This window comes from Plecotus auritus, assembly GCF_963455305.1.
Source record: "Plecotus auritus genome assembly, chromosome: X".
Taxonomy (NCBI): Eukaryota; Metazoa; Chordata; class Mammalia; order Chiroptera; family Vespertilionidae; genus Plecotus; species Plecotus auritus.
In genome coordinates this window covers 45,238,233-45,771,930 of record NC_137784.1, presented here as the reverse complement: position 1 = coordinate 45,771,930, position 533,698 = coordinate 45,238,233, and the positions used below count along the sequence as shown (strand labels likewise).

The 533,698-nt window shown below is 41.6% G+C and overlaps 2 protein-coding genes and 2 pseudogenes across 12 annotated transcripts; 2 read left to right on the top strand and 2 right to left on the bottom strand.

The window, feature by feature from the left end:
* Positions 1–72,078: 72,078 nt before the first annotated feature.
* LOC308240112 (voltage-gated potassium channel KCNC4-like) lies at positions 72,079–73,611 on the bottom strand (annotated as a pseudogene). The gene is made up of 3 exons: positions 73,284–73,611; positions 73,117–73,124; positions 72,079–72,878 (listed from the first exon to the last, which is right to left on the bottom strand). The product of its transcript is annotated as a voltage-gated potassium channel KCNC4-like (transcript).
* An 89,305-nt stretch (positions 73,612–162,916) lies between these two features.
* Positions 162,917–189,494, top strand: LAS1L (LAS1 like ribosome biogenesis factor). 8 transcript variants are annotated; one of them, XM_080652974.1, is made up of 14 exons: positions 163,078–163,410; positions 164,244–164,369; positions 165,569–165,638; positions 166,446–166,527; positions 167,328–167,609; positions 167,882–167,928; positions 168,763–168,872; positions 170,604–170,689; positions 171,396–171,602; positions 171,948–172,095; positions 181,835–181,963; positions 182,730–183,232; positions 186,519–186,669; positions 189,172–189,492. In XM_080652974.1, exons 1-14 carry the CDS (start codon positions 163,220–163,222, stop codon positions 189,293–189,295), a joined length of 2,256 nt encoding a protein of 751 aa, XP_080509100.1. In that variant the 5' UTR covers positions 163,078–163,219; the 3' UTR covers positions 189,296–189,492. The 8 variants fall into 8 exon arrangements, with proteins under 8 accessions (XP_080509102.1, XP_080509100.1, XP_080509103.1 ...); XM_080652978.1 differs by having other exon boundaries at positions 163,167–163,657; XM_080652976.1 differs by lacking the exon at positions 181,835–181,963 and having other exon boundaries at positions 162,917–163,410; positions 189,172–189,494.
* A 9,086-nt stretch (positions 189,495–198,580) lies between these two features.
* On the bottom strand, positions 198,581–528,587 carry ZC3H12B (zinc finger CCCH-type containing 12B; the record flags this gene model as incomplete). Of its 2 annotated transcripts, none has more annotated exons than XM_080652972.1 (8): positions 528,098–528,587; positions 302,481–302,647; positions 290,901–291,075; positions 223,931–224,694; positions 214,680–214,819; positions 201,902–202,136; positions 201,177–201,283; positions 198,581–199,998 (listed from the first exon to the last, which is right to left on the bottom strand). In XM_080652972.1, exons 4-8 carry the CDS (start codon positions 224,539–224,541, stop codon positions 198,581–198,583), a joined length of 2,511 nt encoding a protein of 836 aa, XP_080509098.1. In that variant the 5' UTR covers positions 224,542–224,694; positions 290,901–291,075; positions 302,481–302,647; positions 528,098–528,587. The 2 variants fall into 2 exon arrangements, with proteins under 2 accessions (XP_080509098.1, XP_080509099.1); XM_080652973.1 differs by having other exon boundaries at positions 290,901–291,060; positions 528,098–528,500.
* Positions 528,588–530,892: 2,305 nt separating this feature from the next.
* Positions 530,893–531,348, top strand: LOC308239978 (transcription factor BTF3-like; annotated as a pseudogene). Its single transcript has one exon. The product of its transcript is annotated as a transcription factor BTF3-like (transcript).
* The last annotated feature ends 2,350 nt before the right edge of the window (positions 531,349–533,698 follow it).

Here is a 533,698-nt window from a genome sequence, read left to right as displayed (position 1 = left end):
CTTCTCTACTTGTCAATATCACAGAATCCCAGGACAGCAGTTTCTAGACTGTAGCAGTTAACTGGTTGTCTGAGTTTTAGTTTGAAAATGACTGGCCATGGTCCTTTTTTCTGCTATCCACTGGCAACTGTTCTGAGTATCCTTTGTGAAGTAGAGCCCTGCATACCTCAGGGATGATGAGCCAACTTGAGGCAATCGAAAGGATATTTGAGAGGTGTGGTCAGGACACCTGGCTTCTAGTCATAGCTTTGACATTAACTGACTATATGGCCTTAGTCAACTCCCTTCACTTCTCTGGGCTTGAGTTTCCCCTTCAAGCCCAGAGAAGAAAGGGCTAGACTCCTGGGTTTCCAAGGTCCTTTCCCACTCTGACATTATAAAATGATGGGAAAGGGAATAGAGTCCCTAGGAAAAACATATGAGTTTAGCAGGGTTGCTTAAAGACTTGTCTTACATTTGTACTCAGCAATCAGTAGTCCTATTCCCTGCTTCTCTGATTCCCAGTGTCCATGAGTCAATGTGCCCCAGTTTCTCTCCTGGCTGCCATGATTCATTGATGTGTGCTAAAGTCCATCTCCTTGAGCTGAGCAGTTGACCTGAGGAAGAGCAGCACTCTTCAGAAAGCCTCAACAGCAGGGGTAGCAATGGCAGCCAATCACATTCTTTAGCATTACCATGGCCCTTTCTCCCAGAAGTTCAAAGAACTCACTGATACTCGCTGATTCCCTCATTTATTTTCTCCTAGAGCCCACAAGGGCCTGGAACTATGCTAAGTGCCTAAAGGGTGAGGGGAAGTTGATTAAAGTCTCCAACTTTCATTATCCATTCTGGAAAGTGGAAACTCCCTGTGTGTCATTCCCCATGTCCCATGCCAACCTCCCCGCAACACGCACGCGCGCGCGCACACACACACACACACACACACACACACACACACACACACACGAGAGGGAGAGAGAGAGAGAGAGAGAGCTGGTTAAGGAGTGCCAAGTAGCTGAACACACTACTGAAAGGAAAAGGGGGCACTGGAGTCCATTTGGGTGATGGGAGGTCAGATGGTGGGGAAGCTAATGAAGTTGATGGAGAGAGGGGCTGAGAGAGAAGAATGTGTTTAGCACTCTGGGGAGGAAAAAGGTGGGATTGGAAAGAAATCATAGACTATCAAAGACTGTTTAGTCCAGCCTCCTTTAAGGTCAAGGAAACTGAAGATCAGAAAGAGGAAAGGACTTACCAAGATGGAGCTACCAATGTGGAGAATGGATTCAGGGGGTAATAGAGAATACAAAGAGTTCAGTGAAACTATTGAAATAATACAAGAAAAAAATTTGAAGGCAAGAATAAGGGAAGGAGTGCCTCTCCCTCTCACTTCACCAGACAGAAGCTGGTTATGGTGATTATGGTCAAGAAGCTGGATATTGCTTGAAGGTTACACTTGAAACACTCTGGCTAGGAGGGACCCATCTCAGAACACAGGCATCTAGGGGTTTGTTCTCTTGTTCTTCAAGATGGCCAGGGAAACACACCTTTGTTTCTTACCTTTAAAAAACAAACAAACACTTCATGCCTATATGGCCAAAACTTCTGATCTCTACCCACCTCACTCCTTACCATGATCTCATGTGAAGTGAGAGTTAGCTCAATCTTCCTAGGATCACAGTAATCTCTACAGTTAGATTTACATATGATGAGATATATGACTGTGTTTGTAGAGACAAGACATGGGATTAAGGGCTAAACAGCCCCACATATGTCTGCTACCCTCGGTGAGGGAAGTAAGAGGTATGAAGACACTTGGGTTTTCAGAAGAGCTGAATTCAGAATGGTCAAGGAGCAACAGACAAATATTTTTCAAGCAGTAAAGTTAGATGAGGGCCAGTATGAGCAGAGAGTGATACAGAGACATTCTGGAGCTGGATTCCAAGGAAGCTGGGGGCATCTAAATCAGCAAAAGGAGAAAATTTTACATAAGTTTTAGGGCCAGGCATGGGGTCCAGGTGAAAAGGCTCAGAATTCCTAGGGGGCTGAGACTTTTCTGGAGCTGCAGCAAGTTTGAGTGTCAAAGTCAAAGAAATAGCAAGCAGAAGATGCATAAGGCTGATTTATGTGAAAGCCTATGCCAAACTCAAGAGAGAAATGATATTGGACTTGTAATCACCTCAAACCCAAGACTTAAGTTCACTACAATAAAGAAGCTTCTGCTTTCTAAATGGCATTCCTCCTTCAGAGGACACAATAGTTCAAGAGAGGCAATACCTGAAAGATATTGGATAGGAAACAGTTCTGAATCCCAGGAATACTTTGGATAAAGAAGCACTGCCCCCAAACCATTGGATGGTAACAATTTTTTAAATCATATTTTAATTTTCAATTACAGTTGACATACAATATTATATTAGTTTCAGGTGTACACCCTAGTGATTAGACATTATATAACTTACCAAGCAATCGAGAGAGAAACATCCATATGAGAGAACCATCTATGTGAGAGAGAAACATCATTTAGTTGCCTTCCATACATGCCCTGACTAGGGACTGAACACAACCCAGATATGTCCACTGAACGGGAATCGAACTGGAAACATTTTGGTGCACGGGAGGATGCTCAACCAAAGAGCCATGCTGGCTGAGCGTTGATATTTTTTTAAGAGTTGAAAGGAAGGGAGGGAGGGGAGAGAGAGAAAAACATCGATGGGAGAGAGACACATCAACTGGTTGCCTCCTGCACGTGCCCCCACCAGGGCCAGGAATCAAACCTACAGTTATGTGCCCTGGATGGAGAATAGAACTTTAAACCCTAGTGTGGAGCCGTAGCCAGTTTGGCTCAGTGGATAGAGTGTCAGCCTGCAGACAGAAAGGTTCTGGGTTCAATTTTGGTCAAGGGCACATGCCTGGGTTGTGAGCTCCATCCCCAGTAAGGGGCATACAGGATGCAGCCAACTGATGAGTCTCTCTCATTGATGTTTCTATCTCTCTCTCCCTTTCCCTCCCTCTCTGAAATCAATAAAGACATATATTTTTAAAAATAAAATAAAATAAACCCTTCAGGGTGCAGACCAATGCTCTAATCACTGAACTACACCTATCAGGGCGAAATTTATACTTCTTAATCCCTTCACTTTGTTTATCTCCCCCCTTCCCCCCTCCCATCTAGCAACCAACAAAATGTTCTCTGTATCTCTGAGTCTGTTTCTGTTCTGCTTGTTCATTTATTTTGTTTTTTTTAGATTTAATTGTTGATAGGTATGTATTTATTACCATTTTATTGTTCATATGTTTGATCATTTTTCTTTTCTTCTTTTTTAAAAAAAAATTTCCCCTTTATTGATTTTTAGAAAGAGAGGATGGAAGAGTGATAGAGAGATAGAAACATCAGTGAGAGAGAAACATCATCCATAGGCTGCCTCCTGCATGCCCCAAACTGGGGATGGAACCTGCAACCCAGGCATGTACCCTGACTGGAAACTAGTGACCTTCTGGTTCATGGGTTGACAACCATTGCACCACACCAGCCACGCTTTTCTTCTTTTTAAAGAAGACACTTTAACAGTCCAGGTAAAACTGGTTTGGTGGTAGTGAACTCCTTTCTATTTTTCTTGTCTGGGCTTCTCTTTGTCTGTCCTTCGATTCTAAATGATAGCTATTCTGGGTATAGGAATCTTGGTTGTAGGTTCTTGCTTTTCATCACTTTGAATATTTCTTGCCAATCTCTTCTGGCCTACAAAGTTTCTGCTGAAAAAATCAGCTGACAGTCTTATGGGGGCTCCCTTGTAGGTAACTAAGTGCTTTTCTCTTGCTGATTTTAATATTCTATCTGTCTTTAACCTTTTGCATTTTAATTATGTGTCTTGGAGTGAGCCTCTTTGGGTTCATAATGTGTGAGACTCTGCACTTCCTGAACTTGTATTTCTATTTCTGTCACCAGGTTAGGAAAGTTTTCAGACATTATTTTTTAAAATAGGTTTTCTTTTTGTTTTGTTGCTTTTTAAATTTTATTTTATTGTTTAAAATATTACACATAGTAGTACATATATCTCCATTTTTTTTCCCCATTGACCTTGCCCCAGCCTCACGTACCCCCTGTCGCATGCCCTGATCCCACTTCCCCGCCAATGTCTTGTGTCCATTGGTTGTACTTATATGCTTGCATACAAGACCCTCAGTTGATCTCTTTCCCCCACTCCCAAACACTACCCAGCCTTCCTGCTGTAATTTGACAGTCTGTTCGGTGCTTTACTGCCTCTGTATCTATCTTTTTGTTCATCAGGTTATAATGTTCTTTATTTTCCACAAATGAGTGAGATCATGTGGTATTTTTCTTTCATTGCCTGGCTTATTTCACTTAGCATAATGCTCTCCAGGTCCATCCATGCTGCTGCAAATGGTAAGAATTCCTTCTTTTTTATAGTAGCATAGTAGTCCATTGTGTACATGTACCATAGTTTTCTAATCCACTCATCTGCTGATGGGCATTTAGGCTGTTTCCAAATCTTAGCTATGGTGAATTGTGCTGCTAGGAACATAGGGGTGCATATATCCTTTCTGATTGGTGTTTCTAGTTTCTTGGGATATATTCCTAGAAGTGGGATCACTGGGTCAAATGGCAGTTCCATTTTTAGTTTTTTGAGGAAGCTCCATACTCCACAGTGGCTGCACCAGTCTGAATTCCCACCAGGAGTGCACGAGGGTTCCTTTTTCTCCGAATCCTCGACAGCACTTGTCATTTGTTTATTTGTTGATGATAGCCATTCTGACATGTGTGAGATGGTACCGGATTGTCATTTTGATTTGCATCTCTTGGATAATTAGTGACTTTGAGCATGTGTTCATATGCCTCTTGGCCTTCCTTTGGTCTTCTTTCGAAAAGTATCTATTTAGGTCCATTGCCCACTTCTTTATTGGATTATTTATCTTCCTTTTATTAAGTTGTATGAGTTCCCTGTAAATGTTGGAGATTAAAACTTTATCGGTGATAACATTTGCAAATTTGTTCTCCCATACAGTGGGCTTTCTTGTTGTTTTGTTGATGGTTTCCTTTGCTGTGCAAAAGCTTTTTATTTTGATGTAGTCCCATTTGTTTATTTTCTCTTTAGTTTCCAAAGCCCTAGGAGTGGTATCGGTGAAGAAATTGCTTCGGCATATGTCTGAGATTGTTCTGCCTGTAGATTCCTCTAGTATTTTTATGGATTCCTATCTTATGTTTAAGTCCTTTATCCATTTTGAGTTTATTTTTGTGTATGGTGTAAGTTGGTGGTCTAGTTTCATTTTTTTGCAAGTACCTTTCCAATTTTCCCAACACCATTTATTGAAGAAACTGTCTTCAACCCATTGTATGTTTATGCCTCCTTTGTCAAATATTAATTGAGCATAGTGGTTTGGGTTGATATCTGGGTTCTCTATTCTATTCCATTGATCTATTTTTTAAATTTTTTTATTGTTTAAAGTATTACATATAGTAGTACATATATCTCCTTTTTTTCCTCCATTGACCTTCCCCCAGCCTCCCCTAACCCCTGTCGCATGCCCTCATCCGACCCCACCCCCCGACAAGTGTCTTGTGTCCATTGGTGTGCTTATATGCATGCATACAAGTCCTTTGGTTGATCTCTTTCACCCACTCCCAAACACTCCCAAGCCTTCCGGCTCTAATTTGACAGTCTGTTTGGTGCTTTACTGCCTCTGTATCTATCTTTTTGTTCATCAGGTTATAATGTTCTTTATTTTCCACAAATGAGTGAGATCATGTGGTATTTTTCTTTCATTGCCTGGCTTATTTCACTTAGCATAATGCTCTCCAGGTCCATCCATGCTGCTGCAAATGGTAAAAGTTCCTTCTTTTTTATAGCAACGTAGTATTCCCTTGTGTACATGTACCATAGTTTTCTAAACCATTCACATGCTGATGGGCATTTAGGCTGTATCCAAATCTTAGCTATGGTGAATTGTGCTGCTATGAACATAGGGTTGCATATATCCTTTCTGATTGGTGTTTCTAGTTTCTTGGGATATATTCCTAGAAGTGGGATAACTGGGTCAAATGGAAGTTCCATTTTTAGTTTTTTGAGGAAACTCCACACCGTTCTCCACAGTGGCTGCAACAGTCTGCATTCCCACCAGAAGTGCATGAGGGTTCCTTTTTCTTCACATACTCGCCAGCACTTGTCGTTTGTTGATTTGTTGATGATTACCATTCTGACAGGTGTGAGATGGTACCGGATTGTCGTTTTGATTTGCATCTCTTGGATAATTAGTGACTTTGAGCATGTTTTCATATGTCTCTTCGCCTTCCTTTGGTCTTCTTTCAAAAGTATCTATTTAGGTCCACTGCCCATTTTTTTTATTGGATCATTTATCTTTCTTTTATTAAGGTGTATAAGTTCCCTGTAGATGTTGGAGATTAAACTTTTATCAGTGATAACATTTGCAAATTTGTTCTCCCATACAGTGGGCTTTCTTGTTGTTTTGTTGATGGTTTCTTTTGCTATGCAAAAGCTTTTTATTTTGATGTAGTCCCATTTGTTTATTTTCTCTTTAGTTTCCATTGCCCTAGGAGCGGTATCAGTGAAGAAATTGCTTCGGCATTTGTCTGAGATTGTTCTGCCTGTGGATTCCTCTAGTATTTTTATGGTTTCCTGTCTTATGTTTAAGTCCTTTATCCATTTTGAGGTTTTTTTGTGTGTGTATGGTGTAAGTTGATGGTCTAGTTTCATTTTTTTTGCATGTATCTGTCCAATTTTCCCAACACCATTTATTGAAGAGACTGTCTTGACTCCATTATGTTCATGCCTCCTTTGTCAAATATTAATTGAGCATAGTGGTTTGGGTCGATTTCTAAGTTCTCTATTCTATTCCATTGGTCTATATGTCTGTTCTTGTGCCAGTACCAGGCTGTTTTGAGAACAGTGGCTTTGTAATACAGCTTGAAATCTGGTATTGAGATCCCACCTCCTTTGTACTTCTTTCTCAGGATTGCTGCAGCTATTCGGGGTCTTTTTTTATTCCAGATGAATTTTTGTAGAGTTCTTTCTAGGTCTGTGAAATATGCCATTGATATTTTAATTGGGAGTGCATTGGATCTATATATTGCTTTGGGTAGTATGGACATTTTGATGATCTTGATTCTACCAATCCATGAAAACGGTATGCTCTTCCATCTATTTATGTCTTCCTCTATCTCTTTTTTCAATGTCCTGTAGTTTTCTGAATAGAAGTCTTTTACTTCCTTAGTTAAGTTTATTCCTGTGTCTTAATTATTTTGGTGCGATGATAAATGGGATTGCTTTTTTAGTCTCTCTTTCTGCAAGTTCATTATTGGTGTATAGAAATGCCATAGATTCCTTGGCATTAATTTTGTATCCTGCTACATTGCCAAATTCATTTATTAAGTCCAATAGTTTTTTATGAAGTCTTTAGGGTTTTCTATGTACAGTATCATGTCATCTGCGAATAAGGACAGTCTTACTTCTTCTTTTGCTATTTGGATGCCTTTTATTTCTTCTTCTTGTCTAATCGCAATGACTAATACTTCCAGTACTATGTCAAACAGGAGTGGTAAGAGTGGTCATCCCTGTCTTGTTCCTGTTCTTAGGGAAAATGGTTTTAGTTTTTGCCCATTGAGTATGATGTTGGCTGTGGGTTTGTCATATATGGCATTTATTATGTTGAGGTATGATCCATCTATTCCCACCTTGCTGAGAGTTTTTATCAAAAATGGGTGTTGGATTTTGTCAAATGCTTTTTCCGCATCAATTGATATGACTATGTGGTTTTTATTTCTCAATTTGTATATGTGATGTATCACGTTTATTGATTTGTGGATATTGTACTATCCTTGCATTCCTGGTATAAATCTAACTTGGTCATGGTGTATGATCTTTCTGATGTACTGGTGGATCCGATTTGCTAGAATTTTGTTGAGGATTTTGGCATCTATGTTCATGAGGGATATTGGCCTGTAATTTTCTTTCATTGTGTTGTCTTTATCTGGTTTTCGTATTAGGGTTATGCTGGCTTCATAGAATGAGCTTGGAAGTGTTCCTTCCTCTTGAATTTTTTGGAATAGTCTGAGGAAGATAGGTTTTAGTTCTGCCTTGAATGTTTGGTAAAACTCCCCTGTGAAGCTGCCTGGCCCTGGGATGTTCTTTGCTAGAAGCTTTTTGATGACTGCTTCAATTTCTTCCATAGTTATTGGCCTATTGAGATGTTTAGATTCTTCCTGATTGAGTTTTGGAAGGTTGTATTTTTTTTTAAGAATATGTCCATTTCCTGCAGGTGGCCAGTTTGTTGGAATAGAGTTGTTCTTGTATTTTTCTACAATCTTTTGTATTTCTGTAGGGTCTGTTTTTATTTCTCCTCTTTCATTTCTGACTTTGTTTATTTGGGTACTCTCTCTTTGCTCTTGGTAAGCCTGGCTAGAGGTTCATCAATCTTGTTTATCCTTTCAAAGAACCAGCTCTTGCTTTTGTTGAACTTTTGTATTGGTTTTGTTTTGTTTTTCTTTTTGTTTTTGTTTTTGGTGTCTATGTTGTTTATCTCTGTTCTGATCTTTATTATTTCCTTCCTTCTACTTACACTGAGCTTTTCTTGTTGCTCTCTTTCTAACTCTTTGAGTTGTAGGGTTAGGTAATTTATTACCATTGTTTCTTGTTTTTTGCAGTAGGCTTGTAGAGCTATGAACTTCCCTCTCTAGACTGCTTTCACTGTGTCCCATAGGCTTTGGATTGTTGGGTTTTCATTGTCATTGGTTGCCATGATGTTTTTTATTTCTTCTTTGATCTCTCTGGTAACCCAGTCATTGTTTATTAGCATGCTATTTAGTCTCTGTGTGTTTGATTTTTTTGGATTGTTTTTATTGTAGTTGATTTCCAGTTTTATGCCATTGTGATTTGAGAAGGTTTGATATGATTTCTATCTTCTTGAATTTGAAGAGACTTTGCCTGTGACCCAATATATGGTCTATCTTTGAAAATGACCCATGTGCACTTGAGAAGAATGAATATTCTGTGGCTTTGGGGTGAAATGTTCTGAAGATGTCAATTAACTCCATCTGATCTAGTGAGTCATTTAGGATTGATGTTTCTTTGCTGATTTTTCATTTAGAGGATTTGTCCAATGGTGATAGTGGGGTATTAAAGTCCCCTACTATTATTGTATTGCTGTCAATCTCTCCCTTGATATCCCCCAGAAGTTGTTTTATGTATTTTGGTGTTCCTGTATTGGGTGTGTATATGTTTACCAGAGTTATTTGTCTTGTTGTATTGCTCCCTTTAGTATTATGAAGTGGCCTTCCTTATCTCTTTTTCTGTCATTCACTTTGAGATCTATTTGTCAGATATAAGTATTGCTACCCCAGCTTTTTTTTCATTTCTATTCATCTGAAAAACCTTTTTCCATCTCTTCACCATCAGCCTGTGTGTGTCTTTTTTCACAGGTGGGTTTCCTGTAGACAGCAGATATATGGGTCATGTTTTCTTATCCACTCAGTTACCCTATGTCTTTTGATTGGGGCATTTAATCCATTTACATTTAAAGTTATTGTTGATAGGTGCTTGTTTGTCGCCATTTTTATTCTTTACCCCTGTGTTCCTTCTTCGCCTCCTATTTCTTGTCTTTACAGCAGACCCTTTAGCATTTCTTGCACTGCTGGTTTGGTGGTAATAAACTCCCTTAGTCCTTTTTTATCTGTGAAGCTCCTGATTTCACCCTCAATTTTGATTGATAGCCTTGCTGGGTACATTATTCTTGGATTCAGACCCTTCCTTTGCATGTCTTTGTATATTTCCTTCCAATACCTTCTTGCCTGATGTGTTTCTGTTGAGAAATAAATCGCTAGTCTGATGGGGGATCCTTTGTAGGTAACTTTCTGTCTTTCTCTGGCCACTTTTAAGATTCTTACTTTATCGTCAGTGTTTGACAATTTATTTATAATGTGCCTTGGCGTTGGTCTTTTGGGGTTCATTTTGTTTGGGATTCTGTGAGCTTCTTGGATTTGTGTGGGTTTTTTCTTCCCTATATCAGGGAAGTTTTCTGTCATTATTTCTTCAAACAGGTTTTCTATTCCTTGCTCAGTTTCCTCTCCTTCTGGCACCCCTATTATGTGGATGTTGTTTCATTTTGTATTGTCCCAAAGTTCTCTTAGACTCTCCTCCTGCTTTTTGATTTATTTTTCTAGAAGCTGCTCTGCTTGGGTGTTTTTTTCCTACCTTGTGTTCTTGCTCACTGATGCGGTCCTCTGCTTCTTCTAGTCTACTGTTGATGCTTTCTATTGAGTTCTTTATAGCAGCAATGTCATTTTTCATTTCTTCTTGGTTCTTCTTCATTTCCTCTTGGTTCTTACACATATTGTTGAATTTGTCTTCCATTCTTTTCCTCCATCTTATGACCATTTCTCTGAATTCTTTCTCTGACAGGTTGCTTTCCTCCATTTCATTTGTTTCCTTTTCTGGTGATGCCTGCTTTTCTTTCATATGCGGGCTGTTTCTTTGTCTCCCCATGATCTCTCTTCTCTGGGTGTCTAGTTATATAGTTCTCTCTCTCCTGCATTGATTTAAAGGCACAAAATACAACACAACAGGGCACAACACACAAGGCACTGAACACAAATATATTCACCATACTAATAACCCCAAATAAAGGTGGCCACCAGAGAAAAGAGAATTAGGGGATAAGAAAGAAAGAAGAAGAGAAAAAAAGAGAATGAGAGAAAAAAGGAGTGCAAAAATGAAATTGGGAAAAGGAAAAAAAGTAAGAGAGAAAAGAAAGAGAATAAAAAAGAAGAGGGGAAAGAACTATTTATATGGGGAGAAGACTCCAATAGAACAGCCACTAATCACAACAAATGCCAGCATCAAATACTTACAGATGAATGCAAACTACAAACAATAACCAATACCAAGCGAGGCGAGGGAAAACAGAAGCAAAAAACAAACAAACAAACAAACAAAAAACAAAAAGAAAAAGTGAAACAATCTCACAAACAAGCATAAAAATACAATATAATCAACAATCAAGCAAACAACAAAAGGACAGAAAGAAAAAAAATTGGATAGTGAAGAAAGAGTAGAGAGAGATGTGTATAGACTTGGATCAGGGGATTGGAAATTAGATATATAATAGGGTGAAATTTTAACAGGGGATAAAAAGAAGGAATAGGGGAAATCTAAAACAAGAATATGGTAAGAGAAACAGGACAAGAAAAGGGGAACGTGAGGAAGAGAGTGTTGGCATAAAGGTAAAGTTGAGATAGAGTAAAATGATGCTAAAGGAAAGATGAGAAGAGAATGTAGAACACTAATCCCAAAATAAAATAAAGAGAAAATAAAATGACACTTTAAAAAAAGGTAAAATAGTAGTAGTAATAATACTGATTGAAAATAAAAATGTAATAATTAAAAAGGTAAAATCAAGTGAGGAAAAAAGAAAAGAAAATTAGTTTCTTAAGTAAAAGATGAAAATAAAAATGTTTAGTAGTGAAGGTCATTCACTTCCTCTACTGTTCTGTTTGGCTTGCCTGTTTCCTAGTTAGGATAGTATTGAAGTTCCCTGTGTTCCACTGCTCCTCAGTGTTGTAGGCCACAGTCCAGATTTTCAAGCAGACAGTACTTGTTTGTTTCTTATACTCCTTTATTTGTGTTTACACAAGAGTCAATTTGTGATTCAACGCCTGGGTGGCCATGTTTCTGGACTGACCTCCAGGTCTATAGGTCCTCTCTAGCTAGTGTTTAAATTTTGTTTTCCCTGTGGCACTTAATACCGGTTTGGGGGAATGGGCTGCCCCAGAGCTGGTTCTCTGATCTTTATTCCCCACTCTGATGCCCAGGTTCCACAAAACAACTTTCCTTGCAGTCTCTTAGAGTGTCCCCAGTTGGGTTATCCTATGTATTAGGCTTAGTAATCAATAGCAAGGATTTAAAAAGAAAAAAGAGAGAGAGAGAGAGAAAAGCCAGAGTAAGTGTGCAAACTGCAGCACTGTGGTGCAGTCTGTGCAATCTTTTTTCCCCTTGGGTCTAAGCAGCTGGCACATTGTTAAAATTTTTAGGCTGCCCTTTTGTGCCCAGTTCAGCTATGGGTTGCTTTTTAATGTTCCCTTCTGTTAGCAGCCCTGCAGATCCCCTTCCACATTCGCGGATCACGCCAGCCCCAACAGCTGAGGACTTTTCTGGGTGGAGACTTCCCTGGATCCTCCAGCTCCCGCCATGCACGTTTCTCTCTCCTGCCTTGACCACAGACCTCACTTATCCCTGGGGAAATCTGACCTTTCTGTGAGGAGGCAGCGAGCTCCTCCGAGTCCGTGTGCTCACTCCACTTGGGGACCAGTGTTCCCGGGTTCGCAGCTGTTCACTGGGTGCCATAGTTGTATATTCCCAGGATTTTCAGGCTTCCAACAACATCCACTCTCCCCTTCAAGATGGCATGGTCTCCACATCAGAGCTGGTCGTTCCAGGAGGGATCCCAGCAGCAGTGGAGGCTGCCCGGTCAGGGGAACCCCATCTGGCAATCCCCCACAGTCCCCTGGAGTACAGCTGTCCCTCACCTGACAAACAAACACTCCCCATGGGACCACACACTCTCCCTTCATTCTCTCACTCATGCACTATCTTGCAGTCTGCCTTCCCATCAGCAGCCATCCTCCTTCCCCTGTTTTGTTTTGTTTCATTAATCATTACCCAAGGATATTTTTCCATTGATTTTTAGGGAGAGTGGAAGAAAGAGGGAAAGACAAAGAGAAACATCAATGTGAAAGAAACACATCAATTGGTTGTCTCCTACATGAGCCCCGACCAGGGCCCAGGCTGGAGAGGAGTCTGCAACTGAGGTACATGCCCTTGACTGGAATCAAACCCAGGACCCTTTAGTCTGCAGGCTGATGCTCTATCCACTGAGCCAAACTGGCTAGAACTTAAAATAGGTTTTCAATTTCTTGGTCTTTCCCTTCTCCTTCCAGCACCCACATGATGTGAATGTTGGTATGCTTGAAGCTGTCCTAGAGGCTCCTTACACTATCCTCATTTTTTTTGAATTATTTCTTTTGTGGTTCTGATTGGGTGTTTTTTGCTTCCTTATATTCCAAATCACTGATTTGATTCTTGGCTTCGTCTATACTACTGTTGATTCCCTGTTAATTATTCTTCATTTCAGTTACTATATCCTTCATTTATGACTGGCCCATTTCTATGCTGTTGAAGTTCTCACTATATATATATCCAGTATTTTGTACTCTGCAGCTAGTAGATTGCTTATCTCCATTTTGTTTACTTCTTTTTCTGGAGTTTAGTTCTTTCATTTGGGACATGTTTCTCTGTCTTCTCATTTTGGCAGCCTCCCTGGGTTTTTTTCTATGTATTAGGTAGATTTTCTATGTCTCTGGGCTTGGTAGAGTGGCCTAATGTAGTAGGTGTACTGTAGGATTCAGTGGCACAGCCTCCCCATTCACCCAAGCTGGGCACTCCAGGTGCACCACTATCTCTGTGGGATGTGTACACCCTCCTGTTATAGTTGAGCCTTGATTGTTGTTGGCACACCAATGGGAGAGATTTACTCCCAGGCTGTTTGGCTGTGAGGACTGACTATGACCACTAATCACCATGATGGATCAGCTGTGCAGGGGATGGTCCCACAGAGCAGGACTTACTTCAACTGGACTCTAGTGCCCACTCAGTCCATCCCTTGAATATGCCACTTTTGGAGGGCCTTGGATGGTTCTACGATTTGGTCTAAAGCTGTCCACCAGGTGCAATGGCTCTGGAGCCTCCTGGGAGGTGCAATCCAAGGTCATCTACCACCTGTGTTCTGCCCAGGGTCACCTGGCATTAGCTACAAAGTGATCTTCAGATGCCTTCTACTTGGGCTGGGCTTGGAGGTATCCAGGAAAGGCCAAGCTGTGAACAGCCTGGGACCACTTAGTGAGAGGTACAGGGCATGCCAAGGCCAGATGCTGCTTGTTTGAGAGATTTTAGGAAAGTCTGAAGCATGAGCCAACACAGGCCATGCATATGGAAAAACCTCTGGAAACATTTTGAGTGGGCCCAAAAGTTGGTGGGCTAGGGTCTCAGGGAATCACCAAGGTGGGGCAAACAATGATAACTAGGTTGATGGAGATTCAGCCATGGTGCTGATTATGTGGGGAAAGGAATAATGGCCTCTGCCAGCATTTCTTTCTGGGAGAAAGCTGCCCCTTCAGCTCTTATCCTAATGCCAGACACTTCAGTTTCTCCTTGTGTGTCCCTAGTGCCTTTTGAGCTGCTTCCTCAGTGAAGCCAAGTCTGTGCTAAGACCTTTAAGAGGAACTTCCTGTGACTCCAGCAGCCTCCATCTCCTTCAGCCTCAATCCACACTGGTTTTTATAGCCAGAAGTTATGGGGACTTCTCTTTCCAGAACTGGAACCCTGGGATGGGGGTCTAGGTATGGGGCTGGACCCTTTGGTCCTCAGGGGGGACCTCCTGGATGGTAACAGTTGATAGTTCTTCACTCAAACTTTCTGAGGGCTTCTATTCATTTTCATCACTATTGGAAAGTCCTGCTTTACATCTAAATTAGAACTCTTCTGCTTCACTCAGTACAATTGCTCTTAAATGATGCTTGGGGGAGGAATTAACTAAGATTCTGATGTTATTCTTCTCATTCTCAGAAGAGAAATATGGTATGAGAGGAGAAAAAACATTACCTCTGAGGCCTTCTCTTTCTCTTCCTTCTCCCAGGTCAGTAGCCCAAGCACTAGGCTAGCTGTTGCCTTTTCACAAACAGAACAGGCAGAAGAATATACCACTTTCTCCCTCAGGCAAAGAGGTCTTCTTGGTATAATCCACAGCAGTAGGGAAATCTTGCTTTTAATGATCTCCAATCTTCCATCCATTTCTTGGAAACAAAAGCTAATTTGAATGAAAGAGCAAAAGATACAACAGCATCTATCATGTGCTGAGCAGTGATGAGGCCATTTAAAAATTTAATAAGAATCTTTAGAGGTGAAAATGAGGAAATTGAGGCTCTGAGGAGTAAAGTGACTTATCCAAAAGTCACATGGTTTGTTGATGTTGGGGCAGGGATTTGGACCCTTGACCGGCAAACCCAAGAAAGGAGATGCATTTTTAAGATTCATACCACACTTTCACCTCAGTGGTCAGACGAGACAGCTCAAGATAGCAGGTAGCTAATAATAAACAGCAGTGATACGGCAATGTCAAGTACTTGGGAATATTTATTATTAATCATACTAATAGGCCACCATGAGAGGAAAGAGTTTCTGACTTTTCCTCTGATAGGGCTGGAAGCTTTTCAAGAGCTTCCCCCAGCCAGCCAATATAAATTCAATTTGAGCCAGTCTCCTCTTGCAACATAAAATTAGCCCTGCAGAGAAGGTCCCCAGTCTCCCAGTAGAGTCACTAGCCCCCAGCCCTGCCCCCTGTGACCAGTGACCAAAGACCACTCATGTGTGGCCAGTCTGCCTGTGAGGTGCAGAAAAAGAACAGCCCCCTCAGACTATATGGCCCTTCCTTGAATAGCTCACAGTTCAAACTTGATGCATCTAGAAGAAACTATCCATCTGTCCACCCACCCATGCCTCCATCAGTGACCAGGTGCCTGCTAGGTGCCTAGTTCTATGTGAGGTTCTGCAAGGAGTGCTCACCCTCTTCCTCCCCAGGAGCTCTCGTTCCCAACGGCTCTGTCTGCTCCTCGTTTTGCTGTTAGTACCGTCCTTTGTGTGAACTATGTCATCATCTTTAACTCTCCCCTGTCTGACTCCTGCCAAATGATCAAGCCCTGCTCTCTGTCCTCACGGCTTCTCTCCCTCCCATCTCCACTGCCTGTGCTCTAGGTCAGCCCTCACCTACTCTCCCTGGTTTCTCTGCCTCTACGCTGTCTCATCCAGGCCATCATCCACACGGGCACCATAGTGATCTTCAAAAACGCAGCCTTCATTTATGCTCAGTCATCAGGTGACCCTTTCCGCCCAACACACACACTTAATCTTTGCAGCCTGTTCTCCACGCAGCTCCTCAGCACAGCCTTTCCCCTTTGAACCAGGCTTGTCGCACCACATGCACACAGCACAGTGTGCTCACTTTTGTCTCTGCATGAAGTCCTCCCTTGATCTCTCCTGCCGTCCTTGTGCTTTCTTCCTCCCCCAAGCTCCAGTAGTGCCTGAGGTCCTCAGTGCTCATCTGGTATCCCTTCCACATCCTGCTTTGTCTTGTCAATTGCTGCTTTTTTTTTTCTTTTTAGCCATTCCATGCTGGCTGTAGTAGTTCCCAGAGAGGGATCACACTTTTGTTCCACTCAGAAGAAGCCCAGCACACTTCCAGGCATATTTTTGGAGTTCAGGATAGATTGCTCAGGTAGGCCAGAAGATATGCCATTCTCATGCCCTGTCTGAAGGTCTATCTACTTGTATTTTGTCCAGATTCTCTAAGGACCCAAGTTCCCCCTTACACTGCCTCAATTTCTCCTGTTAGGAGACAAAACCAACAAATGAAACAGAGCTTCCTACTCATATATCCTTTTTTCTTCTCCCCGCAGTGTCTTCCTGGGCCCAGATGTGCCTCTCTTTGACTATATGTTTTCCTTATGCTCTCATGCCTGCCTGTTTATGTGTCCATTTGCATATATGTGTGTGCATGGGCCTAATGTTTATTTCTAAGATATACATATAGATTCATCAACCTAAAATAATTTTTCACATTTATTAACCCCTAATCTCTGACCAGAAAATATTAGAACATTCTTTTATCTAAGAAATGCAGGTCTCAAATATTTCCAACTATATTTTGAGAGCCCTTCCATTCCTTCCCACTTCCCAAAGACACTTTGCTTATGTTCAACAGAGCCACATGTGAACTTATAGGTGAAAAACCACTTGTGGATTTGTTTCAATGGGGAAAATTCAGGGCCTTCTACCAGTACTATGTGCCCCTCAGTACTAGCCACATAATATGTTCCTGGACCTTACCTATGGCTCCAGAGAATTGCTAATGGGTGGTATAATGACTTGGGAGAAGCCATTCTCCACTTTCCCTCACCCACATATTACTCCCAAACCCCTCAGACTCAATTTTCCAAGGCTTTGGGTTTAGGGCCAGGAGGGCTGGCTCTACTTTCCTCAGGTAAACAAAACATCAAATGTGCTGCCAGATGACTGGGTCCAAAGATATCTAGCCAATTATTCTGAGTGTCAGAATGTTTGAGAGAAAAAAGAGACCCCTATGTTTAATCAATAGAAACACCCAATAATAGACCTGGCTAGGTGGCTCAGTTGTTTGGAGCATCATTCCATACCCAAAAAGGTTGTGAGTTCAATCCCTGGTCAGGGTGTATATGGGAGGAAACTGATTGATGTTTCTTGCTTACATCAATGTCTCTCTCTTTCTGTCTCTCTCTCTCTGTCTCTCTCTCTCTCTCTGTCTCTGTCTCTCTCTTTTTCTCTCTCTCAACCAATAAAAACATATCCTTGGGTGAGGATTAAAAAAAGAAAATGTAACACCCAATCTTAGAGCTAGACTGGTTCTTCATCAATGCCTAACTTCATCTCTCCCATATCTCATATCTCTGAGATATACTTTGTTTGATATTAATATATACATTTAGTTTCAGAAAAAGAATGAAAATAGGAATCAGAATCCTAGAATAACTGATGTTTAATATCATCTAGGGGCTATAGGTCACCATTTTATATGTAAGGAAACTAAGGCCAATAAAAGCAAATGGACTTGCTCAGAGGAAAACCTAGCTCTCCTGACTCCCAGGCCAGTGTTCTTTCTGCTGGGTCACAAAACTCAAGGATAATAAAGATCAATCAAGTTAGTAAAAAAAAAAAAAAAAAAAAGAATGATCTTATAGTTCTGTTGCTTTGGGGACATCTCCTGAAAATAGAAGCTCTGTGGTTCTTAAGGAAGGAAATACAGGTACAGAGCCTGACTGATGGGTCTCCCTGCAAATAGAAAACATGGACAGAGTACCTTTGATTGCTCAGGGCAAGATCTGAAACCCAAGAAACATGCTAGCTTCTCTTGTCCAACTACTGATCTGGAAACTGGGCGGGGGTGTGTCTTGTTTCTCCTGTTACTTGAGTTCCAGATTTCCAACAAAAGCTCCTGAAGTTAAGGTCATAGCTTGCATTTTCTCCTCATCTCCCAGAAACATCCCCAGTTCTAGACCTCCAGATTGATGATGCATATCATAGAGATGAGATCAACCTGGCTTCCTGGGCACAGACTTCTGTCTGTATTTATCCACTGCTGGCTGTGTCCTTGAGTTACAAGTACACTAGCTCTCTAGTGCTCCACATTCTGATTGTTTCCATCTTCTAGTGAGCTGGATCAGCATGTATACCCCAAGGATCATAGGGTTGCCTAGTGTTTGGGTAGGGAGTTACTTCTCATCCCTAAGGCTCTGTGGTACCTTCATTTATAGACTTTATAGACTTTATGGGTAATGGAGGTAGAGGTAATGAAAACTCTTCACTTCATTGCATTTACTCATTTATTTTCTCATTTACCTCTTCAAGGTGTTCTGCTCCTACCTGAGCTCTCCCACTTCCTAGGCAAGGCTGGACTTGGGCTACTTCTACTTCCTGTTCAGTACCCTATTTTTTTCACTTTAGGGCCTTTGCAGATGCTATTCCTTCACCCAGTACACTCTTCCTGAAACACTCTTCCTTTCGTTATTTGCATAGCTGGCTCCTTCCTTTCCTTTAGATTTCAGTTTAAACATATAACTCCTTTTCTTGCCCATTCTTTCTAAAGTAGAATTCCCTTTGCCTGCCCCTATAAAAAAACACACATTTATTCTCAGTCTCAGAAATTTGTTCCCTCCACAGCACTTACTATAGTTTGTATTAATGTATGTAATAGTGTATTTTATCTATGTACTTGTTTAATATCTACCTTCCTGTGGTAGGCAGAATAACAGAATAATGCCCCCCAAATATGTCTACATCATAATCCCCAGAACCTGTGAATGTGTTTTATTACATGACAAAGTTGCAGGTGGAATTAAGGTTGCTAATCAGCTGACCTTAAAATCGGGAGATTACCCTGGATTATCCAGGTGGGCTCAATGTCATTACAAGGGTCCCCATAAGTGGAATAGGGAGGCATGAGAGGAGGTCAGTTATGTGATCAGGATTCAGATCATTTGAATATAAATGAAGGTACCACAACCCCAGGAATGCAGATAGTCTCAATAAATTGGAAAATGCCAGGAAATAGATTTTCTACTAGATCCTCCAGAAGGAATGCAGCCCTGCTGACCCATTTTAGACTTTTGGTCTCTAGAACAGTAAGAGAATAAATTAGTGTTGCTTTAAGCCACTAAGTTTGTAGTAATTTATTAAAGCAGCCATAAAAATACTGTCACACTCCCCGTTAGACCATATATATATATGCCTAAGCAACAGTTTGACTGTTGACCATTTGACCGGTAGCTATGACATGTACTGACCACCAGAGGGCAGACACTCAACACACAGGCATGGAAACATGGAACAGACTGATGAAACTCAGAGAGAAGGGGGGAAGGGAGGAAGAGATTAACCAAAGATCTTATATGCATGCTAGAGGCCCAGTGCATGGATTCGTGCACCAGTGGGGTCCCTCAGCCTGGCCTGTGGGGATTGGGCAGAAACTGGCAGTCTGACATCCCCCGAGGGTTCCCAGATTGCGAGAGGGCACAAGCCAGGCCCAGGGACCCCACCAGTGCATGGCACCAGGCCTCTAATGATTTTGATAAGGGCAGGAACTATGTTTGGCTCAGCATCACAGGACCAACATGCAGTATAGTGCCTCGCACAAAATGGGATCTCAATTAATATTGGTTGGTTTAGATACATAGATGAAGCCTGGGCATGCACATGACTTACATATCATCTCTCCATAATGCCCCTCATTATAGAGTGGCCTTCTATCCAAGTGGCTGAGCCCAAGGGAAGCCAATACTTTCCCAGCCAGTGTTTGGTAGTATAGAGAAGTTAGAAGCCTGGGAACACATACATTTTTTTTTTTTTATTTCTCAGAAAAAGAGGAATTTGGCTCTCCAGACACCAAACCCTTTTTTTAAAGTAATAGCCTTATTTTTTTACCTACCACCTACCTCCACTGCTTATACACAATCTTCCATACAGTAGACCTATCTCTTTTTTCAATTACAATTCATATACATTACATTAGTTTCAGATGTACAACATAGTGACAGTGACAGTGGATCTATCTTATCTCTTCCCTTAGACCACTTCCTGAGCATTTCACCTTTTCCCTGCTAAAGTAATACATCCAGCCTTTTAGCAACCACTTTATTCCTCCTAGTGAAAGGGAGCATCAAATTGAGTAGAAATATCACAGTATTTGGCATCCCAGTCTAGGTTTAAGTGCTCACTGGGAAACTATGGATGGTGTAACCTTTGATACTCTCTCCCAGTCCACAGCCAGTCCCAACTCTCCCTTTAAATGCATCTCAACTTCTCTAGTCAGGCTGGTGTCTTCATTGCCCATGTCCACCCCCACCCCACCACACACACACACACACACACACACACACACACACACACACACATACACACACTCAACAGCATTAACTAGTCAACAGCCAATATTTATTGAGTGCTTATTATGTGTCAGGCACCTTTCTAAGCACTTGATGTGCATTAATATCTCTCTTAATCCTCAGAACAATTTCAAATCATAGATATTCTTATATCCACATTATAGATGAGGAAGCTGAAGTTGAGAGAGATTAAGTAACTTCCTCAAAGTCATTGACACCTGAAGATGGCTAGATATGAGCCCAGATGCTCTGATGCAGGACCCACACTTTTAACCACTACACTCACTCAGTTACTCTGTATTTACATACACACACACATAAACACACACCCTTCACATTCACACCTTAGAGACTTTCTCTCGCTACTCCTTTCTCCTGAAAAGTGAGGATGGGCAGGAGGAGAAATGATGCAACAGACAGAAGGAGCAGGATCTACAAAGTCAAGGAAGCAAGAGAGATCCCAGAAATTTAGAGACTTGTGATGATGCTAGAGCACAAGGTCATGTGGCAAAGAGTTTCCACCTCACAGATGCCTCTAATTCAACATATTTAAAAACCTTTTGATCTTCTCTCTCAAACCTGTCCTCACATGTCCTTCTTCCACACCCCTTCATTTTAGTCCATTTCCAAGTCCTACCAATAGATTTCCTAAATAGCTCTCAAATCTGCCCACTTCTCTCCATCCCTACTGTCACTGCCCTGGTCCCGGCCTAGTAGAATGGACAACTGAGCCAAGTTTCTATATGATCTCCCCACATCCTTTCTGGATCTTCTCCAATCTATTCTCCACAAAGCAGCCAGAGGAATCTTTTCAATATACAAATCTAATCATGTCACTTGCCAGCTTAAAAGTCTTTTGATGACTTCTTCCCTTTGTTCTTATCATGCAGAATAGAATCTTTGTCAGGACCTTTAAAAGCTGGGTATGGTCTGGTTCCTGCCTATCTCTCAAACCAACTCTCCCTGTTACTTTTGCTCCCAGCTACATTGGCCTTCTTTCTGTTTTTGAAATGTATCATGCTTGTCCAATCCATCACATACAAAGATTGTTGCATATTATTTATTCTGCAGGGGCTACATGCTTCCCTATGCCTACAATTTACCTAGTTAACACTAACCCAATCCTTCCTTTAGATCAAATGTTAATTCTTGTAGAATTTCCTAAAACTTTGGCCCCCTGGCATAAGTCCTCAAAGAACTAGCCAACCTTCCTCTAGAGAAATAACCACAATTTATAAGTATACATTTACAAATTTAAGTCATAAGTTGATTAATATCTATCTCCTCACGTAGACCATAAGTTCCGTAAGGGCAGGAACAGTGTCCATTTTTAAAAAATATATTTTTATTGATTTCAGAGAGGAAGGGAAAGGAAGAGAGAGATAGAAACATTAATCATGAGAGAGAATCATTGATCAGCTGCCTCTTGCATGTCCTCTACTGGGGATCGAGCCTGAAACCGGATCATGTGCCCATGACTGGAATCAAACCTGGAACCCTTCAGTCCACAGACCGATGCTCTATCCACTGAGCCAAACCAGCTAGGCCCAGTGTTTATTTTTTTAATCACTATTGAATGCCAGTACTTAGCATGGTGTTTGTTACATAGTATAATTAGTACTCAATAAATGTGAATAAGTGAGAGGTGGTAAGTTCACAAAGGGTCCCCCACCTCACTCTTGGAATCTTTGATGTTATCCTCAGGGAAATGAAGATCTGCTGATAGTTTTAAAGCAGGGGAGTGACTGGATCAGGTTTTGCTTTTGGAAAGGATAATGATGAAGGCCAGAAGGATACAGATTGGAAAGAATAAGATAAAAAGTGGGATATAGAACTCAGTTTGGAAGACATTGTAATAGTTCAGGCAAAAATAATGAGGAATACAAATGGTCTGAGGTAACTCAGCACAGAAATGCAGTATAATTATATAAACAAACAAACAAACAAATAAATAAATAAAAGTTTAAATCAGGATGACAGACATCAGTATCAGGAAGTCAAAATTGAGAAACCCTGCTGAGAAAGGAAGGGGGGATAAGTAGGAATAGAGTGCAGCTATGGAAGATACTAGGCTTCACACAGTTAGCTGTGAATTTGACTCTGATCATCTTGGAGTTTATGTGAAAAGGGAGACATGGTCAGTCACATAGTTTTTGTTGTTGTTGTTTTTAAATATATATTTTTATTTATTTCAGAGAAGAAGGGAGAAAGTGAGAGATAGAAACATCAATGATGAGAGAGTATCATTGATCCGCTGCCTCCTGCATGCCCCCTACCAGGGATGGAGCCCTCAACCAGGGCATGTGCTCTTGACTGGAATTGAACCTGGGACCCTTCAGTTTGCAGGCCAATGCTCTATCCACTGAGCCAGACCAGCTAAGGCCAGTCACATAGTTTTCACTATAGAAAAGAAAAGGCTAGGAAGGAAGATGGCAGTTGGCAGAATGTCAGGGAGAAAGGCAGTGTGAGAGAGTGAGGGAGCAAAACTTGGAGTGGGTGGATGTGGTGTGTGTGTGTGTGAGTGTGTGCAAGGGACAGTTAGATCCTGCAAGATTTCTGGGGCTGGTGGACCCAACTCTCATTGACAGGGAGCCCCCATTACCACTGCAAGCACTCTCCTGAAGTGGCATTGGCACAGAAACCACACCATCTTGAAGGGCAGAGCTGCTGTGACTAGGAACCCAGACTGGCCTCAGATGAAAACCAAGACTCTATAGCCACTCTGAACAAAGCCCTGCTAGCACAGCTGCAGACCCATGGACACTGAGACTCAAGCCACCCTGGTCTCAGGCTCCTGTGAGTCCCAGAGGGCATTCCCCTCCTGCCTACCCACCACCAGGGCATAGGTCCCACATATCCCAAGCCACCCCTGACTGTTGGCAGGTGTGGCTCCCGCTGGCCCCTAACTGTCAGTGTGTGACTCCCACAGCACTGTGGCAGCTACAGTCTCCCGAGCACCCAAGCCAGCCCAGACTGTCTGTGCACAGGGCCCTGCCAGCCATGCTTACTGGGCACTGGAGCCAGAACTGACTGTCTATGCATGCACCTGAGCATGGCTCTTGCCGGCTGTAACTCCCAGGCACCCGAGTTGACCCTGATTGTTGGCATCCACTGCTCCCACCAGCCACATCTCACAGACACCCCAGCTGGTCCCTGACTATCAGTGGCTGCATCTCCTGGGCACCCCAGTCAGCCCCTGACTTACAGAGCAGGTTTCCTGCTGGCTTGCAAGGCTAGGTCGCCCAATACCCCGAGCCCGCCCTTGACTGTCGGGGTGTGCTACCCTCCCACCCAGCCCTCCCCCAGCTCAGGCCCTTGCACAACTCGTTGACTGGACCCTTCAGTGACAGAAAAAATGGGGAGACAAAAAGCAATCCCCAAAGGAAAGAGGAGGAATCACTCACCCCAAAAAAGGAACTAAATGAAACAGAGGGAGGCAATATGTCAGAAAAAGAATTCAGCATAATGATCAGAGTTCATACACCAGATGGACAAGAAAATCAAGAACCTATGTAAGAAACAAGAAGAAATCAAAAGTGATATAGCTACAATAAAACACATGATGGAAGGTTTCAACAGTAGACTAAGAGAAGCAGAGGACCAAATTAGTGTTCTAGAAGATAGGGTAGAGAAAAAAGCCCAATCTGAACAGCAACTGGAGAAAAAATTAGAAAGCAGAAGGAGAGCCTAAGGGAGCTTTGGGACAACATGAAACAAAGTAACATACATAAAAATATAATAAGGGTGCCAGAAGGACAAGAAGGGCAGCAAGGATTAGAGAACCTATTTGAAGAAATAATGGCAGAAAATGTCCCTGATATGGGGAAAGAAAAAAGTGACAAGCACAGAGAGTTCCAAATAAGTTAACCCCAAAAGACACACCCCAAGACACATTGTAATTACAATGGCAAACACTGAAGACAAAGATAGAATTTAAGGGCTGCAAGAAAGAGACCGAGAGTTACCTACAAAGGATCTCCCATTAGATTATCAAATGATTTCTCAACAGAAACACTTCAAGCCAGAAAGGGAATGGAATGAAGTATACAAAGTAATGCAAAGCAAGGGACTGAATTCAAGAATACTCTATCCAGTAAGGCTATCATTCAAAATTGAAGGGGAAATCAGGAGCTTCACAGACAAAAAAAAAAAAAAAAAAAAAAAAAAAAGGGAATTTATCAATACCAAGCCAGCAATTCAAGAAATGCTAAAGGGACTGTTGCAAAAAGAAGAAAAACAAAAGCGGGAAAGAAGAAACAAAGGCACAAAAAATAAAAATGGCTACAAAAAATTACCTATCAATAATAACTTTAAATGTAAATGGACTAAATGCTCCAATCAAAAGACATTGAGTGGCTGAATGGATAAGAAAACATGACCCATATATATGCTGTCTACAAGAAACCCACCTAAGAACAAGGGACTCACACAGACTGAAAGTGAAGGGATGGAAAAATATCTTTCAGGTAAATGGAAATGAAAAAAAGCTGGGGTACCAACACTTATATCTGACAAAATAGACCTCAAAATGAAGGTCATAACAAGAGATAAGGAAGAGCACTTCATAATACAAAAGGGATCTATACAACCAGAGGATATACCTCTGGTAAACATTTATGCACCCAATGCAGAAGCACCAAAATGCATTTAAAAAACTTTTGGAAGAAATCAAGGGAGAGATTGACAACAATACAATCATAGAAGGGGACTTTAATACCCCACTGACATCACTGGATAAATCCTCTAGACAAAAAATCAGCAAAGAAACAGCAATCTAAATGATTCACTAGATCAGATGGACTTAATTGACATCTTCAGAACATTTCACGGCAAAACTACAGAATATATGTTCTTCTCAAGTGCACCTGGAACATTTTCAAAGATAGACCACATATTGGGGCACAGGCAGTCTCTCCAAATTAAAAAGATTGAAATCGTATCAAGCATCTTCTCAGACCACAATGGCATAATATTAGAAATCAACTACAATAAAAACAATAAAAAAATTCAAACACTTGGAGGCTCAATAGCATGCTATTAAACAATGATTGGGTTACCAAAGAGATCAAAGAAGAAATTTAAAACATCCTGGAAATGAATGACAATGAAAACACAACAATCTAAAACCAATGAGACACAGTGAAAGCAGTCCTGAGAGGGAAGTTCATAGCTCTACAGGCCTACTTAAAAAAAAGTAATAAATTATCTAACTCTAGAAATTAAAGAATTAAAAAAGTGAGCAACAGGAAAATCCCAGAGGGAGCAGAAGGAAGGAGATAATAAAGATCAGAGCAGAAATAAATGACACCGAGACCAAAAAAGCAATACAAAAGATCAATGAAACCAAGAGATGGTTCTTTGAAAGGATAAACAAGATTGATGAACCTCTAGCCAGGCTCACCAAGAAACAAAGAGAGAGGATTCAAATAAACAAAATCAGAAATGAAAGAGATGAAATAACAACAGACCCCACAGAAATACAAAGGATTGTAAAAAAAAAAAAAAATACTATGAACAACTCTATTCCAACTAACTAAACAACCTAGAGGAAATGGACAAATTCCTAGAAAAATACGACCTTCTAAAACTCAGCCAAGAAGAATAAAAAAATCTCAACACATCAATAATTAAGGAGGAAATTGAAGCAGTCATCAAAAAACTTCCAGCAAACAAAAGCCTGGGGCCAGACAGCTTCACATGGGAGTTTTACCAAACATTCAAAAAATAAATAAAACATATTCTTCTCAGACTATTCCAAAAAATTCAAGAAGAAGGGACACTTTCAATCTCTTTCTATGAAGCCAGCATCACCCTAATTCCAAAACCAGATAAAGACACCACAAAGAAAGAGAACTACAGGCAAATATCCCTGATGAACACAGATGCTAAAATCCTCAACAAAATTCTAGCAAATTGGATCCAGCATTACATTAGAAAGATCATACACCATGACCAAGTGGTATTTATTCTAGGGATGCAAGGCTGGTACAATATCCACAAATCAATAAATGTGATATACCACATAAACAAATTGATAGACAAAAATCACATAATCATATTAATTGATGCAGAAAAGGCATCTGACAAAATCCAAACCCTTTCCTGATAAAAACTCTCAGCAAAGTGGGAATAAAGGGATTATACCTCAACATAATAAAAGCCTGATATTACAAATCTATAATCAACATCATACTCAATGGGCAAAACTAAAACCATTTCTGCTAAGAACAGGAACAAGACAGGGATGCCCACTTTCACCACTCTTATTAGACATATTACTGTAAGTGCTAGCCATAGTGATCAGACAAGAAATAAAAGGCATCCAAATTGGAAAAGGAGAAGTAAAATTTTCATTATTTGCAGATGGCATGATAGTGTACATAGAAAACCCTAAAGATTCCATAAAAAAACCACTATAATTAATAAATGAATTTGGCAATGTAGCAGGATACAAAATTAACAATCAGAAATCTATGGCTTTTTTATACACCAATAATGAACTCACAGAAAGAGAAAGTAAAAAAACAATTCCATTTACCATTGCAACAAAAAATTAAGATACCTAGGAATAAATTTAACCAAGGAGGTAAAGGACCTTTACTCAGAAAATTACAGGACACTGAAAAAAGAGATAGAGGAAGACATAAACAAATGGAAGAATATACCGTGTTAATGGATCCATAGAAGCAACATCATTAAAATGTTCATACTACCCAAGGCAATCTATAGATTCAATGCAATCCCCATTAAAATACCAATGGCATACTTCAAAAACCTAGAACAAACTCTCCAAAAATTCATCTGGAACAAAAAAAAAAAAAGACCCCAAATAGCTGCAGCAATCCTGAGAAAGAATAACAAAGTTGGAGGGATCACAATCCCAGATATCAAGCTATACTACAAAGCCACTGTCCTCAAAACTGCCTCATACTGGCACAAGAACAAACATACAGAACAATGGAACAGAACAGAGAACCCAGAAATCAACCCAAGCCATTATGCTCAGTTAATATTTGACAAAGGAGGCAAAAGCATACAATGGAGTCAAGACATTCTCTTCAATAAATGCTGTTGGGGAGAGAGAGACAAAATGGCAGCAGAACAGACAGACATGTCCTGAGGCTTGTCCTGGAGCAGATAGAAAGAACAGCTGAAAGAAATAACATCTAACCCGAATTGGCGAAGGAGACTCAGCGGCCCAGGGCACTGCAACCACATGAGCAGCAGACATGTGAGCAGCCCACTCCTGTCCAAAGAGCAGCAGCCCCGCAAACAGCCTGTCCCAGGCCTAAGAGCAGCAGCCTCACGTGGCCTGCCCCTGTCCAAGGAGCAGCAGCTGTATAAGTGGCCAACTTCCCCATCCAAGGAGCAGCAACGACACGAGCAGCCCGCCCCATCTGAGGAGCAGCAGCCACAAGAGCAGCCCGCCCATATTTGAGGAGCGGCAGCCCCGCGCAGCCCGCCCCCATCTGAGGAGCAGCAGCTGCACCCAGCCTGCACCCTGCACCTGTCCAAGGAGCAGCAGCTGTGCAAGCAACCTGCCCCTGTCCGAGAAGCAGCAGCCGCACAAGCAGCCTGCCCCCATCCAAGGAGCAGCAGCAGTGTGAGCAGCCCACACCCATTCAAGGAGCAGCAGCTGCCCAAGCAGCCCATCCATGTCTAAGGAGCAGCAGCCCTGTGAAGCCCACACTAGACTGAGGAGCAGCAGCAACACGCAGCCTGCACTGGTCCAACAAGCAGCAGCTGGCTGAGCGGCCCAACCCTGTCTGAGGAGCAGCAGCCTCACGTATAGCTCACTCCCACCCAAGGAGCATCAGCCATGCAAGCAGCCCATCCCCTGTCCAAGGAGCAGCAGCTGTGTGAGCAGCCCGGCCCTGTACGAAGAACAGCAGCACCATGAGCAGCCCACCCCCATTCGAGGAGCAGAAGGCGCCTGAGTAGCCCTCCCCAGACCAAGGAGCAGCAGCCAGACAAGCAGACCACCCACGTCCAAGAAGCGTCAGTCCTGCGCAGCCCACAGTGGTCCAAGGAGCAGCAGCCACACAAAGCTTGCACCTAACCGATGAGCAGCAGCTGGGTGAGCAGCCTGCCCTGTCTGAGGAGCAGCAGCCACACAAGCAGACTGCCCACGTCCGAGGAGCGGCAGTCCTGCACTGTCTGCACTGGTCCAAGGAGTAGCAGCGACACGCAACCTGCACCTGTACGATGAGCAGCAGCTGAGTGAACGGCCTGCCCCCATCCGAGGAGCAGCAGCCGCACGTGCTGCTCAATCCCACCTGAGGAGCAATAGCCAAGCAAGCAGCCCGTCCCCTGTCCAAGGAGCAGCAGCTGCGCAAGCAGCCTGCACCCGTACGAGGAGCACCAGCCCAGCAAGCAACCTGCCCCTGTCCAAGAAGTGGCAGCCTCACGAGCAGCCCGCCCCATCAGAGGAACAACATTAGCATGCAGCCAGCCCTGATCCTTGGAGCAACAGCAACGTGAACAGTCCACCCCTGTCCGAGAAGCAGCAGCCACGCAAGCAGCCCACCCCCCATCAAAGGAGCAGCAGCTGTGTGAGCAGCCTTTCCCACCAGCCAGAGGAGACACCACTGCTGCGAACAGCACCCACCAGAGGAGCCACTGCCAACTGAGGAGCAGCGACTTCAGCGACCGCCTGAGGAGCAACCGCAGCCCGAGGAGCCACTGCCACCCAAGGAGCAGCCCCTGCACAACTCTACATCTAGATCAATTGGTGAGACCAAAAATAGATAGACAAAGAAACCACCAAAGGAAAGAAAAGGAGGAATCACCAGAATAGCAGTTAGGCGAAACAGAGGCAAGCAATATGACAGAAAAAGAATTCAGAATAAGGGTCATACAGTTCATAAAACAGATGGAGGAAAAAATCAAAAACTTATGTAAGAATCAAGAAGAAATGGATGAAAAAATCAATAACTTATGTAAGAATCAACAAGAAATGAAGAGTGATATAGCTGCAATAAAAAACACCATGGAAAGTTTCAACAGTAGACTAGGAGAAACAGAGGATCGAATTAGCAAATTAGAAGAAAGGGAAGCAAAACACACCCAAAATGAACTGCAATTGGAGAAAAAAAATAAAGGACTGGAGGAGAGCCTAAGGGAGCTATGGGACAACATGAAATGAAGCAACATATGAATAATATGGGTGCCAGAACAGGAAGAGGAACAAGGGTTAGAAAACATATTTGAAGAAATAATGTCAGAAAACTTCCCTGATGTGGGAAACAAAAAAGTAACACAAGCTCAGAGAGTCCCAAACAAGATGAACCCGAAAAGACCCACAGCAAGACACATCATAATTACGATGGCAAATGTTCAAGACAAAGAGAGAATCCTAAGGGCTGCAAGAGAGAGACAGAAAGTTACATACAAGGGAGCTCCCATTAGATTATCAAATGATTTCTCAACAGAAACACATCAGGCCAGAAAAGAATGGAAGGAAGTTTAAAAAGTGATGCAAAGCAAGGGACTGAATCCAAGAATAATTATCTAGCAAGGCTATCATTCAAATTTGAAGGGGAAATAAGGAGCTTCACTGACAAAAAAAAAGACTAAGGGAATTTATCACTACCAAGTCAGCAATGCAAGAAATGCTAAAGGGACTGGTGGAAAAGGAAGAAATAAAAAAGTAAGAAAGTACACAGTCACAAAAAATAAAAATGGCTACAAACAATTACCTTTCCATAATAACTTTAAACGTAAAAGGTCTAAATGCTCCAATCAAAAGACATTGAGTGAGTGAATGGATAAAAAAAACATGACCCATACATATGCTGTCTACCAGAGACCCACCTTAGAACAAGGGACTCACAAAGACTGAAAGTGAAGGGATGAAAAAATATCTTTCCGGCAAATGGAAATTAAAAAAAAAAGCTGGGGTAGCAATACTTATATCTGACAAAATAGACCTCAAAGTGAAGGCCATAACAAGAGATATGGAAGGCCATTTCATAATACTAAAGGGATTGATACAACAAGAGGATATAACCCTGATAAACATATATGCACCCAATGCAGGAGCACCCAAATACATAAAAAAAACTCCTGGATTATATCAAGGGAGAGATCGACAACAATACAATCATAGTAGGAGACTTTAATACATCACTGACATAACTGGATAAATCCTCTAGACAAAAAAATCAGCAAAGAAACAGCAATCCTAAATGACTCACTAGATCAGATGGACTTAATTGACATCTTCAGAACATTTCACCCCAAAGCCATGGAATATACGTTCTTCTCAAGTGCACATGGGACATTTTCAAAAATAGACCACATACTGGGTCACAAGCAAAGTCTCCCCCAATTCAAAAAGATTGAAATCATATTAAGCATTTTCTCAGACCACAATGGCATAATATTAGAAATAAACTACAATAAAAACAGCCCCAAAAATTCAAACACTTGGAAGCTGAATAGCATGCAATTAAACAGTGATTGGGTTAACAAAGAGATCAAAGAAAAAATTAAAAACATCCTGGAAACTAATGACAATAAAAACACAACAATCCAAATCTATGGGACACAATGAAAGCAGTCCTGAGAGTGAAGTTTATATCTCTACAGGCCTACCTCAAAAAAACAAGAAAATATGGTAATAAATCATCTAACTCTACAACTCAAATAATTAGAAAGAGAGCAACAAGAAAAGCCCAGAGTGAGTAGAAGGAAGGAGATAATAAAGATCAGAGCAGAAATAAATGACACCGAGACCAAAAAAAAAAAAAAAAATACAAAAGATCAGTAAAACCAAGAGCTGGTTCTTTGAAAGGATAAAGAAGATTGATGAACCTCTAGCCAAGTTCACCAAGAAGCAGAGAGGACCCAAATAAACAAAATCAGAAATGAAAGAGAAGAAATAACAACAGACCCCACAGAAAAACAAAGGATTATTAAAAAATACTATGAAAAACTCTATTCCAACAAACTACAACACCTGGAGGAAATGGACATATTCCTAGTAAAATACAACATTCCAAAACTCAATCAGGAAGATTTTAAAAATCTTAATAGGCCAATAACTATGGAAGAAATTGAAGCAGTCATCAAAAAGCTTCCAGTAAAGAAAAGCCTGGGGCCAGATGGCTTCACAGGGGACTTTTACCAAACATTCAAGGAAGAACTAAAACCAATCCTCCTCAGACTATTCCAAAAAATTCAAGAGGAACACTTCCAAGCTCATTTTATGAAGCCAGCATCACCCTAATACCAAAACCAGATAAAGACAATACAATGAAAGAGAATTACAGGCCAATATCCCTCATGAACATAGATGCCAAAATCCTCAACAAAATTCTAGCAAATTGGATCCAGCACTACATCAGAAAGATCATACACCATGACCAAGTAGGATTTATCCCAGTGATGCAAGGATGGTACAATATCCACAAATCAATAAACATGATATGTCACATAAACAAATTGATAGATAAAAATCACATAATCATATCAATTGATGCAGAAAAAGCATTTGACAAAATCCAGCACCTTTTCTTGATAAAAACTCTCAGCAAGGTGGGAATAGAAGGATCATACCTCAACATAATAAAAGCCATATATGACAAACCCACAGCCAACATCATACTCAATGGGCAAAAACTAAAACCATTTCCCCTAAGAACAGGAACAAGACAGGGATGCCCACTCTCACCACTCCTGTTCAACATAGTACTGGAAGTACTAGCCATTGCAATCAGACAAGAAGAAGAAGTAAAAGGCATCCAAATTGGAAAAGAAGAAGTAAAACTCTCCTCATTCGCAGATGACATGATACTGTACATAGAAAACCCTAAAGACTCCATCAAAAAACTATTAGACTTAATAAATGAATTCTGCAATGTAGCAGGATACAAAATTATGAACTTACAGAAAGAGAGACTGAAAAAGCAATCCCATTTATCATCGCACAAAAAAAATTAAGATACCTAGGAATAAACTTAACTAAGGAGGTAAAAAACCTTTACGTGGAAAACTACATGACAGTGAAAAAAAAAGATAGAGGAAGACATAAACAGATGTAAAAACATACCGTGTTCATGGATTGGTAGACTCAGCATCATTAAAATATCCATTCTACCCAAAGCAATCTATAGATTCAATGCACTCCCCATTAAAACACCATCGGCATATTTCGCAGACCTAGACCAAACTTTCCTGTAGAAAGCGCCTGGGAAGGCAAGTAGGCATTCTTTAATCATTGTCAGCTGAACCCAAGGTGACAGGCAAAGCCATGCCCTGGGAACATGCTTTGCCAAAAAGGCAAGGGTGTTATCAGCTTGACCTTCATTTCAGCCCAGGTGGTGGGGATCGTGCTTTGATATGTAAATCCAGTCAAGCACCAGAATGCTTGGGCCTACTCAAGAATGCAAAAAATCTCCTTTGTCTTGACTTTTGGTGAAACTTCCTGGTATTTGGGGGTATAAAATAAACATGCTGTATTGGCTCTGGGTCACTGTCTCTCCAGCAGAAGAGGGCAGCGGTCCCACCTGGTTCCCAGCTTTTTCCTTCCATTTTGTGTCTTGTCTCTGTCTTTCATATTTTCTCAATCCCCAGCTCTTCTACTCAGGAACTGGACCTGCTCTCTAACTGCGCTGGATGCGGAAAAGAGAGAAATATTTTTACATCATTTGGCACCTAATATGGTCCTGATGAGTACAGAGGCAAGAAGCAAAGGTATTGCTCCAAGAAGTGTGTGCAACACAGATTAAAGTAGGTTAGGAGTGGATTGTTGCAAGTTGTATTAACTGGCTGTAAAACGTGGGTAATTCTCAAATGCTTCAAACTATGCTCAAAGCTCAAGGATGCTCTGTTAAGCATAGTCAGATTCTTGATTTCTTAAGTTTTGTTGATGAAACGTGGGAAAAGGTCAGAAAGCAGTTGCATGACCAATACACAACAGAAGGTCCAGAGAAGATTCCTATTCCTACTTTAATTTGTGATGGCCTTGATCCAGCACAGGAGAGTTTAAGAATGTCTAAGCAGGATGTAGCCACGGCCTTACAGCCTACAGTGGAGGGGTGCAAATCTCTAAAATTACCACCTCCCCACTCTGTGCCTCCTCCACCTCCACGTTTTGCTCCTGCGACTGCAGTCAAAAGCCCACCTGATAAAGATTTATCTCGTAATTATGAGCAGGAGCTAGAGTTTTAGGCAGAGCAGGACAAGCATCACTGTGAGTGGGATAAGAAAGGTTTTGCTGGCAGCTGCCCAACCTTTATGGCTGGATGCTGGTGCTTGTCTGAAAGTGACTTCATATTTCATTTTGTTGGAGGCTCAAACTACTTGTGTTAGGCTGAACCAAGTAGAAAGGATTAAAGGAATTTCTCAGCAACTGCCAATGATTCTTTATCTTAAAAAATCTTTTCTTTCCTTAAAAAATAAAAATAAATAAAAATTGAAACAATAGTGAAAATAAAAACAGTAGATGCCAGACCATTACTGAATTTTCCCCCAAAGCAAGAAGGAGGTGGGGGAAAGGAGACACGTGGTGATCCAATATGGATGCCTGCTCCCCGAGAAAGCCATTTTAAAAGGTCTCAAATCCGCCATCTTTAAGCATGGTGAGGGAAAAAATAAAAGTCAAGCTTCTGAGCCAGGCCTGTCCACTGGAAATTTAAAAACTTTAAAGTTTACTATATCAAATGATAAAAACTTATATCTATGTATATGGAAATGCTTTAATACTGAAATGTTGATCTGAGTATGCCTCTTATGAAGTCCAGAGGATAGAATTTAATCTATTAATTGAATATGCCTTGTATTTTATTTGAAATGTATCTTTAAAAATGTAAAAGTATCATTGATTTGAGAAATGCTAAGTATTTAATTTGCTACCTAAAATTTGAAGCTCTAAAAGTTTAAGGTTCAGACTAGACTGAATTGGGAGAAATTATATAATGGTGGTAACTAAATGCCTAGAGTATAGCAATTTGTTTTTGAGAAAATAAAATGTTGTGTTTTCTCTGAAAATAATTAGGAATTCAAAATATGTTACTTATTGGTCTAATTTAAAAAAAAGAGGATTAATTCTGTGAACGAGTTTAAATTTGATTGATATTCTTTAAGATAGTTTAAGTATATAATTTTTAAAACATATATAAATATATATATATATATATATATATATATATATATATACACACACACACATATACATATATATTTTTTATCTTTCCAAGTTTATTTCAAGACTTTGAGAATAACTTTAGGACATTTCACGGGCCCTGAAATGTTTTCAAAAGTCTGTTCTCTCTTAAAAGAAATATTTTTTAATTAAACCGATTGAAATCACATGGAAAGCTTTATCAAATAAAAATTAATCAATATATTTTACTTATATACATATATTAAATGTTATGAAGGTTTTGGCCTCTAAGGAGGGCAAAATATTTCTTAAAATCCAATAGCAAAATTTTAAGACGGAATTTAAAGTAACAAAAAGCCCATAGCCGCCTGCATTTTAAATAGGTTGGTTGTGGGGCAGCATTTGTGCTTTGTGAATCAGACCTATAAGTTTACTGAATTTGCTTGTTTTGCTTTTTTAATTAAAGATACCTACTTAAATTACTTTATAAATTAGCTTTTTTAAAATATAATCAAGGTCTCATATAAATTAAGTTACATAAGAAGTCAATGTTTTTATAAGTAATTGAATCCAAGTAAAATCTAAGAACAGTTTAGACAGCCACCATTCAGTGCCTGGCTTGGCAGCCACCATGTTAGCCTCATGGCTTGCCACTCCCATGGGGGCCGCCATCTTGAAACAGCAGAGCCAACCCCCTTCCTTTGAATAAGCCAATGTCTTTGTAAGCAATTTGTTTAAGTCTTCTAAGAAAGTTACTGATACCTCCCATGATCCTTCTGTATATTCAAATAAGTTTAAGGGAATACTCTTTAAAAATAAAATTGTAAATTTAATAAAAAGGAGAAATTTGAAAATTTTGAAATCTCTTTCACTGATATTTACAGTGTAAACTAATATTGTTGTTAAAGTATTAAATCTGACAGTAAATTAGTAGTCAACTTTAACATAAAAGTGCTTGTGATATGGCTACTCAGACGTATGACCCAGTACTTATTATTGGTGTAAAGAAAGACAAAGATTCTTAAGTGAAACTCTGTAGCCTGAAAATTATTCTGGAAGGTAATAAAGAGATTTCCTTCAAATGTTGTAAGGATTGTAATTGAAAGTCAATATATTTGGCCTCATAAACTGAAGTAAATAATTTGTGTTTTTGCCTCCCTGATAAAGTTTATGTTAAAATTATTTAAAGACTAATTGTAGAAATTTACAAGTGAAGTTAAAAAATAAACCTTATTTCAGATTAATTTAAATTGGCTAATTGAAGTAAGAGAATATTCATAAAAACTTAATTGTACTGGACAAAAACTGTTCCTGAAGTATTAACAAAAATTTTATTGATGGTTCATCTCATAGTAAAATTGCTAAACATGCAATGAGTCCAAAGCAGTCATATTTCTGTGTAAAGATAAAAGGTTATCAAAACTGCATTAAAAATTTTTACAAAAGCCTCATAATAATAAAATAAAAAGGGGGTTAGTAGAATAATATCCTGTAAGAAATAACCTATAAGTAAATTACATCAAGCCTTAATTGCTTTAAAATTTTTACTTTAAAAGTTATTGTTCCTTTATAATGCTGATAACAAGACACACATGAAAAATCTTATGGTGTCAAAATAAACCAAAGAAAATTCGTTTGGACAAAAATCAAAAGGATCTCAAGTCTAATTTATAGAAAAGATTTCTTTATTAACCTTTGGTCGAGAATATATTTGTATATTTCCAGAAAACTCCAAACCCCTGTGGATTCCTGCAACAACGGATCCCAGAGAGGAATTGATAGGACTGTTCCAGCCACAGAAAAAGCATTGGCCCCTGAGAACAGAGGAAAAACAGTCCAGAAATAAAGATGGTGAAGACATCTTGCCATGCTAGCAGTCAGCAGCTGTGCGTCGCTGCAGGTTGCCCAGGACCAAGGGCAAAGACGGTCGGTGTGCGTGCGCTTCCAGACCATGTGTGCACACCCTTCTGCACAGAAGTCAAAATGTTTGATGTTTTGTGTTCTACCAGGACCCCTGACTTGGGGGGGCTTGCCTTATTTCTAACACAGGGAATGGTTTTAGCTGCCACATTAAAAGAAATGTTATACCTCAGGCATTAACCATTTTTACAGATGGATCCAGTTCTGGAAAGGCTGGATCTACTGCAGCAGGGGAGCAAAGGTCCTTCAAACCCCTTATATTTCAGTAGAAATACAAGCTCTTATTTATGCCTTAACAGATATTGCTACGGAGCCCATCAACCTATAGTGATAGTGTTTATGTGGTAAGTATGGCCAAAATTATTGAAACAGCTACTATAGGACACACTAATTCGGAGGAATTTTTCACTTATTTTTCAGCCTTCAAAATGTTATTTGAGAATGATAATTTCCATGTTTTATTGGAAGCAATGTCCTCAGTGTGTTATCCACCTCTCTGTGCCAACTTTAGGGGTAAATCCCCGAGGACTTAAACCTAATCAAATCTGGCAAAATGGATGTCACTCAATAGTGGAAAGAGCCAATCATACTCTTAAAATGAAATTACTAAAACAAAAAGGGGGAGACGGATGTTATGTGTCACCTCAAAACAAACTCAGTCATGCTCTTTGTACCTTAAATTTTTTGAATTGTGATGCACAGGGTCATACAGCAGCTGAAAGCCATCAGGCCTCCTGTACAATAGCCTCCACCGAGTTAGCTAGGTGGAAGGAAGCACAAACCAGACAAGAGTTTTATCAGATTCAGTAATAATGTGGGGAAGAGGTTGTGTTTTATATCTTTCCAGAAGGAGCAGTGCAGACAATTTGGGTGCCAGAGCATTAGTGCCTCACCACAATGGACCCAGACAAGCTTCTTGTCCCTTCACTCAAAAGGACTGAGAGTTGCCTGATGACAGCAAAGCAGAAGAAGAAGAAAACTGAAAGCTATGCAAGGGACTGAGGTGCCAACATGGGGTCATCTGAAGAAGTTAATGACTGAAACCCAGCTGATAAGTAGAAAAGCAAGAAGTTGAAGCTACTTCTTCAACCATGTCTCTGCCTATGCTAGCATCTGTTAGCTTCCAGTCTTCTGCAAAGTCTTGTGCAGTCAAGTCCAAGGACTCTGAGTAAATATACACCAGCAGCAAAAGAAACTTTCTTTCATTTAGTAGCTAAAAATGTTAACATGTCTAGTTTTGATTTCTCTCTTATTGCTGTGTTGCACTGGCATTGTTTAGTTATTTTAATAGCCAGCGTTTTGCTCTTGATGTTCAACTTTTAAAATGATAACATTTAAGTAGTTTGGTTTTTGCATTGGCATTGTTTGCAGTTGTTTTAATATTAGAGCTTTATTCTTGATGTTTAAATTTTACTTTTATTATAGTAGCTTAAAAACAAAAAAGGGTGAGATGTAGAGAGCACCTGGGAAGGCACATGGGCATTCTTTAATCATTGTCAGCTGAACCCAAGGTGACAGGCAAAGCCACACCCTGGGAACATGCTTTGCCAAAAAGGCAAGGGTGTTATCAGCTTGACCTTCATTTCAGCCCAGGTGGTGGGGAGTGTGCTTTGATATGTAAATCCAGTCAAGCACCAGGAATGCTTGGGCCTACTCAAGAATGAAAAAAATCTTTGTCTTGACTTTTGGTGAAACTTCCTGGTATTTGGGGGTATAAAATAAACATGCTGTATCAGCTCTGGGTCACTGTCTCTCCAGCAGAAGAGGGCAGCGGTCCCACCTGGTTCCCAGTTTTTTCCTTCCATTTTGTGTCTTGTCTCTGTCTTTCATATTTTCTCAATCCCCAGCTCCTCTACTTAGGAACTGGACCCGCTCTCTAGCTACGCTGGACGTGGAAAAGAGAGAAATATTTTTACATCACTTTCCAAAAATTCATCTGGAATAAAAAAAGACCCCAAATTGCTGCAGCAATCCTAAGGTAGAAGAACAAAGTAGGTGGGATCTTAATACCAGATATCAGGCTGTATTACAAAGCCACTGTTCTCAAAACAGCCTGGTACTGGCACAAAAACAGACATATAAATCAATGGAATAGAATAGAGAACCTAGAAATCCACCCAAGCCACTATGCTCAATTAATATTCGACGAAGGAGGCAAGAACATACAATGGAGTCAAGACAGTCTCTTCAATAAATGGTGTTGGGAAAATTGGACAGATACATGCAAAAAAATGAAACTAGACAACCAACTTACACCATACACCAAAATAAACTCAAAATGGATAAAGGACTTAAACATAAGATGGGAAACCATAAAAATACTAGAGGAATCCATAGGCAGCAAAATCTCAGACATATGCCGAAGCAATTTCTTCACTGATACTGCTCCTAGGGCAATGGAAACTAAAGAGAAAATAAACAAATGAGACTACATCAAAATAAAAACCTTTTTCACAGCAAAAGAAACCATTTACAAAACAACAAGAAAGGCCACTGTATGGGAGAACATATTTGCTAATGTTACCACCAATAAGGGCTTAATCACCATCTACAGGGAACTCATACAACTCAACAAAAGGAAGATAAACAACCCAATCAAAATTGGGCAACGGACCTAAATAGATACTTTTCGAAAGAAGACAGAAGGAAGGCCAAGAGGCATATGAAAACATGCTCTAAGTCACTAATCATCTGAGAGATGCAAATCAAAACAACAATGAGGTACCATCTCACACCAGTCAGAATGGCTATCATCAACAAATCAACAAACGACAAGTGCTGGCGAGGACGCGAAGAAAAAGGAACCCTTGTGCAGTGCTGGTGGGAATGCAGACTGGTGCAGCCACTGTGGAGAACAGTATGGAGTTTCCTCAAAAAAACTAAAAATGGAACTCCCATTTGACCCAGTGATCCCACTTCTAGGAATATATCCCAAGAAAACAGAAACATCAACCAGAAAGTATATATGCACCCCTATGTTCATAGCAGCATAATTCACCATAGCTAAGATCTGGAAACAGCCTAAGTGCCATCAGCAGATGAGTGGATTAAAATCCTGTGTTACACCTACACAATGGAATACCACGCTGCTGTAAAAAAGAAGGAATTCCTACCATTTGAAGCAGCATGGATGGAACTGGAAAGCATTATGCTAAGTGAAATAAGCTAGTCAGAGAAAGATAAATATCACATGATCTCACTCTTTTGTGGAATATAATGAATATCATAAACTGATGAACAAAGATAGAACCAGAGTCACAGAAGCATCGAACAGACTGTACAACCTATGGGGGAAGGCAGGAGATGAAGGGATAAGAGATCAACCAAAGAACTTGTATGCTTGCATATGAGCATAACCAATGGACACAGGCGGGGGGGAAGGGAGGTGAGGGCATGTGCTGGTGGGTGGGGGCGGGGTGGGGAGAGGTCAAGGGGGGAAAAAGGAGACATATATAATACTTTAAACAATAAAGAATTTAAATTTTAAAAAAAGAAAAAGAAAAGGCATATTCATTATTTACTTCTGTACTTGAATGGTAGTAATCATCATCATCATCATCATCATCATCATCATCATCATCATAGCCCTGGCTGGGTAGCTCAGTTGGTTAGAGCATCGTCTCAATACACCAAGGTTACAGATTCCAATCCTGGTCAGGGCACATATAAGAAATAGCCAATGAATGCATAAATAAGTAGAACAACAAATCTCTCCTTTCTCTCTCTCTCTCTCTCTCTCTCTCTCTCTCTCTCTCTCTCTCTCTCTCCACCCCCCAAATAAATAAAAAAAGAAGAGGATAAATTAGAGACAGATTGAAGAAGTAGAATTGCTAGGACTTAGTGATTACAAGCCCTAGAAGAAGACCAGTTTGCAGTGCAAGAAGAATATGATGACATTTTTAGATATGGTGAGTCTGAGGTACCCATGAACCATCCAAGTTGAAAGGCCCAGGAGGCAGTTGAGCAGTCTCATCTCAACACCCCAGCTCACATTCCCTGACCTCCGTCATCCCACCATGTGTTTCCTCTATGTTGGAACTACACCTAATGATCCCCAGGTAACTCCAAAGTTCTGTTCCTTCAAACATATTATTTCATCAGTTTTGTAATCCTTCTCTACCTGACCAGCTCCTATTTATTTCTCACAACCCAAGTCAAATGTCATTTCCTATGGGAAGCTTCCTCACCCTCACAGACAGTCCCTTTTTTCTCTGTCCTCCCACTATGCTTTTGACACTCAACTCTCCCACTGTCATATAATTGCTTTTGTCTGCCTTCTCTATTAGACTGTCAGCTAATGAACATGCAACAGGGAATCTTCATGGAGGATAAAGAGAACCCTGTGTTATGGAGACCTGAGTGTAGTAAGGGTAATTACATGAAACCCAGAAGATATATGGGGAAACTTCCCCCATACAGATGGGAACAAGAGCCAAAAATGAGAGGTTGGGGAATGCAATGCCAGGGCACAGTACCTTTTAGGGTTAGAAGAGCTGCCTGGGCCTCTGGCCCCAGAGCAACCTGGGAGGCACATTCTGGGAGGAATGGCCTGAAGGCCTGCCAGCCTGAGCCCAAAGTCAACCTGTCTTAGCCTATATACTTAGATCAGACAGGGGAGGGTGGGGCTAAACCTCCACACAGGAGCTGGGCTTCCCAGTGATGAGTCAGGGCTAGGCGTCAGCTCTATTACTCAGCAGCTTGGGCCAGAAGAGTTAGTGTTAGTTTTGTTCTGAGATTGAGGATAACTCTAACTTTCGCATTTTTTTTTTTTTTTTTGTTAATCCCTCTCTATTTGCTCTGCAGTTATAACTGGTTAAAGAAGTTAACTATCTGATTCAAGCTTAAAACCTTTCCATTGACACCTACAGGCTAAAGTCCAAGCTCTTTAGCAGAACATATATGACCACCCTCATCTGTTCAGCTATTCATCACCCTGCTCTCCAGTCATACCAAACACTAGATTCAACTGTACAGCCATGTTTTCTGACTCCTCTGGGCCATTGGACATGCTGTGTTCACTGCCTAAAAAGTCCTTCCCCTGCTGGTTTCTTCCTCTGCTTACCTGAAAAACTACTACTTTCCTTCTAATATCAGGTTACCACACCTGAGAGGTCCTCCCTGACCATTGCCACTTTCCCAGCTGAATTTGGTTCCTCTACCCTAAGCTCCCACAGTCCCTTGAGCTTCCTTTTTTCTTTGAACTTGGTGTTTGTTAGAGAAATTAAATACAATGCCCCCCATTGGGTAAAAAAGGGGAAGGGATTAAGATGTACAAATTGCCAGGTATACTAGTAAAAACGATCATGGGGATGTAAAGAACAGCATAAGGAATATAGTCAATAGTATTGCAATAACTAGACTTATTGGGGTGATAACTTCATAAGTTATATAAATGTCTAATGACTATGTTGTATACATGAAACTAAGATAATATTGCATGTCAACTGTAATTGAAAATAATTTCTTTAAAAAAATACAATGCCTCCCAAAAGGACATTTGGGTTTATGGGAGTCAGGGAGGTAGTTGGACAATGTTATGTAACTCTGGAATGAAGGGGCTGACCATCAAGGTGTGCTGAGTTTTAGTCACATCTCTGCTTCTAATGACCCCTATAATCTTAGGTTGGTTATTTTACCTTTCTAGGCTTCCTTCTCTATATCTGTTTGAGCATTTAAAGGCTATCCTTGTTTTACAGAAGAGAAAACTGAGAGAGAAAAATTTGGATATCTCAATCAGTGCTCAAATGACTTAAGGTTTGCCCTAGCTGGTTTGGATCAGTGGATAGAACATGGGCCTGCAGACTGAAGGGTCCCAGGTTCAATTCCAGTCAAGGGCATATGCCCGGGTTTGTGGGCTCGATCCCCAGCACTGGGAGTGCAGGAGGCAGCCAATCAATGGCTGTCTCTCATCATTGATGTTTCTGTCTCTCTCTCCCTCTCCCTTCCTCTCTGAAATAAATAAAAATATATTTTTTAAAAATGACTTAAGATTTAAGTACTTGCAGTAATCCTGTGTAGAGGGACCAATCTTTCCAGTTTGTATGGGATATGGGACTTTCAGTTTTAAAACTAGAAAAGTTCCAGGCACACCAGAAAGTTTGACTATCTACACAAAAAACTAGCTCTCCTTCCCCTAAATACCCTTGAGGCAAGGGGCTATAACTGGGGAGCAGTGGGATAGCACCATCCTTTCCCCATGGTCCTGACCTACTGGGGACCAAGAGGCTAATCTAATTTTCCCCCAAGCAGTATTACATCTGACTGGGTCTCTCTTGGCTTAGCTGCACATTAGAATCATTTGGGAAGATTTTCAAAAATAACTATGTCTGAACCCCACCCTAGACTAATTAAATTAGAATCTTTGGGCTTGAGTGAAGTCTGGGCACCAGTATTTTTAAAAGCTTTCTGGGTGATTCTAATGTGCAACCAGGCCTTGGAACTACTGAATTTAGCTGTTCTAAACTTTAACCACAGAGTAAGTTGGGCCCCTGGATAGAAAAATTCCTACCCCATAGCCTCCTTCCTTCTTCTGCCTTGCTCAGCCTCCCAGCTTATAAAACTTCCTCTAGACACTAAGAGGCCCTCTGCAGAATGCAGAAGCCTTTCCACACCCCTCCCCTTTTCTTGGCAGTTTAAGGTGATCCCCTTCCTGGAATTATTGGAATTTTTGCAAAGGAATGTTGGAAATCATTCAAGATTCAAAGGACAAAGCGCTAATGGTGAACAGACATTGGGGAGGTCTCTTAAAACAGGGAGATAGGTTGGTCTAGTGCCCTGTAATAACACCACCTAGGTAACAGCCTACCTATTCAGCCTAATAGTAGAGCCAATTTAAACTCTGTGGCCCAAAAGGAGGGAAGAGTTATGGGAGTTTCAATCTCCTTGCTGGAAGTCCTACAGTTTCCACAGGTAAGATGCTCTGGGAGAACGGAGAGGCCAGGCAAGGGAAGGGGAAATCTCTCTGAAGGGATGGGTTTGGGACATCAGGCTGATTGTGGTCTTTTTTTTTTTTTTTTTTTCATTGTCTTTACTTGAACTCACTGTATGTCTCACTGGGCTTTATTCCCATAGGACACTGTTCTTGCCTTTCCTATTGGCCCCAGGCAGGCAGTGCAGATCCATAACATTTGTCAAGTCTGAGGCTCTCAAAACTAGAAGGGAACTGATTTGGAGGCAATCTTACTCCCTGACCCTTTCCTTACACACTTCTAGTAGTGAGAAGCTCACTCGCTATACCTAGCTAGACAGCCTACTCACTCACAAGAGAGCTAGAGCATTTGAAGAGCTTCTTTTATTTAATCCTAAATCTGTTTCCCTGTAATTTTTAGTATTTTTAGCTTCAGCTCTTTCAACTGTTTCCCTGAGTTGGGCCAACTCCCTCCTAGCCTACTTACTTCCCTCTGGAGAGATTCCAATTTGTCATTTGTCTGTGTGCCTGTTAACATGACATGCTGAAGCTTGACCCTGGAGAATTCTGCCAAATATAGAGATGAACTTCTTCTAGAAATGATATTTATATTAATACTAGAGGCCCAGTGCAAGAAATTCGTGCATGGAGGGGAGGGGTCCCTCAGCCCAGCCTGCACCCTCTCACAATCCGGGACCACTGGCTCCTAACTGCTCACCTGCCTGCCTTCCTGATTGCCCCTAACCACTCTGCTTGCCTGCCTGATGCTCCTAACTGCTCTCCTGCTGGCCTGATCACCCTAAATGCTCCCCTGCCGGCCTGATCGCCCTAACTGCTCTCCCCTGCAAGCCTGATCCCCCTAACTGCTCTTCCCTGCTGGCCTGATCACCCCTAACTGCATCTGCCTTGGCCCCACCACTGTGGCTTTGTCTGGAAGGACATCCAGAAGATGTCTTGTATAATTAGCATATTACTCTTTTATTAGTATAGATAGTCCAGAATATCACACACCCCATAATTTACACTCTCTACTGATTTATAATCTGCTCTTTTTTACTCAACAATATTTCTCATAGGCATCCTTTTTTTTTAGTTTTTTGTTTGTTTTTCTTTCTTATGGGCATCTTTGTATGTCAGCTAATATAAGACTATTTCTCCACTTTAAGTGGCTGCATAGTGTTTCATGCATGGAGGTACCTTAGTTTAATTAACCATTTTGCTACTGAAGGATACTGGGGTTGCTTTCAATTTTGTACTAACAAACAGTAATGAATAACCTTAAGCATATATCTCTACACACCGATCCATAATTATTCCTCAGTAGATCAAAGGATAAGCAAATTTTAAATTTTGATACATATTGCCAAATAATCTTCAGAGATATTATTCTAACTTCTATTTCCATGAGCAGTGAATGCAAGTATTTTTATTTCACCAATACTAGGTATCAGTCATTTTAATCTTTACCAATGTGCTAGAGCACACAAAAATCTCCTTTGTGTTTATTTTTAACTAGTGGCCCGGTGCACGAAATTCGTGCACATTAAAAGGGGATTAATTAGAGGAAATAATTTAATATTGTTATTTGCCTTTTCTCTATAATAGAAGTGTCAGAGATGAAAGAAAATTAGTAAAATGTATATGAAAACCTTCCTCCTGTTGGAGTCTGGGGCACACCACGGGACCCAGAATCAAGTCCCCACCCACCCACATGCACCTCAAAATCGCATGAGACCCGGACCCGGCTGCCCCCCCCCCCTCATTGGGATAGATCCAGACCTGGCTAGTCCCACCCTTGTCAAGCCCCGCTGGGCAGGGAACGTAGCCTCAGGTCCCCAGGCCCAGCACCAGGACGGGGGGGCATGGCCTGAGGTCCCCCAGCCCAGACTGTGGTGGGGGGCATACCTTGAGGTCCCCCGTCAAGCCCCACCAGGTGTGGGACATGGCCTGAGGTCCCCTGTCAAGCCCCACCAGGCGGGGGGGCTGGGCACAGCCTCAGGTCCCCCAGCCTGGCACCGGGAGGGGGGCACAGCCTCAGGTGCCCTGGCTCGGTGCTGGGGTGGGGGGGTGCAGCCTGAGTTCCCCTGGCCTGGTGCCAGGGTGGGGGGCATGGCCTGAAGTCCCCTGTCAAGCCCCACCTGCTGGAGGGCGTAGCCTGAGGTCCCCCGGCCTGGCACTGGGGCCAGGGGAGCAGCCTGAGGTCCCCTAGCCCAGCACCAGGACGGGAAGCGCACCTTGAGGTTCCCCGTCAAGCCCTGCCAGGTGGGGGGCGCGGCCTGAGGTCCCCCAGCCTGGTGCTGGAGCAGGGGGAGCAGCCTGAGGTCCGTACCCCAGCACCAGGATGGGAATTGCACCTTGAGGTCCCCTGTCAAGCCCTGCCGGGTGGGGGGTGTGGCCTGAAGTCCCCTGTCAAGCCCCACCTGGTGGGGGGCGGGGCCTGAGGTCCTCTGGCCTGGCACCGGGGTGGGGGGGGAGCAGCCTGAGGTCCCCTAGCCCAGCACCAGGACGGGAAGCACACCTTGAGGTCCCCTGTCAAGCCCTGCCGGGTGTGGAAGGTGGCCTGAGGTCCCCTGTCAAGCCCTGCCAGCCTGAGGTCCCCTGTCAAGACCCATAGGGGCGGGGGAGGGTATAGCCTCAGGTCCCTGCTGATTGCTTGTTAAGGCTCCTTATGGGAACTTGGCCTCAGCTGTGGGTGCAGCCATCTTTGTGATGGAATGATGGTTAATTAGCATATTCCCTCTTTATTAGATAGGATTATTTAGTTACTAGTGAGATTGATTCATGTACTTTGTTCAAGTTTTCTTTTTATTATTGACATATAAAACTTATTTATATTTTAAATATATCAGTCTCTCATATGTCAAATAATTTGCAAATATGTCTCCAGTTTGTCCTTTGTTGTCATTTAATTTTTACAAAAAATTATTTTAACTTTATTGTCAATTTTACCAATATTCATTTGTTATGTATCTTGTCCTGCCAAGGTTATAAAAATATTACTCCATATTTACTTCTATACATTTGGGCCCTCATTCTAGCTCCTACCTTTCCTTCTCCATCCTCTGCCCTTCATCAGAACTCACAATCTAGTACCATGTTCCTCTTCTTCCTTCTAGGTGACTATTGGATTAAAGTTCATAAACTGAGATATGCCAACAGCTGCTTATATGTTCTCAGGCTCACAGGAATGCTGTTATGACATGTTGCTAGGGAATTCTTGCAAGTAAGTATTATCTTACAGGAGTACTTCTTTAAGGGCGTCATTTTGAATACTAAGATAGGTAGGTGAAGGAAATTATTTGGAGGCAGCAGGATCAGGGAGGCAGATGGTATAGTGAAAAGAGTAACAAGTTTAAAGTTAGACAAACCTGCATTTTGGATCCCAGAATTAGCTGTGTTGTGATCAATTTCTATTTCTGAGACCCAATTTTCTCATCCATAATATGAGGAAATCGCCATGTGTTCTTTATAGTTATCACCTGTTTTGCCATCTGTGTCCTGCCCCTTTAGTCTCATTAACACTGCACTGCCAATATCTAGTACAATACCTAACAAACAGTAGGTGCTCAGTAAATGTTCATTACCTGAATGAATGTGCACATAATAAAGAGGCTGGCAAACAGTAGGCAGTATGTACAGTGGTTCCTGAGCTCTTCTTCCTTCTCAGAATCCCCTCAGAGCATGCCCAGCCTTCAGTTGCCCTTGTGGAAGAAAGCTTTTATATTTCTCCTCCCTCCAACCTCAGACAGTAGGGGACTGCCTCCTTCCCCATGATTAAGGAGGAACTGAGGACAAAGAAGGACTGCTCTCTATTTCCCTCAGTGGGGCAGGGCATGCTGCCAAAGAGGTATCAGTTTTCTCTGATGGTAGTACACCACACCCATATGCTGGTTTAGGAGCCAGGAGCCATGGAATTAATAACCTTCTTACTTCCCAGACAAAGAGTTGATCTAATCTGGGAGAGTAAGATTAGGAAATTGGCTTTGCCACTTATTTATCCTTTAACATTGGAAAATTCACTTTCACTTCTCTGGGTATATGAAAAAATAGAGTGCATAATACTTGCCCCATTTCCCTCATGAGGAGCAAGTGAGGTAACTAGAGTTCCACATATTTGTTACAGCACTTTTTGCATACAGAGTTATTTCATTGCATCTTCACATATAGTTGCACATATAGTTGCACATATAGTTGTGGTGAGTATCATTATGCCTGTGTTACAGGATATGAAACTAAGATGCAGAAGGGTGAAGTAACTTGTCCAAGATCACACAGCTAAGTAGTGGTAGAATTGAATTCAAATTCAGGTCTGTCCAATTACAACTGCTCCTACTGAATGCCAGGCACTATGCTAGGTACTAGGGATACCATCATCAGTAAGTCCTGGTTTTTCAGGGTATTTACAGTTTAGTAGGGGAGGCAGATGTGTAAATAGATGATCAAGGCACAGGGTGATAAAATATAATGGTAGAGAGACTATGGGAGACTGGAGGAGGGATATCAACCTTGCAGAAGCAGAAAAGATTTCACAGAAAGATAGAGCTTGAGCTGAGACCTGAAGAGTGAGCAGCAGTTCTCCACATAGATCAGGAAGGGGAAACTCATGCCAAGCAGAAGGGCTAGCATGTACAGAAGCCAGAAATGTGAGAGTATACTTCAACTATTAAAAAAAACAAAAACCCTGCAGCCCAGTTGGTGTTGCTCAGTGGTTGAGCATCAACCAATGAACCAGAAAGTCACAGTTTAATTCCTGGTCAGGGCACATGCCCAGGTTATGGGTTCGATCCTCAGTAGGGGGCATGCAGGAGGCAGCCAATCAATGATTTTCTCTCATTGTTGATGTTTCTACCTCTCTCTCCTTCTCCCTTGCTCTTTCTCTATAATCAATAAAAATATGTTTTTTAAAAACCTGCAGCAGCCGAGACCGGTTTGGCTCAGTGGACAGAGCGTCGGCCTGCAGACTGAGGGGTCCCGGGTTCGATTCCGGTCGGGGGCATGTACCTTGGTTGCGGGCACATCCCCAGTGGGGGGTGTGCAGGAGGCAGCTGATCGATGTTTCTCTCTCATCGATGTTTCTGGCTCTCTGTCCCTCTCCCTTCCTCTCTGTGAAAAATCAATAAAATATATTTAAAAAAAAAAAAACAAAAAAAACCTGCAGCAATGAAAGCCTTTTGGTACCAAAGAAAGAATAAACAAATCAGTTGGTCAGAATAGAGTGTAGACACAGTCTCAAATACATAAGAGAATTTATAGCTATCACCTATTAAATGTCATTCAATGAATATTTTTGTTGAAAATCTATGATGTGATAGGTGCTTTATTAGGTACTGGGGATACAGCTGTAGTGAAAAAAATCATTGTCCTGATGGAACTTACACAAAGATCAAAAAACAGTAAGAGAGACAGACAATAAACAAATAAGTCAGTATAATATGTAGTAATTAGATGGTGATAAGTGCTAAATAATAAATCAGGGAAGTAAATAGGAGATGTGGTGGCAGCTGAAAATTTAGATAAGGGAAGTCAGGGAAGGCCTCACTGAGAAGACGACAATTAAGTAGCAACCTGAAGAAACTGAGGGAGTAAACAAGCTATCTGGGGAAAGGCAGAAGGATTAGCAAGGGCAAAGGTCTTGAGGTGGGAGCTCATAGGTCTTAGAAACAACCTGGATCAGAGTGAGAGATTGAGAATAACAGGGAAGTAGGTCAGAGAGGTAGGAGGTGGTTATCGTTGGATGGGGGTAACTATGCTTTTTTAATTTTTACCCATGGACATGCATTAACTTTTTTGAGGGGGGAGGGAGAGAGTGGGAGAGAGAGAAAGAGAGAGAGAGAAGAGATGGCAGACAGTTTTGAAGTTTCCAAAGGGAATCACTCATTACAAAGAAGAATTTGGAAAGGTAAGCAAGGACTAAATCACAAACAGTCTTAGGCTTGTGTGTTAGGCTAACGGGTTTTGAATTTTATCTAATAGGTACTGGAAAGCTCTTGAAGGCTCTAAGCAGGAGTGACAGTCAGAGCTCGTTCTCCACTCCCAACCCCACTCCAAAATATGCTAGGTTTCTCTGGCCAATATGAAGTCTAGATTACCCAAAGAGGGTCTGGAAGCAGAATAACCAAGCGATTGCAGCAATCCATGCCAGAAATTGCAAACTAGGGCAGAGATGAAGGGAATGGATCTCAGAAAGTCCTTTTTCTGCCTTCCTTTTTTTTTTTTTGAGAGATAGCGTCCCCTCCAGTCTTCCACACATATAAATATTGAGGGAGTAAAACCAGCTGATCTCTAGGATCAGCTAAGACACTTTGGGATCTTGGAATTTGAGGTACTTTATTCACCTCCTTCCTGTTCTCTGGCTGGCTCATCATCTTCTACCACTACTACTTTCTTCCTCCAAGTGCCCCAATATTGGGCAGTGTTACTATTGTTTTCTGAGGGCTGTGGAAGCTCAGGCAGGCCTCAGTTTTTCTATCTTTGTATCCTCTAGTATCCCAGGCTGAATGGAGTGGGTAGAAGCCTTTTGGGATATTTTGAAAGCTTCCAAAAATAGCCTCAAGGCCTCAGTCAGAGAGCTCAGGACATTGACTGCACATTGGAACTCACAGTCTTTGCCAAGTTCCCACTCCAGGCCTCATCCTCTTACTGAATAAGCTAGTTTCCCTCCTTCCTTAGCTGTCTCCTTGGAAGTCCCCACCCAACCTTGAAAAGTTTAAATTTAGCCCTAAGTCTTCATCCCTAACTCCTCTGAAGAAAGACCTCAGGATATTCCAGCTTATCCTTTCTAAAAGTTCTTGTGGGCTCTGAGATGGGAAAGAAAATAAGACAAAGACAGGATAGGTTGAGACCAAGATACACACTCACAGAGGCTAAGAAGCTAGAGGTACTGGGATATGAGGAAAGACAGGATGACAAAAAGAGAAACAGAAAGGATGAGATTAAACAAGAAACAATCTGAGAGTCTGGGGCAAAGGAGAAAAACTGAGATAGAAATGAATAGAGAGGGCAAGAAAAAAGCAAAGTGGCCGAAACTGGTTTGGCTCAGTGGATAGAGCGTCGGCTTGCGGACTGAAGGGTCCCAGGTTCGATTCCAGTCAAGGGCGTGTACCTTGGTTGCGGGCACAACCCCAGTAGGGGGTGTGCAGGAGGCAGCTGATCGATGTTTCTCTCTCATTGATGTTTCTAACTCTCTATCCCTCTCCCTTCCTCTCTGTAAAAAATCAATAAAATATATTTTAAAAAAAAGAAAAAAGAAAAAAGAAAAGTGGAAGAATGAAAACGATATGTAGAATCAGAGACAGGAAGAGTGGGAGCCAGAGAAAAGAGGAGCCTAACTTCCTTGTCCTGTCCTAAACCCCTGCATAAAGCCAACATTCTGTGGCTAGAGGCCTTTTGAACTTAGTCCTGGAGGTAGTCCTTATGGAACCCAATACCTCAGGGGTGGGAGTTGACAGGGGCCCCCTAGAGGCCACAACAGACAGAAAGATCAAAGAAAATGCAGCAGTGAGATCAATCAGCCCTCATGTTTGCACAGTGCTGTCATCAGAAACTCACACTCACAATGTACTGCAGACAGGCCAATAAATAGTCACCCTCAATACAAGTGCACAAAATGGCCCCCAATATGAGAACTGTTTTCTAGTTGATATTTTAAAAAACTTCAAATCAGTCATTATAAGAGATATCAGAATATTAATAAACTTCTTTATATTGATTTCAATAGCTTATTTTTTTAATGTTTTCAATTGATTTTAGGGAGAGAGGGAGAGATAGAAACATTGATGAGAGGGAAACATCAACATTGATTGGCTGCCCTCCACTAGAGACCAAGCCCACAACCCAGGCATGTGCCCTCACCAGGAATTGAACCAGTGAGCTCCTGGTGCATGGGTCAGTGCTCAACTACTGAGCCACACTGGCCAGGCTCAATGACTTACTGTTTTTATTTTGAATTATATATGGGCAGGGAAACCACAATTTGTCCATCATTTAGGGCCTTTAAAGGTCTTCACCTCACCTGCCACCATGGTACTGGGTGTTAATGGGAAGGACATGCTCCCCTTCTAGGCCTGTTTGGATACCTCTTTGACTGCTTCATCTCAGTCATCTTTACCAGGATTTCTGGATAAGAACTAGAAATTTTTTAGCAAAAACCTCTCATTTGGGGATTGTAAGGAATGGGGGTAGGGTGGGGGGGTGGGGGAGAGGGGAGAGAAAGTAAAGACATTTAGCCAAGAAGGTGCAGAAGAAGTAAGGCATAAGACCACATAGGTTTAAGGTCCAACACTGACCCTGAAATGTGTGTCCTTGGATAGTGACTTCACCTTTCTGAAATTCAACCTCCTTCTTAGTAAAATGGAACTAATACTCATTGTGCTAGAGTTCTCATGAGATTACCAGAAGAATAAACCATTAGAAACTACAAGTGTGAGAAGAGGTTCTATTATTACAAATAGCTTTAGGGAATGTCAGACCATTAAGGATAACATATCTCCTGGTACAAATGAGGCAACCAAGGCTCTCTGAATTTTACTAGGGTAGTAACAGGAAGACAGAGCAAGAAAGCCAGAGAAAGGACTGGGGAAAACAGGTTAAACTGGAACAAGGAGTTAAAGAATGCAAATCTGAGTTTTTTGTCTTAATAAAAACTAAGCTGTAATTAATTGTTTGTGGCCATGCTTGGGCTTTGTTCAGTGATGGATTAGAGAAGAATTGTAAATATGTTCAATATGTAAAAAAAAGCTTTTTATAACAGAAACTCTTGAAAGGGGAGCATGGCCAGTCCACCAGGGATCCAAGAAGTAGACACCTTCTTGCCAATGGGAGTTTGGGCAGGAAGTCTTAGGAGCTGAGAGGCACCATGAAAGTCTCCAACCTGGCAAAATGTAACTCTTGGGGATTCCATGGATCCCCAGTGCCTATAAGGTTGATTCTGAACTACTTTTTGAGTATATAAATCCTGGCTTAATACTTTACCACCTTCTTCCCAGCCTCATTTCTGGCTCTTTTCCATCCCTATCTCCCTGACCTACAGTCATATTAAATTCTGGCCACCACACCCTACATGTATGTACTCTCTGCCTAAAATGTATCCATGGCACCCTTCCCTTTGATTAATTAAGGCAACTTATTCTTGTAGGCTTAGCTAAAGATCACCGTCCTTGGGAAATCTTCCCTGGCCATTCTCCATCCCTAGTCTGGGATCTCATAATTTCTGGTTCATGCCTCCTCCATTTAGCAACCTATATTGACATTATTTGTTTCCATGTCTTTGTCTTCCATAAGATAATGAATATTATGAGAATGAGGAGCATATTATCTCCATTTTTATAATAATAACTAGAGGCCTGGTGCATGAAATTCGTGCACTGGGGAGGGGTGTCCCTCAGCCCAGCCTGTACCCTCTCCAATCTGGGACCCCTCAGGGGATGTCCGAGTGCTGGTTTAGTCCCTCTCACAATCCGGGACTGCTGGCTCCCAACCTCTCACCTGCCTGCCAGCCTGATCACCCCCTAACCACTCCCCTGCCAGCCTTATCAACGCCTAACTGCTCCCCTGCTGGCCCCCAACTGCCCTCCCCTGCCAGCCTGGTTGCCCCTAACTGCCCTCCCCTGCAGGCCTGGTCGCCCCCAACTGCCCTCCCCTGTTGGCCATCTTGTGGCGGCCATCTTTGACTACATGGGGGCTGCCATCTTTGTGTGAGGGCATGAGGGTCAATTTGCATATTACCTCTTTATTATATAGGATTATAGCTGACATTTATCTAACTGTACCAGACACTTTACACACATGAACTCTCTCACATGAACCCCATTAAGGTGGACAGTATAAAATAGCTCAGGTCATACAATGAGATATCACTATTAACCCCAGAATGTCTACGATAAAATACAGTAACAACACCAAATGCTGATAATGACATGAAGAAATTGAATCACTCATATATACATTGCTGGTGGCAATGCAAAAAGGCATAGTTCTCAGAATGTTGGACAGTTTTTTGTTAAACTAAAAATGCAACTACTATATAATCCACCAATTGAACTCTTGTGCACTTATACCAGACAAATGAAAATTTCTGCCCACACAAAAACCTGTACATGAATGTTAATAACAGTTTTATCCATAATAGCCCCAAATCAGAAACTATTCAAATGTCCTTTGAAGGGTGAATGGTTCAAAATGTGGCACATCATAGGATGGAATAGTACTCAGCAATAAAAAGGGAATAAACTATTAATACAACAGTTTATATGGACCTCAAAATAATTATGTTGAATTTTAAAAGTCAAAAGTTACCCCCCAAAATTTGAAAATATTTATTCACAAAGACATATGCACCCCTGTGCTCATTGCAGCATTATTCACAGTATCCAAGAAATGGAAACAACCAAAGTTTTATTCAATAGATGATTGCATAAAAAAGATGTGGTACATATATACAATGGAATACTACCCAGCTATAAGAAAATATAAAATACTGCCATTTATGACAACATGGATGGATCTTTAGAATATCATGCTAACCAAAATAAGTCAGACAGAAAAAGTTAAGAACCATATGATTTTACTCACATGTGGAATATAAAACTGAAAGCAACAAATTATCAAACAAGAAAAACAAACATATATAATCTTGTTAACCAATGTCACCCCAATAAATGTAATAAAAAAGATAACTCTTACATTGCACAATTCACCCCATGTTTCTCTTGCACACCTTACCTATAACATCTTCCTCAGACGTATTGTCTATATTCCTTGAATATCACACAGAAACTGGCATGCACATCTAGACAGATTACAAAGACAATGACACAACTCCTCCTCCCCTGACTTCACACACATACACGTGTGCCTGCACAGACTGTGAATATGATAAGCTATGCCTCCTACCCAGCTCCCCCCCCCCACCCACCCCTGTATGAACATGCTTCTCAGAAATACATGGTAACACTGTTCTGGCAACAAATCTAAGCTGAGATTTTTCACTCATTTTACCACATTCCACTCCATATTTACACCCCTCCCAGACCTGCTCTGATTCCATGCCAAGCTGTCTTCATTTCACCCACATATAAACACCACACACAGTCTCATTTTCACTGACAGGCCCAGCCCAGGCCATACCCAGGAATTGCCAATTTTTTCTCCCTTCCTTTGTCTGTCTTCTCTATGCTGCGGCATTTGTAGTCATTTAGCAGAAAGTGGATGTGCAAAAAGCGCTCTGCCCTGGACCTCAAGGAAAGCCAGTTTGGTAGAGCTAAGCCTACTTTTACCTGTCTTTGCACTTTGCCCCCATTTCAGTGTTGTAGTCTTTCCCTTATATATGCTTTTATAGTGGGAAAAAGGTGAGCCACAGAATCATCTCTTCTGCCTCCTAACTTCCAGATACTCTGCTCAGAGTAGGGAGGAATGGGAGAAGAAGGTTCATATAAAGGCATGGAGGCAGGATCTTCCCTAGGAGCCCAGGCTTTAGAGTGACAATTGAGTATTTGTTCTATAGCTCCACTGCCCTCCCTCTTCCTATAGTTAAACCCCAGTGCCCTATTCTATAATCCCTTGGGTACCAGGGTGCCAGGGTCTTTCTTCATTGCCAATGTGTCCTCAGGTGACTCTCTCCCTGATCCTTTGACTCTCTTTCTCCCATCTGTCAAATAGAAACCAATTATAATGTCTACACTATCACTATGAGAGATGGAAAGTGCAACAGGGGCCATATCAGGCCTGGTCTAGGCTGAGAGCATTCTATGTATCTGAATTTTCTCAAGGTCTTTCTCAGGGTCAGGGTCATACAGATGTTTTTGTGTATCATTTTAGGCCCAGAAGTGATGTGTCAAAACCATTGTGTTGTGGTGTGATGAGTAAGCTAGCAGGCCTTGTGATCAAACTGCCTACATTTGACTCCTTACTAGTGTGACTTAAGGCAAGTTGCTAAATCTTTCTGACCTCAGTTACTCTGTCCTAGATATGGGGTTAATGGTGGTATCTCTTTCACAGGATTAAATGAGAGGATGCAAAAGTCCCCAATTCACTGAAAATACTCAATAGATGTTTGTTGAATAAATAAATAAACTCAGTAATACAGTTCTACTCAGGATCAAGAACACAGATCCAATAAATATCAAATATAATACCTGCCACTCACTGTGTATCCCACTGAAATGTAAGCTCCATGAGAGCAAGGGTTTTATGTCTGTTTTGAATGAATAAGCTAATGAGTGAATACTATATTTCAGGCACTATGTTAGAAATGTAGGATAGAGTTCTAAGACAGACAGTATCTGTCATTGTGGAGCTTAAAATATAATCATTAAGTTGATAACCACTCTAATAATTGAACTTGGGGTGAATGCTGTGGGAAAAAAGAGGGGAGGGTGCTATAAGAGTGGCATACAAAAGGAATTTCTTAGTTTGGGAGGTTAGAGGGAATCTCTTAGAGCCAATGACCATCTGAGACTGAAGGAGTGAATCAGGTGACAAGCAAAGAGAAAATGTAGCAATGAACTTTAGACTGAACCTAAGGGAAGGACAGTTTGGTAGAGCTAACAATCAAAGAGGCTGTTCAAAGATCAAAAAACAATAAGCATGGCTGGATTGTGGTGAGAAAGGAAATGAATAGTAGGAATTGGGATCAGAGAGACTGGCAGGGGCCTGATCATGTAGAGCCTTATGGGCTATTATACTAGTAAAGAATTTGGCTCATGGTCCTCATGTGATGAAAAGCCTTTAGAGCAGTGGTTCTCAACCTTTCTAATGCCGCGACCCTTTAATACAGTTCCTCATGTTGCGGTGACCCCCAACCATAAAATTATTTTTGTTGCTACTTCATAACTGTAATTTTGCTACTGTTATGAATCATAATGTAAATATCTGTGTTTTCCAATGGTCTTAGGCGACCCTGCTAGCGGGACCGCTGCTGTAGAGCCTAAGACCATTGGAAAACACAGATATTTATATTACGATTCATTAACAGTAGCAAAATTACAGTTATGAAGTAGCAACGAAAATAATCTTATGGTTGGGGGTCACCGCAACATGAGGAACTGTATTAAAGCGTCGCGGCATTAGAAAGGTTGAGAACCACTGCTTTAGAGGGTTTGAGTAGGGTAATTATATGATCTATGTTTTACAAAAATTCTTCTGGCTTCCTGGTAGAGAATGGTTTGTAAGGTTAGGGGTAGAAGCAGAGAGACCTATTAGGAGGCTAGGGCTGTTGTACAGGTGAGAGATAATGACCTGGTTGGTGGGAAATAAATGAGGAGTGATGTGGATATATTAGAGATATATTCTGAGTGTAGCAACACTTGCTGATAGACTGGATAGCTATGGGATGATAATGAGGACACAAAGACAACTCTTAGGTTTCTGACTTGCCACCTGGATATATAGTGATGTCATCTTTCTTTGATAGGGAATATTATGGAGGAACAAGGTTTGGGGTGGAAGGAGACAAAAGTTCTGTTTTAGTTGTCTTTGGTTTACCAGTGAGACATCCAAATGGAGATGTCAAACTTTAGTCTGAAGCACAGAAGAGAAGCTAGGGCATCTTGAATAGAATTTTAAGTCCTGAATATGCTGGGGGACCCATGGGCCAATTATGAGCAGAAAAGAAACATGAACTTTCATTTTAATATTATCATTCTGGATGCTGAGGTGAAAACTGACTGTAAGGAGGAAAGGATGGAAGCAAGAAGACCAGAAAAGAGGCTACTTCAGTCATAAAGGCCAAACAGTATTCTAGCTTGGACCAGAGCAGTGGTTGTGGAGATGGGGAAAAGAGGTCAGGTTCAGGATATATTTTGGAAAAATAGTCGATAGACCTTGATAATAGATTGTATATGAGAGACAATGGAGACAGAAAGGTCAGAGATAACCCCCAGATTTGGGGTTTGTCCAATTATGTTGATGGTGAAGCCATAGTCTGAGCTAGAGACCACTGGGGAAGAGCAGGTTTGGGAGAAACCAGGAAAGTTTCCCCAATAGGGGAACAGATTCAGTCCTTGCTCCTTTTACTTCTTGCTTATCTGCATCAATCTTCAAAAGGAGCCTATATGTTCTACATTAAATTCCACCATCAGAGAATCTCCCCTTCATGTTGATGCATAGTGTTTTCTGACCTCTGTTAACAGCACACATGTCCCTGGGAGATCAGAATCTATTTCTGTGACTTTAATTACCATTATTATCCTGATTACTTCCAAAAGTTTTATTTCTAACCCTGTACTCTCCTTTGAGCTCCAAACTCACATGGTCAACCATCTACTTGGTAGCTTATCCTGGAAGTACCACATGCACCACAACCCTACCATGAACCAAACCAATGTCTTTGTATTGCTTCCTGTATATCTATTCTTCTCCAGTGTTCCCTGTCCAAGGAACACATATTGAACTTTGACTGCTCTTAGCCCCCCCACACCTAACCCAACACTGAGCTCCACAGAAGCCAACTTCTGCACAGTATAGAGTAATGGTTAAGAGACTGGATTCTGAAACCAGCTTTCAGAAACCCCTGACTTATATCCTGGCTCTAAAATGTAGTAGTCACTTAAACTTTCTGTGCCTCAGTGCAAAATGGGAATGATGATAATAGCATCTATGCCTACTTCATAAGGTTGTTGTGAGAATCAAATGAATTTATCCAGGTAGAACACTTAGAACAGTTGCCTAGCACATAGTATTTATTACCTATTAGCTGTCTATGAAAATGGTGATGATGATGATAACAATCTCTCAAATATGTCCCCTTCTGTCCCTACTGACTATGACTGCCATAGTGTAGACTCCCATCTTGCATAAATGTCAAGAGCTTTCTAACTTAGTTGAATTTGAACATAACAGATGTATCGTGCATTGTGTGGGGCACTGTCATGACACAACTGTTTATTAAATACTAGTGGTCCAGTACACAAATTTCATGCACATTAAAAGGGGATTAATTAAAGGAAATATATATTTTTTTAATATATATTTTATTAATGTTTTACAGAGAGGAAGGGAGAGGGATAGAGAGTTAGAAACATCGATGAGAGAGAAACATCGATCAGCTGCCTCCTGCACACCTCCTACTGGGGATGTGCCCGCAACCAAGGTACATGCCCTTGACCAGAATCGAACCTGGGACCTTTCAGTCCGCAGGCCGACGCTCTATCCACTGAGCCAAACCGGTTAGGGCTAAAGGAAATATTTTAATATTGCTATTTGCCCTTTCTCTATAATAGAAGTGTCAGAGATGAAAGAAAATTAGTAAAATGTATATAAAAATCTTCCTCCTGTCAGAGTCTGGGGTGCACCACGGGACCCAGAGTCAAGTCCCCACCCACCCACATGTGCCTCAAAATCGCGCGAGACCCAGACCTGGCCACCACCCCCCCCATTGGGCTAGATACAGACCCGGCCGGTCCCACCCTTGTCAAGCCCCGGCAGGTGGGGGTGGCACAGCCTCAGGTCCCCTGGCATGGCACCAGGGTGGGGCGTGTGGCCTGATGTCCCCCAACCCACGCTGGGGTGGGGGGCGCGCCTTGAGGTCCCCCGTCAAGCCCTGCCGGGTGGGGGGCATGGCCTGAGATCCCCTGTCAAGCCCCGCCGGGTGGGGGGCATGGCCTGAGGTCTGCTGTCAAGCCCCACTGGGTGGGGGATGCAGCCTCAGGTCCCCCATCAAGCCCCACCAGGAGGGGGGCACAGCCTCAGGTTCCCTGTCAAGCCCTGCTGGGCAGGGGGTGCAGCCTGAGGTCCCCTGGACCAGCAACTGGGGTTGTGGGGTACACCTTGAGGTCCTCTGTAAAGCCCTGCCAGGCAGGGGGCGTGGACTCAGGTTCCCTGGCCTGGAGCCAAGGCCAGAGGGTGTGGCCTCAGGTCCCCCAGCCTGGCACCAAGGTGGGGGACATGGCCTGAGGTCCCCCATCAAGCCCTGCTAGGTGGGGGCATGGCCTGAGGTCCCCTGTCAAGCACCATGGGGGTGGGGGGACGCAGCCTCAGGTCCCTGCTGATTGCTCATTAAGGCTTGTTACGGGAACTCTGCCTCCACTGTGGGTGCCACCATCTTTGTGGCAGAGTGACGGTCAATTTGCATATTCCCTCTTTATTATATAGGATGATTCTTATCCTCCTAGAGTCTGGAGAAACAATATAGCCTATGGCTTCTCTGTCCAATATGGTAGCCACTAGCTTCAAGTGGCTATTAAACTTTAGATTCATTAAAATAAAATCATTAAAAAGTAAGATACTTAGTCACAGTAAATCCCATTTCAAGTGCTCATCAGTTTAGAGTTAGGTTATTTAGATTTATATCTTGGATCTGTCACTTATAGCTGTGTGACCTTAGCCAAATAACATAGGCCATCTTTTAATCTATTAAATGGGCCTACTGATAGTACTTACCTTAAAGAGTTGTTGTAAAGATGAAATTAGTTAATACTTGTGGACGCACGTGTGCACACACCTCCCTGCCCCCTGCCACTCAGAGAGAAATAACATTACTAGTTGATAAGTATTCAGGGTTCAGGGTTTGGTCCAACAGTTGGTGGTATTATGTGATTTCAGCATGGTACACTGAAACCATCACTGGGCTAGGATTCTGGAGAATCTTTCTTCTAGTTGTAGTAGTATGTAGTTCTAGCCATAACTCTGGAATTCATTTTTTTGTGCAACAGATGGCAACAAGAAGTTAAAATAGAAAAGGACATGGCACATCTGAAGGATAGTTATTAGAGCTGTCATTTATCAACTGCTAACTCTGCACTGGGCACCATACATACATTATTTCATTTAATGTTCACAACAGCCCTGTGAGATATTCATTATCCTCATTTAGCCAATTAAAACAAAATTGAAGCTAGAGAAGTAGGGATTTGGGAAGGCAAAACCACTGCCCACTTTCAGACAGCCAAAAGTGAGTGATAAGGTAGGCATTCAAACTCAGTTCTGTTTGGCACCAAGGCCACATTCTGAGCCACCCTGTAATGCTACCTAGGATTCTTGATGGGAGAGAGTGGGGCTGGAGAGGTAGATCAGTCACTCCAGTATAATTATGAAGGAGGCATTAAAGGGGGAAAGACTGGAAACATGGAAACCCATTAAGAAACTGTTGTACAGGTAGCAAGTAAAGAGGGCCCTGAACTGAGGCAATAACCTTGGAGATAAAGACAACAGAACAGATGAAGGACATCCCACTGCCACTCTATCACTCTATTGTCAATTTCTTGAGGGTAAGAACTATCTTTTTCATTTTTGTATCCCACCACTTGCCTGTATTATCTACCTACATAAATACATACACAGTACTATACAACACTGCACACAAATCCATTGTTGATTAACAAGGATTCAAACACATTGCATTCATAAGACCTGGTGACTGATTTGATCTAAGGAGAAGACCAAGATGGCTTTCAGGTTTAGAACTTCGTGTTTGTTTGTTGTTGTTATTTAATATATTTTTATTGATTTCAGAGCGGAAGGGAGAGGGAAAGAGAGATAGAAACATCAATGATAAGATAATCATTGATCTGCTGCTTCCTGCACACCCCCCACTGGGGATCTAGCCCTCAACCTGGGCACATGCCCTTGACCAGAATCGAACCTGGAACCTTTAGTCGCAGGCCGACACTCTATCCACTGAGCCAGACTGGCTAGGGCTAGAACTTCAGTCTTAATGAGAATTCTGAAGTTGCTTTCCATGAAACTGTAGTGCTCAAAGCATCTCCTAACTACCTTGCTTTCCCTACCCTAAGGTCTGACCTACGCAATGCCCCAGCTAGAGTAAAGCTGGCCTTTCCTACCAATCATCTAGCCCTCTGGGCTGGGAAGGAGGCTGTTTCTCCTGGGGGCCTCCCTTCCGCTTTCCCTGGCCTGGGCAGTGAGTCTCTCTTCATAGTATTTGAATCAGAGGAAACAGATAGACTGAGGAAGTGAAGAAAAAAAACAGGCTGCCTGGGCTCTGCTAGCCAATGTAAACACTCAGTGGTTTCCTGTTGTTGCAGCCCAAAGCGTCCCATGACATCATTTCTGGCCTTTCCAGAACACACTTGTTTAGCCCAGTCTGCCAACATGCCCAAGGCTGAGTGGCAGTTGCTCTCAGGGTTAGATCCTCCGGAACTGGAGAATTTCTCCCAGCCAACCATTCCCCACCTGCCCAGCCAGTCAGTCAGGCCTTTCTAGCCCTATAAGGCATTGGAGGCTGCATGTTGGACATGCCGTCCCACTTCCCAGAGGCACAGTGGCTTATGGGCCAGAGCAAGATTTCCCAAACCGGAAAAGTTATTTTACTTCTTTTAACATAGATTTTTGACTCAGAAGAGGAGGAGGAGTATATGACATAGTATCCGGGACAAGCTCTGATTCCTCCCCACCCAATAGCATTTTTGTCAGTGTTGGTCACAAATTCCTAGAAATAGCACTGTAAGGGTGTTTTCAAGACCTTATGTCCTAATCTTTCCATGGTGTAGATGAGAGCAGTGAGGCTCAGAGAGGAGAAAGGGACTGGTCCCAGTCACACAACTGGTCAGTGCAGCATAAGCCATCCACTGCTAGAGGTCTGAACCTGAGCTATATTGAGACAAAATAACATAGTTGCAAGAGCTCTTAATGGGAAATTCAGAACCAAGATTTGAGCTATAATTCTCTTTGAGAGATTGGATAAATTCCTCTTTTTCTTTGGAGCTTGGCTTAGACAGCCATAATTCAATTAAAGGCAACAAATATTTATTGAGAACCTACTGTGCTTGGTAGAGCTGGTGGCTCCTGGAAATTAGAAGAAAGCATGATGAGAACACTCCCCATTTCACAGGTTGGAATGGAAAGAAAATGAAAGAGATGGTCTGAATTCTGTAGGAGACCTAAAGACAATGTGGAACCCATACCTCTGTCTGTAGGCAGAATTAAACCATAAGAAGGGATCTGGGGTTCTTCAGGACTGCAACTTCCTTTCCATTCCCTTTACAAGGCAGTAGAGAGCTCTTATTAGGCCAGAGCTTTGTTTGCAAAAGAGTTTCCAAATTCCGGTCTCATTTAGCTGGATAGATTTGCATGTAGAGGTGGTGGGATTCTAAATTACTGTCTGGAAAATCAAGCCAAACGCATTATGGAAATTTCTGCAGTCAGTAGTAATTGGATTTCAAGCCATAGCTGTGCCATGGAGTACAGGGAATTTGAAATAGCTTTATTAACCAATCAAATAGAATTCAGAGACACATTTAAGGAAAATATGCCTATTCCTGCATCCAAAGATGCACAAGGCAATGTGAAGTCATTCTGTTAGCCAATCAATTTAACCACAGTATGGATTAGATGAAACACACAGAGATAATATGGATGCATTTAGATGCCTGGAGATGCGCATCTATACGCAGATGCAGGAGGCTGCAACACACATTGAGAAACGCAAAGTAACACACACACACACACACACACACACACTCAAAAGTCACTGATATACACAAAAAAGACACACACACACACACACACACACACACACCAACCAGAAGCTAGAAGAAGACAGCTATTTATTTGGAAGTTCTGGGGGGGTGGTCTACATTCTGACTCCCTGCTCATCTTTCTCCTTCCTCCCCCAAATTGTCCTAATTCCAATACTATAGTGTATTTTTTTTCTATAGAAACTTTAGAAAACCACCCTGCACTCCACTACATCCATACCCACTCCCACTTCACCACATCAGACTCTTGTTACCTATTTGTCTGGAGTATAGTGAAAAGCATTGATCAGGGCTCCCTGATGTCAGTATCTTTCCACTAATCCATCTTCCATGAGGCTGCCTGCCAGAGGGAATCATTCTAGAGCTCAGCGCTGTTCTTGCTTTGTCCCTGCTAAAAACCCTTCCTTTCCTTTCCACTGTCAGCACAAGCCAACCCAGACACATGACATTCATGGGGTAAATAATATCTGGGGCTCCTTGCCCCTGTTTATGTCCTCTGCCCTCTCCCTATCCATGCCCACCCCATGCTTTCCTGCACTCTGTGCTATTCCCTTGAGTTAGAACCACTCCCTTTCCACCTATCAAAATCTTACCCATTTTAAATTTAACTGGGTTGTTTGAATTTCTTTAGAAGGATGACTACATCTTTGACATTAAAAGATTTTTAATGTTCTTATCTTTCAAGGTCCAACCCTAAAGTTACCTCCTTCATGAAGTCTGACTCTAATCTATTAAAAACACTATATTAGAGAACTGAACTTCCTCCATTCAGCCTTCACAGGTGTGTGTGTCTTGGTGCACAAAGGAGAGTGATGGAGGATAAAACAAAACTTGCTGATGCTAGTGCCTCCTCTAGGGCAGACAATGGGCTGGCACTCTTCTTGTGTTGCTGCATTGGTCATAGTCCTGCAAAGACAGACTTACAAAGCCCAGGCCTCTGAAGTCTCAGGCCAGCCTCTTTTGAGCTATCTTATTCTAGTTACAGATTTGAGTCCTGTCACTGCCACTAGCTTTTTGTGTGACTATGAGCAAGTCTCAACCCCTCTCTGGCCTTGGCTTTTTCAAGGATCCTTCCAGTTCTGGATTTTATTATTGTAAGATGAAGGGTTTTATGCAGCTATTCCCATGAGTACATCTGGTAAAAAGTATGTCCACTATCATTATAATTCTCTCTCTCTCTCTCTCTCTCTCTCTCTCTCTCTCTCTCTCTCTCTCTCTCTCCTTTGTTTGTTTCCTTCTCTCTTCTGTCTGTCTGTCTTTCTGTCTCTTCCTGTCTCTCTTAGTTTGTCTCTCTTCCTTTTCCTTTCAACCTCTCTCTCTTCTACATTTCTCTGGCTCTTATTCAATCTCACTCTCTCTTCCCAACCCCCAGGCCTAGGGTGTCAATCTGGCTGAATAGCTTCCAACCCAAAATAGATCCAGTGCTTTCTAAGTGTTGTTGAGTAGAGGTATTCCTCTGAGGGTCTCGGGAAGATCAACCATCCCCCACCTCTCCCCTCAGAAAGGGCTCACAGAGCTAAGGAGGAAGGCAACAGGATGAAGGATCTCATAACAAGGCCAACTGGCTCCTACCTTCCAGGCTTTCAGCCAAAGAGAGGACATTACTCACAGATCGCAAAGGTTCTCCATCTCCTAGATCAGTGGTCAGCAAACTGCAGCTCGCGAGCCACATGCGGCTTGTGAGCCGCGGTTTGCCGCTCTGTTGACTGAGTTTGCCGACCACTGACCTAGACTCTCAATTCCAATAATTACAGGCTGTTGTTGTTCCTTGTGATTAAGCCCCTATCTCAGTGGTCGGCAAACTCATTAGTCAACAGAGCGGCAAACCGCGCGAGCCGCAGTTTGCCGACCACTGTCCTAGATGATCTGAGCTAGAGATTCTTAACCACCATATACTCATTTTTTTCAACTCCTCTGACCCATCATTTTACAGATGTGAAAACAGGCTCACAGACAGGAAAGGAATGGCTCACCATTCCACAGTCAAGTAATGGAAGAACTGGAACTAGAATGCTGGTCTCTTGACTCATAATAAAGTGCTCTGAGAAGACTGTAAAACTGATTCAGCACCATCAGTTGAAAGGGACTTTTCATGAGCATTTTGCTAGAAGAGAAGACTGGGGATTATTGATGGGTGAGTTGGAGACTCCATAGATATCCAGATTGAGAACACTCAAGGACAGGATTCAAGTCTCCTTTGTCTCCAATGGAAGCCCAATAGAGTGTCTCACTGTAACTCAATGATGAACAAATGAGGGAGAGAGCCTCCATCAGGTCACTTGAGGGACACTGATGCTTTCTCTGGGGTTCTGTGTATTTATATGCCACACTCCAGAAGCCTTGAAATCAAAGGATGAAGGGATTTAGTCTTAGTGTGTTGTTAACTTGCTAGGTCAAGAGTCCCCGCACTGAGAGAAACCAAGATGGTGGCATCAGGTATACACCTGCTTCTCACAACCACACCAAAACTACAACTAAAAGACAAAACGGCTATCATCCAGAACCATGGGAAAGCTGGCTGAGTAGAAGTTCTACAACTAGAAGGAAAGAAAAAAAGCACATTGAGACTAGGTAGGAGGTGCAGAGGTGCGGAAGAGCAGAGGTACGGAGGTGCACGAAACAGGCTGGCAACTGGGTGCACTGTTTTTTTCAATCAGAAGGAAGATACAAGCTCCCGACTGCTCTGAACAACAGTTTCCAGGAGACTCTGGGGACCCAGACTCCTACGGGGAGAAACTGGACTGTCTGGCATCAGGTTGGAAAGCGAGGGTGGCTTTCTCACAGAGGTGCTCACAGGGATCATTGTTACAGCATGGGGGCGAGGGAAGCGGGGATGCGGAGACATGGAGACACGGAGATGTGGAGACACGAAAATGGCTGACTGGCAGCCATCGCTGTTTGCTCCATTCTGGTGATTCCCTGAGACCCCGCCCCACCCAATTTACAACCCCACCCAAGCTGTGTGCAGTGGCTTTTGCATATGAATGGCCTGTCCTTTCACAGCCTAACCTAACAAACTGCAGCTGGGTCAGAGAGCTCCAAAACTTCCAAACCCCAAACAGAGAGGAGAAATCTTCAAATCTCGTTGTAGCTCCTGCTGGGTGGCCTCAGGCAGTGGCTGACTTTGCACCTCCATGGAGATCCAGGAGCCAGTGTACCTAGTGGTCAGTGTGAGACGATACCAGATTTCAACTCCTCACATCCATAAGTGATACACTCAAGAGGCAGACTCAGTGAGCACCAAAGCCCCACTGAAGCAAGTCTTGCCCCATAAGGGTGTCTCCAGCACAGCAGTTCTTCCATTATAGACACAGCAGGTCCTCACAGCCAATTGGCCTGGAGGTCAATTCCTCACAGTGATACCAACAGCAATCAAAGTTTAACTACAATAAGACTGTGCACCCAACCCATAAAGGGGTGCACCAAGGGTGTCCACCTCAGGTGATTGGGGAGGCTGAGCCACTGAGCCCTATAGGACACCTACCACACAAGGCCACTCTATCAACACAGGGAAGCAATCAAAATGCAGAGACAAAGAAACATGTCACAAATGAAAGAAATGGAGGAAAGCAAACTACTGAATATAGAGTTCAAAACCACAGTTATAAGGTTACTCAAGAATCTTCTAGAAACCTCCGAGGAACTTAGTGAGACCTTCAAGGATCTTAATGAGAATGCCAAAAAAATGGAAAACGACCAGTCAGAAATTAAGCATACACTGTCTGAAATAAAGAATAATATACAGAAATTCAACAATAGATTAGAGGATCCCAAAAATCAAATCAAAGATTTGAAATACAAGGAAGCAAAAAACACCCAAATGGAAAAGAAAAAAAGAAAAAAGAATCCAAAAATATGAAGATAGTGTAAGGAGCCTCTGGGACAACTTCAAACGTACCAACATCCAAATTATGGTGGTGCCAGAAAAAGAGAGAGAGAGCAAGATATTGAAAACCTATTAGAAGAAACAATGACAGAAAACTTCCCCTACCTGGTGAAAGAAATAGACTTACAAGTCCAGGAAGCTCAGAGAACCCCAAACAAGAGGAATCCAAAGAGGACCACACCAAGACACATCATAATTAAAATGCCAAGGGCAAAAGACAAAGAGAGAATCTTAAAAGCAGCAAGAGAAAAACAGTTAGTTACATACAAGAGAGTACCCATACGACTGTCAGCTGATTTCTCAACAGAAACTATGCAGGCCAGACGGGAGTGGCAAGAAATATTCAAAGTGATGAATAGCAAGAACCTACAACCAAGATTACACTGAGTGGCCAGATTATTATGATCTCTGAATGCATAATAATCTGGCCACTCAGTGTAAATCTTATGTAATAAGTGCATAATAATCTGGCCACTCAGTGTAAATCCTAAGTAATACAAGGCTAATATGCAAATTGTCCCCTCAACCAGGAGTTCGACCAGCAGGCAGGCCGGCCAACAGCCCATGTCCCCTCCCCCTGGCTAGGCTGGCTGGACCCCACCCATGCACGAATTCATGCACCGGGCCTCTAATATATATACACTGAGTGGCCAGATTATTATGCTTTCAGAGATCATAATAATCTGGCCACTCAGTGTACTCTACCCAGCAAAGCTATTATTTAGAATTGAAGGTCAGATAAAGAGCTTCACAGACAAGAAAACGCTAAAGGAGCTCATCATCACCAAACCAGGATTATATGAAATGCTGAAGGGTATTCTTTAAGAAGAGGAAGAAGAAGAAAAAGGTAAAGATAAAAATTATGAACAACAAAGTGACAAAAAATACATATCTATCAACAAGTGAATCTAAAAATCAAGTCAATAAAAAAATCTAATGAACACAATAAACTGGTGAATATAATAGAATCAGGGGCATAGAAAGAGAGTGGACTGACAATTCTCGGGGGGGGGGTAGGGGGGCGTGAGGGGTGCGGGAAGATATTGGACAAAAATCTTACACCTATGGATGAGGACAGTGGTGGGGGTAAGGGTATAGGGTGGGGAGGGGGAACCAGGTGGAGGGGAGCTATGGGGGGGGATAGAACATCTGTAATAATCTGAACAATAAAGATTTATTTTAAAAAAAGAGTCCCCACACCACCAACACCCATAAATTCATTTCTTCTTTGTAAAAGTATTAATGATATATGCCCCATCTGCCTCCTTGGAACTTGGAGCAGTTTCAATTAAAATAAAGGATAGGAAAGAGCTTTGACAAAAACAAGGCAGCCCTCTGCAAATGTGATAGCTGGGTGATGTCCCAGCTAGCAATTATGTTCTCAGAGACTGTGGGCACCCAGTGAGTCATCCTCTCACTCTCAAAGCCAGAGGATTTGAAAGGGGAGAAATGAGGTGAGCCTTTTGTTGAGTTTTTATTTCTGTGAAGGGGGGCCAAAACAGGAGTGCACAGAGCCACCTCCTACAGACATATACACATTGTGCCCCAAATTCCAGCCTCCTTAGAGCTAAATAGCCAGCTTAGGCAAGGACTTCACCCCTCCTCTGCTATTTAATTCTGAGACACCAAGTCCCCAAGCTATTGGGGTTTCTTGGAGATGAGAAGTTAGAATCCTAAAATTTTATTCAGTCCCAGTTTACATCCAGCCTTGGGCTCTATTTCTGATTATAACTAATTTACTCTGCGACTTCAGGTAAATTGCATTCCCTCTCTGAGCCCTTTACATCTTCAATATACAGAATGACTCAGATACCTAACATTATCTTTCAAGATTACCAGATTTAGAATACCTGGGTTTGAGTCCTAGCTCTGTCATAACAACTGTATGACCTTAGACAAGTTTTTTCCTGGGTCTCAGTTTCTGCTACTATAAAATGCAGTATTTGCATTAAATGCTTAGCACTGTATTTTAAGAGTTTTGGACTGAGATTCAGGAAATCTGACTTCTAGCTCTAACACCACAAAGTAAATCATTGTCTGAGTTTGGACTGGTCTTTTCCTTTTTCTGGTCCTCAATTTCCCTATCTGTGTCATGAGGGAATCCAACTATGAGTTACTTAAAGACACCCTCTGATTCTAACAGCCTCTGGTTCTAGAATTTTACAGGCACTGAAAAAGGAAGTGAAGGGAGGGGAAGCCACGCCCAGAAATAATTGCTCATAAACTAGCAGTGGTTGCCCTCTATAGGTCTGACCTGAAAGTGCAGGCCCAGCTAGAGACAAGAGTGAAACACAGAGAGACAACTGGATGCTTCACCAGATAGGGCCAGACACATAGACTAGGATTGGCACAAAGACTTCCCGGCCCCTAATAAGAGGGGTCCGGATAGTAGTGTGTACTGGGATATTGCACTTTCCTTCCCAGTCATCAGTAAGTAACAAGAGACTTCTCAGGCCTATAGAGCTCATGGTCAGTGGGGTCTCTGCCATAGGTAAAGTAAGTAAAAGAATCTTCTTTACTTTATCGAATAATTTGCCTACACATTTGGGGGGATGTGCATGAATGTTTGAAGATGGAGTGTGATTGTGCTCTGAAGATGAGTATGAGAATGAGTCATCTTCATGGCTGATAAGTTTTAACATGTGAGGCAAAGAACTCTTCATAAGATATGAAAGAAGCTACTCAAATTAAAGTGTTTTTCAGCATCCTCATCTACTCCATACCCTCCTTGGAATAGAAGCAGTTCATGCCTGGGCAAAAGACCTAGGATGACCTTAGTATAGAAATGAGAATCTAAATCATGAGAAGATTAAATACTGAGGAAAACTCGGTATTCAGGAATGGTCCTAAAGTCTAGGGGATTTTTTAACTCAGTCTTGGAAGTATCACTAAATTTGGGGCAATCTGTGAACTCATTATTGCAGAGCATTATGTGCTAGAGGCTTAGGAGAGATGCAAATATAGGGTTTCGTTACATAAATAGGTGTATACTAAGCCTTTCATCACTGTCATTCCATACTGATTCATTATAGAAGTAGTAGTCAGGTCATGAAAATCTATACTCCCCTATCCCTTCTCCCCTTCTTGGGTTAAAATGTCTGACCATCCAACCCAAATGCAAAGGGAAAAACTGTTCCTTATTGTGTGACAAAAATGGTTGCAGTTCTAGTTCTGCTCCTGATTCACTATATAACCAAGGCCTAGCCCCAGCCTTTCTCTGGGCCTTAGTTTCCCTACCTGAAACAAAAAGGGATTGGACTTGATGAGTTCCCAGGCTTTTCCCAGCCCTGACATTCACTCTACCTGTTTGTGTTTTTTTTTTAATAGAACACTTACCCTACCATCCCTTCTAGTGCTACGTACAGGCTTATTTTTTAAAAATATATTTTTATTGATTTCTGAGAGGAAGGGAGAGGGAGAGGAAGAGAGAAACATCAATGATGAGAGAGAATCATTTATCCGTCACCACCCCCCCACACACACATGCCCCTTACTGGGCACTGAGCCCGCAACCTGGGCATGTGCCCTGACCAGGAATCAAACCGTGACCTTCTGTTTCATAGGTCAACACTAAACCACTAAGACACACCGGCTGGGCTTCTTTCAGTGTTTCTTAAATGGAAACTTCTCCCCACACAAGCTCCTACTTCTGATAAGTGCCCAAGTTTTCCACCACCATGCCCTGAACAAGACAGCAAGTCTTCTATTTTACTTCCTCAATTCCTGGGCCTGCCCCCTTCCCCACCCCACCCTGTTCCCACCAAAAACAAAAAGTTCTTCTCTCATCAAGGTGTGTAATAGTTTATTCTGAGGAACAGATACAATAAAGATTGCAAATTGTTTTTACCCTATCAAATAATTTGCCCACACATCTTGTCATTGTTTATTACACCAACCCTATCCCTGCTCATGTCCATAAGCTTTACCCCCAAAATCACAGATACACCTTGGAATGGCGAGTTCAAAGGGTATTTTATTTAAAAGTTTTGTAAACAGAATTATGCCCACAGCTTCAGCAACAGTGAGAGTTCAATTAAACCTCCCTGATCAGCTCAGTTGCCTGGAGCACTTCCTCAGACACCCCAGAAGCTTGAAGTCAGACCTGAGGAGGTCCCTTCTCTCCCTCCTGGAAGCCAGTCCCAGGAGAGGTACATGATTGTTGGCACCACAGGAAAAACCAGAAGTGAAGAGCATACAGGTAGTAGAAAAAGGAGGACATGAGGTGGAAAAGAGGGAATAATCAATAGCAGCAAGGGCTGGAGGTAGACCGTTGTGGGTACTGAAAAGTGTTTGGAAAATTTTAAAAAGAATTGTAAATGCGTATATCCAAAAATATATTTTTAAAAATCTGGAAGTGAAATCACTTGCCTTTTCTTGCCAACAAATTCTATTTCCTTGATCCCACTTATGCAATGTGCAGCAATAATATATCATGTCTATTAGTGACTACATACTGTTATTGTAGCTGAGATAGCATGGTTAATATGACTAATATGTTGTGGTTAATGATAGTTAATACTATATCTAAAATATTATGAAAAAAATCACTGAGATGGGAAAAGAGGGAAGGAGTAGGGAAAGATATACTGGAATAATAAGAAGGCCAGGAAGTTAGAGTGCTTTCCCAAGTTCAGACCTGGCTGATCCACATCTGTTTGGAGTTTATGAGAAGGCTCCAAAGGCCTCCTTATGGTTCTATGGAGCATTTGTCCCAGAGCCAGTATGTAGATCAATGCTACAATCTGGCTTTGCCTGGGCACTGTTGGTACTGATTGCCATCAATACTCATAACCAGTTGCTGTCAGATATCTACAGACCGTTGCTATTAACACCCACAGGCAATCACCATTGATATCCATTGATGTTATTATCTTATTACTATCATCATTCAAAAGTCCCCAATCTAAACTATGGTCTAGTTGGGGGAAAGGGAGAAAGGGATAAAGGGATGGGAGAAGGGAGCTGGGTGAGAGAGGGTTATAGCACCAATCCAGGAAGAACTATCCTCTATAATTCCTGGTCACTTCAGGATTAAGAGAAAGGCCTAGGGTGGGACAAGGGGAAGCTGAGGCCTAGTTGGCCTTGCCCCTAAGCCCCTTCCTTCAGGATGCCCACCTGATAATGGGGAGTCTACCCTTCAGGCTAAGGCTAGCTAATACTGACTAGCAGAGATTGCCATAACCTGGGACTTTTCTTGAAGGATTCTTTGCCAAATCCAGGTCTAGAAATCCTTATCTTTTAACCAAAAACTGTCACAAGGAAGGTAGGGATGGTGGGGTCTACCCCTCTTGACCAATGGGCCCATTACAGGATGCCATTGGGCCTCAGTTTCTGGTGGGCCAGAGCTACAGCATAATAGCGTTGGAAACGGACAAGGAGCACAGGCACCAGCAAGACACCAGTGCACATGCCCATCGTGGCTGTGACAGCAGCAGTGAGCTGGCCCAGAGAAGAGAGGGGATAGACGTCTCCATAGCCAACAGTGGTGAGAGTTATGACAGTCTACCAGAGACATGTAAAGATGTCTCCAAAATGGGGCTCACCCTGACCTGGGGTGGACATGCCCAAGAGCTCCCCATAGAGGAAGAGCAAGCTAAAGAATAAGATCTCAGCTACCCAAATCAGGAGAAAAGCACACACCTCCTTCCAAGAAGAATGAAGGGTGTGAACTAGGACTCTCATGGCCAGGGACTTTTCAAGAAAGCCCAGGAGACGAACTAGTTTGAGGACATAGAGAGAATGAGACGGGGTTGCTGTTCAGCCTTGTCACCCACCACCAATTCCACCAGCACAGGGAAAAGACAGAAAATATCGGCTAGATTGAGAGGGCTACACAGGAAGTGCACCTTATCAGGGCAGGAAATGGCCCGGGCAAAGAGCTCAGTTCCAAACCAAAGGGCACAGAGCAGTTCCAGGTAGAGTAGGTGGGGGGCACGGTGGTAAACAAGACCATTGTTCTGCCGCTCCTGATTGTTTCCCCCTACCCCTACCCCATGTCCCATAGGAGTGAAGTTGGCAGAGAAGTAATCCAGCTGGACCTCTGTCTCCTGGAAGAAGATGACCAGAGCACACATGGCAAAGAGTGTGGAGATCAGGGAAAGGCACTGGGGGAAAAGAGGCATGTCAGAAGTATCCCCATTTACAATCACCCCCACTTCTCTAACTGGACCCCACCCATACTTCTTTGCCTCCCTTTTTTGAGAATCCCCTCAAATTGTCCTGGGTGTTTGTAGGTTCAGGGCCCAAGCACTGTGCCAAGTGTGTGGCCATTGTGGCATCTTGGCAGGGCCCTTTGTGAGTAAGAGTGTTTAACATGGTGTTACAACACTGTTAATAAGTTACCTTGGCCCCTAAGGAAGATTGGGGTTGGTTAAGAAGCACCCAGAGCCATGGCTTCCAAGCATTTCGCAGTCCCTGGCCTTCAATGAGGTTCAGCAAAAGGCGTTCATCCATGTGGGCATACTCACAGACCTCCCAAGACAGAAAGTCCTAGGTTTGGGTCTCCTTGCCACTCAGCTTGAGCCAGCAGCAAGGTGCCAGCGGTGCTTCTGCCAGGCCCCAATAAGCCAATTCCTCCTCTAGGACATCCCGACAAATGTTGGCAGGGCAGTGCAGCTGCCAAGTGTGGTAGTAGCCCAGCACGTAGCCAAAGAGTTCAGGATTTCTGTCAAAGAAAAACTCTCGAACTGGTGGACCCTGAGCAGCTGGGGTGCCAGGTGGGGGTGGCTCGATCAGCTTGTAGAGACGGGTGCCTGGGAAGGCCCGCACAGTGCTGATGTAGGTCTCACGGCGCATGCCCCCCACGTTCAGGATCAGTTTATCATCCAAGCCCTCCATGGCAAACTGTGAGCCTGCTTCTCGGCTGGCTCGGATCCGCTGGCAAGAGGGATGACAGGGGTTAGGACAAGGCTTATCCAGGGCAGGGAGAGAATTGAGGGCCACAGAAGTGATGTGGAAGCCCAGATACCCAAGGGAGGCTACCCCAGGCTAGGATCTGGAGGTGCCTCTTCCTCCTGGGTCTTCAAGAATCAGGAGGACAGCCAACTCTCAGGTGTAGTCACAGTGACTAGCCAGAGTCTCTCCTGAGCCCAGCAATTCCAGGAGAAAAAACAGCCTAGCTTGGATACAGATGTCTTTCAGGGGCTCTTAGGAGATGCCATGAGAGAACAATTGTGCCATGGTATACAGCAGAGGAGTCACAGACAAGCAATGGCAGACTAAATGGGCAAGATGGGGACAGGAACGTCTCTTAATCCTCTAACACTTTGAAAACTTGGGGTGGGGGAGAGAGGGGGAGGGTGAAAAGAGAAGCTGCCAAGGGAGGCTAAGTGCAGGAAATGGAGTGAAGATGGGAGTGGCAGAGGAAGCTGGAGGGCCTTAGAGATCCCTTGACCTCCACAAGGAGTAGGAAGTGCCTGACTTCAGAAACGGGCTGGGGGGTCGGCAGACCTGACAACGATGATTTTTGACTCCAACTTCCCTGGCACATGGTCCCAGGCACTCAGCAGCAGCAACAACTGCATCAACTGTACCAATAGCACCAACAGCACCAAAAGCACCAGCAGTACCAGCAGCAGCAGCAGCAGCAGCAGCATCCGTTGGTCTCTCTACTGGGCGCCCTAAAATTGCTTTGGGCTTAATGAGCTCCTTGCCTGGGAACAAAAAGGGGCAAGAAGAGAGTGGGGGCAGAGGAGAGAGAGAGGGTGGTAGGAGCACAGAAAAGCAAACCATGGGGGTCAAAACACCTACCTAGATCAATACTTCAGTGTCCCATACCCCCCTAACTGGCAGCCTGTTGGGGCCTCCCATGTTTATCCTTGAGGGCAAAAAAAGGATGAGGGCACAGGCAGCCACCTCTAGTCTGAGAACATCACACACCTCACACACCCACATCCCATTCCTTCCACCTCTCAGTCAGTCCTTCCTTACTCACTTGGTTGTTTTGCATGATCCATGAAAACTGGCAGTGAAGCGACCAGCGGCTGGCTGGGCAGAGGAGCTGGAGACGGTGGGGTGGGTGGTGTGGCAAGCATTGCTGCTGCCTATGGAGTTCTTGACTGCTCCTGCATGGAGAGATCTCAGAGGCCTCAGGACCAGGGTGTGCTCATGGAAGAGCTGGCAAGGACCTGGGGCCTTCCAGGAGCCTTCTGTTCCTGCTGTGGCCAGAGGAGCAGGGGCTGAGAGGCAACAATCTGATTCAGGGCTATATGTGTTCCTGCCTGCTTGTTTAGGAAGGGCTTCCTGGCCCCCAGCCTGCAGGGAATCAGACAAGAGACCCTGGCCAACTTTGCTGCTCCTCCTTCCTCCCCCAGCTTAGTTCCAGCCCAGAGCAGAGGGAGGGGAGGAGGCAGCTGGAAGAAAAACAGGAAGTTAGGTAGTCAGGCTCCAGCCAAGAAGCCACATCACAGGACCATTTTATATTTCGAACAACTTTTTCCCCCACCCCACCCCCACCCATCCCCACTCTAATTCCCCACCTTCCCCCCAGCTCACTATAGTCCTCTCATCAAAGCCTGAAAAGGAGGAAGGGGAGTGGGGGGAGGGGGAAGTGAGGAAGATAGCTTGGGAGGCTAGATGTGCTCTTGGCTGTATCTAGCTGTTCTGCCCACCATTTTTTCATTTTCTTTTTTTTCCCCTCCCACACTATTTTTTCTTTCCTTTTCTCCAGAGGTCTTGGTGCCAAGGATGGGAGTAGGAATTAAAGAAGGACAGGGGCATGGAGAACAAGCAGCCTCAGAGAAAAGCCTGCTTGCTCATGACCTATGCCAGGATTGGCAGCATCCCCAGCCACTTGAGATAAGCCACATTCCCTCCTCCCCCTCTTTCTCATTTCTTCCTCCACCTCTGCCTCCAGGACCCCTTCCTGGGAATTAGGCCAGTCTCCTATTTTGCTACTGATGAGAGTTTGCTTATCAAGTACTCAGAAGATCCTAAATTCCAAGATAGCCCCACCCCCACCTCTTGGCCCAGCTCCGAAAATGCCTCTCTCATCACCAGACCCAAAATTTCTAGGAGGAATATAGATTCCTACCACAATTTAACATACTCCCTAGCTCTTCCTTTTTAGTCCATCTCTCATAGCCAGAGTCAGTTGGATTGAGTTTCAAGACATGCAAACAGGCTCCTCACTTCTCTCTTTCCTCTTACTCACTGCCTTGCTGTGGGGCTGGTGGAGGGGAAGGTCCCTTCAGTGGACTCATGGTGAGAATGGGGAGAGGAGTGGGTGGTGGTGACAAACACAGCTGTGGCAGGCCTTAACTCCACTAAGCCTATTCTTACATCAGCCAAGGAGGGCAGGCAATAACTTGGGCACTTCAGCACTTTCCAAGTAAGAAGGATTGAGGCAACAGTTTTCTCTCTCACTTCCCCACCCCCTTTCCCTCCTGTGTCCTGCCCCTCATCCATACTAGCCCTTCTTGAATCCCTAAAATAACCAGTCTCTTTCATGACTGTCCTATCCCTTCCAGCTATCTATTAGCTACTTATTCTTCCACATCCATCTCCAGTATCACCTCTTTGGGAGAACCTTCTTTGAATCATTCTCCCCAAAACAAGGTCCTGTCCTCTACATTCTCACAACCTGCTTTGAGGTTTTTATTCTAGAGCACTTTTCTTACTAAAACATTATTGTGCATGTGTCCATTTCCCCACTGTATTAGTTTTCTAGTTGTTGCTATAACAAATTTCTACACATTCAGTAGCTCAAAATAACATAAATGTATTATTATTTTTCAGTTCTGAAGGTCAGAAGGCTAACACAGGTCTCACTGGACTAAAATCAAAGTATTGGCAGGACTCCATTTTTTTCTGGAGGTTCTAAGGGAGAATCTGTTTTGTTAATTTTTCTAGCGTCTACAGGCCGCTTAACATTCTTTTGCTCTTAGCCCTCTCCCTCCATCTTCAAAGCTAGTAACAATGGATTGAGTCCTTCTCAGACCTCACCACTCTGACCATCTCTTCTGCCTCTCATCTCTTCCATTTATTAAGACCCTTGTGATGACATTGGTGCCACCCGAATAATCCAGGAAAATACTCCCAAACTGCATAAATGAACCCATCCCCTTACCTTTTCTTAAGCCATTTCTTCTGTCAAGAATATCTGTCTTTCCTCCCCCCTCATGCCCTCTCTTTTTCCAGAATACACACACACACACACACACACACACACACACACACACAATTTCAAAGCCCAGCTAAAATATTTCCTCCTCTGTGAGACTTTCCTTAGCATTCTGTCAGAATTTATTCCTCCTCCCTCTCCATCTCCCCAGCAGTTTATAGTTCTATTTAGCATAGTATCCATTCTCCCTTGTGTGCTGGTTGGTTGTTTACTCCTTAGCTTCTCCACCTCTGGGGTGTATTCATCTTGGTGTCCCACCCACAATCCACTCTATTCCCACCCACCACTGCAGCCTTACCTCCATCACACAGTGCCTGGAATCAGTCATTGTTTACCCAGCAAATGAATGGTTCGCTCATCTTTTCCCTGGTACAATGGAAGGCTCAGGAGAAATCTTGGTCCATAACCCATGTCCTCCTCATCCCCAACTCCACATACAAACCTTGGGCCTTGTGTGTTTTTCTATATTCATCCCGAAAGTCCAAAATTGCACCATTCAGATGACTGTCATGGTACACTCATCTACTTGCTTCCCAGGTCACAAAATGAAGAACTGAAACTCACAATGGGCATGATATTTGGGCATCATATTAGTAACCAAGTCAGAAGTAAATCACTGAAAAGTTTCCAGAATTTTCAGTTTGCTTTGTACCCAGCCACCACCCATGAGCCTTGCACAGAAAAAGTGGGTAAATTGTGCCACACAGTGGCTAAGAGGCTTAGCTTCACCTACTGGCCTTGTTCCTAGAAAGTGGAATTCCCAGCTACACCCTGCTCTCCCTTTCTCCCCTGAAGGATGAGGGGACAGGGAAGCCACCCTCCAGGAATAATCAATCCATAGGATATCCATATAGACAAACTTTCTGTAGGCAGAAAACAGGACCCAGATGTATTATTACACATCTTCACCAAGAAAGTTTGAAGAGTGTAGATAACAGACAGCTTGGGAGCCAGAGAGTCCAGTTTCCTAAAGGGACTTGGAAGAGAGGATTCAGACCTTCCTTCTCTGAACCAGCTCTGAAAGCTGTTCCCTGGGACTGACACAGTCCCCGCTATTTAGAATATGCAGAACTGAAGACCGGGGGTACAGAGTTAGAGAGGACATTCCCAGATTCTTTCAATAGAGGTTTTAACAAGCTAGTCTGGAGGTTAAAAAGCTGGGCCTTTCTCCCTTTGGACACAGAACTGCACCCTAGTTGATCTCTCAAAGCCTTCTTAGTCAAGCTCCTAATAGGAATCATCTACATTGTAGATCAGAGGAAAGGAAGGTTTAATTTTAGGCAGAAAAGGAAAAGATAGGCAGGTTTTGTGTCATTTTCCAAAAACTGACAGCATTCTTCACCTGAGAATGGAGATTCTTGGAAGTTTAGGAAACAAGAAGCTCCCTGGGGCTGCATCTAGGCCAAGGCCAGCTGCTTGGCCCCTCCAATAAGCCATCATCCTTGACCTCCAGCTGGCCTATGGCTGAATGCCTGGGTAGAAAGAGGTGGGGAGGAGTTGGACTGCCAGGAAAATAAGGTCTGGCCTTAGCCCGGTTCCAGAATGAAATTGGGGGCAGATGACTATAAATCAGGCAGAGGCCCAATGACAAATCAGGCAGGATTCCTCTTTCTTCATTCCTCTCCCAACTGGGTTTAGAGGTCCAGGAATCTGTCCAAAGGCTGGGGCCCTGAATAAGGTGGTTGCTGGCAGGCTGGGGACGAAAGGCCTCCTTAAAAAGCTGGGTAAGGGAAGAAAGAATGATAATGAGATGGAAAATGGAGAGCACTGAAGGGTGACAGGGGCTTAGACATGGGGTTGAATCACATTTTGTGGACTGAGGTGGAAATTAGGCAGCCAAATGATGTTTAAATGAAATTATCTTGAAAATTGACTTTCAGGTTGGCTTGGAACTCCTACAAACAGAGTAAGACACCCTATCCCAAGCCAAGATCTCAGACCACAATTTCCTCTTCCATCTACCTCCATCCTCAGGCCCAGAGCACATGATGCCATTGTCCCCTAGAGTTGTCCCTCCACTCCAGAGGGATGCTGATTTTGAAGTTGGTATGATTCTAACACTCATTTGTCTAAGCCAGGGGTCCTCAAACTTTTTAAACAGGGGGCCAGTTCACTGTCCCTCAAACTGTTGGAGGGCCGGACTATAGTTTTAAAAAAAAACAACTATGAACAAATTCCTATGCGCACTGTGGGCCCGGGACGAGTCGGCTGCTAAGCAGGACAGGCAGCGGCACCCAGCAGGCCAGATAAATGTCCTCGGCAGGCCGCATGTGGCCCGCGGGCCGTAGTTTGAGGACGCCTGGCTAAGCCCTTTAAATCCGTGGAGTGTTCCATATCCTTCAACTACCTTTCAACACCTAGCACTCAATTAAAACACGAACAATCTGGCTATGACAAGTTACCACCCAAATGGCCATCTAAGTATCACCCCATAGTTCTGTGATGTTGGCAGGACAGGGAGAGTTATCTCCATTTTACAGATGAGGATATTGAAACTCAAAGAGATGAAGTTAATTGACTCAATCTCGGTGCTGGAGGGCTCTAAAACCACTCTAGTCAAAATCACCTTTTGCCGGAAACACCCAGCCCCCAGCCCCCATTAACACTCCTGCAGAAAGCCTTTATGTGCAAGTACTTACAGAAATGGGAAGATTTAACTAGAAGTGATATCAACTTAAGATGGCAAAATGGAGCCAGCTCTAAAATTAAAATGAATGAATGGGAAGCTTGTCTTGATTGGAAACTAGAAATTTCTGGGAGGAACACAGATAAATTCTATTTTCTACAAGAAGTTAGTAAGAATTTTCAGAGCCTGTCTCTGAACTTAGGAAGGCTTCTGAAGCTGCTCAATGCCAACACCTCACTTTTCCCTCTACCCCAACTGTCCTTCAGTACCCTTTACTTCATTGTCCAAATTACACTCCTTTTCTCCTCCCGCTTCTCTTTCTTCTCTCACCTCCTCCACCACAGCTCCCTACTGACCTAGGGGATACTCAGAATGGAAAATCAGATCAGAATAGACTAGAAAAAATATTCTGGTAGCTTTCTTTGGAGAAAAGTCAGTCTCAGACAGAGGGGAACCAGTGATTTTATACATTCCTTGGACTAAAACAGAATTAAGGAATCTACCTAAAGATTTCCCCAACTTTTTCCAGAACCCTAATGGATAACAAAGGAATTAAATATAACTGTTAGAACATGTAATCATGGCTATTCCAATCTATTCCAATTGATATACCTACTGGTTTCTGGGAGCAAAACAACATAATTTAAGTATAGTATTGCTTTAAGGACTATGAGAGGGTGTTTCCCCTTCTTACTAATAGTTTAGGAGAAATTGAAAAAGGGGAAATTACTAAGACACTTGTAGATACTGGGGCTACTTTATCTGTTCTTTATCACAGCCAATGAAGTTGCAAACATTTTTTTAAAAGAAGGAAAATCACCTTTTGATGCTCAATTCCCAACTCATTCTACTCCTTAATGTCCATGTCCAATGACTGAGATGCAGCAGTACTTGAACACTTCCATCTACTTGGAAATCATTATGATCTGAGACACGCTTTGTCTAAAGCCCACATCCTATTAGGTATGGAGCCTGAACTAGGAATCTAGGGTTTAGGCTGAGTTTGGAGAACAGCTGGGATGCTTGCTATTTCCCAAGTTGGAAGTTCTTATGTGGCTTTAGCTGGTTTGCATCAGATATCCTCTTATGTTGTAGAAAAATCAAGACTCAAGGGAGGAGAAGGGCAAGACTACCTAAGCAAATGAAGGAAATAACAAATGGGGGAGTGCTGAAAATAAGAGTGTATTTTAGAAAAGCATCTGGGCCAGAATCAGGATGGGAGGTGTGGGGTGAGGCTGGAATGGGAGGGAAAGAGAAATTATAGCCAACTCCATGGAACTCAGGAGATTTGAAAGGTTTCCAGCTAGCCTGGGATTGAGTTTGGGTGCTGGTCAGAGGTGACAGCATGGCATATGATTCAATTTGGAATTCTACAACATTTGGGATACTTTGTAAAGACCATTTGGGGTAGCAGTTGCCACATTACAAATGAACATCTCCTCATCCCTTGTCATAATGTCAAAGACTGAAATACTAGTAAAAAAGAAGAATCCAGCTCCCTCTAGTTCTGAACTAATTTTAGAGTTGGGGCTGGGGATGGAGGGCATCCAGAACCTGAGAAGCTAACCCTGGAAATAATTTGATCAGTTATTATATAAGTAACTAATGACCCAGCACGTGAAATCATGCAGCCCCGCCCACCCGTCTGCCAGCCCACCTTGACACCCTAACCTCTCCACCCAGAGCTCGAGCACGCCTGGCCCTGCCCCTGACCTCTCTAGCCTTTGCTGGCTGCTTCAAGCCCCGCCCTCGGTCCCGCAAGTTGCCTAGGGCCAGTCTCGCCTCCTCCGGGTGCCTCCCTGCTTCTGCCCCTTCTCCAGGGCAATGTGGCGGCTCCATGCTGAGGAAAGCCATTTTCTAGTTCCTTACATTACCACCTCTTAAAAAGCACTTTCTGGTGAGGAGGCCTTTGTTAAATGTAAAGGAAGAAAGGGATTTTCTAGGGAGCAAGGATGGGGAAATGAAAGGAAAGAAAGGGAAAAGAAAATGGTGGCCAAATAGGCAGACCTGTCAGGCATCTCGTCCCAGGTCCAGACTGGAAATACAACTAAATTGGCGAAAATTCACCTGGAGTTACCAACTGAGGTCCAACTGAGGAGGTGACTTATAACAAGGAAGGACAGAAAACACCTGGAGGCCTTCATAAAGAAGAGTGGGAGAAAGCAAGATGGTGGCATAGGTAAGCACCTAAACTGCTGCCCCGCACAACAATTTCAAAACTACAACTAAAAGACAGAACGGACACCATCCAGAACCACAGGAAAGCTGGCTGAGTGGAAATTCTACAACCAGAAGGAAAGAGGAAAGCTCACGGAGAAGGAGCGACAAAGAGCTGAGGTACGGAGACACGTGTGCACAGAGAGGAAGGGCGGCAGAGTGCCTGGCTGGCTTTCTCTGGCGTGAGGGGGAAGGAAGCCCTCGACTGCACTGAACCCCAGTTCCAACTGCACAGAACCTCAGTTCGGGGTGAAACCCCATGGACCCAGGCTCATACAGGGGGAGTTTGGACTGTCAGGTAGAGAGAAAGGCACACGGAGACTCGGAGACTCAGGGGAGCCGCGGCAGCAGGGGTCTGGAGGCACGAGTGGGCACAAAGACTGACTGTGGAGGTTACCACAGGCTATCCCTAGTGAAAGGGAGTTGGAAGCTCCTGACTGCACTGAACCCTAGTTCCGACTGCACTGAACCGCAGTTCCGGGCGAGCCCCTGGGGACCCATGCTCTTACAGGGGAAATCTGGACTGTAAGGTGGAAACTCGGGAACCGTGGAAGGCAGAGATCTGGAGACTTGCGCGCAAGGGCAGGGCTGGCGGGAAGCCAAGACTGTCTGCTCTGCCCTGAGACTCCACCCCTTCCAAGCTGAGCACAGAGGCTTTTGCAATTTGGCAAGGCTAATCCTATAAGGCTGTCTCCAGCACTGAAAATCTCCCAGTGTAGACACAGCTGATCCTCACAGCCAACTGGCCTGCATGTCAATTCCTCCCAGTGATACCAACAACAATCAAGACTTAATTACAACAAGGCTGTACACAAAGTCCACAAAGGGGTTCACCAAGAGTGTCCACCTCAGGTTAACTGGGGAGGCCAACCCACTGGGCCATATAGGAAACCTAGCACACAAAGCTACCCTACCAACTCAGGGAAGCAGTGAAAAATGGGGAGACAAAGAAACAGATCACAAACAAAAGAAATGGAGGAAAACAAATGACTGGATATTGAATTCAAAACCACAGTTATAAGGCTTTTCAAGAATATCCTAGAAAAGGCCGATAAATATAACTAGACCCTCGAAGATATGAAAAAGGACCAACTAGAAATTAAACATACACTGACTGAAATAAAAAATATGATACAGAGACCCAACAGCAGACTAGAGGAATGCAAGAATCAAGTCAAAGATTTGAAATACAAAGAAGCAAAAAACACTCAACCAGAAAAGCAAAAAGAATCAAAAAAGTTGAAGATAGTGTAGAAGACTCTGGGACAACTTCAAGCGTACCAACATCAAAATTATGGGGGTGCCAGAAGAAGAGAGAGAGCAAGATACTGAAAACCTATTGGAAGAAATAATGACAGAAAACTTCCCCGACCTGGTGAAAGATATAGACTTACAAGTCCAAGAAGCTCACAGAACCCCAAACAAAAGGAATCCAAAGAGGACCACACCAAGACACATCATAATTAAAATGCCAAGAGCAAAAGACAAAGAGAGAATATTAAAAGCAGCAAGAGAAAAACAGTTAATTACCTACAAGGGAGCACCCATACGATTGTCAGCTGATTTCTCAACAGAAACTATGCAGGCCAGGCGGGAGTGGCAAGAAATATTCAAAGTGATGAAAAGCAAGAACCTACAACCAAGACTACTCTACCCAGCAAAGCTATTATTCAGAATTGAAGGGCAGATAAAGAGCTTCACAGATAAGAAAAAGCTAAAGGAGTTCATCACCACCAAACCAGTATTATATGAAATGCTGAAAGGTATTCTTTAACAAGAGGAAGAAGAAAAAAGTAAAGAGAAAAATTATGAATAACAAATACATATCTATCAACAAGTGAACCTAAAAATCAAGTGAATTAAAAATCTGAGGAACAGAATAAACTGGTGAATATAATAGAATCAGAGGCATAGAAAGGGAGTGGACTGATAATTCTCAGGGGGAAAAGGGTATGGGGGGTGCAGGAAGAGACTGGACAAAAATCATACACCTATGGATGAGGACAGTGTGGGGGGAGGTAAGGGCAAAGGGTGGGGTGGGAACCAGGTGGAGGGGAGCTATGGGGGGAAAAAGGAGAAACAATTGTAATAATCTGAACAATAAAGATTTATTAAATTTTAAAAAAAAAGAAAAAAGAAAACATCTGGAGACTAGTAGGAAGGGTGAGGTTGTGAAAGGAGGAAAGCTGGAGAGGAGGGAATACTGCACTACAGGGAGAACTGTTCTCTCAGAAAATAGAGGCCTTCCCATCAGCAGATGAGTGGATTAAAAAACCGTGGTACATCTACACAAAGGAATACTATGCTGCTATAAAAAAGAAAGAACTCTTACCATTCGCAACAGCATGGATGGACCTGGAGAGCATTATGCTAAGTGAAATAAGCCAGTCAGAGAAAGATAAATATCACATGATCTCACTCATTTGTGGAATATAATGAACAACACAAACTGATGAACAAAAACAGATCCAGAGACATAGAAGCATCAAACAGATCATCAAACTTTAGTGTGAAGGCAGGGCAGAGAGGGAGTCGGGGCGGGGGGTAAGGGGGGTAAGTGATCAACCAAAGGACTTGTATGCACACAGATAAGGATAACCAATGGACACAGACACTAGGGGGGTGAGGACATGTGCTGGGGGGAGGGAGCTGTCGGGGAGAGGTCAATGGTGGGAAAAGGAGACATATGTAATACTTTCAACAATAAAGGATTTAAATTTAAAAAAAGCATAATAGGGTAAAAAAGAAAAGAAAAGAAAAATAGAGGCCAGGAACACAGTCTGGGCTCCACACACCTGTGGCGGCATGACCTGACCTGTGGCATGACCCCATGTGCAATCCACAGTGCACGTATCATCCAATCAGCTGCAAAAGGTAGCAGGACTGCTGGTGGCAGCAGAGTCTAGACCTGACAGACCAGAGCCAGTGGGAGAAAGATCCACAGTTTTGTTGCTTAAAAAAATCTCTAAACCCAGAGGACAGGAGTTTTCATTTACAGCTACACACCTGTGGCATTGGCACAGGGAGAGAGGCACGGACTTGAGATGCCTGAGGAGAGGCAGGGGTGGGAAACAGTGCAGGGAGACTTGGAAAAGCAGTAGCCAGGAATCCTACATTGGGTTGTTCACACTTCTGAAACAGTCATTTTTTTCTGGGCGGAGCTAGCTGTTCCCAACACCCAGAAGGCAGATAAAAGGAAAAAAAATGGGCCCCCGGTGATACAGCCTGCCACACCCTACATTTTGAGCTGTACTGAAGAAACAGGAAAAGGCCAAGCTTACTTATGGGTCTGAAGTCTCAAGGAGACCTCACTGACAGGATTGGAGGAGGGGCCATCAGCCCCACCATTCTAGGAAACAGATGATAAAACTCCAGGGTCCCAGCTGACCCCATTGGTCTCCATACAAAGATCTCTGTTCAGCCAAGGGCAGAGTAATACTTTGGGCCAGTAGCTCTGGCACAGAAAAAAACACCCATCATATTCCCTGAAAATGAAACAGCACCTACCCTAAAGCCCTGTTAGAAACAGGCTTTTGAGTGATTAAGATTGACAGCTGGCTGACAGGCAAAGGTGGTCAGAGGTGGAACATGGGGAATCAAGGGAAGTGTGCTGAACCGGCTCTGGGCTCCTAGCAGCTAACCTACTCTAGAGGGAAGATTGGCCCCTCCTGCTTGGAGCCAAGGCCTATGGAGACAGACACAAGTGGTGGACCAGTGGAATGCTTGGAGCTTCAAGCAGGTTGCTAAAAATCAAAATACAGTGCCTGACAGTGGTTAGCACCTAAGTACCTAACAGGAAGTCCACAATTGGCAGACAGAAGAGTAGGGTCCTAATCCAGCTCCCATGGGGCATTAAAATTCGGCTGAAACTAACAACACCATTTTTTTTTTGCATGTTTTTCTCCCTCTCTTCTCTTTTTTCCTCCTGTTTTCTTCTCCTTTCTCCTTTTTAGTTTTTCTCTCTCCTTTCTTTTTTTCCACTCTTAAAAAGTGATCTTCCTTATCTTTCTGCTTTATTGATTTATTATTCTAGTCTCTCCTATTCATATATATAATTTTCCTCTTCCCTGCTCTTTCTCAATTTTCCTTTCTCTTTTCTTTTTTTCATTACTCAATTTTTGTTGTCCCTTCTCTTTCTCTTTTCTTCTTCTCCTAATTTCTTACCTTATTTCACTTCCAAAATTAGGGTCTATCTGCTCTCTCCTCAATTATCCTTTTTAAATTTTATTTTCTTGTCTTCTTATTTCTTTTCTCCATCCTTTATGCTAAATCATGTTCCTTCCCCTATTCGTCTAAATCTTTTTTATTATTTTCTTTATTTAAACTCTGCATCTACAGATTCTGCCCCCCCTTCTTGATATTTTTTTAGTTATTTTTTTTGTTCCTTTGTTTGTTGTGTTGTGTTGTATTTTCTACCCATATTTTTTCTTTCTTTTTTACTATCATTCTTGCTCTCTTTTCAAATTTTCTGTTCTTTGGTGGTCACTTTTGTTGGGGCTATAGGGGTCCTGTGTGTTAGAGAGTGGGAATTTTTGAGCATGCTTACTACTACCATTCCAGAGAGGCCATGGACTATGCCCCAGATAAAGTTGTCAGTGCTAACACCAGGCCAGGCCTTGAGATATGATATCACGGCCCCTTCCCAGCACGTAGGCCTTCTTTCATAGAACACTGTCAGCTTTCTGAAGAACAGGATGACCCTGTGAATAACATGGTCGTCAATGGCATGATCCTGACGTTGCTTAGGAAAAACTGTTTTGTCTTGGGTTACTTGCTCTGAAAAAACAGGATGTGGTTAATGTGCTTAAAAGGTTGGTCCTGCACAAAGGTTGGGGGCTGCTCTCTCGACTCCCTGCGTGGAGAAAGGCAGAGCAGTTGCCGGCCGACTGGCCGGCCAGCTGGCCGGCTAATAAAGACTCCCTAAATTTTAATTTGGTATGGACTCCAGTGGTCATTCACTCGTGCTCGCTCCACAACATTTAGAGGCCCCCAAGAAATAACCAGCCTTTGACTGGTCCTGTGACCAGAGCCCACTGGGGTCCCCGGACTCTCTGACCCAGGGGGAGATCTCTGAGAGACATTCCTCAGCCCAGGGACTGGTAGAGGTTGGAGACCCTGCCTGCTAAATTTCCTGATTGACTCTGATCAGAGCTGCCTGGATCTGGTTCTTACTGGTAAGAAACTTATTTCTGGTTCTGTGGGCACCCATCTAGGGTCTCTGGAAGGCTGGACGCAGCGCTACTTCCGAGACCAGATCCCGGTGCACGATGGTGCCCGGCAATCCTCAGTTGGTTGTCATTGTCTTTGTTATTTTGTGTTATTGTGGTCTAATTGTCTCTATCATTAGAATGGGTCAGTCTGCTTCATGTTCTTCTGTCTGTACTCTCCTGCAATGTTTTTTGAAATATTTTCAGGAATTCAAGTGGAAAGCAGATGATTACGGAGCCTCTGTTAACGCTTTTGATTTACAGAAATTTTGTGAGCAGGACAGGAACGGGGAAGTGCTGGTGCTGGAGCGCTGCTGCATAAGTCAAAAACTCAGACTGTCTGGTATATAAATGTAAGTGTGAGGGTCTGTGTGAAGTGTAAGCTACTTTGTGCCATCTGGCTGTACACATGAGAGTATTTGTTATCTCTTTCTGTTGTTTAATTTGTTTAAAGACAGTGCACCTCCCTGCTTTAGAGGGAAGACAGTAGAGAACTTTTAATTGCTTTTCCTTGATTTATAATTTTGCTGTGTTAGTTTAAAATTTTGGAATTCTAGGATTAATTTGTAAAGGTTGCCAATCCAGAGAAGTTTAAACAAAGGCTTGTTGGGTTAAGATTAGTCATAATTAACTGCTTTGTAGGCTGCCTTTTTCAGCCCTGCTAGCAAACAGAATCATGTGGTCCTGAGAACTGTGACCTGCCTGCCCTTCCTGATAGATTTACAGTGGGTCTCTGGGGGAGGAAGAGAACCGAAAACTACTCCGGAGCAGGTGTGAGAAAGGGTAGAGGCGGTGGAATTCACTCTCAGCCTGTTGAGATAGAGAAGCCCTAGGCTGGGGGACAGGGAGATGGTTGGAGATATCAGAAGTGGTGAAGATTGAGATCCTCTGGGGCCTTGAAGTAAAGAAGGAAAATCTGGGAGGGAGAGCAGCTGTTCCTTAAGTGTAAAAAGCCTGGTTATACAGGATCTCAGACAGCTTGCCTTATGTCCCCTGCTAAGGACAGAGTAAATGGTTAATGTGGAAAAGAGGGGGGCATCGGCGGGGAGAGCAGGGAGAGATAGGTCTTTGTTGATTTTACTGGCTACAACCCCCTCTGCTGGCGTCCTTGGTTTCTTACTTATCTGAACTATGCTAGACTCAAGGATTTTTGCAAAACACAGTGGATCTTCCTCTGCCCCATTTTATTACTTCTTGGGCGGTGGTGGAATATTCAGCAAAGGAACTTTAAGATATAATATCTTTAAGGCTGACAACCGGTCTGTCAAAAAGAAATATTTTTTAACTAAATTAGACCAATACAATATGTAGGTATATTTTCTTGAAAAAGTACATTTAAAGTATGTTCATAAATGTTAATCTAAGAAATTCTGGCTGTTTACTTTTTAGGATTCATTAAAGGATTACGGTTTCAAAGAATAAGGAATACTGAGTAGAAGGTCTGAGGCATGGTTATGCATTTTTAAAGGACATAGAAAGAAGGTTTGAAGGCTAATTTGGAAGTGAAAATTGATAAACGTTGTGTATGTAATAAGAAGGAGAAGAGAAATATTGAAAAGGAAATCAAATAATACAGGCCAGTAAGCCAGGAAAAGTAAATAATTTACATTTTGCCTCCCTAAACAGAGGGTAAATAGCTTATGCCAAAGTACTTAGGGAGGGACTGATAAAAGAAATCTAACAGTTACTTTGGAAAGTCCATAAAAAGGACTGACAAGGAAAATTCTATCTTAAAGCAAGTCAGTATATTTTTCTCCTTATACAATTCCTCTGAAATTTGGCAATACTTAATAAATAAATCATAGCAATACATTTCTTTGCATAAATTCAATAAGACCAGTTTCCAATAGTAGTTTTATTAACCAGAAACTTTGACTGGAGTATCATGTTTTAAAGAGCCCTGCCTGAACTCTGAAGACTTGAAGCCAATAAGAGTGCCATGGAGAAAGTCTGGTATCCTGCTTGGTAACCCTGAAAATAGCTGGTGCTGGAGCATCAGGCCCATACCCTACCATCACTGGCGGTTGGTCAGAGTAGAAGGGGAGCAATAAGGGCGCCTCTGCATCCCTGAAGGACCCCCACGCACTCTGAGCCACGATGAGTAGGAGAGCTGAGATAGGCCTTGAAGCCTAGGGCATGGGCCCAGGTAGAGCCACTACAGGTGAGGATTCACCTAACTCAGCAGATACTACAGGCAGGCCTGACGGCAGCTGGATGGCTTGGCTTCCTGGCCCTACGGGGCATATTAAGTTTCAATCATGAAATTCTGGCAAAGGTAGTCAGTTACCATTCTTGTTATGTTTATGCAAACAATCAGGCCAAATTAAGTTCAATAGATAAAGTAGTCCTTGATTTGGCTCTTTTGATAAACATGGGGGTAATTTTGAGGAGAAAAATTCTATTTCAATAGAAGTTATTAAAACTGAAATGTCTTCTTTCCAGACCATTTGTTACAGTTTGTCTCCACCAGGTCACAAGCCCACCTCCTTCTGTGCCCAGGCCTCATTGTCCCTCTGACAGACAGCAAGGATCTCTTGGCTCTGAGAGAAAACTCTGCCCCTCCTCAGCACGAAGCAGGTACTGAAGAAATTCAACGTCCATTTTCCCTAAAAGAATTCAGAGCCAGGATCCTTGAGGTAATATATTAGGCAGTTAGACAGATATGAGCAGAGCAAGGACGATGGGCCAACTAGCACTACCAGATGTAATTAAGTCTTTCCATCTCTACCTATGTGAGACAAGGGGACTCCCGAGAAGCAAGAGGGAATGAGGTTGCAGATGAAGCAGTCCGGGAGGCTGCCCTAAAACCAGTGGGGCCTCTACAGATTCTAGCGACTCTTCCAAACCCTGACCTACCCACCTCACCAGCTTACATGGAAACCCAATCTAGAAAAGCTGAAATCCATAACCAATCTTTACTCAGGTTCTTACAGGCTTTACAGTCCACCCAGAAAGCAGTCCAGAAGCATGTCTGATCCGGTCCATCCTTCCACCCTGGTGACTCTGTTTGGGTAAAGAAATTTGCCACACAAGAACTGACTCCTACCTGGAAAGGACCACCTCCACGGCAGCCCTTCACCCTCAGTCTGTGCACGTCTTTTTTTCTGAGGTGGGTTTCCTGTAGACAGCAGATATAAGGGTCATGTTTTCTTATCCACTCAGTTTCCTATGTCTTTTGATTGGGACATTTAATCCATTTACATTTAAAGTTATTGTTGATAGGTGCTTGTTTGTTGCCATTTTTATTCTTTACCCCTGTGTTCCTTCTTCGCCTCCTATTTCTTGTCTTTACAGCAGACCCTTTAGCATTTCTTGCATTGCTGGTTTGGTGGTAATAAACTCCCTTAGTCCTTTTTTGTCTGTGAAGCTCCTGATTTCACCCTCAATTTTGATTGATACCCTTGCTGGGTACAGTATTCTTGGATTCAGACTCTTCCTTTGTATGATTTTGTATATTTCATTCCATTCCCTTCTTGCCTGATGTGTTTCTGTTGAGAAATCTGTCGCTAGTCTGATGAGGGATCCCTTTTAGGTAACTTTCTTTCTCTCTCTGGCCACTTTTAAGATTCTTACTTTGTTGTTGGTGTTTGCCAATTTAATTATAATGTGCCTTGGTGTCTGTCTTTTGGGGTTCATTTTGTTTGGGACTCTGTGAGCTTCTTGGATTTGTGTGGGTTTTTTCTTCCCTATATCAGGGAAGTTTTCTGTCATTATTTCTTCAAATAGGTTTTCTATTCCTTGCTCAGTTTCCTCTCCTTCTGGCACCCCTCTTATGCAGATGTTGTTTTGTTTTGTGTTGTCCCAAAGTTCCCTTAGGCTCTCCTCTGCTTTTTAATTTTTTTTTTTCTAGAAGCTGCTCTACTTGGGTATTTTTTTCTACCTTTTCTTCTAGCTCACTGATGCAGTCCTCTGCTTCTTCTAGTCTACTGTTGATGCTTTCTATTGAGTTCTTTATAGCAGCAATGTCATTTTTCATTTCTTCTTGATTCTTCTCCATTTCCTCTTGGTTCTTACACATATTGTTGTATTTGTCTTCCATTCTTTTCATCCACCTTGTGATTTCTCTGAATTCTTTCTCTGACAGGTTGCTTTCCTCCATTTCGTTTGCTTCCTTTTCTGGTGATGCCTGCTTTTCTTTCATATGCGGGCTGTTTATTTATCTCCCCATGATCTCTCTTCTCCAGGTGTCTGGTTATGTAGTTCTCTCTCTACTGTGTTGATTTAAAGGCACAAAATACAACACAACAGGGTACAACACACATGGCACTGAACACAAATGTATTCAAGATACTGATAACCCCAATTAAATGTGACCACCAGAGAAAAGCAAAGTAGAGGATAAGAGAGAATAAGAGAAGAAAAAAAAGGAGTGCAAAAATGAAATTGGGAAAAGAAAAAAAGTAAAAGAGAAAAGAAAGAGAATAAGAAAGAAAAGGGGAAAAATATTTATATATGGGGAGAAAACTCCAATAGAACAGCCACTAATCCCAACAAATGCCTGCATCAAATACCTAGAGATGAATGCAAACTACAAACAACAACTAATATCAGCAAGGCAAGGGAAAACAGAAGCAAAAAAACAAACAAACAAAAATACAGCAAAAGACAGAAAGAAATATTGAAACAATCTCACAAACAAGCATAAAAAACCAATATAATCAACAATCAAGCAAACAACAACAAAAGAACAGAGAGAAAAAAAAATTTGGGTAGTGAAGAAAGAGAAGAGGGAGGTGTGTATGAACTTAGAGCAGGGGATTGGAAATTAGATATATAAGTAGGGTGAAATTTTAACAGGGTGTAAAAAGAAGGAATAGGGAAAATCTAAAGCAGGAATAGGGTAAGAAAAACAGGACAACAAAAGGGAAAAAGTGAGGAAGAGAGTGTTGGCATAAAGGTAAAGTTGAGATAGAGTAAAATGATGCTAAAGGAAAGATGAAAATAGAATGTAGATTACTAATCCCAAAGTAAAATAAAGAGAAAATAAAATGACACTTTTTTTGAAAAGGTAAAATAGTAGTAGTAATAATACTGATTGAAAATAAAAATGTAATAATTAAAAAGGTAAAATCAAGTGAGGAAAAAAGAAAAAAATTAGTTTCTTAAGTAAAAGATGAAAAAAAAATGTACAGTACTGAAGGTCATTCACTTCCTCTATTGTTCTATTTGGCATGCCTGTTTCCTAGTCAAGACAGTATTGAAGTTTCCTGCGTTCCACTGCTCCTCCGTGTTGTAGGCCACAGTCCTGATTTTTAAGCAGGCAGTATGTCTTTATTTCTTATATTCCTTTATTTGTGTTTACACAAGAGTCAATTTGTGTTTCGGCCCCTGGGTGGCAGTGTTTCTGGCTTGACCTCCAGGTCTATAGGTCCTCTCTAGCTAGTGTTTAGAATTTGTTTTCCCTGTAGCACTTAATACGGGTTTGGGGGAATGGGCTGGCCCGGAGCTGGTTCTCTGATTGTTATTCCCCGCTCTGATTACCAGATTCCACAAAAACAACTTTCTCCTGCAGTCTCTTAGAGTGTCCCCAATTGGGTGATCCTATGTATTGGGCTTAGTATTCAGAAGCAAGGATTTAGAGAAAAGAAAGAAGAAAAGAGAGAGAGAAAGAGCGAGAGTAAGTGTGTGAACTCCAGGGCTTCACACAAGTCTGTGCAGTCTTTTTCCCCTTGGGTCTAAGCAGCCAGCACATTTTTAAAAATTTTAGGCTTTCTTTTTGCACCCAGTTCAGCTATGGGTTGCTTTTTAGTGTTCCCTTCTATTAGCAGCTCTGCGGGTCCCCTTCCACATTCGCGCATCCCGCCAGCCCCAACAGCCACGGATATTTCTGGGTGCAGACTTCCCTGTGTACTCCAGCTCCCGCAGTGGGTGTGTTTCTCTCATCTGCTGGGACCAGAGACCTCACCTTATCCCAAGCGAAATCTGACCTTTCCGTGAGGGGGTGCAGAGCTCCTCCAAATCCACGTGCTTGCGTCACTTGGGGACTGGTGTTCTCGGGTTTGCAGCAGTTTGCTGGGTGCCACAGTTGTAGGTTCCTGGGATTGTCAGGCTTCTGATAACATCCACTCTCCCCTTCAAGATGGTGTGGTTTCCACGTCAGAGCCAGTTGCTCTGGGAGGGATCCCAGCAGCAGTGGAGGATGCCCGGTCAGGGGAACCCCATCCTGCAGTCCCCCACAGTCCCCTGGAGTATAGCTGTCCCTCAACTCACCAACAAACATTCCCCATGTGATCACACACTCTCCCTTTGTTCTCTCACTCACACAATATATTGCAGTGTGCCTTCCCGTCAGCAGCCATCTTCCTACTCCCCTCCTTTGTCATTTTTTGTCTTGTTGTATATTATGGTGTTTGGTCAGTACCTCCACAGTGGATGGCATGACATGGTCAGGGGTAAGCCACATAATCAGACACCTTAAGAGGGGACTCCATCCATGAATGGGACAATAATGTTCAAGAGCCAACTTCAACCGGAGAACACAAATATCTCAAGCAGGGGGCCTTCTTAGAACACATAGCCCCCAAGACCTGAGAGACAGCACCACTGGGCCCCATAAAACATCTACAACATAAGGCCAACCCTAAAAATCTGGGTAGCATAAGAAACAAATACAAAGGAACAGCAAAAATGGGGAGACAAAGAAACAATCCCCAAATGAAAGAAAAGGCGGAATCACCAGAAAAGGAACTAAATGAAATGGAGATAATTTGTCAGATAAAGAATTCAAAGTAACCCTAACCAGTTTGACTCAGAGGATAGAGTGTCGGCCTGCGGACTGAAGGGTCCCAGGTTTGATTCCAGTCAAGGGCATGTACCTTGGTTGTGGGCATATCCCCAGTAGGAGGTGTGCAGGAGGCAGCTGATCAATGTTTCTCTCTCATCGATGTTTCTACCTCTCTATCCCTCTCCCTTCCTCTCTGTAAAAAATCAATAAAATATATTTAAAAAAGAATTCAAAGTAATAACTACAAGGCTGTTCAAATATCTGAATGAGAATTACAAGTAACTCAATGAAAATTATAAGAAACTGAATGAGAAATAAACCAACATAAATAAGAATCAACATGAAATGAAGAATGACATAGCAGCAACAGAGAACACAATGGAAGGTTTCAATAGTAGACTAGAAGCTGAGTACCAAATCAGCGAGTTAGAAGACAAGGTAGGAAAAAACAGCCAAGCAGAGCAGGAGGAGGTTTGTTGTTTTTTTTTAGAAGCAAAAATATTTTTGTAAGAACACATTTATGAGATCTACATTTTTGACAACTTTAAAAATGTAAAATACAGTATTGTTTATTATAGGCAAGATACACAGCAGGTCTCCTCCTTTTCTATAACAGCCCTGTACAAGGGGTTGAACAAGGACACTGAGGGATGTTGGTGACCCCGCTGGAGCCCTATGAGAGAGAGTACAGGCACACCAACACTCCTGGTTTCCTGACCCATCTCTCTAAACCACAGTGCATCACACGACAGGCCCTGGCAAAGCTGTTCCTTCCTTGGGAAGAAAAAGTAATGTGCCCCCAGGGAACCACAAGCTGCTACCTGAGTTAATACTGCCATAAGCTTCTCCCTGTTGAAGAGCCAGGAGAACAGTTTAAGGGAGTTTTAGAAAACACAAAACAAAATAATATCCACATAATAGGGGTGCCAGAAGGAGAGGAAGCAGAGAAAAGGATAGAAAACCTGTTTGAAGAAATAATGTCAGAAAACATCTCTGACTTGGAGAAGAAAAAAGTCACACAAGTCCAAGAAACACAGAGAATTCCAACCAAGATGAATCCAAAAATACCTACACCAAGGCACATCATAATTAAATTGGCAAACATAAAAGACAAAGAAAGAATCTTAAAGGCTTCAAGAGAGAGATAGGAAGTTATCTACAAGGGATCTCCCATTAGACTATCAACTGATTTCTCAATAGAAACACATAAGGCCAGAAGGAAATGGCATGAAATATACAAAGTGATGAAAAGCATGGGACTGAAACCAAGAATACTCTACCCAGCAAGGCTGTCATTCAAAACTGAAGGTAAAATCAAGAGCTTCTCCGACAAAAAAAAAGGGGGGGGGTAAGGAAGTTGGTTACCGCCAAGCCAGCAATGCAAGAAATGCTAAAGGGACTGCTGTAAAAAGAAGAAATAGAAGGGGAGGGAGGAAAAACAGTCATAAAGAATTAAAATGGCAACAAACAATTATCTACCAATAATAAATTTAAACCTAAATGGATTAAATGCTCCAACAAAAGACATAGGGTAGCTGAATGGATAAGAAAACATGACCCATATATATGCTGTCTACAAGAGATCCATCTCAGAACAAAGGACTCACACAGACTGAAAGTGAAGGGATGAAAAAAAATTTTTTTTAGGCAAATGGAAATGAAAAAAAAAAGCTGGGGTAGCAATATTTACATCTGACAAAATAAAAAGCTTCTGCACAGCAAAAGAAACCATCAACAAAACAACAAGAAAGCCCACTGCATGTGAGAACATATTTGCCAATGTTATCTGCGATAAGGGTTTCATCTCCAAAATTTACAGGGAATTCATAGAACTTAACAAAAGGAAGATAAATAATCCAATCAAAAAATGGGCAAAGGACCTAAACAGACACTTTTCAAAAGAGGACATACAGATGATCAAGAGACATTTGAAAACATGCTCAAAGTCACTAATCATCAGAGAGAAGTAAATCAAAACGATAATGCAGTACCATCTCACACCTGTCAGGATGGCTATCATCAACAAATCAACAAATGACAAGTGCTGGCGAGGATGCGGAGAAAAGGGAACCCTCATCCACTGCTGGCCAGAATACAGACTGGTGCAGCCACTGTGGAGAACAGTATGGAGTTTCCTCAAAAAACTAAAAATGGAACTCCCATTTGACCCAGTAATCCCACTTCTAGGAATCAGAAAGGATATATGAACCCCTATGTTCATAGCTGCACAATTTATAATAGCTAAGATTTGGAAACAGAGGATCCAAGATGGCGGCATAGGTAAACACCTAAACTGCTGCCTCGCACAACAATTTCAAAACTACAACTAAAAGACAAAACGTCTATCACCCAGAACCACAGGAAAGCTGGCTGAGTGGAAGTTCTACAACTAGAAGGAAAGAGCCAACAGTATTGAGGGGTGCACAAGTGCTGAAAAGCTGAGGTACGGAGACACGCGAATCGGGCTGGCGACGGGTGACTGGGAGCGCTGCTCTTTTCAACCCCAAGGGAGATAAGCTCCCGATTACTCCGAACTCCAGTTTCTGGGGAGACGCAGGGGACCCAAACTCCTACGGGGAGAAGCTGGACTGTCTGCCGTGGGGTCGGAAAGTGAGGGAGGCTTGCTTGCAGGGCTGCGCGCAGGAACAATTGTTTATTGTGCTGGGGCGAGGGACTCGGGGACACAGTTGGAGACACAGAGCCTCAGAGCCGGCTTACAGGCAGCCATTGCTGTTTGCCACGCCCTAGCCTAGTCACGCCCTGAGACTCCGCCCTGCACAATCTAGGAACCCACCCAAGTTCCAAGCAGTGGCTTTAGCATATGAATGGCATGCCCTATCGCAGCTTAACCTAGCAAACTTGCAGCCCGGGTCAGATAGCTCCAAAACCTCCAAACCCCAAGCAAAGAGGAGAAAACTGTAGTTCTCATTGTAGCTCCTGCTGGGTGGCCTCAGACAGTAGCTGACCTGCACCCCATTGGAGATCCAAAAGCCAGTGTACCTAGTGGTCAGTGTGAGACACCAGATTTCAACTCCTCACATCCATAAGTGACACATTCAAGAGGCAGACTCAGTGAGCACCAAAGCCCCACTGAAACAAGTCCTGCACCATAAGTGTGTCTCCAGCACAGCAGTTCTTCCATTATAGACACAGCGGGTCCTCACAGCCAATTGGCCTGGAGGTCAATTCCTCCCAGTGTACCAACAGCAATCAAGGCTTAACTACACCAAGACTTTGCACTCAGCCCACAAAGGGGTGTACCAAAGGCGTCCACCTCAGGTGATTGGGGAGGCTGAGCTACTGGCCCCTATAGGTCACCTACCACACAAAGTCATTCCATCAACACAAGGAAGCAGCAAAATGTGGAGACAAAGAAACATGTCACGAATGAGAGAAATGGAGGAAAGCAAACTAATGGACGACATAGAGTTCAGAACCACATTTATAAGGTTACTCAAGAATCTTCTAAAAACCGCCGAGAAACTTGATGAGACCTCCGAGGAGCTTAGTGAGACCTTCAAGGATCTTAATGAGAATGCAAAAAAAATGGAAAAGGACCAGTCAGAAATTAAGCATACACTGTCTGAAATAAAGAATATACAGAAATTCAACTGTAGACCAACGTACCCCAAGAATCAAACCAAAGACCTGAAATATGAGGAAACAAAAAACACCCAACCAGAAAAACAAAAAGAAAAAATCCAAAAATATGAAGCTAGTGTAAGGAGCCTCTGGGACAACTTTAAGCGTACCAACATCCGAATTTTTGGGGTGCCAGAAGAAGAGAAAGAGCAAAATATTGAAAACCTAAAAGAAGAAATAATGACAGAAAACTTTCCCTACCTGGTGAAAGAAATAGACTTACAAGTTCAGGAAGCACACAGAACCCCATACAAGAGGAATCCAAAGAGGACCACACAAAGACACATCATAATTAAAATGCCAAGGGCAAAAGACAAAGAGAGAATCTTGAAAGCAGCAAGAGAAAAACGGTTAGTTACCTACAAGGGAGCACCCATACGACTGTCAGCTGATTTCTCGGCAGAAACTATGCAGGCCAGAAGGGAGTGGCAAGAAATATTCAAAGTGATGAACAGCAAGAACCTACAACCAAGATTACTCTACCCAGCAAAGCTATCATTCAGAGTTGAAGGTCAGATAAAGAGCTTCACAGACAAGAAAAAGCTAAAGGAGTTCATCACCACCAAACCAGGATTACATGAAATGCTGAAGGGTGTTCTTTAAGAAGAGGAAGAAGAAGCAAAAGGTAAAGATAAAAATTATGAACAACAAAATGACATCAAATACATACCTACCAACAAGTGAATCTAAAAATCAAGTGAATAAAAAATCTGAAGAACAGAATGGACTGGTGAATATAATAGAATCAGGGACATAGAAAGGGAGTGGACTGACAATTCTCAGGGGGGAGGGGGTGTGAGGGGTGCGGGAAGAGACTGGACAAAAAGCTTACACCTATGGATGAAGACAGTGGCGGGGGGTAAGGGCATGGGGTGGGGTGGGGAATCAGGTGGAGGGGAGCTATGGGGGAAAAAAAGAGGAACACCTGTAATAATCTGAACAATAAAGATTTATTAAAAAAATTTAAAAAAAAATGCCGAAACCGGTTTGGCTCAGTGGATAGAGCGTCAGCTTGCAGACTGAAGGGTCCCAGGTTCGATTCCAGTCAAGGGCATGTACCTGGGTTGCGGGCACATCCCCAGTAGGGGGTGTGCAGGAGGCGGCTGATCGATGTCTCTCTCATCGATGTTTCTGACTCTCTATCCCTCTCCCTTCCTCTCTGTAAAAAATCAATAAAATATATTTAAAAAAAATTAAAAAAAAAAAAAAGATTTGGAAACAGCCTCAATGCCCATCAGTTGATGAGTGGATTAGAAAACTGTGGTACCTCTACACAATGGAATACAACACTGCTGTAAAAAAGAAGGAATTCTTACCATTTGCAACAGCATGGATGGAACTGGAGAGCATTATGCTAAGTGAAATGAGCCAGTCAGTGAAAGAAAAATACCACATGATCTCACTCATTTGTGGAATATAAAGAACATTATAAACTGATGAACAAAAATAGATACAGAGGCAAAGAAGCATCAAACAGACTGTCAAACTACAGCAGGAAAGCTGGGGAGGGTTTGGGGGGAGTAATTGATCAACTGAAGGACTTATATGCATGCATATAATCATAACCAATGGATGCAAGACACTGGGGTGGGGGTGAGGCCATGTGCCCGGGGGGGGGGGGGTAGGGGAGGCCGCGGGAAGGTCAATGGGGCAAAAAGGAGACATATGTGCTACTATTTGTAATACTTTAAATAATAAAATAAAATTTTAAAAAATCTGTTGTACATCTACACAATGGAATACTCCGTTGCTGTAAAAAAAGTAGGAACTCTTACCATTTGAAACAGCATGGATGGACCTGGAGAGCATTATGCTAAGTGAAATAAACCAGTCAGAGAAAGATAAATATCACATGATCTCACTCATATGTGGAATATAATGAACAACATAAACTGATGAACTAAAATAGATCCGGAGATACAGAAGCATCGAACAGACCGGTGAGCCTCAGAGGGAAGGCAGGGGAGGGGGGTGGGGAAAGAGATCAACCAAAGGACTTGTATGTATGCATTTAAGTATAACCAAAGGACACAAAAAATAGGGGGGTGGGGACATGTGCTTTTGGGGGGAGCACCTGGGGAGAGGTCAATGGGGGAAAAAGGAGACATACCAGTATGTAATACATTCAACAATAAAGAATTCAAACTAAAAAAAAAAAAGAATCTGTTACAAGTGGGTACCTCCTGAAGAGTGAACCTGGCAGTCTTGCAGCTTGCACTTTTTAAATTATTAACTATGTGCACATATTGTTTTAATATTTTTATAAAATTTAATTTAAAAATTGCTTTTATCTATTATAAAAATTTTAGAAAGTGAATACTGTCATGCCAAAGTGTTTCAGTGATTATTTTTGCCACTTCCACTAGGCAGGGCTAAAGTCTAAGGGTGAATATATGTTGGTCAAAGCCCAAATTATATATTTTCTTGTCATGGCAGGGACCAGAGACAGAGCACTGTAGCTCATATCTTTTATGGATGTACTAGAGGCCAAGTGCACAGATTTGTGCACTGGTGGGGTCCCTCAGCCTGGCCTGAGCCATCTTGCAATCCAGGACCCTTCGGGGGATGTTGGAAGTCCAACATCCCCCAAGGAATGTAGTAGTGCGCAAAGCGGCAGGCGGCCAGTGAGGAGCCCAAGCCCAGGCCAGACACCACGCTGCTTCTGCTCATCCCAGCCCCGCTGTGCCTGCCGCCGTCACAACCGGTTGTTTGGGTGTTTGGTCATTCGGTCACTTAGGTTTTTATATATATAGATTTTTTAAAGTAAGAAAGTCTTATTTTTCTGGATTCTCACCCATGGTGGCAGAAATGCACAGAGGTTCTAGTTGCTCTATGTAATTCCACTTTTATAGTGAGGTCGGTGTCTCTGAAAGAGTATCTCCTCTTATCCAGATGGTCCCCAAATACCTCAAAGATGCTGCCAGCATCTCAGCAGCCATGTGAACATCACAGATCAAGCAGTTCTGATTTTCAAGTCTCCCAAACCACCTTCCTTCCAGCAAGTCTTGCTCATAATCACTCTCTTCACAATCTGGGAGCTATTTGTAAATAACTTCCTAGAATGTTCTGGGATGTCCTGCTCCATCTCTGACTGACTACCACTGTGATACAGCATCTCTCTCTCTCTCTCTCCTGCTCACCTTACTGCAGCTTTCCAGAAGAACACTGTTAAACAGCCCCAGGAGTGCTGAGTCAGTGAAGCTGATTTCACCCATCACCTAGGTCCTGCTAAACCCTGAGGCTTGGGATCAAGAGCCTGCCCTGAAACTGATCTAGTAGGCAGTAAGACAGACATAAGTAGAGTAGGAACAATAGGCCAAGAACAAAAGGTCACCAGGGTGGAAAGCCCCTTGTGCTGGGAAAATAAGTATGGTAGAGTGAGAACTTGCCTCAGGGTGACCTTTCCTCCCCTAGCATATTACAGGTCATAGGGGTTTAGAACACCTGACCTTTCATAGTTCTGGTCATGCAGTTTGGACCCTCCCCTGACCTTTTCTCCCCTGGCATGTAGGTAGTTATGTGATAGACCCCCTAGAAAAGGAACAAATGGGCCAGATAATAGCCTCATATGTCTCTCAAGCCTTTGCACAACCACTCCCTTAAGCATTAAGCCCTCATGACAATGAGGATCTGGCCTGCATAAAATAATCTTATAAACAAAGCCTTGAGTTTGTTGACCAAAGAGACAAAGTTTTGGTCAAACTAGAGATAATACTTAGGCCTCAGTTGTGTTTTAGCTCCAGACCCCCCCCCCCAAAAAAAAAGCAGCAAAACCAGAAATGATTCTATGGCTGACATCAGTGTTGCAGAAAACCGGAATAATCAAACAATGCAGGAGAGTTTGGAGTCACACTTTATTCACCGCGGTGGGCTTAGAGAAAATGAATTCAAATTCTAAGCGAAGCTGCAAGCAGGACTTCCCTTTTTATTAAGGAGCCAGTCCTCTGTGTAATTAGTGGTTATCTCGCTGCTATCTTTGAAAACAAACACAGTTCTAAAAATTATGGGCACATCTAGTCTCTGGACTTCAAGGTCAGACAGCTAAAATTATGGGCATACCTAGTCTCTGGCCTACCAGGTCAGACAGCTAAGTTTATGGTCCTCATTATTCAAGCAGGCTAAAGCAGGCTAGAAAGCAAAGTTACCTTTATAGAATAAGAGGCCGTCTAAGAAAAACAGCAGAGAATTCCAAACAGCAGTTTTTACAAAATAGGGGTTTTCCTTCTCATCAGGACTAGCTGCAATGACTAATGACCCCAAACCCCAGCAACAACCAATCGGTAGAAACCATGACCCTAAAAGAACATATATGGAAAGCTGAATATTCTATTGAAATCCTCCCCTGAGGCCTCCTCTAAAATCCTTGCCTTTAGAAAACAGATAAAACCCCTTATGAAGGACCCAATGTACTGGTACTCTCTCTTGAGCATGCCCATGCCTTTCCCCACCTGCTTCTTTCCTAGCGCGCACCCTCTCTCTCTCTCTCTCTCCTTGCCCTCTCCCTCTCTCTGTTCTCCTCCTCTTCCCCCTCTCTCTCTCCCTGTCCCTCTCCCTCCCTCCTCTCTTTCCAGTGCCTTTCTTTCCTTTTCTTTCCCCAAGGAGCATCCTTTGCTTTCTTTCTCTTAAGCTCCAAGAACCCTTCTTTCGCCTCTGCAACTTGCTTCCTGAGTCCACACAGCCTACCTGGCTCACTTCTTCCATAGCTCACTTCTACTGTGGTAGGCAGTTAGACAGACATGAGCAGAGGAAGGACAATGGGCCAGGTACAGAAGGTCACCAGGTGGAAAGCCCCAGGTGCCTATTAACTGACAGTTGTAAGGTGGGACCTTGCCCCCAGGGTGACCTTTCCTTCCCTAGAATATTGATGGATTTGGTGTTTGGACCCCCTGTCCTTTCTCCCTAGAGATAACATTTAGGCCTCAGTTGTATTTCAGCTCCAGGCCCAGATGAGCAACAAAACCAGCCACAGCTGATGTCAGGACCAGCAGCATACCCCCTGTTCTGGTACCCACCATTCAATCAGTGGAGACCTAGACTCTGAAAGGACACACCTGAAAAACTGCTGAATATTCTATTAAGATCTTCCTCTGGGATCTCCCCTAAAATCTCCACCTTTAAAACCCTTAGGATGGAGGACCCATGGGGCTCTCCCTCCCAGGAGTAAGTCCATGCCTTTTCCTTTCTCCTCCCCACTCCCCCCAGTTGTGTTACCATTAGCTTTCTCACTCCCAAACTCCAAGGGCCCCTCCTTTACCTCTATAACTTGTTTCCTAAGCCCATTTCTTATAGGAATTACTTTTTTTATTTCTGTGATTTACCAAATAAATGTTCTCTTATGGTTTGAGTCTTGTCTCTGAACTATTTCCTAGCAAGAACTCAAGTACCAAGGTTGCTGAACCCAGGTCTAGTCTGACCCCACCAGTCTAACAACCAGTGCCATTCCCGCTGCCTACAGCACTACTTCTATAACTTTCTAAATAAACATTTGCTTGTGTTGGAGTTCCTAGGCTCTGAATTATTGTCTTAGCCAAACCCAAGGACTGAGGTCTAACATCTGGTACCATTTGCCTTTAACAAAATATCTCATTATCCTCTCGTGGGCTGAGTTCTAATGAAGGAGCCCCCACCCTAAGTGAAAACTTTGTCCCCACCTTTCCTCCACCACACTGCTTAGTCAGAGATGGGGGTGAGACAGGGGTCTAGAGTTAAGGAGTTGCTAGGGCTGTCGCCTTCAGTCAAGTGACAAGAAAGAGGGAGAGGGATGATTCCTCTAATTTAATTATTACCGTTCAAATTTCTTTCAGCTTCACAACAAAGGCTTTTGTAATTGGACAGTCCAACCCCTTGTATGACAGAGGGAAGAATGAGGCCCACCAAGGGGAAGGATAGGTGAAGAAATAGTTAAGCCCAGACTGGAATCTTAACCTGTTGCTGCACCCTGACAGTGTAGACAAAAAAAAAAAAACACTCCTGCCAGGACATATAGACAGGTGTCTTCCTCAGGGAGCCCAGATAGCATGCCCCACACAGCCACCAGCTACCTTGTCTTGGTGAATATCATACTATATTTAACAGGAGAGACAAGCTTTTCAGCCTTAGAGTGGAAGGGTTTTTAAGACCCTACAATTGAGCTCTGTGGAATTTCCTTAGAGAAACCAAAAGTGAGTATTTGGAGAGGAGGTCACTACTCCTGTGTGTGGGGAAATTAGACTATGGAGGTAGGCATTATATACTTGGGACTGATATCTGGGTGGTACACATGGGTAGAATCATACAGGTTGTTAAAAATATTAAAAAGCACTTGTACTTATTGGTATCATCCTTCACTCCCACCACCTCCACCTTGATCCCTTTTGGGGGAATCTACCCCACTCAGAACTCTTCACACAATCTAGCAACCAAAAGGTAAATGCCTGGCATAGCAGAGGGCCTCTAAGACTCTGCTCTAGCACGAGGGCCCCAAAGTTTTAGGCTGGTCAGAGTCCCTACCAAGTGTTAAATATTTTATATATCATTTCCAATTATCTCCATTTATTCTGGGGGAAAACCAAGTTTCAGAGAGGTGAAATGATTTGGCCAAGATCACACAGCTAGTGTTATGGGCTGAATTATGTCCCGCCAAAATTCATACGTTAAAATTGAAATATCCAGTACCCCAGAAAGCCAGAGTATTTGGAGAGATGATTAAGTTAAAATGAGGCAGTAAGGGTGGGCCCTGATCTAATCTAATTGGTATCCTTATAAGAGGAAACCTGAACACACAGGGATGCATATGCACAGAGAAAAGACCATGTAAGCACCCAGAGAGAAGGTGGCCATCTGCAAGCCAAGGAGAGAGGCTTCAGAAGAAACCAAACCTCAGGACACCTTGATCTTGGACTTCTAACCTTCAGACTGTTGTTTAAGCCACCTGGCCTGCGGTATTTTGTTATGGAAGCCCTACGGAACTAATATAGCTAGGAAATAGCAGAGCCAGGAATCCACCTCAGGACTATTTGCCTCCATGACCTATGTTCATACAGCAAATCAGTTGCTTAAATGTGAAGGCTAAGATAATCAAGAAGAGATCAAAGCCCAGCCAGAGTGGGTCAGTGGTTGAGCATTGACCTATGAACCAGGAGGTCACAGTTCAATTATAGGTCAGGGCACATGCCTAGGTTGTGGGCTTGATCCCTGGTGGGGGGCATTCATCATTCATGTTTCTATCTTTCCTTTCCTCTCTCTCTCTAAAATCAATAAAAACATATTTTAAAAACAAGAAGAACTGATCAAAGCCCTGATCATTCCATTGTCTTGGTCCCTGGTCTGTCCAATATAAAAACCTCAGGTCTGCTTGGTGTCCTGCAATAGTTGAAGCCAAGGGGTAGCTAGCAAGAGATGAGGGGACATTTAATACAAATAATGAAAGTGTTGCAACAGGCTTAAAGGACATGGCAAACTCTCAATTATCCATATACTAATAACTAGTGGATTATTCACAAGATTTTTCATTGTTTGTTTTTATTTTATTTTTAAACATTATTTTAATCCTACCTTGAGGAGTAAGGATATTTGAGAGTGGAAGGAAGGGGAAGAGAGAGAGAGAGGGAGAGAGAGAGAGAGAGAAATATCATTGTGACAGACACATAGATTGGTTGTCTCCCACACGCACCCCAACTGGGGGCAGGAATGGGACCTGCAACCCATGTACATGCCCTTGACAAGAAATCAAACCCAAGACCAGGGATGGGCAAACTTTTTGACTCGAGGGCCACAATGGGTTCTTAAACTGGACTGGAGGACCGGAACAAAAGCATGGATGGAGTGTTTGTGTGAACTAATATAAATTCAAAGTAAAGGAGCAGAGGGGAGAGCAAGAGAACCCTCCGCTCTTTTGGCTCCGCGGGCCGGATAGAACAGCCGAACGGGCCGGATCCGGCCCGCGGGCCATAGTTTGCCCACGGCTGCCCAAGACCCTCCGGTGCACAGGCCAATGCTCTAACCACTGAGCATGCTGGCCAGGACTATTGTTTGTTTTTAAACCCTTGTGCACACCATCTCTTTCCTTCTTCTACCACCTCCTCCTATGCAGCACACATCTTCTGGTAGTCTGTGACAATCTCTGAGTCAGAGAGGCCTTGCTAGGCCTATAACCTGCACCTTGCTAAAATCAGAGTTCTCAGAGTGGATGACTGGACCACCTGATCCATGGTCTGCATCATCCGTCCATAAAGAATATGATGGGGAAAGATGAATGAGCAACGTAATGACTGGGACACCAGGCTCTCGATGGAGTGACCGTAGGTGTGGTGTTGTTATATTGGAATCCAGCGAGTCAAACAGAATACGCCACAGTCAGAGAGCCGAATTTGGAGTCTTTATTGCAAATGCCGGAGGCCGCAAGAGGACTAATGTCTTTCCAAAACCTCGCGGCCCCGAATGAACTTGGGGTTAGCTTATAAAGGCAAAGAAAACCCATGTGCTGGGATGGGGGCAGTGTGCTTAGCAGATATCCCGCAGAAAGCTTGCAGCCTTGAGCACAGCTCAGATAACCAGAAGACACCTGGCATGGGAGGAACCAAGGACGGACCAGACCCCTACACCAGCGGAGGGGCTTGCAGGACCAGAAAATTAAGAGGGGGCAGTGACTACCAGGAGTCCTCAAACTACGGCCCGCGGGCCACATGTGGCTCATCGAGGACATTTATCCAGCCCGTCGGGTGCCGCTGCCTGTCCTGCTTAGCAGCCGACTCATCCCGGGCCCGCAGTGCGCATAGGAATTTGTTCATAGTTTTTTTTTAAACTATAGTTCGGCCCCCCAACGGTCTGAGGGACAGTGAACTGGCCCCCTGTTTAAAAAGTTTGAGGACCCCTGGACTAGACTATAGGCTGATAAGAATGTACATTAGGTTACTGGCACAGAATCAGATTGCTAGCTAGCCCCTCCCCAAAACTGTCTTATTTTCCCCATTATTCGAGCAAGCATGCTTACAGAAGCTAGAAATAGCAGAATTACTTCTATCAAGGAGGCTATCTGGTTTAGTTACTTCCGGGAGTTAAGAGAACAAAAGACCATCTGTGGTTAGTGGAAAATTTTAAATGGCAGTTCTTACAAAATGGAGGTTATGGGAACAAGATGGAGTGCCTATGGTTCAGATGGAGGGCGAGGGACAGGATGGAGTCAGTCCTTTCAAGGCCTATTGTTCAGTGTGAAGCAAAAAAGGAGGTTCTATAGAAAGTAGCCTCACAGGGTGATCTGATCATAAATTCCTAACTTCGCAGGCCTTGGTAGGTAGTCACACCCCAGGCATGTAACTTTAAAAAATATATATATATTATTGATTTTTTACAGAGAGGAAGGGAGAGGGATAGAGAACTAGAAACATTGATGGGAGAGAAACATCCATCAGCTGCCTCCTGCACACCTCCTAGTGGGGATGTGCCCGCAACCCAGGTACATGCCCTTGACCAGAATCGAACCTGGGACCTTTCAGTCCGCAGGCCGATGCTCTATCCACTGAGCCAAACCGGTTAGGGCCAGGCATATAACTTTTTTACTAAAAGGTTTATCTTTGATTAAGGAAGTCCTGTCCGTTGTTTCTATGCATCTAGGCTAACACAGCTTTTAAATTAATGGTAACCACCCTCAAGAAAACACATAATCTTGTTAACTATCCTGTAATCCAATCCCCACTTTTCTTTCCCCCATCTCCATGTAATCTTCCTTATGTTTTCCCCTTAATTTCAAATGCATAAAAGAAACTGCAGAGAGGAAGAAAAAATGGCGGCCAATAGGCAGACATGTAGTGCAACTTGTCCCGGGGCCAGACTGGAAATACACCTAAATCAGAGCACATCCACCCAGAATTAACAAATTAGGGAAAGCTGAGGAGACAACTTACCACAAGGAAGGGCAGAAAACACCTGGAGACAGGTAGAAATGGGGAAGGGGGCTTGAGAGGTGCAGTGGGTCAGCAGGCCAGCAGGCCAAGGGGTAGAGGAGGAAGCTGTGTTGCACAAAAGCTGCATCCTTGGGTCCTAGGCTAAACAACCAACTGTGAAAAAGAAAAGCAACAGGTCTACTGACAGCCTGGGACTCTGGACTCAAGACCACAGCTGTGAAAGGCAGCCCCACAAAAGGCAGCACTGTTCCGGGAAAGCAGCGTGGTGCTGTAGGGAGAGAAAGCTGTGGTTTTATTGATTTGTTTTGTCTTTGTTTTTATTCGCTAAACCCAGAACACAGGACTTTTCAATTGCAATCATTCACCCAAGGCTTTGGTGCAGGGACGGGGGCATGGACTTGAGGTACCTGAGGAGAGGCTGAGGACAGAAGCAGGGCAGGGAGACATGGCCAGGAGTCCTGCATTGGGATGTTCTGAACCTCCAAACCTAAGCAGCCATTTCTCCCCAGAAGAGCTAGCCCCTACCAGTAGCCCCAGGGCAGCTGATACAGCCTGCCACACCCTGCATTTTGAGCTTTACAGAGGAAACAAAGGCAGAGGCCAAGAGTATGGATTTGAATAGTCCCAAGGAATCCTCAGTGGCTTGATTGGAAGAGGGGCCCTACGCCCTATTATTCTGGGAACCAGGCTGATAAAAACTCCAGGTTGCCAGTCAACCCCATTGGTCTCCATACAAGGATCTCTGACCAAGCAAGGCAGAGTAATATTTTGGGCCACTCATGGAGGAGTAGCTCTGGGTCAGGAAAAAAACACCCATCTTATTCCCTGAAAGTGAAACAGCACCAATCCCATCTAAAGCCCTGTCAAAAACAGACACTTGAGTGATTAAGACTGACAGCTGGCAGACAGGCAAAGAGAGCAGATTGGTCCCACCTGCTTGCAGCCAAGGCCTTCAGAGACAGACATAAACAGAGGACCAGTGGATCGCTTAGAGTCCAGGGGTGGGCAAACTTTTTGACTCGGGGGCCACAATGGGTTCTTAAACTGGACTGGAGGGCCGGAACAAAAGCATGGATGGAGTGTTTGTGTGAACTAATATAAATTCTAAGTAAAGGAGCGAAGGGGAGAGCAAGAGAACCGGATAGAACAGCCGGATCCGGCCCGCGGGCCATAGTTTGCCCACGGCTGGCTTAGACCCTGCTAGCGGTTCTCAACCTGTGGGTCCATTGCTGTAGAGCCTAAGACCATCGGAAAACACAGATATTTACATTACGATTCATTAACAGTAGCAAAATTACAGTTATGAAGTAGCAATGAAAATAATTTTATGGTTGGGGGTCACAACATGAGGAACTGTATTAAAGGGTCGCAGCATTAGAAAGGTTGAGAACCACTGGCTTAGAGCTTCAACCAGGATGCTAAAAGCCAAAAGACAGAACTGGACAGTGGTCAGCACCAAAGTACTGTTGTGGAGCAAACGCGAGTGAACGACCACTGGAGTCCAGACCAAATTAAAATTTAGGGAGCCTTTATTGGCCGGCCAGCCAGTGACTCCTCTGCCTTTCTCCATGCAGGGAGTCCAGAGAGCAGCCTGGACCCTTTGTGCAAGACCACTTTTAAGCACATTTACCACATCCTGTTTTTGCAGAGCAAGCAACCCAAGACAAAACAGTTTTTCCTAAGCAACGTCAGGATTATGCCATTGAGACCATGTTATTTACAGGGTCATCCTGTTCTTCAGAAAGCTGACAGTGATCTATGAAAGAAGGCCTACGTGCTTGGAAGGGGTCGTGAGACCGTATCTCAAGGCCTGGCCTGGTGTCAGCACTGACAACTCTATCTGGGGCATAGTCCACGGTCTCTCTGGAATGGGCAAAAATTCCCACTCTCCAACATTCCCCACTGGTTTTATGTACATGAGTCAAATCATTGACTCTTTTGGGTCATTGTTGGCGAGGGAGTTATATTGACCTATGAGGACTATAAGCTTGATAGAATTAATTCTCTACTGAATAAAGTCAGTGGGCCTGTTTATAAGATAAGGGCCCGGAATGAGGGCCAGGACTAATCTTTAGAGGGTCCTGAAAGTCCTGGACTCTCTATTTTGCCTGGGCTGTCTTAAGCCAGGTGTGATGAAGCCACGTCGGGATCCCGTTAACCTTGACTGCTGTGGGGGTGGTCCTTTCCACGTAGGAGTCAGTCCTTGTGTGGCAAATTTCTTTACCCAAACAGAGTCACCAAGGTGGAAGGATGGACCAGATCAGACATGCTTCTGGACTGCTTTCTGGGTGGACTGTAAAGCCTGTAAGAACCTGAGTAAAGATTGGTTATGGATTTCAGCTTTTCTAGATTGGGTTTCCATGTAAGCTGGTGAGGTGGGTAGGTCAGGGTTTGGAAGAGTCGCTAGAATCTGTAGAGGCCCCACTGGTTTTAGGGCAGCCTCCGGGGCTGCTTTATCTGCAGCCTCATTCTCTCTTGCTCCTGGGGAGCCCCCTTGTCTCACATAGGTAGAGATGGAAAGACTTAATTACATCTGGTAGTGCTAGTTGGCCCATCGTCCTTGCTCTGCTCATATCTGTCTAACTGCCTAATATATTACCTCAAGGATCCTGGCTCTGAATTCTTTTAGGGAAAATGGATGTCGGTGGGCTCTTCTAGCTACTTCCTGCTGAGGAGGGGCAGAGTTTTCTCTCAGAGCCAAGAGATCCTTGCTGTCTGTCAGAGGGACAATGAGGCCTGGGCACAGAAGGAGGTGGGCTTGTGACCTGGTGGAGACAAACTGTAACAAATGGTCTGGAAAGAAGACATTTCAGTTTTAATAACTTCTATTGAAATAGAATTTTTCTCCTCAAAATTACCCCCATGATTATCAAAAGAGCCAAATCAAGACTACTTTATTTATTGTACTTAATTTGGCCTGATTGTTTGCATAAACATAACAAGAATGATAACTGACTACCTTTGCCGGAATTATATGATTGAATCTTAATGTGTTCCGTAGGGCAAGGAAGCCAAGCCATCCAGCTGCCGTCAGGCCTGCCTGTAGTATCTGCTGAGTTAGGTGAATCCTCACCTGTAGTGGCTCTACCTGGGCCCATGCCCTAGGCTTCAAGGCCCATCTCAGCCCTCCTACTCATCGTGGCTCAGAGTGCGTGGGGGTCCTTCAGGGATGCAGAGGCGCCCTTATTGCTCCCCTTCTACTCTGACCAACCGCCAGTGATGGTAGGGTATGGGCCTGATGCTCCAGCACCAGCTATTTTCAGGGTTACCAAGCAGGATACCAGACTTTCTCCATGGCACTCTTATTGGCTTCAAGTCTTCAGAGTTCAGGCAGGGCTCTTTAAAACATGATACTCCAGTCAAAGTTTCTGGTTAATAAAACTACTATTGGAAACGGGTCTTATTGAATTTATGCAAAGAAATGTATTGCCATGATTTATTTATTAAGTATTGCCAAATTTTGGAGGAATTATATAAGGAGAAAAATATACTGACCTGCTTTAAGATCTTCTGATTTTCCTTGTTAGTCCTTTCTATGGATTCTTCAGAGTAATATAATTGTCTTCAAATGACAAGGAGAAATTCAAAATGTGTCTATATTCAAGTAGACAATAATAGCTGTCCTTGTAGTAGGGTTCCCCCTACTTGACTTGTCCTTAAAATTTCATATGGACTCTGGGAGGGGTGACATGCCCTCTGAGAAAGGACTAAGGGAGCTTTATTGCTTTACAGGGTCTCACATGTCACAGCACCTCACGGGGTCTGTAATTCCTGTAACAAAGGGCTGGTACTCACCACTTCCCCCTGTTCCAAACAGGCCTTCCCCAACTTCCTAAAGTTGAGGTTTGTGCCACCCCTGACATGGGCATGGTCACACAGGCCTGCAAGACTGTCTTTTAATAGAGACCAAAGGAGGATCCAAGATGGCTGCATAGGTAAACACCTAAACTGCTGCCTTGCACAACAATTTCAAAACTACAACTAAAAGACAAATTGTCTATCACCCAGAACCATGGGAAAGCTGGCTGAGTGGAAGTTCTACAACTAGAAGGAAAGAGAAAAGAGCATCGAGACGTGCACAAGCGCTGAAAAGCTGAGGTACGGAGGCGCATGATCTGGGCTGGCGGCAGGCGTTGCTTTTTTCAACCTGAAGGGAGACAAGCCCCCGATTAGTCTGAAATCCAGTTTCTGGGGAGATGCAGGGGACCCAAACTCCTACAGAAAGAAGCTGGACTATCTGCCATCGGGTCAGAAAATGAGGGTGGCTTGCTTGCAGAGCTGCGCGCAGGAATAATTGTTTACTGTGCTGGGGCATGGGACGCAGGGACACAGTCGGAGAAACAGAGCCAGCTAACTGGCAGCCATCGCTGTTTGCCACGCCCTAGCCTAGTCACACCCTGAGACCCCGCCCCACACAATCTACAAACCCACCCAAGCTCCAAGCAGCGGCTTTAGCATATGAATGGCCTACCTTATTGCAGCTTAACCTAGCAAACTTGCAGCCCAGGTCAGACAGCTCCAAAACCTCCAAACCCCAAGCAAAGAGGAGAAAACTGTAATTCTCACTGTAGCGCCTGCTGGGTGGCCTCAGACAGTAGCTGACCTGCACGCCATTGGAGATCCAGAAGCCAGTGTACCTAGTGGTCAGTGTGAGACACCAGATTGCAACTCCTCACATCCATAAGTGACACATTCAAGAGGCAGACTCAGTGAGCACCAAAGCCCCACTGAAACAAGTCCTGCACCATAGGCGTGTTTCCAGCGCAGCAGTTCTTCCATTATAGACACAGCGGGGTCCTCACAACCAATTGGCCTGGAGGTCAGTTCCTCCCAGTGTACCAACAGCAATCCAGGCTTAACTACAACAAGACTTTGCACTCAGCCCACAAAGGGGTGTACCAAAGGCGTCCACCTCAGGTGATTGAGGAGGCTGAGCTACTGGCCCCTACAGGTCACCTACCACACAAAGTCACTCCATCAACACAGGGAAGCAGCCAAAATGCGGAGACAAAGAAACATGTCACAAATAAAAGAAATGGAGGAAAGCAAACTACTGGACGACATAGAGTTCATAACCACATTTATAAGGTTACTCAAGAATCTTCTAAAAACCTCTGAGGAACTTAGTGAGACCTTTAACGATCTTAATGAGAATGCCAAAAAAATGGAAAAGGACCAGTCAGAAATTAAGCATACACTGTCTAAAATAAAAAATATACAGAAACTCAACTGTAGATCAACAGAACCCAAGAATCAAACCAAAGATCTGAAATATGAGGAAACAAAAAACATCCAACCAGAAAAACAAAAAGAAAAAAGAATCCAAAAATATGAAGCTAGTGTAAGGAGCCTCTGGGACAACTTTAAGTGTACCAACATCCGAATTTTTGGGGTGCCAGAAGAAGAGAGAGAGCAAAATATTGAAAACCTATTAGAAGAAATAATGACAGAAAACTTTCCCTACCTGGTGAAAGAAATAGACTTACAAGTTCAGGAAGCACACAGAACCCCATACAAGAGGAATCCAAAGAGGACCACACCAAGATACATCATAATTAAAATACCAAGGGCAAAAGACAAAGAGAGAATCTTGAAAGCAGCAAGAGAAAAACGGTTCGTTACCTACAAGGGAGCACCCATACGACTGTCAGCTGATTTCTCGGCAGAAACTATGCAGGCCAGAAGGGAGTGGCAAGAAATATTCAAAGTGATGAACAGCAAGAACCTACAACCAAGATTACTCTACCCAGCAAAGCTATCATTCAGAGTTGAAGGTCAGATAAAGAGCTTCACAGACAAGAAAAAGCTAAAGGAATTCATCACCACCAAACCAGGATTACATAAAATGCTGAAGGGTATTCTTTAAGAAGAGGAAGAAGAAAAAGGTAAAGATAAAAATTATGAACAACAAAATGACATCAAATACATACCTACCAACAAGTGAATCTAAAAATCAAGTGAATAAAAAATCTGAAGGGCAGAATGGACTAGTGAATATAATAGAATCAGGGACATAGAAAGGGAGTGGACTGACAATTCTCAGGGGGAAGGGGTATGAGGGGTGCAGGAAGAGATTGGACAAAAATCTTACACCTATGGATGAAGACAGTGATGGGGGATAAGGGCATGGGGTGGGGTGGGGAATCAGGTGGAGGGGAGCTATGGAGGGAAAAAAAGAGGAACACCTGTAATAATCTGAACAATAAAGATTTACTTAAAAAAAATAAAACCAGGTGAAACCGTTAATACTAATCGCTACCGACAACAAACCAGTTTGAACCATGCTTTGATTGTAAAACCACCAGAATGGGCCAGAAGACATGGCAAAGTATTTTGCTTCATGATGACACACCATCACACTCTTCAAAACCAGTTAAAGACACATTAAAAGATCTTGCCTGGGGAGAAACCAAGATGGCGGCATAGGTAAGCACCTAACCTGCTGCCTCGCACAACAATTTCAAAACTACAACTAAAAGACAGAACGGACACCATCCAGAACCACAGGAAAGCTGGCTGAGTGGAAATTCTACAACTAGAAGGAAAGAGAAAAGCTCACAGAGAATTGGAGGTACAGCAAAGGTCTTCGTGCGTGCAGAGAGGAAGGGCAGCTGAGAGCCTGGCTGACTTTCTCTGGCGGGAGGGGGAAGGAAACCCCTGACTGCACTGAACCCCAGTTCCAGGCGAAACCCCGTGGACCCAGGCTCATACAGGGGGAGTCTGGACTGTCAGGTAGAGAGAAAGGCACCCGGAGACTCGGCGTCCCGGGGGAGACCCGGGGGAGCCCTGGCGGGCAGGGGTCTGGAGGTGCGCGAGCCAGTGCACACAAAGAGTGCAGAGATTGCCACAGGCTTTCCCTAGTGGAAGGGAGTTGGAAGCTCCTGACTGCACTGAGCCCCAGTTCTGACTGCACTGAACCCCAGTTCCAGCGAGCCCCTGGGGACCCATGCTCTTGTGGGGGGAATCTGGACTCTCAGGCGGAGACTCAGGAGCTGGGAAAGGCAGAGATCTGGAAGCGTGGGTGCGCAAGGGCAAGGCTGACTGGAAGCCAAGACTGTCTGCTCCGCCCTGAGACTCCACCCCATCCAAGCTGAGCAAAGAGGCTTTTGCAATTTGGCAAGTCTAATCCTAAAAGGCTGTCTCCAGCACCGAACTTCTTCCAGCATAGACACAGCTGATCCTCACAGCCAACTGGCCTGCAGGTCAATTCCTCCCAGTGATACCAACAACAATCAAGGCTTAACTACAACAAGGCTGTACACACAGTCCATAAAGGGATGCACCAAGAGTATCCACCTCAGGTTAACTGGGGAGGCCGACCCACTGGGCCATATAGGAAACCTAGCACACAAAGCCACTCTGTCAACTCAGGGAAGCAATGAAAATGCGGCGACAAAGAAACAGATCACAAACGAAAGAAATGGAGGAAAGCAAACGACTGGATATAGAATTCAAAACCATGGTTCTAAGGCTTTTCAAGAATATCCTAGAAAAGACCGATAAATAGAACGAAACCCTCAAAGATATGAAAAAGGACAAACTAGAAATTAAACATACACTGACTGAAATAAAAAATATTATACAGAGACCCAACAACAGACTAGAAGAACACAAGAATCAAGTCAAAGAACTGAAATACAAAGAAGCAAAAAACACTCAACCGAAAAAGCAAAAAGAAAAAAAAATCCAAAAACTTGAAGATAGTGTAAGAAGCCTCTGGGACAACTTCAAGCGTACCAACATCAGAATTATGGGGGTGCCAGAATAAGAGAGAGAGCAAGATACTGAAAACCTATTTGAAGAAATAATGACAGAAAACTTCCCCCACCTGGTGAAAGAAACAGACTTACACGTCCAGGAAGCTCACAGAACCCCAAACAAAAGGAATCCAAACAGGACCACACCAAGACACATCATAATTAAAATGCCAAGAGCAAAAGACAAAGAGAGAATATTAAAAGCAGCAAGAGAAAAACAGTTAATTACCTACAAGGGAGCACCCATACAATTGTCAGCTGATTTCTCAACAGAAACTATGCAGGCCAGGCAGGAGTGGCAAGAAATATTCAAAGTGATGAATAGCAAGAACCTACAACCAAGATTACTCTACCCAGCAAAGCTATTATTCAGAATTGAAGGGCAGATAAAGAGCTTCACAGATAAAGAGCTTCACAGATAAGAAAAAGCTAAAGGAGTTCATCACCACCAAACCAGTATTATATGAAATGCTGAAAGGTATTCTTAAAGAAGAGGAAGAAGAAAAAAGTAAAGATAAAAATTATGAATAACAAATACATATCTATCAACAAGTGAACCTAAAAATCAAGTGAATTAAAAACCTGAGGAACAGAATAATCTGGTGAATATAATAGAATCAGGGGCATAGAAAGGGAGTGGACTGATAATTCTCAGGGGGAAAAGGGTATGGGGGGTGCAGGAAGAGACTGGACAAAAATTGTACACCTATGGATGAGGAACAGTGTGGAGGAGGTAAGGGCAGAAGGTGGGGTGGGAACCGGGTGGAGGGGAGCTATGTGGTGTAAAAGGAGAAACAATTGTAATAATCTGAATAAATATTTATTAAAAAAAAATCTTGCCTGGGAAGTATTAACCCACCTGCTGTATTCACCACTTGTTCGGATCAATGGCACACGCACTCTCTGAGCAGCAGTTCAAAACGTTCGAAGAAGTGGAAAATTGGGTCTCTGAATGGTCTGCCTCAAAACAAGAAAAGTTCTATTGAGACGGTATCCAGAAATTACCTGAAAGATGGGGGAATGTGTAGCTAGCGATGGACATTACTGTGAATAAAGCACTTTTGATGTTTCTCTTGAAAAAAAAAAATAGAGACCAAAACCAGATGGGTATTTTCCTTGCCCATTTGGGCACCTGCCCTTTTGGCAACTGCATTCAAATCTGTAAGGTTAATGCAATATTATTAACACAATGAAGTACAATACTGGCACTGTGGCCACCTTAGGTAGCCAAATCTTCTGCTACCATATATGACACATGGTAGGGCTATACAAATATCTTAGGGAGGTGACTAAGGTCTATTCTTGACCTTCCCACACAAAGTAAAATTGTCTTTGTCTTTCTGGAGTCATGTCCATGAAGACGTAGACATCATCTAAGTCTATTATACAGTTTTCTGCAGGCCACTGTCAGGGCTGTGCATGGTGGCCAATTCTTCTTTCTAGCCACAAACAGCCTGTCTAATTTCCCTAAAATTTATTCTGGCACAGGAGAAAGTTGTTTTGCTGTAAACAGGCAGCTTAACCCCTACATAACTGGGCTTGGATATCTGCCTAGAAAGCTGTAATTTATAAGCTTAACATGTGCCTGGTACTGGCACAAGAATGCTGGGGGCTAATTCCAGCAGGTCATAAATGCAAGAAGTTCATCAAAAGGTTGGTGAACCTTGAGGCTTCAGCAGGGCTGAAGATACATATTATTGCCTGCTGCCAGACAGCTGAGGGTATTTCCCCAAACCTGAAAATCTGCATATATTATTTTCTGCTGCTGGAACAGCTGAAGGTAGTTCCCCCAACCTGATAACCTTTTTATTGTTTACCAAACTTTACCTTTGATATGTATATCTGCTTTGCTAGAGGGCAAAATGTGTGAATAAAAAGCCCTGTGTGCAGAGATTTGGGGAACTTAGTCACTAGAACTAATCCTCTGGCTCCCCCAAAATGCCTTCCAAATTCATATTTCTTCTCTAGTCTCTTTAAATCATTTATGCACAGCCCCTTTTCCGGATTCCTGAACCTTTCTAGATGCTGAGAAAGACCAGGGTACAAGAACAGGCATATAGATAAATGGAACAGAACAGAGAGCCCTGAAATTGATCCAAGCCATTATGCTCAACTGAAAGATTTATTTTATTTCATTTCATCTTTAAATTTATTTTTATTTATTTCAGAGAGAAAAGGGGAGGGAAAAAGAGATAGAAACATCAACAATGAGAGAGAATCATTGATAGGCTGCCTCCTGCATGCCCCACACTGAGGATTGAGCCCGCAACCTGAGCATGTGCCCAGGAATTGAACCTGAACCGTGACCTCCTGGTTCATAGGTCAACACTCAACCACTGAGCCACGCTGGCTGGGCTTTTTAAAATCTTTATTGTTGAAAGTTTTACAGATGTTCCCCTCTGCTCCCATGGAGCCCCTCCAGCTCGCCCCTGTCACCCACCCCAGGCCTTCACCACCCTATTGTCTGTGTCCATGGTTATGCATATATGCATACAAGTTCTTTGGTTAATCACCTCCCACCCACCCACCTTCCCCTGCCTTCCTTCCAAGAGTCCTCACTCTGTTTCTTACTTCCATGTCTCTGGATCCACTCTGTTCATAAGTTTCTTTTGCTCATTAGATTCCACATATGAGTGAGATCATGTGATACTTATCTTTCTCTGACTGGCTTATTTCACTAAGCATAATACTCTCCAGGTCTCTCTATACTGTCTCAAAGGGTAAGAGATCCTTCTCTCTCTCTCTTTTTTTGAGATCCTTCTTTTTTACTGCTGCATGGTATTTCATGATATAAATGTACCATAGTTTTGTTTTTTTCATTTGGTGGTGGTGGAGGGTCTTGGCTTCAATATTTTTAAATAATTCTTTATTGTTGAAAGTATTACGTATGTCTCTTTTTCTCCCTATTGACCCCCTCAAGCCCCTCACCTCAGGCCTTCAGCACCTTATTGTCTGTGTCCATGGGTTATGTATATATGCATACAAGATCTTTGGTTGATTATATCCCACCCATCCACCCTCCCCCCGCCTTCCCTTTGAACTCTGTTCCATGCTTCTATGTCTCTGGATCCACTCAGTTCATCAGTTTATTTTATTACTTAGATTCCACATATGAGTATAATAATGATATTTCTCTTTCTCTGACTGACATACTTCACTTAGCATGATACCCTCCAGGTCCCTCCATCTCTTGTCTCAAAGGCTAAGAGATCCTTCTTTTTTACCACTGCATAGTATTCCATGTTATAAATGTACCACTTTTTATTCACTCATCTACTGATGGGCACTTGGGCTGTTTCCAGATCTTAGCTATTGTAAATTATGCTGCTATGAACATAGGGATGCATACATTCTTTCTGAATGGTGTTTCAGGTTCTTAGTATATATTCCTAGAAGTGGGATCACTGGGTCAAATGGCAGTTCCATATTTAATTTTTTGAGGACACTCCACACTGTTTTCCATAATGGCTGCACCAGTCTGCATTCCCACCAGCAGTTTACTAAGGTTCTCTGTTCTCCACATCCTCGCCAGCACTTGTCATTTGTTGATTTATTGATAGTAGCCATTTGACAGGTGTGAGGTAATACCTCGTTGTCATTTTAATTTGCATCTCTCTGATGATCAGTGACTCTGAGCATTTTTTTTTCATGTCCTTTGGCCATCTGTATGTGCACTTTGGAGTGTCTATTTATGTCCTTTGTCCATTTTTATTGGATTGTTTGTCTTCTTTTGTAAAGTTGAATGACTTCCTTGTATATTTTGTATATGCTTAAATAATATTTGACAAAGGAGACAAGAGCATACAATGGAGTCAAGACAGTCTCTTCAATAAATGGTATTGGAAAAATTGGACAGATACATGCAAAAAAATGAAACTAAACCACCAACTTACAACATACACAAAAATAAACACAAAATGGATAAAGGACTTAAACATAAGATGAGAAATCATAAAAATCTTAGAAGAATCCATAGGAAGCAAAATATCAGACATATGTAGTAGCAATATCTTTACTGATACAGCTCCTAGGACAATGGAAACTAAGGGGAAAATAAACAAGTGGGACTACATCAAAATAAAAAGCTTCTCCACAGCAAAAGAAACCATCAACAAAATGAAAAGGTAACCTACAGTATGGGATAACATATTTGGCACTGAAACATCTGATAAAGGGCTAATATCCAAAATATATAAGGAACTCATATAAGTTAATAAAAAGAAGACAATCCAATTTAAAAATGGGAAAGGACCTAAATAGACACTTCTCCAAAGGAGATATACAGAAGTCCAAGAGTCATATGAAAAAATGCTCACTAATCATCAGAGAGATGTAAACTAAAATGACAATGTGTTATCACCTCACACCTGTCAGAATGGCTATCATCAACAAATCAACAAATGACAATTGCTGGTGAGGATGTGGAGAAAAGGGAACCCTAGTACACTGTTGGTGGGAATGCAGACTGGTGCAGCCATTAAGGAAGACAGTATGGAGTGTCCTCAAAAAATTAAATATGGAACTGCCATTTGACCCAGTGATCCCACTTCTAGGAATATATGCTAAGAAACCTGAAACACTGATCAGAAAGAATATATGCACCTCTGTGTTCATAGCAGCACAATTTACAATAGCTAAGATCTGGAAACAGCCTAAGTACCCACTAGTAGATGAGTGGAGAAAAATGCTGTGGTACAATTATACCATGGAATACTATGCATCAGTATAAAAGAAGGATTTTTTTTTTTTTACAAAAGAAGACTCTCTTACCCTTTGAGACATCATGGACGGACCTGGAGAGTATTATGCAAAATGAAATAAACTACTCAGAGAAAGACACTATCAGGTGATCTCACTCATATGTGGAATCTAATGAACAGAACAAATGGATGAACAAAATGGATCCAGAGCCATAGAAGCAAGAACAGACTGGGGAATCTTATAGGGAATGTGGGGGAGGTGGGTGGGTGGGAAGAGATTAACCAAAGAACTTGTATGCATATATGCATAACCCATAGACACAGATAATAGGATGGTTAAGGCCTGGGGTAGGGGCGGCAGCAGGCTAGAAAGGGTCAATGGGAGAAAATAGGACATATGTAATTCTTTCAACAATAATATAATTTTTTAAAAAGAAAAAGGTAAGAATAGAAAGAGGAAAGATTACCTGGCTGGTGGAGCTCAGTGGTTGATTGTCAACCCATGCACCAAGAATTTGCCAGTTGGATTCCTGGTCAGGGCACATGCTGGGGTTGTGGGCTCTATCTTCAGTGGTGGCATGCAGGAAGCAGCTGATCAATGTTTCCCTTGTCGTCAATGTTTCTATCTTCCTCTCCCTCCCTCTCTCTGTAAAAATCAATTAAAAATACTTTAAAAAAACCAAAGAGGGTAGAGCAAAGAAGAGTAATTTCAAACAATGAAGAAAAGGGTATAGAAGGACAGTTGAAGAGGGAAAATTGAGGTGTTGGCATTGAACAGGTTCAGAGTCTTCCTTATTTCAGAGATAGACTCTAAAAGTTGTTTTAAGTTCTTTTAGAAAACAGTGTTTATCTCTGTTCTGCCTGGAACTTCTAATTTCCAATCAAGATACGCTTCCCATTCATTCAGTTTAATCTTAGAGCCTACTTTTTCTCATTTTTAATGCAAACCAAAATAATTTAGGCATTAAAAGAGTTTCATTTTGGCCATCTTAAGTTGATATCACTTCTAGGTAAAGCTTCCCATTTCTGTACATACTTGCCAGTAAAAGTTTTCTATTTACTGTATATCTGCAAGAGTATTAATGGGGGTTGGGGGTTAGAAGTTTCTACCCTTGTAGGTACGATTTCCCATATTAATTTTAGTTTTATTTTAGGACCTGCAGAGTCTGAACAAAATTTCTAGGGGTAGTGTGTAGTGGGTTTGCTATAGAATTGGTGCAGAAGAAGGGACAGCTGAACACTCAAAATTATCAGGAAAGGAAACCTTCATTCAAAGCAGTGCTGCTGGTTCAGGGGACTCAAAGATCCAAAGCCTGAACAAATGATACAATGAGATTTTCTCCTTATATATATTTCTGAGTTTCTTTGTTTCCTAACCACCATGCTTCTGTGGTAGACTTTCAAAGCCCCTCCTGAGTCAGTTAGAATGGGGAATTTAGATTGTGTCTAAATGTCTAACGTGGATGGCGCCAGTTACCTCCCTCTAGTTAAGGTGTTACATCCTTGGTTTATGGCCCTTGTAAATTGGGAGTATTTAGGTAAATAGGTCTTGCAAGACCAGATAATTAAGGAAGGGACAGTGACTTGATTATAAACTAACAAGAATGTGCATTAGGGATATTGGTTAATTAGGTACAGAGTTAGGCTGCTAGCCTCCTACATTCTTTCACAGGTTGAGGTGTGCTGGTTATGAGTTGAGCTCCATAGGGTTGTCACCTCCCAAGTCATCTGCCACAACCTTTGCAGTGGGGTTCAGGATCTGAAGGAAGGGCCAACACACAAATGAAAATGCTATACAAGAAATGTGAATTTAGAAGGCATGCGGGACCAGGTAGAGACCTTTTCTTGAAGAGGCACCCCGGAGACTGGGTCCCATCTGCTTTTTATTCAGTTTTAGATACACAAACTTGCCCTCTAGCAATGCATACAGGCATATCAAAGGTAAAGTTTGGTAAACAGTAAAAGGATTATAAGGTTAGGGAATTGCCTTGGCCACCACTATTTCAACAATCGGTGCTTAGCGTCAGCCCTGCTAATGCTCAAGGTCCACTGGCTTTCTGTGTTCTTTGGTGCACTGACAGTATTGACAATCGGTGGCTTCCTGCAGTTATCTCAACCCTCTTACATATATTGTTTTCTCTCATGGGCTATCTAATATAGCCATGAGGACTCAGAGTGCTAGGTAACCAACCTTTATGTGTGTGGCCTTGAACAAGTCAATTTTTAAATTACAGTTGGAATTTCATATGGGGCTCCTGCATGTCATGAGGGATACCCCCTAATACCTCCCAAAAGATTCTTAGTCACCTAAGAATACCCAAAAGTCAAGATGGAGGGATGAAGTGTCCCTCATCTTTGGAGATGAGAGTTCAAGCTCTCATTTATTCAGCAAAAATATTTTGTTCAGACTCTCAGAAAGCAATTCCAATTGAAAAGCCAATGATAAAAACCAGCCAGCCATTTTTTCTCTTATCCTGAGTTCTTAACTCTCATCTTTAGCCTGGGTTGTCTCAACTCTTAACCTTTAGCTCCACCTTAAGGATTAAAAAAAAAAAAAAAAAAAAAGAACAGCTCAAATAAAATCGGGCCTCTTACCTTAAAGCAGAAAGGCCCAGAATCCCAAGAAAAACTCACCCAAGTTCACCAGATGCAAACCAAGGAGCCAGATTGAGGAACAATTGGCCCCTGCTGGTACCAAGCACAAGTTCGGCTTTGCAAAGTGGTCCTGGGTGGGCTTCTTCAGAATCCTGCTGACTGTGCCAAGAAAATGTTGACATAAGAAATGTCAAACCTGTAAGAATTTTTATGAGTTTATTTGAGCCAAACTAATGACAATTGCTGGGAAGCAAAATCTCAATGGATTGAGAAAATGCTCCAGAGAATGGCAGTTTTGCACCTTATTTTATACATGATAATCAAAGGGGGAGGCAATGAAGACTTACATAAAATCCGTTGGTGATAGATTAGGGAGGTGGAAGAAAGCAAAGGAGAGAAATATCTGTATTAAATAAAAAATAAAACAGATACTTCTTTTACATTAGTGGGTATAAGATAGCTAACAGTTAACAATACAATAACAATGACAATGAGGGGTTTTGTGGTCTGTTCTAGTGGGAAATTGTGCCCTGAGGTGTCTGGAAAAAGAAAATTACAGTGATGCTCTTATATTATCGTAGATGAAAAAAAAAAAGTAGGCAGAAACAATTAAGATAAAGATTGACCTTTGTCAAGGAAGATTCTAGCTTAGGACAATGACTATATACCATAAACTGCTTTTAGTTAGGAAATTTTCATTTTAGACCATCTTATGTGGTTACTTTTGGTCTCTGAGTTTGTAAGGCCCATGCAGGCTTCCCCTGAGCTTGTCAGGTTTGGTATGTGGCTCCTTTTTCATTCACAATGGTAAATAACTCTAACATATTATTTTAATGGTAGAGGCCCAGTGCATGAATTTGTGGCATGGGTGGGGTGGATCGGGGCTGGGCCTGTCGGGAGGAAATGGCAGGAGGTGGGCCTGGCTGGCTGGGTGGAGGGGCCATAGGCAATTGGCCAGCGGGCCCCGGCACCAATTGGGGTGGGGGAGCTGATTGGGGGCAGGGCCGGCCATAGGGAGGGGTTGTGGGTGGTGGGCTAGCCTACCCTACTCATGAATGTGGTGGGGGGGCCTATCCTGGGTCAGCAGCCAAGGGAGGGGCCGTGGGAAGTTGGCCAGCCAGCCCTACCCCCTGATTAGTGTTTGTGGGGGGCCAATCAGGGGTGAACCTGGCTGGGGGGAGAAGCCGTGGACCGATCAGGGTGGTGGGGGATGATCAGGATGGAGCCAGCTGTGGGGAGGGGCTGTGGGCAGTGGGCCAGCCTGCTCCACCCCCAAATGGGGTGAGGGGGCCAATTGGGGGCCAGCAGCCTGGGGGAGGGGCCATGGGTGGTTGGCCAGTAGACCCTGTCCCTGATCAGGGTGGGGGGGCTGATTGGGGGCAGAGCTGGCTGGGGGGAGGGGCTGTGGGCTGATCAGGTTGGTGGGGGCTGATCTAGGGTGGGGCTGGGTGGGGGAAGGGGCTGCAGGAGGTTGACCAGTAGACTCCGCCCCTTGTTGGGGTGGGTGGGGGCGATCAGGGACGGGGATGGCTGGGGGAAGGGGCTGCTGGCCGATCGGTTTGTGGCGGACTGATTGGGGGCGGGGCTGGCCTGATGGAAGAGTGCAGGAGGTTGGCCACCTGGCCTTACCTCCCAATTGGGCAGGTTCGCTGGCCACAGTGGGCGTCATAGAGACAGGTTGTTCTGGTTGTTACAGTGTTCCAGTCACTGGCTTTTTATATATATAGATTAAACAGAATATTTTGTAGAAGTTCTTCATGAATCCTTAAGCTACAAGTAAAACAAAATGTTTTAAGGAAACCTAGGACTTGCCACAGAATAGCTCCTTCAACTCTCCCTCAGACCTTCCCTGCTTATTCAATAGTGTGTCCCCAGGGTGTTTGTAACTTAGAGGGCACTTTATAAGTATCTGTGGAATTATTGAATGAATCAATATGCCCCACTTATCTGTCTGTACTTGAAAAATTTACAGGAATTTTAAATCTTCACAATAGCCCTGCAAAATTACAATTATCTTTAGATATTAGGAAAGCAAAACTAGTTAAATTTTGGTTCACTCTTCCTTCATGCCTCTAATGGTAGAACAAGAGGCAACTTGCCTCTGTTTTGGAACTAGGTTTGCCAATGGTATTACCTTGGGCAAATCACTTAGATTACAAGCCTCAGTTTCCTCAGCTGTAAAATGGGGATGAAGCTCTTCTGCCCAGGGTAGTTGTGGAAATCAAAAGAGGTATGTGAGAATGTAGTGTGTAAACAGCTAAAGCAGTGTACACATATGAAAATTTATAACATGATTATAAACTCATATTGTTATGTGGAGAGGGCAAGTGGGAGATTTTAAACTGCATAGCACAGAAGTTAAGAGAGAAGGCTCTGAAATCACACTGCCTGGATTTGAAGCCCACTGCCAAGACTTGCTGTGTGATTTTGGGAAAGTTGTATAACTGCTTTAGCCTCATTTTTCTATTTGTAAAATGGTTATAATTATAGTCCCTACCTCATAGTGTTATTAGGAATAAATGATAGCTTATATAATAATATCTAACTTCTTAAGTGCCAGGCACTTGCGCTCAGCACTTATTTTTCCCAAGCTATAAATCAGAAAAATTGAGACAGGTTAAGTCACTTGCCCAAGGTCACACAACTAACAAGTGGCAGAGCTGGATTCCAGTCCAGACCATCTGGCTCCAGAGCCAAAACTCCTTTTGAAAAATATTTTTATTGATCTCAGAGAGGAAGGGCAAGAAAGAGAGAGATAGAAACATTAATGATGAGAATCATTGATTGTCTCCTGCACACCCCACACTGGGGCTTGAGCCCACAACCTGGGCATGTGCCTTAACCGGGATCTTTTGGTTCATAGGTCAATGCTCAACCACTGAGCCATGCCGGCCAGGCTATTTTTTATTTTATAAGAGTTTATTTGAGCCAAATTGACAACATTTTCAGATCTCAAATGCTCTCTCAAGCCCAAGCTCTTATCTGCCCTGCTGGTTTGGTGAGTATCCAGTTATTACTTTTAACAATCATAATCTATACTAATAAAAGGGTAATATGCTAATTAGACCAGGAGACCTTCCCAACATCCTTCCAGACAAAGCCATGGTGGCGGGGCCGAGGCAGAGGTGGTTAGGGGCAATCAGGCCAGGAAGGGAGGGCAGTTGGGGGCGAGCAGGCCAGGAAGGGAGGGCAGTTGGGGCGAGAAGACCGGCAGGCAGAGTGGTTAGGGGTGATCAAGCAAGCAGGCAGGTGAGTGGTTAGGAGCCAGCGGTCCTGGGTTGTGAGAGGGTGCAGGCCAGGCTGAGGGACACCCCACCCCCATGCACGAATTTCATGCACTGGGCCACTAGTAATTTATAAAGGGGCAGAGTCCCAGAGGAGCTAAACTCAGAGACTAAAATGTGTCTGTGTCGCTATAAGAAATGTCCAAACCTGTAGAAAATTCCTATGAGAATTTGTTTGAGCCAAATTGACATATGCCAGGAAGCAAGATCTCAAATCTCCAGAGAATGACAGTTTTGCAATTTCTTTTATGCATTTGAGGTTATGTATGGAACTAAGGCAGTTCAGTCATTGCCTTGGCCTTCCACAGACGGTTGGTATGCTGCACCCGTCCCCCCCCTCCCCAATTCTCCCCCTCCACAACACTCACCTGCTGGTAGGATGGCCAACAAGCAGGTCTACTACTCAGACAAATACTTCAAAGAGCACTATGAGTAATGGCATGTCATGTTACCCAGATAACTTTCCAAACAAGTACCCCAAACCCATCCAATGTGAAAAGAGGAATGGAGGAGACTTGGTGTCCAACAGAGTCTAGGCTGGGTTCATTAGGTGATTAATGAGCCAGAACCACATATCCTTTTATTATAAGAACTTTTCTAAAAGATCAACAAAAATGAAGGGTATCTGGGGATCATCAATTAAATCTTTTTTCAAATTTAATGTATATGTGTATATAAGACAGTTTTCAGTGAATACTGGAAAAATGTACAAATCACTCATCCATACCTATCTATGCATGAGCTTTCTTCACAGCAACAGAAACTCAATTAAATGCAACTACAAGTAGGTTACTTTAAGATGTTTAAGATGAAATTTCTTCTAGTTACTTTTTCTCTTAATATAAGTGCCTGTTTGACTTTACCTGTTACTATTTTTATTTTTTGGCAAGGGGAGAGTGTGAACACAGTCCCCCACTGTTACAGAAAACTGAAGAAGAACAAAGCAAATACTTAGAGAGATGGAGTTACATTTATTACGCGCGGGTCCAGAGGAAAATGTCTCTCAAATTCTGGGCCCCAACATGCAGGAATTTTCCCTATTTATATGTTTTTACCTTCTTTGTCTCCCAAATATGGAGTGTTTCTGGCCCCTTTTGCAAGTTCTTAAAGAGTCTGTATGTGCTGGGGCCTTGAGACCTCAACCAAAGGCCTGGCCTGGTACCAGCACTGATAACCTTGTCTGGGGAAGGTTTAATGGCCTCTCTGAAGTGGGAGTAGTCTTAGCAAGCAAGAATTTACAGAATCCAAATAGCAGGGTCAACATTTCAAACAGCAGTATTTATATAAGACTAGTGGCCTGGTGCATGAAATTCATGCACATTAAAAGGGGATTAATTAGAGGCAATAATTTAATATTGCTATTTGCCCTTTCTCTATAATAGAAGTGTCAGAGATGAAAGAAAATTAGTAAAATGTATATGAAAACCTTCCTCCTGTCAGAGTCTGGGGCACACCATGGGACCCAGAGTCAAGTCCACGCCCACCCACATTCACCTCAAAATCGCGTGAGATCCAGACCCGGCCGCCCACCCCCCCATTGGGCTAGATTCAGACCCGGCCATTCCCACCCTTGTCAAGCCCCGGGCAGGGAACGCAGCCTCAGGCCCCCTGGCCCGGTGCCAGGATGGGGGGCGTGCCTTGAGGTCCCCCGTCAAGCCCTGCCAGGTGTAGGACATGGCCTGAGATCCCCTGTCAAGCCCCACTGGGTGGGGGGCATAGCCTGAGGTCCCCCGTCAAGCCCCATCAGGTGGGGGTGCGCAGCCTCAGGTCCCCCAGCCCGGCACCGGGAGAGGGGCACAGTCTCAGATCCCGTCAAGCCCCACCAGCAGGGGTGTGCAGCCTCAGGTCCCCCGTCAAGCCCTGCTGGGTGGGGGGCGCAGCCTGAGTTCCCCTGTCAAGCCCAGCCAGGCAGGAGGGTGCAGCCTCAGGTCCCCTGGCCCGGTACTGGGGCAGGGGGTGCGGCCTGAGGTCCCCCGGACTGGTGCCAGGGTGGGGGGCACGGCCTGAAGTCCCCTGTCAAGCCCCACCTAATGGGGGGCGCTGCCTGAGGTCCCCCGGCCTGGCGCTGGGGCGGGGGGAGCAGCCTGAGGTCCCCTAGCCCAGCACCAGGATGGGAAGCACACCTTGAGGTCCCCCATCAAGCCCCGCCGGGCGGGGGGCATGGCCTCTGGTCCCCTGGCCTGGTGCCAAGGTGGGAGGCACAGCCTGAGGTCCCTGTCAAGCCCTGCCAGGCGGGGGGGTGCAGTCTGAGGTCCCCTAGCCCAGCACCAGGATGGGAAGCACACCTTGAGGTCCCCTGTCAAGCCCTGCTGGGTGGGGGGCCACAGCCTGAGGTCCCCTGTCAAGCCCCACCGGGGTTGGGGAGGGCATAGCCTCAGGTCCCTGCTGATTGCTCGTTAAGGCTCCTTAAGGGAACTTGGCCTCAGCTGTGGGTGTAGCCATCTTTGTGATGGAGTGATGGTTAATTAGCATATTCCCTCTTTATTAGATAGGATGCATGCTTCATTCCCCACTGGTTTTATGTACATGAGTCAAATCATTAACTCTTAGTCATTGTAGTTATATTTACCCCTGAGGACTATAATCCTAATTTTCTGCCTAATAAAGTTAGTGGGCCTGCTTATAAGATAAGGGCCTGGAATTAGGGCCAGGAGTAATCTTTAGAGAGTCCGAAGAGTCCTGAACTCTCAATTTTTCCTAGGCTGTCTTAAGCCGGCTGTGATGAAGCCACGTTGGGATTCCATTGACCTTGACTGCTGTGGAGGTGGTCCTTTCCAGGTAGGAGTCAGTCCTTGGGTGGCAAATTTCTTTACCCAAACAGAGTCACCAGAGTGGAAGGGATGAACCAGATCAGAAGTTGGTACAGGCAGAGCGTCTCAGATGTGCTTCTGGATTGCTTCCGGGTAGACTGTAAAGCCTGTAAGAACTTGAATAAAGACTGGTTATGGATTTTAGCTTTTTCTAGATTGGGTAGGTCAGGATCTGGAAGAGTCACTAGAATCTGTAGAGGCCCCACTGGTTTTAGGGAAGCCTCCCGGGCAGCTTCATCTGTGGCCCAGTTCCCTCTTGCTTCTGTGGAGAACCCTTACCTTGTTATAAATGCGTACCTGCTATCAGTATAAATTGTTACTGATTTTTCTTTTGTCTAACAGAGAGCTTGAAACTGGGTAACTCAAGTGTTTGACATCCAGTGCTCTAGTGTGTTCTGGAGTAAAACCTCGACCTCATGTGGGGCAGTTAGGATTAGTTACTGCCCTAGGGTTAACTTATTTGCTTTTTTAATAAGCATAGCTGTGGCTGCTACCGCCCAGAGGCAAGTAGGTCACCCAAATGCAAAGGGGTCAAGTCTTTTGAACAAATAGGATACCAGCCTTTTCCAGGGGCTGAGACTTTGGTGAGTACCTCTTTGCCTATGGCCCTTGTCTCACATACATAGAGGTAGAAAGACTTAGTTACATCCTGTAGCTCTAGTTGGTCCATAGTCCCTGCTCTGCTCATGTCTGTCTAACTGCCTAATATATTACCTCAAGGATTCTGGCTCTGAATTCTTTTAGGGAAAATGCACGTTGAATTTCTTCTGTAGCTGCTTCGTGCTGAGGAGGGACAGAGTTTCCTCTCAGACCCAAGAGATCCTTGCTGTCTGTCACAGGGACAATGAGGCCTGGGCCCAGAAGGAGGTGGGCTTGTGACCTGGCAGAGACAAACTGTAACAAATGGTCCAGTGGAAGGGAAAGAAAACATTTCAGTTTTAATGACCTCTATTGAAATAGAATTTTTCTCCTCAAAATTACCTCTATGTTTCTCAAAAGAGCCAGATAAAGACTAATTTACCTATTGTATTTAATTTGGCCTGATTGTTTGCATAAACACAACAAGAATGGTAACTGACTACCTTTGCCGGAATTTCATGATTGAATCTTATTGTGCCCTGTAGGGCCAGAAAGCCAAGCCATCCAGCTGCCGTCAGGCCTGCCTGTAGTATCTGCTGAGTTAGGTGAATCCCTCACCTGCAGTGACTCCACCTAGGCCCATGCCCTAGGTTTTAAGGCCCATCTCAGTAGCCCTCCTAGAGTGTGTGGGGTTCCGCAGGGATGCAGAGTCATCCTTATTGCTCCCCTTCTACTCTGACCAACCATCAGTGATGATAGGGCATGGGCCTGATGCTCCAGCGCCAGCCATTTTCAGGGCTCCCAAGCAGGATACCAGGCTTTTCCTCGGCATTCTTATTGGCTTCAGGTCTTCAGAGTTCAGACAGGGCTCTTTAAAACATGACACTCCAGTCAAAGTTTCCGGTCAATAAAACCACTATTAGAAACCGGTCTTATTGAATTTATGCAGAGAAATGTATTGCCATGATTTATTAAATATTGCCAAATTTCAGAGGAATTATATAAGGAGAAAAATATACTGACCTGCTTTAAGATCTTCTGATTTTCCTTGTTAGTCCTTTCTATGGATTCTTCAGAGTAATATAACTGTCTTCAAATGACAAGGAAAAATTCAAAATGTGTCTATATTCAAGTAGACAATTATAGCTGTCCTTATAGTAGGGTTCCCCCTACTTAACTTGTCCTTAAAATTTCATATGGTCTTTGGGAGGGGTGACATGCCCTCTGAGAAAGGACTAAGGGAGCTTTATTGCTTTACAGGGTCTCATATGTCACAGGACCTCACGGGGTCTGTAATTCCTGTAACAAAGGGCTGGTACTCACTACTTCCCTCTGTTCCAAACAGGCCTTCCCCAGTTTCCTAAAGTTGAGGTTTGTGCCACCCCTGACATGGGCATGGTCACACAGGCCTGCACTGTGGCCACCTTAGGTAGCCAAATCTTCTGCTACCGTATATGACATATGGTAGGGCTATACAAATATCTTAGGGAGGTGACTAAAGCCTATTCTTGACCTTCCTACACAAAGCAAAATTGTCCTTGTCTTTCTGGAGTCATGTCCATGAAGTCGCAGGTATCATCTAAATCTATTATACAGCTTTCTGCAGGTCACTGTCAGGGCTGTGCATGGTGGCCAGTTCTTCTTTCTAGCCACAAACACAGCCTGTCTAATTTTCCTAAATTTTATTCTGGCACGGAAGAAAGTTGTTTGCTGTAAACAGGCAGCTTAACCCCTACATATCTGGGCTTGGACATCTGCCAAGAAAGCCGTAATTTATAAGTTTAACATGTGGCCTTAGATCCTTCTAACCCAACAGGGTCTCTGCCATCCCTCAGTCAGACTCCTCCTCTCTTGGAGAATCTCAGAGTCCTGAAGGATCCCCCATCCGGGCAGAATGCCTTTCCTTTTCTCTTTGACTTTAAGCTGCCAGTCCAAAACAGCCAGAGTTGCAGTTAGAAACAGCTTTGCATATTGCAAAGCGCTTCTGTGGCAGTGGCTTGGGTATTAGACCCCTTGTATTCCCACCAGTCCCCTTTGTGGCAGAGCAAGGACCAGGCCTCTCCCAAGGGAGTGCACTGGAAAGGGATCTCAGCCCCTCCTCTTCCAGCAGCAACAGGTATTGAACCCTTTCAGTACATTTGCAAACAGGGAGCTTTCACTAGCTCTATCTGCTGCTTTTACAGATCCTGGGCCTGCTGCTCTATTCCTGGGGCTGCAGGAAGGCTAGTAGCAGTCACTGGCTTCTGGTTTAACTGCTGCAGCCAACAAGCCAAAGGCCTGTCTTGTATTGCTTGTTGTAAAACACTCGTTACTCACTGGGTAGCAGCGGGCAGCTCTAGTGTCAGGTAAATGTCTGCTGTCCCCCACTTTTCTTGCTGCTGAGGCTTCTTCCAGGGCCACTGCAGGCAGCTCAGGCATCCAGCCCCCCTCACCCCCTTCTTTCATCTGGCTCTTGGGGGATGAGTCTGCCTAGCAACCAGTTTTAAATCACCAGGGCAGCTAGATTAATTATGCTTGCAGGAAACTTGAGACCTTGAATCTAGTGAAGTTCTGATAAGACACCTGGACCATACCCCTACGCCAGCAGAGCGGTCTGCAGCCAGTAAAATCAACAAAAACCTATCTCTCCCTGCTTCATAATTAACTGCCGACAACCCCCCCACCCCCCGTCCCGTCCCCCAGTCCAGTTGCTTGTCTCTCTTCTGGATTGTGAGTCAGAGGAAGACAGTTCCTACAGGGGGAGAAATAGAAACAGTGGGAGTTTCAGAGAAAACTACAGACTACCGCTGTAGTAGTCCTCCCTTTCGAAGGCTGAGGTCAGACCTGTGGAGAAAAATGACTCTTAGTCAGCCTGGAAAGATAGGGAGGAGGAAGATAAGGGTGTGTAGGGAGATTTCTTGTGAACTGAAAGCCTGGAAAACCTCCTGAAAGAAAAGATATTTAATCCAGTTACAGATGCTATTAGAATCAGGGGTCCATAGATAGTTAATAATAACTTCAGCCTTAGTTCCACCACAGGTGGCTCACGTTGGATTATGATATCACAGGCAGGGACAGGGCCTGTAAATCTCTCCGCCCTGCGGAGCTATAAGCCCTGCCCCTGGAAGTCTCCGATCACCAAAAGGGATAAGAAAGCCATAAATAAAAGTTCTTTGTTCTTTGAAATGTCATAAATTTATACCTTTAAATTAACCCTAGGACTTTAAAATTTCAATTTAATACAGCAATTTCACAAATCAGAGCAAACTGAAACCCTTACTTATACAAAATTAGAGAGAAATTTTTATTAGCTAAGTGGGCTGATTCCCTCCCACTGTGATATAGAGCAAACATCTCTGAGAAAAATAACTCAGCAGCACTGCTTAAGACGTTTGTAGACCATTACAGGTTTGGCATTTAATAAATAAAACATTTTAGCCAGATGAATCAACAGAAATGCAGAATAAATCAAAGTAGCTTTCGCTTCACACAGACCAGTTAATGAGCAGATAATTATGCCAAGACAGACAAACATCCATACTCACACTCTCTCAGTAAACTAGCCCAAACTGGAGCTGAGCAGATAAATGAAACAATGCCCAACTCCCCAGATGGGCATGGGGGCACTCCCGGCACCCATGCCCCAGAACAGAATTCTCAACCAACGTCTTGGTGAGAACCTACCGGAGGAGTTAAGACTGCGTCCAGTCCCCCTTCTCGGTAGCAAATTGGCTAGTCCCACACAAACAAACAGCAGAGTGAACTCATAATTCCTTAATCGAATCTGAATTCATTCACCTCCAGAGTCCCACATTTATATACTAGCTAGTCCGAGTTTTTGACTTCTACCAGATATTTACCCAGAGATTAAACAGTCACCTGATTCCTGACTCCTGATTAATTTGCCTGAGGAAGCCGTATGGCTTCCATGGAGGTGATCAAGCTCCCCCTTCCACTCACTTGGAGTGATCTGAACTGATGGGTTCCCTACCTTACAGATTCTGTCGACAGGTCCAGAAGTGTCCGTCCACTCTCTCCAGATGCCGGCCGGGTCCTGGGCTGAGGTCCGGGAGCGCCCGGAGTCCCCTGGTTCAATTCTGCTAAATCAGCAGAGCGGCACCTCCGGAGGCCTATCGGCTCCCCGGGCCCCAAACCTGGCCCATTCACCAGAGGACAAAAGGCCAAGCACAGTTGTTCTCGGTCAGGGAACCAATAATGTTACAGAAAACCAAAGAAGAACAAAGCATATACTTAGAGCAGGGGTCCTCAAACTATGGCCTTCGGGCCACATGCGGCCCACCGAGGACATTTATCCGGCCTGCCGGGTGCCGCTGCCTGTCCTGCTTAGCAGCCAACTCGTCCCAGGCCCACAGTGCACATAGGAATTTGTTCATAGTTTTTTTTTTTTTTTAAACTATAGTCCGGCCCTCCAACTGTATGAGGGACAGTGAACTGGCCCCCTGTTTAAAAAGTTTGAGGACCCCTGACTTAGAGAGATGGAGTTACATTTATTACGCGCGGGTCCAGAGGAAAATGTCTCTCAAATTCTGGGCCCCAACATGCAGGAATTTTCCCTATTTATATGATTTTACCTTCTTTGTCTCCCAAATATGGGGTGTTTCTGGCCCCTTTTGCAAGTTCTTGAAGAGCCCGTATGTGCTGGGGCCTTGAGACCTCAACCAGAGGCCTGGCCTGGTGCCAGTACTGATAATCTTGTCTGAGGAAGGTTTAATGGCCTCTCTGAAGTGGGAGTAGTCTTAGCAAGCAAGAATTTACAGAAGCCAAATAGCAGAGTTAAAATTTCAAACAGCAGTATTTATATAAGATGGATGCTTCACCACTACTACAAATTATGTAGTCGAGTTTCCCACATTTGGGGAAATCACAGGGGTCAGTACATCCGGAGTACAATGGATAAGCCTCACCCTGGGAAAACCACCTTTGTTATCAGGATATCTCCCCTGCCAGGTAAGTATTCCCTGTTATTTTTTTTAAATAAAGTTTTTATGCTGCATTTTTAAAAAGTATGAAACTAAGGAAGGTTACATGAAAGAGAAAGAAAGCAAGGCAGGGATTGGATTACAGGATATTTCACAAGATTATGTGCTCCCTTGAGAGTGACTAGGGTTTATTCAAAGGTGTGTTAACCTAGATTCACAAACAACAGACAAGCCTTGCTGCTCAAGGCAAAGATAAGCCTTTTAGTAAAGAAGTTAAGTGAAATACTTTGCCATGAGGTAGCTGGCAGGAGCACTTGGCAGTTCTTCATACCTGTTTAATGGTACCTCTCTCTCTTTGCGTTTGTACTGAATGTGTAGGATGAGGACTATTCCTTCACCTTCACCTCTTCTTAGTAGGAAGAGATACCATCCCCTTTCTCTAATTCTTGGGGATCAAATACTCTGGCCTTGATCTTGGTTGCCTCTCTTCTTATGCCTATAACCTACCCTGGTGCCATGTAAACTGGTTCTGACAGGAGAGAGAAGTGAAGCATGGAGTCTGGGAAGTAGTTGACTGTGACTGTAAAAATGTAGACAGACAAGAAACATTCATGTTTTTCAAATGTGAATATGACTAAAGGCGCGAGGGCCTGTCTGCTGCTGTGGCCATGGCTGTGTGTAGGTGTGCAGACTTGTACTAACACTCCCCTAAATCGGTATGTGTTAAACCTCATTTATAAAAGCTTAAAAATAAAATAAAATAAATTTTAAAAGAAGTTATTATACATACACCTGGGCCATGACTACCCATCATGACCTGCCCAGTTAAGAAATTATGATCAGATGACCCTGTGAAGTTACTTTCCATAGACCCCTCTTTTTCATCACCAAAGAATGACAAAATTTTAATGTTGACAGATACCTCAGGAGCTTTGTGGGACAGTCAATTCTTGCATTATACAGAGATACAAACTGACCCCCCAAAAGGCAAAGTGGCTTACTGCAAGACATGCAGCAATTGGGAGACGGAGCTAGGTTCCATCTCTGTTCTATTGACTCCCAAGCTCATGCTTTTTGTACCCTGTCAGACTTTTCTCCCAACCCTCAATCCCAGTGGGGGTACAGAGGTGTTTTGAAGGGTGAAATAGGTTGTGGCCTCTCAACTCCTTACCTGAGTACTCACTTCTCACTGGAGCACCTATTACTGAGTCATGTCCAGCCGGCTTTTATATGCTGCTGCACTAGGTCCACATTATCTGACACCCTCACAGTACATGCAAAGGTTAGCCTAAAAAAATACTAGAATTGTAACATGAGCCTCCGGCAATGGGGGTGGAGAGCAACAGGCTGCCAGCAGGCAGAGAAGGATCTCAAGGCTCCTGGAGACTTGAGGATGAGGCATTCTAAAAATTTGCAGTCATAAGTCCAATTTTTAGGGGCAATGGGCAATGTCAGAAGCCCCGGATTTGATTATCCACCCCTGACCTCTGCACCCTGGCCAGAAAGTCAGGAAGAAAAAAGGGGATGAACATCTGAATTCCCACTCTGTGCTAGGTATTGTCTTGGCATTGTTCCTCAGGTTCAGTTCTCTGCTCTGACATTAACTTACCTTAGACAAGTGTCTGGGTCTCAGATGGAATAAAACCTCTAAAGTCCATCCAAATTTGAACATTCTGGGAGTTCTTTTCTTCAAACTCAGGTGACATTTGAGACCCAGAAAGGTAAATCATCACACCTAGCAGACTGGAGGCAGGTGGGTATGGCCATGCATCTCCAACCCCCACTCCTGACACATCCCACTCGCCCTGCTATCACCCTTCTTTAAGGAATTTCTGGTAGAGCTATACTCCTGCTGGAGTTCTGTCATCTCGATTGTCTCCATGAGCAACTTCAGGGACATTTCATGAATCTGTAAAAATATACTTACATCTCAGGCATCAAGGCAGGCTAGAGAGGGCCTCACAGGTATGTGGGTCAGCTTCCTGCAGTAGTTGGAACCTGCGGTTGATGTATGAGTGAGAGGAGGCTTCATTTGAGTCCTAGTTTAACTCAACTGATTTGAGAGAGAGAGAGAGAGAGAGAGAGAAAGAGAGAGAGAGAGGCATCAATCTGTTGCTCCACCCATTTAAACACCCATTGCCCTATTCCTGTATGTGCCTTGACTGGAGATCAAACCTGCAATCCTGACATATCTGGACAATGTTCTAACCAACTGAGCTACCTGGCCAGGGCTCTGGATTATTTTCTTAGCTGAACTCAAGGCCCAATGTCTAATACCTGGTACCATTTCACCATTAACACTGCCATTTAGTTATTGCTGTATGGACTCAGGCAAATCACTTGTATGTCTTTGAGTTTCAATTTCTTCCTCAGTAAAATTAAAGGAATGACAATCTACTAGCCTTGAAGTATAGTTGTGGGCAACAGATGTGTAGTAGACATGGATTTTGTAAGCTGTCAAGATCTCTACATATGTTTGCCATTTATTAACTTCTCCCTCCTAAGTCAATTGAATAGAACACATTAAGTGCCCACTATGTGCCAGGCACTGTGGGGACTACAAAAGTGAATAAGACAGGATCCCTGAAGACAAAGTCAAACATTGTTATGTTAAAATAGCAGAACTATGAATAATTGTTCTTTTCTCTATTTTTCACACTTTTTTTCTGTAATGACATTGTTATTTTTCATAAACAAATGATAAGCTAATATTAATTGAATATCTACTACATACCAAACACTATGTTGGAAAGTTTGCATACTTTATCTTATTTAATCCTTGTGACAATTCTATACCCCTTCCATAGGATTGTCAAAGGGATTAAATAAAATTTTTACAAATAATTTATGTCATTTTACAATTACAGATACTGGGCTCAAGAGATTAAGCCACTTGTTGAAGGTCATACAGTCAATAAATGAGTAGTAGAGCCAGAGTTTCAATCCAGATCTCTCTGATTCCAAAGCCAAACCCACTCTTCAGGAGCTGTCACTTTGAGATTGAACTAAAATATACGACACACTATAAGACTATGTTAAATTTCAGAATAAAGATGGAAAATGTTGTGTGCACAGAGAGGACCAGGAAGTAAACTCAAATGGGATGTGTGTGTGTGTGTGTGTGTGTGTGTGTGTGTGTGTGTGTGTGTGTGTAGGGGGAAGCTTCTCAAATAGCTTGGAAGCAAAACTTCTTTTTTTTTTTCAATTGTTTGAAGTATTACAAATAGTAGTACATATGTCTCTTTTTTTTCCCCCATTGACCTCCCCCCAGCCTCCCCTTCCCCCCGGTACATGCCTTTACCTGTCCCCCGCCAGTATCTTTTATCCATTGGTTATGCTTATATGCATGCGTACAAGTCCTTCAGTTGATCTCTTACAGCCCACCCCCCCCCCAAAACCTCCTCTGCCTTCCCGCTGTAGTTTGACAGTCTGTTCAATGCTTCTTTGCTTCTGTATATATTTTCCCCCTTTTCTTTCCTTTAAAAAATCTTCCCTCTGCAGACTAGAAATAAACATATAATAACAAAAAATGTTTGAGTCCCAATTTCAATGTCCAACAGTTCTGAGTCCCCGTTTCAATGTCAAACAGTTCCTTATGTGTACATGTCAGCAATGATATCTGGATGGTGGGCACATGGTGGCAATGCAGGTCCGACCCTCTCTGGTTTGGTCCTAGGCAAGCTGCTGCGTCGCACAGCTTCTGATTGCTAGCGTGGCAAGGCGTCGTCAGCGTCTCCCATCTCTGGACTGTTTCTCCTCTTGTCTTCGTGGCTGGAGCAGACCTGTCAATTCCTCTCTGTTGCAGGAATCCACATGGTCTTGGAGTTGTTTTCTGAAAATATTCAAACATATTCTCCACCAAAAGTTAATAAAGGAATCTTTTCTATATAATTGATTTGGGATCCTTTTTATTTTTGCCCAAATGATTTTCCTTTGTCTTATTTAGGCACCATGTGTGTTTTTCATGGGTGTCTTGCTGTTAGCATTACAAATAAAAATTAATTTTGTAAAGTAAAAATTTTCTAGATGTAATTTACTTATAGGATATTTTTCCTTACATGATATTACCCTACTATCCCCCATTTTTTGATTAATGGAGGCTTTTGTAAATTTTATAATGCAGTCTTGATAACTTTAAATTTTAATTTTTTGCACAAAAATATGACTGCTTTAGTTTCATTGCATGTTCAGGAATTTTACCATGAGATGAACTACCAATAGAAATTTTAGTTAACACTTTAGGAACAGCTCTTTGTCCCTTACAATTAAATTTTCTTGAATATTCACTTATTTGGATTAGCCTATTTAATTTAATCTGAAAACTTGATTATTATTTTACTGTCAAATTTAATACTCTACCAACATTCTTAGTTTACCCTGTAAATATTAGTGGAAAGGATTATTTGCATTCTTGAGTAGGCCCTGAGCATTCCTGGTGCTAGGCTGGATTTAGATATAGGGCAGCTGCTGTCAGCCAAGTCTCTGTCTGTTACCTGGGTCCCAATCTGAGCTGGGCCAAGTCACACTGTCTGTCACCTGTGTCCCAATCTGAGCTGGGCATGGGAAGCAAAGCAGCCATGGGAGCAGGAGACCTCCCTCAGACGGGGCGAGGGTTCAGGCCCCTGCAAGGTTGGGAGGGTGGGGGTCTGTGCCCCAACTCTGATGATCCCCAAGTTCTCTCCTGATGGCCCCTCTGCGACTATGCCTGTTTTAGGTTGTTCCTTCCCTGAGGAATCTTACCCGTCTCTGGCTAACCAGTCATCCTCCGGGGCCAAGCAGGGTGATGTGAGGTTCAGTTCTGTCTCCTTGGTAGCCTATGCCCCCGTGGCCTCCACACCCAGCACCTGCCTTGGGATCCCCTGGCCTGCTGGTGGGGCCCCAGAACTGATCACATATCTCGGGGAACTCAGGTTTCTTCTCCAGGGAGGGCCCAGCTCACACAATTGGGCGAGAGACAGATCCATGGTACCAGCCACCACGAGGCTTCAAGCTCAGCATGAAAAGAAAGCTCAGGCAACAGCTGAGGGCAATTGGATTGTGAGAAGAGGGTTCCTCTTGGCACAAAAGGCAAGAGGGGCCAATATAGAATGCTCAGGTGCCTTCCCAGTGCCTTAATTCCTTCTGAAAGGGATTAAGTCCTTTCATGTCCTCTTTATTTTATTTTATTTTTTTAAAATTGCTGCCAAACATTCCAAGAATTAGTTTGTAAGTTTGTTTGGGATAATTGTACAATATGCTGTTGTAAAATATCTAAAATTATAATGACATTGTAGAATAATATCATGTAAGGATATTCTTTGCTCTAGGCCATGGCAATTCAATTTCAAACTGGCTGACAATTTCTTTTTGTAACTTTATATAAACTTTGTCAGGGAGGCAAAAACACAAATTATTCCCCCATAACCCCCCACCCCCCACTTATGCCCCACCCCCTTGTTGTCTGTGTCCATTGATTAGGCTCATATGCATGCACACAAGTCCCTTGGTTGATCTCTCCCCCTTATTCCCACCCTCCCCTACCTTCCCTGAGGTATGACGTGCTGTTCGATGTTTCTCAGTCTCTGGATCTGTTCTTTTTTTTAAAATATATTTTATTGATATTTTACAGAGAGGAAGGGAGAGGGATAGAGAGCTAGAAACATCGATGAGAGAGAAACATCGATCAGCTGCCTCCTGCACACCACCCACTGGGGATGTGCCCGCAACCAAGGTACATGCCCTTGACCGGAATCGAACCCGGGACCCTTCAGTCCGCAGGCCAACACTCTATCCACTGAGCCAAACCGGTTTCGGCTGGATCTGTTCTTGTTCATCAGTCTATGCCGTTCATTATATTCCACAAATGAGTGAGATCATGTGATATTTATCTTTCTCTGCCTGGCTTATTTCACTTAACATAATACTCTCCATCTCCATCCATGTTGTTGCAAATGCTAGGAACTCCTTTTTTACTGCAGCGTAGTATTCCATTGTGTAGATATACCACAGTTTTTTAATCCACTCATCTGCTGATGGGCATTTAGGCTGTTTCCAAATCTTAGCTATGGTGAATTGTGCTGCTATGAACATTGGGGTGCATATATCCTTTCTGATTCGTGTTTCTAGTTTCTTGGGATATATTCCTAGAAGTGGGATCACTGGGTCAAATGGGAGTTCCATTTTTAGTTTTTTGAGGAAACTCCATACTGTTCTCCACAGTGGCTGCACCAGTCTGAATTCCCACCAGGAGTGCACGAGGGTTCCTTTTTCTCCACATCCTCGCCAGCACTTGTCATTTGTTGATTTGTTGATAATAGCCATTCTGACAGGTGTGAGATGGTACCGCATTGTTGTTTTGATTTGCATCTCTCTGATGATTAGTGACTTTGAGCAGGTTTTCATATGTCTCTTGGCCTTCCTTCTGTCTTCTTTTGAAAAGTGTCTATTTAGATCAAATGCCCATTTTTTGATTGGGTTGTTTATCTTCTTTTTGTTAAGCTGCATGAGTTCCCTGTAAATGTTGGAGATTAAACCCTTATCGTTGATATCATTGGCAAATATGTTCTCCCATGCAGTGGGCTTTCTTGTTGTTTTATTGATGGTTTCCTTTGCTGTGCAAAAGCTTTTTATTTTTATGTAGTCCCATTTGTTTATTTTCTCTTTAGTTTCCATTGCCCTAGGGGCAGTATCAGTGAAGAAGTTCCTTCGGCATATGTCTGAGATTTTTCTGCCTGTGGATTCCTCCAGTATTTTTATGGTTTCCCGTCTTATGTTTAAGTCCTTTATCCATTTTGAGTTTATTTTTGTGTATGGTGTAAGTTGGTGATCTAGCTTCATTTTTTTGCATGTATCTGGAAGCAAAACTTCTTACAATAAAAACAATGGGACTCTTTGGGCATACAGATGATGATTTAAGGAGAGAGCTAGGCGCTTTAACAATAAAATATAGCTTGAATACTCAGGCTTAGTATATGGGGGTTCATTCACTTGTTATTTTATTTAATTCCTGAGCACTGCTCTATTGTAAGTTTAATGCTCATCCCTGAGGGATCAGAAATAATTAAGACAGTTTTTTATCTCATTTTAGTCCAGCTGGAAAGTCACATGACATAAACAGATAATTATAAAATAATGAAAAAAAAAAGCAGAGATTGAGATATTAGCAAAGTGGGCAAGGGCATTTTAATAGCTATGCTTCCCTTTAGTCTAGCCACAGTCCAAACTGGTTTTGGAGTACAAAAGAGAACAGGGTTTATGGAGATGGTGTACTGCTTCCCATGCAAGTGGCTGCAACAGACCTACAGGGCTTTTAGCAGAACACCAGGGCCCATATCAATGATGTTGCCCAGCCAGCATGGCTCAGTGTTTGAGCATGGACCTATGGACCAGGATGTCACAGTTCGATTCCCAATCAAGGCATATGCTCCGGGTTGTGGGCTCAATCCCCAGTAGGGGGTGTGCAGGAGGCAGCTGATCAATGATTCTCATCATTGATGTTTTTATCTCTTTCTCCCCCTTCTTCCCTCTCTGAAATCAATACAAAAATATTTTTTAAAAAAGAACCCACACACTACCAGCTGGCCCTAGGCAGACATGCTCAGGGCCAAGTCCCCTTTCCAATAACATACTCAAGGGCAATACCTCCAAAAGGAGCCAAGACAATCTTGCAGATGCATCTTCCTGGGACTCCCCCTTTTCTCATCACCATCTCTTTACACTTGAAGATGATTTTGCCAATGTAGAGTAGTATACTCTTAGAAGGCCCACTTTATGCTTCTTGACATCCACAAGAATGTTTCCAGCTCTTGATTCCAAAACCGCTCTCAAGATGGGCCATATGGGGGGGAGAAAAATGGCGGCGGAATAGACAGACGTGTTCCGAGCCTTGTCCCGGAGCAGAAAGAAAGAACAGCTGAGGGTCGCACTAGGAGTGTTTGTTGGCAAGTTGGGGGACAGCTGAACTCCAGAAGAAGGTGGGAGACTGCTAGACGGGGTTCCCCTGACCTGGCAGCTCCCACTGCGGCTGGGTCCCCTCCCGGAGCTGCGGGCTTGGACGCGGAGTCGCCGCCATCTGGAACCAGAAAGTGGAGCTTATCGGAAGCCTGAGAATCCACAACTGCGGCACCCACGGAACAGCTGCGAGCCCCAGAACAACGCTCCCCAATTGGCGCAAACACACGGGTTCAGAGGAGCTCTACACTCCACCACGGAAAGGTCAGATTTCGCCTAGGATAAGGTGAGGTCTCTGGTCCCAGCGCGAGAGAGGAACGCGCGTTTTGCGGGAGCTGGAGGACCAGGGAAGTCTGTGCCTAGAAAAATCGGTGGCTGCTGGGGCTGGCGGGATCTGTGAATGTGGAAGGGGGTCCTCAGAGCTGCTAACAGAAGGGCTCTCTAAAAAGCAACCCATTTTGATCTGAAGTGCAGGGACACCCTAAGAATTTCAGGGGTGTGCTAGACTTACGCGCAGCCACGGAGTGTGCACACTTGGGCTTTTTCCTCTTGAAATTCTTGCTTCTGATTACTAAGCCCAATTCATAGGTTCACCCAGTTGGGGACACCCTGGGAGACTGCAGGGGAAAGTTGTTTTTCTGGAACCTGGGGATCGGAGCGGGGAGTGACCATCCGAGAGCCAGCTCTGAGGCAGCTCACTCCCACAAACCAGTAGTGAGTGCCACAGGGAAAGAAGGCTCTAACACTCCCTAGAGAGGCCATAGATAAACCCGGAAGTCAATCCAGAAACACTGCCACCCAGGGGCTGAATCACAAATTGACTCTTGTGTAATCAAAAATAAAGGAATACGAATTAAGACACACCGCCTGCTTAAAATCAGGACTGGCTTACATCACTGAAGAGCAGTGGAACACAGGGAACTGCAATACTGTCCGGACTGAGAAACAGGCGTGCCAAACAGAACAACAGAGGAAGTGAATGACCTTCACTACTCCACATTTTATTTTTATTTTTTATTTTTTTATTTTCATTTTTTGCATCTTTTACTCAAGAAACTAATTTTTTTCCTCACTTGATTTTACCTTTTTAATTATTACATTTTTATTTTCAATCCGTATCATTACTACTGCTATTTTATCTTTTTTTTTTTTAAGTGTCATTTTATTTTCTCTTCATTTTGTTTTGGGATTAATGTTCTACATTCTATTTTTATCTTTCCTTTAGCATCATTTTACTCTATCTCAAATCTACCTTTATGCCATCACTCTCTTCCTCACTTTTCCCTTTTCAGTGTCCTGTTTATCTTACCCCTTTCCTGCTTTAGATTTTCCCTATTCTTTCTGTTTACCCCCTTTTAAAATTTCACCCTACTTATATATCTAATCTCCAATCCCCTGCTCCAAGTCCATACACACCTCTCTCTTCGCTGTCTTAACTATCCAAAAAATTGTTCTTCTCTCTGTCCTTTTGTTGTTGTTCGTTTGAATGTAGATTATATCGAATTTTTATGCTTTTTTGTGAGATTGTTTTGCTTATTCTTCTTTTGTTTATTTTTTTGTTTGTTTAGTGCTTCTGTTTTCCCTTGCCTCACTCAATATTAGTTGGTGTTGTAGTTTGTATTAATCCCCAGGTACTTGTTGCTGGCATTTGCTGGATAAGTGATTGTTCTATTGGAGTTTTATCCCCAATATATATAGTCTGATTCCCTTTCTCTCTTAGTCTCTTTCTTGTCTCTCTTACTTTTTTTTCTTCTTTTTTTCCCTTTTCCCAATTTCATTTTGACACCCCCCTTTTTTTTTCTTCTTCTTTCTTTCTTTTTCCTCTTCTTCTTTCTCTACTATCCCCTGATTTGCCTTTCTCTGGTGGTCACCTTTATTGGAGGTTGTTAATATCGTGAATACATTTCTGTTCAGTGCCTTGTGAGTTGTACCTGGTAGTGCTGTATTTTGTGCCTTTAAATTGACGCAGGAGAGAGAGAACTACATAACCAGACACCCAGAGAAGAGAGACCATGGGGAGACAAAGACACAGCCCGCATATGAAAGAAAAGCAGGCATCACCAGAAAAGGAAGTAAACAAAATGGAAGCAAGCAACCTTCCAGAAAAAGAATTCAGAGAAATGGTCATAAGGTGGCTGAAAAGAATGGAAGACAAATTCGACAATATGAGCAAGAACCAAGAGGAAATGAAGAAGAACCAAGAAGAAATGAAAAATGACATCGCTGCTGTAAAGAACTCAATAGAAAGCATCAAGAGTAGACTAGAAGAAGCAGAGGACCGCATCAGTGAGCTAGAAGACAAGATGGGAAAAAATACCCAAGTAGAGCAACTTCTAGAAAAAAAAATTAAAAGGCAGGAGGAGAGCCTAAGGGAACTTTGGGACAACACGAAACAAAACAACATCCGCATAATAGGGGTTCCAGAAGGAAAGGAAGCTGAGCAAGGAATAGAAAACCTATTTGAAGAAATAATGACAGAAAATTTCCCTGATATAGAGAAGAAAAAACCCACACAAATCCAAGAAGCTCACAGAGTCCCAAGCAAAATGAACCCCAAAAGATCGACGCCAAGGCACATTATAATTAAATTGGCAAACACCAAGGACAAAGTAAGAATCTTAAAAGCAGCAAGAGAGAGACAGAAAGTTACATACAAAGGAACCCCCATCAGACTAGCAACTGATTTCTCAACAGAAACTCATCAGGCCAGAAGGGAATGGAATGAAATATACAAAGTCATGCAAAGGAAGGGTCTGAATCCAAGAATACTGTACCCAGCAAGGCTGTCAATCAAAATTGAAGGTGATATCAGGAGCTTCACAGACAAAAAAGGACTAAGGGAATTTATTACCACCAAACCAGCAATGCAAGAAATGCTAAAGGGTCTGCTGTAAAAAAAAAAAAAAAGAAATAGGAAGCGAAGAAGGAACACAGGTGTAAAGAATAGGAATGGCGACAAATAAGTACCTATCAATAATAACTTTAAATGTAAACGGATTAAATGCCCCAATCAAAAGACATAGGGTAATGGATTGGATAAGAAAACATGACCCATATATCTGCTGTCTACAAGAAACCCACCTCAGAAAAAAAGACGGACACAGACTGAGGGTGAAGGGATGGAAAAAGGTTTTCCAGGCAAATGGAACTGAAAAAAAAGCTGGGGTAGCAATACTTATATCTGACAAATTAGATCTCAAACTGAAGGACATAACAAGAGATAAGGAAGGCCACTTCATAATACTAAAAGGAGCAATCCAACAAGAAGAAATAACTCTGGTAAACATATATGCACCCAATACAGGAGCACCGAAATACATAAAAAAAACTCCTGGAGGATATCAAGGGAGAGATTGACAGCAATACAATCATAGTAGGAGACTTTAATACCCCACTATCACCATTGGACAAATCCTCTAAACAAAAAATCAGCAAAGAAACATCAATCCTAAATGACTCACTAGACCAGATGGAATTAATTGACATCTTCAGAACATTTCACCCCAAAGCCACAGAATATACATTCTTCTCAAGTGCACATGGGTCATTTTCAAAGATAGACCATATGTTGGGACATAGGCAAAGTCTCTTCAAATTCAAGAAGATAGAAATCATATCAAGCATCTTCTCAGACCACAGTGGCATAAAACTGGAAATCAACTACAATAAAAACAACCCAAAGAAATCAAACACATGGAGGCTAAACAGCCTGCTATTAAACCATGACTGGGTTACCAGAGAGATCAAAGAAGAAATAAAAAACATCATGGCAACAAATGACAATGAAAACACTACAATCCAAAATCTATGGGACACAGCGAAAGCAGTCTTGAGAGGGAAGTTCATAGCTCTACAAGCCTACTGCAAAAAACAAGAAACAATGGTAATAAATTACCTAACCCAACAACTCAAAGAGTTAGAAAAAGAGCAACAAGAAAAGCCCAGTGTAAGCAGAAGGAAGGAAATAATAAAGATCAGAGCAGAGATAAACGACATAGAGACCAAAGAAACAATACAAAAGATCAACAAAACCAAGAGCTGGTTCTTTGAAAGGATAAACAAGATTGATGAACCTCTAGCCAGGCTCACCAAGAAGCAAAGAGAGAGGACCCAAATAAACAAAATCAGAAATGAAAGAGGTGAAATAACAACAGATCCCGCCGAAATACAAAGGATTGTTAAAAAATACTACGAACAACTCTATTCCAACAAACTGGACAACCTGGAGGAAATGGACATATTCCTAGAAAAATATAACCTTCCAAAACTCAATCAGGAAGAATCTAAACAGCTCAATATGCCAGTAACTATGGAAGAAATTGAAGCAGTCATCAAAGAGCTTCCGGCAAACAAAAGCCCGGGACCAGACGGCTTCACAGGAGAGTTTTACCAAACATTCAAGGAAGAACTAAAACCTATCCTCCTCAGACTATTCCAAATAATTCAAGAGGAAGGAACACTTCCAAGCTCCTTCTATGAAGCCAGCATCACCCTAATACCAAAACCAGATAAAGACAACACAATGAAGGAGAATTACAGGCCAATATCCCTCATGAATGTAGATGCCAAAATCCTCAACAAAATTCTAGGAAATCGGATCCAGCAGTACATCAGAAAGATCATACACCATGACCAAGTAGGGTTTATCCCAGGAATGCAAGGATGGTACAATATCCGCAAATTAATAAATGTGATACATCACATAAACAAATTGAAAGATAAAAATCACATAGTCATATCAATTGATGCAGAAAAAGCATTTGACAAAATCCAACACCCTTTCTTGATAAAAACTCTCACCAAGGTGGGAATAGAAGGATCATACCTCAACATAATAAAAGCTATATATGATAAACCCACAGCCAACATCATACTCAATGGGCAAAAACTAAAACTATTTCCCCTAAGAACAGGAACAAGACAAGGATGCCCACTCTCACCACTCCTGTTTGACATAGTACTGGAAGTATTAGCCATTGCAATTAGACAAGAAGAAGAAATAAAAGGCATCCAAATTGGAAAAGAAGAAGTAAGACTGTCCTTATTTGCAGATGACATGATATTGTACATAAAAAACCCGAAAGACTCCATCAAAAAACTAACAGACTTAATAAATGAATTCGGCAATGTAGCAGGATACAAAATTAACGCCAAGAAATCTATGGCATTTCTATACACCAACAGTGAACTTACAGAAAGAGAGACTAAAAAAGCAATCCCATTTTCCATCGCACCAAAAAAATTAAGATACTTAGGAATAAACCTAACCAAGGAGGTAAAAGACCTATATGCGGAAAACTACAGGACACTGAAAAAAGAGATAGAGGAAGATGTAAACATATGGAAGAACATACCATGTTCATGGATTGGTAGAATCAACATCATCAAAATGTCCATACTACCCAAAGCAATCTATACATTCAATGCACTCCCCATTAAAATACCAACAGCATATTTCACAGACCTAGAAAGAACTCTCCAAAAATTCATCTGGAATAAAAAAAGACCCCGAATAGCCACAGCAATCCTGAGAAAGAAGAATAAAGTAGGAGGGATCTCAATACCAGATTTCAAGCTGTATTACAAAGCCACTGTCCTCAAAACAGCCTGGTACTGGCACAAGAACAGACATATAGATCAATGGAATAGAATAGAGAATCCAGATATCGACCCAAACCAATATGCACAATTAATATTTGACAAAGGAGGCATGAGCATACAATGGAGTCAAGACAGTCTCTTCAATAAATGGTGTTGGGAAAATTGGACAGATACATGCAAAAAAATGAAACTAGATCACCAACTTACACCATACACAAAAATAAACTCAAAATGGATACAGGACTTAAATATAAGACGGGAAACCATAAAAATACTAGAGGAATCCACAGGCAGCAAAATCTCAGACATATGCCAAAAGAACTTTTTCAGTGATACTGCCCCTAGGGCAATGGAAGCCAAGGAGAAAATAAACAAATGGGACTACATCAAAATAAAAAGCTTTTGCACAGCAAAAGAAACCATCAACAAAACAACAAGAAACCCCACTGTATGGGAGAACATATTTGCAAATGGTATCACTGATAAAGGTTTAATTTCCAACATCTACAGGCAGCTTATACAACTTAATAAAAGGAAGATAAAGGATCCAATAAAAAAATGGGCAACGGACCTAAATAGAATCTTTTCGAAAGAAGACAGAAGGAAGGCCAAGAGACACATGAAAACATGCTCAAATCACTAATTATCCGAGAGATGCAAATCAAAACGACAATGCGATACCATCTCACACCTGTCAGAATGGCTATCATCAACAAATCAACAAACGACAAGTGTTGGCGAGGATGCGGAGAAAAAGGAACCCTCGTGCACTGCTGGTGGGAATGCAGACTGGTGCAGCCACTGTGGAGAACAGTATGGAGTTTCCTCAAAAAACTGAAAATGGAACTCCCATTTGACCCAGTAATCCCACTCCTAGGAATATATCCTAAGAAACCAGAAACACCAATCAGAAAGGATATATGCACCCCTATGTTCATAGCAGCACAATTTACAATAGCTAAGATTTGGAAACAGCCTAGGTGCCCGTCATCAGATGACTGGATCAGAAAACTATGGTACATCTACACAATGGAATACTATGCTGCCATAAAAAAGAAGGAATTACTACCATTTGTAGACACCTGGATGGAATTAGAGAACAGTATGCTAAGTGAAATAAGCCAGTCAATGAAAGAAAAATACCACATGATCTCACTCATTTAGGGATAATGAAAAACATTATAAACTGATGAACCAAAAGATAGTTACAGAGGCAGTAAAGCATCAAACAGAGTGTCTAATTACAGCGGTAAGGTTAGGGAGATGTGGGGGAAATAAGAGATCAACTGAAGGACTTGTATGCATGCATATAAGAGTAACCAACGGATGCAAAACATTGGGGGGTGAGGGCAGGTATGGGAGTGGGGTGGGGGGGGGCAATGGTAAGATATGTACACATATAATACCTTAATAAAAAATTTGAAAAAAAATAAAATAAAATAAAAGTCGGAAAATATTGTAAAAAAAAAAAAAAAAAAAAAAAAAAAAAGATGGGCCTTATGTTGCACTGTGGAGCTCATAGGAGTGAACTGTTGATGCAATCTACCCGAAGCTCTCATTTTATAGATAACAGAAATCCAGATAAGCGTCTGGCTCATGAACCTGAGACCCTTGGGTAGGAAGAGACAGAAACACTAGGGTATCCTGCCACCTAGTGCAGATGTCATGTCACTGCATTCTCTGGAATCTGAAGCTTGTAGGCCAAGGAGGCCCTTCCACTTTAGTGCTAGATACAAACCAATATACCTCCTCACCCAGCAGGCTCTTTTAATACCCTGGAATTTGAGGATACTGAGGTAGATGTTAGGGTATGGAGGTGGAGGAGTATTAGAAAAGAAGGAAGCTATAGACTTTCCCTCCCCCCTATTTTTGTTATCCTCACCTGAGGATATTTTTTTTCCCATTGCTTTTCAGAGAGAGTGGAAGGGAGGGTGGGAGAGGGAGAGACAGAGAGAGAAACATTGATGTGAAAGAGACACATTTACTGGTGCCTCCCACACGTGCCCCAACCAGGGGTGGGAGTGAACCCACAACCAAGGTATGTGCCCTTGACCAGGACTTGAACCTGAGACCCTTTGGTGTGTAGGCTGATGCTCTAATCACTGAGCAACACCCGCCAGGGCCCTCTCTCCCTTTTGACATCTCTTTTACAATGTGGTCCTGGGCTGTTGACTCTCTCATCTCAACCTCATCTCCTGGCTTCACTATGTAGCTCCCATTCCCCTAATGCCCTTGACTTTGGTCAATTTGTTCTTTCTAAAGCTCCTGTTAAAGAGAAAGCTACAGGCCCCAAATGATATCACTTGTACTAAAGCCTATGATACCAAACCTAGACTTAATACTTGACCTAATTAAAGTTTTGATCTGTTAGGACAGTGTTCGGCAAACTCATTAGTCAACAGAGCGGCAAACTGGAGCCGCAGTTTGCCAACCACTGTGTTAGGGTGTGAAAGAATTCACAACTAAAAAAAAAGATGCAGAGAGGAAGTTTATTTTACTTTCCAAGGGAGGAAAGGGCCAGTGTATTGCTAGTCAATACAGGGCTGGAAACAAAGGGGTGGCCTGTTCTTTTAAGCAGTGGCTGTTGCCAAGCAACAAGGAAAGGAAGGGATTTGGGTTGTGTTGAACAGATACCAGGGGCTGTCTTGAAAAGTTACAGTTTATTTGCTTTCCAGGATACAGTCCAGCATATGTCCTAGGGTGATGTCTTATCAGTATTTTTCCCAAGCCTGTAAAATGTGCTTAGAGCAAAAGTTATGAAGAGTTCAAAAGAGGCTTGTTTGAAGGGAAGGGGGAAGGGAACTTTCTATTAACTAGGGATTCCTTGGTGAGAATTACCCCTGAGTTGTGAAAAAAGCAGGGAGAAAGGGAATGCAAGAATGTAGCCTTGAGTCCAGCCAGTGTGGCTCAGTGGTTGACCATTGACCTATGAACCAGAAGGTCGCAGTTTGATTCCTGATCTGGGCACATGCTTGGGTTGTGGACTTCATCCCCAGAAGGGGGCATGAATGAGGCAGCCAATCAATGACTGTCTCATCATTGATGTTTCTGTCTCTCCCTTTCCCTTCCTCTCTGAAATCAATAAAAATAATGTAGCCTTGACAGAATGTAGCCTTGACAGTAGCTTATCTTGTCCCACAGTTTGAACAGAGGAGCCAACAATCTTGGGGTTTAATTACCAGGTGTTTCTCATAAATTGTGGAAGGCCACAGCAAAGAAAAAGAAAGCCTTTATTCCTATCCTTATGTGACCAAAACCAGAAGTGTAAAATCTTAACCAACCAGTCTGGAATTTTCTGGTCAACACCAAAGGTATAATCTATCACATGGGCCCTCTCCACTTCTCCCTCCCAAAGAAAGAAGAGGCATTCTGCATGATCAAACCCTGGCTGTTCTCTTCCTCCAAAGGTGAAGTCCTGGTCTAAAAATAATCCTTTATTTTATTTTGTTAATAACTCTCCTGCCACATACTTCTTCCTATAGAAACCTTCTATTTAGAACAGTTGTGGGGAATGTCCGGCCTACAAGTCATATAAGGCCCAATAAATCATTTGGTCTGGCCCTACCAAGGCACTAGGAGTGAGTTAATTAAATGTTTGACCAAATATAGCAGACTAATTTTTAACTTGATAATTTTATATGGCCTAAGAATGATGTTATAAATATCCAAATGGCCCTTGGCAGAAAAAGGTTCTCCACCCTTGATTTAGTACAACACCTTTAGAGTGCACTTTTTAAAATATATATATATTTCTTTATTGATTTCAGAGAGGAAGGGAGAGGGGGAAAGAGAGAAACATCAATGATGAGAGAAAATCATCGATCGGCTGCCTCCTGCACACCCCCCACTGGGGATCGAGCCCACAACCCAGGCATGTGCCCTTGGCCAGAATCGAACTTGGGATCCTTCAGTCAGCAGGCCAATGCTCTATCCACTGAGCCAAGCCGGCTAGGGCTAGAGTGCACTTTTAATTGCTAGATGGGATTGTGGATGAAAAGGGGGCCACATACTAAACCTAACAAATTCAGAAGAGGCCTGCATGGCGGCCTTACAAACTCAGAGACCAAAAGTAACCACATAAGATGGTCTGAAATTAAAACTTCTTAACTAAAAGGTAGTCATTGTGGGTAGTTGTCCTTGACTCGTATCTTCCTTGACAAAGGTCAATCTTTACCTTAACTGAGCCTGTCTATAGTCTTTTTGCATCTAAGATAACATAACTTTAGAATGCCAGGGTAATTTCCTCTTTCCAGACCCCTTATGCATCCTCCTTTGATTGTAATGTATGAAATAAGGTGCAAAACTGCCATTCTCTGGAGCAATTTCTCAATACATTGAGATTTTGCTTCCCAACAATTGTCATCAGTTTGGCTTAAGTAAACTCATAAAAATTCTTACAGGTTTGGAAATTTTTTTAAAACATATTTTATTGATTTTTTACAGAGAGGAAGGCAGAGGGATAGAGAGTTAGAAACATCGATGAGAGAGAAACATCGATCAGCTGCCTCCTGCACACCTCCTACTGGGGATGTGCCCGCAACCAAGGTACATGCCCTTGACTGGAATCGAACCTGGGACCTTTCAGTCCACAGGCCGACGCTCTATCCACTGAGCCAAACCGGTTAGGGCAGGTTTGGAAATTTCTTAAGTTGACAGGATGTTGTTCGATTCATGAATTATTTTTTAAATATATTTTTTATTGATTTCAGAGAGGAAAGGAGAGGGAGAAAAAGATAGAAAGATTAATGATGAGAGAGAATCATTGACCGATTGCCTCCTGCACACCCCACACTAGGGAGTGTACACACGACCTGGGCATTTGCCCTGATCATTAATTGAACTGTGACCTCCTGGTTCATAGGTTGACATTCAACCACTTAGCCATGCCAGCTGGGCTGATTCATGAATTATTTAATAAAGCCAATTATATTTACTCAATGGATTTTTGTCTTTAACACAACTAAACCTCAAATCAAATGTATTAATCCTAAATGTAACATTTGCTACACCCCAGCTAGCCCTTACATATACTTCGGTTACCTGCCAGGCCTAATAAGCATCTGAGTTTGGTACCCCACTTTACCCTGAACCTTTATTCCCTAAGGCAGTTATTCTAATTGAGTATTCCAGACATGTATATCCTGCTCAGAGAGAAAACACCTAGTTTAGTGCTGGAGGCTAATTCCAGCATGTCATAGATGCAAAAAGTTTCATCAAAAGGCTGATGAACCTTGAGGCTTCAGCAGGGCTGAAGATACATATCATTGCCTGCTGGAATAGCTGAAAGCATTTCCCCAAACCTGAAAATCTGCATATATTATTGCCTGCTACTGGAAGAGCCGAAGGCAGTTCCCCAACCTGACAATGCCTACTATATACCAAACCTTACCTTTGATATGTATATCTGTTTTGCTTTAGGGTAATTTGTGTTAATAAAAAGCTAAAGGCCCAGAGATTCAGAGAACTTAATTACTGAAGCTAGGTCTCCTCTGGCTCCCCAAAATGCCTTCCAAATTTATATTTCATGTCTAGTCTCTTTATTAATTTACTCGCAGTCTTTCTCCAGATTCCTGAACCCTTCTAGATGCTGAAAAACACCCTGGCAGTTTAGTATATAGAGTGGTTCTTGAAAGGTTGTCCCTAAATCAATAATGTCACCACTTGTTAGAAATGCAAAATATCAGGTCCCACCCCAGACCTGTAGTGTCAATGACCATGGGGTGAAACCCAGTAATCTTGCTTTTAATTTTTAACCAGTACCCTGGTAATTCTGCTACAAGCTAAACTTGGAGACATTCTGTCCTGTACCCGTAGGCTAGATTACAAAGAAGCCAAACCATATCATTTTAGGAATACTAGGAAGTATGTCTATTACCAGACAGCTTTCATGCCAAGGGCTGGCCATGACTTTGCAAGGTCCAGGACCTTTGGTGTCAGGTGACCTCCAGGTTCTTGACTTATGCAGGAAAAATTTTAAGGATGAGTCTGAGTGAGAACAAAGCAAGTTTTATTCAAGTAGAGAAAAAGAAAGAGGTCAGGGAGGACATAAGCTATGAAAGAAGCAAAAAGTATGCAGTTGAATGGATGTAGGCCATCTCACAAGTGAGTTGTGCATGTGGTCAGTGAATTCTTAGGATTTTACGTGCTTCCAAGAGGAGGTTGTCTCCAAGCTTGGCCCCAAATTCTGACTCTGCCTTTTGGTTGGGAGGGGGTCTTGTTCCTAATATGGTCTGTTCCAGAACTGTCATGGTGTTCAAACCCCTGAGCCCCAACCACTTCTACTAATGGTGTCAGTTTTCATTACAGTGATGGGTTGTTCTCTGGTTACTTTCACCTCTATCTTGGATTAGTCTGGCTCTAATTGTTTTTGTTTTCTACCATCCTGAATATGGTGATTGAAACCATCTGTTCTTAGGTAGCTTCAGTTAGGGAGGACAGGGTCTCATGATTTATTAGCTGGCTTTTAATTACTCACCTGTTGTTGTTGTTTGTTCAGCCATTTGTCTCTGTGTCCTCCTTCCACTTGCCAGGGAATTTTCCTAGTTTCTTACTAACCTGCCTCAGGACCACCTGAGAGCAGTTGCACTTTGTACAACTTTCTGTATGTAGATGTGAATGGTGCCATGTAGATTTGTGCAGTGCAGAAATCTATACTACTAGTAAGGATGTGGTTTTTCTTCCTGCCATGAAAAGAAGTTAACAAATAAAAACCAACTAAAGAACTCCACATTTCTTGTTAGTCCTCACGATGATGTCCTGGAACTTGTTTATACAGGTTGGAGCCAATTGTGTACATCTCTTCCCAATTCTTCATTCAGTGATTTCACATTGGTAGCTTGAAATCAGCTATGATGAAAGTATTTAAAGCATGGAAATCAGCAAACAGTACAAATCAGGGTTTGTTTGTTTGTTTTTTTTATTTAGAATCTGTTTACCCTTCCTAGCAGGGCTACCAGGTATAGCTGTGTGAGTTACGTACTGCAGTACTGCTTCTCCAACAAATCTGTACAAGAATGTTCTTGCATCATAGTTCTTAGTGGCAAAAAGTTGGTAACAAAGTGAATGACCAGTTGTGGGAACCCTAATCAGACTATGCCAGATGATCAAGGCCTATTTGCCATACCCGTGAGTGCAGGTGAGGATGTAACCTATTTACGTCAATGTACTAGTTGCACAAGCAGCATGAATTGGCACAAGGCCTCTTCTGTTTGAGTGTGTATCACTAATTGGCACTGAGGCCTCTTTTGTTTGAGCATGTACTGTATATAAGTTGCCACTGACCAGCCAGGTGGCTAGGCCGCTTTGCACGGCTGCTTTTGTGCAGCTACTTTGAAGAACTACTTTGTCTGATGGCTACTATAGTAACAATGGCTACTCGGTCTACAATAAAGTCTCTCCTGTATTAGTATATGCCTGAGACTCCTCATGTCTTCATCTAATACCTGGCATCTGAGGAGCTGTACTCCCACACCAGTGACAGGGGGCAGTTGAAAAAATTACAGTATTAAAAAAAAAAAATAACAGTATTGTCCCACGAGGGAATATTATGCAGCCGTTAAAAAAGAAATAATTGCAGCTATATCAGATGACTTGAAGGGGCTTTAATGCAATATTATTGAAGACAATATGTAAAAAAGTCTTTATGATATGATCCCATTTTAGAAAATAAATAATATGTACATCTATGCATATGAATATTTGGTTATGTGCAGGGAAAAACATATAATAGCATATCAACATACATTATGAGAATGATGGGAAGGAGGATTACCACAAAAAGGACTATTCAAAATATCTCAATATTTATATGGTCAGATTTACATAGTTAATGACAATTTATATAATCTGTAAATGTAAACCTGTTTGGAAGAATATAATTAAAATGATATAAAATTAGCAGGTGTTAAGATGATAGTAGGCATGGCAATAGTATCAAGGACCCATCTGAGGTCACACTCCCACAAGAGGAGCAGTGCCTTAATCATGGTCAGTTAGTAAAGAACTCAGTTCCTTAATGCCAAGCCCCCAAGCTCTGGCTTTCTGACCTAATATACAGGTCAACTGCTGAGCAACATAGGGCACAGCTAAGTTATTGAACAGATGAAAAATGACACACAGAAAGGTGACCAACCAGAAACCAGATGTGCTATTTCAACTCTAATAGAACCAGCCCAGAATGAAGACATCTGGGTACCCCCTAAGGGTCTCAGGCTTGTGCTGGGACTAGACTCCTGAGCCCCAATCCTTTAGGACATAGTGTCCCAAAACCCTGTATTTATTCACTTCTATGAGTAGGGGTAAGAGCAGATGCTCTAACACATTTTACTTGAGCCATATCTCCCTTTGCCCCGGCCCGCGGGGCAGCAACGAGGGCACGCAGGAACCACCTAAGAGAATGAGACAAACAAGGAACGCGAAGAACGGAGGCAAGACAAGGTTCCTGATCAAGCCTCGTTTTTTTATTCGAGTGTTGCGGTATATAAGCACTCAAGAGGGGAGGGGTAGGATAAGGAGTTGCCATGGGATGATTGGTTGGGGACTGGGTATCTGTCCTAGCTGATCGGTTATTCTGATATGGGGGGTTCTTCTGGCCCTTGGGCGCGCGGGCTTTCCTTGCTCAATCAGGAAGTAGGGCTGACCAGGGAGTAAGACTAAATTCTTCTTTTATGGCCCCCGGCATCCCTTATCTTTAGCACTTTTCTTCTAATATCCAGTAAGTTCATTCATTTCCAATATTTAACCCCCTTTTCCTGTTCCTTCCTGTCTCAATTTTCAGTGTTTCCCTCCTAACTCTAGATTAAGCCTATTCTGAAAAGGTCTTCCCTGAACTCCTTGATACTCTCTTATCTCTGTACTTATTTATTTATTTATTTATAATATAGCCCTTATCATTACCTGAAATTATATCAGCCAGTATTTGTTTTATTTAGGTTCTCTCTATCCTTACATTGGAATGTAGTAGGCTCCATGAGGGCCAGGACTTCGCTCTCTTCACTGTTGCATTCCTAGTATATAGAAGAGTGCCTGGGACATATGGGTGCTCAATTAATATTTCTTTAATGAATTAGTGAACGCATGAATACCACTTGTCTCCATATTTCTTCTTTGCCCTTTGGTTGTTAGAAATTCTTTCACCAAGGTAACAGAAGACTCTTAAGGAATTTGTTTCTGCATGAACTTTGGAGCTACTTTCACTTTCCACTCTCATAATAACTGTGCAACCATGGTTCAGATCCTTAGAACAAGTTCTTTGGTGTGTGTTTTTGAGTTTATTTCATATTGTATGGTAAAATTCATTTTAAAATTATTTAAGAAATGTTCAAAAACAGACAAAAGTAGCTTTAACAATTATCAACATATAACTATTCTTGTTGCATCTATACCCTCTACTCTTATCCCTTTATTCATTTTTACAGCTTTAATGGTATATACTTTTACACAATACACTGCATGTATTTAAGGTGTAAAATTTGATGAGTTTTGGTATATGAATACACTCTTGAAGTCATGGCCACAATCAATATAATGAACATCTTAATCACCCCACAAGAACAGTGTTGCTGTTTTTAAAATTTATTTCAGAGAAAGGAAGGGGGAGAGAGGGGGGTGGAGGAAAGGAGATAGAGAGAGAGAGAGAGAGAGAGAGAGAGAGAGAGAGAGAGAGAGAGAGAGATATGAAATATTGACCTGTTGCTTCCTGCACATACCTTAACCCTAACCGGGGATCGAACCTGCCACCTTTTGGTGCACAGTAAAATGCTCACACTGGCCAGGACAGAACAGTGTTTTTTATTTGTTTTCTGGGTTTGTTTGTTTTTTACCCCTCTAAACTTTGAGGTCCTCCTCTGCACAATAATAGTGCTTTCCTGCTTGGGTAACAAGAGACAAAGGAGGTTTGGGATGTAAATGTGGAGAATTATGACATCATTAACATACTGCTATTGTTGAGATGCAGCTTCAGTTTCATTGGCAGCTACCATGTGACTCTATGCGAGCCTTGGCCACAATGCAGAAAAAGCTGTTGATTGTATTTATTTAGGTTAACTGTTTCCAGCAAGGTTGAGGTTATGCACAGTAGCAATTTTTATTGGCATCCTTGGCTTCAGCTAGGGGGGGAGGGAAGCCAGAACAGTGTTTTCTGAACTGCAGGTTGCAATGCAATAGTTATTTGTGGAATCACTTTTGGGGTGATTGATGAGAGACATATCTGGATATCTCTGGAGCTTCATTTCATTCTCTTTTTCAGTAGCTTAGCTGAGAGTTGGCTGTGCTATACTGAGCCAGCTGTGGAAAGACAAGTCCTTTGGCTAATGTTAGCATTTCTGACAAACAAGATTCTTCCGAGGGCCCTGGGTATGCAGACTTTGGACCCGATCATGCACACTCCCTCACATTGTTCCTGATATGAGGGATCATTGATACATTTCTTGTTACTTAGAGAAACTAGGAATCAACTTATCCCTTTTCCCAGTGTGTACAGAGTCCCTGTTCTCTTTTAGTGCTAGCTATGGAACAGTCAGCCTGCTGTCCAAGCAGCTCCTCTTTGCTGGGACTTTGGCTTTAGTGCACACAGAACTGTAACTGCTTATGCCATGGAACAAGGAGAGTTCGGGAATCTGCTCTGCTACTTCTCAGCTTGCTTGTAAGTTTTCCCTCAATAAACCCCATGTTATAACTGCACCCTGACGCATGTGGAAAGCTGGCTCCCCATATATTGCCAACATAGCTTGTTGATAAGAACAAGTTGCATTCCTTGCTTACCGGGTAAAGGAGAACACCACCTCTGCAAAGCTTCAGCCATGGTGTCTCAGAGGGAGGGAAGACAAGGTTAGAACTTGAGAATTGGAAGTTTGATTTGAGGTAAGTCTTTCAATGCAGATACTTGATTATAATTAGGCAAAGATCATAATACAACAGTCCAGCATTGGTGGAAACAGCTTGCTATTTTTGAAGTGAGGGATTTAAAGAATTCTAGGGCATTTCAAAATCTCTGTTGATGCTTTCCACTGAAGAGTTAGTTGTTGGGTTTTTCAGGATGTTCTGATAATGAACCATTTGCCTGAACAGGGAGTCCTGGAAAAGTAAAGTCATGCTGATGAAGACAGTGAAATAGCAAAATCATATTAGTGTACACAGTAAGGCATGTTTTCAGTTCTCCATGACCAGGCTAAGTATGGGGATAGAAGGTTTTGGTTCTCAAGTGCTAATGGTGTATATCCATGACCCCTTCCATGATGGTGATGACCACCATTAAAGAACAATTAAGTAAACTAGAGTTGAATTGCATGCAGTAAGAGTAAGTATTGTTTGTATTGTTTTGTGGAAATTTTGTTTCAGTTAGACATATGTACATGTGAAATGAATAATGAAATATAAAGTATTTCTTACAATGGGTCTGAATCCAGAAATGTGTGAAATCTACTGCCTTAGAGAAATGCTGATAGACCCCTTAGAGGAATGATCCCCTGTCACAGCCAGTTTGCACTGCTCCAACCTAACATCCCACGCTAGTAGTAGAGGAATATCTGACTGTGTTAGGAAGAATATATAATCTGAGAATTGGAACAGAGTCCCTGTTCAGGTATATTATTGATTGAGTGGGAATTTTGAATCTATAGGGCTGTCCACCATTTTGGCAGAAAGAAGAAAGAAAGCCACATTGCTACTGCAGCACAAAAGAGGGAGGTTAGACACAAATAATGGCTTCCTACTGTTAGTGTCTACAGCAAATCCTTAAGAAAGTATAGGTTCCCATTTGACCAAAATACAACCTAATTAGGGGAGTGGATAAGATGACCTCTGGGACCGCCTCCATTGGAAGGAGATAATCCTGCAACAGAAATAGGCAGTTAACCTAAGATGCATTTATCTGGATTTCACCTTCCAATACCTGATTACGAGTTATTGTTATAAAGAATAACAAATATGATACAGTGGCCAATGAAGAGCTTCCAGACCCAAGTGGGTCATTTATTTCTCTGAGAAAATTCTGCCACTTTAAGGTTTTAGAAGGCTTGTGGTATTGGAAGAGGCATTAGCCCCTCCACCTCAACCAGGCCTGAAATTTTTCAGAGGGCCCCCATTACTTTGATAAGGCACTATATTCTCCATTTTAAAATTTAAATTTTCCCTAGTTGGTGTGACTCAGTTGGTTGGAGCATTGCCCTGGGCACCAGAAGGTCACAGGTCACAGGTTCAATTCCCGATCTCTCTCTCTCTCTCTCTCTCTCTCTCTCTCTCTCTCTCTCTCCCCCTTCCTTCTTCTCTAAAATCATTTTTTTTAAAAAAATAAAACTTAAAAAATGTAAATTCTCCTTCAGCTGAGAGTTTCAGCCATTCATATTTGTTTTTCCTACTCCTCAAAAAGAGGCTCAGGTTAAAAAGAAAGAAAAACACTGCAATACTACCTTAGTGAGAGTTTATGTGGTCTATTCAGGAATTCATTCAGCAAACAAGGATTAATTGGAGTCCTGGATGTCCCTTTTGAAGTTCTCATGGTCTGAAGCAGGCCTATAAAGAGGTAAATCACAGCCACTGTCTGAATATTGTGGGAAAAGTCTAGGCTTCAGAGCCACAGACCTGGGAGGGAATTGCATTTCCCTCATTTCGTAATGGTGCCATCTTAGGCCATGCAATTGAATTTTGTTTTTTTCACCTGTAAATTGAGTTGAACAAAAGCAACTTCACAGGATTATGAGAACCATGTGAAAGACAAAATGCTTCAGGAAACTAAGGAGATGATTTTATTCAGGTTAAATCCATAGGGAGAAGGATCGAAGGGGGAAAAAAAAGCAAAGTTGGAGTTTTATAGAGGCAGGTAAACAAAGGAGGCATCAAAGGAAATCTTATGGGAGTCATGAGGAAGTATGGAGAGGATCCTCTCTCAGAATATTCCAGGGCAATGTGGTCCTTTACAATGAACTGTTCTTTGGAACATAAAAGTGTGGGAGAGTTTCTCAACTGTGACTGCTTTTTGGTAGGCATTTAGCAAGTATTTCTTTTCCTTCCTTCTTCCAATAGAATAATATACAAAGTTATGTGGGGGTTCAGAGAAGAACCTGACAGATTTACTCTGCCTGGGAGAATTAGATTTGACAAAGGATCCTGAATCTTAAAAGATAAATAGTGGTTTTCCAGAAAGAGAGGGGAAAGGAGAGCATTCTAAATAGGGCTAACTTAATAGAGGAAAACATAAAGGCTTACAAGAGGTTTGCATATTTAGAAATTGGCTGTAACTGCAATGTAGTACAAGGAGTAATTAGACATGAGGTAGGTTTGAACCAAATTTTCAAAACCTTTGAAAAACCACTTAATGCCTACTGTTTCAGGAAAACAGCCCAGGAATTTATGATGCTAACAAGATCAGGTTCTAGTTTATGAAACCCTTTCTCTTCTGTGTAAGGGATGGAAGCAGGGAGATAGGTTAGGCAGGTAGTACATGAGCCAGAGAGGACCAAGGCCCGAACTAGCACAGTCGCCATGAGGTTGTCATGGAAAATATTGATTAAAAAGTAAGTAGAATTTACTAGACATATTATGTAATTGTGGTGAAGGGAAGTAGCGGTAAAGGGAGGAGGTGGAAGAGTGAAGGATGGTAATATTAATAACAATATAGGCCAATATTTCAAGTGCTTACAATGTTCCATGAATGGTATTAGGAATGTTATACTTATCTCTTTTAATTCATACAATAGTTCTAAGAGGTAAGTGTCCTTTTTTTCTGAATTTTCAGAAGAAGAAAATGAGGCATAGGGAAGTTAAATAACTTGTTCAAGTTTTCACATATAGTAAGTAGTAAAGCCAGAATTCAAGACCAAGTTGTCTGACTGGGAATTGAACCAGCAACCTCCTGGTGTATGGGACTATGCTCAACTAACTGAGCAACACTGGCCAGGCAAAAGTATTTTATTTTTTAACAGGTCAATATTGAGTGCAATAGGTAATTGATTCTATGATCTTGAGCTCCAGAGAAATATTAGGACCAGAGCTATGGACTTGAAGGGCATCAACATATAGGTGTTTAATCAGTAGGGGCCTCAGGACTGACTTAGGTCAGTGGGATGCATAAAGTGGGAGTTAGAGGGAGAGGGATGGTGAAACAAACAAGGGGAAGGAGTAGTTTGAAGACAAAGTTGACCAACTTCAAGATTTCATAGGCTATGCCTTAGACTTGGAGAGTGCTTGTTTACTTCAAGCCCACAGGTATAGCTGAAGGTGTCCTACAGCACCATATGTCTAGAGATTTTTTTTTCTTCTTCTGTGTCTAGAGATTCTTGGGATTTTGAGCATGTGCCTGTATATGTATGTAGTAGGCTGAAGAAATAACTCCTCCTGCTCCCCCCTCAAAAAAGACATCCACATCATAATCCTGGAACCTGTGAAAATTACATTATATAGTAAAAGAGATAAATATAAAATACTACTACTTTATGAGGTAAAATCAATTTTAAACTAAATCTAATTGTAGAGATAATCAAATTAAAGATCTTGAAATGGGGAGATTATCCTGGATTATTCAGGTTGGCCCTAAATGCAATCATATGTAGTAAAAGGAGGCAGAGGAAGATCTTATGAACACAGGAAAAAGGTGAAGACAGAGCAGAGAGACATTTGAAGATGCTGACCTTGATCATTGGAGTGCTGTAGCTACAAGTCAAGGAATGCCAGTAGCTACTGGAAGCTGGAAAGACAAGAAACAGATTCTCCTTTAGAGCAGCTAGAGGGACTATATCCCTGCCAGCACCTTGATTTTAGCCAAATAATGCAGATTTTGGACTTCTGATTTCCAGAAATGTGAGATCCTGAAGGTGAAAGGGTATCTGGTTTCTGGCAGATACCTGGCTAACTCGTTGGCATGACTACCCAGGACAGCGTAACCGTCATTCAAGAACCATGGACAGACTATATCTTAGGAGAATCTTGCTGTAGAAAGAAGTAAGTACATATAGAGAATAGATCGGAATTTGTTGCTGCAAAGTGAAAAAAAAAAAAACAAACACACAACACCTACTTACAGCAGTGATATTCAGATTGCTAACAACAGTTCTCTCTCCAATATTAGATTGAAAAATAACTTATGTGAGGATTGGGACGGAGTCCTGAACACATTTTAGCCAACTTGTAAAATTAGAAGGCGTTCATAAAATTGCTTCCCTCTCAGAACTGCAGAATTCCAAGGAATTATCTAGAAAAACTAAGTATACCTTTGTGGATGGTGAAACAAACATAGCAGTGGAATGCTGGCAGAGTAAAATCCTTACAACTTTCAGCTATGAAAGAGAACCTAGAGATCACCCATCCTAAACCCTTCATTGTACAGATGAGAAAACCCAGCAGATTTTTCAATTCAACTTTGGATATTTACATATTAGGTATTCTGTAGTTTTGCTTCATAAGCACATTTCCAGTACATAGGACAGTCACGATTCCTCCCTTACCCACCAGGGGGCGCAAACTAAAATTCCTCCTGCACTCCAGACTTCTGTCCGGATCTGGGACAGAGAGACCTTTTAGCAACCAGGAAATCAGCGGAACCTTGAGGCCGAAGGCTCATAGTTGGTACAGCTACTTTGAGAAAGAACACTTCCGGCTGACGGAGCTGTACCCTCAATTTGTGGTTCGGCTGGTCTCCAGCTCTCACGTTCCGATTTGTCACGCTAACGCTGGGAGGAGGGCTTGCGTCGGAGGTTACACTGTCCCATTGGCTGCTGGCGCGGTGGCGGTTTGAAGTGAGGCTAGCGTGTTGAGCTGAAGTTTCTGCGGAGTGTCGCGGCCCTAGGCTTGGCGTATAGCCGAGTGTGTGGTGGGAATCCAGGGCCAGGGCCGGGTCAGGTCTGGGCCTTCCTTCCGGGGGAATGGATCAGGTGTGGAGTGCGTGGTGTGGGAAGTTCGTCAAAGATAAAAGCTTGTCGCCCCTTTGGGCCCAGCGCATCGTAGTCGCCTGGCTCAGTAAGGCCGAGTGGGATCAGGTGACGGTATATCTGTTCTGTGATGACCATAAATTGCAGCGGTACGCACTGAACCGCATCACAGCATGGAGGAGCAGGTAAGGCAACCTGCCTGCATGCTGCTGGCACCTTCCTTTGTGGATTCCTATAAGGCCTTATTTTCCCTATCAGTGGTTTGGGCGTTGCTTCTCTCAAGTGCCTGGGGGAAAGTCGTAGCCAAGCTCTTGCACTAATCCTATTTGTGGAAAGAAAGGGGTGTTGCCTCAGCAACCTTCATGTTAAATCTGCGACCTTTTACCTTTCTCTCCCCATCTTGGGGAGGGTGCCAGAGAGCCAGGACTTAAGGTTAGTATCCTAGGGTGTATTTCCAATTTGACTTAGGTAGGTTGGGGGCGGAGGGGCGGAGCTTGCCTGCAAAACCATTTTTGAATGGGGCACCTCAGTCCAGTTTGTAAGATTTATTTGGAAGCAGACAAGGTATAAAAGTCTCAAGGAAATAAGGGTCTTCTCAAGCAGAATGAGTTGAGGGTTTAAGGGGAAAGAAGGGGCCGTGTCCATGCTTAATTGTTGGTTGATTGCATAGCAGTTAGATGTTGTCTGTGTAACCTAGCCAACCTCTCATGCCCTGTATATTATTGGATCCCAGGGACATTACCCTTCCTCTTCCCACCGTCTTGATTTATGTCTGTTCATGTACACTTGAGTCAGTATATGCAAGGATGGGAAAAAGTAGATTTACAGTTATAATACAAATAAATACAAAATAAATAAACAATAATACAAAAATAAGCTGTGGTTTGGATACTCAGAATGTAAACCTACTTTTGCACATCCCTGTATTTGGAATAATCTACAGCAACCTAGGTTCTGAGGTGGAGGGTGGACCAGTGTTAAGGGACCTTTATGATGGTGCTGGACTGTGGCTCTTTAGGTTAGGCAACGAACTGCCCCTGGCAGTGGCTTCTACTGCTGACCTGGTACGCTGTAAGCTCTTGGATGTAACTGGTGGCTTGGGCACTGATGAACTTAGACTGCTCTATGGCATGGCATTGGTCAGGTAAGACCTACATGGGTAGGGGTGGAGGGTGGTTTGGGGGCAGAGATGGGGTGGGGTAGCATGTGACAAACAAATCTTAGCTTCAGGTGCTACCTGAAGGAAAAAGCCCTGTGTGTCCATGTGTATGGGTCACCCTGTGATTGCTTGACTTGACAGATTTTGTTATCCCCTGTCAACACACATTCCTCTTTTCTTCTCCTGAGAGCATTCCCTTTTCCATTTTTCTTTCCTTCATTTTCTTAGAACGTGGGGTAGTTCAGGCTAGTGATCTCTGTAGGTCTCTTCCAGATTTGACAGGTTGATTTATTTCTTTCCTCTTCAAGTCTTTTACCCAGAGGAACTTTTCTGAATATTTCACTGCCCTGGCCATGATTTAATGTGGATTCTCCAACCCTACCTCATCCATACCTAGCATTACCCTTTACCCTTCTCTGAATGATTGCTGAGTTGTGGAAGTGGAGACATGGGTTGGAAGTTCCTGACTTACAAAATGACTCAGAGTGGTTCTAGCTGTCTCATGCACATTGGGAAAAAGGCTGCTACTGAGTTTTCTCATCTCAAAGATTTTGCTCATCTCATCCTATTCCCCTTGTCTGACTTCAGGTCATTCCTAGCTCTTTGTACCTTCTCCATTGTTTAGCTGTGCTCCCCATATCATTTGACCTAGTCCTTTCTTTTTACAAAAATCTAGTTTTATTGATTTCAGAGAGGAAGGGAGAGGGAGAGAGAGATAGAAACATCAATGATGAGAGAGAATCATCCATCTGCTGCTTCCTGCATGCTCCCCACTGGGGATCGGGTACATGCCTGGGAATCGAACCATGACCTCCTGGTTCATAGGTTGATACTCAACCACTGAGCCACACCAGCCGGGCAGTCCTTTGTTCTAACATTTAAAACCCAGAATGTTCTAGCATAAACATGTTATATTATGTCATGACTATTTATCCTAGACTGAACTCTTCCAGTGTCTTATTCATCTATATGGCTTTAGTACAGGGCAGAATCTCAGTAAATGTTGGACTGTACGGAACCATCCTTGCTCTGGCTGACACCAACCATAAGAACAGGACAGAACAGTCAGTGGAAAGGTTGTGGAAATGCAAGCTGTCGGTAATTCAGCAAGGTGTTTTGAAGCCCTACTGGTTTGAGTAAAACAGTTACTTGGGCTGTGCCACTCATTTCTCCCCTAACCCCAGGTTTGTGAATCTTATCTCGGAGAGGAAGACAAAGTCTGTCAGGCTCCCCCTCAGGTTCCTGGCTCAGGAGGTGCGTATGATAAAGTGGTCTTGCTCAATTCTCTCTCCCCAGGAGAGCTCAGTAAATGGGGCATGGGGTGATGTGGGCACACAGTAAGGCTAGTTCATCCCATCACTGCCAGCCAGCCAGGCAAGAACCCTAGAGACTCAGCCTTCAGCTTGAAAGAAGCCAACTTCCTCCCTTATTTTTGAGTGCTATCTTCAGTGGGTTTGGCCTTCCCATCTTGCTGGGAGTAGCCCAGTGAAGCTAAGGTGCCCAAATGGAATGCATTACTGGGTGGGGCCAGGAAAGAGGTGGCCATCACAGCACCTGCCCTCTGGGAGCTGACAGTTTGAGGGAAAAGATAAGCTCAGCCAGGCAGCATGAAAATACCAGGTATTCCTGCCCTGAGTATGTGAGGTATATAGAGGGCAGGAGGATTCTCAGCCATCAAGTGAAGCTTCCTGGAAGAAGGGTGGGAGGGAGGGAGGAAGGTAAGGGTACCCAGGGAGAGAGACTGGTACAGGCAAGAGAGAGGAAGTCTGGAGAAGGTGGTTTTTGATGCTCATTTATAGGAGTCTCTTTGTTGGAGGAATGTGATTGGTGGTTGGGGGATGCAAGTATCGTTTTATTTTCTAGTTTACCTCCTCAGAGCAGTAAAAAGAATCAGGAGACCTGGTTTCTCATCTTGGCTTTGCCAGAAAGACTGAAACCTCCTCTCAGGACCTCAGTTTCTCTATCTGTAAAATGGGGAGAGGCCAAGCTAATTCATTTCTGTGGTCTCCTCCAGCTTTAACATTTTCTAATTTATGCACTCACACCCTCCCCCACAATCAGGTGAACATCCCGGATTGGATTGTTGAACTTCGCCATGAGTTGACTCACAAGAAAATGCCTCATATAAATGACTGCCGTAGAGGTGAATCCCCAGGGAATATGTCTGTAATGAGCCTGGGGTCCTGGATTGGGTGGCACTGAGGGGAGAGGGAGAGGGAGGAGGGTCTTCACCTGGGGTCAGAGCTGGGACTAAGGTGAGGCAAGTGAGGCACTCGTCTTGGGCGCATACTTGAAAGGGGAGTCAAAAGCTCAGTAATCATGATAGATAACATTTCAATGTGGAAAAACCCATAAATAACAAAATACCAACATTTTAAAATGAAGACAGGATTAGTGTTATTGAATTATTCTTTTGCTTTAGACTCCAATATGAGTTGGCAGAGCACTGTTCTGATCTCAGTTGAGTTTTTCTGGCTTCCCCTTAAATTTTATGCCTGAGGAGGAGGTGAGTGGGAGTGGGTTGAGAGGTGTAAGCCATCAAGTATATGAACTCAGGAGTTCTTTGGACACTCATTCCAACTAAGAATCCCTGATTCAGCCTAGCCCCTTCATGTTGGGGAAACTTGGCCAAGGCCATGTAACTACCTAGTAGGCTGTTCCTGTTCTCCCACTTGACAGCCCTGTGCCATTTTTGGCTTCCCATATGTAAATCTGGTATTAGTTTTTTTTCTAGGAAAGGTGCTAGTAAGCAGGAGAATGCAAAGGATGGGGATTACTGAGAGGAAGAAGGCCTGCTTCTGGATGTTTAAGATTTGTGCCTTCTTGGAGCCAAGCCTCTTCTATTTGGCCTTCCCATAGTGTTTGCAAAATGAGCTGGGGGCCTGCTAGGAGCTTTCATGTGGCTGCTCCTAGGGCACTGCCTTCCTTCCTCCCCTCTTTTAGGTTGCTATTTTGTTCTGGATTGGCTCCAGAAGACCTACTGGTGCCGCCAACTGGAGAACAGCCTGAGAGAGACCTGGGAGTTGGAGGAGGACAAGGAAGAGACAGATGAAGACAACCAAGAGGAATCAAAGAACATTGTTGATGACATCACAGAACAGAAACCAAAGCCTATGGATGAAGGGAAAGGTGCAGAGCTGGATGTCAGGGCTGATGGAGACAGCACAGGTGACAAAGAGATTGATGCACATTGGGAGAAGGCTCAGAGACATAAAGAGCTGTATGGTAAGTGTCCTTTGGTGGGGCAGAGAGGAATCTATGAACCTGGAAGACTCAGGTGTAGGGTTAATACTGGTTATTTTCCATGCTCAGCATTTTGTCTGGGTTTGTGGTGAGTCTTAGCTTAAAAGAATTGTCACAAACCATCTTTCTTGAGCCCTGTAAGGTAGGAGAGGCAAGAATTCTAGTTACTCAACAAATGATGTGAGAAAGGCTCAGAATCCCCTATCAGTAGAAGGGGCTAGGCTGGCTGCCCTGTTTCCCTCTTTTGTTTTCAGAAAGAGCCCGAGAACTACTGGTATCATATGAAGAGGAGCAGTTTAAGGTAAGAAAGTGCCCTTGACTTGGCATATTCTCATCTGCCCCAGCCACTTCTTCCCTTTTGCCAGCTACCTGAGAGAAGTCCTGAGAAGGAATTTGAAAGAAAAATGGCAAAGCTTGAGGGAACTTCTTGGTAAGAGAGGGGGCGGACTAGGAAGGAGACAAGAGGAGCAGAGTCCAGTTGGCTGATCCTCCACACCGATGGAAGGGAGGAGATAATGGAAGTTTGTGGATAATCTGTCCCACTGAGTGGTAGGGAGCAATTGGGCATAGGTGGTTGCATAGCCCTGCAGTACTGCAACTGATCAGCAGATGGTGCCCAAGAACTTTCCTAGATCCAGTGAGCTTGAGGGGTGCTGTTTTTAGCAGGAAGGGAGGTAGCTTAGAAACCATTTAGCTTAACTCTTCCTTTTCACCAATGAAGAAATTGAATCCATGGATAAGTGGATTGGCCCAAGGTCACATGCAGTTAGCCATGGGACCAGGATTAGAATTTGTGTCTCCGGATTACCTTTCTTCCATTGATTTCCCTCACCCTTTGGCCCAACTCCAAACAAATGCTCCTAATGAACAACTCAGTATTAGGGTATATGGTGATTGGGAGCCACAGGGAATTCAGGAGTGGGAGGAGGAGGAGGAAGGGGAGAATATCTGGTATTTGAGGGTCAGGATAGTTTTAGTTTCAGGTCCCATAGAGGAGAGGTGAGCCCATTCCTCTATGTCCTGCCCTGTCCCCTTAAGGAAGGTGCTGAGAGGTCTTTTGGGAAGGGATCATGAAAGGGTGGGGGCGGGTTGCCTGGCTAACCCAGCCTTCTGATGGGACCCTCTTTGCTGGCAGGTACTGGAGAAATTTAGGTATTTACCTCAGGCCGTTAAGGCATGGAATCAACTGCCCCCACCTGTAGACTGTATCCTGGCAGAACTCAAGGGCATTACATGCGAGAACAGGTGTGTAATTAAGTAATCAGGGGCTGCCTACTCTCTAGAGTAGAGTGTAGCAGCCTCACTGAAATGAATTTCTATATCTCAGCTTGCCAACCTCTGCTGTAGGAAATCTCAGGGATAATTCTGATCCCCCATGGGGTGACCCTGCATTCTGCATGACCCTTTTTCTTCTGCCCTGGCAGCTACTAAACCATTTAAGGCCAGAGGCAGGAGGTCTACTGTTACCCATCTCCTAGCTAGGTCTGCTCTTCTCTGTCCAGTGGTTGTGGAGCTCTTGGCAACTATGAAAAGCCCTTAATCCTTGCCACTTCTCTGCCTAGCCCTTGTCCAAATTTGAGGTAAAAGATATATGATGGGCATTGCTGGTCTTTTCTTTTGAAATTCTGTCAGTGAATATCAGCAACCCCAATAGTTGTGGTTGTGGGAACAGGAGGGGCCTTCCCAGGGCCTGGCTCATCAAAGACTATAAGTCCCTTCCTACTCAGTATGGCCACCATTCCCCCCCCACACACAATCCTCCAATAGTGCTCAGACAAACAATGTTTATCCATTTCTCTCCTTCCTAGCTCTTGGGGGCTTGCTACCTAAATTTAGCTAGAAAGGACTTTGGGGAACCTTCCACTGAGAACCTGGGGAGGAAGTGCTACACCTTCCCAGCTAGAGAGATGAATGAATCTGGGCTGGAACAGAGAATGTAGGAAGGTGGTATGTAAGTGGCAGAGTAGGCCTAGGTGGGATCCTATAGTGAAGGTTGCCCTTGGAGTCTTCTTCACTTCCAGGATACTACTAGGTCCAAACATGTTTTATCAATGTTTGCTCAGCCTAGGTTTCTTGGCTGGCCCCCTTAGCAGTTGGGAAAACTATCCTTGTGCCACTATACAGTAGTATCTGCCTGGTTGTGCTGATCAGGCAGCTGGTAGGCTGCTTTAAGTGCTCTTCCTGAATAATGACCTGAGGAGATGGGAGATTGATGGAAAGACAGACAACTCTTTCCTTCTTTAGCCTGGTGGAGGGCAGGATCTGAGCATGACAACTCTACAGGTGTTGAGACACTTTGCAAACTCTTGTTTCCCCTCTAGGCCTGTTCAGCTAGTAGAGCCTCTCTTGGGAAACAGCTAGCTCTGGAGGAGACCGCTGGCTATTGCTGGTTTCAGTTTGAGCTAGATAGGGGTGAGGAATTACTCCTATTGCCTACACTTTCAATCTCTATAACTTAGCTCTGGATTCTTGGGGTCCCTAGGAATAAGGATCATATTCAGTCTAGCAATGAAGTCCCCAGAGTTTCTGCTTCTAGGATCTGAAAGAGAGCAACTCAGGAGAAATAGAGAGGTAGGAGACCGGAGCACTGTCCAGAGACACAGTCTGAGCAGGAACTAACGTGTGAAATCCCTTGACCCTTTGACTCCAGATGTTTAACTCCTCCGTGGACCTTAGACTTTTCTCTATCTGTGCTTTCAGGCTTGTTCAGTCACTGCTGCCCTTATTATGGTCCTTAGGTCAGCATGTGCTTGGTAAACACTTGTTCAAAAGCCATTGATCTCAGTCTCTGGCCCAGCCCCTACCCCAGGAGGCTGAAGCCTGAGATCCAACTGTCAACTATCTTTTTTTTTCCCCATACTGCTTTGGCCACTTGAGCCAGAGGCATTAGCTAGCTGCCTTGGGAGTAGATAGGGGAGTAGGAGAGGGTCTTCCACCTGGCTTCAGTTTGTTTAATTGAGTGTCATCTTTCTCCAGGGAAGCTGTGCTGGATGCTTTTCTAGATGATGGCTTTCTCATCCCCACATTTGAGCAGTTGGCAGCTTTGCAGATAGAGTATGAAGGTAGGGTCTTGGGGGCTCACTACTGCCTAGGGTCCTGTGTTTTTTGATCAATAACATCAGGGGTGGGCTGGGGGTGAAAGGTTGTTTCCTGCCATTCCATAGCCTCTAGAAGCCCCACTGGGCTGAGCAGAACAGGTAGCCTCACTTATAAGCCTTATAGGGCTTTTCTTAGGTGGCCTGGAATTGTGTGGGGTGAGGTGTGGTTGGGTTGGGTTGGGTTGGGGGAATCTTAATGCCATTATTGTGCTGTGTTAATTGTGATTTAGCTACTTGCTAGACAGCTAGAACAGCAGAACTGGAAGGGCCTTGTGAGGTCATCTAGTTCAACATCCTCATATTACAGATGGGCAGACTGAGGTCCCGAGAGGGGAATGTACTGACCCAGAGTCACACAGTGAGTTATTGACAGAGCTGAAGCTAGAAATCAGAGCTCTTCTTCTTTTATACAGTTTTGAGTCAGCTGTTCCTTGTCTGATACTAATTAGTTTCTCTCCCTGCTGCTCTGCTCTTCTCTTTCCTCCTATTCTGCAATGGCAACTCTGTTTTTGTTGGTGGTGGGGTCCCCTCTCTTTTTTCCTCTCTCTCCTCCCCTTCCTTTCCCCCTTCTCTTCCTCCATCCTTCCTTCTCTTCTTTCCTCTACCCCCCCTTTCTCCCTTTGCACCCCCACCTCCGCTTTCTCTTTCAATGCGTGACCCTTACAACCAGAAAACGTGGACTTCAATGATATCCTGGTACCAAAGCCGTTCTCTCAATTCTGGCAGCCTCTGCTCAGGGGCCTGCACTCCCAGACCTTCACTCAGGCCCTGCTAGAGAGGATGTTCTCCGAGCTGCCAGCCTTGGGGAACAGTGGGATCCGGCCCACCTACATCCTCAGATGGACGGTTGAACTGATCGTGGCTAACACCAAGACTGGTGAGGGAGTCTAGTCCTAGCCCCAGGGCCTAACCCAGCCCAGACAAGAGTATCTGCTACTGTTCTCAGCATGGCTAAATAGCACCAGGTGGACACATTCTTTGTTAAAGGTTTAGATTTGCCTAAGAGGGCCTTGTGGCAATAGTGGACAAATCTTCCTTCACCTGTTTTCTGCTCAGAGCCAACTAAACTGAGCTGGAGGCAAAGGGCCTCCAGAATGCTTTGAGCAGTATAGAGTGGGCAGTCTGGGGGTGGGGTGGGGAGGACAAAGTCAAGCTTTTCAAAGTTTAAGGTTGGATAGGGGCTTACTGGTTCCTTCTTCTCAGGTCCTCTCTTCTCTCTCAGGACGGAATGCCCGCAGATTTTCTGCAGTCCAGTGGGAAGCAAGAAGGAGCTGGAGGCTATTCAACTGCTCTGCAACCCTTGACTGGCCCTGGGTGGTTGAGTCCTGCTTGGGTTCACCTTGCTGGGCCAGCCCCCATCTCCTTCAGCTGTAAGTCTCTTGAATTCCATCTGTTAAGAGGGTGAGGCACTGCAGGCCTCAGGGCCTCATAGCCTTAGAATGGCAGAGTCAGACCAGCCCTTGCAAGGATACCTAGTCCCATCTCCCTCCTACTAATTGATGGGAGAACTGAGTCCCAGTTTGGAAAGGAGTAGGGGATTCTAATCTAAGATCACACAGTTTAAGACTGGACTGAGTCCAATATAAGAATGGATGAGACAACCCCCTTAAGAGTGGTTCCAGGGGTGGGCAAACTTTTTGACTCGAGAGTCACAATGGGTTCTTAAACTGGACCGGAGGGCCAGAACAAAAGCATGGATGGAGTGTTTGTGTGAACTAATATAAATTCAAAGTAAAGGAGCGGAGGGGAGAGCAAGAGAACCGGATAGAACAGCCGGATCCGGCCCGCGGGCCGTAGTTTGCCCAAGGCTGGGTTAGCCAGTGGCCTGTACAGAGTAAGTGTACAATAAATGGTAGCTGATGTTTATTATTGAACCCAGTCTTCTGACTCTAAGCTTAGTGCTGTCTTCTCTATTGTCTTCCCAAAGTATACCTCCTTTAGGTGCTCTGCAACCTTCAGTGGCTCTGTATTGCCTTCCTGATGACATCTAGGTTTCTTAGATGACATTCAAAGATCTTTCTGTCCCAACCTATCATGGTAACCCCACCTCATATGATTCCCCTTTACCCGTTCACCCTGAGGACTGTAGTCAAACTGGATATTGTACTGGTTCCTATAAACACCTGTGGTTGTCTCCCTTCCCTTTTCTCTGTCACTTCCTCACCCTGAGCCACTTTCCTCACACTCATGGGAGGCTTTAGCACCTGATTCTCTTCCTTCTTTCTGGAGCAATATGTTTCATTTGAGTGACCCATCTGACTCTGCAGCTCAACTCCAGTGATCTTCATTCTCCATGACACTCAGCAATCCATTTCCATCACTCAGAGCTGTTCAATCTCTGAAAGTTGACATCACTGTATCCCAGTCAGTGACCACCACCGCTTATCCTTATTTCTGGGCCTCATCCTCGCATTCCATGGCATCTGCTCTTTGCCTGCATCCAACCTCCATCCCTCCATTTCCTACCTCAGTCCTGTGTTGATCACTTCAGCCACTCATCAGCACTCTTGGCTCTGCTCATTCTTTGGTGTATCTGACTTGCAAACCTCCGAGCTGGAATTGATGCCCACTCTGCTTCACCCACTCCTCAGCCCAGGGAGCTGAGCTCTGCTGGAGAAAACCACATAGCCCTGCAGATTGCTGCCACTGTAGAGGTATGATTTTTTTTATCTCAGGCCAAACCTCAGTTCTGCTTATCTGAACTTATATTTGTTTTCTACCCATTTTCCTCTTTCCTGACTGTTTTAAATCCTTACCATTCACCTCAGGCCCCTCCCCCTTTTACCCTAGCTTCCTTGACCACTTGGAGGCATCCTGCAGGGCCCCCGCAACCCAAGGTCCAGTCCTTGTGAACTGATCTTGGGCTACACTTAACCTACTTGCCAGTTCCAGGATGAGGTGGCCTTTCTCTGCCTCAGAGTGTGCCCCTCCACGTGTTCTTTGGAGCCACCTCTGCCAGCTTTGTTGGGGCTCATCCTAGTCTCTCCCTTGCTCTGCTGGCTCTTGTTCTTCAACCTATAATTGTGCCTGAGTGTTTCTCATCTTAAAAGGAAACAATAACAACCCAAGCAAAACCTCCATTTGACCCTGCATCTCTCTGTTGGGTTATCACCAGCTTGTCACTACTTCCTTTCCTGTCAGAACATCTCAAAAGAATAATCTGCATTAAACAAATCTTGATTTCCTTACTGCCCTCTTACTCTTCAACCAGTCACAATTTGGCATTCACCTCCAGAGCTGCTTTGACTTCCTAATTACCAAATCCAGTGGGCCCTTGTTCGTTGCTGTGTCTGCTGCATTGATGCTGTTTACCAGTCCCTCCTTGAAATGCCTGTGCTTTTTTGCTAGTTCCTATAAAGTTCCGAGGCCCAAATCTTTGTCTAGCCCAGGCCTTTTGCCCAAGATTCAACCTCCTATATTTGACAGCATATCAGACATCTCCCCTTGGATGGCCCACAGGCACCTTAACTGACCAAAAGAAAATTGATCATCTCACTCCCCACCCCAACCCCAAAGGGGTCTTCCTCCTCTGCTCCCTATCTCACTTGGTACCAGCACTATATACCCTGTCATGTTGACTCTCAAGTACTTCCCAAATCTGAGATTTTGTGTTGCCATGTCTATTTCTCCTAATGTCTCTTTCCCTCTATCAGACTATGCCTTTCAAGGGCAAGGACTCTGCATTATTCATCTGTGCCCCAGCACACCACACAAATCCAGGCCCCAAACAGGTCTCAGTAAACGTTGCTGAACTAAACTAAAATTTGCTGTCTTTGCCAGCAGTGCTGTCTTTGGTGGGAGATAAAACCATGCCTGGGAAATGAGTGAAGTGGGAATCTGGATGCCAAGACCCTCTTAGTCCCCTGATGCCCCCAATAGAGTCAGAAAGTCTTTTTTTGTTTTGTTAATTTTCACTGGAGGATATTTTTTCCATAGATTTTTTTTTTTAGATAGAGTTGGTGGGGGGAGACAGAGAGAGAAACATCAATGTAAGAGAGACACATTGATTGGTTGCCTCTCGCACATGTCCCAACCAGGGATGGGAATCAAGCCTGCAACCGAGATACACACCCTTGACCAGAATTGAACCCTGGACCCTTCAGACCACGAGTCAATGTTCTATACTCTGAGCCAAACCGACGAGGGCCAGAAAGTCTTTCTTGAGCCCTGATGCCTTTTGGGGCTCAGTAGTTGCTTTTATATGTATATATAGTTTTTCATTTCATTGTTTAAAGTATTACCTATAGTAGCACATATATCTCCTTTTTTTCCCCCATTGACCTTCCCCCAGCTTCCCCTAACCCCTGTCCCAAGCCCTCATTCCACCCCCACCGGTGTCTTGTGTCCATTGGTTGTGCTTATATGTATGCATACAAGTCCTTCAGTTGATCTCTTTCCCCCCTCCCCAGCACTCCACAGCCTTCCTGCTGTAATTTGACAGTCTGTTCGAAGCTTTACTGCCTCTGTATCTATCTTTTTGTTCATCAGGTTATAATGTTCTTTATTTTCAATAAATCAGTGAGATCATGTGGTATTTTTCTTTCATTGCCTGGCTTATTTCACTTAGCATAATGCTCTGCAGTTCCATCCATGCTGCTGCAAATGGTAGGAATTCCTTCTTTTTTATAGCAGCATAGTATTCCATTGTGTAGATGTACCATAGTTTTCTAATCCACTCATCTGCTGATGGGCATTTAGGCTGTTTCCAAATCTTAGCTATGGTGAATTGTGCTGCTATGAACATAAGGGTGCATATATCCTTTCTGATTGGTGTTTCTAGTTTCTTGGGATATATTCCTAGAAGTGGGATTACTGGGTCAAATGGGAGTTCCATTTTTAGGGTTTTTTTTGAGGAAATTCCATACTGTTCTCCACAGTGGCTGCACCAGTCTGCATTCCCACCAGCAGTGCACGAGGGTTCCTTTTTCTCCGCATGCTCGCCAGCACTTGTCGTTTGTTGATTTGTTTTTTTTTTTAAATAAATCTTTATTGTTCAGATTATTACAGGTGTTCCTCTTTTTTTTTTCCCCCATAGCTCCCCTCCACCTGATTCCCCACCCCACCCCATGCCCTTACCCCCCGCCACTGTCTTCATCCATAGGTGTAAGATTTTTGTCCAATCTCTTCCCGCACCCCGCACCCCCCTTCCCCCTGAGAATTGTCAGTCCACTCCCTTTCTATGTCCCTGATTCTATTATATTCACCAGTCCATTCTGTTCTTCAGATTTTTTATTCACTTGATTTTTAGATTCACTTGTTTGTAGGTATGTATTTGATGTCGTTTTGTTATTCATAATTTTTATCTTTACCTTTTTCTTCTTCTTCCTCTTCTTAAAGAATACCCTTAAGCATTTCATGTAATCCTGGTTTGGTGGTGATGAACTCCTTTAGCTTTTTCTTGTCTGTGAAGCTCTTTATCTGACCTTCAACTCTGAATGATAGCTTTGCTGGGTAGAGTAATCTTGGTTGTAGGTTCTTGCTGTTCATCACTTTGAATATTTCTTGCCACTCCCTTCTGGCCTGCATAGTTTCTGCCGAGAAATCAGCTGACAGTCGTATGGGTGCTCCCTTGTAGGTAACTAACCGTTTTTCTCTTGCTGCTTTCAAGATTCTCTCTTTGTCTTTTGCCCTTGGCATTTTAATTATGATGTATCTTGGTGTGGTCCTCTTTGGATTCCTCTTGTATGGGGTTCTGTGAGCTTCCTGAACTTGTAAGTCTATTTCTTTCACCAGGTAGGGAAAGTTTTCTGACATTATTTCTTCTAATAGGTTTTCAATATTTTGCTCTCTCTCTTCTTCTGGCACCCCAAAAATTCGATGTTGGTACACTTAAAGTTGTCCCAGAGGCTCCTTACACTATCTTCATATTTTTGGATTCTTTTTTCTTTTTGTTTTTCTGGTTGGGTGTTTTTGTTTCCTCATATTTCAGATCTTTGGTTTGATTCTTGGGGTAAGTTGATCTACAGTTGAGTTTCTGTATATTCTTTATTTCAGACAGTGTATGCTTAATTTCTGACTGGTCCTTTTCCATTTTTTTGGCATTCTCATTAAGATCCTTAAAGGTCTCACTAAGTTCCTCAGTGGTTTTTAGAAGATTCTTGAGTAACCTTATAAATGTGGTTCTGAACTCTATGTCGTCCAGTAGTTTGCTTTCCTCCATTTCTTTCATTCGTGACATGTTTCTTTGTCTCCGCATTTTGCTGCTTCCCTGTGTTGATGGAGTGGCTTTGTGTGGTAGGTGACCTATAGGGGCCAGTAGCTCAGCCTCCCCAATCACCTGAGGTGGACGCCTTTGGTACACCCCTTTGTGGGCTGAGTGCAAAGTTAAGCCTTGATTGCTGTTGCTACACTGGGAGGAATTGACCTCCAGGCCAATTGGCTGTGAGGACCCGCTGTGTCTATAATGGAAGAACTGCTGCGCTGGAAACACGCTTATGGTGCAGGACTTGTTTAGGTGGGGCTTTGGTGCTCACTGAGTCTGCCTCTTGAATATGTCACTTATGGATGTGAGGAGTTGCAATCCGGTGTCTCACACTGACCACTAGGTACACTGGCTTCTGGATCTCTAATGGGGTGCAGGTCAGCTACTGTCTGAGGCCACCCAGCAGGCGCTACAGCGAGAACTACAGTTTTCTCCTCTTTGCTTGGGGTTTGGAGGTTTTGGAGCTGTCTGACCTGGGCTGCAAGTTTGCTAGGTTAAGCTGCAATAGGGCAGGTCATTCATATGCTAAAGCTGTTGCTTGGAGCTTGGGTGGGTTTGTAGATTGTGCAGGGCGGGGTCTCAGGGCGTCACTAGGCTAAGGCGTGGCAAACAGCAATGGCTGCCAGTTAGCCTGCTCTGGGTCTCCAACTGTGTCCCAGCGTCCCGTGCCCCAGCACAGTAAACAATTATTTTATTCCTGCGCACAGCCCTGCAATCAAGCCACCCTCACTTTCTGACCCCACGGCAAACAGTCCAGCTTCTCCCCATAGGAGTTTGGGTCCCCTGCGTCTCTCCAGAAACTGAAGTTCAGAGTAATCGGGAGCTTGTCTCCCTTCGGGTTGAAAAAAGCAGCACTCCCAGACGCCCGTTGACAGCCCGATTCGCGCGCCTCCGTACCTCAGCTTTTCAGCGCTTGTGCACCTCTTAATGCTGTTTGCTCTTTCCTTCTAGTTGTAGAACTTCCACTCAGCCAGCTTTCCCCTGGTTCTGGGTGATAGATGTTTTGTCTTTTAGTTGTAGTTTTGAAATTGTTGTGCGAGGCAGCAATTTAGGTGTTTACCTACGCTGCCATCTTGGATCCTCCTGATTTGTTGATGATAGCCATTCTGACAGGTGTGAGATGGTACCGCATTGTGGTTTTGATTTGCATCTCTCAGATAATTAGTGACTTTGAGCATGTTTTCATATGTCTCGGCCTTCATCTTTTTTTGAAAAGTTTCTATTTAGGTCCATTGCCCATTTTTTTATTGGATCATTTATCTTCCTTTTATTAAGTTGTATGAGTTCCCTTTAAATGTTGGAGATTAAACCTTTATCAGTGATAACATTTGCAAATATGTTCTCCCATACAGTGGGCTTTCTTTTTGTTTTGTTGATGGTTTCTTTTGCTGAGCAAAAGCTTTTAATTTTGATGTAGTCCCATTTGTTTATTTTCTCTTTAGTTTCCATTGCCCTAGGAGCGGTATCAGTGAAGAAATTGCTTCGGCATATGTCTGAGATTTCTCTACCTGTGTATACCTCTATTATTTTTATGGTTTCCTGTCTTATGTTTAAGTCCTTTATCCATTTTGAGTTTATTTTTGTGTATGGTGTAAGTTGGTGGTCTAGTTTCATTTTTTTTTGCATGTATCTGTCCAATTTTCCCAACACCATTTATTGAAGAGACTGTCTTGACTCCATTGTATGTTCATGCCTCCTTTGTCAAATATTAATTGAGCATAGTGGTTTGGGTCGATTTCTGGGTTCTCTGTTCTATTCCATTGGTCTATATGTCTGTTCTTGTGCCAGTACCAGGCTGTTTTGAGAACAGTGGCTTTGTAATACAGCTTGAAATCTGGTATTGAATTCCCTCCTACTTTATTCTTCTTTCTCAGGATTGCTGTGGCTATTCGGGGTCTTTTTTTTATTCCAGATGAATTTTTGGAGAGTTCTTTCTAGGTCTGTGAAATATGCTGTTGGTATTTTAATGGGGAGTGCATTGAATCTATAGATTGCTTTGGGTAGTATGGACATTTTAATGATGTTGATTCTACCAATCCATGAACATGGTATGTTCTTCCATCTGTTTATGTCTTCCTCTATCTCTTTTTTCAGTGTCCTATAGTTTTCCGCATATAGGTCTTTTACTTCCTTAGTTAAGTTTATCCCTAGATTTCTTAATTTTTTTGGAGCGATGGTAAATGGGATTGCTTTTTTAGTCTCTCTTTCTGTAAGATCACTATTGGTGTATAGAAATGCCATAGATTTCTTGGCATTAATTTTGTATCCTGCTACATTGCCGAATTCATTTATTAAGTCTAATAGTTTTTTTGATGAAGTCTTCATGGTTTTTTATGTAGAGTATCATGTCATCTGCAAATAAGGACAGTTTTACTTCTTCTTTTCCAATTTGGATGCCTTTTATTTCTTCTTCTGTCTAATCATAATGGCTAATACTTCCAGCACTATGTCGAACAGGAGAGGTGAGAGTGGGCAAGTAGTTGCTTTTATTATTATTACTGGGGGCCCGGTGCACAAAGATTCGTGCAAATGTGGGGGGGTGGGTCGCTCAGCCCAACCTGCACCCTCTCCAATCTGGGAGCCCTCAGGGGAGCCCTCCCCAATCCGGGAGTTTCTGTCTGTCTTTGCAATCATATGAGTGAATTGGCTGAGACCCCCAACCTAGTTTGGTTTGTTGCTCACAGAATAATAGAGGCATTTTTTTTTTCTTTGCTTCATTGGTGGAGATTTCCTGGAAGTTTTAGGATATCTTCCCTTTCATTTTTCCTAGACACTGATTTTACTTATGTCTCTCAACTTTTCTTTCCCTCCATCCCCCACCGCAACAGTAACTTGCTCCAGGCTCACTTTGCTCTAGTGTCTAGGAGATCCGTCTGCTACCAGAACTATCATTCCCAGCATTCCTGGTGCTCCCCGCGCTCTTGGTTTTCCCTTCCTGCTCTGTCAAGTCCTCCAAGCCACCAGCTCTTCCTTTCTGCTCTCCGTCTGGTGGCTTGGGGAGCCAAGTTCCCCAAGCCACTCTACTCCGCTGGCTCTCCTGCTCTGCTCTCTGCCTGGCGCCTGTGTATGCAAATTAACCCACCATCTTTGTCGGGTTAATTTGCATACTCACTCCTGATTGGCTGGTGGGTGTTGCGGAGGTACAGTCAATTTACATGTTTCTCTTTTTTTATTATTATAAGTAGTAGCTTATAAGAGAAAAAAGTAGCCTGTATACAAAGTCAGCCAGGGCAAGACCTGTAGGAGATGGGACTGAACCAAAGAGCCAAATCTCCAGATGTGTGTGCTCTAGACTGGAAGTGATATGGATGGGTGGGAAACTGGGAGGAGAACAAAAAGGCCTAGAAGGGTCAGGAAAGCATCACAGATGAGGCATTGGAGCAATTTGAGCATAGAAAAGAATAAAGGAAGTTTCAAAGCCAGAAGGAACACAGCATGTGTATGTAACGGAAGGAGTCTGTGAAAAGAGCAGCATGGAGAGGTTTGGATAGGTGACCTTCAAGGTACTTTTCAATCCTAAGTGCCTGCAGAGTGGAAGCTGCTGGTTGGGAAAAGTCTGGACCATAGAGATCTCCCAACCAAAGCATACACATGCCAGCAGTAACAGTGGTTTACTTAGGCACGATTTCTTGTGCAGAGGTCCTGCTTTTCCCAGTTAATCAATGAATGTAGTCCATATCACTCCATTACACAGATCGGGAAACAGGATTTACCCAGGTGTTATGCTACAAGTCAGTAGCAAGTCTGCAAGTCAGAGCTGAGGCCAAAATCCAGATATACTGTCCTTACTCCTGTGCTCTTTCTACAGTGTTCCATTACATAGCAATATTGCAAAAAGCATGTGTTATTAGATACATAAAAAAATTTGACTTTTGTTTTCCCCAGAGGAAAAAGAAAAGATATCAGTGGCAATTAGATGTCAGGCATGGTGCTGTGTTTTTTGTATAAGTTATTTCATTTGATACAGCAGTCTTTGAAAGTGGAGGTTTAATACCCTTATTTTGCAGATAACAAAGACATTGAGGCTCTGAGGAGCAAAGTGACTTATCCAGAAGTCACATGGTTTGTTGATGTTGGGGCAGCGATTTGGACACATGTCTCATAAATCCAAAGTCCACCATCTTTCCACCAACCTGACCTGTGACTGGCAAACCCAAGAAAGGAGATGCATTTTAAGATTCATACCACACTTGCACCTCAGTGGTCAGCCTAGGCAGCTTGAGATAGCAGGTAGCTAATAATAAACAGCAGTGATACGACAATGTCAAGTACCTAGGAATATTTATTATTAATCATACTAATGGGCCACCGTAAGAGGAAAGAGTTTCTCTCTGACTTTTCCTCTGATAGGGCTGGAAGCTTTTCAAGAGCTTCCCCCAGCCAGCCAATATAAATTCAGTTTGAGCCAGTCTCCTCTTGCAACATAAAATTAGCCCTGCAGAGAAGGTCCCCAGTCTCCCAGTAGAGTCACTAGCCCCCAGCCCTGCCCCCTGTGACCAGTGACCAAAGACCACTCATATGTGGCCAGTCTGCCTGTGAGGTGCAGAAAAAGAATAGCCCCCTCAGACTATATGGCCCTTCCTTGAATAGCTCACAGTTCAAACTTGATGCATCTAGAAGAAACTATCCATCTGTCCACCCACCCATGCCTCCATCAGTGAGTGACCAGGTGCCTGCTAGGTGCCTAGTTCTATGTGAGGTTCTGCAAGGAGTGCTCACCCTCTTCCTCCCCAGGAGCTCTCGTTCCCAACGGCTCTGTCTGCTCCTCGTTTTGCTGTTAGTACCGTCCTTTGTGTGAACCATGTCATCATCTTTAACTCTCCCCTGTCTAACTCCTGCCAGATGATCATCAAACCCTGCTTTCTATCTGTCCTTACGGCTTCTCTCCCTCCCATCTCCACTGCCAGTGCTCTAGGTCAGCGCTCACCTGCTCTCCCTGGTTTCCCTGCCTCTACGCTGTCTCATCCAGGCCATCCTCCACACGGGCACCATAGTGATCTTCAAAAACGCAGCCTTCATCTATGCTCAGTCATCAGGTGACTCCGCCCAACACATACACTTAACCTTTGCAGCCTGTTCTCCACGCAGCTCCTCAGCACAACCCTTCCCCTTTGAACCAGGCTTGTCTCACCACATGCACTGTGCTCACTTTTGTCTCTGCATGAAGTCCTCCCTTGATCTCTCCTGCCGTCCTTGTGCTTTCTTCCTCCCCTAAGCTCCAGTAGAGCCTGAGGTCCTCAGTGCTCATCTGGCATCCCTTCCACATCCTGCTTTGTCTTGTCAACTGCTGCTTTCTTTTTTCTTTTTAGCCATTCCAGGTTGGCTGTAGTTGTTCCCAGAGAGGGATCACACTTTTGTTCTACTCAGAAGGAGCCCAGCATACTTTCAGGCGTATTTTTAGAGCTCAGGAGAGATTTTTCATCTAGGCCAGAAGATATGCCATTCTCATGTCCAGGCCTATAGGCCTATTGGCTAGTTTGTATATTTATATAGCATTTTAATCCAGATTTAAATAGCTATCATTTATTGCATGCCCACTATGTGCCAAGCACTGTGCCAGCTATTTTATCAGTCAGGTGCCATTATTGTCCTCATTTTACTGAGAATGGAAGTGAGCCACACAGATGAATCACAGAGCTTGTTCAGGGTCCATAGTCTTGTTTTTGTGTTCTGTTCGCTCTATTACACTGCCTTTTAGAGGCAAATGTGGAAGCTCAGAGACAAGTTCAAACCCTGGAGTAGTGGGTATATAGTGACTTGAGGTTCTGAATCTTTTTTTACCCCATCCCTTCCTTTGCTCAGCATCTTCAAAGCCATGGGGCAGGTCCTGCCAGATGAGGATCAGAAGAAGCTGCTCCATATCTGTTCCATTTATACCCAGAACGGAAAAAACAGCCTGGTGGAGGAGGGCTCAGAGGCCTCCCCTATTGGAAAGTCTGCATACACACTGGACAGCCTGTATTGGAGCCTCAAACCCTCTGGCCCCAACTCTAGGCCTGAAGGAGAAGCCCAGCAGCAGGAGGAGAAGGGCAACCTTAATGATGTCAAGGAAGATGAGATGGAGGAGAGTGAGGTCTTGGAAGACCAGGTAGAAGAGGAGGAAGAGGAAAATGATTACCAAGAGAAGTGGGAGGAGGAGGAGGATGAAGATGACGACGATGAAGATGATGAAGATGAGGAGGAGGAAGACAGAATGGAGTTGGGTACTTTCTTTTTGGAGGAGGAGTCCCCCACTATTGAGAATGCCAGGCTCCTGGCCCAGAAAAGAGGAGCACTGCAGGGTTCTGCGTGGCAAGTTAGCTCGGGTAAGAAGCCTGATATATACTTTGTCCCCACACACATCTGTTCTCTCAGGCTGCCTCTTGAGGCTTTTCTCCATCCTGGAAAAGAAATTGAAAGTAGCAGAAGGTCGCACATGCGAGGCAAGCCTTGGAGGCAGCCTAGTATATGGATGACAGCTGTCTTCCCTCCCCTTTAGGACAGTATGTAGGTGCCAGGTACCTAAGCCCTGTCATGTTGCCAACTACTTCATGCAGAGAGCACATTCAGAGGGGATGGTGTAGGTATGGCCCTGTGTAGCAAAACATAGAGGAGAAAGTGAGAGGTAGAGGGTAGATATATGTCTGATTCTGCATGTGTTTTTCACATCATGCAGTAGTGCAGGGACAGAGAGACAAAGGAGTGCTTTTTGTGTATATGGGAATGTGTATGTACACATGGAGGCTGGATGGTGATGAGACAGGATTTTGCTGTGTGTATGAGAAAGAAGGAACCGAGAGGCATTAAGTCAAGAAGTAGAAGTGAGATCAGAATAGTGAAATAAGGAGTGACATGGTTTAGGTGAGCACACAAGCTAGTGAGACACAACTTGGAGAAGGCAGGGAGAATTGTGTGATAAAGTGGGGGAACATGAATCTGTTCCTCCTGAAAGGTGGTGTTTTGAGTGCCCTCATTTAGGCTAGGGAGCAGGAATCTTAAAGCAGGGAGACCCCAAAGGAATGAACAGTCTGGTGTGTGTGCGTGGGCATGTGTGTATGCATACATACTTAGATGTGGGGCAAAGTCTGTTATGGAGACTGAGGGAGGGAGGGAAGACAGTTGGGACTAGGGTGGTGTAGGGTGGGCATGGTGGGGAACAACAGGGAGAGAGAGGGGAGGCAGTGAAGAAACGTAGGGGAAAAGTGGAGCCTTTGCTCTTGTGTGGACGTGCATGGAAGGGCTGGGGCATAAAGGCTCTGAGTGGTAGGGATGAAAGAATATGTTCATGTCTGTGTGTGTGAATGGCTGTGTGCCTGCATGTACTGGACAAACCAAGGCAGAGTGACAGAAATATCTCAGGGGAAGGAGGTCTGTGTTTGTGGGTCTTTGTAAATATCAAAAGTGAGGGGAATTGAAGCAGGGAGTGTGTGTGTGCGTGTGTGTGTGTGAAAGGGGATATGAAAAGAGATCATTGTGAAGTCACTGAATATGCTTCTGTGTATATATGCACACGTAGTCATGCATGTTTTTGGAAGAGGAGGCAGGGTTGCCAGGAGCTATCTGTATGAGGCAGAGAAGTGGCAGCAATGAGGTGGGGTATATGGAAAGGCATGAGAACAGGCAGTGAGACAGCGATCCAGAGATCACCTATGTGTATGTTCATGCTGTCACTGAAGGAACATGTGTAAGGGTGTTTGACTAGAGAGGCAGGGGCAGTGATGTAGACATAGTTGCGAATGTTAGTGATGGGAAGGAAAGATCGTCAGTCAGGTCAATGACATGGGGGTAGGTCCCTGTAATACAAAGATATCTTTGTATGTACAGGGCAATGTAGGGCATCAAGACAGGCATAACTTCCTTCCTGTAAAAGAGCCAGGGGTGGGGAAATAGGCAAGCAGGGGAACAGCTCTTTCTGAGGGGCTTCTATGGGTAACATAAAAAGCTAGTCCAGCCTCGCCTGTGTAGCTCAGTGGTTGAGTGTCAACCCATGCACCAAAAGGTCACCAGTTTGCTTTCTGCTCTGGGCACATACCCTGGTTGTGGACTCAATCCTCAGCAGGGGGCGTGCTGGAGGCAGCCAATCAATGTTACTATTTCTCTTTCATCGATGTTTCTAATCTCTCTCTTCCTCTCTCTCTAAAATCAATAAAAATATATATTTTAGAAAACATTATTCCAGGGTTGGTACTTTCCAGAATGTTAGGGGCATTGTGACAGGGAGAATTCTTTGGGTACCAGGGAGACGCAGAAGACAGAAACTGGATCTACTTGGAGAAGCTCACTACTAAAAGCTTCTCTTGAAAACACTGAATGTACTGGTATAAAGATGGGGACAGGGATTTAGTATAATATTGTTTGGAGGGTATTTAAGTGATAGAGCAGAGCAGGTGGAGAGTGCCTGACATAGCCCATTTTTTGTGGAGTATGTGTGGGGTAGGGGAGGTAAGTAATAGTTTGTGAACATGGAAAAGCTAGAACATTAAAACTTTTCCCTCTCACTTTTGCCATTGCTTGCTCTATGTGCATATACATGTGGGGATGCAGTGACATTAAGATTTTTGGGTTGTGCCTGGTGGGTGTTGCTCAGTGGTTGAGTGTTGACCTATGAACCAGGAGGACATGGTTCGATTCCCAGTCAGGGCACATGCCCGGGTTGCAGACTCAATCCCCAGTGTGGGCGTGCAGGAGGCAGCCAATCAATGTTTCTCTCTCATCGATGTTTCTATCTCTCCCTTTCCCTTCCTCTCTCTAAAATCAATAAAAACCTATAAAAAATCTTAAAAGACTTCTGGGTTGTGTGCCTGTGCATGAGAGGTGTAGGAGGCAGGGAGTGAAACGGAACATTTGTTGAACAGAGGACTTGGTCTGGGTGTTTCTGTGTACTTAGGTGTTGGTGGAGGCTGGGATATGCAGTGAGACAGCCCTTCCCTAGAGAAGGGGTGTTCTTTGTGTGTGCAGCTGGGGGAAATAAGATCTTACAGAGAGCGGGGGGAGCATAATATCTCTGAGAGGAGTCCATGCTGAGGTGGTATGTAAATGTCACAAGACAAGGCCTGAGAAGTGGTGTGGCCTTCAAGCAGGTCAGGGAGTTTGTAGGAAATCCATATCATTCAGATGCTCTGAGGTGTCTGTGGGTTTGGGGAGGAGATGTGGCGGAAATTCTGGGGCATCAAGACTTCCCAGGATTTGTGTGTGTGTGGAAATAGGGGTGAGGGTGAGAGGTTTACATAGTGATATAGCCAGATCTGAAGATGTTGTGTGTAGGAACATTTCTGGGGACGTGGGCGAAGAGTGGAGAGGAACAAAAGTGTCTGTAGTTATGTGCATGTTGTGTGGGTGGCGGGGGTGGGTGAAGGTGGTGTTTGTGTGTGTGAACACTAAAAGGAAAAAGGACCATAAAGGGTGTATGGGGGAGTGTGGAAGGGGTGGGGAGGTGCTAAGGTGGAGAGGAGCTCAAGAGAAGTGATGCAGAGAGGAATGAGGCAAGAGATACACAGAGCCTATGCTGAGTGGGCTCATTGAGATGGGTGGGTAGATTGGGGAGGTAGACCTGTGCACCAGTCTGAGAACTAACTAATCAACCTGCTCTTGTCTCCTCCCTTTGCTCCACAGAAGATGTGCAGTGGGGCACCTTCCCCATAGGCCGAATGCCAGGTCAGACCGAGGACCCAGCAGAGCTTATGCTGGAGAATTACGACACCATGTATCTTTTGGACCAGCCTGTGCTAGAGCAGCGGCTGGAACCCCCAACATGCAAGATAGGGTAAGTGTCCATAACAGCAGGATTTCTCACCCTTTTGTCTCCTGCAAGAGGGAGGCAGGAAGAAGGAAGGGAGGGAAAAGACACAAAGTGGGGTGAGTGGGAAGGTACCTGTCCCCAGCCAGGGCCTAAATGAATTAAGTATAGTTCCATTCTCTGGCTGGGCCCTTGTAAGGGCTCCCAGCCCCCCGTGAGGGGAGCCAGTGAAGCAGCCACGTAAAACTGGCTTGGCTCCTCTCTTAGTTTTCATCAAATTTTTGTCCATATGTAAGTGTGTGTGTACGTGCACACGCGTGCATTTTGGGAGGAGAGAGTTCTGAAGCTTTCAACAGATTCTCTAAAGCAAGCATGTCAGAGTCAAAGGCTAACACGGGCCAAATAAACAAGATTTGAGTTTATGTGGGCACAAAAAAAAACAAAGCTTCAATTTTCATAGAAACATAGGTTTATTTTGATAGAGACATGCTGAATACAAAGGGCTGAAATAAATGAGTACTCGTTAACAAAATAATAGAACATGTTAATAAAAATTAATATTTTTTCTTGAACATTAACTTAACAGACACTGAATAACTACACAAATTAAAAAGCATAACACAAATAAACCTATTTTTCTTGTTCTCCAAAAGCAAAATATTTTCTGTTGCGCACACCAAACAAGTCAGTACAAGACTAAAGGCGTGGCAATCAGCTGCTAAAATGTTTGCTGCTAGTATTAGTGGAGAGACATGGTGAGCCTGTGCGTAAGGCACGTAAGGGAAATGAATGCAACACAATTATAGTAATCAGTCAGTGAATCTTGTAGTTCCTTATTAATAATTATATACAACAGGATATTGTAAAAATTAAGTTACAAAATCGTTATTAAAATGTTTCTTACATCCCGTTATATTGGCTGGGCTGCAAAAATATTCGTTGTGGGCCGCATTGCGGGCCGCAAGTTTGACATGCTTGCTCTAAAGGGTCAACCACTCCCAAAAAGTCAAGAATGGATATTCTAATCCAATTTCCTCATGTTCTGAGGAGAAAACTGAGGCCCAGAAAGGGGAAGGGATTTGTCCAAAGGTGCACAGAGTAATCAGTAGACCTCCCCACACTGTACAGGAATCTTGGTGGCAAGGCCTGTGCAGAGCTTCATGTTCTCCGTCAAGACTCACCTCTGTATCACAGGCGTGGGAACTCTTGGGTCATCAGGGAGGCAGGAACCACGCAGCCCTTACTGAAGGGCTGTGCTGGCAGTCACACAAAGGAGCCCATCCTGTGGGCCTATATATTCCAGAATGGAAGGCCATTATGACTGAGGGATTCCTGTGAGTACCAGAGAGAGACCTTTGTGGGCCCCTGAAACTAAGAGTCTATCCTTGTGCTGCCTGCCCACTCCCTGGGAGATGAGCCCCTCTTCCTCTGGACATTTGGGGAGAGGGCTATAGAACTCAGAGGCCAGCAGCTGGCCAGGCCCAAGGCAGTGCCATAAACTCACTGTCCGAGGCTAGGAGATAGCAGGCTTCTTGGAGAGAGGGGAGGAGGCAGCTGGGGAAGCCAGATAGTATGTAGTTGAGAGTGGGGTCCACACGTCGGAGAGAGATCTCCTCTCCCCTTGGGTAATAACTGACTTGATGAACACCAGGGTACTAAAGGTGAAATGTGGGAATGTAGAACTAATTCCAGAAGGAAGCTAATTTGGGCAAGCCCCCACACCCTCTATAGTAGGGAGGCTTACACCATTGTACCAGGTTTTCCCCCCTGACGTGGCTTTGTGGCTTGGGCAAGTCCCTTTTCATTTCTGGGCCTCAATTCCCTTGTCTAAATTGGTGGGTGATGGGTGGGGATGGGACTAAATCATCTGTAACATTTTTTCAGATGCTCTAGTATAACCATGGATCTGCCTGAGGATGGGATGATGGCTTTGCTCTCAGCTGTCCCCCTCATCTACCTGGAAGGTCCTTTGACCTGCAGGAAGCAGGGGAAGCCAGAGTTTCTGAGCAGGTCCAGGGAAGGGAAGGGGAGGGTGCAGTGTCTTCCTAAAGCAATGTTAAAATCCTGGCTTGGGAGCTGGGCCTAATCCTATAGCTCAAACCTGGCCTTGAGCCCCTTAACTAGCTGTTGGGGTGGGAGGGATCCAGCCTAGGGTTCTCTGGGCCCTCAAGCTGTAGAGCCTTGGAAGAGGCCTGTTACGGCAGTCACTTTTAATATCTTCCTGTGGGTGGGGTAGTGCTGGTCCCCCATCCTACCTCAACCCAAATGTCTCTGCTTTAATCTGGTTTATATACTGGGGCTCTGCATAAAATTTCATTTGAAAAGTTCTATTCCTCCCCTTCCTCAAGTGAGGGGAGGACAGAGCCACTCCTGGGGGTTATCTGAAGTGGTTTCTTAGATTTACTCTAGTCTCTTCTTTGTAAATCCAGGCAGGATGGTGGGCCCCTCCCATAGATTAATAATCGAGCACCCTTAGCCCTTCCAGAACCTAGAGCTGCCTCCTTCCCTGACTGTCCCACCTCTCCGTAGCACCCTGAGCCTGAGCTGTGGCATCGGTAGTAGCAACTGTAGCAACGGCAGCAACAACTTGGAGGGCCTTCTCTGGAGCCAAGGTCAGCTGCACAGGCTCAAAACTGGTCTGCAGCTCTTCTGATGTCCACCCCAGTACCACCTCTGTTGGGGCAGGAGCCCACCCCTCAGTGTACCTGATGTTCCATCAAACAACCTGGGAGACAGTCCTTGGCAGCCACATCAGCTCAGCATTTACCACAATGTCATTTTGATTGTTTTTGCTTTTGTTTTTATTGTCTTTTGAAAAATAATAAACAGGCAACTGTTGTTTTGGTGTTTATGAGATGAGGGGTATGTGCTGGGGCAGACCAATGTAATTATCCCTTTATTCTGTGGGCTCCAGAGAAGGTGGGATCATAATGGGGCTTTGGGCAGGAGCTGGGTCCTGGGGCCCCTTGGACCCATTTCCCCTGATTGTTTCTATCACAAGGCTCCATTCATACCTTCTTCCTGACTCAAACCATTTTTGCTCTCAGTTGTAGGCCCCAGAAGAGAGGCATTGCTGGACATACAGGCCAGCCAGCATCAGGGAAATCTGCTCAGAACCTCCCAGACAGCAGGAAGACCCAACCTTACTGATGTTACCCAGCAGGCTTCTGACTCATTTCCCCTGCCTGCCCTCACTGGGCACCAAACAGCAGTTGAAAGTGAGAGTAACCTTTTTTCGTTACTTTCCCACTCCTTTGGCCTAGAAAATATAGAATGAACTTCCCTGTGGTGGGCACTGAGAGATAGGGATGAATAAACCATGTTCTCACTCCTTAGAGCCCTCTTCCCAGTGAGAAAGAACTGGGAATAAATGTCATAAGGGATCTGTGGTATGCCACCACAAGTTCTTTGTATTTCTCAGGGTGAAATTTCCAGGGTGGTGGTTGACTCAGGTCAAGTCTAGCTATAGTATCTCCAGCCACAACTCTGGGGATAGTAATTAACTGTGTGAGACAGTGAGCATCTCTGTGGGGCCAAGTTTGGGCCTTGAGGAGGGAGGGGAGCAAGGGATGGAACCAGGCAACTCTCCAGTCAAGAAGCTGGTCCAAGAAGTGGCTCAGCCAAGGAAAGATGGAGAAGGATTATGCTATGAAAATGCCAAGGAGGGCCCTAGCCCAGTGGTCGGCAAACTGTGGCTCGTGAGCCACATGCGGCTCGCGAGCCGCGGTTTGCCGCTCTGTTGACAAATGAGTTTGCCGACCACTGCCCTAACCGGTTTGGCTCAGTGGGTAGAGTGTCGGCCTGTGGACTGCAGGGTCCTGGGTTTGATTCTGGTCAAGGGCACACGCCCGGTTGCGGGCTCAATCCCCAGTGGGGGGCGTGCAGGAGGCAGCCGATCAGTGATTCTCATCAGTGATGTTTCCCCTCTCCTTTCCTCTCTGAAATCAATAAAAAAAAATGCCAAGGAGGAATTTAATGAAAATGTTATGCTAGAGCCCTCTGTCAAGGGTTTTAACTTGAGTTAGGACCTCTAGGGACTGCTCAACACCTTTTAAAGGATATCCTGAATATCTCTGTGGCTATGTATATAATTTTTCTAGGCCTGGTCCACAGATCGAATCCAATTACTCAAGGGACATTGTGGGGTCCATGAGGCCAGCAGCCCAATGGGGTTAAGATTTCCTGTGCTGTGTGGACCTAAGCATTAAGCACAGGCCAAGCAGTCTCCTCTACTTATTAATGCCAGTTTTTCTCTTACTCTTTGCTCTCCTGCCACAATGACAAATGCATCCTGAAATGTCAGAGCTGCAGGAGCCCTCAAGGAGCATGCCATATCTAGTCAAGAGATTTGCAAAAGTACTCTGGGAGATAGCTCAGTGCCTGCTCCACGAGAAGATGAGTGCTACAATCTCTTGGTTGCCCTCCACCACTTCTCTAGAGCAGCCTGAATTTTATCTACTATGTATGTATTAGTATTCTACATAGGATTTTTAAATTTTTTGCAAAATGGGTTTTGTGGCTAAAAAGTTTGGAATCATAGTTTTTTTCCTTTACTGATTTGAGAGAGAGAGAAACATCAGTTTGTTGTTCTACTTATTTATGCATTGAGAGAGAGAGAGAGAGAGAAAGAGAGAGAGAGAGAGAGAGAGAGAGAGAGAGACATCGATTTGTTTTCCATTTATTTATGCATTCATTGGTTGATTCTTGTATGGGCCCTGACTCTGGCTATTGGACCCACAAACTTGGTGTATTGAGATGAAGCTCTAACCAACTGAGCTACCTGGCCAGGGCCTGGAGATCATAGTTTTAATCTAGACCCCTCATTTTAGGCACTGAGACACTGAGGCAGACAAAAAGGAAAGGAAATAGCCCAAGGGCACGGAACAATTTAATAGCTTGGTGTAGATCCACATTTCTTGCAAAATCAGCATCACCTGGGGACTTGTTAGACATGTAAATATTTAACCCCACTTCTAACCAGAATCAGCAAGGTTGAGATGAGCAGCAATCTAGTTTAACAAGCCCTTCACATGACTCTGATGCATGGTGAAGTTTGAGATGCACTAGTATAGAGTAGAAAGCTACCCAAAGACCTATGTTCCAGGCAAGTTCTGTCACTTAATGAGTACAACCCGAGGCAAATAATCCCACAGTTTATTCATCTGTAGGAGAATACTATTTGCCTCACAGGCTTGTTGCAAGGATCAAAAAAGATAACATGTGAAAGTGCTCTGTAAAGCTTATGATGCTTTGTATATATGAGTGATATGGGTTCATATCAGAGTTGGTGGGCCTTGATCTCAGGACTCAGGTCTTCATATAACCTTGGACAAAGTGCTTTGTCCTGGCCTTCAAAGACCTAAAGATGAGGAGCAGGCTATCTGAGCTCATTTCTAGTCCAGGTCAAAGGAGAGTTAAGAGGCAAGGGTCATTGTTGGCTGAAATCCTCCTAAAACCTGGGATTTGTGGAGCCAGGTTCCTGGGTGGGCTGCTTCAGATGGCAGAGATAGGGTGGGGATTGGGATGAGTCAGGGGTGTGGGGAAGGACCAGCCAGGAAAGACATTAGCCCAGTGTCCTTGGACCTTTTCCTTCTGACTAGAGATTGATTAGAAACTCTTTCAACTGCACACATTTAACTGGGAACAGAGTTGGGAGTCAAGGGAAGGGAGCATAGATTATATTATTTAACAACAGTAATTGAGATTCACTCTTTCATGATTCCTGCCCCAAAGGAACTTCCTATTTTGTGGGGGAGTCTGCTGTGCCAACACAATTATAACAGAGTGACATGTACTAAAATAGAGGTATTGTTCAAGATACTTGCAAGGCCCACTGGAGGGAGGACTAACATTATCTGGACAAGGAGGTGGGACAGCTTAATAGAGAAGGTTACATTAGCAGTGTGTCTTCAAAGTCAATAGAGTACTAGTCACAACAAGGATTAGAAAGAAGGGAAAAGTCTGGAGGGGATAAGAAAGAGCATGGCATATTGGGGCACCTGTGAAGGGTTCAGGATGATTGGAAGATGTATTATGTGAAGAAAATGTAGGTCCTGAGGCCAGAGAGGTAAGCTACATACAGTGGGTTATGGTCAGACTAGTTGATTTTCCACCTATGATTAGGGAGAGTCATTGAACATTGAACATTGAATTGTTCCTTCCTGAAATTCTATTTTTATTACTTTCCCTACCCTCATGCTGCTACTGCCCTCCAAGAAAGTCTTTTTTTAGAAAATTAAATGTATTAGCCCTGCCCAAGTAACTTAGTTGGTTAGAGCATTGTTCCATACACCAAGGTTGAAGGTTCGATCCCTGGACTGGGCATATACAAGAATCAACCAATGAATGCATAAATAAGTGGAACAACAAATCTCTCTCTCTCATCAATAAAAAATTAAATGTATTAGGATAACATCAGTTAATAACATTATATAAGTTTCAGGTGTACAATCCTATAACAATGAAAGTCTTAATTTATTAATTTATTCCTCTAAGTGTACTTCATTCCCTCACTAGAGTGCAAGTTTCAGAAAACAGGAACTGTTTCCTCCTTTTCATCTCTCCCTAGCCCAATATAGGCCAGGCCCCTATTTGGTACTCGGTAAGAACTTGACATAAGTATGCCTGAGAAATGTGTGAGAAGGCAGCAAGGGGAAGGACACAGAAAGGAAGAGGGTGGGGAGAGATGAGCACTCTTACTCTCAAGAAGGAAAATGAAAGAAAAAAAAAAGATAGTCTCAGATTCACGAATAGCCCCTCCCAAAGGCTCTTAGGCTGAATTCCTCTGCAGCTGTGGCCACCTCTGCCTTTATAATGAGACTGGCCTGGAGTGGCAGGGATGGGGTGAGTAGGAGGCTCCAGAGGGGACTGAGGGAAGAGCAGACCCCTGTGATAAAGGGCTCACTGGTCTGGAGCACTGAGGCCTGGGTTTCATTCATGGCTTTGCCACTAACTCCCTGTTAAGCTTTGGTCAAATTTCTTCATTTTTAGGAATCTCAGTTCCCACACCTATAACCTGATAGAGTTGATGCTGCTCAGTACTCCCCGAGTGACTTCTGTGAAGTATAGAGTGCCAGATGGCTTCTAGCTCTAAGGCCCAGCAGATGATGCCTCTGTGACCCTCAGGCTATTCAGGGGTTAAACTATAGGTTCCTTACAGAAATAAGCCTCAAATCTGAGTTCTCCACCTTGTTCTGACCCACCAGTGGATGCCTTGCCCCACCCAAGCCTGTGGGAATCTCCAGTTGACTACCATTTAGAGCTGTCTTAGACAAAAACTGCTCCTGTGATAAAATTCAGTTGAACCAATTTGGGAAGATCCCTCTCCTTATAGCTTATCTCAAGATGCCAGTTCCAAGGACAAAAATTTAATTATTTTAGGAGCAAACCAGAGTGTGTATGTATGTAGGTGTGGTATGACTTTTGGTGTTGTTCTTAAAGAAACAAAGCCATTACTGGTTAGTAAACAAATAGTTTATGCAGTAAATAAGTGTGGTTACAGTTCATTGTTGTCAAGTATACACCATTTTCCATCACTATTATAGGTTAAACAAATTAAAACCTCATAGTCATAGCACATTCATGCTAGTAAGAACATATTGCAAAGCATTGCACAGGCATTATAGAGTCAGACAAAATGGGATGGAATATGTTTTCACTCACTTCTGGTTAGCTTTGTATATTTTGTCATTGAGACTTACATTATGTTTGGGTCAAACAAAAAACCCAAAGAGATTTTATAAAAGTTTACAACCATTAAACAGTATTGTTTAATCCTACAAATAGATAAAGCAAACTACTATAGCTCAATGATTCACAAACCAGGATGGAAAATAGTCAGTCTGCCTATGTATATAGCTAGCTACAATATGGATACATATTGAACATTCTGAGTCTTTTCAAAGGCATTGACTACTTTAGACAAGCAGGTTTCCAAAATATACTGGTTTGGTTTCCAATGAGAACTAACGTCATTTTATTTGAAGACTATATACTCCTCAGTGTCAAACCTGAGGAGAAGCAAAGTAGGGGAAGGCAGAGAAGGGTTAGCAGGAGACCTGAGCAGGACTTTTTGGACAGCTTAACATTACTTTCCCTGTATAGTTCCAGACCTGGTTCACAGAGTAAAACATAGTGTATTAAAATTGGCCCTCAGCCCTGACCAGTGTGGCTCAGTTGGTTGGAGCATCTCCCTGTGCCCCGAAGGGTCATGGGTTTGATTCCCGGTCAGGACACATACCCAGATTGCAGTTTCGAGCCCCGGTTGGGGCATGTACGGGAGACAACTAATCGATGTTTCTCTTTCACATCAATATTTCTCTCCCCCCTCCCTCTCTCTCAAATCAATAAAAACATGGAGGGAGGGAGGGAGGGAGGGAGGGGGGGAAATTGGCCCTCAAAAGGGGCATTTGTATAGCATAGATATAATGGTATCTCCAAGAAGGAAGGAAAGAAGGGAGGGAGGGAGGGAGGGAAATTGGCCCTCAAAAGGGATATTTGTATAGCATAGATATAATGGTATCTCCAATGAATATTTTTTATATTAGAGGAAAACCCAGCGCCAAAGGTTAATGGGTATCAGTGTTTGAATATTGTATAAAGACAATTTATTCTAAAATAGAAAAATGGGATTTAGAAGTATTCTGGAAACTAGCAGAGAGAGGGGGAGAGAGAGGGACAGAAATAATTACTTAGAAGAAAAGTTTGTAGACCATTTCCATAAGACATCTGTCCTCCCTTGCATACCTTGCACCTTAAGAGAGAGTGTAGTGGCTGTATGCTACCTTTGAAAAGGTTCCCTGGATTGAACATGCCACTCCAGAGTCACACTTCCTCAGGTTGAAATAAAACATAACAACAACAAAATCTACAAAATCTAAGGTCTGAACAAGCGTAGACTTTCCATGAGTTCAGAAACTCAGTGGAAGAATTAAAATTGCAAAGCACCTCTTGCAAAATGTACTACTGCTTGAAAACCACACAAAACACTGTGTAGTAACCCCTGCTGAGTGCTTTGAGGTAAATATACTGAAGGACACTCACTTAGGTCTATAAAGGAAGCTTGATTTCATTATCAAGCCAAGGGGGTTCCAATGCTTCTTTGTATTTGCTGTGTTATAATTACAGACACAATGGAAAAGTCAAGAAGTGTGCAGGCCTCAATGTAAAGAAAATGTTTATCTAATAACTTCACTAAGAAACAAGCTGGATTTATGCATTCATAATTGTATAGCTCTACTTACCAATTCTTGCAAATGATTCACTAACATACTTGATATACAAAATTCCTTTTGCAAGGACATATTAAATTTAATAGGCTAAGGAGAATTTATTGCAATATAATGCTTGAAACTGTATATACAATGTGCACATAGTAATAAAGAGGCCTTGAAAAACTGTCTTTGTCTATGAACTACTACTGCCCTTTGGAAATAAATGCTCTCTCATGTCTCCTGGGCTACTTCCCCGTGACACACAGTGCCACAAACATCATGGTGAAAGTCAGTACCAAACCTAGTTTAAGATGAGTTTTGTACATTTGTTACTATACAATCAGGAAAAAAAGAGATACAATTTGTATCAACAAAAGGTCATTTCTGGTTATTTTAGGCATTGCTCCTAGCAGCTTTGGTTCATACACATTTTATGAGAAGAGAATGACAATTGTTTTTAGGAAATAAGAAATACATATTCTGCCTTAAAAATATTTCCTGCATTGGGTGGAGCTTATACTTTTTTGAGTACTAAACATGAACATGTTCAAGATGAATTGTAGCTGACAAGATTAATCTTGTGCTTCCTGGTAAATTGTGCAGGTAGTGGACACTGGTGCCATTGATGATTTTGGTAGGAAGATGAACTAACTGGCATACAGGCAATAGAGTCCTCTAAGATTGTCAAATACCTTGATTTAGGACAGATTTAGAAGATGCGAGAAGTTGAAAGTATGAAATGGTGTTTGTGTGAAATAGGAAGCACTTCAGTGGCAGCTGTTATTCTCTATGGACCTACATTACAGAAAATACTTTTACACCTCAATATGCTGGGGGATGGAAGAATCAGAGGGTAGGACATGAATGTGAAGCTATGGTTAAAAGAAGGGAAACATTTGTTGATATACAGTTTTGATCAACTAGGACAGATATGGAGAGCCAATAAAGAGTAGGCAAGCCATTATCAAACCACCAGAAACAACCCTGAGTACAGCCTCACATTCGGAGTGTTTCAGAGTAAGAAACATTTATAGGCAGTGTCATACCTTCTCATGAAGAAACAAAAGGCCAAGGCCAGGCCTTCTTAACTTTTATGAAAAAATGACCATAGAAATTATCAAGTTCCAGCTCACAAAATAGTGATCTGGTCACGGTTCAAAATGCTGAACTATACAATAGATTCAAAAAGGGGGTTCATTTACTACAGCTTTAAAAAAAGAAAAACTACAAATGCCTCTTCTAGAGGCATTTAGCTATAAAGGTTCCCACCCTGAGCAAGATAACAAGTTGTGCAAATGATGCCACTCAACCCAAAGTCCTGCCTTCTTTAGTAATGCATCTAAGAATTATCTAAGGGCAAGTTTACTCTCTTGGCATGTATTTGAAGTGCATAACTGAGCCAGCCAGCTATTAGAAAAGATGCAGCATCCTCTTTTGGAAGCTACCTTTTTCTATCTAGAAAATCCCCTGGTTTTGTTTCCTAAAGAAATTCTGCTCCACCAATGTTCGATTTCATTACCCAAAGAGTGGACAGCAGGAGAAAGTGGATTACATGTCTGTGCACTGTCCTCCATTACATTTCATTCTGTGATGTTGAATACTGCATAGATCAAAAGTCCAAAGCTCATCCATTAGACCCTTCTTGAGTGCAGCTTTTTGTTCATCATATAATGCCTCATGAGTTTGGCCATCTTTCTGGTAGTAAATTCCTTGGCCCTGGTCAAACTCTTCTGTGCTTGTCTAGCACACACCTACTATGCTTGAAACTTGAGCTTATCAATCAGCTATTCTGCAGAAGATGTCAGCAATCTGATCCCTAAATTGCTGAGGTGAAGAGACTTAAAAGCTAACAACTGTTAATAAATGTTCATAAGTAAAAAAAGTGCAAAGGAAATAGTTTGCTCTGTTGCCTAAGAAAGCAATGTTCAAATATTGGCATATAATTTCACTTTAAAAATTAGTTGAAACTATGAAATGTGACATAAAATTTTCAACTCAGATTTTGATTTATTTAGCTGTAGACTAAGGACTGTGCAGAGCCTATCTTATCACTATATAAAAAGTTATACAGAGATACACATTTCAAACTAAATGCATACAGTCATACATGCAATATAATTCTTAGCAGTAGATTTGAAATATAGCTCTAGAAGCTTTGATGTGACTCTATAGCTTGGTTAATAAAGATATTAAATGGTCAGATATCCATGCAATAAAGTATGCATTTGCTTTTAAATAGCTTTAAATATTCCTATTAAGAATTCTAAAAGGTTAATTCAACATATGACCAGATCTTGATGTTCTCTAAATTAGATATGTCATCGATACTTTGTAATATAAAATGTGTAACTATGATAACGTTCATAATGGAATCTCTTGGGGTTTCTTATACTTGGGCCTCTCCCCCTGGGTTATATCTCCTGCATGGTGCAGTGCAAAAGGGTATGAGACTTGGAATCAGAGGACTTGGGTGTGAGTCCTGACTTGGTCATTTGCTAGCAGTGTGACCTTGGCAAGTGATTTAATCTCACTGAGCTTCAGTTTCCTTGTCTAGCAAACACACATTAGTAAAACTTACCTCACAGGGTTGTTATGTGCTTCAATGACATTAACAGTCTGCAACTTTTAAAGTGCAACACATAATTATTAGTTACTGTTACCATAGTATTAGTGCATTATTAGCATTAATATTCATATTTGTATAAAGGAATAGATACTATGTCATGTCAACGTGCAGCCCTAAGCTTAGAAACAATCAAGGCTGCCAGCTGCTGGGCATCTGCTGTGTGAGGATTCTTCTCCATCACTGCAAGAACGATATTGGAAGGGAAAATATTGCAGAGGTTCTTGTAGGTCTGATACTGGTGCTCTGGGATCATATGCTCCCTGGAATCGTTGCACATTCCAACCCAAGGATTCCTCCAAAGCTGCTCCATCTTTTCAGGCACGCTCCGTACCATCACTGGTTCATAGCATGGTTGCATAAGGTTGTTACTCAAGGGATAGGAATGGTAGCCATAGGAGTCAGTTGTACAAGGCAGTGGGTCCCAGCTGGCATGTTGTTCCCGGCACAGAGGAGGTCGTCTTTGCCTCATGGGGTTGCTCTCATAGAGGCGGGAGTCAGAAATGCTGTCCATCCGAGTCATCACCAGGGCACGTCCTGGCTGGGAGGTTGCCCCAGGATGGATATTGTGAGGCATGGGGTAGTCTCCAGGACAGCTAGATCGTGCTCCAGTTGCTGGGTGCTGAGCATGCAGAACTAAGTGGGGGACTGACTGCTTGTGGGGGGCTTGCTTAGAATCCTCTGGGCCATAGCTCTGCACTCGCATTAAGGCTTCATGGTAACCATGAGGAAAAGGCTGAAGACGGTTTTGAGATGCTGAGCGATGCAGCTTCAAACTGCCTTCAGGATGGGCATCAGCTACAGCCAAGTACAGGTTGTTGTAAGAGGAATAGTTGTCATTCCTGGTATGGCTCATACGGCTGTCTGGACAGAGGTTGGGATTCCTGGCATACACACCCAAGTCTGATTCAGCCATGTAGTACTCTCTATGCATGCTGTTGATGTTCATTTTGGAGAAGTCACCTAACATTGAATAGTATCCATGGTCCCCCAAGGACTCAAACTTTGGGTATTGCTCGGCATAACTAATAGGGGTCCCATGGCTGTTGGTAACCAGGATTGGGGGGTACTGCATGCTGGCCATGTGCTCCAATGGGGACTTCTGGTGGGGGAAATGAGAGGATCCTGGCACAGGGCTACTGGCTGAACGGGTGTTGAGTGCACCCACTGCATGGCTTTTGGGAGGTGGGATTGTGGGGACACTTAGGGCGGTCACAAGTGAGGGTACAGAACTGGCCTCAGGCTTACGGGAAATGGACAGCCATTCCTCAGGTTCCACAGCCACCGATCGGATGCTGGGATCTGATTGGCGCTTAGGGGCCACACGCTTGACTTCTGAGGTTATCTCACTTTTGGCATTAGACAACCCTGTACCACATTTGGCCAGGGTGCCTTCGCTCATAGTTTTCACTGTGGATAGTTTGGCACTGATGCGGAGCTCATCAGCCACCGAACGCTGGGGTTGGTTGGCCCGCTCCGGATGGTAGTATTTGCACTTGTGGCCGTAGGTGCATTTTTTGCCTGAAAAATAATGCCTTGGGGTAAGACCTCTCTCATAGTGGTGTGACTCTCTGTGCCAGAAACTGTCGTAAAAATCTGATCACTCAGGTTAGAGTTTTACTGTTTGGAGTTAAGGCAAAAAAGTAACTTTCCATAAAGATGAGAGACAGACAACACCAAGGAGGCATCACACACTGTGAGGGGAGAGAGAAGAAGAAAGCTGGGGAAGGAAACTGCAGTGTGAAAGCTAGGAGCTAAGCAGATGAACAGCCTTCATTTTCCTATAATTCACAACTTTGCCTAGGCATAACCTGTGTGCTGAAGTGGTGTAGAGCAGCAGCAGGCAGTATGGTGCAATGCAAAGAGCACAGGCTTGGAGGCCAATCAGAGTTAAGTTTCAATTCCAGCTATGTCACTTACTAGCCATGTGACCTTGGGGAGTGACTACTTCCTGAGCCTCAGTTTCCTCTTCTGTAAACAAGGTTTGTAATTACTCCTATATTATAGGGTTGTTGTAAAGATTAAATAAAGATAATGAACATGAAAATACTCTGATTTAAATAAATGTTGAGGACAGAAACCCAGATGTCCATAAACAAATGATTACCCCAAAAGACTGAACATCCAAAGTAGCCTCATACCAGGCAGCCTATGTTGCACTGTTAGGCTCACAAACTTTGTAACAGAGGGACTTGAGTAAGATCATTAAAGTACTCTATAAGCCTGTATTTTTTAAAAAGTAAATGAAACCAAAGTTTAGAAGCAAATTGGAAAGTACAGATCTGAAGAGAAAGGTATTTGTTAGTTGACAGAGGGTGCAATCACCTGCCTGAGAGATAACCTTTCTTAGGGCAAAACTCAATTTGGCATTGTCCTTTCTGCTTCTGTAAGCCCTGTGGGGTTCTGCATTTCCCTGCCCCAGAAACACTGCTCAGAACAGAGGCAGCTAGAACACAAGTAACAACTAATTTTAACAAGTAACAACTAATCTTTTCAATTCTAGTTATCCTTTTCTCATGCAGTTTCTAGGATGTTTCTTTAAATACCTAAATGAAAATACATGAAGACAAGACTTTAACTCACAGAAAGTAGACAAGCCAGAATTTTCCATTTGAAAGGGAAATCTTGAAGAGAAAGTATTCACAGAGTCCTTATGCTTTCCTTAGTACAGAACTCAGTTTTCCACATAAGGTACTCACCATAAGGGCATGGTTGCTTCTTGTGTTCAGGAACAACAGGTCTCTTTCTTAAGAAATTTTCAAGGCTTGGGCCATGGCGTCCTAAAGGATCATCTGGAGGCATAAATCTGAAAGCAAGCAAGAGATAAATGTCTTCCCTTCTGTTCCCAATACCCCTTATCAGAAGTTTATACCTTCATTACTATTGTCACAGCCTCATAATTGCCCTTCCTGTCTCAAGTCTATCTTTTGCTAAGCCAGCATTTTTTCTCCCTGTTCCCCCTTGATCACAAAAACTGAATGATTTTTCCTGTATATAATTCTCTTATGGACTATATGTCCCAGCCAAACTAGCATACCTGCGGTTTTCCTCAACATGTAACCCACTTCCACACCTTTATAGCTTTATTCATGATGTCTCCTTTACCTGTAATGCCCAGCAGCCCCCTCTCCTCTATCTGTAAACTTCAGCTCAAATGTCATCTTCTCTGTGAAGCCTTTTCCTATTGTTTCACATAGATAAAACAATTTAAAAATTGTAACCATAGCACTTATCACAACATACTATGGTTGTCTCTTGTTAAGGGTAAGTCTTGTTTCTTATCCAGCATTTTATCCCCATGGCAGCCAGCATAATGCATGGTACACAGTAAGTGTTCAGTAAATATTTACTGACGTGAAATGAAATCTATTCCTAGTGGTAACTTGGATTTAGGCTATTCAAAGTCTACAGGAAGGAAACATACTTGTCATTCACAAAAGAATACATCAGCAATCGCTCTTCTATAAACTTCTTCCATTCTGGCTTTTCAACTTGAAGGTCTCGATAGTTATCATTAGATACAATGATACCATCGGAATCAAAAGCCAGTTTGACTATGAACCGGTCATCGTAGCAGACAACTCTCCTGCCTTGGACCCTTCGGGATGGTGTGAAGACAAGAATCTTCTCCTTCTCCAGTTTTCGTAGGATATCTTGATCTGTCAAAATATGGATTACATGGCACAGAGTAGAAATTATCTTTGGAAATTAACAACATTACGAATTCATAAATTGGTACTAGATGAATATATTATTTTCCCTTAGAGAGAAAGTGGCCTCTATTCCTGGCTATGGCACCAATTTGAATTGTGACCTTAGACAAGTCAACTTCCCCTTTGGATTTCAGCTTTCTTTTAGATAAAATGAAGGAACTGGAGCCCTGGCCAGTGTGACTCAGTGATTTGGAGAGTTGTCTCATAAACCGAAAGGTTGCAGATTAGATTCCCAGTCAGGGCACATACCTAGGTTGCGGGTTCAATCCCTGGTTGGGGAACATATGGGAGGCAACCAATCGATGTTTCTCTCTCACATCAATGTTTCTCTCTCTGTGTGTCTCCCTCTCTCTAAAAAGAAAAAAAATCAATAAAAATATATCCTCGGGTGAGTAAAAAAAAAATGAGGGAACTGGATTCAATAACAACTAAGTTTTAAACCTACCATGAAGATTGAGAAATATCACTGATATTCTAGAATTTATGCAGCTAAAAACTTAAGCACCAGCCTGGCCGGTGTTGCAAAGTGGTTGAGGGTTGACCTATGAACCAGGAGGTCATGGTTCAATTCCTGGTCAGGGCACATGCCTGGGTTGCGGGCGAAATCCCCAGTGTGGGGTGTGCAGGAGGCAGCCGATCAATGATTCTCATCATTGATGTTTCTATTTCTCTCCCCCCTCTCCTTTCCTCTCTGAAATAAATAAATTATATATTTTTTTAAAAAAACTAATGTACCAGTTTTTAGCTGCTGGAGAAAATAGGGCAGTATACTGAGGATGTGTCTGCCACTAGGAGAATAAAGCATCACTCCTAGGGGCTTCTGTTTTTACCTTCTACCCAAAGGAAGGCCACAGCTAAGGGAAAACATCAAGCTGTGGTATGTTAGTACTGCCCATCTTTGCTTTTGGCCTCTTAATTGTTGAGAAAAGGAAGGCTGCGGACAAGTAGGGCCAGAATCCACTCTCAGACTGAGTCTGGGAGCCTGTTCAGCTGCTGGCAGACAGCTCCAATAGCCATTCACTGGACTTTCTAATTTGTCACATCAGCCAATAGCTGATACTCAGAGGACTGGGGTCTATATGCTCTGAAATATAAAGAGCTAGCTTCACATATTATTGTTAGTGAATACAGTGAGCTTCCTAACATTAGGGCTGCATATGATTTTTGTGGATTTTTGGCAGTTTTGCCTTCATGGGCCCTTCTTCCATAAAGAAATATTTAAAATTATACTTTACAATTGCACTGGTATAGGAACAAATAATCTAGTTAGATATATTATTTAATCATCATTATATCCAATTTTTTCCTCCTGATGTTAAAAAGAAAATAAATTAAAGCATTTCTGCCCAGCCAGAGTGGCTCAGTTGGTTGAGTATTGTCCAGTGCACTGAAAGGTTGCTGGTTCAATTCCCGGTCAGTGCACATACCTGGGTTGCAGGTTGGATCCCCAATTGGGGCACATACAGAAGGCAACCAATCAAAGTATCTATCTATCATCTATCTATCTATCTATCTATCTATCTATCTATCTATCTATCATCTATCTATCTATCTATCTCTCTCTCTCCCCCTACCCCCCTTGTATTCAAGTGAGGACTTAAAAATAATTTAAAAAATAAAATTTTGAAATATTTCTGTGGGACCCTAAAATTATCATCATGGACCCTGGGCCCTGGGACTACTATGTCTCATGGATAAGTTGACTCTGACTGCCATGAGACTTCTCTCTCTCTATTCTACCCTCTAATTTCAAATACCACATCACTTCTCTGGTACAGAATGAGATTAATTTTCTACCAAAGTTTCTTTAGTCTTTTAGGAAACAGTCATGTTCATAACCAGATTCAACCTCCTTTAGTCTGTAGTCTATGGTAAAATAGAAAAGCATACCTTTTTTCAAACTGTGTGCTAGATTCTTTGCTGAATTGAAGGTGTCTCTATTTAACTGTTGTATGCCACAACAGAATGATGGTTTTATTTGGAAAAATATTCCTTTTTTTATCTCAAGAAAAACAATTTTAAATATATTACATGCAATAAACAATATTTCAAGAAAAAAGATTTTAAATATAATAATATTACCAAAACTGTACTTACATAGTATAATATCACAAAAGTTGTAGTAAATATTAAAAACCTGCAAATAACAGGGTTACTTCAATTATATTCTAAAGTATTTTTTCCCTCTGGCTCTATTTTTGTTCATTAGTATATGTTGTTCATTATATTCCACAAATGAGTGAGATCATGTGATATTTATCTTTCTCTGACTGGCTAATTTCACTTAGCATAATACTTTCCAGGTCCTTCCATGCTGTTGCAAATGGTAAGAGCTCCTTCTTTTTTACAGCAGCATAGTATTCCATTGTATAGATATACCACTGTTTTTTAATCCACTCATCTGTTGATGGGCACTTAGGCTGTTTCCAAATCTTAGCTATTGTAAATTGTGCTGCTATGAATATTAGGGGTGCATATATCCTTTCTGATTGGTGTTTCCTGTTTCTTGGGATATATTCCTAGAAGTGGGATCACTGGGTCAAATGGGAGTTCCATTTTAATTTTTTGAGGAAACTCCATACTGTTCTCCACAGTGGTTGCACCAGTCTGCATTCCCACCAGCAGTGCAAGAGTGTTCCTTTTTCTTCCCATGCTCCACAGCACTTGTTGTTTGTTGCTTTGTTGATGATAGCCATTCTGACAGGTGTGAGATGGTACCTCATTGTCATTTTGATTTGTATCTCTTGGATGATTAGTGACTTTGAGCATGTTTTCATGTCTATTGGCCTTCTGTATGTCCTGTTTCAAAAAGTGTCTATTGAAAAACTGCTGCCTCACACAACAATTTCAAAACTACAACTAAAAGACAAAATGTCTATCACCCAGAACAACGGGAAAGCTGGCTGAGTGGAAGTTCTACAACTAGAAGGAAAGAGAAAAGAGCATTGAGACGTGCACAAGTGCTGAAAAGCTGAGGTACGGAGGCGCACAAATCGGGCTGGTGACGGGCGACTGGGAGTGCTGCTTTTTTCAACCCGAAGGGAGACAAGCTCCCGATTACTCTGAACTCCAGTTTCTGGGGAGATGTGGGGGACCCAAACTCCTATGGGGAGAAGCTGGATTGTCTGCCATTGGGTCGGAAAGTGAGGGTGGCTTGCTTGCAGGGCTGCACATAGGAATAATTGCTTACTGTGCTGGGGCGCGGGACACGGTCGAGACGCAGAGCCGGCTAACTGGCAGCCATTGCTGTTTGCCACGCCCTAGCCTAGTGACGCCCTGAGACCCCGCCCCGCATAATCTACAAAGCCACCCAAGCTCCAAGCAGCGGCTTTAGCATATGAATGACCTGCCCTATCGCAGCTTAACCTAGCAAACTTGCAGCCCGGGTCAGACAGCTCCAAAACCTCCAAACCCCAAGAAAAGAGGAGAAAACTCTAGTTCTCGCTGTAGCTCCTGCTGGGTGGCCTCAGACAGTAGCTGACCTGCACCCTATTGGAGATCCAGAAGCCAGTGTACCTAGTGGTCAGTGTGAGACACCAGATTTCAGCTCCTCACATCCATAAGTGACACATTCAAGAGGCAGACTCAGTGAGCACCAAAGCCCCACTGAAACAAGTCCTGCTCCATAAGAGTGTCTCCAGCGCAGCAGTTCTTCCATTATAGACACAGCGGGTCCTCACAGCCAATTGGCCTGGAGGTCAATTCCTCCCAGTGTACCAACAGCAATCAAGGCTTAACTACACCAAGACTTTGCACTCAGCCCACAAAGGGGTGTACCAAAGGCGTCCACCTCAGGTGATTGGGGAGGCTGAGCTACTGGCCCCTATAGGTCACCTACCACACAAAGCCACTCCATCAACACAGGGAAGCAGCAAAATGCGGAGACAAAGAAACATGTCACGAATGAAAGAAATGGAGGAAAGCAAACTACTGGATGACATAGTGTTCAGAACCACATTTATAAGGTTACTCAAGAATCTTCTAAAAACAGCTGAGAAACTTGATGAGACCTCCGAGGAGCTTAGTGAGACCTTCAAGGACCTTAATGAGAATGCCAAAAAAAAAAAAAAAAAAAATGGAAAAGGACCAGTCAGAAATTAAGCATACACTGTCTAAAATAAAGAATATACAGAAACTCAATTGTAGATCAACATACCCCAAGAATCAAACTAAAGATCTGAAATATGAGAAAACAAAAAACACCCAACCAGAAAAACAAAAAGAAAAAAGAATCCAAAAATATGAAGATAATCTAAGGAGCCTCTGTGACAACTTTAAGCGTACCAACATCAAATTTTTGGGGTGCCAGAAGAAGAGAGAGAGCAAAATATTGAAAACCTATTAGAAGAAATAATGACAGAAAACTTTCCCTACCTGGTGAAAGAAATAGACTTACAAGCTCAGGAAGTGCACAGAACCCCGTAGAAGAGGAATACAAAGAGGACCACACCAAGACACATCATAATTAAAATGCCAAAGGCAAAAGACAAAGAGAGAATCTTGAAAGCAGCAAGAGAAAAACGGTTAGTTACCTACATGGGAGTACCCATACGACTGTCAGCTGATTTCTCGGCAGAGACTATGCAGGCCAGAAGGGAGTGGCAAGAAATATTCAAAGTGATGGACAGCCAGAACCTACAACCAGCAAAGCTATCATTCAGAGTTGAAGGTCAGATAAAGAGCTTCACAGACAAGAAAAAGCTAAAGGAGTTCATCACCACCAAACCAGGATTACATGAAATGCTGAAGGGTATTCTTTAAGAAGAGGAAGAAGAAGAAAAAGGTAAAGATAAAAATTATGAACAACAAAATGACATGAAATACATACCTACCAACAAGTGAATAAAAAAATCTGAAGAACAGAATGGACTGGTGAATATAATAGAATCAGGGACATAGAAAGGGAGTGGACTGACAATTCTCAGGGGGAAGGGGGTGTGAGGGGTGAGGAAAGAGATTGGACAAAAATCTTACACCTATGGATGAAGACAGTGGCGGGGGGTAAGGGCATGGGGTGGGGTGGGGAATCAGGTGGAGGGGAGCTATGGGGGGAAAAAAGAGGAACACCTGTAATAATCTGAACAATAAAGATTTATTTTTTAAAAAAAGTGTCTATTTAGATCCTTTGCCCATTTTTTGATTGGATTATTTATCTTCCTTTTGTTAAGTTGTATTAGTTCCCTGTATTTTTGGAGATTAGATGCTTATCAGAGATAACATTGGCAAATATGTTCTCCTGAGCAGTGGGCTTTCCTGTTGTTTTATTGATGGTTTCTTTTGCTGTGCAAAAGCTTTTTATTTTGATGCAGTCCCATTTGTTTATTTTCTCCTTAGTTTCCATTGTCCTAGGAGCTGTATCAGTAAAGATATTGCAACAACATATGTCTGATATTTGCTGCCTATGGATTCTTCTAAGATTTTTATGGTTTCGTATATTACATTTAAGTCCTTTATCCATTTGAGTTTATTTTTTGTGTATGGTGTAAGTTGGTGGTCTAGTTTCATTTTTTTGCATGTTTCTGTCCAATTTACCCAACACCATTTATTGAAGAGACTGTCTTGACTCCATTGTATGCTCTTGCCTCCTTTGTCAAATATTAATTGAGCATAATGGCTTGGGTCAATTTCTGGGTTCTTTATTCTATTCCATTGGTCTATATGTCTGTTCTTGTGCCAGTGCCAGACAGTTTTGAGAACAGTGGCTTTGTAGTATAGCTTGATATCTGGTATTGTGATCCCTCCAACTTTCTTCTTCTTTCTCAGGATTAATGCAGCTAATCGGAGTCTTTATTTATGCCATATGAATTATTGGAGAGTTTGTTCTAGGGATTGAATTGAACCTATAGATTCCTTTGGGTATTATGGACATTTTAATGACATTGATTCCACCAATCCATGAACATGGTATATTCTTCCATTTGTTTATGTCTTCTTCTATGTCTTTTTTCAACGTGCTGTAGTTTTCCGAGTACAGGTCTTTTACCTCCTTAGTTAAGTTTATTCCTAGGTATCTTAATTATTGTTGTTGTTGCAATGGTAAATGGGATTGTTTTTCTTTATGTGAGTTCATTATTGGTGTATAAAAAAGCCATAGATTTCTGGGTGTTAATTTTCTATCCTGATACACTGCTGAATTCATTTATTAAGTCTAGTAGTTTTTTTATGGAGTCTTTGGGGTTTTCTATGTACAATATAATGTCATCTGTGAATGACAATTTTACTACTTCTTTTCCAATTGGGATGCCTTATATTTCTTCTTGTCTGATCATTATGGCTAGCACTTCCAGTACAATGTCAAACAGGAGCGGTGAAAGTGGGCATCCCTGTCTTATTCCTGTTCTTAGAAGAAATGGATTTGGTTTTTGCCCATTAAGTATGATGTTGGCTGTAGGTTTGTCATATATGGCCTTTATCATGTTGAGATATGCTCCCTCTATTCCCACTTTGCTGAGAGTTTTTATAAAAAATGGGTGCTTTTTCTGCATCTATTGATATAATCATGTGATTTTTGTCTTGCAATTTGTTTATGTGATGTATCACATTTATTGATTTGAGACTATTATACCAGCCTTGCATCCCTGGAATAAATCCCACTTCTTCATGGTGTATGATCTTTTTAATATATTGCTGGATGCAATTTGCTAATATTTTGTTGAGGATTTTAGCACCTATGTTCATCAGGGATATTAGCCTGTAATTCTCTTTCTTTGTAGTGTCTTTATCTGGTTTTGGAATTAGGATAATGCTGTCCTCACCAAAAGAGTTTGGAAGTGTTCCTTGCTCTTGGATTTTCTGAAATAGTTTGAGGAGTATAGGAGTTCGTTCTTTTTTGAATGTTTGGTAAAACTCCCGTGTGAAGCCTTCCACACCTAGGCTTTTGTTTTGTAGGAGGTTTTTGATTACTGCTTCTATTTCATAAATTATTATTGGCCTATTCAGGTTTTTTTATTCTTCCTGATTCAGTTTTGGGAGATTATATATTTCTAGGAATTTGACTATTTCACTCACATTGTCCAGCTTGTTGGCATATAGTTGTTCACAGTATTTTCTTACAATCCTTTGTATTTCTGTGGTGTCAGAGGTTACTCCTCCACTTTCATTTCTGATTTTATATATTTGGGTCCTTTCTCTTTGTTTTGTTTTTTGTTTTTTTTGATGAGTCTGGCTAACGGCTTATCAATGTTGTTTTTCCTTTTAAGGAACCAGCTCTTGGTTTCATTGATATTTGTATTGTTTTTGTTTTTTTTAGTCACTGTGTCATTTATTTCTGCTCTAATCTTTATTATTTCCTTTCTTCTACTTACTATGGGATTTTCTTGCTGTTCTCTTTCTAATTCTTTAACTTATAGTGTTAAATAATATATTGCTGATTTTTCTTGTTTTTTGAGGTATGCCTGTAGTGCTATGAACTTCCCTCTCAGGGATGCATTTGCTGTGTCCCAGAGATTTGGGGTTGTTGTGTGTTCATTTTAATTTGTTTCCAGGAAGTTTTCTATTCTTGATCTCTTCATAACCCATTCATTGTTTAGTAACATGCTCTGTAGCCTCCATGTGTTGGAATGTTTTTGGGTGTTTTTACTGTAGTTGATTTCTAATTTCATTCCACTGTGATCTGAGAAGATGCTTGATATGATTTCAATCTTCTTGAACTTGTAGAGACTTATTTTGTGTCCTAACATGTGGTCTATCTTTGTGAATGATCCATGTGCACTTGAGAAGAATGTATATTCTGCCTCATTGGGGTGAAATGTTCATTAAATATCAATTAAATCCATCTGAGCCAGTGTGTCCCTTAGAGTATCTGTTTCCTTGTTAAGTTTTTATCTGGGAGATGTATCCAGTGAAGTCAGAGGCATGTTAAAGTCCCCTACTATGACTGTATTGGTGTTGATCTCTCCATTAAAGTCCTGTAGAAGTTTTTTTTTTAATACACTCTTTTTTTAAATTTAATAAATCTTCATTGTTCAGATTAGTACAATTGTTACTCTTTTTCCCCCCATAGCTCCCCTCCACCCGGTTCCCACCCCACGCTCTGCCCTTACCCTCCCCCACACTGTCCTCATCCATAGGTGTACGATTTTTGTCCAGTCTCTTCTCATACCCCCACACCCCTTTCCCCCCAAGAATTGTCAGTCCACTCCCTTTCTATGCCCCTGATTCTATTATATTCACCAGTTTATTCCGTTCATCAGATTTTTTTATTCACTTGATTTTTAGATTCACTTGTTGATAGACATGTATTTTTGTTCATAATTTTTATCTTTACCTTTTTCTTCTTCTTCCTCTTCTTAAAGAATACGTTTCAGCATTTCATATAATACTGGATTGGTGGTGATGAACTCCTTTAGCTTTTCTTATCTGTGAAACTCTTTATCTGCACTTCAATTATGAATGATAGCTTTGCTGGGTAGAGTAATCTTGGTTATAGATTCTTCCTGTTCATCACTTTGAATATTTCTTGCCACTCCCATCTGGCCTGCATAGTTTCTGTTGAGAAATCAGCTGGCAGTCATATGGGTGCTCCTTTGTAGGTAACTAACTGTTTTTCTCTTGCTGCTTTTAATATTCTCTGTCTTTTGCTCTTGGCATTTTAATTATGATGTGTCTTGGTGTGGTCCTTTTTGGATTCCTTTTGTTTGGGGTTCTGTGTGCTTCCTGGACTTGGAAGTGTTCTGTCATTATTTCTTCAAATAAGTTTTCAGTATCTTGCTCTCTCTCTTCTTCTGGCACACCCATAATTCCGATGTAGGTATGCTTGAAGTTGTCCCAGAGGCTCCTTACACTATCTTCAAATTTTTGGATTCTTTTTTCTTTTTGCTTTTCCAGTTGAGTGTTTTTTGCTTCTTTGTATTTCAAATATTTGACTTGATTTTTGTGATCCTCTAGTCTGCTGTTAGATCTCTGTATAATATTTTTTATTTCAGTTAGTGTATGCTTAATTTCTAGTTGGTTCTTTTTCATATCCTTGCGGGTCTCGCTAAATTTATCGGCATTTTCTAGAAAATTCTTGAAAAACCTTATAACCGTGGTTTTGAACTCTATATCCAGTAGTTTGCTTTCCTCCATTTATTTTATTTGTGATCTTTTTCTTTGTCTCTGCATTTTGGCTGCTTCCCTGAGTTGATAGAGTGGCTTTGTGTGCTAGGTGTCCTATAGGGCCCAGTGGCTCAGCCTCCCCAGTTACCTGAGGTGGACACTCTTGGTGCACCCCTTTGTGCGCTGTGTGCACAGTCTTGTTGTAGTTAAGCCTTGATTGTTGTTGGTATCACTGGGAGGAATTGACCTCCAGGCCAACTGGCTGTGAGGATCAGCTGTGTCTATGCTGGGAGAACTTCTGTGCTGGAGACACCCTTATGGAAGAAGACTTGCAAAAACCTCTGTGCTAGGCTTGAATGGCGCGGAGTCTCAGGGCGGAGCAGACAGCATTGGTTTCCTGTCAGCCCTGCCCTAATTGGCCCCTGTGTCTCAGTGTCCTGTGGTAATTGTTGCAAGCACCTCTAAGAGAAAGCCGCTCTCGAGTTCCGCCCGCTGCCAGACAATCCAGTTTCTCCCCGAATGAGTCTGGGTCCCCAGAGTCTCACCCAGAACTGGAGTTGAGTGCAGTTGGGAGCTTTTGTCTCCCTCCCACTTGAGAAAGCCAGCCGCTTACTCAGTTGCCCACCCTCTCTGTGCACGTGCCTCAGTACCTCTGCCTTTCGCAGTTCCTCTGAGTCTCAGTGTGCTTTTCTCTTTCCTGACAGTCCAGTTTCACCCAGTATGAGTCTGGGTCCCCAGAGTCTCACCCGGAACTGGAGTTCAGCGCAGTCGGGAGCTTTTGTCTCCCTCTCGCTTGAGAAAGCCAGCCATGCACTCAGTTGCCAGTCCTCTCTGCACGTGTGTCTTGGTATCTCTGCCTCCTGTAGCTCCTCTGAGTCTCAGTGTGCTTTTCTCTTTCCTTCTAGTTGTAGAATTTCCACTCGGCCAGCCTTCCTGTGGTTCTGGATGATGTCTGTTTTGTCTTTTAGTTGTAGTTTTGAAATTGTTGTGTGAGGCAGCAGTTTAGGTATTTACCTATGCCGCCATCTTGGTTTCTCACTTGTAGAAGTTTTTTTAAAATATATTTAGTTGCTTCTCTATTGGGTGCATATATGTTTACCAGGGTTATATCCTCTTGTTGGATCGATCCCTTTAGTATTGTGTAGTGACCTTTGTTGTTTCTTGTGATGGCCTTCATTTTAAAGTTTTTTTTTTTTTTGTCAGATATGAGTATTGCTACTCCAGCTTTTTTTTTCTCCATTTGCATGGAAAATTTTTTTCCATCCCTTCACTCTCATCCTGTGTGTGTCTTTTGTTTTGAGGCAGGTCTCTTGTAGACAGCATATAGTTATGGCATGTTTTTTTATCCATTCAGCTACCCTATGCCTTTTGATTGGAGCATTTAATCCATTTACATTTAGGGTTATTATTGATAGGTACTTATTTATTGCCATTTTAATTCTTTATGACTAGGTTTCTCTCTCTGTTTCTTCTTCTCATTACAGCAATTCCTTTAGCATTTCTTGTAATGCTGGGTTGGTGGTGATGTACTCCTTTAGCCTATTTTTTTTTTCCCTCTGGAAGGTCTTTATTGACCATCTATTTTGAATGATAGCCTGGCTGGATATAGTAATTTTGGTCTCAGATCCTTGCTTTCCATTACCTTGAGTACTTCATGCCATTCCCTTCTGGCTTGTAGAGTTTCTGATGAGAAATCTGGTGTCAGCCTTATGGGAACTCTTTTGTAGGTAACAGTTTTCTTTTCTCTTACTGCCTTTAAGATTCTCTCTTTGTCTTTTTGGCATTTTAATTATGATGTGTTTGGGCACGGGCCTGTTTAGGTTCCTCTTGTTTGGGGTTCTCTGTGCCTCCTGAACTTGTGTGACTTTTTCTTTTACCAAGTTAGGGAAGTTTTCTGCCATTATTTCTTCAAACATCTTTTCTATGCCTTTCTCCCTTTCTGCCTCTTTGGGCACACCTGCTATTCCAATATTGTTATGTTTCATATTGTCCCACAGCTCCCTTAATCTGTCCTCCTGTTTTCTAATTGTTTTTTTTCTTTTTGGTTTTCTGATTGAGTGATATTTTCAACTCTGTCTTCTAATTCACTGATTCAATACTCAGCTTCCCCTAATCTGCTGTGTATACCTTCCCCTAATCTGCTGTGTATTCTTTATTTGTGTTATGTCATTCTTTATTTCAGACTGTTCTTTTTTCATAGTTACTATATCTTTTTTCATGCTGTTGAGCATCTTTACTATCATTACTCTGAACTCTGTTTCAGATAAATTTCTTCTCTCTGCTTCATTTATCTCTTCTTCTGGAGAATTCTCTAGTTCTTTCATTTGGGGTTGTTTCTTTGTCTCCTCATTTTGGCTTTCTATTTGGGTTTGTGACTATGTATTAGGTAGATCCCCTACACCTCTCAATCTCTAGTACAGGACAGTGTTAAAGGCTGTTTTTAAAAATTAGATCAGGCAAAGACTTAAAGCCTCCAGAGACTGCCTTTGCCTACAGAGTGTTAGGATTCTGACTTGAATTGCCCTCCAGGCAATAGTCCTCAGGTGTGGTGAAACATTTTTTCAATAGGGTGGGACAATTGCTTCTGCCTGGAGGCTAAGTGTTATTTTTAATCTCTTAAATAGCCTCAGGGTAAGGTGTTTTCCAATAGGGTGTGTCAACTGTCTTCTACCGCCCCCCCCCCCCACAAGGCAAATGTCTATGTGGGAAAGATGTCCTCTGCTGTGTGAGGGAATGACTCAGCCCAAGAAACTTGGGGTGTCTTCCTTCTGAACTCTATCCCCTGAATCCCCAGTCCTGGCTTCTGCTCTCACAGCTCCAGTCCACTTCATCCTCTCTCTGCTGGAGCACAAAGTGGGTAGCTCCACAGGGAATTTTGTGTGTTGGCCCTTTAAGAGGGTGCCTGAATTTTCAGCTATTACTCTCTGCCAGACAGTACTCCACTGCTTTTCACAGCCAGCTGTTATGTGGGTACCTCCTCAGTTTTGATACTCTCTGCTAGGGGGGCCAGCTTTGGGATTAGATCCTAGAATTCTCAATGGCAACCCCCACAGCTGAGATATCTCTCCGGGACTTCAGTTGCTATCTGTGGGTGCCCAGCCCATCCTTTCAGGCCTCCGCCCCTCCTACCAGTCTCTATGTGGTCTCCACTTTTGGTCCTCAGGTATCAAGGTTCTCTCCTGCGAGTTTTCTGTTGATTATTCAGGAAGTTTTTCTGTGTTTTAGTTGTAATTCCAGTTTGTTCCTGGGAGCATGCCCACGCAGCATCCACTTACTCTTCCACCATTTTTAATCTCTGGAAAAATATTCTTAAAATACACTTAATAAAATACATTTTAAGTATACTTAATAAACTTATAAAATAATTATCTAAATTGGGACCATCAACATCTCTTTAACCTATCTTGCTGCTTTGCTCTAGATGAGAAAACAATGTCTTATTTAAAATCATACCTGTAATTGGTGCATCAGGTCGGGATTGCTCCTTTCTCCATGCAGGCACAAATACAGTAATATCTTTATGGCCTTTATCTAGAAACCAATCCACAGCTAGTTGTATTCCTCTGCAAGAGAACTCTTCTTTATTCCCATGGCTTTAGAAAGACAAAGAGTAAGATGAGAGGACTGACAAAAGGTAGGAAAGAAATACTTTAAACAGACTTTTTCTTAGTAGCAAGATATTAACATTTTCTTTCTTGATAATGCCAAAAATGTATTTTTAAAAAGAGGAAATAAAATTATTTTTATTCAGTCATTACAAATTTTGCCATTATTATACCTTCATTCAAGGTCACAGATGGTTAAAAACAACTCCCAATTTATTAATGATAGGTTATTTCCTATTACTACTTAAATTTTCTCTCTGCTATTTCTGTTCCTATTATAACCTTCTTTACAAAGACTTGGATATTCTCAACAGATGAAAAAGAAGAGTTGTCAGACATCAAGTTATATTACAAAGCCACTGTTCTGAAAACAGCCTGGTACTGGCACAAGAAGAGCTATACAGACCAATGGAACAGAACAGAGAACTCAGAAATCAACCCAAACCACTATGTTCAATTAATATTTGACAAAGGAGGCAAGGGCATACAATGGAGTCAAGACAGCCTCTTCAATAAATGGTGTTGGGAAAATTGGACAGGTACATGCAAAACAATGAGACCAGACCACCAACTTACACCATACACAAAAATATATTCAAAATGGATAAAAGACTTAAATGTAACATGGGAAACCATAAAAATTGTAGAAGAATCCATGGGCAGCAAAATAGAAGACATCCCATAGCAGTATGTTTACTGACACATCTCCTAAGACAATGGAAACTAAGGAGAAAATAAACAAATAGGACTACATCAAAATAAAAACCTTCTGCACAGCAAAAGAAACCATCAACAAATAACAAGAGAGCCCACTGCATGGTAGAACATATTTGCCAATGTTATATCTGATAAGGATTTAATCTTTAAAATTCATAGGGAACTCATACAACTTAACAAAAGGAAGGCAAACAATCCAATCAAAAAATGGGCAAAGGACTTAAATAGACACTTTTCGAAAGTGGACATACAGAAGGCCAAGAGGCATATGAAAACATGCTCAAAGTCACTAATCATTCAAGAGATGCAAATCAAAACAACAATGAGGTACCATCTCACACCTGTCAGAATGGCTATCATCAACAAATCAACAAATGACAAGTGCTGGCGAGGATGCGGAGAAAAGGGAACCCTTGTGCACTGCTGGTGGGAATGCAGACTGGTGCAGGCACTGTGGAGAACAGTATGGAGTGTCCTCAAAAAACTAAAAATGGAACTCCCATTTGACCCAGCAATCCCACTGCTAGGAATATATTCCAAGAAACTAGAAACACCAATCAGAAAGAACATATGCACCCCTAATGTTCATAGCAGCACAATTTACAATAGCTAAAATTTGGAAACAGCCTAAGTGCCCATCAGCAGATGAGTGGATTAAAAACCTTTGCTACGCCCTAACTGGTTTGGCTCAGTGGATAGAGCATCGGCCTGTGGACTGAAGGGTCCCAGGTTCTATTCCGGTCAAGGGCATGTACCTTGGTTGCAGGCATTCCCAGTAGGAGGTATGCAGGAGGCAGCTGATCGATGTTTCTCTCTCATCAATGTTTCTAACTCTCTAACCCTCTCCCTCCTCTCTGCAAAAAAATCAATAAAATATATTTTAAAAAATAAAATAAAAACCTTTGTTGCACCTACACAATGAAATACTACGCTGCTGTAAAAAAGAAAGAACTCTTACCATTTGCAATAGTATGGATGGAACTGGAGAGCATTATGCTAAGCAAAATAAGCCAGTCAGAGAACGATAAGTATCACATGATCTCACTCATTTGTGGAACATAATGAACAACATTAACTGATGAACAAAAATAGATCCAGAGTCATAGAATCATCGAACAGACAGTCAAACCTCAGAGGAAAGGCAGGGGAGGGTGGGCAGGGAGTATATGGGGGAATAAGAGATCAACCAAGGAACTTATATGCATATAAGCATAACTGATGGATGCAAACAATGGGGTGGTGAAGGCCGGGGCTGGTTGGTGAGTGCAGGCTGGGAGAGGACAATGTGGGGGGAGGGGGACATATGTAATATTTTCAACAATAAAGAATTTTAAAAATTAAAAATAAAGAAGAAGAGCTATCGCCCTAACCGGTTTGGCTCAGTGGATAGAGCGTCGGCCTGCAGACTGAAGGGTCCCAGGTTCGATTCCGGTCAAGGGCATGTACCTGGGTTGCAGGCACATCTCCAGTAGGGGGCGTGCAGGAGGCAGCTGATCAATGTCTCTCTCTCATCGATATTTCTATCTCTCTATCCCTCTCTCTTCCTCTCTGTAAAAAATCAATAAAATATATTTTAAAAAAATGAAGAAGAGCTATCACAAGGGATTTAGATAAAGTTTATATGGAGGATTAGTTGGAGATGAGTCTTAAGTACATATATTAAGCTTTAAAAAGAACATTGAAAGCAAAAAAGACACACATAAATGCTGACTGAAAATAGTTATCACATTTAATTAAATATAATACTCCAACAAAATCATATTATTGAAAATTTTAAGATATGAGAAATGCTTACAATCTATATATATAAAAGGCTAAGTGACAGTTGCATCCGAAACAACCAAACGAATGACTCAACAGGTTGTGTGGGTCAACCAGGCTGGCAGGGGGGTTAGTGAGGGGTGACTAAATGACTTAGCAGCAGGTTGCATGGGGCACCCAGGCCAGAAGGGGGGTTAGTGAGGGGCGACCAAACAACCGAGCAGCAGGCTGCGTGTGGTGACCAGGCCTGTGGGAGGGCAGTTGGGGGCGACCAGGCTGGCGGGGGGGTTAGTGAGGGGCAACCAAATGACTGAGCAGCAGGCTGTGTGGGGTGACCAGGCCTGCAGGGGAGGGCAGTTGGGGGTTACCAGGCCAGCAGGGGGGTCAGTGAGGGGCGACCAAATGACTGAGCAGCAGGTAGTTTGGGGCGACCAGGACAGCAGGGGGGTTAGTGAGGGGCAACCAAACAACCAAGCAGCAGGCTGTATGGGGTGACCAGGCCCACGGGGGGGGGGGCAGTTGGGGGTGACCATGCTGGCAGTGCGGGGCAGTAAGGGGCAACCAGGCCAGCGGGGGGTCAGTTAGCGATGACTAGGCCAGTGGGGGGAGCTGTTGGGGGCAACCAGGTCTGCAGCGGAGGCAGTTAGGGGAGATCAGGTGGGCAGGCAGGTGAGCAGTTAGGAGCCAGTGGTTCTGGATTGTGAGAGGGATGTCCGACTGTCGGTTTAGGCCTGATCCCCAGGACATCCCCCGAGGGGTCCCGGATTGGAGAGGGTGCAGGCTGGGCTGAGGGGACCCCACCCCCGTGCACAAATTTCATGCACCGGGCCTCTAGTATAATAATAAGAGAGAAAACAAAGGATACAGACTAGTATATATAATACAATCCCAATTTTGTAGAAAACAGTCTATGTATAAGTTTATTAAAATACTAAAAAATAGATATATCGAAATACTAATAAAATTGTTATTCTGTGTGAGAAGGTTCTAAGTGATTTATTTTCTTTCTCTAATTCTCAAATTCCTTCAAAATTAAGTATTTCTTTTAAAATTATGTCATGATACAAAAAGAGAAGACATTGTATCACAATTACTTGTAGGAACAAACACTGTAAAAAATTAACTTGATTGGAAATCAGAAGAGGGAAAATTAGCAGATGAATTGAAAAAATATATTTATTGTAATAATCTTTAAAAACTCACAAATGGTGTACTAGTCTGGCTGTGAAAATTCTGATCTCTTAGCATGAAATCTGGTGCTCTGACATATACATAAACCACAATAAACTACAGTAAGTTTAAACAGCTTAGATGGTAAAAACAAGTTGGCTTACAGGTAGCAATTCCATTGCAATAACTGATATTACCTGTGTAACAAGCCTGCTCAGAAGAAAAGAAACATTTTGCTATAAGACTAATTAAGACAATGTGATGGGGGCTCTCTTTAGATCCTCACTTGCTCACTGATAATCACTCAACTACAAGAGAAATTAGATGTAATTATCTTGGGTGGATTAATACATATTCTCAGGGGTCCCATTAATATATGCACTTCAAGAGTTTCCATTCTGATCAGGTACATGACAAAAATTTATTAAATGTCCTAACAAGGACATTTCCAAACATGTTAATCATGTTTAAAAGTCTCCAGTAAGTAAGTGAAATAAGCCAGGCAATGAAAGAAAAATACCACATGATCTCACTCATTTATGGAAAATAAAGAACATTATAACCTGATGAATAAAAAGATAGATACAGAGGCAGTAAAGCATCGAACAGACTGTCAAATTACAGCAGGAAGGCTGGGGAGTGTTGGGGAGGGAGGGAAATAGATCAACCAAAGGACTTGTATGCATGCATATAAGCACACCAATGCACACGACACTGGGGGTGGTGGGATGAGGGCATGCGACAGGGGCTAGGGGAGGCTGGAGGAAGGTCAATGGGGAATAAAAAGGAGATATATGTACTAATATATGTAATACTTTAAACAATAAAACAAAAAAATTAAATAAATAAATAAATAAATAAATAAATAAATAAATAAATAAAAGTCTCCAGTAAGTACCGTAAAGCAATTCTACTACTCTACTAAAAGTCGAAGCACTTAAGGTAAAAGAAAGAAAACATATTTAACTGCCAATATACTCCAAGGTAGGCTTAGGGACAGCTAGCTACCATTGATTGCTTCTAAAAAGTTGAACCGTGGGTAAATTGGGCAAGCCCATTGCTCTTAAATAGCGATTATACTGGCTTATAGGGAAGATGTCCAGTTGTGATTTTTCCCACTGCTATAATACTGGTAAGTATAAGAATAACATGAACTCTAAAAAAATCATCACAATTTCCATTAGAGGAGAAATTTGGAGAAATGGGATGAGATTTCATTTTACTTGGCTTTTCAGTGCTATAAAGTGTGCCCTCTCAAAAATAGTCTAAAACTAGGAATAAATACAAGAGTAACATTGGCTGTTGGATACCTCAACTTTATATTTTCTTGTTTAAAAATATTTTTATTGATTTCAGAGAGGAAGTGAGAGGGAGAGAGAGATAGAAACATCAATGATGAGAATTACCGATTGGCTGCCTCCTGCACACCCCCTACTGGGGACTGAGCCCACAACCTAGGCATCTGCCCTGACCGGGAATTGAACCGGTAACTTCTTGGTTCCTGGGTCGATGCTCAACCACTAAGCCACACCTGGCTGGGCTATATTTTCTACTCCCAAATTATTTATTTAAAATTATGTTTTATCATTATAAAAGTAATATATACTGATGGTAGAAATGTAGAAAATACTTAAAATATATATATATTTTTAAAAAAACCTGAAGGATCTATTTTATAACCACTTAGAGAGAAGAACTTCTCAATCAGCATTATCATGTTAAGGAAAATATAAAATACCTACAGCATTCCACTGAATATATATTAAAACCATGTCATTGGAGCATTCCATGAAGTGCATCAAATGTCCAATAGGAAGCAGAATTCACTTTCAACATTTACCAAGGTGGCAATGAAGACCTACATAAGGGTGCAATATGCAAAGTGAAATGCTCAATAAATGTTTAAGGAATGAATAAATAAAAAGAGTGAAAAATAAAGTAAAGCTTGCCAAGATGACTTGTTTTAGCCCATCCCACAAAGAGTCTCTTTGCAATTAAAAAAATACAGGGATCTAAAAGCCTATCTAAAAAACAATCTAAAAGCCTAGGATCTGCAAGTCACACAGTGTCTTGGTGACACTACATGTTACTTTGTCCAGTAAACTGGCTTAGGTACATATCATGATTCAGGTTACAAACCAAATTCTGCTTAGCAGATGGGTCACTAGCCTCTCCCTCTGAGCTTTTTAAAAAACAAGGTTCAAATATTTGGGCTTCTCCCATACTTAACAAAGAATATGGTAGCATTTACATTTGAAAGCCTTAATTCCCCTGAAATGGATTTTTCCTCCCAAAAGAACAGCTCGCAGAATGAATGTATCATTTAGTATCTTAGCATATATCAGTGTGTAAATCACAGGTACACCACCACTGCAAATATTAAACATATACTGCCAATGACAAACAAAGCATTATAATATCAATGCAGGCTTATCCAGCATGCTGAGAAAGAACAGATGTTATTATGTAGTTTGTCTAAGAAGTATGAATCATGATAAATTTACAGGTAACCAATGAGAAAAACCAAATTTAGATTAATGATACTAACAAATTTATAAGCTGACTGTGGCACTGAACTTTGACCATGTGAAATGTGATTGCAGAATAAATGGGACTCACCAGTAACTTACCTAGTCAAATAAGGGAAGAGATACTAACAAAGGCAAACAAAAGCATGTGGTCCACTATGCACTATTGTAATATACTCCTAAAAATAAGGTTCAGTATTATTTTTTGGTTTTGCTTTATTTAAATTGTGTAAGATATCTTTAATTTAGTAAAGCAACTTTTAAAAAAGACAATAGTTCATCTTCCTATCAGTATGACAGTTTGCTACTGGCACAAACTAGATATGTCAAAACAAATTACCTTGGTAATTAATTCATCATTATTTCTTTTAAAGTAAAAGAACCACATAGTATCCTTCATAATTATGAATCATTGACTAGATTTTATATCATCATGTACTCAAAGTCCTAAAGGAGCCCTGGGTTCTTCTCATCCCCACCTCCAAAACACAAAACCCTACACCCAGTCTAAGGTGTTTAGGGTTGTCTGCTTGAGTGTAACAGATCCCATGCTACTTCCTCTCAAGAATCACTCTAGGTTATGCCTATTAGGAGGGAAGCAGAATTACCCTTGACCCTTTGGAAAAAAAATCACCTTCTGCTTTCCACTGGCCTCACAGCATCATCATTGTTTTGTGTACAGAGCATTTAACTTCCTTGTTACCATGCTTCTAGTTTCCCCTCATTAAAACAGGAGAGATGTCTAGCCTGCTTTACCCACCTGGCAACGCTGCTGTCATGATTTAAAAGATTTTAAAAAGGAATTCTGTAAATGTATTATCTGCTACTAGGAGGAACGCCAAGTATTTTTAATAACACTAACAGCCATATACACTGAGTGGCCAGATTATTATGCGTTCAGAGATCATAATAATCTGGCCACTCAGTGTAGTGTTGCATGATATTGTTGAAGGGCAATGAAGTCAGTTTCAGGTTTTGATAAAAGCTTTGTTAATTATTACTTCTGCAAACTTAGACAGCTACTCAGTCTCTCTGAACCTGAGTCTCCTCACATGCAAAAATGAACTGAATTAGTCCATTCTTTCAGGGTTTTCAGTGAGGATTAGATTACATATGCAAAAAGACCTGGTACAAAATATATATTTATAAATGTTAGTTTAATTTCATTCATTTGAAGCCAGAAACTTAAGTTCAAGTGCTTACTTTGGTACTTACTAGCTATAGCAAGTGACCTCAAGGAAGTCACTTAACTTTGCTGAACTCTAGTTTTTGTCATCTGTAAAATAAAGTTGCTGTAAGGATTAAATAGAACTATATATTAAACTGTACCTTCAGTTAGTCTGTTAAGCAACTCCTGAATACAGCAATGGTATTGTTCATAAGAGCTACCTCTATTCCTGCTCCCTCATATCTCTGTGGGAGCATCCAATACTGTGCTATGTGATGTGGGGAAAACAAGGGAGGCATAAAACAATAGTGGGCATAGAAATTAGCATAATTTACATGGAGATTGTTAAAGAGACTTATGTAAATGCAGGAAGTGTGAGAGATAAAATCAAATGGGAGGAAGAAAAGGTCATATCACAGAATAAAAAATTTATTCTGATTGTGTACAGTCTAAGTATACCAGTGAACTCATCAAGCAATGATGGACTCAGTAGAAAGTTGGCTCCTGACCACTGGGAATGTTTAATCCAAACTTGGATGACAACTCATTTGAGAAACAGAAGAAGGAATTTCTAAGGCTCTCTGACATGCAATAAACAATTATACCAGAAAGTATAGAATGAAGTATGAAGGCATTCTTGGTTGTGTATTACTTTCCTATTGCTGATGTAATATTTAATGGCTTAAAACCATACCAATTTATTCTCTCATAGTTCAGGAAGTCAGAAGTCTAAAATTAAAATGTTGGCAAGGCTGTATTCTTTCTGAAGATTTCAGGGGATAATTCATTTCTTAGCCTTTTCAGCTTCTGAAAGTTGCCCACATTTCTTGGCTTATGGCTCCTTTTTTACATAACTCTATACTCTTCCTTCTGTCATTGCATTTCCTACCATTTATTCTGTTCCTGCTGTCTCCCTCACTCTTATAAGAACCCTTGTGATTATACTGAGGCCACCTTGATAACCCAGGATAATCTTCCATACCTCAAGATCCTTAACTCAATCATATCTGCAAAGCCCCTTTTACCATGTAAAATAATATATTCACAGATTCCAGGGATTAGGATGCAGACATCTTTATGGAGATATTATTCAGCCTAACATAAGTACTGCAGCTCAGAGACTATCACTGGGACCAGAAAAGTCAGAACGTTGTTTGTGGAGGTGGTACAACATGAAGGGTATGAAGATAAGGAGGAGGTCATCCTAGGTTGGGAAATGACATGAACACAAGTAGTGGGCATAGAAATCAACATAATTTACATGTAGATTTTTAAAGAGACTTATGTGATGCAATAAGTGTGAGAGATAAAATCAAATGGGAGGAAGAAAAGGTCATATCACAAAGCCAGGCAAAGGGATTCAAATTTGGTAGAATGGTGATCAGGAGTTACTGTTAAGTTCCCAAGAATCCACTCAAGTCACATTATAAAAGCAATATTTTCTGAATGATTGGTCCAGCCAAGTACAGGTGGGAGAGGGAACTCCAAGAAAAACAAAGGCTAAATGGTTATGTCTTCTCTGAAGCATCACTGGTGTCTAAGCTGCTTTCAGCATACCTGAAAAAAAAAAAATTGGCAACCATTTCAAAAGAGAAAGAAAAAGCCAGGGCAGAATCATTTTAGCCTCTGTACACTTAGAGGAGCACAAGCTACAGACAATAACCAAGGGCTTCTCATAGTCTTTGGCAAAGGAAGATAATTTCTATGAGCTCAGGGCACTTTTAAAGAAAGAGAGAGAAAATATACCAGTCTTACCTCATTGCCACATTACTTCCATCAATGACAACTGGCCTCAAATTGTCACTGCTGTCTATTTCAATTTCAAGAGACAGTTCAGGGCTTGCAATCTCTCTGGAGCTGGGCCCCCGAGGCACTAACAGACTCAAGTTGACCTGCCCTTCCGAATCACCTTTATTCCCAAGTCTGACAAGCTCTGCCAATACATCATTAATAAGTGATTCTGGGCCCAGCTTGTTCAGCACTGATTGAATCTGTTCCTCTGCATAGCCCAGCTTTAGAGCAAAATCTACCTTGGCTTGGTATTCTTTTTCCAAGTCAACCTTCCCATCCTGTAGAATGCTGCTCTGGGAGAAGCTTGGGCAATCTAGGCAGGGTGATCTACAGAGCTGGCGGTGTGGCTTGGAGGGAATCTCCTTTTTCTTCAACCGAACAACTCCAGGTTGGCAGCTATTGTCACTGCTGTTGCTGCTCTTAAGGCTCATCTGTTCAGGGTCACTTTCAGAGCTCATCCACTCTTCAGAATCAGCATTGCCCTGTTCTGTGCTGTCTTGGTTAGGTGGCTGCTTCTCTTCTTTGGAGGCACTCTTCTTCATTTTTGGTGTCTCCACTGCAGCCGTGGCCGTCATCCCGTTTAGTAGGTCTGAGATCTAATCAACTCTTTTTCTTTTTAGCCTGCTTGGAACCCACGTACAGTGGCATTTCTTTGTGGTACAGTGTGGTGGTAGTGGTGGTGCAAGAGTTTGTCTGTTTGGTTTGGTATGTTCAGATGTTACCAGTCCCTGCAAATGAACACACATACTACAATCATATTTAGTAAAATTCTGGAAAAGCATTTTAGAATATAGTGATTTCTTCTTAAGAAACTACAGGTTGTCTGACATTTTATTTTCTACTTAAAATAGTTGGACTCGCCTTGCATAAAAATATAGAGTTTTAAATTATGTAATAATTCTAGACATAAGTCTTTCTGTGGTGGCAATAATGCTATAATCCCCACCCCCCCAAAAATCACAGCTAAAGTTAACAGCTTATCACAACTTAGAGAAACAGAAACATGGCACTTCAACAGGGTGCAAATTATATATATATATATATATATATATATATATATATATATATATATATATATATATATCAAAGGACTCTCTCTCTTCCTTTATGCCAGGTAAGTGGTCTAGATCCCACACCAGATCCTTCTTTAAGAAAATATAACACACAACTTTTTTTTGTTAATCCTCACCCAAGGCCATTTTTTCCATTAATTTTTAGAGAGAGTGGAAGGGAGGGGGAGAAACACACAGAGAAAAACATTGATGTGAGAGATACACATTGATTGGTTGCCTCCCACACATGCCCTGACTGCCGACTGCAACTGAGGTACTTGCCCTTGACTGAAATCAAACCTGTGACTCTTCAGTCTGTGGGCTGACGCTCTAACCACTGAGCAAACCAGCTAGGGCCACCAGATCCTTCTTGCTATAGTTGAGCTCCACTCTTGAAGAGTACAACTTTTCCAGCACTACTCTATGCAAAATATCAGGGACCTCATCTACTGGGGAAATTAGAAAACAATTAAAATAGTTTTCAAGCCATTGAAGCAGGCTAGAAGGGTAACAAATAGAGAGGTGTGCTCCAGATAAGGAAAGGTTTGTGCACAATCATGAATTGTATCTGAAGCCTCTTTTATTTGTTGTACTGGTAATTGTTTTAATTATATTGTAAAAGAAAGAAAATCAACTCAACTTGCATGAAAAACTAGAACATTTAAAAATATATAAATTACAGAAGAGAATCAGAGACAACTTTATTTCTAAACTTCTCTCATCTACCTGGTAGGTTTGAGTTCTAAACTTGCCAGAGTATTTATTTCAATTTGAGCATTGCTTTGCTGATATGTAAAGTGAGGATATTGGTAGTTACCTCACAGGGTAAAGATTACATACAATGAGTAAGAAAAGTGTTTAGAAAAGTGAACAGAACATGGTTAGGTTCTCAAATTATATAAAGGGTGCAATAGACACCACCAAGGGTTCAGTTAAAAAAGAAGAAGACTAACCATAATGGAAGGCTATAGACATGTGAGCACTGACAAGCTCTTCAGATAGTAGCTGTGCTTGAGAAGGCTAACCCCTATTTTGTAAAACTACTGTTTGGAATTCTCTGCTATTTTTTAGATTACCTCTTATTCTAAAAAAAATAACATTGCTTTCTAGCCTGCTTTAACCTGCTTGAATAATGAGGAAGATAAACTTAACTGTCTGACCTTGTAGGCAAGAGACTAGATATGCCCATTCTCTCAATGCCATGCCAGGTGTATTTTTAATTGGATAGAACTGTGTAGTTTTCAAGGCCAGCAGCAAGATAACCACTAAGCGCACATAGGGCTGGCTCTTTAATAAAAAGGGCAGCTCTGCTTGTAGCTTTGCTTAGAATTTGAATTCATTTTCTCTAAGCCCACCGCGGTGAATAAGGTGTGACTCCAAACTCTCTGAGCATTGCTTGATTTATTCCGGTTTTCTGTAACATGCTCACTAATCTAAAACTAGACTATCTGTATAATCAGTGTACTAGGGTAATCCAGTTACACTTCAATCTTATTTACACAAAAAAGAAGAAAAGTTACCAGTAGTTCTAAGAATAATATGGACAACTACATGCTTACTTAGAAGAGTCACATTTGAAAACATCATATGCACACAGAATTGACATCTGATAACTGACATTCAGACAGCATATAACTTCTCTAATGATTATACTAGTACTTATGACTTCAATATTTTATTTAATGAATTAGCCAACACATAGACACCCATTTCACTTAGACTATTCCTTTTATAAGTTCCACATTAACTATCTGACTTAAATTTTTATTCTCTTCAAAATAATTTCTAGGACATTGAGATTTCTGCCCTGAATTTATTCAAAGCTCCAAAATCACTTAAAACAACTGTTTAGCCCCAGACAGTGTTGCTCATTGTTTAATTTTATATCATGTCAGGCAAAGGATTGTGGGTTCAATTCCTGGTCAAGGGCACATATCTGGGATGAAAGTTCATTCCCCAGCCCCAGTAGGGGCAAGTGCAGAAGGCAACCCATTGATCCTTCTCTCTAGAAACAATCTCTCTCTCTCTCTCTCTCTCTCTCTCTCTCTCTCTCTCTCTCTCCCCCCATCTCTTCCACTCTCTCTAAAAAAATCAATGGAAAAAATATCGTTGGGTGAGAATTAACAAAAAACAAAACAAAAACAACAACTGTTTATAAGACTAAATATATATTTTTGTGATAAATGAGAGGTACCTGTAAAAGACATGTTTGAATTCTCTTAGCTAGTGGAGCATAGAATGTTTTTCTCCTTCTCTACTACCTGTCCAAATTCACATTGGTGTGAGCATCTTTACCTTGTTCACATAGACATACAATAGCAAATTTAAACTCAGGAAAATCCTACAACATAGTAAATCCTCATTGAAATTACTAGTTATTATTGTGAAATTTTCCTACTCAATAACCTAAAGTAGAAGAAAAATAAATGACTTAGCATACATAAACATGGATTTACTATCCAAAGCCTTCAGCAATATAATTTTTTAAAAGTTGTTTTTATCTGTCCTAGAACCTATGTAGGTGTATAGGTGTCATGTATATTTTGTTATTGTTTTGTTTTACAATGCAAACCTCTTGAGGTAAAGATTGCAGGAATATCTTTTTATGAACAAGAACAACATATATGCATACCCAATAGATACAAACAATAGTTTTGTGAAGGCCAAGGGAGAGTGAGGCAGGGATGAGTGAAGGTGGGAAAAGGGGGAAAGGGGGACACATGCAGTAATGTCAACATTAAAAATATTTTTAAATCACTTTACTTTTTTATTTTTTGTTAATCCCTACCCGAGGATACTTTTCCTTTGATTTTTAGAGAGAGTGGAAGTGGGCGGGGGGGAGGAGAAACATCGATGTGAGAGAGACACATCAATTGGTTGCCTCCCACATACAGGATCAAACTTGCAACCCATATATGTACCCTTGACTGGGAATTGAACCTGCAACCCTGTGGTGCTCAGGCCATTGATAACCACTGAGAGTACTAGCCAGGGCAACATACAAAAAATTTAATTAAAAAAATTCCCTTTGACATTTCTTGTAGTGCCCATTTGGTGGTAATGAACCACTTTGGCTGTTGCTTGTCTGGGGAAATCTTGGTCTCCCCTTCAGTTCTGAATAGTGGCCTTGCTGGTTGGAGTATTTTTGGTTGTAGGTTTTTGTCTTTCATCATGTGGAATATATTGTGCTACTCCAAAAAACAAACAACAACAAACAAAACAAATGAAAAAAGAACAGCCACTGAGTGCCAGACACTATGATAAGTTCTGGATATAGGAAAAAAAACGAGAACTGATCCTGTCCTCAAAGAACTTGCAAAGTAATAAAAACATTGGCTAGAGTGGCCCTAGAAAGTGCTGAAACACAATTTTATACATTCCAATTGTAGTCCAAACTGGGACACTTTGGGGAATGAAAGGAGGAGTGTTAATTATTATGTCAGAACACTAGTCAAACCTGAGGTCTGGTCACTCCTTCAAGTTACTTGAAAATTTCCATTGATATACAGAAGAGGAAATGGTCAATGGGGTTGTAGATTAGAGTAGTGGGGTTATAGAATGGGGTAAGAATGTCACTCCTGTGCCATAGCAGCATAACACAGTACTTGTCCAAGACTTTGAAAAGAGCCTTCCAGGAAGATGCACTCTGAAGGTTGCAACTCTGTGCAGCACCCCAATCACCCTGTGAGACTAAGCTTAGTATGACAGGGAGTGGTGGTTGAATGTATTAAGAAAAAAAATTCAGGAATGATATAATATTAAAGTTATTTTTGACTTATTAATTAAGTACCAGAAAATGTGTCAGGGGCTGAGGATATAAAAGTGCTTATAGTGGTAGTGGTGGGGAGTGGACCCAGACAATCCTATATAATAAAGAGGTAATATGCAAATTGACCATCACACCTCGCATAAGATGGCTGCCCCCATGTGGTCACAAGATGGCCGCCACAAGATGGCCAGCAGGGGAGGGCAGTTAGAAGTGACTGGGCCAGCAGGGGAGGGCAGTTAGGGGCAACCTGGTTGGCAGGGGAGGGCAGTTGGGGGCGACCAGGCCAGCAGGGGAGGGCAGTTGGGGGTGATCAGGCTGGCAGGGGAGCAGTTACGTGTCAATCAGGCTGGCAGGGGAGTGGTTAGGGGGTGACCAGGCTGGCAGGCAGAAGTGGTTAGGGGCAATCAGGCAGGCAGGCAGGCGAGTGGTTGGAAGCCAGCAGTCCTGGATTGTAAGAGGGATGTCCGACTGCCGGTTTAGGCCCTATCCCACAGGTATATACAAATATATATTATCTATAATATAAAAGTGTAATATGCTAATTAGACCAGACGACCTTCCGGATGACCTTCCAGACTAAGCCACGGCACCACGGGGACTGAGGCAGAGGCAGCTGCCGCGGTATAGGGCCTATACTGGCAGTCGGACATCCCCCAAGGGGTCCCAGATTGGAGAGGGTGCAGGCTGGGCTGAGGGACACCCCCCATGCACAAATTTTGTGCACTGAGCCTCTAGTAATAAAATAATCACATAATTAATAATTACAAACTGTGAAAAGTGATTAAGAGACAGAGAAAGACAAATACTGCATTTTACTTGTATGTGAAATCTAAAAAACAAATAAACAAACAAAACAAAAACAGACTCAGAGAAACTGATAACAAACTGAGAATTGCCAGAGGAGAGGAGGGTATTGGATGAGTCAAAAAAGGTGAAGGAGAATATAGTCAATAATACTGTGATAACTTTGCAGGGTGACAGATGTTTACTAGACTCAATGTATTGATCACATCATAAAGTATATAAATGTCTAATCACTATGTTAGACATTTGAAATTAATGTACACCTGAAATTAATATAATATTAGAGGCCCGATGCACTAAATTCATGCAAGGGTAGGCCCTCATGGCCCTGGCTACAGCGGCCCTCGCGGCCCCAGCTGACTTGGTCCTCCTGGCCCCTGCTGCCTCACAGCCCCGGCTGCCTCATGGCCCTGCCCACTGGTCATTCCGGAAGGTTGTTCTGTAGTCCGGTCTAATTAGCATATTAGCTCTTTGTTATATAAGATTGTATGTCAACTATAGAGAGCTATGAGTTGAGCCTTAAAGGAAAGAGTAACAAATTTCTGGGCAAGGAAATATTTTTAAAATTATAAGTACATGAAGATTAATATGTTATTGTGCCTTAGTCAAAACCTCATGCCTAATAAGCAGTGATAGATAAAAGCATTGAGGATAACTAACAGAAAGTAGTTACTTTTGCCCAACAATGAAGTTAGTGGGAAGAAAGTTTCAAATATAATGTTCTAGCATGTACTTATGACAGGTGTTGAAAGAGTTTTTATCTTTCATTGTTATTGATTGAAAAAAATCACAAATAAATGAACTAATGACTGGCATACTGTGGAAAATAACATTAGTCAGATGAAATTATAGGACCAGATGTAATTTGTTTAAAAAAAGCCATGTATTATAAGTACAGAACTTGCCTATAATTTGTTTTCAAATATGATTAAGCAAATGATTGAAAACTTACATTTGAATCTAAAATAGCAGAGAAACCTATGCAGGGAAAAGCTACCAATTGTGACCTCAAGAAATTTCCATCAAGAAAAAAAAGAAAACACAGAGAAACCAAGATGGCGGCATAGGTAAGCACCTAAACTGCTGCCTTGCACAACAATTTCAAAACTACAACTAAAAGACAGAACAGACACCATCCAGAACCACAGGAAAGCTGGCTGAGTGAAAATTCTACAACTAGAAGGAAAGAGAAAAGCTCACAGAGAATTGAAAGTACGGCAAAGGGTCTTTGTGAGCGCAGAGAGGAAGGGTGGCTGAGAGCCTGGCTGACTTTCTCTGGCGGAAGGGGGAAGGAAGCCCCAGACCACACTGAACCCCAGTTCTGACTGCACTGAACCCCAGTCCCAGGCGAAACCCCGTGGACCCAGGCTCATACAGGGGGAGTCTGGACTGTCAGGTAGAGAGAAAGGCACCCAGAGACTCGGAGACCCGGGAGAGACCAGGGGAGCCCCAGTGGGCAGGGGACTGGAGGCACGCACGCCAGTGTGCACAAAGGCTGTGGAAGTTGCCACAGGCTTTCCCTAGCAGAAGGGAGTAGGAAGCTCCTGATTCCACTGAACCCCAGTTCTGCCTGCACTGAACCCCAGTTCCAGGCGAGCCCCTGGGTACCCATGCTCTTATGGGGGGAATCTGGACTCTTGGGCGGAGACTTGGGAGCCGGGGAAGGCAGAGGTCTGGAGGTGTGCGCGTGCCAGTGTGCACAAAGGCTGCGGAGGTTGGCACAGTCTTTCCCTAGTGGAAGGGAGTCAGAAGCTCCTGACTGCACTGAGCCCCAGTTCTGACTGCACTGAACCCCAGTTCCAGGTGAGCTCCTGGGACCCACGCTCTTGTGGGAGGAATCTGGACTCTCGGGCAGAGACTCGGGAGCCGGGGAAGGCAGAGGTCTGGAGGCGCATGTGCGCAAGGGCAAGGATGACTGGAAGCCAAGACAGTCTGCTCCGCCCTGAGACTCCACCCGATCCAAGCTGAGCACAGAGGCTATTGCAATTTGGCAAGTCTAATCCTATAAGGCTGTCTCCAGCACCGAACTTCTCCCAGCGTACACACAGCTGATCCTTACAGCCAACTGGCCTGGAGGTCAATTCCTCCCAGTGATACCAACAACAATCAAGACTTAACTACAACAAGGCTGTACACACAGTCCACAAAGGGGTGCACCAAGAGTGTCCACCTCAGGTTAACTGGGGAGGCCGACCCACTGGGCCATATAGGAAACCTAGCACACAAATCTACCCTACCAACTCAGGGAAGCAGTGAAAATGCAGCGTCAAAGAAACAGATCACAAACGAAAGAAATGGAGGAAAACAAACGACTGGATATAGAATTCAAAACCACAGTTATAAGGCTTTTCAAGAATATCCTAGAAAAGGCCGATAAATATAACGAGACCCTTGAAGATATGAAAAAGGGCCAACTAGAAATTAAACATACACTGACTGAAATAAAAAATATTATACAGAGACCCAAAAACAGACTAGAGGAATACAGAATCAAGTCAAAGAATTGAAATACAAAGAAGCAAAAAACACTCAACCAAAAAAGCAAAAAGCAAAAAAAAATCCAAAAAGTTGAAGATAGTGTAAGAAGACTCTGGGCCAACTTCAAGCGTACCAACATCAGAATTATGGGGGTGCCAGAAGAAGAGAGAGAGCAAGATACTGAAAACCTATTTGAAGAAATAATGACTGAAAACTTCCCCCACCTGGTGAAAGAAATAGACTTACAAGTCCAGGAAGCACACAGAACCCCAAACAAAAGGAATCCAAAGAGGACCACACCAAGACACATCATAATTAAAATGCCAAGAGCAAAAGACAAAGAGAGAATATTAAAAGCAGCAAGAGAAAAACAGTTAGTTACCTACAAGGGAGCACCCATACGATTGTCAGCTGATTTCTCAACAGAAACTATGTAGGCCAGAGGGGAGTGGCAAGAAATTTTCAAGTGATGAATAGCAAGAACCTACAACCAAGATTACTCTACCCAGAAAAGCTATCATTCAGAATTGAAGGACAGATAAAGAGCTTCACAGATAAGAAAAAGCTAAAGGAGTTCATCACCACCAAACCAGTATTATATGAAATGCTGAAAGGTATTCTTAAAGAAGAGGAAGAAGTAAAGAGTAAAGAGAAAAATTATGAACAACAAATACATATCTATCAACAAGTGAACCTAAAAATCAAGTGAATTAAAAACCTGAGGAACAGAATAATCTGGTGAATATAATAGAATCAGGGGCATAGAAAGGGAGTGGACTGATAATTCTCAGGGGGAAAGGGTATGGGGGTGTTCAGGAAGAGACTGGACAAAAATCATACACCTATGGATGAGGACAGTGCTGGGGAGGTAATGGCAGAAGGTGGGGTGGGAACCGGGTGGAGGGGAGCTGTGGGGGGGAAAAGGAGAAACAATTATAATAATCTGAATAAAGATTTTTAAAAAAAGAAAAGAAAACAAATCAAATCAAAATAAAATATTCTTATTACCATTCATTCTTCCTCCAATCCCATCATTCTTTTATGAAATAACATTCATTTATTTTTCATATGCACAGAAAAATCTTCTAAGATCAATATTTAGGTGCTACTACAAATGTTACTTTATTTTTTTTTAATCAAAATATGAGGGGGGAAAAAACATCCTGCATGAAAACAGAAACACCTGACATGTCTACTGAGCCCAAACCACTGGAAATGTTAAAAAGAAAGTCCAATAATAATGTAGGACAGAGCTATCCAGCATATGCTACATCAAGAATAGAACAGAGAGTTCCATCAAGATGGCAGTGTAGGTAAACATGGGACTCACCACCTGCCACAACCATATCAAAATTACAACTAAAATACAGAACAACCATCATTCAGAGCCACCAGAAATATGGCTGACTGGAAGTCCTACAAAGAAGGACATCCAGAATGGTAGGAAAGGTAGAGACACAGTGCAGAATCTCCGAACCAGATGGTTCCACGCCATGTGGTGCTTTAAAACCGGGAGAGATATCTTGGCTGTGGAGGTTTCCCTGAGGAATGGGGGGGAGGCAGTCCCACACTAGGCTCCCCAGCCCAGGGTTCCAGTACCGGGAAGAGAAGTCCCCACATCTTGTGGCTATAAAAACCAGCAGGAATTGTGGCTGAGTGACACAGAGGCTGCTGGAGTCCCAGGCAGTTCCTCTTAAAGGGCCCGCACACGAACTTACTTGGACTCACTCCCTCTGAGCTCCAGTGCTAGGGTAGCAGCTTGAAAAGAACCTGGGATATTGGGGGAGGAACTAACTTGCCTGGAATCAGGGCAAGAGTTGAAGGGACAGCTTTCTCCAAGACAGAAGTGCTAGCAGAGTACTTAGTTTCTTTGCTGAGCCCTCACTGCAATGCAGCTGGCAGACAGGGCACCATATATGAATCTCTATCAACCTGGATCACACTTTTTGCCCCACCCTAGTGATTCCCTGAGACCCTACCTCTTGTTATTTTCAGGCTCATCCAAGCGATTTCCAGTGGCTTTTCCATACAACTGTCCTCTTTTGACTCATGCTATGGACTTTCCTAAAATCTCTCAGACAAGCAGCACCAGGCCTTAGCATGCCCAGTACTTCTTTTTTTAATTTTTTTTTTATTGTTTAAAGCATTACATATAGTAGTACATATATCTCCTTTTTTTCACCATTGACCTTCCCCCAGCCTCCCCTACCCCCTGTCGCATGCCCTCATCCCACTCCCTCAGTGTCTTGTGTCCATTGGTTGTGCTTATATGCATGCATACAAGTCCTTTGGTTGATCTCTTCCCCCCTCCCCAACACTCCCCAGCCTTCCCGCTGTAATTTTACAGTCTGTTCAGTGCTTTACTGCCTCTGTATCTATCTTTTTGTTCATCGGGTTATAATATTCTTTATTTTCCACAAATGAGATCATGTGGTATTTTTCTTTCATTGCCTGGCTTATTTCACTTAGCATAATGCTCTCCAGGTTCATCCATGCTGCTGCAAATGGTAAGAATTCCTTCTTTTTTATAGCAGCGTAGTATTCCATTGTGTAGATGTACCATAGTTTCTAATCCACTCATCTGCTGATGGGCATTTGGGCTGTTTCCAAATCTTAGCTAAGGTGAATTGTGCTGCTATGAACATAGGGGTGCATATATCCTTTCTGATTGGTGTTTCTAGTTTCTTGGGATATATTCCTAGAAGTGGGATTACTGAGTCAAATGGGAGTTCCATTTTTAGTTTTTTGAGGAAATTCCATACTGTTCTCCAAAGTGGCTGCACCAGTCTGCATTCTCACCAGCAGTGCACAAGGGTTCCCTTTTCTCCGCATCCTCGCCAGCACTTGTCATTTGTTGATTTGTTGATGATTGCCATTCTGACAGGTGTGAGATGGTACCGCATTGTCATTTTGATTTGCATTTCTCGTATAATTATGACTTTGAGCATGTTTTCATATGTCTCTTGGCCTTCCTTCTATCTTCTTTCGAAAAGATTCTATTTAGGTCTGTTGCCCATTTTTTTATTGGATAATTTATCTTCCTTTTATTAAGTTGTATAAGTTCCCTGTAGATTTTGGAGCTTAAATCTTTATCAGTGATAACATTTGCAAATATGTTCTCCCATACAGTGTGCTTTCTTGTTGTTTTGCTGATGGTTTCTTTAGCTGAGCAAAAGCTTTTTATTTTGATGTAGTCCCATTTGTTTATTTTCTCTTTAGTTTCCATTGCCCTAGGAGCTGTATCAGTGAAGAAGTTCCTTCGGCATATGTCTGAGATTTCTCTGCCTGTGGATTCCTCTAGTATTTTTATGGTTTCCCATCTTATGTTTAAGTCCTTCATCCATTTTGAGTTTATTTTTGTGTATGGTGTAAGTTGGTGATCTAGCTTCATTTTTTGCATGTATCTGTCCAATTTTCCCAATACCATTTATTGAAGAGACTGTCTTGACTCCATTGTATGCTCTTGCCTCCTTTGTCAAATATTAATTGAGCATAGTGGTTTGGGTCGATATCTGGGTTCTGTATTCTATTCCATTGGTCTATATGCCTGTTCTTGTTCCAGTACCAGGCTGTTTTGAGAACAGTGGCCTTGTAATACAGCTTGAAACCTGGTATTGAGACCCCACCTACTTTGTTCTTCTTTCTCAGGATTGCCGTGGCTATTCGGGGTCTTTTTTATTTTTTAATTGTTTTATTTTTATTGTTTGTGGTATTACAAATAGTAGTATATATGTCTCGTTTTTTTCCTCCCATTGACCTCCCCCCCGCCTCCCCTACCCCCCAGTACATGCCTTTACCTGCCCCCCACCCAGTGTCTTGTATCCATTGGTTATGCTTATATGCATGCGTACAAGTCCTTCAGCTGATCTCTTACAGCCCTCCCCCCCACAACCTCCCCTGCCTTCCCGCTGTAGTTTGACAGTCCGTTCAATGCTTCTTTGCCTCTGTATCTATTTTTTCCCCGTTTCTTTCCTTTAAAAAATCTTGCCTCTGCAGATTAGAAATAAACATATAATTACAAAAAATGTTTGAGTCCCAATTTCAATGTCCAACAGTTCTGAGTCCCCATTTCAATGTCAAACAGTTCCTTATGTGTACATGTCAGCAATGATATCTGGATGGTGGGCACATGGTAGCAATGCAGGTCCGACCCTCTCTGGTTTGGTCCTAGGCAACCTGCTGTGACGCACAGCTGCTGACTGCTAGCGTGGCAAGGCATTGTCAGCATCTTCCATCTCTGGACTTTCTCCTCTTGTCTTCGTGGTTGGAGCAGACCTGTCAATTCCTCTCTGTTGCAAGAATCCACATGGTCTTGGAGTTGTTTTCTGAAAATATACAAACATATTCTCGACCAAAAGTTAATAAAGGAATCTTTTCTATATAATTGATTTGGGATCCTTTTTATTTTTGCCCAAACGATTTTCCTTTGTCTTATTTAGGCACCATGTGTGTTTTTCATGGGTGTCATGCTGTTAGCATTAGAAATGAAAATTAATTTTGTAAAGTATAAGTTTTCTAGATGTAATTTACTTATAGGATATTTTTCCTTACATGATATTACCCTACTATCCCCTCTTTTTTTGATTAATGGAGGCTTCTGTAAATTTTATAATGCAGTCCTGATAACTTTAAATTTTAATTTTTTGCACAAAAATATGACTGCTTTACTTTCATTGCATGTTCAGGAATTTTACCATGAGATGAACTTCCAATAGAAATTTTAGTTACCACTTTAGTCTTTTTTTATTCCAGATGAATTTTTGGAGAGTTCTTTCTAGGTCTGTGAAATATGCCATTGGTATTTTAATGGGGAGTGCATTGAATCTATAGATTGCTCTGGGTAGTATGGACATTTTAATGATGTTGATTCTACTAATCCATGAACACGGTATGTTCTTCCATCTGTTTATGTCTTCCTCTATCTCTTTTTTCAGTGTTCTGTAGTTTTCCACGTATAGGTCTTTTTCCTCCTTAGTTAAGTTTATTCCTAGGTATCTTAATTTTTTTTGGTGCAATGGTAAATGGGATCTCTTTTTTAGTCTCTCTTTCTGTAAGTTCACTATTGGTGTATAGAAATGTCATAGATTTCTTGGTGTTAATTTTGTATCCTGCTATTCTGCCGAATTCATTTATTAAGTCTAATAGTTTTTTGATGGAGTCTTTCGGTTTTTTTATGTACAATGTCATGTCATCTGCAAATAAGGACAGCTTCACTTCTTCTTTTCCAATTTGAATGCCTTTTATTTCTTCTTCTTGTCTAATTGCAATGGCTAATGCTTCCAGTACTATGTCGAACAGGACTGGTGAGAGTGCCCTGTACTTCTTAATAACTGGCCCCTGGCCTGGTACTTGCCTTGGTTCCTTGCTTGGCCTCTTCCTGGAAGCTCCAAGCCCAACACAAGTAGCAGCCATCTCCAGAATGCTTTGTAGCTCATACTGGGTGGCGCTGGACAGGGTACAGGCAGTGGTTGACTTTGCACCTCCAGGAAGGCCCCAGTGCACCTGATGGTCAGCTTTGACCACACAGTTACAACCTTACCACATCCATGAGCAACACACTCAAGGGGCAGACTTGGTGAGCACCAAAGCCCCACAGAAGCAAGTCCTACTCCATAGGGGTGTGTCCTGCACAGTAGGTCTTCTGCTGTAGTAGCAGCTGATCCTCCTAACTGATTGGCCTGGTGGTCAATACCTCCCAGTGGTGTCAATATCAAGAAAGACTCAACTACAGTTGCACAGTGCACAAAGCTCCCACAGGGTTGCACCTGGAGTGCCCAGCCCAGGTGACTGGGGAGGCTGAGCCACTGGGCCCTACATGACACCTATTACAAAAGGCCACTCTACAAATTCCAAGAGACATAGCAGCTCTACCTAATGCATAGAAACAAATACAGGGAAGTAGCCAAAATACAGAGACAAAGAAATATGTTACAAATAAAAGAATAGAAGAAATATCCAGAACAAAATAAACTGGTCAACAAAACAGATGACCTACAACCAAGATTACTCCCCCCAGCAGAGCTATAATTTATAATTGAAGGTTATAGAGATTCCCAGACAAGAAAAAGCTAAAGGAGTATTACATGAAATGTTAAAGGGTCTTCTTTGATAAGAAAAAAATATCAAGGATAGGAGCAATAAAATGGTAATAAATACATATCTATCAACAATTAAATGTAAAAATAAAAATAAACAACCAGGCAGAACAATAACAGACTTATAGATACAGAGGTCATTTTGATGGTTGACAGATGGGAGGGGGGTTGGGGGAATGGGTGAAAACGTGAAGGGATTTAGAAGTACAAATTAGTCATAGCCCATAGACACAGACAATAGACAGGTGAAGGCCTGGGATGGGGTGGGAGATGGGTGGAGGGGGAAAGTAGAGGACATCCATAACACTCTAAACAATAAAATAACATTTTAAAAAAGAACAGACTAGTAAATTCTCAATTATCTACATATGGTTAAACCACTTTATTATTTGTGGAATTGTTAAATCTCAAGCTGTGCTGTATAAAGGAGTGTTTTGAGAAAGATTTAGAAATACCTGTTTAGAGAACTGCCCTTCCCTTTCCCTTTTACCATTTTTTTCATAGCAGGCATCCTCAAAGAAAATATGTGTATAGCCTAGCCAGTGTGGCTCAGTGGTTGAGTGTTGATCTATGAACCATGAGGTCACAGTTCGAATCCCAGAACACATGCCTGAGTTGCGGGCTTAATCCTCAGTAGGGGGTGTGCAGGAGGCAGCCTATCAATGATTCTCTCTCATTATTGATGTTTCTAGTCCTCTTTCCCTCTCTGAAATCAATAAAATGTACTTTAAAAATAAAATATGTGAATAAAATTATCTACTAAGTGGAAATTTTAGTGGGGCTCAGGTAAATGAGAAGGAATTATAGTTCAGTCATCATGAGAACATTAAGCTCTTTTCTTAGTTTCTACTTTTTTTTTAAATGTAATAAATCTTTATTGTTCAGATTATTACAATTGTTTCTCCTTTTTCCCCCCATAGCCCCCCTCCACCCGGTTCCCACCCCACCCTCTGCCCTTACCTCCCCCGCACTGTCCTCATCCATAGATGTACGATTTTTGTCCAGTCTCTTCCTGCACCCCCCATATACTTTCCCCCTGAGAATTATCAGTCCACTCCCTTTCTATGCCCCTAATTCTATCATACTGACCAGTTTATTTTGTTCCTCAGATTTTTAATTCACTTGATTTTTAGGTTCACTTGTTGATAGATATGTATTTGTTGTTCATAATTTTTATCTTTACTTTTTTCTTCTTCCTCTTCTTTAAGAATACCTTTCAGCATTTCATATAATACTGGTTTGGTGGTGATGAACTCCTTTAGCTTTTTCTTATCTGTGAAGCTCTTTATCTGACCTTCCATTCTGAATGATAACTTTGCTGGGTAGAATAATCTTGGTTGTAGGTTCTTGCTTTTCATCACTTTGAATATTTCTTGCCACTCCCGTCTGGCCTCCATAGTTTCTGTTGAGAAATCAGCTGACAATCATATCGGTGCTCCCTTGTAGGTAATTAACTGTTTTTCTCTTGCTGCTTTTAATATTCTCTCTTTGTCTTTTGCCCTTGGCATTTTAATTATGATGTGTCTTGGTGTGGTCTTCTTTGGATTCCTCTTGTTTGGGGTTCTGTGCGCTTCCTGGACTTGTAAGTCTATTTCTTTCACCAGGTAGGGGATGTTTTCAGTCATTATTTCTTCAAATAGGTTTTCAGTATCTTGCTCTCTCTCTTCTTCTGGCACCCCCATAATTCTGATGTTGGTACACTTGAGGTTGTCCCAGAGTCTTCTTACACTATCTTCAACTTTTTGGATTCTTTTTCTTTTTGCTTTTCCGGTTGAGTGTTTTTTGCTTCTTTGTATTTCAAATCTTTGACTTGATTCTTGCGTTCTTCCAGTCTGCTGTTGGGTCTCTGTATAATATTTTTTATTTCAGTCAGTCTATGTTTAATTTCTAGTTGGTCCTTTTTCATATCTCGCTAAATTTATCGGCCTTTTCTAGGATATTCTTGAAAAGCCTTATAACCGTGGTTTTGGTTTTGGTTTTCTTTTTTTAAAAAATATATTTTATTGATTTTTTACTGAGAAGAAGGGAGATGGATAGAGAGTAAGAAACATCGATGAGAGAGAAACATCGATCAGCTGCCTCCTGCACACCTCCTACTGGGGATGTGGCCGCAACCAAGGTACATGCCCTTGACCGGAATCGAACCTGGGACCTTTAAGTCTGCAGGCCGACACTCTATCCACTGAGCCAAACTAGTTAGGGAGTAACCGTGGTTTTGAATTGTATATCCAGTCGTTTGCTTTCCTCCATTTCTTTCATTTGTGATCTGTTTCTTTGCCTCCGCATTTTCGCTGCTTCCCTGAGTTGGTAGGGTAGCTTTGTGTGCTAGGTTTCCTATATGGCCCAGTGGGTCAGCCTCCCCAGTTAACCTGAGGTGGACACTCTTGGTGCAACCCTTTGTGGACTGTGTGTACAGCCTTGTTGTAGTTAAGTCTTGATTGTTGTTGGTATCACTGGGAGGAATAGACCTCCAGGTCAGTTGGCTGTGAGGATCAGCTGTGTCTACGCTAGGAGAAGTTTGGTGCTGGAGACAGCCTTATAGGATTAGACTTGCAAAATTGCAAAAGCCTCTGTGCTCAGCTTGGATGGGGCGGAGTCTCAGGGTGGAGCAGACAGTCTTGGCTTCCCATCAGCCCTGCCCTTGCGCATGTGCCTCCAGACCTCTGCCTTCCACAACTCCCCTGAGTTTCTGCCTGACAGTCCAGATTCCCCCCCGTAAGAGTGTGGGTCCCCAGGGGCTCGCCTGGAACTGGGTTTCAGTGCAGTCGGAACTAGGGTTCAGTGCAGTCAGGAGCTTCCGACTCCCTTCCGCCTGTGGCAACCTCCACATTCAGCTTTCTCTGTGAGCACTCGCGTGCGCACGCGTGCCTCCAGACCCACCGCAGCTCCCCCAGGTCTCCGAGTCTCCATGTGCCTTTCTCTCTACCTGACAGTCCAGACTCCCCCTGTATGAGCCTGGGTCCACGGGGTTTCACCCAGAACTGGGTTTCAGTGCAGTCGGAACTGGGGTTCAGTGTAGTCGGGGGCTTCCTTCCCCCTCCCGCCAGAGAAAGTCAGCCAGGCACTCAGCCGCCCTTCCCCTCTCTGTGCGCATCTCCGTACCTCAGCCCTCATTTGCTGCTCCTCCAATTCTCTGTGATCTTTCCTCTTTCCTTCTAGTTGTAGAATATCTACTCAGCCAGCCTTCCTATAGTTCTGGATGATGTCCATTCTGTCTTTTAGTTGTAGTTTTGAAATTGTTGTGCGAGGCAGCAGTTTAGGTGCTTTCCTATGCTGCCATCTTGGTTTCTCCTTAGTTTCTACTTTTTCAACTGTAACATTTTTAAGGAATTAGTTTTATTTATTTATTTTTAATTTTTTTAAAATATATTTTATTGATTTTTTACAGAGAGGAAGGAAGAGGGATAGAGAGCTAGAAACATTGATGAGAGAGAAACATCGATCAGCTGCCTCCCGCACACTCCCCACCGGGTATGTGCCCGCAACCAAGGTACATGCCCCTGACCGGAATCGAACCTGGGACCCTTGAGTCCGCAGGCCGACGCCCTATCCACTGAGCCAAACCGGTCAGGGCAGGAATTAGTTTTAAAGAGGAACAAATCTAAATCTGTATTGTATTATGAAACTTTAGGAATAGTTATATCATTTCTATTTGCACTGCATATTAGAGTTACCTAAGTGCTTTCACATACACACTTTCAATCAACAGGGCTACATTATTACTTATAAAACCCAGATTGGGTTGTTATTAACTTATATAGCCCACCTTTAATTCCCTGTGTCAAGGACATCATTGGAATAAGTTACACAGGGTGGAGCAGACAGTCTTGGCTTCCCGTCAGCCCTGCCCTTGCGCATGTGCCTCCAGACTTCTGCCTTCCACAACTCCCCTGAGTTTCTGCCTGACAGTCCAGATTCCCCCCCGTAAGAGTGTGGGTCCCCAGGGGCTCGCCTGGAACTGGGTTTCAGTGCAGTCGGAACTAGGGTTCAGTGCAGTTTATCCTAGGGAGAAACAAAGTGTAAGGTTTTCTAATGCTTGGGAAGCAAAGGGACTTGAAACATTTACTGATTCTAAAAATGTAAAGAGTTCACATGAAGGCTAATTGAGATAATCCAAAATCCAAAATCTTCCACCTTGGCCAGTGTGGCTCAGTTGATTGATCATCACCCTGTGCACCAAAAGGTCACCTGTTAGATTCCAGGTCAGGGCACATACCAAGGTGGCAGGTTAGGGTGCCTGTGGGAGGCAACTGATCGATGTTTCTCTCTCATATTGATTCTTCTCTCTCTCTCTCTCTCTCTCTCTCTCTCTCTCCTCTCTCTTCCTTCCTCTCTTTCTAAAAAATCAATAAAAACATATTTTAAAATAAATAAAACAAAATGTTTCCATTTTTATTTATATTAAATCAATTATATACAGCAATTATATCATAAAGGAGATAAAGACTCGCTTCACTGCTTCCTCAATCTCCAATTACACCCACTAATTCACGCACTCTTAAATGGTTTATAGGTACGTAACACTTAGCAAAGAAATAAGTATAAGAAATAGCAAAAAAATAAGTACAAGAAATAGCATATTTTTTATGGTTTGTGAAAATGAGATTTTCCTCAAGCACTGAGAATATGCTTGTTGGACTGTCTGTTTTTATACTACCCTCTAAAGTAAAATTGGATTTTTCTTTTTTTCTTGTATTTTTTTGTCTTCCATGTATTCTCAATATGATGTGTGTCACAGCAAAAATTGTCATCACAAGCCCAGCCAGCATGGCTCAATGGTTGAGCATCGACCTATGAACCAGGAGGTCATGGTTCCATTCCCAGTCATGGCACATGCCCTGGTTGTGGCTCATTCCCCGGGAGGGGGGAGCGGGAGAGGGGGGAGGCCTGCAGGAAGCAGCCAATCAATGATTCTCTCTCATCATTGATGTTTCTATCTCTCTCCCTCTTCCTTCCTCTCTTAAATCAATAAAAATATATTAAAAAATTGTCACCACAAGAACTAAGCACAGCTAAACTTATTTAAAATTTTATAGCTTTGTATGATTAGATGGCTTCAATTCTTGTCCCTTGCCCCCACATAAAATATTGAAGTTTTAGGCAAAATCTTGATAGGAAAATAATAGGCTGTTGATTTTCATTATCCATTCATCCTTTTAGGATTTCAAACATAATAGACACACAGTGATTTGATTTCAAGACCCATTATTCCTAGGTTTTGACCTGGGTTAATTTTCCTGCTACCAACCACCACCATTTATCCCATTAGTAAGAACTTATATGCACAGCACATCTAAAACACCTTGCATTACACACACACTCTGTTGTCAAAACTAATAAAAAGCAGAGAAACCAAGATGGCGGCATAGGTAAGCACCTAAACTGCTGCCTCGCACAACAATTTCAAAACTACAACTAAAACACAGAACGGACACCATCCAGAACCACAGGAAAACTGGCTGAGTGAACATTCTACAACTAGAAGGAAAGAGAAAAGCTCACAGAGAATTGGAGGTACGGCAAAGGGTCTTTGTGCGCGCAGAGAGGAAGGGCGGCTGAGAGCCTGGCTGAGTTTCTCTGGCGGAAGGGGAAGGAAGCCCCTGACCGCAATGAACCCCAGTTCTGACTGCACTGAACCCCAGAACCGGGCAAAACCCAGTGGACCCAGGCTCATACAGGGGGAGTCGGGACTGTCAGGTAGAGAGAAAGGCACCCGGAGACTCGGAGACCTGGAGGAAACCTGGGGGAGCCCCGGCGGGCAGGGGTCTGGAGGTGTGCACGCCAGTGTGCACAAAGGCTGCGGAGGTTGCCACAGGCTTTCCCTAGCAGAAGGGAGTCGGAAGGTCCTGACTGCACTGAACCCCAGTTCTGACTGCACTGAACCCCAGTTCCAGGTGAGCCCCTGGGGACCCACGCTCTTACGGGGGGAATCTGGACTCTTGGGCGGAGACTCGGGAGACGGGGAAGGCAGAGGTCTGGAGGTGCGTGTGTGCAAGGGCAAGGCTGACTGGAAGCCAAGACTGTCTGCTCCGCTCTGAGACTCCACCCCATCCAAGCTGAGCACAGAGGCTATTGCAATTTGGCAAGTCTAATCCTATAAGGCTGTCTCCAGCACCAAACTTCTCCCAGCGTAGAAACAGCTGATACTTACTGCCAACTGGCCTGGAGGTCTATTCCTCCCAGTGATACCAACAACAATCAAGACTTAACTACAACAAGGCTGTACACACAGTCCACAAAGGGGTGCACCAAGAATGTCCACCTCAGGTTAACTGGGGAGGCCGACCCACTGGGCCATATAGGAAACCTAGCACACAAGTCTACCCTACCAACTCAGGGAAGCAGTGAAAATGCGGCGTCAAAGAAACAGATCACAAACGAAAGAAATGGAGGAAAACAAATGACTGGATATAGAATTCAAAACCACGGTTATAAGGTTTTTCAAGAATATCTTAGAAAAAGCCGATAAATATAATGAGACCCTCGAAGATATGAAAAAGGACCAACTAGAAATTAAACATACACTGACTGAAATAAAAAATATTATACAGAGACCCAACAACAGACTAGAGGAACACAAGAATCAAGTCAAAGAATTGAAATACAAAGAAGCAAAAAACACTCAACCGAAAAAGCAAAAAGAAAAAAAATCCAAAAAGTTGAAGATAGTGTAAGAAGACTCTGGGACAACTTCAAGCGTACTAACATCAGAATTATGGGGGTGCCAGAAGAAGAGAGAGAGCAAGATACTGAAAACCTATTTGAAGAAATAATGACTGAAAACTTCCCCCACCTGGTGAAAGAAATAGACTTACAAGTCCAGGAAGCGCACAGAACCCCAAACAAAAGGAATCCAAAGAGGACCACACCAAGACACATCATAATTAAAATGCCAAGAGCAAAAGACAAAGAGAGAATATTAAAAGCAGCAAGAGAAAAACAGTTAGTTACCTACAAGGGAGCACCCATACGATTGTCAGCTGATTTCTCAACAGAAACTATGTAGGCCAGACGGGAGTGGCAAGAAATTTTCAAAGTGATGAATAACAAGAACCTACAACCAAGATTACTCTACCCAGAAAAGCTATCATTCAGAATTGAAGGTTAGATAAAGAGCTTCACAGATAAGAAAAAGCTAAAGGAGTTCATCACCACCAAACCAGTATTATATGAAATGCTGAAAGGTATTCTTAAAGAAGTGGAAGAAGAAAAAAGTCAAGATAAAAATTATGGACAACAAATACATATCTATCAACAAGTGAACCTAAAAATCAAGTGAATTAAAAACCTGAGGAACAGAATAATCTGGTGAATATAATAGAATCAGGTGCATAGAAAGGGAGTGGACTGATAATTCTCAGGGGGAAAGGGGTATGGCGGGGGTTCAGTAAGAGACTGGAAAAAAATCATACACCTATGGATGAGGACAGTGGGGGGGAGGTAAGGGGAGAAGGTGGGGTGGGAACCGGGTGGAGGGGAGCTATGGGGGGAAAAAGGAGAAACAATTGTAATAATCTGAATAAAGATTTATTTAAAATAAATAAAGAAAATAAAAATTAAAAAAACAACAAATTAAAACCATATTGGTAAATGTAACCTTAATTTTTACTGGATTCCATCTCCCACACAAAGCATTTGTAGTGCTTAATGTTCTGAAGGACAAGAAAGCTGTAGTTTACATACTTACTAGTTACTTATTGCTATATAAAAGTCTAGAAAAAAATCAGCTTAAATTCATATAGGAAAGCTGCATCATACACTACAGGAGATGGTGTCTCTGTTAGAGTAACTGTGCAGTGAATGTGTGTTCTCTAGTCACTCTAGTGATGCCTGGGGAGTTGTTATTAAAGTGGCTCCAATTTCCATGACTCATTTGTGAAGTTCCTTATTTCTCTTTTGCTTTCTTATCTCCTTTTACCTCTTCCCTTTTCTCTCCCTCCTCTCCATTCTTTCTTTTTTAAAAATATATTTTTATTTATTTCAGAGAGGAAGGGAGAGGGAGAGAGAGAAACATCAATAATGAGAGAGAATAATTGATAGGCTGCCTCCTGCACCCCCCATTACTGGGGATCCAGTCTGCAACCGGGCATGTGTCCTTGACCGGAATCAAACCTGGGACCTTTCAGTCCGCAGGCTGATGCTCTGTCCACTGAGCCAAACCAGTTAGGGCCTCTCTCTTTCTCTTTATGCTACACACTCCCACTCCTAAGATGCTTGGTCAAAAGCTGTAGGGAAATGTGGCTATGCCATTCTATACTTCCAGTAAATTGAAAAAAAAATAGTGCCTGTTTTATAACTTTAACAGTAATAAACGTGTGTTAAGTACTACATTCAGTAATAATACTGAGCTTGATCTTTTTTTATTTTCTCCAATTGCTTTGAAAAATGAATGGACTAGAGTATATTCTGTTTTTTTCTTCATGTGCAAATAATTAGACTAAAATGAGAAAGGACTGAATAGCCAGGACAGTTCTGAGGGATGGATGCAGTATTGCAGCCATGATGTCATCAACTTAAGTCTGATTATCCCCAAAGATCCCCAAGAAGAAATCTGAAATGTATTGATAGGCAAATTGAAGTAGAAGGGAAAGGTGGGAGGTGGAACAGATGTTATTAGATGCTCCTAAGTCTTAATTCTTCTTATTTAAACCAATACATTGCCTGGCTGGCATGGCTCAGCAGTTGAGCATCAACCTATGAACCAGGAGGTCACAGTTTGATTCCCAGTAGGGGCACATGCCCAAGTTGCAGGCTCGATCTCCAGTGTGGGGCGTGCAAGAGGCAACCAATCAACGATTCTCTCTCATCATTGATGTTTCTATCTCTCTCTCCCTCCCTTCCTCTATGAAATCAATAAAAAAATTTAAAAATAAAACAATACACTATTTGTTTTCACTTCCTCAGACAGTTATATGCTGTTGTTTTCAACAGCTTTGTTCTATCTCAGCAGCACTACACTTCTGTGGTCAGTGAAGTTCATAAGAAATAGTTTTTAAAATGGAATGAAGAGTCTGGTGTTCTATTACAGTCAAGGGCACGTACCTTGGTTGCAGGCTTCTCCCTGCCTGGGCCCTGGTAGGGGCTTGTGCAGGAGGTAACCAATTGATGTGTTTCTCTCACATTGATATTTCTCTCTGTCTTTCTCTCTCTCTCCCACTCTCTCTAAAATTCAATCAAAAAATATCCTTGGGTAAGGATTGAAAAAAAAGAAATAGTTTTAAAAATATTTCAGAGGCTTTCAGAATAAGGAATACGTAATAATGCAATAGATGTTATACTAAATGTGTCAATCATGTTATGCCAGAGGTACTCTCCTGCCTGCCCCATCAGCCTAGCTTGTTGGTGATCCTTGAAGGTTCCAAACAGGAATAGGTGAGTCAAATAATAGTGAGAAACTTTCTGTATTTGGAGTTGGAGTCAGGAGATATGGATTCAAATCTTCCTTCTACCACTTACAAGAGCTGTGTGATTCTATGCAGGCATGTCACCTATGAGTCTGTTTTCTTATCTGTCTGCTGAGAGGACTGGTGCGAGGAACAAGAAAATGTATGATAAAATTATAAGTTGTAAAACTGTATACGTGTAAGACATTGTTACTGTTTGTTACAGCAGAGAGAGGTGGAACTGTTTAATAAGCAGTGACAACTATAGTAAAATGAGAGTCAGTAGATTTAAGTGCTAGTCCCAACTCTACTGTAATTATGGATCATGGGAAAATTATAATATCTCTCTGAGCCATAGTTTTCTCACCTGTAAAGTGAGAACAATGATGGCACCTATTTCATAAGGGTTTGTAAAGATTAAATGCAAAACGTTCAAAAGCTGTTTATAAGCTGTAAAATTCTCTACCAGTTGTCCATCTGATCTATTTTCATACCCCGGTCATAGTAGGTTGCTTCACAATCAACTATACTGTAGAAGCATGTCAAAGTAGTATTTCTCTTAGGCTTGCACTCATCACCTATTCAGACATTAACACTAGGAGGATATCCAAAAGCTGCCCTTCCACATTATAAAATCACTGTGCCAATTTGGATCTTTGAAGTTAGGAAGTTCTAATTTTTCACTCCTTCTCTGCATACTATGTACCCAGCACTGCTCCAAGTATTGAGGGTTCTAAAACAAATATGGGAAGTCCCTATAAGGTGCTCACATTCTACTAGATGAGACAAACACATAAACAAATAGGTACAGAACAATATAATATGTTCTCATAAATTTGTTCATAAATGCTAAGTGAATACCAAGGAAGGAGTAAGTAATTATGTTATCTGAAGTAAAGGAAGTAAAATTTGAGCTGGTTTTGAAGATTCATCAGGGAAAGGGTAAGGAAATTGTAGAAGACATTCTGACCAGATGGATTAGCATGTTAAAGGGCATAAACATGTGAAGGACCATGGTGGGATCAAAAATAGTGAGTAATGCGCTCCACACACAGGATTCTTGCCCCTATATTTCTTTCACTTCATTATCTCCCTCATTTGTCTGTCTCTCTCCTTCACCAGAATGTGAGCTCCAGTAAAGGCAAGAACCATTCACATTCATGTTTGTATCTCTGCTTTACCTAATCCCAACACTAAGCATATTGCTATATATGTGGTAAGGTTTAAATAAATATTTTATTAAATGTTTCCTTTTTGTACTGTTGTGGCTTCTAACTTATTCATAGAAGCATGCAGTAAATTGTAGCTGATCAAAATAATAAAAATCATTTGACTTTATAGCAGTTATATATAAGACTGACATTTATTTATTTAATCTTTATTATTGAGAGTATTACAGATGTTCTCCCCTTTCCCCCCATTGCTCCTCTCCACCCAGTTCCAAACCCACCCCAGGCCTTCACCCCCGCCCCCTACTGTCTGTGTCCATAGGTAAGATCTTTGGTTAATCTCTTCCCACTGCTCTTGCCCCCTTCCCTCTGAGATTCATCAGTCTGTTCCATGCTTCCATGCCTCTGGTTCTGTTTTATTGACCAGTTTATTTTGTTCATTAGATTTCTTGTTTGTTTATTTTTATTTTTAGATTCAATTGTTAATAGATGTATTTGTTGCCACTTTATTATTCATATTTTTTAAATCTCTTCTTCTTGTTGTTAAAGAATACCCTTCAACATTTCTTGCAATACTGGTTTGGTGGTGATGAACTCCTTTAGCTTTCTCTTGTTTGTAAAGCTCTTTATCTGATCTTCAATTCTAAATGATAGCTTTGCTGGGTAGAGTAATCTTGGTTGTAGATTCTTGTTATTCATCACTTTGAATATTTCTTGCCACTCCCTTTGGGCCTGCAAAGTTTCTGTTGAGAAGTCAGCTGACAGTTGTATGGGTGCTCCCTTGTAGGTAACTAACTGCTTTTATCTTGCTGCTTTTAAGATGATCTCTTTGTATTTAGCCCTTGGCATTTTAATTATGATGGGTCTTGGTGTGGGCCTCTTTGGGTTCATCTTGTTTGGGATTCTCTGTGCTTCCTGGACATGTAAGTCTGTTTCTTTCATGAGGTAGGAGAAGTTTTCTGTCATTATTTCTTAAAATAGGTTTTCAATATCTTGCTCTCTCTCATCTCCTTCTGGCACCCCCATAATGTGAATGTTATTATGCTTGAAGTTGTCCCAGAGGCTCCTTACACTATCTTCAGATTTTTTAATTATTTTTTCTTTTTGTTCTTCTCATTGGTGTTTTTGCTTTGCCATATTTCACATCATTGACTTGATTATCAGACTCCTTTACTGTTGAATCTGTGTAAATTATTCTTTATTTCAGTTAGTGTGTGCTTAATTTCTGACAGGTCATTTTTCATGTCTTTGATGTTCTCACTAAGATCCTTTAAAGTCTCATGATGATACTTGAGTAACCTTATAACCATGGTTTTGAACTCTGTATTCAAAAGTTTGCTTGCTTACATTTCTTTCATTGTGACATGTTTCTTTGTCTCCCCATTTTAGCTGCTTCCTTGTGTTTATTTCTATGTATTAGGTAGAGCTGCTATGTTTCTTGGAATTGGTAGAGTGGCCTTGTGTAGTAGGTGTCCTGTAGGGCCCAGTGGCTCAGCCTCCCCAGTCACCTGAGCTGGGCACTCTAGGTGCCTCCTAGTGTGGGCTGTGTGCACAGTCTTGCTGCATTTGAGCCTTGATTGCTGTTGGCATCACTGGAAAGACTTGACCTCCAGGCCAATTGGCTGTGAGGACCAGCTACTTCTACAATGAAAAAACTGCTCTGTAGGAGACACCCTTATGGAGCAGGACTTGTTTCAATGGGGCTTTGGTGCTCACTGAATCTTCCCCTTGATTGTATTCCTTATGGATGGGTAGAGTTGTAATCTGCCACGGTTTGAAGCTGTCCACTGGGTGTGCTGGCTCTGGGCCTCCAGGGAGGTGTAAAGTCAGCCACTGATTGGGCCACCATGCAGGAGCTATTTGCATTGGGCTTGGAGGTGCCCAGGCAAGGCCCAGCTGTGAAACAAGGTAGGCTTGTGCTAGTGCTAGCTCATGGGTCTCTTATTGATAGCTTTGGGACCTGCTGTCCCAGCTGTGGCCTGAGAGATTTTAGCAAAGCCTGAAACCTGAGCAAGTATAGGCCATTCATATGTAAAAGCCACTGCAAAAAGATTAGCTGGGGCTGCAAATTGGATGGGGAGGGATCTCAGGAAATCACCAGGGTGGAGCAAACATATATGGCTGCCAGTCAGCCTTGCGACAGGTTAAGTCCCAGCATGGGAACAATGACCCCTGTGCGCACCTCAGTCTGGGAGAAAGCTGCCCCCTCACTCCCGCAAGTTACTGCCCAAATGCCAGACAATCTAGTTCCTCTTTGTTTGTGTCTGGGTCCCCCAGAGCCTCACTCTGGCACTGGAGTTCAGAGGAAGCAGGACCTTGTACTAGTAAGTTCAGTTCGTGCGCTGGCCCTTTAAAAGGAACACCTGAAAAAAAAAATAAAAGGAACACCTGGATCTCCAGCAGCCTCCATGTCACTGAGCCCCAATCCCCGTTGATTTTTACAGCCCTTAGTTATGGGGAATTCTCTTCACAGATCTGGGAGCCTGGGCTCAGGTTCTGGTGTGGGGCTGGGACCCTTTGCTCCTCACAGAGGGCATCTGCAGAGACCATCTCCCTTCTAATTAAAAAAAATGGCACACATGGGTGTCGGTACAGCCTGTTCTGCACCTACGTACCACCTTACAGTTTCTTCTTTACTTCTGTAGTTGCAGGACTTCCATTCAGCCATCTTTCAGTTGGTTCTGAATGATGATCTGTATTTTGATTTGGTTGTGGGAGGTGGTGAGTACAGGCGTTTACCTATGCCAAAATCTTGGTTCCCTTAACCCTAACTTTTAAATAAATTATGAAGAGTTGGGTTAAAATGATTTATATTTAGTCACTTATTATCTAAGGGGGATTTTCATAAAACCTATAAATGATTGACTTTGTATTTCAGTGAACATTACTGGTTTTTTGGAAAGCACCTTTTTCATAGTAGAGATTAAAAATAAAAAATGTATAGCAATAACTCTCTAAATGTCTAAAAGTTCATGTAGTTACTATGCCATGAAAACTTTTGATAGTTACATTACTTTATTTTTAATTTTTTATTGTTGACACTATTACAGATGTCCCCATTCCACCCTCCCTTGCCCACCTGCTTCCCATTCTCCCCCTCCCCTTTCCTCTGGCCATCACCACTGCTGTCTGTGTTTGTGTGTCATGCATACATGTTCTTTAGCTAATCTCTTCACCTTCACTCAGTCACCCTTCCCTATCCCCTCAGAACTCTGTCAGACTGTTCCATGTATCCATGCCTCTGTTTCTATTTTGTTTCCATCAGTTTTTTTTTTTTTCATTAAATTCTACATATAAGTGAGATCATATGGTATTAGTTTTTCTCTGACTGGCTTATTTCACTTAGCATAATAATTTCTAAGTCCATCCATGCTGTCGCAAAAGGTAAAAATTCCTTTTTTACACCCACATAGTATTCCATTGTGTAAATGTACCACAGCTTTTTTATCCACTCCTCTACAGATGGGCACGTGCACTGTTTCTAGATCTTGGCTATCATAAATAGTGTTGCTATGAACATGGGGGTGCATATATACTTTGTGATTGGTGTTTTGAGATTCTTAGATATATTCCCAAAAGTGGAACTGCTAGGTCAAAAGGCAGTTCTATTTTTAATTTTTTGAGGACACTCCATACTGTTTTTCATAATGGCTGCACTAGTCTTCATTCCCACCAACAGTGTAGTGTGGTTCCCTTTTCTTCACATCCTCACCAGCATTTATTGTTTGTTGATTTATTGATGATAGCCGTTCTGGCAGGTATGAGGCAATATCTCAATATTGTTTTAGTTTTTATCTCTCTGATTATTAGTGACGTTGAACATTTTTTCATTTGTCTATTGGCCATGTGTATGCCTTCTTTGGAGGAGTGTCTATTCAGGTCCTTTGCCCATTTTAATTGGATTATCTGTGTTCCTGGTGTTAAGTTGTATAAATTCTTTATATATTTTGGAAACTAACCCTTTATCAGATGTATCATTGGAAAATATGTTCTCCCGTACAGTGGGTTCTCTTTTCATTTTGTTGGTGGTTTCTTTTGCTGTGCAGAAGCTTTTTAGTTTAATGTAGTCCCATTTGTTTATTTTTTCCTTTGTTTCCTGTGCCCTAAGAGATATATCGGCAAAAATATTGCTACAAGAGATGGCTGAGACTTTACTGCCTATGTTTTCTTCAAGAATTTTTTTTCAATCTTCATCCCAGGATATTTTTCCATTGATTTTTAGAGAGTGTAAGAGAGAGTGAAAGACAGAGATAAATATTGATATGAGAGAAACACATCAATTGGTTGCCTCCTGCATGACCCCTGACCAGAGCCCAGGTCAGGGAAAAGCCAACAACTGAGGTATGTGCCCTTGACTGAAATTGAACCTGGGACCCTTTGGTCCACAGGCCCACACTCCACTCACTGGGCCAAACCAACTAAGGCACTTCCAGAATTTTTATGGCTTCACAACTTACATATAAGTCTTTTTATCCATTTTGAGTTTATTCTTGTGTATAGTGTAATTTGGTGGTCTAGTTTCATTTTTTTATGGCATATACCTGTCCAATTTTTCCAAGATCATTTATTGAAGAGAATGTCTTTACTACATTGTATACTCTTGTGTCCTTTGTCAAATATTAATTGACCATAAAATCATGGGTTGATTTCTGGGGTCTCTGTTCTGTTCCATTGATCTATATGCCAGTTCTTATGCCAGTCTCAGGCTGTTTTTATTACAGTGTCTTTGCCATATAACTTGATATCTGGTATTGTGATACCTCCAACTTTGTTCTTGCTCAAGATTGCTGAGGCTGGTCAGGGTCTCTTTTCGTTCCACATACATTTTTGGAATATTTGTTCTAGATCTGTGAAATACACCATTGGTATTTTATAGGAATTGTGCTGAATCTATAGATTGCTTTGAGTAGTATGGATATTTTAATGATTTGAATTTTTCCAGTCCATGAACATGGTATATGCTTCCAGTTATTTATATCTTTTTTTAAAACATATTTTATTGATTTTTTACAGAGAGGAAGGGAGAGGGACAGAGTTAGAAACATCAATGAGAGAGAAACATTGATCAGCCGCCTCCTGCACACCCCCTACTGGGGATGTGCCCGCAACCAAGGTACATGCCCTTGACCAGAATCGAACCTGGGACCCTTCAATCCGCAGGCTGACGCTCTATCCACTGAGCCAAACCGGTTTCGGCCAGTTATTTATATCTTTCCCAATTTCTTTCTTCAATGTCCTATAGTTTTCTGAGTAGAGGTCTTTTACCTTGTTGGTTAAATGTATTTCTATTTACCTTAATTTGTTGTTGTTGTTGCAATAGTAAATGGGATTGCTTTCTTAGTTTCTCTTTGTGATAGTTCATTAAAAATGTATAAAGAAGACACCAATTTCTGAATATTAATTTTGAACTTTGTCAAATTCATTTATTAGATCTAGTAGTGTTTTGTTGGAATCTTTTTTAAAATAATTCTTTATTGTTGAAAGTATTACATATGTCTTCCTTTTTCCCTCATTGACCCCCTCTAACCTGCTCCCACCCCCCACCCTGCCCCAGGCCTTCAGCACCCTATTGTCTGTGTCCAGAGGTTATGCATATATGCATACAAGGTCTTTGGTTGATTACCACCCACCCACCCACCCTCCCCCGCCTTCTGAGATTCCGCCTTCTGTTCCATGCTTACAGTCTCTGGAACAACTCCATTCATCAGTTTATTTTGTTAATTAGATTCCATATATGAGTGTGATCATGTGATACTTGTCTTTCTCTGACTGACTTATTTCACTTAGCATGATATTCTCCAGGTCCTTCCATACTGTCTCATAGGATAAGAGATTCTTCATTTTACTGCTTCATAGTATTCCAGGTATAAATGTAACACAGTATTTTTATCCACTCATCTGCTGATGGGCATTTGGGCTGTTTCCAGATTTTAGCTATTATAAATTATGCTGCTATGAACATAGGGTGCTTACATTCTTTCTGATTGGTGCTTTGGGCTTCTTTCTTTTTTTACATGCAATAAACATTAATATTTTAAGAAAAATAATTTTAAGGATTGGGAAGATGGCGACTGGCAGGAAGGTAGGGAGGGAGAGAGTGTGAGAGAGTGAGGAACCGATAGAGGAGAGTGTAGCCATGTGTGGTGTGTATGTGTATGAGCTAGGGACAGTTAGATTCTGCAGGTCCTCGAAGGGGCTGCCAAACCGGGCAGTCTTAGACGGCAGAGCCCCGCGCACAAAGCGGACACTTCTGGGCGGCTGGTGCAGGCATGGAAACCATGCCATCTTGAGAAACAGAGCTGCTTGAGACTAGGATCCTAGTCTCAGACACAAACCAGGACCCTGCAGCCACTGGGGACCGAGAACTGTGAACACAGCTTCAGACCAACAGACAACAAGGATCCAGACTTCCCCGCAGCATATTTCTGTGAGTCAAAGAGCCTATCCCCCTCCCTGCAGGCTCGTGGATAACGCCATAGTAACTGATAGACCTGCCCCTCGCTCGAACATCAGCCCCTAGGGAAAATTGAGCTTGAGAGCATGGGACGCAGCTCCCCTATGGGGAATTTGAGCTTCGGGGGCGCAGCTCCCCTACGGGGAATTTGAGCTTGAGAGAGTGCGCACGGACCGCAGCACTGCTACTGGAATTTGAGAGACTAGAATCTGCTCCCCGCAACGCAATCAGGCGAACAAACCCAAAGCCCATGCAGGGCGACAGTGCCACCTGACTTTGATTCTGGGCACGCGCACACGGAAGTCAGTTTTCCGCAGCGCAGGCATGCCACAGAGCTATTGTGCAACCCAGTCCCCCATGGTGACCTGGACCCAAATTCTCCTGGCAAGAGGTAGCACTGAGCAACACTAACTTGACTCTGTTTCTTACTGTGTGCGTCTGGGATCCCTGACTCACAGCGCATTAACACTAAGAGCCAGTGACTCCAATTCTTGGTGCATGCGCACACAGGGACCCTGATTCTCAGCGAGAAGCCGCACGAGGCAACAGAGACTCTGATACTCGATTCTTGGTGCAGACACAGGGAAACTGTGACTCCTGGCACGTGCTAGGGGACTCATTTTCGGCAAACGCCAACAGTGCGGTGCAGGCAGGGTCCCTGATTCTAGGTGCACACACGAGACTACACAGAATGCTGGGAACACTGAACCTGGGCAAGCCTGGTTCCCACCAACCCACGGCAGCCACACGTCCTAGTGTCAGAGCACTTCAGTGAAACTCGGGTGGTGCGAAGTTCCCACGGCACACGGCCCAGGTCCACGCAACTCGAAGTTTGAACCTTCTGGTGATAGTCAGAATGGGGAGACGACAAAATCCCCAGAGGAAAGAAAATGAGGAGTCGCCAAGAAAGGAAATTAGTAAAATTGAAGCATGCAACATGACTGAAAAAGCGTTTAGAGTAATGGTTGTACAATTCATTCACTGGATGGATGAGAAAATCAACAACCTATGCAAGAATCAGGAAGAAATGAAAAGTGATATAGCTACAATCAAAAACACCATGGAAAGTTTCAACAGTAGACTAGAAGAAGCAGAGGACCGAATTAGTGAGTTAGAAGATCAGGTACAGAAACAAGCTCAATCTGAACAGCAATGGAGAAAAAAATTAAAAATAAAAAATCAAATGATTTCTCAACAGAAACACATCAAGCTAGAAGGGAATGGAAGGAGGTATACAAAGTGTTGCAAAGCAAAGGACTGAATCCAAGAATACTCTATCCAGCAAGACTATCAATCAAAATTGAAGGTGAAATCAGGAGCTTCACAGACAAAAAAAAGGCTAACGGAGTTTATCACAACCAAACCAGCAATGCAAGAAATGTTAAAAGGAATACTGTAAAAAGAAGAAATAAACAGGTAAGAAGGAACACAGACACAAAAATAGATATGACTACAAACAAATACTTTTCAGTAATAACTTTAAATGCAAACAGACTAAATGCTCCCATCAAAAGACATCGAGTGGCCGAAACCAGTTTGGCTCAGTGGATAGAGAGTCAGCCTGTGGACTGAAGGGTCCTGGGGTCGATTCCGGTCAAGGGCATGTGCTTTGGTTGTAGGCACATCTCCAGTGGGGGGTGTGCAGGAGGCGGCTGTTCGATGTTTCTCTCTCATCGATGTTTCTGACTCTCTATCCCTCTCCCTTCCTCTCTATAAAAAATCAATAAAATATATTTAAAAAAAAAGATATCGAGTGGCTGAATGGATAAAGGAAACAACCCATATATTTGCTGTCTACAAGAGACCCACCTCAGAACAAGAGACTCACACAGATTGAAAGTGAAGGAATGGAACAATATCTTTCAGGCAAATGGAAATGAAAAAAAAAGCTGGGGTAGCAATACTTGTATCTGACAAAATAGACCTCAAAGTAAATGCCATAACAAGAGATAAGGAAGGCCACTTCATAATAATAAAGGGATCCATACAACAAGAGGATATAACCCTGATAAACATATATGCACCCAATGCAGGAGCAGCCAAATACATAAACAAAACTCCTGGAAGATATCAAGGGAGAGATCTACAATAATACAATCATAGTAGGGGAATTTAATACACCACTGACATCACTGGATAAATCCTCTAGACAAAAAATCAGCAAAGAAACAGCAATCCTAAATGATTGACTAGATCAGATGGACTTAACTGACATCTTCAGAACATTTCACCTCAAAGCAACGGAATATATTTTCTTCTCAAGTGCACATGGGACATTTACAAAAATAGACCACATATTGGGTCATAAGCAAAGTCTCCCCAAATTCAAGAAGATTGAAATCATACCAAGCATCTTCTCAGACCACAATGCCATAAAATTAGTAATAAACTACAATAAAAACAATCCAAAAAACTCAAACACTTGGAAGCTGAATAACATGCTATTAAATAATGACTGGGTTACCAATGAGATCAAAGAAGAAATTAAAAGCATTCTGGAAACTAATGACAACAAAAACACAACAATCCAAAATCTAGGGGACACAATGAAATCAGTCCTGAGAGGGAAGTTTATAGCTCTACAAGCCTACCTCAAAAAACAAGAAAAAATGGCAGTAAATCATCTAACTCTACATCTCAAAGAATTAGAAAGAGAGCAACCGGAAAAGCCCAGAGTGAGAAGGAAGGAGTAATAAAGATCAAAGCAGAAAAAATGACATAGAGACCAAAAAAACAATACAAAAGATCTATGAAACCAAGAGCTGGTTCTTTGAAAGGATAAACAAGATTGATGAACCTCCAGCCAGGCTCACCAAGAAGCAAAGACAGAGGACCCAAATAAACAAAATCAGAAGTGAGAGAGGCGAAATAACAACAGACCCCACAGAAATACAAAGGATTATTAAAAAATACTATGAACAACTCTACTCCAGCAAACTAGACAACCTAGAGTAGCCGTGTGCAAACTACGGCCCGCGGGCCGGATCCGGCTCGTTCAGCTGTTCTATCCAGCCCATGGAGCCGAAAGAGCGGAGGGTTCTCTTGCTCTCCCCTCTGCTCCTTTACTTTGAATTTATATTAATTCACACAAACACTCCATTTATGCTTTTGTTCTGGCCCTCCGGTCCAGTTTAAGAACCCATTGTGGCCTTCGAGTCAAAAAGTTTGCCCACCCCTGACCTAGAGGAAATTGACATATTCCTAGAAAAATGCAACCTTCCAAAACTCAATTGGGAAGATGCTAATAATCTCAATAGGCCGATAACTATGGAAGAAATTGAAGCAGTCATCAAAAAGCTCCCAGCAAACAAAAGCCCAGGGCCAGACGGCTTCACAGGGGAGTTATACCAAACATTCAAGGAAGAACTAAAACCTATCCCCCTCAGAATATTCCAAAAAATTCATAGGAAGGAACACTTCCAAGATCATTCTATGAAGCCAGCATCACCCTAATACCAAAACCAGATAAATACAACACAATGAAAGAGAATTATAGGCCAATATCCCTCATGAACATAGATGCCAAAATCCTCAACAAAATTCTAGCAAATCAGATCCAGCAATACATCAGAAAGATCATACACCATGACCAAGTAGGATTTATTCCGGGGATGCAAGGATGGTACAATATCTGCAAATCAATAAACGTGATACATCACATAAACAAATTGAGAGATAAAAAATCACATAATCATATTAATTGATGCAGAAAAAGAATTTGACAAAATCCAACACCCCTTCTTGATCAAAACACTCAGCAAGGTGGGAATAGAAGGATCATACCTCAACATAATAAAAGCCATATATGAAAAACCCACAGCCAACATCATACTCAATGGACAAAAAATAAAACCATTTCCCCTAAGAACAGGAACAAGACAGGGATGCCCACTCTCACCACTCCTGTTCAACATAGTACTGGAAGTACTAGCCATTGCGATCAGACAAGAAGAAGAAATAAAAGACATCCAAATTGGGAAAGAAGAAGTAAAACTCTCCTTATTTGCAGATGAGATGATATTGTACAGAGAAAACCCAAAAGACTCCATCAAAAATTATTAGACTTAATAAATGAATTGGGCAATGTAGCAGGATACAAAATTAATGCCAAGAAATCTATGGCATTTCTATACACCAATAGCGAACTTATAGAAACAGAGACTGAAAAAGCAATCCCATTTACCATCGCACCAAAAAAATTAAGATACCTAGGAATAAACTTAACAAAGGAGGTAAAAGACCTATATGCGAAAAACTACAGGACACTGAAAAAAGAGATAGAGGAAGACATAAATAGATGTTAGAACATACCATGTTCATGGATTGGTAGAATCAACATCATCAAAATGCCCATACTACCCAAAGCAATCTACAGATTCAATGCACTCCCCATTAAAATACCAATAGCATATTTCACAGACCTACAATGAATTTTCCAAAAATTCATCTGGAATAAAAAAAGACCCCGAATAGCCGCAGCAATCCTGAGAAAGAAGAACAAAGTAGCTGGGATCTCAATACCAGATATCAAGCTGTATTACAAAGCCACTGTTCTCAAAACAGCCTGGTACTGGCACAAGAACAGACAAATAGACCAATGGAATAGAATACAGAATGAGAAATTGACCCAAACCACTATGCTCAATTAATATTTGACAAAGGAGGCATGAACATACAATGGAGTCAAGATAGTCTCTTCAACTAATGGTGTTGGGGAAAATTGGATAGATACATGCAAAAAAATGAAACTAGACCACCAACTTACACCATACACAAAAATAAACTCAAAATAGATAAAGGACTTAAACATAAGACGGGAAACCATAAAAATACTAGATGAATCCACAGGCAGAGAAATCTCAGACATATGCTGAAGGAACTAATTCACTGATACAGCTCCTAGTGCAATGGAAACTAAAGAGAAAATAAACAAATGGGACTACATCAAAATAAAAAGCTTTTGCACAGCAAAAGAAACCATCAACGAAACAAGAAAGTCCACTGCATGGGAGAACATATTTGCCAATGTCATCACTGATAAGGGTTTAATCTCCAACATTTACAGGGAACTCATACAACTTAACAAAAGGAAGATAAATAATCCAATAAAAAAATGGGCAATTGACCTAAATAGACACTTTTCAAAGGAGGGTTTAAGGAAGGCCAAGAGACATATGAAAACATGCTCAAAGTCACTAATTATCCGAGAGATGCAAATCAAAACAACAATGCGGTATCATCTAACACCCGTCAGAATGGCTACCATCAACAAATCAAGAAACAATAAGTGTTGGCGAGGATGCGGAGAAAAAGGAACACTTTTACACTGCTGGTGGGAATGCAGACTGGTGCAGCCACTGTGGAAAACAGTATGGAGTTTCCTCAAAAAATTAAAAATGGAACTCCCATTTGACCCAGTGATCCCACTTCTAGGAATATATCCTAAGAAACTAGAAACACCAATCAGAAAGGATATATGTACCCCTATGTTCATAGCAGCACAATTCACCATAGCTTAGATTTGGAAACAGCCTAAATGCCCATCAGCAGATGAGTGGATTAAAAAACTGTGGTACATCTACACAATGGAATACTATGCTGCAGTAAAAAAGAAGGAGTTCTTACCATTTGCAACAGCATGGATGGACCTGCAGAGCATTATGCTAAGTGAAATAAGCCAGTCAGAGAAAGACAAAAACCACATGATCTCACTCATTTGTGGAATATAATGAACAACATAAACTGAAAAACAGGGACAGATCCAGAGGCAGAGAAGCATCAATCAGACTTCCAGACCTCAAAGGGAAGGTACGGGAGGGTGGGGGAAAGGAGGAGAGATCAACCAAAAGACTTGTATGCATGAATATAAGTCTAACCAATGGACATGAACATAAGGAGGGTGAGGGCATGAGTGGGGGAGGGTTGGGGGGTTAATGGAGGGATGAGGACACATACGTAATACCTTAATCACTATAGATATTTTAAAAATCCAATTCCAAAGCCCCCCCCTAATAATTTTAAGTATAATATTTCATGCAATAAACATTAATATCACAAGAAAAAAATTTTAATATAATAATATTACCCAAACTATACTAATATAGTATAATATCACAAAAGTTGTAGGAAATATTAAAAATCTGCAAATAACAGAATTATTTCTATTATATTCTAAAATATTTTTCTTCTCTGGCTTTATTTTTGTTCATCAGTTTATGTTGGTCGTTATATTCCTCAAATAAGTGATATCATGTGATATTTATCTTTCTCTGACTGGCTTCTTTTGATTAGCATAATGCTCTCCAGGTCCATCCATGTTGTTGCAAATGGTAAGAGTTCCTTCTTCTTTAGAGCAGCATAGTATTCCATTGTGCAGATGTAACACAGTTTTTTAATCCACTCATCTGCTGATGGGCACTTAGGCTGTTTCCAAATCTTAGCTATTGTAAATTGTGCTGCTATGAACATAGGGGTGCATATATCCTTTCTGATTGGTGTTTCTAGTTTCTTAGGATATATTCCTAGAAGTGGGATTACTAGGTCAAATGGCAGTTCCATTTTTAATTTTTTGAGGAAACTCCATACTGTTTCCACCATAGTTGCACCAGTCTGCATTCCCACCAGCAGTGCAATAGAGTTCCTTTTTCTCTGCATCCTCTCCAGTACTTGTTGATTTATTGATGATAGCCATTCTGACAGGTGTGAGATGGCACCTCATTGTAGTTTTGATTTACATCTCTCGGATAATTAGTGACTTTGAGCATGTTTCCATATCTCTCTTGGACTTTTGTGTGTCCCCTTTTCAAAGGTGTCTATTTAGGTCCTTTGCCCATTTTTTTATTGGATTATTTATCTTCCTTTTGTTAAGTTGTATGAGTTCCCCATAAATTTTGGAGATGAAACCCTTATTGGAGATAACATTGGCAAATATGTTCTCCAATGCAGTGAGCTTACTTGTTTTTTTGATGGTTTCTTTTGCTTTGCAGAAGCCTTTTATTTTAATGTAGTCCCATTTGTTTATTTTTCCATAGTTTCCACTGTCCTAAGAGCTGTATCTTTAAAGATATTGCTATGACATATGTCTGCTATTCTGCTGCCTATGGATTCTTCTAAAATTTTTATTGTTTCCTATCTTATATTCAAGTCCTTTATCCATTTTGAGTTTATTTTTGTGTATGGTATACGTTGTGGTCTATTCTCATTGTTTTTGCATGTATCTCGCCAATTTTCCAAACACCATTTATTGGAAAGACTGTCTTGACTCCATTGTATGCTCTTGCCTCCTTTGTCAAATTTTTGTTTGCTTTTTTTTGAATTTTATTTTTTTAAATTTAATAAATCTTTATTGTTCAGATTATTACAATTGTTCCTCTTTTTTTCCCCAAAGCTCCCCTCCACCCAGTTCCCACCCCACGCTCTGCCCTTACCTCCCCCCCACTGTCCTCATCCATAGGTATACGATTTTTGTCCAGTATCTCCGTGTACCGCCACACCTCTTTTCCCCCAAGAATTGTCAGTCCACTCCCTTTCTATGCCCCTGATTCTATTATATTCGCCATTTTTTTCTTTTCATCAGATTTTTATTCACTTGATTTTTAGATTCAATTGTTGATAGACATGTATTTGTTGTTCATAATTTTTATATTTAAGTTTTTCTTCTTCTTCCTCTTCTTTTTTCCCCTTTATATATATTTTTATTAAGGTATTATATGTGTACATATCTTACCATTGCCCCCCACCCCACTCACATACATGCCCTCACCCCCCTATGTTTTGCATTCGTTGGCTACTCTTATATGCATGCATATAAGTCCTTTGGTTGATCTCTTATTTCCCCAACCTCTCCCTAACCTTCCCGCTGTAATTTGACAGTCTGTTTGATGCTTTACTGCCTCTGTATCTATCTTTTGGTTCATCAGTTTATAATGTTTTTTTATTATCCACAAATGAGTGAGATCATGTGGTATTTTTCTTTCATTGACTGGCTTATTTCACTTAGCATACTGTTCTCTAATTCCATCCAGGTGCCTACAAATGGTAATAATTCCTTCTTTTTATGGCAGCATAGTATTCCATTGTGTAGATGTGCCATAGTTTTCTGATCCAGTCATCTGCTGACGGGCACCTAGGCTGTTTCCAAATCTTAGCTATTGTAAATTGTGCTGCTATGAACATAGGGGTGCATATATCCTTTCTGATTGGTGTTTCTAGTTTCTTAGGATATATATATTCCTAGGAGTGGGATTACTGGGTCAAATTGGAGTTCTATTTTCAGTTTTTTGAGGAAACTCCATACTGTTCTCCACAGTGGCTGCACCAGTCTGCATTCCCACCAGCAGTGCACGAGGGTTCCTTTTTCTCCGCATCCTCACCAACACTTGTCGTTTGTTGATTTGTTGATGATAGCCATTCTGACAGGAGTGAGATGGTATCGCATTGTCATTTTGATTTGTATCTCTCAGATAAGTAGTGACTTTGAGCATGTTTTCATGTGTCTCTTGGCCTTCCTTCTGTCTTCTTTCGAAAAGATTCTATTTAGGTCCGTTGCCCATTTTTTATTGGATAATTTATCTTCCTTTTATTAAGTTGTATAAGCTGCCTGTAGATGTTGGAGATTAAACCTTTATCAGTGATAACATTTGCAAATACGTTCTCCCATACAGTGGGGTTTCTTGTTGTTTTGTTGATAGTTTCTTTTGCTGTGCTAAAGCTTTTTATTTTGATGTAGTCCCATTTGTTTATTTTCTCTTTGGCTTCCATTGCCCTAGGGGCAGTATCAGTGAAGAAGTTCTTTCGGCATATGTCTGAGATTTTGCGGCCTGTGGATTTCTCTAGTATTTTTATGGTTTCCCGTCTTATGTTTAAGTCCTTCATCCATTTTGAGTTTATTTTTGTGTATGGTGTAAGTTGGTGATCTAGTTTCATTTTTTTGCATGTATCTGTCCAATTTTCCCAACAACATTTATTGAAGAGACTGTTTTGACTCCATTGTATGTTCATGCCTCCTTTGTCAAATATTAATTGCGTATAGTGGTTTGGGTCAATATCTGGATTCTCTATTCTATTCCTTTGGTCTATATGTCTGTTCTTGTGCCAGTACCAGGCTGTTTTGAGAACAGTGGCTTTGTAATACAGCTTGAAATATGGTATTGAGATCCCACCTACTTTGTTCTTCTTTCTCAGGATTGCTGCGGCTATTCGTGGTCTTTTTTTTTTATTCTAGATGAATTTTTGGAGAGTTCTTTCTAGTTCTGTGAAATACGCCGTTGTTATTTTAATGGGGAGTGCATTGAATCTATAGATTGCTTTGGGTAGTATGGACATTTTAATGATGCTGATTCTACCAATCCATGAACATGGTATGTTCTTCCATCTGTTTATGTCTTCCTCTATCTCCTATTTCAGTGTCCTATAATTTTCCGCGTATCGGTCTTTTACCTCCCTGATTAGGTTTATTCCTAGGTATCTTAAATTTTTTGGTGTGATGGTAAATGGGATTGCTTTTTTAGTCTCTCTTTCTGTAAGTTCACTATTGGTGTATATAAATGCCATAGATTTCTTAGGGTTAATTTTGTATCCTGCTACCTTGCTGAATTCATTTATTAAGTCTGTTAGTTTTTTGATGGAGTCTTTTGGGTTTTTTATGTACAATATCATGTCATCTGAAAATAAGGACAGCTTTACTTCTTCTTTTCCAATTTGGATGCCTTTTATTTCTTCTTCTTCTCTAATTGCAATGGCTAATACTTCCAGTACTTTGTCAAACAGGAGTGGTGAGAGTGGGCATCCCTGTCTTGTTCCTGTTCTTAATGGAAATGGTTTTATTTTTTGCCCATTGTGTATGATATTAGCTGTGGGGTTATCATATATAGCTTTTATTATGTTGATGTATGATCCTTCTATTCCCACCTTGTTGAGACTTTTTACCAAGAAATGGTGTTGGATTTTGTCAAATGCTCTTTCTGCATCAATTGATATGACTATGTGATTTTTATCTCTCAATTTGTTTATGTGATGTATCACGTTAATTGATTTGCGGATATTGTACCATCCTTGCATTCCTGGGATAAATCCTACTTGGTCATGGTGTATGATCTTTCAGATGTACTGCTGGATCTGATTTGCTAAAATTTTGTTGAGGATTTTGGCATCTACGTTCATGAGGGATATTGACCTGTAATTCTCTTTCATTGTGTTGTCTTTATCTGGTTTTGGTATTAGGGTGATGCTGGCTTCATAGAAGGAGCTTGGAAGTGTTCCTTCCTCTTGAAATTTTGGAATTGTCTGAGGAGTATAGGTTTTAGTTCTTCTTTGAATGTTTGGTAAATCTCCCCTGTGAAGCCGTCTGGCCACCCGGCTTTTGTTTGCCGGAAGCTTTTTGATGACTGCTTCAATTTCTTCCATAGTTACTGGCATATTGAGCTGTTTAGATTCTTCCTGATTGAGTTTTGGAAGGTTGTATTTTTCTAGGAATATGTCCATTTCCTTCAGGTTGTCCAGTTTGTTGGAATAGAGTTGTTCATAGTATTTTTTAACAATCCTTTGTATTTCAGCGGGATCTGTTTTTACTTCACCTTTTTCATTTCTGATTTTGTTTATTTGGGTCCTCTCTCTTGGCTTCTTGGTGAGCCTGGCTAGAGGTTCATCAATCTTGTTTATCTTTTCAAAGTACCAGCTCTTGGTTTTGTTGATCTTTTGTATTGTTTCTTTGGTCTCAATGTCGTTTATCTCCGCCCTGATCTTTATTATTTCCTTCCTTCTGCTTACACTGGGCTTTTCTTTTTGCTCTTATTCTAACTCTTTGAGTTGTAGGGTTAGATAATTTACTACCATTTTTTCTTGTTTTTCTGCAGTAGGCTTGTAGAGCTATGAACTTCCCACTCAAGACTGCTTTCACTGTGTCCCACAGATTTTGGGTTGTTGTGTTTTCATTGTCATTTGTTGCCATGATGTTTTTTATTTCTTCCTTGATCTCTCTGTTAACCCAGTCATTGTTTAATAGCATGCTGTTTAGTCTTCATGTGTTTGATTGCTTTGGATTGTTTTTATTGTAGTTCATTTCCAGTTTTATGCCACTGTGGTCTGAGAAGATGCTAGATATGATTTCTATCTTCTTGAATTTGAAGAGACTTTGCCTATGTCGCAAGGTATAGTCTATCTTTGAAAATGACCCATGTGAACTTGAGAAGAATGTATATTCTGTGGTTTTTGGGTGAAATGTTCTGAAGATGTCAATTAATTCCATCTGGTCTAGTGAGTCATTTAGGATTGATGTTTCTTTGCTGATTTTTTGTTTAGAGGATTTGTCCAATAGTGATAGTGGTATATTAAAGTCTCCTACTATGATTGTATTGCTGTCAATCTCTCCCTTGATATCCTCCAGGAGATTTTTTATTTATTTGGGTGCTCCTGTATTAGGTGCATATATGTTTACCAGAGTTATTTCTTCTTGTTGGATTGCTCCCTTTAGTATTATGAAGTGGCCTTCCTTATCTCTTGTTATGTCCTTCACTTTGAGATCTAATTTGTCAGATACAAGTATTGCTACCCCAGCTTTTCTTTTCATTTCCTTTCGCCTGGAAGACCTTTTTCCATCCCTTCACCCTCAGTCTGTGTGCATCTTTTTTTCTGAGGTGCGTTTCTTGTAGACAGCAGATATATGGGTCTTGTTTTCTTATCCAATCCGTTACCCTATGTCTTTTGATTGGGGCATTTTATCCGTTTACATTTAAAGTTATTATTGATAGGTCATTGATAGTAATTATTTGTCGCCATTTTTATTCTTTACCCCTGTGTTCTTTCTTCGCTTCCTATTTCTTTTTTTTTTTTTTTTACAGCAAACCCTTTAGCATTTCTTGCAGTGCTGGTTTGGTGGTAATAAATTCCCTCAGTCCTTTTTTGTCTGTGAAGCTCCTGATTTCACCTACAATTTTGATTGATAGCCTTGCTGGGTACAGTATTCTTGGATTCAGACCCTTCCTTTGCCTGACTTTGTATATTTCATTCCATTCCCTTCTGGCCTGATGAGTTTCTGTTGAGAAATCGGTTGCTAGCCTGATGGGGGTTCCTTTGTATGTAACTTTCTGTCTCTCTCTGGCCGCTTTTAAGATTCTTACTTTGTCGTTGGTGTTTGCCAATTTAATTATAATGTGCCTTGGCGTCGGTCTTTTGGGGTTCATTTTGCTTGGGACTCTGTGAGCTTCTTGGATTTGTGTGGGTTTTTTCTTCCCTATATCAGGGAAGTTTTCTGTCATTATTTCTTCAAACAGGTTTTCTATTCCTTGCTCAGTTTCCTTCCCTTCTGGAACCCCTATTATGTGGATGTTGTTTTGTTTTATGTTGTACTAAAGTTCCCTTAGGCTCTCCACCTGCTTTTTATTTTATTTTTTCCAGAAGCTGCTCTACTTGGGAATTTTTTCCCATCTTGTCTTCTAGCTCACTGATGTGGTCCTCTGCTTCTCTAGTCTACTGTTGATGTTTTCTATTGAGTTCTTTACAGCAGCGATGTCATTTTTCATTTCTTCTTGGTTCTTCATTTCCTCTTGGTTCTTACTCATATTGTCGAATTTGTTTTCCATTCTTTTCAGCCACCTTATGACCATTTTTTCTGAATTGTTTCTCTGGAAGGTTCCTTGCCTCTATTTCATTTACTTCCTTTTCTGGTGTTGCCTGCTTTTCTTTTATATGCGGGCTGTTTCTTTGTCTCTCCATGGTCTCTCTTCTCCGGATGTCTGGTTATGTAGTTCTCTCTCTCCTTTTCGTGGTGAAGTGTAGAGCTCCACTGAATCTGCGTGTTTGCACCAATTGGGGACCGGTGTTCTGGGGCTCGCAGCTGTTCTGTGGGTGCAGCAGTTGTGGATTTTCAGGCTTCCGATAAGCTCCACTTTCCCTTTCAAGATGGCGCAGACTTCGCATCCAAGCCCGCAGCTCCGGGAGGGGACTCAGCTGCAGTGGGGGCTGCCTGATCAGGGGAACCCCGTCTAGCAGTCCCCCACCTTCTCCTGGAGTCTAGCTGTCCCTTAAGTTGCCAACAAATACTCCTCGTGTGACCCTCAGCTGTTCTATCTTTCTGCTCTGGGACAAGGCTTGGAACACGTCTGTCTATTCCACCGCCATTTTATCTTGTTCCTCTTCTTAAAGAATACCTTTCAGCATTTCATATAATACTGGTTTGGTGGTGATGAACTCCTTTAGCTTTTTCTTATCTGTGAAGCTCTTTATCTGCCCTTCAATTCTGAATGATAGCTTTGCTGGGTAGAGTAATCTTGGTTGTAGGTTCTTACTATTCATCACTTTGAATATTTCTTGCCACTCCCGTCTGGCCTGCATAGTTTCTGGTGAGAAATCAGCTGACAATCGTATGGGTGCTCCCTGGTAGGTAATTAACTGTTTTTATCTTGCTGCTTTTAATATTCTTTGTCTTTTGCTCTTGGCATTTTAATTATGATGTGTCTTGGTGTGGTCCTCTTTGGATTCCTTTTGTTTGGGGTTCTGTGTGCTTCCTGGACTTGTAAATCTATTTCTTTCACCAGGTGGGGAAGTTTTCTGTCATTATTTCCTCAAATAGGTTTTCAGTATCTTGCTCTCTCTCTTCTTCTCGCACACCCATAATTCGGATGTTGGTACATTTGAGGTTGTCCAAGAGGCTCCTTACACTATCTTCAAATTTTTGGATGCTTTTTTCTTTTTGCTTTTCCGGTTGAGTGTTTTTTGCTTCTTTGTATTTCAAATATTTGACTTGATTCTTGTGGTCCTCTAGTCTACTGTTAGTTCTCTGTATAATATTTTTTATTTTAGTTAGTATATGCTTACTTTCTAGTTGGTCCTTTTTCATATCATCGAGGGTCTCGCTAAATTTACCGGCCTTTTCTAGGAAATCTTGAAAAACCTTATAACCGTGGTTTTGAACTCTATATCCAGTCGTTTGTTTTCCTCCATTTCTCTCATTTGTGATCTGTTTCTTTGTCTCCACATTTTCACTGCTTCCCTGAGTTGGTAGAGTAGCTTTGTGTGGTAGGTGTCCTGTAGGGCCCAGTGTCTCAGCCTCCCCAGTTACCTGAGGTGGACACTCTTGGTGCACCCCTTTGTGGACTGTGTGCTCAGCTTTGTTGCAGTTAAGTCTTGATTGTTGTTGGTATCACTGGGAGGAATTGACCTCCAGGCCAATTTGCTGTGAGCATTAGCTGTGTCTATGTTGGGAACACTTCTGTGTTTGAGATATTCTTATGAGACAAGACTTGCAAAATTGCAAAAACCTCTGTGCTCAGCTTGGATGGGGTGGAGTTTCATGGCGGAGCAGACAGCCTTGGTTTCCCGTCAACCCTGCCCTATGAGGCCCCTGGGTCTCAGTGTCCCTCGGTAGTCACTGCAAGCACCTCTGTAAGAAAGCCGCCCTCGAGTTTCTCTCACTGCCAGATAGTCCAGTTTCTCTCCGAATGAGTCTGGGTTCCCAGAAACTTGCCCGGAACTGGAGTTCAGCACAGTTGGGAGCTTCCTTCTCCCTCCCGCTTTAGAAAGCCAGCCACAAACTCAGCCGCCCGTGCACACAGCCGCCAATCCTCTCCGTGTGCAAGTCTCTGTACCTTAGCCTTTTGCAGCTCCTCTGAGTCTCAATGTGCTTTCCTCTTTTCTTCTAGTTGTAGAATTTCCACTCAGTCAGCTCTCTTGTGGTTCTGGATGGTGTCCATTTTTTCTTTTAGTTGTAGTTTTGATATTGTTGTGTGACGCAGCAGTTTAGGTGTTTACCTATGCCGCCATCTTGGTTTCTCCTCTGGATTCTATTTTCTTTTTGCTTTTCTGGTTGAGTGTTTTGGGCTTCTTTGTATTTTAAATCTTTGAATTGATTCTTGCAATCCTCTAGTCTGCTGTTAGATCTCTGTATAATATTTTTTATTTCAGTCAGTGTATGTTTAATTTCTAGTTGGTCCTTTTTCATATCCTTGAGGGTCTTGCTAAATTTATTGGCCTTTTCTAGAAAATTCTTGAAAAACCTTATAACCGTGGTTTTGAACTCTATATCCAGTCGTTTGCTTTCCTCCATTTCTTTCATTTGTGATCTGTTTCTTTGTCTCTGCATTTTGGCTGATTCCCTGAGTTGATAGAGTGGCTTTGTGTGCTAGGTGTCCTATAGGGCCCAGTGGCTCAGCCTCCCCAGTTACCTGAGGTGGACACTCTTGTTGCACCCCATTGTGGGCTGTGTGCACAGTCTTGTTGTGGTTAAGCCTTGATTGTTGTTGGTATCACTGGGAGGAATTGACCTCCATGCCAATTGGCTGTGAGGATCAGCTGTGCCTACACTGGGAGAACTTCTGTGCTGGAGACACCCTTATGGAAGAAGACTTGCAAAAGCCTCTGTGCTAGGCTTGGATGGGGCGTAGTCTCAGGGCGGAGCAGACAGCATTGATTTCCCGTCAGCCCTGTCCTAATAGGTCCCTGTGTCTCAGTGTCCCATGGTAATCGCTGCAAGCATCTCTGAGAGAAAGCTGCCTTCAAGTTCTGCCGCTGCCAGACAATCCAGTTTCTCCCTGAATGAGTCTAAGTCACCAGAGTCTCACCCGGAACTGGAGTTCAGTGCAGTTGGGAGCTTTTGTCTCCATCCCACTTGAGAAACCCAGCCACCTACTCAGTTGCCCGCCCTCTCCGCGCACGTGCTTCGGTACCTCTGCCTTCCGCACTTCCTCTGAGTCTCAGTGTGCTTTTCTCTTTCCTGACAGTCTAGTTTCACCCCGTATGAGTCTGGGTCCCCAGAGTCTCGCCCAGAACTGGAGTTCAGTGCAGTCGGGAGCTTTTGTCTCCCTCCCGCTTAAGAAAGCCAGCTGAACACTCAGTTGCCAGCCCTCTCCACACAAGCATCTCAGTACATCTGTCTCCTACAGCTCCTCTGAGTTTCAGTGTGCTCTTCTCTTTCCTTCTAGTTGTAGAATTTCCACTCAGACAGCCTTCCTGTGGTTCTGGATGATGTCCATTTTGTCTTTTAGTTGTAGTTTTGAAATTGTTGTGGGAGGCAGCAGTTTAGGTGTTTACCTATGCCGCCATCTTGGTTTCTCCCTCTTTGTCAAATATTAATTGAGTATAATGGCTTGGGTCGATTTCTGGGTTCTCTGTTCTGTTCCATTGGTCTATATGTCTGTTCTTGTGCCAGTACCCGGCAGTTTTGGGAATAGTGGCTTTGTAATATAGCTTGATATCTGGTTTTGTGATCCCTCCAACTTTGTACTTCTTTCTCAGGATTGCTATGGCTATTCAGGGTCTTTTTTATGTCATATGATTTTTTGGAGAGTTTTTTCTAGGTCTGTGAAATATGCCGTTTGTATCTTAATGGGGATTGCATTGAATGTATAAATTGCTTTGGATATTATGGATAGTTTAATGATGTTGATTCTACTAATCCATGAACACGGTATATTCTTACATTTGTTTGTCTTCCTCTATGTTGTTTTTCAATGTCCTGTAACTTTCCCAGTATAGTCCTTTTACCTACGTATACAAGTTTATTCCTAGGTATCTTAATTTTTTTGTTGCAATGGAAAATGGTATTTTTTTTTTAGTTTCTCTTTCTTTGACTTTATTATTGATGTATAAAGAAGCCATAGATTTCTGGGTGTTAATTTTGTTTCCTTCTACATTGCCGGATTCATTTATTAAGTCTAGACGTTTTATGATGGAGTCTTTAGGGTTTTCTATGTACAATATACTGTCATCTGTGAATAATGAAAGTTTTATTTCTTTTTTTCCAATTTGAATTTCTTTTATTTCACCTTCTTGTGTGATTGCTATAGCCAGCACTTCCAGTACTATGCTTAACAGGCATGGTGAAAGTGGGCATCCCTTTCTTGTTCTTGTTCTTAGAAGAAATTGATTTAGTTTTTGACCATTGAGTATGATGTTGGGTGTAGGTTAGTCATATATGGCCTTTATCATGTTGAGATATCCTCATCCTATTGCCACTTTGCTGAGAGTTTTTATCAAAATTGGGTGTTGGATTTAGTCGAATGCTTTCTCTGCGTCTATTGATATGATCATGTGATTTTTGTCTTTCAATTTGTTTATGTGATATGTCATGTTTATTGACTTTCAAATATTGTACCAGCCTTGCATCCCTGGAATAAATCCCACTTCTTCATGGTGTCTGAACTTTTTAAATATATTGCCAGATGCGATTTGCCAATATTTTGTTGAAAATTTTAGCATCTATGTTCATGAGGGATACTTGCTTGTAATTTTCTTTATTTGTAGTGTCTTTATCTTGTTTTAGAATTAGAATAATGCTGGCCTATTAAAAAGAGTTTGGAAATGTTCCTTCCTCTTGAATTTTCTGAAATACTTTGAAGAGGATAGGTTTTAGTTTTTCTTTGAATGGTGAAACTCGCTGTGAAGCTGTCTGGACCTAGGCTTTTGTTTGGTGGGAGTTTTTTGATTCCTCCTGATTCAGTTTTAGGAGATTATATTTTTCTAGGAACGTGTCTATTTTATCCACATTGCCCAGCTTGTTGGCATGTAATTGTTCATAGTATTTTCTTATAATCCTTTTTATTTCTGTAGTGTCAGTGGTTACTTATCCATTTTTGTTTCAGATTTTTTTTGTGTGTGTCCTCTCTCTTTGTTTCTTGATGAGTCTGGCTAAAGGTTTATCAATTTTGTTTATCCTTTCAAAGAACTAGTTCTTGGTTTCATTGTTTTTTTTTGTATTGTTTTTTAGACTCTATGCTATTTATTTCTACTCTAACCTTTATTATTTCCTTCTTTCTACTTACTCTGGGCTTTTCTTGTTGTTCTCTTTCTAGTTCTTTAAATTGTAGCCTTAAATATTTTATTGCTGATTTTTCTTGTTTTTGAGGTATGCCTTTACAGTAGGTCCTCGGGTTATGTCAGAGATCTGTTCCTACAGTGCAACGTAAGACAATTTTCACCGTAAGTCGCAACCCACCTACATAAGCACCTACGTCACTCACATGGAGCACATACACAGCAGTAATGAAGTAAAACAGTAAAAAAAAATTAAAAGAAAGATAATTCCTGACCTTTACTTATGGTAAGTAAATAATAAAAAACATAAAGCACATATATACATACGTCATAATGATGGAACTTTTTTTTATAAATAAATGGGAGATGGTGACGTAACCACAAAACGATGAGGTAACCCGAGGACTGCCTGTATATTCTGCCCCATTGGGGTAAAATGTTCTATAAATATCAATTAAATTCACCTGATCCAGTGTGTCCTTTAGAGTCTCTGTTTCCTTGTTAAGTTTTTGTCTGAAAGATCTATCCAGTGAAGTCAGAGGGGTGTTAAAGTCCCCTACTTTGACTGTATTGTTGTCGATCTCTCCATTAAAGTCCTCTAGAATATTTTTTACATATTTAGATGCTCCTATATTGGGCGCATGTATGTTTACCAGGGTTATAGCCTCTTGTTGGATTGATCCCTTTAGTATTATGTAGTGACCTTTGTTGTCTCTTGTGATGGCCTTCATTTTAAAGTCTATTTTGACAGATTTGCATGGAAAATTTTTTTCCATTCCTTCACTCTCATCCTCTGTGTGTCTTTTGTTTTGAGGTGGGTCTCTTCTAGACAGCATATAGTTGTGTCATGTTTTTGTATCCATTCAGCTACCCTATGCCTTTTTATTGGAGCATTTAATCCATTTTCATTTAGGGTTATTATTGATAGGTACTTATTGCTATTTTAATTCTATATGACTAGGTTTCTCTCTCTGTTTCTTCTTCTCATTACAGCAATCCCATTAGCATTTCTTATAATGCTGGCTTGGTGGTGATACACTCCTTTAGCCCGGCCCCCATTTTTTTGGACTGGGAAGCTCTTTATTTGACTGATAGTGTTGCTGTATATAGTAATCTTGGTCTCAGATCCTTGCTTTCCATTAACTTGAGTACTTCATGCCACTCCCTTCTGGCCTGTAGAGTTTCTGATGAGAAATCTGGTGTCAGCCTTATGGGAACTCCTTTGTAGATAACAGTTTTCTTTTCTCTTACTGCCTTTAAGATTCTCTCTTTGTCTTTAATTCTTGGCATTTTAATTATGATGTGTTTGGGCGTGGGCCTGTTTGGGTTCTTCTTGTTTGAGGTTCTCTGTGAGTCCTGAACGTGTGTGACTTTTTTCTTTAGGTTAGGGAAGTTTTCTGCCATTATTTATTCAAACACCTTTTCTATGCCTTTCTCCCTTTCTGCCTCTTCTGGAACACTTGCTATTCTAATATTGTTATATATCACATTGTCCCACAGCTCCCTTAATATGTCCTCATGTTTGTTAATTGTTTTTTTGTTTGTTTTTGGTTCTTTGAGTGATATTTTCAACTCTGTCTTCTAATTCACTGATTCGATCCTCAGTTTCCCCTAATCTGCTCTGTATTCCTTGCAATGTGTTTTTTATTTGTGTTATGTTATTCTTTATCTCACACTGTTCTTTTTTCATAGTTACTATATCTTTTTTATGCTGTTGAGCATCTTTACCATCATTACTTTGAACTCTGTTTTAGAAAAATTTCTTCTCTGTTTCATTTATCCCTTCTTCTAGAGAATTCTCTAGTTCTTTCATTTGGGGATTGTTTCATTGTCTTCTCATTTTGGCTGTCTGTTTGTAACTATGTATTAGGTAGGTCCTATACACCTCTGAATCTGTAGTGCAGGATAATGTTTAAGGCTGTTTCTAATTAGGTCAGGCAAAGACTCAAAGCCTCCAGAGACAGCCTCTGCCTACAGACTAATAGCATTTTGACTTGAATTGCCCCCCAGGCAATCATTCTCGAGTGTTGAGAGTTTTTTTCAATAGGGTGGGGCAGTTTCTTCTGCCTGGGGGTTAATTGTTATTTTTAATCTTTTAAGTGGCTTCAAGGCAAGGTATTTTTCAATAAGGTGTGTCAACTGTCTTCCCCCCAGGCAAGGCAAATGTCTATGTGGGAAATATGTCTTCTGCTGCATGAGGGAATGGCTCAACCCAGAAAACTTGGTGTGTCCTTCTGAGCTCTATCCTCTGAGTCTCTAGTCATGGTTTCTTCTCTCACAGCTCCAGAGCACTTCACTCTCCCTCTGCTGGAGTGCAAGGTGGATGGATCCTCAGGGAATTTTGTGCATTGGCCCTTTAAGAGGGAGCCTGAATTTTGAGCTTTCACTCTCTGGCAGACAGCCCTGCACTGCTTTTCACTGCCAGCTGTTATGTGGGTACCCACCTCAGTTTTGGTGCTCTCTGCTGAGGGCTCCAGACTGGGGATTAGACCCAAGAGTCCTCAGTGGGAATACCCCCAAGTTGAGATATCTTTCTGAGACTTCACTTGCTGTCTGTGGGCACTCAGCTAGGCCTTTCATGCATCTGCCCCTTCTAGCAGTCTATATGCGGTCTCCACTTTCACTCCTCAGGTATCAGGGCTCTCTCCTGTGAGTTTTCTGTTGATTATTCCGTAAGTTTTTCTGTGTTTTAGTTGTAATTCCACTTTGTTCCTGGGAGCATGCCCATGCAGCATTCACTTACTCTGCCACCATTTTAAATTTTCCTTCTTGCTCTTCTTTAGGCAAATATGTTGGTCTTGAACTTATGACAGAATCAAGGTATGATGTTACCTTCAGGATCAGGTGACAAGGAATCCCAATTTTTTCTGCTCTTGCTTCTGCTCTTTACTCATCAGGAGATCGGGAGCCACTGGGTACACTACCTGGTTCCTGAGGAGGCCAATCACAATACTGTCGTGGGCCACATTGCGCAGGACCTGGGGCTCAGGGTTGGTGCTTTGGATTTCTTAGGATATATTCCTAGAAGGGGTATCACTGGGTCAAATGGCAGATCCATATTTAATTTTTTGAGGAAACTTCAAAATGTTTTCCATAATGGTTGTACCAGTCTGCATTCCCACCAACAGTGCACTAAGGTTCCCTTTTATTTTTAGTGGAATCTTTAGGGTTTTTTATGTCATCTGCAAATAATGAGAGTTATACTTCCTCCTTTCAAATTTGGATGCATTTTATTTCTTTTTTTTTTTTTTTTTTTGTCTGTTCACTGTGGCTAGGACTTCCAGTACTATGTTGAATAAGAGTGCTGAAAGCAAACCTTCATGTCTTATGCTTGATCTTACGGAAAACACTTGTAGTTTTTGCCCATTGAGTATGATGTTGTCTGTGGGTTTGTCATATATGTCCTTTATAACTTTGAGGCATGTTCCCTCTATTCCCACTTTGCTGAAAATTTTTATCATGAATGGATGCTGAATTTTGTTGAATTTTTTTCTGCATCTATTGATATGATCATGTGATTTTGTTTTGTTTTAAAACTTTTAAAATGTTTATTTTCCCCTCTATGCCTTCTTCCACCTCCACCCCCCCGCCCGCGTGTGTGTGTTTTTTTGGTTTTTTTTGATGGTTGCTATTTTGTCATCAAACTTCTCACTTTGTTCATGAACTCTTTTCCTACCTTTGTTTATTTGTTTGTATATGCTGTCTTGTAGTTCACTAAACTTTCTAAAGAGGATAATTCTGAATTCTTTATCTGACAGTTCATAGATCTCCATTTCTTTAAGGTTGGTTACTGCAGCTTTTTTTTTATTATTTAAAGTATTACATAGAGTAGTACATATATCTCCTTTTTTTCCCCATTGACCTTCCCCCAGCCTCCCTTAACCCCTGTCGCATGCCCTCAATCCCACCCCCTCAGTGTCTTGTGTCCATTGGTTCTGCTTATATGCATGCATACAAGTCCTTTGGTTGATCTATTTCCCCCTCTCCCCAACACTCCCCAGCCTTCCCACTGTAATTTGACAGTCTGTTTAGTGCTTTACTGCCTCTGCATCTATCTTTTTGTTCATCAGGTTATAATGTTATTTATTTTCCACAAATGAGTGAGATAATGTGGTATTTTTCTTTCATTGCCTGGCTTATTTCACTTAACATAATGCTCTCCAGGTCCATCCATGCTGCTGCAAATGGTAAGAATTTCTTCTTTTTTAAAGAAGTGTACTATTCCATTGTGTAGATGTACCATAGTTTTCTAATCCACTCATCTGCTGATGGGAATTTAGGCTGTTTCCAAATCTTAACTATGGTGAATTGTGCTGCTATGAACATAGGGGTGCCTATATACTTTCTGATTGGTGTTTCTAGTTTCTTGGGATATATTCCTAGAAGTGGGATTACTGGGTCAAATGGGAGTTCCACTTTTAGTTTTGTGAGGAAACTCCATACTGTTCTCCACAGTGGCTGCACCAGTCTGTATTCCTACCAGCAGTGCACAAGGGTTCCTTTCTCTCCACATCCTCGCCAGCATTTGTCATTTGTTGATTTGTTGATGATTGCCATTCTGACAGGTGTGAGATGGTACTGCATTGTTTTGATTTGCATCTCTCGGATAATTAGTGACTTAGAGAATGTTTTAGTATGTCTCTTGGCCTTCCTTCTGTCTTCTTTTGAAAAGTTTCTATTTATGTCCGTTGCCCATTTTTTTATTGGATCATTTATCTTCCTTTTATTAAGTTGTATAAGTTCCCTGTAGATCAGCCGTGGGCAAACTACGGCCCGTGGGCCGGATCCGGCCCGTTCGGCTGTTCTATCTGGTCCGCGGAGCTAAAAGAGTGGAGAGTCCTCTTGCTCTCCCCTCCGCTCCTTCACCAGCAGCAGTGTTAACATGGCAACTTTGGGAAACACGGCCGCAGCTCCTTCTGAGTGGGCGGATTTATATCCGCCCATTCAGTAGAAGGAACAACCTCTCAATCTTCCAGAGGCTCCTTGTAATGCCCGCGGACGCGTCTCCGGACATCACCCTGGGAATGCGTAGACACGTTATTGTGGTGATGTAGGGAGACACGCCCCTGGAGAGCACATTATCAGAGCCTTTCTAAGGTAAGATTAAGAGCTCTACTCAAACACAATTTTTTCCTGTTCCCACATTCTGTACATCACAATGACTTGTTAATAAAACAACAAAGACTTTCAGCTTTTAGGGCTTGTATCCACTGCAGTTTTTTTTTCCCACTGCAGACGCGCGCAGCAGGGAAAAAGACACACAGAGGACTTGTCACACTAGCCATGCTGCGGCTGCATTTTTTTGCTAATACGGATGCGGTATCAGTAACGCTACTGTGGCCACTAACCGCATTTACTGTTTACACATTTTGTTCTTTTCTATTTGTTTTAGTTTTAAATTATTTTATTATATTTAAGTTTAATTTGGAAGGCTTTTGTACCTTTCCTTTGTTAGGCAATTTTATTTTGCCTTTGCCATCTTCAATATAAGGTATGTTATTGTGCTATGATTCCTCCATTTTTTGAAGTTTCAAATTATAATAATTAGTGTTTACATTCTTCTTGTTAAAATGTTTGAAATGAATAAAACTATTGAAATAAAATAAAAAAAGACCGTACCCTTTTATGTAATGATGTTTACTTTGAATTTATATTAGTTCACACAAACACTCCATCCATGCTTTTGTTCCGGCCCTCCGGTCCAGTTTAAGAACCCATTGTGGCCCTCGAGTCAAAAAGTTTGCCCACCCCTGCTGTAGATGTTGGAGATTAAACCTTTATCAGTGATAACATTTGCAAATATGTTCTCCCATACAGTGGGCTTTCTTGTTGTTTTGCTGATGGTTTCTTTTGCTGAGCAAAAGCTTTTTATTTCGATGTAGTCCCATTTGTTTATTTTCTCTTTAGTTTCCATTGCCCTAGGAGCGGTATCGTTGAAGAAATTGCTTCAGCATATGTCTGAGATTTCTCTGCCTGTGGATTCCTCTAGTATTTTTATGGTTTCCCGTCTTATGTTTAAGTCCTTTATCCATTTTGAGTTTGTTTTTGTGTATGGTGTAAGTTGGTGGTTTAGTTTCATTTTTTTGCATGTATCTATCCAATTTTCTCAACACCATTTATTGAAGAGACTGTCTTGTCTCCATTGTATGTTTGTGCCTCCTTTGTCAAATATTAATTGAGCATAGTGGTTTGGGTTGATATCTGGGTTCTCTATTCTATTCCATTGGTCTATATATCTGTTCTTGTGCCAGTACCAGGCTGTTTTGAGAACAGTGACTTTGTAATACACATTGATATCTGGTATTGAGATCTCACCCTACTCTGTTCTTCTTTCTTAGGATTGCTGTGGCTATTCGTGGTCTTTTTTTTTTTTTAATTCCAGATGAATTTTTGGAGAGTTCTTTCTAGGTCTGTGAAATATGCTGTTGGTATTTTAATGGGGAGTGCATTGAATCTATAGATTGCTTTGGGTAGTATGGACATTTTAATGATGTTGATTCTACCAATCCATGAACATGGTATGTTCTTCCATCTGTTTATGTCTTACTCTATCTCTTTTTTCAGTGTCCTGTAGTTTTCCACGTATAGGTCTTTTACGACCTTAGTTAAGTTTATTCCCAGGTATCTTAATTTTTTTGGTGCGATGGTAAATGGGATTGCTTTTTCAGTCTCTCTTTCTCTAAGTTCATTATTGGTGTATAGAAATGCCATAGATTCCTTGGCGTTAATTTTGTATCCTTCTACATTGCCAAATTGATTTATTAAGTCTAACAGTATTTTTGATGGAGTCTTTTGGGTTTTTTATGTACAATATCATCTCATCTGCAAATAAGGACAGCTTTACTTCTTCTTTTCCAATTTGAATGCCTTTTATTTCTTCTTCTTATCTTATTGCAATGGCTAATACTTCCAACACTATGTTGAACAAGAGTGGTGAGAGTGGGCATCCCTGTCTTGTTTCTATTCTTAGGGGAAATGGTTTTAGTTTTTGCTGATTGAGTATGATGCTGGCTGTGGCTTTGTCATATATGGCTTTTATGATGTTGAGGTATGATCCTTCTTTTCCCACCTTGCTGAGAGTTTTTATCCAGAAAGGGTGTTGGATTTTGTCAAATGCCTTTTCTGCATCAATTGATATGACTATGTGGTTTTTATCTCTCAATTTGTTTATGTGATGTATCACGTTTATTGATTTGCGGATATTGTACCATCCTTGCATCCCTGGGATAAATCCTACTTGGTCATGATGTATGATCTTTCTGATGTACTGCTGGATCCAATTTGCTAGAATTTTGTTAAGGATTTTGGTATCTATGTTCATAAGGGATATTGGCCTGTAATTCTCTTTCATTGTGTTGTCTTAATCTGGTTTTGGTATTAGGGTGATGCTGGCTTCATAGAATGATCTTGGAAGTGTTCCTTCCTCTTGAAATTTTGGAATTGTCTGAGGAGGATAGGTTTTGGTTCTTTTTTGAATGTTTGCTAAACCTCCCCTGTGAAGCTGTCTGGCCCTGGGCTTTTGTTTGCTTTAAGCTTTTTGATTATTGCTTCAATTTCTTCCACAGTTATTGGCCTATTGAGATGTTTAGATTCTTCCTGATTGAGTTTTGGAAGGTTGTATTTTTCTAGGAATGTGTCCATTTCCTCCAGGTTGTCCAGTTTGTTGGAATAGAGTTGTTAATAGTATTTTTTAACAATCTTTTTTATTTCTGAGGATTCTGTTGTTATTTCTCCTCTTTCATTTCTGATTTTGTTTATTTGGGTCCTATCTTTTTGCTTCTTGGTGAGCCTGGCTAGAGGTTCATCAATCTTGTTTATCTTTTCAAAGTACCAGATCTTGGTTTTGTTGATCTTTTGTATTGTTTCTTTGGTCTCAATGTCGTTTATCTCCGCCCTGATCTTTATTATTTCCTTCCTTCTGCTTATACTGGGCTTTTCTTGTTGCTCTCTTTCTAACTCTTTGAGTTGTAGAGTTAGGTAATTTATCACCATTGTTTCTTGTTTTTTGCAGTAGGCTTGTAGAGCTATGTACTTCCCTCTCAAGACTGCTTTTGCTGTGTCCCATAGATTTTGGGTTGTTGTGTTTTCATTGTCATTTGTTGCCATGATGTTTTTTATTTCTTCCTTGATCTCTCTGGTAACCCAGTCATTCTTTAATAGCATGTTATTTAGTCTCCATGTGTTTTATTTTTTTATTGTTTTTATTGTAGTTGATTTCCAGTTTTATATGACTGTGATCTGAGAAGATACTTGATATGATTTCTATCTTCTTGAATTTGAAGAGACTTTGCCTGTGACCCAATATGTGGTCTATCTTTGAAAATGACCCATGCACACTTGAGAAGAATGTATATGGTTACTGCAGCTTTATTAGTTTCCTTTGGTGGTATAATATATAACTGAATTTTTTGGTCCTTGATTCCTTAGGTTGGTATTTGCACATTTGAAGAAAGGGGCCACTTTCCCTTACTCCAGAGCTTGGTTTTGGTAGAGACAGTTCTTCACCATATCAGCTCAATCTGGGTTTCTGTGTGTGTCTACTAGTAATTTCTTTGGGAATGTAGAGCCTGCTCTTTTGGTCTATATTTGAGTGAGGCTACTTTTTGAGCCTTAAGGGCAATGACTGGATGAAAGCAGTTGGATAGAACTGCCAGCTTGCTTACCTAATCTGTAGAGATAATAGGATGTGTTCCAAGGTTGCCTGAATTCTCTGATCAGGTTTACTAGATAGTCAAAACTTAACATTATATTCTGTAATAGATGGGGCTATTAATTAACTTCTCTGCCATGGAAAGGATAGAACACCAGGGTCCAGAGACTATGACAGCTTGTTGTTTGGGGGCCTGAATCAGGCCTGAGTGTGCACTGAATTCCGTTGTCAAATGAGACCACTGATTTTGCACTCCAGTTGCAGGAAACAATTGGCTGTGCTCTCTGTTCAAGTGCCACTGTTCATATGACTGTTGAATGAGCTACACAGCTTACCATGTGGTCTAGTTGGATTCCTTGTTTGGACATGCTGAAGACTCTATTTAGCAATGAGCAGGGCTATTAATTATATTCCCTGCCTGACTATAGCAGGAAAAGTTCTAAAACCAATAAAGCTGTTTGTTGTTTTAATTCAGACCAACCTGCACACCAAGTTCCCAGGCGCTTCGCTCAACAGGGATATTGGCTTTGCTCTGCCAACTGTCAGCTGTATCTGCCCTTCTCTTGCTCAATAGCCACTGGGCTGCACATAAATTCTCTCCAGCACTTATCAGATGGGGCCAGAAGACTATCTCCACAGCAAGTGGTGCTATGCCTCAGCCTCCTTCCCTGGAATGGGAGAAGAGGTACTCCAGGCTACTCTCAATTTCCAAAACACGCTTTCCAGTTGGGAGGGGGTAGTAGCTACCCACAGTCTTGGCTATAAATTAACCTCCATTCTGTACATAGAAAAAACCTCCATGCCTTGTAATGACTTTACTTTGGGTAATCAGTTCTGCCCACACACCTATGGGCTTGAATGCCACTGGGCCAAACAGCTTCTAGGAATTGTCAATAACACATCTGGTCAAATGGGCCTGAAAGGCACTTTCCACAGCAGGTGGTGATGTGACTCAGCACCTTGTCTGGGCATGACCAAACCAGTCTCTAGTGATGGAAACTCAGACATATCTGCACCCCACCAAGTTCTGTGGTCAGAGTATGCTGTCTTGGTTCTATAGATGAGCAAAGCTGCTGGTGGGATTGCTGCTTAAGGTTTGCCAAGATCCATATGCTGGTCGTACCAAGGTCTGTCACAGTCAAATTTTCAGTGACTGGGCCCTGTAGATTCCCCTACAGTCTTCTTGGTACAAGATCAGAGTGGAGGTTCCTACAAAGCAACCCATAATACTGGGAAAGACTGCTTACTTCCTCCCCTCCCGCTGTGTTCTCTTTTCCCACTAGAGGAACCAAAGGCTCAGAACTCGGAGACATCTCTGTGTGGTGTTGCACTGCCCTGGGGTAGGAGCAAGGCAGTGAAAATGTAGATTCTTGTTACCCTTCAAATGAAGTCTGTCTTGGTCTCTGTTGTGCAAGCGGGTAATTCAACATCACCCCCTATTCTAGGATTGTCTCAGTGGAGTTTTATTCTTGAATATATGTTAGCTGTTCTTGTGAGGGGGAGTGAAGTCAGAAATGACCTATGTCACCATCTTGGAAACACCATTCTGAGCTTCAATTTTAACATATGTAAAGTGGGAATAATACTTTCTAGTCATGATAAAGATTAAATAAGACAATAAATGCAACTTACTTTGTAAATTATAGATCAGTTTAAAAGTACAATAAATATTTATGAAGTACTTGTTGTAGGCCAGGCATTAATTATGATGCAGCAATATACAAGTAGTCCCTGACCTCAAAGAGTTTATAAAATTAATAAGTCATTCTAAGTGGTGTGGCATAGTGGAAAGAACACAGACACTACAGGTAGAAACCTATGTTCATGTCTTAGCACTGCTACTTCTCAGATAAAGAATCTTATTTTTTTTTAAAATCTCATGCCTGACCAGTGTTGCTCAGGGTTGAGCATAGACCTATGAACCAGGGTGTCATGGTTTGATTCCTGGTCAGGGCACATGTGCGAGGTTGTGGGCTCCATGCAAAGTGGGGGTCATGCGAGCCAATCAATAATTCTATCTTACCATTGATGTCTCTAGCTCTTTCTACCTCTCCCTTCTTATCTTAAATAAATAAAAATGTGTTTTTTAAAAATCTCATTTTTACATTTTATTTCTTATTTTTCAATCTTTATTGTTGAAAGAATTACATATGTCCCCTTTCCTCCACCCCCATTGACCCCTTTTAGCCTGCCGCCACCGCCCATCCCGGGCAGTCACCACACTATTGTCTGTGTCCATGGGTTATGCATATATGCATACAAGTTCTTTGGTTGACCACTTTCCACTCCCCTACCCTCCCCCACCTGTTTGATAGTCTGTACTACGCTTCTATGCCCTTGGATCTATTTTGATCATCAGTTTATTTTGTTCATTAGATTCCAAATATGAGTGAGATCATGTGATACTTGTTTTTCTCTGACTGGCTTATTTCACTTAGCATAATAATCTCCAGATCCCTCCATGCAGTCTCAAAGGGTAAGAGATCCTTCTTTTTTACTGCTGCATGATATTCCATCATATAAATTTACCACAGCATTTTTATCCACTCATCTACTGATGAGTACTTTAGCTGTTTCCAGATCTTAGCTATTGTAAATTGTGCTGCTATGAGCATAGGGGTACTTATATTTTTTATGATTGGTGTTTCAGGTTTCTTAGGAGATATTCCAAGAAGTGGGATCACTGGGTCAAATGGCAGTTCCATATTTAATTTTTTGAGGAAACTCTGTACTATTTCCAATAATGGCCTCATCAGACTGCAATCCCACCAACAGTGTACTAGGGTTCCCTTTTCTCCACATCCTTGCCAGCACTTGTCATTTGTTGATTTACTATTGGTAGTCATTCTGACAGGTGTAAGGTGATACCTCATTGTTGTCTTAACTTGTATCTCTCTGATGATCAGTGACTTTGAGCATTTTTTCATGTCTCTTGGCCATCTGTATATCCACTTTGGAGAAGTGTCTATTTAAGTCCTTCGCCCATTTTTCAATTGGATTGTTTGTCTTCCTTTTGTTAAGATATATGAGTTCCTTATATATATTGGATATTAACCCTTTATCAGATGCATCATTGCTGAATATGTTCTCCCATACAGTAGGCTCCCTTTTTGTTTTCTTGATGGTTTCTTTTGCAGTGTAGAAGCTTTTTATTTTGGTGTAGTCCCATTTGTTTATTGTCTCCTTACCTTCCTTTGCCCTATGAGATGTATCAGTAAACATATTGCTATGAGAGATATCATAGATTTTGCTGCCTATGGTTTCTTCTAGGATTTTTATGGTTTCGTTTAAGTCTTTTATCTATTTTGAGTTTTTTCCTGTGTATGGTGTATATTGCTGATCTAGTTTCATTTTTTTACATGTGTCTGTCCAATTTTCCCAACACCATTTATTGGAGAGACTGTCTTGACTACATTGTACGTCCTTGCCTCCTTTCTAAAATATTAATTGAGCATAATGGCTTGGGTCAATTTCTGGAGTCTCTGTTCTGTTCCATTTATCTGTATGCCTGCTCTTGTGCCAGTACCAGACTGTTTTGATTACAGTGGCTTTGTAGCATATTTGATATCTGGTATTACAATTCCTCCAACTTTGTTTTTCTTTCTCAATTTTGCTCTGGCTATTTGGGGTCCTTTTTGGTTAAATATAATAAATATAAATTTTAGAGCATTTGTTCTAGATCTGTGAAATATGCTTCTGGTATTTTAATAGGGATTGCATTGAATATGTAGGTTGCTGTGGGTAGTATGTACATTTTAATGATGTTAATTCTACCAATTTATGAACAAGGTATATTCTTCCATTTGTTTGTCTTCCTCTATTTCTTTTTTCAATGTCCTGTAATTTTCCAAGTACAGGTCTTTTGACTCGTTGGTTAAGTTTATTCCGAAGTATCTTAATTTTTTGTTGCAATGGTAAATGGGATTGTTTGTTTAGTTTCTCATTCTGAGAATTCACTATTGGTATATAAAAAAGCCATTGAATTTTAGGTGTCGATTTTGTATCCTACTACATTGCCAAATTCATTTACTAAATCTAGTAGTTTTTTTTTTAATGGAGTCTTTAGGGTTTTCTATATACAATATAATGACATTAACAAATAATGACAGTTTTAGTTCCTCCTTTCCAATTTGGATGCCTTTAAATTCTTCTTTTTTAAAAATATGTTTTTATTGACTTCAGAAAGGAAGGGAGAAGGAGAGAGAAGCAGCAATGATGAGAGAGAATCATTGATTGGCTGCCTCCTGCACAATGCCTACTGGAGGTCAACCCCACAATCCGGACATGAGCCCTTGACTGGAATCTAAACTGGAAACCTTTAGTCTGCAGGCCGAGGCTCGATCCACTGAGCCAAACCAGCTAGGGCTATTTCTTCTTCTTGTCTGACTGCTTTGGCTAGTACTTCCAGTACTGTGTTGAATAAGAGTGGTGAAAGTGAATATCCGTGTCTTGTTCTTGTTCTTAGAGGAAAAAGTTTTTGTTATTGGCCATTGAGAATGATGTTGGCTATGGGTTTGTCATATATGGCCTTCATTATGTTGAGATATGATCCCTATATTGACACTTTGCTGAGAGTTTTTATCAAAAGTGTGTGTTTGATTTTGTCAAATGCATTTTCTGCATCTAATGATATGATCATGTGATTTTTGTCTATCACTTTGTTTATATGATATATCATGTTTATTGATTTGCAAATATTGTACCAGCCTTGCATCCCCATAATAAATCCCACTTGATCATGAGATATGATCTTTTTAACATATTTATATATATATCTTTTATATATTCTTTTATATACCTTATATATATATATTTATATACATCTTTTATATATTTAAAAGATTTATATATATTTTTTTATCTTTAATAAATCTTGATTCAGATTATTACAATTGTTTCTCCTTTTTCCCCCCATAGCTCCCCTCCACCCAGTTCCCACCCCACCTTCTGCCCTTACCTCCCCCGCACTGTCCTCATTCATAGGTGTATGATTTTTGTCCAGTCTCTTCCTGAACCCCCCCATACCCCTTTCCCCCTGAGAATTATCAGTCCACTCCCATTCTATGCCCCTGATTCTATTATATTCACCAGATTATTCTGTTCCTCAGGTGTTTAATTCACTTGATTTTTAGGTTCGCTTGTTGATAGATATGTATTTGTTGTTCATAATTTTTATCTTTACTTTTTTCTTCTTCCTTTTCTTTAAGAATACCTTTCAGCTTTTCATATAATACTGGTTTGGTGGTGATGAACTCCTTTAGCTATTTCTTATCTGTGAAGCTCTTTATCTGCCCTTCAATTCTGAATGATAGCTTTTCTGGGTAGAGTAATCTTGGTTGTAGGTTCTTGCTATTCATCACTTTGAAAATTTCTTGCCACTCCCATCTGGCCTGCATAGTTTCTGTTGAGAAATCAGCTGACAATCATATGGGTGCTCCCTTGTAGGTAACTAACTGTTTTTCTCTTGCTGCTTTTAATATTCTCTCTTTGTCTTTTGCTCTTGGCATTTTAATTATGATGTGTCTTGGTGTGGTCCTCTTTGGATTCCTTTTGTTTGGGGTTCTGTGCGCTTCCTGGACGTGTAAGTCTATTTCTTTCACCAGGTGTGGGAAGTTTTTGGTCATTATTTCTTCAAATAGGTTTTCAGTATCTTGCTCTCTCTCTTCTTCTGGCACCCCCATAATTCTGATGTTGGTACGCTTGAAGTTGTCCCAGAGGCTTCTTATACTATCTTCAACTTTTTGGATTTTTTTTTCTTTTTGCTTTTTCGGTTGAGTGTTTTTTGCTTCTTTGTATTTCAATTCTTTGACTTGATTCTTGTGTTCCTCTAGTCTGTTTTTGGGTCTCTGTATAATATTTTTTATTTCAGTCAGTGTATGTTTAATTTCTAGTTGGTCCTTTTTCATATCTTTGTTATATTTATCGGCCTTTTCTAGGAAATTCTTGAAAAGCCTTATAACCATGGTTTTGAATTCTATATCCAATCGTTTGTTTTCCTCCATTTCTTTCGTTTGTGATCTGTTTCTTTGTCGCCCCATTTTCACTGCTTTCCTGAGTTGGTAGGGTAGCTTTGTGTGCTAGGTTTCTTACATGGCCCAGTGGGTCGGCCTCCCCAGTTAACCTGAGGTGGACACTCTTGGTGCACCCCTTTGTGGACTGTGTGTACAGCCTTGTTGTAGTTAAGTCTTGATTGTTGTTGGTATCACTGGGAGGAATTGACTTCCAGGCCAGTTGGCTGTAAGGATCAGCTGTGTGGATCAGCTGTGTCTACCTTGGGAGAAGTGTGGTGCTGGAGACAGCCTTATAGGATTAGACTTGCCAAATTGCAAAAGCCTCTGTGCTCAGCTTGGAAGGGGTGGAGTCTCAGGGCGGAGCAGACAGTCTTGGTTTCCCGTCAGCCTTTTCCTTGCGTGTGCGTGCCTCCAGACCTCTGCCTTCCTAGGCTCCCGAGTCTCTGCCCGAGAGTCCAGATTCCCCCCACAAGAGCGTGGGTCCCCAGAGGCTCGCCTGGAGCTGGGGTTCAGTGCAGTCAGAACTGGGTTCAGTGCAGTCAGGAGCTTCCGACTCCTTTCTGCTAGGGAAAGCCTGTGGCAACCCCTGCAGCCTTTGTGCGCTCTGGCGTGCGCACCTCCAGACCTCTGCCTTCCCAGCTCCCGAGCCTCTGCCCAAGAGTCCAGATTACCCCCATAAGAGCGTGGGTCCCCAGGGGCTTGCCTGGAACTGGGGTTCAATGCATTCAGAACTGGGGTTCAGTGCAGTCAGGAGCTTCCGACTCCCTTCTGCTAGGGAAAGCCTGTGGCAACCTCCGCAGTCTTTGTGCACACTGGTGTGCGCGCCTCCAGACCCCTGACTGCCGGGGCTCCCCCGGGTCTCCCCCTGGTCTCCGAGTCTCCAGGTGCCTTTCTCTCTATCTGACAGTCCAGACTCCCCCTCTATGAGCCTGGGTCCACAGGGTTTCGCCCAGAACTGGGGTTCAGTGCAGTCAGAACTGGGGTTCAGTGCACTCGGGGGCTTCCTTCCCCCTCCTGTCAGACAAAGTCAGCCAGGCTCTCAGCCGCCCTTCCTCTCTGCGTGCATAAAGACCCTTTGCCATACCTCCAATTCTCTGTGAGCTTTTCTCTTTTCTTCTAGTTGTAGAATTTCCACTCAGCCAGCTTTCCTGTGGTTCTGGTTGGTGTCCGTTCTGTCTTTTAGTTGTAGTTTTGAAATTGTTGTGCGAGGCAGCAGTTTAGGTGCTTACCTATGTCGCCATCTTGGTTCCTCTCTGAATTTGTTATTTTTAATCTTTATTGTTGACACTATTACAGATGATCCTCCCCCTTCCCCCATTGTCTCTCTCCACTCAGTTTCTGCCCTATCCCAAGCCTTCACTACCTTATTTTCTGTGTCCATAGGTAATGCATATATGCATATAAATTATTTGGTTAATCTCTTCCCACCCCCACTTCCACCTTCTCTTTGAGATTCCTGAACTTGTTTGTTAGTCCTGATACATTTTTAGTGAATTCCTTATAATGTTTTATGTACAAAATCACATCACCTCTAAATAGAATAGTTTCATTCTTCTTTTCCAATATGGATTCATTTTGTTTATTTTTCTTGTCTAGTTGTCTGGCTAAAACCTCAAGCCCAATATTGAATGGAAAGGGCAAGAGCAGACATTCTTGTCCTGTTCCTAATTTTAGAGGGAAAGCATCCAATATTTCACCATTACATACTATGTTAGCTGGGTTTTTTAATGCCATGTATCAGATTGAGGAGTCTTTTTTTTTTATTCCAAATTTGCTGAGTGCTTTTTATCAAGAAAGGGCATTTTATTTTGTCAAAATCTTTTTCTTTATCTATTGAGATAATAATGTCCTTTTACTTTTTATTTTATTGATATTGTAGAACATTAATTGATTTGGTATGTAAACCTTGTATCCTGGTAATAAATCCCAATTAATCATTATATATAATTCTTTTTAGATATTTCTGGATTTTGTTTGCTAGTATTTTATTGAGGATTTTTGTCTCCATATTCATAAGAAATATTGGCCTCTATTTTTCATTTTCTGTGATGTTTTTGTCCGATTTTGGTATCAGGGTAATATTGGCCTTGTATAATGGGTTGGAAAGTTTCCCCTCAACTTCTATTTTTTGGAAGTTTGTAAAGAATTGGTACTGTCCTGGCTAGGTAGCTCAGTTGGTTAGAGTGTCATCCCAATATGCCAAATTTATGGATTTGATGCTTGATATTTGTTCTTACCATAGGAGGCCTCTTCTTATCTGTGTTACCCTCCTGGTTCCCTTCTCTGTGTTTGCTGGCCTACATTTTAGGCTGTATTTTCAATAGATCTACAAATGTCCTTACAATTCTCTTTTACCAACCTCCACTCTTGTTCAGAACACCCTTAGGGTAAACTTCTCCAGGAATAAAAAAGCTCAGGTTGAGAAGCTAGATACGTACACAGTTCCCCTAGGACCTTCAGTGGTCGGCAAACTGCGGCTCGCGAGCCGCGGTTTGCCGCTCTGTTGACTAATGAGTTTGCCGACCACTGCCTTAGGGAAAAACACTTAAAAAACATTTTAATAATGTACTAATGTCTTTAACCTGAAGTGAAAACTTCTGGGTAAGGGTAATGCCTTACAGCAGTGGTCGGCAAACTCATTAGTCAACAGATCGGCAAACCGCGGGCCTAGGTCACTGCAGGCCATACTCCTTGTAGAACTTCCTATAAGACAGATATCCAAACTTTATTAGCATTAGCAGTTTCTTTCACATACAGAAACCACAAAACCCCCTAATGCAGGGGTCCTAAAACTTTTTAAACAGGGGGCCAGTTCACTGTCCCTCAGACCATTGGAGGGCCGGACTATAGTTTAAAAAAAACAACAACTATGAACAAATTCCTATGCGCACTGCGGGCCCGGGATGACTCGGCTGCTAAGCAGGACAGGCTGCGGCACCCGGTGGGCCGGATAAATGTCCTCGGCGGGCCGCATATGGCCCGAGGGCCGTAGTTTGAGGACGCCTGCAATGCTTTTGTATGCCTAACTCCCCCCTCCTTCACTGTGTAGATTTCACTGTTGCATGAAACCACTTCCAGCTCTTCTTACACAGTTCTTCTTGCCATACACTCCAATTATTGAGTATCAACACAGAAGGGCTAGTGGGTATAGAAGAGGCAAACAGAGTTAAAGGGAGAGGAAAGACTTAAGGCTCCTGGGCTGATTTCTACATCCCTCTCAAAGTCTCATCTTGCGCCTATGGTAAGTTCCTCAAACATTCAGGTTGGTTGGTTCTCTGGAATGAAAATAAAATTCACTTATCCCTCCAAGAATTCAGGCCTCACCTTTCATACTTATGGGATGATTTGGAGTAGAAACTCATACTCTGTCTCTTTCTTGTAACTGTTGGCAGCTGGTAATCTTCACAATCTCCAAAAGAGCAGAATGCTTGCTTCATGCAGGATGGGCGATTGAGAAGCGGTATTGCTTTATTCCATAGTGGGTCTGAAAAGAAAGAACCTGGGAAAAATGAAAGGAGCAGAGGTTTTGTGTATAGCAGACCTAGGTAAAATGTCTACCACTGTCACTTACAGTTGGATGCCTTGGAACATCATTTAATCTATTTTATTTATAGGGGTTACTATACACTAATAATCCCTATCATTCATACCTCACAAAATGGTTTGAAGCTCAGATGGATTATCTATAATAATAAAAGCATAATATGCTAATTAGACCAGATGTTCTTCAGGGCGACCTTCTAGATGAAGCTGGGGCTGCGAGGGAAGCCCGGGTCCCAGGTGCTTGCTGGCAGCTGGAGGGAAGCCCAGTTTCGGGTACCTGCTGCTGGCCGGAGGGAAGCCCAGGTCTCGGCAGCCAGGGGAAGGAAGGCCTACTCTTGCAAGAATTTTGTGCATAGGGCCTCTAGTATATATATAATCCATCTGCATCTATGAGATTTTGTGTTTTTTTGCTTAATCCCATCACCTTTTACATCCTGCTCCCCTCTTCACTCTGACAGCTGTGTCTGTTCCATATATCTATGCCTCTGTTTCTATTTTGTTTGTCAGTTTATTTTTTTTGTTGTGTTGGCTGTTGCCATTTTTCAAAATATATTTTTTATTATTGATAGTATTACAGATGTCTCTCATTTCACGCCCCCCTTCCCTCTCCTCCTCCCAACCCCTCCCTACACTCCTAGGTCTTCAGTACACTATTGCCTGTGTCAATGGGCTATGCATATCCTATATAATAAAAGGCTAATATGCAAATCGACCGAACAGCAGAACAACCGGTCGCTATGACATGCATTGACCACCAGGGGACAGACACTCAATGCAGAAGCTGCCCCCTGATGGTCAGTGTGCTCCCACAGAGGGAGAGCCGCTCAGCCAGAAGCCAGGCTTATGGCTAAGGATGGCCGACTGACAGCTTGGGCTCACAGGGAGCGGGCCTAAGCCATCAGTCATACATCCCCCAAGGGCTCCCAGACTGTGAGAGGTCGTAGGCTGGGCTGAGGGAACCCCCGCCCCCGAGTGCAGGAATTTTGTGCACTGGGCCTCTAGTAAGTATATAAGTTCTTTGGTTTCTCTCTTCTTGTCTCCCCAACCTGCATCAGGTTATGTTCCATGCCTCCATGCTTCAGGTGTCATTTTGTTGGCCAATTCATTAGATTCCACAAATAAGTGAGATAATATGATGTTTGTCTTTCTCAGTTTGGCTTATTTCACTTCACATAATATTTTTCAAGTCCATCCATGCTATCCCAAAGGGTAAGAGATCCCTCTTTTTTTACAGCTGCATAGTATTCTATAGTGTAAATGTCCTACAGCTTTTTTATCCATTAATCTACTGATGGGCACTTAGGCTGTTTCCAAACCTTAGCTATTATTTTTTAAAAATATCTTTATTATTGAAAGTATTACCTATGTCCCCCTTTCCCCCCATTGACCCCCTCCAGCCTGCTCCTGCCTCCTGCTCCAGGACTTCACCGCCCTATTGTCTGTGTCTATGGGTTATGCATATATGCATACAAGTTCTTTGGTTTTCCCCCTCCCATGCCTTCTTCTGAGATTCCACACTCTGTTACATGCTTCCATGTCTCTGGATCTAATCCATTCATCATTTTATTTTGTTAATTAGATTCCACATATAGTGAGATCATGTAATACTTGTCTTTGTCTGACTGGCTTATTTTGCTTAGCATAATACTCTCCAGGTCCCTCCATGTTGTCTCAAAGTGTAAGAGATTCTTCTTTTTTACTGCTGCACATTATTCCATGGTATAAATGTACCACAGTAGTTTTATTAATTTGTCTATTGCTGGGCACTTGGGCTGTTTCCAAATATTAGTTATTATAAATAATGCTGCTATGAACATAGGGGGTGCATATATTCTTTCTGATTGGTGTTTCAGGTTTCTTAGGATATATTACCAAAAGTGGTATCACTGGGTCAAATGGAAGTCCCATTTTTAATATTTTGAGGAAACTCCAAACTGTTTTCCATAGTGGCTGCACCAATCTGCATTTCTACCAGCAGTGAACTAGAGTTCCCTTTTCTCCACATCCTTGTCTTCATTTGCTGTCTGTTGATTTTTTGATGGTAGTCATTCTGACAGGTGTGAGGTGATATCTCATTGTGGTTTTAATTTATATTTCTCTGATGATTAGTGATGTTGAGCATTTTTTCATGTCTCTTGACCATTTGTATGTCCTCTTTGGAGAAATGTCTATTTAGATCTTCTTCTTCTTTTTTTAATTCTTTTTTGTTTAAAGTATTACATGAGTCTCCCCCCCCTACCATCGAAATAAGCCAGTCAGAGAAAGATAAATGTCTTCTTATTTTTTAATTGGATTCTTTGCCTTCCTTTTGTTGGGTTGTATGAGTACTTTATCTATTTTGGATATTAACCCCTTATGGGATGTATCATTGGCAATTATATTCTTCCATACAGTGAGTTCCCTTTTCATTTTGATGGTGGTTTCTTTTGCTGTTCAGAAGCATTTTATTTTTATGTAGTTCCATTTGTTTATTTTCTCCTTAGTTTCCTTTGCCCTAGGAGATGTATCAGTAAAAATATTGCTATGTGACATGTCTGAGATTTTACTACCTATGTTCTCCTCTAATATTTTTTCTGGTTTCATGCCTTACATTTAAGTCTTTTATACACCTTGAGTTTATTCTTGTTTATGGTGTAAGTTGGTGGTCTAGTTTCATCTTTTTGCATGAATCTGCCCAGTTTTTCCAGCACCATTTGTTGAAGAGACTGTCTTTATTATATGTCCTTGCCTCTTTTGTCAAATATCAATTGACTGTAATGGTTTGTCAATTTCTGGGGTCTCTGTTCTGATCCATTAGCCTATATGCCTGTTCTTGTGCCAGTACCAGGATGTTTTGGTAATAATGGCTCTGTAGTATAGTTTGATATCTGGTATTGTGATCCCTCTTAGTTTGTTCTTCTTTCTCAAGATTGCTACAGATTTTGGGGGTCTTTTATGGTTCCATGTAAATTTTTGGAGTTCTAGCTCTGTGAAGAATGACATTGGTATTTTAATGGGGATTATGTTAAATCTTTAGATTGCTTTGGGTAATATGGACATTTTAATGATGTTAATTTTACAATCCCTGAATATAATATACTCTTCCATTTGTTTGTATCTTCTGCTTTTTCTTTTTTCAGTGTCCTATAGTTTCCCAAGTATAGGTCTTTTACCTCCTTGATTAAGTTTATTCCTAGGTGTCTTGTGTTTTTTGTTGTTGTTGCAATGGTAAATGGGATTGCTTTTTTAGTTTCTCTTTTTGAGAGTTCATTATTCTATATAATAAAAGAGCTAATATGCAAATGGTCATCATGCCCTCACATAGTTATGCCCTCATGCCATCACACCTTAACTGCTCAGACACTCAACACTGGGGAGAGAGAAATTGGGACCAGCAAGGCACAAATGAGCTAGCAAGAGAGGAATGGGGACCAGCCAGGCACAAATGAGCTCTCAAGAGAGGAATGGGGACCAGCCAGGCTGCGGCCCGGAAGAGGGACAAGCAGCCTACCCCATGGCCCTGGGTGCCAGTGGCTGTGCCTGCGCCCTGGGAGAGGGACAAGCCACCTGCCTCGCGGTCCCGGGCACCTGTGGCTACGGCCCAGGTGAATCCACCCACCCATGGTCCCCTGTGGCTGCAGCCGGCCCGGGCGAAGCGGGCCAGGGTCCTGGGTGCTTGTGGCTGGCCAGAGGGAGGAAAGCCCAGGTGCCAGGTGCCTGCGACCAGCCGGAGGAGGGAATCCTGGGTCCCAGGTGCAGGGCAAGGCAGAGGCGATTAGGGGTGATCAGGCCAGTAGGGGAGCAGTTAGGGGCGATCAGGCAGGCAGGCAGAGGTGGTTAGGGGCAATCAGGCAGGCAGAGGTGGTTAGTGGTGATCAGGCAGGCAGGCAGGGGGGTTAGGGGTGATCAGGGAGGCAGGCAGGTGAGCAGTTAGGAGCCAGCGGTCCCAGATTGCGAGAGGCAGTCAGACATCCCCTGAGGGGTCTTGGATTGGAGAGGGTGCAGGTCAGACTGAGGGACCGCCCCCCCATGCATGAATTTCGTGCACCGGGCCTCTAGTAGGTTTATAAAAATGCCATCAATTTGTGGAGGTTGATTTTGTAGCCTGATACCTTGCCAAATTCATTTATTAAGTCTAAACTCCTGTCTTTAGGGTTTTCTATGTACAATATCATGTCATCTGTGAACAATGACAGTTTTACTTCCTCCTTTCCAATTTGGATGCCTTTTATTTCTTCATGTTGTCTGGTTGCTGTGGCTAGGACTTCCAGTATTATGTTGAATAAGAGTGGGGAAAGCGGACATTCTTTCCTTGCTCCTATTCTTGAGGGAAATGTTTTTAGTTTTTGCCCATTGGGTATGATGTTGGCTGTAGGTTTGTGATATATGACCTTTATTATGTTGAGGTATGGTCCCTCTATTTCCACTTTACTGAGAGTTTTTATCAAAAGAGGGTACTGAATTTCATCGAATGGTTTTTCTGCATCAATTGATATTATCATGTGATTTTTATCTTTCAATTTGTTAATGTGATGTATCACATTTATTGATTTGCAAATACTGTTGCAATGCATCCTGAGCCTTGCATCCCTGGAATAAATCCCACTTGGTCATGGTGAATGATCTTTTATATATATATATATATATATATATATATATATATATATATATATACACACATATATATATATATATATATATATAGTCATATATATTTTCTTTTTCAGAGAGAAAAGGAGAGGGAAAGACAAATAGAAACATAAATGATGAGAGAGAGTCATTTATTGGCTGCCTCCTTCACACCCCCTACTGAGGATCAAGCTCACAACCAGGCATGTGTCCTTGACCGGAATTGAACCTGGGACCCTTTAGTCTCTAGGCTGAGGATCTATCCACTGAGCCAAACATGGTAGGGCTGATCTTTTTAATATATTGCTGGATCTGATTTGCTAATATTTTGAGGATTTTAGCATCTATGTACATCACAGGTATTGGACTGTATTTTTCTTTCTTTGTAGTGTCATTATCTGGTTTTGGAATTATGATAATGCTGGCTTTGCAAAAAGAGATTGTTCCTTCCTCTTGAATTTTTTTGGAATAGTTTGTGTAGGATAGGTGTTAGTTCTTCTTTCAATGTTTGGTAAAATTCACCTCTAAATCCATCTGGTTCAGGACTTGCGTTTGCTAGGAATTTTTAAATTACTACTTCAATTTCATCAGTTGTTATTGGCCTACTCAGGTGTTATGATTCTTCCTGATTGAGTTTTGGAAGATTGTATGTTTCTAGGAATTTGTCCATTTCACCCAGGTTGTCCTGTTTGTTGGCATGTCGTTGTTCATGGTATTTGCTTACAATCCTTTGTATTTCTGTGGTGTACATTGTTATATCACTTCTTGAATTTCTGGTTTTATTTATTTGGGTTCTCTCTCTTTGTTTCTCGATGAGTCTGGCTAGGAGTTTATCAATCTGGTTTATCTTTTTAAAGAACCAGATCTTGGATTTATTGATCTTTTGTATGGTTTTATTTTTTTAGTCTTTATGTCATTTACTTCCACTCCAATATTTATTATTTCCTTCCTTTTACTTCTTTTGGGCTTTTTTTATTTTGCAGTTCTCTTTCTAATTCATTTAGTTGTAGGATTAGATAGTTTAATAGTCCTTTTTCTTGTTTCTTGAGATAGGCCTGCAGTGCTATAAAATTCTCTCTCAGGATTGCTTTCACTATGTCCCATAGGTTTTGGGTGGTTGTGTGTTCATTTTCATTTGCTTGCAGGAAGTTTTTAATTTCTTGCTTGATTTCATTGGTAACCCATTCATTGTTTAATAACATGCTATTTAGCCTCCATGTATTTCAGTGTTCTTGAGGGTTTTTTCTATTGTAGTTTATTTCGAATTGCATGGCATTGTGACAAAAAAAGATGCTTGGTATTATATCATTCTTCTTGAATTTGTATATACTTGTGTTGTGCCCTAACATGTGGTCTATCTTTGAGAATGTTCCATGTGCACTTGAGAAGAATGTATATTTAGTTGCTTTGGGGTGAAATGCTCTATAATATTGGTTAGACCCATCTGTTCTAGTGTATCAATTAAGGCCTCTGTTTCCTTGTTAATTTTTTGTCTGGAAGATCTATCCAGTGATATAGGTTGGGTGTTGAAGTCCCATACTATGACTGTATTGCTGTCAATCTCTCCCTTAAAGTCCATCAAGAGTTTTTTATGTACTTGGATGCATATATGTTTACAAGGGTTATATTTTCTTTTTGAATCATTCCTTTAGTATTATGAAGTGGCATTTTTTGTCTCTTGTTATGCCCTTTGTTTTGAAGTCTATTTTGTCTGATATGAGTATTGTTACTCTAGCTTTTTTATCCTTTCCATTTTCAGGAAATATATTTTCCATCCCTTTACTCTCAATATGTGTGTATCTTTTGTTCTGATGTAGGTCTCTTGTAGACAGCATATAGTTGGATCATCTTTTCTTATCTATTCAGTCACTCTATGTCTTTTGATTGAAGCATTTAATCCATTTACATTTAAGGTTATTATTGATAGATATTTATTTATTGCCATTTTTATTTTCTTTATGGCTACAATCCTCTCTCCTTTTCTTCTTCTTAAAGCAGTCCTTTTAACATTTATTGAATTCTGGTTTGGTGGTAATGTACTCTTTTAAACTTTTTTTTTTTTTGGTCTGAAAGCTTTTTATTTCACTTTCAATTTTAAATAACCTTGCTGGATACAGTAGTCTTAGATTTAGGCCTTTGCTTTTCATTACTTGGAGTACTTCATGCCACTCCCTTCTAGCCTGAAGTGTTCCTCTTGAGAAGCCAGTTGACATTCTAATGGGAACTCCTTTATAGGTAATTTTCTGTCTTTCTCTTGTTGCCTTTAAGATTCTTTGTCTTTAACATTTGCCATTTTAATTATGATGTGTCTAGGTGTGGGTTTCTTTGGGTTCATTCTGATTGAGACTCTCTGTTCCTCCTGAACTTTTGTGACATTTTCCTTTTCCAGGTTGGGGAAGTTTTCTGTCATTATTTCTGTGTTCTTTTTTGTTGTTGTTTGTTCGTTTTTTTAAAATATATTTTTATTGATTATAAAAATCAGAGAGGAAGGAAGAGGGAGACAGAAACATCAATGATGAGAGAGAACCATTGATCGGCTGCCTCCTGCACTCCCCTTACTGAGGACCCAGATCACAACCCAGACATGTGCCCATACCAGAATTGAACCTAGGACCCTTCAGTCCATAGGCTGACACTCTATTCACTGAGCCAAACTGGCTAGGATTCCGTCATTATTTCTTTAAATAGGTTCTCTGTTCCTTGCTCACCCTCATCCCCTTCTGGTATTCCTGTAATGTGGATGTTATTACATTTCATGTTGTCCCAGAGCTCCCTTAAACTATCTTCCTGCTTTTTAATTCTTTTTTCTTTTTGATGTTCTAATTGGGTATTTACTTCTACCTTGTCTTCCAAATCACTGATTTGATCATCTGCTTCATCCAATCTATGTTTAATACCTTCCAGTGTCTACTTGATGTCAGATATATAATTCTTCATATCTGTCTGGTTCTTTTCATGGTCTCTATTTCCCTTTTCATGCTGTTGTAATTTTCATTAGGTTCCTTAAGTATATATATAGCCATTGCTTTGAACTCTATGTCTGATAGGTTGCTTGCATCCATCTCATTTAGTTCTTTTTATGGAGATGCATTCCTTTCTCTCATTTGGGTGTTGCTTCCTTCTTTGTATTTGCTTCTATATGTTAGATAGAACTCCTATGCCTCCCAGTTTTTGTGGAATGGACTTATGTAGAAAGTGTCTTGAGGGGTTCAGTGGTGTAGTCTATTTGATAAACTGAGCTGAAAGTTCTAGAAATGACCCTTGAGCTTTTCTGCTGTAATTTGGATTTGATTGTTGATGTCCAATTTGGGGGAGGGATCTCCCCTCTGACTTGCTGCCAGTGAAGTTCAATCCCCAATTTTCTTGTGCCCACTATTATACAGGTGCTTTGACCCACTATTTCTGGGGCTCACTGGATTTTGCTCTGATGTTGCTGAATCAGGTCCCTTGGTGTGTCTATTCTGGGCTTCCTGCTACCTTCCCTAGTACAGGTAATATGAGTCACTGTCCCTTTCTGGGCCTGGGCAATCTGATTGAGATTTTAAAGGTTGAATCCCCCAGTAGTCCAGTGGCTGGGTTTACCTTAGCCCAGTGCTGGGTCTGCCTTTAGTCTCTCACCTTGATTGTCCCTGTTCTGAGCTGTACTCCCTTCCCCCACGGAACTGGTCCTGCAGATGTCACCTGCAGGCACTTGGGGTCCCGCTGGCTTTTGCCTCGCTAAGCAGTCTAGGATGGTGTCTACAGTGGGGACCCAAACTGTTGTTTCTGCCTAATTAGATCACACAAAGACTCAAAGCCTCCAGCATCTGTGTGCAGACTGATTGGATTCAGTCTGGAGTAGCCTCAGGCAATCATCCACAGGTGGAGTGAGAGGTTTTCCAACAGGATGGGGCAATTGCTTCTGCCTGGAGGCTAATTATTATTCCCAATCTCTTAATGCTGTGGTCGGCAAACTCATTAGTCAACAGAGACAAATATCAACAGTACAATGATTGAAATTTCTTTTGAGAGCCACATTTTTAAAACTTAAACTTCTTCTAATGCCACTTCTTCAAAATAGACTTGCCCAGGCCGTGGTATTTTTGTGGAAGAGCCACACTCAAGGGGCCAAAGAGCCACATGTGGCTCGCGAGCCACAGTTTGCCAACTACTGTTAAATGCATGGGCCTCAGAAACTGATGGGGCAAGGAATTTTCCAATAGTGTGGGTCAACTGAGAAAGATGACCTCCACATCACAAGGGAATGACTCAGCACAGGAAACTGAGGTGCCTACTTCCTGAGCTCTAACCCCAGAGTCCCCAACCCTGGCTTATATTTATACAGCTCCAGTCCATTCTGCCCTCCCTCTGCCAGAACCCAAGTTGAGTGGCTGCACTCAAAATATTGTGTTGGCCTTTTAAGAGGGAGCCTGCATCTCCAGCTGTCTCTCCCTGGCAGACAGCAACCCTGCTGTTTTTTCACAGCCAGATGTTATGTGGGCACTTTTCTCAGTTCTGGTGCTCTCTGCTGGGGGGCTCAGCTTAGGGATTAGACTGCACAGTTCTCACTAGAAGCCTCCCACAGCTAAGATATCTCTCCAGAACCGGCTTGATATCTCTGTGGGAACCAGCCAGCCCTTTCACACCTCCACCCTTCCTGCCAGTCACTGTGTTGTCTCCACTTTCTGTCCTTGGTTATCATAGTTATCTCCAGCTAGTCTACAGTTGACTATTCAGGGTGTTTTTTTGTTTTTGTATTTTAGTTGTAATTCCAGTTTGGTCCTGGGAGCATGTTTATCAAATAGTTTATTATTAATTTTTCTTGTTTTTTTTAGGTAGGCCTGTAGTGCTATGAACTTCCTTATCAGGACTGCTTTTGTAGTGTCCCGGATATTTTACTTGAGCTGTGTTTTGTTTTGTTTTTTAATCCTTAAGGTGGAGCTAAAGGTTAAGAGTTGAGAGAACCCAGGCTAAAGATGAGGGTTAAGAACACAGGACAAGAGAAAAAAATAGCTGGCTGGTTTTTAATGTTGTTTTTTTCAACTGGAATTGCTCTCTGAGAGTCTGAAAAAAATGTTTTTGCTGAATCAATGAGAGCCTGAACTCTTTCATTTCCAAAGATAAGGGACATTTCCTCCCTCCAGCTTCATTTTTGGGTATTCTTAGGTGACTAAGAATCTTTCGGGAGGTGTCAGGGGGTATCGCTCATGACACCCAAGAGCCCCATAGAGAATTCCAACTCAACTGTAATTAAAAAATTGACTTATTCAAGGCCACACAAATAAAGGTTGGTTACCTAGCACTTTGAGTACTCATGGCTATTTTAGATAGCCCATGAGAGGAAACAAGATATGTAAGAGGGTTGAGATGACTTAGGAGGTGACATCCCTATGGACCTCAACTCATAACCAGCACACCTCAATCCACTACATAATACCCCTAGAAATTTTGTTCAGGCTCTGCAGATCCCAAAATAAAATTAATATGGGAAATCATACCTACAAGGGTAGAAACTCCCAGCTCCCAACCCCCATTAATATTCCTGAAGATATACAATAAATAGGAAGCCTTTGCTGGCAAGTACTTACAGAAATGGGAAAATTTAACTAGAAGTGATATCAACTTAAGAGGGCCAAAATGAAACTCTTTTAATGTTTACATTATTTTTTGCATTAAAAATTAGAAAATGTAAGCCCCCCCCAACCTCCCAAAACCCCTCTCCCCGCTGGCCCAGCCCCCAATTGGCACCTCCCGATTGGGGGTGGGGCTGGCCGGCCAACCGCCCATGGCCTCTCCCCCCAGATGGCCCTGCCCCCAATTGCCCCCTCTACTCTGAGAGAGAGTGGGGCCAGCTGGCCAACATCCTGTGTCCCCTGCCTCCCACTGGCCCAGCCTGATCAGCCCCCATCAGGGCGGGCTGGCAAGATCCTACCTGTGCAGGAATTGATGCACTAGGCCTCTAGTGTAGGTATAAAAAAGAAGGAGGTATAAAAAAGAAGGATCTCTAACTCTTTGGTGCAGCATTGGACAGACCTGGAGAGTATTATGCTAAGTGAAATAAGCCAGTCAGGGAAAGACAAGTATCACTTGATCTCTCTCATATGTGGAATCTAATGAACAAAATAAGCTGATGAACAAAATACGTCCAGAGGCATGGAAGCATGGTATAGACTGGTGGATCACAGAAAGAAGGGATGTGGCTGGGGGAAAGATTAACCAAAGAACTTACATGCATATATGCATAACCCATGTACACAGAAAACAGTGTGGTGAAGGCCTGGTGGGGCAGAACCAGGAGGAATAGGGCAATGGGAGAAAATAGGGGATATCTGTAGTACTCTCAACAATAAAGATAAGTAAAAGAAAAAAGAAGGTAATATTATCTGTGTACTTCAGATTTTCACAATTGCTTTGACAGCTCAATTTTTCTGAAAGCTTAATTTTCTTATAAAAGTAGCCTCAGCTTTTTATATTACAAAGATAATGATAGTCTTCTCACTAAAGTCTACTCTTTCTCTCTGAATCTCTGATGCACACACAGACCCCTTAATACCAATTACCACCAGGCCCTGGCCAATGTGGCTCAGTTGAGTGTTCTCCTGTGCACTGAAGGGTTGCCAGTTGGATTCCTTGTCTGGGCACATACCTAGGTTGCATTTCAATTCCTGGTTGGGATATGTGTGAGAGAGAGCCAATTGACATTTCTCTCATTCTATCCCTCTCTCTAAAGTCAATAAAAACATATATTTAAAAAATAACTACCAAAGTACTCACTTCTTAACAACTTAGACATTTCCAACTTCTGGCACAGCTCCTCAGCAAACTCAATATTTTTTGAAGGCCTGTGGTCCACATCTGTATTTCTTTCTTGTGTAGCTTATCCATCACATCATGACTTTTATCCTCTGTTGTTGAAGCAGAAATGTCCAAGAATCCAGAACCTTGGGAAAGGGAAATTACAACAGAGTTGCATGAGCCAAAGGCAAACCTTCCTCTGAAGTACCTTTTACCCACTTAAAGTTCAGTACTGTAGTCAGGGCAGCAAGAGATTTGGATCCCAAAGGTTGATAGTTCATTTCAATAATTTTGCAAATCTATATACCGACACTCAACATCTTCCACAGGCCTAAGAGAACTTATGTTGTAACTATATAAATGATACAGTCCAAAAGAACAGTAGTTGAATTATGTATACATTCATATGTGCACAAGCACATACACACATTTTTGAAAAAAGAAAAACACACATGAGCAGCGAATTTAAGAACTACTTTATCTAGATTTTCATTAAGTAGCAGAATGTTTCCAGATAGATCCTATGTAAAATTTGCAGATTAGTTATAACTATTTCTTATTGTTGATCTTCTATGCAAAACAAAATAATATATAGACTTCAAGGATCACAATTCAGAATAAATATTAATCTCCTAATGACTTGAAGTGTATTAAATTTCATCTGCAGGAGAATTTTCTATCCTTTGGTTCCTTCATGGTCTAATTAACTAAAAAGTCACACACGCAGTTTACAAAGTTGACAGAAAGGAGAACACTTAGATAAGAATAGTTTTGAACATTTTAGCCATTTCCTTCTAAATTACTCCAAGATAAATTAATGAACGATCGTTTAGAAAATTTTAAAATGCTAAATCATTAACTGATAACCAATTACCGTTTTCTATTTTTTTTAAATATATTTTATTGATTTTTTACAGAGAGGAAGGGAGAGGGATAGAGAGTTAGAAACATCGATCAGCTGCCTCCTGCACACCTCCCACTGGGGATGTGCCCGCAACCAAGGTACGTGCCCTTGACTGGAATCGAACCTGGCACCTTTCAGTCCGCAGGCTGATGCTTTATCCACTGAGCCAAACCGGTTTTGGTGCGTTTTCTATTTTGAAATGGTTCAAAACATGTTTGCCATCAAAGATTCAGAGCATTCAATCATGGTCCAGGAGTAAAATATGGCCTAACAAAGTTTTGTGGAGTTTTTCAAAAAATTCTTTATTGTTTAAAATATTAAATAAGTCTCCTTTCAAGCCCATTGACCTCTCTCAGGCTGCTCCTATCTCCAGCACATGCCCTCACCCCCCAACTGTCTGTCTCCACGGGTTAGGCATATATGCATGTTACAAGTCCTTTGGTTGATCTCTTACCCTCCGCCCCCACCCCCGCTCCCGCCTTCCCACTGAGGTTGGATGGTCTGTTTCATGCATCTATGTCTCTGAATCTATTTTTGTTCATCAGCTTGTTTGTCATTACATTCCACAAATGAGCGAGATCATGTGATATTTATCTTTCTTTGACTGGCTTATTTTGCTTAGCATAATGCTCTCCAATTCCATCCATGCTTTTGCAAATGGTAAGAGTTCCTTCTTTTTTTACCACAGCATTGTATTCCATTGTGTAGATCTACCACTTTTTTTAATCCACTCATCTGCTGATAGGCACTTAGGCTGTTTCCAAATCTTAGCTATTGTAAATTGTGTTGCTATGAACATAGGGGTGCATAAATCCTTTCTCTTTGGTGTTTTTGTTTTCTTGGGATATATTCCTAGATGTGGGATTATTGGGTCAAATGGAAGTTCCATTATTATTTTATTTTTTAAAAATATATTTTATTGATTTTTTACAGAGAGGAAGGGAGAGGGATAGAGAGTTAGAAACATCAATGAGAGAGATACAATGATCAGCTGCCTCCTGCACACCTCCTACTGGGGATGTGCCCGCAACCAAGGTACATGCCCTTGACCTGAATTGAACCCTGGACCCTTCAGTCTGCAGGCTGATGCTCTATCCACTGAGCCAAACCGGTCAGGGCGGAAGTTCCATTTTTAATTTTTTGAGGAAACACCATACTGTTTTCCACAGTACCTGCAGCAATCTGCACTCCCACCAGCAGTGCAGGAGGGTTCCCTTTTCTCCACATCCTTTCCAGCACTTGTCGTTTGTTGATTTGTTGATGATAGACATTCTGACAGGTGTGAGATGGTACCTCATTGTTGTTAGGATTTGCATCTCTTGGATGATTAGTGACTTTTTAAATTATTTTAATTTTTTATTGTTTAAAGTATTACATGTAGTGGTACATATATCTCTTTTTTTCCCCCCATTGACCTTCCCCCAGCCTCCCCTAGCACCTGTCGCCCTCAACCCACCCCCTCAGTGTCTTGTGTCCATTGGTTGTGCTTCCATGCATGCATACAAGTCCTTTGGTTGATCTCTTTCACCCCCTCCCCAACACTCCCCTGCTTTCCCGCTGTAAATTGACAGTCTGTTCGGTGCTTTACTGCCTCTATATCTATCTTTTTGTTCATCAGGTTATAATGTTCTTTATTTTCCATAAATGAGTGAGATCATGTGGTATTTTTCTTTCATTGCCTGGCTTATTTCATTTAACATAATGCTCTCCAGATCCATCCATGCTGCTGCAAATGGTAAGCATTCCTTCTTTTTTACAGCAGCATAGTATTCCATTGTGTAGATGTACCATAGTTTTCTAATCCACTCATCTGCTGATGGGCATTTGGGCTGTTTCCAAATCTTAGCTAAGGTGAATTGTGCTGCTATGAACATAAGGGTGCATATATCCTTTCTGATTGGTGTTTCTAGTTTCTTGGGATATATTCCTAGAAGTGGGATTACTGGGTCAAATGGGAGCTCCATTTTTAGTTTTGTGAGGAAACTCCATACTATTCTCCACAGTGGTTGCACCAGTCAGCATTCCCACCAGCAGTGCACGAGGATTTCTTTTTCTCTACATCCTCACCAGCATTTGTCGTTTGTTGATTTGTTGATGATTGCCATTCTGACAGGTGTGAGATGGTACTGCATTGTCGTTTTGATTTGCATTTCTCGGATAATTATGACTTTAAGCATGTTTTCATATGTCTCTTGGCCTTCCTTCTATCTTCTTTCAAAAAGATTCTATTTAGGTCCATTGCCCATTTTTTGATTGGATCATTTATCTTTTATTAAGTTGTATAAGTTCCCTGTAGATATTGGAGATTAAACCTTTATCAGTGATAACATTTGCAAATATGTTCTCCCATACAGTGGGCTTTATTGTTGTTTTGTTGATGGTTTCTTTTGCTGTACAAAAGCTTTTTATTTTGATGTAGTCCCATTTGTTTATTTTCTCTTTAGTTTCCATTGCACTAGGAGTAGTATCGGTGAATAAATTGCTTTGGCATATGTCTGAGATTTCTCTGACTGTGGATTCCTCTAGTATTTTTATGGTTTCCTGTCTTATGTTTAAGTCCTTTATCCATTTTGAGTTTATTTTTGTGTATGGTGTAAGTTGGTGGTCTAGTTTCATTTTTTTGCATGTATCTGTCCAATTTTCCCAACACCATTTATTGAAGAGACTGTCTTGACTCCATTTTAAGTTCATGCCTCCTTTGTCAAATATTAATTGCGCATAGTGGTTTGGGTTGATATCTATGTTCTGTATTCTATTCCATTGGTCTATATGTCTGTTCTCGTGCCAGTACCAGGCTGTTTTGAGAACAGTGGCCTTGTAATACAGCTTTAAATCTGGTATTGAGATCCCACCTCTTTTGTACTTCTTTCTCAGGATTTCTGCAGCTATTCAGGGTCTTTTTTTATTCAAGATGAATTTTTGGAGAGTTCTTTCTAGGTCTGTGAAAGATGCCATTGGTATTTTAATGGGGAGTGCATTGAATCTATAGATTGCTTTGTGTAGTATGGACATTTTAATGATGTTGATTCTAGCAATCCATGAACATGGTTGTTCTTTCATCTGTTTATATCTTCTTGTATTTCTTTTTTCAGTGTCCTGTAGTTTTTTGTGTATAGGTCTTTTGTCTCCTTAGTTAAGTTTATTCCCAGGAATCTTATTTTTTTTGGTGCGATGGTAAATGGGATTGCTTTTTTAGTCTCTCTTTTTGGAAGTTCACTATTGGTGTATAGAAATGCCATAGATTACTTGGCATTAATTTTGTATCCTGCTACATTGCCGAATTCATTTATTAAGTCTAATAGTTTTTGGATGGTGTCTTTTGGGTTTTTTATGTACAGTATCGTGTCATCTGCATAAGGACAGTTTTACTTGTTTTCCAATTTGGATGCCTTTTATTTCTTCTTCTTGTCTAATCAAAATGGCTAATACTTCCAGTACTATGTCCAACAGAGTTGGTGAGAGCGGGCATCCCTGTCTGGTTCCTGTTCTTAGGAGAAATGGTTTTAGTTTTTGCCCATTGAGTATGATGTTGGCTGTGGGTTGGTCATATATGGCTTTTTTTACGTTCAGTTATGATCCTTCTATTCCCACCTTGCTGAGAGTTTTTATCAAAAATGGGTGTTGGATTTTGTCAAATGCTTTTTCTGCATCAAATGATATGACTATGTGTTTTTTATCTCTCAATTCGTTTATGTGATGAATCATGTTTTTTGATTTGCGGATATTGTACCATCCTTGCATCCCCAGGATAAATCCTATTTGGTCATGGTGTATGATCTTTCTGATGTACTCCTGAATCCCATTTGCTAGAATTTTGTTGAGGATTTTGGCATCTATGTTCATGAGGGATATTGGCCTGTAATTCTCTTTCATTGTGTTGTCTTTATCTGTTTTTGGTATTAGGGTGATGCTGGCTTCATAGAATGAGCTTGGAAGTGTTCCTTCCTTTTTTATTTTTTGGAATAGTCTGAGGAGGATAGGTTTTAGTTCTTCCTTGAATGTTTGGTAAAACTCCCCTTTGAAGCTGTCTGGCCCTGGGCTTTTGTTTGCTCAAACCCTTTTGATGACTGCTTCAATTTCTTCCATAGTTATTGGCCTATTGAGCTGTTTAGATTCTTCCTGATTGAGTTTTGGAAGGTTGTATTTTTCTAGGAATATGTCCATTTCCTCCAGGTGGTCCAGTTCATTTGAATAGAGTTGTTCATAGTATTTTTTAACAACCCTTTGTATTTCTGTGGGTTCTGTTGTTATTTCTCCTCTTTCATTTCTGATTTTGTTTATTTGGGTCCTCTCGCTTTGCTTCTTGGTGAGCCTGGCTAGAGGTTCATCAATCTTGTTTATCCTTTCAAAGAACCAGCTCTTGGTTGTTTATCTTTTGTACTGTTTTTTTTGGTCTCAATGTCGTTTATCTGCGCTCTGATCTTTATTATTTCATTCCTTCTGCTTACACTGGGCTTTTCTTGTTGCTCTCTTTCTAACTCTTTGAGTTGTATGGTTAGGTAATTTATTAACATTGTTTCTTGTCTTTTTGCAGTAGGCTTGTAGAGCTATGAACTTCCCTCTCAAGACTGCTTTTACTGTGTCCCATAGATTTTGGGTTGTTGTGTTTTCACTGTCATTTGTTGCCATGATGTTTTTTTTATTTCTTCTTTGATCTCTCTTGTAACACAGTCATTGTTTAATAGCATGCTATTTAGTCTCCAAGTGTTTGATTTTTTTGGATTGTTTTTTATTGTAGTTGATTTCCAGTTTTATGCGACTGTGATCTGAGAAGATGCTTGATATGATTTCTATCTTCTTGAATTTGAAGAGACTTTTCCTGTGTTTTAATATGTGGTCTATCCTTGAAAATGTTCCATGTGCACTGGAGAAGAATGTATATTCTGTGGCTTTGGGGTGAAATGTTCTAAAGATGTCAATTAAGTCCATCTGGTCTAGTGAGTCATTTAGGGTTGATATTTCTTTGCTGATTTTTTGTTTAGAGGATTTGTCCAATGGTGATAGCGGGGTATTAAAGTCCCCTACTATGATTGTATTCTCCCTTGATATCCTTCAGCAGTTTTTTTTTTTTTATGTATTTGGGTGCTCCTGTATTGGGTGCGTATATATTTACCAGAGTTATTTCTTCTTGTTAGATTGCTCCCTGTAGTATTATAAAGTGGCCCTCCTTATCTCTTTTTATGTCCTTCACATTGAGATCTAATTTGTCAGATATAAGTATTACTACCCCAGCTTTTTTTACATTTCCATTCGCCTGAAAAACCTTTTTCCATCCCTTCACCATCAGTCTATGTGCGTCTTTTTTTTTTTGGAGGTTGGTTTCCTGTTGACAGCAGATATATGGGTCATGTTTTCTTATCCACTCAGTTACCCTATGTCTTTTGATTGGGGTATTTAATCCATTTACATTTAAAGTTATTATTTATAGGTACTTGTTTGTCGCCATTTTTATTCTTTACCCCTGTGTTCCTTCTTTGCTTCCTATTTCTTCTGTTTACAGCAGACCCTTCAACATTTCTTGCATTGCTGGTTTGGTGGTAATAAACTCCCTTAGTCCTTTTTTGTCTGTGAAGCTCCTGATTCCACCTTCAATTTTGAATGATAGCCTTGCTGGGTATAGTATTCTTGGATTCAGTCCCATGCTTTGCATCACTTTGAATATTTCATTCCATTCCCTTCTGGCCTGGAATGTTTCTGTTGAGAAATCAGTTGATATTCTAATATGTTATCCCTTGTAGGTAACTTTCTGTCTCTCTCTGGCAGCCTTTAAGATTCTTACTTTGTCGTTGGTGTTTGCCAATTTAATTATGATGTGTCTTGGTTTCGGTCTTTTAGGGTTCAACTTGTTTGGGACTCTATGTGCTTCTTGGACTTGCATAGTTTTTTTCTTGCCAATATCAGGAAAGTTTTCTGTCATCATTTCTTCAAACAGGTTTTCTATTCCTTGCTTCTCTTCCTCTCCTTCTGGTACCCCTATTATGCGAACGTTGTTTTATTTTGCGTTGTCTCAAAGCTCCCTTAGGCTCTCCTCTTGCTTTTCAAGTCTTCTTTCCAGTTGCTGCTGTGTTTGTGTGTTTTTTTCTACCTTGTCTTCTAATTTGCTGATGTGGTCCTCAGCCTCTGCTAGTCTACTGTTTAGGCCTTCCATTGTGTTCTTTATTGCAGCGATGTCATTCTTCATCTCCTCTTGGTTCCTTTTCATGTTGGTGACATTCTCATTCAGCTCCTTATAATTCTCACTGAGTTGTGTGTATTTGTTATTGAGTTGTGTGTATTTGTCATCCAGCCGTTTAAACATCCTTATAACCATTATTCTGAATTCTTTCTCTGATATGCTGCTAGCCTCAATTTCATTTAACTCCCTTTCTGGTGATTCCTCTTTTTCTTTCCTTTGGGGATTGCTTTTTTATTCTTCCCATGTTTTGCTGTAATGTTTTAATTGTAGGTCTGATTGGTTTGATACTCAGGTTCTTTTGGGGATGGTGCTACTGGTGTGATCTCTCAGGTCTCCTGGGCTTGGTAATGTAATGTAGCTCCCTACTTGAGCTATTTGGGTTCTCTTGATGTAGGCCTGTGAGCTAGAAAGGTGCAACTGCAGTGTCTAGAAGTCAGCAACTGTGGAAGGGGGTGTCCTGATTTTTGCTGTCTTGCGCCCTTGATTGAAATCACGTGTGCCTAGCGGGGACTCACAGTGGCACACAGGAACCGTCTGTTGTTGTGATGGGTCTCAGGAGGCCTGCACTCTGGAAATTCGTGACTGTGATGTCCAGAGTTCTGTAGTTGTGCGGTGGGCAGACTCAGCTTTTGTGCTGCACCTGTGGTGGATATGCGCACACTCCCAGTGGTGGCTCAAAGGGGCACTCACGGTTTGTTTGCCAGCGAGGGGTGCTGAAGAACCCTGAAGGGCCCTGGCACTGAAGTCGTGTAATTGAGACATTTGTGTGTAGGTATCCAGGATGAGTGAATTCAGAATTTCTACTGCCAGGGGGAGTGAGTCCCTGTTTGTCCAAGATCACACCCAGCAAGGACTCACAGCAGCTCCCATAAGCGCCCTGTGGATGGATGGGCTCAGGGTGCCTGCCCATTGGAAATGCACGCATAGACTGTGCTGGTGCGTTTGCCAGTGCATTTGCCAGTGTAGAGCTCTGATGTGCTTTGAGGGGCCCTGGCGCTGAAGCTACACAGCTGGGGTGTCTGCGGGCAGTTATTCAGGCAGAGGAAATTCAGAATTTCTACTGCATGGCAGCGTGCCCTTGTCTGTACAGAATCACACCCAGCAAGGGCTCCCAGTGGCTCCCAGACGCTGCCTATGTAGTGGTGTGCCCTGGATGCCTGCATGCTGGAAATGCACGAATGTGGTGTCAGGAGTTCTGCCACTGGGGCAGGGGGAAGATGCAGTTACTGCTGTGGGAATGGTGCACCTTTGGAGGTGTAGGTCCCAGAGTCCACAGGTCTGCAGCCTGGGTAGCAAGATTTTGGCTTTAGTGGCTGCAGGCTCACGGGCAGGGTTAAAGTCCTGACTGGGTGGTAGTGCTGATGAGTTCCTAGAAAAGGCCGCTGTGGGCACCATGCCCGAGTCCTGCAGTCCACAGAGTGCCCACAGCGGTATTAGTCTCTCCTTGTCCAAGAGAGCCTGGTCTGCCAGCCCTTGCTGCTCCTGCGTGATTTAACTGTCCCTTAGTCACTCATTCACACACCACACACATCCACACACTCTCCTTTCATACCCTCACTCACTCACTTCCTCTCCCTCACCTCTGTCCTGCCAGCCGCTATCTTTTTTCCTAAATAGACACTTTTTGAAAGAGGATATTCAGAAAGCCAAGAGACATAAGAAAATATGTTCAAAGTTACTAATCATCTGAGAGATGCAAATCAAAACAAAAATGAGATACCACCTCACACCTGTTAGAATGGCTATCATCAACAAATCAACAAATGACAAGTGCTAGAAAGGATGTCGAGAAAAAGGAACCCTCCTTCACTGACGGTGGGAATGCAGACTGGTGCAGCCACTGTGGAAAACAGTATGGCTTATCCTCAAAAAATTAAAAATGAAACTGCCATATGACCCAGTAATACCACCTCTAGGAATATATCCCAAGGAAACGGAAGCACCAATCAGAAAGGATATATGCAACCCTATGTTCATAGCAGCACAATTTACAATAGCTAAGATTTGGAAACAGCCTAAGTGCCCATCAGCAGATGAGTGGATTAAAAAACTGTGGTATAATCTACACAATAGAATACTACACTTTAGTAAAAAAGAAGGAGTTCTTACCATTTGCAACAGCATTGATGGAACTGGAGAGCATTATGCTAAGTGAAATAAGCCAGTCAGAGAAAGATAAATATCACATGATTTCACTCATTTATGGAATATAATGAACAACATAAACTGATGAACAAAAACAGATTGAGACCGTGAAACATCGATCAGACCATCAAACCTCAGAGGGAAGGTAGGGGAGAGTGGGGGTAAGGGGGCGAGATCAACCTAAGGACTTGTATGCATGCATATAAGCCTAACCAATGGACACAGACAACAGGGCAGTGGGGGCATGAGTGGGGGGCGGGGCGGGTAATGGGGAAATAAGGACACATATGTAACACTTTAATCGATAAAGAAATTTAAAAAATAAAACAAAAAAACAAAAAAATGGTATAAGTAGGAAACTTTGACAAAAATAAAATTTTATTTAAATAAAAAAATGGGTGATGCGTTTTGTCGAATGCTGTTTGTGTGTCTATAGATATGATCATGTGACTTTTGCTTTCAATTTGTTTATGTTTAATGATTTGTGAATGTTGCACCAGCTTTGCATCCCTGGAATAAATCCCATTTGGTCATGGTGTGTGATCTTTTTAATATATTGCTGGATCTGATTTGCTAATGTTTTTTGAGTATTTTAGCATCTATGTTCATCAGGGATATTGGCCTGTAGTTCTTTTTCTTCGTAGTGTCTTTATCTGGTTTTGGTATATCCCAAGGAAACAGAAGCACCAATCAGAAAGGATATATGCACCCTGATGTTCATAGCAGCACAACTTACAATAGCTAAGATTTGAAAACAGCATAAATGCCCATCAGCAGATGAGTGGATTAGAAAACTGTGGTACATCTCACAATGGAATACTACACTGCTATACAAAAGAAGGAATTCTTACCATTTGCAACAGCATGGATGGAACTGGAGAGCATTATGCTAAGTGAAATAAGCCAGTCAGTGAAAGAAAAATAGCAAATGATCTCACTCATTTATGGATAATAAAGTACGTTATAAACTGATGAACAAAAATAGATACAGAGAGAGGCAGAGAAATATCGAACAGACTGTCTAATGACAGCGGGAAGGCTGGGGAGGGTTGGGAAGTCGAGGGGGGATGTAAGAGATCAATCGAAGGACTTGTATGCATGCATATAAGCATAACCAATGGACGCAAGACACTGGGAGGGGGGGTGAGGGCATGTGCCAGGGGGTACAGGAGGCTGAGGGAAAGTCAATTGGGGGGAAAAAAGGAGACATATGTACTACTATTTGTAATACTTTAAACAAAAAAAAAGAAAAACAAAACAAAACACATGGTGAGCCCTAGCTGGTCTGGCTCAGTGGATAGAGCCTCTGCCTGCAGACAGAATGTTCTTGGGTTCAATTGCAGTCAAAGTTACATACCTCAATTGCAGGCTTCTCTCTGGCCCTAACCCTGGTTAGGCAACCAATCGATGTGTTTCTCTCACAATGATGTTTCTCTCTCTTTCCCTCTCTCTTCCACTTGTTCTAAAAATCAATGGAAAAATATCCTCAGGTGAGGATAACAAAAACAAGCAAACAAAAGGAACACATAGTGAAATAAAGAGTTTCCCAGACAAAAAAAAAGGGCTAAATGAGTTTATCGCCACCAAACCAGCACTACAAGAAATGCTAAAGGGACTACTGTAATGAGAACAGGAAATATATAGAGAAATGTAGACATAAAAAGTTAAAATGATAATAAATAAGTACCTATAAATAATAAGCTTAAATGTAATGGATTAAATTCTCCAATCAAAAGACATAAGGTAACAATGAATACAAAAACATGACCCAACTACTAATATGTGTTGTCTACAAGAGACCCACCAAAGAAAAAAAGACGCACACAGGATGAGAGTGAAGGGATGGAAAAATTTTTCCATAAAAATTGAAACAAAAATGAACTGGGGTAGCAATACCCATATCTGACAAAATAGACTTCAAAATGAATCCCATCACAAGACACAACAAAGGTCACTACATGCTATTAAAGGGATCACTCCAAAAAGAGGAAATAACCCTGGCAAACATATATACATCCAATATAGGAACACCTAAGTATATAAAAGAAACTTCTAGAGGACTTTAAGGGAGAGATTGACCTCAATACAGTCATAGTAGCGGACTTTAATACCCCACTGACTTAACTGGATAGATATTCCAGACAACAAATTAACAAGGAACCTTAGCCAGTTTTGCTCAGCAGATAGAGCATCAGGCTGTGGACTGAAGGGTTTTGGGTTCATTTGCAGTCAAGGGCACTTGAGTCAGTTGCAGGCTCAATCCGACACTGGTCAGGGTGCATGCAGGAGGTAATCAATCAATGTCTCTCACATCGATGTTATCTCTCTGCCTCTCCCTCTCCCTTTCTAAAAAACCTTAACAAGGAAACAGTGACTCTAAATGACACACTGGATCAGATGGATTTAATTGACATTTCACCACAAAATTATAGAATATACATTCTTCTCAAGTGCACATGTCATTCACAAAGATAGACCAGTTGTTTGGAGAAAAAACAAGTCTCTATAAATTCAAGAAGATTGAAATCATATCAAGCATCTTCTCAGATCATAGTGGAATGAAATTAGAAATCAACTACGGTAAAAGTAGTCAAAAACATTCAAACAAATGGAAGCTAAATACCATGTTATTAAACAATAAATAGATTACCAATGAGATCAAGAAAGAAATAAAATACTTTCTGAGGAAAAAATGGAAATGAACACACAAGAAGCCAAAATCTCTGGGACACAGCAATAGCAGTCCTGAGAGGGAAGTTCATAACACTACAGGCCTACTTCGAAAACAAGAAAAATTAATAATAATAAACTATTTAATCCTAATACTTAAAGAATAAAAAAGAGAACAACAAAAAAAGTCCAAAGTAAGTAGAAGGAATGAAATAATAAAGATCTGAGCAGAAATAAAAGATATAGAGACTAAAAAACAAACAAAAACAATAACAAAGATCAATGAAACCAAGGGCTGGTTCTTAGAAAAGATAAATAAGATTGATGAACCTTTAGCCTCAGACATCAATAAACAAAGAGAGATGACCCAAATAAATAAAATCTGAAATGAAAGTGGTGAAGTAACAACTGACACCACAGAAATACAAAGAAGTGTAAGAAAATACTATGAATACAAGCTGGACAATGTGGATGAAATTTACAAATTCCTAGAAAAAAATCAATCTCCTAAAACTGATTCAGGAAGCATCAGAAAATCTGAATATGCCAATAACAACTAATGAAATAGAAGCAGTAATAAAAAAAGAAGAAAAAAAAATCCCAGCAAACAAAAGCCCTCATCTGGATGGCTTCACGGGGGAGATTTACCAAACATTCAAAGAAGAACTAACACTTATACTCTTGAAACTATTCCAAAAAATCCAAGAGAAAGGAACATTTCCAAGATCTTTTTATGAGGCCAGCTTTATCCTAATTCCAAATCCAGATAAAGACACTACAAAGAAAGAGAATTACAGGGAAATATCCCTGATGAGCATCAATGCTAAAATCATCAACAAAATATTACAAATTGGATCCAGCAATATATTAAAAAGATCATACACCATGACCAAGTGGGATTCATTCCAGGGATGCAAGGCTGGTACAATATTTGCAATTCAATAAACATGATACATCACATAAACAAATTGAAAGACAAAAATTACATGATCATATCAATAGATGCAGAAAAAATATTAGACAAAATCTAATACCCACTTTAGATAAAAACTCTCAGCAAATTGGAAATAGAGGGAGCATATCTCAGGATAATAAAGGCCATATATGACAAACCTACAGGGAACATCATACTCTATGGGTAAATTTAAAACCATTTCTCCTAAGAACATCAATAATACAGGGTTGCCTGCTTTCACCTCTCTTATTCAACATAGTAATGGAAGTCCTGGCCACAGTGATCAGACAGGAAGAATAAATAAAAAGCATCCAAATGGGAAAGGAGGAAGTAAAACACTCATTATTCGCAGATGACATGATCTTCTACATAGAAAACCCTAAAGATTCCACCAAAAAACTACTTGACTTAATAAATAAATTTGGCAATGTAACAGGATACAAAATTAACATCCAAAATTCAATGGCTTTTTAAATACAATAATAATGAATCCTCAAAAAGAAACTAAAAAAAAAAAAATCCCATTTACGACAACAATAAAAAAATTAAGATACTTAGGAATAAACATAACAATGGAGGTAAAGACTTGTACTCCAAAAACTACAGGGCATTGAAAAAAGAGACAGAGGAAGATACAAACAAGTGGAAGAATACACTGTGTTCATGGATTGGTAGAATTAACATCATTAAAATGTCCATCTTACCCAAGGCAATCTACAGATTCAATGCAATTCCTATTAAAATACCAACAATATATTCCACAGATCTAGAACAAATACTCCAAAAATTTAAATGGAACAAAAAAGGCCTCAAATTGCTGCAGTAATGTTGAGAAAGAAGAACAAAGTTGCAGGAATCACAATAACAGATACTAAGTTATACTACAAAGCACCATAATCAAAACAGCCAGGTACTGGCACAAGAACAAACATATAGATCAATGGAACAGAACAGAGACCCCAGAAATTGACCCATGCTATTGCGCTCAATTAATATTTGGCAAAAGAGGCAAGAACATACAATGGAGTTAAGACAGTATTTTCAATAAATTGTGTCGGGGAATTTGGACAAATACATGCAAAAAAATCAAATTAGACCACCAACTTACAACATACACAAGAATAATATAAAAATTGATAAAAGACTTAAATGTAAGTAATGAAACCATAAAAATCTTAGAACCATAGGCCGCAAAATCTAAGACATCTGTCATAGTAGTATGTTTACAGATACATCTTCTAGGGCAAAGGAAAGCAAGGAAAAAAATAAACAAATGGGACTATACCAAAATAAAAAGCTTCTGCATAGCAAAAGAAACTATCAACAAAACAAAAAGGGAGCCCAATGTATGGGAAAACATATTTGGCAATGATACATCTGATAAAGAGTTAATATCCACAATATATAAGGAACTCATACAACTTTAAAAAAGGAAGACGAACAATCCAATTAAAAAAAGGGCAAAGGACCTAAATAAACACTTCTCCAAAGCAGACATATAGATGGCCAAGAAACGTATGAAAAATGCTCAAAGCCACAGATCATCAAACAGATGCAATTTTAAATGACAGTGAGGTATCACCTCACACCTGTCATACTGGCTACCATCAAGAAATAAACAAATGACAAGTACTGGCAATGACATGTGGAGAAAACAGAACCCTAGTACACTGCTGGTAGGAATGCAAATTGGTGCAGCCAATATGAAAAACAGTATGGAATTTCCTCAAAAAATTAAATATGGAACTGCCATTTGACTCAGTGATCCCACTTCTAGGTATATGTCCTAAGAAACCCCAAACACTTGTCAGAAATAATGTATGTACCCCTATGCTCATAGCAGCACAATTTACAATAGTTAAGATCTGGAAACAGCCCAAGTGCCCACCATTAGATGAGTGGATAAAAAACTATGGTACATTTACACCATGGAATACTATGCAGCAGTAAAAAAGAAGTATCTCTTATACTTTGAGACTGCATGGAGGGACCTGGAGAATATTATGCTAAGCTAAATAAGCCAGTCAGATAAAGATAAGTATCACATGATCTCACTCATATTGGAAGCTAATGAATAAACTGGTGAACAAAATAGATCCAGAGTCAAAGAACCATAGAACAGACTTCAGAATCTCAGACAGAACACGGAGGAGGGTGGGTGGGTGGGAAGAGATCAACCAAAGAACCTTTATGCCTATACGCATAACCCATGGTCACAGACAATGGGGGTGGTGAAGGCCTAGGATGGGAGCGGAGATGGGCTAGAAAGGGTCAATGGGGGAAGAACAGGAACATATGTAATACTTTCAACAATAAAGATTTTAAAAAAGGAAAAAAATAGGAGTCAACTGTAGAAAGGAAGTAAAGCAACCAGAAATTAATGGCATTTTTAGATAGCAATAATGAACTCTCCAAAAGAGAAACTAAAAAAAGTCCCTTTTAGCATTGTAACAAAAAATATTAAGACACTTAAGAATAAAATTAACCAAGGAGGCAAAAGACCTGTACTCGGAAAACTACAAGAAATTGAAAAAAAAGATATAGAAGATGATATAAACAAGTGGAAGAATGTACCTTGTTCATGGATTGGTAGAATCAACATCATTAAAATGTCTACACTACCCAAAGCAATCTATAGATTTAATGCAATTCCTATTAAAATAACAATGTCATATTTCACTGATCTAGAAAAAACACTCCAAAAATTTATATGGAACCCAATAGATCTCAAGTAGCCACAGCAACCTTTGAAAGAACAAAGTCAGAGGGATCTCAATAACAGATATCAAGTTATACTACAGTCACTGTAATCAAAACAGCCTGGTACTGGCACAAGAACAGACAAATAGACCAATGGAACAGAATAGAGAATCCAGAAATCGACCCAAGCTGATTTCTGGATGCTCAATTAATATTTAACAATGGAGGAAAGGGCATACAATGGAGTAGAGACACTCTCATCAATAAATGGTGTTGAGAAAATTGAATGGGCACATGCAAAAAATAAAATGAGACCACCAACTTACACCATACACAAGAATAAACTCAAATTGGATAAAATACTTCAATGTAATTTGTGAAATCATAAGAATCCTTGAAGAAAACCTGGCCGAAAAATATCAGACATGTCACAGAGCAGAATTTTCTCTGATACATCGCATAAGGAAGAGAAAACAAATGAAAAAAATAAGCAAATGGGACTACATCAAACTAAAAAGCTTCTGCACAGCAAAAGAAACCACCATCAAAATAAAAAGGGAACCCACTATATGGGAGAACATATTTGCTAATGATACATCTGATGAGTTAATTTCAAAAATATATAAAGTACTCATACAACTCAACAAAAGGAAGACAAACAACCCAACTAAAAAATAGGCAGAAGACTTGAATAGACACTTCTCGAAAGAGGACATACAAATGGCCAAAAGACATATGAAAAAATGTTCAATGTTACTAATCATCAGAGAGATGCAAACTAAAATGACAATGATGTACCACCTCACACCTGCCAGAATGGCCATCATCAATAAATCAACAAACAACAAATGCTGGAGAGATATGGAGAAAAAAGGACCCTAGTATTATTGGTGGGAGTGCAGACTAGTACAACCATTATGGAAAAGTGTAGAGCTTACTAAAAAAATAAAAAATGGAATTGCCATTTGACCCAGCGATCCTACTTCTATCAGAAAAAAATATAAGCACTCCTATGTTCACAGCAGCACAATTTATAATAGCTAATATTTGTTTTTTTGTTTTTTTTTAATATATTTTATTGATATTTCACAGAGAGGAAGGGAGAGGGATAGAGAGCTAGAAACATCGATGAGAGAGAAACATCGATCAGCTGCCTCCTGCACACCCTCCACTGAGGATGTGCCCGCAACCAAGGTACATGCCCCCGACCGGAATCGAACCCGGGACCCTCCAGTCCGCAGGCCGACGCTCTATCCACTGAGCCAAACCGGTTTCGGCTATAATAGCTAATATTTGGAAACAGCCCAACTGCCCATCAGCAGATGACTGGATAAAAAAGCTGTGTTACATACCATGGAATACTATGCAGCAGTAAAAAAAGATCTCTTACAATTTGAGACAGCATGAAGTGACCTGGAGAGTATTATGCTAAGCAAAATAAACCACTCAGAGAAAGACAAGTATCATATGATCACACTTACATATGGAATCTAATGAACAAAATTAACTGATGAACAAAAAAGATCCAGAGACATTGAAGTATGCAACAGACTGTAGTATTTCAGCAGGCCTGTGTGTGTGGGGGGGGGGGGAGGGGGTAGCTGGAACAGATTAACCAATGAACTTATGTGCTTACATGCATATCCCATGGACAGACAATACTGCAAGGGAAAGCCTTGGTAGGGAGCAGGGTGGCGGGGGTCAATTGGGGGGGTAAAGGTGGACATCTGTAATACTTTCAACAATAAATACCAATTTTTTAAAAAACTAATCAATTAAACTTTATAGAATAAAAACGACTTTAAAATGACAATGTTGTCCTAGGCAGTTTTGCTCAATGGATAGAGCATTGGTCCGCAGACTGAAGCATCCAGGGTTTGATTCTGGTCAAGGGCATGTACCTGGGTTGCAGGCTCGATCTCCTCCATGGTCCTGGTCGGGACACGTGGGGGAGGCAATCAATTGATATGTCTCTCTCCCTTGCTTCCACTCTCTCTAAAAATCAATGGAAAAATACCCTCGGGTGAGGATTAATTAAAAAAAAAAAAACACACACACAAAAAAAAACCCCGCCACAATCTTTTTCCTATTTTCTTTCTGTTAAGATACTGAAATTATGTATTAACTGATGAACAATCAGGAAATCTCTGGCACTTTATTTTTTTTATTTTTTATTGATTAAGGTATTACATGTGTACATATCTTCCCATTGCCCGCCCCCACACACACTCCACTCCCATACATGCCCTCACCCCCCAGTGTCTTGCGTCCATTGGTTATGCTTATATGCCTACATACAAGTCCTTCGGTTGATCTCTTATCTCCCCCACGCCTCCCCAACCTTCCCGCTGTAATTTGACAGTCTGTTTAATGCTTTACTGCATCTGTTTCTTTTTGTTCCTCAGTTTATAATGTTCTTTATTATCCATAAATGAGTGAGATCATGTGGTATTTTTCTTTCGTTGACTGGCTTATTTCACTTAGCATAATGCTCTCCATTTCCATCCAGGCTGCTGAAAATGGTAAGAATTCCTTCTTTTTTATAGCAGCGTAGTATTCCATTGTGTAGATGTACCATGGTTTTCTGATCCAGTCATCTGATAACGGGCACCTAGGCTGTTTCCAAATCTTAGCTATTGTAAATTGTGCTGCTATGAACATAGGGGTGCATATATCCTTTCTCATTGGTGATTCTAGTTTCTTAGAATATATTCCTAGAAGTGGTATTACTGGGTCAAATGGGAGTTCCATTTTCAGTTTTGTGAGGAAACTCCATACTGTTCTCCACAGTGGCTACACCAGTCTGCATTCCCACCAGCAGTGCACAAGGGTTCCTTTTTCTCCGCATCCTCGCCAGCACTTGTCCTTCGTTGATTTGTTAATGATAGCCATTCTGACAGGAGTGAAATGGTACCGCATTGTCATTTTGATTTGCATCTCTCAGATAATTAGTGACTTTGAGCATATTTTCATATGTCTCTTGGCCATCCTTCTGTCTTCTTTTGAAAAGTTTCGATTTAGGTCCGATGCCCAATTTTTTTATTAGGTCTTTTATCTTCCTTTTATTGAGTTGTATGAGTTCCCTGTAGATGTTGGAGATTAAACCTTTATTGGTGATAACATTTGCAAATATGCTCTCCCATACAGTGGGCTTTCTTGTTGTTTTGTTGATGGTTATTTTTGCTGAGCAAAGCTTTTTATTTTGATGTAGTCCCATTTGTTTATTTTTTCCTTAGTTTCCATTGCCCTAGGAGTGGTATCAGTGAAGAAATTGCTTCAGCATATGTCTGAGATTTCTCTGCCTGTGGATTCCTCTAGTATTTTTATGGTTTCCCGTCTTATGTTTAAGTCCTTTATCCATTTTCAGTTTATTTTTGTGTATGCTGTAAGTTGGTGGTCTAGTTTCCTTTTTTTGCATGTATCTGTCCACTTTTCCCAACACCATTTATTGAAGAGACTCTCTTGACTCTATTGTATGTTCATGCCTCCTTTATCAAATATTAATTGCGCATAGTGGTTTGGGTCTATATCTGGGTTCTCTATTCCATTCCATTGGTCTATATGCCTGTTCTTGTTCCAGTACCAGGTTGTTTTGAGAACAGTGGCTTTGTAATACAGCTTGAAATCCGGTATTGAGATCCCACCTACTTTGTTCTTCTTTCTCAGGATTGCTGTGGCTATTCGGGGTCTTTTTTTTATTCAAGATGAATTTTTGGAGAGTTCTTCCTAGGTCTGTGAAATATGCCGTTGGTACTTTAATGGGGAGTACATTGAATCTATAGATTGCTTTGGGTAGTATGGACATTTTAATGATGTTGATTCTACCAATCCATGTACACAGTATGCTCTTCCATCTATTTATGTCTTCCTCTATCTCTTTTTTCAATGTCCTGTAGTTTTCAGAGTAGAGGTCTTTTACTCCTTAGTTAAGTTTATTCCTAGGTATCTTAATTTTTTTGGTGTGATGGTAAATGGGACTGTTTTCTTAGTCTCTCTTTCTGTAAGTTCACTATTGGTGTATAGAAATGCCATAGATTTCTTGGCGTTCATTTTGTATCCTGCTACCTTGCCAAATTAATTTATTAAGTGTAATAATTTTTTGATGGAGTCCTTAGGGTTTTCTATGTACAGTATCATGTCATCTGCGAATAAGGACAGTTTTACTTCTTCTTTTCCAATTAGGATGCCTTTTATTTCTTCTTCTTGTCTAATCACAATGGCTAGTTCTTCCAGTACTATGTTGAACAGGAGTGGTGAAAGCGGGCATCCCGGTCTGATGTTCTTAGGGGAAATGGTTTTAATTTTTGCCCATTGAGTATGATATTGGCTGTGGGATTGTCATATATGGCTTTTATTATGTTGAGGTATGATCCTTCTATTCCCACCTTGCTGAGAGTTTTTATCAAGAAAGGGTGTTGTGTCAAATGCATTTTCTGCATCAATTGATATAACTATGGGGTTTTTATCTCTCAATTTGTTTATGTGATGTATCACATTAATTGATTTGCGGATATTGTACCATTCTTGCATCCCTGGGATAAATCCTACTTGATCATGGTGTATGATCTTTCTGATGTACTGCTGGATCTGATTTGCTTGAATTTTGTTGGGCATTTTGGCATCTATGTTCATGAGGGATATTGGCCTGTAATTCTCTTTCATTGTGTTGTCTTTATCTGGTTTTGGTATTAGGGTGATGCTGGCTTCATAGTAGGAGCTTGGAAGTATTCCTTCCTCTTGAATTTTTTGGAATAGTCTGAGGAGGATAGGTTTTAGTTCTTCCTTGAATGTTTGGTAAAACGCCCCTGTGAAGCCATCTGGTCCCGGGCTTTTGTTTGCTCGAAGCTTTTTGATGACTGCTTCAATTTCTTACATAGTTATTGGCCTATTGAATTTTTTAGATTCTTCCTGATTGAGTTTTGGAAGGTTGTATTTTTCTAGGAATATGTCCATTTCCTCCAGGTTGTCCAGTTTGTTGGAATAGAGTTGTTCATAGTATTTTTAACAATCCTTTGTATTTCTGTGGGGTCTGTTGTTATTTCTCCTTTTCATGTCTGATTTTGTTTATTTGGGTCCTCTCTCTTTGTGTCTTGGTAAGCCTGGTGAGAGGTTCATCAATCTTGTTTATCCTTTCAACGAACCAACTCTTGGTTTTGTTGACTTTTGTATTGTTTCTTTGGTCTCCATGTCATTTATTTCTGCTCTGATCTTTATTATTTCCTTCCATCTGCTTACACTGGGCTTTTCTTGCTGCTCTCATTCTAACTCTTTGAGTTGTAGGGTTAGATAATTTACTACCATTTTTTCTTGTTTGTTTTTTTTTTTTTTGCAGTAGGCTTGTAGAGCTATGAACTTCCCACTCAACACTGCTTTCACTGTGTCCCATAGATTTTGGGTTGTGTTTTCATTGTCATTTGTTGCCATGATGTTTTTTATTTCTTCTTTGATCTCTCTTGTAACCCAGTCATTGTTTAATAGCATGCTATTTAGTCTCCAAGTGTTTGATTTTTTTGGATTGTTTTTTATTGTAGTTGATTTCCAGTTTTATGCGACTGTGATCTGAGAAGATGCTTGATATGATTTCTATCTTCTTGAATTTGAAGAGACTTTTCCTGTGTCCTAATATGTGGTCTATCCTTGAAAATGTTCCATGTGCACTGGAGAAGAATGTATATTCTGCAGCTTTGGGGTGAAATGTTCTAAAGATGTCAATTAAGTCCATCTGATCTAGTTTGTCATTTAGGATTGTTGTTTCTTTGCTGATTTTTTGTTTAGTTGATTTGTCCAGTGGTGTCAGTGGGGTATTAAAGTTTCCTACTATGACTGAATTGCTATCAATCTCTCCCTTGATATCTTCCAGAAGTTGTTTTATGTATTTGGGTGCTCCTGTATTGGGTGCATATATGTTTACCAGAGTTATATCTTCTTTTTGAATTGTTCCCTTTACTATTATGTAGTGTCCTTCCTTATCTCTTGTTATGGCCTTTTCTTTGAGGTCTATTTTATCAGATATAAGTATCGCAACCCCAGCTTTTTCTCATTTCCATTTGCCTAAAAATGTTTTTCCAACCCTTCACTCTCAGTCTGTGTGAATCCTTTGTTCTGAGGTGGGTCTCTAGCAGAGAGCAAATATATCGGTCATGTTTTCCTATCCATTCAGCTACCCTATGTCTTTTGATTGTGCATTTAATCCATTTACATTTAATGTTAATATTGACAAGTACATGTTTGTTGTCATATTTTTCTTTAATGTTTGTGTTTCTTCTTGACTTTCTCTTTCTTCTTTTTACAGCAGTCCCTTTAGTATTTCTTGCATTGCTGGTTTGGTAGTGATAAACTCTCTTAGCCCTTTTTTGTCTGTGAAGCTCCTGATTCCACATTCAATTTTGAATGATAGCCTTGCTGGGTATAGTATTCTTGGATTCAGTCCCATGCTTTGCATCACTTTGAATATTTCATTCCATTCCCTTCTGGCCTGGAATGTTTCTGTTGAGAAATCCATTGATATTCTAATAGAAGAACCCTTGTAGGTAACTTTCTGTCTCTCTCTGGCAGCCTTTAAGATTCTTATTTTGTCGTTGGTGTTTGTCAATTTAATTATGATGTGTCTTGGTTTCGGTCTTTTAGGGTTCAACTTGTTTGGGACTCTATGTGCTTCTTGGACTTGCATAGTTTTTTTCTTGCCAATATCAGGAAAGTTTTCTGTCATCATTTCTTCAAACAGGTTTTCTATTCCTTGCTTCTCTTCCTCTCCTTCTGGTACCCCTGTTATGTGAATATTGTTTCGTTTTGTGTTGTCCCAAAGCTCTCTTAGGCTGTCCTCTTGCTTTTTAAGTCTTCTTTCCAGTTGCTGCTGTGTTTGTGTGTTTTTCCTACCTTGTCTTCTAATTCTCTAATGCGGTCCTCAGCCTCTTCTAGTCTACTGTTTAAGCCTTCCATTGTGTTCTTTATTGCAGCAATGTCATTCTTCATCTCCTCTTGGTTCCTTTTCATGTTGGCGACATTCTCAATCAGCTCCTTATAATTCTCATTGAGTTGTGTGCAGCTGTTTAAACATCCTTATAACCATTACTCTGAATTCTTTCTCTGATAAGCTGCTAGCCTCAATTTAATTTCACTCCCTTTCTGGTGATTCCTCTTTTTCTTTCCTTTGGGGATTGCTTTTTTGTCTTCCCATGTTTTCCTGTAATGTTTTAATTGTAGATCCAATTGCTTTGCTACCCTGGTTCTTTTGGGGATGGTGCTACTGGTGTAATCTCTCAGTTCTCCTGGGCTTGATAATCTAGTGTGGCTCCTTACTTGAGCTATTTGGGTTCTCTTGATTTAGGCCTGTGAGCTTGAGAGGCACAACTGCAGTGTCTAGAAGTCAGCAGCCGTGGAGGGGGGTATCCCAATTTTTGCTGTTTTGCACCCTTAATTGAAATCACACGTGCCCAGCGGGGACTCACAGTGGCACCCAGGAACTGTCTGTTGGGGTGATGCAGCTCAGGGGCCTGCACTCTGGAACGGCGTGACTGTGGTGTCCAGAGTTCTGTAGTTGTGGGTTGGGCAGACTCAGCTTTTGCTGTTGCAATCACTCCCAGTGGCGGCTCACAGGGGCACCTGCAGTACGTTTGCCTGCAAGGCACACTGAAGCACTCTGTAGGGCCGTGGCAGTGTAGCTGTGTAATTGAGGTGCCTGTGGGCAGGTATCCAGGATGAGTGAATTCAGAATTTCTACTGCTGGGTGGGGGGAGTGTGCCCCTGTTTGTCCAAGATCACACCCAGGGGAGCTCACTGTGGTTCCCACGAGCGCCCTGTGGGTAGATGGGTTCAGGGTGCCCGCCTGTTGGAAATTCACATCTGTGGAGGTGTGTTTGCTGGCGCAGAGCTCTGACACAGTCTGAAGGGTCCTAGCACTGAGGTTGAGCAGCTTGGGTGAATGTGGGCTGTTATTCAAGAAGAGAGAATTCAGATTTTCAATTGTGGGGCAGCACGCCCTTGTCTGTGCAGAATCACACCGAGCAGAGTCTCACAGCTGCTGCCCCAGCGTGCTGTGGGTCGATGGGCTTAGGGGTCCTGCTCCTTGGAAATGTGCGCCTGTGGAGGTGCCTTTGCCTGTGCAGAGCTCTGAGGCACTCTGAGGGGCCCTGGCACTGAAGTTGCACAGCTGGGGTGCCCCTGGGCAGTTATTCAGGAAGAGGGAGTTCAGAATTTCTACTGCAGGGCCATGCACCCTTGTCTGTACAAAATCACACCCACACTGGGGCTCCCAGTGGCTCCCAGGCGCTGCCTACGGAGTGGTGTGCCCTGGATGCCTGCACACTGGAAACGCATGAATGTGGTGTCTGGAGTTATGCCGCTGGGGAGGGGGGAAGATGCACTTACTGCTACCTGAGTGGTGCACCTTTGGAGGTGGAGGTCCCAGGGTCCGCGTTCCTGTGGGTGGGGCAGCAGGATTTTGGCTGGTGTGGCTGATGGGTGCAGGGCAGTTCCAAGGCCTGTCTGGTTGGTGGTGCTGATGAGTTCTTAAAAAAGGCCGTTCTCCCCTTCAAGATGGTGTGGGCTCCATGCCGGAGTCCCACAGTCCAGGGAGTGCCCACAGCGGTATTAGTCTCTCCTTGTCTAAGAGAGCCTGGTATGCCAGCCTCTGCTGCTCCTATGGGGCTTTAACTGTCCCTTACTCACTCACACACACGCCACACACATCCACACACTCTCCTTTCATACCCTCACTCACTCACTTCCTCTCCCTCACCTCCGTCCTGCCAGCCACCATCTTCCGAAATCTGGTACTTTCATTTTTATAATTTTTCAGATCTAGAAGAGAGTTTAAAATAATGTAGTTCCACTCCATCATTTTCCAGATGAGGAAACCGAGTGACTTGGCCAAAGGCCTCATGGTTGTTTATGGTAGTAATTAATTCAAAACTTTTCAATAGATGACACTTCCTCTAATTTTAATTCTCTCTTTCCTTTACTTATACATAAAAATTTTTTAAATAATATTTTCTGACAATTATCTCACATTTATTCTAAAATATAAAAGTAGTGGAGAGTTTAGTCTCAAGTACTATTGAGAGGAGAAATGTTTTTATTCTAGTCACTTGTTCTAATTATTTAAACTAAAATAAATCTTGAATGAAAAAGGCAATACTAAAAAAAAGGATGGTGGCTGGCAGGATGGAGGTCAGGGAGAGGATGTGAGTGAGTGAGGGTATGAAAGGAAAGTGTGTGGATGTGTGTGATGTGTGTGTGAATGAGTGAGGGACAGTTAAATCTGGCAGGAGCAGCAGGGGCTGGCAGACCAGGCTCTCCTGGACAGGAAGAGACTACCACCGCTGAGGGCATGCCCCAGACAGCAGGACTCAGGCATGGAGCCCATGCCACATTGAAGGGGAGAGTGGCCTCTTCTAGGAACTCATCAGCACCACCACCAAGACAGGCCTTGGACACTGCCTGCGACTCGGCAGCCACTCCAGCCAAAATCCTGCTGCCCCACCCGCAGACCCGTGGACCCTGGGACCTCCACCTCCAAAGTTGCACCCCTCCCACAGTAGTAAGTGCAACTTCCCCCTCCCGATCAGCAGACCACCAAACACCACAGTCACACGCACATTACCAGCATGCAGGCCTCCAGGGCACACCACTCCACAGGCCGCTCTTGGGAGCCACTGTGAGCCCCCGCTGGGTGTGATTTTGTACAGACAAGGGTGCGCTGCCCCACAGTAGAAATTCTGAATTCCCTCTTCCTGATTAACTGCCCACAGACACCCCAGCTGTGCAACTTCAGCGCCAGGGCCCCTCAGAGTGCATCAGAACTCTGCACCGGCAAATGCACTGCCACAGTCACAGATTTCCAGCAAGCAGGACCCCTGAGCATATTGATCCATAGGGCACTCTTTGGAGCCATTTTGAGGCCCCACTGGGTGCAATCTTGGACAAACAGGGAAGCACTATCCCAGTAGTAGAAATTCTGAATTTACTCATCCGGGATACCTGCCCATAGACACCACAATTGTGCGGCTTCAGTACCAGGGCCCTTCAGTGTTTCAGTGCACTGGGCTGGCAAATGCACTGCAGGTGCCCCTGTGAGTCGCCACTGAGAGCGCGTGTGTATCCAACCACAGGCGCAGCATCAAAAACTGAGTCTTCCCACCCCACAGCTGCAGAACTCTGGACACAAGAGTCGCATGCTTTTCCAGTGTGCAGGCCTCCCAAGCCCACCGCTCCACAGGCAGCCCTTGGGCACCACTGTGAACCCCCACTGGGAGTGCACTTATACAAACAGGGATGCACTGCTGGGCTGTAGAAATTCTGAATTCCCTCTTCTGGGATACCTGCCCATAGACACCGCGATCACGTGGCTTCAGCAACAGGGCCCTTCAGAGTGCATCAGTACACCCTGCTGGCAAACGGACTGTGGATGCCCCTGTAAACAGCCACTGGGGGCGTGTGTATTCAACCATGGGAGTAGCAGAAGCTGAGTCGGCCCACTGCACAACTACAGAACTCTGGACACCACAGTCACGCCTTTGCAGAGCACAGGCCTCCTGAGCCCCACCACCCCAAAAGACAGCTCCTGGGTGCCACTGTGAGTCCACAATCGGCATGCATGATTTCAAACAAGGGCACAAGACAGCAAAAATTAGGATGCCCCTTCCATGGCTGCTGACTTCTAGACACTGCAGTTGCACCTATCCAGCTCGCAGGTCTACATCAAGAGAACCCAAATAGTTCAAGTAGGGAGCTACACTACATTACCAAGCCCAGGAGACCTGAGATATCACACACCAGTAGCACCATCCCCAAAAGAACATAGGTAGCAATGCAATTGGATCTACAATTAAAACGTTACAGGAAAACATGGGAAGACAAAAAAGCAATCCCCAAAGGAAAGAAAAAGAGGAATCACCAGAAAGGGAGTTAAATGAATTTGAGGCTAGCAACATATCAGAGAAAAAATTCAGAGTAATGGTTATAAGGATGCTTATACAGTTGGATGACAAATACACACAACTCAATGACAAATACACACAACTCAATGAGAACTATAAGGAGATGAATGAGAATGTCACTAACATGAAAAGGAACCAAGAGGAGATGAAGAATGACACAGCTTCAATAAAGAACACAATGGAAGGCCTAAACAGTAGACTAGAAGAGGCTGAGGACCGCACCAGTGAATTAGAAGACAAGGTAGGGAAAAACACACAAACACAGCAGCAACTGGAAAGAAGACTTAAAAAGCAAGAAGAGAGCCAAAGGGAGCTTTGGGACAACAAAAAACGAAGCAACATTCACATAACAGGGGTACCAGAAGGAGAGGAAGAGAAGCAAGGAATAGAAAACCTGTTTGAAGAAATAATGACAGAAAACTTCCCTGACATTGGCAAGAAAAAAACTACACAAGTTGAAGAAGCACATAGAGTTCCAAACAAGATGAAGCCCAAAACACCGAAACCAAGACACATCATAATTAAATTGGCAAACACCAATGACAAAGTAAGAATCTTAAAGGCTGCCAGAGAGAGACAGAAAGTTACCTACAAGGGATCACCTATTAGAATATCATCTGATTTCTCAACAGAAACACAACAAGCCAGAAAGGAATGGAAAGAAATATTCAAAGTAATGCAAAGCGAGGGACTTAATCCAATAATACTATACCCAGCAAGGCTATCATTCAGAATTGAAGGTGGAATCAGGAGCTTCACAATCAAAAAGGAGCTAAGAGAGTTACTACCACCAAGCCTGCAATGCAAGAAATTCTAAAGGGACTGCTGTAAAAAGCAGAAAGAGAAAGGCAAAAAGAAACACAAACATTAAGAAAAAATGATGAAAAGCAAGTACTTATCAACAATAACATTAAATGTAAATGAATTAAATGCTCCAATCAAAAGACATAGGGTAGCTGAATGGATAAGGAAACATGACCCATATATAAATGCTGTCTGCAAGAGACCCACCTCAGAACAAAGGATTCACACAGACTGAGAATGAAAGGATGGAAAAAAAAATTTAGGCAAATGGGAATGAGAAAAATGCTGGGGTTGTGATACTTATATCTCACAAAATAGACCTCAAAATAAGCCATAACAAGAGATAAGGAAAGCCACTACAAATACTAAAGGGAGCAATTCAACAAGAAGATATAACTCTGGTAAACATATATGAACCCAATACAGGAGCACCCAAATACATAAAACAACTTCTGGAAGATATCAAGGGAGAGATTGATAGCAATACAATCATAGTGGGGGACTTTAATGCCTGACTGACACCACTGGACAAATCTGCTAAACAAAAAATCAGCAAAGAAACAGCAATCCTAAATGACTCACTAGATCAGAATCAATTAATTGACATCTTCAGAATATTTTACCCCAGAGCTACAGAATATACATTCTTCTCCAATGCACATGGGGCATTTTCAAAGATAGCCCACATATTAGGACACAAGCAAAGTCTCTTCAAATTCAAGAGGACAGGAGGAGAGGGAATAATGGCGGCGGAATAGACAGACGTGTTCAGAGCCTTGTCCCGGAGCAGAAAGAAAGAACAGCTGAGGGTCGCACAAGGAGTGTTTGTTGGCTGGTTGGGAGACAGCTGAATTCCAGAAGGAGGTGGGGGACTGCTAAATGGGGTTCCCCTGACCTGGCAGCACCTACTGCAGCTGGGTCCCCTCCAGGAGCTGCGGGCTTGGACGCGGAGTCTGCGCCATCTTGATCCGGAAAGTGGAGCTTATCGGAATCCTGAGAATCCACAACTGCGGCACCCAAGGAACGACTGTGAGCCCCAGAACAACGCTCCCCAATTGGTGCAAACACACGGGTTCAGAGGAGCTCTACACTCCACCACAGAAAGGTCAGATTTCACCTGGGATAAGGAGAGAGAGAACTACATAACCAGACACCCAGAGAAGAGAGACCATGGGGAGACAAAGAAGCAGCCCGCATATTAAAGAAAAGCAGGCATCACCAGAAAAGGAAGTAAACGAAATGGAGGCAAGCAACCTTCCAGAAAAAGAATTCAGAGAAATGGTCATAAGGTGGCTGAAAAGAATGGAAGACAAATTCGACAATATGAGCAAGAACCAAGAGGAAATGAAGAAGAACCAAGCAGAAATGAAAAATGACATTGCTGCTGTAAAGAACTCAATAGAAAGCATCAAGAGTAGACTAGAAGAAGCAGAGGACCGCATCAGTGAGCTAGAAGACAAGATGGAAAAAAATACCCAAGTAGAGCAACTTCTAGAAAAAAAAATTAAAAGGCAGGAGGAGAGTCTAAGGGAACTTTGGGACAACACGAAACAAAACAACATCCACATAATAGGGGTTCCAGAAGGAAAGGAAGCTGAGCAAGGAATAGAAAACCTGTTTGAAGAAATAATAACAGAAAATTTCCCTGATATAGGGAAGAAAAAACCCACACAAATCCAAGAAGCTCACAGAGTCCCAAGCAAAATGAACCCCAAAAGACCGACGCCAAGGCACATTATAATTAAATTGGCAAACACCAACGACAAAGTAAGAATCTTAAAAGCAGCAAGAGAGAGACAGAAAGTTACATACAAAGGAACCCCCATCAGACTAGCAACTGATGTCTCAACAGAAACTCATCAGGCCAGAAGGGAATGGAATGAAATATACAAAGTCATGCAAAGTAAGGGTCTGAATCCAAGAATACTTTACCCAGCAAGGCTGTCGATCAAAATTGAAGGTGAAATCAGGAGCTTCACAGATAAAAAAGGACTAAGGGAATTTATTACCACCAAACCAGCAATGCAAGAAATGCTAAAGGGTCTGCTGTAAAAAAAAAAGAAAGAAAGAAAGAAACAGGAAGCGAAGAAGTAACAGAGGGGTAAAGAATAGGAATGGCGACAAATAAGTACCTATCAATAATAACTTTAAATGTAAATGGATTAAATGCCCCAATCAAAAGACATAGGGTAATGGATTGGATAAGAAAACACGACCCACATATCTGCTGTCTACAAGAAACCCACCTCAGAAAAAAAGACGCGCACAGACTGAGGGTGAAGGGATGGAAAAAGGTTTTCCAGGCAAATGGAACTGAAAAAAAAAGCTGGGGTAGCAATACTTATTTCTGACAAATTAGATCTCAAACTGAAGGACATAACAAGAGATAAGAAACGCCATTTCATAATACTAAAGGGAGCAATCCAACAAGAAGAAATAACTCTGGTAAACATATATGCACCCAATACAGGAGCACCCAAATACATAAAAAAACTCCTGGAGGATATCAAGGCAGAGATTGACAGCAATACAATCATAGTAGGAGACTTTAATACCCCACTATCACCATTGGACAAATCCTCTAAACAAAACATCAGCAAAGAAACATCAATCCTAAATGACTCACTAGACCAGATGGAATTAATTGACATCTTCAGAACATTTCACCCCAAAGCCACAGACTATACATTCTTCTCAAGTGCACATGGGTCATTTTCAAAGATAGACCATATGTTGGGACATAGGCAAAGTCTCTTCAAATTCAAGAAGATAGAAATCATATCAAGCAACTTCTCAGACCACAGTGGCATAAAACTAGAAATCAACTACAATAAAAACAACCCAAAGAAATCAAACACATGGAGACTAAACAGCATACTATTAAACCATGACTGGGTTACCAGAGAGATCAAAGAAGAAATAAAAAACATCATGACAACAAATGACAATGAAAACACTACAATCCAAAATCTATGGGACACAGCGAAAGCAGTCTTGAGAGGGAAGTTCATAGCTCTACAAGCCTACTGCAAAAAACAAGAAACAATGGTAATAAATTACCTAACCCAACAACTCAAAGAGTTAGAAAAAGAGCAACAAGAAAAGCCCAGTGTAAGCAGAAGGAAGGAAATAATAAAGATCAGAGCACAGATAAACAACATAGAGACCAAAGAAACAATACAAAAGATCAACAAAACCAAGAGCTGGTTCTTTGAAAGGATAAACAAGATTGATGAACCTCTAGCCAGGCTCACCAAGAAGCAAAGAGAGAGGACCCAAATAAACAAGATCAGAAATGAAAGAGGTGAAATAACAACAGATCCCGCCGAAATACAAAGGATTGTTAAAAAATACTACGAACAACTCTATTCCAACAAACTGGACAACCTGGAGGAAATGGACATATTCCTAGAAAATTATAACCTTCCAAAACTCAATCAGGAAGAATCTAAACAGCTCAACATGCCAGTAACTATGGAAGAAATTGAAGCAGTCATCAAAGAGCTTCCGGCAAACAAAAGCCCGGGGCCAGATGGCTTCACAGGAGAGTTCTACCAAACATTCAAGGAAGAACTAAAACCTATCCTCCTCAGACTATTTCAAAAAATTCAAGAGGAAGGAACACTTCCAACCTCCTTCTATGAAGCCAGCATCACCCTAATACCAAAACCAGATAAAGACAACACAATGAAGGAGAATTACAGGCCATTATCCCTCATGAATGTAGATGACAAAATCCTCAACAAAATTCTAGCAAATCGAATCCAGCAGTACATCAGAAAGATCATACACCATGACCAAGTAGGGTTTATCCCAGGATTGCAAGGATGGTTCAATATCCGCAAATCAATAAATGTGATACATCACATAAACAAATTGAGAGATAAAAATCACATAGTCATATCAATTGATGCAGAAAAAGCATTTGACAAAATCCAACACCCTTTCTTGATAAAAACTCTCAACAAAGTGGGAATAGAAGGATCATACCTCAACATAATAAAAGCTATATATGATAAACCCACAGCTAACATCATACTCAATGGGCAAAAACTAAAACCATTTCCCCTAAGAACAGGAACAAGACAGGGATGCCCACTCTCACCACTCCTGTTTGACATAGTACTGGAAGTATTAACCACTGCAATTAGACAAGAAGAAGAAATAAAAGGCATCCAAATTGGAAAAGAAGAAGTAAAGCTGTCCTTATTTGCAGATGACATGATATTGTACATAAAAAACCCGAAAGACTCCATCAAAAAACTAACAGACTTAATAAATGAATTCGGCAATGTAGCAGGATACAAAATTAACACCAAGAAATCTATGGCATTTCTATACACCAACAGTGAACTTACAGAAAGAGAGACTAAAAAAGCAATCCCATTTTCCATCGCACCAAAAAAATTAAGATACTTAGGAATAAACCTAACCAAGGAGGTAAAAGACCTATATGCAGAAAACTACAGGACACTGAAAAAAGAGATAGAGGAAGATATAAACAGATGGAAGAACATACCATGTTCATAGATTGGTAGAATCAACATCATTAAAATGTCCATACTACCCAAAGCAATCTATAGATTCAATGCACTCCCCATTAAAATACCAACGGCGTATTTCACAGACCTAGAAAGAACTCTCCAAAAATTCATCTGGAATAAAAAAAGACCCCGAATAGCCACAGCAATCCTGAGAAAGAAGAATAACGTAGGAGGGATCTCAATACCAGATTTCAAGCTGTATTACAAAGCCACTGTCCTCAAAACAGCCTGGTACTGGCACAAGAACAGACATATAGATCAATGGAACAGAATAGAGAATCCAGATATCGATCCAAACCAATATGCACATTTAATATTTGACAAAGGAGGCATGAGCATACAATGGAGTCAAGACAGTCTCTTTAATAAATGGTGTTGGGAAAATTGGACAGATACATGCAAAAAAATGAAACTAGATCACCAACTTACACCATACACAAAAGTAAACTCAAAATGGGTACAGGACTTAAATATAAGACGGGAAACCATAAAAATACTGGAGGAATCCACAGGCAGCAAAATCTCAGACATATGCCAAAAGAACTTTTTCACTGATACTGCCCCTAGGGCAATGGAAGCCAAAGAGAAAATAAACAAATGGGACTACATCAAAATAAAAAGCTTTTTCACAGCAAAAGAAACCATCAACAAAACAACAAGAAAGCCCACTGTATGGGAGAACATATTTGCAAATGATATCACTGATAAAGGTTTAATCTCCAACATCTACAGGCAGCTTATACAACTTAATAAAAGGAAGATAAATGATCCAATAAAAAAAATGGGCAACAGACCTAAATAGAATCTTTTCGAAAGAAGACAGAAGGAAGGCCAAGAGACACATGAAAACATGCTCAAAGTCACTAATTATCCGAGAGATGCAAATCAAAACGACAATGTGATACCATCTCACACCTGTCAGAATGGCTATCATCAACAAATCAACAAACGACAAGTGTTGGCGAGGATGCGGAGAAAAAGGAACCCTCGTGCACTGCTGGTGGGAATGCAGACTGGTGCAGCCACTGTGGAGAACAGTATGGAGTTTCCTCAAAAAACTGAAAATGGAACTCCCATTTGACCCAGTAATCCCACTCCTAGGAATATATCCCAAGAAACTAGAAACACCAATCAGAAAGGATATATGCACCCCTATGTTCATAGCAGCACAATTTACCATAGCTAAGATTTGGAAACAGCCTAAGTGCCCGTCAGCAGATGACTGGATCAGAAAACTATGGTACATCTACACAATGGAATACTATGCTGCCATAAAAAAGAAGGAATTACTACCATTTGTAGGCATCTGGATGGAATTAGAGAACATTATACTAAGTGAAATAAGCCAGTCAATGAAAGAAAAATACCACATGATCTCACTCATTTGGGGATAATGAAAAACATTTATAAACTGATGAACAAAAAGATAGATACAGAGGCAGTAAAGCACCAAACAGACTGTCAAATTACAGCAGTAAAGTTAGGGAGAGGTGGGGGAAATAAGAGATCAACTGAAGGACTTATATGCATGTATATAAGAGTAACCAACGGATGCAAAACATTGGGGGGTGAGGCATGTATGGGAGTGGGGTGGGGGGCAATGGTAAGATATGTACACATATAATACCTTAATAAAAAAAAGAGTAAAAAAAAAAAACAAATTCAAGAGGACAGAAATCATAACAATCATCTTCTCAGATCACAACGGCAGAAAACTAGAAATCAACTACAGTAAAAACAATGAAAAAAAATAAAAAACTTGGAGGCTAAATAACATGCAATTGGACTTTTAATAAAATGGCGGTGTAAGTAAACACCTAAACTGCTGCCTCGCACAACAATTTCAAAACTACAACTAAAAGACAAAACGTCTATCACCCAGAAACACGGGAAAGCTGGCTGAGTGGAAGTTCTACAACTAGAAGGAAAGAGCAAACAGCATCGAGAGGTGCACAAGCGCTGAAAAGCTGAGGTACGGAGACACGCAAATCGGGCTGGCGACGGGTGACTGGGAGCGCTGCTGTTTTCAACCCGAAGGGAGATAAGCTCCCGATTACTCCGAACTCATTTCTGGGGAAGACGCGGGGGACCCAAACTCCTACGGGGAGAAGCGGGACTGTCTGCCGTGGGGACGGAAAGTGAGGGAGGCTTGCTTGCAGGGCTGCGTGCAGGAACAATTGTTTATTGTGCTGGGGCGCAGGACGCGGGGACATGTTGGAGCGGCAGAGCCGCAGAGCCGGCTTACTGGCAGCCATCGCTGTTTGCCACGCCCTAGCCTAGTCACGCCCTGAGACCCCGCCCTGCACAATCTACAAACCCACCCAAGCTCCAAGCAGCGGATTTAGCATATGAATGGCCTGCCCTATCGCAGCTTAACCTAGCAAACTTGCAGCTTGGGTCCGACAGCTCCAAAACCTCCAAACCCCAAGCAAAGAGGAGAAAACTGTAGTTCTTACTGTAGCTTCTGCTGGGTGGCCTCAGTCAGTAGCTGACCTGCACCCCATTGGAGATCCAGAAGCCAGTGTACCTAGTGGTCAGTGTGAGACACCAGATTTCAATTCCGCACATCCATAAGTGATACATTCAAGAGGCAGACTCAGTGAGCACCAAAGCCCCACTGAAACAAGTCCTGCACCATAAGTGTGTCTCCAGCACAGCAGTTCTTCCATTATAGACACAGTGGGTCCTCACAGCCAATTGGCCTGGAGGTCAATTCCTCCCAGTGTACCAACAGCAATCAAGGCTTAACTACACCAAGACTTTGCACTCAGCCCACAAAGGGGTGTACCAAAGGAGTCCACCTCAGGTGATTGGGTAGGCTGAGCTACTGGCCCCTATAGGTCACCTACCACACAAAGCCACTCCATCAACACAAGGAAGCAGCAAAATGCGGAGACAAAAAAACATGTCACGAATGAGAGAAATGGAGGAAAGCAAACTACTGGAAGACATAGAGTTCAGAACCACATTTATAAGGTTACTCAAGAATCTTCTAAAAACCGCCGAGAAACTTGATGAGACCTCCAAGGAGCTTAGTGAGACCTTCAAGGACCTTAATGAGAATGCCAAAAAAAAAAAAAAAATGGAAAAGGACCAGTCAGAAATTAAGCATACACTGTCTGAAATAAAGAATATACAGAAACTCAACTGTAGATCAACGTACCCCAAGAATCAAACCATAGATCTGAAATATGAGGAAACAAAAAACACCCAACCAGAAAAACAAAAAGAAAAAAGAATCCAAAAATAGGAAGATAGTGCCAGGAGCCTCTGGGACAACTTTAAGAGTACCAACATCCGAATTTTTGGGGTGCCAGAAGAAGAGAAAGAGCAAAATATTGAAAACCTAAAAGAAGAAATAATGACAGAAAACTTTCCCTACCTGGTGAAAGAAATAGACTTACAAGTTCAGGAAGCACACAGAACCCCATACAAGAGGAATCCAAAAAGGACCACACCAAGACACATCATAATTAAAAAGCCAAGGGCAAAAGACAAAGAGAGAATCTTGAAAGCAGCAAGAGAAAAACGGTTAGTTACCTACAAGGGAGCACCCATACAACTGTCAGCTGATTTCTCGGCAGAAACTATGCAGGCCAGAAGGGAGTGGCAAGAAATATTCAAAGTGATGAACACCAAGAACCTACAACCAAGATTACTCTACCCAGCAAAGCTATCATTCAGAGTTGAAGGTCAGATAAAGAGCTTCACAGACAAGAAAAAGCTAAAGGAGTTCATCACCACCAAACCAGGATTACATGAAATGCTGAAGGGTGTTCTTTAAGAAGAGGAAGTAAAAGAAAAAGGTAAAGATAAAAATTATGAACAACAAAATGACATCAAATACATACCTACCAACAAGTGAATCTAAAAATCAAGTGAATAAAAAATCTGAAGAACAGAATGGACTGGTGAATATAATAGAATCAGGGACATAGAAAGGGAGTGGACTGACAATTCTCAGGGGGGGAGGGGTGTGAGGGGTGCGGGAAGAGACTGGACAAAAAGCTTACACCTATGGATGAAGACAGTGGCGGGGGGTAAGGGCATGGAGTGGGGTGGGGAATCAGGTGGAGGGGAGCTAGGGGGAAAAAAAGAGGAACACCTGTAATAATCTGAACAATAAAGATTTATTTAAAAAAAATAACATGCTATTAAACAATGATTGGGTTACCAAAGAGATAAAAAAAGATATAAATAACCTCATGGAAACAAATGACAATGAAAACACAACAATGCAAAATCTATGGGACACAATGAAAGCAGTCCTGAGAAGGAAGTTCATAGCTATACAGGCCTACCTCAAAAAAAAAAAAAAAAAACAAGGAAAACTGGTAATAAATTATCTAACCTTGCAACTTAAGGAATTAGAAAGAGAGCAACAAGAAAAACCCACAGTGTCTAGAAGAAAGGAAATAATAAAGATCAGAGCAGAAATAAATGACATAGAGACCAAAAAAAACCAAAAATACAAAAGATCAATGAAACCAAGAGCTGGTTCTTTGAGAGGATAAACAAGATTGATGAACCTCTAGCCAAGCTCACCAAAAAAACAAAGAGAGAGGACCCAAATAAACAAAATCAGAAATGAAATTGGTGAAGTAACAACTGACCCCACTGATACAAAGAATTGTAAAGAAAATACTACCAAAAACTCTACTCCAACAACTGGACAACCTCGATGAAATGGACACATTCCTAGAAAAATACAAGATTCCTAAACTCAATCAGGAAGAAAGAAAACCTGAATAGGCTGATAACTACTGATGAAATTCAAACAGTAATCAAAAATCTTCCAGCAAATTAAGCCCTTGACGAGATGGTTTCACAGGGGAGTTTTACCGAACATTCAAAGAAAAACAAAAAACAATCCTTCTCAGACTATTCCAAAAAATTCAAGAGGAAGGCACCCCTCCAAGCTCTTTCAATGAAACTAGCATTACCCTAATCCCCAAACCAGATAAAAACACCACAAAGAAAGAGAATTACAGGCCAATATCCCTGATAAACATAGATGCTAAAATCCTCAACAAAATTCTAGCAAACCGGATCCAGCATTACATTAGAAAGATCATAGAACATGACAAGTGGGATTTATTCCAGGGATTCAAGGCTGGTACAATATCTGCAAATCAATAAATGTGATACATCACATAAACAAATTGAGAGACAAAAATCACACAAGCATATCTATTGATGCAGAAAAAGCATTTGATAAAATCCAACACTCTTTCTTTATAAAAACTCTCAGCAAAGTGGGAATAGAAGGTTCATACCTCAACATAATAACAACCTGGTATGACACACCTACAGCCAACATCATACTCAATGAGCAAAAACTAAAACCATTTCCCTTAAGAACAGGAACAAGACAGGGATGCCCGCTTTCACCACTCCTGTTCAACATAGTACTGGAAGTGCTAGCAAAAGCAATCAGAGAAGAAGAAATAAAAGGCATCCAAATTGGAAAAGAAGAAGTAAAATTGTCATTATTCGCAGATGACATGATACTGTACATAGAAAACCCTAAAGACTCCATCAAAAATTATTAGACTTAATAAATGCATTCGGCAATGTAGCAGGATACAAAATCAACAGCAAGAAATCTATGGCATTTTTATACACCAATAGTGAACTTACAGAAAGAGAGACTAAGAAAACAATCCCATTTACCATTGCACACAAAAATAAGATACCTAGGAATAAACTTAAGTAAGGAGGTAAAAGCCCTCTAATCTGAAAACTACAGGACGTGGAAAAAAGAGATAGAGGAAGACATAAACAGATGGAAGAACATACCATGTTCATGGATTGGTAGAATCAACATCATTAAAATGTCCATACGACCCAAAGCAATCTAAAGATTCAATGCACTCCCCATTAAAATACCAACAGCATATTTCACAGATCTAGAAAGAACTCTCCAAAAATTCATCTGGAATAAAAAAAAACCCGAATAGCTGTAGCTATCCTGAGAAAGAAGAACAAAGTAGGAGGGATCGCAATACCAGATATGAAGTTGCATTACAAAGCCACTGTTCTCAAAACTGCCTGGTACTGACACAAGAACAGACATATAGACCAATGGAATAGAATACAGAACCCAGAAATTGACCCAAATCACTATGCTCAATTAATATTTGACAAAGAAGGCAAGAACATACAATGGAGTCAAGATAGTCTCTTCAATAAATGGTGCTGGGAAATTTGGTCAGACACATGCAAAAAAATGAAACTAGACCACCAACTTATACCATACACAAAAATAAACTCAAAATGGATAAAGGACTTAAACGTCAGATGGAAAACCATAAAAATGTTAGAGGAATCCACAGGCAAAATATCAGACATATGCCGAAGCAATATCTTCACCGATACAGTTCCTAGGGCAATGGAAACTAAAGAGAAAATAAACAAATGGGACTACATCAAAATAAAAAGCTTCTGCACAGCAAAAATAACCATCAACAAAACAACCAGAAAGCCCACTGAATGGGAGAACATATTTGCCAATGGTATCTCTGATAAGGGTTTACCCTCCAACATTTACAGGGAACTCATACAACTTAATAAAAGGAAGATAAATGATCCAATAAAAAAAATGGGCAACGGACCTAAATAGAAACTTTTCAAAATAAGACAGAAGGAAGGCCAAGAGACATATGAAAACATGCTCAAAGTCACTAATCATCAGAGAGATGCAAATCAAAACAACAATGAGGTAACATCTCACACCTGTTGGAATGGCTATCATCATCAAATCAACAAACGACAAATGCTGGCGAGGATGCAGAGAAAAAGGAACCCTCATGCAGTGCTGGTGGGAATGCAGACTGGTGCAGCCACTGTGGAGAACTGCATGGAGTTTCCTCAAAGAAATAAAAATGGAACTCCCATTTGACCCAGTGATTCCACTTCTAGGAATATATCCTAAGAAACTAGAAACACCAATCAGAAAGGACATATGAAACCCTATGTTCATAGCAGCACAATTTCTAATAGCTAAGATTTGGAAACAGCCTAAGTGCCCATCAGCAGATGAGTGGATTAAAAAACTGTGGTACATCTACACAATGGAATACTGTGCTGCTGTAAAAAGGAAGGAATTCTTACCATTTGCAACAGCATGGATGGAGTCGGAGAGCATCCCAGACTTTTTCAAACTTTCACATTCAACTAATTTCTAAAGCCTCTCGACTCTTTCTTTAACAGCTTTTTGCCTGTGCTTTTCTTTCTATAAGTACTGCATCAGTTCTCTTCTTGCTATCTCTCACCAGGATAATTGCAATAATTTCATAACTATTCTCTAACTTTGTCTCCTTTGTATTCTTTCTCAATTATGCTGAGAATAATTGCTAAAACAATTTTAATGGTGTCAATCCTTGCTTACACTCTTCAATAGCTTCTCAGAGTTCTACAATAACTCTTCAATATGTTCACCATTTGTTTTAGTTTGTCGCCAAAACACCAGAGACTATAATCTATCCTCTTTTTCAAACACCTAATTTAAAAATGACCACAGTCTCTAACTATGAATGCTGTGGGGAATGAACTTAATCTAACCTTACTAAGGCATTTTGAAGTATGTGACTAACCACATGTGTTAGGTGTACTATCAGGGAAAATTGCAGGAGGTACTGGTAAGAAATGAAAAACCAAATGCCAGAGTAAGCCTGACAAGAATTATTAAAAAAAACACAACCATGACATCAAAGTAAACTCAATGCAACTACTGATGCATATTGAATATCTTTTGTTTACTAAAAGTAGGGTGTTGTATAAAAATTGTAGCTTTAATTTCATATGATTAGATGTGAAAATCCACTACAACTTTGTAGCCACTTGCTGGTACCTGTGTGCATTTAGTGTATTTTTTTCTCAATAATAAAATTAGCCACTTCTATATTGATGAACAGGCATGTTATGCTGGGCCTCATTATTTTTCTTTTCTTTTTTTTTTTAAATATATTTTATTGATATTTTACAGAGAGGAAGGGAGAGGGATAGAGAGCTAGAAACATCGATGAGAGAGAAACATCGATCAGCTGCCTCCTGCACACCTCCCTCTGGGGATGTGCCCGCAACCAAGGTACATGCCCCCGACCGGAATCGAACCCGGGACCCTTCAGTCCGAAGGCCAACGCTCCATCCACTGAGCCAAACCGGCTTCGGCTGGGCCTCATTATTTTTCCTCCAACAATAGCCACTGCTTCCACACTCCATCATTACAACTCTACATATCCTCATACGAGTGTTGCTGTTGCAGAATTCCCACTTTATTTATTTTTTTAATAAATCTTTATTCAGATTATTACAATTGTTTCTCCTTTTTCCCCCCACAGCTCCCCTCCACCCAGTACCCACCCCACCTTCTGCCCTTACCTCCCCCCCCCCACTGTCGTCATCCATAGGTGTATGATTTTTGTCCAGTCTCTTCATGAACCCCCCCATACCCCTTTCCCCCTGAGAATTATCAGTCCACTCCCTTTCTATGCCCCTGATTCTATTATATTCACCAGATTATTCTGTTCCTCAGGTTTTGAATTCACTTGATTTTTAGGTTCACTTGTTGATAGATATGTATTTGTTGTTCATAATTTTTCTCTTTACTTTTTTCTTCTTCCTCTTCTTTAAGAATACCTTTCAGCATTTCATATAATACTGGTTTGGTGGTGATGAACTCCTTCAGCTTTTTCTTATCTGTGAAGCTCTTTATCTGCCCTTCAATTCTGAATGATAGCTTTGCTGGGTAGAGTAATCTTGGTTGTAGGTTCTTGCTATTCATCACATTGAAAATTTCTTGCCACTCCCATCTGGCCTGCATAGTTTCTGTTGAGAAATCAGCTGACAGTCGTATGGGTGCTCCCTTGTAGGTAACTAACTGTTTTTCTCTTGCTGCTTTTAATATTCTCTCTTTGTCTTTTGCTCTTGGCATTTTAATTATGATGTATCTTGGTGTGGTCCTCTTTGGATTCCTTTTGTTTGGGTTTCTGTGCGCTTCCTGGACTTGTAAGTCTATTTCTTTCACCAGGTGTGGGAAGTTTTTGGTCATTATTTCTTCAAATAGGTTTTCAGTATCTTGCTCTCTCTCTTCTTCTGGCACCCCCATAATTCTGATGTTGGTACGCTTGAAGTTGTCCCAGAGTCTTCTTACACTATCTTCAACTTTTTGGATTTTTTTTTTTGCTTTTTGCTTTTTCGGTTGAGTGTTTTTTGCTTCTTTGTATTTCAATTCTTTGACTTGATTCTTGTGTTCCTCTAGTCTGTTGTTGGGTCTCTGTATAATATTTTTTATTTCATTCAGTGTATGTTTAATTTCTAGTTGGTCCTTTTTCATATCTTCGAGGGTCTCATTATATTTATCGGCCTTTTCTAGGATATTCTTGAAAAGCCTTATAACCGTGGTTTTGAATTCTATATCCAGTCGTTTGTTTTCCTCCATTTCTTTCGTTTGTGATCTGTTTCTTTGACGCCGCATTTTCACTGCTTCCCTGAGTTGGTAGGGTAGATTTGTGTGCTAGGTTTCCTATATGGCCCAGTGGGTCGGCCTCCCCAGTTAACCTGAGGTGGACACTCTTGGTGCACCCCTTTGTGGACTGTGTGTACAGCCTTGTTGTAATTAAGTCTTGATTGTTGTTGGTATCACTGGGAAGAATTGACCTCCAGGCCAGTTGGCTGTAAGGATCAGCTGTGTCTATGCTGGGAGAAGTTCGGTGCTGGAGACAGCCTTATAGGATTAGACTTGCCAAATTGCAATAGCCTCTGTGCTCAGCTTGGATGGGGTGGAGTCTCAGTCTTGGCCTCCCGTCAGCCTTGCCCTTGCGCGCAAGTGCGCGCCTTCAGACCTCTGCCTTCCTCGGCTCCCGAGTCTCCGCCCGAGAGTCCAGACTCCCCCCACAACAGCGTGGGTCCCCAGGGGCTCACCTGGAACTGGGGTTCACTGCAGTCAGAACTGGGGCTCAGTGCAGTCAGGAGCCTCTGACTCCCTTCCACTAGGGAAAGCCTGTGGCAACCTCTGCAGCCTTTGTGCGCACTGGCAGGCGCGCGCTTTCAGACTTCTGCCTTCCCCAGCTCCCGAGTCTCCGCCCGAGAGTCCAGACTCCCCCCACAAGAGCGTGGGTCCCCAAGGGCTTGCCTGGAACTGGGGTTCAGTGCAGTCAGAACTGGGGTTCAGTGCGGTCAGGGGCTTCCTTCCCCCTTCCGCCAGAGAAAGTCAGCCAGGCTTTCCGCTGCCCTTCCTCTCTGTGTGCACAAAGACCCTTTGCCATACCTCCAATTCTCTGTGAGCTTTTCTCTTTCCTTCTAGTTGTAGAATTTTCACTCAGCCAGCTTTCCTGTGGTTCTGGATGGTGTCAGAATGGACACCCAACAGACTGTCAAATTACAGTGGGTAGGCTGGGGTGTGTTGGGGAGGGAGGGAAATAGATCAACTAAAGAACTTGTATGCATGCATATAAGCACACTAATGGACACAAGACACTGGGCAGTGGGATGAGGGCATGGGACAGGGGGTAGGGAGGCTGGGGGAAGGTCAATGGGGGAAAAATGGAGATATATGTACTAATATATGTAATACTTTAAACAATAAAAAGAAGGCAAAGGTGAAAAAAAAAGAGAGAAGAGGTCAGATTTTAGGAATGGCTTGAATGAATAAAGTTGCAGGTTAGTCCGGGGGAGGTATATTGATGGTAGTACATATGCTCCCCAGGGCAAAAATATCACACGTGTTGGTTGGATTTTAATTGCTGAGGGAGAGTGGAATCTTTGTGATCCCCTCACAGCAGGGAGGGAGCATAAGAAATCCTACAGTTGGATTCCTCCAGACTCTTGCCTGCATCATTTCCCCTTATGATACAGCAGTTTTATTACATGTCTATAATAAATTTTAGTCATGGTTGAACTAAATGCTGAATTCCATAAGGCCTTCTAATGAATCGCTGAAACTGGATGGTCTTGGGGACCCCTTACACAGCTTCTCTGAAAAACTCCTCAATAATGTACAGCAAGATAACTAACATTTAACTGTTTCATAGCATATTGTGAAATAGGGGTACATATATCTTTTTGAATGAGTGTTTTCATTTTATTTGGATGAATGCCCAGAAATGGAATAACCACATCATATGGTAGTTCTATTTTTAATTTTAGAAAAAAAAACACAAAATTATCTGACATTAAGTGCAAAGGAATAAAATCACACCAACATAGCTAAGACCACCATTTAAACAAACATTTACCTCAACAAATAAAGGAGATTTGGAAATTCTCGAAGTATATATTTATTAAATATTTTATCATTTATAAATGCTTTATAGCAATTTTACTTCTGAGTGTTTTTTTTTTTCAAATTTTTATTAAGGTATTATATGTGTACATATCTTACCATTGCCCCCCACCCCCACCCCACTCCCATACATGCCCTCACCCCCCAATGTTTTGCATCCGTTGGTTACTCTTATATGCATGCATACAAGTCCTTCAGTTGATCTCTTATTTCCCCCACCTCTCCCTAACCGTACCACTGTAATTAGACACTGTGTTTGATGCTTTACTGCCTCTGTAACTATCTTTTTGTTCATCAGTTTATAATGTTTTTCATTATCCCCAAATGAGTGGGATCATGTGGTATTTTTCTTTCATTGACTGGCTTATTTCACTTAGCATGATGTTCTCTAATTCCATCCAAGTGTCTACAAATGGTAGTAATTCCTTCTTTTTTATGGCAGCATAGTATTCCATTGTGTAGATGTACCATAGTTTTCTGATCCAGTCATCTGCTGATGGGCACCTAGGCTGTTTCCAAATCTTAGCTATTGTAAACTGTGCTGCTATGAACATAGGAGTGCATATATCCTTTCTGATTGGTGTTTCTGGTTTCTTAGGATATATTCCTAGGAATGGGATTACTGGGTCAAATGGGATTTCAATTTTCAGTTTTTTGAGGAAACTCCATACTGTTCTCCACAGTGGCTGCACCAGTCTGCATTCCCACCAGCAGTGCACGAGGGTTCCTTTTTCTCCGCATCCTCGCCAACACTTGTCGTTTGTTGATTTGTTGATGATAGCCATTCTGACAGGTGTGAGATGGTATCGCATTGTCGTTTTGATTTGCATCTCTCGGATAATTAGTGATTTGAGCATGTTTTCATGTGTCTCTTGGCCTTCCTTCTGTCTTCTTTCGAAAAGATTCTATTTAGGTCCGTTGCCCATTTTTTTATTGGATCCTTTATCTTCCTTTTATTAAGTTGTATAAGCTGCCTGTAGATGTTGGAAATTAAACCTTTATCAGTGATACCATTTGCAAATATGTTCTCCCATACAGTGGAGTTTCTTGTTGTTTTGTTGATGGTTTCTTTTGCTGTGAAAAAGCTTTTTATTTTGATGTAGTCCCATTTGTTTATTTTCTCTTTGGCTTCCATTGCCCTAGGGGCAGTATCACTGAAAAAGTTCTTTTGGCATATGTCTGAGATTTTGCTGCCTGTGGATTCCTCTAGTATTTTTATGGTTTCCCGTCTTATATTTAAGTCCTGTATCCATTTTGAGTTTATTTTTGTGTATGGTGTAAGTTGGTGATCTAGTTTCATTTTTTTGCATGTATCTGTCCAATTTTCCCAACACCATTTATTGAAGAGACTGTCTTGACTCCATTGTATGCTCATGCCTCCTTTGTCAAATATTAATTGTGCATATTGGTTTGGGTCGATATCTGGATTCTCTATTCTATTCCATTGATCTATATGTCTGTTCTTGTGCCAATACCAGGCTGTTTTGAGGACAGTGGCTTTGTAATACAGCTTGAAATCTGGTATTGAGATCCCTCCTACTTTATTCTTTTTTCTCAGGATTGCTGGGGCTATTCGGGGTCTTTTTTTTTTTTAAATATTTTATTGATTTTTTACAGAGAGGAAGGAAGAGGGACAGAGAGTTAGAAACATCGATGAGAGAGAAACATCGATCAGCTGCCTCTTGCACACCTCCCACTGGGGATGTGCCCGCAACCAAGTTACATGCCCTTTGACCGGAATCGAACCTGGGACCTTTCAGTCCGCAGGCTGACGCTCTATCCACTGAGCCAAACCGGTTTTGGCTCGGGGTCTTTTTTTTTATTCCAGATGAATTTTTGGAGAGTTCTTTCTAGGTCTGTGAAATATGCTGTTGGTATTTTAATGGGGAATGCATTGAATCTATACATTGCTTTGGGTAGTATGGACATTTTGATGATGTTGATTCTACCAATCCATGAACATGGTATGTTCTTCCATCTTTTTACATCTTCCTCTATCTCTTTTTTCAGTGTCCTGTAGTTTTCCGCATATAGTTCTTTTACGTCCTTGGTTAGGTTTATTCCTAAGTATCTTAATTTTTTTGGTGTGATGGAGAATGGGATTGCTTTTTTAGTCTCTCTTTCTGTAAGTTCACTGTTGGTGTACAGAAATGCCATAGATTTCTTGGCATTAATTTTGTATCCTGCTACATTGCCAAATTCATTTATTAAGTCTGTTAGTTTTCTGATGGAGTCTTTCGGGTTTTTTATGTACAATATCATGTCATCTGCAAATAAGGACAGCCTTACTTCTTCTTTTCCAATTTGGATGCCTTTTATTTCTTCTTCTTGTCTAATTGCAATGGCTAATACTTCCAGTACTATGTCAAACAGGAGTGGTGAGAGTGGGCATCCTTGTCTTGTTCCTGTCTTAGGGGAAATGGTTTTAGTTTTTGCCCATTGAGTATGATGTTAGCTGTGGGTTTATCATATATAGCTTTTATTATGTTGAGGTATGATCCTTCTATTCCCATCTTGTTGAGAGTTTTTATCAAGAAAGGGTGTTGGATTTTGTCAAATGCTTTTTCTGCATCAATTGATATGACTATGTGATTTTTATCTTTCAATTTGTTTATGTGATGTATCACATTTATTGATTTTCGGATATTGTACCATCCTTGCATTCCTGGAATAAACCCTACTTGGTCATGGTGTATGATCTTTCTGATGTACTGCTGGATCCGATTTGCTAGAATTTTGTTGACGATTTTGGCATCTACATTCATTAGGGATATTGGCCTGTAATTCTCCTTCATTGTGTTGTCTTTATCTGGTTTTGGTATTAGGGTGATGCTGGCTTCATAGAAAGAGCCTGGAAGTGTTCCTTCCTCTTGAATTTTTTGAAATAGTCTGAGGAGGATAGGTTTTAGTTCTTCCTTGAATGTTTGGTAAAACTATCCCGTGAAGCCGTCTGGCCCCGGGCTTTTGTTTGCCGGAAGCTCTTTGATGACTGCTTCAATTTCTTCCATAGTTACTGGCATATTGAGCTGTTTAGATTCTTCCTGATTGAGTTTTGGAAGGTTATATTTTTCTAGGAATCTCTCCATTTCCTCCAGGTTGTCCAATTTGTTGGAATAGAGTTGTTCGTAGTATTTTTTAACAATCCTTTGTATTTCGGCGGGATCTGTTGTTATTTCACCTCTTTCATTTCTGATCTTGTTTATTTGGGTCCTCTCTCTTTGCTTCTTGGTGAGCCTGGCTAGAGGTTCATCAATCTTGTTTACCCTTTCAAAGAACCAGCTCTTGGTTTTGTTGATCTTTTGTATTGTTTCTTTGGTCTCTATGTCGTTTATCTCCGCTCTGATCTTTATTATTTCCTTCCTTCTGCTTACACTGGGCTTTTCTTGTTGCTCTTTTTCTAACTCTTTGAGTCGTTGGGTTAGGTAATTTATTACCATTGTTTCTTGTTTTTTGCAGTAGGCTTGTAGAGCTATGAACTTCCCTCTCAAGACTGCTTTCGCTGTGTCCCATAGATTTTGGATTGTAGTGTTTTCATTGTCATTTGTTGCCATGATGTTTTTTATTTCTTCTTTGATCTCTCTGGTAACCCAGTCATGGTTTAATAGCATGCTGTTTAGCCTCCATGTGTTTGATTTCTTTGGGTTGTTTTTATTGTAGTTGATTTCCAGTTTTATGCCACTGTGGTCTGAGAAGATGCTTGATATGATTTCTATCTTCTTGAATTTGAAGAGACTTTGCCTATGTCCCAACATATGGTCTATCTTTGAGAATGACCCATGTGCACTTGAGAAGAATGTATATTCTGTGGCTTTGGGGTGAAATGTTCTGAAGATGTCAATTAATTCCATCTGGTCTAGTGAGTCATTTAGGATTGATGTTTCTTTGCTGATTTTTTGTTTAGAGGATTTGTCCAATGGTGATAGTGGGGTATTAAAGTCTCCTACTATGATTGTATTGCTGTCAATCTCTCCCTTGATATCCTCCAGGAGTTTTTTTATGTATTTGGGTGCTCCTGTATTGGGTGCATATATGTTTACCAGAGTTATTTCTTCTTGTTGGATTGCTCCCTTTTGTAATATGAAGTGGCCTTCCTTATCTCTTGTTATGTCCTTCAGTTTGAGATCTAATTTGTCAGATATAAGTATTGCTACCCCAGCTTTTTTTTCAGTTCCATTTGCCTGGAAAACCTTTTTCCATCCCTTCACCCTCAGTCTGTGTGCGTCTTTTTTTCTGAGGTGGGTTTCTTGTAGACAGCAGATATATTTATTAAATATTTTATCATTTATAAATGCTTTACAGCAATTTTACTTCTAATGAGTTTTTAAAAAATAATTAAATGCCATTTGTCAATGATTAGTATTTTAAAAAATAACAGGACTTAAGTTTCTTAACTGTAATAAGGTATATTTTATGCTTTTTCAAAGATGAAGTTATAATGCTTTTGAACTTGCATATGAGATCATTGAATTCCTATAGGGAATTTATTACCATTATACAAATGATTAAATCAATTTGATGAATATGAATATGTACCACTAAACTCTTCTTTCAAGAGAAACACTGCCACGAGGAATTCAGTTATCTTACAACCTCCAGTTGCAGTTTGGGATCCACCATAACAGTTATTTAAGCTGAAACCATGTTATTTTCTGGAAGACCCAGCCAGTAACTTAGCATAGTCAAGGAGGTATGGTCTGGCCATTTTCTCCCTAATGCAGGAGTCATCTAATGGGAATTCTTTGCACTGCTGCTCTCCAATGGGCTGAGACATTCCTCAGAGCTGTATCATAATCTGAGAGACTTCTCATCCAATTATTCCTCCCTCCCCACACTCCCTGCAGATATGTTAAACTTTAATTGCAGTCTAAAAGCTTTTCCTATCTGTACCTGCTTAATGGGAGTGCAAATATTCCATAGGCATCACCTCCAATAAATCTCCAGTATTTCTAAATTCATCTTTTGTCTGCTGCCTTGAGGATCTGAATTGACACAGATAGTGTCATAAGTGCTCTGAGAAATCCGGAAGTAAGATGTGGTTTGGAATGGAATATTTCACAGACCTAGAACAAACTTTCCAAAAATTCATATGGAATAAAAAAAGACCCCGAATAGCCACAGCAATCCTGAGAAAGAAGAACAAAATTGGGGAGATCACAATACCAGATATCAAGCTATATTACAATGCCACTGTTCTCAAAACTGTCTGGTACTGGCACAAGAAGAGACATACAGACCAATGGAACTGAACAGAGAACCCAGAAATCAACCCAAGACATTATGCTCAATTAATATTTGACAAAGGAGGTAACAGCATACAATAGAGTCAAGATAGTCTCTTCAATAAATGGTGCTGGGAAAATTGGACAGACATTGAAAAAAAAATGAAACTAGACCACCATCTTACACCATAAACAAAATTAAGCTCAAAATGGATAAAGGACTTAAACGTAATATAGGAAACCATAAAAATCTTAGAAGAATCCGGAGAAACCAAGATGGTGGCATAGGTAAGCACCTAAACTGCTGCCTCGCACAACAATTTCAAAACTACAACTAAAAGACAGAACGGACACCATCCAGAACCACAGGAAAGCTGGCTGAGTGGAAATTCTACAACTAGAAGGAAAGAGGAAAGCTCACAGAGAATTGGAGGTACGGCAAAGGGGCTTTGTGCGCGCAGAGAGGAAGGGCAGCTGAGAGCCTGGCTGACTTTCTCTGGCGGGGGGGGGGGGAAGCCCCAGATGACTGCACTGAACCCCAGTTCCGAATGCACTGAACCCCAGTTCCAGGCAAAACCCTGTGGACCCAGGCTCATACAGGGGGAGTCTGGACTGTCAGGTAGAGAAAAAGGCATCCGGAAACTTGGAGACCCGGGGGAGACCCGGGGGAGACCCGGGGGAGCCCCGGTGGGCAGGGGTCTGGAGGCGAGCGCGCCAGTGTGCACAAAGACTGCGGAGGTTGCCACAGGCTTTCCCTAGCAGAAGGGAGTCAGAAGCTCCTGACTGCACTGAACCCCAGTTCTGAATGCATTGAACCCCAGTTCCAGGCGAGCCCCTGGGGACCCATGCTCTTACGGGGGGGGGGGGGGGGAGAGTCTGGACTCTCGGGAAGAGGCTCGGGAGCTGGGGAAGGCAGGTCTGGAGGTGCGCGCACCAGTGCACACAGGGACCGCAGAGGTTGCCACAGGCTTTCCCTAGTGGAAGGGAGTCGGAAGCTCCTGATTGCACTGAGCCCCAGTTCTGACTGCACTGAACCCCAGTTCCAGGCAAGCCCCTGAGGACCCACACTCTTGTGGGGGAATCTGGACTCTCGGGCGGAGACCCGGGAGCCGAGGAAGGCAGAGGTCTGGAGGCGCGCGTGCACAAGGGCAAGGCTGACGGAAAGCCAAGACTGTCTGCTCCGCCCTGAGACTCCACCCCTTCCAAGCTGAGCACAGAGGCTTTTTCAATTTGGCAAGTCTAATCCTATAAGGCTGTCTCCAACACCAAACTTCTCCCAGCGTAGACACAGCTGATCCTCACAGCCAACTGGCCTGGAGGTCAATTCCTCCCAGTGATACCAACAACAATCAAGACTTAACTACAACAAGGCTGTACACACAGTCCACAAAGGGGTGCACCAAGAGTGTCCACCTCAGGTTAACTGGGGAGGCCGATGCACTGGGCCATATAGGAAACCTAGCACACAAAGCTACCCTACCAACTCAGGAAAGCAGTGAAAATGCGGCGACAAAGAAACAGATCACAAATGAAAGAAATGGAGGAAAACAACCAACTGGATATAGAATTCAAAACCACGGTTATAAGGCTTTTCAAGAATTTCCTAGAAAAGACAGATAAATATAACAAGACCTTCGAAGATATGAAAAAGGACCAACTAGAAATTAAACATACACTGAATGAAATAAAAAATATTATACAGAGACCCAACAACAGACTAGAGGAACACAAGAATCAAGTCAAAGAATTGAAATACAAAGAAGCAAAAAACACTCAACCGAAAAAGCAAAAAGCAAAAAAAATCCAAAAAGTTGAAGATAGTATAAGAAGCCTCTGGGACAACTTCAAGCATACCAACATCAGAATTATGGGGGTGCCAGAAGAAGAGAGAGAGCAAGATACTGAAAACCTATTTGAAGAAATAATGACCGAAAACTTCCCCCACCTGGTGAAAGAAATAGACTTACACGTCCAGGAAGCGCACAGAACCCCAAACAAAAGGAATCCAAAGAGGACCACACCAAGACACATCATAATTAAAATGCCAAGAGCAAAAGACAAAGAGAGAATATTAAAAGCAGCAAGAGAAAAACAGTTAGTTACCTACAAGGGAGCACCCATACGATTGTCAGCTGATTTCTCAACAGAAACTATGCAGGCCAGATGGGAGTGGCAAGAAATTTTCAAAGTGATGAATAGCAAGAACCTACAACCAAGATTACTCTACCCAGCAAAGCTATCATTCAGAATTGAAGGGCAGATAAAGAGCTTCGCAGATAAGAAAAAGCTGAAGGAGTTCATCACCACCAAACCAGTATTATATGAAATGCTGAAAGGTATTCTTAAAGAAGAGGAAGAAGAAAAAAGTAAAGAAAAAAATTATGAACAACAAAGATATCTATCAACAAGTGAACCTAAAAATCAAGTGAATTAAAAACCTGAGGAACATAATAATCTGGTGAATATAATAGAATCAGGGGTATAGAAATGGAGTGGACTGATAATTCTCAGGGGGAAAGGGGTATAGGGGGTTCAGGAAGAGACTGGAAAAAAATCATACACCTATGGATGAGGACAGTGGGGGGGGGGATATAAGGGCAGAGGGTGGGGTGGGAACCAGGTGGAGGGGAGCTATGGGGGGGAAGGAGAAACAATTGTAATAATCTGAATAAAGATTTATTAAAAAAAATAAAAAAATAAATTGAAAGAAAAATATCTTAGAAGAATCCATAGGCAGCAAATATCAGACATATGTTGTAGCAATATCCTTACTGATACAGCTCCTAGAACAATGGAAACTAAGGAGAAAATAAACAAATGGGACTACATCAAAATAAAAAGCTTCTGCACAGCAAAAGAAACCATCAACAAAACAACAAGAAAGCCCATTGCATGGGAGAACATATTTGCCAATGTTATCACCGATAAGGGTTTAGTCTCCAACATTTACAGGGAACTCATACAACTTAACAAAAAGAAGATAAACAATCCAATAAAAAAATGGGCAAAGGACTTACATAGACACTCTTTCAATGTGGACATACAGAAGGCCAAGAGACATATGAAAACCTGCTCAAAGTCACTAATCATCTGAGAGATGCAAATCAAAACAAAAATGAGGTACCATCTCACACCTGTCAGAATGGGTATCATCAACAAATCAACAAATGATAAGTACTGGTGAGGATGTGGAGAAAAAGAGACCCTCATACACTGACTGGTGCAGCCACTGTGGAAAACAGTATGGAGTTGTTTCAAAAAATTAAAAATGGAACTCCCATTTGACCCAGTGATCCCACTTCTAGGAATATATCCCAAGAAATCAGAAACACCAATCAGAAAGGACATATGCACTCCTATGTTCATAGCAGCACAATTTACAATAGCTAAGATTTGGAAACAGCCTAAGTGCCCATCAGCAAATTAGTAGATTAAAAAACTGTGGTACATCTACACAATGGAATACTATGCTGCTTTAAAAAAGAAAGAACTCTTACCATTTGCAACAGCATGGATGGAACTGGAGAGCATTACGCTAAGTGAAATAAGCCAGTCAGAGAAAGATAAATATCACATGATCTCACTCATTTGTGGAATATGATGAACAACATAAACTGATGAACAAAAATAGATTCAGAGACAGAGAAGCATCGAACAGACCATCAAAACTTCAGAGGGAAGGCGGGGGGGGGGTAAGAGATCAGCTAAAGGACTTATATGCATGCATATAAGCATAACCAGTGGACACAGACACTAGGGTGGTGAGTGCATGTGCTGGGGGTTGGGAGTGGCCAGGGAGAGGTCCATGGGGGGCAAAGGAGAAATATGTAAAACTATATGTAATACTTTGAACAATAAAGAATTTTTAAAAAATAAAAAATTGTTAATCCAGAAGTTATCAAAAAATCTATACTAATAATAGGCAAATATGTAAATTGACCATACCTCCGCAACCTCCAGAGCCAATCAGGCTTTAGTATGAAAATTAACCTGACAAAGATGGAGGGCTTGTGGGCAGCGCTCATGCGCATGGGCGGTGAGCAGCCAGGGGCGGGGTGGGACGCCCATCCACCCTCTGCCTAGCCGGGGTGATGCAGTGGGTTTCCTCAGACCCTGCCCACTTCTAGCCTGTGTCCAGTGCACCCGCGCTCTTGTGCTGAGTGGCCGGGGTCCCAGGGACGCCACTGGAGTGTCTGGTCATATCAGCCCAGCCTGGGGGCAGGTGGAGTTCGCAGTCCTTTTGGTTTGTGCAGCTCCTGGACTGGAAGCAGAAACCAAGAGCGCAGGGAGCACCAGGAATTCTGGGAATCATAGTTCCGGTGGCAGCCCCTGGACCAGAGGCAGAAGCCCAGAGGGCGAGGAGCATCAGGAATGCTGGGAATCGTAGTTCTGGTGGCAGACGCATTGCGGGATCTCCTAGACCAGGGGTCCTCAAACTTTTTAAACAGGGGGCCAGTTCACTGTCCCTCAGACCGTTGGAGGGCCGGACTATAGTTTAAAAATAAAACAATGAACAAATTCCTATGCGCACTGCAGGCCCGGGACGAGTCGGCTGCTAAGTAGGACAGGCAGCGGCACCCGGTGGGCCGGATAAATGTCCTCGGCTTGCCGCATGTGGCCCGTGGGCCGTAGTTTGAGGACACCTGTTAGACACTAGAGCAAAGTGAGCCTGGAGCAAGTTACTGTTTAGGGTGAGTGTTGGAGAGAAAGCAAAGGTGAGAGACATAAGTAAAGTCAGAGTGTTGAGGAAAAATTAAAGGGAAGATATCCTGCAACTTCTCGGAAATCTCCACCAATGGAGCAAAGAAAAAAAAAAAGACCTCTATTATTCTGTGAGCACCAAACCAAACTGGGTTGGGATCTCAGACAATTTGCTCATATGATTGCAAAGACAGAAACTCCCGAATTGGAGAGGGCTCCCCTGAGGGTTCCCAGATTGGAGAGGGTGCAAGTTGGGCTGAGGGACCCACCCCCCATGCACGAATCTTCGTGCACTGGGCCCCTAGTAAATAATAAAAGTACAATAGTCACAAAATGGCAAGAAAAAGATAACTAAATATAAACAGGCAAAACAATGAAAAGAACAAGACTCAGAAATGAGTCAGATATTCATACTGACAGGACATTTAAAATACGTATGATAATTATGTAAAAGGATCTATTTGAAAGGTGGACAACATGTATGAACAGATGGGAAATTTTAGCAAAGAGATGGAAACAATAAGAAATAGTCAAATAGAATTTTAGAAATAAAAGCATGAAAACCAAGATGAAGAATGCCTTCAAAAGGGTATATTAATTTTCTATTACTGCCATAACAAATTAGAAGTAACAAGTATAATTTATAATCTTACACTTCTATAGGCTAAAGGTATGACATGAATCCCAATAGACTAAAATGAAAGTTCTACCATGGTTTGATCCTTACCTGAGGCTCTAGGGAAGAAACAATTTCCTTGCCCTTTCCAGCTTTTAAAGCTGCCCACATTCCTTGGCTCATGGCCTCTTTCCTTCATCTTCAAAGCCAGCAATTTTGCATCTCTTTGACTATTCTTCCCTAGTCATATCTCCCCTTGACTTTCCTCTGCTTCTCTCTTCTACTTTTAAGGACCTTTTTGATTGCATTGGACACACCTGGATAATCAAGAATAATCTCCCCAATTCAAATTAAACAGATCGGCATTTATAATTCCATATGCAACTTTAATTTTTCTTTGCTATATAACAACATATTCACAAGTTCCAGAGACCAGGACATGAACATCTTTGGGAAGCCATTACTCTGCCTATTACAAAGGGCTATATTGGTAGATTGAAGACATCCAAGCACAGAATCACTGAACTTAAAGATAAGACAATAGAAATTGTAGAAGCTAGAGATACAATGATTTGACAAAAGAGAAGAGAAAAACATAAAAGAGCATTCAAGAGCTGTGGGACAATAGGAAATATTCTAATGTGTGCTGAATTGGAATACAGAAAAAGAGAGAAAAGTGGATAGAATAAATATTAGAAATAAGATAGGTCAAAATTTTTACTAAAATGATTAAAGGATTAAATTACAGATCTAAAGTGTAAAAAGGGCTCCAGCACTGAACTTCTCCCAGCATAGACACAGCTGATCCTTACAGCCAACTGGCCTGAAGGTCAATTCCTCCCAGTGATACCAACAACAATCAAGACTTAACTACAACAAGGCTGTACACACAGTCCACAAAGGAGTGCACCAAGAGTGTCCACCTCAGGTTAACTGGGGAGGCCGACCCACTGGGCCATATAGGAAACCTAGCACACAAATTTACCCTACCAACTCAGGGAAGCAGTGAAAATGCAGCGTCAAAGGAACAGATCACAAATGAAAGAAATGGAGGAAAACAAATGACTGGATATAGAATTCAAAACCACGCTTATAAGGCTTTTCAAGAATATCCTAGAAAAGGCCGATAAATATAACGAGACCCTCAAAGATATGAAAAAGGACCAACTAGAAATTAAACATACACTGACTGAAATAAAAAATATTATACAGAGACCCAAAAACAGACTAGAGGAACACAAGAATCAAGTCAAAGAATTGAAATACAAAGAAGCAAAAAACACTCAACCGAAAAAGCAAAAAGCAAAAAAAAAAAAAATCCAAAAAGTTGAAGATAGTGTAAGAAGACTCTGGGACAACTTCAAGCGTACCAACATCAGAATTATGGGGGTGCCAGAAGAAGAGAGAGAGCAAGATACTGAAAACCTATTTGAAGAAATAATGACCAAAAACTTCCCCCACCTGGTGAAAGAAATAGACTTACACGTACAGGAAGCGCACAGAACCCCAAACAAAAGGAATCCAAAGAGGACCACACCAAGACACATCATAATTAAAATGCCAAGAGCAAAAGACAAAGAGAGAATATTAAAAGCAGCAAGAGAAAAACAGTTAGTTACCTACAAGGGAGCACCCATACGACTGTCAGCTGATTTCTCAACAGAAACTATGCAGGCCAGATGGGAGTGGCAAGAAATTTTCAATGTGATGAATAGCAAGAACCTACAACCAAGATTACTCTACCCAGAAAAGCTATCATTCAGAATTGAAGGACAGATAAAGAGCTTCACAGATAAGAAAACGCTAAAGGAGTTCATCACCACCAAACCAGTATTATATGAAATGCTGAAAGGTATTCTTAAAGAAGAGGAAGAAGAAAAAAGTAAAGATAAAAATTATGAACAACAAATACACATCTACCAACAAGTGAACCTAAAAATCAAGTGAATTAAAAACCTGAGGAACAGAATAATCCGGTGAATATAATAGAATCAGGGGCATAGAAAGGGAGTGGACTGATAATTCTCAGGGGGAAAGGGGTATGGGGGGTTCATGAAGAGACTGGACAAAAATCATACACCTATGGATGAGGACAGTGGGGGGGAGGTAAGGGCAGAAGGTGGGGTGGGAACTGGGTGGAGGGGAGCTATGGGGGGAAAAAGGAGAAACAATTGTAATAATCTGAATAAAGATTTATTTTAAAAAATTATCTTAATTGAGGTGGTGGTTTCACAGGAATGTATATATATGTTAAAAGGTATCAAATTATGAACTTTAAGTATGTGCCATTTGTTGTTTATCAGTTATACCTCAATAAAGCTATTTTAAACAGGAAAAAAAAAGTAATGGTATAGTATTTCTCTTAATAATTCAGTGAACAGATCAACAAAAATAAATAAATAAATAAATAAAAATAAAGTGTAAAAAGGACAAATACCAAACCAACCCAACAAAAATTCTAATCCTAGACATGTATCAAAAATACTAAATTCCAAAGTTAAAGAAAATATTGTAACAGCAGCCAGAGAAAAAAGACATAAAAAAAGGATAAAACATTATACCAGCTTATCATCAGCTGGTGTATAAACCACTGGAAAATGTCTTGATGGAAGCAGAGAGATGAACAATAAAAAAAGCCCATATAGTTATGATAAATGAGAATCAACAAATTAGGAATCGAGGGAAACTTTCCCAACTACATAAAGAGTATCTACAAAAAAACCCACAACTAACATTATATTAATAACAAACTGAAAGCTTCGCCCATAAGATGAGGCACAAAACAAGAATATCCCTTTTTGCCACATGTATTCAACATTATAAGGATTGTTATAGCCAGGTAATTAGGCAAGAGAAGTAAAAAAGACATCAAGACTAGAAAGGAACAGATAAAAATAACTTTATTTACAAATAATATAATATTTTACATATTAAAAACTCCTAAAAAATAAAAAAGATCTAATAAACAAGTTTAGCGTGGTTGGAGTATACAAGTTAAATATACAAATATCAGCGGTGTTACAAACAATAAAAATTAAATTAAGAAAACAATTCCATTTACAATAGTAACAAATAGAATAAAATATTCAGGGTTAAATTTAACCAAACAAGTGAAAAACTTATACTCTAAACTAGCCGTGGGCAAACTATGGCCCGCGGGCCGGATCCGGCTGTTCTATCTGGTTCTCTTGCTCTCCCCTCCGCTCCTTTACTTTCAATTTATATTAGTTCACACAAACACTCCATCCATGCTTTTGTTCCGGCCCTCCAGTCCAGTTTAAGAACCCATTGTGGCCCTCGAGTCAAAAAGTTTGCCCACCCCTGCTCTAAACAGTATGCTAAGTAAAATAAGCCAGACACAGAAAGACAAATACTGCATGATTTATTTTACATATGGAATCTAAAAGAATCAAACTCATAGAAGCAGAGAGTAGAATGGTGTTTACTTGGGGCTATGAGTGGATGGAAATGGGGAGATATTGGACCAGGAGTATAAAACAGTGTTTATGAAACATGAATAAGTTCTGAAGATCTAATGCACAGTATGAGAATATACTAAGAAATACTGTGTTGTATACTTGAAATTATATACTTGAAATTTGCTAAGAGGTAAAATCTTAAGTGCTCTCCCATACACAGAAAAATCATTATGTGAGGTGATGGATATGATAATTAGCTTGATTGTGATGATTATTTCATGATGTAAATGTACAATTAAAACATCAAGTTGTACTCTTTAAATATGTGCATTTTCAACTTTACCCCAATAAAGATATAAACATAAAAACTTGTACATTAAAAATTATAAATCATTCTTGAAAAAAAAATTTAAAACTAAATAAATGAAAAGACATCCATTGTAAAATTATAAAATTGCAATACTCCACAAATTGATCTATATATTCAACATAATCACTATCAAAATTCAATTATGTTTTATACATAAATGGACCATCAACTTATAATTTTATAGAATTGCAAGGGACCCAAATAGTCAATACAATCTTTAAAAAAAAGGCAAAATTGGAGAACTCACACTTTCCAATTTCAAGACCTACTACTAAGATATAATTATAAAAAGTGATGGCATAAGAATACACATTTAGATCAATGCAATAGAATTGAGAGTCCACAAATAAGTTCATTTATCTGTGGTCAATCCATTTTTAACATGGATGTGAAGATAATGTAATGGGGAAAATAATAATCTTTTCAACAAATGATGCTAGGAAAACTATATATCCACACACAAAAGAATGAATATGGACCTTTATGTCATACAATATGCAAAAACTAATTCAAAATGAATCAAAGATCTAAATATAAGTGCTAAAAATAAAAAGTTATAAGAAAACAAAGATATAAATCTTTGTGACCTTGGATTAGGGCATGGTTTCTTGGATAGGACACTAAGAGCACAATTGACTTAAAAAAAACACACACACAAAAAAACACAGAAAATTGGACTGCATAAAAATTTTAAAAGTTGTGGGCTTTGAAGACAACTACCAAGAAATTGGGAAATAAAATCTACAGAAAATAGCAAAAAATAATTCAGTCATATACTTCATTATAGTTTAGGATCCAGAACATATAAGGAACTATTACAACTCAATAATATACAGGAAAAATAACAAGTCAATAAATAGGCAAAAATTTGAATAGACATTTCTCAAAAGAGAATATTCAAGTGGACAATAAGCATATGAAAACCAACAATATCATTAGTTGTTAGAAAGTGCATATATAAACCATAATGCAACACTACCTCTCACATATTAGTATGCCTATAATCAAAATGATAAATATCATTTTGTGTGGGAAGGTTGTGGAGAAACTGAAATCCTTGCACATTATTGGTGGAAATGTAAATTGGTCCAGCCATTGTGGAAAACAACTGGGCTGTTCCTCGAAAAGTTAAACACAGAATTACCATATTATACAGTAATTCCACTCTTAGGCATATACCTAAAAGAAGTAAAAACTGGTACTAAAAAAAATGCATGTACATGTATTTTCATAGCAGTACTATTAACAATATCCAGAAGGTGAAAACAACTCAAATGTTCATAGGAGGATGACTGGATAATCAAATTATGGTATTTACATGCAAGAGGATATCATTTAGCCATAAAATTAAATGAAGGACTGATATATGCTACAATGCGGATGGACCTTAAAAACATGCTAAGTGAGAGAAGACAGACACAAAAGATTACATTTTTGTACTATTCCACCTATACGAAATATTAATAATAGGTAAATCCATAAAGACATTATACATATTGGTGGTTTCCAGGGCCTGGGGGATATATGGAAATGGGGAGCAACTACATAATTGGTGCAGGGTTTCTTTTTCGGGTGATGAAAATATTTTGGAACTATATAGAGATGGTAGTTACACAACATTGTGAATACACTAAATACCACTGAACTGTTCACTTTAAGGTGGTTGATTTTTGTTACATAAGTTTCACCTTAAATGCAAAAATCACAATAAGATGATACTTCACATCCACTAGAATGGCTATAATAACTTTTTAAGTGTTGGTGAGGATGTGGATAAATTGAAAATACCTTATATTGCTGGTAGGAATATAAGCTAGTCCAGTCACTGTGGAAAATAGCTTGGCAATTCTTTAGGGACTTCCCAGCATTCAAAATTGTGAGAACTAAATTTATGTTGTAGAAACCACCCAGTCTACAGTATTCAATTATAGCAGCCTGAACTAAGAAATCGATACCAAGAAGCAGGTAGCTGCTGTAACAAATACCTAAAAATGTAGAAGCTGCTTTGAAACTAAGTAAATGATAGAGGCTGGAAAAATTTTGATGTACATGCTAGAAGAGCCCAATATTACCATAAAGAAAAATTTGAAGGAAATTCTGGTGAGAGCTCAGAAAGGAAAGAGGAGAGCTGAGGAGAAAGCTTCTACCTTCTTAGAAAATACATACATAATCATGTATAAAATGTTGATAGAAATATGGATGGCAAATGTCATTCTGATGAGGTTTCAGATGAAAATGAGAACATGTTATTGGACAATGGAGATAAAGCAATTATTGTGTGAATGAAAAATGGGCTCTGTAATACATCTGACCAAAAGTAACCTCACAGGGTAATCTGATCATAAATTCCTAACTGGGCAGGTCATGTGGGGTAGTAACATCCTAGGTCTATAAAAAGATTTACCTTTGCCTTAAGCAAGCCCTGGCCATTGTTCTTGTGCATGGAGGCTAACACATCTTTGAAATGCCAAAGTAATCCTCCTTTTTAGACCTTTGGGAGGCATAATTACCCTCAAGGGAGCACATAATCTTGCTAACTATATCTTCCTTCTGTTCCCTCCTTAAATCCAAATATATAAAAGAGCCTGAAAAACTGTTATTCTCCAGAGCTTCTGAGATCTTGCTTCCTGGTGTGTCGTCATTTTGGCTCAAATAAACTCAAAAATTTTCTACAGGTTTGGATATTTCTTATGTTAACATTTACATGGCAAAGTCAGCAGGATTCCAAAGAAGCCCACTGGACCACCATGTGAACCCAGATCTGGTGTTAGGTACCAGCATGGACCTATTTTGCTTGACTGTCTTTCTGCTTGGCATTGGGTGAACTTGGGTGAGTTTTCTCTTGAAATCCCAGACCTCCATGCTTAAGGTAGCAGGTCTTGGAATGTATTTGAGTTGCTCTTAGAAAATCCTCGAGGTGGATAAGGGTTGAGATAACTGAGGGGGAAATGGGTTGTTGTTTTTACTTTTGATTTTTATTGGATTGCTTACTGTAAATCTGAAGAAAATCTTTGCTGGTTAAATGGGAGACTGAACTCTCTTTAACACCAGAGAGAAAAAACACTTGCTTCACCAACCCAAATCTTGGGTATACTTAGGTGACTAAAAATCTTTATTGGGTTGCCTGAATAAAAATTTCCTCTAGGGCATGAAGCAGTCCTATATGGTTATCCACATTTAGCTCCTCTGGAAACATGCACATAAAGGCTGGTTTTCCCTAGAAGTTTGTTCAAACTCTACAGATCACAAAGTAAAACTAAAATTAACATGGGAAACCATGCCTCTGAGGCCAACAAGCCCCTGACAGTCAGCTTCTCATGCACCTGCAGAAAGATGACCAACGTAAGGTTTCTTTGATGGTCTAAATTAATCTTTTGCATGCACGATCAGAAAAAATTGGCTATAAAATTAGGTAAAATGAATACAAAGCATATTTAATTGGAGCTTCAAAAGAGGATTTAGATAAATGGATCAACCTATGATGTCATTTAAGTGATAATCCAATTCTTTGAAGTATTAAACACAGCTGTTATTTTGAAAGGGAAAAGGTCATTTGAAACTTGTCTAGAGATATAAATTGTAAATTCCTACAAAAAAAATTGGATCCTACTGTTCTTTTATAAACTAGTACATTTTTCTCATGGATAAAGGGACTGTGTGTGTGTGTGTGTGTGTGTGTGTGTGTGTGTGTGTGTGTGTGTTATAGGACAATGAAAAGCTAGAAAATTTCCAGGACAATGGAATATGGAAACTGACAGGAAAATTAAACAAAGCCAAAAAACTTTGCAGGCTGCTTGTAGCAGGACCTTACCTTAAGAACAAAGGGTTAAAACCTCTTCTCACTAGAGAATGCAGGAGAGAAGGGGAAAGGGAAGGGGAGAGGAGGAGGAAGAAGCCTAATTCCACTTCTCACTAACCAGAGACTACTTAGTGCAAATCATCCTGGAGCTGGGAGAGAACCAAGATTGTGGTATAGGTAAACCACCTGTACTCATCGCCTCCCACAACCACATCAAAATTACAGCTAAAATACAGAACAACGATCATTCAGAACCACTTGAAAGCTGGCTGAATGGAAGTCCTACAACTAGAGAAGTAAAGAAGAAAGCACACTGAGACTGGTAGGAGGTGCAGAGGCAGGGAACAGGTTGGACAGACACCTACATGGGCCATTTTTTTTTTAATTCGGAGGGAGATCATCTCTACGGAGGCCATCCACAAGGAGCAAGGAATCCTAGACCCACACCAGACCCCGAGCCCAGGGACCCAGAGCTGGGAAGACAAGTTCCCACAACTATAGGCTGTAAAAACCAGCAGGGATATGGCTGAGTGAAATGGTGGCTACTGGAGACTCAGGTGTTTCTTTTTAAGGGCTGGGGCACAAACTACCAAGGCCCTGCTTCCTCTGAGCTCCAGGGCCGGGTGGCTCTGGGGGACACAGACACATACCGAGAGGAACTGGATTGTCTGGCATCAGGGCAGGAACTCGGGGGTGGCTTTCTTCCAGACTGAGGTGCTTGCAAGGATCATTGTTCCTGTGCTGGGACCTCCCTGGTCGCAGGGCTGACTGGCAGCCATTTCTGTTTGCTCCACCCTGGTGATTCCTTGAGACCCGACCCATCTAATTTGCAACCCCACCCAACCTGCCTGCAGCAGCTTTTGCATATGAATAGCCTGTTCTTGCTCAGGCTTCAGATTTTGCTAAAATCACTCAAAAAAGCAGCAGATGGGTCAGGATGCCCCAAACCGGTCAATAAGAGGCCCAAGACCTGGCACTTGTACCATCCTGCCTTGCTACACAGGAGGGCCTCATCTGGGCACTTCCAAACTAAATACAAATAGGAGGAATCTGCAGATCTCTCTGTAGCTCCTGCCAGTTGGACTCAGGCAGTGGCTGAGTTTGTACCTCCTTAGAGACCCAAGAACCAGTGCACAAGGTGGACAGTGTCAGACCATACCAGATACAACTCTACACATCCATAAGCAACACATTCAAGGGCAGACTCAGTGAGCACCAAAGTCCCACTGAAGCAAATCTCCTGCACAGCAGCTCTCCCACTGTAGTTGCAGCTGGACCTCACAGCCAATTGGCCTGGAGGACAATTCCTCCAAGTGACACCAACAGCAATCAAGGCTCAACTACAACAAGACTGTGCACACAGACCACAAGGGGGTGTACCTAAAGTGTCCACCTCAGGTGATAAGGGGGGCTGAGCCACTGGGCCTTATAGGATACTGACTACACAAGGCCACTCTACCAACTCCAGAAGACATAGAAGCTCTACTCAATACATAAAAACAAACACAGGGAAGCAGCCAAAATGCAGAAACAAAGAAACATGTCACACATGAAAGAAATTGAAGAAAGCAAGCTAGTGGATACAGAGATCAAAACAATGGTTATAAGCTTCTCAGGAATTTTCATGAGACCTGCAAGAAACTTAGTGAGACTTTCAAGGATCTTAGTGAGAATGCCAAACACATGTGAAAGGACCAGTCAGAAATTAAGCATACACTAACTGAAATAAAGACTAATATACAGAGATTCAACAGTAGAGTAGAGGATTCTGAGAATCAAATCAATGATTTGAAATATGAGGAAGGAAAAAACACCCAATCATAGGACCAAAAATAAAAAAAAGACTCCAAAAGTATGAATAGAGTGTAAGGAGCCTCTGGAACAACTTCAATTGTATCAACATTCATATAGGGGTGCTAGAAGACGAGAGGGAGCAAGATATTGTAAACCTATTTGAAGAAATAATGACCAAAAACTTCCCCTACCTGTGAAAGAAATAGACTTACAAGTCCAGGAAGCACAGAGTCCCAAACAAAAGGAACCCAAAGAGGACCATACCAAGACATATCATAATTAAAATGCCAAGGGCTGTTCTAACAGGTTTGGCTCAGTGGATAGAGCATCTGCCTGTGGACTGAAGGGTCCTGGGTTCGATTCCAGTCAAGGGCATGTACCTTGGTTGCAGGCTCGATCCCCAGTAGGGGTTGTGAAGGAGGCAGCTGATCGATGTTTCTCTCTCATCAATGTTTCTAACTCTCTATCTCTCTCCCTTCGTCTCTGTAAAAATCAATAAAATATATTTTTTAAAAATGCCAAGGGCTAAAGAGAAAGAGAGAATCTTAAAAGCAGCATGATTACCTACCAGTGAGCACCCATACAACTCTCAGCTAATTTCTCAACAGAAACTTTCAAGGCCAGAAGGAAGTGGAAAGAAATATTCAAAGTGATGAATAGCAAGAACCTACAACTAAGATTACTCTACCCAGCAAAGTTATCATTTAGAATTGAAGGTCAGATAAAGAGCTTCACAGAGAAGAAAAAGCTAAAGGAGTTCATCACCACCAAACCAGTATTACATGAAATGTTGAAGGGTATTCTTTAAGAAGAGGAAGAAGAAGAAGAAGAAAAAGATAAAAAAATATGAACAATAAAATGTCAGTAAATATCTATCAACCATAGAATCTAAAAATAAACAAATAAGAAATCTAATGAACAGAATAAACTGGTGAATAAAATAGAATCAGGGGCATGGAACTGGAACATATTGATGATTCTCAGAGGGAAGCGGGGAGAGGGGTTGGCAGAGATTAATCAAAGCTCTTATATGCATACTAGTGGCCTGGTGCACAAAATTCATGCACATTAAAAGGGAATTAAAGGAAATATTTTTTTTCTTTTTTTAATTTAATAAATCATTATTGTTCAAATTATTACAATTGTTCCTTTTTTCCCCCCATAACTCCCCTCCACCCAGTTCCCACCCCACCATCTGCCCTTACCTCCCCCCACTGTCCTCATCCATAGGTGTACGATTTTTGTCCAGTCTCTTCCCACACCCCCCACACCCCTTTCCCCCCGAGAATTGTCAGTCCACTCCCTTTCTATGCCCCTGATTCTATTATATTCACCAGTTTATTATGTTCATCAGATTTTTTATTCACTTGATTTTTAGATTCACTTGTAGATAGACATGTATTTGTTGTTCATAATTTTTATCTTTACCTTTTTCTTCTCCTTCCACTTCTTAAAGAATACCTTTCATCATTTCATATAATCCTGATTTGGTGTTGATGAACTCCTTTAGCTTTTTCTTATCTGTGAAGCTCTTTTTCTGCCCTTCAATTCTGAATGATAGCTTTGCTGGGTAGAGTAATCTTGGTTGTAGGTTCTTGCTATTCATCACTTTGAATATTTCTTGCCACTCCCGTCTGGCCTGCATAGTTTCTGTTGAGAAATCAGCTGACAATCATATGGGTGCTCCCTGGTAAGTAATTAACTATTTTTCTCTTGCTGCTTTTAACATTCTCTCTTTGTCTTTTGCTCTTGGCATTTTAATTATGATGTGTCTTGGTGTGGTCCTCTTTGGATTCCTTTTGTTTGGGGTTCTGTGCGCTTCCTGGACTTGTAAGTCTATTTCTTTCACCAGGTGGGGGAAGTTTTCTGTCATTATTTCTTCAAATAGGTTTTCAGTATCTTGCTCTCTCTCTTCTTCTGGTACCACCATAATTCGGATGTTGGTACACTTGAGGTTGTCCCAGAGGCTCCTTACACTATCTTCAAGTTTTTGGATTTTTTTTCTCTTTTTGCTTTTTCTGGTTGAGTGTTTTTTGCTTCTTTGTATTTCAATTCTTTGACTTGATTCTTGTGTTCCTTTAGTCTGTTGTTGGGTCTCTGTATAATATTTTTTATTTCATTCAGTGTATGTTTAATTTCTAGTTGGTCCTTTTTCATATCATCGAGGGTCTCGCTAAATATATTGGCCTTTTCTAGGAAATTCTTGAAAAACCTTATAACCGTGGTTTTGAACTCTATATCCAGTAGTTTGCTTTCCTCCATTTCTTTCATTTGTGATCTGTTTCTTTGTCTCCACATTTTCGCTGCTTCCCTGAGTTGGTAGAGTAGCTTTGTGTGGTAGGTGTCCTATAGGGCCCAGTGGCTCAGCCTCCTCCAATTACCTGAGGTGGACACTTTTAGTGCACCCCTTGTGGACTGTGTGCACAGCCTTGTTGTAGTTAAGTCTTGATTGTTGTTGTATCACTGGGAGGAATTGACCTCCAGGCCAATTGGCTGTGAGCATCAGCTGTGTCTATGCTGGGAACACTTCTGTGCTGGAGACACCCTTATGAGACAAGACTTGCAAAATTGCAAAAGCCTCTGTGCTCAGCTTGGATGGGGCGGAGTCTCAGGGTGGAGCAGACAGCCTTGGCTTCCCGTCAGCCCTGCCCTATGAGGCCCCTGGGTCTCAGTGTCCATCGGTAATCGCTGCAGGCACCTCTGAGGGAAAGCTGCCCTCAAGTTTCTCCCACTGCCAGACAGTCCAGTTTCTCCCCAAATGAGTCTGGGTTCCCAGAAACTCGCCTGGAACTGAGTTCAGCACAGTCGGGAGCTTCCGTCTCCCTCCCGCTTTAGAAAGCCAGCTGCACACTCAGCCGCCATGCACTCAGCAGTCAGTCTCTGTGCACGTGCGCGCCTCCAGACCTCTGCCTTCCACAGCTCCCTTGAGTCTCAGTGTGCTTTCTCTTTTCCTGACAGTCCAGATTCCCCCCGAATGAGTCTGGGTTCCCAGAGTCTCACCCGGGACTGGAGTTCAGCGCAGTCGGGAGCTTCTGTCTCCCTCCCACTTGGGAAAGCCAGCCACGCACTCAGCCACCCATGTACTCAAACGCCCGTCCTCTCTGCGCACGCACGTCTCCGTACCTCAGCCTTTTGCAGCTCCTCTGAGTCTCAATGTGCTTTCCTCTTTCTTTCTAGTTGTAGAATTTCCACTCAGTCAGCTTTCCTGTGGTTCTGGATGATGTCCGTTTTTTCTTTTAGTTGTAGTTTTTATATAGTTGTGCAAGGCAGCAGTTTAGGTGTTTACCTATGCTGCCATCTTGGTTTCTCTCTCACAGGAAATATTTTAGTATTGCTATTTGCCCTTTCTCTAAAATAGAAGTGTCAGAGATGAAAGATAATTAGTGAAATGTATATGAAAATCTCCCTCCAGTCAGAGTCTGGGGCACGCTGCAGGACCCAGAGTCAAGTTCCTGCCCACCCATGCGTGACTCAAAATCATGCGAGATCCAGACCCAGCTGCCCCCACCCCCGTCAAGCCCCACAGGGCAGGGAGTGCAGCCACAGGTACCCTGGCCCGGCGCCAGGTGGTGAGTGCTGCCTCAGGTCCCCCGTCAAGCCCTGCCAGGTGGAGGGTGCAGCCTCAGGTCTCCAGTCAAGCCCTGCCAGGCTTGGGGCATGGCCTCAGGTGCCCCGGCCCTGGAGCGAGGGCGTGAGGGCCCAACCATTTCCATATTAGCTCTTTATTATATAAGGTATGCATTACCCATGGACACAGACAATAGGGTGGCAAAGCCTGGGGCAGGGCAGAGGGGGAAATGTGGGGAAAAAGGAGGGACATCTGTAATACTCTCAACAATAGAGATTTTTTTAAAAAATCATCCTGGAGCTGTTAAATCAGCAGGGGGTGGGGAGAAGAATGCAGTCTATCTCATCCCACTGTGAAGCCAGCAGTCTTGGGTTTGTCAAGATAAACCTGCCAGGTGCTTCTCATAAATTATGGAAAAGCCATAACAAAAAAAGGGGAAGAAATTCAGAGTTAATCTGTACGAGATATCTAGCAGAGGAATTTTTTAAAACAAAAACTATAGACAAGAGGGTATATAAGGCAGAAAACTCCCCACCCCACTCCCTCTTCAGATCAACTGAGAGCCCATCTGTGCTTCATATGCCAGATGCATAGATTTGCTTGCCTTGCTTTTTTAATAAATGTGCATGCTTTAATGTTTTTAATAAATTAACTTTCTTTAATGTTTAATAAATTTACTTTAACACAACACAATTATTATCTGGAATCACTTATTCAAATTCATTTCTATGAGCAAAACAAGAACTGAGGTGGGGATAACCCTCTCCCTCTAAGGGGAATGGTCTGATAACACCTCTGTGGTTTGTGAGAGGTGCCTGTCATATAAAATAACTTTAAGATGATAAATATATTAGTGTATGCCATATATATATATATATATATATATATATATATATATGTGTGTGTGTGTGTGTGTGTGTGTGTGTGTGTGTGTGTATGTCTTAAAATTATTTTAAAGGCAAGTGTTTGTAAGGATTAAGTATTCTAAAATTCTCAAAAATATAGAAATCAACTCAAATACATTTCAGGTTCACAGGTTCACACAATCTAAGATTAATCCTTAGTAAATAAAAGTTAAAGTTTATTGGTTTAAGTAGAACAGATATGTCTTTTGAGTTTTTTATATTAAATATATTTATATTATACCTAGGTTTTACAAAAATAAATCCATGTTAGTAACTGACTTTGACATCTATGAAATATGGTTCTAGAGGGTCCAAATTATCTTTAATAAAATTTGACTTACTTTTAATAAAAAATTGGGGATTTAATAGTTAAAATCTTAATATATGTAATTAAAACTACTAGGAAAACTTTGTGGTGTTCCAGAATGCCCCTGAAACACTTCAAAACTATGTTTTCTCCCCTTTCAAAACAGAAATTTTAAACTAATTAGGCTTTTTATGTTAAATCACATAGGAAGCATTATAAAATAAGCGATGAAAAGATTTCTAGAGTATATTGAATAGGTAAACAATGGTTGTAAATTATACAAATAGTCAAAGCTATGGGGAACCCAAGATGTCTGCTTGGTTCTTCATGGCTCCCAGGAAAACCCAATTTTTCAGTTTTGCATTCCTTTATGCACCTTAATGCATTTAAACTGGACTTAATTTAGATGAAGGAACTTATGAGCTGGCATTATTAAAAGGAGATATTTTACACTATTGCCAAGGTTTGATAAAGTCACTTCCAGAAAATGGCAAGTTGATAATGACTTCCTTTTGCAGAGAGCTCCCAGGAGACAAGAACTTTAAATATCATTTGCTGCCACCTGGAGATTTTGTTTGTTGGAAAGAATCCTAGCTAATAAAAGAGTAATATGCAAATTGACCATCACTCCAACACACAAGATGGCTGCCCCATGTGGTCAAAGATGGCTGCCCCCATGTGGACACAAGATGGCCACCACAAGATGGCCAGCAGGGGAGGGCAGTTGGGAGGGACCAGGCCTGCAAGGGAGGGCAGTTGTGGGCAATCAGGCCAGCAGGGGAGGGCAGTTAGGGGTGAGCAGGCCAGCAGAGGAGGGAAGTTGGGGGTGACCAGGCCTGCAGGGAAGGGCAGTTGGGGGGCACCCAGGCCTGCAGGGGAGAGCAGTTGGGGGGGGGGGACCAGGCCTGCAGGCGAGGGCAGTTAGGGGTGACCAGGCCTGCAGGGGAGGGCAGTTAGGGGCAAACAGGCTGGCAGGGGAACAGTTAGGGGCAAACAGGCTGGCAGGGGAGCAGTTAGGTATCAATCAGGCTGTCAGGGGAGTGGTTAGGGGGTGATCAGGCTGGCAGGCAGAAGCGGTTAGGGGCAATCAGGAAGGCAGGCAGGCGAGCAGTTGGGAGCCAGCAGTCTTGGATTGTGAGAGGGATGTCCGACTGCCCGTTTAGGCCCGATCCTACCGGGATCGGGCCTAAACGGGCAGTCGGACATCCCTTGAGGGGTCCCAGATTGGAGAGGGTGCAGGCTGGGCTGAGGGACACACACCTCTGCACGAATTTCGTGTACCGGGCCTCCAGTATCAAATAAAAGACACTCTCCAACCTCTTTGGAAGGGACCTAATCAGGTGCCTAACCACAAATGGGCATCTCCCCTTGTCTCTGACACTTGCCTCCAACACCACCACCAAAGACTCCTCAAGGACAAGAAGCCTCTGATATCAGAGGTAGACAGCTATCCCAAGACAACAATGGATATGAAGGTGATCAGGCTGCGACATCAGTCACCCCATTGATTGCCAGGGTTGATTGGGCTGATCTAGCTAGCTAGGCAGGTGTCACCCTCCTCCCTCACTGATCCAAGTGCATTCCTCCCAAAGCTCTGTCCAGGCTTGGTTGAAGAGGACAACCTTCCCCCCAGAGCGAAGTACTGGTCTTTGGTCAACGGGATACCAGTAGTAGTGCTCCCCTGCTAAAACCTCCAAACAAGCTCTCAAGGTCCCAAGGCAACAAGGCCCTTATACCTAGGGATTGCTGTTGAACTCAGAATCCAGTTGTTTGTCTTTACCCGTCTTCTAATGATATTAGTCATAATTATAACTATACTTACCTTTTGGGTTTCTCTATGTAGTCTAACTGTTTATGATTACTGAAGATGTATAACACTTAATACTCTTTTTAAGGCTTACATCAATGTTACACTAGATGTAAAATACAGAAAAATGAGACAGACAGCAAAACTCAGATCATGGTAGTTCATAGGATAGAAATGATTCAGAGTGTTTTTCACAATAAAGGCCATAAACCTGACTGCCTTCCAATGACCTCTCCTTCTCTTTTGGGAAATTCATGTTCAACTTATGTGAATGAAAAAGGGGTTCCACAAAATGAAAACTCAGAGGGTGATCTGGTCATAAATTCCTAACTCAGAAGGACATGGTCATGCCCCAGGCATACAACTTCTCTAGTAAAAGGCTTATCTTTGACTTAAACAAGTGTTGTCCATTGTTTCTGTGCATGTAGTTTAACACACATTTGAAATGCCTCTTTTCAGACATTTAAAAATATCTGGTAATCGGATCTCCACCTTGCTTTCTCCCACTTCATGTAATCTTCCTGACCCTTCCCTACTTAATTCCAAATGCATAAAAGAGGCTACAAACTGTCATTTCTTGGAAACATTCATCTTAGTCTGTTGAGATCTTGCTTCCAAGTGTATCTCTCTTTGGCACAAATAAAATAGTATAAAAGTTCCCTACAGGTTTGTACTTCTTAAATCGACACATCCCATGATTATGGTATTGCCCTATCCCCAGTGTTTACCATTTCAACAAGATGACATCCATACTGATACTTCTTAGGAATGAGCCTTCCTAGTACCGTGAGACTACACTATATGACGAAAAGGTTGGTTATCAATGCATCCTTCAGATTGATTTATGACAAAAATGGGGAACTGTGGATCAAAATAGGGCTCTGTAATAAATCTGATGGAAAGTAACCTCATAGGGTGATCTGATCATAAATTCCTAACTGGTCAGGTCATGGTGAGTAGTCATGCCCAAGGCCTGTAAAAAGTTTATCTTTGCCTAAACAAGCCCTGTCTATTGTTCTTGAGCATCTAGATTAACACACCTTTGCAATGCCAGAGTAATCCCCTTTTTGAGACCTCTGGGAGGCCTAACCACCCTCAAGGGAGCACATAATCTTGTTAATTATCATCTTCTTTATGTTTTTTTTTTTCATTTTCTTTATGTTTTGTCCTTAATTACAAATGTAAAAAATCCCTGCAAAACTGTCATTTTTCTGGAGCATGTGAGATATTGCTTTCTGGCATGTCACCAGTATTGTTTATATAAACTTTTATAAAAATAATCTACAGGTTTGGACATTTCTTATATCGACATTTGTTATAAAGTGGCAAAAAAAACTTGGCTGAATTTTGTTCATGATCTTGTATTTTGTGGAAGGTAAAACTTGCAAGTGATAAAATTGGATATTTAGCTGAGACGATTTCTAAACAAACTGCTGAAAGTGGCTTGGTTTCCCCTGACTTCTTAGTAAAATATAAAAAGAGAAAAATGGCCCTAGCCAGTTTTGTTCAGGGGATAGAGCATCGGCCTGAGGACTAAAGGGTCCCGGGTTTGATTCCGGTCAAGGGTGCATGTACAGATTGCGGGCCCAATCCCCAGTAAGGAGCATGCAGAAGGCAACTGATCAATGATTCATCACTGATATTTCTATCTATCTCTTCCTCTCCTTTCCTCTCTGTAATCAATAAAAATGTTTGAAAAATAAATAAAGTAAAAAGAGAAATGAAGAACTGTTAAGCAATAATAAACCAGGATTTAAAGATTTGAAAAATTCCCAGTCTGCTCATATTGCATACCCAAAATGAGAAAGCATGCTGTGAAAGGAGCACTAAGGTTGTATAGCTAAACAAACACTTGATAAGGATATTAGTACAAGTGTGATTACAAACTTAATCAGATACCCCAGCAGAAACAATGCTAGTTTGAACTAAGGGGAGAAAGATGATACAAAATAAAGTAAGTCTATTCAACTTCTTAGATTCTACAAGATAGGATGATAAAGCTATTTGGCTGCAAACTTGTGCTATTCTTCAATAAGAAAAATTAATGAGCCCAGAGGTAATTCAGAGTTCGTTAGGCTACTGCCTTGGTTTCATAAGGCAGAGAGCTTTCAATAGAAGCTGTGGTGTGGGACCACTTCTGTCAAAGGTGTGGTGTATGTGAAGCTGTCACATAGAGGGGAGATATAAATAGCACCCCACTGAGTCATGGGGTGATGTTGCCTCCCCAGTGGGCCTGGAGGGCAGAGCATTGAGTCCAAGAATATAATACTTAAGCCTTAAGTATAATGGCATTTGCCTTGCTAGGTTTTACACTTCTGTGGGATCCATCACTCCTTTTTTTCTTCCTATGTTTCTCTTCTGAAATAGAAACATCTACCCTATGTCTGTTTCACTGTTGTATTTTAGAAGCATATAACTTGTTTGGTTTTATAGGTCATAGCTAGACAGGAGTTCTGAATCATACCTTGAGTATCATCCATATCTGATTTAGGTAATATTTAGATGAGACTTTGGATTTTAGCATTAATGCTGGAACAAGTTAAGAGTTTTAGGCTGTTAGGATAAAATGAATGTATTATGCATGTGAGAAGGGCATACATTTTAGTGGGCTTAAAGTGGAATGATATGGACTGCAAGTTTATGTCCCCCCAAAATTCCTATGTTGAAACCCTAATTTCCAAATTATTATTTGGAAATGGAGCCTTTAGGAGATAAATAAATTATGAAGGTAGAGCCCTAATGATGGGATTAATGTCCTTATAAGAGGTACAAGAGAGCTGTTTTCTGTCTTTCTGTGTCTCCCTATCTCTGTCTCTGTATCTGTGTTGGCTGTGTGAAGATACAAGAAGGTAACTGCCCACAAGGCAAGAAGCAGACTTTTACTAGACTCCATATCTGCCAGCACCTTAATCTTAGTCCTCCCAGTCTCCTGAACTGTGAGAAATAAAGTTATGTCATTTCAGCCAGTCTATAGTATTTTTCTTATAGCAGACTAAATCAGATAAGATAGAGGTCAAAAGTAAAGTTATAAGACTCAGGAATTCCAGTCCTAGAATGTGCCAGAAAGAATTAAAAACACTTGTTTATACAAAATCTTGTACAAAAATGTTCATAGTAGCACCACACATAATAGCAAAAAAATTTATATAACACTAATGTCTACCAAATAATTAATAGATAAATGAAATGTTGTATATCCATACAGTGGAATATTATCCTATCTAATAAAAGAGTAATATGCAAATTAACCATCACTCCGCTACACCCACAAGCCACGCCCACAAGCCATGCCCACCAGCCAATCAGGAGCAAATATGCAAATAAACCCAACCAAGATGGCTACAGCCACAGAGAGCAGGAGGGAGGCTTGGGTTTCCCCGGCGATGGAGGAAGCCAAGCTTTCCGCCTGCCCTTGCCGGCCTAGGCCTCCACTCAAGGCTACAAAGTTTCAATGACAGAAGATACATAAACCCAAATGGAAATGGTGGCAGCCACAGAGCTGGAAAGAGCAGGAGGCTAGGGTTGCCCCGGGCGATGGAGGAAGCCAAGCTTTCCGCACACCCTGGCTGGCCCAGGCCTCCGCTTAAGGCTACAAAGTTTCAATTAGAGAAGATACATAAATCCCAACAGAAATGGCTGCCACCACGGAGCAAGCAGAAGGCTTGGCTCCACTCCAGGCTACAAAGTTTCAATTGTAGAAGATAAATAAACCCCAGATACCAGGGCCTCCGCTTGGGTCGCCGGGGGGCGTGGCCAGCCTGCAAACCACCACAGGCCCCTCACCCAGGCTGCCCCACACCCCAAGGGAACCCCCACCCTGATCCGGGACACCCTTCAGGGCAAACCAGCTGGCCTCCACCCATGCACCAGGCATCTATCCTGTCTAATAAAAGAGTAATATGCAGATTAACCATCACTCCAACACACAAGATGGCTGCCCCCATGTGGTCAAAGATGTCTGCCCCCATGTGGACACAAGATGGCCGCCACAAGATGGCCAGCAAGGGAGGGCAGTTGGGAGGGACCAGGCCTGCAAGGGAGGGCAGCTGTGGGCGATCAGGCCAGCAGGGGAGGGCAGTTAGGGGTGACCAAGCTGGCAGAGGAGGGAAGTTGGGGGCAACCAGGCCTGCAGGGAAAGGCAGTTGGGAAGGACCCAGGCCTGCAGGGGAGGGCAGTTGGGGGGGACCCAGGCCTTCAGGGAAAGGCAGTTGGGGGGGACCCAGGCCTGCAGGGGAGAGCAGTTGGGGGGGACCAGGCCTGCAGGGGAGGGCAGTTAGGGGTGACCAGGCCTACAGGGGAGGGCAGTTGGGGGAGGAACCCAGGCCTGCAGGGGAGGGCAGTTGGGGCGGACCAGGCCTGCCGGGGAGAGCAGTTAGGGGTGACCAGGCCTGCAGGGGAGGGCAGTTAGGGGAAAACAGGCTGGCAGGGGAGCAGTTAGGCATCAATCAGGCTGGCAGGGGAGTGGTTAGGGGGTGATCAGGCTGGCAGGCAGAAGTGGTTAGGGGCAATCAGGAAGGCAGGCAGGCAAGCAGTTGGGAGCCAGCAGTCCTGGATTGTGAGAGGGATGTCTGACTGCCTGTTTAGGCCCAATCCCGGTGGTGGGATCAGGCCTAAACAGGCAGTCGGACATCCCTCGAGGGGTCCCAGATTGGAGAGGGTGCAGGATGGGCTGAGGGACACCCCGCCCCCCTGTGCACGAATTTTATGCACCGGGCCTCTAGTTCATCCATAATGAGAAATGAAGTACTGATACATAATACTACATGAATCAATCTTGGAAACATTATGTTAAGTGAAAGGATCCAGTCATAAAAGTTCACCTATCATGTTTTCATTTATATGAAGTGTCTAGAATAGGGGAACCTATAGGAACAGAATGCAGACTAGTAACTATCAGGAGGTGAGAGAGAAAAAATGGGGAGTGACTGTTAATGGGTATTGGGTTTCTTTTTGAAGTGATGAAAATATTATAGAATTAAATAGTGGTGATGGTTGCACTACTCTGTGGATATACTAACATTACCAAATTGTACACTTTAAAATGGTAAACCTCAAAAAAGTGATATTATTGTATATTTTGATAAAATAAATAAATAAAACACTGCAAGGAAAATGTCAACCCAGAATTCTACACTCAGGAAAAAAACCTCTCTCAAAAGTAGAGAGATAATGACATTTTCATTAAAATAAAACTCTTTCAGCAGCTTCAGAACCATCAGACTTATGTTAAATAAATTATAAAGAAAGTTCTCCAGTCAAATGTAATATCAGACAAAAATTTGCATTTATACAAAAAAGTTAAAATCTTCAGAATTAATTGATATGAAGATAAATGCAAAAGACGTTTAAGTTATTTTCACTGACTCTAAAAGAACATTGACCAAAGAAAATAGCACTGAGTGGCCAGATTATTATGATCTCTGAATGCATAATAATCTGGCCACTCAGTGTATATCCTATATAATAAAAGGCTAATATGCAAATTGTCCCCTCCACCAGGAGTTCAACCAGCAGGCAGGCCTGCCAACCGTCCATGTCCCCTCCCCCTGGCCAGGCTGGCCGGACCCCACCCATGCACGAATTCATGCACCGGGCCTGTAAAATACACACACACACACACACACACACACACACACACACACACTGAGTGGCCAGATTATTATGTGTTCAGAGATCATAATAATCTGGCCACTCAGTGTATATTATCAATGCACTATGGGTTTATAGCATATCTAAAAATAAAATATATGACAACATTTGCATAAAAGATGGGAAGAAAGAATTAAGAGTATATTGTTAGAAGGTTCTTATACATGAAGTAGTATGATATTATTTCAAGGTAGATTGTGATTGAAAATGTGTATTATAAATCCTAAGGCAACCACTCAATTTTTTAAAGGAGGTATAAGTAGTTACAAATTAAATATTAAGGGTTTAAAATAAACCAGTGGAACAGAATAGAGTCTACAAGGAAACCCATAGCTATATGCATAATAATTTTAAAAAATTTAATTGACTTTTAGAGAGAGAGAAGGAGAGAGAGAAATCGATCGGTTTTCTGAATGAGGATCGAATCCACAACTTGATTATGTGTCCTGACTGGGAATAGAACACGCTAACTTTTGTTGTACGGGATGATGCCCCAACCAACTGAGCCACACAGGCCAGGGCTGTATAACTAATTTTTGACAAGTATGCCAAAAAATATAGTAGAGAGAAGATAGACTTTTCAACAAATGATATTGAAACAACTGAATATCCACATGCAAAAAACCCCCAAAAAACAAAACAACCGTACTTAGATCTACACTGTATTCAAAAATTAAAACAAAATAAAGCATATATATATATATAAATGTAAAACCTACGCTATAAAACTTCCATTAATTTTTGTGACCTTAGGATAGACAAAGATTCCTTAGATATGTTAAAGATAAATTATTCTGGCACTTGTTAGAAATGACAAGACTTTATTCAAGACTATTGCAATAGAGAAAATTCTTAAACTCAACACCAAATACAACAGGGGCAGCTGGAAATTAATATTCAACAGGTAGAGTAGTAAAGAAAAACTATGAGGTGCTTGGTTAGGTATCAGGTATGGGGAGAAGAGGAACTTGATTAGATATCAATGATGGAAGATGAGACACCTGATTATATATCAAGGGTGGAGGGATTCTAAATTAACTAACTTAAAAGGATTCTTACTAAAACTATGTGTAGCAGGTAAAAAATGAGGCCTGGTCAAAAAGAGTTCTCCAAGGAGTCTGACTAAAGTTTGGCCAAGGTGTGGTGGGGGGGACCTTGTCAGCCCTTCCTCCTGTTTAAGGAAAGATAAGACATTATTCTTTATTCTAAAAAATGTAAATCTGTTTCTTATCTGGCTACCTTTTGCTCAGTAAATACAAACTGAACCATCTGTTGAGACTTGGAAGTAGAGAATATTTGTTGGATGGTGTGACCTATCAGGAATTTAATAAAGGGAATCCTAGTGAAAAGAAAAAGAAAAACAAAGACTAATAGTTGTAGTAGAATAAACCTTGTTTATGTGTTCAGATGGCAACCAGTTAAGAAGATTTCTAGACACTGGGTTTGCAGCATCTTCATATGGTGAAGTAAGGATAGCAGTTGCAGTCTTAAAGATTTCCAAGTTTGCAGTTTAATGTTTTTGATAATGCCATAGACATAAGAGAGAATTAGGTAAGACTGATTAGTAGTCATGATTATTTTCTGGGAGCAGAACATGTAAGATTTGGGAATTCCAGTGAACTTTTTGAGTGACAAATACAACAGCACATCCAGGCACAAAGGTTGCCCACATATAATCTTTTGTGGTGGAGAGTTGGTTGATGTTTACATCAAGTAGTCTAGCTTCAGTTAATATTGCTTCTTTAGATTGGGATAGGGCTATGGGAAGGATAACTATAAGACAACCTAGAGTCCTAATGAGGGTCTGAACAGTCAGGTTTAGTTCTCAGTAACATCAAGTCAGAAAGATGAGAGAAAAAAATGAAAATGTTAGTTTGAAGATCTGTAGACAGTTACTGAATGAAAGTAGAATTGAAAATGTGGTAAGAACAGACAAAATGTTCAAGAAAGCAGGACCCAGTCCAACTCATAAGTAGGTAAAAAGTAAAAACTAAAATGTAATATACATAAAGGTGAAAAACAGCTCAAAGACAATGAACAGGACTAGAATAAGAAAAACCACAGGTCAGCTATAGTTTTCTGTTGAAACATAACTTTTCTATAGTCAAACCCCCGTTTGATCAAAGATAATCAAAATAAGAGTATTCCCATTTACAAAGTAAGTTTGGGCCCATTAGTTTTGGCTTATTTATATAAGTGGAGCAAGAATGGTGATTGGCCTTTTAAAATTTTCTTTGATGGAAGTAAAAATAGGGCTTTTGAAGTTTGTTTTCCTGGAAGTTTTCATATTTGAATTATTAGAAGTTCATTTTTTTTCTGGAAGTTTTAGGAATACGTAACTTATATAAGTATTTATCTCTAAGCTAATTAAAATAAATCTACTTTGAGAAAGTTTATGAATTAATTTAGTCATACCTTCTGGAGGTAGAAAATATATATACATTACCTACCTACCTACCTACATACATACATACACATATAGACACAAATAAAGATCTTACACCTTCCATTCTAAAATTTTAGCCACGAGTGAGGCATAAACTCAGTATGAATAAAAAGGGGATACATACTAAATATAACAAGCTCAAGAGAGGCCTACATGGTAGGTCTTACAAACTCAGAGACTGAAAGTAACCACATAGGATGGTCCGAACATATAAATTCCTAACTAAAAGTGGGTTATGCCTGTAACTTCCTTGACAAAGGTCAATCTTTATCTTAAGTGAGACTGTCTATTACTTTTTGCATCTAAGATAACGTACCTTTGCCAGAGTGGTTGTGAACACACAATTCAGTGTACAGATAATGTGTTGTAGAATTGTGCACCTGAAACCTGTATAATTTTATTAGCCAGTATTATACCAATAAATTCAATAAAAAATAAAATAATTGAGTTAAATGTCAGAGTAATCTCCTTTTCCAGACTCTCTGGGCATACACACTGCATCAGAGCATGAGACTACAGGACCCTTCATTGTTAACTTGTTCCCCAAATACCATCTCTATGTGCTGTAAATGTTAACTATCCTGTAGCCACCAATGTAAAATAATGCCTCTCCATTTTATTTTTTATCCAATCTCAGGGATTTACTCACTCTGTTTCTTCCCACCCCCTTAATCTATCACCAATGGATTTCATGTAACCTTTCTTATGTCTCCTCCCTTGATTCTAATGTATAAAATAAGCTGCAAAACTGCCATTCTCTGGGGCATTTTCTCAATTCATTGAGATTTTGTTTCCAAATAATTGTCATTAGTTCAGCTCAAATAAACACATATAAATTCTAAACAGCAATATAAAATTCATTGGTTTAGCCCAGCTGGTGTGCCTCAGGATTGAGCATCGACCTATGAACTAGGAGGTCACGGTTTGATTCCCAGTCAGGGTACATGCCCAGGTTGAGGGCTCCATCTCAGTAGGAGTTGTGCAGGAGGCAGCAGATTGATAATTACCTATGTCATTGATGTTTCTATCTCTCTCTCCCCTCCCTTCCTCTCTGAAATAAATACAAATATATTAAAAACAAAACAAAAAAACCTCATTGGTTTATATAAAAGAGTGGCCTCTCATCTTTGCCCCATTTTATAGCTCTATATAAAATGAAAACTGTTTATGGCCAATGAAAGAAGTTAAGGTTACCTGTTCAATATGATGGATACAGTTTCCCACGAATATATGGGGGGAGACTCTTAAGAATGTATTTTAACCTGAAATGTAATTAAAACAGGAATTTTTAGGGGTTAAAAAGACAGGTTTAGGAAATTTTAGAATTTTTAAAAATTAAGGGGACCATGGAAGAATCACAGGGCTGCACAGCAGAAGGTACATTTCCATAGAATGAGGGAGCGGGAAACATCAGAAGGTCTATATTTACAAAATAAAGGGAAGGAAAACCCCTCATTCAAAGGGAAAAGAAGAAATCCCAAAGGGAATATGAAAACAATAAAGAGACAAAGAAACCCCCAAAGGAAAGAAAAGGAGGAATCACCAGAAAAGGAGCTAAGTGAAATGGAGGCATGCAGTATGTCAGAAAAAGAATTCAGACTAAGGGTCATACAGTTAATAAACCGGATGGATGAGAAAATCAACAACTTATCTAAGAATCAAGAGGAAATAAAGAGTGATATAGCTACAATAAAAAACACAATGCAAAGTTTCAACAGTAGACAAGGAGAAGTGGAGGACCAAATTAGTGAATTAGAAGGCAGGGTAGCAAAACACACCCAAACTGAACTGCAATTGGATAAAAAAAAAAAAAAAAAGACAGGAGGAGAGCCTAGGGGGCTTTGGGACAACATGAAATGAAGCAACATATGACTAATAGGGGTTCCAGAACCACAAGAAGAGGACAAGGGTTAGAAAAGCTATTTGAAGAAATAATGTCAGAAAATTTCCCTGATTTGAGGAAGAAAAAGGTCACACAAGCACAGAGAGTCCTAAACAAGATGAACCCAAAAGACTCACACCAAGACACATCATAATTATGATGGCAAATATTCAGTACAGAGAGAATTTTAAAAGTTGCCAGAGAGAGACAGAAAGTTACCTATAAGGGATCTCTCATTATATTATCAAATGTGTTTGCAACAGAAACCCACCAGGCAGAAGGGAGTGGAAGGAAAATATATAAAGTGATGCAAAGCAAGGAACTGAATCCAAGAATACTCTATCCAGCAAGACTATCATTCAGAATTGAAGGGGAATTCATGAGCTTCACAGACAATAAAAGGTTAAGGGAGTTTATCACTACCAAGCTAGCAATGCAAGAAATGCTAAAGGGACTGCTGTAAAAAGAAGGGGGGAAAAAGGAAGAAGGAACACAGCACAAAAAATGGCTACAAATAAGTACCTAACAATAATAACCTTTAATGTAAATGGACTAAATGCTCCAATCAAAAGACATCCAGTGGCTGAATGGATAAGAAAACATGACCCATATATATGCTGTCTACAAGAGACCCACCTCAGAACAAGGAACTCACAGAGAATGAAAGTGAAGGGATGGAAAAATATCTTTCAGGCAAATGGAAATGAGAAAAAAGCTGGGGTAGCAATACTTATATCTGAAAAAATAGACCTCAAAGTGAAGGCCATAACAAGAGATAAGGAAGGCCACTTCATAATACTAAAGGGATCAATACAACAAGAGGATATAACCCTGGTAAACATATATGCACCCAATGCAGGAGTACCCATATACATAAAAAACCTCCTGGAAGTTATCAAGGGAGAGATTGACAATACAAACATAGTAGGGAACTTTAATACCCCACTGACATCACTGGATAAATCCTCTAGAAAAAAAATCAACAAAGGAACAGCAATCCTAAATGACTCACTAGATCAGATGGAATTAACTGACATCTTCAGAACATTTCACCTCAAAGCCTCAGAATATACATTGTTCTCAAATGCATATGGTACATTTTCAAAGATAGACCATATATTGGGTCACAGGCAAAGTCTCTCCAAATTCAAGAAGATTGAAATCATATCAAGCATCTTCTCAGACCACAATGGCATAATATTAGAAATAAACTACAATAAAAACAATAAAAAAATCAAACACTTGGAAGCTGCAGAACATGTTATTAAACAAAGATTGGGTTACCAAAGAGATCAGGGCAAACCAGCTGGCCCCCACCCGTGCACCAGGCCTCTATCCTATCTAATAAAAGAGTAATATGCAAATTGACCATCACTCCAATACACAAGATGGCTGCCCCCATGTGGACACAAGATGGCCGCCACAAGATGGCCAGCAGGGGAGGGCAGTTGGAAGGGACCAGGCCTGCAAGGGAGGGCAGTTGGGGGCAATCAAGCCTGCAGGGGAGTGCAGTTAGGGGTGACCATGCCGGCAGAGGAGGGAAGTTGGGGGCAACCAGGCCTGCAGGGAAGGGCAGTTGGGGGGAACCCAGACCTGCAGGGGAGAGCAGTTGGGGGAGACCAGGCCTACAGGGGATGACAGTTAGGGGTAAGCAGGCTGGCAGGGGAGCAGTTAGACATCAATCAGGCTGGCAGGGGAGTGGTTAGGGCTGATCAGGTTGGCAGGCAGAAGTGGTTAGGGCAGGGGTGGGCAAACTTTTTGACTCGAGGGCCACAATGGGTTCTTAAACTGGACTGGAGGGCCGGAACAAAAGCATGGATGGAGTGTTTGTGTGAACTAATATAAATTCAAAGTAAAGGAGCGGATGGGAGAGCAAGAGAACCGGATAGAACAGCCGGATCCAGCCCGCGGGCCGTAGTTTGCCCACAGCTGGGTTAGGGGCAATCAGGAAGGCAGGCAGGCGAGCAGTTAGGAGCCAGCAGTCCTGGATTGTAAGAGGGATGTCCGGGCAGTCAGACATCCCTTGAGGGGTCCCAGATTGGAGAGGGTGCAGGCTGGGCTAAGGGACACACACCCCCATGCACGAATTTCGTGCACCAGGCCTCTAGTATAGTTATATTCACATCTTTGACTTATCACAGTGAAAGGATAGAGAGCAAAATCAACAAAGAAAAATGTGTGTGGGACAAAGTCTAAGGGAAATGAAGTGAAAGAATCCAAAAAGTCTCTCTCAGTGATGTCCCATTTAATTTCTCTAGCAACACATGAGAAATGTTGTCTACCAGGTAAGCTCATTGAGACTTGGTGCCAATTTTGCAGGTTTTTGGATGGTGGAAGTGAGGAGGAGCCGATTACATAGGCATCCATAATTCTAGACTCCCACAAGAAAAGCAGGTATTCAACATAAACCATATTGTATCTACAAACAGTTTAGACATAGTGAGTCATTGCTATAAGGAAATGATGGGAATCCTTCCTAGTTCCTAGATAGCAGTCTCTGGTTTACTATGCTAATTCTTTTCTACACAACTTATATGTGGAATATGTAAAGTACTTTTTTAAAATTTCTTTATTGATTAAGGTATTACATATGTGTCCTTATCCCCTCCCCCCGGCTCATGCCCTCACCGCCATGGTGTCTGTGTCCATTGGTTATGCTTATGTTATATGCATGCATACAAGTCCTTTGGATGATCTCTCCCCCTTACCCCCACCCTCCCCTACCTTCCCTCTGAGGTTTGATGGTCTGATCAATGCTTCTCTGTCTCTGGATCTATTTTTGTTCATCAGTTTATGTGGTTCACTATATTCCACAAATGAGTGAGATCATGTGACACTGATCTTTCTCTGACTGGCTTATTTTGCTTAGCAAAATGCTCTCCAGGTCCATCCATGTGTTATGAATGGTAGGAATTTCTTCTTTTTTACAGCAGCGTAGTATTCCATTGTGCAGATGTACCACAGTTTTTTAATCCACTCATCTGCTGATGGGCACTTAGGCTGTTTCCAAATCTTAGCTATTGTAAATTGTGTTGCTCTGAACATAGGGGTGCATATATCCTTTCTGATTGGTGTTTCTAGTTTCTTGGGATATATTCCTAGAAGTGGGATCACTGGGTCAAATGGGAATTCCATTTTTAGTGTTTTTTTGAGGAAACTGCAAGGATTGTACAATATCTATAAATCAATAAATGTGATACATCACATAAACAAATTGAGAGATTAAAATCACATAATTATATAATTTGATGCAGAAAAAACATTTGACAAAATCCAACACCCTTTCTTGGTAAAAACCTTCAGCAAAGTGGGAATAGAGGGATCATACCTCAACATAAAAAAGTCTTATATGACAAACTTACAGCCAACATCATACTCAATGGTCAAAAAATAAAACCATTTCCTCTAAGAACAGGAACAAGACAGGGATGTCCACTTTCACCACTCCTGTTTGACATAGTACTGAAAGTGCTAGCCATAGCAATTAGACAAGAAGAAATAAAAGGTATCCAAATTGGAAAAGAAGAAGTAAAACTGTCATTATTCACAGATGACATGATACTGTACATAGAAAACCCTAAAGACTCCATCAAAAAAATTATTAGACTTAATAAATGAATTTGGCAATGTAAAGTACTTTTTAAAACTCAATATGAGAACAACCTAATACAAAAGGGGGACAAGATTTAAACAGACACTTTACCAAAAGAAGTTATAAGGATACTATATAAGCACACAAAAATGCTCAAAATAATTTGGGAACTGGTAAATTAAAATCACACACCCAGATGGCTTCAATGGTAAATCCTACCAAATGTTTAAGGAAGAAATATTTTTAAATCTACACAAACTTTTAAAAATTGAAGAGAAGGGTATGTTTCCTAACTCATTCTATAAGGCATAAATTGCCATTTGACACTTAGTAAAGTCTCAATAAAGGCTACAAGTTGTTAATATAAAAAAGTAAGGATTCAACACCTTTTCCTCTATTTAATTTAACTAACACCAATTGTTGAAAAATTCCCACTTTTCTTCCAATTATTTGTGAGGCAGTTTCCTACTACTTTTTCATAAATTAAACACATACATATTTACTTAAGTCTTATATATATTACATATCAAAGAAAAATATATTTATGTATAGCATATATGCCAATAGAATGTAGGCTCCATGTGAGCAAAGATTTTGCTGTGTCCATTGCTGTGTCACTAGCACCTTAAATGTTGTTGGTGCCATGGTAAGGACTGAATAAATATTTGGTGAGTTGTTATACGAGGGTTTCTTCCTGAGCTAAATATCCTATCCATTGATTAACCTGTCAGTTCTTACTCCAGTACTACATTATTTTAAATAGTCTAGCTTTAAAATTCATTTTAATATCTGATAATTGAAGTTCCCATCATTATTTTTTTTTCCAAAAATGTTCTTGCCCAATCCTGCTTATCTATACTCACAAACAGAATGTTAGGACGATTTTGTCAAGTTCCGAAAATATTTTTAAATATGTTTTTCATTATAAATTGTTAAGGCATGTTAAGAATTTCAAAACAGGCAAAAATAAAAGTATAATAGGCAGTCTACTTACTAGGAAGTCAGATTTCAGGAAACTGTAAACAATAAGGAGAAAAACCCCTCTAATTAAGCCCCTGAGATAGCAATTCTAATAACACAGTTTTGTAACAAAATTAGATATTATGGTACAAGAGTGATAAACTTGGGCTTTGTCATCATTCATTACTCAAACATTTCTGGTAACTATTAGAAAGTATAATCTAAAATCTACTTAAGGAACTACTATAAACCTGCAAAAACATGAGGAACCTTGGTAGCATAACTGACAAATGTACCCTATGTTGGGACATAAAACTTGCCTGAACAAATTTAAGAAAACTGAAATCATAACAAACATATTCTCCGAACACAATACTTTGAAATTAGAAATCAACTGCAAAAAGGAAACAGAAACACACACACACACACACACACACACACACACACACACACACACACAAATGTGGAGATTAAACAACATGCTACTGAAAATGACAGGATCAAAAAAGAAAGGAGAGATCAAAAGATACATGCCAGCACTTGTATGCTGATTTATTAATGGTAGCCATTCTGGCAGGTGTGAGGTGATACCTCACTGTAGTTTTCTTTAATGTTTTATTGATCTTTAGAGACAAAGGAAATGAGAGGGATCGAGATAGAAACATTGATGAGAAACATCATTGATCCGCTGCCTCCTGCATGACCCCTATTGGGGATCAAGCGCAAAACCCAGACATGTGCCCTGAATGGGAATCAAACCAGTGACCTCTTGGTTCATGGGTCCATGCTCAGCCAATGAGGCACACTAGCTGGGCTCATTGTAGTTTTAATTTGCATCTCTATGATGATTAGTGACACTGAGCAGTTATTCATATGTCTAGTGGCCATCTGTATGTCCTCTTTGGAGAAGTATCTATTCAGGTCCTTTGCCCATTTTTTAAATGGATTGTTTGTAATCCTGGTGCTGAGTTGTATGCATTGTTTATATATTTTGGAAAATAACCCCTTATCAGATGTATTACGGGAGAATAGGTGCTCCTATACAGTGGGTTCACTGTTCATTTTGTTGATGGTTTCTTTTGCTGTGGCAAAGCATTTTAGTTAGATATAGTCCCATCTGTTTATTTTTTTCCTTTGTTTCTCTTTTCCTAGGGGATGAATCCATAAACATATTGCTATGAGAAATGTCTAAGATTTTGCTGCCTATGATTTCTCCCAGGATTTTTATGGTTTCACAATTTACATTGAAGTCTTTTATCCATTTTTAGTTTATTATTGTGTATGGTGTAGGTTGGTGGTCTAGTTTCTTTTCTCCTTCTCCTTCTCCTTCTCCTTCTTCTCCTTCTTTTGCATGGACCTGTCCAATTTCCCCAACACTATTATTGAAGAGACTCTCTTTACTCTATTGTATGCTCTTGCCTCCTTTGTCAAATATTAATTGGCCATAATGGCAGGGGTCAATTTCTGAAGTGTCTGTTCTCTTCCATTGCTCTATATGCCTGTTCTTGTGCTGTACCAGGTTGTTTTGATTACAGTGGCTTTGTAGTATAACTTGATATCTGGCATTGTGACCCCTCCAACTTTGTTCTGCTTTCTCAAGATTGCTGCAGTTATTTGTGGTCTTGTTTGGTTCCATATATATTTTTGGAGTATTTGTTCTAGATCTGTGAAATATGCCTTTGGTATTTTAGTAGGGATTGCACTGAATCAATAGATTGCTTTGGGTAGTATGGACATTTTAATTATGTTAATTCTTATAAGCCATGAACACAATATATGCTTCCACTTATTTGTAACTTCCTCTATTTCTTTTTTCAATGTCCTATAGTTTTCCAAAAACAGGTATTTTACCTCCTTGGTTAAGTTTATTCCTAGGTATCTTATTTTGTTGTTGTTGCAATGATAAATGGGATTATTTTTAGTGTCTCTTTCTGAGAGTTCATTATTGGTGTATAAAAAATGTCATCGATTTCTGGATGTTAGTTTTGTATTAGATTTGGAGGGGAGTCTTTAGGTTTCTATGTACATCTGCTAATAACAGATTAACTTACTCCTTTCCAATTTGAATGGCTTTTACTTTTTCTTTTTGTCTCACTGTTGTAGCTAGGATTTCCTGTAGTACGCTGAATAAGAGTGATGAAAATGGACATCTTATCTTGTTCCTGATTTTAAGGGGAACACTTTCAGTTTTTGCCAATTGAATATGATGTTGACTGTAGGTTTGTCATATATGGCCTTTATTATGTTGTGGTATGATCCCTCTATTTGCACTTTGCTGAGGTTTTTTAAAATCATAAATGGATGTTGGATTTTGTTGAATGCTTTTTCTGCATCTATTGATATGATCATATGATTTTTATCCTTCAGTTTGTCTACGTAATATATCACATTTATTGATTTGTGAATATTGTTCCACTCTTGCGTCTCCAGAATAAATCCCACTTGGTCATGGCGTATGATGTTTTTAATGTATTGTTGGATCCAATTTGCTAATATTTTGTTGCAGATTTTAACATCTATGTTCATCAGGGATACTGAACTCTTTTTCTTTGTATGTGGTGTTTTTATCTGGTTTTGGAATTAGGATAATGGTGGCATTGTAAAAAGAGCTTGGAAGTGTTCTTTCCTATTGAATTTTTTTGAATAGTTTGAGGAGGATAGCTGTCAGTTCTTTGAATGTCTGTTAAAAATTCACCCATGAAGCCATCCATTGCAGGAGTTTTGTTTGCTGGAAGGTTTCTTTATTATTGCTTCAATTTCATTCATTGTTATTGGTCTATTTAGGTTTTCTGATTCCTTCTAATTCAGTTTTAAGGTTATATGTTTCTAGGAATTTGTCCATTTCGTCCAGGTTGTGCAATATGTAACTATGTAGTTGTTCATACTATTTACTTACAGTCTTGTATATTTCTGTGAAGTCAGTTTTTATTTTGTGTTTCTAGAAATTCGCCCATTTCGCCCATGTTGTCCAGTTTGTTGGTAGATAGTTGTTCACAGTATTTTCTTACAATCCTTTGTATTTCTGTGAGGTTAGTTGTTACTTCACCTATTTCATTTTTATTTTATTTATTTGGGTCCTCTCTCTTTGTTGATGAATCTAGCTAATGGTTCATCAATCTTGTTTATCTTTTCAAAGAACCAGCTCTTGGCTTCATTGATCTTTCATCTTGCTTTTTCAGTCTCTATGTCATTTATTTCTGCTCTGCTCTTTATTATTTCCTTCCTTCTACTTACTCTGGGCATTGCTTATTGTTCTCTTTCTAATTCTTTTAGTGGCAGCATTAGGTTATTTGAGCTTTTTCTCGTTTCTTGAGGTAGGCCTGTAATGCCATGAACTTTCCTTTCAGGACTGCATTCACTGTGTCCCATAGATTTTGGGTTGTTTTGCATTCATTTTTATTTGTTTCTAGGAAGTTTTTAATTTCTTTCTTGATCTCATTGGTAACCAATTCATTGTATGATAAATGCTATTTAGTCTCCATGTATTTGAATGTTTTTCAGTTTTTCAGTTTTTCAGTTTTTATAGTGATTGATTGTCAAAATTATCCTTTATCTCTTTGATAGATAATATTCTCCCCTAAACAATCTTCTCTTTAACTAGAAATGTATGCATTTTCCCACTCTATGGTGCTTTTTTAAATCAGTTTTTTATACACCATTAGAAAATCAAAACACAATCGCTAAACACCTTTATAGTTTAGAATTTAACAGTATAATTTTTCAGTCATCCAGGATGTGTTAGTCTGAAGCCTGCAAGCCTTGATGTTGATACAAATAAAACCTGAGCTACATCCACAATAATCTTTCTAGCTTTCTTCCATTGTCTAATAACAAGACCGCCAATGATAATGTTAATCAGCTAAATGAACACTTGAACAGGTTGACGAACAAAGGGTAAGACAAAACAGAAATGTGATAGTGGTGTATAGAAGTTACTATGAAACTGTTGAAAACTAAGAAAGATGACCAGATTCGGGGGGTGGGGGGGAGGGGGAAGGAATGTTAACCCTTTTCTTGATGTAGCTAGTTCTCTACTACAGAAAAACAATAGCAACTAGAGTTGTGTAAATTGTTTTATTAATGGCAGTGGGAAAGACAGAAATAGCAATAATTTGGGAAATCTATGCAAACTTACCCAAGTTGGTAGAAAACTTCTTTGTATGGGAAAATGGCCTTCCGTGGAAAATATATTCTGGACTGGTTTGATTACAAAATGTGTGCCTTTCTCTGCAGTTGTATTAAATTTTAATCTTCTTAGGTGCACTCTCTAGTATCAATTTTAGGAATCAGAATAGATCAAGGCTCTGGTTAGATGGAGGTGCTTTATTAGCATTCATTGCTCTGTTGGCATCTTTCCAGTCACAGATTAGTGAATAACCTGTATGGGCTCTAGAAAACAATGCAAAGTATTCCAATGCTTTGGTTATCAAGAATTATGCAATATAAACACCTTGTTGATTCTACTTCCAGCTCCCAATTCATAATATTTAGCATATGGTTATTTATGTAGTCTTACCTGGACACTTTCAAAATCTTAATTGTAATAAGTACCGTATTCCCTCATTAGATTCTATTAAGCAAATTGTTCCTACTTTAGTTCATCTCCTGCATCATGACTATTTAGAAGTATTTAGAGTTGAGTTATGTCCTACCTTACTAATGGCCCAAAAATAACTAATTGAAGTAGTTATAAAAACAAGAGTTTTGCCACAGATTATAAAACTTATAGGAGCTACTGAATTTCCAACTGTGAATTCTCCCTTAAAAGTCATAGGAAATACTATTGAGAAGGCAAACCCCTATTTTGTAAAAACTGCTGTTTGGAATTCTCTGCTGTTTTTCTTAGACGGCCTCTTATTCTAAAAAATAACTTTGCTTTCTAGCCTGCTTTAGCCTGATTGAATAATGAGGACCATAAACTTAGCTGTCTGACCTGGTAGGCCAGAGACTAGATATGCCCATAATTTTTAGAACTGTGTTTGTTTTCAAAGACAGCTGCGAGATAACCACTAATTGCACAGAGGGCTGGCTCCTTAATAAAAAGGGAAGTCCTACTTATAGCTTTGCTTAGAATTTGAATTCATTTTCTCTAAGCCCACTGTGGTGAATAAAGTGTCACTCCAAACTCTCCTGCATTGTTTGATTATTCTGGTTTTCTGCAACATAATTTGGTGCGTAGGCCCGGGAAAACCAACCCATGCTTGGCTTTTTAGCCTCTGGTGAGTGGACTGGGTTTGAGGCCCGGGGGCATTGGACAGGCCTCCAGGAGGTGCCGCTCTGCTGAATTAGCAGAATAAAACTGGGGACTCTGGGCGCTCCCGGACCTTAGCCCAGGACCCAGCCAGCAACTGGAGAGAGCGGACGGACACTTCTGGACCTGTCGACAGAATCGGTAAGGTAGGGGCCCCGTCAGTTCAGCCCACTCCAAGTGAGTGGAAGGGGGAGCTGGATCACCTCCCTGGAAGCTATACGGCTTCCTCAGGCAAATTAATCAGGAATTGGGTGGATTGTTGTTTAAACTCTGAGTGAAAGTGTGTGAGTGTGGAGGGAGGGGGCCTACCCTCTCCTCTCCTTTGTGTGGCTCCACAACTTCGGTTACGGAGTCCGAGTGGGCCCCAACCTGCAGTTCCGCCATTCGTCATATGGCATAATGGTGACTCACCCCCACGTGGAGGTGACCAGGCCCGGGGTTTATACGGGTGCACCTTAGCTAAGACGAATCTAAGCTCCCAAGGGACGCGGCCAGGCGGGCATCTGAGTGAGGATCTGTGAAAACAGGTCACCCCATCCCTTGTCTGTCTTGCACCACCGATCATCATGGGGTTGGGAGAGAGTAAACCCACTGTTCTCAATTGCATGTTGAAAAATTTTAAAAAGGGATTTGATGGAGATTATGGAATTAAAATGAATTCTGAAACACTGAGGAAATTCTGTGAAGTGGAATGGCCAGCCTTCGGGGCTGGCTGGCCCTCGGAAGGCTCTTTAGATGAAGGATTGGTCAGGGCGGTGTGGAATGTAGTCACAGGAGATCCTGGACACCCAGATCAGTTTCCCTACATAGACAGCTGGTTAGAAATTGCTCAAACCTGGCCACCTTGGGTCCGGTTCTGCGTGTGTAAGAAGGGACAGAGTAAGGTTTTAGTAGCAGGAGGAGAGGCAGGCAGGGCAGGAGCAGGCTAAGGAGAGGCAGGCAGGGCAGGAGCAGGTCCCTCAGAAGAAAGTTTAACCCCCTATTCTACAGGACCCCCCCGAGGAAGTCCCACCAGTGTTACCGCCTCCATATGAGCCACAGGCAGCACCAAGTGCCCCCCCTGCTAGCCTGGAAGGTCCGGAAAGTCTGGAAACACCGCCTCCCTCCGTCTCCCCTGAACCAGGCTCTCCAGAGCCGGTTGGGCGGCGCCTGCGTTCAGCCGATCAAGGGCCCAAACAACAGCCAGCACGTCAGATGCCTCTCAGGGAAATTCGGGGTGCCCAAGTGCTTGGTGAAGATGGGACCTTATAGGAAGGAAGGCCGGTCTATTATTATCAGCCCTTTACCACAAGTGACATTCTGAATTGGAAGCAACACACCCCAGCTTATTTTGAAAAACCTCAGGCCATGATAGACCTCCTAGAAATGATCTTCCAGACCCAGAAGCCCACCTGGGTGACTGCAAGCAGCTCCTTTTTGCATTCTTTAACACTGAGGAGCGTATGAGAGTAATGACAGAGGCTCGGAAGTGGCTCCAGACCCAGGCCCCGGCAGGGACATTAGACACAGACAGATGGGCAAGGGAGGCCCTCCCAGATGAGGAACCTAATTGGTCCCCGAACTCAGAAGTCGGAAAGACCAGGCTAGAAAGATATCAGCTGGCTCTCCTCCAGGGGGTCAGGGCCGGAGCCAAAAAGCCCACCAATATGGCTAAAATCTCTGAGGTTTTCCAGAAGCCTGATGAAAGTCCAGCAGTCTATCTATGAGAGACTATGTGAGACATACCGGATCTACACTCCCTTTAACCCTGAGGCCCCAGACACTCAAACCATGGTAAATGCTGCCTTTGTAGGCCAAGCCCAGCCAGATATCAGGAGAAAATTACAGAAGATGGAAGGGTTTGCAGGAAAAAATGCTAGTGAACTGCTAGAGATAGCCAACAAGGTTTTCATCAACCAAGACAGGGCAGCAAAAAAGGAGGAAGAAAAGAGAATACAAAGAAGGGCCAATGTGATAGCAGCAGCTTTCAGAGGTTCGGGTCCCCAGACAGCCCAAAAAGGGAAGCAAGAAGACAGATCGGGAGGGAAAGGAAGAGCAAGTCTGAGACGGGACCAGTGTGCCTATTGTAAGGAAACAGGGCACTGGAAAAATGAATGTCCCAAACGGCAGAGCAAGAAGATAGGGTCCCCTTTTCCACCCAGTCGCTATCAACCAGAACCACCTGAAGCAGACCTTATTGGGCTGGCAGCAGCTGACTCTGACTAGGACAGACCGGGCTCTTTTCAGCTGGGCCCCCACAAGCCCATGGTCAGAATGAAAATTGGGGGCCAGACTGTGGACTTTATGGTTGATACGGGAGCGGAGCACTCAGTAGTCACACAGAAAGTAGTGCCTCTCTCAGGGAAGGAGGTCACCATTATTGGAGCTACTGAGGACCAGATCCGTAGACCATTCTGCCGGCCTCGCCGATACCAACTTGGCGGCCACCGAGTAATTCATGAATTCCTGTACTTGCCAGATTGTCCAGTACCTCTGATAGGTAGAGACCTTTTAGCCAAAATGGGGGCAGAAATCACTTTTGCTCCAAATGGCTCAGCACAGCTTTGCCTAAGTGAGGAGACTTCTCCAATGATCCTGTCCTTAGCAGTGCCCCGGGAGGAAGAATAGAGACTTCATGCCCCTCAGTCAAAGGCCTCACCTTTAGAGCCTGAATTAGAGGAAGAATTCCCGCTGGTCTGGGCAGAAGGAAATCCCCCTGGCCTGGCCAAAGATCACGCCCCGATACTAATTGACTTAAAGCCTGGGGCACAACCTGTCAAAATCCGCCAATATCCAATTCCACGGGAGGCACGCCTAAGAATTCAGGTCCACTTAGACCGGCTACTTCAGTGGGGACTCCTTAAAAGATGTCAATCACCATGGAATACTCCCCTCTTGCCTGTCAAAAAGCCTGGGACTAATGACTACCGCCCGGTACAGGATTTACGGGCTGTTAATGAGGCTGTTATAACCTTGCATGCGACACTGCCAAACCCCTACACACTTCTAGGACTTATTCCATCAGAAGCAGAATGGTTTACATGCCTAGATCTGAAAGATGCCTTTTTCTGCCTCCGATTAGCCCCCATCAGCCAGCCGCTTTTTGTTTTTGAGTGGGAAAACCCAAATACGGGAGCCAAGGAGCAGTTCACCTGGACCAGACTTCCACAAGGATTTAAAAACTCCCCTACTCTCTTTAGTGGAGCACTAGCATCTGATTTATCTAAGTTCCCAGGACAAGACTTGGGATGTGTTCTACTCCAGTATGTAGTTGACCTCCTACTGGCCAGTTCCACACGAGCTCAGTGCTGGGAAGGGACACGAGCCCTCCTGAGACTGTTAACTGAAACAGGTTATAAAGTGTCCAAGAAAAAGGCACAGATTTGTCAGAAGGAAGTCAAGTATCTAGGCTTCTGAATCAGCCAAGGGAAACGAAGGCTAGGGACTGAAAGAAAGCAGGCAGTATGTGCCATCCCAGTCCCTAGCACCCGGCGGCAGATTCGGGAATTCCTGGGAGCAGCAGGGTTCTGTCGAATTTGGATCCCAGGGTTTTCAGACCTGGCCAAGCCTCTCTATAAAGCTTTAAAAGGGGAAGAGAAGGAACCCATTGTATGGGGCCCCCGAGCAGGAGAAAGCCTTCACTGAGGCCCCAGCACTAGGGCTACCAGATGTGACACGAGACTTTAATCTTTTTGTTCACGAGAAGAGTGAGGTAGCCCTAGGAGTTCTAACCCAGGAATTTGGACCTTGGCAAAGACCAGTAGCCTATCTCTCCAAGCAGATTGACCCAGTTGCCTCCGGGTGGCCCCCGTGTCTCAGGGCCCTTGCAGCCACCGCATTATTAGTCAAAGAAGCAGATAAGCTTACCCTGGGACAAAACTTAAATGTAAAAGTACCTCATGCTGTTTTCACCCTGATGGAAGCAAGGGGGCAGCACTGGCTAACTCATGCTCGGATGACTCAGTACCAAGGATTGTTAAGTGAGAACCCGCGGGTATGATTAGAAGCAGTAAGAACTCTTAATCCTGCTACCTTTCTACCCGTTGCTGAGGGGGCCCCTGAACATGATTGCCTGGAAGTCCTAGAGGAGGTTTACTCTAGTCGGCCAGATCTAACAGATAAGCCCCTGCCAAACCCATACTTGGTATTGTTTACAGTCGGCAGCAGCTTCTTAGATAAAGGAAAAAGACGAGCTGGGTATGTAGTGGTATCAGACTTTAAGACAACTGAGGCACAGGCCCTGCCTGAAGGATGGTCAACGCAGAGGGCAGAACGTTGGGCCCTTGCCAGAGCCTTAGAACTCAGTAAGGATAAGCGTGCCAACATCTACACTGATTCACGCTATGCCTTCGCTACCCTGCATATTCATGGGGCTATATACAAGGAAAGGGGGCTCCTGACGGCAGGAGGAAAAGGAATCAAAAATCAAAATGAGATTTTAAAGTTACTAGAAGCAGTTTGAGAGCCTAAAGAAATAGCTGTCATTCACTGCAAACGTCACCAGAAAGGGAAAGACTCAGTCTCAGAAGGAAACCAGCGTGCTGACGCCGCGGCAACGCAGGCTGCCAAAGAACAAGTAGCACCGGCACGAATCATGTTGGCCCCCGAATTACCTGAACCTCCAAAGTACACTCTGCAGGAGGAGGAATGGACTCAGCGAGAAGGGGGCAAAAGAACAAAAGAAGGTTGGTGGATACTCCCTGATCATAGGGTCTATGTCCCAGAACAGTTAGCCCATAAGGTAGTCCTCCAGCAGCATGAACTTACTCATTTAGGAAAGACTGCTCTAGAAGCTTTGTTAGGCAGATATTACCTAATTGCCCATCTTCCCTCCTTGTGTGCCTCAGTTTCTCAGCGTTGCCTCCTCTGTGCACAGAACAATGCCAAACAGGGTCTTGTGGGACCAATAGGAGTTCAGCGCTGTGGGCAAGCTCCCTTTGAGGACTTAGAAGTAGATTTTACAGAAATAGGGCCTAGCAGAGGAAATAAATACCTACTAGCCTTTGTTTGTACCTTTTCAGGTTGGGTCGAGGCATATCCTACTCGCTTTAGGAATTAGATGGAACCTACATACAGCTTACAGGCCTCAGAGTTCAGGGAAAGTAGAGAGCATGAACCGGACTCTAAAGCAGGCTATGGCTAAGCTATGCCAAGAGACAACCTTACCCTAGACAGATATCTTGCCTCTTGTACTCCTGCGGGTATGCTGTGCTCCGAGGGCCAGGGTAGGCTTCTCTCCCTTTGAAATTCTATATGGTAGACCCCCTCCCTTAATTCGGCCAAAGGGAGATTTGGGGGAAATAGGGAACTTATAAATCCAGAAGCAACTACAAGGACTTGGAAAAACTGTCTTTGAGATCCACAGATGGGTTACTGACCGACTACCCATCTCTCTAGGAACAGCTGTACATCCTTATAAACCTGGAGACCAGGTTTGGGTAAAAGACTGGAAAAAAGAGCCCCTTAAGCCAATTTGGAAGGGACCCTATCCAGTCATACTAACCACTCCCACAGCTCTCAAGGTTGCAGGACTGAACAACTGGATTCACCAGTCTCGGGTGAAATCAGGCCACCAGCCGAGCGACGCCCAGCCTGAGTGGAAGGTGACCTCTGAGCAGAAACACCCCCTGCAGATCACCCTCAAGAAAACAATGGACCTGGCTGATCAACCTGCTCCAAGGGATTCAGAAATGTCCTGCTTAATTCTTCCTTACACTAATCTTTCTTTCTTATCTTCTCTTAAATGCGAAATGCTCTGGTATTTCTGGATAATTATTGTTTTTATCTTTCTAATAATTCTCATTTTGTCTTTTTATGAGTGCCGCCAGAACCCGAGGCTAGTCCCAGGAGGAGAGCTCTTCTGCCCTTGCTGGAACACAGAGGCACCATAAAATTACTGCTTCCTACACAGCAAAGGAACACGATGAAGCTAAGGCTAATCACTGTTACTGAACTCTCTTAATCTCGACCACTCACAGGTCTACACTCTACCCCTTAAGAGTTTCCTAAGTCCTCACTATCTCTACCGAACGCTTAACCTTACCCTTTCCCTCTTAAATCAGACCAATCCAGCCCTAGCCAGGGAGTGCTGGCTCTGTCTTCCCCTCTCATCTACAAGCTAAACGGCAGCCCTCACCTCCCTGCACGCATGGTCTGATTCTAGTCTGTCCTTCCATTATAAAATACATGGAGGACCTCCATTCCAACTTATGCACCTCAATGAACTTTATAACTTCAAAATCACGGAGATGACAAAAGGGACACTTACAGGCAGGGCCGTCCAGCTACTCCAAACTTATCTAAATGATATAGCACCACACCGATCCAACAAGGTTCCTACCTTTGGACTGGTAACCACTAACACTGCCTTAACGTTCCAGTCATCCCTCTGCATCAAAAGGGAACTCCCTGGAGGAGATGCTTTGGGACATCTTGATCAACACCTCTGCAATTTTACTCTCAACCTAAAACCTGCCTCTAATTGGGTTATGTCTTCTAAATCTATTACCTCACTTTATCTCATCCCATCTAGATGCCTTTAAACTTCAAATGGTCCTACAAGCCAGAAGTATTCCCTACAAACCTCTCCAAGAGGAAGAAACGGGATGTTAACCCCTTGGACGGCGCCCCTTTCCAGCAGGAAGCAGTAAAAGAGTTTCGACAGCCCTGTTCACCATAACATCCCGTGGTTATTGTAGCACAAGGCTGAAAAGCTTGTGGGACAAGGCGGGGGGGGGGGGGGGGGAATGAGAAGGCAAACCCCTATTTTGTAAAAACTGCTGTTTGGAATTCTCTGCTGTTTTTCTTAGACGGCCTCTTATTCTAAAAACAATAACTTTGCTTTCTAGCCTGCTTTAGCCTGCTTGAATAATGAGGACCATAAACTTAGCTGTCTGACCTGGTAGGCCAGAGACTAGATATGCCCATAATTTTTAGAACTGTGTTTGTTTTCAAAGACAGCCGCGAGATAACCACTAATTGCACAGAGGGCTGGCTCCTTAATAAAAAGGGAAGTCCTGCTTATAGCTTTGCTCAGAATTTGAATTCATTTTCTCTAAGCCCACCGTGGTGAATAAAGTGTCACTCCAAACTCTCCTGCATTGATTATTCTGGTTTTCTGCAACACTATCTCTGGGACAAATGAATAAACTTAGGTTGTAGGAGATATTGGAGCATATTCAGTTTCCCAAGCCTGTTAAATAAGACCAAAATTAACATTTTGGACAATGTAAAAAAATCACAGCCTCCTGTCAGAAACAAATAAAGCAAGTCTCTCTCTCTCTCTCTCTCTCTCTCTCTCTCTTTCTTTTAATAACAGGCAACTTGTACTTCCTTATTTTTAAATTAATCTGTATTGTTGAAAGTATTACAGATGTCCATTTTGTTGTTTTTCCCCATAGTCCCGCTCCACCCTACACTCAACCCTCCCAGGCCTTCACCACTCTATTGTCTGTGTCCATGGGCTATGCATATTTGTATGTAAATTCTCCAGTTAATCACTCTCCACCCACCCACCCTCTGAAATTTGTCCATCTGTTCCATGCTTCTATTTTTCTGAATATTTTGTTCATCAATTTATTTTGTTTATTAGATTCCACATATGAGTGAGAAAAAACTCTTACCATTTACAACACCATTTTTTTTTGTTATATCCATTTCTTGTTGACCTCTTGAAGGCAGATACACAAAGATGTATGGTTAGTCATCCACCATAGAAGTGAAGAAACAATTGAACAGATTGTTACTATACCCATGTGGCATGAAAGAACCAATAATGAATTTTAAACCACAAAATATACCATGATTGTCCTGGTTATTCTGGATATATCTTTATGGCTCTCAAGAAACTAGCTTAAACTGAAAAAAAAATTCTTAGTATAGTGATTGGAAAGTGTGGAGACCTGGACAAAACTGAATCTCTTCAAAATTGTGAAAATAAGTTAGTGTACAAAATTTCATTATGCTTAACTGAGAAAAATTTCTCTGTAGAGGAAGAAAGAATATCACACCAAAATCTATCTCTGATGGCTACAGTTCAGAATTGTACTCCTGGGACTTTCAGTTTTAGATTTTATAGCTGAAGTCATTTGTTACATACTATGTTATGTATAAGTTTGTTTTACTGTTTCTTTAGATATACTTTTTTTAGATGTGCTTTGTAATGCAGCACTTTTTACAGTCCTAACCTAGACATATATTTAAAATCTCTTTCTCTTTCCAATGGTATTCTTATTTCTATGTATAATTTGAACTAGTGAACTCTGAAGTATCCTGGAAATAAAATCTAAATTCCACGTTTTTCTTTACATAAAAAAGCAACATTTGTCAAAGGCAGTCTAGACTGTCACAAAGCGTTTGGGTTTCATAGTCAAGGCACAGGTGGAAAGGAGCTCCTGGCTTGCAGATTGGTGTATGACCACCCAGCGCTCAAGGGCAGGGATGAGGGAGAGGCCTGGGTCTCTGGATGGGAAGGCTGAGCTACACTGGCTGCGAGGAGCCTAGGGGCCCTGAGGGTCTGCTTTTCTATATGAGCCTTGAAACTTCAGACAGATGCCGGTCCCCTGCTCCATGCAGGGAGCTTTCGAGCAGGAGTTCTGGCTTTGGAAGGACTGTGGCCTTCACCACAGTCCCCTCCTTCACCTACACACACACACACACACACACACACACACACACACACACACACACACACAATGGCCCTTTGAAGGGAACAGAACTAATTGCAAGGGGGAGGCTACAGAACTCGAGGCAAGGAGTGGTGGTTCTGAGAAAAGAAAAATATTTATTAAATAAAACAAACAAAAAAATAAGTCCAGATTCATTTATTAAATAAAAGCATATTTATTCAAAATGTAATATGTATCAATCACAGCTCTAAGTGACAGACATACACAGGCAGACAAAATAGGTGTGCCCTCACATTCTAAAGCTTACTATCTAATGAGGAAGACAGACCATAAGCAGATAATCTCACAAATAAATATAAGATTACAAATTGTGGTAAGTACTTTGAGGGAAAAGTAAAGTAAAGATTAGATTAGATGAGAAGTGACATATAAGCCAAGAGTGAAGGATGCATACGAGTTAAGGAAAGAACTAGATTTGAGAAAATGACAGAAAGATGGAGTGGCTGACCCCTAGTGGAAAAGGAGAAGAATAAGACTAGAGGAAAGTCTATAATGGTTGGCACAGAGCAGATAGATCATAGATGTTCTCGTAAAACATGTTACAATTTTGAATTTTATCCTAAGTGCAATAGAAAGGTACCGAAAAATTTTAACCAGGACCTTGGCCAGGTAGCTTAGTTGGTTAGAGTATCATCCCAATACACCAAGGTTGCAGGTTCGATCCTTGGTCAGAGCATCGAACCAAGAATCAACCTATGAATGCATAAATAAGTGGAACAACAAATTGATGTTTCTCTCTCTCTCAAATTAATAAATGAAAATAAATATAATTTCACTGGGGAGTAACATGACCAGAGATGTATTTTTAAAAGACAGCTGCTTTATAGAGACTGGATGAGAATGGGGGAAAGGAAAAAGAAGTCATTGTCCTATAGCTCATTTCTTCTTTGATATCCCAGCAATATGAAAATTAACATGTAAATTCAATATTTAATCCCCATCTAAGATTCTCTGCTCAGTTTATGTTATTGTTTAAAAGGTCCTGGCATCTACTACCATTGTCTCTGACTCAGTTTACTAGCCTACCAATTCCATCCATCATAAGATCCAGCTTTTACACTATCTCACAGATTCAGTCAGTTGGTGTGCATTTAGGTCTATTACCTAGCAAGATTTGGAGTTCAGTTCATCTACTTGCTTCCTGTGAAACCTAGAATATGCCAATAAATATTTCTGAGCTCCAGTTTCCTCATAATATTTATGATGCTCTAAAAATTAAATGAGATAATTTATGTAACAAGGTTTTGCAAATTACAAAACACTGTACATGAGTTCACTTACGTTGCTACTTTCATCATAATTTTGTTATGTTAGAGATAGAAGGGGGTTAAAATACAAAATAATTGTAAGACATGGTCTATGTTATCAAGAAGTATGCAATAGGGATATATTAAGATAGTGTCTTAAATAAGTAAATGATAAAATGCTTGATGCTATCAGAGGACAGGAGAGGGAGATGACTAATATTTACTTAAGGCCTACTATGTGCCCCTGTGTTGAATGCTTGACATAGGTGATATATATATATATATATATATATATATATATATATATATATATATACACACACACACACACATACATACATATATATAATATATATATATATATAATTCTTTATTGTTTAAAGTATTACATGAGTCTCCTTTTCACCCCATTGACCTCTCCCTGGCCAGTCCCACCCCTCAGCATATGCCCTCACTCACCTACTGTCTGTGTCCATTGGTTACGCTCATATGAATGCATACAAGTCCTTTGATCTCTTACCCCCTCAACCCCCGCCTTCCCTCATAGGTTGGACAGTCTGTTCGATGCTTCTATGTCTCAGGATCTATTTTTGTTCATCAGTTTATGTTGTTCATTATATTCCACAAACGAGTGAGATCATGTGATATTTATCTTTCTCTGACTGGCTTATTTCGCTTAGCATAATGCAATCCAGGTCCATCCATGCTGTTGCAAATGGGACGAATTCCTTATTTTTTTACAGCAGTGTAGTATTCCATTGTGTAGATGTACCACAATTTTTTAATCCACTCATCTGCTGATGAGCAATTAGGCTGTTTCCAAATCTTAGCTATTGATAATTGTGCTGCTATAAACATAAGGGTGCATATATCCTTTCTGATTGGTGTTTCTGTTTTCTTGGGATATATTCCTAGAAGTGGGATCACTGGATCAAATGGGAGTTCCATTTTTAACTTTTTGAGGAAACTCCACTCTGTCTTCCACAGTGGCTGCACCAGTCTGCATTCACACCAGCAGTGCACGGGGGTTCCTTTTTCTCCGCATCCTCGACAGCATTTGTCATTAGTTCATTTGTTGATGATAGCCATTCTGATGGGTGTGAGAGGGTACCTCATTGTCATTTTGATTTTCATCTCTTGGATGCTTAGTGACTTTGAGCATGTTTTTATATGTCTCTTGGCCTTCTGAATGTCCTCTTTTGCAAAGTGTCTATTTTGGTTGTTTGACCATTTTTTAACTGAATTTTTTATCTTCCTTTTTTTAAAAATAAATCTCTAATGTTCAGATTATTACAGGTGTTCCTCTTTTTTTCCCCCCATAGCTCCCCTCCACCTGATTCCCCACCCCACCCCATGCCCTTACCTCCCGCCACTGTCTTCATTCATAGGTGTAAGATTTTTGTCCAATCTCTTCCCGCACCCCTCACACTCCCTTCCCTCTGAGAATTGTCAGTCCACTCCCTTTCTATGTCCCTGATTCGATTATATTCATCAGTCCATTCTGTTCATCAGATTTTTTATTCACTTGATTTTTAGATTCACTTGTTGGTAGGTATATATTTGTTGTCATTTTGTTGTTCATAATTTTTATCTTTACCTTTTTCTTCTTCTTCCTCTTCTTAAAGAATACCCTTCAGCATTTCATATAATCCTGGTTTGGTGGTGATGAACTCGTTTAGCTTTTTCTTGTCTGTGAAGCTCTTTACCTGACCTTCAATTCTGAATGATAGCTTTGCTGTGTAGAGTAAACTTGGTTGTAGGTTCTTGGTGTTCATCACTTTGAATATTTCTTGCCATTCCCTTCTGGCCTGCATAGTTTCTGCTGAGAAATCAGCTGACAGTCATATGGGTACTCCCTTGTAGGTAACTAACTGTTTTTCTCTTGCTGCTTTCAAGATTCTCTCTTTGTCTTTTGCCCTTGGCATTTTAATTATGATGTGTCTTGGTGTGGTCCTCTTTGGATTCCTCTTGTTTTAGGTTCTCTGCGCTTCCTGGACTTGTAAGTCTATTTCTTTACACCAGGTAGGGAAAGTTTTCTGTCATTATTTCTTCTTTTAGGTTTTCAATATTTTGCTCTCTTCTTCTGGCACCCCAAAAATTCGGATGTTGGTACACTTAAAGTTGTCCCAGAGGCTCCTTATACTATCTTCATATTTTTGGATTCTTTTTTCTTTTTGTTTTTCTGGTTGGGTGTTTTTTGTTTCCTCATATTTCAGATCAATGGTTTGATTCTTGGGGTCCTTTGACCTACACTTGAATTTCTGTATATTCTTTATTTCAGACAGTGTATGCTTAATTTCTGACTGGTCCTTTTCCATTTTTTTGGGCATTCTCATTAAGGTCCTTGAAGTTCTCACTAAGCTCCTCGGAGGTCTCATCAAGTTTCTTGGTGGTTTTTAGAAGATTCTTGAGTAACCTTATAAATGTGGTTTTGAACTCTATGTCCAGTAGTTTGCTTTTCTCCATTTCTTTCATTCGTGACATGTTTCTTTGTCTCCGCATTTTGCTGCTTCGCTGTGTTGATGGAGTGGTTTTCTGTGGTAGGTGACCAGTGGTTCAGCCTATCACCTGAGGTGGACACTCTTGGTACACCCCTTTGTGGGCTGAGTGCAAAGTCTTGGTGTAGTTAAGCCTTGATTGCTATTGGTACACTGGGAGGAATTGACCTCCAGGCCAACTGGCTGTGAGGACCTGCTGTGTCTATAATGCAAGAACTGCTGTGCTGGAGACACGCTTATGGGGCAGGACTCGTTTCAGTGGGGCTTTGGTGCTCATTGAGTCTGCCTCATGAATGTGTCACTTATGGATGTGAGTAGTTGAAATCTGGTGTCGTCTCACACTGACCACTTGATACACTAGCTTCTGGATCTCCAATGGGGTGCAGGTCAGCTACTGTCTGAGGCCACCCAGCAGGAGCTACAGCAAGATCTGCAGATTTCTCCTCTTTGCTTGGGGTTTGGAGGTTTTGGAGCTGTCTGATCAGAGCTGCAGTTTGTTAGGTTAAGCTGTGATAGGGCAAATCATTTATATGCAAAAGCTGCTGCGTGGAGCTTGGGTGGGTTTGTAGATTGTGCAGGACGGGTTCTCAGGGAGTCACTAGGCTAGGGCGTGGCAAACAGCGATGGCTGCCAGTCAGCCATCTCTGCATCTCCGCGTTTCCAAGTCCCTGCGTCCCACGCCCCAGAGCAGTAAACAATGATTGCTGCGCACACCTCTGCAAGAAAGCCACCTTCACTTTCTGACCCGATGGCAGACAGTCCAGCTTCTCCCCTTAGGAGTTTGGGTCCCCAGTATCTCCCCAGAGACTGGAGTTCAGAGTAATCGGGAGCTTGTCTCCCTTCAGGTTGAAAAAAGCAGCGCACCCAGTTGCCCGCCGCCAGCCTGATTCGCGCGCCTCCGTACCTCAGCTTTTCAGCGCTTGTGCACTTCTCAATGCTCTTTTCTCTTTCCTTCTAGTTGCAGAACTTCCACTCAGCCAGCTTTCCCCTGGTTCTGGGTGATAGACGTTTTGTCTTTTAGTTGTAGTTTTGAAATTGTTGTGCGAGGCAGCAGTTTAGGTGTTTACCTATGCCACCATCTTGGTTCCCTCTTATCTTCCTTTTGTTAAGTTGTATGAGTTCCCTATAAATTTTGAAGATTAAACCCTTATCAGAGACAACATTGGCAAATATGTTCTCCCATGCAGTGGGCTTCTTTGTTATTGTGCTGATGGTTTCTTCTGTTGTGAAGAAGCTTTTTATTTTTATGTAGTCCCATTTTGTATCCTGCTACATTGCCAAATTCGTTTATTAAGTCTAGCAGTTTTTTGATGGAGTCTTTAGAGTTTATGTACAATATCATGTCATCTGCAAATAAGGACCGCTTTTCTTCTTGTTTTCCAATTTGGATGCCTTTTATCTCTTCTTCGTGTCTGATTGCTATGGCTAGCACTTCCAGTACTATATTGAACGGAAGTGGTGAAAGCGGGCATCCCTGTCTTGTTCATGTTCTTAAGGGAAATGGTTTTAGTTTTTGCCCATTGAGTATGATGTTGGCTGTAGGTTTATCATATAAGGCTTTTATTATGTTGAGGTATGATCCCTCTATTCCTACTTTGCTGAGAGTTTTTATCAAGAAAAGATGTTGGATTTTTGTCCAATGCTTTTTCTGCATTATTTGCTATGATTATGTGATTTTTGTCTCTCAATGTGTTTATGTGATGTATCACATTTATTGATTTGCAGATATTGTACCAGTCTTGCATCCCTGGAATAAATCACACTTGGTCATGGTGTTTGAACTTTCTAATGTAATGCTGGATCAGATTTGCTAGAATTTTGTTGAGGATTTTAGCATCTATGTTCATCAGGGATATTGGCCAGTAATTCTCTTTTTTTGTGTTGTCTTTATCTGGTTTTGGGATTATAGTAATGCTGGCTTCATAGAAAGACCTTGGAAGGGTGCCTTCCTCTTGAATTTTTTTTTGGAATAGTCTGAGAAGGATAGGTTTTTAGTTCTTATCTGAATATTTGGTAAAACTCCCATGTGAAGTTGTCCAGTCCAGGGCTTTTGTTTGCTGCAAGTTTTTTTATTACTGTTTCCATTTTATCAGTAGTTATCATCCTATTCAGGTTTTTTTATTCTTCTTGATAGAGTTTTGGAAGATTGTATTTTTCTAGGAATATATCCATTTCATCAAGGTTGTCCAGTTTGTTGGAGTAGAGTTGTTCATAGTATTTTTCTACAATCCTTTGTATTTCTGTGGGGTCAGTTTTTATTTCACCTTTGTCATTTCTGATTTTATTTGGGTCCTCTCTCTTTGTTTCTTGGTGAGCCTGGCTAGAGGTTCATCAATCTTGTGTATCCTTTCAAAGTACTAGCTCTTGGTTTTATTGATCTTTTGTATTATTTTTTTTTTGGTCTCTATGTAGTTTATTTCCACTCTGATCTTTATTATTTCCTTCCTTCTGCTTACTACGGGCTTTTCTTGTTGGTCTCTTTCTAATTCTTTAAGTTTCAGGGTTAGATAATTTATTACCATTTTTTTTCTTGTTTTTTTTTTTTGTTTTTTTTTTGAGGTAGGCATGGAGAGCTGTGAACTTCCTTGTCTTGACTGACATATGTTATATTAACAGGAACTCAAAACAGAGAAAGGTCAGCCTTGTCTGGACTTCAAAAAATTCTGGGTACTACTTTTACTTTCAATTGTAATACTTCTTAGAGGTTGATTTTAAAACTCCCTCACACAACACCCTCATTTACCCACAGATTGCATCCATTTCTACTTTATTTTTTTAAAAAATTTCTTTATTCAATAAGGTATTACATATGTGTCCTTATTCTCCCGTTACCCGCCACTTCCCATTCATACCCCCACCCCCCTGTTGTCTGTGTCCATTAATTAGGCTTACATGCATGCATATAAGTCCTTTGGTTGATCACTCCCCCTTACCCCCACTGTCCCCTAACTTCCCTGAGGATTAACGTTCTGACTGATGTTTCTCTGTCTCTGGATCTATTTTTGTTCATCAGTTTATGTTGTTCATTATATTCCACAAATGAGTGAAATCATGTGATATTTATCTTTCTCTGCCTGGCTTATTTCACTTAGCATAATGCTCTCCATCTCCATCCATGTTGTTACAAATGGTAAGAACCCTTCTTTTTTACCACAGCGTAGTATTCCATTGTGTAAATGTACCACAGTTTTTAATCCACTCATTTGCTGATGGGCACTTAGGCTGTTTCCAATTCTTAGCTATGGTGAATTGCACTGCTGTGAACATAGGGGTGCATATAACCTTACTGATTCGTGTTTCTAGTTTCTTGGGATATATTCCTAGAAGTGGGATCACTGGGTCAAATGGGAGTTTCATTTTTAGTTTTTTGAGGAAACTCCATACTGTTCTCCACAGTGGCTGCACCAGTCTGCATTCCCACCAGCAGTGCACAAGGGTTCCTTTTTTCTTCGCATCCTCGCCAGCACTTGTTGTTTCTTGATTTGTTGATAATAGCCATTCTGACAGGTGTGAGATGGTACCGCATTGTTGTGTTGATTTGCATCTCTCTAATGATTAGTGACTTTGAGCAGGTTTTCATATGTCTCTTGGCCTTCCTTCTATCTTCTTTCAAAAAGTGTCTATTTAGATCAGTTGCCCATTTTTTGATTGGGTTGTTTATCTTCTTTTCGTTAAGTTGCATAAGTTCCCTGTAGATGTTGGAGATTAAACCTTTATCGGTGATAATATTTGCAAATATGTTCTCCCACACAGTGGGCTTTCCTGTTATTTTGTTGATGGTTTCTTTTGCTGTGCAAAAGCTTTTTATTTTGATATAGTCCCATTTGTTTATTTTCTCTTTAGTTTCCACTGCCCTAGGAGCGGTATCAGTGAAGAAATTGCTTCAGCATATGTCTGAGATTTCTCTGCCTGTGGATTCCTCTAGTATTTTTATGGTTTCCCGTCTTATGTTTAAGTCATGTATCCATTTTGAGTTTATTAAGGTGTATGGTGTAAGTTGGTGGAATAGTTTCATTTTTTACACGTATCTGTCCAATTTTCCCAACACCATTTATTGAAGAGAATGTCTTGACTCCATTGTATGGTCATGCCTCCTTTGTCAAATGTTAATTGAGCGTAGTGATTTGGGTCGATTTCTGGGTTCTCTATTCTATTCCATTGGTCTATATGTCTGTTCTTGTGCCAGTACCAGGCAGTTTTGAGAACAGTGGCTTTGTAATACAGCTTGAAATCTGGTATTTAGATCCGACCTACTTTGTTCTTCTTTCTCAGGATTGCTGTGGCTATTCACGCCTTTTTTTTATTCCAGATGAATTTTTGGAGAGTTCTTTCTAGGTCTGTGAAATACGCCGTTGGTATTTTAATGGGGAGTGCATTGAATGTATAGATTGCTTTGGGTAGTATGGACATTTTAATGATGTTGATTCTACCAATCCATGAACATGGTATGTTCTTCCATCTGTTTACATCTTCCTGTATCTCTTTTATTTCTCTCTATGTCTTTTTTCAGTGTCCTGTAGTTTTCCGCGTATAGGTCTTTTACCGCCTTGGTTCATTTTATTCCTAGGAATCTTAATTTATTTGGTGCGATGGTAAATGGGATTGCTTTTTTAGTCTCTCTTTCTGTAACTTCACTATTGGTGTATAGAAATGCCATAGATTTCTTGGCGTTAATTTTGTATCCTGCTACATTGCCAAATTCATTTATTAAGTCTAATAGTTTTTGATGGAGGCTTCGGGTTTTTTATGTACAATATCATTTCATCTGCAAATAAGGACAGCTTTACTTCTTCTTTTCCAATTTGGATGTCTTTTATTTCTTCTTCTTGTCTAATTGCAATGGCTAATACTTCCAGTGCTATGTCAAAAGGAGTGGTGAGAGTGGGCATCCCTGTTTTGTTCCTGTTCTTAGGGGAAATGGTTGTAGTTTTTGCCCATTGAGTATGATGTTAGCTGTGGGTTTATCATATATAGCTTTTATTATGTTGAGGTATGATCCTTCTATTCCCACCTTGTTGTGAGTTTTTATCAAGAAAGGGTGTTGAATTTTGTCAAATGCTTTTTCTGCATCAATTGATATGACTATGTGATTTTTATCTCCCAATTTGTTTATGTGATGTATCACGTTTATTGACTTGTGGATATTGTACCAACCTTGCATCCCTGGGATAAATCCTACTTGGTCATGGTGTATGATCTTTCTGATGTACTGCTAGATCCGATTTGCTAAAATTTTGTTGAGGATTTTGGCATCTACGTTCATGAGGGATATTGGCCTGTAATTCTCTTTCATTGTGTTGTCTTTATCTGGTTTTGGTATTAGGGTGATGCTGGCTTCATAGAAGGAGCTTGGAAGTGTTCCTTCCTCTTGAATTTTTTGGAATAGTCTGAGGAGGATAGGTTTTAGTTCTTCCTTGAATGTTTGGTAAATCTCCCCTGTGAAGCCGTCTGGCCCTGGGCTTTTGTTTGCTGGAAGCTTTTTGATGATTGCTTCAATTTCTTCCATAGTTACTGGCCTATTGAGATGGTGATATTCTTCCTGATTGAGTTTTGGAAGGTTGTATTTTTCTAGGAATGTGTCCATTTCCTCCAGGTTGTCCAGTTTGTTGCAATAGAGTTGTTCATAGTATTTTTTAACAATCCTTTGTATTTCGGTGGGGTCTGTTTTTATTTCAACTTTTTCATTTCTGATTTTGTTTATTTGGGTCCTCTCTCTTTGCTTATTGGTGAGCCTGGCTAGAGGTTCATCAATCTTATTTATCCTTTTAAAAAACCAGCTCTTGGTTTTGTTTATCTTTTGTACTGTTTTTTTTGGTCTCAATGTCCTTTATCTCTGCTCTGATCTTTATTATTTCCTTCCTCCTGTTTACACTGGGCTTTTCTTGTTGCTCTCTTTCTAACTCTTTGAGTTGTAGGGTTAGGTAATTTATTACCATTGTTTCTTGTTTTCTGCAGTAGGCTTGTAGAGCTAACTTCCCTCTCAAGACTGCTTTCGCTGTGTCCCAAAGATTTTGGGTTGTATTTTCATTGTCATTTGTTGCCATGATGTTTTTTATTTCTTCTTTGATCTCTCTGGTAACCCAGTCATTGTTTAATAGCATGCTGTTTAGTCTCCATGTGTTTGATTTTTTTGGATTATTTTTATTATAGTTGATTTCCAGTATAATGCCACTGTGGTCTGAGAAGATGCTTGATATAATTTCTGTCTTCTTGAATTTGAAGAGACTTTGTCTATGTCCCAGCATATGGCCTATCTTTGAAAATGACCCATGTGCACTTGAGAAGAATGTATATTCTGTGACTTTCGGGTGAAATGTTCTGAATGTGTCAATTAATTCCATCTGGTCTAGTGAGTCATTTAGGCTTGATGTTTGTTTTATGGTTTTTTGTTTAGAGGATTTGTCCAATGTGATAGTGGGGTATTATAGTCTCCTACTATGAGTGTATTCCTGTCAATGTCTCCCTTGAAATCCTCCAGGAGTATTTTTATGTATTTGGGTGCTCCTGTATTGGGTGCATATATGTTTACCAGAGTTATTTCTTCTTGTTGGATTGCTCCCTTTAGTATTATGAAGCGGCCTTTCTTATCTTTTATTATGTCCTTGACTTTGATATCTAATTTGTCAGATATAAGTATTGCTACCCCAGCTTTTTTTTTCATTTCCATTCGCCTGAAAAACCTTTTTCCATCCCTTCACCCTCAGTCTCTGTGCATCTTTTTTCCTGAGGTGGGTTTCTTGTAGACAGCAGATATATGGGTCATGTTTTCTTAACCAATCTGTTACCCTATGTCTTTTGATTGGGGCATTTAATCCATTTACATTTAAAGTCATTATTGATAGGTACTTATTTGTCACCATTTTTATTCCTTACCCCTGTGTTCCTTCTTTGCTCCATATTTCTTTTTTATACAGCAGACCCTTTAGCATTTCTTGCTTTGCTGGTTTGGTGGTAATAAATTCCCTTAGTCCTTTTTTGTCTGTGAAGCTCCTGATTTCACCTTCAATTTTGATTGGTAGCCTTGCTGGGTACAATATTCTTGGATTCAGACCCTTCCTTTGCATGACTTTGTATATTTCATTCCATTCCCTTATGGCCTGATGAGTTTATGTTGAGAAATCAGTTGCTAGTCTGATGGAGTTACCTTTGTAGGTAACTTTCTGTCTCTCTCTGGCCGCTTTTAAGATTCTTACTTTGTTGTAGGTGTTTGCCAATATAATTATAATGTGCCTTGGCGTCAGTCTTTTGGGATTCATTTTGTTTGGGACTCTGTGAGCTTCTTGGATTTGTGTGGGTTTTTTCTTCCCTATAGCAGGGAAGGTTTCTGTCATTATTTCTTCAAACAGGTTTTCTATTCCTTGCTCAGTTTCCTCTCCTTCTGGCACCCCTATTATGCGGATGTTGTTTTGTTTCATGTTGTCCCAAAGTTCCCTTAGGCTCTCCTCCTGCTTTTTAATTTTTTTTTTCTAGAAGCTGCCCTACTTCGGTATTTTTTCCTACCTTGTCTTCTAGCTCACTGATGTTGTCCTCTGCTTCTTCTAGTCTACTCTTGATGCTTTCTACTGAGTTCTTTACAGCAGCGATGTCATTTTTCATTTCTTCTCGGTTCTTCTTCATTTCCTCTTGGTTCTTACACATAATGTTGAATTTGTCTTCCAGTCTTTTCAGCCACCTTATGACCATTTCTCTGAATTCTTTCTCTGGCAGGTTGCTTGCCTCCATTTTGTTTACTTCCTTTTCTAGTGATGCCTGCTTTTCTTTCATATGCAGGCTGTTTCTTTGTCTCCCAGTGGTCTCTCTTCTCTGGGTGTCTGGTTATGTAGTTCTCTCTCTCATCCCATGCGAAATTTGACCTTTCCATGGTGGAGTGTAGAGCTCCTCTGAATCCGCGTGTTTGCGCCAATTTGGGACTGGTGCTCTGGGGTTCGCAGCTGTTCGGTAGGTGCCGCAGTTGTAGATTTTCAGGTTTCAGATAACATCCACTTTCCCCTTCAAGATGGTGTGGTCTCCGTATCCAAGCCGGTGGCTCTGGGAGAGAACCCATCAGCAGTGAGGGTTGCCCAGTCAGGGGACCCACATCCAGCAGTCCCCCACCTTCTCCTGGAGTATAGCTCTCCCTTAACTCTCCAACAGACACTCCCTGTGCAATCCTCAGCTGTTCTTTCTTTCTGCTCCAGGACAAGGCTCGGGACATGTCTGTCTATCCCGCTGCCATTTTTCTACACCTTGGGCTCTGGATATGGAAGGGTAGAGTAGACTAGAGTCGTATGTGCTCTTAAGGTATCTGTGATCCCATATGCATTGAATGGAGGAAAATGTTTGGGACCAAACATTTGCTCTTGTCCTTCTGGTTGGAGAGGGAAACACAGGTTCGCTGGTTGGGAAGCTGGAAGCGGTCGGGCTTCTTCAGATCCTGTCCATTTCTACTTTAAAATATAATAGTGATCACCAGGGAAAAAACATCCTCAAATTCCTTTCTCCCAACTGCCAACATATCTATAAATATTCATTTATTTAAGCAAAAAGGTATGCATTTACTTTTGATTCAGGCACTTAGGAGTCAACATTGAACAATATAGACAAGGCTCTTATATATTCTAGCGGAAGAGGTGGATAATAAACAAATGTACCTGCAACTGTGAAGATATGTCTATCTTTACCACCTTCCTTTCCATAAGGAAATGATATGTATCTCCTCCTCAATAAGGCTAATTTCAAATATGATATTGGTTCCACACACATAAGACTGTTCCCTATCAATGACTTACTCTCTCTAGTATCTTTCATTTTTTCTTACTCAACCAGCTCCTCTTCCTCAGCCTATAACATGTCCAAGTCTTCCCCAATCTAAAATAAAAGTTTCCCATTGATATTGCCTCCTCCAAATACTATTATTCCACCTCCTTTCTATGATTCATTACAAACGTCTTGAAATAGTGTTCTACATTGACAGTATTCGTTTTTAATTTTCATTCATTTGTCTCAAACTACTCAATTTGGCTTCTACTATGATTTTCCCACTGATACTGTGTTTATTAAGGCTATCAGATTACCATTTCATTAGGATACAAATAATAAACAAGAAGAATCAGTAAACATATAGTATGTCAGAGAGATTCAAGGATTAAAGGAATAGAGAGTGCTGAATGATGGGTTTGCAGTTTTAAATTCAGCACATAGTTATAAAGTCCCCCAACATTTCTATATCTGTGCCCATCCTTACCATCTTCTTTCCCACACAGGAGATAAAGATGTCCCCCTTAGGGTGTAAGGCCCACTCTTCTACTTCTGAATACTTCTAAATACCAAGTCTTCCAATATCCTTTAAGGATTTTTCTCTATCAGTTGACTTCCATTTTTCCTTTCCCCCCATTTTTTCTCTATTTGGGAAACAGTATAGCTTAACAATTATGTGTATAGGCTAAATAATCAGACTGTTCAGGTTCAAATCCTAACTCTACTACTTATCATTTGTGCAATCTCAGAAATGTCACTTTACGTTTATCACTCTCATAAAGTTGTTGTAATGATTAAATGAGATAATATATGCCCATAATTTAGCAGAGTTCCTAACATAGATTAAATATTCAATGAGAGGGTGAGAGAGAACAAACCTCTCCCAACCTCTGAATCCTACCTACATTCATTATTCTTCCCAATGCATTGTCATGTTTCTTCAAAGAGTCTACTTTCACAGTCTCTACTTTCTCACCTCCCATTCATATTTTAAATATATGCAACCTGGAAATCTCTAAAACCTCTTCATAGGAGACCTAACCCACACCAATAGCTTCCAATCTCACCTCCACTCTGCCAACTCTCAAATATTTTTACTTCTCTTGTCTTATTTTCTCCTCTGAGAAATAGATTCATATATCCAATTGTCTATTGGAAAACTCTACCTGAATAATAATAGATGTAATTTAACCTTTTATAAGTCAAGCCCTTATAAATCTTATCTCTTATGGTCTTTATCAGTTTGGGCTGCTATAACAAAATAACAGAGACTGGGTGGCTTATAAACAACAAACATTTATTTCTCACAGTTTCTGGAGGCTGAGAAGTCCAGGATAATGGGGCTGACAGATTCAGTGTCTGGTGAGGGCCTGCTTCCTGGATGGTGTTTTTTTCACTGTAACTTCACATGGCAGGAGTAGAGATCTAGCTCTCTGAGGTCTCTTTTATATAGGCACTAATCTCAATTATGAAGGCTCTTGCTTCATGACCTAATCAACCCCCAAAGGTCCCAACTCCTAACATAATCATGTTGGGGGTTAGGATTTTAACATATAAATTTTGAGGGGATACAAACATTCACACCATAGAATTTAATATACACTTCTGTTTACCAAATTATTCTCAATGCCTTTTTCTCAGTCTTACCCCATGTCTTTGCTCATGATCTTTCTTCCCAGACTACTCTCCTACTGCTTATCAAATTTTCTAGATCACTGTTTCTCAAAATTAAATGTGCACCCCAACCACCTAGGGATATTTTCAATATCCAAATTCAGGAAACTGAGTGTTGGGCCAAATAATATGCATTTCTTTTTCCCACAGTTTTATTGAAAAACTAGTGGCCCAGTGCATGGATTCGTGCACATTGAAAGTAAATTAATTAGAAGGTGGCTCGCGAGGCAGGACTGGGTATGATGGGCCAAACACCAAACTCCCGTGGTCCCTCCACAGCCGGCCGCACCTGGGGTAGTGCCACAGCTTGAAGGGCATTTGCGGAGGGAACAGGGTCCCTCCAGCAGGTGGGGTCCCTCAGTCTGGCCTGCAGGTATCAGGCTGAAACTGGCAGTCTGACATCCCCCAAGGGGTCCTAGAGTGCAAGAGGGCACTCTGCAAAGTTGTTGTCACTCAGCAGCTCCTACTTTGAGCATCTGCCCCCTGGTGGTAAATGTGTGTCATAGCTACCAGCTGGTTAGCCAGTCAGCCAGTCTGCTGGTCACTTAGGCTTTTATATATATGGATAACTGTCATACATCACGCATAAGTTTAAAGTGTACAACATGTTGGTTTGATTTACATGCATTATGAAATGATTGCCACAATAGATTCAGCTAACATCCATCTTCTCATATAGATACAATGAAAAGAAAAAAGAAGTCCAATGTGCTATCCACTGAGCAACAGAGCCAGGTATCTTCATTCACTGCTGATGGGAATATACACTGGTATAGCCACTATGGAAAACAAGTATGGATATTCCTTAAAAAAATTAAGAATAGAGGATTGGAAGATGGTGGCTAGCAGGACAGAGATGAGGGAGAGGGTGTGAGTGAGTGAGAGACAGTTAAATCCAGCAGGAGTATCAGAAGCTGGCAGACCAGGCTCTCCTGGACAGGGAGCACCTACCACTGCTGCGGGCACTCCCTGGGCTGTACGGCTCGGGCATGGAACCCACACCATCTTGAAGGGGAGAGTGGCCTCTTCTAGAAACTCATCAGCAACACCACCCAGACTGGCCTTGGACACTGCCTGTGACCCTGCAGCCACTCCAGCCAAAATCTTACTGCCTCACCCGTAGACCCTAGGACATCCACCCACCTCCAAGGGTGCACGGCTCCTGCAGCAGTTCAGTGCAACTTCCCCCTCCCTGGATGCCGACCTCCGGACACCTCACTCGCGCCTTCCAAGCACGCAGGCCTCCTGAGCCCACCACCCCACAGGCAGCTCTTGGGTACCATTGTGAGCCCACACTTGGTGCACTGTTATCCAAACAAGGGCACACAGCCCTGGCAACCGAAAATTTGGTCTTCTGCCTCCCTGCAGGCATGCACAGAGACACTGCGGTCAAATGGCTTCAGCGCGTGGACCCCTCTGAGTGCACCGCCCTGCCAAATGGCCCCTGGGTACCTCTGTGAGCCACAGCTGGGTGCACACAAATCCAACCAAAGACACCATCCCCTGGCACCAAAAACTGAGTCTTCCCCCTCCACAGCTGCTGACCACTAGACACCACACTCCCACCTTTTCAGCGCGCAGGCCTCCTGAGCCCACTCGTATCCAAACAAAGGCTCATGGCCCTGGCAACAAAAACTTGGTCTTCCCCCTCCCCGCCTGCCTGCACACAGACACCACAGTCGCGCAGCTTCAGCACAAGGGCCCCTCTGAGTGCGACACCCTGGCAAATGGCTCCAGGTGCCTCTGTGAGCCACCACTGGGTGTGCGTGAATCCAACCAAGGGCACAAGGCCCCGGCAGCAAAAACTGAGTCTTTTCCCTGCCTAGCTGCTGAACGCCAGACACCACAGTCATACCTTTCCAATGTGCAGGCATCTTGAGCCCCGCCACCCCAACAGGCGGATATTGGATATCTCTGTGAGCCCCCGCTGTACATGCATGAATTCAACCAAGAGCATAAGGCAGCAAAAATTGGGACTTCCCCCTCCCCAGCTGCTGACCTCCAGACATCGCAGTTGCACCTTTCCAGCATGCAGGCCTACTGAGCCCGCTGCCCCTACAGGCGGCTTCTGGGTGCCTCTTTGAGCCCCAGCTGGGCACATTCACATCCAAACAAGGGTGCACGGCCATGGCAGTAGAAATTTGGACTTTCCCCTTCCTAGGTGCCTGCTCACAGGTACCATGGTCACATGGTTTCTGCACACAGGACCCCTGAGGCCACTGCCTCAGCAGGCAACTCCCGGTGCCTCTGTGAGCCGACACTAGGCACATTCATATCCAACCAAGAGTGCAAGGCTTTGGCAGCAGAAACTCAGACTCCCCCCTCCTCGGCTGCTGACCTCCAGTCACAGCAGTTGCACGGATCCAGCACACAAACCCCCTGAAGCCAGCTGCCCTGTCAGGCAGCCCCCAGGTGCTTCTCTGAGCCACTGAGAGGCACAACCCTGGCTGCCAGCATCCAGCACCCCCGGTAGCGCTGCTCCAGCACACAGGCCCCCTGGAGCCCACTGCCCCAGCAGACAGCTCCAGGATGCCTCTGTAAGCAGCCACTGGGCATGCAGATCCAACCAATGGCACACACCTTCCGAACCAGAAACTGGGACTTCTCCCTCCAGGGTGGGGCCAGTGGCACACACCACTGGCAGATGGCTCCTGAGCCCATCTGTGAGCTGCCACTGGTCGTGTGCCTCTCCAACCAAGGATACAGAGCTCCCTTAGAAGGATCCATGACATCCCCCTCCCAGCTGACTACCTCTGGATGCCTTGGTCAGTTACTGAGAATTCGCCTCCCTGTACAAGGTCACATTGTTTCAGCCACTGACTCCAAGATTCCCACATACCAAGCTGCTGGATCCTGAACCCACTTGTGATTCAGAGAGGGAAATCACTTTGGCCAGACTCCCACTGCATCAACCAGAGTCTAAGAGACACCCGCCTCCCCTCCCCCACTGTCATGGGCTCTGGGACTCTTGTAGTGATGCTACTCCAGCAAGAGTCACACAACACTGGCCAAAGTCACAGTACCTGAGCCTCAGGCCCCGAGACTCCTTCCTCCCAGGCAGTGGACTCTGGGAACCCACAGTGAGACCTCAGTAAACCCTTTCCACAAGAGCTGGAACCACAATCACATCCAAAATAGCTTGCACAATGAAACCGGGGGTGAGTCACATTGCCAATCCATGACGAGACTTCATCCACGAATAAGAAAATAGCATTCAAGACCCAAATATATCAAGAGAACTCAAATAGCTCAAGTAGGTAGCTCTGCTAGATCACCAAGCCCAGGATACATGAGCAACTGCACCACTGGGTCCCAAAAATAAACAACAACATAGCACCCCACCCCAAAAGAAACTGGGTAGCAAAGCAGTTGGATCCAAGACATAGAAACAATTAAAACATTACAGTAAAAAATGGGGAGAGGAGATCCAAGATGGCTGCCGACGGGATGGCAGGCTGCAAGAGAGTGTGTGAGTGAAAGAATTAAAGGAGAATGTGTAGACGTGCAGGGAGTGTCAGTATTTGTGAGAGAGGGATAGATATATTCCACAGGACTGTTGGGGACTGTTGGACCAGGCTCCCCTGGCAGGGCAGCCTCTACTGCTGCTGAAATCACTCCCCGAGCAGCCTGCTCTGCCACAGAGACCACGCCATCTTAAAGGGGAGAGTGGCTGTGAATGGACGGCCAGCATTACCTTCAACAGGGGAGACCTTGGATACCTCTTGGGACCCTACAATCACAATGCCCAGGGACCAGCTGCCTTAGCTGCGAAACCATGAACAATGGGATGCCAGCCTCCCTGACTGTGGGTGCCTAAAAAGTCTGTCCAGGGGGAGACAAAGCAGTGCCAAATATGCAGATGGGCCCTGTGCCTTCACAGAGAGCAGATAGAAGTAACAGCTGAATCAAACAACACCCACCCAAAATTGGAGAATTAAACACAGCTGGTGGAGAAATCCATGGACGGAAAGGTCAGATATCGCCTAGAGAAAAATGCATCTGAGTGTTTGTTGTTTGCATTTTGTGGACTAGTGGTTGTTTATTGTTTGCATTCATCTCTGGGTGTTTGATGTTTGAATTTTTTGGATTAGTTGTTGTTTTATTGGTGTTTTATCCCCATATACATATATTTTCCCCTTCTTTTCTTCTTCTCTTTCTTTTCTCTCTTACATTTTTCTCTTTTTCTCAATATAATTTTTGCACTCTTTTCTATCCCTTAATTCACTTTTCTCTGGTGGTCACCTTTGTTTGGGGTTATTAGTTTCGTGAATACATTTGTGTTTGGTGCCCTGTGCATTGTGTCTTGTTAAGCTGTATTTTGTGCTTTTAAGTCAATGCAGGAGAGAGAGAGCTACATAACCAGCCACCCTGAGAGGAGCGATCATGGGGAGACAAAGAAACAGCCTCCATACAAAAGAAAAGGAGGAATCACCGGAAAAGGAAGGAAACAAAATGGAGATAAGCAATATGTCATAAAAAGAATTCTGAGCAATGGTCATAAGGATGCTGAAAAGGTTGGAAGACAAATTCAACAATATGTGTAAGAATCAAGAGGAAATGAAGAAGAACCAAGAAAAAATGAAAAATGATATCGCTGCAATAAAGATCTCAATAGAAAGCATCAACAGTAGACTAAAAGAAGTGGAGGACCGCATCAGTGAGCTAGAAGACAATGTAGTAAAAAAATACACAAGCAGAGCAGCATCTAGAAAAAACAATTTAAAAACATAAGGGAAGTCTAAAGGAACTTTAGGACAACAGAAGACGAAACAATATCCATATAATAGGGGTTCCAGAAGAAGAGGAAACAGAGCAAGGAATAGAAAACCTGTTTGAAAAAATAATGAAAGAAAATTTCACTGATATCAGGAAGAAAAAACTCACACAAGTCCAAGAAGCTCACAGAGTCCCAAACAAAATGAACCCCCAAAGATCTACACCAAGACACATTAAAATTAAATTTGCAAACACCAATGAAAAAGTAAGAATCTTAAAGGCTGACAGAGAGAGACAGAAAGTTACCTACAAAGGATCTCCCATCAGATTATCGACTGATTTCTCAACAGAAACACATTAGGCATGAAGGGAATGGAATGAAATATACAAAGTCATGCAAAGGAAGGGTTTGACCAAAGAATACTGTAATGAGGAAGGCTATCAATCAAACTTAAGGGTGAAAACAGTAGCTTCACAGAGAAAAAAGGACTAAGAGAGTGTATTACCACCAAATCAGCAATTCAAGAAATGCTAAAGGGTCTGCTATAAAAAGAAGAAATAGGAAGGGAAGAAGGAACACAGGCATAAAGAATAAAAATGGTGACAAACAAGTACCTATCAATAATAACTTTAAATGTAAATGGAATAAATGCCCCAATCAAAAGACATAGGGCAACTGAGAGTATAAGAAAACATGACCCATATATCTGCTATCTACAGGAAATCCACCTGAGAACAAATGATTCACACAGACTGATGGTGAAGGGAAGAAAAAGGTTTTTCAGGCGAATGGAAATGAAAAATTAAACTTCAAAGTGAATGCCATAACAAGAGATAAGGAAGGCCACTTCATAATACTAAAGGGAGCAATCCAACAAGAAGAAATAACTCTGGTAAACATATACGCACCCAATACAGGACACCCAAATACATTAAAAAAAAAAACTTCTGGAGAATATCAAGAGAGAGACTGAGCTGAAACCGGTTTGGCTCAGTGGATAGAGCATCGGCCTGCGGACTGAAGGGTCCCAGGTTCGATTCCGGTCAAGGGCATGTACCTTGGTTGCGGGCACATCCCCATTGGGAGGTATGCAGGAGGCAGCTGATCGATGTTTCTCTCTCATCGATGTTTCTAGCTCTCTATCCCTCTCCCTTCCTCTCTGTAAAAAATCAATAAAATATATTTTTTTTTAAAAAAGAGAGAGACTGATAGCAATACAGTCATAGCAGGGGACTTTAATACCCCCACTAACACCACTGGACAAATCCTCTAAACAACAAATCAGCAAAGAAACATCAATCCTAAATGACTCACTAGATAAGATGGAATTAATTGACATCTTCAAAACATTTCACCCCAAAGCCACAGAATATACATTCTTCTCAAGTACACATGGGTCATTTTCAAAGATAGAGCACATATTGGGACACAGGCAAAGTCTTTTAAAATTCAAGAAGGTAGAAATCATATCAAGAATCTTCTCAGATCACAATGGCATAAAACTGGAAATCAACTACAATAAAAACAATCCAAAAAATCAAACACATGGAGACTAAATGGCATGCTATTAAACAATGACTGGGTTACCAGAGATCAAAGAAGAAATAAAAAACATCATGGCAAAAAAATGTCAATGAAAACACAACAATCCAAAATCTACGAGACACAGTGAAAGCAGCCTTGAAAAGGAAGTTCATAGCTCTACAGGCGTACCTCCAAAAACAACAACAAAAAAAATGGTAATAAATTATCTAACCCTACAACTCAAAGAGTTAGAAAGAGAGTAACAAGAAAAGCCCAACAGCCCTGACTGGTTTGGCTCAGTGGATAGAGCATCGGCCTGTGGACTGAAGGGTCCCAGGTTCGATTCTGGTCAAGGGCATGTACCTTGGTTGCGGGCACATCCCCAGTGGGGGGTGTGCAGGAGGCAGCTGATCGATGTCTCTCTCTCATCCATGTTTCTAACTCTTTATCCCTCTCCCTTCCTCTCTGTAAAAAAATCAGTAAAAATATATTTTAAAAAATAAAAGAAAATATTTTTTTAAAAAAAGAAAAGCCAAACATAAGCAGAAAGAAGGAAATAATAAAGATCAGAGTGGATATAAACAACATAGAGAAAAAAAAAACAATATAAAAGATCAACAAACGAAGAGCTGGTTCTTTGAAAGGATAAACAAAATTGATGAACCTCTAGCAAGGCTAACCAAGAATCAAAGAGAGAGATCCAAAATAAATAAAATCAGAAATGAAAGAGATGAAATAACAACTGATCCCACAAAAATACTAATGATAATGAAAAAATACTATGAACAATCTATTCCAACGAAATGTACAACCTAGATGAAACGGACCAATTCTTAGAAAAATACAAGCTCTCAAAACTCAATCAGGAAGAATAAAAAAACGTGAATAGGCTTATAACTACCAAAGAAATTGAAACAGTACTCAAAAATCTTCCAGCAAACAAAAGCCCTGGTCCGGAAAGCTTTACAGGGAAGTTTTACCAAGCATTCAAAAAAGAACTAAAACCTATCCTCCTCAGACTGTTCCAAAAATTCAAGAGGAAGGCACACTTCCAAGGTCTTTCTATGAAGCCAGCATTACCCTATTCCAAAAACTAGATAAAGACACCACAAAAAAAGAGAACTACAGGACAATATCCTTGATGAACAGAGGTGATAAAATCCTCAACAAAATTCTAGCAAATTGGATTCAGCATTACATTAGAAAGATCATACACAATAACCAAGTGGGATTTATTCCGGAGAGGCAAGGCTGGTACAATATCCGGAAATCAATAGAAGTGATACATCACATAAACAAACTGAGAGACAAAAATCACATAATCACATCAATCAATGTAGAAAACACTTTTGCCAAAATCCAACACCCTTTCTTGATAAAAACTCTCAGCAAAATGGGAATAGGGGGATCACACCACAACATAATAAAAGTGTTATATAACAAACCTACAGCCAACATCATACTCAATGGGCAAAAACTAAACTCATTTCCCCTAAGAACAGGAACAGGACAGGGATGCCCACTTTCACCAATCCAGTTCAATATAGTATGGGAAATGCTATCCATAGTGATCAGACAAGAAGAAGAAATAAAAGGCATCAAAACTAAAAAAGAAGTAAAACAGTCCTTATTCACAGATGACATGATACTATACATAGAAAACCCCAAAGGCACCATAAAAAAACTACTAGACCTAATAAATGTTTTTGGCAATGTGGCAGGATACAAAATTAACACCCAGAAATCTATGGCCTTTTTATACACCAATAATGAACTCACAGAAAGAGAAACAAACAAACAAAAATCCCATTTATCATTGCACCAAAAAAATAAAGATACCTGGGAATAAACTTAACTAAGGAGGTAAAAGACCTGTACTCAGAAAACTAGAGGACATTACAAAAAAGAGATAGAGGAAGACATAAATAAATGGAAGAAGGTAGCATGTTCATGGATCAGTAGAATCTACATCATTACAATGTCCATACTACCCAAAGCAATCTACAGGTTCAATGCAATCACCATTAAAATACCAATGGCATATTTCAAAGATCTAGAACAAACTCTCCCAAAATTCATCTGAAAGAAAAAAGACCCTGAAAAGCCACAGCAATCCTGAGAAAGAAGAACAAAGTTGGAGGGATCACAATACCAGATATCAAGGTATATTACCAAGCCACGGTTCTCAAAACTGCCTGGTACTGGCATAAGAACAGACATATAGACCAATGGAACAGAACAGAGAACCAATAAATTGACCCGAGCCATTATGCTCAATTAATATTTGACAAAGGAGGCAAGAGCATACAATGGAGATAAGACAGTCTCTTAAATAAATGGTACTGGGAAATTTGGTCAGGATGTAAGCAAAAAAAATAAAACTAGATCACCAACTGATACCATACACAAAAACAAACTCAAAATAGCTAAAGGACTTAAACGTAAGATGGGAAAACATAAAATTCTATAAGACTCCATAGGCAGCAAAATAGTAGACATATGTTGTAGCAATATCTTTACCGATACAGCTCCTAGGGCAACAGAAACTAAGGAGAAAATAAACAAATGGGACTATATAAAAATGAAAAGCTTCTGCACAGGAAAAGAAACCAAGAACAAAACAACAAAAAAGCCCACTGCATGGGAGTACATATTTGCCAATGTTATCTCTGATAAGGGTTTAATTTCCATCAGCAGATGAGTGGGTTAAAAATGTGGTACATCTACACAGTGGAATACTATCCTATATAATGAAAGAGTATTATGCAAATTAACCATCACTCCGCTACACCCACAAGCCATGCCCACTAATCACGCCCACTAGCCAATCAGGAGCAAGTATGCAAATTAACCCCAACCAAGATGGCTGCAGCCACAGAGAGAGCAGGGTAGGCTTGGGTTTCCCCGGCGATGGAGTAAGCCAAGCTTTCTGCACACCCTGGCCAGCCCAGGCCTCCGCTTAAGGCTACAAAGTTTCAATTATAGAAGTTAAATAAATTCCAACAGAAATGGCTGCTGCCAGGAAGGGAGCAGAAGGCTTGGTTCCGCTCCAGGCTACAAAGTTTCAATTGTAGAAGATAAATAAATTTCTGATACCAGGGCCTCTGCTTGGGTCGCCGGGGGGAGTGGCCAGCCTGCAAACCACCACAGGCCCCTTGCCCAGGCTGCCCCACACCCCAAGGGAACCCCCACCCTGATCCAGGACACCCTTCAGGGCAAACCAGCTGGCCCCCACCCGTGCACCAGGCTTCTATCTTATGTAATAAAAGAGTAATATGCAGATTGATCATCACTCCAACACACAAGATGGCTGCCCCCATGTGGTCAAAGATCTTGCTCCTATGTGGACACAAGATGGCCACCACAAGATGGCCAGCAGGGGAGGGCATTTGGGAGGGATCAGGCCTTCAAGGGAAGGCAGTTGTGGGTGATCAGGTCAGCAGGGGAGGGACAGTTGGGAGGGACCAGGACTGCAAGGGAGGGCAGTTAGGGGTTACCAGGCCGGCAGAGGAGGGAAGTTGGGGGCAAACAGGCTGGCAGGGGAGCAGTTAGACATCAATCAGGCTGGCAGGGGAGTGGTTAGGGGGTGATCAGGCTGGCAGGCAGAAGCGGTTAGGGGCAATCAGAAAGGCAGGCAGGCGAGCAGTTGGGAGCCAGCAGTCCTGGATTGTGAGAGGGATGTCCGACTGCCCGTTTAGGCCCGATCCCACCAGGATCGGGTATAAACGGGCAGTCGGACATCCCTTGAGGGGACCCAGGTTGGAGAGGGTTCAGGCTAGGTTGAGGGACCCGCCCCCCCCCCCCCAGTGCACCCATTTCGTGCACCGGGCCTCTAGTGCTGATATAAAAAAGATGGAACTTTTACTATTTGCAAAAGCAAGGATGTAACTGGAGAGCATTATGCTAAGCAAAATAAGCCAGTTAGAGAAAGAGAAATATCACATGATTGCACTCATATGTGGGATATAATGATAAATATAATTAATGAACAAGAATAGATCCAGAGACAAATTGTAGGGGATGAGGGGTTAGAGGGCAACCAATGGACTTGTATGCATGCATATTAGCATAACCAATGGACACAGAAACTGGGGCAGTGGGGGGTTGCCCAGGGTGGGAATGGCTGGGGGGGGGGTCAATTGGGGAAAAGGAGACATAGGCAAAACTTTAGACAATAAAAAAATAAAAATAAATGGGGAGAGAAAAAGACAGTCCCCAAAGGGAAGAAAAACAGGAATCACCAGAAAGGAAATTAAATGAAATGGAGGCAAGTAACATATCAGAGAGAGAACTTAGAGTAATGGTTATGAGGATGCTCAAATGGCTAGATAACAAATACACACAACTCAATGAGAATTATAAGGAGCTGAATGAGAATGTCATCAACATGAAAGGGAACCAAGAGGAAATGACGAATGACATAGCTGCAATAAAGAACACAATGGGAGGTTTAAACAGTAGACTAGAAGAGGCTGAGGACCACATCTGCAAATTAGAAGACAAGGTATGAAAAAAAAAAAACAAAAAAAAAAAAACAGCAACAACTGGAAAGAAAACTTAAAAAGCAGGAGGAGAGCCAAGCGGAGCTTTGGGATAACACAAAACAAAACAACACCTGCACAATAGGGGTACCAGAGGAGAGGAGGAGCAAGGAATAGAAAACTTGTTTGAAGAAATAATGACAGAAAACCTCCCTGATGTTGGCAAGAAAAATCCACACAAGTCCAAGAAGCACACAGAGTCCCAAACAAGACCAACACCAAGAGAACCCAAAAACACCGACCCCAAGACACTTCATAATTATATTGGCAAACATAAACAGCAAAGTAAGAATCTTAAAGGCTGCCAGAGATGGAAAGAAAGTAACCTACAAGAGATCTCCATTAGAATATCAACTATTTCTCAACAGAAGCACACCAGGCAAGAAGGGAATGGAATGAAATACACAAAGTGATGCAAAGCAAGGGACTGAATCCAAGAATACTATACCTAGCAAGGCTATCATTTAATATTGAAGGTGGAATCAGGAGCATAACAGACAAAAAAGGACTAAGAGTTTATTACCACCAATCCAGAAATGCAAGAAATGAAAAAGGGACTGCTGCAAAAATAAGAAATAGAAAGGCAAGAAGGAACACAAGCATAAAGAATAAAAATGGCAACAAAAAATACTTACCAATAATAATATTACACATATATTGATTAAATGCTCCAATAAAAAGACATACGGTAGCTGAGTGGATAAGAAAACATGACCCATATATTTGCTGTCTACATGAGACCTACCTCAGAACAAGGGATTCACACAGACTGATAGTGAAGAGATGGAAGAATATTTTTCAGGAAAATGGAAATGAGAAAAAAGCTGGGGTAGCAATAATTATATCTGAAAAATATATACCTCAAAGTGAAGGCCATAATAAGAGATAAGGTGGGCCACTTCATAATACTAAAGGGAGCAATTCAACAAAAAGATATAACTCTGGTAAAAATATATGCACCCAATACAGTAGCACCCAAATACACACACACACACACACACACACACACACACACACACACACAAACTTCTGAAAGATATCAAGGGAGAGATTGACAGCAGTACAATCATAGTATGGGATTTTAATACCCCACTGACATCACTGGATAAATCTTCTAAACAAAAAAATCAGCAAAGAAAGAGCAATCCTAAATGACTCACTAGACCAGATGGGCATAACTTAGATCTTTAGAACATTTCACCCCTAAGATACAGAATATACATTCTTCTCAAGTCCACATGGGACATTTTCAAAGATAGACCACATATTAGGACACAGGCAAACTCTCTTCAAATTCAAGAAGACAGAAATCATACCAAGCATCATCTCAGATCACAATGGCATATTAGAAATCAACTTCAATGAAAACAGTGAAAAATATCAAACACTTGGAGGCTAAACAGCATGCTATTAACCAATGGTTGGGTTACCAAGGAAATCAAAGAAAAAATAAAAAGCATCCTGGAAACAAATGACAATGAAAACACAACAATCCAAAATCGATGGGACACAATGAAAGCAGTCCTGAGAGGGAAGTTCATAGCTTTACATGCCTACCTCAAAAAACAAGAAAAAATGGTACTAAATTATCTAACCTTGTAACTTAAAGAATTAGAAAGAGAGCAACAAGAAAAGCCCAGAGTAAGCAGAAGGAAGGAAATAATAAAGATCAGAGCGGAGATAAACGACATAGAGACCAAAAAACAACACAAAAGATCAATGAAACCAAGAGCTGGTTCTTTGAAAGGATAAACAAGATTAATGAACCTCTAGCCAGGCTCACCACGAAACAAAGAGAGAGGACCCAAATAAACAAAATCAGCAATGAAAGAGAAGTAACAACTGACCCCACAAACATACAAAGACTTGTTAAAAAAAAATACTAAGAACAACTCTACTCCAAAAAATGGGACAACCTTAACAAAATGGACATACTTATAGAAAAATACAAACCTCCAACACTCAAACAGGAAGAATAAAAAAAAAACAACACCTGAAAATGTCAATAACTACTGATAACATTAAAGCAGTAATCAAAATCTTCCAGCAAACAAAGCACTGGACTGGATGGCTTCACAGGGGAGTTTTACCAAACATTCAAAGAACTAAAACCTATCCTTCTCAGACTATTCCAAAAAATTCAATAGAAAGGCACACTTCCAAGCTCTGTCTATGAAGTCCACATTACCATTTTCCCAAAACCAGATACAGATACTACAAAGAAAACGAATTACAGGTCGATATCCATGATGAACCTAGATGCTAAAATCCTCAACAAAATTCCAGCAAACTGGATCCAGCATTACATTAGAAAGGTCAAACACCATAACCACGTGGGACTTATCCGGGGGATGCAAGGCTCTTACAATAAACGCAAATCAATAAATATGATACATCACATAAAAAAATTGAGAGGCAAAAATCACATAATCATATCCATTGATGCAGAAAAGGGATCTGACAAAATCCAACACCCTTTTCTGATAAAAACTCTCAGCAAAGTGGAAATAGAGGGATCATACCTCAACATAATAAAAGCCTTATATGACAAACCTACAGCCAACATCATACTCAATGGGCAAAAACTAAAACCATTTCCCCCAAGAAGAGGAACAAGAGAGGGATGCCCACACTCACCACTCCTGTTCAACATAATTTTCAAAGTGCTAGCCATAGCGATCAGAGAAGAAGAAAAAATAAAAGGCATCCAAATTGGAAAACAAGAAGAAAAGCGGTCCTTATTTGCAGATGACATGATATTGTACATAAACTCTAAAGACTCCATCAAAAAACTGCTAGACTTAATAAATGAATTTGGCAATGTAGCAGGATACAAAATGGGACTACATAAAAATAAAAAGCTTCTTCACAACAGAAGAAACCATCAGCACAATAACAAAGAAGCCCACTGCATGGGAGAACATATTTGCCAATGTTGTCTCTGATAAGGGTTTAATCTTCAAAATTTATAGGGAACTCATACAACTTAACAAAAGGAAGATAAGAGGGAACCAAGATGGTGGCATAGGTAAACACCTAAACTGCTGCCTCGCACAACAATTTCAAAACTACAACTAAAAGACAAAAGGAAGGTAAACAATCCAATCAAAAAATGGGCAAAGGACCTCAATAGACACTTTTTGAAAGAGGACATACAGAAGGCCAAGAATTATATGAAAACATACTCAAAGTCATTTATCATCTGAGAGATGCAAATCAAAACAACGAGACTGTCAAATTACAGTGGGAAGGCTGGGCAGTGTTGGGGAGGGGGGGAAAGATGCTGAGAACCAATTCCAGCATGTAATAATTACAAGTTTTCCCAAAAGGTTGGTGAACCTTGGGGAGCTCAACAGGGTTGAGTCACATGTAGTCTACCTGTTGGAAATGGCTAAAAGGCATCTCCCCCAAACCTCAATAGGATTAACTGCCAGACAGCTCAAGGCATTTTATTACCTCCTGTTGGCCAAACACCTGAACAGCTGTAGGCTATTCCCCAAACTGACAATGTTTCTGTATACCCTTTGATACCGTACCCTTTGAAGTGTATATTTCCACCTTGCCTTGGGACAAATTGTACTAATAAAAGCAGGTTCCTTGGTCAAGGTGAGAGCCTTCTAGCTCCTTCAGCTGGAAGCTCCTCCGACTCCCAATGCCTTTCAAAAATACCTTTCGTCCACAGACTCCTTCTTAATCATCTACGCGCAGCCCTTTCTTCAGAATGCTGAACCCTTTGTAAGGCTGGGAAAAAGAACCCCGGCAGAAAGAGATCAACTGAAGGACTTGTATGCATTCGTAGGAGCAAAACCAATGGACACAGACAGTAGGGGGGTGAGGGCTTGTGATTGGGGTAGGGGGTGGCGGCAGAGGTCAATGGGGGAAATATGAGACTCACATAATACTTTAAACAATAAAGAATTATCCTATGATATAGCAATTCTACTTCTGATAGTATGTCCAAAGGAAAGAAAAAACACCAACTCAAAAGAATATCTGTATCTCTCCCCCAAATGTTTATAGGAGCATATTTATAATAGCCAGGACATGGAAGAACTTTAAGGGAAATATTATCCTATATAATAAAGAGGTAATATGCAAATTGACCCTCACGCCCTCACACAAGGTGGCCGCCCCCATGTGGACAAAGATGGTCACCACAAGATGGCCAGCAGGAGAGGGTAGTTGTGGGTGATCAGGCCATCAGAGGAGGGCAGTTAGGGGCAACCAGGCCAGCGGGGGAGGGAAGATGGTGGGGACCAGGCCTGCAAGGGAGGGCAGTTGGGGGTGATCAGGATGGCAAGGGAGGGCAGTTGGGGGCAACCAGGCCTGAAGGGGAGGGCAGTTGGGGGCGACCAGGTTGGCATGGGGAGCAGTTAAGGGGTGACCAGGATGGCAGGGGAGGACAGTTGGGGGTGACTGGGCTGGCAGCGGAGGAAAGTGGGGGGTTACCGGACCAGCAGGGGAGGGCAGTTGGGGGCGATCAGGCTGGCAGAGGAGGGCAGTTGGGGGCGATCGGGATAGCAGGGGAGCCATTAGTCGTCGATCAGGCTGGCAGGGGAGTAGTTAGGGGGTGATCAGGCTGGCAGGCAAGTGAGTGGTTGGGAGCCAGCAGTCCCGGATTGTGAGAGGGATGTCAGACTGCCAGTCTATGTCCTGTGGGATCGGGCCTAAACTGGCAGTCAGACATCCCCCGAGGAGTCCCAGATTGGAAAGGGTACAGGCTGGGCTAAGGGACACCCACCACCAGTGCATGAATTTCATACACCGGGCCTCTAGTTCAACCATAAAAATGAAGAAATCCTACCATTTGTCAAAATGTGGATGGACCTTGAGAATATCATGATAAGCAACATAGTCAGAAAAAGTTAAGCACCATATGATTTGACTCATCCTGTATAATAAAAGGCTAATATGCAAATAGACCAAACAGTGGAACAATCAAACAACTGATCAAACGATCTCTATGATGTGCGCTGATCACAAGGGGGCACATGCAGAACATGGTGAGCATGGGCAGCAGGCAGCAGAGCACCAAACATGGCAGGCATTGGCCGTGGCAGGATGGTGGAGCAGGTGAGCAGGGGTGCCAGACCAAGGCGGGGTGCTGGTTGCTGTCATTGGTGTGAGCCTCTGGTGGTTACTGAAAATTCTTTACTCCTGCATGCCATGGTCCTACCCAGTGCTTGCATCTACTGCTGGCACAGTAGCCGCTGTTCACACCCGCTGCTGGCACCCCATGCTGGCCCCAATCACTCGGCACCTTCAGTGGGTGCTAATGGCAGCTGCTGGCCCCAATTGCCCCTGAGGGCTTGTCCATCTCCCCCTGCTCCTGAGGGGCAATTGGGGCAGCAGCCACCACTCACACCCACTGCTGGCACCAGCCCCAATTGCTCCACGCCATCAGCAGGTGTGAGTGGGCCCGACACAGTCAGCACATGGGAGCGGCAGCAGTGGCAGAAGCAGGGCTTCTGGCAGACAGGGGACTGGGAGCCATAGCAGGGGGGCTGGTAAGGGGCATGGAGGATGGGCCAAGACCCGCCCCTGTGCCACTGCAGCCTCGCACCCCACAGTTCCTTTCAAGGTGCAGGAATTCATGCACTGGGCCCCTAGTATGTAGTATATAAAGGTGAAAATTATAGACACAAACAACAGTATTGTGGTTACTAGAGGGAAAGGGGGTGGGGGATAGTAAAGGGTAAATATGGCCAAATATATGGTGATGGAAGATGACTATGGGTAGTAGGCACACAATGCAATATACAGATCATGTATTATAGAGATGTACACTTGAAACCTATATGATCTTATTAAACAATGTCACACCAATACATTTTTTAAAATATGTTTTTATTGAATTCAGAGAGAGAGAGAGAAACATCAATGATGAGAGAGAATCACTGATCAGCCACTCCTGCAGGACCCCCTACTGGGGATTGAGCCTGCAACCTGAGCATGTACCCCCAACCGGAATCAAACCCAGGAATCTTCAGTCCACAGGCCGATGTTTCATCCACTGAGCCAAACCAGCTGGGCAATAAATTTATTTTTTTAAAGAAAAAATATTTTATTGCTGTAGGCTAATTCCAACATGTCATAATAAATGTGAGAAGTCCTCAAAAGGTTGAATGGAATCTTTCAGCAGGGCTGAAAACCTGCATATATTATTGACTGCTGCTGGAACAGCCGAAGGCAGTTTCCCCAACCTGAAAGTCTTTGTATTGTTTACCAAACTTTACCTTTGATATGTATATCTGCTTTGCTAGAGGGCAAGATGTGTGAATAAAAAGCCCTGTGTGCAGAGATTCGGGGAACTTAGTCACTAGAACTAAGCTTCCTCTGGCTCCCCCAAAATGCCTTCCAAATTTATATTTCATGTCTAGTATTATTCATTTACTCTCAGTCCCTTCTCCAGATTCCTGAACCCTTCTAGATGCAGGAGAATGATCCTGGCATTAATGGCGCCTTGAAACGGGACATCTGGAGAAGTTTAACCAGAGCAAAGAAAAGAAGTTAGTCACCGGGAAAAGGTGGGGTTACTGCATGTAAAGCCTATACCAAGCTTTGGATTTTGTGAACCAGAGTGGGCGGAAAGTCTTTTGTTTTAAGTCAGACTATTATGGGGAAGAATTTGATTTAAAGGCAAAAATATCATTGTAAATTTTTAGCTTCCATGCTCAAGGATAAAGCAATTAAAATGTCGAAAGGTATTCTTTTAAATCAGGCTCAAGGAAAAAGAGTACCATTGTCATATTTAACTATGTGGGTTCTTGTTCAAACTGCATGCCTAATTCGTACTTGGGATCGAAAGTCTGTAATAAGAAATAAAGCCCTGCTGCGAATCTGCCCTAGTATTGAAAGGCTGGGCAGATAGAGAGATTAAAGCTGTCAGTTCTCCCGCTGAGAGACTCTCTAATGCTTTGTTTAAAAATTACCATAGGACCCCTTGGGACAGGCAGTTCTTAGCAAAATAACTTTAAAAGCCAATCAATGCTGTGGAGAGCGGAATAAGAAAAGATTCAGGAAAAGAACTTTGATTTATTTAGTCTTGTTGATCTGTCATTATCTATTAAGCATGCCTTTAACTTAATAAAAAAAGAAATGCGGCCAGACCATTTATTAAATTTCCCAAAACAAACAGGATGTGTGGGAAGGGAGACACATGGTGATCCTGTAATATGGATGCCTACTCCCAAAAGTGCTACTTTAAAAAGTCTCATCTCCGCCATATTTTTTCCTGGTTCATAATTCAAAAGTTTTACAAAATTTAGAAATGCAACTGGGATTTAAGTACTCTTGAAAAAAGAAAGCTAGCTTAAAACAAATGTGCGCACCATCCAATTTTGGATTTTAGATAGTTTTGAGCTAAGTTTAACTCTCTTTACAGATGTTACAAAATAAAACCCAAAGCTGTTTTTTTCTCAAAATAAAGATGGCAGAGATAACCCAAAGTTTTCCATAATAAATGGAAGTTTTTAAATAATAAACGGCATTCCAAAGTTAACATTAAGGCTGCCAGAAAATCAGTAAATTATCTCTGTTACAGAATTTGCCAAAGTAAATGTCTTAGATAGTAATAACTGGTTTTAGAATCTCAAAATTGTTGAAACATAGATAAATAATATATTAATTATGAAGGTCCAAGTAGCCCAGGGGAAACTAGTTTCACTCTTTAACAAAGATAAAAGCTGGTCGCGCTAGTTTCCCATGGCAACCTCTAAGGAAAAATGTGGCAACTTACATTTAAATAGACCAGGCTAGGCCAAACCTGTTTCACCAGCCAAAAACGTGGTTTTCAAAGCGATTGGCAACTTAAAACTTTGGAGTTTGCTGAATTAAATAATAAAACTTATTGAATATCTAGGTATTTTGAAATGACAAAATACTGAAGTATTAATCTGAGTTTGCCTCATAAGAAAAATCTAGAGGACAGAATAAAATCTATTAATTAAAAATGTCTTGTATTTTTAAAAAATGTAAAGTTATTATTAATCTGAAAAATACTAAGTATTTAACTTTCCAGCTAAACTTTAAGGCTTCTAAGAGTTTAAAGTTCAAGTTAAGTTAGGAGAAATTATATAGTTGTGGTAACAAAATACATAAAGTGTAGAAATTTATTTTTGAGAAAATAATTCTTGTATTTTCTCTGAAGAAATTAGTAGTTTAAAATATATTGATATACCAAGTGTGGTAAAAAAAAAAAAAAAAAAAAAAAGTATATACTATAATCTTTGGGAAAACCCAGGGTCTGTAATGACCGAACAGACGACCAGTCCATCCCCTGGCCCTCAGGCTCCATTGATCAGGGGATGGCTAACGGGGAACCGAAGTCCCTCAGGCTCCAATGAATACGTGGCAGCAGCGACTGGTGAGTGGGCAGAAGGCAGAACACTTGGTCCCTCCCCCGGCCTGCAGACTCCCATTGATCAGGGGATGGTTAACAGGGAACCAGAGTAAGTGGTGCAGGGACTAGCGAGCAGCTGGAAGGCAGGCCTCTTGGTCCCTCCTCTTGGCCCTCAGACTCCAATCAATCGGTGGTGGAGGCGGGGAGGAACTAGAGACAGGCTTCCTTAGTAGTCCTGTAGGTTCAATCTCCAGAGGACAGGACAGGCACCAATGGACCAGCACATCCGGCACGATCCTGACAGCGCTGCTGGCCTCCTGGAACTCGGCCTTGGGCACTGTGGCCACTTCTCCTCCCTAGACGCTCTACAAGGAAGAAAGGATACCGGCAGCAGTGTCAGGGGCGACCAGCAGTGACTGACTGCTCTCCCTGTGCTTCCTCCAGGTCACTCGAGCCGGCCCCAGCCTGCCCTGCTCCAGATGAAGTGTGATCACTGCACACGGAAGGAATGTAGTAAAAAACCAAAAACCGCCCTAGCTGGTTTGGCTCAGTGTATAGAGCATAGGCCTACGGACTGAAGGGTCCCAAGTTCGATTCCCGTCAAGGGTACATGCCCAGGTTGTGGGCTGGGGCATGCAGGAGGAAGCCGATCAATGATTCTCTCTCACCATTGATGTTTCTATCTCTCCCTCCCTCTCTCTTCCTCTCTGAAATCAATAAAAATATATTAAAAAACAAAAACCGATGACCAAGAGAATGCCGCAGTCAATGTCCAGAGTTCAGCTCAGGAGAACGGAGAGAAGGGAGAATTCCATAAGTTGGCCGATGCCAAGATATTTCTGAGTGCTTGCCTGGCGTGTGACAGTTATGTGACCGCAGAGGAAGGAGTCCAAGTTTCTCAACAGAACACCAAGAACTTATTCTGTATTCTGAACCTTAATAAGAAATGTGATACCTCACAGCACAAGGTGTTCGTGTGTCCTTAGTCTGCCTTATTTTTGCTGCTAAATTCAGCCTCAGTGTCACTGATACATCCAGAAGGCTCTGCAGCTTTCTCAAAACCTTCAGGTGCACTGTCTTTGACATGAAGATAGCTGCGGACTTCAGCATCCTGGAGTCAGAAGGAATTTGTGCCTTGGTACTGCCAGCACCGTGAGGAAGAGCCCCAGCTACCCATGCTGACCTTGGCCTGCCCCAGCTGGGACCTATATGCAGAGCATATGCTGGGTCACCCCATCCCCCCACCTCTGCACGGCCAAGACTCCCCAGCAGATCATGGGCTCTCTGGTGAAGAATTACTTCACCAGACGGCAGAACCTGTCTCCAGACAAGGTTTTCCACGTCATAGTGGCCCCGTGTTATGACAAGAAACTGGAGGCCCTTTGAGAAGATGTTCTCACAGCTTTATATAGTTCCCAGGATGATGACTGCATATTAACCTCAGGTGAAATTGTCAAGATATGCAGCAAAGTGACCTCACCTAGAATGACGCCACTGCGGACACTGTTTGGAGACATGAAGGGGAAGGAGGTGAGGCTCCACGAGGGTTCCAGCTCCGATGGGTACCTGGCACACATCTTCAGGCACATGGCCAAGGAGCTGTTCAATGAGGACATTGGAGTGCTCACCTACCACACCCTGAGGAACAAAGACTTCCAGGAGGTCACCCTTGAAAGGGACGAATAGGTTCTGCTATGCTTTGAGGCTGCTTACGGCTTTCGGAAAATCCAGAAGTGGTCCTGAAGCTGTAGAGGGGCAAGTTCCCCTACCACTTCATGGAGGTCCTGGCCTGCGCTGGGCATGCCTAAGCGGCAGGGGCCAGGCCCAGGTGGATGATGGGTGTGCAGACAGGGTACTTCTGTGGGAGATATTTATGCTGCCATCCCAGTGTGCTCCCTGGAGACTAGTGCCCATGTGCAGTAGCTGTACCAGGAGTGGCTGGGGTGGGGGGGGTGAATCCCCCCGGGCCCAGGTGGCCCTGCACACTGCCTAGCAGGGTCCAGGGCAGCCTGTCAGGACATCAAGTGGTAAAGGTCCAGCAGACGCACAGCCTGCAGGCCGCCTGAAGAGGGGTGTCAGACATGTGAAGGAAAGGCTTAGCATCTCTGTCATCGCTTTGGTTTTCAGAATTCCCTGCTCCCCATCTGTCGGCTCCCTCCCTCTGAGGGGCACTATTGTTGTCACATGGGTACAACTGGCATACTGTATCTCAAGAGGATTGTCCCAATGTACGTATCCTTTTATCCAATGATGAAAAAAATCCCAAAGAACAAGAATGGAGACAGACTACTGTCCTTTAGGCTTAAAACAAAACAAAACAAAACAAAAAACCCAGAAGTGTCCTGCAAAGAGCTGAGACTTGGTTGTGTCCACACAACTCAGAGAGATTGGATGAGGAAATGGCCCGGTTTGCCCCTGACTTTACCCACTTATGTTACTCTTGAAGGCGTCTTTGCCACAATGTGAATAAACTGCCACCTTTTGGAATAGGGGCTCATACGAAAGTCTGCATTCCCAACTTTTCTTGAAACAGATCTATGTTCTGCAGCTGTGGCCACCTTCCTGAGATCAGGTCCTGTTGACCAGGTTCTGTTGCTAGGAATCAGGGGGCACTGGAGTGTAGGCCCTACCACCCCCTCCCCACCCCATGCCCTTTTACATTCCGGTATTGAGCTGAACTCACTTTGGAGGAGGCCTGGCAAGGGTGACAGGTGTCACAGATGGAAGGATGGAGAATGGAGAGACGGACACCCTGCTCGGTCACACCCTGGGTGGGGTCAGGCATATGAAGGCTAGCCAGCCTGCCCCACAATTGGGTGAGATAGCATTCTCTGTGTCCACCTCTCACCCGTGGGCCTGGCCACTCTCCTCAGCTCTGGGCAGCCCTCTGAGTTCCATTACAGTGCACTCTGCCCTCACATGCTGCTCGCCCTAAGTGAGAAGGAAGAGAGCAGTTGGCTCACAGACAACTATACAGAAAGATAGGGCTCATGGCTAGTGAGCGCAGTGGCAGTGGCGGGAGCCTCTCCTGCCTCAGTTGCAGTGCTAAGGAGCAGTGAGCTGAGTGGTAAGGAGCAGTGAGCAGGCGGGTGGTAAGGAGCGAGGGGTCCCGGACTGCAAAAGGGATTTTCAACTGTCGGCTTAGGCCCATTCCCTAATGGGCCTAAGCTGGCAGGCGGACATCCCCTGAGGGGTCCTGGACTACGAGAGGGTGCAGGCTGGACTGAGGGATACCCCCCCCAGTGCACGAATTTCCTGCACTGGGCCTATTATATAAATAAAATATAAATAAAAATGTAAATGTTCATTTGTTCAAAATCTTAAATCTCCAAAAGTTCTTCACTGATTGCTTTGAAATTTTGACACAACGTTGCATTCAAATATGCACGTGTTTTTATGTACCTTATACCTACTATTATATAGATGTCACACCTGTGACAGGTAAAAACATGCTTTTTTTGAAAAACAGCGCCATCTGTTGGATGTAAAAGCAACACATGCTATACTAAATATTTTACGATTCCATTTCAATATTTCCGATTGCATTGTTAAATTGAATTTTCATAGATTTCGATTTATTTTCATTTAGATTTAATTATTTTGTGTGACATTGTGTTGGAATTGAGCTGTGTCTTTTACCATAGCGTTCATTTCGTGAGTATAGTTCGATCTGCTTTAGTTCATCCAAATAATGCCTCACAGAAGATCAAACCTAGGTCATCGTACTCACGGAGCAGAAGCAGTGCGACGAGTAATTGCAAATCAAACTGAGGAAGAACGGGCTTCAGTGAATGAGCGAAACAGACAAAGAATGGCTCAAATACGTGCCAAGGAAGCAGCAGAGCGACATGCAGCCAGACTTGAGGATGCACGGTTGCGAGCATGGCGATCACGTTCTGCAGCTTCAGATCTGCTTTGTTCTCAACAGAATGAACATGACAGGCTGAGAGTGGCTGAAAGACGTCAACGAGAAACAGCAGATCAGCATCAAACACGACTCCGTGCTCAGCAATCATGCGATTACAATCGCCTTGCATTCCGGTACAACCCAGCTGATGATTATAGTTTGAGCCGCCATGTTCTCATTGGCATTATGACTGAAGTGTGTCCTTATTGCAAGGCTCTGAAATTTAATGGAGAAATGAAAGGAATGTGTTGCGCTGCCGGAAAAATTAAACTGCCTCAACTTGGAGAACCGCCAGAGCCATTAAAAACTTTGCTTGCCGGATATACCGCCAAATCAAAGCATTTCCTATCTAACATCAGGAAATACACATCAATTGCTGGAAATTGGGAATGGAAAGGTGCCGGGTGATCTGACCTCAGGCCTAATTTCATTGCCTCATAACTTCTGCAATTTAGTGACGTCAAAAGAAGAATTGGTTGAAAAAGTATTTCCAAATATTCAAACCAATTATAAGAATCACGATTGGCTGAGTGAATGAGCTATTCTTGCAGCCAAGAACAAAGACGTCTATGAACTTAACAATATTATTCAGTCTAACATTCAAAGCGAGGCAGTCACATACAAGTCCGTCGACACTGTTGTGGAAGCAGATGAAGCGGTTAATTATCCAACAGAATTTTTGAATTCACTTGATCTGCCAGGGATGCCACCGCACGTACTGCAATTGAAAATCGGCGTGCCAATTATCATGTTGTGAAATATCAACCAGCCAAAGCTTTGCAACGGCACGTGGCTTGCAGTAAAAAAATTAATGAGCAACGTCATAGAAGCAACAATCTTGACAGGACCTTTCAAAGGTGAAGATGTCCTCATTCCTCGCATTCCTATGATTCCAACGGATATGCCATTTCAATTTAAGAGATTGCAATTCCCAATTCGATTGGCATTTGCAATCACTATCAACAAAGCTCAGGGCCAATCTTTAGAATTGTGCGGTTCAGATCTAGACACGGATTGCTTCTCACATGGACAATTAAATATGTTGCGTGTTCTAGAGTCAGCAAACCAGACAATCTCTATATCTGCACAGACCATGGAACAACAAAAAATATTGTATACACACAAGGATTGTGAAATTAAACATATTAGAAACGTGCACTTTCTCTTTTCTTTCTTTTCCATTTAACCAGTCTGAGCCACAGCAACGCGTGGCCAGGTACAGCTAGTGTATATATATATATATTTGATGATCTTTCCAAGTTAAATGTGAAGACTTTAACTGAGGGATGGCTTTTGAAACATTTCAAGGGCCCTGGAGTGATTCAAAGAATTTATTCTCTCTTTTTAAAAGAAATATTTTTTAATTTAGCCAATTTAATATACTTGAAATCACGTGGGAAGCTTTATCAAATAAAAATTAATAAATATATTTTATTTATATACATATATTTTAAATATTATAAAGTTTTAACCTCTAAGGGAGGGGCAGGCAAAGCTGCTAAAATATTTTTTAAGTAAACCAGATTTTTTTCAGCAGTGGAATTAAAAAAAAAAAAAAAAGCAACAGAATTTTAATGACAAAACCCCCAAGCAGCTTGCATTTTACATAGGCTGTAGGAGGGGATGGAATTTGCACCTCCTAGATCAAATGTATAAGTTTGCTTGCTTTGCTTTTTCAATAAAGATACCTACTTTAATTACTTATATAATTTAGCTTTTCAAAATATAATCAAGGTCTCATATAAATTCAGTTATATGAGAAGCCAAAATGTTAAACAATTAATTCTAGTAAAATCCTCAGAAAGTTACTAAGACCTCCCATAATCCCTGTGTGTATGCAAATGAGCCAAAGAGAATGCTGTTTAAAAGTAAATTTTAAGCTTAATATAAAGGAGAAATTTAAAAATTTTAAAATCTCTTCCACTAATATTTACAGGGTAAACTGAAGGTTATTATTCAAGCATTAAATATAATCAATGGTAGTCACCATAAATATCAAGAGAGTCACTTAAATATAGATATGTGGCAGTATCAGCCACCATCCAAGAAGTAACCATGTAGGGTGCTTGGCATAAAAAAAGAAAAAAAAAAAAAGGTTTTTAAAATGAAACTCTCTAAAGGTGCCTTAGAAATTACTCTGGGAGAAAATAAAGGGAGATTTCCTTCAGATATCTGGAAACTGTAATTAAAAATCAATGTATTAGACCTAAAAAAAAAAAAGTAAGTAACTTGTGTTTTTGTCTCCTTAAACAAAGCTTATGTGGGTATACTCAAAGACTAGTAGCAGAAATTCAATTAGTGTCATTTACTGTCCACAGCCAAAAACAAGTAAAGTTAAAAATTAAACCATATTTCAGACTAATTTAAATTGGCAAATTGAAATAAGTAAATATTCAGGGAACTTAATTGTACTGGGCAGGAAACTATTCCTGAAGCTTTAACTAATTTTTACTGATGGTTCATCTCATAGTAAAAACTACTTATCATGCTATGAATCCAGAGTAGTCATATTTCTGTGCAAAGAATTAAATTAAAAGTTATCAAGACTGCATTGCAAAATTTCCAAAAGCCTTTTAATAATATTTAAAACAAAAAAGGGGGGATAGTGGAAAAATATCCTGTAAGTAAATTACATCAAGCCTTAATTACTTAATTTCTTTTACTTTGAAAATTTTTTCACTTGTAATGCTGATGGCAAGACACCCATGAGATTACACTGGTGTCAGAATAAGCCAAAGGAAAATAGTTTGGGCAAGAATGAAAGAATCCCAAGTCTAGTTTATAGAAAGATTCCTTTATTAACCTTTGGTTGAGAATATCCTTATATATTTCCAGAAAACTCCTCCAAGCCTGTGTGGATTCCTGCAACAATGGATCCGAGAGAGGACCTAACCAGAGTACTCCAGCCACAGAATAGCAGTGGCCCCAACACACTGACGAGAGAGGAGAAACAGTCCAGAGATGGAGATGGTGAAGATGCCTTGCTATGCTAGCAGTCAGCAGCTGTGCATCGTGCAGGTTGCCCAAGACCAGGCCAAAGAAGGTCAGACCTACATTGACATTCCTCACTGTTTGTCCACCATGCAGAACTAAAGTATCATTGTTGTCATGTCACAGGGAACACATGGAAAAACTGTTGGACAGTGATTGGGAAGAGAACCCATAAAAAACTGTTGGACATTGGAAAGGGGACTCAAAGACCTGTTGGCCCAGAAAGGAGCTTACTGCAGACTGATTCCTTTGATGCCTGGAAGCAATTTAAAAGGACATGTATGTGATTGGTTTTAAATGTATTAAAACAAGAAGGGGGATATGCTGGAGGCTAATTCCAGCATGTCACAATAAATGTGAGAAGTCCTCAAAAGGTTAAATGGAATCTTTAAGCAGGGCTGAAAATCTGCACATATTATTGCCTGCTGCTGGAACAGCTGAAGGTAGTTCCCCCAACCTGATAATCTTTTTATTGTTTACCAAACTTTATCTGCTTTGCTAGAGGGCAAGATGTATGAATAAAAAGCCCTGTGTGCAGAGATTCGGGGAACTTAGTTACTAGAACTAAGCTTCCTCTGGCTCCCCCAAAATGCCTTCCAAATCTATATTTCATGTCTAGTATTATTCTTTTACTTGCAGCCCCTTCTCCAGATTCCTGAACCCTTCTAGATGCAGGAGAATGACCCTGGCATTTTATCCTTGTGATGAGAACTCTTAGGATTTACTTTCTTAACAACTTTCCTATATAGCATGAAACAATGTTAACTATAGTCATCATGTACATTATATCCCTAGCACTTATAACTGGAAGTTTGTACCTTTTGACCATATTTCTCTACTTTCCCTTCCCTCCCCAACCTTCTGCCTCTGGTAACCATAAGTGTGATGTCTTCTTTTATGAGTTTGCTTTTTGTTGTTGTTTTGCTTTAGATTCCACATATAAGTGAGTTAATAATATTTTTGTCTTTCTCTGTCTGACTTATTTAACTTAGCATTAATGCCTTTAAGGCTCATTCATGTTGTTACAAATGGTAGGATTTCCTAATTTTTATGGCTGAATAATATTTCACTTAAGTTGTTTCCATATCTTGGCTATTGTAAATATGCTTCTATAATCATCATAGGGAGGGGTGCAGATAATCTTTTGAGTTAGTGTTTTTCTTTCCTTTGATGTATTCTCAGAAGTCGAATTGCTAAATCATATGGTAGTTATATTTTTTTAATTTTCTGAGCTTACTCTTTACTGTTATCCATAGTGGCTATACCAATTTAAAATCTGCAAGCTGCCAAGTGATGCTTATGCTGCTATATTTTGAGTTGCAAGGGTCATTCTAGGAAAAGCTCTATGAAGGCAGAAAATTCTGTCTCTTTTACTCACTACTGTACTCTAGTGCCTAGCAGAGTGTCTGGCCTACAGTAATTGCCCCTCACTAAATTTTGTTAAATGAATTTATGAAATAATTACCATGACTTCATCCAATAAATGGTTAAAGAATCACTTCCTTATAAAAAATTTATGTTCGAACCTGACCCTATAATAATTGTTCCTTTAGTTTTTGCTTACTCATGCATTTCTTATGTCTATCTCTATTAAAAGCAACAATGGTTTTCAACAACACATTTTATCATTACAGTTCTGTTAGCATATTAAGAAATAATATCAAGGGCACAGGATGTGTTTCTAGCATTGCCTCCCTCACAATCTCATTAATGAGTGCTCTTGTGATGTTTTGGCTTTTGATTTTCTTTCTGTGGTTCTTGGGTTCTAGAATAAATATGATAAAAGTTGTGTCTGGAAAAAATTAGGGAAGAACACAGAAATTCACCTAGCTGGCATGCCTCAGCGGTTGAGCATCAACCTAAGAACCAGGAGGTCAGGGTTCGATTCCCGGTCAGGGCACATGCCTGGGTTGCAGGCTAGATCCCTGGTGAAGGGTGTGCAGGAGGTAGCCAATCAATGATTCTCTCATTGATGTTTCTATCTCTCTCTCCTCCCTTCTTCTCTGAAATCAATAAAAATATATTTAAAAAAAGAACACAGAAATTCACAAAAGAGGGACTATAAATACCTTGTAAGCACGTGATGACAATTCAATCTTTAATAATGACATACACAGTTGGTGGGAATGTAAAGTCATGCAATATTTTGGGGAAGCGACTTAGTGACAGATATCACAAATTTCAATTTATTCTTTAGAATCTACTTTAAAGAGACATCCAAAATACAACCCATCAATTCCACTTATGGGTATTTATCCATAGAAAATAAAAACACTAATTCAAAAAGTTTTATGCACCCCTATGTTCACTGCAATATTAATTTACAGTTGCCAAGATATAGAAGCATGTTAGGTATAATTAGATAAATGTGTAAAGAAGTTGTGATACATTTATGCAATGGACTATTACTCAGCAATAAGAAAGAATAAAACCTTGCCATTTGTAACAATATGAATGAACCTAGAGGGTATTATGCTATGTAAAAAAGTCAGACAAAGACAAATACCACATTTTCACTTATATGTTTTAATATTAAAACAAATAAACACACAAAACAAAACAAAAACAGACTCATAGAAACAAAGAACAAATAAATGGTTTCCAGAGGGGAGGGTAATAGAGGGACAAGTGAAAAAGGTGAAGGGGAATATAGTCAATAATAGTGTAATAACTGCACATTCTAGCCTTAGTGAGGTGATTACATCACAAGATTACATTATATAAAACCAATGTGTTGTACATCTGAAACTAATATAATACTCTATACCAACTATCTATATATATAAAGAGCCAGGGTCATAACATGCACAATGACCGGAGGCTCAACCGAACGCCAGGCTGCATGCACAGCAGGTGAGCGGGCTGAACTGCTGACCTCTCAGAGAGAGAGAGAGACAGGGCTGATTAGCAGCGGCAGCAGCTGCTGGTAAGGCCAGAGAGAGAAGCAGAGTGATCAGACCCTGCTTCTCGCTCCAGGCTTCGCCAGCAGCCAAGCCTCTCTCTCCCAGAAGTCAGCAGTTCAGCCCACTGGCCAGCAGCCTAGGTCAGCTGCTGATCAGCCCCACCTCTATGATCAGGCCCGGAGATGCTGACTGGCATAGAAACTGACCAATCAGAACCAAATCTGGGTGCATTGTGAGGAACCAATGGCTGCCTAGGAGGCAGAGCTTTTTATGCTGACTGGCATAGAAACCAACCAATCAGAACCAAATCTGGGTGAAGTGCAAGGAGCCAATGGCTGCCTAGGAGGCGGAGCTTTTGATGATGAATGGCATAGAAACCGACCAATCAGAACCAAATCTGGGTGAACTGTGAAGGCAGAACCTAAGGTGGGGGCTTAGGAGGGGTTTTAAGGGCAACAGCTGTTTGGTGTAAGATGTAAGAAAGTGATGCAATTTTTTAATAACTGGTTTGGCAGTATAGTGCATATGGCTAGCTATCAGTCCAGATATAGGGATTATGTGTTTTTGTCTGCCAAGAGCATCTCCTCCTGCTGAAAAAGGCTTCTCCCCCCCCCATTTATGCAATCCTATCCTATATAATCTATCTATACTAATAAAAGGGTAATATGCTAATTAGACCAGGTGGACCAGCCATCTTCCAGACATCCAACTTCTTTCCGGACAAAGCCATGGTGGTGTGGGGCCAAGGCAGAGGCAGTTAGGGGTGATAAGGCTGGCAGGCAGGGGAGGGCAGTTGGGGGCGACCAGGCCAGCAGGGGAGGGCAATTGGGGGCGAGATCAGGCTAGCAAGGAAGGGTAGTTAGGGGCAATCAGGCAGGCAGGCAGAGGCAGTTAGGGGCAATCAGGCAGGCAGGCAGAGGCAGTTAGGGGCAATCAGGCAGGCAGGCAGAGAGGTTAGGGGCAATCAGGCCAGCAGGGGGGCAAGGTAGGGGCAATCAGGCCAGCAGGGGGGCAAGGTAGGGGCGATCAGGCTGGCAGGGGGGCAAGGTAGGGGTGATCAGGCTGGCAGGGGGGCAAGGCAGGGGTGATCAGACCAGCAGGCAGAGGGGTTAGGGGTGACGAGGCAGGCAGGCAGAGGGGTTAGGGGCAATCAGGCAGGCAGGCGAGTGGTTAGGAGCCAATCATCCCAGATTGCGAGAGGGATGTCCGACTGCTGGTTTAGGCCTGATCCCACAAGGATCGGGCCTAAACCAGCAGTCGGATATCCCCCGAGGGGTCCCATATTGGAGAGGGTGCAGGCTGGGCTGAGGAACACCCCTCTTTGCACGAATTTCATGCACTGGGCCTCTAGTCTATAATAATAAAAGTGTGATATGCTAATTAGACTGGATGTCCTTCCAGACAGCCTTCCAGACGACCTTCTGGATGAAGCCAGGGCTGCGAGGGAAGGCTGGGTCCCAGGTGCCAGAGGGAAGCTGGTGCCAGCAGCCAGGGGAAGGAAGGCCTACTCTTGCATGAATTTCGGGCCTCTAGTGTTTTAATAAAAATACAAAGATTTGTGACAAGAATGTTGATCACAGTTTTATTATAAAGCAAAATAAAAATGATTTTCCTAAATGTCTAACAATAGGGAAGTGATTAAATAAATAATAGTACAACCATTAAAATGTTATTATGTAGCCATCAAGTATGTTTACAAATAATTTAAATGACATGAGGGAATGTTTAAATAAAAAGAATGTCCATGAAAAATGGAGAATGAAATTGTTTATCAATATTATCTCAATTAAATGAGAGCAATATGGAGAGAAGAAAAGAAAGTCACTGAAATTATAACACTGGTTATCTCAGGTATTGGGGAGGAGTTACTGATGATTTATTGATTTTTAAATGTTTTTTGAAGTTTTCTACAGCAAATGTTACTTTTAAAATCAGAACAGAACTTTATTTAAAGAACATCATTCTCTTTAATTAAGATATTGCTGTAGTCTCTACATTTTCCTTATAATTTTTTTTTATCTCCCTCCCCAACTAAATTGTAAGAAGCTTAAGGACAAATAGTATATAATTTTTATATGTATCTGACAAAATTTGGTATAGGACTCTTGCTCAAATTTTTCTGGAAAGCTTCCTAATCTTCTGCTATAATGTTCTTTAAACATACTACAAGCACGTAAATATTCATGCAGAACCACTTTTAAGAGGAAAGATGTTACTACCTTTCTCAAAGTTAGATAAGAAGGACCAACAATTAGGAACCTCTTTATGGTAGATGTCAATCAACAGCTAGTTTTAACAAAGCAGAATAAATTTAATATTCAAATGAAGTAAAATATTTGCATGCATTTTAAATTTCCCTACATAGAAAAAGGCACCTTATATTCTCCATTTGTTTTTCTTAAATCAATGTATCACTTCCCACTCCTCCTGAATCTGATATAAGGAATCCATTGTACAAACTATATCAATGGTAAAAAGTCAGAAAAGAGAAATAAAAGGGGAAATAGGGGAGTTTAGTATTTATTAGTTTGTGGTACTTGTGATCAAATGGTAAACTCCACTGTGCATTTCCCCCCAAATTCCAATAGGTCTAAGGAAGACCACATGGGATAGTGGTAGAAGTTTAATGTGAATTGTTCTTTCTCCTGTTACTCTTGCTCTCACAGGTTAGTTTGGTAGGTTGATGAAATAAATTTATCCACCTTTTTCTAAGTGTAAAAAAAAAGACAGAAATGAAAACTATAATAAATGGAAACATAGTCAAGATATGGCATTTCTTGTGGATAACAGTTTTCTATCTATATTTATGAAAAATATATGTATTGTGCTATAAAATAGAACACATATTTGTATCCTTATAAATACATATTAAACATACTACTTATTAAAATACTGGTATAAGTAATTAGGCTTTTAAAAATTAAATATCAAACTCACACTAAATAAGTTGTAAATAATTAAAATTTATAATAATCTGGAGGTATTACAGGGGAAGTGCCTTCTGGTACCTTTTTATAAACAAAAAAAGTACTGGTTGTAAAGTAATATAGTCATATGTAGCTCAAATGTAAGAATAAAGATGTTTTTCATATGGTTGTTATAAAAAACATTATCTCTCTTTTCATATTTTGTCTTTTAAAAATAGTTAATTTGATACTGGTTACATTTACTTTTAGATTATTAATTTTCCAGTTTTAGCGGAAGTCTTTAGGAGAAGCTTTTCATGATTCCTTTCAACTTGTCAGGTTAATAGTATAATTACCTACCTGTAAAATATCAGAGGTAAAGGGAAGTAGTTTGTCCTGACATATATCACACATTTCTTAGAAGAAAACAGGCTAATTACATGAAACTTTATATGACTCAAATAATAATCCTATCTAATAAAGAGGGAATATGCTAGTTGACCGTCACACCCTCATAAAATGGTGGTGCCCACATCCAATAAAGAGGGAATATACTAATTGCCACACCTGCACAACATGGTGGCACCCACAGCCACAAGATGGCAGCACCCAGTCCCCTCAACCCCGCTTCTTCCAGCCTCAGTTCCCCAGTCCTCTCAACCCTGCCTCATCCAGCCAGAGTCCCCCATTCCTCTCAGCCCCACCTCACCCAGACTTAGTCCCCCAGTCCCCTCAGCCCCGCCAGGGGGCGACAGGCACCATGCTCCTCATCCAGCTGGAGTCCCCCAGTCCCCTCAGGCCTGCCTCATCCAGCTGGAGTCCCCCAGTCCCCTCAACCCCGCCTCATCCAGCTGGAGTCCCCCAGTCCCCTCAGTCCTGTCTCATCCAGCCTCAGTCCCCCAGTCCCCTCAGCCCCACCTCATCCAGCCAGAGTTCCCCAGTCCCCTCAGCCCTGCCTCATTCAGCCTCAGTCCCTCAGTCCCCTCAGCCCCACCTCAACCAGCCAGAGTCCCCCAGTCCTCTCATCCCTGCAGGGGAAGGCAGTTGGGGACAATTGGGCTGGCAGGGGAGGGCAGTTGGAGGCAATTGGGCTGGCAGGGGAGGGCAGTTGGAGGCAATTGGGCTGGCAGGGGAGGGCAGTTGGGGACAATCATGCCAGCAGGGGAGCAGTTAGGTGTCAATCAGGCCAGCAGGGGAGCAGTTAGGGGGCTATCAGGCTGGCAGGCAGAGTAGTTAGGGGCAATCAGGCAGGCAGGTGAGTGGTTAGGAGCCAGCAGTCCCAGATTGTGAGAGGGATGTCCGACTGCCGGTTTAGGACCGATCCCTAAACCAGTCGGACATCCCCCAAGAGGTCCCAGATTGGAGAGGGTGCAGGCTGGGCTGAGGGACACCCCCGTCCCCCACCCCCCCCCCCCACCCCCCCGTTGCACAAATTTAGTGCACCGGGCCTCTGGTAGCTTCAATAAGATACAATACTTAAATTATAATAGTGGACTATGAAACTTTGTGGGGAAATAATTCTCAAAACAATAAAAGAAAAATCTGAAGTATACTAGTAATCAATCACAGGTTATTACTTTATTAAATATCTTTAATGATTGTGAAAATAACAAACATGAGAAAACATTCAGAAGTTTGAAAATTGGGCAAGATAGAGGCTTCAAGAATGGATATCAGCCAATCAAGAGAAATTCAAAGTTGGGGAAAATACCCAAATGAGACTAATATATTCTTCTCAATCTGCTTCTCAAGTTCCCAAACTGGGAAGCTTTGCCCAAGAAGGAGTCAATGTGCCCTTGGCATATACACAGGTCTGAGGAAAGTAAAAGGTGAGAGTTAATGAGTTTCATGGTCAAAAATAAAAGTAGAAAGCAAATGTCTGGTGGAGCTTTTAGCTACTATCTCAAAGTGAATCAGGAACTACAGAAGAGGGACCATGACTATTAGAATTTTACTAAAATTTACAATCTTTGTAACATCATCTAGTGAAACCATAGAGTATTTGTTTTTCTTTACCTGACTTATTCCACTTAGCATAATACCATTTAGGGTCATCTATGTTGTTGCAAATGGCAAGATTTCATTCTTTTTTATTGGTGTGTAATATTTCATTATATAAATGAAGGTTATATATATATATATATATATATATATATATATATCCTATATAATAAAGAGGTAATATGCAAATTGACCATCACTCCAACACACAAGATGGCTGCCCCCATGTGGACACAAGATGGCCACCACAAGATGGCCAGCAGGGGAGGGCAGTTGGGAGGGATCAGGCCTGAAAGGGAGGGCAGTTGGGGGCAATCAGGCCTGCAGGGGAGGGCAGTTAGGGGCGACCAGGCTGGCAGAGGAGGGCAGTTGGGAGGGCTCAGGCCTGAAAGGGAGGGCAGTTGGGGGCAATCAGGCTTGCAGGGGAGAGCAGCTGGGGGGGACTAGCCCTGAAGGGGAGGGCAGTTGGGGGGAACCAGGCCTGCAGGGGAGGACAGTTGGGGGGGACCAGGCCTGCAGGGGACGGCAGTTCAGGGGGACCAGGCCAGCAAGGGAGGGCAGTTGGGGGCAACCAGGCCTGCATGGGAGGGCAGTTGGGGGGGACCAGGACTGCAGGGGAGGGCAGTTGGGGGTGACCAGGCCTACAGGGGAGGGCAGTTAGGGGCAACCAAGCCTGCAGGGGAGGGGAGTTGGGGGCTACCAGGCCTGCAGGGCAGGGCAGTTGGGGGCAACCAGACTGGCAAGGGAGGGCAGTTAGGGGTGACCAAGCCAGCAGGGGAGGGCAGTTGGGGGTGACTAGGCTGGCAAGGGAGGCAGTTAGGGGTGACCAGGCTGGCAGGGGAGGGCAGTTAGGGGTGACCAGGCCAGTAGGGGAGGGCAGTTAGGGACAATTGGGCCAGCAGGGGAGTAGTTAGGGGGTGATCGGGCTGGTAGGCAGAAGCAGTTAAGGGCAATCAGGCAGGCAGGCAGGCGAGCAGTTGGGAGCCAGCAATCCTGGATTGTGAGAGGGATGTACGACTGCCCACCTAAACGGGCAGTTGGACATCCCTCAAGGGGTCCCAGATTGGAGAGGGTGCAGGCTTGGCTGAGGGACACCCTCCCCCCCGTGCACGAATTTCATGCACCGGGCCTCCTCTAGTATGTGTGTGTGTGTGTGTGTGTGTGTGTGTGTGTGTGTGTGTGTGTGTGTGTGTATGTGTATGTGTATGTATGTATGTATTCTTTATCCATTCATCTATCAATTGCTTCCATATCTTAGCTATTGTAAATAATGCTACGAATGGAACTGGACCATCTCTTACACTGTGTACAAAAATAAACTCAAAATGTGTTAAAAACTTAAATGGAAGACTTGAAACCACAAAGCTCCTGAAAGAGAACAGAGGAAGTAAACTATTTGACAAAAGTCTGAAAAATATTTTTTCTGATACATCCACTCGAGCAAGGGAAACAAAAATAAACAAATAGCATTACATCAAACTAAAATGCTATTGACTGGGAGGATATATTCACCATGGATATATCTGAAAGAGGTTGATATCTAAAATATAGAAGAAACTCATACAACTCAATAATGAAAAAAAATATGATTTTAAAAAATGGGCAGAGGACATAAAAAGACATCTCCAACTGCCCATGTGATAATGTGTGTGTGTGTGTGTGTGTGTGTGCGCGTGTGTGTATGTGTATATATACCTGAAGATATTTTTCCCATTAATTTTTAGAGAGAGTGGGAGGGGAGAGACACAAAGAGAGAATCATCAATGTGAGAGAGACACATCGATTGGTTGCCTCGCACACACACACCCTAACCAGGGCCTAGGATTGAGCCTGCAACCAAGGTACATGCCCTTGTTCGAAATGGAACCTGAGACCCTTCAGTCCAAGGGTCGATGCTCTAACCACCAAGCAAACTGGCTTAAAATGCTTTTATCTGGAAGGAATGCCAAATAACTATCCAACATGTCATTTTATTCTCATAACAATATTATGAGCTAGACAAGTACTCTTCTTATTCATCTTATGTCTTACTGACAGAAATTTAGGGACAAAAACTCAATTAACTCAAATTCATACATTCTTTAGAGTCAGAGTCCAAGCTTGGATACAGGTCAGCTGGTGCTCAGGAGAGCAGTTGCTTTCTCAAATTACTGCAGGTCATGTGGGCCTGGTGGAAAGCAGGCAGATGTCTCATAAGAACCATCTGGATTCATCACTCCACCAAGCTTCAAACTCCTGAGATTTGGAAACCTTGGGCTCTGAGACAGGGATAGATAGTAGGAAACAGATGGGCTGGTTATTCTTTCTTCCACAAGCCTTAACAAAACACACAGATAAAGAAGCTTGCTTTAAACCCCAAACAACTAAAAATTTTGTCAACTAGTTGACACTTTAGCATGGATTAGTGGGAATAAAACACAAGACTGAAAAATGAAACAGGGAAACACCAAGAAGGAGAAAAAGAGCACTGATTAGATGATGCCAAAGACAAACTGCATTCAAAATTATTCCAGCACTGTGGCCCACACAAACTCTAAGTCAATTTTGTAGTAAACTAAATTATCTTTCACATTCTGTTTTCAGCATGTTTTTTTAAATATTCTTGACACTATTACTGATGTCTCCATTTATCCCCCATCCCTTTGTCCACCTCCACTCAGTCCTTGCCCGCCCCCCCCCCCTCCCCGCATTTCCTCTGGCCATCACCACACTGTTGTCTGTGTCCATGGGTTATCGTTTTCAGCATGTTTTGATGAGGTACAAAATATTTAGCATTCTCCAAGAAAATTACCTGGGGATAATCTAAAGTCCATTGCAACTATTTATAAAACTCTTCTAAGAGTTATGTGACTATAAGAAATACTAAGTAGAAACTATAAATCTTAATTTAATATTTTTAAAGTTTCAGAACTTGAAATTTTTGTTTTTAGCTAAAAAAATCAATGCAAAAAAAATTAAGTGAGAATACAATTTTAATTTAATAATTAACATAACATCTAAAAATGACAGATGATTGTAGTTCAAACAAATTATTACATTTGGAAATAGATAAATTGGGTCCTGAATCATTATTTTACAATTTTTCCTGATGTGACATAAAATTACTTATCCACAGTTATATTTTTGAGTGCTTTATGTTACGTGAAACATAGGGTAAGCATGTGTAATTCTAGATTATTTATTTCCCACTATTCTCAGCCTCAACAATAGGATTTCATAAGGAAATATTCAAATAATATCAAGGTCAAAAATAGCAAAGTTTAGATGAGGGGAGAAGATGGTGGCAGAATAGGCACACCTTTCTTGCACCTTGTCCCAGGGCCAGACTGGAAATACAATTAAATTGGGGAACATTCACCTGGAATTACCAATTGAGGTCAAGGTAAAGAGGAGACTTTTAACAGGAAGACAGAAACCACCTGGAGACTGTTAGGAAGGTCAAGGTCATGAGAGGGCTGACCCAGCTTCCACAGGTGGCAGGCCAAGAGTGAAGAGGAATCTCTCAGCTTTGGGGTGGGAGTTTTACCTGAGAGGATTGAGGCCGGACCCTGTGCTGGTCTTCCCAGGGCAGAGAACCGGAGATGATAACAGTGGTCCATGTAACATTAACCTGTGAAAGGCAGTGGGACTTCTGGTCACGGGGGAGACCAGGGCCAGTCAGAGATAAAACCACAGATTTTTTTTTTAATTTGTGGGTGTTTTTTTTTAAACCCAAAACACAGGACTTTAATTTGTAGCTATTCATCTGAGGCTTTGGTGAAAGGAGGGTAGTGCAGACTGGAGTTGCCTGAGGAGAAGCTGGGTTGGGAAGCATTGGACAGACATGGAAAAGCAGCGGGCAGAAGACCTGTAATCCATTGTACCCGCCAAAACTGAAGCTGCCATTTTTTCCGGAGAGGCCTAGGCTCTGCCCTGAAGCTACAGTTCAGGAAAAGAAAAATACCCAGGATAGGGGATATAGCTCACCTCTCCCTCAGGAGCCCTGCCTGCCACACCCTGCATCTCAACACTTGCAGAGGATAAAGCAGCAGAGGCCAAGCCTATGAGTTTGAATAGTCTCAGAGAGCATCAGTGACTGGCTTGGGGGTGGGGCCATCAGCCCCATGGTCTAGGGCAGTGGTCGGCAAACTGTGGCTCGCAAGCCATGGTTTGCCGCTCTGTTGACTAATGAGTTTGCCGACCACTGGGATAGGGGCTTAATCACAAGGAACAACAACAGCCTGTAATTATTGGAATCGAGAGTCTAGGGAACCTGACTGGTACTTCCCCCTCACAGGAAAGCTGATAGAAACTCAGGTTTGCAGAGGTGGCTCTCTATCCAGCTGAGGACAGGGAAATATTTGGGGACACTCTAGGAGGAGTAGCTCTGGAATGGGGAAACACACTCACCACTTTCTCTGAAATCTGAATGGCACCACCCCCTCATGGGAGACCCAGAGGTCTTCTACTCCTGATTCTGCCTAAAGCCCTTTCAGAAACAGTCTTTTCATTGATTAAGAAGGGAACTTAGGAAAGTTTTCTGATCCATCCCTGAACCCCAAGCTGCTAACAAACCAGTCTTAGAGTGCACTGTAGCCACTCCTGCACATAGCCAAGTCCTGTGAAGACAGAAGCAAACTGGATCCTGTGAAGCTTCGAACTTGTTGCTGAGAGCAAACAAGGACAGTTTCTGACAGTGGCTAGCACCAAAGTACATCCTAGGAGGCCCAGAATCAGAAGACAAAACAGTCAGCCTCAGTAATCAGAATAGCAGGATCCAAAGAGAACTCCCAGGAGGTACTAAACTCTGCTGAGACAAATGCTACTTCAACTGTCCTATCTAATAAAAGAGTAATATACAAATTGACCATCACTCCAACACACAAGATGGCTGCTCCCATGTGGTCAAATATTCTGCCCCCATGTGGACACAAGATGGCCATGACAAGATGGCCAGAAGGGGAGGGCAGTTGGAAGGGACCAGGTCTCCAAGGGAGGGCAGTTATGGGCAATCATGCCAGCAGGGAGGGCAGTTGGGAAGGACCAGGCCTGCAAGGGAGGGCAGTTGGGGGCAATCAAGCCTGCAAGGGAGGGCAGTTAGGGGTGACCAGGCCGGCAGAGGAGGGAAGTTGGGGGCGACTGGGCCTGCAGGGAAGGGCATTTTGGGGGGGGGGAACCAGGCCTACAGGGGAGAGTAGTTGGGGGGGACCAGGCCTGCAGGGGAGGGCAGTTAGGGGCAATGAGGCTGGCAGGGGAGGACAATTAGGGGCAATCAGGCTGGCAGGGGAGCAGTTAGGCATCAATCAGGCTGGCAGGGGAGTGGTTAGGGGGTGATCAGGCTGGCAGGCAGAAGCGGTTAGGAGCAATCAGGAAGGCAAGCAGTTAAGCAGTTGGGAACCAGCAGTCCTGGATTGTGAGAGGGATGTCCGACTGCCTGTTTAGGCCCAATCCTACCTGGATCGGGCCTAAACGGGCAGTTGGACATCCCTCGAGGGGTCCCAGATTGGAGAGGGTGCAGGCTGGGCTGAGGGACACACACACTCCCCCCCCATGCACGGTTTCATGCACAGGACCTCTAGTTTATAATATTTATTTCTCTTCTTTATTGCTTTGTTATTATTCTAGTCTCTTCTTTCTTTTATATCTTGTCTCTTATTAAATTTTTTTCTCATCCATTCACTTCTTTTTCCCCCTACTTTCTGTCTTTCTCCTCTTTTTTCCTTTTCATGACTTTTTCTTCCTCTTTTCTTTTATACCATTTTCCTGCCCCTTTTCTTCATTCTCATTTTCTTTCTTTCACCTCTGCCCTTTCATATTCCCCTTTCTTCTCCTTTTTTCCCTATTAGTATCTTTGTTTCCTTTCTTCTATTATCCTTGTTCTTTTTTTCTTTCCTAATTTTATTTTCTTTTGTTATTACTTTTCTTGTTGTAATAGTCTTTTGTATGTTTTTGTTTTGTTTTCTTCTGTCAGCACCTGTACAACAGCTCACACAACATGGTCAGTAGTGAGCCTCACAGTCTGCCAGGCTGAGAGGAGACCCCATCCATGAACATGAAAAAACACAATCTAGACATAATTAAGACAGGAAAGCTTATATAAAGGACATTGTTAGAGTACTCATCTCAGCAGACCAAAGACATGGAACCACTGGGTCCCAAAGAACATGTACTACATAAGGCCACCACCTGAATACTGTAGCAGTTTGATTGGATACAAAGAAACAAATACAAAGGGACAGATAAATAGAGAGACAAAGAAACAACCACCAAATAAAAGAAAAGGAGGAAAATTCAGAAAAATTTTTAAATGAAATGGAGGCAAGCAATTTATCAGATATAGAGTGCAAAGTAATGGTTATAAGGATACTCAAAGAACTTAGTTCAAATTACTAGGAACTTACTCAGACTACAACAGCATGAAACAAGAAAGAGAAACCACAAACAAGAATTAGTCTGAAATGAAGAATAATATATCTAACATCAAGAATATATTGTAAGGAATCAAAAATAGATTAGAATAAGTAGAATAACAAATCAGTGATTTGGAAGGCAAGGTAGAAAAAAGCATCCAGTTAGAGCACCAAAAAAAAAAGAAAGAAAGAAAGAAAGAAAGAAAGAAAGAAAGAAAGAAAGAAAGAAAGAAAGAAAGAAAAAAAAAAGAAAAGATGTCAGGAGAATAGTTTAAGGAAATTTTGGGACAACATGAAACATAACAACATCCCCTTTCTCTCCTTTTCATATGTGTATCAGAAGGATTGGAAGGAAAAGAAGAAGGAATGGGGAACCTGTTTAAAGAAATAATAAGATTCCCAACATGGCAGCCAGCAGGACAGCAGGGAGGGAGAGGGTGTGAATGAGAAAAGGAGTGAGAGAGGAGTGTGTGGAAGAATGTGGTGTGTGTGTGCATGAGTGAGGGACAGTTAGATCTCACAGGAGTGCTGGGGGCTGGCAGACTGGGCTCTCCTAGATGGGGAGTCCCTGCTGCTGCTGCAGGCACTCCCAGGACCAGCACCACTTTGGTGCAGAGCTCAGGCCATCTTGTAGAGGGGAGCAACAGAGGCCAGGAGTGCAGCCACACCAACACCCAGACTGACCTCAGACACCACCCTCAGACCTCTGCAGATCTGCTTACCAGCCATAACATGTGTGGGACCACCACTGGCAGCAAGTGGAACGATACCTCTGTGTGGGCTCCCAGACATCCACAGGTAGCGCATGCCAGAAAGACCTCCAGATCTGCACCTCCTACCCTGCAACCTGGACCCAATGTCCCAGAGCAACATGGTTCATGATGCGTCCCTGGCCCAGGGACCGTGCTTCTGGTGCAACCTGGTGCACACAGCCAAGGATCACAGGACTGCACCTCAAATACACTGCAAGAGGGCCCAAGGGTGCCATCCTACCATGAGTACCAGGGCCACAATGAGAATTGCACGCCAGAGAGTACTGGGCCCTCACAGGTAGTCACACACCAGAGGAACTGTGCATGTGCCCCTGCTGACCCCAAACATCTGAAGCAGACAAAGGAAGGACCAGATACATGGGAGAAGGGGTACAACTCAGAACAGCATCAATAAGGGTGTGAGACTCCAGGCACACCCAGCATCCAAGCTAACGAGTCCTGGACCACTGGACCACAAGGGGCTTAAACCTCTCGGACCCCAAGCAGGGTGCCCAGGGCCAGAAAGAGACAGCAAAAATGGGGAAACAAAGAAATACTCTCCAAAGGAAAGAAAAGGAATAATTTCCAGAAAAGGAACTAAACAAAATGGAGGCAAGAAATATTACAGGGAAAGAATTCAGAGTAATGGTTATAAAGATACTCAAATATCTGGATGAGAAATTCACCAACATATGTAAAAGTCAAGAGGAAATGAAGAATGATATAGCGGCAATAAAGAACACAATGGAAGGTTTGAACATTAGACTAGAAGAAGCTGAGGACAGAATTAGCAAGTTAGAAGACGGGGTAGAAAAAAACACCCAAGCTGAACACAATTGGAGAAAAAAAATTAAAAAGGAGCAGAGTATAAGGGAGGTTTGGAACAACATGAAATGAAGGAAAATATGCATAATAGGGATGCAAGAAGGACAAGAAGAGGAACAAGGAATAAAAAAGCTATTTGAAGAAATAATGACAGAAAACTTCCCTGACTTGGGGAAGAAAAAATTCACACAAGCACAGAGAGTCCCAAACAATATGAACCCCAAAAGACCCACAACAAGACAAATCATATTTACAATGGCAAAAGTTAATGACAAAAAGAGAATCTTAAGGGTTGCAAAAGAGAGACACAAAGTTACCTACAAGGGATCTCCCATTAGAAAAACAAATGATTTCTCAACAGAAACATATCACGCCAGAAGGGAATTGAATGAAGTATACAAAGCATTACAAAGAAAGGGACTGAATCCAAGAATACTCTATTCAGCAAGGCTATCATTCAAAATTGATGGTGAAATCAGAAGCTTCACAGACAAAAAAGGCTAAAAGAGTTTATCATCACCAAGCCAGCATTGCAAAAAATGCTAAAGGGACTGTTACAAAAAGAAGAAATAGAAAGGAAAGAAGACAGGCATAAAAATGGCAAGAAACAAGTACCTAGCAATAATAACTTTAAATGTAAATGGATTAAATGCCCCAATCAAAAGACATAGGGTGGCTGAATGGATAAGAGAACATGATGCATATATATGCTGCCTACAGGAGATCCTCCTCAGAACAAAGTACTCACACAGACTGAAAGTGAACAGATGAGAAAAAAATATTTTTCAGGAAAATGGAAATGAAAAAAAAAGCTGAGATAGCAATACTTATAACTGATTAAATAGACCTCAAGGTGAAGGTCATAACAAGATATAAGGAAGGCAAATTCATAATACTAAAGGGATCAATACAACAAGAGGATATAACTCAGGTAAACATATATGCACCTAATACAGAAGTACCAAAACAAATGAAAAAACTTCTGGAAGATATCAAGGGAGAGATTATCAGCAATATAATCATAGTAAGGGACTTTAATATCCCATTGACATCAATGGATAAATATTCTAGACAAAAAATCAACAAAGAAACAAGAAGCCTAAACGACTCAGTAAATCATATGGATTTAATTGACATTTTCAGAACATTTCATCCCAAAGCTACAGAATATTCATTCTTCTCAAGTGTACATGGTACATTTTCAAATATAAACCACATATTAGGACACAGGCTAAGACTCTTTAAATTTAAGAAGATTGAAATCATACCAACCATCTTCTCAGACCACAATGGAATAAAACTAGAAATAAAACTAATCAATTTTTTTTAAATATATTTTATTGATTTTTTACAGAGAGGAAGGGAGAGGGATAGAGAGTTAGAAACATCGATGAGAGAGAAACATCGATCAGCTGCCTCCTGCACACTCCCTACTGGGGATGTGCCCGCAACTAAGGTACATGCCCTTGACCAGAATCGAACCTGGGACCGTTGAGTCTGAAGGCCGATGCTCTATCCACTGAGCCAAACCAGTTAGGGCTAGAAATAAAACCAATCAAAAACAATCAAACACTTGGAAGCTAAATGGCATGCTATTAAACAATGATTGGATTACAAAAAAATCGTAAAAGAAATTAAAAACATCCTGGAAACAAATGACAATGAAAACACAACAATCCAAAATCTATGGGATACAATGAAAGCAGTCCTGAGAGGGAAGGTCATAGCATTACAGGCCTACCTCAAACAAAAAGAAAAACTGGTAATAAATTAGCTAACCCTACATCTAAAAGAATTAGAAAGAAAACGCAGAGTAAGTGAAGGAAGGAAATAATAAAGATCAGAGTAGAAAAAAATGACATAGAAACAACAACAACAACAAAAATACAAAAAATCAATAGAACCAAGAGCTGGTTCTTTGATAGCATAAACAAGATTGATGAACCTCTAGCCAGGCTCACCAAGAAGCAAAGAGAGAGGACACAAATAAACAAAATCAGAAATGAAAGAGGTGAAGTAAAAACTGACCCCACAGAAATACAAAGGATTGTTAAAAAAGAATACTACAAACAACTCTATTCTAACAAACTGGATGAAATGAACATATTCCTAGAAAAATACAATCTTCCAACACTCAATCAAGAAGAACCAGAAAATCTGAATAGGCCGATAACTAATGAGAAAATTGAAGCAGTAATAATAAAAAAAAAACTTCCAGCAAACAAAGGCCCTGGTCTGGACAGCATCACAAGATAATTTTACCAAAAATTCAAAGGAGAACTAAAACCTACCCTCCTCAGACTATTCCAAAAAATTCAAGAGGCAGGAACAATTCCAAGCTCTTTCTATGAAGCCAGCATTATCCTAATCCAAATAAAGATGCTTAAAGAAAGAGAATTTACAGGCCAATATGCCTGATAAACATAGATGACAAATTACTCAACAAAATATTAACAAATCACATGCAACAATACATTAAAAAGATCATACAACATGACCAAGTGGGATTTATCCCAAGGATGCAAGGCTGGTTCCGTATCTGCAAATTAATAAATGTGATACATCACATAAACAAATTAAAACACAAAAATCACAGGATCATATTAATGGATACAGAAAAAGCATTTGACAAAATCCAACACCCTTCTTTGATAAAAACTCTCAGAAAAGTAGGAATAGATGGATCATACCTCAATATAATAAAAGCCTTATATGACAAACCTATAGGCAACATCATACTCAACAGGTAAAAGCTAAAATCATTTCCCATAAGAACAGGAACAAGACAGGGATGCCCACTTTCACAACTCCTGTTCAACATAGTACTGAAAGTGCTAGCCATAGCAATCAGAGAAGAAGAAAAAATAAAAGGCATCCAAATTGGAAAGGAAGAAAAATAGTCATTATTCGCAGATGACATGATATTGTACATAAAAAACCCCAAAGACTCCATAAAAAGTATTAGATTTAATAAATGAATTCAGCAACGTATCAGGATACAAAATTAACACCCACTAATCTATGGCATTTTTATACACCAATAATGAGCTCACAGGCCTACCTCAAACAAAAGAGAAACTAAAAAATATTCCCATTACCATTGCAACAAAAATTAAGATACTTAAAAATAAACTTAACTAAGGAGGTACAATACTTGTATTCAGAGAACTAAAGGACTTTGAAAAAAGAGATAGGGGAAAATATAAACAAGTGCAAGAATATACCATGTTCATGGGTTGGTAGAAATAACATCATTAAAATGCTCATACTACCCAAAGCAATGTACAGATTCAATGTAATCCCTACTAAAATACCACTAGCATATTTCACAGATCTAGAACAAATACTCCAAAAATTTATATGGAACTAAAAAGGACTCTGAATAGCAACAGCAATCTTAAGAAAGGAGAACAAAGTTGGAGGGAATCACAACACCAGATACCAAGTTATACTACAAAGCCACTGTAATCAAAACAGCCTAGTACTGGCACAAAAGCAGGCATACAGATCAATGGAACAGAACAGAGAACCTAGAAATTGACCCAAGCAATTATATTCAATTAATATTTGAAAAAGGAGGCAAGAGCATACAATGGAGTAAAGACAGTCTCTTCACTAAATGGTATTGCTAAAATTGGATTGGGACATGCAAAAAAAAATACTAGACCACCATTTTACACTATACACAAGAATAAACTCAACATGGATAAAAGACTTAAATGTAAGTTGGGAAGCCATAAAAATTATAGGAGAAAACATGGGCTGTAAAATCTCAGACATCTCACATAGCAGTATTTTCATCTATACATCTCCTAGTGCAAGGGAAACAGGAAAAATAAACTAATGGAACTACATCAAACTCAAAATATTCTCCATAGCAAAAGAAACCATCAAAGAAATGAAAATGGAACCCACTGTATGGGAAAACATATTTGACAATGATATATCTGATAAGGGTTTAATTTCCAAAATATATAAAGAACTCATAAAACTCAACATCAGGAAGAAAAACAACCCAATTAAAAAAATGGGCATAGGACCTGAATAGACACTTCTCCAAAGAGGATATACAGATGGCCAAGAGAAATATGAAAAAGTGTTCAAAGTCACTAATCATCAGGGAGATGCTAATTAAAACTACAATGGGGTATCACACCTGCCAGAATGGCTACCATCAATAAATCACAAATATCAAGTGCTAGCGAGGATTTGGAGAAAACAGAACCCTAGTGCACTGGTAGTGGGAAGGCATACTAGTGCATCCACTGTGGAAAAGAGTATGGAGTGAGATCCAAGGTGGCGGCCAATGGGACAGCAGGCTGCAAGATAGTGTGTTAGTGAGAGAGCTAAAGGAGATTGCATGGAGTGCAGTGAGTGAATTTGTAAGTGAGGGACAGATATTCCACAGGACTGTTGGGGACTGGCAGACCAGGCTCCCCTGGCCGGGCAGCATCTACTACTGCAGATATCTCTCCCAGAGCAGCCAGTTCTGCGAGAGACACCATGCCATCATAAAGGGGAGAGCAGCTGTGATCTGAAAGACAGCCTTACCTTCAACTGGGGAGACAATGGATACCTCCTGGGAGTCTATAACCACAATGCCCAGGGACCAACTGCCAGATCTGTGAAACCATGAACACTGAGACTCCAGCATCCCCAGCCACAAGTGCCTAAAAAGTTTCTCCAGGGGGAGACAAGGTGGCAGCCAAATACACGGAGCGGTCCTGCATCTTCTCACAGAGCAGATAAAAGGAACAGTTGAATCAAATAACATCCACCTGGAATTGGCAAATTAAACACAGCTAGTGAGGCAATCCATGGACAGAAAGTTCAGAGATCACCTAGAGAGATTCAATGGAGGAGAGAGAGACCTACATAACCAGACACCCTGAGAGGAATGAACGTGGGAAGACAAAGAAACAGCCCCTTTACTAAAGAAAAGGAGGAATAACCAGAAAAGGAAGTAAACGAAATGGCAGCAAACAATATGTCAGAGAAAGAATTCAGAGCAATGGTCATAAGGATGCTGAAAAGGATGGAACACAATTTCAACAATATGTGTAAGAACCAAGATAAAATGAAGAAGAACCAAGAGGAAATAAAGAATAACATTGGCGCAATAAAGAAAACTATAGAAAGCATCAATAGTACACTAGAAGAAGTGGAGGACCGCATTAGTGAGCTAGAAGACAAAAGAGGAAAAAATACCCAAGCAGAGCAGCAACTGGTAACAAAAATTAAAAAACAGGAGGAGAGTCTAAGGGAAGTTTGGGACAACATGAAATGAAACAACATCCACATAATAGGGGTGCCAGAAGAAGAGGAAACTGAGCAAGGATTAGAAACCCCATTTGAAGAAATAATGACAGAAAACTTCCCTGATATAGGGAAGAAAAAAACTCATACAAGTCCAAGAAGCTCACAGAGTCCCAAACAAGATGAACCCAAAAAAACCGACACCAAGACCCATCATAATTAAATTGGCAAATGCCAACAACAAAGCAAGAATTTTAAAGGCTGCCAGAGAGACACAGAAAGTTACCTACAAGGGATCTCCCATCAAACTATCCATTGATTTCTCAACAGAAACACATCAGGCCAGAAGGGAATGGAATAAAATATACAAATTCATGCAAAGTAGAGTCTGAATCCAAGAATACTGTACCCAGCAAGGCTACCAATCAAAATTAAGGGTGAAATCAGGAGCTTCACAGACAAAAAAAGGACTAAGGGATTTTACAACAAAACCAGCACTGCAAGAAATGCTAAAGGGTCTGTTGTATAAAGAAGAAATAGGAAGGGAAGAAGGAACATAGGGGTAAAGAATAAAAATGGTGACAAACAAGTACCTATCGATAATAATTTTGAATGTAAATGGATTAAATGCCCCAATTAAAAGACATAGGGTAGCTGAGTGGATAAGAAAACATGACCCATATATCTGCTGTCTACAGGAAACACACCTCAGAACAAAGGACTCACACAGATTGATGGTGAAGGAATGGAAAAGGGTATTTCAGGCGAATGGAAATGAAAAAAAAAGCTGGGGTAGCAATACCTACATCTGACAAATTACACCTCAAAGTGAAGAACATAAAATGTTTTAAGGAAGGCCACTTCATAATACTAAAGGGAGCATTTCAACAAGAATATATAACTCTGGTAAACATATATGCACCCAATACAGGAGCACCCAAATAAATTTAAAAACTTCTGGAAGATATCAAGGGAGAGACTGACAGCAATACAATCATAGTAGGGGACTTTAATACCCCACTAACACCGCTGGACAAATCCTCTAAACAAAGAATCATCAAAGAAACATCAATCCTAAATGACTCACTAGACCAGATGGAATTAATTGAAAACTTCAGAACATTCCACCCCAAAACCACAGAATATACATTGTTCTCAAGTGTACATGGGTCATTTTCAAAGATAGTCTACATATTGGGATACAGGCAAAGTGTCTACAAATTCAAGAAGATTGAAATCATATCAAGCATCTTCTCAGATCACATCACAATGGCATAATATTAGAAATCAACTACAATAAAAACAATAAAAAAATTCAAACACTTGGAAGCTGAATAGCATGCTATTAAACAATGATTGGGTTACCAAAAAGATCAAAAAAAGAAATAAAAGGCATCATGGCAACAAACGAAAATGAAAACACAATAATCCAAAATCTATGGGACACAGTGATAGGAGTCTTGAGAGGGAAGTTCATAGCTCTACAGGCCTACCTCAAAAAGAAAAAAAAGAAAAAAAAGAAAAAGAAAGAAAAAATGGTAATACTAGTAAATTATCCAACCCTACAACTCAAATAGTTAGAATGAGAGCAACAAGAAAAGCTCAGGGTGAGCAGAAGGAAGGAAATAATAAAGATCAGGGCAGATATAAATGACATAGAGACCAAAAAAAAAAAAATACAAAAGATCAACAAAACCAAGAGCTGGTTCTTTGAAAGGATAAACAAGATTGATGAAACTGTAGCCAGGCTCACCAAGAAGCAAAGAGAGAGGACCCAAATAAACAAAATCAGCAATGAAAGAGGTGAAGTAACAACCGATCCCACAGAAATACAAAGGATTATGAAAAAATACTATGAACAACTGTATTCCAACAAAATGGAGAACCTAGACAAAATGGATATATTGTTAGAAAAATACAAGCTCCCAAAACTCAATCAGGAGGAATCAAAAAACCTGAATAGGCCGATAACTACCAAAGAAATTGCAACATTAATCAAAAATCTTCTGGCAAACAAAAGCCCTGGTCTGGATGACTTTACAGGGGAGTTCTTCCAAGCATTCAAAGAAGAACAAAAACCAATCCTCCTCAGACTATTCCAAGAAATTCAAGAGTAAGGCACACTTCCAAGCTCTTTCTATGAAGCCAGCATTACCATATTCCCAAAACCAGATAAAGACACCACACAAAAAAGAGAACTACAGGCCAATATCCTTGATGAACATAGATGCTAAAATCCTCAACAAAATTCTGGCAAACTAGATTCAGCATTACATTAGAAAGATCATACACCATGATCAAGTGGGATTTATTCCAGGGATGCAAGGCTGGTACAATATCCACAAATCAATAAATGTGATACATCACATAAACAAATTGAGAGATAAAAATCACATAATTATATCAATCAATGCCAAAAAGCATTTGACAAAATCCAACACCCTTTCTTGATAAAAACTATTAGCCAAGTGGGAGTAGGGGGATCATACCTCAACATAATAAAAGCCTTATATGACAAACATACAGCCAACATCATACACAATGGGCAAAAACTAAACTCATTTCCCCTAAGAACAGGAACAAGCCAGGGATGCCCACTATCTCCACTCCTGTTCAATATAGTACTGGAAGTGCTAGCCATAGCGATCAGACAAGAAGAAGAAATAAAAGGCACCCAAATTGGAAAAGAAGTAAAACTGTCCTTATTCACAGATGACATGATACTGTACATAGAAAACCCCAGAGACTCCATCAAAAAACTACTAGACCTGGTGAGAGATATAATGGCGGCAGAATAGACAGACGTGTTCCAAGCCTTGTCCCGGAGCAGAAAGAAAGAACAGCTGAGGGTCGCACAAGGAGTGTTTGTTGGCTGGTTGGGAGACAGCTGAATTCCAGAAGGAGGTGGGGGACTGCTAAACGGGGTTCCCCTGACCTAGCAGCACCAACTGCGGCTGGGTCCCCTCCCGGAGCTGCGGGCTTGGACGCGGAGTCTGCGCCATCTTGATCCGGAAAATGGAGCTTATCAGAAGCCTGAGAATCCACAACTGCGGCACTCAAGGAACAACTGCGAGCCCCAGAACAACGCTCCCCAATTGGTGCAAACACACGGGTTCAGAGGAGCTCTACACTCCACCACAGAAAGGTCAGATTTCACCTGGGATAAGGAGAGAGAGAACTACATAACCAGACACCCAGAGAAGAGAGACCATGGGGAGACAAAGAAGCAGCCCGCATATGAAAGAAAAGCAGGCATCACCAGAAAAGGAAGTAAACGAAATGGAGGCAAGCAACCTTCCAGAAAAAGAATTCAGAGAAATGGTCATAAGGTGGCTGAAAAGAATGGAAGACAAATTCGACAATATGAGCAAGAACCAAGAGGAAATGAAGAAGAACCAAGAAGAAATGAAAAATGACATCGCTGCTATAAAGAACTCATTAGAAAGCACCAAGAGTAGACTAGAAGAAGCAGAGGACCGCATCAGTGAGCTAGAAGACAAGATGGAAAAAAATACCCAAGTAGAGCAACTTCTAGAAAAAAAAATTAAAAGGCAGGAGGAGAGTCTAAGGGAACTTTGGGACAACACGAAAAAAAACAACATCCGCATAATAGGGGTTCCAGAAGGAAAGGAAGCTGAGCAAGGAATAGAAAACCTCTTTGAAGAAATAATGACAGAAAATTTCCCTGATATAGGGAAGAAAAAACCCACACAAATCCAAGAAGCTCACAGAGTCCCAAGCAAAATGAACCCCAAAAGACCGACGCCAAGGCACATTATAATTAAATTGGCAAACACCAACGACAAAGTAAGAATCTTAAAAGCAGCAAGAGAGAGACAGAAAGTTACATACAAAGGAACCCCCATCAGACTAGCAACTGATGTCTCAACAGAAACTCATCAGGCCAGAAGGGAATGGAATGAAATATACAAAGTCATGCAAAGGAAGGGTCTGAATCCAAGAATACTGTACCAGCAAGGCTGTCAATCAAAATTGAAGATGAAATCAGGAGCTTCACAGACAAAAAAGGACTAAGGGAATTTATTACCACCAAACCAGCAATGCAAGAAATGCTAAAGGGTCTGTTGTAAAAAAAAAAAGAAAAAAAGAAAGAAACAGGAAGCAAAGAAGTAACACAGGGGTAGAGAATAGGAATGGCGACAAATAAGTACCTATCAATAATAACTTTAAATGTAAATGGATTAAATGCCCCAATCAAAAGACATAGGGTAACAGATTGGATAAGAAAACACGACCCATATATCTGCTGTCTACAAGAAACCCACCTCAGAAAAAAAGACGCACACAGACTGAGGGTGAAGGGATGGAAAAAGGTTTTCCAGGCAAATGGAACTGAAAAAAAAGCTGGGGTAGCAATACTTATTTCTGACAAATTAGATCTCAAACTGCAGGACATAACAAGAGATAAGGAAGGCCACTTCATAATACTAAAGGGAGCAATCCAACAAGAAGAAATAACTCTGGTAAACATATATGCACCCAATACAGGAGCACCCAAATACATAAAAAAACTCCTGGAGGATATCAAGGGAGAGATTGACAGCAATACAATCATAGTAGGAGACTTTAATACCGCACTATCACCATTGGACAAATCCTCTAAACAAAACATCAGCAAAGAAACATCAATCCTAAATGACTCACTAGACCAGATGGAATTAATTGACATCTTCAGAACATTTCACCCAAAAGCCACAGAATATACATTCTTCTCAAGTGCACATGGGTCATTTTCAAAGATAGACCATATGTTGGGACATAGGCAAAGTCTCTTCAAATTCAAGAAGATAGAAATCATATCAAGGATCTTCTCAGACCACAGTGGCATAAAACTGGAAATCAACTACAATAAAAACAACCCAAAGAAATCAAACACATGGAGACTAAACAGCATGCTATTAAACCATGACTGGGTTACCAGAGAGATCAAAGAAGAAATAAAAAACATCATGACAACAAATGACAATGAAAACACTACAATCCAAAATCTATGGGACACAGCGAAAGCAGTCTTGAGAGGGAAGTTCATAGCTTTACAAGCCTACAGCAAAAAACAAGAAACAGGGGTAATAAATTACCTAACCCAACAACTCAAAGAGTTAGAAAAAGAGCAACAAGAAAAGCCCAGTGTAAGCACAAGGAAGGAAATAATAAAGATCAGAGCACAGATAAACGACATAGAGACCAAAGAAACAATACAAAAGATCAACAAAACCAAGAGCTGGTTCTTTGAAAGGATAAACAAGATTGATGAACCTCTAGCCAGGCTCACCAAGAAGCAAAGAGAGAGGACCCAAATAAACAAGATCAGAAATGAAAGAGGTGAAATAACAACAGATCCCGCCGAAATACAAAGGATTGTTAAAAAATACTATGAACAACTCTATTCCAACAAACTGGACAACCTGGAGGAAATGGACAGATTCCTAAAAAAATATAACCTTCCAAAACTCAATCAGAAAGAATCTAAACAGCTCAACATGCCAGTGGCTTTGGAAGAAATTGAAGCAGTCATCAAAGAGCTTCCAGCAAACAAAACCCCGGGGCCAGACGGCTTCACAGGAGAGTTCTACCAAACATTCAAGGAAGAACTAAAACCTATCCTCCTCAGACTATTCCAAAAAATTCAAGAGGAAGGAACACTTCCAAGCTCCTTCTATGAAGCCAGCATCACCCTAATACCAAAACCAGATAAAGACAACACAATGAAGGAGAATTACAGGCCAATATCCCTCATGAATGTGGATGCCAAAATCCTTAACAAAATTCTAGCAAATAGGATCCAGCAGTACATCAGAAAGATCATACACCATGACCAAGTAGGGTTTATCCCAGGAATGCAAGAATGGTTCAATATCCGCAAATCAATAAATGTGATACATCACATAAACAAATTGAGAGATAAAAATCACATAGTCATATCAATTGATGCAGAAAAAGCATTTGACAAAATCCAACACCCTTTCTTGATAAAAATTCTCAACAAGGTGGGAATAGAAGGATCATACCTCAACATAATAAAAGCTATATATGATAAACCCACAGCTAACATCATACTCAATGGGCAAAAATTAAAACCATTTCCCCTAAGAACAGGAACAAGACAGGGATGCCCACTCTCACCACTCCTGTTTGACATAGTACTGGAAATATTAGCCACTGCAATTAGACAAGAAGAAGAAATAAAAGGCATCCAAATTGGAAAAGAAGAAGTAAAGCTGTCCCTATTTGCAGATGACATGATATTGTACATAAAAAACCCAAAAGACTCCAACAAAAAACTAACAGACTTAATAAATGAATTCGGCAATGTAGCAGGATACAAAATTAACACCAAGAAATCTATGGCATTTTTATACACCAACAGTGAACTTACAGAAAGAGAGACTAAAAAAGCAATCCCATTTTCCATCGCACCAAAAAAATTAAGATACTTAGGAATAAACCTAACCAAGGAGGTAAAAGACCTATATGCGGAATACTACAGGACACTGAAAAAAGAGATAGAGGAAGATGTAAACAGATGGAAGAACATACCATGTTCATGGATTGGTAGAATGAACATCATTAAAATGTCCATACTACCCAAAGCAATCTATACATTCAATGCACTCCCCATTAAAATACCAATGGCGTATTTCACAGACCTAGAAAGAACTCTCCAAAAATTCATCTGGAATAAAAAAAGACCCCGAATAGCCACAGCAATCCTGAGAAAGAAGAATAAAGTAGGAGGGATCTCAATACCAGATTTCATGCTGTATTACAAAGCCACTGTCCTCAAAACAGTCTGGTACTGGCACAAGAACAGACATATAGATCAATGGAACAGAATAGAGAATCCAGATATCGACCCAAACAAATATGCGCATTTAATATTTGACAAAGGAGGCATGAGCATACAATGGAGTCAAGACAGTCTCTTTAATAAATGGTGTTGGGGGAGAGATCCAAGATGGCGGCTAGGTAAACACCTAAACTGCTGCCTCACACAACAATTTCAAAACTACAACTAAAAGACAAAACGTCTATCACCCAGAACCACGGGAAAGCTGGCTGAGTGGAAGTTCTACAACTAGAAGGAAAGAGCAAACAGCATTGAGGGGTGCACAAGCGCTGAAAAGCTGAGGTACGGAGATGCGCAAATCGGGCTGGCGAAGGGTGACTGGGAGCGCTGCTGTTTTCAACCCGAAGGGAGATAAGCTCCCGATTACTCCAAACTCGTTTCTGGGGAGACGCGGGGGACCCAAACTCCTACGGGGAGAAGCGGGACTGTCTGCCGTGGGGTCGGAAAGTGAGGGAGGCTTGCTTGCAGGGCTGCGAGCAGGAACAATTGCTTATTGTGCTGGGGCGTGGGACGCGTGGACAGGGTCGGAGACACAGAGCTGCAAAGCCGGCTTACTGGCAGCCATCGCTGTTTGCCATGCTCTAGCCTAGTCACGCCCTGAGACCCCGCCCTGCACAATCTACGAACCCACCCAAGCTCCAAGCAGCGGCTTTAGCATATGAATGGCCTGCCCTATCGCAGCTTAACCTAGCAAACTTGCACCCCGGGTCAGACAGCTCCAAAACCTCCAAACCCCAAGCAAAGAGGAGAAAACTGTAGTTCTTGCTGTAGCTCCTACTGGGTGGCCTCAGACAGTAGCTGACCTGCACCCCATTGGAGATCCAGAAGCCAGTGTACCTAGTGGTCAGTGTGAGACTCCAGATTTCAACTCCTCACATCCATAAGTGACACATTCAAGAGGCAGACTCAGTGAGCACCAAAGCCCCACTGAAACAAGTCCTGCACCATAAGCATGTCTCCAGCACAGCAGTTCTTCCATTATAGACACAGCGGGTCCTCACAGCCAACTGGCCTGGAGGTCAATTCCTCCAAGTGTACCAACAGCAATCAAGGCTTAACTACACCAAGACTTTGCACTCAGCCCACAAAGGGGTGTACCAAAAGAGTCCACCTCAGGTGATTGGGGAGGCTGAGCTACTGGCCCCTATAGGTCACCTTCCACACAAAGCCACTCCATCAACATAAGGAAGCAGCAAAATGCGGAGACAAAGAAACATGTCACGAATGAGAGAAATGGAGGAAAGCAAACTACTGGACGACATAGTGTTCAGAACCACATTTATAAGGTTACTCAAGAATCTTCTAAAAACCGCCGAGAAACTTGATGAGACCTCCGAGGAGCTTAGTGAGACTTTCAAGGACCTTAATGAGAATGCCAAAAAAATGGAAAAGGACCAGTCAGAAATTAAGCATACACTGTCTGAAATAAAGAATATACAGAAACTCAACTGTAGATCAACGTACCCCAAGAATCAAACCAAAGATCTGAAATATGAGGAAACAAAAAACACCCAACCAGAAAAACAAAAAGAAAAAATCCAAAAATATGAAGATAGTGTAAGGAGCCTCTGGGACAACTTTAAGCGTACCAACATCCGAATTTTTGGGGTGCCAGAAGAAGAGAAAGAGCAAAGTATTGAAAACCTATTAGAAGAAATAATGACAGAAAACTTTCCCTACCTGGTGAAAGAAATAGACTTACAAGTTCAGGAAGCACACAGAACCCCATACAAGAGGAATCCAAAGAGGACCACACCAAGACACATCATAATTAAAATGCCAAGGGCAAAAGACAAAGAGAGAATCTTGAAAGCAGCAAGAGAAAAACGGTTAGTTACCTACAAGGGAGCACCCATACGACTGTCAGCTGATTTCTCGGCAGAAACTATGCAGGCCAGAAGGGAGTGGCAAGAAATATTCAAAGTGATGAACAGCAAGAACCTACAACCAAGATTACTCTACCCAGCAAAGCTATCATTCAGTGTTGAAGGTCAGATAAAGAGCTTCATAGACAAGAAAAAGCTAAAGGAATTCATCACCACCAAACCAGGATTACATGAAATGCTGAAGGGTGTTCTTTAAGAAGAGGAAGAAGAAGAAAAAGGTAAAGATAAAAATTATAAACAACAAAATGACATCAAATACATACCTACCAACAAGTGAATCTAAAAATCAAGTGAATAAAAAATCTGAAGAACATAATGGACTGGTGAATATAATAGAATCAGGGACATAGAAAGGGAGTGGACTGACACATCTCAAGGGGGAGGGGGTGTGAGGGGTGCGGGAAGAGACTGGACAAAAAGCTTACACCTATGGATGAAGACAATGGCGGGGGGTAAGGGCATAGGGTGGGGTGGGGAATCAGGTGGAGGGGAGATAGGGGGAAAAAAAGAGGAACACCTGTAATAATCTGAACAATAAAGATTTATTAAAAAAAAAAAAAGAAAAAAAAATAAATGGTGTTGGGAAAATTGGACAGATACATGCAAAAAAATGAAACTAGATCACCAACTTACACCATACACAAAAATAAACTCAAAATGGGTACAAGACTTAAATATAAGACGGGAAACCATAAAAATACTGGAGGAATCCACAGGCAGCAAAATCTCAGACATATGCCAAAAGAACTTTTTCACTGATACTGCCCTTAGGGCAATGGAAGCCAAAGAGAAAATAAACAAATGGGACTACATCAAAATAAAAAGCTTTTTCACAGTAAAAGAAACCATCAACAAAACAACAAGAAAGCCCACTCTATGGGAGAACATATTTGCAAATGTTATCACTGATAAAGGTTTAATCTCCAACATCTACAGGCAGCTTATACAACTTAATAAAAGGAAGATAAATGATCCAATAAAAAAATGGGCAACAGACCTAAATAGAATCTTTTCGAAAGAAGACAGAAGGAAGGCCAAGAGACACATGAAAACATGCTCAAAGTCACTAATTATCCGAGAGATGCAAATCAAAACGACAATGCGATACCATCTCACACCTGTCAGAATGGCTATCATCAACAAATCAACAAACGACAAGTGTTGGTGAGGATGCGGAGAAAAAGGAACCCTCGTGCACTGCTGGTGGGAATGCAGACTGGTGCAGCCACTGTGGAGAACAGTATGGAGTTTCCTCAAAAAACTGAAAATGGAACTCCCATTTGACCCAGTAATCCCACTCCTGGGAATTTATCCTAAGAAACTAGAAACACCAATCATAAAGGATATATGCACCCCTATGTTCATAGCAGCACAATTTACCATTGCTAAGATTTGGAAACAGCCTAAGTGCCCGTCAGCAGATGGCTGGATCAGAAAACTATGGTACATCTACACAATGGAATACTATGCTGCCATAAAAAAGAAGGAATTACTACCATTTGTAGGCACCTGGATGGAATTAGAGAACATTATGCTAAGTGAAATAAGCCAGTCAATGAAAGATAAATACCACATGATCTCACTCATTTGGGGATAATGAAAAACATTATAAACTGATGAACAAAAAGATAGATACAGAGGCAGTAAAGCATCAAACAGACTGTCAAATTACAGCAGTAAGGTTAGGGAGAGGTGGGGGAAATAAGAGATCAACTGAAGGACTTATATGCATGTATATAAGAGTAACCAACGGATGCAAAACATTGGGGGGGTGAGGCATGTATGGGAGTGGGGTGGGGGGGGCAATGGTAAGATATGTACACATATAATACCTTAATAAAAAAATAAATAAATAAAAATAAAAATATCAAAAAAAAAAAAACCAAAAAACTACTAGACCTAATAAATGAATTTGGCAATATAGCAGGATACAAAATTGACACCCAGAAATCTATAGCTTTCTTTTTATACACCAATAATGAACTCACAGAAAGAGAAACTAAAAAAAAAAAAATCCCACTTACCATTACACCAAAAATTAAGATACCTAGGAATAAACTTAACTAAGGAGGTAAAAGACCTGTACTCAGAAAACTACAGGACATTGAAAAAAGAGATAGAGGAAGACATAAACAAATGGAAGAACATACCATGTTAATGGATTGGTAGAATCAATATCATTAGAATGGCCATACTACCCAAAGCAATCTGCAGATTCAATGTAATCCCTATTAAAATACCAATGGCATATTTCAAAGATCTAGAACAAACTCTCCAAAAATTCATTTGGAATTAAAAAAAAGACCATGAATAGCCACAGCAATTCTGAGAAAGAAGAAAAAAGTTGAAGGTATCACAATACCAGATATCAATCTATATTACAAAGCGACTCTGTTCAAAACTGCCTGGTACTGGCACAAGAACAGACATATAGACCAATGAACAGAAGAGAGAACACAGAAATCGACCCAAGCCATTATGCTCAATTAATATATTTGACAAAGGAGGAAAGAGCATACAATGGAGTCAAGATAGTCTCTTCAGTAAATGGTGCTGGGAAATTTGTCCAGATACATGCAAAAAAATGAAACTAGATCATCAACTTACACCATACACAAAAACAAACTCAAAATGGCTAAAGGACTTAAATGTAAGATGGGAAACCATAAAAATCCTACAAGACTCCATAGGCAGCAAAATAGCAGACATATGTTGTAGCAATATCTTTACTGACACAGCTCCTAGGGCAATGGAGACAAAGGAGAAAATAAACAAATGGGACTACATCAAAATAAAAAGCTTCTGCATAGCAAAAGAAACAATCAGCAAAACAATAAGAAAGCCATGGGAGAATAAATTTGGCAATGCTATTTCAGATAAGGGTTTAACCTCCAATATTTAGAGAGAACTCATACAACTTAACAAAAGGAAGATAAACGATCCAGTCAAAAAATGGGCAAAGGACCTAAATAGACACTTTTTGAAAGAGGACATACAGAAGGCCGAGAGACATATGAAAACATGCTCAAAGTCACTAATCATCCGCAAGATGCAAATCAAAACAACAATGAGGTACCATCTCATATCTGTCAGAATGACTATCAACAAATTAACAAACAATTCCTGGCTAGGATGCGGAGAAAAAGGAACCCTCGTGCACTGCTGATGGGAATGCAGACTGGTGCAGCCACTGTGGAGAACAGTATGGAGTTTCCTCAAAAAGTTAAAAATGGAACTCCCATTTGACCCAGTAATCCCACTTCTAGGACTATATCCCAAGAAACAGGAAACACCAATCAGTAAGGATATATGCACCCCTATGTTCATAGCAGCATAATTTATAATAGCTAAGATTTGGAAAGCACCTAAGTGCCCATCAGTAGATGCGTGGATTAGAAAATTGTAGTAGATCTACACAATGGAATACTATGCCGCTATAAAAAAGAAGGAACTCTTACCATTTGCAACAGCATGGATGGAACTGGAGAGCATTATAGTAAGCGAAATAAGCCAGTTGGAGAAAGATAAATACCACATGATCTCATTCAGATGTGGGATATAGTGATCAACATAATTTGATAAACAAAAATAGATCCAGAGACAAATGGCAGGGGAGTTGAGTGGTTAGAGAGCAATCAAAGACTTGTATGCATGCATATTAATTAGCATAATCAATGGATACAGACACTGGAGTGGTGGTGGCTTGCCCAGGGTGGGAATATCTGAGGGGGGTCAATCGGGGACAAAGGAGACATATGTAAAACTTTAGACAATAAATTGTTTTAAAAAAGAGTGTGGAGTTTCCACAAACAATTAAAAATGGAGCTGCCTTTTGACCCAGCAATCCCCCTTCTGGAAATATATCTTAAGAATCCCAAAATACCGATCAGAAAGAATATATACACCCCTATGTTCGTAGTAGCATTATTTCCAATATCTAAGATCTGGAAACATCAATAGTGCCCATCAATAGGGCCCATAAAAAAGCTGTGGTACATTTACACAATGGAATGCTAGGTGGCTGTAAAAAGGAATTCTTACCCTTTGAGACAGCATGGATGGACCCAGAGACTCTTATGCTAAGTGAAATAACCAGTTAGAGAAAGACAAATATCACATGATCTCACTCTAATGTGGAATCTAATGAACAAAATAGAGTGATGAACAAAATAGGTCCAGAGGTATGGAGGCATAGAAACAAATAACAGATTTTAGTAGGGTGGGAGGACAGAAAGAGATTAACCAAGGTACATATATGCATATATGCATAACCCATGTACACAGACAATAAAATAGGGTTAGCCTGGGGTGGAGCAGGGGTTGGATGCAGGGGGCCAAAAAGGGAGAAAATGGCAAACATGTGCAATACTGTCAACAATACAATTTTTAAAAAGAAATAGCAAAGTTTAAACATAAGGAAATATCTCCTCATATAAGTGACATTGTAGTATTACTAAATTATCCCTTATATTCATAATGCTAACTCTTTCCCCACAAAACCTAAAAGCTGTTTTAATATAGAAATAAATATTAGTGTCTCTAAATTTAAAATAAATAGAAAGTATTTGTTTGTCTCATACAGGTATAGTAAGACATTTTAATTTGAAAATTTTAATAGAAAACTTATTTGTTTTATTTATATTACTTCTACATATCCCTTTAATATATATTAATAAGAAGCATACTTTTTTCAAAATTTGCTAAATTTGGCATAATCTTTAAGTGGAAATAATCTAATTAGTAATATAATGTTGTTTTATTCAGTTCTCTAATGCCTCCCATCTTGAACAATTCAGTTCTTAACCATGTTGTTTACAGAAAAAAAATCTCAGTCTTTGAACAAAACTTGAGTTCTGGACTTGACAACACCTTCATGCTGATACATCAGCATGACAAAATGAGTCTCTCAGGCCACAAACATAGGAGAGAATGCCAGTCAGTTTATTGTTAAGCATATCCTTGTTAACATTTCAGGAAATGGTGCTGTGAATATGTTTGTGGGGTTTTTGTGTTTGTTTTTTGTTTTGTTGCTTTTGTTGCTGGTAAAATAGACGATTAGCACAATTTTAAAACATAAAGAGGCCATCAAGAGTGCTAATGTTTCTAAAGATGTTAATGAAACAATGATTACAGGCAATTGAAGAGGTAGATAAATCTCTTTAATTGGATAAATCAGGGGTCGGCAAACTCATTAGTCAACAGAGCCAAATATCAACAGTACAATTGAAATTTCTTCTGAGAGCCAAAGTTTTTAAACTTAAACTTCTTCTAACGCCACTTCTTCAAAATAGACTCACCCAGGCCGTGGTATTTTGTGGAAGAGCCACACTCAAGGGGCCAAAGAGCCGCATGTGGCTCGCGAGCCGCAGTTAAATGAAAAACAGTTATCCAGTGAAGGCATTTCAGAGGCAGTGATATGTGAAAAAGCAAAGATGCTGCATGCTGAATTCCTAAAAGACACAGATGGAATGATTGCTGAAAGTGACTTGTTTAAGGTTAGTAGGGGGTGGCTTAATAAATTTAAGAAAAGACATGTTTGGTTATATATTAAACAGTACATTAGACATGTACTATATATGAGAAAGGCTAAAAGAGGGAATCATTTGGAAGTCTGGAATGAATTAATTAAATTTACATTATTTCAAATGGGAAAAATGATTCTGTTTTCGAACAAATCACTTCTCAAAAAGCCTGCCTGAATGAACTAAGTTTTAAAACCTAGATTCCACTGTATATTGCCTTAAACTGGGCTATTAAAGTAGCACTTTTGACCTTCATTTATCCAGAGATTAGCCAAAGAACATATATGCATAGCCTATGGACACAAACAAGAATGTGGTGAAGGCCAGGGTGGGGGCTGGGTGGAGGTGGGCAAAGGAGGGGATAGGAGACATCTGTAATAGTGGGGGAAGGTCAATGGGGGGAAAAAAGGAGATATATGTACTACTATGTGTAATACTTTAAACAATAAAATTAAATTAAAAAAAATAAAGTAGCATTTTTTTCCTAAATGACTTGATAAAGAATATGCACTTTTTACTATTTCTCCTGCCCAGTACAACTAAAAACCTTGTCTATTACATGTATAACAAACACAAGAAGACCCTGAAAAGTGAAGAAAAGAAGACAGAATAATGTGGACGAAAGGGGCCACATGCTAACTGATAAGCTCAGGGAAGGCCTGCATGGCAGTCTTGTAAACTCAAAGACCTAAAGTAACCACAAAGAATGGCCTGAAATGAAACTTTAACTAAAGCAGCTAAGGTGGGTAGTCACCTTCTAGGCCGGTATCTTCCCTGACCAGGTCAATCTTTACCTTAACTGAGCTTATTGACTTTTTGCATCTATGATAACATAATTTGAATGCCTTTTATTTCTTTTTCTTGTCTGACTGCTGTGGCAAATACTTCCAGTACTATGTTGAATAAGAGTGTCATGCTCCTGATTTTAAGGGAAATGCTAGTAGTTTTCTCCCATTGAGAATGATATTGGCTGTAGGATTGTCATATATGGCCTTTATTATGTTGAGGTATGATCCCTCTTTTCCCAGTTTGCTGAGAGTTTTTATCATAAATGGTGTTGAATTCTGTCAAATGCTTTTTCTGCAGCTATTGATATGATTATATGGTTGCTATCCTTCATATGGTTTATGTGATGTATTACACTTATTGATTTGCAAATATTGTACTAACCCAGAATAAATCCCACTTGATCATGTATAGGACCTTTTTAATGTATTGCTGTGTCCAATTTGCCAATATTTTGTTGAGAACTTTAGTATCTATGTTCATCAGGGATTTTGGCCTAAAATTTTCTTTCTTTGGTTTTGGAATTTCAATTATGCTGGCCTCATATAAAGAGCTTGGAAGTTCTCCTTCCACTTGGCTTTTTTGGAATAATTTGAGGAGGACAGGTGCTAGTACTTCCTAGAATATGCTGCATAATTTACCTGTGAAGCCATCTGGTCCAGGAATTTGTTTGCTGGGAGTTTTGTGGGGTTTTTTTCCCTTTCTTTCTTAATGCTTCAATTTCATTAGTTGTTATTTGTCTATTCAGGGTTTCTGATTTTTCCTGAATGAGTTTTGGAAAACTGTATGTTTCTAGGAATTTGTCCATTTTGCTCAGGTTGTCCAAATTGTTTGTCTATATTTATTCATAGTATTTTCTTATTATCCTTTGTATTTCTATGATGTCAGTTGTTATTTCTATTTCCTTTCTGATTGTATTTATTCAGGCCCTCCCTTTTTTTCTAGAGTACTCAGGTTAAAGGTTTGTCAACCTTACTTATATTTTCAAAGAACCAGCTATTGGTTTCATTGATTATTGTATTGCTTTTTTAGACTTCATTTTTTAATTCTGCTGTGATATTTATTTTCCTTATTCTACTCACTTTGGGCTTTGTTTGTTGCTTTTTTCTAGTTCCTTTAAGTGTAAACTTAGGTTGTTGAAGATATTTCTTGTCTTGAGGTAGGCCTATAAGGCTATGAATTTCCTTCTTAGGATGACTTTCTGTGTCCAATAGTTTTGGGGTTCTTGTATTCCCAATTTCCTTTGTTTCAAAGCATGTTTTGATTTCTTCCTTGATCTCATCGTTAACCCATTCATTGTTTAGTAACATCTTATTTAGCATCCCTCCATGACTTTGTGTATTTTTCGGTGCTTTTATTTTAATTGATTTCTAGTTTCATATGCCATTGCAGTCAGAGAAGATGCTTGATATGATTTCAATCTCCTTAAATTTATTGTACTTGTTTTGTATCCTAACATGTGGTCTAACTTAGAAAATTTTCCTTGTGCACTTGAAAAGAATGTACTACTGATTTTGGGTGAAATTCTCTGAAGATATTAATTAAATCCATCTGATTTATTGTGTTACTTAAAGCTATCATTTCCTTATTGTTTTCCTTTCTGGAAGGTCTATCCATTGATATCACTGGGGTGATAGCATCCCCTATTATGACTGTATGACTATCAATCTCTCCCTTTATGTCCATCAAGATTTGCTTTACATATTTAGGTGCCCAATGTTGGGTGCATAAATGTTTACAAGTTATAACCTCTTGCAGCATTGCTTTCTTTATCATTATGTAGTATCCTTCTTTGTCTCTTACTATATAGCCTTTGTTTTAAATTCTATTGTGTCAGGTACAAGTATTGCTACCCCAGCTTTTTTTCCTTTCCATTTGCATAAAATGTCTATTTCCTTCCCTTTACTTTTAGTCAGTATCTATTGTGTGTGTGTGTGTGTGTATGTATGTGTATATATATATATATATATATATATATATATATATATATATATATATCTTGTCTTCTTACCATTCAACTACCCTATGTCTTTTGAATGAGCATTTAAGCACTTAAGGTGATTATTGATAGGTATATATTAATTGTGATTTTATTTTTTTCTTCTTCTATTCTTCTTCTCCCTCTCCCTTCCTCTTTCTCTTTGCCTCTCCCACCCCCTCTTCTTCTTCTTGTTCAAAAAGGCCCTTTAACATTTCCTATAATACTGTTTTGGTGGTAATAGAATCCTTTAACTTTTTCTTGCCTGGGAAGTTGTTTATTTCTCCTTAAATGATAGCTTTGCTGGGTAAAATAGTCTTGGTTGTAGGTACATGCTTTTCATCACTTTCAATATTTCATGCCAATCCCTTCTAGCCTGAAATGTTCCTAGTTGAGCAATCAACTGACAGTCTTATAAGAGCTCCCTTTAAGGAACTATTTCTGACTGCTTTTAAGATTTTCTCTTTTATCTTTATCCTTTGCCATGTTAATTAGAATGTGTCTTGATGTGCCCCTCTTTGGTTTTATTTTGTTTGGGACTCTCTGTGCTTCCAGAACTTGTTTGTCTTTTTACTTCAATAGGTTAGCCAAGTTTTCAGTTGTTATTTCTTCAAATAGGCTCTCACACCCTTGCTCTTGCTCTTCTTCTTCTGATACCACTATAATATAGATGTTCATTATGCTTCATGTTGTCCCAAAAGTTTCTTAAATTAGCCATGTGTTTTAAAATTCTTTTTGCCTTTTGCTACTCTGATCAGGTGTTTTCTGCTACATTGTCTCCAAATTACTGATGATCCTCTGCTTCATCCAACCTATTGATTTTTCCTTGCAGTGTATTATTTATTTCAGGTACTGTATTCTTTATTTCTGATTCATTATTTTTTATGGCTTCAATGTCCCTTTTCATGCTGTTGAGCACCCTAGTAACCTTTTTTTTTTAACTCTATAGCTGATAAATTACTTGCCTCCATTTCATTTAGATCTTTTTCTGGAGATTTCTCCTGTTCTTTAATTTGGAGCATATTTATTTATCTCCCAATTTTAGCTGCCGCTTTGTGTTTGTTTCTATATATTAGAAAGACCTACTATGATTTTCAGTCTTGGTGGCATGTCCTTAGTAGTAGGTGGCTTGTGGGGTCTAGCAGTGCAGTCTCTTCAATCACCTGAACTGTGGGCTACAGGAATGTCCATTGTGTGGGTTAAGTGGAACATCCTGTTATAATTGAGTCTTGATTTCTATTTGCCCATATGTGGGTGGTATCAACCTACAGACTGGCTGACTGTGATATTCAACCTTGACAGTGTGTGAATGGATATGCAGGTGCTTACCACTTGAAACGAAATTTGCCTCAGCATGGTCTTGTGCCTGCCAAGATATCTCTTTGGATATATTGCTAGTGAAGCTTATTAAATCCTGCTTTGATGTTGTCTGAAGCTGGCCACTGGGTGTGTTGGTTCTGGGCCTCTTGGGAGGGACTCTGGTGCAAGCTGATTATAGACACTGTGACTTGCCCTGGGAAACCTGTTAGAATATACAAGCAAGCCACAGTTTATGGATGCCTCTGCTGGGGCTGTGTCCATGCAGGAAGGACCAAGCTGTGCACTAAGGCTGGCTTTTACTGCCACCAGCCCACAGGAAAGTCAGCATAGTCCAAAAACCACCCTAAGATCTGCCTCCACCTGCCAGCGGCCTGTTAGTCTCAGTCACTGAAAGAGCCACTGGCAGTACTCAAGTTGCATGATGTAGATTTTCAATGAGTCACCAGAAAGGGGTGAGTAGTGTTCACTAGATTGATGTAGGTTCAAACTTGGTGCCAGTGCTTGCTCTGAGGTCACTCAGAAAATATCCCCAGGTATACCAAGTCTAACTGCCACCCACTGGGTGTTTGACCACAATTGTGTTGGGGAGGGGTCTCAGGGTATTCATCAAAGTGAGGCCAGCAAAGTGTGTCAGGCCCCAAAAGACCAAGATTTGGCTATGTGAAGGTAGGGCTTTTCTTCAGTTGGCTGTGTGAGGGGAAAATGTCCCTTGTCCTAGCAGCACACAACTCAGTCTATCCCAGATTCTGCTGTGAGGAAAAGGAGCTTAGCATGGTAGGCCACTGAGAGTCAAGAGGATGCGACTTGTGCCTCTAGTGAGAAAGAGATGCTCACAAGCATCAGGAAAGGTGGGGGATGTGCCCCATACCCAATAGACACACAACTCAGTCTGTCCCAGGTTGTGTCCCATCCTCAGCATGGCAGAGCCACTAAAAGTTTTGAAGATGGGTCCACAGGAAGCCTGAAGGGTGGGGCTATCGAATCTCCTTTGAGGGAGAAGCACCAGTAAGGTTTACCGCAAAGTGGGAGAAATGGGCCCCAACCCAAACCAACAGAACTGACACCCCCACAGTCTGTCCAGACCTCTACATCCTGGTCAAGGCAGCTGACTCTTCAGCAGGTTGTAATCTCCACAGGGTAGGGCAAGAGGGAGTCCACAAGGTGGGGCTATTGCCGTCCCCAGGCTAGTGCCCCATGGAGCAGAGTGATTCACCCAATAAAAATGGCATGTGCAGTGTGGGAGTAACTCAGCACAGGTATCCTGTAAGCTCTTCCATCAACTCTCTCCCCAGAGCTGCAACCCTAGACTCTTCTCATGCAACTCTATTCCCTTCTGCCCACCCTATATCAGAGCCCAGGCTAAATGGCTACGAACAAAATTTTGTGTGTTGGCTCCTTAGAAGGGTACCTGTATCTCTAGTACACTCCTGTCACTGCCTGACAAACACAAATCCTGCTGCTTATCATAGCCAGATGTTAAGTGGGCACATATTACCAAATCTGGTGCTGTGGCCTAGGTTTGAGACCCTACATTTCTCAGGGGAACACTCCATAGCTGATATATCCCGCCAAATCCTCAGCCACTGATCACGGGGTTGTGAACAGCCCTTCTCGCATTTCCACTTTTCCAACCAGTCTCGATGTGGCTTCTTCCATAAATCTTTGGTTATAAGGCTTCTCTTCAGGTAGACTTCAGTTGGTTATTCAGGATTATTGTTCTGTAATTTAGTTGTAATTCCAGTTTATTATTGGGAGGAAGAGCATGTACCTTCCACCTACTCCATTGCCATACTGGATATCTGTTAACTTATTTATTTATCTAATTTCTACTTTTCAAAGCTATTAGTGATTAGTGAATGCCTATGAGACTTACTATAACATTTTTGTAGCCCTTGGTTTTTAATACCTCACATTTCATTTTTTAATATATATATATTTTTTTATTTTAAGAGAAAGAGGAAGTGAAAGGTAGAAACATTGACGAGAGTTGAAACATCAACATCGATTGGCTGCCCGCTGCACGTCCCCAGGGATCAAGCCCTCAACCTGGGCATGTGCTCTGACCAGGAATTGAACCAATGACCTCTTGGTGCATGGGTTGAAACTCAACCTCTGAGCCACATTGGCAGGGCTCAAATTTCATTTCTTTTTGAAAATATCCTACTGCCTCAATTGTATTTTTGCTCCTTGAAGTCAAAAGCTGTAGCATATGTAATTTTTATATCCCCTACCTCATTGTTTTTTAAACTACAGAGCAAAACTAATAAAATCAATATAGTGGGTTGTAACCAGCATTAAAAAAAAAATAAAATAGAATAGGTAATATCAGAGAACATTGTACATACTAAGGATAAAGTGCCAATTATCAATTCTTTGCATTCATCTTAAATTGCTCATTACAGTTAGCTCCTCCTGAGTATGAAGACCAGCAGCATGCAGCACCTTCCCATAGTAACCTTTTCCCGTGCATCCTTTTAAGTGTGGAGTGCCACCAGTGTGCATCCCCCCTATGATAGGCTTACCTAAGAACCCAAAACATTTTCCCAACATATGTTGCTGGGTTGGCACCTTCCTACAGATGCTTTTTTTTTCTGTTATGTCCTCAGGCAGCTTTGTCATGAATTTTAAGGTACTACACCTCCTCATGGATGACTTCCCCGGCATTCCAGAGAATAATTTCTTCGGCCTCCCTTGAGAAATCTCAGCTTCTCACTGTGGCACCTGAGCTAAGTTATTCACCATCCAGTGAGCCATAGTCATGCCCTTTTCAACAAAATCTGGTTCTCTCTGTCCACAGGCAGGAGAAAGGAGGGTCGTTCAGATTAAGTCCCTCCTTGGTTGCTGCATCTCAGTCCTAAAGGTAGTAACTTCTCCCTATATCTGCTTATTCCTATATTCATAAGCACTATCTTTATCCCTTGCTGCCTATTAACCACTACTTCAATCCCTGTTATAATTAATAGTTATTTATACTAAACTTCCCTGTTCATATTTCTGGTTTCTGTCCCTTGATTGGGTACTGACTGACAAAACAAGTATTGTTTTGTGAAACATTGGTTTCAGTTGTGTGTATGTACTAGGTCATGATCATGAAATCCATTTTGAAAGTTCTACCTCATGTATAATGCGAACTCAAACAAAATGAAAACAGGCTCTAAAAGTTGTTTTAAGAAGGATAAGCATTTCTCAAAAGCAAAATTTTGACAAAATAATTTAAAATGATCCTGATAAGAAGTAAAAGCAGGTTTAAATAAGCCATTACGACCAAGCGAATAGCTCTTTCATCTCTTTAAGTCACATTTGAGAAAATGTACAAAAGATGAAAGAGGAGGCATTTTGCAAATAATAATAATACAAAAACCACAGCACAATAACTGTAAGAATTGTATTCGGAAGACTAAAACCCAGAGTAAAATAAAGGTTACAGAAATACTAATAAAATGCAACATGGTTTATGAAAGGTAGGATCAAAACAAATAAAAACACATAAAAATGGATTAACTCTTTTGGGTATACAGTATCATATTATCAGATAAGAAAGCAGAACTCTTATTTTGTTCCATTTTCTCTTTGAAGATATATAATTATAAAGCTAGATAGGGTAGAATAACTTGGTTAAGAGAAAAATGAAGTGCATTATGATAGGTGAAGAAAAGATATGATATAGTATCATCTAAGGTAAGAGAACATACAAGATGTTTTAAATAAGTCAAACTTCCAACACCAGATATATTATAAACTGAGAAACTGAAAGAAACTGCGACTAGTTTGAAAATAGGAGTGCTGGAACACCAGATATCAGGTTTTCTGGTTTTCTAAAAGGGAGGGAAGGTAAAAACCAAAAACCATATAAGCTCTAGAATGGTGAAAGTAGTACAAAGTGCCAGTAAAATTCTAGAATGAATTATAAAATAAATGTTACATGAATAACCTAGAAATGAAAATGGTGTTTAATAGTAGCAAGCACTAATTCAATATACCTAGTATTCCCAAATTAAACTCTATTGGTTGGGTTCTTACACTGAAAGATAAAATGCATGCTGGAGTTATTGTGTATTTTGTTCAGTTAAATATTACATAAATTTCTTATGATACCCCAAAGTTAGAGCAAGTGGGTATATTTGTAACTAACAGAATTCAAAGTAAAGAACAAGATACATTTTTTTTTTAATTGTTGAAGAGAAAAGCTCTATTCTTGGTCTTTTCTCTTCAACAATTTTAATAAAAATTTATGGACAGAGAAGGGAAGTTTACTCAATCTGGGTTGGATAGTTAGAAGGATACATAAGGCGATAGGTATAATACAATAGTTCTCAATATTGTTGATCTCTGGAATACTTTATATTCTTTAAAAGTTTAGAGGACCTCAGAACATTTTTATGTGGATTATATCAATATTAAATACTAGAGGCCTGGTGCCAGCGAGAACTTTATATGTATTGCACATGTGCGAGTCAATTTAGCCTTTTATAGATATAGAACAAACTTACTTAATTAGACCTGCTTTCTGATTTAGCTAAACTTTTTCCAGCCCAGTGAAGCACCCCAACTTCTCTTTTGGGTAATTGTCAGCAATGCAGCAGTAAACATCAACACGAAGCAGATTATTATTGTAGCTCACGCAGAGAGAACAAAGGGTAAAATAGTTAACTTCAGTAGTGTTTGACTATATTCTGTGCAGTGAGAAAACCTGAAGTCATTTTCAAGGTTCACCATTTCTTACTTCTTTTTAGTTGGGTCAAGTTTCTAAGCTTTCTAAATCTCCGTTTTCTGGCTAATGAAAAGAAAAAAGGATTCCACCGAGTCTCCTATCTACCTATTCCAGGACTTCTGTGAGGATCAAATGAGATGAGGCACGAGAAAACACTTCACAGACATTTGGTTAAAGTGTAAACTGTTTCCACCTGGCTATAAAGCAAGCCATGTTCCTGGGCTGAAGAAACTCCAAGGAGGCTAGTTGCTAGGGAGAGGAAGCCAGGCGTTGCTATGTGACGTAATTACCCAGTGTCCACAGCCACAGTTTCTGGGCTGGGCTGGGCTGTGGGCCGCATTTTGTGCCTTGGGGTCTTGACAGCATCAGCTGCGATTTGGTGGAGTGTCACTCTGGGGTGGTGGTGGGGCCTGTGTCCCACTTGGGGGAAGCTGAATATTGCTTTGTGGCACCAGGTCTGCAGTGCCATTTCTCTGTGGCCATTGTGTGTCACAGCAGCTTCTGCATTTAGCATCTGCCCCCTGGTGGTTAGTGCATGTCATAGTGACCTGTCAGACAGTCAGACCTTAGCATATTAGCCCAGTGGTCAGCAAACCATCAGTCAACAGAGTGGCAAACTGCGGCTCGCGACCTGCATGTGGCTCACACGCTGCAGTTTGCCGACACTGTATTAGCCTTTTATATATATAGACATTAGAACTCAGAATTTTTTAATGAATATATTTAAATTAACAATAATAAATCAATTACATATTAACATAAATAATATAGTTTTATTTTAAAACAACCCTTCACAAAATAAAATAATGAGAAAAGTACAATTGTTTTACACTTTTGCAAATATCTTTAATGTATGGCTTAATAGAAGACATCTGGATTCTCATAACTGCTCCTTCATTTAAATGTGCTAGGACTCCAAGATCGTTGCAGAGGAGGTGGAAGCTACACTCATCCACTCCCAGCCCCAAAACAGATTTATAGCTAAATTATACAGCAAGCAACCTGAATAAACAACTGAAGGCTAGTTGGACTAAAAAACATAACCAAGGATTTACAGAAGAAGCTACATAGACTGGTAAGAAGGGAGGAGAGATGCGGGGGGGGAGGGGGTCAATTGGGGGAAAAGGAGACATATGTAAAACTTTAGACAATAAACAAATAATAAAAAAGGAAAAAAAGAAGGGAGGAGATGTGGAAAGGGATAGCCCCTGCACTTTGTTGTGGCTGAAAAGCCAAAGAGATACACCAGTTGCAAAACCACCTCCCCCCAGGAGTGTGGGGTATCAACCCCACACAGGGATCTACAACCCCGAGCAACAGAGACGGAAAGAGGAGCCACATAAAATCAGGTGGTGAAAATCAGTGGGGGATTCAGTCCATTTGGAAGACCCAGACACGGCCTTCTCAGGGATGAGCACCCCTATTGTTTCAGTACCAGTCTGGAGAGTACCCTGTCTGGTCTCTGACTGCTGGTGAAGCCACTCTGCTGTACTTGGTTCCTACAGAGGGGTTTTCTGGCTGCACACAGTAGTGACTTTCGGGGCCCTCTTTTTCTGGGAAGGCTCTTGCCAGAGAATCAGACAGTGACTAAACTGTGCAGCTTAGGAAAGAGTGCCAATATTCTCAAACTCAAGCACACAACAAGTGCCCCTCCCCTTATGTGTTCAATCACTTGGCCAACGATGTCCTCCTGAATTCAGCTGAGCAGGGGGATCAGAGTGACATTCAGACCTGGGATTTTGGGACCATGTTATCCAGGGAAGCTTTTGTCTAGGAACCAGATGAGTGGGTGTTGGGGAGTGTGGCTACATTGTGGGGGGATGGGCCACTCCTACCTCCAGGGGAGCTCAGCATGCATTATCCTGGGAAGGGGAAGAAGTGCCCAAACCCCTGCTACAATCTTGCAGGCACCACCCTCAATGGGAGACTGTTTGGATCAACCCTGCCAAGTCCTGGATGCTCCATCTCACTGGGTTCTGATATGTGGGGGAAAGAATTTCAGAGCTGGAACATTCAAAGTATAAGTCCCTCAGAGGCTATTGTCTGGGACTGGGATGAAATGTGTAGCCCCCTTCTGCAGACTGGGCTGGCATCACTCTCAAGGGGAGACTCTTTCGATCTGTCCCACTGAGCCTCGGCAGCTGATTACTGCTGCAGAGGGGACAGGGGGCTTCACCCAAAATGAATCTGCAGTGATCCCTTCCAGGAGGAACCAGAGTTGGAGACTCTGGCGGAGACTACGTGATTTGGTTCAGAAGTAGAGGCTAATTTCTCCTCATTGAGTGTGTGACTGAATGATGCCCTGTCAGGCTAACCCCAGTTACCCCGCCCTACTAAGCACACATCCTGAGAAAGTGGCTGCGGTTTCCAAGCAGCCTGAACTCACTCTTTCCTCAGAAGGCTCTGAAGAAGTCCAGGCAACCTCCAGAGGGGAAGGTGGAGTAGATGAGAGGTAGAGGTGGACCTGAGTTAGCCTCAGTCCTTTTAGAGATCTGCCCCCAGGTCTAAGCTTGAGGAAGCCAACTCCTATGTACAGATGGGCACCTCCGCCTACACACCCAGGTAGCCCAAGGACAATTACACACAACGTCTGACAGCAACCTGTATCTGAAACCCACCCAAGTGGACCCAGAACAAACAAAACCACTGGTGAGGTTCAGACAACATCAGAGCTTCACCCAACTTATCACACAAGTGGAATACCCAAAAGGATATTCTAGAAGGCACCAGACACTACTGGAATAAGGCCAAGCACAGCATCTCATACATGGTGATCGAGGTTTATCCTTATAGTCAGCCATCCTAAAAGGTTAACCACACACATGAAAGGGCTAACAGCATTCAAGACCCAAATACAGAAAAAAGATGGCTGCCGACAGGAAGGCAGACTGCAAGATAGTGCGTAAGTGAGAGCACAAAGGGAGAGTGTGTGGTCGCACAAGAAGTGTTTGTTTGTGAGTTGAGGGATAGCGATAGTCCAGGGGACTGTGGGGTTTTGCTGAACGGGGTTCCCCTGATCAGGCAGCCTCCACTGCTGCTGGGATCCCTCCCGGCGTGACCAGCTCTGATGGCGGAGACCGCACCATCTTGAAGGGGAGAGTGGATGTTGTGGGAAGCCTGAAAATCCTGGGAATTTACAACAATGGCACCCAGCAAACAACTGCGAATCCGGGAACACCGGTCCCCAAGTTGCACGAGCATGCAGATTCCAATGAGCTCTACACACTGTCACGGAAAGGTCAGATTTTGCCTGGGATAAGGTGAGGTCTGTGGTCTGGGCAGGAGAGAGAAATGTGCAATGAGGGAGCTGAAAGATCCGGGGAAGTCTCCGCCCAGAAAAGTCCTCGGCCATTGGAGCTGGCATGATCCATGAATGTGGAAGGGAATCTTCAGGGCTGCTAACGGAAGGGAACTCTAAAAAGCAACCCATAGCTGAACTGGGCACAAAAGGGCAGCATAAAAATTTTAAGAGTGTGCCGACTACTTAGACACAAGGGGAAAAAAGACTGCACAGACTTCCGCCCCAGTGCCAGAGTTCACACACTTACTCTGGCTCTTTTTTCTCTCTTTTATTTTTTATTTTTTTCCTCTTTAAATCCTTGTTTTTGATTACTAAGACCAATACATAGGATCACCCAATTGGGAACATTCTAAGAGACTGCAGGGGAAAGTTGTTTTGTGGAACCTGGGGATCAGAGTGGGGAATAACGATCAGAGAACCAGGTCTGGGGCACCCCATTCCCGCAAACCAGTATTAAGTGCCATAGGGAAAACAAAATCTAAACACTAGGTAGAGAGGATGTATACACATGGAGGTCAATCCAGAGACACTGCCACCCAGGGGTTGATTCACAAATTGACTCTTGTGTAAACACAAATAAAGGAGTATAAGAAAGAAGTACTGCCTGCTTGAAAATCAAGACTGTGGCCTACAACACTGAGGAGCAGTGGAACACAGGGAACTGCAATACTGTCCTGACTAGGAAACAGGCTTGCCAAACAGAACTGTAGAGGAAGTGAATGACCTTCACTACTGCACATTTTTATTTTATTTTTTCATCATTTACTTCAGAAACTATTGTTTTTCCTCACTGATTTTACCTTTTTAATTACTACATCATTTATTTTTAATCAGTATTATTACTATTAATATTTTACCTTTTTTTAAGTGTCATTTTATATTCTCTTTTATTTTGGGATCAGTGTTCTACATTCTATTTTCATCTTTCCTTTAGTATCATTTTACTCTATCTCAACTTTACCTTTATGCCAACACTCTCTTCCTCATTTTTCCCCTTTTGTTGTCCTGTTTCTCTTACCCTATTCCTGCTTTAGACTTTCCCCATTCCTTCTTTTCACGCCCTGTTAAAAATTCACCCTACTTAATATCTAATTTCCAATCCCCTGTTCTAAGTCCATACACACCTCTCTCTTCTTTTCCTTCACTATCCAAATTTTTTTCTCTCTGTCCTTTTGTTGTTGTTTGCTTAATTGTTGATTATATCGGTTTTTTATGCTTGTTTGTGAGATTGTTTTGCTTTTTCTTTGTGTTTTGTGTTGTTGTTTTTTCTCGCCTCCCTCGATATTAGTTGTTGTTTGTAGTTTGTATTCATCTCAAGGTACTTGTTGCTGGCAATTGTTGGAATTAGTGGCTGTTCTATTGGAGTTTTCTCCCCATAAAATAGTTTTTCACCACTTCTTTTTTATTCTCTTTCTTTCCTCTCTTACTTTTTTCCTATTGCGAATTTCATTTTTGTGCTCCTTTTCTCTCTCTCTCTCTCTCTCTCTCTCTCTCTCTCTCTCTCTATCTCCTCCTCCTCCTCCTCCTTCTTCTTCTTTCTTTCATTCCCTAATTGTCTTTTCTCTGATGGTCACCTTTATTTGGGGTTATTAGTATCATGAATACATATTTTTGTGCTCCTTCTCTCTCTCTCTCTCTCTCTCCCTCTCTCTCTCTCTCTCTCTCTCTTTCTTCTTCTTCTTCTTCTTCTTCTTCTTCTTCTTCTTCTTCTTCTTCTTTCTTTCTTTCTTTCTTTCTTTCTTTCTTTCATGCCCTAATTGTCTTTTCTCTAATGGTCACTTTTATTTGAGGTTATTAGTATCATGAATACATTTGTGTTCAGTGCCTTGTTGTGTTGTATTTTGTGCTTTTAAATCAATGAAGGACAGAGAGAACTGCATAACCAGACACCTGGAAAAGAGAGATCATGGGGAGACAAAGAAATAGCCTACATTTGAAAGAAAAGCAGGCATCGCCAGAAAAGGAAGTAAACGAAATAGAGGCAAGGAACCTGTCAGAGAAAGAATTCAGAGAAATGGTCGTAAAGTGGATGAAAAGAATGGAAGACAAATTCAACAATATGTGTAAGAACCAAGAGGAAATGAAGAAGAATCAAGAAGAAATGAAAAAATGACATCACTGTTGTAAAGAACTCAATAGAAAACATCAAGAGTAGACTAGAAGTAGCAGAGAACCACATCACTGAGCTAGAAGACAAGGTAGGAAAAAATACCCAAGCAGAGCAGCATCTAGAAAAAAAATTTAAAAGGAGGAGGAGAGCCTAAGAGAACTTTGGGACAACACGAAACAAAACAACATCCACATACTAAAGGTTACAGAAGGAGAGGAAACTGAGCAAGGAATAGAAAACCTGTCTGAAGAAATAATGATAGAAAATGTCCCTGATATAGGGAACAAAAACCCCACACAAATACAGGAAGCTCACAGAGTCCCAAGCAAAATGAACCCCAAAAGACTGACGCCAAGGCACATTATAATTAAATTGGCAAACACCAACGACAAAATAAGAATCTTAAAAGCGCCAAGAGAGAGACAGAAAGTTACCTACAAAGGAACCTCCATCAGACGAGCAACAGATTTCTCAAAAGAAACTCATCAGGGCAGAAGGGAATGGAATGAAATATACAAAGTCATGCAAAGGAAGGGTCTGAATCAAAGAATACTGTACCCAGCAAGGCTATCAATCAAAATTGAAGGTGAAATCAGGAGCTTCAAAGACAAAAAAGGACTAAGGGAATTTATTACCATCAAACCAAAAATGCAAGAAATGCTAAAGGGTCTGCTGTAAAAAAAAGAAATACGAAGCGAAGAAGGAACACATGGGTAAAGAATAAAAATTATGACAAATAAGGACCTATCAATAATAACGTTAAATTTAAATGGATTGAATGCACCAAACAAAAGACATAGGGTAACGGATTGGATAAGAAAACAAGACCCATATATCTGCTGTATACAAGAAATTCACTTCAGAAAAAAAGGCGCACACAGACTGAGGGTGAAGGGATGGAAAAAGGTCTTCCAGGCGAATGGAAATGAAAACAAAGCTGGGGTAGCAATACTTATATCTGATAAATTAGATCTCAAAGTGAAGGACATAACAAGAGATAAGGAAGGCCACTTCATAATACTAAAGGGAGCAATCCAACAAGAAGAAATAACTCTGGTAAACATATATGCACCCAATACAGGAGCACCCAAATACATAAAAAAACTCCTGGAGGATATCAAGGGAGAGATACACAGCAATACAATCATAGTAGGAGACTTTAATACTCCACTATCACCATTGGACAAATCCTCTAAACAAAAAATCAGCAAAGAACATCAATCCTAAATGAATCACTAGATCAAATGGAATTAATTGACATCTTCAGAACATTTCACCCCAAAGCCACAGAATATAAATTCTTCTCAAGTGCACATGGTCATTTTCAAAGATAGATCATATGTTGGGTCATAGGCAAAGTCTCTTCAAATTCAAGAAGATAGAAATCATATCAAGCATCTTCTCAAATCACAGTTGCATAAAACTGGAAATCAACTACAATAAAAATAATCCAAAAAAATCAAACACATAGAGACTAAACAGCATGCTATTAAACAATGAATGGGTTACCAGAGAGATCAAAGAAGAAATAAAAAACATCATGGCAACAAACGACAATGAAAACACAACAATCCAAAATCTATGGGACACAGCAAAAGCAGTCTTGAGAGGGAAGTTCATAGCTCTACAAGCCTGCTGCAAAAAACAAGAAACAATGGTAATAAATTACCTAACCTGTGGTTGGCAAACTGCGGCTCACAAGCCACATGCAGCTCTTTGGCCCCTTGAGTGTGGCTCTCTCACAAAATACCAAGGCCTGGGCGAGTCTATTTTGAAGAAGTGGCATTAGAAGAAGTTTAAGTTTAAAAATTTGGGCTCTCAAAAGAAATTTCAATCATTGTACTGTTGATATTTGGCTCTGTTGACTAATGAGTTTGCCGACCACTGACTTTACCCTACAACTCTAAGAGTTAGAAAGAGAGCAACAAGAAAAGCCCAGTGTAAGCAGTAGGAAGAAAATAATAAAGATCAGAGTGGAGATAAACGACATTGAGACGGAAAAAAAAAACAACAATACAAAAGATCAACAAAACCAAGAGTTGGTTCTTGGAAAGGATAAACAATATTGATGAACCTCTAGCCAGGCTCACCATGAAGCAAAGAGAGAGGACCCACACAAACAAAATCAGAAATGAAAAAGTTGAAATAAAAACAAACCCCACTGAAATACAAAGGATTGTTAAAAAATACTATGAACACCTCTATTCCAACAACCTGGACAACCTGGACGAAATGGACATATTCCTAGAAAAATATAACATTCCAAAACTCAATCAGGAAGAATCTAAACATCTCAATAGGCCAATAACTATGGAAGAAATTGAAGCAGTCATCAAAAAGCTACCAGCAAACAAAAGCCTGGGGACAGATGGCTTCACAGGGGAGTTTTACCAAACATTCAAGGAAGAACTAGAACCTATCCTCCTCAGACTATGCCAGAAAATTCAAGAGGAAGGAACACTTCCAAGCTCATTCTATGAAGCCAGTATCACCCTAATACCAAAACTAGATAAAGACAACAGAATAAAAGAGAATTAAAGGCCAATATCCCTCATGAACATAGATGCCAAAAGACTCAACAAAATTCTACCAAATTGGATCCAGCAGTATATCAGAAATATCATACACCATGACCAAGTAGGATTTATCCCAGGAATGCAAGGATGGCACAATATCCGCAAATCAATAAACGTGATACATGGTAGGATCCAAGATGGCGGCGTAGGTAAACACCTAAACTGCTGCCTCGCACAACAATTTCAAAACCACAACTAAAAGACAAAACATCTATCACCCAGAACCACGGGAAAGCTGGCTGAGTGGAAGTTCTATAACTAGAAGGAAAGAGAAAAGAGCATTGAGATGTGCACCAGCGCTGAAAAGTTGAGGTACGGAGGTGCATGATCCGGGCTGGCGTCGGGTGACTGGGAGCGCTGCTTTTTTCAACCCGAAGGGAGACAAGCTCCCGATTACTCCGAGCTCGTTTCTGGGGAGACACGGGGGACCCAAACTCCTACGGGGAGAAGCTGGACTGTCTGCCATCGGGTCAGAAAGTGAGAGTGGCTTGCTTGCAGGGCTGCGTACAGGAATAATTGTTTACTGCGCTGGGGTGCGAGACGCGGGGACGCGGTCGGAGACACAGAGCCGGCTTACTGGCAGCCATCGCTGTTTGCCACGCCCTAGCCCAGTGACACCCTGACACCCCGCCCTGCACAACCTACAAACCCACCCAAGCTCCAAGTAGCGGCTTTAGCATATGAGTGGCCTGCCCTATCGCAGGTTAACATAGCAAACTTGCAGCCCAGGTCACACAGCTCCAAAACCTCCAAACCCCAAGCAAAGAAGAAAAAAACTGTAGTTCTCACTGTAGCGCCTGCTCGGTGGCCTCAGACAGTAGCTGACCTGCACCCCATTAGATATCCAGAAGCCAGTGTACCTAGTGGTCAGTGTGAGACACCAGATTTCAACTCCTCGCATCCATTAAGTGACACATTCAAGAGGCAGACTCAGTGAGCACCAAAGCCCCACCGAAACAAGTCCTGTACCATAGCTTGTCTCCAACACAGCAGTTCTTCCATTATAGACACAGCGGGTCCTCACAGCCAATTGGCCTGGAGGTCAATTCCTCCCAGTGTACCAACAGCAATAAAGGCTTGAATACACCAAGACTTTGCACTCAGCCCACAAACGGGTGTACCAAGAGCGTCCACCTCAGGTGATTAGAGAGACTGAGCTACTGGCCCCTATAGGTCACCTACCACACAAAGCCACTCCATCAACACAGAAAAGCAGCAAAATGCGGAGACAAAGAAACATGTCACGAATGAAAAAAATGGAGGAAAGCAAACTACTGGACGACATAGAGTTCAGACCACATTTATAAGGTTACTCAAGAATCTTCTAAAAACCGCCGAGAAACTTGATGAGACCTCCGAGGAGCTTAGTGAGACTTTCAAGGACCTTAATGAGAATGCCAAAAATAATTGAAAAGGACCAGTCAGAAATTAAGCATACACTGTCTGAAATAAAGAATATACAGAAATTCAACTGTAGATCAACGTACCCCAAGAATCAAACCAAAAATCTGAAATATGAGGAAACAAAAAACACCAACCAGAAAAACAAAAAGAAAAAAGAATCCAAAAATATGAAGATAGTGTAAGGAGCCTCTGGGACAACTTTAAGCGTACCAACATCCGAATTTTTGGGGTACCAGAAGAAGAGAGAGAGCAAAATATTGAAAACCTATTAGAAGAAATAATGACAGAAAACTTTCCCTACCTAGTGAAAGAAATAGACTTACAAGTCCAGGAAGCGTACAGAACCGCATACAAGAGGAATCCAAAGAGGACCACACCAAGACACATCATAATTAAAATGCCAAGGGCAAAAGACAAAGAGAGAATCTTGAAAGCAGCAAGAGAAAAACGGTTAGTTACCTACAAGGGAGTACCCATACGACTGTCAGCTGATTTCTCAACAGAAACTATGCGGGCCAGAAGGGAGTGTCAACAAATTTTCAAAGTGATGAATAGCAAGAACCTACAACCAAGATTACTCTACCCAGCAAAGCTATCAGTCAGAGTTGAAGGTCAGATAAAGAGCTTCACAGACAAGAAAAAGCTAAAGGAGTTCATCACCACCAAACCAGGATTACATGAAATACTGAAGGATATTCGTTAAGAAGAGGAAGTAAAAGAAAAAGTTAAAGATAAAAATTATGAACAAGAAAATGACATCAAATACATACCTACCGACAAGTGAAATCAAGTGAATAAAAAATCTGAAGAACAGAATGGACTGATGAATATAATAGAATCAGGGATACAGAAAGGGAGTGGACTGACAATTCTCAGGGGGAAGGGGTTGTGAGGAGTGCGGGAAGAGATTGGACAAAAATCTTACACCTATGGATGAAGACAGTGGCAGGCGGTAAGGGCATGGGGTGGGGTGCGGTGGGGAATCAGGTGGAGGGGAGCTATGGGGGGAAAAAAGAGGAACACCTGTAATAATCTGAACAATAAAGATTTATTAAAAATAAAATAAAATAAAACGGTGACTGATAAAAAAAACGTGATACGTGACATAAACAAATTGAGAGAAAAAAATCACATAGTCATATCAATTGATGCAGAAAAAGCATTTGACAAAATCCAACACCCTTTCTTGATAAAAACTCTCAACAAGGAGGGAATAGAAGGATCATACCTCAACATAATAAAAGCCATATATGATAAACCCACAGCTAACATCATACTCAATGGGCAAAAACTAAAACCATTTCCGCTAAGAACAGGAACAAGACAGGGATGCCCACTCTCACCACTCGTGTTCGACATAGTACTGGAAGTATTAGCCACTGCAATTAGACAAGAAGAAGAAATAAAAGGCATCCAAATTGGAAAAGAAGAAGTAAAACTGTCCTTATTTGCAGATGACATGATATTGTACATAAAAAAGCCGAAAGACTCCATCAAAAAACTAATAGACTTAATAAATGAATTCAGCAATGTAGCAGTATACAAAATTAACACCAAGGAATCTATGGCATTTCTATACAAGAATAGTGAATTTACAGAAAGAGAGACTAAAAAAGGAATCCCATTTACCATCGCAATTAAGATACCTAGGAATAAACTTAACTAAGGAGGTAAAAGACCTATACATGGAAAACTACAGGACACTGAAAAAAGAGATAGAGGAAGATGTAAACAGATGGAAGAACATACCATGTTCATGGATTGGTAGAATCAACATCATTAAAATGTCCATACTAACCAAAGCAATCTATACATTCAATGCACTCCCCATTAAAATATCAATGGCATATTTCACAGACCTAGAAAGAACTCTCCAAAAAATTCATCTTGAATCAAAAAAGACCCTGAATAGCCACAGCAATCCTGAGAAAGAAGAACAAAGTAGGTGGCATCTCAATACCAGATTTCAAGCTGTATTACAAAGTCACTGTTCTCAAAACAGCCTGGTACTGGCACAAGAACAGACATATAGACCAATGGAATAGAATACAGAATCCAGATATCAACCCAAACCACTATGCTCAATTAATATTTGACAAAGGAGGCATGAACATACAATGGAGTCAAGACAGTCTCTTCAATAAATGGTGTTGGAAAAATTGGACAGATACAGGCAAAAAAATGAAACTAGACCACCAACTTACACCATACACAAAAATAAACTCAAAATGGAACAGGACTTAAACATGAGACGGGAAACCATAAAAGTACTAGAGGAATCCGCAGGCAGAGAAATCTCAGACATATGCCGAAGCAGTTTCTTCACCGATACCGCTCCTGGGGCAATGGAATCTAAAGAGAAAATAAAATGGGACTACATGAAAATAAAAAGCTTTTGCACAGCACAAGAAACTATCAAGAAGACAACAAGAGCCCTAACCGGTTTGGCTCAGTGGATAGAGCGTTGGACTGCGGACTGAAGGGTCCCAGGTTCGATTCCGGTCAAGGGCATGTACCTTGGTTGCGGGCACATCCCCAGTAGGGGGTGTGCAGGAGGCAGCTAATCGATGTCTCTCTCTCATTGATGTTTCTAACTCTCTATCCCTCTCCCTTCCTCTCTGTAAAAAATCAATAAAAAATATATTAAAAAAAACAAGAAGACAACAAGAAAGCCCACTCTATGGGAGAACATATTTGCAGATGTTATCACTGATAAAGGTTTAATCTCTATCTACAGGAACTTATACAACTTAAATGGAAGATAAATGATCCAGTAAAAAAAATGGCAACGGACCTAAATAGGATCTTTTTGAAAGAAGACAGAAGGAAGGCCAGGAGACATATGAAAGGATGCTCAGGGTCACAGATTGTCCGAGAGATGCAAATCAAGACGACAATGGGGTACCATCTCACACCTGTCAGAGTGGCAACCATCAACAAATCAACAAACGACAAGTGCTGGCGAGGATGCAGAGAAAAAGGAACCCTCGTGCACTGCTGGTGGGAATGCAGACTGGTACAGCCACTGTGGGGAACAAACACAAAAAACTAAAAATGGAGCTCCAATTTGACCCAGTAATCCCACTTCTAGGAATATATCCCAAGAAACTAGAAACACCAATCAGAAAGAATATATGCACCCCTATATTCATAGCAGCACAATTCACCATAGTTAAGATTTGGAAACAGCCTAAGTGCCCATCAGCAGATGAGTGGATTGGAAAACTATGGTACACCTACACAATGGAATACTACGCTGCTATAAAAAAGAAGGAATTCTTTCCATTTGCAGCAGTATGAATGGACCTGGAGAGCATTATGTTGAGTGAAATAAGCCAGGCAATGAAAGAAAAATACCACATGATCTCACTCATTTATGGAAAATAAAGAACATTATAACCTGATGAATAAAAATATAGATACAGAGGCAGTTAAGCATCAAACAGACTGTCAAATTACAGCGGGAAGGTTGGGAAGTGTTGGGGAGGGAGGGAAATAGATCATCCAAAGGACTTGTATGCATGCATATAAGCACACCAACGGACACAGGACACTGGGGCGGTGGGATGAGGGCATGCGACAGGGGCTGGGGGAGGCTTGAGGAAGGTCAATGGGGGGGGGGGAAGGATATATATGTACTAATATTTGTAATATTTTAAACAATAAAAAAAATTAAAAAAGAAAAAGAAAAAATAATAAATTCAACAGGAATGTATAACAAATAAATACACTAGTGGCCCGGTGCATTAAATTTGTCCACGGGGGAGGGGGGGAAGAGGGAGGGGCACGTCCCTCAGCCTGGCCTGCACCCTCTATAATCTGAGACCCCTCAGGGGATATCCGACTGCCAGTTTAGATCCCTGTGGGTTCAGGCCTAAACTGTCAGTCAGACATCCCTCTCGCAATCCAGGACCACTGGCTCCTAACCGCTCACCTGCCTGCCTGCCTGATCACCCTTAACCACTCAGCCTGCCAGCCTGCTAGCCCCCAACTGCCCACCGACCAGCCTTCTCGCCCCCAATTGCACTCCCACTGGCCTGATTGCCCCCAACTGCCCCCACCCTGCTGGCCTGCTCACCCCCAACTGCCCCCCTGCCTGCCTGCCCACCAGGCCTGGCCTCTGTGATCAATGGCAGAGCAGAGGCAGGTGTTTTCCACCTGGCCTGGGCTCTGCCATTAATCTCCGCCCACACAGAGGCCCTGCCCACCCTGCGATCAATCACTGCCCTCAGGTAGGCCCTACCTGCCCTGCCCACCCAGCTGGGGCTCTGTGATGGGCCCTCCCAGCCTTGGTGGCTTGCCTCTGCCCTCCAAGCCACGGCTTTGTCTGTAAGGTCATCTGTAAGGTCTCCTGGTCTAATTAGCATATTATCCTTTTATTAGTATAGATATGCACCCAATATCAGATAATCCAAATATAAGAATCAAGCATTGACAGCACTAAAGGCAGAAATAGAGAGCAACACAACAATAGTAGATTTCAATACTCAAGTTCAATAATGGATAGAACACCCATACAGAATATCAATAAGAAAGCAGAGAACTTGCACAATATAAACCACTTTAGAATACTATGGACCTGATGGGACAGTGTAGTATTTATTTTTCATAAGTGCACATGGAACATTCTGTAGGATAAATCACTGCATATCACAATAGGCAGACAGACCTCAGTACAGACTTTGGAAACTGTGGATACAGCAAACCTGCCCAGACCAAACAGGAACAAAACCTAGAGAATGCTGACCTTAACAGATTCCCACACATAATTTGCATAATTCCATCTCTCTTGAGGGGAGATTCCAGGATGGCATTGGAAAAAAACACACAACTTTGGTTGCAGCAGAAGCAGTGGTAAAATAAATTTTCCCAGCACCATCCCCCTATCAAGGATATCCTGCACAGGGCTAATCTATTAATGGCAGTGACTTCTCCTTCTGGGGAAAAAGAAAGCAGTGAGTGAGTGTCTCGTAACCCTAGTTGTGCAGGATGCATCGGGTGAAGCCTGTTTTTCTTCAGAGCACCAAGAATATTGAGATGAGACCTCTATGACTGGAGGGAGACAGGATCTTGGGGAAGAAGCAAATAAGAATAGAATTATATACTTGAAACCTATATAATTGTGTTAACCAATGTCACCCCAATAAATTTAATAAAATAAAAATAAAAATAGACCTCTGAGATTGAAAAAAAAGTTTTCCAAAGGGTGATAAAGGGATTGCACTCAGCAAGAAGTCCATCCATAAACCTTTGTGATTACTACAACCAGGGGTCTCTCTGCCAGGTCTATGGTCACTCTCCACGCCATAAGTAATAAACCCACACCTCCCCTCCACTCTGAAACTGGTCCCTTGTTTGCACCTCTGTGTGCAGCACAGGATAAAGAGCTGCAGCAGAAAGAGAAGCCTCAGTCTATGGGCAAGGTAAAAAGCACAAACTTGAGCTATAGTGTCACCTACTAAAAAACAAAGAGAATTCTAGTAGTCAACCCGGTGAGTTGTCAGAACCAGAGAAGACATAAAATATTAATAATTCTGCCACAAGAGAGAGCAAGAACAGTGAAGCAGGTGTAGTGATACAAAGACAGAAAAAACACCAGATAATATCATCATCAAATAGAATGCTCCATCCAAAGATAACCAGCGAATATTTAAGGAGATGTCTACTGATTCAAATGTGAAAAATCAAGGAAATATACCATCATAAAAAGAAAAATAATAATTTTCTAATGAATGAGCTCAAAGGCACTAATTTTGTGCATTTGAATTTAAAATTGCTATTTTGAAGAAATTCAATGAGCTACAAGAAAATTCAGAAAAAAATCAATGAAATCTTGACAAAAACTTAATCAAAATGAAATGTTTACCAAAGAGGCAGAAGTCATAAGAAAACATAAATTATGGAACTGACGAATACAATGAATGAAATATAAAATGCAACAGGTGGCATCTGCTGTAAAGTAGAGCAAATGGAAGATAGAACACATGAGTTGTACATGCTATTGGCCACTGATTCATCTCTGACTCCTGGGGATCCTATGAATAAGTGATGTCCACAATATCCTGTCCTAAATTTTGAAATAACCCAGTTAAAAGTGAACCAAAATGAAGAACAAAAAAGAGCAAAGAAAGCCTACATTACATATGGGATTCAAATAAAAAACAAATATTAATAAAAATTAGGAATCCTATGGAGAAGAAAAGTAGAAGGGAGATGAAAGTGTAATTAAAGAACTATTCGCTGAGAACTTCCTAAACCTGGAGAGAGAACTGCACATCCAAATACATGAAGCTAATAGATCACCCTATTACCTAAATACAAAATATCTCTAACACATAAAGCTGAAAAATAAAAGTTAAAGAAATCATTCTAAAAGCAGTTAATATTTTTTTTTTAAAAAAAGGACGGTAACCTACAAAGGAATCCCTGTTAGGCTAGCAATGGATTTGCAGCAGAAACTTTCAGGCCAGATGAGATTGAAACGTCATATTCAAAGTGTTGAAAGATGAAAATTGCCAGCCAATAATACTCTATCCAGAAAAGTTATCTTTCAGATATAAAGTATAAATAAAGACTTTCATAGACAAAAGTGAAAGAGTTTATCACCACTAGACTTGCTTTGGAACAAATACTTAAAGAAGTTGTTCAAGATAAAATGAAAAATACTAGTTAGTGGGATGTAAACATAAAAAAGTATACCACACACTAGCAGAGTTGAATATAGAGTCAAAACTATAAAACTAAACATGTGAAATAGGATGGTGTGTTTACTACTCAACTATAGCATAAAGGTCAAAGGGAAAAGATTGTTAAAAATAATTATAGCCCTGGCAGGTGTGGTTCAGTTGGTTGGAGTGTCATCCTGTACACCAAAAGGTGGCAGGTTCGATTCCCAGTCAGGGCACATATCCAAGTGGTGGGTGGGTTCAATCCTTGGTTGAAACACATATGTGAGGTAGCCGATTGATGTCTCTTACATCGATGTTTCTCTCTCTCTCTCCAAAAGATCAATTAAAATTTTTTTAAAAAATACTAAGTATAGCCCTAACCGGTTTGGCTCAGTGGATAGAGCGTCGACCTGCGGACTGAAGGGTCCCAGGTTTGATTCCAGTCAAGGGCATGTACCTTGGTTGCAGGCACATCTCCAGTGGGAGGTGTGCAGGAGGCAGCTGATCAATTTTTCTCTCTCATTGATGTTTCTAACTCTCTATCCCTCTCCCTTCCTCTCTGTGAAAAATCAATAAAATATATTTTAAAAAATACTAAGTATAGCCACTATAATGTATTCATAAATAAACAATATTAAAAAAGGGTAAATAGGGCATAAAAATATAAAAATGTGTGAGTAAAAGAGTGAAGATTTTGTACATGATGAAGTCAGGTTGCTATCAGCTTAAAATGGGCTGTTTTATCTATGAGACTAGAGGCCCGGTGCACGAAATTCATGCACGGGGGTGGTCCCCTCAGCCCAGCCTGCACCTTCTCCAATCTGGGACCCCTCGGGGATGTCCGAATGCTGGTTTAGGCTCGATCCTAAATTGGCAGTCGGACATCCCTCTCACAATCTGGGACCACTGGCTCTTAACTGCTCACCTGCCTGCCTGCCTGATCACCCCTAACTGCCCCCCCTGCTGGCCTGGTCACCCCCAACTGCCCCCCTGCCAGCCTGGTCACTCCTCACTGGCCCCTTCTGCCAGCCTGGTCGCCCCTCACTGCACCCCCCATGCCGGCCTGGTTGCCCCCAGCTGCCCCCCCTGCAGGCCTGGTCACCCCATGCAGCCTGCTGTTTGGTTGTTTGGTCATTTGGTCACCCCTCACTATACCCCCTGCTGGCCTGGTCGGCCCATGCGGCCTGCTTCCCAGTCATTTGGTCGCCCCTCACTAACCCCCCTGCCGGCCTGGTCGCCCCATGCAGCCTGTTCGGTTGTCCGTTTGGTTGCAATGGCTGCTTAGGCTTTTATTATTATAGATGCTTCTATAAGCCTCATGGTAACTAAAAAGCAAAAACCTAGAGCATATAAACATAGGGGAAACAGAGCATACTGGTATGGAAAATCATCAATTTATAAAACTAGAAACAGAGACAAAAAGAAACAACCAGGAAACAATTAACAAGATAAAATGAGTAAGTTCTCACATATCAATAAACCTAAATCTAAATGAATTGAATTAACTAATGAAAGGGTACAGAGAGTGGCTGGATAAATTAAAAAACAAAACAAAACAAAAAAAAAACACAAAAACAACAAACAAAAAGACCCAACTATACAAGAAGACACTCACTTTAGCTTTTCAGTGGCACACAAAAGCTCAAAGTAAAGGGGGTGGAAAAGGATATTCTATGCATGTGGAAAACAAAAGAAAGTAGGGACAGCTATACTTATATTCGACAAAATAGACTTTAAGACAAAAACAGTAACACGAGACAAAAAGTCATTATATAATGACTAGAGGCCTGGTGCACGAAAATCGTGTACGCTGGGGGAAGTGTCCCTCAGCCCAGCCTGCACCCTCTCCAATCTGGGACCCCTCGAGGGATGTCCGACTGTCCGGGCAGTCGGACATCCCTCTCACAATCCAGGACTGCTGGCTCCCAACTGCTCGCCTGCCTGCCTTCCTGATTGCCCCTAACCGCTTCTGCCTGCCAGCCTGATCACCCCCTAACCACTCCCCTGCCAGCCTGATTGATGCCTAACTGCTCCCCTGCCAGCCTGTTTTCCCCTAACTGCCCTCCCCTGCAGGCTTGGTCACCCCTAACTGCCCTCCCCTGTAGGCCTGGTCCTCCCCACCTGCTCTCCCCTGCAGGCCTGGGTCCCTCCCAACTGCCTTTCCCTGCAGGCCTGGTTGCTCCCAACTTCCCTCCTCTCCCGGCTTAGTCACCCCTAACTGCCCTCCCCTGCAGGCTTGATCGCCCCCAACTGCCCTCCCTTGCAGGCCTGGTCCCTCCCAACTGCCCTCCCCTGCTGGCCTGATCGCCCCCAACTGCCCTCCCTTGCAGGCTTGGTTCCTCCCAACTGCCCTCCCCTGCTGGCCATCTTGTGGTGACTATCTGGTGTCCACATGGGGCAGGATCTTTGACCACATGGGGGCAGCCATCTTGTGTGTTGGAGTGATGGTCAATCTGCATATTATTCTTTTATTACATAGGATAGAGGCCTGGTGCATGGGTGGGGGCCAGCTCGTTTGCCCTGAAGGGTGTCCCGGATCAGGGTGGGGGTTCCCTTGGGGCATGGGGCGGTCTGGGCAAGTGGCCTGTGGTGGTTTGCAGGCCGGCCACGCCCCCTGGTGACCCAAGCAGAGGCCCTGGTATCTGGGGTTTATTTATCTTCTACAATTGAAACTTTGTAGCCTGGAGTGGAGCCAAGCCTTCTGCTTGCTCTGTGGCGGCAGCCATTTCTGTTGGGATTTATGTATCTTCTATAATTGAAACTTTGTAGCCTTAAGCGGAGGCCTGGGCCAGCCAGGGTGTGCGGAAAGCTTGGCTTCCTCCATCGCCCGGGGCAACCCTAGCCTCCTGCTCTTTCCATCTCTGTGGCTGCCGCCATTTCTGTTTGGGTTTATGTATCTTCTATCATTGAAACTTTGTAGTCTTTTTTTTTTTCAATATATTTTATTGATTTTTTACAGAGAGGAAGGGAGAGGGATAGAGAGTTAGAAACATCGATGAGAGAGAAACATCGATCAGCTGCCTTCTGCACACCCCCTACTGGGGATGTGCCCGCAACCAAGGTACATGCCCTTGACCAGAATCGAACCTGGGACCTTTCAGTCCGCAGGCCGACGCTCTATCCACTGAGCCAAACCAGTTAGGGCAAAACTTTGTAGTCTTGAGTGGAGGCCTAGGCCAGCAAGGGCAGGCGGAAAGCTTGGCTTCCTCCATTGCCAGGGAAACCCAAGCCTCCCTCCTGCTCTCTGTGGCCGTAGCCATATTGGTTGGGTTTATTTGCATATTCGCTCCTGATTGGCTGGTGGGCGTGGCTGGTGGGCGTGGCTGGTGGATGTAGCAGGGTGATGGTTAATTTGCATATTACTCTTTTATTAGATAGGATAAATGGGCCAATTCATCAATAATATATAACAACTGTAAACAGATATGCACACATTGCAAGCAACTAAATATATTAAGCAAATATTACCAGATATAAAAGAAAAAGTAGAAAACACTGTAACAGCAGAGGACTTCAAGAGCCTACTGAGAGCAATGAACAGATCATCAACAAGGAAACTATGGACTTGATACATTAGACCAAATGGCCCTAACAGAAATTTGTAGAATACTGTTTCCATCACGAGCAGAATACACATTTTTCTCAAGAGCATACAGAGCATTATCTAGCATACCCACATAAGAGGACACAAAACAAGTCGCAGAAAATTTAAGAAGATACAAAACAAGTATCTTTTCTGACCACAATGTATAAAACTAGAATTCAATAAGAGACAAAGCTGGGGAATATACAAATATGTGTAAATTAAACACACATCTGAACAATCAATGGGTCTAAGAAATAAATCAAAAGTGAAAAAACCTCAAAACAAATTAAAATGAAAACACAACACACCAAATCTATGTGATGCTGTAAAAACAGTTTTGAGAGGTAAGTTTATAGTGATCAATGCCTTCATTAAGAAAATGGCAATATCCCAAGTGTACAATCTAATTTTACACCTCAAGAAACTAGAAAAAAAAACTAAGCCCAAAGCAAAAGGAAATAAGAACCCAGTAAAACAATAGGAAAAAAATCAACAAAACTAAGAGCTGGATTTTTGACAAGATAAAATTGACAAACAAGCTAGGCTAACTAAGGAAAAAAGAGGGAATATTCACATAAATAAAATAAAAATCAAAGAGGAGGTACTATAACTAATAACAAAATAGGTAGGAATATAAGAGATTACAGGCAGTCCTCAGGTTTCGTCGTACTCCACAGACGTCATTTCGTGGCTACATCGCCATCTCCCATTTATTTATAAAAAAAAAAAAATGTTCTAGAGACAGAAGATGGCGGCTGGCAGGACGGAGGTGAGAGAGAGGGTGTGAGTGAGTGAGGGGTGAAAGGAGAGTGTGTGGATGTGTGTGGTGTGTGTGTGAGTGAGGGACAGTTAAATCTGGCAGGAGTAGCAGGGGTTGGCAGACCAGGCTCTCCTGGACAGGAAGCACCTACCACCACTGTGGGCATTCTCCAGGCTGCAGGACACAGGCACGGAGCTCACGCCATCTTGAAGGGGAGAGCGGCCTCTTCTAGGAACTCATCAACACCACCATGCAGACAGGCCTTGGACACTTCCCACGACCCTGCAGTCACTCCAGCCAAAATCCTGCTGCCTCGCCCCAGACCTGCAGACCCTAGGACATCTAGCTCCAAAGGTGCACACTCCCGCAGCAGTAAGTGCAACTTCCCCCACCCCAGCAGCCGAACTCCTGACGCCACAGTCATGCTTTTCCAGCACCACAGTCATGCTTTTCAAGTGCGGTGGCCACCTGAGCCCACCACTCCAGAGGCCGCTAGTGGGTGCTGCCGCTGGGCACACTCTTATCCAAACAAGGGCTATCTGCCCCTACAGTAGAAATTCTGAACTCCCCCTTCCTGGATACCTCCTCACAGTCACCTCGGTCGCGTGGATTCAGAGCCAGGGCCCCTCTGAGTGCCTGAGCACACTGCCACTGGGCATGCGCAAACCCAACCAAGGGCACAAGACCGCAGCAGTAGAAATACAGACTTCCCTCATTCCTGGCTGCCTGCCCGCAGACACCTCAATCACGTGGCTTCAGCACAAGGGCCTCTCTGAGTGCACTGCCCTGGTTATCTGCCCCAGGGTAACCCTTTGAGCCATCACTGGGTGCGAGCAGCAAAAACTGAGTTTCCCCACATCACAGCTGCCGACCTCTGGACGCCACAGTCGTGCTCTGCCAGCTTGCAGGCCGCCTGAGCCCAAGGCCACAAAAACAGCTCTTGGGTGCCTCTGTGAGGCCCTGCTGGGCCCGCTCTTATCCAAACAAGGGTGCACTGCCCCAGCAGTAGAAATTCTGGATTCCCCCTTCCTGAATAACTGCCACAGTCACCTCAGTTGTGCAGCTTCAGTGCAAGGGCCACTCTGAAAGCCTGAGTGCGCCGCCACTGGCCGCAGAGGAATCCAACCAAGGGCGTAAGGACTCAGCAGCAAAAACTGAGTCTTCCCACTTCACAGCTGCAAACCTCTGGACACCATAGTCATGCCTTTCCAGCGTGCAGACCTCCTGAGCCCCACCACCCTGACAGACGGCTCCTGGGTGCTTTGTGAGCCCCTTCTGGGCACATGCGATTTCAACCAAGAGCACAAGAAAGCAAAAATTGTAACATCCCCCTCTCCGGCTGCTGAACTCTGGACACTGCAGTTGCGCCTTTCCAGCATGCAGGCCTACTGAGCTCACTGCCCCTATAGGCGGGTCCTGGGTGCCTCCTTGAGCCCCAGCTGGGTGCACTCATATCCAAATAAGGGCACACATTGCTAAAAGTAGAAGTTTGGACTTCCCCCTTCCCAGCTGCCTACGCACAGACACCACGGTTGCGTGGTTTCAGCATGCAGGCCCCCTGAGGACACAGCCCAAGCAGGCGACTCCCAGGTGCCCCTGTGAGCTGCCACTAGGCCCACTTGTATCCAACCAAGGGCTCAAGACCCTGCAGCAGAAACTCGTACTTCCCCCTCCTCAGCTGCCGACCTCCAGTCACTGCAGTTGCACTGATCCAGTGCGCAAGCCCCCTGAGCCCACTGTCCTGGCAGGTGGCCCCCGGGTGCTTCTCTGAACCGCTGCAAGGCACAACCCCAGCGACTGGCATTCAGTCCCCACAGTAGTGCTGTTCTGGCACAAGGGCCTCCTGAGTCCACTGCCCCAGCAAATAGCTCCTGTGCACCTCTGTATGCAGCCATTGGGCATGCATATCCAACCAAGGGCACACATCCCATGAAGCAGAAACTGGAACTTGTCCCTCCACAGGGCCGGTGGCACACCACAATCACTCTGATCTAGTGAGTGGGCCCCACGAGCACACCCCCCCAACAGACGGCTCCTGGGCCCCTCTATGTGCTGCCACTGGGCGTGTGCCTCTCCAACCAAGGATGCACAGCTCCTTCAGTAGGATCCATGACATCCCTCTCCCGGCTACCTACCTCAGGACAGCTCAGTGAATTACTGAGGACTTGCCTTGTGGACCAGGTCACATTACTTCAGCCACAGACCCTGAGATTCCCACATCCCCAGCTGTGGGATCCTAAACCCCCTTGTGATTCAGAGACACCTGCCATGCCCAGTGTCACAGGCTCTGGGCCTCCTGTAGAGAGTTTCAGAGTGACACTAATCCAGCAAGAGTCACACCACACCGGCCAAAGCCACAGCAACTGAGCCTCAGGCCCCAAGACACCTTCCTCCCAGGCCGTAGACTCTGGGAACCCACAGTGAGCACATACTAGTGAGACGTCAAACAAGCTTTACTACAAGAGCCGGAAACACAATCATATCCAAAACAGCATGCAAAATGAAGCCGGGAGTGAGTCACATTGCCAACCCGAGAAGAGAATTAATCCATGAATAAGAAACTAACATTCAACATCCAACTACATCAAGAGAACCCCAACATATCAAGTACGGAGCTCCATAAATCACAAAGCCCAAAAGACTTTAGAGCTCACACCTCTAGTACCACCCCCAAAAGCACCTGGGTAGCGAAGCAGTTGGATCTAAGAAACAGAAATAAATAAAACGTTACAGCAAAAAAATGGGGAGACAAAAAAACAATCCCCAAAGGAAAGAAAAGGAGAAATTACCAGAAAGGGAATTTAATGGAATAGAAGCAAACAACATGTCACAGAAAGAATTCAGAGTAATGGTTATAAGGATGCTCTAATGGCTGGATGACAAATACAACTCAATGAAAATTATAAGGAGCGGAATGAGAATGTCACCAACATGAAAAGGAATGAAGAGGAGATGAAGAACAACATAACTGCAATAAAGAACACAATGGAAGGCTTAAAGAGAAGACTAGAAGAGACTGAGGACTGCATCAGTGAATTAGAAGACAAGGAAGGAAAAACACACAAACACAGCAATAACTGAAAAGAAAGCTTAAAAAGCAAAAGTAGAGCCTAAGAGAGCTTTGGAACAACAAAAAATGAAACAACATCCACATAATAGAGGTGACAGAAGGAGAGGAAACTCAACAGGAAATAGAAAACCTGTTTGAAGAAATAATGACAGAAAACTTCCCTGATATTGGCAAGAAAAAAGCCATTCAAGTCCAAGAAGCACATAGAGTCCCAAACAAGATAAACCCATAAAGACCAACACCAAGACACAAACATCAACGACAAAGTAAGAATCTTAAAGGCTGCCACAGAGAGACAAAAAGTTACCTACAAGGGATCTCCCATTAGAATATCAACTGATTTCTCAACAGAAACACTACAGGCCAGAAGGGAATGGAATGAAATATACAAAGTGATGCAAGGCAATGGACTGAATCCAAAAATACTAATGCCCGCAATGCTATCATTCAAAATTGAAAGTAGAATCAGAAGGTTCACAGAAAAAAAAGGGGTTAAGAGAATTTATTAATACCAAGCCAGCAATGCAAGAAATGCTAAAGGGACTGCTGTAAAAAGGAAAAACACAAAGGCAAGAAGGAACACAAACATTAAGAATAAAAGTGATGACAAACAAGTACTTATCAATAATAACATTAAACATAAATGGATTAAATGCTCCAATCAAAAGACATAGGGTATCTAGGAGAAACCAAGATGGCGGCATAGGTAAACACCTAAACTGCTGCCTGGCAAAACAATTTCAAAACTACAACTAAAAGACAGAACGGACACCAACCAGAACCACAGGAAAGCTGGCTGAGTGAAAATTCTACAACTAGAAGGAAAGAGAAAAGCTCACAGAGAATTGGAGGTACGGCAAAGGGTCTTTGTGCGCGCAGAGAGGAAGGGCGGCTGAGAGCCTGGCTGACTTTCTCTGGCGGAAGGGGTAAAGAAGCCCCCGAACGCACTGAACCCCAGTTCTGACTGCACTGAACCCCAGTTCCGGGCAAGCCCCTGGGGACCCACGCTCTTACAGGGGGAGTCTGGACTCTCGGGCGGAGACTCGGGAGCAGGGGAAGGCGGAGGACTGAAAGTGCACGCGCGCCAGTGCGCACAAAGGCTGCGGAGGTTGCCACAGGCTTTCCCTAGTGGAAGGGAGTCAGAGGCTCCTGAATGCACTGAGCCCCAGTTCTGACTGCAGTGAACCCCAGTTCCAGGCGAGCCCCTGGGGACCCACGCTCTTGTGGGGGGAATCTGGACTCTTGGGCGGAGACTGGGAGCCGGGGAAGGCGGAGGACTGAAAGTGCACGCGCGCCAGTGTGCACAAAGGCTGCGGAGGTTGCCACAGGCTTTCCCTAGTGGAAGGGAGTCAGAGGCTCCTGAATGCACTGAGCCCCAGTTCTGACGACAGTGAACCCCAGTTCCAGGCGAGCCCCTGGGGACCCACGCTCTAGTGGGGTGAGTCTGGACTCTCGGGCGGAGACTGGGAGCCGGGGAAGGCGGAGGACTGAAAGTGCACGCGCACCAGTGCGCACAAAGGCTGCGGAGGTTGCTACAGGCTTTCCCTAGTGGAAGGGAGTCAGAGGCTCCTGACTGCACTGAGCCCCAGTTCTGACTGCAGTGAACCCCAGTTCCAGGCGAGCCCCTGGGGACCCACGCTCTTGTGGGGGGAGTCTGGACTCTCGGGCAGAGACTCGGGAGTCGGGAAGGCAGAGGTCTGAAGGCACACACGTGCGCGCAAGGGCAAGGCTGATGGGAAGCCAAGACTGAGGCTCCACCCCATCCAAGCTGAGCATAGAGGCTATTGCAATTTGGCAAGTCTAATCCTATAAGGCTGTCTCCAGCACCGAACTTCTCCCAGCATAGACACAGCTGATCCTTACAGCCAACTGGCCTGGAGATCAATTCTTCCCAGTGATACCAACAACAATCAAGACTTAATTACAACAAGGCTGTACACACAGTCCACAAAGGGGTGCACCAAGAGTGTCCACCTCAGGTTAACTGGGGAGGCAGACCCACTGGGCCATATTGGAAACCTAGCACACAAATCTACCTTACCAACTCAGGGAAGCAGTGAAAATGCGTCGTCCAAGAATCAGATCACAAACGAAAGAAATGGAGGAAAACAAACGACAGGATATAGAATTCAAAACCACCGTTATAAGGCTTTTTAAGAATATCCTAGAAAAGGCCGATAAATATAACGAGACCCTCGAAGATATAAAAAGGACCAACTAGAAATTAAACATACACTGACTGAAATAAAAAATATTATACAGAGACCCAAAAACAGACAAGAGGAACACAAAAATCAATTCAAAGAATTGAATTACAAAGAAGCAAAAAACACTCAACCGAAAAAGCAAAAAGCAAAAAAAAAAAATCCAAAAAGTTGAAGATAATGTAAGAAGACTCTGGGACAACTTCAAGCGTACCAACATCAGAATTATGGGGGTGCCAGAAGAAGAGAGAGAGCAAGATACTGAAAACCTATTTGAAGAAATAATGACCAAAAACTTCCCCCACCTGGTGAAAGAAATAGACTTACACGTCCAGGAAGCGCACAGAACCCCAAACAAAAGGAATCCAAAGAGGACCACACCAAGACACATCATAATTAAAATGCCAAGAGCAAAAGACAAAGAGAGAATATTAAAAGCAGCAAGAGAAAAACAGTTAGTTACCTACAAGGGAGCACCCATACAACTGTCAGCTGACTTTTCAACAGAAACTATGCAGGCCAGACGGGAGTGGCAAGAAATTTTCAATGTGATGAATAGCAAGAACCTACAACCAAGATTACTCTACCCAGCAAAGCTATCATTCAGAATTGAAGGGCAGATAAAGAGTTTCACAGACAAGAAAAAGCTAAAGGAGTTCATCACCACCAAACCAGTATTATATGAAATGCTGAAAGGTATTCTTAAAGAAGAGGAAGAAGAAAAAAGTAAAGATAAAAATTATGAACAACAAATACATATCTATCAACAAGTGAACCTAAAAATCAAGTGAATTAAAAACCTGAGGGACAGTAGAGAGAGGGAATAATGGCGGCGGAATAGACAGACGTGTTCCGAGCCTTGTCCCGGAGCAGAAAGAAAGAACAGCTGAGGGTCGCACAAGGAGTGTTTGTTGGCTGGTTGGGAGACAGCTGAATTCCAGAAGGAGGTGGGGGACTGCTGAACGGGGTTCCCCTGACTTGGCAGCACCAACTGCGGCTGGGTCCCCTCCCGGAGCTGCGGGCTGGGACTCGGAGTCTGCGCCATCTTGATCCGGAAAGTGGAGCTTATCGGAAGCCTGAGAATCCACAACTGCGGCACCCACGGAACAGCTGCGAGCCCCAGAACAACGCTCCCCAACTGGCGCAAGCATACGGGTTCAGAGGAGCTCTACACTCCACCACGGAAAGGTCAGATTTCGCCTGGGATAAGGTGAGGTCTCTGGTCCCGGCGGGAGAGAGGAACGCGCGTTTTGCGGGAGCTGGAGGACCAGGGAAGTCTGTGCCTAGAAAAATCCGTGGCTGTAGGGGCTGGCGTGACATGTGATTGTGGAAAGGGGTCCTCAGAGCTGCTAAGAGAAGGGCACTCTAAAAAGCAACCCATTTTGATCTGAAGTGCAGGGACACCCTAAGAATTTCAGGCAGTCCAGACTTACGCGCAGCCCGTGCGCTCCCTGGGTGCCTGGGCTTACTCGCAGTCCTGGAGTTCGCACACTTGGGCTTTTTCCTCTTCAAATCCTTGCTTCTGATTACTAAGCCCAATACATAGGATCACCCAGTTGGGGACACCCTGGGAGACTGCAGGGGAAGGTTGTTTTTCTGGAACCTGGGGATCGGAGCGGGGAGTGACCATCAGAGAGTCAGCTCTGAGGCAGACCACTACCACAGGCCGGTGGCGAGTGCCACAGGGAAAGAAGGCTCTAACACTGCCTAGAGAGGCCATAGATAGACCCGGAAGTCAATCCAGAAACACTGCCACCCAGGGGCTGAATCACAAATTGACTCTTGTGTAATCAAAAATAAAGGAATACGAGAAATTAAGACACACCGCCTGCTTAAAATCAGGACTGGCTTACAACACCGAAGAGCAGTGGATCGCAGGGAACTGCAATACTGTCTGGACTGAGAAACAGGCGTGCCAAACAGAAAAACAGAGGAAGTGAATGACCTTCACTACTTCACATTTTATTTTTACCTTTTATTTTTTTACTTTTTTTTTATTTTCATTCTTTGCATCTTTTAATCAAGAAACTTTTTTTTTTCTTTTTTCATCACTTGATTTTACCTTTTTAATGATTACATTTTTATCTTCAATCCGTATTATTACTACTGCTATTTTATCTTTTTTTTTTTTAAGTGTCATTTTATTTTCTCTTCATTTTATTTTGGGATTAGGGTTCTACATTCTATTTTTTATCTTTCCTTTAGCATCGTTTTACTCTATCTCAACTCTACCTTTAGGCCATCACTCTCTTCCTAACCTCCCTCTTTTCAGTGTCCTGTTTGTCTTACCCTTTTACTGCTTTAGATTTTCCCTATTCTTTCTGTTTACCCCTTGTTAAAATTTCACCCTACTTACATATCTAATCTCCAATCCCCTGCTCCAAGTCCACATACACCTCTCCCTTCGCTGTCTGAGCTATCCATAAACTTGTCCTTCTCTCTGTTCTTTTGTTGTTGTTTGCTTGAATGTAGATTATATCCAATTTTTATGCTTTTTTTGTGAGATTGTTTTGCTTATTCTTCTTTTGTTTATTTTTTTGTTTGTTTTGTGCTTCAGCTTTCCCTTGCCTCACTCCATATTAGTTGGTGTTGTAGTTTGTACTAATCCCCAGGCACTTGTTGCTGGCATTTGCTGGGATTAGTGATTGTTCTATTGGAGTTTTATCCCCAATATATATAGTCTGTTCCCCTTTCTCTCTTAGTCACTTTCTTGTCTCTCTTACTTTTTTTTTTCTCTTTACTTTCCCTTTTCCCAATTTCATTTTCACACTCCTTTTTTCTTTTTTTCTTTCTTTCTTTCTTTTTTCCTCTTCTTCTTTCTCTCCTATCACCTAATTTGCCTTTCTCTGGTGGTCACCTTTATTGGAGGTTATTAATATCGTGAATACATTCCTGTTCAGTGCCTTGTGAGTTGTACCTGGTAGGGCTGTATTTTGTGCCTTTAAATCAACCCAGGAGAGAGAGAACTACATAACCAGACACCCAGAGAAGAGAGACCATGGGGAGACAAAGAAGCAGCCCGCATATGAAAGAAAAGCAGGCATCACCAGAAAAGGAAGTAAACGAAATGGAGGCAAGCAACCTTCCAGAAAAAGAATTCAGAGAAATGGTCATAAGGTGGCTGAAAAGAATGGAAGACAAATTCGACAATATGAGCAAGAACCAAGAGGAAATGAAGAAGAACCAAGAAGAAATGAAAAATGACATCGCTGCTGTAAAGAACTCAATAGAAAGCATCAAGAGTAGACTAGAAGAAGCAGAGGACCGCATCAGTGAGCTAGAAGACAAGATGGAAAAAAATACCCAAGAAAAACAACTCCTAGAAAAAAAAAATTAAAAGGCAGGAGGAGAGTCTAAGGGAACTTTGGGACAACACGAAACAAAACAACATCCGCATAATAGGGGTTCCAGAAGGAAAGGAAGCTGAGCAAGGAATAGAAAACCTCTTTGAAGAAATAATGACAGAAAATTTCCCAGATATAGGGAAGAAAAAACCCACACAAATCCAAGAAGCTCACAGAGTCCCAAGCAAAATGAACCCCAAAAGACCGACGCCAAGGCACATTATAATTAAATTGGCAAACACCAACGACAAAGTGAGAATCTTAAAAACAGCAAGAGAGAGACAGAAAGTTACATACAAAGGAACCCCCATCAGACTAGCAACTGATTTCTCAACAGAAACTCATCAGGCCAGAAGGGAATGGAATGAAATATACAAAGTCATGCAATGGAAGGGTCTGAATCCAAGAATACTATACCCAGCAAGGCTGTCAATCAAAATTGAAGGTGAAATCAGGAGCTTCACAGACAAAAAAGGACTAAGGGAATTTATTACCACCAAACCAGCAATGCAAGAAATGCTAAAGGGTCTACTGTAAAAAAAAAAAAAAAAAGAAAGAAAGAAAGAAACAGGAAGCGAAGAAGTACCACAGGGGTAAAGAATAGGAATGGCGACAAATAAGTACCTATCAATAATAACTTTAAATGTAAATGGATTAAATGCCCCAATCAAAAGACATAGGGTAACAGATTGAATAAGAAAACAAGACCCATATATCTGCTGTCTACAAGAAACCCACCTCAGAAAAAAAGACGCACACAGACTGAGGGTGAAGGGATGGAAAAAGGTTTTCCAGGCAAATGGAACTGAAAAAAAAGCTGGGGTAGCAATACTTATTTCTGACAAATTAGATCTCAAACTGAAGGACATAACAAAAGATAAGGAAGGCCATTTCATAATACTAAAGGGAGCAATCCAACAAGAAGAAATAACTCTGGTAAACATATATGCACCCAATACAGGAGCACCCAAATACATAAAAAAACTCCTGGAGGATATCAAGGGAGACATTGACAGCAATACAATCATAGTAGGAGACTTTAATACCCCACTATCACCATTGGACAAATCCTCTAAACAAAACATCAGCAAAGAAACATCAATCCTAAATGACTCACTAGACCAGATGGAATTAATTGACATCTTCAGAACATTTCACCCCCAAGCCACAGAATATACATTCTTCTCAAGCGCACATGGGTTATTTTCAAAGATAGACCATATGTTGGGACATAGGCAAAGTCTCTTCAAATTCAAGAAGATAGAAATCATATCAAGCATCTTCTCAGACCACAGTGGCATACAACTGGAAATCAACTACAATAAAAACAACCCAAAGAAATCAAACACATGGAGACTAAAAAGCATGCTATTAAACCATGACTGGGTTACCAGAGAGATCAAAGAAGAAATAAAAAACATCATGACAACAAATGACAATGAAAACACTACAATCCAAAATCTATGGGACACAGCGAAAGCAGTCTTGAGAGGGAAGTTCATAGCTCTACAAGCCTACTGCAAAAAACAAGAAACAGGGGTAATAAATTACCTAACCCAACAACTCAAAGAGTTAGAAAAAGAGCAACAAGAAAAGCCCAGTGTAAGCAGAAGGAAGGAAATAATAAAGATCAGAGCACAGATAAACGACATAGAGACCAAAGAAACAATACAAAAGATCAACAAAACCAAGAGCTGGTTCTTTGAAAGGATAAACAAGATTGATGAACCTCTAGCCAGGCTCACCAAGAAGCAAAGGGAGAGGACCCAAATAAACAAGATCAGAAATGAAAGAGGTGAAATAACAACAGATCCCGCTGAAATACGAAGGATTGTTAAAAAATACTACGAACAACTCTATTCCAACAAACTGGACAACCTGGAGGAAATGGACATATTCCTAGAAAAATATAACCTTCCAAAACTCAATCAGGAAGAATCTAAACAGCTCAACATGCCAGTAACTATGGAAGAAATTGAAGCAGTCATCAAAGAGCTTCGGCAAACAAAAGCCCGGGGCCAGACGGCTTCACAGGAGAGTTCTACCAAACATTCAAGGAAGAACTAAAACCTATCCTCCTCAGACTATTCCAAAAAATTCAAGAGGAAGGAACACTTCCCAGCTCCTTCTATGAAGCCAGCATCACCCTAATACAAAAACCAGATAAAGACAACACAATGAAGGAGAATTACAGGCCAATATCCCTCATGAATGTAGATGCCAAAATCCTCAATAAAATTCTAGCAAATCGGATCCAGCAGTACATCAGAAAGATCATACACCATGACCAAGTAGGATTTATCCCAGGAATGCAAGGATGGTTCAATATCCGCAAATCAATAAATGTGATACATCACATAAACAAATTGAGAGATAAAAATCACATAGTCATATCAATTGATGCAGAAAAAGCATTTGACAAAATCCAACACCCTTTCTTGATAAAAACTCTCAACAAGGTGGGAATAGAAGGATCATACCTCAACATCATAAAAGCTATATATGATAAACCCACAGCTAACATCATACTCAATGGGCAAAAACTAAAACCATTTCCCCTAAGAACAGGAACAAGACAGGGATGCCCACTCTCACCACTCCTGTTTGACATAGTACTGGAAGTATTAGCCACTGCAATTAGACAAGAAGAAGAAATAAAAGGCATCCAAATTGGAAAAGAAGAAGTAAAGCTGTCCTTATTTGCAGATGACATGATATTGTACATAAAAAACCCGAAAGACTCCATCAAAAAACTATTAGACTTAATAAATGAATTCGGCAATGTAGCAGGATACAAAATTAACACTAAGAAATCCATGGCATTTCTATACACCAACAATGAACTTACAGAAAGAGAGACTAAAAAAGCAATCCCATTTTCCATCGCACCAAAAAAATTAAGATACTTAGGAATAAACCTAACCAAGGAGGTAAAAGACCTATATGCGGAAAACTACAGGACACTGAAAAAAGAGATAGAGGAAGATGTAAACAGATGGAAGAACATACCATGTTCATGGATTGGCAGAATCAACATCATTAAAATGTCCATACTACCCAAAGCAATCTATAGATTCAATGCACTCCCCATTAAAATACCAACGGCGTATTTCACAGACCTAGAAAGAACTCTCCAAAAATTCATCTGGAATAAAAAAAGACCCCGAATAGCCACAGCAATCCTGAGAAAGAAGAATAAAGTAGGAGGGATCTCAATACCAGATTTCAAGCTGTATTACAAAGCCACTGTCATCAAAACAGCCTGGTACTGGCACAAGAACAGACATATAGATCAATGGAACAGAATAGAGAATCCAGATATCGACCCAAACCAATATGCGCATTTAATATTTGACAAAGGAGGCATGAGCATACAATGGAGTCAAGACAGTCTCTTTAATAAATGGTGTTGGGAAAATTGGACAGATACATGCAAAAAAATGAAACTAGATCACCAACTTACACCATACACAAAAATAAACTCAAAATGGGTACAGGACTTAAATATAAGACGGGAAACCATAAAAATACTAGAGGAATCCACAGGCAGCAAAATCTCAGACATATGCCAAAAGAACTTTTTCAGTGATACTGCCCCTAGGGCAATGGAAGCCAAACAGATAATAAACAAATGGGACTACATCAAAATAAAAAGCTTTTGCACAGCAAAAGAAACCATCAACCAAACAACAAGAAACCCCACTGTATGGGAGAACATATTTGCAAATGGTATCACTGATAAAGGTTTAATTTCCAACATCTACAGGCAGCTTATACAACTTAATAAAAGGAAGATAAATGATCCAATAAAAAAAATGGGCAACGGACCTAAATAGAAGCTTTTCTAAAGAAGACAGAAGGAAGGCCAAGAGACACATGAAAACATGCTCAAAGTCACTAATTATCCGAGAGATGCAAATCAAAACAACAATGCGATACCATCTCACACCTGTCAGAATGGCTATCATCAACAAATCAACAAACGACAAGTGTTGGCGAGGATGCGGAGAAAAAGGAACCCTCGTGCACTGCTGGTGGGAATGCAGACTGGTGCAGCCACTGTGGAGAACAGTATGGAGTTTCCTCAAAAAACTGAAAATGGAACTCCCATTTGACCCAGTAATCCCACTCCTAGGAATATATCCTAAGAAACCAGAAACACCAATCAGAAAGGATATATGCACCCCTATGTTCATAGCAGCACAATTTACAATAGCTAAGATTTGGAAACAGCCTAGGTGCCCGTCAGCAGATGACTGGATCAGAAAACTATGGTACATCTACACAATGGAATACTATGCTGCCGTAAAAAAGAAGGAATTACTACCATTTGTAGGCACCTGGATGGAATTAGAGAACATTATGCTAAGTGAAATAAGCCAGTCAATGAAAGAAAAATACCACATGATCCCACTCATTTGGGGATAATGAAAAACATTATAAACTGATGAACAAAAAGATAGTTACAGAGGCAGTAAAGCATCAAACAGACTGTCAAATTACAGTGGTAAGGTTAGGGAGAGGTGGGGGAAATAAGAGATCAACTGAAGGACTTATATGCATGTATATAAGAGTAACCAACGGATGCAAAACATTGGGGGGTGAGGGCATGTATGGGAGTGGGGTGGGGGTGGGGGGCAATGGTAAGATATGTACACATATAATACCTTAATAAAAATTTGAAAAAAAAATATAAATAAAAATAAATAAAAAAAAAACTGAGGGACAGAATAATCTGGTGAATATAATAGAATCAAGGGCATAGAAAGGGAGTGGACTGATAATTCTTCTCAGGGGGAAAGGGGTATGGGGGGTTCATGAAGAGACTGGACAAAAATCATACACCTATGGATGAGGACAGTGGGGGGGAGGTAAGGGCAGAAGTTGGGGTGGGAAATGGGTGGAGGGGAGATATGGGGAGAAAAAGGAGAAATAATTGTAATAATCTGAATAAAGATTTATTTAAAAAAAAAAGACATAGGGTATCTAAATAGATAAGAAAACATGACCCATATATTTGCTGTCTACAGGAAACCTACCTCAGAAAAAAAGACACACACAGACTGAGGGTGAAGGGATGGAAAAAGGTTTTTCAGGCGAATGGAAATGAAAAAAAAGGTGGGGTAGCAAAACTTATATCTGATAAATTAGATCTCAAAGTGAAGGACATAACAAGAGATAAGGAAGGCCACTTCATAATACTAAAGGGAGCAATCCAACCAGAAGAAATAACACTGGTAAATATATACACACCCAATACAGGAGCACCCAAATACATAAAAAAAAAAACTTCTGGAGGACATCAAGGGAAAGATTGACAGCATAGTAGGGGACTTTAATACCCCACTATCACCATTGGACAAATCCTCTAAACAAAAATTCAGCAAAGAAACATCAATCCTAAATGACTCACTAGAACAGATGGAATTAATTGACATCTTCAGAACATTTTACCCAAAAGCCACAGAATATACATTCTTCTCAAGTGCACATGGGTCATTTTCAAAGATAGACAATATATTGGGTCACAGGCAAAGTCTCTTCAAATTCAAGAAGATAGAAATCATATCAAGCATCTTCTCAGATCACAATGGCATAAAACTGGAAATCAACTACAATAAAAACAATCCAAAAAAAATCAAACACCTGGAGACTAAATAGCAAGCCATTAAACAATGACTGGGTTACCAGTCATAAAGAAGAGAGATAAAAAAGAAATAAAAAACATCATGGCAAAAAACAACAATGAAATCAAAACAATCCAAAATCTATGGGACACAGCGAAAGCACTCTTGAGAGGGAAGTTCATAGCTCTACAAGCCTATTGCAAAAAGACAAGAAACAATGGTAATAAATTACCTAACCCTACAACTCAAAGAGTTAGAAAGAGAGCAAAAAGAAAATCCCAATGTAAGCAGAAGAAAGAAAATAATAAAGATCAGGGCAGAGATAAAGGACATAGAGACAAAAAAAAAAAAAAAAGATCAACAAAACCAAGAGCTGGTTCTTTGAAAGAATAAACAAGATTGATGAACCTCTAGCCAGGCTCACCAAGAAGCAAGGAGAGAGGACCCAAATAAACGAAATAAAAAATGAAAGAGGAGAAATAACAACAGACCCCACAGAAATACAAAGGATTGTTTAAAAAATACTATGAACAAGTCTGTTCCAACAAACTGGACAACCTGGAAGAAATGGACATATTCCTAGAAAAATACAACCTTCCAAAATTCAATCAGGAAGAATCTAAAAATCTAAAAATCTCAATAGTCCAATAACTATGGAATTGAAACACTCATCCAAAAACTTCCAGCAAACAAAAGCCCGGGGCCAGACAGCTTCACAGGGGAGTTTTACCAAACATTCAAGGAAGAACTAGAACCTATCCTCCTCAGACTATTCCAAAAAATAAAAGAGGAAGGAACACTTCCAAGCTCCTTCTATGAAGCCAGCGTCACCCTAATACCAAAACCAGATAAAGACAACAGAATGAAAGAGAATTACAGGCCAATATCCCTCATGAACAAAGATGCCAAAATCCTCAACAAACTTCTAGCAAATCGGATCCAGCAGTACATCAGAAAGATCATACACCATGACCAAGTAGGATTTATTCAAGGGATGCAAGGACAGTACAATATCTGCACATCAATAAACGTGATACATCACATAAACATTGAGAGATAAAAATCACATAGTCATATCAACTGATGCAGAAAAAGCATTTGACAAAATCCAACACCCTTTCTTGATAAAAACTCTCAGCAAGGTGGGAATACAGGGATCATACCTCAACATAATAAAAGCTATATATGACAAACCCACAGCCAACATCATACTCAATGGGCAAAAACTAAAACCTTTCCCCTAAGAACAAGAACAATACAGGGATGCCCACTCTTAGCAATCCTGTTTGACACAGTACTGGAAGTATTAGCCATTGCAATTAGACAAGAAGAAGAAATAAAAGGCATCAAAATTGGAAAAGAAGTAAAACTGTCCTTATACCCAGATGACATGATATTGTACATAAAAAAAAACCCTAAAGACTCCATCCAAAAACTATTAGACTTAATAAATGAATTCGGCAATGCAGCACGATACAAAATGAACGCCAAGAAATCTATGGCATTTCTATACACCAATAGTGAACTTTCAGAAAGAGAGACTAAAAAAGCAACCCCATTTACTATCGCACCAAAAAAATTAAGATGCCTAGAAATAAACTTACCTAAGGAGGTAAAAGACCTATACATGGAAAACTACAGGACACTGAAAAAGGAGATAGATGAAGACATAAACAGATGTTAGAACATACCATGTTCATGGATTGGTAGAATCAACATCATTAAAATGTCCATACTACCCAAGGCAATCTATAGATTCAATGCACTTCCCATTAAAATACCAACAGCCTATTTCACAGACCTAGAAAGAACTCTCCAAAAATTCATCTGGAATAAAAAAAAAAAGACCTCAAATAGCCACAGCAATCCTGAGAAAGAAGAACAAAGTAGGTGTGATCTCAATACCAGATACCAAGGTGTATTACAAATCCACTGTTTTCAAAACAGCCTGGTACTGGCACAAGAACAGACATATAGACCAATGGAATATATTAGAGAACCCCAAAATTGACCCAAGCCACTATGCTCAATTAATATTTGACAAAGGAGGCATGAACATACAATGGAGTCAAGACAGTCTCTTCAATAAATGGTGTTGGGAAAAATGGACAGATACATGCAAAAAAATGAAACTAGACCACCAACTTACACCATACACAAAAATAAACTCAAAATGGATAAAGGACTTAAACATAAGACAGGAAACCATAAAAATATTAGAGGAATCCACAGACAGTGAAATCTCAGATATATGCCGAAGCAATTTCTTTTACGATACCACTCGTAGGGCAATGGAAGCTAAAGAGAAAATAAACAAATGGGACTACATCAAAATTAAAAGCTTTTGCACATCAAAAGAAACCATCAACAAAACAACAAGAAAGCCCACCGTGTGTGAGAATATATTTGCCCAAGTTATTACCGATAAAGTTATAATCTCCAAAATTTACAGGGAACTCATACAACTTAACAAAAGAAAGATAAACGATCCAATAAAAAAATGGGCAACAGACCTAGACACTTTTCAAAAGAAGACAGAAGGAAGGCCAAGAGACATATGAAAACATTGCTCAAAGTCACTAATTATCCGAGAGATGCAAATCAAAACGACAATGCGGTACCATCTCACACCTGTCAGAATGGCTATCATCAACAAATCAACAAACGACAAGTGCTGGTGAGGATGCGGAGAAAAAGGAACTCTAGTACACTGCTGGTGAGAATGCAGACTGGTGCAGCCACTGTGGAGAACAGTATGGAGTTTCCTCAAAAAACTAAAAATGGAACTCCTATTTGACCCAGTAATCCCACTTCTAGGAATATATCCCAAGAAACTAGAAACACCAGTCAGAAAGGATATATGCACCCCTATGTTTATAGCAGCACAATTTACAATAGCTAAGACTTGGAAACAGCCTAAATGCCCATCAGCAGATGAGTGGATTAGAAAACTATGGTACATCTACACAATGGAATACTACGCTGCTATAAAAAAAGAAGGAATTCTTAGCATTTGCAGCAGCATGGATGGAACTGGAGAGCATTATTCTAAGTGAAATAAGCCAGTCAATGAAAGAAAAACACCACATGATCTCACCCATTTATGGAAAATAAAGAACATTATAACCTGATGAACAAAAAGATAGATGCAGAGGCAGTAAAGCATCAAACAGACTGTCAAATTACAGCAGGAAGGCTGGGGAGTGTTGGGGAGATGGGGAAAGAGATCAACCGAAGGACTTGTATGCATGCATATAAGCCAACCAATGGACACAAGACACTGGGGGTAGGGTGGGATGAGGCCATGTAACAGGGGGTAGGGGAGGCTGGAGGAAGGTCAATGGGGAAAAAAAGTAGATATATGTACTACTATATGTAATACTTTAAACAATAAAATAAAATTTAAAAAAAGAAAAGAATTATTTTTAAGTAAAAATCCAGTGATTCAAAAATTGCCTGAATTATACACAGAACTTGGGTTAGTCTTCTTCTTACTGCTACCTCCAGCCAAATCACCCAGTTTCAAATGCAGTTTATTTTATATGGATCCAGCCTTTTAGACTATGATGGAAAATCTTTCCTGAATAACTTTTTAAAAATATAAACCTATTTTGTAAAACTCATTTAGGGGCCACAAAAAGTAGTTCAGAAGTGACAGTAAGAACAAACCAATATTCGCAGTGCTTAGGAGAAGTGGAAATGAGATACAGAATGTGAATATAATAATGAAGAGCTATGTAATTCAAGGCTGTGAAAGGTTATAGATATTAATACTTAATGTACAATGGTTTTAGGAAGATTGTCAGGAAATGTGCATTTTCCTCATCATTAATCATGTCAAAATTCAATTCCAACTTTTCAGTTAATACTTATTTCATTTTAAAAATGGCTACAACAAGTTTCTATTTCTAGAACAAAATCTCACCAGCAAATCCCTGAGGTACATCTGTTATCTATATATATAAAAGGCTAATACGCAAAGTCGAACTCCGGAGTTCAACCAGGAGACTGGGAGTTCGATTGCTCACTATGATGTGCACTCACCACCAGGGGTGGCACAGAATGAAGAAAGGCCCCGGCTGGCAGCCAGCAGCTGGGGAAGGAAGGCCACGGCCAGCAGCTGGAAGGCCCCAATCAGCCCTGATCATCGGCCAGGCCTAGGGACCCTACCCGTGCACGAATTTTGTGCACTGGGCCTCTAGTTAGGAAAATAAGAATGAATCAGATCACAGGGAAACTTTTGTGTGCCAACAGTCCAAAGAAAGTTAACTATTCATAATATAAGATGCCATTAAGAGAATGATAATTGTGTTTGGAACTGTTCTTATGAATATTAGTTTACAATGTATATATGAAAGTTTTGTTTTGTTTTATTTTGTTTGTAGGTATTAAACTTTAAGGAATTCTCCTCTCCACTTTTATTCCTACATTGAATAGGCTGTGGGTATTTTTCACTTAATGTAAAAAGTTATGTTCTAGGAAAATACACTCCAAAAAGAATTGTTAGAGCAAAGCCATTTTCCCTATAAGCTTCCATAATAAAATTTAGAGATGTTCTCAGCTGGGAAAGTTTTCAATTCATTGACATAATAAAGATGATCTTAAGAATATGATAACATATTTAAAACTACATATTTAAAGAAAATTATAACTTATAGACAGACACATCATTGGTATTCAGTGTAAAGCTGCTCTACCTCTAGACTCAGTAATATGGTAAAAATATTTAGAGTTATCTATTACATAGTAACAGAAACTGACAATCCCTATTTCACATGCTGCCACCACTGAAATTTATCAAATTACCTAAGATGTGTACCTGCCTTAAGCCATCATAATACTCAGAAGTTGACATAAGTTACTTTTAATTTTCTCAGCAGTTTGCCCATTATTTGAATTCACCATACTCTTTCCAAAGATCTTCCCTTTTGATACCAGCATAAGCAGCTAAATAAGAACAGAAATGTGCAATACTTGCTTAGTAAAGAAGACTAACCCCAATGCTGTTTGAATATATTTTGCTTTCTATTAGTTGGTTAATGTCCAGCAATGATAAAATATTCATTGACTGTATCTGTGTGGACAGTAACTTCTTTATATAACTCATAGCTTATGTCCTAAGTAGAGGATGCTCAAAACAACAATTATATTTTTTGAAACTATTAGCTACAGTAAATTAAAGTTTATTAGTAATAACTATAATCAGAGAAGAGTATTACTGGCAGCAAAATATACCAATAAAAAGTACAAGATGGTGTACAGAACCCTCCAAAATATCAAGTGTGGACATATTGTTTCTTAGAATAAATCTGTGAATTAAATCAAGATTCCTTTATATTTGTAATTGTAATATGTGAATTTCTGTTGGGGGTACAACCCTCTTTTGAAGTAATAATTATAATGCATTTTCTTATATTTTTATATATATACAAACATCAACTTACAATTTTTGACTAAAACCCAGAAAACTATTGGTCATGTAACTAGTTCTCAACACAACAAAAAGTTATTGGAAAAGCAGTAAAATAAGTTTTGCAGAGGTTTGTAATTGCAGATTAAACATGAATGTTAGTTGTCAATTACTAACTCATGCATTATTAATGACATTACTAAAATTTTGACAGACATCAATGTGCAGGACTCTGATATACTCCCTTTGTTTTCAGAAAATAATAAAAATAGTAGGACTAATTAGTAGTACTAAAACTAAGTTATATACTTTAATGGACCAAAATTCACGTTGCTCAAAGAATATCCCTAATTTACTTTATCAAGAGATACTCTTTGAAGCATATTAATAATCTAAAGTTGTAATAATAAAATAATTTAGATTATAACTGTACAAAACAGATTATAACTGTCTTAGGAAACAGTGAAAAAAATGAACAGGTTATAAAAATATATGAACTTAATACTTTATATATGCTTAGAAAATATTCTCACCTGCCTCAGGAAATAGGATGATTATTTTAAATCTGATTTCTATAATATGTACATTTGAAAAGTTATTTATATTAAATTTAGTAGTTTAATATGTCAATTATCATGAAAAAAATCTATGTCCACTACAAAAGAGTTCATTGTCACTGACATTCCCCTCCCCTTTAGGTTTATCCAGGAGAGTAATATTCACAAAGATTAGAAAATCAAGTGCCTTAGTTCATGCCATGCTGAATTCCCCTCTTCCAACAAAGTCTATACTTCTATCAAAAACTGAATCAAGTCTGACTTTCTCTACAAAGACCTTCCAGACAACCATCAGCCTTCAAAGATCTTTTACTCTTAATTATTTTAGTTCAATTCTGTACAACTCTATGTTCCAATTGTTGACCATGATGTCTTATATATGCATTTTCTTTCTCTAATGGGTAAGCAATTTAACTACGGGGACTTGTCTCTGTTCTATTCTCCATAGTACCAAATATAGTAATGGGCACTTGGAGAAGATAGAAAATAAAAACATGTTGAAATCAATTTTTAAAAAAAGACTAACTCATCCCAGAGTTTACTGGTCAAGAGCCTTGATTGCACTTGCAAAAATAACTATTAATATTATCTTATAATGTGGTTATGACATGTTAAGTAAATGCTCTTAAGAATATGCACCTTCATGCCGAAACCGGTTTGGCTCAGTGGATAGAGCGTCGGCCTGCGGACTGAAGGGTCCCGGGTTCGATTCTGGTCAAGGGCATGTACCTTGGTTGCGGGCACATCCCCAGTGGGAGGTGTGCAGGAGGCAGCTGATCAATGTTTCTCTCTCATCGATGTTTCTAGCTCTCTATCCCTCTCCTTCCTCTCTGTAGAAAATAAATAAAATTAAAAAAAAAAAGAATATGCACCTTCATAGCCATACTCATTACAACAGAATTCTAAATTGGATCCAAATTACTTCTTGGTTCTAAAAGTATGTGAAAATGAACAGCAAGTACCCAAATGGTACATCATTATTTCATATTAGAGGCCAGGTGCATGAATTCATGCACAGGTGGGTTCCGGCTGGCCTGCCCTGATGGGGCTGCCAAGGGAGAGGGGACACAGGAGGTTGGCCAGCTGGCCCCGCCCCCTGGTTGAACTTCTGGTCGAGGGGACAATTTGCATATTAGTCTTTTATTATACAGGATAATTCAGACTTGAATTCATCAGCAGCTTTTCCAAAACAAAACAAAAAATCTTTAACTTTGGAAATCTAGCAACTAGGATCATGTCAGTTTGTCAGTTCACAAAACAATACCTGCTGAGGTCCAAGATTATTATTCAGTGATACCAGAATTATATTGTGCTTTAAACCATATCAAAGAGAACCTCAAACATCATGAAAATTGTCAAAATAAAACATTTTACCCAAAGCAATCAGGGAATTGTTGGTCTTTACTTATTCACTAGGTAAAATTATCTAATCACAAATGACATCTAGTCTATATCCTTTTTAGAGATCTTTAGTTTAAAAGCATTTACCCAAAACTAAATTTAGCTTTTCCATTATTGCACTTCTTTTCCACTTCTTTCCTTTTCAATAAAAGAAAACTATAATGGCTTATAAACCAGCACAAAGGGAAATCAAATCAAATAAGGAACCCATCCTTCATTGTCTGTTCACAGAAGTACCTTACAATCAAAATTACTAATTAATCTAAATTCAGTCCACTTTTAAAAAGGGGTCAACTGTTAACTCTAAGTTTTTCAACCATTTGCTTTATTAAAACAATTTCACTCCTCAAAGATAATATTGCTAATTTTTAAAAAGCGCCTTACAACTTTAGATCTTCATCTAATTACCCTATCCAAAATATCACTTCAGGTCCCTCATGCCAAGTTTTTTGGAAGTAACTATTCTCAACTGCCGGCTACCCTAGAAAGAACAGATAGATCATAACATATCCTCGCTTTTATTAGGAACATTTCACGTTTCATTATATTTATTTTAAACGATGTGTCATTCTGGATGAAGAGTAGTTAGTTCATAAAATCTGTTTCCCGTTACCAATCAGCTACTCTTTGTCTACTTCAAGTTTGATGCCAATTTGGAAGTCAAGTAGAATGTTTGCTGGTTTGTTTTATTGTTATCATCATCATCATTATTTAAGTACGGTCTAATTTTTCTCTGTCAGGATTCAGAAGCCAGGCACAGGACTTTCAGAAGCTCTTGGTACACAAATAGCAAGAAACCTGAAACTAAGAGGCCACACGAGGCATGGAGCAACAGCAACCTGAGAATCCACTCTTGAGAAGCCTGTGGTCAGACTGAGCCTCCAGAGACCAAGAGCAAGGGAAAAGGGGTGAGCTCGGCACTGGGAAAGTCTTTCCCCAAATCAGGGGCCAGACTACAGGATTGTACACAGCATTAACAGCATCTATGGCATCTAAGAAACAGAGCCAGGCCTTAAATACAGACCCGCATTCCTGGACGCAAAGGTTGAGACCAGAGACCGGTGGTTTTGAGAAGGAAAACTACCTCAAAGGTAATAGGGAGCCGCGAACAAGATGTAGGAGAGGCGCCAGAAGCTTCTGCAGGAAAAAAGCAGCGCTATGGTCGCCTCCCAGGGCCCCGAATGTCAGAAACGTACTCCAGCACCAAGCGAGTACAGTACCACTACTCACCCCTACTCTCCTATGGTCCCCGTCGTGGCCCTCCTGGACTCCGCCCCCGCAGGGGGAGCACCTCCCCCGCCCGCCGCCAGGGGTGGTCTTAGCCGACGAGAGGAGGCGGCGGCGCAGATGTCCGTGAGCGCGGGCCAGAGAAGCCCACCAAGAGGAGTCTGGTGCCTTGCGCTCCCTAGAGCCGCCAACTTCACCACCATCGACTTGGGTGAGGGGAGGCAAAGAGGGGAGGCCCTCGCCCAGTGGCCCGGACCCTCCCGGAGTACTAGGCCCAAGCTCGGGCGGGACCGCCGCCGCCGCTCCGCTCAGCGATGGGACCCCCAGGCCTGATTCCAGTCCCTCAGCCCCCGTAGCCACAGAGCAGCGGTGGCTCCCTCTGGCTCCACGGTCACAGCTGCATCCTCGTGCTCCTCCTCCTCTGGCGCCGCTGCCTACACACAGCCCAGCGCCTTTACAGACGAGGCGCCCTGACTGTCGTCGCCTAGCAACCACGCGCATGCGCTCCACCCACAGCTGGCGTGGCTGTAGGAGCTCAGTCCTCCACCTATGAAAGTGCGCAAAAGCCCCCTTCTCCGAGCCTGGATGGAAACTTTGTCAAAGTAGGGGAGAGGTATAGGATGCTTTTCGATCAGAAGAGGCCATAGGACTTAGGACCTTCTCCTGCCCCCTCGACAGGCACCTCAGTGGTAGAGAATGACAGTCCCAGCAATCTCAACATATTGTTTAGTCTTTCCTACTCCACTCCAATCCATCTTTCACGAGGACTTCCAGAGGAATGTTCCAAATAACTTCTCTGACTATGTCACTCATCTGCATAACTCCTAGGTCAAAGGATAGTCCACTTAATAGGGCCCAACAGTTCTTGACTACTACAATAGCATCCTCAATGGTCTCCCTGCTTTTAGACTTGTGTCCCTGTGATCTGTTCTCATACTTCTACCAGAATGATCTTTGTGAACTATAAATCCCCCGCTCTCACTTCCTTCCGGTTTAGAGAATGGGCTTTTGAGTTAGAGCCAGTTTTTAATTTCTGCCCCACCACTGAGTAGCTGTTTCCTTGAACTAGGATGCTTAACCTCTATTAATCTGTTTCATCTGTAAAATGGGAATAATTATAGAACCTATAAAACAATTATGTGGATTAACTTAAAGAGTACACTTAACATACATAACTTACTCTGGCACAACGTAAGCACTCAGTGAAAGTTAAAGGTATTTTCAGTAGACTTCATTGCTTATAAAAAGGGATAAAGTATAAACTCCCTAGGTAAGCATTAGAAGTACTCTAAGATTTTGCCTCTATCTAGCCCTAGCTCATTTCCACTCCCACTTGAGCACCCAGACACAGACCAGTCCTTGCAGTTTTTGAAATACATCTATATCTATAAATTACTTAGATATATTTCCCAAGGTTCATCTGGGGAAAAAATCTATGTAACATATCCAATGATCCTTCCCAAATTACACATTAATTTTAAAATATTGACACTGAGAAATGACATGTAGGTAGTGACTGTTCACAGAAATTGTGAGGTTTTCTGAAGGTTTATTTACTTGATCTTTTTTGAAATTGGGCTTAGAGTTTCTATAATATGTAATGAGAAAAATGACAGCAATTTTGAACTTAATACAATGCATAAAATGGCAGCAAATTTGAATTTAATATATGTAAACATATTTACAAACATCATGTGCCCTGTTAGATTTTACTTAATAAAAGGTTTAAACATTTTAGGAAGTGGAAACATAGCTGTACCATGTGTAAAAAGTCTGAGAGGCCCAAAATCAATTGCTAATGAAACATTAGTGGAGAACTCAAATGGAATATAAGACTAAAATGAAATTTTATGAAAACTAGACAGCCAGAAAATATTGAAAAAAAAGAACAATTGAAAATATGAAAATAATGAATTACGCTACGACTAATGAAACAAAAGTACCAAATGGAATTAATCAACAAACTGTAATCAACAGGGAGGATCATCACATATGGAATATATATTACTACTGAATATGGCAGTGAGTTTGAAAAGAGTTCTAACACAGATTATATCTTTTCTTCCATATGATACAGACATGCCTTTCAGGTTCAAAGGAAGACACTTCCTTAATGTTCAACCTTTTTCAAGGACCACCAAGGACTCACAGGGACAGACCTCTAACATAATTTACTCAGGTCTTCTAAAATCTGTATTAATTTATATAAAATCTACAGTTTACATTTATTGAACTCATCACATTCTATAGCTGATATCTGTTATGTCTACAGTGAAACAAAGAAATAAATATTTAAGTTTTACTAGTCACCTTAATTCTTCCATATTCATTTCTAGATGCAGAACTGTGTCACTGTTGCACTTAAACTCCTTCAATATTTTTCCTGGGGTTTCAATATAAAATCTGAGCTCCTTCGCACACATCAACCTATCTGCCTTTATGTTGGTGAAGTATAAATTCCCATCAGCAAAGAGAGACCTATCCACATCAATATGGAATAAAATAAAACATTTATTATGGAGTAAGCACAATACAGTACGTGCATATAGGTAGCCCGCAAGAGACTACAACATCAGGATAAAATTCTATGCAACTTTTACAGTAAAACAAATTTAAAGTTCAATTGGGAATTGAGGTAGCTATTTGTTTAGTTAATTGACTTCCCCCAGGGGAATAAAAAATTCCTGTAGCTGCCATCTTGCATCCCCCTATGTGTGAGCTTATTCTCAGCTGGTCTGCCCAAGACCCCGAGTGCCAACCCTAAGTCCCGCTCACTGCCCCATTTCCTCTCCAACAAGATGAAAGAAACTATCCTGAACCAGGAGAAACTCGCCAAACTGCAGACACAAGTGTGCATTGGTGGGAAAGGAACTGCTCCTAGAAAAAAGAAAGTGGTTCACAGAACAGCTACAGCAGATGATAAAAACTTCAGTTCTCCTTAAAGAAGCTAGGAGTAAACAATACCTCTGGTATTGGAGAGGTAAATCAGTTCACAAACCAGGAAATAGTGACCCACTTTAACAACCCTAAATTTCAGGCATCTCTGGCAGAGAACACTTTCACCATTACAGGCCATGCTGAGACAAAGCAGCTGACAGAAATGCTATCCAGCTTGGTGCAGACAGTCTGACTAGTTTAAGGAGACTGGCGAAGCTTTGCCCAAAGCACCATTTGCTACTGGAGAAGATGATGATAATGAAGTTCCAGATCTTGTGGAGAATTTTGGTGAGGCTTCCAAGAATGAAGCAAACTGAATTTAGTCAACTTCTAAAGAAGGTTACCTTGAAGAAGTTACTGGAGTTGCTATTTTATATTATGATTGCTTTTTTAAATTTTGTTTATGGGTCTGATAAAATCTAGATCTCAAATTTTTTTAAGCACAAGTCCCTTGGGCACTGCAGCTCTTTTCTGTTTTTGCTTATATAGAAATCATTCTTTGCAGCTAATTAAGCTGAACAAGCCTGGGAATAAAGCTTGAAACAAAGGTTTATAAAGTTCTTTGCCTAGAAAAAAAAAAAAAGAACAAAACTCTTCTTTTCTCTCCCAAAGACACCTTGAATCTCCTTGAGAGGCAAATGATTACACCTAGAGATGAGATCTCTCACATTAATTCTGTAGATACATATTTACTTTTCAAAGGAAAATATGGCTCATGACCTTGGAAACATGTTGACATTATAAAACTGGACACTAAGTACTTTTAGTGCCTGCAAAGATTTATCTACAGTCCAAAATTTAAAGAAAGTATTTGGGCCTACTTTATCCCCCAAGAAGACACTCTAAGAAGTAAAAGAAAGAGAAATATTCTTTTTTACTCATTTTTTATTTACCTCTACAGTTTAGTGAGATCTTAAAAAAAAAAAAAAAAAACTTTGTGAACCTTGTAGATAATGAGGAAATCTTTCTTAAATAAGTAAGAAAGTAATAGAAGAGTTTGGCATTGCTCTAGGTATTAACAGATGAGTAAGAGTTTTCCAGAAAAGGATAAGAATATTCCACACAAAGGAAAAAGTATGTTCAAAGGTCCAGAAAGTGTGAAAGTCCATGGTATATTAAGTGAAAGTAGAAACGTTTGACTTATACATGCTACATTTGTATTTAGGGGCTGTGCAGCAAAAAAGGATATTAGAGTTGAGCACAGAAAAGTAGATTGGAGAAAGATTGTGAAATGCCCTTAATGTCATCCTAAAGAGTTAGGAAAAAGTCTATCTATATCTAATGTCTAAAATAAGACAATATACTACTACTTGTTTTGTGGCCAGGGAAAAATATTACACTGTACCTCAGCCCCAAAGAGCTTATAATCTGATGGATGCAAGAAGACAAAATAAATAAAATACCATAAGTTGACAGATGTATTTGAGGAGGAGGAAACAGGATTGTAGATAGACTTTGGATAAAGTTTCTGAGAAAGCTTCTTGGATGATTTCATCTTGACCTATAATGTAAACTTTCTCCAAAATTGGAGACGTTCCTGGAATTTCAAACACTTGGAACCTATGTATCCATACGCTATAGTTCTTCCCCACTTTGTTTCCTATTTCCATTCTGGCTCTTCTGAAGAAAATCACTCTAACCTTTAATCCAAATTGATGTCACCACAGATTTAGTTTCTCATCTCACCACTTGGCATCACTTGGCAATCCTGTCACTTTTTCTTTGTCAGTTCCTCTCGAATTCTTGTCAACTATTATTCCAAGCCTTATCTATTCTCCACTCTAATGACTTCACTACCCACCCTTCACACTGAATACCCAACTGATTACCTCATCACCTACCTTCCTGTAAAAAATTGAAGCTATGACGCATTTTTCTCACCTACAATCTGCATCTGCTCCCATATTATACTTTAATCCCTTCAGCCTCACAAAGGCTATGCAAAACTAAATTCTTCATCTGAGTTCCTGATAATTGTTTTACCCAGACCTTCAGAGATCTTGCTCTATCACCTTTTCTTTCTGTCTTCAATACCTTACACTTCTCCCTCTCTATTGACTCATTCCCCTCAGCCTATAAGCATACTCAAAATTATTCCATCCTTAAAACAAAACTAAAACACTTTTCTTTTATCATGGAGCCTCCTCTAGTTTTCTTCAGTGTCTACTGTTACCCTCTTGTGTTACCATAAAACCAGAGGTCTCAAAAATTGTTATCTACATTTATTGCTTCTATTCCTTCACTTCCCACTTACCTTTCAACCACTGTAATGGGAATTTCACCTGCACCTCTCCACTGAAACCTCTTCTGTTAGGAACACCAATTACTGACAAATTTCTCTATGCAATAGGCACTTTTAAGCCTCTTTCTTTTTTTTTTATTTTTATTTTTATTTTTATTTTTATTTTATTTTATTTTTTTTTTCAAATTTTTATTAAGGTATTATATGTGTACATATCTTACCATTGCCCCCCACCCCCACCCCACTCCCATACATGCCCTCACCCCCCAATGTTTTGCATCCGTTGGTTACTCTTATATACATGCATATAAGTCCTTCAGTTGATCTCTTATTTCCCCCACCTCTCCCTAACCTTACCACTGTAATTTGACAGTCTGTTTGATGCTTTACTGCCTCTGTAACTATCTTTTTGTTCATCAGTTTAT

Excerpts from the sequence above, each read along its gene's own strand:
- LAS1L (XM_080652974.1), top strand. The coding sequence starts at position 163,220 with ATGGATCAGGTGTGGAGTGCGTGGTGTGGGAAGTTCGTCAAAGATAAA. Across the intron at positions 163,411-164,243 it reads ATCACAGCATGGAGGAGCAG|GTTAGGCAACGAACTGCCCC; the intron begins GTAAGGCAACCT and ends GTGGCTCTTTAG. Across the intron at positions 167,929-168,762 it reads ATGAAGAGGAGCAGTTTAAG|GTACTGGAGAAATTTAGGTA; the intron begins GTAAGAAAGTGC and ends CTTTGCTGGCAG.